At 40.4% G+C, this 487,587-nt stretch overlaps 5 protein-coding genes, 1 long non-coding RNA gene and 1 other non-coding gene across 18 annotated transcripts; 2 read left to right on the top strand and 5 right to left on the bottom strand.

Moving 5' to 3' along the window:
• Positions 1-138: 138 nt before the first annotated feature.
• On the bottom strand, positions 139-10,041 carry LOC131811797 (uncharacterized). The gene is made up of 3 exons (XR_009346119.1): positions 9,846-10,041; positions 8,985-9,131; positions 139-1,380 (listed from the first exon to the last, which is right to left on the bottom strand). It is a non-coding gene; the product is annotated as an uncharacterized LOC131811797 (long non-coding RNA).
• Positions 10,042-50,607: 40,566 nt separating this feature from the next.
• HRH4 (histamine receptor H4) lies at positions 50,608-66,592 on the bottom strand. The gene is made up of 3 exons (XM_059140079.1): positions 66,177-66,592; positions 58,900-59,063; positions 50,608-53,296 (listed from the first exon to the last, which is right to left on the bottom strand). The coding sequence occupies exons 1-3, from the start codon at positions 66,355-66,357 to the stop codon at positions 52,466-52,468; spliced, it is 1,176 nt and encodes a 391-aa protein (XP_058996062.1). The 5' UTR covers positions 66,358-66,592; the 3' UTR covers positions 50,608-52,465.
• A 13,856-nt stretch (positions 66,593-80,448) lies between these two features.
• On the bottom strand, positions 80,449-110,196 carry IMPACT (impact RWD domain protein). Of its 3 annotated transcripts, none has more exons than XM_059139475.1 (11): positions 110,038-110,196; positions 108,830-108,958; positions 107,591-107,643; positions 105,585-105,647; positions 96,809-96,894; positions 93,779-93,901; positions 91,278-91,330; positions 88,893-88,966; positions 85,740-85,830; positions 83,954-84,088; positions 80,449-83,009 (listed from the first exon to the last, which is right to left on the bottom strand). In XM_059139475.1, exons 1-11 carry the CDS (start codon positions 110,071-110,073, stop codon positions 82,941-82,943), a joined length of 912 nt encoding a protein of 303 aa, XP_058995458.1. In that variant the 5' UTR covers positions 110,074-110,196; the 3' UTR covers positions 80,449-82,940. The 3 variants fall into 3 exon arrangements, with proteins under 3 accessions (XP_058995458.1, XP_058995457.1, XP_058995459.1); XM_059139474.1 differs by having other exon boundaries at positions 91,278-91,375; XM_059139476.1 differs by lacking the exon at positions 110,038-110,196 and adding an exon at positions 109,047-109,950 and having other exon boundaries at positions 91,278-91,375.
• A 20,699-nt stretch (positions 110,197-130,895) lies between these two features.
• Positions 130,896-358,209, top strand: OSBPL1A (oxysterol binding protein like 1A). 5 transcript variants are annotated; one of them, XM_059140420.1, is made up of 28 exons: positions 130,896-131,032; positions 149,535-149,657; positions 155,531-155,616; positions 156,493-156,567; positions 177,653-177,764; positions 183,203-183,288; positions 184,428-184,572; positions 199,184-199,245; positions 199,348-199,392; positions 200,813-200,886; positions 200,998-201,061; positions 210,712-210,810; positions 212,288-212,410; positions 218,604-218,685; positions 228,486-228,592; positions 260,370-260,532; positions 283,600-283,756; positions 326,212-326,287; positions 340,925-341,059; positions 342,033-342,130; positions 342,853-343,035; positions 347,590-347,697; positions 348,560-348,649; positions 348,882-349,008; positions 350,833-350,949; positions 351,499-351,622; positions 352,684-352,774; positions 357,023-358,209. In XM_059140420.1, the coding sequence occupies exons 2-28, from the start codon at positions 149,537-149,539 to the stop codon at positions 357,123-357,125; spliced, it is 2,853 nt and encodes a 950-aa protein (XP_058996403.1). In that variant the 5' UTR covers positions 130,896-131,032; positions 149,535-149,536; the 3' UTR covers positions 357,126-358,209. The 5 variants fall into 5 exon arrangements, with proteins under 5 accessions (XP_058996403.1, XP_058996404.1, XP_058996405.1 ...); XM_059140421.1 differs by lacking the exon at positions 210,712-210,810; XM_059140423.1 differs by lacking the exons at positions 130,896-131,032; positions 149,535-149,657; positions 155,531-155,616; ... (10 more) ...; positions 218,604-218,685; positions 228,486-228,592 and adding an exon at positions 235,243-235,391.
• LOC131811934 (U4 spliceosomal RNA) lies at positions 205,111-205,258 on the top strand. Its single transcript, XR_009346174.1, has one exon. It is a non-coding gene; the product is annotated as a U4 spliceosomal RNA (small nuclear RNA).
• Positions 358,210-358,384: 175 nt separating the features above from the next.
• Positions 358,385-377,507, bottom strand: CABYR (calcium binding tyrosine phosphorylation regulated). Of its 5 annotated transcripts, none has more exons than XM_059140427.1 (6): positions 377,360-377,507; positions 374,755-374,927; positions 374,602-374,655; positions 362,856-364,109; positions 359,969-360,572; positions 358,385-358,579 (listed from the first exon to the last, which is right to left on the bottom strand). In XM_059140427.1, exons 2-5 carry the CDS (start codon positions 374,900-374,902, stop codon positions 359,974-359,976), a joined length of 2,055 nt encoding a protein of 684 aa, XP_058996410.1. In that variant the 5' UTR covers positions 374,903-374,927; positions 377,360-377,507; the 3' UTR covers positions 358,385-358,579; positions 359,969-359,973. The 5 variants fall into 5 exon arrangements, with proteins under 5 accessions (XP_058996410.1, XP_058996411.1, XP_058996409.1 ...); XM_059140426.1 differs by lacking the exon at positions 377,360-377,507 and adding an exon at positions 377,055-377,335 and having other exon boundaries at positions 358,392-358,579; positions 362,856-364,112; XM_059140425.1 differs by having other exon boundaries at positions 358,401-358,579; positions 362,856-364,112; positions 377,360-377,501.
• A 4,780-nt stretch (positions 377,508-382,287) lies between these two features.
• Positions 382,288-486,409, bottom strand: TTC39C (tetratricopeptide repeat domain 39C). 2 transcript variants are annotated; one of them, XM_059140430.1, is made up of 14 exons: positions 486,119-486,407; positions 440,971-441,019; positions 438,554-438,682; positions 436,206-436,320; positions 426,856-427,210; positions 424,972-425,140; positions 400,472-400,565; positions 397,234-397,341; positions 392,676-392,785; positions 391,519-391,642; positions 386,551-386,648; positions 385,393-385,497; positions 384,064-384,102; positions 382,288-382,819 (listed from the first exon to the last, which is right to left on the bottom strand). In XM_059140430.1, the coding sequence occupies exons 1-14, from the start codon at positions 486,292-486,294 to the stop codon at positions 382,730-382,732; spliced, it is 1,761 nt and encodes a 586-aa protein (XP_058996413.1). In that variant the 5' UTR covers positions 486,295-486,407; the 3' UTR covers positions 382,288-382,729. The 2 variants fall into 2 exon arrangements, with proteins under 2 accessions (XP_058996413.1, XP_058996414.1); XM_059140431.1 differs by lacking the exons at positions 382,288-382,819; positions 384,064-384,102; positions 385,393-385,497; positions 386,551-386,648 and adding an exon at positions 388,442-390,276 and having other exon boundaries at positions 486,119-486,409.
• Between the last annotated feature and the right edge of the window lie 1,178 nt (positions 486,410-487,587).

Consider the following 487,587-nt stretch of genomic DNA (forward strand, 5'->3'; position numbering starts at 1 on the left):
TATGGGAGTTGATGGATATGCTAATTAATTGATTGTGATGATCATTTCACAATGTATACATATATCAAAATATCACCTTATATATCTTAAATGACAACAATTTTTATTTGTCAAAAATAAATACATAACATGCTATGGTGAATGCTGTGAAGTGTGTAAACTTGGCGATTCACAGACCTGTACCCCTGGGGCTAATAATATATTATATATTAATTTAAAAATTAAAAATTTAAAAAATAAATAAATACATAACAATAAAAAAATAAAAGTCCTGTGAGCTATACAGAACAATATTTCTTCTTCATTGCATATGCTTGATGGAAGTTCTGATATTTTCTTCCCACTGTTATTTTTTTGGATGGGAATCCCCCTCCCCAATACATGAACCTGAGTTTGCCACCAACGCACGGAAGCTGCTGCAGTTGTTCTAAGAAACACACACTTTAGGTCCTTGCCTCTATACAGATGGTGTCGGCATCGTGTTGAGCCAACAGGTTAACTGAAACAATATGATGTTGGCCTTTCCTAAGTGAAAAAAAAAAAGGGACTCCATTGACAATTTCGTGTTTGATGTATTTTGTACATTGCAAGTACTCAATAATGCTGGTTAAATGAATAGTTGCAAAAACATGCTGCCGGTAAATAAAGTCTGAAGTCTTGGCTCCAGTTAACATTTTAGATGGGGAAGATAAAAATGATGGCTCTACATTCAACATTTGTCAGGAAGGATGTAGCCTGAGGGGCAATGTTACCGGTGTGCGATTTAAATAGCACCACCACAGTAATTAGTTGGGTAAAAGGAAATTGATTCTGCATATTTTTTTTAATCTATGCAGTGTGTACACATATAAAGCTTAAACTGGTTTAAACATTGAGGTGATTTATGCAGAAGCCCAGCAAGTATGACAGGAAGTATATTCAGATGGGAAAGCTACTGTCAACTGGAAATATGAATGTGCTTGTGGTGTCTTTCTGGCAATCTTAATTTTATTGCTCTGAACATAAACATTTATATGGTGAAGGAACATAAAAGTCTCATTTTTTTTTCTAAGCAACTTTCAGGTATGTTGCTTACGTCACAGCTCCACATCATGCCACGGCACTGTAGAGGACGCAGGAAGACTCTTGGCCAACAGTTCAAATTCCTGGATTTTGCAGTAGCAGAATCCAGCCAAGGAAAAAAAAATTAATTAGATGCATCTATTCATTAAATTCATGTCCATGGAAATTTGAGTCTCCACACTCAGTATTATCTCACCTCTGGCCATTGATCTTCTACTTGTCCACTGTGTGTATTGTAATTATCGGTTGTCGTGACTCTGCGACTCTCTGAATCAGCTTTTCGAACACGGGGACTGGATCCTCCTCCACGTATCATGCCTGACAAATAAAAGGCTTTCAGGAATGCTTGTGACATGAGCGAATGCCAATGATCTGATTACTTAATCTTTGGGGCCTCTCTGGGATTTAGTCACAATGTCAACCTCAAGTTCTCTCTCTCCATTCTCGAGTCCTCTTACCCAACTTTGTACTAGCGGCTAGCACTGATGTTTGTGTGTCACATCCAGGCACCGGGACACACACCCCGACATGCATTCCCATAACATCCTCAGTGCAAGTCTGGAGGATTGATATTATGACTATCAGTCGTTGTCTTCATTCTCCAAAGAGAAAACTGGAGTTTAACCAAGTTATGTAATGTGCCTGAGGTTACACAGCTAGAAAGAGACCAGCCAAGAGTTAAGTCTATATCCCTTGGATTCCAACGCTTCCATGTGATTTTAGGCATTTCACTTAAATTCTCAACTGGAAATGAGCCAAAGGAAAAGCTGAGTGCCCATTAGTAATAGATAAAAAGCATCTTGTCTCTGAGGACCTGAGGGCTTGTAAAAATTCCGGGAGTTCTTCATCTCTTCCATCTTCTGTGCCCTCGGTGGAGGCCCTGAGCTTGAGTTTCTGTCCGGGAGAAGTGGGAGGGGGGGAGATGCTCCCGCCTGCCCTTAGTGAGCCGCAGGGGTGTTCAATGAAAGAGGGCTGTGGGTGAGGGGGTAGAAACAGGTGATGCTTTCTCCTGCCTTTAAAGGCAAAACCTCCCTGTGGCTGTGGTCCTGCAGTTCTGGACCAGAAGCCAGTACAAAAGCAGGATTCAATTATGGTTTTCACCTTTACATAGCTCTAGGGGAAGAGAAGTATATTAATTAAACGTAACCACTGTTGAGTTCGCCGGGCTCCTCCCATGCTTACCAGGGACGTCTCCCAAAAGAGCATGGTTTCCATGAGCAGCCGGGGGAAGCCCGGAGGCCCATGGCCTCTGTCCCAAGCCTCACTTAGCCTATTCCAGGCGCAGAACCTTCCAGAACCCACAGTCTGTAGGCAGGGCCAAGCCCCTGTTCCAAAGTTGGTCCACAGCAGTCTTTGCTCACACTTTTATAACATCGTTCGGCATAGGTGAAAGCACAGCAAAACTGTGAGTGGGAGAAAGATCTTTCTGTCCCTTCCAGCTCGATTTGAGCATGTGGGTGGTAGACAGAGGGAGCCGCCTAGTGAATCTGTGAGCAAGGTCTCAGGGTGAGGCAGGGGGCGGGGAAAGATTCAAACACTGGTGGGAGGCCATTCCAGAGGGGTTCCTGCATTAGGCAGAATGTTGGAAGAGGTAGCCCCTAAGAGGTGACTCTTCAGTTCCATGGGTATAGTGCCCAGTCTGAGTGTGGCACAGCCTCCCAACAATCCAGGCATTCAGACAAAGGGGAAATGGTGGCTTTCCAACAGGTTATTCTGAAGACGATTTGCAAGTGCCCAATCATCTCTGTCCCCCAAATCGGATCACTAACAACTGGTTACTCCAGGATAGGATGTTTATTTCTTTGTTGAGTTATTTATAATCCAGCCTTGTCTCAAATCAGCTCTGAGGGGACTGCAATGCAAATTGGACAAAGCAAGAGTATTAAAAATGCAGAGACAGACCTACACAACCTCCCAAGTCCGGGAGCCTAGCGGCTGTCCACAGGGTTCACCGTCTATGGAGCAACAGTGACATCCAGTGGTCAGTTAGGTCATACCAGATGAGGTTTGCAATTTGCCCCCAACCTAGAAATAATTAAAGCAGGAAGATTATTTCTTGAGCAACTCAATTTGAGACTCTTCAGAACTTCAAGAAAGGCCTGAATTTTGTGACCGCAAAAACAGGAAAAGACTTCGGTCTGTCTCCCGTCTTACAGCTTTCATGTCCGCAGACAGGCTTTTCTCAAATATAGGGGAAAAAAAAAAAAAAGGCTCTCTACAGCCTCATCTATAAAATGGAGCAGGTAATAAACTACCTGCCAAATTGGAGCCAGCAATGAGTTGCCACGGGAAGCACAGTGTGTGCGGACAGCCATAAATGCACACCGGAGGAAAAAAGGAGAGAAGGTATTCCATAAGTCAAACACAGAACAAAGGCAGGAAAGCTGAAAGAATGAGAGCAGATTAATGGTCTCAGGCAGAGAACTGCACTGAGGGTAAGGCCTTTGGTTTACTTGCTGTCATATCTCCAGCACTTAGCACAATATCTGGCATAGAGCGGGTGCTCTGATAGGCTTTTAGTCTGCGAATAAATGAATGAATGAATGAATGAATGAATGAATTGAGGGTTTTCCAGGCGTTGTGTCCTAAAAGACCTGCCAGTTTGGGGATTAGGTGGGTCTGCTCAGCCCAGTTTTGATCCGCATGTTTTCCTTGTGGTTGTCTCTGAAGACCAGTCGGAAAAATAAAGATGCAGAATGATCTTACTGGTCTGAGATTAAAAGGCCAGAACAGGGAACGGTGTTTGTAAATTCCATGTCTGTGTGGTTTACACTGAAAATCTGCATGTTTAGTTATCTGATTTGCTAACCAAGACATTCAGCGGCTCCCCCATCACTACGTAAAGGCCCGGGAGAATAGAACAGGAACCTGTGGCAGGCAGAAGCCCCCAAGGTCAAGATTCAGACAGCTCCCACTTTATTCTCTTGGGTCCTGATAGCCAGACTTATCTGAAGCCAATCTGAAGAGCCCTTTGGGCAGACATTCTCTAGATGGCTTTGCATAAAACTGCATCTCATTTTCAAAATCTCATTTTCAAATTTATCTCATTTTCAAAATATATTTGTAATAAGAAACTAACATTCAGCATAGATAATTTTCTTTAATAACATTTTAGGGGCCAGTTATGTAGAAAAATGTCTTTATTGTTTAGAAGCATTTACTACTCCATCTGTCAATCACATTGATACAGGGTTAGCAAACAAAGCAAAATATTTTAAAATATAGTCCAAGTAATCTTATACTATTTTCCTCTGGATTCATTTTGGTGGGTGTAGGGGAGAGGTGGTTAAAAAAATCTTAAACTGTATCAGATGGCACTTTTGCATAGCGTATAAAAAATGGCCAAAAGTGATGATTTCCAATTCACGTAATAATTCATCAACCTATAACCTTGCCAAAAAATGTAATAAAACATGATATTCTTGGTAATGGTAGTATGTCTGAGATTCTAATTATAATAAAATACAGAGAAATCCAAAGCAATCTCTTCCTAGAAGTGTAATTAGTACAAAAGAGCATCAAATCCTGGAACAACAAACACATTTGTATTAAGAAGATAATTCTTGGCCATTACTACAAAATTGTTCATTCATGAAAAGGCACGTGTGTATAAATTGTTAGTGCAATTATTATGTGCTTCTCCCCACATGAAATACGGCAATATCCACATTACAACCAATAATAAATTAAAGAGTGTGCATGTGAATTCATTTAACGATTTTACTACGTCTTCCGTGCAGATGGGCTGCGGTCTAGATTAAAGTAAAGATTTGTGAGATTCACGAATTGCTGAAATGAATGATTAGAAATACAACGCAATCTTCCTGCTCAGCAAAGTGTCATTCACCCTCTAACATAGTACATAACTCCACAACTTCCCAAGAGCATATCTCGCTTCCTAGAACCTATTCAGCCCTCAGTGGACACAAGTAAATCCTCTGAAAGTCCCAGAGCCCAAGCATTAGGGAAAAGAAAAAGGCACCATCGGAGACCAAAGAAAGGGGCCTTCTGCATCCTTTGTTATGGATGTCGGCTGGACTCTTCTACTGGATTTCATTTAATTCATTACGTAATAGACAAAAGACACGATACAGAAACAATTTTTGAAATGAAAGCCCATTTAAATTCATTTTCTGCATATTTTTGAGGATTTCAAGACAACTTTTAAAAAAAGAATTAGACACAGTGAGACCTTTCAATAACTAGATGTCATCACTCAGCTAAAAATCTCTGCAGTGGCTTCCCATCGCGCACGTTCTAACTACCTGAAATAGCACGTAAGACCTTGGTGCTCTGACAGCGTTATGCCTCCCTCCTGCTACCCACATCATAAGCCCTCCCTCCCCAAGCCTCCCCCAGAGAATACTCAGCATCTCAAAAATCACAGAAGGAACCCGTTTATCTACAGCTCCATTAAGCAAGCATCTATTTCACACCTTCCACACGGCTGGCTCGCAGGATAAAATGATGAACAAAACACTGCTCCTGTCTAGAAAGCTTAAAATCCGGTAGACTGCTATCAAATGTTGCAGTTCCTCTAGATCTTATGAGGGCATAAGACTCACACCATCTCTCTAATCACCAAGAAGAAGGAGGGTTAGGCCTGAATGGCAGGATAAGTTAAAGCTGGTAGCCAAACTTCCCATTGGGGAAGCAGCTCCAAATTACCAGTTACATCCAAACATGGGCCAGCCTAGACCAGTTACCCAAAAAGACAAGTAACAGGAGAGAGAACTGACCTTCCAAGTACAGAGTGGAGCTCAAGGGAGGTGTCAGCCAGATCGTTCCAGGTCACCAGATTTCTGATCATTCCGAGCAAGAAACAAAGCCACCACCTGACCATGCTGAGAGAGAAGATCAGGCCCCAGGAAGGCCCTGGTAGGAGCAGAGGAGGTGGAGACAAACCCTGGGGACCCAGAAGGCTGAGCAGAAGACAGGGGCCAATTTAAGCTCAGCCAGAGACCGCTCAGGCTACGAAGTGTGAAGAAAGACCAGCACTTCCGAAACCTGGAAAGGCTCAGGATGCCTACCCTTTGGCAGAGAGCAACCAGAAGAATGTGTTGATCAAAGGGGAACAAGAATAAGTTGGCCAGTTTCTGGACGGATCTAAGGAAGGGAAGACCAGACAGTGGAAGAATGGTAGCTTGCTCTCACCGCTGACCAAGATTTCGCATCAATGTGAGGAAGGAATGCAACAGAGGCTAGGTCTCCCATGAATAGCCTCTGTGCCTCTCATTTCCCAAAGCTACGTTAATTGGGCCCTTATTAATCCTCACGGCTGTCTATGCGGTATTACGATCTCCATTCTATAAACCAAGAGACTTGAGGCCCAAAGAAATTAAACTTGTTCAATATCCACACGGTGACTGTGTGTTAGAGCCACGGTTCCAAAACCAGTACTTGTAATCACTACGCTGTGGTACCTCTCTGAGTCATTTATTTACCCAGGTCTCTTGAGAACTGGAGCCCTACTGGACAGCATTAAAGGCAAGTGCAGTTACGTATAAGATATTAAGGAGAGCTGGTCACCTAAGAGATTTCCAGGATGCCATCACACCAACTTGCCTTTACGATTAAAACAAGCCAGTAGGTGCTAGAATCTTAAGGGGGAAAAAAAGAGCTAAAAAGCATCAACACTGTCTAATCAAAAAATAATCCCAAGAGTCAGGTAAATGTATATCTGGCTTATGCCATGGACCAGTGGTCACCAAACATCAATAATTTCTCTTAAAGCCAAAATGCAGGATCAGAATTAATGAAAAAGAAAAAAGTGGGTTATACAAGGGGGTGACATGTGGAAGGGACTGCTTTCCCTCTGTCACTAGAAGGTGACAGATTTGTTGCTGTAGCCAGCAGTTTCCACAGAGGCAAGGCCGGAAGAAGAAAACTGCACGTCTCAGCAGAGGCACGGAACTTAGGAACCTGCCGACCGAAGCTTGGTGCACTGAATAAAAATATTTACAACACCAGTTTAGGAAATGACCCATTTTCCAGGCATCAACTGCTTTATGCAAATTCACATCCCACAAAAATGTTCCCTTTTAAGTCTACAGCTAGAGGAAGCTGAAATATGTTCTTAGGAATATCGATGTGATTGAAACAGCTATTTGTAACTAAACCTGAAAACGCACTTTAAGGGGCATAGCATTAAGGATGTTGTAAATTGAAATTTTGGATGTGCCTCTTTCATGTTGGGAATGGGACCTCTGCACGCTTTTTTATTTCTTTTACGCCATTAGAAAGATACGTACGCTCTGCAATTTCGGGATAATATTTTTGCTTTGCTGCTTAGTGATATAATGGAAAGAACACACAGCTGAAAATTTGTCTCTGCAATCCATCTAGAATGCTAACATCCCAGTTATCGTAGAACTTACATTTATTTAGAAAGATGAGACAAATTCTTCTGTTTTTCTTTGTTATCCATTCATTCAGTTCGGCAAATGATATAGGTAAGGAAAAGAAATATAAATGTTCCACTAGACCAATTTCTCAACCGCAGTACTATTGACATTTGAGAGCAGGTAATTCATGAGATGAGATGCAAGTTCATATTACAGGATGTTTATTTAGCAGGATCCCGGCCTCTACCTTCTAGATGCCAGTAACACAACTCCCCCACATGGGACAACCAAAAATGCCTTCAGACGTTGCCAAATGATTACTCCAGGGCAAGTCGCCCCAGTTGGAGATGATGTTCCAGACTGTTCTTCAAGGTGCATTCTCCAAACCCAGGGGGCAGGCATAATTGAGCTCTGATTTTCCTGACATGCGGTCAAGAGCTATCTTTTTTTTCTTTTTTAACCAGAGGCCATTGTGTCTCTGGATGAGTTCTGACCTAAGCCTCTCAAATGCAGTAAACTAGCGGTTCTGCTCTCACATGGCTGAGAAAAATGACCAGAGCCACCTGTGCACAAGGAGAGTTTCCCCCTCGAAGACTGAGGTCCACTTTTGTTTTTGTTTTGGTTTTGGTTTTGCTTGTTGTTTTTGTTTTTTACCTAACCCCTGCTTCCCTACCTTCAATACATCTAGTAATGTTATCAAGGAGACAGCCACCAACTAGCAGGTAACGGCTAGGCCAAGATGATGTGACCTTGGTTCCTGCCCCTTGTTCCCTGGCGCACACACAATGAACCTTGCAGCCTCCTTAAACCACCACCGGCTGCGTGATTATTGTATCCAAATAAGAAACGCACAGATTCTAATCTCCTGATTCTACCTGGTTTGAAACCAAAGAGACACATTTCATTTGTTTCACCAGATCAAATAAAGAGGGAATCTGGCAATAGTGATAAGCCCCAGAGATCAGCTAAATTATGTCCCAACTTGACATTTATATGAGCACACGCCTCTCGATCTCCGGAGGTGATTAGATTAAGTGTATTTTAGCCTGCATTTCAGGCACGCAAATCCTCAGAGATTCAAGGACAGGGGCGGATTGTGACGAATGCCATCACTGCTTTTATTCAAATGTTTTCTATTGCCAAGATGCCGCCTGGAATGTGGCTTAGGGTGGAGGACTGCATTTCCACCCAGCGCACACAAAGCCTCTTACATTTCAGGACTGAGGTTTTCGCACCCACCCTAGCTCAGATCCTGAGCAAATATTTCTGCCGTGGAGACATGTGATTATGGTTTCTTATCTGGGCATCGTCCCACATGGCATACTTTACCTCCAGAGACTGAAATCATTTTGCTCAGAGATTTTGATTTACTTCATTAACTCCAGAAACCTCAGGAGAGGCCCTGAGACAGGGCTCTGGAATGCAGGCTGATGGGCGGTGAGTCTCCGGGGTCCAGGGGAGAGCGGCGAAAGGCGCTTCCCTACCTCTGCTCTGTGTTAAAAACAGAAACACTAATGCTCCGTAAAATTCAGAATTATGGCTGAAATGCCAAGTCACCAACAGCTAGCCAAAACCCACCTCTTTGTCCCGGTAAGATAGCAACCAGCAGACCCTGAGCTTGCCATTCCTAAAAGAAGAACGAGCAGACCCGAGGGAGTTCAGATTTCCGATCTGATCATCTCAGGATAGATGCAGAATACATCTTCAAATACACTATTTATTGACCTGGGGGAAAAAAGGAAAATATTATAATCTTTATTTATTTTATAAATTATTAAATCCCTTCAATCCAAAAGACAGTTTAGTCTTGGTAAGAAAAATAAAAGATTCTAAGTAGCAGTTCCACGTTATGAATTTTTAAATATTTTGTCTGTGACTGGTCAAAGAAAACAAAGTACTTTCTCTCACTTCCCAGCTTTCTCCTTTACTCTCTATGTATTATTTAATCCATAAATATTATGACCATTCATCCTCTATTTTTGCAAGCACAATTGCAAATATTCTACCCTGTTATCATTGTGTCAGACCCTACCTCGGATTGGGGGAGCCTAATCATAGTGTCCAAAAATTGCTGTAAGTATCTAATAAGCACAAAACACAAAATATGCAGGAAAAAGTAGTCCCTCGTCATGACCAAACTTCCAAGATCCTGTTACACGGAACTGTCCTGTCTGGGGCAACAGAAACTCCATAATACATTTTCTTTCTTTGCCTATATTCACCCTCCCTTCAATCCACAAGGGATTTCAGGCAACTCGCAAAAGCACAGACATTACAAAAGAAGAAAAATGGATGAAGGAATCAGGGCAAAGTTAAATGAGGACAGGAAGTTAGTAAACCCCAGAGGAAGACCAGAATACAGACGAGCACAGTGTGGGACCCTGTCTGGTTGCAGAAGGTGAGCTCAGAGCTTGACTGCAAGCTTCCTAGTGACCATACCAATGACAGAAAGACGATGAGTTGTGATATTGAAAGCAAACTGTTCAAGGGAAGCTCTGCTGGAGTCAAGTTCTGAGGTTATCCTTCCCAGGGACACCTCCCAAGGAGGCTCTATCAGACTGGGGCCTCCATGGCACCTGCACTCATCTTTTTCGTCTTCTTAAGCTCTCTCAAGGCAATGCCGCAGCCGTTTCCAACTCGGACATGATTGGCTCCTGTTGCTAAAAAAACAGTCGTTAGGGAGGAAAACTTGGACACACTGTCCAGTGACTCACAGCTCTGCAAATACTTTTCCTCCTTACTCCTTCTTTCTCACAGGTAGATTACATGCATTCTTGTCTCCTTTCTGCCGCTGCTTGCCTAACCCCCCCCCCCTTCATACCGATGAAGACAGAACCACCCTATAGTCCCACTTTTTCAAAGTTGTATGTGTATGTAATCTTGGCACATCAGCCCCCAGAGTCATTAAGCCTTCGTCTTAATCAGAACCCACCATGCTGTAAAAACACATTCTGCTCTAAAACACACCCTACAAATTTCCATGGAAAATTGTGGAAAATCTGGATTGTGTGAATTTATAACTTTCTGTAATTCCTATGGGCCACCTAAGATAATTTGCCCTCAGGAAAACCTTTTTGGAGGTGGTGGAGTGGGGGAGGGAGGAGGGAATATTATGGGAAAAAGCAGGCAGCAGAGACTGATAATGAATATTACATGTTCTCGTAGAAAATGTCTTCAAAGGAGAGGAGGCTTGCCAGCGTAACTGAGTAATGATCTTTGAACACAGCATTAAAGTCATAGCATGAAGGAAGGGAGATAAAATATTTAATGACATCTTAATATTCCCAATCTCACAAAAAGCCAAGAACTGGTCACAGTTCATCAGTGGTCGTACATTTTAATACCCTTGGACAACAATTTCTTTCCAATCAGAGTATTAGAGCTACCAAAACCATAGGGTGGTAGAAAAGGGAGAGAAATAAAGTGAGCTATAAACTGCTTGGAAATCCTGTCTTTACCAGTTGACTTTGAATATGAATGTGGAAACTGGCCTCGACAATGAGCTGGCTCACTTAGTTAACAGCTTGCCCAGAGCCTCTATCAGTATTAAGGATGTGTCTATGGAATAGCCTTGGACAAATCCCACCAAGGACAAGTCGTCGAAAACCCCACTTGCCTCCTGGGACACAAGCGTAGTCAGAAGTCATTTGAGCATCTAGTATGTCATTGCCCCCAAATCTGCCAGTTCTTCTATGGTTCAGTTCCAGGAGAATAATACATCTAGAACTTTGTACCAGGCAAACAGAAGCCTCATAAACACAAGATGAAGAAAAGGAGAAGACAGGAGAACCTGTTTGGTCACAAAGAGAAATGGAGGCAGACACAAAAACACAAAGATGGGGAAGCGGAGAACAGACTGTGACTGGTAACTTACGGAGTCACCAATGGGCCTGGGCCTGGGTTCCCAGGACATCTTCCTCTCTTCTCTATGCTAACAGCTCTCCAAGTAGCAACGTCCTTACTATTTTCTTTCCACAGAAATATAAGAGACAAAGTAGAAGCTACGTAAAGCCAATGGCTCTTCTGCCTTTCGAAAAAGCCCAAAATAATTTAAAAAAAAAAAAAATATATATATATATATATATATATATATATATATATATATATATTGGTGGGGGTCACGCATGGGTAGCACAGTCAGCATCTGACTCTTCGTTTCCACATAGATTGTGATCTCTGGCTCATAAGACAGAGCACCACATTGGGTTCCCTGCTCAGCACAGAATCTGCTTGAGTTTCTCTCTCCCTCTGTCCCTCCCTCCGCTCTCTGAAATAAATAAATAAATCTTTTTTTAAAAATTATTTTTAAGGGGCAAGGTGCATTAGTCAGCTGAGACTGCTATAAAAATGTACCACAGATGGGTAGCAATAAATAACAAAACTTGAATTTCTCACAGTGTTAGAGGCTTCAAATTTAAAATGTATGCAGGCAGAGCTGGCTTCCTCTGAGGCCCCTCTCCTTGGGTTATAAGATGGCTGCCTTCTCCTCCCTCTGTCTTCACATGGTCTTCCTTCTATGTGTGTCTGTGTGTTATTCTCTTCTTTTTTTTAATTATTTTTTAAAGATTTTATTTTTTTTATTAGACAGAGAGAGAGACAGCAAGAGAGGGAACAGAAGCAGAGGGAGTGGGAGAGGTAGAAGCAGCTTCCCTCCCACCACCCTGAGCAGGGAGCCCAATGTGGGGCTCAAACCCAGGACCCTGAGATCATGACCTGAGCCAAAGGCAGAGGCTTAACAACTGAGCCACCCAGGCACTCCTGTCCTATTCTCTTCTTATAAGGACACCTGTCATAATGGATTGGGCCTACCCTAATGACCTTATTTTAACTTGATTACCTCTTTAAAGGCCTTGCCTCCAAATACAGTCACATTCTTAAGTGCTGCAGGTTGGGACTTCAACATAGGAATTAGGGGTGACACAACTCAGCCCAAACACAGGGAAATATATTTGGGGGACTAGAAAGAGAATTGTATGAGTCTGGTGGGCATTAAGGTGATAAAACATAGAAGGAGTCTCTCTGTGGGATAGCTAGGAAGGACAGACTGAAGCCCAGAGATCCCTCACCCTCCTCCATTATTCCTCTGCTGCAAGCGCTATATGCAGGGAACAGAGCCTCCTAGCTGAAGAGCAAGACACCAAGAGTTTCTATGGAGGACAGACTGGTGGTCAATGACCAGATGGTCTTCCCTGATACCTAGGCTCCAAGTCCCAAATTCCTTGCAAAATTCAGGACTGGGAGCCTGTAGAGAGCCTTGGTAATGACCAATATTGAATTTCCAGACAGTCCTGTGAAACAGGGGCTTAGGGACAGATTTCTATTGATTTAAAGGAAATACGGAGTGTGATATTTCGTGTTGTTTATGGGCTGAGTTCATACCTGCTGAAATTAGGTCAGGATGTATACTATAAAGACTGAGAAAGAATTAAAACAGAAACCAGGTCCATATGTATACAGTAAGCCAACCAAGGTATCCAAAATAGTACCAGAAGCAGTAAAAAGCGCAAAGTAAGAGGTCTTGGGGTACAAAGCAATTTAGTTGGATTTAAGAGGCAAGAGTAAGTCATGTCTCCTGACCTACTCCAACAACACAGTGAACTCCTTGAATGCTAATAATAATAGTTAATAGGTGCTAAGAGCTAACACATGGTCAGCCTTCCTACCCCATCTAAACACTCTGGCTTGACCATTTCAATCTGAAATCCTTCCCGATCTCCTATATAGGGACTTCCTCTGTATCTTAATATTCTAGCATTATTTGTGATTTTATGTATCTTTTGTTTACTCAATCCTCCTATTTCAATGATGAATTTCATGACAGCAAGACACGTTTTCTACCTCCTTTGGACTGCCTCACAATACCTAGGGAAATTTCACTCATTTAATCACAGGTCACAGTCATGACTGAGAAGTCTGTTTTTCTCTCCCTCCAGAAGCATTAAAAAGAATCTATATGTCCCTTTATGCATGAGACAGAATGGGCAATCTGAATGAAATCACCCAATTTTTCCATGAACATAGGTTAAGGGTGTTTTCAGAAGTTTTTTCTTGTAGGTCTGGCATTAAGAAAAACAAAAGAAACCAAAGGAAAGGAAAATTACAGAGAAAAAGTAGGAGAACATGATTAATTGAGTTTAAGGTAATATGAGCACTTAAACTCCCACTCTATCCCATTTTCTCTAGCCAGATATATGCCTTTTCCATAAGAAAGTTCTTGAAGTTCTGAACCATTAGTAAATAAAACAAAAGAACAAAGCAAATAGAAGCTCAAATTGCCCCCTCTGTTCCATAGAACATAAGCATACCTGCACGCAAATGGACTTCCGAATATGGAGCCTCTGAATTCTACGTACCTTCCCTCCTCTGAGTTGACTGGGTGCCCTTCCGCTCCTCTGATAGATGCCAGACCTTTGCCACTAAGCTTGCTGCAGGTCAAGAGTAATCAGGAGCATGAGCTTTGAGAGCAGCTCACCTATCAGGAAGGTATTTCCTCTCCAAAGTGGAGAGATGAGTAGCTATGGTGTTATGCCAATGGTTATGACTGCCCTTAGAAGAAAATATCAGAAGTGAAAAAGTGTTCTTCCTTTAAAGAATATGTTGAGCACAAGGTTCCATAGATCTAAGCAGACCATCCCACTGGCAGATACAGAGAAAGAGATGGTGGAATGTTCAGGAAGAGAGGTCTGGGCTGGGGCGTGCATCTGGATACCCTCTGTGCAGCAGTGGTTGAAATCATGAACAGAGGTGAGAATCATCTTTGATTTCGAGAATCATCTTTGATCTGAAAGATGATGAGAATCATCATCTTGGAAAGAGGAGGTAGAGTGTGAGGAAAGGGAAACTATGAATAGAGTCCTTAGAAATACAAGCAAAGAGTAGAGCAAGGAGAAGCCAGGAAAACAATGGAGAAGGAAGAATCCAAGAATTGTGCTGCAAAAGCCAAGGAAAGAGAGCTGGAGGAAAGAGAGCAGACAATAATACAGTCAGTACCGAGCTGTCACATGATCCAGGATCGGGTATGAGGTTTGGCAGTGAAGTGGCCTTTGGGGCACCTCTGCCCTTCTGCAGAGTAGTTTTGAGGAGATGGGGTGAGAAACCCTACTGAAGTGGGTAGAGAAAAGAAGAACAGTTGAGAAAGACCTGTTCTCTGCCCCCCAGCAGAGGGGAGCCCAACAGTAGCGAGTATCCATAATTAAGAAGGCAATTACAAGAGTCTTCATCTTGGTCCCATGAGTGTGCTCCCAGAAGGTCCCAAAAACTCATAGCCAAACCTTGTGCACTTTGTGTGTCTATGCATTTTTCTAGGGCAAGATTTCTAGCTTTCAGAAAATCCAGTGACCCAGTATTAGGAGCCAAGAAAACATAACTGAGCAGAGATGGGTCAGGATTCTAAGTCCTTGTAAAGGCAAGCGTATGTAGTTCAAGTCCTCCATCTTGGGGTCCAAGTAGGGTAGGAAAAGAACAAAACCCAAAAGGCAACTCTTCTGGAAGTGTCTATATTCGATACCTGGGAGACACTTGAGGGGTCAGTTGAGATCTTGACGAAGAACAGGAGAAACAAAAACAAGCCAGAGAAAGCTGGAAGGCTAGAACTGCCATCCATTCATTTCCCAAATATTTGATAAGTGCCTCTTAGGTCCCAAGGGCCCCGCTAAATCCTGGGGACACAGCCTGAGCAAATTTGTCTTTAGAAAGTGAAAGACTGAAACCTGAGATTTCATGGGTGAAAACAGTTTTTTCACAGCCTCTTGTTAGGTTTGCTCAATTATTTCATTCTCAAGTTGTAATGTTCACATTTGGAAAGACAGGCAGACAGAAAGAAAGACCATGCATGGTGAATTAACCCACCAAGCTGCCAAGATCAGTCTCTAGTCCACTCACTTGAGTCTTGGGGGAAGAAGGGAAAAAGCAAGATGACAATTTTAAAAAGAGTAAATTGATATGTTAAAACTTTGCATTTCAACTTTGAGCTGACATTGTGGTGAGGCTCTTTCCAGCTGCTTTGTCTGGCCATGTCAAGAAGTGACCATGATTTATTGTGCCACCTCCATAATTTCAATGCACTTGATCTCCCCCCGGAAGCAGTGACAAGTAAGGTTAACTGCTGTGTGAAGAGACAGTATGAGTAATGCTTTGTTCACAGAGCTGGCACTGATCTACACCACAAGGCGGGGGGAGCTGGGTTGTTAGCCATTGGTCAAACCCCTTCCAAACAGCAACCTCCCAAATGCCCTAACACCTTTTGGGATGGTCAGTACTTGTATGGGAAAACACCCTGATTTGTGTTAGAGTCTGTTTCCTTGTCCTTATTCCCTCACAAATGTGCAAAATGCCAACCTGCTCACCCTTGCATTCTGTTTTAGCTAACATTAAATGTCCATATACCATGTCAACCCTGTCTGCTTGCTTTATGTTCTTTCTGACCTCAGTTCATCCTCGTCTTGTCAACCCCTATTATCATGCCCATACATGGAGAAGAAGAATGAGGCAGGCTAAACAGAATGAGGTTATTACACAGCTCAAGGTATGGGAAGCAAAGCCAGGATAAGCTCCTCTTCCATGAGCCCAATCTTATTCATTTACTTCAGTCAATTTATCCTCATTCATACTGTCTCCTTAACTAGCTTGTATACATTTCTAAAGGACTGTTCTTCTGTGACTACTGACTAAAGTAGCATGAGCATCACCACAGAAAATATTTTTTAATCTCCCATGGTTATAGCTTATCTTGATGAGTAAGATCTGGATGAGAAGTTTTTGTGTCTGCGAATATTCCATTAAAGCTAATCATTTCTTCCTATGTGTACACCTCATTTCCTCCCCCAAACAAATGAGAAAGAGAAAAGAAAAACCAACATTGATGGAAAGCCTACTTTGTTCTAAACATGGTGGCGAGTGCGTCAAGCCTCACAGTGACCCCATGAGGTAAATACAACTATCCTCATTTTATAAACTGAAAACTGGAAGCTTGAGGAGGTGAGGGACACTTCTCCTGGTCTATGTGAAAGGTATAAGTGGGCTCAAGGACTTCTGTGATTCCACTTCACCAGGACCAGACACCTACTGTGGATGTCTTATGTATGCAGCTCGGTACCTCATATTTCATTATCCATACAGATGATGGGAAATTGAAAGGAAAGAGAAAGGCAGGAAGATAAGAGACTAAGAAGTGGGGTAAGAGTAGCCATCAGAGCTCAGATAGCCCTCAGACCCTGCAGAAATGGCTTCTCTGCAACCCAGGTTTTCCCCAGCTCTATCCAAACTATTGTCAAAGACTTCAGCTTCCAGTTGTCTGGATGGCAACCTTGAGATGTCACACTCAAAGCTTCTCTGGCAGGAAGCCAAACTCCCTCCATTTTCTGCACTGTAGCTGTGTGAAGTATTCTGCTTTCCAAAATGCCTGAGCACAAGGTCAAGGATATGTTGCTGTTGGGACCTTGTCCCACACAGCAACTCAGCTGGTAGAGATGAGATTCCTGGAGGAATCCTGGAGGAGGGGGTAAGGATCTAGCCTCCACTTCTCACAGGAATATCATCTTAATCTTATCTCCTCAACTCTTTCCCCTTCACTGCAGAGTTTGGGAAAGTCAATTGATATCTCAATTCAAACTTTTTTTTGCCTAGAGAAAAGAATGCTGTTGTTTTTGTCTAATGGAAGTACTGTGCTGTGACTGCATTTGTAACAGCAGCATGTCAAAATGCCAAAAAAGTGTGTCAAAAATAACATTTAAAAAAACTCGGGGGAGACACGTTATAGTCCTAAATGAGCATCTTTATTTCTCTGTATTGAAAGACTTCAGTCTCCCCTCAAGGGCCAATCCAACCCTTGATACTCCCATTACTGTCAAAGCATCTTTCACTCGTGTGTGCCTTCTCCTCTTCCAAGTTTTTCCGTGCAATTTCTTCTTCAATGCATGCTTGTTTTCCCAACATTCTTAACCTCCAAAGTATATGCATATTGCCATAAAGCTAATAGACTAAAAACAATTAATTTCAATTTATTTTCTTTGTCACTGTTGAGGAAAACACCACGAAGTGTTTCCTGACATAGTGCAGATAACAGTCAAATTCATGGCGATCCCTTGTTGCCACCGCTTTTTGTATTTCATTTAACGGGTTTTTCGATAGCATTCAAGAGCATCTATAAGCAGGATGCTGGCCTCCCGTGATCTGGGTGAAAGAAGATAAGAATATTAGAATTTCAGAGGCTATTCAGATCATTCGAAGTATCATAGTGTTGTTCTGTATTACTCGAAGAGGAAATACTCATTTCTATCAAGAGCTGGGGTGAAGGTTTTATCTAATACCATGACTCTCCTTGTATGTCCTGCTTCAACTGCTTTATTGGTCATCTATGGTTTTGTGACTGCTCACTTCCCTAGCACAGAGGCAAATGTTAATCAAAACCTAAGCAAAGTATATTGGAAAACATGCGGACCTATGACATAGCATAGCCATAGTTATTCTTCAAGAAATTGTTTTTATACTAGGAAGAAGAGTTTCTACCTTTAGTTCAAGAACAGTAGAGGCTAATGAAAACCTACAACAGCTGGTGGTCATGTTGGTGGTGATGTGGAGAACCTCTTTCTAAGCATAAAGTCAACAAAGGTGGCCAAGGGCCAAGACAAGAAGATCGGTCTCAGTAATAATGGCAGAGCCCTTAGATCCAACTATACCTAAAAACAGACCTACCCTTAGATTTAGATTTCCAAGTTACATGAGCCAATACATTGCTTTTTGTGCTCATGTTAGTTGGATTTTGTTTCTTGCATACCTGAAAAACACGCCTAATTCTTACTATACGTAAAGAAAACTGTTTCTTTCATAAGCCCAAGGCATCATGGTTCAATGTGCATGGGTTTTAACCTTTCTGTTGCTATTGCTCTGTTGCAAAGAGGTGGGCTGCTTATATCCACTTAGTTTCCCTTCATCCCTTTAGTGGTAAATTTTCATTACAAAAGACCCCTGATCACTTTCCCAGCACTTGTTTGTTAGGTGCTCTGATACATCTTTGGGGATTACTAGCCAGTGCAGTCTTTCTACAAGGCAAATTAGTGGGAGGGATCAAGAGTCTTTGATAGCCATACCACTGGGATTATTCCAACACTACCAAGAAATCCGTTAATGGATCAAAAATAAAAACTCACACCATTATCTCCTTTCAAATAAAAGGATATTTGAAAACTTCACTCTCTGCTTTTTTTTTTTGATCTTAACAAAATAAGAAACAGAGATACTTCTCGGCATGGTACAAAATGTCTCTCTCAACATAAAACCTCCATCATACTTAATGGAGAAAACCTATACATAACCTCAGTAAAATGAGAAATGAAACAAAGACCTCCATTGTTTCAACTACTACTTAACATTATTTTGGAGATATCAATCTTACCACAAGATAAGAAAAAATGATGCATAAAAATGAGAAAAGAGGAAGTAAAATTATCATTATTTGAAGTGGTCTAACAGTTTATCAAGAAAAGTCAACAGACTCCATCGCAAAATTAGTACTAAAACCAAGAACAAGGGGCGCCTGGGTGGCTCAGTTGGTTAAGCATCTGGCTTCTGCTCAGTCATGATCCCAGGGTCCTGCAAATTCAGCTCTCTGCTCGGCAGGGAGTCTGCTCCTTCCTCTCCCTCTGCCCCTCCTCCTGCTTGTGCTTTCTGTCTCTCAAATAAATAAATAAAATCTTAAGAAAAAAAAGAATAAGTCATAGTATAACTAGTAACAAAATTATTACATATATATAATCGCCATCATATATTTAGTACACAACTACCAGTTATATTGTGAAATGGAAGAAAACACCCCATTTGCAACAGCAAAATAATAATAATAATAATAATAGATTTTAAAATACCTAGGAATAAATTTGGCAAGAAGTGTGCAAAATCTACATAAATTGAAATTTAATGCTCCTAAAAGGCAAAAGGACAATAAACATATAGAAAAACAACCATTTTCTAAAATACAGAATATTATAAAAACATACTTTCTTCTCAAATGAATTTAAAATAATTCTAATGAAAACACTATAGGATTAAGGGGGAAAGTAGGCAAAGTAATTCTAATGTAATTTATATTTTCTGTGGAAAATATAAATGGACAAGAGTCTCCCCCCCAAAAAAGAAAGAAAGAAATCTGAAAAAAGAATAATAAAGAAGAGACACTAGCTATGCCAGGAGTTGAAATAGAATGTAAATCTAGAAAATTTTTAGAAGTATAGTTCATGAAATAAAGATCAAAGAACAGAATAGGAAAATGAAAAACAGATCCAAATATATATGGGAATTTAATACATAATAATGCTGACAGTTTAAAATAATGGGGAAAATTGTATCATACAACAAATGGTATTAATTAGCTTTTTTAAATTAAGTTGTACCCCTATCTTTACACAAAAATAAATTTTAGATTCAGCAAAAATTTGTGTAAAATACAAACTCATAAAAGTACCAAAGGAAAAGAGACTAGTATATTTACAGTCTCTAAGTATAGAAAGGCTTTCTGTGTGTATGACAATACCCAAGATCTTTAAAATAAAAATCACTGATAGAAACGACCATAAACACAAAACATTTCTGGGGGGAAAAACTTCTGAATGGCAGATTCAGAACAAGCAAATAACAAACACTGGAAAGATAATCTAGACAAAAAAGCTTGCAAAAAATATCACAGCTGAAGAGCTTACATTTCATCCATATAAAAACAATGCTGAAAAATTAATAGGGAAAAAACTAAAAACCCAAAAGAAAACACCTCCCCAAAATTGCCCACCCCCCAAAAAGGAAAGAATAACTGTCTACTAAAGAATGATCAAACTCACCCAAAATAAAAGAAATTAAAATTACAATGAAATAACATTTTAACCTCTTAAACTGGCAAAGATCAAAACATTTCATGATATATGGTATAGATGGGGAGAATAAGAAAACAGACTCTTTTCCTCGCATATAACTGGTAGAAACATAGATTGATATAACCTCAATGGCAATGATTTTGTAATACAGTGGTTCTCCCTTATCCATGATTTTGCCGATTACAGTCTCAGTTACCCTCAGTCTGGAATCAGAGGATGCTCTCTGGTTGTATGGTCAGGCCCATAGCAGCGTAACCCTACGTCACAGTACGTCATTCCCCTCACTTCATCTCCTCACATAGGCATTTTATCAGCCCACATCATTACAAAAGAAGAGGTGTGAATATAGCACAAGAAGATATTATGAGAGAGAGACCACATTCCCCTAACTTTTATTACAGTGTATTTTATAATTGTTCTGTTTACTATTAGTTGTTAATCTCTTACTATGCCTTAAACTTTATCCTAGGGGCACCTGGGTGGCTCAGTGGGTTAAAGCCTCTGTCTTTGGCTCAGGTCATGATCCCAGGGTCCTGGAATTGAGCCCCACATCGGGCTCTCTGCTCAGCAAGGAGCCTGCTTCCCCTCCTTCTCTCTCTGCCTGCCTCTCTGCCTACTTGTGATCTCTGTCAAATAAATAAAAATAAAAATCTTTAAACTTTATCCTAGATTTGTATACCTAGCAAAAAACATTGTATATAGGTTTGGGTACTACGATCAGCATCCACTGGGGGGGGCATCAAATATATCCCCCCAGATAAGGGGAGACTTCTGTACCTAACAAAACATTAGATGTTCGTAACTTTTAACCAACAATTTCCACTCTTAGTACCTTATACAGTGAGAAATAAGGTCCATACAATGTTATGTATAGGAGGAAAAGATTAAGATTCATGTAAATGTTCATCAACAAGAGACCCTCAAATATTACACAGCTATTAAAAAGGAAAATGCACGGGTACCTGGGTGGCTCAGTCAGTTAAGCAACTGCCTTCGGCTCAGGACATAATTCCAGGGTCCTGGGATAAAACCCTGCATAGGGTTTCCTCTCAGCCGGGAGCCAGCTTCTCCTCCCTCTGTCCCTCCCCCAGCTCATGTGTGTGAACACTCTCTCGTACTCTCCCTCGAAGTCTTTTTAAAAATTAATTAAATATTTTTTTAAAGAAAAAATTCATCTCTTAGTATACGACATGGAATGATTCCTAGGACATAGGTGCTCATAATATAAAAGATTTCTCTGAAAGGAAAAGCAAGAAATGGGCTAGATTCTTGGTGGCTGGGAGACAGAGCGGAAGAGAGACTTGAAATCACTGCATGACCTTTTGGGTCTTCTGAATTGTGTTTTATGTATGTTTGTATTACTTATTAAAAATAACTATAGTAATAATTTAATTGTTAATCAAATTATCAAACTATTTTAAATAGTAACAAACCTATCCATACTGTAATAAAGTAAGATCATTTCTAAGACTCTATTTTAAGAAAAGAATGTGAAACAGACCAAAGTATGTGTAAGGTTTTACAGGCGAGATACACACAACACCAGGCAAGATAGGCGCAAAGCAAGATTTATTAAAGGGGCTCTCGGGCGAAGTTCCTCCACTCAGGAGAGGGGAGTCAGGAAAGTCACGCTGGGAGGGGGTCAAGTGGGTCTTTTATCTGGGTTAAGACAGGGCATAGGTTCACAGCCATATAAGGTAAGGTATTCGGGGTGTGGGTTCACAACTATATATGGTAAGGTATTTGGTGGTTGGAGGGCAGGGGGAGTTCTGATGTTCCTGTTTCCTGCATAGGTATCAGTTTACTTATGGTGACGTGTCCTCGGCATACGTCCTTCTGGCAGGAGAGTCATGGGTAAAGGAAGAAGGCGGCCACTTTTATTGTTCCTCCTGCATTCCCGGAGCCGCTGACCCAACAGTAAGTGCACAAAGATATTTGTCACAAGGGTTTGTTTGCTCATTATTTTGTTTTATTTCAATAATTAGGAAATAGTAGCAACCTAAATACATAATGTTAAGGAAACTGTTAGGAACTAATGTTATATCCAAAAAAAGGGAATATTATGCAGCCTTTAAAAATGTTTGTGAAGCCCTTTAACAACATGGGAACACGTTTATATGATCCAGTGAAAAACGCAAGTCAGAATTTTCATACACTGGGATCTCAAGTGAAAACATACAGCAAAATGTTTTAAATATGAAGGGTAATTATATCTGAGAAATGGGATTAGAGAAAATATTTTTCCTCATATTTTTCAGAACATCCAATTCTTCCAAGATGGGAATGCATTTTTACTATAGTAATCAGAAAAAAAAAAGTCAAGTAAAAATTAAAATCTGTGTGCCTTTATTCACAATCACTGGCCTCCTTACTTACTAAGGACGGACTCAGAAACTCAGGACTTCCTCTCACACTGCATGTAACCTTGTTTTCTGCTTTCTAGTAAGATCCTACCAGAAGTGGTTTCATTTTATGCCTGCATTTGGTGCCGAGAGAGAAGTGCCCACCTTTCATCAGCACACCCTCTGCATGAGCCTGGGAGTCCAGCACGATGACACTTTCTGAAGTCAGTCTGCTTGGATACACATCCCAATTCCATCCTTTTCTACTTAATGTCTCTGTGCTTCCATGGGGAGGCAAGCGAGCCACCATGTAATGTCGCCATGGAGATTAAATGAGATAATTCACGTAGGGTGCATAGCTCGAAAGTGCTTGGCACACAGCCAATCCTTTATAAATATTACATATTTTGCAAAAGAGAAATTTGCTTCTTGATTCAAGACTGTGACTTCAAAACATGAAGATAAACGCCCTTAATGACACCCCATTCTTTATCAGTTTAGCTGCTTTCTTGTTCCCCAACAGTCTGAGGTTCTATCTGGTTTGAGGTTTTCTTTCTCAGTCTCTCTGCATTAATTCCACACTGACTCTGCTGCCTTTGAAACCCACACCAGCGGGAAGCTTCAGGGACTTAGAAAGATTTTAGTGCAGATGCCCTAGGAGGGCCATCTGTCCCAGGAAACAGGGAATGAGTTGGGGGAGGGGAAGGTCAGAGGAAGCTCATAAGCAACAGGGTTTCAGACGGTTTATATTTACTCCTGGAAGGCTGGCGGTGGGGTGGTCAGAATCCTTTATGCAGAACAAGTATTCCCCAAGATTTCTCATAGACGATGGACTGATTTCATACCTAAACTCAAAAAAAAAAAAAAAAAAAAAAGATAGAAGAAGAAGTTTGGAACTAAAATCTTGATTTCTGAACACTGTTCTCCACGAAAAGAAGCCAAGGGCTGTTTGAAATAAAGTCTTTTTCCAGGACTGGGGCAGGAAAACGAAAAGAGGCTTCTGGAATATTTTTTTGTGCCAGAAAGTAAGGAAGTGTTCAAAAAATGAAAAGGATCTGTCAAAGGAACACAACTTGAAGGTGCTCTCACTCAGCATCAAAATAAATAAGGATAATCATGGATGATATCACTTGAAATAAAATAAAATTCCAAAAGCCTTACTAGTCGGTGACAGCCCGTGGTGTGGGACTCCTCACAGCAATGATGGGATCTCCATTTCAGGATGGGAAAGGGTTGAGGACTGACCCCACAGATGATCAGCTTCTGTATCTAAACCCATGTCAGAGAAGCAGGACTAAAAATTTTTATCATGATTCACATCCTCAGTGAGGTACTATCATCAATCAATAACCAGCTGGTAAGCTCAGAGGAGATCAAACCTGCACCAGGACACCCATCCTTATCTTATTTTGGTCTTTGCAAGAGGAGGGAAACGCTAAGTGCAGGCTGAGAGCCTGGTGACACAGAAGAGAAAAATATTTTGAACTCTGTTTCTTAGGCAACATAAAATTTTGTGATATGTTGATCAAAGATGAAAAGCAGCCATGCAGAGTGATGAGTTTTGTCCTGAGGGGCTGGCAGATACCTTGAGGCACCAGAAATGACACTGAACTTCAGATAAACTAAAGGTATGTCTAGCAACAGTAGCCATATGTAAAATGAAAATGATGACCCCTCAACTTCTGTCCCTGATATGCATTTTCTAGAACCTTCTCCTTGTGTTCATATATTTTTCATCTCATCTATAACACATATGTAAAAACAAAAGAAAGTGCTTATATACACTTACTATTTGCTAGACATCATTTTAAAGTATATATTAACATATTTTTTAATCCCAACAACTCTATGAGGTTGACACTGTTATTATCATCCCCATTTTATAGATGAGGAAATGAAGGCATAGAGAAGTTTTAATAACCCATCATGGGTCACAGGGCTTAGAGATCAAGGCTCGAATTTGAATATCGGTCATCCAGGTCCAGGACTGAGATCTTAATCATGGCAATCTATTGACAATCTATTGTCTCCAGACTTACAATGTGTATACACACTCTCTCTCTCTGTCTCTCTCTCTCTCTCTTTCTCTCTCTCTCTCTCTCTCTCACACACACACACACACACACACACACACACTCCTATAATCATCCAAAAGTCCCTCTTTCAAGATAATTTCAGCAGGTGGGGAGAGTAAATATATTGAATTTATTGACAGGTCATTTCTCATTCTCTATGGTCTGAACAATACATGCCAAGTCTTTGAGATTCTTGAATATAGACTCAAACAGTTTATGACAGAATATCCAACATCCCTGGGGTGCCTGGGTGGTTCAGTTGGCTGAGGATCTAACTCTTGATATCAGCTCAAGTCATGATCTCAAAGTTGTGAGATCGAGCCATGCCTCGGGCTCTGAGTTTGTGGAGCCTGCTTGAGATTCTCTCCCTCTCTCTCCCTTCTGCCCCCATTCTGTCCTGCTTGCACTCTCTGAAAAGAAAGAAAGAAGAAAAGAAAATCCAATATCCCTTCAAAACTGTCTTGGATCTAAGTCTTTGGTTCAATGAATAGATTTTCTATTGTGGAATGTCAGACAGCCTCAAGTAGTAGGCAAATCCAAAATGTGGAGACAGTCAAGGAAGCTTTGCTTACTCCCTTGAAGTGCTCTGGATGGGTGGCTGTCTTTGCTCTTGAGGCACTTGGCTGGCCCCACCTGAGTTCTGCCCCCATCCAAAACTCTCCATTCCCATTAAATTAGTGGGGTTTTTTTTCTCAGTTCCACATTTGCCTTTTTATGCTTCAATTTCCTCATCTGTACAATGGGCTAATTAAAGCACTTATATCATGGGATCATTGGGACAATTAAGTAAGGTAAGACAATCTAAAGTTCTTAGAATGACTGGTGTAGAGTGCTCAAAGTGTCTATTGGTACTGCCTTTACACCAATTAAAAATCCACTTTCTCCCTCATTTTCCATTTTGTGTGAGGGTTCCAAGTGGCATTTCCTGATGGACTGTGGACTGTTTCACCCATATCATGACACTACCATAGATGACTTCAGTTACTGATTCTTATGGATTAAAATATGTTCCCTCCAAAATATGCTGAAATCCTAGGCCCCGGAACCTGTGAATGCAGCCTTATTTGGAAATGAGGTTTTTGCAGATATAATCAAGCTAAAATGCAGCCATATTGAATCAGGGCAAACCCTAATCCAATACAGTGAGTGTCCTTAGAAGAGAAGACTTGTGTACACACACAAACGCATGTGCACGCGCGCACACACACACACACAGGAGATTGACACATAACAGTACAAGCAGAGATTGAGTGTTAAAGACAACCACAAGTGAGAGACACCCAAGGATAGCCAGCAACCACCAAAGCAAGGAAGTGTCCTCTTCTAGAGCCTTCAGAGAGAGCATGGCCCTCTAGACATCTTGACTTCAGACTTCTCGCTTCCACAACCATGTGAGAATAAATTTTTGTTGTTTTAAGCCACTCAGTTTGTGGTAATTTACTATATTATCCCTAGGAAATAGATACCCTGAGCTTTGCCCTTCCACATCCACTCTATGGGTTTTCCTTCTCTAACTTCCCTCCCTAGTGTCTCTCATTCATGTTTTTGTGCATGAATTTCCTCTCATCTAATGAAACATCAGATGAAATATTTAGTCACAATTGTCTGTGCCAGAAAATGCCCTGTTCTCTAGAGTTGGTGTTTTTTTTTTTATTTTAATTTGTTATACATTAATTCTTTCCCTACTGCAAAAATGTGACAGTGCAACAAAAGGCTCTGACACAGAACACTAAATTTCTTTTATTTAACTCTGTCAGTGTTAGGGAACAATGTGTTATCATTGGAATCAGAAGCCAATCTTATCCTGCTGGGTTATCGTGAATCCTCATTTGGCTCTGGCCATTCATAATTTTGATGTCCTAATATTCTTTCAACTGGGAGATTGACACAGAAACCACTGTCATTTCACCGAGTGATTATTCAATTCTATATTCCTAAATCTCATTTTTTCGAGCTTCTCTGAGTTAAACATTACATTTTATTTCAGCTAAATCACCCCTGTAATAGGCTGAATCTTATTCTGTTAGAGATTTTGATGACTTCTCCATTGATGGAACATAAAACAGTGTCTAGCATATATACATTTTTACAGTTTAATTCTGGGCTCCCAAAAGATAAATTGTGAACCAAATGGGGAAAGAGACATGAATAAATAATGCCAGCAGAGCAGACTAAAATATGTAGGAAAAGTTAAGCCCCTCTCAGTAAATGTCAAGTATGAAATTGCTTTATATAATTTTATTCATTGGACCTAACCTACTCCCACAAGATTTCATTTGATTTTCAGAGATTGATACCATTATATTCTGCATTTCAAGTATGAGATCAAAACATGCCCAGCACCAGACTCCAGTTTCTTGCACTGTGATGCAGAACCTGCTCTTATAATGGTGCGTTCTCTGGAACAGAGTGAAGTCTATGGTTCTGTGAGACCCTACCCAACAGTGCTCGCAATGAACTGCAATGTGTGGGTAATCATTAAGTGAGGGCAGGGTTGAGGAACGAATCTCCATACTATAGCAGATCAGAGCAAGGAAGCTCAGAGCAAGACCAGAGGGGTCCCTTCTAATTTTCAACAGCTGTTGTCCCAGTGGAGATTGGCCACACATGTTGGCAGATTTTGCAGCAACTGGCAGCGACTGTTCACCAAGTTATTTGCCTTTTCTGTCTAGACACATGTAGCTAGATTACACATCCCAGTCTCCCTTGTGGTGAGCTATAGCCTAGTGACTGGGTTCTGGACATTGGAATGGGCATCAGAGTGGTATATTCCATCTTCAAGCATAGGCTACAAAAGTTTCTATACAATCTTCCCTGCTCTCTTCTTTCTTCTGCTAGCCAGACTCAGACAATTCAGGGAAGCCTCCAAGGCCCTAGAGTAGAAGCCAGCAAGCAGTTTCCTATGAAGTCCAGGAGTGTAAATATTTTAGATGTTAGAAGCTATCCAGTGTCTGTTGTGATTACTCAACTCTGTTCTTGTATTAGGAAAGCAACCTTCAATAATATATAAATGAATAAATGTGCCTGGTTCTAATTAAATTTTATTTACAAAAACAATGAATTTGGCCCACAGACTATAGCTTTCTAAACCATGCCCTAGGGGACAACCCAAAGCAAGGACTAAGGGTTCCTGAATAACCATGGGGATTAGACCATCCTTTCCCCAGTCCACAGTCTTGACCTTATAGACTGGGACATGCGTGAGGCGCTGACATGGGGTTCTGCTCCAGGCAGTCACTCAGGAATCCAGGCCAACAGAGGCATCATCTTAGCACACACTTTCACCATCACCCCACTTTTGAAAAGAAGTATCTCAAATAGTACCCTTCTTAGAGCTTCTTTCTAGAAGCAAGGTATCATTCCCATTTACATTTTATTGGCACGTCACGGCATCTGACTACATCCAAAATGGAGAGTGGTCAACCACATGCCCAAGAAGGAAAGAGAGTCCACTCACTTGTGAATGATACAATGATGCTATGCAACGTGATATAAAGCTATGGGTCATTCACATCCTAAGTGCAAGAAAAGTGTAGTCAGACTACTATCATCCTAAGGCTGAAGATTGGCCTGCTAAGGAGAAGCAAAGATGGTATTAGAACTCGGGCCATTGTGGGTAGAGCAGGCTTGGATGACATGTCTGGGTCTGGGTTTTCAGAAAGCATCCTAGGACACAAGGGAAATAGAAACTGTGGGAGCTATGGACAGAGAAAAGGAAGACTAGAAGACCTAAATTAGCATCCTAGATATAACGTTGCTTCCATCCATCCTGTTCTCTTCCATCTATGAGAATGATAGAATTAAACTGGCCCACTTACAAATGATCCCCGCCTAGGCTGAGCCATAGGAGATCACCAATACTCCACTGTGTTTTACCTACAAAACTAGTTCTATAAGGTAAAACCTAACTCCTTACATTTTATTTTTTTAGCTTAAAGTTTCTTTTTTCTTTTCTTTTTTTTTTTATTTAAATGCAGTTAGGGCGCTTGGGTGGCGCAGTTGGTTAAGCAACTGCCTTCAGCTCAGTCATGATCCTATAGTTCCAGGACTGAGTACCTCATTGGGCTCCCTGCTCAGTGGGGAGTCTGCTTCTCCCTTTGACCTCTGCCATCTCATGCTCTCTCTCTCTCTCATTCTCTCTCTCTCAAATAAATAAATAAAATCTTTTAAAAAAATAAATAAATAAATTCAATTAGCCACATATAGTACATCATTAGTTTTCGATGTAGGATTCAGTGATTCCTTAGTTGCATATAACACCCAGGGCTCATCACATCAAGTGCCCTCCTTAATACCCATCACCCAGTTACACCATCCCCCACCACACCTCCCTTTCCACAACCCTCAGTTTGTTTCCCAGACTCAATAGTCTCTCATGGTTTGTCTCCCTCCCTGATTTCTTCCCATTCAGGTTTTCCTTCCTTCCCCTCTGATCCTCTGCACTACTTCTTATATTCTACATAAGAAGTTAAAAATAGAACTACCCAATGGTCTAGCAATTGCACTACTGGGTATTTACCCCAGAGATACAGATGTAATTTCTTATATTTTAAATATCACCTGCCTTTATTTTGAAAATAGAAGAACATAAAAGTTTAGTTCATAGAGTTAGAGGGTTCTACCCAAAAATGTGCTAAGAAACTAAAATATTCCCCAGACTGAGTAAGCATATCTAGTCCTTGAACATACTTATAAAAGCAAGACTGCCCATATTCTTTTCTTGACACTGGCTCTTCTAAAGTTGTAATCACTCCAATTCTAAACCTAAGAAAGAAAAGATGAATGCATGTTGAGCTCCAACTATGCAAAGGACTTAGAGAGAAGGTCACAGTTGAGTTGAAATGAGGAGTAAGTGTCTGGCTGACCCCCAAGCAGCCTTGAGGATCTTTCTGTGCTGAGGAATGGAGCCTATAGCAAGCAGAGGTGCGGAGAAGCTATTATGAACCTGGCCATATAGGGTTGACCGGGAGCCTATCCTTTGGGATTAGGTCTGAGCCCTGCACTAAGAGGTTGGAGGCAGAGGTTGGCTGGGGCTATTTTCTTGAGGGATTTTATGAGATATAAGACTTCAGTGGTAAGTCTTGGGGTCATTGGGATTTTGTGCCTTCTTGATAGCAGGAACGGAGCAAGAGCAGCTGTGGTAGGGTCTCAGTGTACTGGCCAACCGTCGGCAACAAGAAGAGGCCTGTGAGAAGATTCTTCATAAACTTACGACAGGTAATCCCCTCAGAATCTCAGAAATAATGGAGAAAGACTGAGGAAGGAGAGAAGGGATGATGAGCTGGACCTATGCAGGGGAGGCCATTGGTCATAAAGATGTGGACATTTCTTACGAAGTGAATTAGTCAGGGTTCTCCAGAGAAACAGATCCAATAAGGGGTGAGTGTGTGTGTGTGTAAAGAGATTTAGTGTAAGGAATTAGCTCATGCAATTACCAAAGCTAGCAAGTCCCAAGATCTTCAGGGTGAGTCGCCAGGCTTGACATCCAGGAAGGTCAATGGTGTAGCTCCAATCCAAAGACTGGCAGTCTCAAGACCCAGAAGGAGCCAGTGTTTCAGTCCGAGTCCAAAGGCGTTAAAAGAAAAAATAATATCCCAGTGTGAAAGCCATGAGACAGGAAGAATTCTCTCTTACCCTGGGTGAGGTCAGCCTTTTTGTTCTATTCAGGCCTTGGATGGACTGGAGGAGACTCGCCTACATGAGGGGCAACTGAGCCTCCTGACTTAAATGTTAATCTCATCCAGAAATACCCTCTCAGAAATACCCTGAATGTGTTGGACCTAATATCTAGGTACGCTGTGGCTCAATCAAACTGACATGGAATTAACCAACATACAGAGGAACCTCTTTTATTAACACAGACTGTTAATTTTGCATTTCACAGAATCTTCCCAACAACTTCTGAATTAGGTATTATTGAGGTAAGTTAAGAGTTAGGTGGACTGTCTGAGGGCATAGCTAATGGAGGAGTCAGAATTTGCACCCATGACTTCATGCATGCATTGTTTCTAACAGTTTCCATCATAAAGACTCCTTTTTGTATTGTTTATTTTTTTTTTACGATTTATTTATTTATTTATTTGACAAACAGAGATCACAAGTAGGCAGAGAGACAGGCAGAGAGAGAAGGGGAAGCAGGCTCCCCGCCTAGCAGAGAGCCCGATGTAGGTCTCAATCCCAGGACCCTGGAATCATGACCCAAGCCAAAGGCAAAAGCTTTAACCCGCTGAGCCACCCACACACCCCTGTATTGTTTATTTCTTGATTTAAGAAAATAAACTGTAAAGAAAAAAATTTAAACAGCTGGGGAAAACTGAATCTAATCAGTTTGGGGGTTTTTTGTGGTTTTTTTTTTTTTTTTTTTAGATTTTTCTTTGTTTATTTGACAGAGATCACAAGCAGGCAGAGGCAGCGTGGGGTGGGGGGAGGCGATCGACAAGCAGAGAGCCAGATGCGGGGCTTGATTCCAGGACCCTGGGATCATGACCTGAGCTGAAGACAGAGGCTTTAACCCTCTTAGCCACCCAGGCACCCCTCTAATCATTTTTAAATGAAATGATTATTAATACTTTTAGAAGTAATATGATAAGGTTATATAAAAATTATAGACAGACCACGATGTGATAGTATTTCTGTTTGAGTTAATACATCATAAATAAAGTTTTTTTTTAAGTTATGAGCTCCTCCAAAGCAGAGCCCCAGGAGAGTGTACTAACTGGTGTCCATTCTGATTGGTGTCCTTGGCATACCTCTATGAAATACTGAATATTAACCCTGCCTTAAGGCATTAACTTCATTCTAGGCAGGCTCTTTCCACATGATGATGATGAGCCCTAGCCCTCGCATTCTCTCAGCTTTACGATCAGCAGAAAAGAAAATGTTCCACTTCCTTGACAGTCTCCGGAAAGCCCTAGACCTTGCTTCATTGGGCCTAACTAGGTCGCTTGCCTTTATCTAAATCAAACAACCATGCTAGGAGGCTTGACCCTGGAGCTGAAAACTAGTCAATCCCATTCCATACTATGTAGGCTAATAATGAGGAAGAAGTGTTCACCCAAATAAATGTGGGGTGTTCTTCGGATGGCAGAATAGATGATGAATAGCCCAAACCAGCAATTTCCCCTTCCATATTCCCCTAAGTAAGATTGACTCTGGGTTTGCTAGTCTTCATGTAACGAGGAAAAGTTAGTCCTTCAAGGATGAAATATTTCCTAAGGACATGGGGGTCTTATCAGAAATTGAATCAGAACAGTTGTCCAATCTTATAATTCCACTCTCTCTTATTCTAGATAAATTAATTTATTATCTTTTTACAGGGCTGAGACTTTCTTGTCTCGGCCTGTGTTAAGTCCCTCCACCCAAAATGCCCTCCCTCCCACCCTCTCGTATCTTGTAAAGCTCCTGCTTACCAGTGACATTCAACTCAGATGCCTTTTTAAAAAAAATTAACATATAATGTATTATTTTCTTCAGGGGTACCAGTCTGTGAGTCATTAGTCTTACACAATTCACAGTTCACTAATTACCATAGCACATCCCCTCCCCAGTGTCCATCACCCAGCCACCCTGTCCCTCCCCACCCCACCCCTCAGCACCCCTCAGTTTGTTTCCTGAGATTAAGAGTCTCTTACGGTTTGTCTCCCTCCCAATCCCATCCTGTTTCCTTTTTTCCCTCCCTACCCCCATGACCCCCCACACTGCCTCTCAAATTCCTCTCATCAGGGAGATCATATGAGAATTGTCTTTCTCTGACTGACTTATTTCGCCCAACCTAATACCCTCTAGTTCCATCCACAGATGCCACTTCCTTCACAAAGATTTCCCTGAGCTCCTGCCCTCACAGCCCTCCCGATCCCACCCAACCCAACTTCTTTGGAGCTTCCGTAGCGCTGCGTGGCTCTCTTATGGCACCTCTACTCTTCTGTGGATTCATGGGATGGAGAGTTCACTGTGCTCTCGTCTTCTTCTCCCTTCCAGACTGTAAACTGTCTGGGGCAAGCCAGCTTTCATTCATCTCCACGCCCTTCATCACTAACTCAACATGTATTCAGTCCCACTCAACCCAGCACCGAGAGATCTGTCCATTCCCCGCAATGATCTCAACCCCCATTATAACAAATCAAGGTGTTCTAGTTCTTAATCTGGTTATTAATCTGGTCTTATCTAGTTCTTAATCTGGATGGTGGGTTCAAGAGCATCACTTTATTATATTAATATTATTATTATTCTTTCATAGGTGTGATATACAGTTTTTTAAGAAAACAGGAAAAACTGAGGCTGGATTCCCCCACCATCTGCACATCACATTTATATATGACAAGCTGCTTAAACTGTAGAGGGCTCTCGGTAGCCCATGCTCTGGCTTTAATCCCTCCCTGGATCCTTCAGACGTTTCTAAGAGCTCAGTACCCGCTACCTTAAGAAAGCCTGGTTGGAACTCGATGCCTATAATTCTTAATTACAATTGCATTGCTGGCTTTATGTGCATCTCTGCTCATTTAAACTCAATGCTGACTGACAAATTGTGCTCGTCTGCCTATTCGACAGTAATTTAGCCAGGCAACCTGCAGCTTGCACCAGATTGATGAGCAGCCATTTGATCTGTTTGGGGATGGATTGTTTTCTTGGTGTGGGCTGTTTTGTGCTGCTGCCGAACGATGGATGGTTTCGTCTCCTCTGGTGACATTCTGGACACTCTAGATGGCCTCTCCTGTAACTCCAAATGCACATTTTAAAAACATCGATCACTCTTCATCGCAGACGTGTCATCACAGAGAAGAGCAGGATGAAATGGCTCATCAGACCCATGTCAAGATCACATTGCTGTTTTCCAAGCCAGCAAGAGTTCAAGTTGGTACTCAATTTGCTCCCACTGCAGACCAGAGCTGAGGCCGTCGTCGTTAGACACAGTGATTTCTCTTGGAAGAGCTTTGTGCTGGTCAGAGTTACCTTTCAGGAGAATCACCCTACCCACCACGTAAGGATTCTGAGCCACGCGCTCTGCCCTGGCCACGTTCCGTGGCCTTCTGCCTCTTAGGCGAGGCAAGCTTCTGAGTTAACTATCTGAATCTTTTCAGGCTGTGAGAAGATGTCTCTCCCCGATGATGCGTGCTTTATTATTTGTCCAATTCAGGTTTTTCATGGTCCCTGTAGCCTGAATGCAGAGTGAAGGAAAAGTGTGTCCCGAAGGTATAAGCAACAGCTTTATTGAGATGATTCACATACCATACCATTCACCCATTTGAAGTAGAGAATTGAATGGGGTTTGGTCTATTACAGTATGAATTCTTTTAAGTTGTGGTAAAATACCTATCACGTAAAATGTGTCCTTTTAACCATTTTTAAGTGTACAGTTCAGTGCTATTAATTACATGTACAGTGTTACAAGCAACCATCACCAGGATTTCCAAAGCTTTTTATCACTCCGACAGAAAGTCTGCGACCACAAACAAGGACACCCACTCGCCTGCCCCCAGGGCCCAGTAACTTCTATTCCACTTTCTGTCTCTATGAATTTGACTCCGTACTGAAAACACACAATATTGACCTTCGTGTGACTGGTTTATTTCACTTACCATAATGTGTTCGTATCACGATTTCCTTCTCTTCCACAGCCAAGTAACACTCATGATACCCCACTGTGTGTATAGATTGTATCTTACTTAACGGTTCACCTATTGATAGACATTTGAATTGTTTCCAATTTTGGCTGTTGTAAATAATGCTGCAATGAACATACATAACAAGTATCTGTTCAAGTCTCTGTTTTCAATTCCTTTGGGGATATACATTAGAGTGGAGTTTCTGGGTCAGATGGTAATTCTCTGCTGAGCTTTTGGAGGAACTGCCAAACAGTTTTCCTGAGTGGCTGCACCATTTTACATTCCCACCAGTTATGCACTAGTGTTCTAATTTCTCCACATATGCCAACACTGATTGTTTCTCATTTTTGTTTTTATAGTCGTACTAGTAGTTGTGCCCAATACCGTTTTTAACCCTTAGAGTCCGGGGTAGAGATTTTCACAAGTAGTATGGAGAGGAAGGAGATTGCCCAAGAGGGTTTGAAAATACAGTGGCACCTCCACACTTCGAGGAACTTAATCAAGGCCCATTTTATTTGTTTTTTAAGATTTTATTTATTTATTTGACACAGAGAGAGACATTGAGAGAGGGAACCCAAGCAGGGGGAGTGGAAGAGGGAGAGTCAGGCTTCCTGCTAAGCAGGGAACCTAGTGTGGGGCTCGATCCCAGAACCCTGGGATCATGACCTAAGCTGAAGGCAGAGGCTTAACAACTGAGCAACCCAGGTGCACCCCATTTTAATTACAGATGTTTTCTTGTGGCCTGGCTTATCTGAAGCCCTGGCTCATAATTGGGTCTTGCACCAAGTATGTGGTCTCCTAATCTCCTCATCTCTAAAACGGGGATGAAGTTATCTCCCAGGGTCGTGACAGCCCTTAGCCAGCTTCCCAGGAACTAGCAGGCACCCACAAAATGCTGGAATCTGACTTTTAGCCCCTCAGGTGCAGACAGGAAACAATCACTGTGGGGGAGGGGGTGTTGGGGAGAATGCTCTGGTGAAGATGCAGGTGAGGTGCTGTGCCTGGAACAATAGGACAGCTTCACAGTGAGTGTGGCTCGATCACAGACACCCATGTCCACTCTGCCTGAACTTAGCTACTCACTGTTCTACCCATATTGTGGCCTGTGCACACAGCTCTCTTGACTTGCTCATAAATTATTTCTAGTTATTCTTATGTGACCCTCAGAAGACTAGGACTGTTATGCACCCCATGGTTGGTCAAGAAGCACTGAGTCGATAAACACTGGAATCCTCTGTTGAGAGCAACACTGGCTCATTGCTGTGGTCTGGCTCAGACCAACACATGACGGTGTATAGTCTGATAAAACAGGTACTGTGCAGAGGAGATGGGGGGCTATGCTGGGCTATGCTGGGCACTGACATCCCAAAAGGCAAGACTCAGGCTACATAAGGCTACACAGTACATTTTCCCATTTGTTTCCAGATATACTAACTATTCCCCAACCCCAAACATGCTGCTGTGATGTACAGGTTGACCCAGTCTTTGTCTACCTTTTATTTTGGTCCTCAAGCCCTGAGGACTCTGCTTACTTAGAATTAACAGTCCTTCCCAGAACACTGTAATTTGCAGATAGAGAAAAAGTACTTCTTACAGATCAACCAAGAGCATTCCGTCCTTCCTCCATATGACTCCCACCCCAAAGTATACGAACAATTCAGGAACAGACATAATGGCTGGGAAGTCAAACAAAACCAGATGGTTTTCCAGTCCTGGTTATCTAAATACCATGTCATCTGTGTTACATAATTCTTAGAGAAAGCACGCCGCTTTAATTGTGCGGCACAGATCATGACAGATTGCTCAGTTTTTTGACATCATTTTCTTTGGTGTTTTCTCTGCTCTGAGCGCAGGGAAACTAATTATGTCCAGGTGGGGTCCAGGTGCAGGTATGTGTGCGAACTCCGGAGGGCCTGCTTATATATGAAATGGTTTCGTTGGAGTGTTCTAGCTTTGAAAACTTGCTCTCTTGGCCCTTTTTAATACGTGCTCATTTCTCTCTAAATATTCCCCCATCCCCATGCTGACTAATGACTAATTGAGGTTCTACAGGAGGGGAATGGGCTCTGGGAAGGAAGAGAGGCTCCGTTGCAGACTGTGGGCTGCCATGCTTTACCGTGTCTCCGGAAACCTATCTATCTTTACAGCACATGGCCTCGTTCCTGAAATTAGCATCATTATGTACAGTGCTAAGATGACTTAGCCTCACTTCATATTTAGAATAGAAAAATATACTTGTTATGAAGATGTATTTCCTGTTATCAACAGGGACTGGAGTTCTGAAGAGGGATAGATGGTAGTCTACAGAGCAAGGCGAACATACCTAATATCACTGAACTGTACACTTGAAGATAGTTAAAATGCTAAATCCTATGTGGTGTATATCTTGTCACAAGGAAAAATAGTAATTGGTACTGTCCATAACTTCAGGAGATGGGCTCAATAAAAATGAGAGCAATATACCTACTTCCGATAAGTACCATTTAGAGAATCCTTCCATTCTATTGGTTACTTCAGAGACTTATCACCTTACATTGGCATAGAATTGCTCTATGGTGTGCAAAGCACTCCCATATACCCAATCCCACTTGACCTTCTTTGTGTATACAAGATAAGCAGGTTGATCCCCATATTGCAAATGAAGATTATTGCTGTTACCTTTGCTAAATAACAAATAAGTGGCTTAAGAAGAGCACTCATTTATGCTACTCACCAGTCGTCCATTATGGGTAGTGCGTGGTGGAGATGGCTATCCCTGCTCCACGCACCATCACTTTGAGTGGCTCACTGAAGACTAGAGGAACCAGCCCCAAGAATAGTTCTCTCACATGGCAGGCAAGGTGGGGTTAGCTGTCAGCTGGTGGCTCTGCTGGGGATGTCAGCTCAGGGTTATTCTCCACATAGGTTTCTTCACAAGGTTGCTTGGACTTCCTCGAGCATGATCACTAGGTTTCAAAAATGAGCATCCCAAAAGATGGGAAATGGCAGCTCCCATTCTCTTAAGTCTCTTAAGACTTGGGTCCAGAAATGGGAACATCTTCACTTGAGCTATACTCTGTTGGTCAGAGTGGTGACAGAGCTCACCCATATTCAAGGGGAGCAGACATGGACCCAACTCCTTGAACGAAAGAACAAAAAAACCCCATTTGTGGCCATCTTGAATCTGCCACAAAATGTCAAGGCTAAGTCTGAATTGGTCATGGTTACTCAGGTAGTAAGTGAGAGTTGACCACTGGGCTTTCTCCACTAAACTATTCTGAATTGGTATGATGGTTATTACACCAAAATCCATCTAAGTCACTTGAAATTTCTTTCCCAGGAAACCAGTGGATAATCATGCTTAAACCACATTTCCTTCTTCAAGTTAGAGTATAGAAGTGAATTCTTAAAAGTTACTTTTTAGGGGTGCCTGAGGGCTCAATTGGTTGAACATCCAACTCTTGATTTCAGCTCAGGTCATGATCTCAGGGTAGCGAGATCAAGCCCTGAACTGGGCTCCACACTCAGCATGGAGTCTGCTTATCCCTCTCCCTCTGCTCCTCCCCTTCCTCTGCTCCTCCCTGCAGCTCTCTGTCTCTGTCTTCTCTCTCTCTCTCTCTTTCAAGTAAATAAATAAAATCTTCCACAAAAAAAGTTACTTTGAAAATATAAAATGCTTTGAAACATATCTCTTCCAGGTCTGCATTCCAAGTACTCACATGAAATCCTTAATTTGGTTCCTGCCCATGATTTAAACACTACTTCCCATAATATCTATCACCACCCAAATGCATACAAATGCAGTATCATGAGTCCTGCCTCTAAACACTTTTAATATCAAAAACATCATGCTTATCAAATTACTTTGAGTAGCAAGAGAATTTATTTTATGTCATCTAAAAAACTCAAAGATGAAAAATGTTCTACTGTGGTTGAGATGTCCATTTCATGATATGAAGTTCCCATTTCAGGGTGAAGCTCTACAGGTGAAATAACAAGCTCGCTTTGAACAATCTTATCTTGTGGCCAAATTGGCTGGAAATAAACTATTCCACCAAGTGGGAGATATTAACCTATGAGTGCTTCATGTTGACAAATGAGGTCGTTAAGCCATGGAGACTTGGGAAAATGTCCTTTGCAATAGAGAGATCTGGCTGCCACCACCTTATCCACGTGATCAAACTCCACATCCACATCACGAATAGTGGGACAATCTGCCATTAAATGCCTCTCAGCATGACACAGTGGGACCTGCACAGCACCACTTGGAAAATATTCTTGCCAAAAATGTTTAACTCGATGCTCCTCAGCCTCAACACCTGACTTTCAGGACACCTTCCTGCAAACATACTTCAACTGAACCAGAGATCATAGAAAATGAGTTGAGTAATGACTTAATTTTCCCAACAAAACACAAATGGTACCATTCTATCTGCATGGGTAGAAGTTAATTCATGACATAAAATGGGTGCCTTAGGACATTACAGCTCAGTTCTCATGGATCTCATGGATCTGCAGTTGCAAAGGATCAACTTAAAGGAGGAAATGATCAGAGAAATCCAGAATATGAGACAATCTACAGAACAACTCACCTGGTCTCTTCAAAAAGAAAATGCCATGAAATGTGGTGTTTGTCAATTAAAGGAAACTAATCACCTGTCACAAAAGATGATTTTTGTGTATTTTTTACCTCCATATAGGGGGATCATATATACTCTCCTTGTATCAAGCTGTTATTGCTCGAGATAATGTCCAAGATTCACCCAAGCTACTGCATGATTCAGTATTGCTTTGCTTTTTTACTGCTGTGTCATATTCCTCTGCACAAATACACCAGCATTTACTCATCTGTTTTATTGGTGATGGTCATGCGGTATAGTTCCAGTTTGGAGAAATAATGAGCAAACAATGAGCTGCTTTCATAGGTCTCTCTGTGGCATATTCAATCATTTCTCATGAGTATACACAGAGGAATGGCATTACTGGGTCATAGAATCAGTACAACCTGAAATTTATTAGATTCTTGCAAACAATTTTCCTAAAATTGTGACCGAACCAATTTATACTCTCAGCCAAAAGCTCTCAGAACTCCAGATCCTCACCCCTTCTGGGATATGGAGTGGAAGAGATATTGATAAGGAAAAGCTGTGAGAACACTTTCCAGGGTGATAAAAATATCCTATTTATCAACCTGGCTAGTGCTTACATAGGAGATTCATCAAGGCCTAAAACTGCTCTTAAAAATAAAATCAAGGGGTACCTGGGTAGCTCAGTCATTAAGCATCTGCCTTTGGCTCAGGTCATGATTCCAGGGTCCTGGGATGGAGTCCTTGGATCAAGCCCGCCTCAGGCTCCCTGCTCCTCCCTGCTTCTCCCTCTCCCACTCCCCCTGCTTGTGTTCCCTCTCTCACAGTCTCTCTCTGTCAAATAAATAAATTAAATCTTAAAAAATAAATAAATGAAAACAAAATCAGTTGTTTAAAAATTCACCAAGGTACACAGTTAAGATCTGTACACTTTGTGCGGAGTTTCTACTTTGAAGAAGGAAGAGAGGCCAAGAGACTAAAAACACTTAACAACCAAATTCATGAGTGAGTCTTGATTGGTTCCTGGATCAAAACAAAAACCAGTTATAAAAGATCATTCGGAGTCAGCTGGAGAAGTTTTAATACAGACCGAATGTTAAATGTTGTTAGGGAGTCGCTTTCCAGTTTCCTAGGTGTGACCATCACATCATGTAGCTGGATAGGAGGATGTCCTTTTTAGGAAATGCAGCTGGACCACTTAGGGATGAAGCATCACAACGTCAGTAATCTACCTTCAAACGGTTCAACAAATAGGCCTGTGTGGAGAAGGGGATAGAATGTATACACCCAGACACAGAGATAAATTAAAGCTAAAACAAATATGGGAGAACTGTTAACCACACTTGCACTGAGGTAGTGGGTACAAGGGTGTTTTTTCCATTCTTTTCTCAACTTTTCCGTGTAATTTTGAATTTCCATTAAAAAAAAAAAATTGTGTTTGGGGGCAGATCTAGAAACCCGAAGCGACCAGCTGACAAAAACAAAGTATCTAAGAAGACCCTAGAACAAAATCAAGGCACCTTGACTCCTAATTCCAATGCCCTGGTTCTTCCTGGTGCCACAAACCGATTGTTTGGATTTGAATACACTTTTTAAATCAATTACTTTCTGCAACGTACCCCCAACCGTCTAAGCAGATAACACAGAGACGCTCCAGATTTATCTTATAAATCCAACTTGCATTCTGTCTGCAAACACACTTCCCTCTGCAAATGTCTCTCTCCTTCCCTCTCCCCCTCCCTCTCTCTCTTTCCTTCTGTCTCTGCCAGTCTCTCTCTCTCTCTCTCTCTCTCTCTCTTCTGTGCACCTGTCTCAGGTCACACAGCCACTTTCAAAACCTTTCCACAACCCCTTTACCCACGTCCAAATTCCCTTCTTCTAATGCAAAGGCTGAGTTGAAAGCTGAGTGGCCCCGGCAGCACACAAAGCCCCCTCGATCCCAGTCTCCCCCCAGGGCAGGAGGGGGACACCATAAAATGCAGCATTCTGTTTGAGGTTCACGGGCCCAGCTGCAGGGCTCGGTGGAGCTTCTCAGGTGGCTGGGCCGCTTTGAAGGTTTACTTTCAATTAAAAAAAAAAAAAGAAGAAGAAGAAAAGAAGCCAAATCAGCAGCTGTCAGGGAGGCAAGGAAGATTTATTCAGGGTGGTCAAAGGGGAGTGTGGCCAGCAATAAAGGCCTGAAGCTAGATGGGAAGGAAATTCAAGCAGGAGAAAGAAATTCCTCCTGGCAAGGTCAGGCCAGCACAGGGCGGGTCCCTCTAGGTACAAAGGCCAGGAATCCTACAGTGTGGGGAGCTTCTGTCACCAGGGAGAAGAGGGTCCCGTCTGCAGATGCTCCGAGGGTGGGCTTGGTGAGGAGGAGAGCTCCCCCCGAGGAGGAGAGCTCCCCAGGGGAGGAGAACGGATGGGGCCTCGCACGCATAGCTTATTAATCAGATGAAACCAGGCCTGCGGGATCCAAACAGGACTGATTTTAAAATTGCTTCCTGATTCAAAAGCTGGTGTTGCCCACCTCGAAATGTGAGGAGGGGTGAGGAGGCCAGGTCCCCGGGCAGTTTTGCAGGCACAGAGCCTCCATTGAAGTCGGCCTGTGTAGTGTGGACGCCACGCAGCTGTGCCGAGAATGGCGGCGACCGGGGCCTGTGGTTTTTATCACCTTTCATTTCCTGTCTCTGTTCTTCTATGGCTTTAGACGTCCGACACGCTATTGTGAAAACTAATGTGTGCTTTTCAGATGGAAGGAGCCAAGTCCCGAGTTAACCCTGATCAATGTCCAAGAAACTTCTGGAAGTCAACAGTGAAGCTGCAGACAGGAAATTTGAAGACAGTTCTCCTCAGCCCCTCTCCTCATGTTTATCTTCCTTCCCCTTCCCACCCAGCTTGGATGCAGTGACGATAGAGAAGCTAGAGCGGGTTCTGTGCCCTACCCCTTTCCCCCAGAGGTGGTGATTCTCCAATTACACCTGCCCGCATTGCAACGTGGATAGCAAAGGTCACCATTGAAGCTGCTGGTGGTGCGAGTGGATGTTGCCCAAATATCCCAGACCTCATTCGCCTGTGACTAATTTAAACATACCATATATGTGATTATATCATAATTTTATCATAATCTACAGAGAAAAAGAAGCGCTTAATTTTTAGAGAAATTATGACAGATGAAACCTGCACCTGTCTGATTCCCAGACATGGGCCTTTCTGTCCTGTCCTGTCCTTTTTTTTTTTTTATTTTAGTCTAATATAATCTTTTAATTTTTTTTTATTAACATATAATGTATTATTAGCCGCAGGGGTACAGGTCTGTGAATCACCAGGTGATTCACAGCACTCACCATAGCACATACCTTCCCCAGTGTCCATAACCCCTGTCCTGTCCTATTTGACAGGCTGTCAGCTGCAGTCAACATGAGGCAATCACCATTTTTTTTTCCCCATTTCTGGCTCTCCTGTCTCCTTTCCCGCCACATGTGAAGCCTCCTGCCTGAGGAAGGCTCAGTACTGCCAGTGCCCGTCAGGAGAATCTAGTGGTCATACTGAACTCCAAATGATAAGGAGGCCGAATTCTCACAACAGTGATGGGTTCCTGGCAGTGTGGAGGAGAGCAGCCTCCTTCCTTGCTCTGCGTCACATTCTGACATCTGTTCTCCGAGGCAGTTCTGTTAGACCAAGAGAATCACAAATTCTCTCTTGGTATTTTTTATCAACTTCTGGATCACCCCTTGCCTGGAAGGAAGTCCTAAAGTAAAATAATTCTATCAACTTCCGGTCCTCATTCCTCACTCCAGAGGAGTTCAACTATAAACCAGGAAAAAGACGAATAAAAATTATTATCCACTCCTTTCTTTCTTGCCGTTTTTCTTCCCCCCAAATAAATTTCTTTCTCTTTCCCAAACTGCAAAACAAAACTTTACAGGGTTTTAATAAATGACATGGATCTTGACTGATAGAGATGGAATGAAAGTATAATCTGCATCAGTAACATCTGAAACTTTCCTTAGTCAAAATTGCATGTAAATCTAAAAAAAAAACAGTCATTACTGCGGGATTCCCCCAATTAAATGGTATGGAAAACTGGGGCCAAGAAAAATATTTTAAATGTGGCTTAGATTCATGGAACACAGTGTAACATTAAATAGAAATTATTTTGTAATTAAAATAATTTCTCTTTTTACCTCCTATTAATACAAGGTTTAGGGGATTGGACATTAACCAGACCTACACTGCAATACCAAATTTTCCAGTAGGTGGTGCTTTCTCAAAAGGAGAAAACAAAGCTGAAAACTTGTTTTTATGAAGATCTTTGAAGTTAGAGGATCATGAGTTCACGGCTGCCTCCAGCTGTTAAAGTTTTGGATATTTTGGCATACCAGTCTTCCAAGGAGAAATAGATACTTTGGGGGATCACCGAGAAATATAAAGAATAGATGAAAAAGAAATGATAATAAAATAATGGTTTCAGAAACACGGGCTTAGGCTAGTGTATCTGTAAGGTAAGAAGAGAATTAATGTTTTTCAGTGAATTCTGGAGAAGAAAAAATTTTCTAATTTTACTAATAATTAACATATATCACTGTACAGACTTAAGGTGTCAAGCATGATGTTTTGATTTATACATATGGTGAAAAATTGCCATAGTAGACTCAGCTAACATCCATCTTTTCATACAGATAGAAGAGAAAGAAAAGAATGAAAGGGAGAAAATGTTCTTTATTAAGAATTCTTAGGATTTACTCTCTTACTCACTTTCCTCTGTATCATACAGCCATGCGGGCTATAGTCATCATATTGTACAATATATTGTAGTACTTATCTTACAACAGAAGCTTGTACATTTTGACCATCTTCCTCCAATCCCCACCGCCACTCTCCACCTCTGGTAACCACCAATCTGGTCTTTGTGAGTTTGTTGGCTTTTTTGTTTGTTTGTTGGGTGGTTTTTTTTTTTTTTTTTTTTAGATTCCACATAGAAATGAGATAATATAGTATTTGTCTTTCTCTGTCTGACTTATTTCACTTAGCATAATGCCTTCAGCTGAGGTCCATGTCGTCACAAATGGGAGGATTTCCTTGGTTTTTTAATGGCTGAGTAATATTCCATTGTACGTATATACCACATCTTCACCCATCATCCATCAGTGGACACTTGGGTTGTTTCCTTGTCTTAATTATTATAAATACTGCTGCTATGAACATGGGAGTACAGATATCCTGTATGACCTTTAGTATATTCCCAGAAGGGGAATTGCTGAATCGTATTTAGTTCTATTTTTAATTTTTTGATAATCCTTCATCATGTTTTCCACTGTGGCTACACCAACTCTCAGTCTCACCAACAGTGCACAAGGGTCCCCTTTCTCCCACATCCACGGGGGCATTTGTTATCTCTTGTCTTTTTGATAATGGCCTTTCTAACAGGAGTGATGTAATCTTCCCCCTGTGGTTTTAGTTTGCATTTCCCTAAGGGCTGGTGATGTGAAACATCCTTTCAAGTACTTGTGTTTGGTCTTTCCTGTGTCTTTGGAAACAATGTCTATCCAGATCCATTGCCCATTTTTTAATGGGTTATTTGGGGGGTTGCTCTTGAGTTAAGAGAGTTGTTTATGCGTTTTGGGTATTGACCCCTTATGAGATGCATGGTTTGCAAGTTATTTTTCCCATTCTGTGGGTTGTCTTTTCACTTTGTTGATGGTTTCTTTTTGCAGAAGCTCTTTTTGGGAAGAAAGATTTTTTTATAGGAGTTGAAGGTCCTGTCATGCAGTGATTTTTTTAAAAGACAGTAATTTGTAATGTTTTTACAAAAAAAAAGATTAGCAAATGATAGTAATGAAATAGGCACAGAAAAACTTTTATTCTTTTCTCTCAAGAGATTTTTAAAAGATTCCTTTAAAAAAGATTCCTGGGGCACCTGGGTGGCTCAGTGGGTTAAGACCTCTCCCTTCGGCTCAGGTCATGATCCCAGGGTCCTGGGATGGAGCCCCACATCGGGCTCCCTGCTCAGCGGGGAGTCTGCTCCCCACCGCCCCACCCCCACCTGCCTCTCTGCCTACTTGTGATCTCTCTCTGTCAAATAAATAAATAAAATCTTTAAAAAAAAAAAAAAAAAAGATTCCTGTTGGAATGTGTGTGTTGCCATATGTGTCTATGTATCTTTGTGGCGGTGGAGGGGAGTAGATGTGTGTGGGTGTATAGACGTGTGTGTGGGTTGCTGTGGGTGTGTGGATGGGTGGATGCGGGAGGATGTGTGAGATGAGGGGAATGTGTGGGAGTGGGAGGAGGTGTATGTATGTGCACACTGGTGCCCTTATGTGAGTGCATTGGGGCAGTCCTACCTTCTCACAGGAAGAAAAGGGTCATTGTTCTGTTTTTACAAAGTTTATATAGCCTTCCATGATTTTATGAGTTAATTCAATTTAAAATATTGACAAGTGAGATGGCTGTTATCAGATTTCTTTAAATTGTAACACAATTAAATTGTAATATTACCCGTGTATTTATTCAGTGGCTGCCCAAACGGAACTACTCGGGAGCAAAACTATGTGGAATTACTGCCATCTTGTGGAGAAAACAGGCACTGCTGTTGTGAAGGTCGGGAAAGACCATGAGATACGGTTTGTTCATTTGGAATTGTTTTGTTTTTATTTGCTCTGATGGGGGGTTTTGTTGAGTTTTTTAACTTTCACTTCCTTGTCAGAGCTCTGACTCACTAATTTCCCGTGTGGGAGGAAGAAGCAGAGATCTGATAAGTGCTGAGAGGCCACATGGCATGGGGTTCATACAGCTGGGCTCTAGGGACAGACTCCCTGAAGTTTGGCTTCATTACCTCCTGATTGTACCACTGGGGCAAGTCATCTACTCTATCTTCTTCAGTTTCCTTGTCCATGGAATAAGAATAACAATGGCATCCTTTTACACAGGAGTTCTAGGGAAACAGGTAATTAATCCCGCCTGGCACGTAGGTAAGTTTCCACGTTACCATTGTCCACGCAAATCCTATTCTAGCCTTTTCCAGTCGCAAGTTTGTCTATGCTGGTCAGGAAGAGGAACTACGTGGTCTTGCCGTGGAGGGACTGGGTTGCTTGGAGAGATGCAGCCAAGCAGGTGAAGTCAGCTGCAGAAACAGCTGTAGGGGCCCTACTCCCTCCTGCATCCCTACAAACATCCCTGTAAAAGAAACAATTCATCACTGCCCTGTCACTTCACAGCCGCACACATCTGCATGCAGGTCCGTGTTGCTTCCAAGCCAGCTGACATGTAACCCTTACAGGCAAGGATGGACTCCACATAACCTGCCCCCCCCCGGTACCCGTAACGTGATACGAACCCCATGGAGCTAATACCTCAAAGCAGCAGACATTTTTCCTCAGTCCAGACAACAGTGTAGAAGAGTGTGACCTCCACACGTCCAGGCCATCCTCTCCTCGGTTTCATGAATGCCAGAGAGGGAGAAATACTGAGGAGGAGACCCTGGCATCCAACCCCATCCCAGGACGACAGCAGCCCCTTGAGAGCTATTCGTAACTCAGTAGCAGTAATGAATTTTAGCCCAGCCTGAGCCACGTGAAGCCAGAGAAACAAAAGCCCTAAAACTCAAAACAGTTGTATTCCAGAAACAGGAAACTAGCCAAGATAGAACATCCAACCCTTTGCTTAACTGCCGCCTTGACCAGGACCCAGATACTTCCAACTTGGGGCCAAGAGCACGGGAAGGATGGAGGAATCATTTTAAACCATTTGTCTTCCATGTTCTAAGAAGGACCTGATAAAAGCCTCTCTTTTGAGGACCAAGTATATCTTTTATGTCGTTAACGTGACTTTGAAAATTTTAGATTTTTTTGAACATCAGAAAAATGTTTCAACAGTTCCCTGAACTTTTCTTACAACTTCCATGGCTCTGCTGACATTGGCCATCTGTCCTCACATGCTGTCTGTTTCCTCCATTAGAACCCTTAGCGTGTTCATCATCGTTATTTTAAATTCCCGATCTGATCATTCCAGCGTCCCTGCCACGTCTGGTTCTGGAGTTTGCTCCGTCTATTCAAATGGTGTTTTCCGCCTTTTGGTGTGCCTCATCATGTTTTCTGACAGCCAGACAGGAAGTACTCAGTAAAGGGAACGCCTGTAAATAAATCTGCCTTTATGATGCGGTAGTGAGGTGTGGGGGGAGGGGACATGTTCTTCAGTCCTGTGATGAGGTCTGGGTCTTTCAGTGAGCCCTGGACTCTGGATTGTGACCTTCACGAGGGCTTCTGGATTTTTTCCTCCAGTTCAACAGATCAGGATGGCCACAGCCAGTTGGCTACTTCCTTCCCACCCCCTCCCCGGGTCAGTCAGACTCTGTAACCCCTCAGCAGGGAAACTAATCTGCTCTGTCTGGTTAACTTCTTCAGGCTCTGGTTAACGAACAGTTACCTCAACTTTTCCTGCAGGATGTTTCCTTTTATGGTCCTCTCCTTGGGACCTGTGGCAAGAGTAGAAAAAGGAATCACAGAAATCCGAATGAGGGATCAGTTCAGCTTCTGCCACTGATCGTCAACGAGTGACTCAGCACTAACCAGACTGGCTGGTTCCGTTGACAGTCTTCACCCTCCTTCCTCTTCTTTCCTAGTAGAAGTTTATCCCTAGAAAGATATGCCTCCAGGCATAAACAAGGAGAAAAAGCATCCTAAAAAGTCACAGACTATTTAGTACAAACCCCATAACCAGTCTTTAGGTCACAGTATCTGACTTAAGATAGAAACTTGAAGAAATTGAAGGAGGCAATTCAGAGAGAGATGTTCGCAGCTAAGAACAGCTCGTGGGAACTTAGGTTGATGACCAATCTATTCCATTCCCACAGTGAAACTTTACCCTCAGGGGTGCATCTACCCTGCTATTGTTTTGTTGTGTTGTTTAAGATGTTGCAAAATCAGTTATCCTTGCTATAAGGTCATTTTGCAATAACTGGGTTTCCTGGGGAAGTAGGTGTGGCCTTAAAAAAAAAGTCTGTCCAAATAAAAAAAAAACTGTCCTGTTACATAATAATTTTTATGTCTCTGGTTTCAGTTCCCCAAAAAGAATGAGGCATGTAAATATCTACACTCTCTTGAAATCAACACAGGAGGGAAGGCACTTGCCATGTCCGTTAGCTATTGCTGAATACAAAACACTCCCCAGATGCAGTGTCTTGCCATGGCTCAGGAGTCTCCAGATAAGCTGAGTGGCTCTTCTGGTCTGGGCCATGGGAGCCTTCTTTCAGCCAGCCTTGGTTAGCCTGCATTTGCTCATGCATCTCCAATAGGCTGCTGAGTCAGCCGTTGCGGGGGCGGGGGGCCGTGGAGGAGCAGCTGCTCTAAGATGAGTTCATCTTAGAGCACGGCTTGATTCTGCTCCACATGGTCTCTCATCCTTCATTAGTCTAGCCTGGGTGTGTGCACCTGACAGCTGAGCTAAGTTCCAAGAACTAGAAGAGATGTGCACGGGCCACTTGAGACCCAGGCTTGACACTGACATGGCATCACTTCCGCTGCCTGTTAGCAGCAGTTTATTGGCCACTGCAAGTCCCTCTGGATGCAAAGAGCTACAACGTCACATGGCAAAGGGTGAGGCTCCTGGAAGGGATAGAAAATTGTGTCCATTTAGGCAGGCTTGCACAATGTGTAGGGAAGACAACCCGATCTTCACGACATCCCCAATTTTTGAATAGCCCTTGGGGTAAATTTTTATGATTACTACCCTCTTCTTTGGGTGACCATACTTCTCTTCATTTAAGAAAACTCTTTCTCCCTCCCAAGACAACATGGTTTGAATGAGCTGAGCCTACCTCCCTGCCACAGTGATTAGTCTGAAGGCATAACTGACCCAAGAGGACAATACTAGAATCTACTCTCCACTGCAGGGATTCATCCCAAGTTATCAACACAAGATAACCACGGGGCACTCAATATTTTCCAAGATATTTTTTTCTCATTGTTGCTAGGAGAGGCCCTTTCCCTATCTGATCAAAAACATGAGCATTTATTACCCCAGCTTGTGGAGAAGCCACGATATAAAATGAAGTTGACACAGAGTCACTGGACTGCCTCCCACCATTGTCTTTCTGCTCTTTGGCAACAGGAACCAGAATGCTCACTTCAGTCCAGGTGATTCAATTGTGTTCCTGGCACTTGTAACCTAAGGTAATCCTTACAGAAAGAGCCCTCCAGAACATAAGACTTCAAACAGAAAAGGCCATGTTCGTACTTTCTGGGGTACTCACTAAACTAGTTTCATGAATCACTCTTCCTTTTTACATGTAGAACAGGAGTTGCAGTTCCCATGCCTGGGGAGAACCACAGGTAAATGGAGATGATGAAGGAAGGTAAGTAACCTGCCCCACCCCCATGAACTCTGCACCAGCTGGCCCTACCCCTTTGGCCCTCCAAGCTTTAACTGTTGGCCATGAGGCACCAGTCAGAGCTCCAAGCTTTGGTCCTCTGGGATCCCAGATTCTCTTTGATTCTCTCTCATTTCTGTCTGTCTCTCATTTCTGTAGTTGCTCATTTAAGTTATTAGGCCCAGACTCTGTCAACATCTGCTTCCTGCTCATTTGGCTTTCCAATACTTACCCACTTCTGTGTATTAAATTCCTTCTTTCTGAAATAATTAACATGGCTTCTGTTTTCTTGACTCAACCCAGACTGGTAACAAACATTAGAACCAAAAGTTTACTTTGTATGCTAGAGTTTCTTTTTCTGAAATTATAATGTGAAAAATAATTTCTTCAAATGCCAAGATCCTTGCTATAAGAAAGTAGTTATCAAGCAGCCACAGAAAGCTCTTCTGTAAAATAGTTTTGATTGTTCTGTTACTTAGATCAAAGCCCTCATGATTCATAAAAAGACTAGACCTGGGAGATCCTGGATGGCTCAGTTGGTTAAGCATCTGCTTTCATCTCAGGTCATGATCCCGGGGTCCTGGGATGGAGCCCCACATCAGTCTCCTTGCTCAGCAGAAAGCCTGCTTCTCCTTTTCCCTCTGCTGCTCCCCCTGCTTGTGCTCACTTGCTCTCTCTCACTCTCTCTGCCAAATAAATAATATAAATCTTTAAAAGTAAAAGACTATCATAAGTGGCATTTATATCCCTAAATCTGTCCTCATTCTACTTGAATCTATTTCTAAATGGGCCACCTGAAGTCAACCCTTAGGAACTGAAATTTTAAGGAATGTTCTGACAATTATACCAGCGGCTTTGGGTCTGGATTTAAAATGAGCTAGTAAGTATTTTAAATATTTTTAAATATGCATTTAAAAATGCTAAAATAAAAAAATAAAAATAAAAATACTTAAATATTGTGAGAAGTGTAGATATACAAACACTTGTTTCTAAAAAATGGAATTACATTCTTTTTCGCCGTGGAAACATCTACACCAAATAATAATTCTCTCTGTTTCTTGGATATAGAAATTATTTTATTACAGTTTTTTCTTTTTATGATTAGTACATATTACTTTTCTTATAATGAAAAACGTATTTTAAAATTCCTCCAGGCCAAATTTAAAAGACTTGGATTTTAAAGCAAGGATTTATATTCTGGTTTTAAGGAAAATGCCTAATGCATGCCTTTTCCATTACTATCTACTGAGCACCTATGGGGTGCCTAGCATCATGGTAAGAGAACCCCAGAGTAAAATTCCTACCCCAAGGAAATTAAATCAGTAAGGTTCCTAGGCATCTTTACAGTATACTAGTAGCTAACACATGATAGACCCCTAATACACGTTTGTTGAATGAATATATGAATGTTCCATCAAAAGTATTTATTTATTCCAACTCTCATTTCACAGAGGATTAGCTTGTTCTATTCATTCATCATAAACGTATCGTACTTTCTCACTTCCAAGATACATATCACTCACCTTTCAACAACTCTGAAATCAGAATGGGACTTCCTAGCAATGTGATTTTTGAAAGTATCATTTCATAGACAGTTTGCAGCATTTTCTTTTATAGTGATAAATAAAATGACAGTATGTTGTACACTGATGACAACTTTGAATGAAAAACAATTTTATATTAGTTTTCTATATTTTAGAAGATACATATGCATATTTAGGCATGTTTCTGCTAGGGTTCAATCAGAAAAAGTTTCCATGGAGCCACACCATTCAATGGACCTTCAAGCCTCCAGTAATCATACGAAATACACAACTACTAATTTATGGATGTCAAAAACAATAGCTAACAAGTAATTTTATAAAAAGTTGCAAATTTATGAGGATTTATTTCCTGAATTTTTGAGATTACTATTGAATGTTAAACGTGTATCTCCTATTTTCGACTTAATGCAAGGCATGAGTATATATAAAAATTAGGGGCCTATCTAATCATTGATGTACTTGAAGGATTTTCATATTTTAGTGTTTGAATTTAACCAAGATTTCAAGGGTCTAAGAAATATGAAAATGACTAAATTGTATAGGAACTCTGAGAAGTGACAAGAGAAACATGAGTAAAACCTTAGAGGAGAGAGGAAATTAACCAAAATCAAAATGAAATGTTATTTCATTTCAGTCAAAGAACACAAGAAGGAGGAGGAGGAGAAGGAAGAAGAAAAGTTAATAATGACAAAAAGAACAAAATGTCACCAGCCTAAGAAAATGTGACTCGTCAGTAAGTATAACCTATACTCACTGCATATAAAGGAATCGTTCTGAGAACTGCCCACAAGTTAAAGACATCAAATAAAAACAGAAGTATATTTTATTAATAATTATTGACATCCACGAGTCCTGTGAATGTTATACCAGGTACATCAGGTTTAATCACACAGTCCTTTTGTTAATCATTTAGCCTTTCCCTTTCTTCCATATTTTCTCACAGAGGTTTTAGCCAACATGAAATCCGGAAGAAGAGGGCAGGAAGGAAAGAAGGAAAGTCATCCTTTCGACCAGATGGGGGGCTTGTCTGTAACTTACTCCTCAACCTGTGTTTGCTGGGCCTCCCAGATAAGGACACAAAGGACATCTGAGAGCTACAGCTACCTTCTCTTCCCTCCCCACACTTCCTTCTCTTCTGGGATCAGGAGCATAGAGTCTGGAAGTACACATGCCTGCCACTTTTCCATCTGGGCCCACCCTCGCTCCCTGCCTCTCAACTCAAGCCCCAACACACCTGCCCTCTGATCATACCAGAATTGCCCACCTCCAGCAAAAAGAAATTATAGCCCCCTTTTCTATTGCATATCTTAGGTAAAACATCTTCAAAACTTGAGAATTCTTCAACACTATAAAATAAAAAGGGAAATTCACTTAGGCTATAGTAAACCCTGAATGTAGAAAGAAAACAAGAACTCTTAATTTTCACCATCAGTGCCATATCGAGATCTAAAAGACAAAGAGGAGGCAATGAGAAAGAAAGGTACAGTGATTTGTGGCTATGAGTTTACAAAAACATTGTCATCTAAATCTAACTGTACTATTATTCACCAGGATCATTTTCCCTTGACTTCCAGGCTCCAATCTTTTTTTTTTTTTTTTTAAGTTTTCGAGTGTTACAATTTTATGGACTTTCCTAATAGAGTGGAAAGGGCAAAATGAAAGTCACATCAAATTCACGCAGGTGAGAATAAGACTAAAATTTTTATAAAGGATAAAATTACCTTTAAGAGGACATTGACCGAGTCTGTGATGATATGGACTTCTTTTTCATAGGAAATAGTTTCAAGAAAGCCTTCTGGAAATGCTTGTGACACAAGGGATACAGAAAAGGATTGACAAAGGAATTGAGCCATTGAAGCCAAAATGTGATTTCATACCCAACTATGTGAGGACGCTGGTCTAGTGGGTAGATTGAACGAATGATTGTAAACAGTGAATAGGGAGCCCAACAAATGGCAAAAACGCCTAAGAGAATGGACAGTGACTTGGCTAATTTCCTGGCTCTGAGCAGTTCAATATGTTCCCTTTGGTGAGGACAGAGTGAATCAGAATGGGTGAGGGAAGCCATTTTGGAAGCAATTATACTGCTATTCATCTGGGCTCTTAAAGAAAACAAGAGGCTGCTCTTTCTTTCATGTCTTTTCAGAGGAGCAGACGGTGCTGTTTCCTTCTGTTCCGGAAGAGATGTTCTTCGAAACAGTCTACCTGTGAGTGAGGACCCACAGTTACTGGGAGAGACAGGAGAAGTAAGTGTGGGCTGGCTTTGCCACCGACTGAGATTGCTACGTTTCCACAGGCTCCAGTAAATGTACATGTTGAAATAGGCCACGGCAAAGACTGGGACCAGGAATTCAAAGAATGACGAGATGGCAAGGATGTACCATAGGGTAAAGAATCCAGGTTCACAATCCTTCTCCAAGATCCTCAAGCTGGAATTCTTCCAAGACTCTGAAATTAGAATTATTGGCCCATGCACTAAGAAGGCCAGCACCCAGACAGCCACCATCAGAGCCACAATCTTCAAGTTCCCAGTGTGCTGAGCTCTGTAAGATACCTAAAAGAGACCAAATAAATTGTTTCAATATAATGAACATGTATTGGTTGCAGAAGGCCTGTCATAGGCCTTCAGGAGTTTCAGGGCTATGCAAGAGGTAGTCAAGCTCCCTGGCCCTGGGTAACATGATATGGGCCAGGAGAGAGGGTTTAGTTCCAGAGGCAAACTTTCTTAGGGACCTTCCAGAGGAAATCTGTAACCCTCAAGATTAAGCCTCTGAAATTCTAGAAAACGTCTCTGCTCAGCAGGGAGCCTGCTTCCCCCTCTATCTCTGCCTGCTGCTCTTCCTATTTGTGATCTCTCTCTCTCTCTGTCAAATAAATAAAATCTTTTTAAAAATAACAAATAAAAAAATAAAACGTGATGTTTCCAACTCCGTAGACACTAATGTGAACGGGCAAACTACTGAAACTATGTGCCCCCTTTCACAGTGTTTCACAATCTGCCAGCTGGGTCACAAGCAGCATTTTTCTTTTAATGAAAGAGAGTGCTCAGTGTCAGAATGCCTCATGATTGCAAGGGTCTGTATTGTTTGATGATGCTTTGGTTTGGGGAATGTAGACCTACAGAGAGAGAGAGAAGCACGTGTACCGAACCCAGTATCAAATGTGTTTCTCCCAGTGGTCACAGTCAAGACTGAAAGCCACTGGCTTTTTTGAATCTAATTTCAGGAAGAATCTACTCTCTAGTTTATCCTGAGACGTCAAGGTGGTATCAAGAAGAGAGAATTCTTACATCACCCCCAAGAAGATGACCCCACCCCAAAAAAGTCTAAACCTACTATAGAGAAATAGAGTAATATGACTGAGCATTACCAAATCATTTCCTTCTATAAGCATTTGCACTCAGCAAAAATGGTGCCAAAGCTGTGCTGGCCAACCACTTTGAGAGACATGACCAAGGCAAGCACCAATGTCTTTTTTTAAAAGGTAGAGAATGTTCTAGATCTGCTTGGTCACAAAGACTGGCTTCTATAAGGGAAAATGAGATTCTATGAGTAAGGATTGCTCTCAGTTCTCAGGACCCATGATCTTTGATAGATCTTGATATCTTCAAAAACATCTTCTATAAGAAACCTAGAAGTTTGGGGTACCTGGGTGGCTCAGTCGTTAAGCTTCTGCCTTCAGCTCAGGTCATGATCCCAGGGTCCTGGGATCGAGCCCCACATCGGGCTCCTTGCTCAGCAGGAAGCCTGCTTCTCCCTCTCCCTCTGCTGCTCCCCTGCTTGTGTTCCCTCTCTTGCTGTGTCTCTGTCAATTACATAAATAAAATCTTAAAAAAAAAAAAAAGAAATCTAGAAGTGCATCCACCCTACATGAGGGATAAACACACAAACCAAGACTTTTTTTTAAGGGGACCTGGAACAGACAACCTCCCTGAGCTTCTTTTAGATCAGGAAGTATCCTTCCAGCTCCTATGTTCCATATTTCTTTGATTTCCTCACTCAAGGGAAAGGAAATGATTTCCTCATGAAACTGGAACATGCCTCTCTTTCCCCCACTGTTCATGTACTATTTTCTCTGTGAGTTCCTAATCTCGTGCTACAGTGTTTTCTCGTTTTTATGAAAAAGGCATAACAGTGCCCAGCACTGTCTGTCTGTGATGGATTGTGCAGCCTGGGAAGGGCTCACACCCAGCTGGCTGGAGGTAAGAGGAAGCAGTCTTTTAAAAAAAAGTTATTTTTAAAAACTGCAAGGAAGTGTTTTTTTTTTTTTCCAAATTACTGATATTTCTGAGGCTAAGCTAAAATGCATATGGTGCTGACCACAAGTTCCCAAGTACAATACGCTTTTTTGCCTTCTGCTTCTCATGCCACTAATTAATACATCTCTTGCACTAAATCTAATGATTATGAAGATGGTAACAATACCCAGATGGTCATAAAACTGCATTTAGTTTTTTAATTGCTCTTTTCAGCCTTTGTAATGGTGTGATGCAATATGCTGGAAAGCGATCTCTTTTCTATTATGCATAAGGTCAAATGGGATAATGGACATCTAAGGGAATTGAAAAGATGATGCCCACCTCTTCATCTCTGGGTAGCATTTTTGACAAAGAGCTCAAGCATTGCTTGAATCTAGGCCCCAGCCAGTTGGAGTGGCCTTCCTGACATCAATCAGTGGCCCAGTCCTCCACCCATGACAGAAAATGTTCGTTATTCAGGAGATTGCCTCTTATCCTGCTTCCTTTCCTGCCCCAGTAAGATATCCAAACACTCTGTCAATCAGGTTTCTTTTATAAGGCAGAGCAGCCCCCAGGACTTGCTGAAGTTAATGAGTTGGCATTGCACGGCCATCCCAAGTGCCTGTTGCAGGTTGAATTGTGTCCTCCAAAGAGATAGGTTGAAGTCGTAAGACCTGGTACCTGTGGGCATCACTTCATTTGCCAGTAGGTTCTTTGCAGACATGATCACATTAAGATAAGGTCCTATTCAATTAGGGTGAGCCCTAATCCGGTATGACTGGTGTCCTTATAAGAAAGACACAGACACAAAATGAGAACACCATTTGTCAATGGATGCAGAGACTAAAGTGACACATCTACAAGCCAAGGACCATGAAGGAATGCCAAGGATGGCTGGTAATATTAGAAGCTAAGAGAAAGGCATGTAACAGGCAGGCCTAGAGGCCTCAGAGAGAGCACTACCCTGCCTCCACCTTGATTTGGGACCTTGGATCTCCAAACATGAAATGCATTCCAGAGAAGAAGTTTCTGTGGTCTTAAGCCACCTGATGTGCAGTACTTAACTGCAGTAGTCCTAGGAAACTAGCGAGTCCCCAGCAACCATATTTTCCATGGCCTTGATTTTACTCTCAAGCTTCCTTCTTCAACTTCAGGTCAAAAAAAAAAGAAAGAAAGAAAGAAAGAAAGCAAGCACTCTCTCCACTCACTGCCTTAATTCTGCATACATTTGAATTCCTACTCCTTCCAACTACACTGTTCTTCCCCCGCCCACTCTTGTTTCAGCCCCACGGAAATCTGCCCCTCCAGAGAATGGGTCTGAGAATGGTAATCATGCACTGCCATCTGCATAGGGCCTACCTTTTGCATATTACGGTCAGATTTCCATTTCCCAGGCCCAGCCCATGACTCTGCCTTATCATACGGTCTCCTCCACTTCGAACTACAGCAAGAGCTCAGCTTCGCCACAAACCACTTCCTCCGGGCTTCAGCGGTGTTTGAGGGATTCCTGGCTCACACTGCTGCATTTCAACTCTTCACCAGCAGAGGCACAAGAGCTGCCTGAGCGCCCCCTGCAGCCACCATGCACTGGGATGTGGGGCTCTTGCTGGCCACTTAACTCCATGCTGTTAACTAAGGATCTTGGTTCCAGCCAACCCAGCCCTCACCAAATTTATAGGCTGTGTGGCCAGGGGGGAATCCTCAGGTCAAGACTAGGAAACAAACCCACTCGTTTTTCTCTGTGGACATCAGTCCTCATGTCCCTGTGACTTCTACACACTTTTCCTAACTGTACAAACTGTCCCTTACCTTTGCATCCACCTTAGATAGACCCAAGGGCTCGGACATCCAGCAAAGGGATGTCCTATAAGGAACATCCAGTGAGGACTAAAAAGAAATACTAACCCAGAAAATAAAAGGAAATGTTTCAGCACAAATGGGAAAGGCTATGAATTAGAGCACTTTTTCGAACATTTTGACGGACTCAAACTAAGAAATACGTTTTATATTATCACTAAGTTCCCAGACAGAAGTACTCATAAAAAATATATTTATTATGCACAAGATACTCTTTATATTTTATACTCTATTTTTATTCTGTTTAACTATGGTTTTTTTTTCTGTATTTTTCCACTGGAAAAAAAAAAAAAAAAAAGTGGTCACAACCCACCGAACTGACTCCATGCCTCAATAATGGGTCACAAGTTGCAATTTGAAAACCATGTGCTTATAGGCATCTGAACTGTTCATCCAAGCTCATCACCGCTCTCTCTGTAGTTTGTCTAGTACCAACTGCAGTGGACTCTGATGTCAATGATGTACCCAAGGCCAAGGGTCTGGATGTCCCAACACATTCATTCTCCCCTTCTTCCTGACAATATGGCAGCTCAGCTAGAAACCACATTTCCCAGGTTTGTTGCAAGGAGATGGGAGACCATGTGACTAAATGTCACCGATAAACTGTGAGTGGAAATGATTGTACGATTCTACACTACTTGGCTAAAAGAAAATCCCTTGCCCTGGACTTCGGCCTTTTCCCCATCTAGAACCTGGAGTGACAGCAACCTAACCTTGAACATATGGAGGAGAATAATGAACTAGTGTGGGGGTCGGCAAACTACTGTTCATGAAACAAATATGGCCCACCACCTGTTTGGATAAATAAATTTTTATTGGAACACAATGAATAAATCATTTTTTAAACATATTATGTATGGCTGTTTTTGTGTCATAATGGAAGATTTGAGCAGTTGCTATGGAGACCATATGTCCCTTTATAGCAAAAGTTTGCTGAGCCCTGTCCTAGAAGGTTCAGAGTCACCCTGTTAACCTAGGTCCCTGGATGAGTTCCTGGAGCCAAGGCTTTCCTGGAATGTTCTGTGAGAGAAAAATAAATTTCTCTCTTGTTTGAGCCTCATCTTTGTCCCTACAGTTGATCCTTGCCTTGTGCAATATACCCTCCCAACCTTGTCTGCTACAAGCTGCACAGCCCTCCCAAGCCAGAGCTATCACCATCCTCTCAACACCTCCAACACCACACCTAGTCCACTGTACCAAACCCACCTGTTTCTGGATCCTTCTCCACATGAGCCTATTATGCTCCTCAAAAGTAGAGACTAAGGTTTCATTTCTATATCCCAGCATTTAGCAAAATCCCTTGCACACAGTCATATCCCCCAGAGATGTGGGTCCTGGGACTCCAGAGTGAAGGAGGTTTCCCTTCTAGGTCTCAAAGACTTCAGATTACTGCCCCATATTTCTATACCCCTGACACCCTCTGTCTCTACTTGCATCTGCCTTATTTTTCCCCTTGTTCTATTGCTTATAAAGTTAGCTTGCTTAAGAACTGTCACTAACTTGTTGACGAGCCTATTCCAAATGTTGGATCAGTAAGGATTTTCTTGGCATGGCTCCTACACTGGCACTGGGATTTGACTTCCCAGGCTGGTCCCACTATCTAAACTATAGCTTCTCTGTATACTGTTTTTTTTCTTTGGCCATTCAAGATTGATTTTCTCATGACATTCAAAAGTCTGGGCATCTTTCTACTCACCCATCAGGAAAATATTCAGGTCTTAGTTTGTATAAGGAATGGACTTGATAAATCTACTGGGACTCATATGTCTATCCAATCCACTGTGGACTCAGTATACCGCTTCCAACAAGTTTTCATGGGTTTTCTCTGATGGCCTTCCCATGCTAGCAGCACAAAGGGGAGTGAGTGACTTAGCCAAATCACACACAGAAATTGTTCACTAAGGACCAATGAAAACTTAGCGCTAAATAACAGAAGGATTATCAGGCTCCTCTAAGGTTTGCCAACTAAACAAAAAATTACATTTAAAACAATTTCTGCTTGGGGACCCAAAATGTACAAGTATGTCATCTTCTAAAGAAGGTAAATGAATGTTTGAACTTACAGCATTCGAGACTGACTGGTATCGATCATAGCTGATGAGAACAATGTTATACACAGACGCTGTACACAAAAGGTAGTCAACAATGAGCCAAAAGGTACAGAGTCTACTTCCAAACTCCCAATCAAACAGCGTGTGAGGGATGTACAAAGGAATGGAGATCATACCTGCATAGGGAAAAAAAAAAATAAGGCCAAAAAAAAGCGCATATCAATGAATACAGAGAGACATAGGCATACAACGCAATGACATATCTGAATTGACCAAAAGGGGGTTGATTATAATTTAGAAATTCAGGGTGTTTCATTAGCAAAATTCAAGACTGATTTCCTACACATTCTTTAAATACCATTCTTACAATGGCTGTCATTAAGTATCATACGTTTCCTTATTACTTTCCTAATTAGGCTCAGGTCCCTACCTACATTTTCAGCCATATAGAGAACAAGTTATCCTTTTTTTTTTCTTTCTTTTTTTTTTTAATTTAAATTCAATTAGCCTACATATAATGTATCATTATTTTTTCATGTAGGGGTCAATGATTCATTAGTTGCATATGACACCAAGTGCACAACACATCACGTGCCCTCCTTAATACCCATCCCCCGGTTACCCCATCCCCCGACCCTCCTCCCTTCTGCAACCCTCAGTTTGTTTCCCCCAGTCAAGAGTCTCTCATGGTTTGTCTCCCTCTCTGCTTACTTCCCATTCAGTTTTCCCTCCCTTTCTCTATGATCCTCTGCACTGTTCCTTATACTCCACATATGAGTGAAAACATATGATAATTTTCTTTCCCTGATCGAAAAAGTCACCTTTATGTTCATAATCCAGCCCAGACAGGACGGGCCAGCCTTCCCCCAAACACAGCCCACGGTTTCACATATCCTTTGCCAATAGCATTCTTTCTTCCTGGAATGGCCTCCTCTCTTCTACTGAGAAGTCTAATTACTTCCTCCTCATTCTTCTTTCACTGCACAAAAAGGACTTCTCTTTGTCATCTTTCTTGGAACTTCCTTGGCAGAAGTTACCCCTCTGTCATCTGCATGGTACTGACACTTTGCTCTTCCCTCCCTCTCTCATGTACAAACACTTTCTTTTTTTTTTTTTTAATTTCTTTTCCAGCATTCATTGTTTATGCACCATACCCCGTGCTCCATGCAATCGGTGCCCTCCATAATACCCACCACCAGACTCACCCAAAGGCTCCCCTCCAAAACCCTCAGTTTGTTTCTCAGAGTTCACAGTCTCTCATGGTTCGCCTCCCCCTCCGAGTTCCCCCAACTCACTTTTCCTCTCCATCTCCTCATGTCCTCTTTGTTACTCCTTATGCTCCACAAGTAAATGAAACCATATGATAATTGATTCTCTCTGCTTGATTATTTCACTCAGCATAATCTCTTCCAGTCCTGTCCATGTTGATATAAATGCTGGGTATTCATCCTTTCTGATGGAGGCGTAAACTTCATTGTGTATATGGACCACATCTTCTTTATCCATTCATCCATTGAAATGGATCTTGATTCTCCCACAATTTGGTGATTATGGCCATTGCTGCTATGAACATTGGGGTACAGATGGCCCTTCTTTTCACTAAATCTGTATCTTTGGGGTAAATGCCCAGTAGTACAATTGCAGGGCCATAGGGTAGCTCTATTTTTAATTTCTTAAGGAATTTCCACACTGTTTTCCAAAGTGGCTGCATCATCACTAGCCATCAGGGAGATACAAACACATTCTACTTTGTCTTTCTTTCATCTTTCCACTTGTTTCTCCTGAGGGTTAGGACCAGGTTGCAAGTTGATCTTTGTATTTTTCACAACATTGAGAGTTGACCAGTGGCTCCCACATTTAACTTAAATAAATTAGTAATAGCTGATACGTATTATGAAGTTACCACATGCCACACACTGTGCTCTGTCTGCTGCATATATCATCTCATTTAATGTTCATAGACACTGTCTGAGATAGAAACCATGCTGACTTGGGGCACCTGGGTGGCTCAGTGGGTTAAGCCTCTGCCCTCAGCTCAGGTCATGATCTCAGGGTCCTAGGATTGAGCCCCACATCGGGCTCTCTGCTCAGTGGGGAGCCTGCTTCTCCCTCACTCTCTGACTGCCTCTCTGCCTGCGTGTGATCTCTCTCTCTCTCTCTCTCTCTCTCTCTGTCAAATAAATAAATAAAAAATCTTAAAAGAAAAAAAAAAGAAAGAAAGAAAGAAAGAAACCATGCTGACTTAGCCAACGAAGAACCTATATCTCAAGATGGAGATATAATTGCCCAAGGTACACTCAGCTAGTAAGTGGAAGATTGGCTTTTTTTTTTTTTAAGATTTTATTTATTTGATAGAGATCACAAGTAGGCAGAGAGAGAGAAGGAAGCAGGCTCCCTGCTAAGCAGGGATTCCAACTCGGGGCTCGATCCCAGGACTCTGGGATCATGACCTGAGCAGAAGGCAGAGGCTTTAACCCACTGAGCTACCCAGGCTTTGAAATCTCGTTGACTTTGAAACCAGGCAGTGTGATTTCAGGACTCCTGACTTGAACCACTACCTTTTACTGAGTGAACAGGTATGCAAATGGTTAGGCTCTGGGCTCCCTTTCCTCTAGCTTCGCTTGAGTTTTTCATTGTATTAACTTTTCAGACAGGTGACACTGCTCACTGAGTATGTAACCTATTAAGAGGAAGCTCAGTGAGAATTTTCCTATTTTCTCAGGCACTTGGCAAGATTTCCTGTTTTCCTACGAAAATCAAGTTAGCCTCTCTTTAAGAACAGTAGCAAAAGAAAGGAGAAGGAAACCCTGCATTCTCCCAAAAACAGATGATCTGAGGATATAACCAGTGGGGTGTGGTTTCAGCACCAGTGAACGGGAACACAGAATTGAGTGTTCTCTACCTAAGTTCACATACAGGCATCATCGAGATGGAAGAGTTGTGTGGTCAGTTCTCATATGTAGTTCAAATTGCCTGCTGGTTTCACGTTTGGATTATATTTTTAATGATAACCAATTTTCCTTATGGGGACATCCATCTCAAATGGGCGCCTGTGTGCTTGCGCATGCATGAACACACCTGTGATATAAAATAGGTATAAACAGATAAGATAAAGTACCTGAGATAAATCAAAGTTATCTTCAAATCAGAGATGTGTAGCATGGTTTGGCTCAGAGTTGTTGTGGCTTCCATCTGAGATTTCCAACATGGGTGTTACACACACACACACACACACACACACACGCACACACACACGCACACACTCATCCCTGGACACATCTCGCAGCCTCATTTCCTCCACAGAATGACAAAAGGCTCAAGGCCAGTAGTCATCTGCATTACAGACACCACAGTCTATTTAAACATTAAAGATTGGGGGTGAGTCCAACAATCTTGTCCACACATTTTCTGAATTAGATGAAAGAGGAAGGGTGTGTCTGGGTGTGTTCAAATCTTCAGTGGCTGCTTCACAGAGCAGTTTAAAACAGGCTGTAGTCCTATTCCTTCGGTGTTTTTTTTTTTCCTCAGGATTTTATTTATTTATCTGAGGGGTGGGGGGTGGGTCAGAGGGAGAAGCAGATGCCTGGCTGCACAGGGAACCCCATGCGGGCCCACGGATGCTGACCTGAGCAGAAGGCACACATCACAAACCACTTCACCAAGTGAGCCACCCAGGCACCCCCCCCACACCACCACCACCATTCCTTTGGCTTTACTGAAACTCTGCTGTCACCTCATGTTCTATATGATATTTTAGCACAAATATTACGCTCAGCTCTTCTGTCTTGCTGAGTGGAAATGTTTGTGGCTTATTCCAAAGGAATTTCAAAAACTGAATCGGAAATATTCTAGGATATACCCACTCTGCAATGTTTCTATAACTTCCACTCTGGAATCAGGCTTCTGGGTCAAAAGGACTTGAGAAGTGAAACTAAGAGCTAGTTTCTTGAAAAGAGCAATAGGCCTTGGGCATGACAGATTAAGGGGGTTGGGAGTGGAGAATAAAAGAGAACAAACTGTAGTAAGAGAAGGCAGTGAAGAAATAAGAACAAGGAGGTAAAGGAACAGGGGGAGGAGAAAAGACCTGTGGGTCGGGGAGGGGGGATCCCTGTGAGAACCCAGGCCACTTGCTCACCCCAGCCTATACCCCACCCCTACCCCGCCACCATTCCTGTCTCACTTCCCACTACTCTCTCTGCCCGGCCTCAAATACACCACACATACACCCCTCAGATCCTCGCACTTTCCTCAGCATGAAATGCCCTTCCCTCAGAGAGCTTCTTCTAGTCACTCTGATGTGTCCTGACCAATGAACCCTACCCCTGACATTTAAATGGCAACCTCCCTCTCCAGCACCCTTTCTCTCCCTCATCCCTGTGTATCTATGGATACATAGATATCCATATGTATCTTTTTTTTTCCTGGAACAGTGTGCAGATGAGATATATTTATATCAATGTAGCTGGTACTGGAATTTTTCCTCAATATATCTTTGCTTTCCAACACTACATTCAGCCTGAGATGTTACTCATGTGCCACAAATTTTTGATTTTTGATTAGAGGCCAGTTCTAAAACCTGTGAGAAGAGGGCATTCATCCCAAAGTCCACATAATACCTAGCACATGCCATGTTCTGGGCCATTGCCACATGCTTCTGGAGCTCGCAATCTCCTGACCAAAAATATGAAGAAATGCTGCCTTGTAACTACAGAGAAACCCTCATGAGTTCTGCCCTGGCCCAGCACTACTGTCACAAGCCTATAGGCTCAGAGCCAAAAAGCCCACTTCTGAGCATGGCTAAGGAAAGAGAAGAACCTCAACACAAAACTCTGAGCTTGTTTTAGAAAGTTCTCAGAGGCTGCCCTAATTCTAAGAGCATCGTGGCAAATACTGTTAAGTAAGTTTATGTCTGGATGAAGCTGGCAGGGGGCATGGGAAATGCGAAGGATGAAGTGACTCTGGCTTGTGTCCGATTGCTCTCATCAGCAGCAAAGCCATTTATTTTTCCATCCACATGCCAATGGTGGGGGCCCCCCAGAACCACTGGATAACTACATCTGCAGGGACATTTCTCCAACACCCACCACATCTCCATACTGTGGTGCCCAAACCCATGTAGGTAGGGCTGTCCTAGTCCTTCCATTGGGCCACAAAAGGAAATGCTCTGTTCTTATCTAATACCATCTTTGTTCAAAATCTTCCGGCCTCAGGCTCTTCCCGTTGGGTAGAGTTGTACCCCATCCCTTCTACCACCACTCCCTTTGAGTTAGTCAAAACACATAATCAACGGTAAGTGCTAAGTATTATCTAAAAGTTATACAGTTCTGTGAAGAAGGCAAAGAGAGATAAATATATTTAGAGCAGAATATTCTCTCTGTCCGCATAAATAAAGTCCTATAGTTATGTCTGTTTCTGTGATTGTAGAGAATGATGTAGAAGGATCTACCTCAAGTGGTTAATGTGAGTTACCTGGAGGATCAGAATTGAGGAGAAGAATGGGGAGATTGTTGCCTTTTTTCAATACTTCTATTTTGGTTCTCCAACTTCATCTCTAACTCAGTCATATCTATGCCATGACTCCTAAACCCATCTCTCCAGCTAGAAGTTTCCTCCAGAAAGTTTATCAGCACAATATCAGAAGTATCCGCTGCCCTCCCTAATGCCCCCATTCTATTAATTGTGCCATATTTTTCTTATAGCCAGAAATTAATCTTTATGTCATTTTTCTCTTTCTCCTGCCCAACCCCACCCTTGAGCTCCACCTCCCTCCCCAACTTCCTTTCCACCCTCCCCACAGTAGCTCAGAGCCTTAACATATTACTTGGGCCTAGACTGCTGTAGGAATGTTTTTGAAGCCAAGCTGCCACCTGCTCCAGCTTCTCCCACCTGCTACATGTCTGCTAATCCCTCTAAGGTGAAGCTTCGAGCCATCAGATCTCTCACCTGCTTTAAAAATCCAGATCTCCACATTACCTGTTGAGCAACTGCCAGTCCAGACACACTAGTATTCAAGAGTCTTCATTACAAAGATTCCAACTACTCCAACTTCATCCCCTACTGATCTCATACAGCCAGCCTGGGACTCACACTTAGGAAGATGTACCCAATGATTTTCCCACCAGCAGGTCTTTGTTGATTCTTGGAATACTCCTTTTCCATCTCTGCCTTTGGAAGTTCTACCCATCCTTTGAAGTTCATTTCAGATGCTGCTACCCACTAACCAAACAGGCCCTCTCCCTTCTCTGAGTTCCCAATAGCGCTTGGAAGGTCTCGTGGTTCTCACGTCATACTCTGTACTGTTACAGTCACTTGTGAGTTTCTCTTATCCATCCTCCTACATTGAAACCTTACCAAAGCAAGAGACTAACGTAGTCTTCTATATATCTCATTATCTAATCATACTTGGGTGATTAACTGTCCTTACACATGATAGGTAATCTACTACCATATGTGACCTTGGTTTGAGTTGACACTTATCTGCAGAGAAATCAAAAGGGAAGAGGACTAACACTGTTGAGCAACCCTACATTCCAGGCGATAAAGTAAGTATTCTGCGAGTTTTGTTTCATCGTAAAATAAATGAAAGCATTTATGAAGTTATAGACAATGACCAGTTAAATTATACTAGAAACTCCTATAAAGCAATATCATCAACTGACATTTTTACACATATTTATAAAGCTAAACATAAAAGGAAAATAATTCCAGAAACAAGTAACTCTTGAGGGGCTCCAGTGGCGCAATCGGTTAGCGCACGGTACTTATACAAGTAACTCTTGGACTAGAGTAATTTTAGAACTATTCTGGACTTATTTTTATTCTGCAAAAAGCAAACTGTTGTCAAATGAAAATTCTCCTACAAACCTGATTCACACATATATACCCGTCCCCTAAAATGCCATATAGCCTCCCCAGAACTTTAATTTTTAAACTTTTCTTTTTTAAAAAAGATTATTTATTTATTTATTTGACAGAGAGAGATCACAAGTAGGCAGAGAGGCAGGCAGAGAGAGAGAGAGGAGGAAGCAGGCTCCCTGCCGAGCAGAGAGCCCCATGCGGGACCCGATCCCAGGACCCTGAGATCACGACCTGAGCCAAAGGCAGCGGCTTAACCCACTGAGCCACCCAGGCGCCCTAAACTTTACATTTTTAACATCTCCAAATCTATACAGTCCCTTGAAATAACAAAAGCTTATTTAAAAAGAAGAAGAAGAAGAAAGCTAGTTTTAAGGTTTTAGAAGTAAATTATAATTAGAAAAGTTTATCTGAAATAAAGATATTTAACTTACCAACGAAGAAGTCAGCAATGGCCAAGTTAAGGAAGAAGTAATTACTTCGATGTCTAAGCTTTTTGTCCACCACAAAAGCTAGAATAACCACAGCATTTCCTAGCATTATAGCAAAAGCTAGTAAGCCCATTAAAAATGCTAGAGTAACGCGAGTACTTAGTGGTAAAGTAGTTGCGTTCATGCCGTTAGAAGTTGGTGTCACATTAAATAATAAAGAAGCTCAATAGAGCAAATTAATGCAGGAAGACAATTCTGACAAGTCTGTTCTCCAATCCAATACCTAATATATATAGTCTCCTACTCACAACAATATTTTTCAAAATCTAATGCTGATCTCACTGTACTTCCTGATTCTTGATAAGGTAATCTTGTGATAACAGTTTCCCTTCAACTGACACTGAAAGTCTTTTCCAGAAGACAATGAAATATTTTCTTGTACACATCTGAATATGATTTAGCCATCTCCCCTTAATAGAGCAATATTACATACTATATGTGAAATAAAATTGATTCAGTGTCTAGATAAGAAATGGGGCTCCAATGAGATTTCTTTTTCCAGCTGTTAGAGATCTAGTTCAAGATTCCCTTCTGACCACAAAGGAAGACCATGGGATGAATTCACCATCCCATCTGACACAAACAAAAGAAACTGGACAGAATATGTATTAAGAATGGTTTTCAAGGCACTGGACATCAGGCAGTGAAGGACAGTGGTCCCTGAGAAAAGGGGAGAAAACGAGGTCAGCTCTGCAGGTGTCCTTGCTAACAGTCTTCTGTGAGTTTCCAGGCACAGAGCAGAGAGGGGACATCTAGGAGGAGCCCCTACCAGATTGCCGGCAATGGGGAGATGAAGCTGTGAGTCAGGGAGTACCGGACAGGACTCTGCTACAGAACAGCTATGTAATATGTGTATTTTAACTGCACATAAGCCAGAAGTCTTGCATGTAAGAGGGTGCTTGTGATTGTTTTAAAAATGTAGCTGATAAAAATAAAATACACATTACGTCGAGATTTGACTTAAGGTTGATTGGACTATTTTTCATTCATGGCATGCGACTTAATGAAAGTGATCTTTTTTAAAAACTCCAAATGACTTTCCCCATTTGTCCCTCTCCTTCATCTTTATTCTTCTTCACATTCACTCATTATTCATTCACTAACAAAAGGCATTAGGAATTTTTACATTCTTCAGGTACAAAGTCTCTTTCCAAACTAGCCAGTTTTTATGTTTAGTCAACTTTGAAGGCCTTTCTATTAAAAAAGCCCGGCAGCACTGGTTTAATATAATTCCTTAATTCCAGTCTCTAAACTGGAGGCTCTAGAGAGCATTCAGTGTGAAAGGGGAAGGAAAGAAAGGCTGATAGGCTAACTGGGTCTGTGGTAGAAGATAAGGTTCAAAAGTAAACAAGATGACGGTAAGCAGGACAGATAAAATTGTGAAGGGGCACTGAATGAGCTGGCCCAGAAGGCCAATAAGGATTTATCTTATGGACAGAGAATGGCAATCTGGACTATTTTTTTGCAACTTCATGTGGGAAGAGAAAGCAATCCAACAGACTTGGAGAGCTTGCCTTGTGGCCTTGGGTTGTGGGGAACTGCCTTCCAGAAGAAGACTACCAGGTAGGTAACATTTGAGAAAAAGAAGAATGACAAATCATGTTGGGCTACATTTCATTCTCTTTTTTTTCCCATTTATTTATTTATTTATTTGACAGAGAGATCACAGGTAGGCAGAGAGGCAGGCAGAGAGAGGGGGATGCAGGCTCCCCACTAAGTGGAGAGCCTGATGTGGGGCTCGATCCCAGGACCCTGAGATCCTGACCTGAGCCAAAAGGCAGAGGCTTAACCCACTGAGCCACCCAGGCGCCCCTACATTTCATGCTCTTAACTTGTGTGAACACAGAGTGGACTAGGTGTGTAGCTCAGAATTCTACTGTAGGTACTCTATTTGAATTTATTTAAATTTAATGGTGTCAATTTGCTATAATTTATGTGGCAAGACGCTTCCTTTTCTATCACTCCTGATGTATGTCTAACTATTCTTTTTTAAGTATTTTTGATACTTTAAAAATCCAAGTTCTATAAATAAAAATAAATTAAAAAAATACATCATGGGGCACCTGAGTGGCTCATTAAGTGACCAATTCTTGGTTTTGGCTCAGGTTATAATCTCGGGGTCATGAGATCAAGCCCTGTGTCAAACACCACATCGGGTTCCACATTTAGAGCAGAGTCTGCTTGGGACTCTCTCTCCTTCTCATTCTGCCCCTATCCCCCTGCTTCCTTGCATGCTCTAGCTCTCTCTGTCTCTCTCAAATAAATAAATAAATCTTTAAAAAAATAAAAAATAAATAAATCCTGTCAACTATTATCAGTAATCTTCATAGGCATTCAGGTAGAAGTATTCACAAAGATTGTTTTATATCATGGACTTTAATATTCAAAAAGTCATGATTAAGACCTTTTAATCAAGATTGTTAAACATGGGGTGCTTGGGTGGCTCAGTGGTTTAAGCCTCTGTCTTCAGCTCAGGTCATGATCTCAGGGTCCTGGGATCGAGCCCCACATCAGGCTCTCTGCTCAGTGGGGAGCCTGCTTCCCCCTCTCTCTCTGCCTGCCTCTCTGCCTACTTGTGATCTCTCTCTATCAAATAAATAAATATATATATATATATTTTTTTAAAAGATTGTTAAACATCTTTTTAGAGGCTTTTATATATTAATTAATTTATATATTATTAATATATTAATATATTTATATATTAATTAGCAATTTGCTATTAAATAATTAACTTAAATAATTTATTCTATTGGACTGTGACCAGTGATTTGGCATTATTTAGATCTTTTAACTTAATCCATTAATTATGCTTATATAACTAAGAACAGAAATAAATATCACCATGCCTCATCTAGTGACTGTAAAGACATGTACATATAAGGCAATTGAATGATAAATTACAGATTCATCTTGCTAATGTCAAGAGAGACACAGCAAGAATCTTAACCTTACCCAATATTTCCCAAAATGTTGCATCTCCTTTAACAAACAAGCGGCTAAAACCATCACCATGAAGAGTTTTTCTAGCAGGTCTGCATTTAGGGATGAAGAGGAAGTAGAAGGACCTGGCTCTTTTCTTCCCAAAGCTATTCTGCATTTTCAACTGGGTGGTCTGTTGTTGAGTTTTAAGACTTCTTCATATATTCTAGATACTAGACCCTTATCGTATATAATTTGCAAATATTTACTCCCATTCTGTGTGTTGTTTTTACTTTCTAAATAATGTCCTTTGAAGCACAGAAGTTTTTAATTTTGATGAATTCCAATTTATTATTTTTAATTGCTTATGCTTTTGGTGTCACATCTAAGAAATACTATCTAATCCAAAGTCATGAAGATTTACTAGTATGTTTTCTTCTATAAATTTTATAATTTTAGCTCTTACATTTAGGTCTTTGTTACATTCAAGCTAATTTTCTTTCTTTCTATATTTCTTTCTTTCTTAAAAGCAAGACATGTCAAATATACTTCAAAAAAGGTACTCTGAGGAGTGAGAGCTTGATCCAGTATGGAGAGACAGACCTCTGGATGAGTCTGTCGTGATCACTATGGTGTTGCTAGCATAGGTGGCCAATGAGTATTTGTTGAATGACAAAATCCCAAAGAATTTCCATGAATGGAGAGCAAGTTCCACTATTTTTGCCTTGACCCAGAAACTCAGCCCATCAACCAGCTTTGCAGGGTTTTGAGTTTAGTTCAAGTGTATTCTGGAGGCTTTGAGCTAATTTTCATATATGGTGTGAGGTAAGGGTGCAACTTCATTGTTTTGCATGCAGATATCAAGTTGACACTACTTGTCGGAAAGGCTACTTTCTACCCATTGAACTGCCTTGGAATCCTTGTAGAAAATCAACTGACCATAAATGTATGGGGGTTTATTTCTTGATTCTCAACTCTAGTTCATTGATCTTTATGTCTGTTCTTAAGCAAGTACCATAGTCTTCTGTATTTTCTATTCAGTTTAACAATATTTTTCTATCTTAAACATCATATAAAGTCTATTTCAAGCTTGTGAAATAGAAATTTAAGGTTTAATACATAAAATCATTTAAATTTAAGACATGAAATCATTAGGGAAGCCAATATTAAAAAGAAAACTCACCAGCACTTAAGATCAATATGAAATCACATTTTAGCATTCAAATAATGTAGATTCATTTAAGCTCTCATAAAAATTTTATTACAAAAGCACAATGGCATAGTTGACAGATGACAGAGCTGAATACAGTCTTAAGTGTAGGATTTCATTTAAAATCTGGTCATTATGGTTATATTTAAACAAGTTAGATAACATGCAAACATGGTCTTGGATCTTCTGATTCCACATATAAGGAGCTTAGAATTCACTACTCTACTCTACCCTACTAAATAAAAAGCTGAACAGACTGAAAAACCAACTCTTCAGAGGGATGGACACAGGGCAAATGGCTGTCCTCAAGATTGGGAAGACAAACAAGCAAATACACAGAGTTACGAGTTATCAGAGCAGGAAGTCTGAAAACAGAAAACACTAAGGAACTAGTGCCAGAGTAAGAAAACCTCAACTGTAATTGACAAATTGCTAGAGGACCAGCGCAGACAACTCAGAGTTTAAAATTCCAAGGGGTTCCAGTCAGAGGGAGAGCCCCACAATACTGTGAGATTTATTTCCAAGCGTTTGACCAAGTTCCCAGGGTAAATATCAGGAAAATCCCCTCATACTTCCAGCAAGGGGAAGGGAAAGGGAACGATTTTGAAAAATGCCATAGCACTCTGTTCTTAATGTGGCCTGCCCTCAGGAGAAACTAATTAAGCAGAGCTTAACCTGTTGGGATTAGATCAGAGCCTAACAGTTCTAGGGGAACAGAAACACCCAACTCCAGCCCACTCTAGCCATCTTGTCCCACCTAAAGGAAGAGAGTAAGAAGTATTTGTGCAGTTCACAGTCCAGAGACATGGGCTTACTAAAAGACTGAGATGTAATCATAGGACTATAGAATGCTTCCCATCTCCTGACATCTCATTCCACTTCACTAAAGGCATATTCACAGCAGTTCTTTATCCAATACATCATAACTGGGTATCAAGAAAAAAAATTAGAAGGAATACCAAAAGGCAAAAAAACACTTGGAGAGATGGAGCAGGCATCAGAACCAAACATGGCAGGGATGCTGGAATTATCAGATGGGGAATTTAAAACAACTATGATGAATATGCTAAGGGTTCTAATGGATAACATAAGCAGCATGCAAGAACAGATGAACAAACACCAACTTGAAAGAATTTATGCTCCTCTGTGTTCATTGCAGCATTATTTACAATATTGAAGATATGGAAAAAACCTGGGTGTCCGCTGATGGAGGAATGAAAAAGAAAATGTACTGTATATACATACATATATGTATATGTATATACATACATATATGTATATGTACATACATACATACAATGGAACATCATTCAGCCATAAAAAGAATGAAATCTTGCCATTTGTGACACCATGAATGGACCTTGAGGGCATTAAGTTAAGTGAAATAAATCAGACACAAAAAGACAAATAGTATATGGTCTCACACGTATGTGGAATCTAAAAATTAAAACAATAATAACAATAACACAACCAAGCACATAGATACAGAGAACAGATAGGTGGCTGCCAGAGGTGGAGAGTGAGAGGGGAGTATAGCCAAAATGGATTAAAGGGGTCAAAAGTTACAATCTTCTAGTTATGTATGTCATGGGGATGTAATGTACAGCATGGTGACTATATTTAATAATATTTGAAAGTTGCTAAGAGAGTGAATCATGAAAGTTGTCACAAGAAAAAAGGTTATGTAATTACTTATGGTAATATATATTAACTAGACTTACTGTAGTGATCATTTTGCAATATGTACAAATCTCAAAGCATTATGTTGTATACCTGAAACTAACATAATGTTATATGTCATTTATACCCCAGTTAAAAAAAAAAAAAAAAAAAAAAGAAAAAGAGAATGAAAGAAAAGAACAAATGGTCAATATAAAGTGAGAGGTGCAAATCCTAAGAAAGAACAACAACAAGAACAAATGCTAGAGATAAAAAACAAAAATCAAAAAACCACTGTAACAAAAATGAAGAATGCCATTGCTGGGTTTATTAGCAAATTGGAAATAACTGAAAATAAGAATGTCTGAGCTCAAGGGCCTGGAAATAGAATCCTGGAAAACCAAAAAGCAAAAAGAACAAAGACTGAAGGAAAGAAAAGAATATCCAAGGACTGTGGGATGACTCCAAATGGTGTAACATATGCATAATGAAAATACCAGAAGGTGAAGGCGCAGAAAAAGGAACAGAAGAAAATTTGAAACATCAATGACTGACAATTATACTTAATTGTATAACCCTTTCCCCAAATGTCAGACACTAAACCATAGATCTGGGAACCTTAGAGAACACCAAGCTGGATAAATACCCAAAAAACTACACCTAGACATATTATCTCAAACTTACAGAAAATGAAAGATAAAGTCCTGATACAATTTCAGAGGAAAAAAAAAAAAAACCTTACCCATAAAAGAACAAAGTCAAGAATTACATCAATGCCAACACATGCCAGCAAGATGAGAGTAGAGTGAAATATTGTTTAAGTGCTGAGAGAAAAATCCAGCAACCCAGAATCCAGCATCCTGCAAAGTTGTCCTCCAAACGCGAAGGAGAATAGACTTCCTCAGAAAAACAAAAGTTAAGGGAATTTTTGGCTACTAGACCCGCCTTGCAAGAAATGTTAAAAGATTTTTAGAGAGAAAGAAAATACTATTGGTCAGAAACTTGGATCTACATAAGCTAAGGAAGAACATTGAAGAAAGAATAAATGAAGGTAAATTCTTTTATTTTTCTAATTCTTAATTGATCTCACAGATAACTGTTTAAAATAACAATGCCAATAATATATTTGATTATGTATGCTTATGTAGATATCATATATATGCTTATAGATAAATGAAATGAATGACAGCAATGACACAAGGGACAGAAAGGGGGGAATTAGGATTTTTTTTTTGCTATGATAGCATATTCACACTACTTATGGTTACATGAAATAGTACAGTGTTATTTTTTTTTAAGATTTTATTTATTTATTTGTCAGAGAGAGAGAGAGACAAGCGAGAGCGAGCACAGGCAGACAGAGAGGCAGGCAGAAGCAGAGGGAGAAGCAGGCTTCCTGCTGAGGAAGGAACCCGATGTGGGACTCGATCCCAGGACGCTGGGATCATGACCTGAGCCGAAGGCAGCCGCTTAACCAACTGAGCCACCCAGGCGTCCCAGTACAGTGTTATTTTAAAGTGGACTTGCAGTAGCTGTAAATATATATTGTAAACACAGTTTTAAGACTTCACTCAGTAGTTTCAACAATGTGTCACAGATTCCGTCATCAGTAGATAGGTGCCAAACAGTCATATTAGCAAAGCCAAATTTAGTTTTTCCAGTCCATTCTAATAAAAGCCAAAAGGAAATTCAAATTATTAAGAATCAAAATAAACAAAACCCATGCTTTCTCCAGTTTTTTTTAATCCTAATTAGAATATGTGACTAATTTGCAAACTCATAAGCCAAATGAAACAAAATTAAAGTAAAAAATAACTTTCAAAAATTGGCATACACCAATGAAGTTCTGTGATATTTCAGTTTGGAAACGATGACACCCATCTGTCATCCCTGTGTTGAGGGATGGCAAACAAGTGTATTTCAGGCAACTCACAAAAGCCTAGGAATAGGAAGACCAAGGAAACCCTCAGAAAATAAAGAAATTTTAACAGATATACTTATGAGAGTAACAGAATATGCAGCTGTGCCAGTGGCTCATTCTGTACCCAATCCATCACCAGATTCTAAATTTGCTTCCTAAATGTCTTTCAAATTCATCTACATAGCTTCATCTCCATTGCCATTATCCTAATCCAAACTACCACTAACTCTTTTTCACTGCAATGGCTTAAGTTATTCCCATTAACCACTCTTGCTCATTTTCAACCTATTTTCTGCCAAGCAGCTAGAGTTCTCCTAAAAGACAAATCTGATTGTGTCACTCTTCTGCTTAAAACACTTTTGTCTTTTCACATTGCTCTTTTTAAGATCTTATCAGGGTCTACAAGATCTTACCTGACTGACTCATTGTCTACTTTTGTTTCATTTCACAAGATTCTTTCTCTAGCCTACTGGCACTCTGGCATCAAGCAAAAGTTCTCAATAAATTTAAAGTAAAATAATGAACTATAAGCAGTAGGTCTTTCCACCAATGCAATTCTAAGTCACTCATTTCAGCTGGGGATTTTTCTTCTCACACTGACCAGACTCATCCAATGCCTTTAGACAACTGCCATCAGTTACTCCCTCTGGAACTTTCTTCCCTTCCTGCCACATCACCTTACAACAGTTAGAACAAAGCCAAGGCTTACCCTACGTCATATAGGGTCTTGTAAATTTTTTTAATTGTAGCACAAGACACATAACTTAAGATTTACTAACTAAACCATTTTTTAAGTGTGCCATTCAGTAGTGGTGAGTATACTTACATTGTGAGACAACCAGTCTCCAGAACTCTTCATCTTGCAGTACTGAAGCTCTACCACACCCATTACCAACAATTTTCCATTTTCCTCTCTTCTCAGCCCCTGGTAACCACCATTCTACTTTCTGTCTCTATGAATTCAATGACCCCAAGTACCTCATGTAAGAAGAATTATACGGTATTTGTCCTTTTGTGACTGGCTTATTTCACTTGGCATAATATCCTCAAGGATGATCCATTTTGTAGCAGATGTCAGTACTGGCTTCCTTTCTAAGGATAAATAATATCCCACTGAATGTATATAACACATTTTGTGTATCTATTCAACTGCTGATGGACACTTGGGTTGATTTTACCTTTTGGCTTTGTGAATAATTCTGCTATGAACATAGATGTACAAATATATCTTCAAGACCCTGCTTTCAATTCCTTGGGTTATATACCCAGAATTGGAATTGCTGTTATCATATGGTTATTCTCCATTTAATTTTTAGAGGAACCCCCATAGTCATTCCCTAGTGACTATACCACTTTACATTCCTACCAGCAGTGCACAAGGGCTGCAATATCTCCACACTTTGGCCAACAGTTGTTATTTTGGGTTTTTTCATAGTAGCTATCTTAATAGTTATGATGTGATTTCTCATTATGGTTTTGATTTGCATTTCCCTGAAGATTGATGATGTTGGCACTGGTTCATGTGCCATTTGTATATAGTCTATGGATAAATACCTATTCAAGTACTTTGCCCAATTGGGTGTTGGGTGTTTTGTTTTTTTTGAGGGGTAGGGGGTTGAATTTTAGGAGTTCTCTATATTCTGGATATCAACTCCTTTACCAGGTACATGATTTGCAAATATTTTCTCCCATTCCATGGGTTACCTTTTCACTTTGTTGATTGTGTTCTTTGATGCAAAGAAGTAGTCTGATTTATCTTAGTTTTACTTTCCTTGCCTGTGCTTTTGGTGTCAGATTCAGTGATTCCTATTAGTTTTTAAGCATTGTTACTACAGAATCAGACACAGATAAAACAAAAAAATGGAAAATAGTGTGCCTAAAGGAAGAAAAAGTTTCTCCAAAGAGTCAACGTTGATGCCTACTTTAACTGTACTACTGTCTTAGTCCTCTAAACGTTTCATAAACCTACAAGCATTTTTCTTTTATATATTCTACAGTCTTACCTCAACAAATTGTTCAGTCCTATATCTGTTTTTGACCACTTAAACCTATTTTTCCATTTTAAATCTAAATTACCCCTTTGCTTTAGGCTGTGCTGCTGTACTTGACTCTACAGAGGAGTTTCTTGTTGAAAAAAAAAATGCTTTTGAAACTTCTGATCCACACCCTTCTACACTTCCCACTCCCTGAGACCTACAGCTGAACACAAGCCAGCATTCTTCCTTCCTGCATTCTGCTGCTGGTTTCCTGATTCACTCTCCTGTCTGAGCTCCAAAGAGCATCTCCACTTTGATTTGAGATCATCCCATACCCCTGAGCTCTTGGTGAAGACTCCTTGTAATAAAAAACAGATTAACAAAAGAAAAACAAGCAGAAGTTTATTAATGTTTGTGCCTCGTATATATGTGGGAGATATCCAGGAAAAATAAATAAAACTCCCAAGATGGTCCAAGCTACTACCTTAAATAGCATCTCCAGCTGAAGACAAAAGGTATTGTGGGGCGGAGGTAATCCACGGGAAGATGAGAGGAGGAAATGACTGGTAAGCAAAGGCTGCCTGCCCTACCTTGCAGATAAGACTCTCAAGTGAAAAAGTTGTATCTGGCAATCACTCTCTTGCTGGTGCATGCCTCATTTTTAATGTAGATTTCCATTACCAAAAGGTAACTTTTACTCAGTTTTCGGATGTTCTGCTATATCTGCAGTTTCTTGAAATAATCAGCTCAAAATAATCCTGAGGCAGAAGAGGCAGATTTCAGGGTGGCATATTCAGCACCAGTATCATTGATTTCAGACTGATCTGATTTCTCTGCTTTTAGAAGAAACATGCCGACCTTCATCTAGCAAGCTCCTGCTATGTGAGAAACTTTAGACTAACAACATTTCACATAGATCTCATTTCATTCCACCCTCCAAAAGCCCTGTGAGGAAAGGTTATTAGCTTCATTTTACAGAAGAGAAAAATAAGGCTCAAAGTAATTAAGTAATTTGTCCAAAATAGCTTCCATGTCCAAAGCATGGAACCAAAATTTAAATCCAACTCTGATTTGCAAATCTAATTCTCATTAATCACACATAGTTGTGGTTTATCTGCCTGTCAAATGACAATAATACAATTTGGTAATGAGTTTCATGTCCTTTATTCAAGGGAGAAAACAATGCACAGATTAAGGGAGTATAGCGCTCCAAAACAGTAGAGCATTCTTCCCAAGGGATTTTGGGCAAGAATGAGTTTTAGAAAGCATTAGGAGAGGTGAGCAGAAACAGGGCATGGTTGGCCAGGAAGTCAGAGATTCCTGAAAAGGCTAGCAGGTCTTACTTTTTAGGGTAGGGTAAGCTAGCTAAAGCTGAGTTGGAGGACTGTGATTTATTTAAGTTGGGTTTCCTCGAGACGCAATTCCCACATAGCCAGTGTAGGCTGACCTATGTTTAGATTTATAACACACGTCGTGATACTAGGGCAGCCCCCATTTTTGGCGGTCCTGATGTATGAATTAACTTTGTCATGCCCCTAAACAGTACATATAACTCAAAACCAGGACTAATGGAAAACAAAACAACACAAAACACTCTTCCCTAGGTTCAGAAACCAAAATCCATCTGTAAGCTTTGTAATTTTTGACTTGCCTTTCTTTTTTTACCTGGCCTACACGGGGCAGTGGGGAGGGAGTTGCAAATGATGGTTCACAGACCATAGTTCGAGCGAAGAATGGTTTTTACATGTTGTGATACTTTGATTTATAATTTATTATATATTTGGTCTTTATCCCTCTTTATGGCCTAGAAGACCCAGAACTCTAGGAATTTCCTAAGTGATAAGAGCATCTTTAATATATACAGTTATTTGGCTATTTACTGAGAAAGTTCGTCAGGCTTGGTCCTTAGCTAGATTGAGCGTCTTCTATTGCATCTCCCTAACTAAGCAGTCCTTCCATATCAGCCCATGGCTTGATTAGCTCTTAATAAACTTTTCAAAACTGAATGCAGAGAAATTACATAACTTGCTCAAACTAGAGCAAGCTAGCTAGCAAAAAGCAGACACAGGATTCAAACCCGACAGGCTCCAGAGAGCCATCTCAAAGCTGCTATACTCCACTGTCTCCCCAAAGGGATGGCAGAACTTCATCACCTCAAGGTCAACTTAAAATTCTAGGGACTGTCAGAATTCTCAATAATAGACTGTCTTAAGTAAGAGGACAGTTCTCCCCTAAATAGGGAGGAAAAGATAATACTTATCTAATGGCTTTATCAGATGCTTATCACATACTAAGCACCATGGAAGGCATCTCATTGAATCCCCATACTATCCCAGACAGGGAGGAATCATAATCCACATTTTTACAAATTAAAAAGCTACAAGCAAAAAAAAAAGATTCAGTTTCCTGATAAATTCATAGAGAATATACCAGTGGGGGCAGTGACCGAGTATTATAATTTACAGACTAGGGTGCTCCAATATGCAAAATTGTAAACTTAGTCTCTGTATCTGAACCAAGTTGGTAACAAGCCCCAATATTTCCATTACTGGAAGGGGGAAAATGTGTCATTATATGATAACTCAGTCAGCTCAGGTATAAACTGCAGTAACCAAAAGGTGTTCATTAGTCATCAGGGGAATGCAGATTAAGCCCACAAAGTGAAACCCCTACACACCACACAGCATAATTAGATTCAAAGTCAGGTAATACCAAATGTTGATATGCAGCAACTAGAACTTTGTTCACTACACTACGAGTAGGAGTGCAAATTGGTTTAACTGCTTGTAAAGACTAATCTGTCAGTACGAGCGATGTGTGCTGGAGCTCACAAAGCGATTGTTGAGTATTCAGGAAGTTTGCCCACTGGTAAATTTCACACGAGTGGCTCAGAATTGGACAGAATGGGAGTATTTACACCACAGGAACTGACACATGTTACTAACCAGCAACCACTCCAGATTCAGTTGTTAAAAATTCACCAGCACACCCTGGGGCAGCGTATTCTAAAGGTCGACGTATGCATATCCTGACTCCACAAAGCCACTGCTTTAGAGATGCGTACCTATGTGGACTAAAAACCATCTACAAGAATATTTGTAACAGCACTGAATATAACAGCCTCAGACTGGAGACCCAAATATCCATTAACAGAATTGATAAATTGCCGTGTTCATTCAATGGAATATTACGCAGTGGGAAGAATAAAAGAACTGCTACATACAGCAATCCAGATGAATCTCACAAAATGTTGGAACAAAAGGAGTCCGAGCAAGGACTGTGATTCCACTTACGTGAGAGTCAAAACAGACCCAATTAATCTCTGGTGTCAGAAGTCGGGGAGGGAGGTGGTTACTTGGCAAAGGGGGAGAGCAGCTAGTGTAGGATGAGACACAAGGGGGGAGGTCTGTGGTACTGGTACTGAAGTGCTGGTTATATAACTGTTTACTTTGTGAAAATTCATCAGTAAGAAGTTTAATTTAAAAAATCAATCACTTCTATAATCAGATATCCATGTGCACAAAAATGAACTGCAAATTAAAGCTTATATCTAGTTAAAAATTAACTAAAAATGTGTAATAGTTCTAAATGAAAAACAAAACAAAACCAAAAAACCTCTTAAATTTTAAAGAGGAAGGAGAAAATCTTCATGGCCTGGGGGTAGGTAACTTCTTTAGACGTAACACCAGAAACATTATTGACAACAACAAAAAAAAGGTGAATTACATCTCTTCAAAATTAAACACTTTTACTCCGTGAAAAACACTGTCAGGGAATGAATAAAAAGACAGAAAGAGAGAGAGAGAGAGAAATAAAAGACAAGCAAAAAAATGTGAGAGGATTATTTGCAAATCACATACCCAATAAAGAACTTGCAGGCAGAATATATTTCTTGGTTTTGTAAACATACTATAGTAACATCAGATGTTACTAACAGGGAAAGCAGAATATTTTTACAACTTCTAGTGAAATCTATAATTATTTCAAAACAAAACAAAAAGATCAATTTAAAAAAAGATAGTGGTAGTTTTATTTGCCAGAATCCCTATTTTCCCATATCTCCCATATCCTAAGAATCTTCTAACACAATGCTAATGGCGATACCTTTTTTGGAGAGCAGTTTGGCCAAACCGATCAAGCTATTAGAATGTATAAATGGGGAGCCTGGGTGGCTCAGATGGTTAAGCGTCTGCCTCAGGTCCTGATCCTGGGGTCCTGGGGTTGAGTCTTGCTCAGTGGGGAGCCTGCTTCTCCCTCTGCATCTCTCTCTGTCTCTCATGAATAAATAAATAAAACCTTAAAAAAAAAAAAAAAACCGGAATGTGTAAATGTTTGATCAGGAAATTCCATTTCTAGGAATTTTTCCTAAGAAAATAACCAGAGATAAATACCAAAAAAATCTGCACATGAGTTTTTCAGTTAGTTAAGTGAAAAATTTGAAAAAACTTAAAAATTGGAAACATGGGGGGACTAGTTAGTATATCATGATATACCCAGAAGATAGAATACAATGTAGCCATAAGAAACTAAGCCATAGAAGAATATTTATTGACATGGGAAAATGTTAACAATATACTTCTATATGAAATATGCAGGATACAAAACAGTATATACAGTTTAATACCATTTTATGGAAATAAAAATAGCTATATATACAAAATCATGCATAGGAAAAAAATAGAAGGATGTACATAGCAAATGTTAATAATGGTTATCTCTAGAGAGTAGAATTAGAAGTGATTATACAATTTTTCCAGTAAATTTCACCTGCCCTCCAAACAGTATCTGCTTCATGCTAGTCTTTCTTGGGTGTGATTAGCTTGATAAAATTCTTTTCAAATATATCCTGTTTCATGATACATACCTCCAAATCATACTGTTTTTCCCATTAAAAAGTAGATGCTACTTGCTCTTACATACTGGCATATGGAGAATATTTTTAACTAATACTGTATATTATAAAATATGCCAGAGCATATAGATCTGGCTATAGAAAATTATTGTTTGGAGAATCTGAAAATCCTCTAATAGAGAGAAATTTTAAATAGAGAAAAGATGCTATCATTAGTTGGGGGTCCATAATGGTTGAATACAAATATAAGTAACTCAGATTTCAGAATTGGAGACTTTGAGATCTCTCCCTACTAGCTAACTGCCTTTGGGCAAAGGATATTGGGTTTTTTAAACAGGAAAATATGACTAATAATTTTGTAGAAAGAAGCAAAAATAAGACTTTTTTTAAAAATAAGGGCAAATGAGATCACAGATATAAGGTCTTCTATCTAAAGACCTAAATAACTGTGAGATGAAACAGCAAGAAAGAAATTCAAATTTGGTGTTTGGAAAAATTAACTGAATTTTTCAGCAGCACCAAATTCTTCCTGTTTCATATCTTCTTTCACAGGTCAGACATGCCAAAATTGTGAAGTTAACATTAATTAATGGATTTCAACTTGTTAACAGGAGCTACTTAACTTTTCGTGGAATCTGAGGTAAGTGTTCTAAATATATCTAGGACATCCTCTGATAACTACTAATCACTGGCAACATTAGACATATTTACAACAAATACAATTTGGATTTTACTTCTGAATCCATCCTAGTATAAAGCCATTTACTAGATTTTTATTAAAAATACCAAATAAGAGTTTGGGGTCTTTCAAAGGCAAGACAGCAAGGGAACAGAAAAAGAGTATTTGTGATGCTCTCCATGATGCAAGCACCATTCCAAGTTGCCTCCGAACTTCCGTTCCCTGCGTTTGGAAGAGAATCCCAGACAAATCTGCAATCAATTAATAACTTTCAATAACTGTTTGCAATCATATCTAAAGGGGGAACAGCTAATAGCTTACTGCTATATCTCAAAGATAACTGTATTGTCTAGATGCGTAGAGGTATAGGGCATAACTTACAGATGAAAGGAGGAACATAAAACACTGATATAAAGGGAAATCTGGTAATAACGAAAAAAAAGAGGGATTTTCTTTGTTTTTCCAGTCAAAACATTTGTTCCTTTTCTCTGCAAAGTCATGGAGTTGAGAAAGATGGCTGGAATGTAGAAGAAATCATGCGTCACACTTACATAACCACCGGATGACGTGCTACCCACACCAGTGTGGCTTTCCCCACCTCTATCCCCTTCTATAAACGCCCCATTAACTGCGGCAGAGCTTGTAGCATCGTCCTAATTCCTCAATGAAGATCACAAGAAAGGTACTTCCAGGATGTTAAAAAAAAAAAAAAAACAGAAACAGAATATTACACTAACACATTTCAGGGACGGGAGAAAACTACAGACACTCCCTATCTACTGCTTTACATTACAAGAATTAAACAAAAAAAGCAGAGGTTAGAAAAGTCACATTTTGAAATTTCACAATCACCAATATGCAACAGAAACGGAAGCAATAACACTTATGCAAACAAATCTGGCAGATTAATTATCACTTCAGCACATAACTACAGATGGATACTCCTGGATTTTTGCTTAATCATTACTCAATGATGAACACTATAAAATGAAAGGTGACTTACTGTGAACCAAAATCACAAGAAGAAACTCTCCAAGATCAATCTGCCATGAGCTCCTATTCCAATAAGCCATAAATAGCAGTCAAAGGCAATATTCATTTAACATAATGAGAATCCCGACGACAAGATACCAGGTATTTATACTCCTCTCGAGACATTTCTTCCCCACCTAACAAAGGCACTTGACAAGCACTGAAATGGACAGTTAATTCAGGTACTGCCCTGGGCAACTGTTACCTTCCTCAATTAGATGAAGTGGCAATTAAGTTCAAATTAATTCTTCTGAATCAGCCTGAAATACACATGAATATATCACAAGTTCTCTATTTTTGGCAGATGATATAACCAAAGAAGAAAAGACAGCGCTGGTGTCCACAATGGTTTGGCCAACTTGAGCAGTCCAGGATCCTCTCTGCACAATATTCCCTGGTGACTGTGGAATTTGTGAACAGTGATAGGCATATTAACCTGTCATATAATTTTGGGTATTAATGTTCACTCCTCTTCTTGTCTTTTCTTACTTTTTTGTTTTTTCCCAAAGCCTTAGATGATTCCTCCTAAAAAAGACATAAATATCAATGTAGTATCTCCCCATTTATATGAAGAGACTGGCTTAGGAAACTTTAGTCTAATCATATAGAATATGTATAAGAATGAAAGTATTATTACTTCCATTTGTATTATCTTTCTGTTTTATAGGGCACTTTCACTTGTATTCTATTTTAATATTTCCAAAATAAACAAGGGTAGTCAAGGAAAACACTCACTGACCTAACAGATTTACATTTGAATAATTTGGATGTTATTTAATCTATTGTTCCTTTTCCAAAGGAACGCAACAAACTTAAAATAAACTTGCTTATAAAATACAAAACAAAAAAATTCAAAGTATAAAGGCAGGCCTTCCAATGCATGCCAGGGGAGAGGGAAAGTGCTCTGACACTAACAGGGAATATCAGAATTTTACACACTGTTGAAGAACATCTAGTTCATTGTAGCATGAGCTACACAACCTCTCCCGGCCTCAATTTTAGAGCGTGAAAATTGGTCTTTAAGGGTTTTATAAAACTCTGTATGAATCTATGAAATTAAGGCTCCAAGAGATGAAGTGATCTGCCCAAGTTCACACAACAGGCTAGTCACACTGTTCTTAATAGAACCTAAGCCCACAATTTCCAATGCACCACAAACATTCTCTCTTTTCTTTTTTTTTAAAGATTTTATTCATTTATTAGAGAGCAAGAAAGAACATGCATGCGCATGGGAGGGTGTTGGGGCAGAGAGAGAGGGAGAAGCAGACTCCCTGCTGAGCAGGCAGCCTGACATGGGGCTCCATCCCAGGACCCTGGCTGGGATCATGACCTAAGCTGAAGGAAGACACTTACCAACTGAGCCACGCAGGCATCCTTCAAACATTTTGATTCATTCTTAATTTTTTCTTTTTTTTTTTTTTCATAGGCAGTGGTCAGAAACTCTCTATATAATCTCAATAACCACTCACCGGTGAATTTGTGTAGTTCCTCTCCACTAATATGTTTCTGGCACAGTTGTTGATATGTTTAAAGCGATCTGGTCCTAGTAGGATTCCTCCATACCAGCGTGATACTACCACCATGACATTTCTCACATTCAAAATCTGTTATTTTCAAAAGCATAATTAGATATACACATAGACACGTATGAATTCAAGTTTTAAAGGAGAATGAAATGACCTGCATACAAAATTGCACATAACATTTCCCCGTGACTTTAATGGCAGAACCCCATAAGTGAGCAGAGTGAGATTCCTAACATTCAGGTCACAGAATGTTAGAATAAGAAGGAAATTTAGAAAGCAAACACTGCTCCACAGTGTCCTCGAATTCCAAAGTTAGGAGCAACCTGGTAGAGTGAAGGGGAGATCATGCAGGTAGCATTCTAGTTCTTCATGAATTCAACCACAATAGCTCAGTGTAAGCAGCCTCTTGCCCCTAAGCCAAACAACAACCAAAACCTGCTTCTGAACAAACCACTGGAAGGGTTGCATGAATAATTGCTGGTGCCCACCAGCAAGGTCTTCCTCAGTTTGACACCTGTCAAATGCTGCTCTTAACTTGAAGCCCACCAATCTATAGGCCTGACCACACACGGAGTACCATTCCATTCAAGGGAATGGCCCTTTTTTTTTTTTTAAGATTTTATTTATTAGAGAGAGAGAGAGCACAAGTAAGCAGAGCAGCAGGCAAAAGGAGAGGGAGAAGCAGACTCCCCGCTAAGGAGAGCCTGATGTGGGGCTTGATCCCAAGACGCTGAGATCATAAACTGAGCCAAAGGCAGACGCTTAACTGACTGACCACCCAGGTGCCCTGAATGGCCCGTCTAGAAAACAAACCTCCACATACAGTAACACAAGAAACTTAGCAACTACCTTAAGAAAAAACCAAATCTATTCTTAAAAATAGCAGAGAATCAATGACTACCATAGAGATAAAAAAAAAGTCCAGCAGCATGAAAGAGAAATGACAAGATAAACTAAACTGGACCAGGAAAAATTTAAGAGAGAGAACATCTTAAAAAAAAAAAAAGAAACTCTAGCACACTCAGAAAAATTTTAGAAGATACTGTATCCATAAAGTCAAAACACTACACTATAAAAATAGAAAAATAGAGATGAATTCTTATTTTTTTTAATGTTTATTTATTTATTTATAAGTAATCTCTACACTCAACATGGGGCTCGAACCCATGACCCTAAGGTCAAGAGTCACATGCTTTTCTGAGTGAGCCAACCAGGCACTCCAAGAAGAAAGAATTCTTAAAACTTAAATACATGACTGCTAAACATTTTTAAAAATTCAATGGAAATCTTGGAAGACAGGTAAGAAAATGTCTTAAAACATAAGATAGTGAGATGGACAACTTAATAAAAAAGCATTCTGGGTCCATCTGGACGGTCCAATAACACCCAACTAACAGGATCTGCACAGAGACAGAACAGAGGAAACAGGAAGGACACTGTCGAGAAACAAAAAGAAGATACTTCTCTATAGCTGAAGATAATCTTCTATTGTCTGTGACTGACAGGGCTTCAAAGCACAGCACTTGTTACTAATGCTGTGCTTTCTGCCCGTTATCAAGTGGTTAAAAGTTTCTCTCAGTCGGTATTTAAAAATTAACTACAAATTCACCCAAATAAATTTCACGTTACACAGCCTAACTGATTTACTGATTCCCTTTATGGAGTTCTGTTTCATCGAAAAGTTTTATGGTGCAGAGAACAGTACTAACAGGGTTTAAGTTACACTTACCTCCATGAGATGCAGAAGACGCCCACCAGCTGCTGTCTCCCCATCATCTTCACAGTCCTGTAAGAAGGTCTGTTTATCCTCACAATATATTCTAGAAATACATAAGACAGTGTTACACATTGAAATCCCAAAATACTGCACTAAGAGTTACACCGTCATACTTGTTGCAATCAATTTACTTCCAAAAGCAGCATATTTGTCAAAAAAAATTCTTCTTCAGCTATAAATTAGACATATTTTCACTGATTATTCATTATCTGGTATATTTCATTGTTTATATCTGGGAAGGCTAGGAATCAAGGATGCCTCCTTTAAATGAGAAATGCTGATTATGGGAAGGTGAGTTTACACATTGACACTTCATTTAACCTTGAAGCTATAAGGTTACAGAGAGCAGTTACTGAGAAACATTTACTAAGAACTTGTTGTATAGAAGCCTTATACATAGTAGGCACTATGAAATGATACAGAAGAGATAAATAGCTTACTCCTGTCTTCAAAGAGCCTAAGAGCTAGTGAGACAAAAAGGATATAAAAAAGATAGAGGTGACAAAATCAACATAAATGAACATTTTATACCTTTCTCACATCTTATTCTGGCCATCAAACATTTCTCTATCCTCCCTATTCTAAGAATTATAAGATTTATTCTCTCTGTAACTTTTCCCCTGGTTGGTTATCAGTATCAGAGATAAATCATGGTATTTTTACTTATTTAAATTACCTAGAAAGTTCGCGTCTGGAATAATAACGTAGGGTTACACTGCAGCAGAATAAGCATGGTAAGTAAGTGTGAGATATAAAAAGAAAACGGTGCCAGTTAAGATGGATTTCTTAGGCCCCTAAGAAATAATACCATCTAGGACAAGGCAAATGCACCAAAGATATCTTATCAGCTGTGGCTATAAAAAGCCACGTACTACCATATCTATATACCTAGGTCAATTACAGCAAACATATTCATTTATTTCTTATATATTCATATTTATTATAGCAATCATGTTCATTCATTCACTCGTTCATCCTTCAACCTATCTTTCCATTCATTCACTCAATAAATATTTATTGCCCACCTACTATGACCAGGCTCTGTTATTATTTAGAGTTCCAAGAAAACACAGTACTACTAGACATTTTACATGGCAAATTTAAAGCAAAAAGGAGTCAGCAGTTGGTTTATATTAGGACTGTAATTATAATCTAACACTGTAATTTTATGGAACCAGTGAAGAAAATTGAAGTTATAAGTCATAACTTATGAAGTTATAAACTGTTAGGTTTTTAAAAAATGAAATCCCATGGACATTTTTGCTTTTTTCCTCACATGCCAGGAAGATAATGATGCCGTATCCCACAGCTGTGTGTGCCAGTACTAGCGCTAGCAGCTAAAGAGTGCCCCTTAACTCCAAAGCAGGAACACAGCCCCAGAACCCCAGAACCAGGAAGTCACCTTAAAAGGATCCTAAGCATTCAAAATACACAACGCAAAGTCCATGTACCAAATAAAGGTACTTTGTTTTATTTCCAGTGGGGTCCTTTAAGCCTCCACTTTGTGCCTCTTTACTCTTGGGCGACACACAATTCTGACAAGCTCAGCTCTTTCATTCCCAAGTGTCACAAAGGAGCGAGCTGGAGGGGCTGCTGCACGTAGTCATGCTGAAATTTGTGAGAAGTGATAGCTCACCATCTATTAATATGAAAAACTATAAAAATACTCACAGGAACTTAAAAACCCCAAACTGTGGGGCCTGAAATAGAATATGCAGCATATTACCTAACTTTTTGATAATTTAAGATCAACATTATGGCCAGCTATTGTTGAAGGTGCAGCCACACAGCTGCGTAGGCATAAACTAGAGAAATGAAATTAGTTTCTCAAACTTAGGTCTACCCCTTAACAACCATGTGATTTTGAAAAAGTAAAGCTTTCTGCAGGGACAGAGTTGCTGAAATAATCAGAATTAACTTCTGTAAAGCATTTGGTATATAGTAGGCACTCAGTAAACAAATGGCATGAATGAATGAATGGCTATTAATACCTCCACAGCATATTCTAATAACTGAGAGCAATCACATACTAATCACTCATTTCTATACTGATGACCCTAACCCAGAAAGAAAATATCAAAATTCTGTCCACCAATACTCCAGTAAGTAGGGAATTGTATAACAACTAGTCTTTTCTAAGTTTTGGCACGTAAACTAATGTGACTTAGTAATATTAAAAACTCACCTATCCAAAATGAAAGATTTTTTTTTTTTAGTTTCCTGAGTTTCAGAAAGCCTAGATCTTACCAATATTCTTGATCACATTTTAAATTTGCACTGTCTCTATGTTTATATTCTGATTCTTTTCAGTTCTGAATTCTGTTCTTGTAAGTCTGTATTAATCTGCATATTTAGAAATATGCCTTTCCTCTCTTTACTAACATACCGGCAAAGATTTGTATAAAACCTTAGTATTCAAAACTAAAAGGTATATAGTAAAAAGAAGCACACTTGATTCACTGCTAAAGGGAGTATAAATTGGTTCAAAAGAAAAAAATTGGCAGTATGTATCAAGAGTCTCAAAAACACTCATACTTTTTGATAATTCTACTTTTAAGAATCCATTCTTTCTTCTTTTTAAATTATATGCCCATTTCATTTCAAAAAAGAATCTGAAGTAACCTATCCTGAATATCTAAAATGAATAAAAAAGGTGTTCACGGGACTATTTTCCATAACATCAAAAAATATGAAAAACTGAACAAAAAGTAAATGGTTAAATAAATAATGGAAATATTACACAGCCATTATAATAATGTTTATAAAGCAATTGTAACAACATGGAAAAATGGTTTTGTTAAGAAAGAAAAAGGATAGTAGGGTAATGCACTGAAAAAATAAACTTTGCATAGAAGACAGAAAGAAAATGTAACAATATATCATCAAAATATATCAAATTATTATCAGTTACATTTAATGGCAGAAAATGGCTGATTTCCCCTCCAATTCTTTTTTTTCTCTTCTGTAGCTTCCAAATATTCTATATGATCATTAGTTTTATAAAGGAAAAAAAAATCCCCCAAAGCAGTTGTTATTTAAAATCATGCATCAGTTTCCCCCATTTTTTACAAATGGAACATTCCTAATATTGTGATGATCACTCACCGGTACGCATAGATGTTGTGGGTGGCACTAGCTATTTTCTTATTCTCATACAATTTGGCAAGAACCATTTTCACCTTAAAAACAGCAGTAATATAAATAAACTACTGTATACTTTTTATTTGGTTTACAAATATATGCTAGAAAAGTATCTTAAAGTATATTGATATAAATACTCTTGTACTGAAACAGTGATTTAAAGAATCCACTATGCTCTGAAAAAGCCATTTCCAAAGCTTTCTCCTCATTTTAGAGGCAGAAACTGGTACTCTTAATTGGTATAAAAATTATAGACCTGGTATTTTTTTTTCCTTCAAAGCGACAGGCAAAGCTTTACTGGAGCTGATGGAGAGGGGTCAGGCTGGCCTCTAGACCCGGTATGTTTGAGCACCAAATATCAATAAATATTTGAGCACTAACCATGTCATAGGTACTTATATATGAAAATTTTTACCCATGTAAAGAATTTTTTTTTTTTAAGATTTTATTTATTTATTTGACAGAGAGAGAGAGATCACAAGTAGGCAGAGAGGCAGGCAAAGAGAAAGAGAGGAGGAAGCAGGCTCCCTGCTGAGCAGAAAGCCTGATGCGGGGCTCGATCCCAGACCCTGAGATCATGACCTGAGCTGAAGGCAGAGGCTTAAGCCACTGAGCCACCTAGGCGCCCACCCATGTAAAGAATTTTAAAAGTAAATATGACCATTTTTTTAAATGAGCTCTGAAAATTCACCGGGTTTAATGTATCCAATGTGACAGATAAAAAATAATGGTATGTCCCAAATATAAAACCAAAATGCTCTCTGGGAGTCATCTAAGGTTTATAGAGGCGGTAACATAAGCCAGGTCCTGAAAGATGAGCGCAATCTCTTTTGCATCAAAAGAGAAGAAGGGGTGGGGGAGGAAGAAGCCATTCCATTCAGAGGACACAGTGTGTGCAAATCTCTCAGATCTAGCAAATAAAACATAAAGGATGCTCAGTTAGATTGGAATTTCAGGTAAACCACAAATAATTTTATTAGTAGTAGTATGTCCTGTACAGTAATGTTTATCTGAAATTCCAATTTAAAGGTATCCTATATTTTATCTGGTAACCCTACCAGGGACAGAAAAGAGAACGGTTCTGGAAGTGACCAATAGCTTTATGTAGAAACTGTTTAGAGTATGAATGAGACTACAAAAGACATTGTATAATTGATAAAGCTAGGATCCTATACTAAAGGGCCTCGTATAATAAGTTCAGGTTTTTCCTTTTAGACAAGGAAATACTCAAAGACTCGGGGTTGGGGATAGTGACATGTGGCCAGACCTTTCAGAAAGGTAACGGGCAAAGAATACAGAAGAAATCCTGGAGGCAGGGAAAACTGAGCTGCAGCTACAGATATCAATTTGAGTCAGAAACTGTGCAGTCTTCTGTTTATCATTTTTTAATATTTTAGGTTCTCAGATTCCTGATCAATAAAGTAGAGAATGACATCTAAGATTTATTTAAGCTCTCACAAATTATAATCCACTAAGTCTAAGTCATTATAATCAGTGAAAGAAAGAGGATCCAGGATGAACAGATTCAGAACAAAATGTCTAATGAGGACCCTAGCAACAAGATTTTGGGCAACAGCCCAGGACAAAATAGAGTTGCTGAGACAAAGAGCCAGAAGCCTGCACCAAAAGCTGTTATCTTGACCACTAGTTAATGCAGAGAAGAATTTCCTCTTCTAGAGACCAGAAGAGAGTGAAAGTGAGGCCTGGTACAAAGAACTGTATCCCTGGAGGTCGGGGCTTAGAAGAGCTTACAGTAGAGGAGCTACAGAGACCAAAGGGAAGAGACTAATGATTAAAACCTATGTTAATTAATGACACTTTTGTTGTTGTTAATTTAACTTTATAGGTTGTTACAGTTTGTGACTGAAAAGTCTCCCATTTGATATCCTTGGGTGGGAGCCAAGTCACCTAAGGTTAGGAGGCAGAAAGGAAAAGGAAAAGGAATTCATGTTAGAAAGACTCTGATCAGCCGGTCTGTCCACTGTCCCCTTCCCTGGGCATCAATGGAACCCATGCGGTTTTGCAGAACTCCCACACAATAGGACAAATAATTCTTTTTAACAAGACATTAAGCATCATAATTTTCCACCCAATGGGTTTTTCTTGTTTGAAAATCCATGATAGGGTTAAGCCCTAATTAGAATTTGGGTACAATTTTGAAAGTGGTGACAAACAGAAACAAATGACTTCCATGATTGACAGTAACTTGGGCGTAGGAAAACGAGCAAAAAATTTTTACCTTACATGAAAACTAAAAGCAATAGCAAAAATAAGGATATTATTGCAAAACCATTACTTGAATTACTTTGGTAAAACAACATCAAAGTGAGCTGGACACAGTAACTTTACCTGTTTGGGACAAACTACTGGAGCCAAGTGCGCCTGAAAAGTACTTCTTCGGTCTGTAATAGGAATGCCATGATCAATCGGAGGTAATTCTTCTATCTCTATAAATTTAAAGAATTGTATTTTATCTTTAAAATTCTCACATTCAAATACTGAAAAATTAACAATGGTGTGGGCAGAGGGTGGGGAAGGGAGCTGGGGAAGAGACATAAATTATACAGCAAATCAACCCCTATAGCCATTAATAGTTGTCTATTATAATTAAATTATAATTTTAAAAAAATTATAATTTTAAGCAAAAAGTTTCCAAATAATAAATAAGATTAGACTACTTGACTTAAAAATGATTTTCACCTGCCAAGGTCACCCAGAGGTGGGTTAGGACTGAAATCCTGGACTGTTACAGTAGCATAAATTGTTGGAAAACCTAGGACTTTATTTTGTATAGCTGTAATGTAACATCTTTTACTAATAAAGCTGTTCCTACTTCATAGGATTGACTATATCAGGAATATACCAAACTGGTATTGCAGGGAGTATCATGATTTCGAGTTACTCTGCTCCTTAAATAAGTTGAAGAACCACTAACTTAGGGGCACCTGGTTGGCTCAGTGGGTTAAAGCCTCTGCCTTTGGCTCAGGTCATGATCCCAGGGTCCTGGGATCAAGCCCCACATCGGGCTCTCTGCATGGCGGGGAGCCTGCTTCTCCTCCTCTCTCTCTCTGCCTGCCTCTCTACCTACTTATGATCTCTGTCTGTCAAATAAATAAATAAAATCTTAAAAAAAAAAAAAAGAACCACTAATTCACTCTTCACTCTGTTGAGAAACTTACCAACCATCCTGGCTGCTACATCTGCCTCATTTAGGATCTAAAGTTATTCAGGAAAAAGAACTGAAATTATTTTCTATTTCTATTCACTGATCTGTTGAATATTACCTAGTCAGCTTGCCTTATAATTAATGAACTACTTCAACTAACACATGTACAAATATTTCTTCACAGCTTTAAACAGCTTGTCCAACCTCACTACACTGGTTTGTGACAGGACTCGGACAAGAAACCAAGTTTATGCAGGACTTTTGCCTTTCTTCTGAGAGCGTCCTCTTCTTGAACGAACTGTGACCACTGTACTAGAGCAGTACTGAGGAACCAGATACTGCTTATCGTGACTATTATTTTTACTTTTTATTTTAATACTGGATCCTGTTTCCCAAAAGAAATCTTATACCAAATCCACAAATACATAAATGAATAAAATGTGAGACTAAAGCAGGAGTGGGAGTCCTGGGTCTTCTCCCCCACTTTTTCTCTTCCTGTGTATCCCCTTGCTAGTGCTGAAATATCATGCAAGAACTTTAAAATCTCATAGTATTATTTAAAAGCTCCTGTGTAGGGGTGCCTGGGTGGCTCACCAACTGATCTCAGAGTTTTAGGATGGAGTGAGCCCTCTATTGGGCTCCCTGTTCCTCTGCTTGCTCTCTCTCCCTTTGTTCCACGGGAAGTCTATTTCTCCCTTTTGTCCCACCCCCCCGCTCATGCTCTCTTTTTCTCAAATAAATAAATAAAATCTTTTTAAAAATAGAAAATTAATTAATTTAATAAGTAAAACCTACTGTATAATGCATAGGAAACACCTTACCTTCAATGAGAATGAATGTTTCCTCTGATCTATCATGTTTTTGTAAAAGACTTGAGAAAACTGATGCTATTATTCAAAATTTTAAGATACTAAAATGGAAGATACCTTCTGATCACAACATAGAGCTGATTTATCACATCAATCTATTCATAAGCTGACTACTACTAGATTATGGAACAAATTTGCTTAAGCAAAAACTAAAATCTTAAAGGCATTTTACTAGCTTTAATTCAGTGGTTGCACTTTCAATTATTACATTTATATTTGTGAGCACAGACTAAAACTTAACTCTGTGACATCAGGAGACAGCTGAAAATTTCAAAATAGAAATATAAAAACAGGATGTGAATTGAAAACATTAACACAGCTTTTCTTAGTTTCAGTTTCTCCCATCATTAATTCAAAACACTAGAAAGTCACAAAAAGAAAAAGGGTGAAGGGAAGGAGAAATTTCTTTCTTTCTCACCATTCCGACAGACCCAGCAAACACCAAAATGGCTGGTGGGCAGGAAAAAAATAACTCAATTCTCTACAAATTAGAAACTATTTCTTCTTTTTTTTTTTTTTTAAGATTTCATTTATTTATTTGACAGAGAGAGATCACAAGTAGGTAGATAGGCAGGCAGAGAGAGAGGAGAAAGCAGGCTCCCTGCCAAGCAGAGAGCCCGACGTGGGACTCAATCCCAGGACCCTGAGATCATGACCTGAGCCGAAGGCAGAGGCTTTAACCCACTGAGCCACCCAGGCGCCCGAAACTATTTCTTAACATGTGAGAGTTTACTATATTTCTACACCATTTCAAAAACAATACATAATACTGCTATCCCACTCTACTCTAAAGAAACTAGTTAGTAACATTATACCTGTTCGATTTTCACTGATATCAAAATCCAATGCTTTAGCAGGAGTTTCTGGCTGACATGCTAAAATGAGATCATCTTCACATTCTACATCTTCCTCTTCAGTTTTCTTCTTTACATCAGGGCCTATGTAGATATGAGATATTATCAGTGAACTCTGAGAGTAAGGAATTCTACTTAAAAACTTTTTGGTCTTGATCTCTAAACACCATTCTTCAATAGAAGGAATCAGGGACTTTTATGAGAAGTAGCTGACACCAAGGTTGGAGCAAGGAAAAGAAAAGATGAGCCTGGAATATCTTATGATTGCAGAGAGTAAAAAATAAAAGGAGAGATGAGCTTATAAACTTGTAAAAAGAATACAAGAGTTTACCTGAAGGAGATACTAAAGGTGAAACCTAAAATAATTTGAGCAACAACATAATGATAGTATGGAATTTTACCCCATGGAATAAAATAATATACATGCATTCATATTGATATAAATAAGTAATCAAAAAGAGACATCTCTTCCTCACAACATAATTCCAATTCAATGAATAACTAAAGAAGAAAATGTGACTCAGCATTAGGCAAACACCACAGTAATAAATATTGTTGACAAGACATACTAACAGATACTAAAATTAGTGTGTGAAAGTTTAAGGAGGAATAGGATATTATTAGCATAGTCTCAAAGTATCTCCTTTAAGGCCCTTAGAGGAAAGATGGTAACTGTGATGGCTAATTTTATATGTCAACTTGGCTAGGCCACAGTACCCAGTATTTATTTGCTCAAACACTATTCTAGATGCTTCTATAAAGGTATTTCTTGGATGCAATTCACATTCAAAATCTGTTAACTTTGAGTAAAGCAGACTGCCTCATCCAGTTAAGGTCTTAACAGAAACAGAACTAATCTCCCCAGAAGAAGAGGGAATTCTGCCAGCAGACAGCCAGCCTTCAGACTTGAGCTGCAATATGAGTTCTTCCTTAGGTCTCCAGCCTGCCCAACTACCTTGCAGATTGCCCCCACAATCTCATGAGTCAATTCCTTAAAATAAACCAATCTCTCTCTCCTCTCGTCCTAACTTCTCCCTCCCCCTCTTGCATCCCTCCCTCCCTGTCTTTATGAACACACACACACACACACCCCCTATAGGTTCTCTGGAGAGCCCTGATTAATACCATAACTTTACGGAAACACTTGGCAGATACCACCTTAACCAAAGAATCAAGGTAAACATCACCAATAATAAAGCATATTGATACCATGAGTTCCTTGAAAATATGCACTGTGAAGGACACAATGTCATTTTGTGGTATTCTTGCCAAAATGCCCAATCTTGCTCCAGCTAAGAGAAAACAATGGACAGACCCAAATTAAGGGACATTCTACAAAATAATCAATATTCTTCACAAGTGTCACGTCATAAGAAGTCATAAAAGTCAAGGAAATACTGAGAAACTATTTACAGACCAGAAGAGAGTAAGGAGAAAAAACAGCTAAATGCAATGTAGAATCCTGGACAGCATCCTTTAACAGCAGAAAGGACATTAGCAGAAAAATCAGTGAAACTCAAATAAGCTCTTTAGTTTGGTTAATATTATAGCAATTTTTGTATCCTATTCTTGGAAATGATAACTGTGGTTATGTAAGATGTTACTAAGGGAAGCAGCGTGAGGGATAGAAAAGAGAAGAGTCCTTTGTACTATTTCTGCAATTTTTCTCTAAAATAAGTTCAGAATTTTTAAAAATTATAAATAGTTGTATTTAATCTTTTAAAATTTAGTATTTCTATAGTAGAAAGAAACTATGAAATAGTAAATATGTACTGAAGATTAACAGTAAAATCCAAATAAATTACGTGTCAAGTGGGTGTCCTGGAGCGGAAAATTCTCATGAGATACCTTGATCATTAGCTTGCAGCCTTTAGTTCTTCAGAACTAAAAAACCTTCCATTTTAGTATGAAGTCTACAAAAACAATTTTGATAAGCAAAATTCTAAACAAAATTTCTAAGAAGTCTAATTATAAATTACACAACAAAAATCAGTAACTCTAAAATTTGGAGAGTGGTTAACCTATATTGTAGATATAGATGGAAAATAGAAAAATATCCTTTTAAGATCTATAATTTTTAAAATTTCCTGAGAGTTGTGTGATCCCAAACTTCCTGGGAGTCCTAAATTTTTACTGGTATACATTCCATATTTGCAATTATCCTACACTCTAGAATGGTAGATTGGCCAAAATCAATTCTGTTTTGAAACTACTTTTCCTATTAGTGCCCTAAAATGCTACAAAATCAGAACATGAATCACGAAAGTTAAAGAAAATACTTCAAAATAAACTGTCACATGGACAGACCATCTTATCTCTTAGATGTTAATGAAAGCAGTAAAAAATAGTAAAATTTTCTGAAAAAGTATATACTACTATCAACTTTACGTGTATACTGATTTTGCTAAGAGAGTCCTAAATAATTGGTTTGTTTTTTAAAAATCTCTTTCTCAGATTGAAAACAATTCTATCAGTGGTGACAATGAAATATGAAATAGTTTCACATTGTCATATAATGATTCAATAAAAGAATAACAGAGCAAACCAAAATCTCAATTTCAAAATATATTTTCAAAGTAAATTTTTATATTCTAAATGTCAGTTCAGTGAATTTTCCCAAGTTCTTTTTCTATAAACACTTCACTCATTTGAAGTTACTATCTAATTGATATACTCCAATAATTCATGAAGAATGTTACATGGTTCATACTTCCTTAAAAGCTGAAGAAAGCATAAATTTTAGACCCAAGTTCCTTAACCATAAAATCTAAGTCTGTAAGGGTATAAGATGAAACCAAAGAGGCTAAAGCCATATAGAAAGAAAGAACCATAATTACATGAGTAAATGAACTTTACAGAGAAACTTGTATTTTATCACATATAAACCATAAAACAGAATAGATTTTCATTAAAAATTTCATTTAGAATATCTAAATGGAAGTTTAGTTACTATTAAGTTAAAAGAGCATTAACAGCATGTTTCAGTCCTACCTGGTTCTGTCATCTGAGATTTTTGTATTAGAACATCTCTTATTTTCTCCACCCACAGGTAAAGAATGCTTTCACCAATATTCTGTCTAAACAAAATTCAGGGGGAAAATTCATTATTTAAGAAAATTCCTTCTCAAATTCAAGAAAATACAGACATATTTACAATCTAAGAAATTATATGCAATTTTAAAAAGAGCTTGTAAGAACAGGTTTACTAACATTTGTTGGGTGAGTATTTAATAGAGATTATTCCTATCAATAACATTAAAAATTCCAACTGGCTCTAAAATTAACATTGCTTACTTAAAAACAAGCTGGAGAGTTGTAACCAAAGAAAGAAAAGAAAATTTCTGAACTTGAATTGGATGAAGTAGATAGACATAAATGTGACTTAGTTTCTGTCAGCAGATACCTACAGCACTGATGTCACTGCTCACTTTTTTAAACTTTTTAAACAATTTCAAACCACTTATCTGGGAAATTTATCACTTGGTATAATTATTTCCACAAAGAAGAATGAAAAGCATTGGAGGAACTGCCTCAGAGAACAAATTTAAAAGACTTAAAAGACAATTAACAATGTTATATTCACTTTTTGTTTTTGACAAAATATTCTGTTGCCCAAATTGATTCATTTGGGTTCCAAATGTCTATCTTGGATAAATTAAATCCACCTCAAATGGTCATTGAGAAAAAGAACATGTCGTGGCTCATGTCCATAGAGCCATGTTAAATTATGACAACAGCAATAAAGGTCCCAGGTGTCTACTCTTTAAGGAATGACACTAATTTAGGTAAGTGTCTGTTATGTGTGTTTACACAATCACCATACTACTTCATAACAACACCTTACCTTCTTCCTCTGAAAGTTCCCCTTGAAACCACTATCTCTCTTCATCATGCTACTCATCAGTACCCACTAAAGGAAACTTTCAAAACAAGCATACAGAAGAAAACAATATTGTTCTCAAGTAATTCTGTACCCCCAAATCCTCCTCATCTCACCCATAACTCCTCAGCACTAAACAGTCCCACATGTGCTACGGTAACCTAAGATTCTTAGAGAGAGGAAAAGTCAGATGGAAAGGTTGTAAAAAATCTGAAAATTTAGCCAAATTTCTTTTAAACAATTCCCACTTCCATCCTCTCTTCTCAATAAGAGATATAGAGTATACAGACAGAGAAAAGTAAAATGTATTGAGTACATACAAAGCACAAATTTAATTATACGTGTGAACACATTTTATGCTCATGATTATCTAATGAAACAGGTATTATTTCCCCATTGCACAAATGAGAAAACAGAGATCAATTGGAGTGGAGAGATCAATTAACTTATTTAAGACAATCTTAGAAGCAGTTAAGAAGCCCAGAGCCAGATGTGAATGCAGACTTACTCCAATGCTCAGCTTGCCCACTGCATCTTACTCTCCTATCCAGCAGCTGTGACCTTCGGCAAGCCAGCCACTTGAACTCTGAGTCTGTTTCCTCATCTATAAAATAGAGACTTAGAGTATCTCATGTTACTTTACAGAGGCAGTTTCTTTTCAAGGAAATCTTAATTCACTCAACATAATTTCAAGGGCCTCATCTCCACACCAGCCCTGCAGGTATGGTAGTCAATGAGAAACCCTGGTCCCTCACCTCGGTGTTTGTGATTGTTATCCTTACAAATTTATGTTTTCATATGTAGTTCTCTCCATTTCCTAACCTCATTCTATTGAATTATGCCCACCACCATCACCAAAAATAGTATAGTAATACTAGTACCTATTGTTTATCTAGTTCGAGTATCTACTATACAGAAGTGGAACACACTTTGTTATCTCACTTAATCCTCAACCCGTCCTTTAAGGCAGGAAAATCACCCCTCTGTGAATATACATTCAAATTCAGATTTATTGTTGGAGGGGTTGTGAAAACATCTTGGAAGAATTTGTGAAGTAACTTTTCCAAATAATAAAGAATAAATTAAACCTCACCTGCAAATCTCCTCTCCACTGGCCCATGCCTTCCCGCAGAAGACTGTATAATAGCACCTCTGCCCAACGTCAGTTACTGAATGTTTCGTTCTTCCCTAGCCTTTGACAAGACTTACTGAAATCCAGTGGAAGGAAATTGCAGTGGGTATGAAAGTTTCCTGAGGAAAATGAAAATTACTTTTTCCCTTGGAATCCCAAAATCTATCACTAATGGCGTTTTTTTGTTTTGTTTTATTTTACTTGTAGTTACTATTATTGCCATATTTGTGTTTTCTCTTCGTTCTGAGATTTTAACTATTCACTAGGATTTGGTGGTTTTACAAAAGCTGAAAGTCCTCCTTCCTGTGCCTATCTGCCCCTCACCCCATCCCCAACTGGTCCTGGAAGAAGTTTGCTGAAACCTAAGGACACTAGCACAAAATTTTTTAAAAACTCATTACAGAGTGTGATGTTAAGCTTTTATTTATGAAATTAAATTATAGTAAAATAGCTAAATAGAAAGTGTCTGGAACAAAATTTGTGTCAAATTAAATGAAAGATCAACTTGGATTAAAAACTGATTTTCAGGGATGCCTGGGTGGCTCAGTTGGTTAAGCAGCTGCCTTTGGCTCGGGTCATGATCCCAGCGTCCTGGGATCGAGTCCCACATCGGGCTCCTTGTTCTGCAGGGAGCCTGCTTCTCCCTCTGACTCTGCCTGCCTCTCTGTCTGCCTGTGCTTGTGCTCACTCAACCTCTCTCTCTGACAAATAAATAAATAAAAATAAAATTTAAAAAAAAAAAATAAAAAAAAATAAAATAAAAATAAAAACTGATTTTCATAGAGATATTTTGTGAGTAACTATACTTAAAAGACTATCACCCAATCCAGAATAATCAAAACAAAGTCAGGTTACTCATGACTCTGCCTTTACTTATGGCTCTAATTGTTTTATCTTTAATTTTCTAATATTTATACTTGTTGATTGAAGGATAGAGCTACTCACTAAAATACATACTAAATTGTGTGACCTTAGACAAATCATTCAATCTGTCTGAGTTCTCATCATCCCATTTTCAAATGACAAAACTGGAAGAGAGGATTCTTTTAATAACAACAAAAACAGGAGTTGCTGTTGTATGGTGCTAATGTACATTACACGGATTATATCATTTAAACCTCACAACATTATTCTATCATCCTCATTTTATAGATGAGAAAACAGATTCAAAGAGGTCATATTATTTCAGAAACTGATTCTGGAAACCTGACCAAGCCAGCCTTGGCTGGCAAAACTTAGCTTGGCAAAACTAAGCTTGGCCAAACTTAGATTGGTAGACCTTCCTGACTTTAGGCCCTGACTTCCCCTTTCTTAGTACATTTTCTTTAGAAAACTTGTCATCATAAATTCTTTTGTTGCACCTTTGGAATATATGGATGTCTTTTTAGAAGATTCTTGTCAGTTTTACAACCCAAGAATGTCTTTCTCAAGGACCTGGGAACCATCCTTTTGAATTATAATCATCAAGGAAGACAGCATCCCTTCTCCCAGTCTCTGTGGGACTGGAGAAGACTAACTTCTGATGAGCAACAATTAGCAAACACAGATGGCCTCACAGAGAAACACATTTGCAAACTCAAGAAATAACTTACTGTGCTTATACAGCTCATTGATAAACCCTCCCTCAGTATCCTCATACTAGCCCTTACAAATTCTTCTGTTGGGAATACAAACTGGTGCAGCCACTGTGCAAAACAATATGGAGGTTCCTCAAAAAATTACAAATAAAACTACCCTATAATCCACGAAACACACTACTGGGTATTTACCCAAAGAATATGAGAACACTACTTTGAAAGGATATATGCATCCCTATGTTTATTGCAGCATCATTTACAAGAGCCAAACTATGGAAGTGACAGAATTGTCCATCAGTAGATGAATGGATAAAGGAAATGTGGCTTAAATATACAATGGAATATTCAGCTATAAAAAAAGAATGAAATCTTGCCATTTGCAACAACATGAATGGATCTAGGTAGTATAATGCTAAGCAAAAGAAGCCAGTTGGAGAAACATAAATACCGTATGATTTCACTCATACATTGAATTTAAGAAACAAAATAAATAAACAAGGTGAAAAAAAAAGAGAAATCAAAAAAGAGTTTCAACTGTAGAGAACAAACAGATGGTTATTAGAGAGGAGGAGGGTGGAGGGATGAATGAAATAGGTGAGGGGGTTAAGAGTACACTTCATGAACACTGAGTAATATATGGAACTTTGAATCATTATATTGTACGTCTGAAACTAATATAACATTTTATGTTAACCACACTGGAATTAAAATTTTAAAAATTCCCCTGGCAAGGGAAAGAAAAGTAAAAATAAACTACTGGAACTACATCAAAACAAAAAGCTTCTGGAGAGCAGAAGAAACAGTCAACAAAACTAAAAGGCAACCTATGGTATGGGAAAAAATATTTGCAAATGACACATCTGATAAAGGGTTAGTACCCAAAATATATAAAGAACTTATAAAACTCGGGGTGCCTGGGTGGCTCAGTTGGTTAAGTAAGCATCTGTCTTCAGCTCAGATCATGATATCAGGGTCCTGGGATCGAGCCTTGCATTTCCGTCTCCACTCCCCCTGCTGTGCTGTCTCTCTCTGTCTAATAAATAAATAAAATCTTTTAAAAAAAATGAAAAGAAACATAAAACTCAACACTCCCAAATAAATAATCTAACTTAAAAATGGGCAGAAGACATGAACAGACATTTCTCCAAAGACATCCAGATGGCCAACAAACACATGAAAAATGCTCAACATCACTCAGCATCAGGGAAATGCAAATCAAAACTACAATAAGATTATTACCTCACAAGTCAGAATGGCTAAAATCAACAATACAAGAAACAAGTGTTGGTGAGGGTGTGGAGAAAAAGGAAGCCTCCTGCAATGCTGGTGGGAATGCAAACTAATGTAGGCACTGTGGAAAACAGTACAGAGGTTCCTTAAGTAGTTAAAAATAGAACTAACCTATGATCTAGTAATCACACTACTGGGTATTTACCCAAAAAATACAAAACACTAATTCAGAGGAATATATGCACTCCTATGTTTATAGGAGCATTATTTACAACAGCCAAACTATGGAAGCAGCCCACATGACCACTGATAGAAAATGGATAAAGAAAACGTGACAGACAGACAAGTATTCCCCACTTACCCAAAGTCTGTATTACGCCCTTGCACTTTTACAAAAGACCTATGTTAGAAGCTGCTTTCACTAACCAAAAGAAACCTGAAGAGGATTTTCACTTTTATGAGAACAGCCATTACTACACCAAGTGCAGGTCTTTCATAGCAGTGAAGTGCTGTAACTTGAACATTCAGAAAGTGAGGGATACTCTTTCCTTTATGCCATTTTGGCATTTGAAAAGGTTCGAAGGAATACTCCACTTTTAGATAGTGGAGAAAATCTGTACTACAAAAAAAAAAAGTTAACCCATTTCCCTTTCTCTTAAACAACAGCAATTATTATGATGTTCTAGGTATTTTAAAATCTGTCATTTACCTTTTCCTTTATTAACATAATTATTTTCATATATTTAAAATATCCATACAAAATACATCATTAAAATAAGGTATGGTAAGCCAATTAATCTACATGTAATCAATTGACCAAATCCTAGCTTATAGTCTTTGGTTTTTCCTTACCAAACCATTTTTCTCCATCCACCTTCTTGCTGCCTTCATAAAAAGACCTCCACCATCTCCCTTCTGAATTACTGACTGCTCTTCCTGCGGTGGCCCTTCCTACAAAACTCCTCACAGCCCATCTCTCACATGGCCATACAAATCTGATTACATCATGCCCCTGTGTAAAACCCCTAGAGCCTACAAGATAATGCCCAAACTTCTTTCCCAGCTTGTAGATTCTTTCTTCTTGTCCCTACCTAATTTATACAGCTGGCATCTTAAACTATTTGCTAAACTCTGAAGATGCCAGGTTGCTTCACACCCACATGATTTTGCCCATGCAGTTCCTTCTACCAGAAAACCTCTCCTCATTCAATTACCTGGCAAATACCATGTGAAGGTCTCCTTCACAATGGAACCCTCCTTTCCAACCTCATCCACATGCCCAGAGATAGTTCATTACTAAAACCTCTAAAAAATGCTACTACAGCACTTGGTTCAAACCTCTCAATAATTATGTCATTATAGTGTATTGATTCACAATTGTCTTTATTTTTAAATCTCAAACTCCTGACACCGTGTCAGCATATAGGAGATACTCAACAAATTCTTACTGGAAAAACTGTTAGTTTCCTAACTTCTTCCTTTTCCTAAATGGAAACAAGCCATAGTTCATCTGCTTGACTAGGCAAAAATCAAATGTGGCATATAAAATGATGCTAATATGAAAGTCTCGATAGTGCTAAAATATTTAAAATATAATGAAACTATAAACGTTAAGAACTATATTCATACATTAACCTCGTTTAATTTTCAAAGACCAATAATAATTTTCAATGTGCTGCCCCCTACTGGATTTATGGAGAAAATATTAAAGGTGTCACACGAAACTTTTTAAAAAGAGTGTTTATTTAGGGCACCTGGGTGGCTCAGTCTGTTAAGTGAGGTCAAGATCTCAGGGTCCAGGGATCGAGTCCTGAATCAGGCTCCCTGCTCATCAGGGAGTCTAATTCTGCCTCTGCCCTTTACACTGCTCATGTTCTCTCTCTCAAATAAAATCTTTAAAAATAAATACATAAACACATAAATAAATATAAGAAGAGTGTTTATCTGTGTGTGAAAATAATGCCATTGGACAGGGGTTATTCAAGTACTTTTAATAAGCAAGACAGTATAAACCATATTCTTCTGTAGAACAAAGTGTAATTTCTGATCTTTCCTAACTCTCAAATAGTTCAACTGAACCTGTTAGGTAAAATAGTAAGCTCGCTATGTCCTATGGGAAGGTATCTCTTGGTAAAAGGGGGCTTTTCAGATTTAAAAAAAAAAAAAAAAAGGCAGATCAGAAACCATTTCTGAGTATATGACATTGTGTATAAGTAGAAGAAAAATCTAACTGATGAATATGATTAACATGATAGAAACCCAAATAAGGGCAGATTTTCAAGAAAGAGGAACTTCAACACCAGCAAAAGTTTCAGAGGTCAAGTAAGATAAGAACTGAAAAATGACCATAAGATGTATAATTACGACATCACTGGTGAACAAAGTTACAGTATATTTACCCTATTCTACTTTAAGGGGGGAGATAAATTGGTAAATAAGCAAAAATAAAGGATTAGAGGAAGAAGTGTGTTGGGGGTATAAAAGCTGGAGTGACTGACCATTAAGTTAGAGAAAGTTATCAGAAAACATTTAATTGAAGAAATAAATAATATTTATATGTGTAGGAATCTCCAAATGGGGTCATCCTTTATTGATACGTCCAGCTCTTGGTTACCTTTAGAGTCAAGTATGGAACTGGGGACTCAAGGAAGACCACAATTCTTCCAGGAGGGAATAAACAGAATAAATTCCATAAAGACCATATTTTAATTAACTATTTTGGGAGCAAAAGAAACCTGGCTAAGATCCCAGGGATATAAAGGGGGTACTCTCACTGTAACAATGGGGTGGGTACTTTGAACATATAAGATAATCTTTACCAGTTCCTGGTAAACTGTTATTTCAGAACATTATTTATTTTACTAAATTAATTTATCTCACTATAATTAATTCAAATCGCAGTCATCTTCTCTTAACTACTGCATTAACCCCCTAACCAATTCCCCACATATCTAATCAGTTCATCACACAGAAAGGGAATGTTTTCAAAATGAAAATTTTATCACAGTGTCAGGCCACTTAAAAATCTCTGCTTTCTGTGGGTCTTAGGACAAAGACAACCATCCTTAACATAGCCTACAAGACTGCGCATGACTGCCCCTGTTCACCTCACCTGTTCATTTCCTCACCGTGCTCCCTTCTCTCCCCTCTTCTTCCTACTTTATACCGTCAGGCTTTGTGTCTTTAAATGAGCGAAGCTCCTTGATATAGAGCTTTTGCACATGGTGTCACTTTCACCAGAGTTATCTTCACCTCACTAACCCAGCTCTGAAGTCAAACGAGACATCCCTGACTTCCTAGATTAGGTCAGGTGTGTGAAACTCAATTTCAAATTCAATTCAACTCAGTTAAAACTCAATTCAAACTCAGTTTCAAACTCAATTAGTACTGCATACTTACACCCTTTCTTTCATAGAACTAATCAGGGCTGCAATTTTACATTCATTTTACAATGTTATGAGTAATCTCTCTCCCACCACCAAGTTTTAAATGCCATGAAACAGGGACCATTTCTGTTTTTTGCTAACTATGTGTACTTAGGACCCAGTACAGTGCCTGCCATGTAGTATTTGTTGATTGAAAGAGTGAAAAATACAGGGTATCAATAGACTCTCATTCTTACGCAAGGTTCTCCTATGACCAGTTTCATTCAACATAGCCTGTGAAAATATCAAAACATGAGCAGAATCTCTGCATTAACTTTCACAATCTGGTGTTTTTATAGCTATTAGTTATGAATTATTACTATATTTTTGTATCTAAGTAGAAGTCATATCAAATGCCTACATAAAATTATATAAGCAAACTTTCAAGGACTCTCAAACGCATCTTTTTTGGTAACGGAAAAGTGGTTTAACAAAAAGTTTACAGAGGACTTAACATATTATAGTTCCAACAAAAGCCCACAATAAAATCACAAATAGGATGTTTTAATTGCCTGTTACTTACATATATATTTCCTCAAGGCTATTCGATAAATCTGCACGTTCTTGCCCTTTAAGCCAAGGAGCACTAAGATTAAATAAAACACAATGAAGAAGACTATTCAAGGATTATGTTTATATCTCAAACAGAAATTACTGATTAAATTATAAATTATTTAACTTTTAAAAATTATCTATTGTCACTAAAAATAGATAATTAGTTATACTGTACAAATCTATACAGTTCCAGCATGCTTTCATTGGCATGAACTCATTTTGTCCTTCCAGGAAACATGATGAAGAGAACCCCAATATTATTCAATTAAAATATGGTTTAAAAAACAGGTGTGAGTTCATTGGATATTATAAGCTTGTCCAGATTTACAGAAGTTGGAGAACAAGTTCCAGAAACCAAATTTCCAGATTCACGATATTTGCTACACTGTCAGGAGTTCCCAATTTTTTCTTAATAGTGTCTCAAGGGGTGCCTGAGTGGCTGAACCAGTTAACCGTCTGCCTTCGGCTCATGTCATGATCCCAGGGTCCTGGGACTGAGTCCTACATTGGGCTCCCTGCTCAGTAGGAAGTCTGCTTCTCCCTCTGCTTGCCACTCTCCCTTCTTGTGTTCTCTCCCTCTCTCATTCTGACAAATAATTAATTTAATAATCTTAAAAAAATAGCATCTCAAAAACTTCAACAAATACAGTGGCTGCCACATGACTGTAAAAATATATGTATTTTTTAAAAGCAATAAAATTTGCTATTAATAATGGTTCCGTAATTTTTTTTTTTTTAAGATTTTATGTATTTAGAGGCGCCTGGGTGGCTCAGTGGGTTAAGCTGCTGCCTTCGGCTCAGGTCATGATCTCAGGGTCCTGGGATCGAGTCCCATATCTGGCTCTCTGCTCAGCAGGGAGCCTGCTTCCTTCTCTCTCTCTCTGCCTCCCTCTCTGCCTACTTGTGATCTCTGTCTGTCAAATAAATAAATAAAATCTTTAAAAAAAAAAAAAAAGATTTTATGTATTTATCTGACAGAGAGAGACAAGCAGAGAGGGAACACAAGCAGGGGGAGTGGAAAAGGGAGAAGCAGGCTTCCCATGTAGCAGGGAGCCCGATGTGGGGCTCGATCCCAGGACCCTGGGATCATGACCTGAGCCGAAGGCAGATGCTTAATGACTGAGCGACCCAGGGGCCCTTATTGCTGTTTTAAAACACAAGAAATTATCCCACTGGTAGGTAAAGATTTCAATAATTGAGATTTAATGGAATTCTGTTCACATACATTTATACATCTTAATAAAACAAGTGGCCAAAGCCGATCAAAGATTACTTGCAATCAGTAAGTCATGACTCATTAAGATTAAGCCTGGGCTGCTAAGAAGATGGTTCTTCCAAAACAAGGGGCAGGGAGAAGCACCAAGGGTAATTCCCACAAGGCAAGCAGTCTTAGGCAGAGGCATGTCCAGGAACTGTGGCTAGATCAGCAGAACCGGATTAGGAGAGACTCTAGATTACCAGGCTGTCTGAAGATTTCTCTACCTATCTCTAAAGTCAATTCAGTAGCTGTATTATTCCTATGAACCCTGTGATTCTTTCTTATCTTAACTCTGTGATACTAAGTACACGCAGCAATGTGTTTTTATATAGTTTAATTTTTTATTTAAATGGTCTATACCTACCAAGTCCTGAAGGTGTTCTTAATTTCTATACGTATTTTGATAAGAAAGGTATTTTATATAAACACAATGTACAGCATAGAGAAATAATCTTTAAAAAGACAATCTTCTGGGGCGTCTGAGTGGCTCAGTGGGTTAAAGCCTCTGCCTTCGGCTCAGGTCATGATCCCAGAGTCCTGGGATCGAGCCCTGCATCAGGTCTCTGCTCAGCAAGGAGCCTGCCTCCCCCTCTCTCTCTGCCTGCCTCTCTGCCTATTTGTGATCTCTGTCTGTCAAATAAATTTTAAAAATACTAATAATAAAAAATAAAAAGACAATCTTTTAATAGAAATATAAATGTAGAAATATAGCTTACTTCAATTGATAAACAGGTGGAGCTGTTCCTGGGTACTCATTTGGCAGCATCACCTGTAAAGCAGTTTAAAAACAAATCTGTTTATACTTCATCAAGGCTCAAAAATAACACTTATTAAGCTAGTCACTGGACCAATTTCTTACTTGTCAAACTAAAAAAAAAACAACCATTGTTTTGTTCAATCTCAGGAAAGAATGCCCTCCTCATATTTATACCTAGACATTAAATATATTGTTAATGATGTCAACTTTTTAAGAAAGAGCACACTATTTACAGAGAAAGCATAATAGGAATGAAAGTTAGGAAATAAGGATGGGGAGGAAAAAGATGAAAGGAAAAGGAAACAGAAATTGGGACCTTATACCCTAACCCCAAATTAGTAGAATGGCATTAGAGCATGTTCCTGGTATTCTTCTGAAAAAATACTCCCCCAAATCCTATTAAATACTGTTAAACACATTAAATAGCTAACACTTTATAGAGACCTATATATATTTGTTCCCAAATCAGTATTATTATAAAAACAGTGACAGAAACTTTTATGTTGAAAGTATATGCAATCATCACAGAATAAACATTAATACAGAAAGCCACACTCATTTTGTCACTTATTTATCTTAACCACAACTGATTCTCAGTTAATAAAGAAATAAATACCTACTTTACGAAGCCTTTTAAATTACTAACCTATTCTTCTTAAGTGTTAGCCATCTCTCCAGGTTTAGATCCTCTCCTATTAAAAGGACAGGACAATGAAAGGAAATGAAACTCAAGCCTGTCACTGGTACATTAAGAATACTTAATTAGGGGCGCCTGGGTGGCTCAGATAGTTGAGCCACTGCCTTCAGCTTGGGTCGTGGTCCTGGAGTCCTGGAATCGAGTCCCATATGGGACTTCCCCTGCTCTGCAGGGAGCCTGCTTCTCCCTCTCCCTCTCCCTCTGCCTGCCACTCCCCTGACTTGTGCTCTCTGTCAGTCAGGTGAATAAATAAAATCTTTAAAAAAAAAGAATACTTAATTAAAATAACTGGGATAGGAAAGATTGAGACTATCAACTGAAGCGTGTCTTGGGAGTGATCAGAGACTAAATTACCCTTACGTTTCGACAATCAACCGTTAACAAAAGCCAACAACAAAAAAAGACAATTTAGAAACTGCAATAGACATTTAGAGGAATACAGTATTAGTCAACTGTGCAGAGTCAATGGAAAATGGCTATAGAGAAGGGGAAAAAAAATACCTGCAAGCAAAGTGTCCACTTGGGGTCATCTATATCGTCGCTAATTCTAATACAAAATATTTTGGCACAGTCATCAATGACACACCATTCCTCGCCATAGATAGCTGCCATTGCTTCAATTTCCTCATTCTGAAAGAAGTTGATGGGAAGAGAAGTCAATGAATGTACATGCCCTAAAAGCCCGAGTTTTCCTTCCTCCCTTACAAAGTATTCACACCTAACGTTACCAGCCTGGATGAAGGATCCCTGAAAAAAAACACTGCCAAACAGTCTTAGGAGCAGGTCACCATGTTCTACTCTTTCGGTGGTGGCCAGATATTACTGCAACGACTGTTACCAGCCCTGCTACTCCATCACTGTGCTTTGGGCCACCATTGAGCCAATTACATATGGACTGCCATATTCTATAGCAGGACTTACAAGTGGAAAGACATATTCTCTGCTTCACCTCTTCTAGCAGGGAATCCCCACTCCCACTCCCCAGTAGCGTTGCTACATACTAGCCCTAGCTTCCCACTCTGTTATCTTCTTCACTGTTTTTTTGTTTTGGACTGGGGCACAGGACTGGGTAGTGGTTTCGTTGTTTTTTTCCGTAATCAAACCCTAAATACATTCCAGAAGTCATTCTTTTGGTTTGGGGTCAAAAAATAAAATAAAATAATAGCATCTAAAGGTGAAAATGGAAAACAAAGTATGCAACGCTGTGTCATCTCATTTTGTCCTCACAGCGCAGTAGGAAAAGCTTTAAGAGTCCCACGTGAGCCACGCGCTGGGAAAAGCTGAATATCAAGACGAGAAGATCTAGGGGGCCCTTAAGGAATTCCAGGGTCTGAGTTATCATTGCCCATTTTGCAAAAGCAGAAACCGGGGATAAGTCGCTTGTCCAAGGTGACCCGGCGGCGACAGGGCAGAGAGCAGAACCCGGATTTCTGTTTCCGGCCCGGTGCTGCTCAGTCGCGTGCTGATGGTTGACGATGACACCGTCCGAGGGAGGCCGAGCCTGCCGAAGCCTCAGGAGAGGCCGGCCGGAGGGCGACCGGCGAACAAGCGCAGATAAAATGAAACGCGGTGCAGGAAACCGAGCGCCTGGCGGCCCGGACGGTGCCGGCGGGAACCGGGAGGCGGCCCCGGACAGAGGGCCCCTCAGTGGAGGCGGCCCCGGGCGGCAGGGCGAGGCCGAGCCCAGCCTGGCCCCACTGGGCCCTCACCTGCCTCTGGTCGCTCCCTGCGTCCCCCTCAGCCATGTGGCCCCGGGAGCGGCCAAGCGGCCACCGCCTGCCCAGGTCCGGAGCGTGGGGGCGGGGCGCTGCGGCGGCGAGCGGAGCCCAGGCTGCGGCGCGGTGCGACCCGGAACCGCAATCCGGGCCGCGTCGCGCAGCCTGCGTCTGCTTCCGGGTTGCAGGCCAGGTGATGAGGGGCCCCCTAGGCACGCGGGGCTCCCCCGCCCTGGTCTTGCGCAGGTACTCAGCCCGCACCACGTTGGCGCCCGGGGAAGGCGTCCCGCGAGAGAACCGGCAGACTTCAGGGCTGCGTGTGCTGGAAACTCGGGGACTGGGGGCTTCAGCTCGCCCACTGTGGCCGCGGTATCCCGGAGTCCCCGGGAGACGTTGGGGAGCCGGCTTTACCGCCACGTCCCAGGGAGGAGCTCGACCGCAGCCTGCAGCCCAGACTCCAAGGCAGGGGTTTTGTTTTGTTTTGTTTTGTTTTGTTTTGTTTTTTGGGTTTTTAAAAACGTGTTTTAAGGGATTTTGTCAAGTCTGGGCAAGGATGGGTTTGATTTACCAAAAACAAAGCAGGAGAGAACAGGCGGGAAAGCCTGCGGGAAAACTTACTCACTGTTGTGATAGTTTGGGGGGTTGTTTCCGGGTTGGGGGGGGGGGGTCTTTCTCTTTTTTCTTTTATTTTTTTTTCTTTCCTTTTCTTTTTTTAGGGTTCTTGGACATTTTGCCCGAAAGCAACTTTTGTACAAACGAAACGGTGACACGTGTCATTGTTTCATTATCCAGAAAATTTGAATGCGTTTGCAGCAGTTACTCTTCACTCGGCCCCCAACCACAGTCCAATACACTGGTGGTGAATCACATGGATGCCTTAATCAAGCCGCTTAATCTCCTCCTGCCTCACTTTCTTCACACACACAAGCAGGAACTCAAAGTATTACATCTTGCCTCTTTTTTGTCTTCCTTAACCATGGGCATGTTTTAATTCCCCTATAAAACTTACAGTGCCCTGTTGAAATATCTGTGAGAAATTCTGCCCAAATTACTTTGAGGGGATCTTAGTAAGCCTTGTGGATTTATTAATTCAACAGACATGTTAGGTTTGCTGATGCATTTGGAGATGCATTTTCAGACATCGTGCATTGCCTTGGAGGAGCTAAGATGTGGAACAGCTAAAGTAAATTAAGATTATAATGAACTAGAATTGTGTCCTGTTACGTTGGCATAAAGAAAGACTGTCCGTCCAAATTATACTGGGCTCCTTGTTCCAGAAAATGCTTGAACTGAGTTATAGAAGAATAGGTAACAGTTAACTAATTGAAGAAGGGGAGGGTAGTTGTTCCAGATGGTGAGAAAAATATTGGCAGAAAAGTTGTGGCCCATTTAAGGAAGCCCCTGCAGTTCATTGCCTCTGACATGAGAGCAGTTAACCACCTCTTGTCACATGGCTTGCACAACACCTTTCTGATTATCTCCATAAATCTGGGCATAGGCATTTTGGTTCCAAGAGAGGGTTCTCTGTGATGTTAATCACATTTCCTACAGTTACTTGGTTTGGACAGTGTTTTTCTTTATCTTGAGCTAAAACAGTTTCAAGCCCCTCCTTCCAACCAAGTTGGGCCCCAAAGTCCATGATGAAGCCAGTCTATCGTTGTATTTCTCTACTAGGCGAGGAATTTGCCTGTAAGTGCTAAGGGGTTTGGCCACCATGCATCTCCAGGTTGCCTGAAACTCTGTAGTTAGCTCCTAATACTACGTAGATGTCCATCTATTGTTAAACAGCTTCCTTCCTTTGCTCTAAACTCTTCCTTTATTGACCTCTTCATATTTCTTACATTTTCTATTGCGTAAAATAGTGGCTTTCACAGTTTTTTAAAAAAGCCACAGAATCCTTTCTTCAATGAAAGTTTACGTAGAACAAGTTAGGTTGTTATGGCTAAAATAGTGGTGATGAGCCTAAAGTCCCAATTACCCACCAACCCTTCTTCCCTTCCTGTAGCACCTCAAAGACCTTAAGCCCAAATTTGAAATCTACACAAATATAACCAAAAACAAGTGCACAATACAGCTTAACCTTCTCAACAAAGCACACTATATCCAGTTCATTACACATAGTACCTCTTTTCTACCAAATATCACAGAAACCCAATTTATTTTACCTTCTACAGATTACACCCATGATTTTCTACAACAGTTGATCCTTATACAACACAGTTTGAACTTCAGGGATCTACTTACACATGGGCGTTTTTTGATACAGTATAGTGATGCAAATTTTTTTCTCATGATTTTCTTAGTATTTTCTCTAGCTTTATTTGTAAGGATATGATACATAATGCATATACAAAATATATTGATTGACTGTTGATCTTATCAGTAGGGCTTCCCAGTCAATAGTAGGCTACTAGTAGTTGGGTTTTGGGGGAGTTAAAAGTTAAACATAGGGGCACCTGGGTGGCTCAGAGGTTAAAGCCTCTGCCTTCGGCTCAGGTCATGATCCCAGGGTCCTGGGATCGAGCCCCACGTCGGGCTCTCTTCTCAGCAGGGAGCCTGCTTCCTCCTCTCTCTCTACCTGCGTCTCTGCCTACTGGGATCTCTGTCTGTCAAATAAATAAATAAAATCTTAAAAAAAAAAAAAAAAAAAAAAGTTAAACATAGATTTTTGACTGTGCAGGGCCTGTGTCCCTAATCCCCACGTTTAAGGATCAACTGTAATTCCATTTCTTCTTAGCTTGAGCCTTTAATTTTTCTTTTGAGCTCAGATTCTGATCAGAAATTATTCTTTCTGCCAAAAGGAACAAAACAAAAACCTCCCTATTTCTCTGAATGTTTAAGCATGTGTCCAATACAGAGAACCCTAAACTTTGGAAGAGAAGGAAACAAGTAGTTACTGAAGTTAAGTGTAGCAGACAACCCACACTATGTACAACACATTGGAAAAAAGCAGAACTTTATTTTGCTTCATGTGAACTTTGAACAGTTGCCTAAGCAGAGGCTGAAAATGGTCTGCAAACAGTAACACAGGCTTGGATACAAGAGGGGTCTCTAAGCCAGATTCTTCTGATTTCCACATCAGTTTACCCAAGTTGTTGGTTACTGGAAGTCTCCCTCCAGCTCAGTATGTTCAAAACTGGACTCTATCTTTCTCCCTAAACCTCTTCCCCCTCCTGTTTTCCCCAGTTCAGGAATTGGCAACCCCTGCACCCCTGCATTAAAAATTGCCCATTGCATGAGATCTGGCCGACTTGTACTGTCCCTCTCTTTTTCTTCCTTCACACCCAAACATCGAATTCAGATGAACCTGAATCCTATATCCTTTAATGTTCTTTGTATCCTCCTTCCTTGCCTTCCTGACTCCATCTAGACCCTCTTCAAGTTCTCCTCTCATCTGTCAGAGTACTCATTGACAATGTTAGAGTCTGATCGTGTCTTTTTCTTCCTCAAAATCCTTTACTTGCTCCCTAAAGCTTTCATGATAAGGCTTCAGCAACTTAAAACACAAGTTATGTTCCTGGTGACCTCCCTGTATTCTACTTTTCAACTGAGATGAAGCTAATTTAAGTTTTCTTTGATGAAAGAATTCTATGGCTTAAAAAAAAATGTGAGAACTGCTGTTTTATACAATAAACACTGTGTATAGAATTGGAATTAAAGAGGTCAATGACTGGAATGAAGGAAGAGAACAGATGTGTTTAGCAGTAAATGGACAGGTATATGGTATTAGGGTGAAAACTGCAGAAGGCTTCAGGTGACCTAGAGGAGATGCATATGACCAGATCCCACAGGACTCTCAGAAGAGCTAGGGTGACGGGCTGCACCACAGCTTCTATGTAGGATTGACTTTATAGTGAAGCAGTTTGGTAGGAGAAATTTGCTTGAAATTTTTTGCTTAAGATTAAGAAACAAGGGCGCCTGGGTGGCTCAGCGGGTTAAGCCGCTGCCTTCGGCTCAGGTCGTGATCTCAGGGTCCTGGGATCGAGTCCTGCATCCGGCTCTCTGCTCAGCAGGGAGCCTGCTTCCCTTCCTCTCTCTCTGCCTGCCTCTCCGTCTACTTGTGATTTCTCTCTGTCAAATAAATAAAATAAAATCTTAAAAAAAAAATAAAAAAATTTAAAAAAAAAAGATTAAGAAACAAATTGTCTGAATCACATAATTGGAGGGGAGAAGAGATGTCATTGAGGTCACAAAGGGTCAAAGCCCTCCCTTGGTACCAAAAATGAATGCATATATAAATGTTAGATATCATGCAAATGATATAGAGATGATTCTTAGCAGGTTTTGCAAGCAGGGTAACAAGATGATATTGACAGCTGTGATACTAGAGGCAAGAAGAATGAGTTATGTAAATGAGAAAAACAAATTTAAAAAAAAAAAAACCCTAACCTGGGAGTGTATACATCTGACAACATCAGAGATGGCTGCCACAGTGGGTGAGGAATTCAGCCTGTGAAGGCTTTTCCATAAACATACTTAGATGGTTTGTATAGGGCTCTTACAAACATTCTCTAGGAACTTGCTAGTCAAAGTAAGGTCTTTAGAGCAACAGCATCAAATTTCCTGAGAACTTGTTAGAAGTATAGAAACTTGGGTCCCACCCAGACCTATTGACTCGGCATTTTAGTAAGCTTCCTGGGTAATTTGTATGTACATTACATTTTGAGAATCTTATGTGGCAGCCAGGAGAAAGTGCCTCTTAGATCCTGGAAAGCAAGGAGAGTAATTGACTGAGGGCTCCAGGTACTGTGCTCTGTGATCTATTACTCCATGGGCACTGAGGCTCTGCTTCCCGTGGGCTGCTTTCAGCAAACCACAAAGCAGAGTCGCTCAAACTGGCCCATTCTCAGGAGACAAGAGTGGAATCTCCTGTGGAATCTGGGCTCCAGGGTTCCCTCCCAACACCTTGCTGAACTTTCCTAGAATTATTGCCAAATGACTTTCCTCTGTCCTTGCTTCCATGTCGCCATTCACTTAGGGTCAGATGTGTATCCATTTGATGACTCTCTGAGCCTCTTCAGGCTCCCTTTCTATTTTCTCCCACAGGTATTTCTCCCAATAAATTTCCTACACATTCAACCTCATTTTGGGGTCTGCCTTGCCAGGACCCAGACCAGCACAAGGTGCTTTAGGATACACTATAACACAGGTGAATTCTGCCCATGTAGAACTGACCTATAGTAATACCTGTTTCTGAGCATTTTTTCTTAGGAAAATACGTCCTTGAAACATTTAAGAAACAAAACACAAACCACCACGGCAGAGTGTTAATAATGAATCTCTCCTTTATTCTCTGTGCTTATCTTATGCTTCCAACTATTGAAAGCTAGTGTGGTGGACTACAGGCCAATAAATGCTGAGGTTGTTGGTTCTCTATGTGCCATTGATTTGTGTTCTGCCAACAGTTTGACCAAATATGGCCAAGAAAAGCAGCAAAGGTCCAAAGGAAGATTAAAAAAAAAGGCTGGATATTAAAATGTAAGTCTTACATTTTTTTTGTCAGTCAAGTTTTGTCAGTCAAGGAAGCAGAGTCAAGATTGGCAAGCAATTGGGAAAAGGAAGAAATCCTTAAATATAATGTCACCATAAGTAACACTGCAGCCTTGCAAGATTAGCTGGCAGTGGTACAGTCACCAGGAAACGGTGGTGCCAGGCATTTCTTGACTTCAGGAGATTTGAAGGGAATGCAAGTATTATGCATAATGTGCAATGCTGGAGTCCATCCACGGCGGAACCGTGCTGGAAGGATCCTGTCGGCACCAATCCAGGAAGCACTCCCATTTCTGAAATAGGAAGCCCCATCTTCTGACAAGGTGTGCAACCACTTCAATGACCCTAGGGCAGTAGCGGCATGTATGTGTATGCCTCAGAAATTAATCCCTCAGTATCAAGTGGTCAAGGGGAGAAGGTGTTGTGTGGTCAATCCAAGTTTATCATCACTGTGCCAAACACACTTCATCTGATAATTTTATGTTAGATTTTTCAGAGCCCGTTATATTTTTCTTTTTCTTTTTTTTTTTTTTTTAAGATTTTTATGTATGTATTTGACAGAGGGAGACAGGGAGAGAGGGAACACAAGCAGGGTGAATGGGAGAGGGAGAAGCAGCCTTCCCACTGAACAGGGAGCCCGACACGGGGCTCAATTCCAGGACCCTGGGATCTTGACCTGAGCTGAAGGCAGCTGCTTAACCAACTGAGTCACTGAGGCACCCCTAGCCCTTTATATTCTAATGTGTAATATAAATCTTTGGGAGAGGACAGTAGTAGTCAGCTTTCCACAAAGAATTGATCTACGGAATTTCTCCTTACCTCTCCCTCCCAACTCCCTAAAATGTTGGAGCAGTAGCATTACTACACCACTCTTTGCTAAGCACTACTCCCATTTGCATATTCCATCCTGGTGATAGCAGTTCAAAGCCACCATTATACCTACTTCTGTTCTGGTATTAGGAAGGACCTCAGTTCCTACTTGTCAAATACATTAACTCTGACTTTTTGAATATTTCCTTTTCAAGAAGCCTCTTCTAATTCTTCTTTTTTTTTTTTTTTAAGATTTTATTTATTTGACAGAGAGAGAGAGATCACAAGTAGGCAGAGAGGCAGGTGGAGAGAGAGGGGGAAGCAGGCTCCCTGCTGAGCAGAGAGCCTGATGCGGGGCTTGATCCCAGGACCCTGAGATCATGACCTGAGCCAAAGGCAGAGGCTTTAACCCACTGAGCCACCCAGGCACCCCAAGAAGAACTTCTTAATGAACGTATTCCTAGGAAGGATGGCTACCAGTTCTATTGACTTGTATAGTAAAGCCTTAGGAAGGATTGAGTTATAAGCACAGAGGGTCCCAGAATAGGAGTAAGCCCAGTAAGCATTGTGCACGCAGACACTGCCTTAGCACACGCCATCTCCACGTTCTACTTTCTCACCTCTTTATGTGACACCTCAGATTTCCTTTCCTCTAAAAGCTTTTCTTGATTAGAAGTAGAAATTGAGAATAGGATTAGCTCCCCCATCCCAAAATCAGTGTTCAAAGGAGATGATGTACTTGAATATTAAAAACGTTTAAAAATGTAAGCGTTCTGTTTTTTCCTCTGATGGGAATGTTTGTCCCCTAATCTTCAAATGATTATCTATCCCCTTACCTTTTGGTTCTCAATACAGCAACTCCACTTTATCAACTATTCCCCTGACCATCCTAACCAAAGAATTGTCGCCTCTCCTTCTTGGTAATGCCTATTAGTCAAAGACCATGCGGAACACATAGTAATCTGACAAAGCTGTGCTCTTAGATGCTCCTGCCATCAAGGAAGCAAGAGATTGCACATCGTGGCAAACATGGGGCATTCTCAGAAAGTCCACAATGGGGCTTGTTAAGGGCTTGGGCTTGCATTCAAGGGAGTGGGATTTCTTCTGGGCTGGGGGCTGTTAGGAAAGGGGAGTCATTCTATGATCAGGTATCTTCATGAATTTTATCTTGGAGGCAGGAGGAGCAGAGTGGGGCTGAAGTTGCAGCTTCACTGGTGGTGGCTGGGAGAGGGGCTGTTTGTTCATGTTAGTTCATGTTAGTCGTTTGCCTGGTGTGTTTGGTTTTTGTCTATGCTTAGACATGGTTCTAGAGTAGTCTTATTGTTGTTGTTGTTGTTGTCTCATTACAAGGACAGAGTGACTTTATCTTATGTCAGTGTGCCATGAAATTTTTACATTCCATGGGAGAACACCTCTGAGTGCCCGACCAGCTCCCACCAGACAGGTGAGCTTTTTCTTTCCCACTTTATCCCATTATCTTGTGTAATCTTCTTCCCCATATGAGTCAGTGCCCAACAATTATAGAACTTAACATGTTTTTATTGTGCGTGTGACCTATCTTTATATATTTATGTATATATGTAAGCTCTGCGAGGGCATGGCATCCTCTTCTCATTCATCACGTGTCTCCAACATCAAAAATAGCCCCCACCCAGCATATGGTCTATACTCAGTAAATATTAGTTGAACGGATGCATAAATTAGGTGCTTGGGGAAAAGGCTCATATGGAAGTGGGGAGAGCGGATCACAAAGGGAGATGAGATAGTGCCTATGCCTGATGCTTCAGCCATTTCAAGTCCCCTCTGCCACTGGTACCAGCCTAGTACCCCCTCACTGGGAGGCCTGACTTGGGAGGCTGGGGAACTGCTAACTCTAGAATGAACGGCCTTTTGAATACTAACTAAAGAATCCTGTGTGTCTGCAAAATGGTCAAATCTGATTCCATCTGTCCAGATGGGTACAAAAGATAGTCTAGTCCTTGCCAGTTTGGATTGTTATTAACTTCAGGAAATGGAACCTAAAGAGACACGGTCTTTCAATCACCTTCATACAGGGGCCCCCATCAAGTATCTTACCAGAACTTTTGTTTTAAAGTCCAGGCCCAAGCTTGCCATACATATGAAAAGAATGTCAATGAATATAGTCCTTTAAGGATCTTTAAAATACTGTGATATATTTGCAAATCACTCTAAAGCTTTCAAAGAAAGCATTCCAGGTAAATACTGGGTCTCCAGTATTTACTGCGGTTAAAGCTTTAAGACTATTAGTGACCATTTTAAATGGTAGTCTTAAAAATATTCATTGATGGGCGCCTGGGTGGCTCAGTTGTTAAGTGGCTGCCTTCGGCTCAGGTCATGATCCCAAGGTGGTGGGATCAAGGCCCACGTCAGGCTCTCTGCTCAGCGGGAAGCCTACTTCCCCCCCCCTCCCACTCTCTCTACTTGTGTTCTCTCTGTGTCTCTCCCTGCCAAATAAATTTAAAAATATATATATTCATTGACTCATTTCCCCAAAGCTAGCAAACATTTGTATCTAGGAGACAATAATGATGATTTATGTTTATATCGACTATTTACATATTTTACTACCGCTGTTTGCTTGTTTGTTTTTAATGCCTTCTGATACTTTTTCCTACAGAGTTGCTGAAAGCTTACTAGTTTGGTTAAATTCAATAAATATTAAATGTCTATTTTGTGCTGTATACAAAGCACTATGCAATTCGTCTCCAAGAAGGCTAACTAAGAAAGAATGAAGGAAAGGATGTAGCTGTGCCCCTCCACCTATGTGTGGCACACTGAATTATCCTAACTGATTTGTGTTGAAGAGATTCAAAATTATTAGCATTAGCCTGGCCATGTTTAACATATCATGTGAAGGTGATAGATACTTGAGCTGCAGTTGGTACATACTTTCTTCATGTACTTTGAAAAGGCTCCAGAGCCAGAATGCTTAGGTCCAAATACTGACTTTGCCAGTGACTTAGCTGAGTGACTTAACTTCTCTTTGCCTCAGTTTCCTTGTTCATAAATACGCAGATGACAATGATAGTATCTATTTCATAGGAGTATTATGAAAATTAAATGGCCTAATCTATGTAAAGAGCTTAGGGTATTGCCTGGCAAATAGTAAACACTCAAAAACATTGTTTGTATTATAAGTTACATTATAATATGTTGCTATCATATCTTGTTATATCTTATCATAGAGTTTAAAGAGCTGTGTAATAAACATTTTTAGTAAATATCTCTGCAGTGTTTCATACAGAAAACAGTATGAAATTTCTTTTTTTTTTCTTAAGATTTTAATGTTTTTATTTGACAGAGAGAGAGAGACAACAAGAGAAGGAACACAAGCAGGAGGAGTGGGAGAGGGAGAAGCAGGCTTCCTGCCGAGCAGAGAGCCTGACATGGGGCTCAATCCCAGGACTCCGGGATCATGACCTGAGCCCAAGGCAGACTCTTAACAACTGAGCCACCCAGGTGCCCCTGAAGTTTCATTCTCCACCTTAGTGTTTTTTGCTGCTTGCTGTATGAAAGGTTCATTAAGGTTCCTGGAAATATGAGTATCAGTAAGACTCAGTTCTTGCCATTGAGATACTCCCATCTAAAAACTCAGCAAAACTCTGCTGTGTGTTTAGTGCAAAACTCTAGACCTCTCACCTACTTTTTCTAAATGAGTATGGTATACCAGTCTTTCCTCTCTCCCATATCTTGCGACTTAGATTGGTTGTCTAAAGTGATTCTTACCAGCACTGTGTAGCTCCATTAACCATGATCTTTGCACAATGCCAAGCAAATTTCTCTGTTAACTATGCCTTTATATACCCATTCCCTCTCTCCTTCCCACTGCTGCCATGCTCTCAGTACACAGAGCAGAGTAGAGAAGGGCAGAGAAGAGACTGAGAAGGCAAATGGACAGTCCAGAACAGTAATCAGTCTGGGGTTTCGAGCCATGGAGAGAACATAAACAGGTGGGTAGAGTGGTATAAACCACTTCCAGTCCCATCCACAAAACCTCCAGTACCATCCCCTATGCTCTGGAGTTCGTGCATGGACCGTGGTGATATTCACAATGGAAGAAATGTGGGTCTCTGAATGACGGTTCAGAGCAGAGCTCCATGCTGACCACGCCGCACCGAGGCTTCAGTACTGCTTGTTTCAGATGCCAAAGAGTGGCCGAGGGCTCAGGGGCATGAAGCACACAGATGACTCCCTATTGTGCCTCCCTCCAGGTTTCCTCTCTCAAATGAGCTTCTGAGCACTTCCTCTGTCTGTAAGACATTTACTTATACTACTTATAACCTGTATAAGTGAATATTTTAGATGTCATCCTAAACTCGGAATTTCACAGCCAAATTCAAAACTTTCCCCAAACTCTCGTTTTCATATATATACACTAGTCCCCGTGATCCGCAGTTTTGTTTTCCACCAATTCATTTACCCACAGTCAGCTGTACTACAGAAGGCGATGATCCCCCTTCTGACATAGCCTCAGAACGTCAATACTTTAGTAGCCTAATGCTAGGCCAGAGTGCCTACATCAGTCCCCTGACTTCACCACATCACGTAGGCATTTTACCCCTGACTTCACCACATCACGTAGCCATGTTCCATCATCACAAGAAGAAGGGTAAGTACAATGCAGTAAGGCATTTTGAGAGAGAGAGGCCACATGCACATAACTTTTATTACAGTGCATTAGAATTATTATTAGATACTGTCATTCATCTCTTCCTGTGCCAAATTTATAAATTAAACTTTATCATGGGTATGCAGGTACAGGAAAAAACAGAGTCTACATAGGGTTGGGTGCTATCTGTGGTTTCAGGCATCCACTGGGGGTCTTGGAATCTGTGTATCCTTGCACAGATAAGGGGGGACCACTGTACCCTGTCCTTTCAAGTTATTTATTCATGGAGCGGGTCATTTCAAAATATTTGGTGAGCCTGAATCTATGCCATAATCTGGGCCATATAAAGATAGAAAAATAAGTAAGACATGCTTTAAGTCTATAGTCTGATGGAGGTCAACCTGTAAACAGGTAAATGAAAATGTGCCCCGTGTCTGTAGTCAGTTGCTTTCTTGCCTTTACACCACACAGTAGAGGAATCAAGCCCATCATATCCCTCCTCACTTTCTCAGAGGGTTTATTTGAATGATCACCATGGGACAATTTCCTTGCTGCCTCTGTCCTTTCTTTCCTCATTCAAGTCCTGTTTATGCCTATCTACATTCTAGATCTGTTATTATCCCTTAAATGCTACTTTGTTCTGGAATATTTTAAAGTTTTCTCTTTTCCTCCTGAATCAAGTCTTAGTTCTTCAGCCTGGCTTTCAGAGACAGTCAGATCAGTCTCTGATCAAGCAGTTTATATCACTCTACCCACCTTGTTTGTTCTTTCCTTGGCTCCAAAGCCGTGACTGATTGCTCTGGCCTATCCATTCGAGTGCTCAGTCCCTTCCGCGCCCTTCTCTTCTCTGCTCTGTGTAAGGTACTGTAGGGGTGTGCCTCGTAACTGCCAAGCCCTGCCTCTTGTGACGCCCCCTTCCCTTCTACCCCCACTGCTCACCCTAGTTCAGGCCCTCTCATCTCACCCCAGACTACGGCAGACACTTCTGAGATGTCTTCCTGACTCCAGATGCTTCCTCTACCCGTCCGCCTTCCTGCAGACAAAACTCTGCCCTCACAGCATCCCAGGGATCATGTTGGTCCTCTATTCCAAAGCCTTCCCATCTTCTTCCTTGCCTGTCTCAGTAAGGGCACCTCTGTATGCCAGCTTCCTGTGCCAGACACCTGCCACTTGCACTCTTCCTTGTCCTTCCCCATCCCGTGCGGTCAGTTGCCCTGCTCTTCCTGCACTGTCCCCTAAATCTCCCCTCAATCAGTTCACGGCTTCTCTTCTTCATCCTCGAAAGTTCAGACCACTGTGATCTCTTGACTGGACCACAGCCACAGCCTCCTAGCTGGTATTCTTGCCTCCAACGTCACTTTCTTTCAACCTGTCCTCCACCTCATCACCAGACTTGTCTCTTTCTGTGATAGACATCTAATACTGAGACTCTCCTTTTAGGTTTTGACTCCATGGTTTTTGTCTGTTTGTTTTTGTTTTGTTTTTTTAAAGATTTTATCTATTTATTTGACAGACAGAGATCACAAGTAGGCAGAGAGGCAGGCAGAGAGAGAGGAGGAAGCAGGCTCTCCGCGGAGCAGAGAACCCGATGCGGGGCTCAATCCCAGGACCCTGGGATCATGATCTGAGCGGAAGGCAGAGGCTTTATCCCACTGAGCCACCCAAGCGCTCCTTGACTCCATGGTTTTGAGGTTGAATCTCGGACTAGGACACTGCATAAAGGACCTCAATGATGTGGCTTCCCGTTCCCTCTCCTGTCTCGTCTCTTCATCCTGACTCTGTCCAGCGGCATGGTTAGTGTCTTAGACACAGCCTCACCGAACCACTTTCACTTCCCTTAGCGAGCCACAGCATTGCTTACCTGCAGTCCTGACGCTTGTTACTCCTTCTACGTGGAATGCTCCTTCTCCCTCCCTCCTACCTCACAGTTTTGGACTTTGTCTTCTTTTCTTTTTAAGATTTTATTTATTTCTTTGAGGGAGATAGCTCAAATAGAGTGGTAGGCAGAGGGAGAGGGAGAAAGCAGGCTCTCTGCTGAGCAGGGAGCCCGATGCAGGGCTCGATCCCAGGACCCTGAGATCATGGCCAAAGCTGAAGGCAGCGGCTTAACCGACTGAGCCACCCAGACACCCCTGGACTTTGCTTTCTGGATGACAGCAACTATGCTTTTCTTTATCCTTACATTGCCACAACTAGTCCAGTGCCTGGCATCTGGTGGGCTCTCTATTCAGAGAAGTTACATGAATTGTTCATGGTCAGACGCCCGGTTAAGTGGCAGAGGGCTAGGATTCAATCGGTTTTCTAATTCTAAATTTTGTATATATTCTGTGTCATTATACCACCTCCCACCTTGGGTAAAACATCTTTAAAGTCCAGTTTATTCATTGATTCAAGAAATATTTATTAATTTCCTAATATGTGCTATCCGCTGTGTAAGATAAAAGGAATAAAGTGGTAAACAAGACATTTCCTGACTTCAGCATACTTCTAGTCTGATGAAAGACATAGCTAAATAAGGAGGCCTCTTGTAGCACAGTGTGATTAATGTCGACAGAGGTGTAAGTACATGGTAAATGAGAAAACCTATAGGAGGGGCACATCATCCAGTCACAGGGAGTCTAGAAAGGTCCTTAGAGAGAAGTGATTTCTAGGCTCAGACTGCATGAAGAGTAAGGCTCAGCAGTATGAGGTAGCTGGGAGAGTTCAAAGCACACACACACAAAAAAACATGGGCAAAGGTCTGAAAGCCTCCGAGACTGTGTCAACATAGGGAACCGAAAGTTATTCACAATTGCTGAAGTGTAAAATACCACGGTGAGAATGTGACATGAATCAGGACATTGCAGGGTTTTATGACGTTAAGGAGTTCGGACTACACCCCAAAGCCATTACAAGGCAGAGAGGAATTTCCAAGTAAAAGAATTATTTGATCAGATTAAAATCTGGACATGTCCTTTGACTACAAAGTATACCTTAGGGTTGGGTATGGCAGGGGAGAGGAAACGTTAGGAAGAAGAGAATGGAGGGAAAGAGACAAAAGTGTGTGCCACTTGAGAAAGAATGAATATTAGGTGCGGGAGCAGGCTTTAGGGCAGGGGGTGTGGGAAGGAGAAATTGCCCTGTTAGTTGTACTAAGTTTGATGAATTGGTGTGTGAATCAGAAGCTCAGGAGTGGTGCTGGGACACCAGTTACAGGTTTGAGCATGAGCATACAGAAGGTTAGTAAGCCCTGGGAACACACAACCTCACCCAAGCAGGGTCAGAGGAGAGGGACAGTTTAGGGCAGGACTTGCAACCTTTAAGGGAAAGGCCAAGGATACGAAGTTCAGGGAAACTAAGAGAAGAGAGCATTCTTGGGAGGAAGGAAAGGGTCACTGGTATCGAATGCTGCCAAAGATTGAATAAAGTTAGGCGTAGTAAGAGTCCATTGCGTTTTGCAATCAGGAGGCCTTTGGTGTCCTCGGTGGGAACCTGCTCGGTGAAGTAGTGGGAGCTTAAGCTGGAGTGCAGAGTAGCGGAGAGAGCAAGAGGAATGGAGAGCGTCAGTACAGACCTCTGTCAAGGAGTTTCATTTGAACTGTGAAGGAGGAAAGAGAGAAATGGTACTACTCTCTGGCTGGTGGATTTGCGAAAGATGGTGCAGGCTAGAGATGCCCCCTGCAGCAGGTGCACTGCGAGAGCACAGGAAAGTCCAGGAGAAAGGGAATGGATAGAATGAGGTGCTGAGGAGGGGAGAAGGAGGGACCACGAACACAGGTGCAGGCTCTGGCCTTAGACATGTTAGCAGAAAAGGAAATGTAAGAAAGGGGGTGGGTGCAGGTAAGCTTGTTGCCTCAGCAATAAGAAGTCTAGGGGGTTCTTTTTTTTTTTTTTAAGAGACTCTTTTTTTTTTTCTTTTTAAAGATTTTTTATTTATTCATTTGACAGACAGAGACCACAGAGAGGCAGGCAGAGAGAGAGAGGGAGGGAAGCAGGCTTCCCACTGAGCAGAGAGCCCAATGTGGGACTCCATCCCAGGACCCTGAGATCATGACCTGAGCTGAAGGCAGAGGCTTTTAACCTACTGAGCCACCCAGGTGCCCCAGTCTAGGGGGTTCTCATCCAATGGTGTTTGTTTCTTTGGTAGCATAGGAGATGAAGTCATCTGCTGAGAGTGCAGGGGTGCTGGTGGGTAAGGGATGTGAGGAAGGGCAGGACACAAAGCTCAGCCCTGGCCCCTTTTATTCTCACTCTGTTTTTTTTTTTTTTTAAAGATTTTATTTATTTATTTGACAAGTAGGCAGAGAGGCAGGCAGAGAGAGAGGAAGGGAAACAGGCTCCCTGCTGAGCAGAGAGCTCGATGCGATGCGGGGCTCAATCCCAGGACCCCGGGATCACGACCTGAGCTGAAGGCAGAGGCTTTAACCCACTGAGCCACCCAGGCACCCCTATTCTCACTCTGTTCTTGCTCACCAGGCCTTCTCCTGCAAGCCCCCTGGCTTCAAGTGGCCTCTGCACAGATGAGCACAGGTTGGTAGCTTTAGCCCAAGACTCACCTCTGAGCTTTCAGCCATCCTCCTGTTGCCTATACTTGAGCATCTCCAAGCTTCCTTCTCTGCCCTGTCCGTCCAGTTTCAGCTCAGAGCTGCCAGTAGATGACAGGAGGCTGTTAGGCAGAGCCAAGAAGTCCATCCATGTTTAATCTCACGCACTTGCAGCATGACTTCCTATGTGCAAGGCCCTATGCTAGCTTGTATGCCACGCCCAGTTTTTTCAGATGATCTCATCTGCCTAATGGGCCTTTCCCCCATCCATTCCCAGAGTTTTAAATCCTAGCCATTGACTTAACTTCAAAAGCCATCTCTTTGTAAAGCATTCACTGATAGCCCCAGGAGGAAAAAAAAACTTTCCTCCTCCTACTCCTCCTTTATCTAAATTTTTATTACTATTCTTATTCTCCTTCTGATACACCTGCTGGTTCACAAGTCTTACAGTGTTTTATTTCCATGACGAGGTTCTTAAGTTCTTAAAGTCAAGGCTGTTGTCAGAGGCATCTTTTCTTTTTCAGCCTAGAGCACATATCCGTTCACAAACTCATGCTATTTACTAAGGCAACATGTTATTTACTGACTAATGAATGAATGAGTTAATCCATGATGAATGACACATTCTCTGCTCTAGTGAGTCTTTACATGTCATTATCCCAATCTTCTTTCCAAGGGTAATCCTGTGCCACATCATGGATATTTGTGGGTAATTCATAAATCCGCTTCTAGCCCTAAACTCTTGTCTAAAAGAAGCTCCTGATTTTTCAGTTTCTTGCTGCATCTTTCATATCTACTAAGCAGAACGTGCTCATTTCCTACTTCCTGGTGTTTGCTGTCTAAAGCTCAGGCTGAGTGTCAATGCCACTTCCAAATGTCTTCCCTATTCTAGTCCTTACTGATCTACTCTTCCCAAATCCTCGGGAGTGTTACTGTGACTTGTCTTTTTTTTCTTAGTTTTCATTGTATACTTTGCCTCCAAAATTATATTGTAAACTTCAGGAGGTGGAGAATTGGTATATAAATGTATCACGTTTATGCTGTACTCCTCCTCCTCCCCCAGCCTCCTTCTGCAATCTGTCTCTTCGCTCCAATTCTCTATTAGTTGAGAAAACACTATCTACCACTAGAGAGCAGTAGAGAGCAGAGAGAATAAAGGTGGGAGAACAGGCCACCTAATAGAACTTGACTAAGATTTCTCTACTCTTATTTAGCTTCATAGATGTGATTTGCGTCTTTCTAGGCACTAAATTTTAAAAGAAAAGCACAAACTGTGTATCACAATGCCACGACCAGCTGGAACATGAGGACAGGCTGAAGCATCTGGGAATGGAAGCCTGGAAAAGAAAATGAAGGCTGTTCACGCTAGTGTCTAAATTTCTAGAAAAATAGCCTGTGAAAGGATAATTAAACCTAACAGGTGTGAGCAGTGTGGAGACAGCGTTTGCCTCAAGAAGGAATTCTAAGAGTAAGCGTGTTGGGGTGGCCCCCCAGATGCCAGATAGACCTCTAACAGTAATCCTGTTGGTGGGCGCCTGGCAATTGTTTGAGCTGCACTGGGAGACAGGAATCTGCCCAATTAGGAATTTCCCAGCCTGAGGCTGGGAAAATACCTCTTCAGAATGTGGTTGAGGATGATGTGGCTTTGGGTTTGAGATGGCTGGACTAGATGATTTCTGATGGCTCTTCCAAATCTAAGATCCAAAAGTGTGTGATTTTATCTACACTTCCAATTCAGGCCTAGAGATTGGTCTGTCAAATGCCCGTGCTGGGAGCTTTGTGACTTTAGTAAATGAACCAATACTTCATACTACGATAACTCGTCAAGAGTAGGGCCTTTGACCTGTATGTAGCAGGTACTGAAAGGCGACTCAGTGGTCTGGCGAGAGTGGAAAAGAGATGGATTTTTAGAATGCTCAGAAGATTAGGGGGGCAGTAGAGACCCTAAAAAAAAGATGTGGCTATTGAAAAGAAAGGCTGTATTGACAGGGTTGTTTGTTAGAGATTAACAACAAGAGAGAAGAATGCAGGAAAGGGGGGTAGTGGTGACATATGAGGCTCTTTCTGGGTTCAAGAGATAGAGTGGTGCTCAGGTTTCATCGGGTCAAGAGAAGGGTTTGTTGCAGCAAAATAAAAAGTTAAAAGCAGAAACATCTGTGCTGCTCTGAAAGCTTGATGAAGAAAGGAAGGCAGCCACCACTTAGTCCCCTCTCACCAGGGAACTTCACCCTTGGCTCCCTACTCCCAGCTTCCCACACTCTCTCCACTTTTGCTTCTGCTTCTAATCATTTTTCTGGTCTCCTTCTTGCTCTCCCATGGTTGGTTTGTTCTCTGTCTTCACTGGACTCTGTGTCTTTCTGCATCTACCCCGGCTAAAGACTGTACTTTGTATACTTCACAGTCAGATAGACCCAGAGAGAATTCCAGATGGTTTAATGCTACTCAGTAGAGAGCTTTTCTGTTGGGCAGAGAGTATCTACCAGATCTCTGGTAAGCCTGCTAGAAAGGTACCATTCAGGAAGGCCCTGACCCTGCGCCTTCCGCTGAGCCAAGATTAGCAGGTTGTGTAAGGAAGTTCTCAAAACAGGGCTGTGGGTGGGGCAGACTCTCTGAGACTTCTAAGAAGGGGTACTGTAATTGTCGGGCTCACTGGATGAAAAAGCAGGGTGTATTCATGGTGAGTAGAGCTAAGAGCTAAAAGTGGAGCTGGAAATATTTGCCCGAGGAGTCTTATGGGAAAAGCTATGAAGGAGAAGGGCTTGATGGAAAAACAAAGAGACTGAATGGGCATATCTGTGATGGTGGCTGTCTATCAACTATTGCCTCTTTTTCTGGTCCTAGTACTGCACCAGGACTCGTGTGTGTGTGTGTGTGTGTGTGTGTGTGTGTAGGTGGGGAGATACTTCTTCTATGGAAGGTAATCTTGTGGGATTGTCAGCAAAGGTGTCCTGCCCTATAAGCCCAAAGTCAGTCTCTTCCTCTCTTTCTTAATTTTGTCTCTTCTAAGGATAGTATAGGAAAATAAAAATAATCAGAATTTATTCTTACTCCTTGGAAAAGCTATAGACTAGCTTCTCCTGGTCTAATCCCTGGAAATCCAGGCCAGATTTTTCAGGTCTTTCTTTGATACTGCAATCAATTCCCTATTTGCTTCAGTTAGCCAATGTCAGTACTTAGTTGCTTGCAACCAGGAAACTTTTCAAAAAAGAGAACTTTCTGAGCTTTTTGGGTGGGGACCCAACACAATCAATCATTGGTAGACGTTCGGTTGCTTAAGGGGGACAGGCACGAATTAAGTCTAGCTAAAAATAATTTAATATCTGAAAGTATGCCAGCTCACTTGTTTTAGCTGGGTGTAATGGCACAAATGACAAAAAAATTTTTGAGACAGTCAGCTTTCAAGAGAGAAAAACCTCCAATGACCCCATAGCATTTATGGCCTGCAGTTAATAACTACAGAGTGCTTAATATGTAGGTATAGGGTATGGTTCATTTTCCCCAACTCAACAATTTATCTGGATTTTCCTGATGACATCTGACCTCCTTTCCAGCATTCCAGGCAGTAATTACCCAAAGCCCTCCCCAAAGTCTCAGTCTATAAAATCCTCCTCTTAATAAGATTTAACAAGCCTTTAGTGTGCTCCTACAGCACTTCAAAGTCACACTGGCACCAGGGGAGTGTTTTTAAAACATACAATGCATAAAGGGCATTCTGGTGCTTTTTGGGCTTAAGATAAAACTGCAGAGACACAAACATCAGGTACCGTGAGCTGCAGAGAATTGAGATGCAGGGAGGAGAACAGTGGTAGAAAGCTGTGGGGTCCTAAGTTTATTAAATCAAGCAAACAAACGAATACCAGGTGGACCTAGTCTGCACCAGGCAATGGGCAATTCTGAAGTGCTTCATGGTCTGAAGACCTGATTAATTTTCCAGTTGGGTCGGGCAATCATGGGAATGGCAAGGCAAAGGCTTAGTTACTCCCAATGCCCCTCTCCATACATCTAGAGCTCCCACTTCTATTTCTATTTACGTGCATTGTGGATAGGGATGACATAGTTACTTTAACGTGCTCCATCTGCAAAAGTAAAATATCTACCTTCTCATAAGCTCAGAAAAGAGTTTGGAGAAAATATTTATTAACTGCTTCTGGAGGTTTTGAGAGGTTCTCTCTCAAAAGACAGTTTGACATGATTGGGGGACATACAGTAGTTTCTTTGTTGTTCTAGAACAGCACTGATAGGGTAGCTGCTAGCCATATGACTATTAAAATTGAGCACAATGACCAACTGGCCTATAATAGGTTCTCTATACGTGTTTCCAAAATTGAATTGACAGAAAAACTACAGTTCCTTAGAAATGATGCCTATTTATTTTTCATTATAAAAAGTTCATTAAACACATTGGAAAAAAACAAAAAAAGCTTGAAAAATTTTCATATGCTCATAATTTCGTCTTTTTTAGTTATGCATAATATTTTTAAAGTTGCAATGATACTTCATGTTGTACGCTGTGTAATTATGTCCTCTGGTTAGACCTGTTGTGCAGCTAGTCTGAAGAGTTGCTCTTTCTGAAAGATTATTTGATGGGGGAGGAGGTGAAGGAACTTTTCTAAATCTTCTTTAAGCATCCTTCGCTGGTACCCTATCTTATAACAGTTACACCTGAATGGCATTTTAAGACCATCCTTTGACACGTGAAAAGCAGAAGGAGTGTAGCTAATTTGCACTGCCAATTAAGTCCCCACGGGTAAAATCACAACTAAAGCAGAAAAGAAAAAAATACGGGCAGCTGGTGATGTATTTGCAAATTTCCAGAGCATTAAACCAAAGAAGCATGTGCTTCGGCCTGGCGGGCTTCCTCTCCACGCCACAGCGCCTAAGTGTCAGGTACACTTCTTCTGAGCCGTGGTGTGGTGGCAGGAGCACCATGCTTCGGCCCTTTTTTTTTTTTTTTTTTTAATTTTTTTCAATTTATTTTCAGAAAAACAGTATTCATTATTTTTTTCACCACACCCAGTGCTCCATGCAATCCGTGCCCTCTATAATACCCACCACCTGGTACCCCAACCTTCCCCCCCCCCCCCCCCGCCCCCCGCCACTTCAAACCCCTCAGATTGTTTTTCAGGCTTAGGCCCTTCTCACGGATGTTGGCGAAGCTTGGAACCCGCGCCTGCGGTCCAGGCTGGAAGGGAGCGGGCGGGGGCGGGGGCGGGGCGAGCCGGGCGGAGGCGGGGCCCAGGGGCGCCAAGCGTACGCCTGGAGGCCCGCGCGCCGGTCACGTGCCGCACGGGGGGCCCGGCACAAATTAATGGAGCAACCAGCTCGGAGGGGCGGCGCCATCTCGCGGACCCGCGCTACCTCGCGGAGCCCTGCCCGGCCGCCTCGCGCTCCGCCCAGTTCCCGGCGCCGGGACCCCGCAGACCGTCCTTCCGCAGGGCCTCAAGTCTCCGGTAGTGGTAGCCAGAGCCGGTGCCGGCCGTTTCATCGCCGTGGCCCCCCGACCCCGGGAGCTCTGGGAGCCCGGGTGACCGCGTAGGTCAGTTTCCGTGGCCGGTTCCTGTGTGAGTGGGTTGTCCCTCCCCCCCGGCCTGATGCGCGGGGAAGATCTGTCAGCCCCTGGCGGGGGGTGCGCGCGTCGCCGAGGCCGGTCCGAGTCGTACGGTGGCGATGCTGGGCTCCCAGCCCGAGTTCGGTTTCCGCGCGGCTGCTGGCTCTCCAGCGCTGCAGCGAAGTTAGTTGTTTTAAAAGTCGCAAGATGCTGGCGTTTGTGGCGCTTCCACTCCCAGTGCTGCGACTTCGTGCTGGTGCCACATGCATTCCCTACCCAGTCTTCAGCTGCGTGCTAGCTCGGTACTTGGATGGGCGCCTCGTAGCTTTTTTAGTATCCCACTACCGTGAGGGGACGATTGATTCTCCGTGGAAGTCACGAGCTGCCCATGTGACCGTCTCGCAGTGTGCCTCGTGGTTAATTCGACAAGCGTGGAGAACTATCAAAGGGATTCAGAAACAGTATGAAAGATTGCAGCTGCACAGCAGGAACAACGATTCATTTACCCGGGGGCCCTACTGATGGGCAGAAGGCCTTGGGAGAGTTTCTGATTTAGTTAATACACATTTTTCGTTGTCCAAGTGGTTACTTTATGCAGACTAGGTTGTGAAGTTGAGCTGTTGGCATTGTGCAATTAAGTTAAACAAGGCTGCTCCAATGTAGCAAATTTAGCTATTAGGCTCTTGTGGAGTTGATACCATAATTAGCTTTAACTTCAGTGATGCGTTTTTCCCGGACAGCTTCAGCCCCCATTGTCGTTAATGCATTCTGGATCGAGTTCGGAATATCCTCCCCTCTTTGCGAAGTATTTAGAAGAGAGTTTGTTGACTTAGTTTGAGGGCTGGCGATGTTCGCGGACTAATCCTGAGAACAACGAATTTTACGCAGCCAGTATTGGAGGGATAATTTCTGAATTCTCCAGTTGAAATTTTCAAGATCTGTGCGTCGATTTCAGGGTGGTTACAAGATCCACCCTCTTCTCATCTCCTAGTTCTACAGGAGGGGGAGAAAAAAGGAGAAAGCAGTTAGTAACAGTTTTAAAATTTGTCCCCTTTTTGTTTTCTCCCTGGCAGTACTGAACATTTGATATTCAAAATAGGAGTTAACTGCCGCCAAGTCCAGTAGATTTATCTGGAGCAGTTGTTTTAACGCTGTGTAGGCTTCTGCCAAGTTCTTTTTATCAGGTGACACTTACTAAACATCTCAGCAGAAATCTTATCAGCAGAAATTTGGGGTGGGTGGCTAATCCTTGTCCCTGAAGGCCCCTCAGTCTTGGAGGTATTATTCAAGCAGGACTTATACCTGTAAATTAGAGCAGCTAGAAGTTTTTTTTTTTTTGTTTTTGTTTTTTTTTTTTAAACTTCACTCCCTCCACTATTCCCTTAGGACAGAGGGAAGGACTTGTTTCGAATCAACAAGTAGGAGAATACAGCCAGATTTTTGTTGTTGTTGTTGTTGTCTTTTTATGGATAACGTGATGCAGTGCCTGTTAAAATTTTCTACTCGTGGTTTTATTTTACAGGTATATCTGTATATTTAATCTTTTCAAGTTGGAACTCCATAGCTCTTTCGTACCTCTTCACATTACTAAAGCTGAGCTTTTGTGCTTTCTGGGTAATCACTGAGAAAAGTAGTAGAAAGTAGAAATCAGCTTAACAAATAATCTGTGAAGTAGAGAATGAGCTAGGAAGCACACATGAGAAATTTGAAGTGGTAAGGAACCGTGTCCGTTCTTTCAAGCCAAGTCTAGTGGTGATCAGAACTTTAATCATGATTAGTAAATTCTTCCCAGTTCCTGGAAAGAAGGCAGGTGTGAGCCACGTAGGCACCCAATTATACCAGTCTTGCCAGAATTCATTAATGAAGTGTTAGAAAAGATACCATTAGGTACTCTATACAATTTATATTGATGATCATGGTGTCATATAAGTATCTTATAGGATGCTCTTGATCCCTAGAAATGTTGGATTTTCCCTCACTTATCTGAATTAAGCCACTACAAGGTGGCCAAGTATAAATAGTTCCAAAGCTTTTTCACTGAAGTATAGCTGACATACAGTATTATTAGTTTTGGGTGTACATCCCAGTTATTGCACAGCTCTGTACATTAAGCTATACTTACCATGATCAATGTAGTTACTATCGGTCACCATACACAATTTTAACACTTTTAGTAAGAGGAATTCCCAAGTCACTCACTTTGAGTTCTTGTATTAGCCAGCAAATAGGAATTTCTGTGTAGTGAAAACCGTCTTTAACTGTCCATTTTCCTATCATGTGACAATGGAAAGTAACCACATGTTTTCACTTTGTGAAAGCTTTTCTTTAAAGAGAAGCTTCTGATGGTGTGGTAGATAACAGGTCAGTATTATTGTGTATACCTAATTTGATTAAGTTTGGAAGGTAATTTTCAAATGTGAAATAATCAAAATGGAAAACATTTAAATACCTTTTATCTAAAATTTAAGGAATTTTATTGTTAAAAGCTAACAAGCTCCTTGTTAGAGTGTTTTTACTATTTAGAACTGGATTTATCAAATATGTGGACTTCTCTGCCCTTTGTTCCTACAGATCCAAACTGCTTGAAACAGTAGTTAATAGTTTTTAAAATCTGTCAAGTTCCAATCCCAATCAAGGTTGCATCTAAGAGTTCTTGGTTAATGCAGCACTTAAAATGTATAACAACCTAAGGTTACTTCAAACAATTTCCAAAGCAGGGCCAATAAGCTTACATAATTTTCACAAATTTTGATTAATACTTGCAACCAAATAACATTAAAATAAATACACAGCAAGTAGGATTATTCTTTTACCATGTTTGTAGGGCATCCAGGTCCATGTGAGTACATAACAAATATGAGAAAGAGAAAATAGTGTAAGTATGTCAAATATAAAAGTAATAATTTGGAATAAACATTTTTACATTGTCTTTAATGATTCACAAACTTTAGTGTGACATATTACAATTTTAGCTACTTCTCTATCATTTCTCCTCCAAAGGAGGTAATGCTATCAGGGCACAAAGGCTTATTGGAAGGAAGTTGTAAAGTTTCACTGAATAAAAATTTAAGTGACTTTTAATATTTATATTTTTATATAAATTTTTATAAATTTTATAAATATAATATAAAATAAATATATAAAAATATAAATATATTTAAAAATAATATAAATATATAAAAATAAATATATAAAAAATTTATAAATTTATGAAATTTATATTTTATATAAATTTATACAAATTGCCATATTTTGGATGTCTCGTTTTAGTAAATAACTTCTTTCTTTCTTTATTTAGTAAATAGCTTCTTAAAATGAAGGGATTAAGCCATAATTCAGATTTAACTTCCTTAATGCTCACAGGAACCATAACTAGAATCAGTGACCTTTAATTTTCAGAGGCTGAATTGAATTTTATGAAATGTATAACTTTGACAACATTTCATGCCTTGAATAGAAGTTCTTGATTCTGGTTGTGGCTTTATCGTCATACACTTGGCCAGTAACTTTACCTTTGTACTTTTAATTTTTTCATCTCTAAAAATAGGGTTAGGTTAAATATAAATCTGTCTACCAATGTTGAATTTCTAAAACAATGTATTTATGTAACTGTTATTAGAAATTTGTAGGTTTTTTAAGAAAGATTTTATTTATTTGACAGCACAACCAGAGGGAGCAACAGACCTACCCTGCTGAGTAGAGTGCCCGAACTGGGGCTCAATCCTAGGGCCCTGGGATCATGACCTGAGCCAAGGGCAGACACTTAACCGACTGAGCCACCCAGGCACCCACAAATTTATAGTTTTAGTTTTGTTTATATGTGTATGTATGTGAGAACTCCCTGATTATTTGCTAGGGGTTAGTAAGATTGAGGGCAAAATTTATTTTCTTGTTCTTGCCATGTTTTTACACAGTTACTTCAGTTTTTAATATTTTCCTCACATTAAGAGAATGTGATAGTGGGGGGGGAACCCCACACCATTGAGTTGCAACTATTTTGGAATGCAGTGCTAATAACTAAGCACACTACGGATTTTTATGTTAGATTTAGTTTGTAAAATATGTCCATAAATTTAATTTTTCTCATTATTCAAATTCCTACTATACATTGTTTCAAATATTATTGTAATAATACCAAGCATAAAAGCAGTATATCTGAGAATTTTAAAAATCACAACATGTAGTCAGGCTAAGATCTCAGAGTTGTCAGGGATATGGAATTTATCCACTATATTGAATGGGCATTCAGTGGCATGGACAGACTATCAAGTATGCAGATCAGTTTAATTAGGAAATTTGCAGTGTTTATAAAAAATATAAATTTCCTTTCTACAAAATAATTTAGAAGCCTATCTTCCTCAGTGGACCTTGGAGGAGAGGAAACAAGGCAAAATAGTCTGGAGTCTCCCAGTTTTTGAAGCTCCCAATATTTTTTTTTGTCTAGTTATTACCTTGAAAACATTCTCTTGTTCTTTAAAAATCTCAGTGTATTTTAAAAAGAGAGCTTGGAATTGCATGAATATGAAAAGAGCAGTTGAAAATATCCACTTGCTGATAGGCTGTGGCTCAAATCCGTTCTGATCAGTTTGCATTAAGAAATCACCTTTTTTTTTTTTTTTTTTTAAAAAGATTTTATTTATTTATTTGACAGAAATCACAAGCAGAGAGGCAGGCAGAGAGAGGAGGAAGCAGTCTCCCATGGAGCAGAGAGCCTGATGCGGGGCATGATCCCAGGACTCTGGGATCATGACCTGTGCCAAAGGCAGAGGCTTTAACCCACTGAGCCACCCAGGTGCCCAAGAAATCACCTTCTTTTAAACATCAGAGACAAACCCCTTTTCTGAAATAAGCTCATGATTCCAGAAAATGTTTTTTAAAAAATCTATTCAACATCTGAATTTGGATTCTTTTGTTTTGCTTTTTTTCCCAAAAGTTAACTATTAATCCTAGAAATTGGTTTGTGATGCATCAAATTAAACTAATGCTGAGTAATCCTAGAGTGTATTTTTTTTTTAAGTTCTCTTTTTTTGGTATGATTTTAATTTCCTGTGGCATATAAGTGAAAACTTTGAGCACTGAGGTGGCTCAGTTGGTTAAATCTCAGGCTCTTGGTTTTGGCTCAGGTCAAGATCTCAGGTTTGTGAGATTGAGCCCTGCGTTAGGCTCCCTGCTCAGTGCTCAGGCGGGAGTCTGCTGCAGATTTTCTCTCCCTCTCCTAGCACCCCCTCCCCCGCCATGTGCACTTGCCCTTTCTCTCTTTCTCCTCTCTCCAATAAATATTTTTTAAAAAAATTAATTTTGTTATTAGGTAAAGGTGTACCACTTATATCAAAGGCATGGCCTTTAGGCCTTTCTATAGGGAGGCAGAATTGCTTTGTTCTCAGAGAAACAAATCTATGTCCATTCGTCTGTCCATCTATTTAACATTTGATTTCCTGCTATGTTCTAGGCACCTTGCTGGGTACTAGGAATACAGGAATATAGTGGGGAATATAAGGGATGTAGGACCCTTGTCTTACTCAAGTTTACAGTGTAAGGAATTGCAAAGAAATGACATGAATCCTTACAGACTGAAATGTGGCAAATACCGTGAAGGACCTAGTTGAGGTTGGGAATGGAGAGGTCAAGTCAGACCTCATGAGAAATGTGGATAATAACTGATTTGTATATTCCAATACTTCAGAGTTCCCCTAGTTTAAAGCCTGGTTTTATTCATGAATGAGCCATCAGAGTTCAGGGCAATACCTGGAATGTGGTAGGCCGATAGTTAAGTCCCCTTGTGTGACAGTAGTGACGGGGAAAGGCAGTAGTGTCCCTAGGTGGTGGTAGGGAAGCTGCAGATTTGTGTGGATGTTGGACACCTTCCTAGCCCGTGCTGATGACTGGATGCCTGCTGAAGGCACATGGTTTTAGATAGTGGATATTCTAAAATTCCCGTCTACATAGTTAGCCATGGATTCTTCATTATGATTCTTAAATGGATAAGTTGTCATAAAAGGTTCTTTGCCTTGGTTTGGAACAATTTCTTTGCAGCATAGTTGGAAGGAACATAGAGATGATTATATTGGTCTAGTTAGTACTGCTAGCATTTTAGGAAGTTTACTCAGTTTTAAAATTATAGGTATTTTTGGAGTTGTGCAATTTTGACTGTTAGAGCTACCGAGAAATTATCTGCTATAAAATGTATTCTGTTTTCTGCTTTAATACTTATAAAATGATTTGTTCATGGAAGTAAGTTTTAAATTTATATGTGAATTTATAAACTTGTTTCCTCGGGGAGATAGAAAGTGTCAGATTCCACCCCCCCACCTCTCCTTTCTAAAGTAATAGAGGTTTATGAAAAAAAAAAAAAAAAAAAAAAACATAGGGGAAATGCATTAGGAATTTATCTTCAAGGATATTACTTAAGTCCTAAGCTTTACAGTCAGCAAACTTCTGGAATTGATTAGGCCTTCTAATAGACTAATTAGTTTTGATGGATGTGAGGTTAAAATTGCTTTATAAATGACAGCATATCTAAGTTGCTTTAAGAATGTTTTTGAATCAGACAGGCACCTCCATTAAAACCCATGGGAGTTAGGCAGAGAACAGCAAGAGATTTACTTTCTTTTTTTCTTTTTTTAAGGTTTTATTTATTTATTTTGACAGACAGAGATCACAAGTAGGCAGAGAGGCAGGCAGAGAGAGAGGAAGGGACGCAGGCTCTCTGCCGAGCAGAGAGCACAATGCGGGGCTCCATCCCAGGACACTGGGATCATGACCTGAGCTGAAGGCAGAGGCTTTAACCTGCTGAGCCACCCAGGTGCCCCTCTTTCTTTTTCTTTTCTTCCTGTTCTGGTGAAATTTAACTGACTTTGTTCCCTTCTTAATTTTCAAATAAAACAATCTGTATTTTATTTATCTCTTATACCCCCCTCCCCCACCATGCTTTCTTATAGTAAGAGTTCTTTCCAACCCTGTAAAGATACCTAAGACTCTTGTTTCTCTTCTGAGGAAATTGGTAGGTGTTGAATAGAGTTCTTCCTGGGTTACCTAGCCTCCCCCTTGGCCCCCTAGGCACCATCTGCCCTGCCAGTGGCCTCTGTGGCATGCTGCTTTCTCTCGGGCTTTTCTTTTCTTTTTTTAAACGATTTTATTTATCTGACAGAGAGAAACACAGAGAGAGAGAACACAGCAAAGGAAATGGGAGAGGGAGAAGCAGGCTTCCCGCCGACCAGGGAGCCTGATGTGGGGCTGGATCCCAGGACCCTGGGATCATGACCTGAGCCCAAGGCAGACAGTTAAGGACTGAGCCATCCAGGCACTCTTGGGTTTTTCATCCACCAACTTTAGGCCCCTCTAGGAGCTTTTCAATCCCACATCCCTCCTTTCTCCTATATGTCCAGCTTTTCCTGTTTCTGGCTTTTGCCCCACAGCCTATAAACAGGGCCAGGTCTCTAATATCCTAAGACTGGAGCTATCACTAGCTCTTCAGAACAGAGTTGCTTTAAAGGAATCTGGTGCCCTCTCTCCTTAATATCCCCCGTCCACTCTCCAGTGTCCCTACATCCGTTTTTGCCCGTCATTTCCGCTGAAAGTATTCTTGAGTTCACCAGTGACCTCTGATTTGCCAAACCAGCCTGAGTTTTCAGACATTGTCCTGGTGCTTCCTTTAACATTTCACTCCCACCTTCTGACCCCTGCGAAATTCTGTCCTCTCTTGGTTTCCGTCTTCTCACCCTCTTCTCTCCCTTTCTCCAACCTTAGTCCTTCTCTCTGCTAGATCATAGTCACTGGCCTCCTTCCCTTAAATGTTGGTCTTCTCCCTTTGAAGGATCTTCTTTACTCCTCTGACTTCAATCACCACGTTTGTGAGTTCTAGCCAAGAACGGTCTTAGCTGCTTCTGCTCAAGCTGCTGCCTGGCCCTCTCCCTGTTTCCCACAGAAGCCTCAGATTCCTCATGCCAGGCATGGAATCACAGCTTCACCTGGGACTGTTCTTTCCTTACACTTGTCCGTGTTGGCAGCTTGGTTCACCCTGCTGGTCTTGGTGAACTTTCACTCTTCAAGTTCCAGCTCAAAAGTCCCTTTTTCTGTGATTCCTTCTATAACTGATACAAACGAAAAGCTTTCTCCTGTACAACCACAGCCCCTTGCACACATTACTATTCTTGGCACATGCTGGTAGGATTATGGGCATGTTTGCCCTATTTCTGAAGGGCATAGATTGAGCGGGCATCCTTGTGCCTCCAGTGCCTGTAAGCAGCCCGTCTTTGCTAGGCATTAACAACTGCTGTGGTGAATATATTGCAGTGGACTGTTTAAGTGGCTTAGATTTATTTTTATCATTTTTATTTCTTTCATCATGATAGGTGTACTCTATAATCCCCATCCCCTATTTCCCCCATCCCTTTACCCCCTGCCCTCTGGTAATCATCAGGGTGTTTGCTGTAGTTAAAAGACTATTTCTTGGTTTGCCTCTCATTTTTCCCCCCTTTGTTTGCTTTGTTTTTAAAATTCCAAATATGAGTGAGAGCATATGGTGTTTGCCTTTCTTTGACTTACTTACTTTCTTTGACTTCTAATCTCTAGCTCCGTCCATGTTCTTGCGGATAGCAAGATTTCATTTTTCATAACTGAGTATTATTCCTCTTTGTGTGTGTGTGTGTGTGTGTGTGTGTGTATCTCCTTTATCAGTGAACACTTGGACTGCTTCCATAGTTTGGCTCTTGTTAATAATGCTGCAATAAACATAAGGATACATGTATCCCTTTGCCAGTCTTTTTGAATTTCTGGTCTAAGTACCCAGTAGTGAGATTTTACTCAGATGTCTTGTCACCCTTACTTACTGGTTTTTAATAGGAACCAGAAAGCTGATTGGAAATTGAGAAAGTAGAGGAACCCTTGACTGGCCAACTCTACTGTAAGATTCATCTGGCTCAGCCATTTGTTGGGAGCTGCTGGTGTTGTCTTGAAATATGTTACCTTTCAGAGACTGTAACCACCTTAGTCTTCTCTCAGGGGCTGGAGCCTAGCTTGTCAGCATTAGGAATACTTAGGGAAGAGTGTTGAAGGTCATGGTGTTCACTGTGCCTTGGCTACTTTTTGCACTGTGCCTTGGCTACTTTTTGAAACAATCCTTCAATTGTCTTCCATCCTCCAGTCTGCAGAATATTTCTTTTAGCCTTCCTAGAGGATTTAATTAACCACTCCCCTATTGATGGATTTGGACTTGTTAATACCCTTTTAACTGTTGTAAATCATGCAATCCTTGTGAACATGCTTACAAAATAACCTTCTATAAGTATTTTTATAAGATAAATTCCTAGAAGTAGAGTTTCCCTGGGAGAGTAAATGGCATATGTGTATTTTTTTATTTTATAAATTATAAAATATGCATAAGATAATTACCATCTTAGAAATGTCTATGTAGGGCGCCTGGGTGGCTCAGTGGGTTAAGCCGCTGCCTTCGGCTCAGGTCATGATCTCAGGGTCCTGGGATCGAGTCCCACATTGGGCTCTCTGCTGAGCGGAGAGCCTGCTTTCCTCTCTCTCTCTCTCTGCCTGTCTGTCTACTTGTGCTCTCGCTCTGTCAAATAAATAAATAAAATCTTAAAAAAAAAAAAAAAAGAAATGTCTACGTATACCTCAGTGGTATTAAATACATTAATAGTGTGTCCTACCGTCACCACCATCCAGCTTTAAAATTTTTCTTATAAAATTGAAATTCTATACCCAATAAATAACTCCCCATTCTCCTCTCCCGGAAGTCCCTGGCAACCACCATTCCACTTTCTTTCTCTGATTTTGACTACAGTGCTCTAAGTACCCCATAGAAATGGAATCATACAGTATTTGTCTTTCTGTGACTAGCTTATTTCACTTAGCATAATGTCCTCATAGTTAATCTATGTCTTAGCATATTGCAGAAATTTCTCCCTTTTTAAACACTGAAAAGTATATACCATATTTTGCTTTACCATTCATCTGCCAGTGGACACTTGTGTTGCTTTCATGTTTTAGCTTTTGTGAATAATGCAGCCATGAACATAGCTATACAAATACTTCAAGACCTCACTTTTAGTTCTTTCAGGTATATATCCAGAAGTGGAATTGCCAGATCATACGGTAATTCTATTTTTAATTTTTTGAGAAATCCCTAATATTTTTTACACAGTGGCAGTACCATTTTACATTCCTACCAACCGTGCATAGGATTCTAATTTTTTCACATCCTTGACAATACTTGCTTTCTGCTTTTTTTTCCATAGTAGCCTTCTTAATGGGTGTGAGGTGATACCCATTGTAGTTTTAATTTGCATTTTCCTAATGATCAGTGATGTGGACCATCTTTTTGTGTCTTTATTGGTCATTTGCATATTTTCTTTTTTTTAAAGATTTTATTAGAGAGAGGCAGACTTCTGCTGAGTGGTGAGTCCAATCAGGACTTGAGCTGAAGGCAGGTGCTTAACCCCAAGCTGAACCGTTTGGGGGCCCCAGCCATTTGCATATTTTCTTTGGAGAAATATCTAAACTTCGTGTTTTTGTCGTTGCTATTGTTGTTGTTGTTTTTTAAAGATTTTATTTATTTGACAGAGGGAGATCACAGGTAGGCAGAGAGACACAGAGAGAGAGGGGGAAGTAGGCTCCCTGCTGAGCAGAGAGCCGGATGCGGGGCTTGATTCCAGGACCCTGAGATCATGACCCAAGCCTAAGGCAGAGGCCCAACCCCCTGAGCCACCCAGGCGCCCCTGTTGTTGTTTTAACTGGGATTTGTTTTTAAAGATTTTAATTTGAGAGAGAGAGAGAGAGAGAGAGCGCGCGCGAGCGCGCGCGCGCGAGCGAGTGCGCACGCGCACTCGCATGGAAGCATGAGTGAGGGGAGGGGCAGAGGGAGAAGCAGATGCTCTGCTGAGCAGGGAGCCCGTCGTGGGGCTGTATTTTAGGACCCCCAGAACCCCAGGATCATGACCTGAGCAGAAAGCAAATGCTTAACCAACTGAGCCAGCCAGGTGCCCCTTGAATTGGGTTTTGAGTTCTAGACGTTCTCTGTATATTTTGGATTTAATCCCTTATCAGTTACATGATTTGCAAGTATTTTCTCCCATCCAAGTACTAACCAGGCCGGACCCTGCTTAGCTTCCGAGATCAGATGAGATCAGGCGCATTCAGGGTGGTATGGCCATAGACTGCAAATATTCTCTAATTTTGTACTTGTCTTCTAACTCTGATAGTGTCTTTTGATGCACAGAATTTTAAAATTTTCATGATGTCCACTTTGTCTATTTTTTCTTTTGTTACCCATGCCCTTGTTCTATCCAAGAAATCATTGCCAAATCCAGTGTCCTGAGGTTTTTGCCCTGTGTTTTCCAGAGTTTTGTATTAAGTCTTACATTTAGATCTTTGATCTAGTTTGAGTTAGTTTTTGAATACTATGTTGGGTAAAGGTTCAGCTTTATTCTTTTCCATGTGGATTTTCAGTTTCCCCAGCACCATTTGTTGATGACTGTCCTTTACTCATTGAATTATCTTGACACTCTTATAAAAATTCATTTGAGGGGCGCCTGGGTGGCTCAGTGCTTTAAAGCCTCTGCTTTCAGCTCAGGTCATGATCCCAGAGTCCTGGGATCTAGCCCCACATCTCGCTTTCTGCTCAGCAGGGAGCCTACTTCCTCCTCTCTCTCCGCCTACTCTGTCAAATAAATAAAAATCCTTTAAAAAAATTAAATTCATTTGAGCATATATACAAGGATTTATTTCTGACTTCCCTGTTCTATTCCATTGTTTTGTATGTCTTCATGCCTGTACCACAATGTTTGATTATGGTAGCTTTGTACTAAGTTTGAAATTGGCAAGTATGAATCCTCCAACATTGTTCTCCTTTTTCAAGATTGTTTTGGCTATTTAGAGTCCCCTGAAATTTTACAGTTTTAGGATGGGTTTTTCTGTTTCTACAAAAAACATTATTGGGATTTCGATAGGCATTGAAAGAATGTCTAGATTTCTTTCCATAGGACTGACATTTTAATAATGTTGAGTCTTCTAATCTGTGAATATGGGATGGGTTTCCATTTATTTGTGTCTTTCATTTCTCAATATTTTGTAATTTTTATTGTATAAGTATTTCATCTTTTTGGTTAATTCTTTTTGATAGTATTATAAATTGAATTATTTTTGTAATTCCCTTTTCAGATGATTTATTACTAGTGTATAGGAATGCAACTGATTTTTATGTTGATCTTGTATCCTAACACTTTCCTAAACTGGTTATTTCTAAGAGCTTTTTTGGGTTGAATCTTAATGGTTTTTTGTAAATATCCTCAACAAACCAATAATTTTACTGCTTTTTTCCCAGTTTGGATGCTTTTTATTTCTTATCTAAATTATCTGCTAGAATGCCCAATATTATGTTGACTAAAACTGGTGAAAGTGGTCATCCTCTCCTTGTTCCTAATCTTCGAGGAAAAGCTTTCCCTCTTTCATCTTTGAGTATGATGTTTTCTGTGGGTTTTTTACAGATGGCTTTTATTACATTAAAATAGTTTCCTTTTATTTGTAGCTCTTTGGATTTTTTTTTAATCATGCAAGGTGTTGAATTTTGTTAAATATGTTATTTGCATCACTTGAGAGGATTATGTATTTTTTTTTAATTCTGTTAATGTAGTGTATTGCATTGATCAATTTTCATATGTTGAACTATTCTTGCATTTCAGGAATAAATCCCACTGGGTCATGGTATATATTCCTTTAATACACTGCTGAATTCAGTTTTGCTAGTATTTCATTGAGAATTTTTCCATCAGTGTTCATAAGGGATATCAGTCTGTTTTTCTTTTATCTTTGTCTGTCTTTGGTATTAGTGTGATGGTGCCTCATGGATGAGTTACAAAGTATTCTTTCCTCTTTGAATTTTTTAGAAAAAATTGAGAAGGATTAGTATCATTCTCCAGTAAAGCAGTCAAGTTCAGGAAGATTTTCTGTGGAAGATTTTGATTTTTTTTTTTTTTTTAAGATTTTAATTTTATTTATTTGAGAGAGTGAGTGCAAGTGAGAGCACAAGCAGGGGGAGTGGCAGAGGGAGGGAGAGAGAGAGAGAGAGGCACCTCCTGGGGCAGGGGGACACAACATGGGGCTAGATCCCAGGACCCTGAGATCATGACCTGAGCTGAAGGCTGACCGTTAACCAACTGAGCCACCCAGGCACTGCTTGATCTCTTTACTAGTTGTGTATCTAGTTTACTAGTTGTGTATCAGAGTTCCCATTTCTTCATGATTTAGTCTTGGTAGGTTTTGTGTTTGTAGGAATATGTCCGTTTCATCTAGGTTATCTGATTTGTTGGTGCACAATTGTTCACCATACTCTTAAAATGCTTTCTGTTTTTTAGGGTTGGTAATAATGTCCTTATTATTTCTGATTCTGGTAATCTGATTCTTCTCTTTTTTCCTTAGTCCAGCTAAATGTTTGTCAGTTTTATTGATCATTTGGAAGAACCAATGTCTGGTTTCATTGAATTTTTTTCTGTTTTTCTATTCTCTATTTTGTTGCTTTCTGCTCTTATCTTTAGTATTTTTTTCTAGCTTTAGGTTTTGGTTTTTTTTCTAATGTCTTAATTTGCGAAGTTAGTTGGTTGTTTTGAAGCCTTTCTTGTTTTTCAATGTAAGCATTCTTAGCTGTACATTTCCCCTCTTAACATTGCTTTTGCTGTGTCTGATAAGTGTTTTGAGTTTTCATTTTTATTTATAGCTAATGTCTTCCAGTTTCCTTTGTGATTTGTTTTTTGATCTGTTGGTTATTTAAAAGTATGTTTCATTTCCACCATGTTGCAAATTTTCCCCTTTTCCTTCAGTAATTCCTATCATCCCTACTGAGACTTAATCTGTGGCCTAACATGTGGTCAGTCCTGGAAAGATACTTGAGAGAAATGTATATGCTCTTGTCAGGTAGTGTTCTGTAAATGTTTGCTAGATTTGGTTTATTGTGTTAACTCCTCTGTTTCCTTCTGTCTAGTGTGGTCCTATCCATTATTATGAGTGGGGTATTGAAGTTTCCAACTATTACTATTAGCGTTTCTTAAATTGTTTTTGTTTCTTAAATTTTGCTCTGTCATTGGGTTGTAAGGGCCTATTTAGCCAGAGTGGCCACACCTCGGTGAACAGCCATTTTGTTTATGCAGTAAAACTTAAATTGACCCTGCCCACCCACCCCCCCCAACCCCCTGGAACTTATTTAAAAGCAAGTCCGGGAAACCAGTCCCAGGTAACAAAGCCCAAATACAAGAGTGGGTCAGGTCAGGTAGAGATAACAGGACAAATGCAGGAATGAGTCGGGTCAGGTGGAGACATCCAATCAGTAAAGCATTTATACTGTCTCCCTAACTACCAAGGAGTGTGGGCCCTGCCTTTTGGGCACCAATTCTCACCAAGGTGATAGGCTAGTTCAAAAGTCTACTATTAGGTAATTTGTAATTCAGTTGGTCACTTATGTGTCACCTAGCATGACTGTGCAGCTTTCTCTGTGTGTTACAATCTCATTCGCCACCTGTGTTTGGCCAGGCCCAACCATATGGCCTTTGCTCTATAAAAGTTAGTCTGTGCGTCAGGGAGGGGTCACCCTCTCTGTAAGGGGTGGCCCCGATCAGTCTGTTTGACGATCAGTTTGATTCTTGATGCTTGGTGAGAAATAAAGCTTTGCTTCATCTTAGCTTTATATCAGTCTCGCTCCTCTGACCAGTGGACCCATTATTGGGGGACCTAACAGGGTGTTTGTAATTACTTCCTTCTTGCTGTATTAAATCTTTTATTAATATATAATGTCTGTCTTTGTCTCTTGGAACTTCCTGTGATTTTGAGTTTATTGTGTCTGACATTAATCACTTCTGTTTTGATTAGTGTTCGCAAGAAGTAGCTCTATCCTTTAACATTCAGTCCGTTTCTCTCTTTGAATCTAAAGTACATCTCCTATAGATAGCATGTAGTTGGATCATGTGTTTTTATCCATTCTGCCAATCTCTGTCTTTTGGCTGGAGAGTTTAATACATTTACATTTAAAATAATTACTGATAAGGAGGGACTTCTGTCATTTTGCTATTTTCTATATGCCTTATAGCTTTTTTTTTTTTTTTGGTCCCTCATTTACTGCATTATTGTTCTCTTTTATGTTTAGCGGTTTTTTTGTTTGTTTTTTTGTACTGAAATGTTTATTTCCTTTTTTGTGTATTTATAGCTATTTGGGGAGAATTACCCAGGGATTACACTTAACACCCTGAAGTTTTAGCACTAATTTGAATTTATATTAGCGTCACTTAAATAATACACACAAAATTCTTGCTCCTTTATGCTCTGTTCTAACCCTTTTTGGTTACTGAGGTCACAAAACTATATCTTTATATGCTGTATACCCGAAATATAAACTAATAATTCTTTTAAATTGCTAGTCTCTTAAATGACATAGAAAACAAGATTTGGAGTTATAAACTAAAGTTATAATAATACTAGCTTTTAAACCAGTATTTTTTTTCTTTAAATGTATTGCTCTTAAATCAGGTAGAAAACAAAAATTACAGCTATAAACCATTATTATAATAATAGTAGGTGTAATTGCACATGTATTTGCCTTTATCAAGTTGTTTATCTATATAGCCTTGAGTTATTGTCTAGTGTGCCTTTATTTTACCTTGCAGGAGTCTCTTGAGCATTTCTTAAAAGGCAGGTCTAGTGGTAATAAACTCTCTAAGCTTTTTTTTTTTTTTTTCTGGGAATGTCTTAATTTCTCTCTCACTTTTGAAAGGCAGTTTGCCAGATGTAGCGTTCTTGGCTGAACATTTTCTTTTCATGGTTTAAATGTATTTGCCCACTGCAGTCTGTCCTCCAAAATTTCCAATGAGAAATCTGCTGATAATCCTACCCTGCATCTGATGACTCAGCTTCTCTCTTCTGTCAAGATTTTCTCTCTTGAAAATTAGATTATATAGTGTGTCTCTTTGAGTTCACCTTACTTGGAGTTCATTGACCTTCTCGGATGTCTTTTATCAAAGTTAGCAAGTATTCAGCTATTAGTTCTCCAAATACTTTATCCCTTGTTCTACCTCTTCTAGGACTTCCATGATGCATGTTGATTGTGTTTTGGTGTCCTACAATTCACTTACGCTTTGTTTAGATTTTGGTCTCTTTCTGTTCTCAGACTCAATAATTTCCATTGCCCTATCTTTCAGGTTCACTGAGTCTTCTGCTTGTTCAAATCTGCCTTTGAATCCCTCAAGTGAATTTTTCGTTTGTTGTACTTTTCAGCTCAAGAATTTCTTTGTTTCCTTTTGGGTTTCTAATTTTTTATTCATATTTTCATCTTGTTTATAAATTTTTATTTTCTCCATATTTTTATTTAGATCTTTGAATTCTTTTTGATATCCTTGTCTAGTATATTTGCCATCAGATCTTCAGAGACAGTTTCTTTTTTTTTTTTTTTTTTAAAGATTTTATTTATTTATTTGACAGAGAGAAATTACAAGTACACTGAGAGGCAGGCAGAGAGAGAGAGAGAGAAGGAAGCAGGCTCCCCGCTGAGCAGAGAGCCCGATGCGGGACTCGATCCCAGGACTCTGAGATCATGACCTGAGCCGAAGGCAGCGGCTTAACCCACTGAGCCACCCAGGCGCCCCAGAGACAGTTTCTATTGATTTGTTTTCCCCTTTGAATGGGCTCTGCTCTCCTGTTTCTTGGTATACCGTGTAACTTTTTTCATTGTTGAAAACTGGACATCTGAATTTAATAATGTAGTAACTCTAGATAGCAAATTCCCCTTCTCCAAGGTTTTCTAATTTGTTGTTGTGTTTTGGATTATTGTGGGGTGTCTCTGTGCTGAGGGTTAGCCTGAGTTTTAAACTTAAGGTCTTCTCAGATCTTTGCTGAGCCTTTGGTGGTCATGAGCAGTTATGTTCTAGTTTTCCCCATATGTGCAGTTGTTTTTGAATGTCCTAGTCAATATTTTTTTAAAGATTTTATTTATAGAGAGAGAGCGAGAGTAAACACATGAGAAGGGGGAAGGGGCTGGGTGGAGGGAGGGAGGAAGAAGCAGATGCCCTGCTGAGCAAGGAACCTGAAGTGGGGCTTGATCCCAGGATGCTGGGAGCATGACCTGAGCAGGAGGCAGATCTGCAACTGACTGAGCCACCTAGGCATCCCTGAATGTCCTTGTCCTCAGCGTCTGGCTTTTAAAGGGAAGAAATAGAAAAATGAAGGGAGAAAACAAAGAGTGCTGGCCCTTTAAATCTTCTGGAAGTTCCACCCACTGGAGGGGCAAGCAGTGAGAGATGCTGCATCAGCAATGGCTACTTGCCTCTTTGTATCTCTGTGATCAGAAGCAGCAATAATCAGAGCCCAGCTCTCCAGTGTTTGGTGTATAGGGGTCTTTTTGTTCACTCTGACTCCTGCAACCTGCTCCAAGAACACATGTACCACAGGAGATGGGTAGCTGCTGCCTTGATAAGGGCTGAAAATGACATAAATTAACCACAATTTATCTTCCAAGCTTTCCTTGATGGTTGTAAGCCTTTAGTAGATCCCAGGGTTCCAGAATAGTTGCATTGGGCAGATTCTGCCAGTGCAATTATTGTCTGGGTGGGGAAACGGAGTCCTGGTGTTTCGTACTCTGCCATCTTAGCAGAATCGTCCACAGGTGTATGTGTATTTTGAAATTTACTTGATATTGACCAATTAGAACCCCCCTGTGACATATATGCATTTATATTCATATTAGCACTTAGCTAGAATGCACATTTTCTATCCATGACAGCATTGGGCATGTTTAATCTTCTTTTTTTAATTGAGGTATTATTGACTTGCAGTGTTACATTACTTTCAAGTATATAAGCTTTTATTTTTGCTAATCTTGTAGGCAAAAAAAAAAAATTGATTTATTTGCATTTATTTTTAGAAAGCAATTACATTCAGTGAATTGCTGTTCATAATGTCTTGACAAATGCTTTAATTTGGGTTGTAGTCTTCTACATTTGGTTTGAGGCTTGGTAAAATATGAGAGAGAAAACAAAGGAATGGTAAGTATGGTCATTCCTAGATATTTATAAATTAATTTTTTCTATCCAGGATATTTTGCACAGGTTTTGAATGTGTTAATTTATACTTCAGCCTTAGGATGTTTTTATAGTAATGGCCACATTTTAATTTTATGTCTAGTTTTTTGTTGTAATAACTATTTGCAAAATATATGTCTATAATACAATGTTTTAGCAGCTCATGAGGTCATTTGGAGTTGAGGAAACTGAGGATTTGAGAGATTAAGAAACTTAACTGAATGTCTAGTGCATTTTTTTCAATAGTAGAAAGGGCAAAGGAATCTCAGGGCCAACTTCTGGCCCTGCAACTGATTCCTTTAGTCAGTTCTTGTGTTTGACTTATTAGCTACAAAATAAACATGATTTTTTTCCCTTTTTCTATTACCAGATAGTATCCAAATGCACATTATGCTATTAGATAATAGCAATATTTTTCAATCTAGAAATGAACAGTGAAGCAGAACAACATCTTCTCCATCATGCCAGAAATGGCAATGTTGAAGAAGTCAGACAGTTATTAGAAACCATGGAGAGAAATGAAGTAATTGCTGACATTAATTGCAAAGGTAAGCTTTGAGTGAACTTTTTAGCTTTTTCTTGTGAGTATTCATGACTCTTGTCATTTCTTTTAAGCACTGTTTTAATCTTGCTAGAAATAAATTCTCATCCCATATTCTAGAAAGAACCTTCATAAGAGTGTGTAAAAGTTCTCTCATAGTCGTCCCTAAGTCAGAGAAATCGAGATCTAGTCTTAAGGTTTAGGATTCATGACAATTTTATTAATTATAAGTTGCATGCTACAATAGGGTATTATAGTTAAAGCAGCAGGTCTGAGTGTTTACTATACGCCCAGAGTCCTGTGCAGTACGTTGTAGGTGGTGTTAGTAGAATCCTTGCCCTCACTAAGACTAGTGTAGTATATTAACCGATCAGACCAGTCTGTCCTACACAGTATGTATCAGAATATGGAACCCCAGGGTGTCATGAGATCCCATTGGAGAGGTATGAAACTGGAACTAGAAGGATTAACTTCTTAGAGGAAATGTTTCAAAGGCAATCTTTAAAAAGTATATAAAAAGTATAATTTATAAGGACTGGGGGCGGCTCGTTGGTCTACTGGGATGATTCTCGCTTTGTCCTCCTATAAGGACTAACAGGTGAAAATAGAAGAAGTGTTCAAGGGAGAAGATCTAGCATATGCCAAGGTCCTGAGGTGAGAGGCAGTCTAGGTGGCAAGGGCCTGCGGGGTAAGGGATAAAGTTAGATAAGCAACACCCAAATCTTAATGCATCTTGTGTAGCAAGGTTGTAAATATTGCACTCAGGTGTGCAGAGAAATAGAATTTATTTTCTAAAATGACTGGTATTTCACAAGCACCTTCTCATTCTTGGAATATGGAAGAGTTAATATTAGTCTTTGAGTACCTCAAGCTCAATTGCTTTTTGATAAATGGTCTTCCAGAGCCTCTCAACTCTTCTTGCCCCATCTCCCCTAAGGTGACGTTTAAATATAAAGATGAGAGTGCCTGGGTGGCTCAGTGGGTTAAGCCTCTGCCGTCGGCTTGGGTCATGATCTCGGAGTCCTGGGATCAAGTCTCACATCAGGCTCTCTGCTCAGCAGAAAGCCTGCTTCCCCCACCCCCTTCTCTCTCTGCCTGCCTCTCTGCCTACTTGTGATTTTCTCTGTCAAATAAATAAATACAGTCTTAAAAAAAAAAATGTAAAGATGAGCCTTGTTTTGTGTCTATAGCCTTTGGTTCCTCAGTGACCCTTTTGTTCCTAATGCTCCTTAAGCTTTGTAGTTGAACTTGGGGACAAAGTCAAACTCATGTCTCTGTTTGTCATATAAGTGGTGGTCCCTGGCTTTCACTTTGTGGCTGCCTTGTAGGTGGGTGCTAGGATAGGTGGCTGTTAGGGGATCTTTTCCTGCCATCCCAGATGCTACTTGCTTGTTCTTAGTGTTCTCTCAATTTATCTCCCTCTCCGGGCTCATGAGCAGGAATGCCATGTCTCTGCATTTGTGTCTTTCGCCCAGTCTTCTGTCCCAGATGCATATTTTATTCTGCTGTATCACATTCTTCTCCTGTCCTAGGGGCACAAACTTTCTGGCTTCACCCATAGTGGGGAACAATTACTATCTTTGCAACAGGGAGGAAACTATGTTCTGAGTTTTCCAGAACATATGAGTTGGTTTTTGGTATGCTAAAGGAATTCTAAAAATCCTTCTGGTCCTTCAACAAAGACCAGTTCTTAATCTTTATCTGGGATGCTATTTTGAAAGCTAAAAACACTCTTGGCATTTGAAAGTCCTAATAACACTTTATTACCTACCTTTCGCACCCTCACCTATGGTTATTTCAGGCTAAGTGATGGAAAGTTGTCTATTTGGAAATGTAAAACTATGAAGCAGATGTGAATGCTTATTCAAAATTTCATTGTTACACCTGTCAGACTTTGTCTTAAGGGCAGTTTAAAGGATTTATGTAGAGGAATGGCACACCAGTTCCTTGAAGGGAGTGAGTAGGGAGGGGTGGGATGGGGCGTGAGTAGTGTTTCCCCATGGGGATCACCTGTGCTAGGCATTTCTAGGATTTCTTTTCTATCTGATTTGTTTTTCCAAACCCTGAGAAATTGAGAAAATGATGTACTATAGTTCTTCAAGAATTAAAGCTTAACATTCAACAGAGATGTTATCGGTTGGGAGGAATTACCGATGCCAAGTTGAAAGTGAGAGAAGGTAGTCCTGACCTGCAGTTGAAGGTTAAGGCCAGTATTTCTAGGATAGGGGTACAAAACTTTTTAGATATCCATGGTAAGTAGTAAAGAGTATAGAAGATGAAGTATTTTAATGTAGGATTTTGGAAATTCTGATTTCTTGGTCCAGAATCTTCCCTATAAACACTCTATGTGAGGAGACCAGTTCAGAAGCTGTTACTTAACTGTAACTTAAGGAGGACCGTTATGGGTTAACTGGGAGTGGAAGCAATGGGAATGGCAACAAGTAGATATAATTAACATTTTTGAGGTAGAATCAATAGGACTAACTGAATGTGGGGGGTGAAAAAAGAGAAAAGGGGCCAGAGTGTTGTTTATGTCTGATTTCAGAAACAAGGTAAATGAGGACAATCCATTGTGAAAATAGATGTGGGGGGGAGGGGTAGTTTTAGTGTGTACAGCTGACCCTTGAACAACACAGGGTAAAGGGGCATCAACCCCCTGCACAGTAAAAAATGCACACAGAACTTTGACTCCCCAAAAACTTAATTGCCAATAGCCTACTTTTGCCCAGAAGCCTCACTGATAATAGTCAATTAACATATGTTTTACGTACTGTATTCTTATAAAAAAGTAAGCTAGAGGAGAGAAAATCATAAGGAAAGTACATTTAAAGTGTTTGTCGACTAAAATCTGTATGTCAGTGGACCCACACAGTTCAGGGGTTAACAGTATATATATAAAATGACAGGTGAGCTCAGCTTTGCACTTTTTGAGCAACCAAATGGAGGTGTTTAGTAATGAGTTGGAAAGGGAAATAGGGATTTTGAAGTCAGTAGTACATTAACAGTAAAATCAGTGGAAAAGGGCCAGGAGATCTCATTATTGGAGATACCAGTAATGAAGGAGTTGTTGGACAGTGGAGCTTGCAAAGGATCCTGAGAGAAGTGGCGAAGGAGAGAAGCAGAGAGAAATCCTATTAGGTTTCTATATCCTATAGCAAGGCTTTGGCAGCCTGGAAGGTATGTGGGTCCATGCTGTCCAGCGCTGTCCAGTGACACAGTGCTATGGCAGCTGAAAAGTGCCCTTGGGAATCAGTGACAGCGTTTGTGGATTAAAACTCGAGGCCCATTTGAATGACATGGTGGAAGATGAACCTAGGGGACTGCCATGGGGACTGGAGGGTTGACAGGAATGAAGGGGGTGGAGAGAGGAAGTGCAGGCAGAGCGGGAGGAAAGAGCGAGGAGGGCAGAGAATGGGATCAGAGAGGCTTTGGTTGCTCTTGCTTGTAAGACGGAAGAGACCGGAGTGTTTACTTCCTCCTTACTCGTAAGTGAAGAGGGAGAGGTGGATGATAAAAGAGAAGAAAGCCTGAGAAGAAGGGGGTGGAATCCAGGACACAGGAGCTGGCTTAGGCTTAGGCATCAGAAGGGAAGGGTGGAAGAATGCCTGCAGATAGTGGTGTGGTGGTAGATCTGGCACCAGGAAGCCCTGGGGATTGCACGAAAGCCTTTCTTCTCATTGTGTAGCTGAGAGACTGAGGCCCTTTGTTCAGGGGAGGTGTTTGGGTAAGAGGCTTGAGGAGAACAGGGGCAACTTGAAGTGCGTGTTGTAGAATGTAGGAGAGACACCTGAATAGGGTAGTGTAAGAAGGATTGCCAAGCAGGGTCTAGAGCCGAGCTGAAGTGGAGATCCTGAGTTAAGCTGCCATGAGTCCACAGGGTTCTGTTATTTTTCTTCCACCACTGTTCAGCAGCCTGGCTATGTTACAGAAAAATCAAGCTAGTGTGCTTATCAGGCTTTGGGGTTTTTGTAGGCTACTGCAACAGAGTTATGGAGGGGATTGGCAAAGAAGTGTGAGAAATCAAAATGCTCGACTTCTTGAAGAAAGTAAAGACGGAGGTGTTTACATACATGAGACATGGTTAAAGAATGAAGGGCTGATTCAGTTGAACAGGGCTGGAGGAGATCTGTGTGAACAAGCTGGAAAGTGGGTAGTTTGTGAGCTCAGAAGTGATGATGACATCCAGGCTCTAGCCCTGGGACTGGGCATGGAACATCGAACAGAGGCAAAGTTTGTGGGAAAGGAGGGAAGCTGAGAAACCAAGAGGCCAGGTGACCAAATAAGTAGTAGGCACCCCAAGGACAGTGGCACAGCTTGCATGGGGAAAAAGACTGTTTCCTGGAATTACTTGGTGAGGGCGAGGCGGTGGGAGGTTGGTAGATGGTAGCAAGGTGCTTGAGGTTTAATGCAGAAATTTCAAAAGAGGTGTTGTAGTGTGAGTGGAGTCCTTGACTAGAGACCGCATTTGGTTTTTTGGGGGAAGTTCATATGGCTTCTGTTGGGTGAGGACCAGTGGGGGTGTGGGAATTATCTGGGAGGCTCCACCTGAGGGATAAAGGAGAGTCCTTCTCATCAGGAGGAGTAGGTTTCAGTTAAGGACAGAAGGTAAAAGAACATTCCATGAAAAAGACTGTGGTTCTCGAATTTATTGATTCTGAAATTACTTACAAGTTCCAGAGGGCATACATTTTAGAAGAAATAGTTGTGGGTTTTTGGGTAAGTGGCAAACAATCACAGGACACTGTTGGTGGCAGCAGCCCTTCAGGGAGCGTCAGAGGCTTGTTGCACTGAGCCTGGTGCCTGGGGTTTCTGTTGGCTCAAAATCTGAAATCCAGGAGGTGAGGGCAGCCATTAAACGTCTAGCTCCTCTGGAGGAGTGGCCCCTCGTGGGCAGCCTGCTCCTGGGCTTTGGTAGACCCTCTGGGGTGCTGGGCTTTGGAATTTGAGAGGCTGCATGCTCTTCAGCCTGCTTCGGGATTTTGATAACCTTTTGGAGCCATCTCAGCTCCAGGCTATAGTGCTCTGTTTGTTTTTCTTCTGAATTGAACTGCATAGTACTTTTTTAAAAAAAGTATTTTATTTATTTGACAGAGATCACAAATAGGCAGAGGCAGGCAGAGAGAGAGAGGAGGAAGCAGGATTCCTGCTGAGCAGAGAGCCAGATGTGGGGCTCGATCCCAGGACTCTGGGATCATGACCTGAGCCGAAGGCAGAGGCTTTAACCCACTGAGCCACCCAGGCGCCCCTGTATAGTACGTTTTTGTAGCACTCAGTTATTCTGTACCTCTCCCAGCAAGGGTCCAACATTTTGTTGCTCTCAACTTTGGTTCTTGTTATCTAGTTGGACTCTACCACTCTGGTAACCCAGATCCTCGTTACTTGATATTTTATCTGGAATCAGAACTCCATCTTCTGTCCCTGTTTGCAGAGCTAACCGCTTTCCAAATGCGGCAGAAAAGATTCCTTAATTCCCTCTTTCCGTCCACCCTCCTATCATGGCACAGGTGCTTTTCATGAAATACTGTGCTGAGAGAACCAGACCTTTGCTACATGATGGTGAGATGGTTAGAGGCTCAGAACCCTGGAGCCAGCTAGAGATCATCTACTTTGAATGGAACCATGATCTCTCCCTCCACCCTTCTAAGGATAAGGACATCGAGTTAGAAAGGTGGCATCAGAATTGGGTCTTGTGGATTCTAATTATAATATAGTAATGTTATACTTATTACATCGTTACTGTGTCCTGTCTCTTGCCTCTCATTCATCAGCAGTGCGATGCGAAGGGGAGATTGACCAGTGTATGGGAGTACCTTGGTAAAGAGAAATTTTATTATAAAATTACCTAAATAACAAAAATGCCTTATATTTTTCCATTTTTAGGAAGAAGTAAGTCTAATTTAGGTTGGACTCCTCTTCATCTGGCATGCTATTTTGGACATAGACAAGTGGTCCAGGATCTGCTAAAGGTATATTTAGAGCTTTAATTTTTAAATTAATAAAATAAATATTGCTGTTATGGAAATTATGAAAGTCTTAGAAAAGCTGACTAACCATAATGGCTTATTTAACACTAACACACTTAATTTTTCTTTGCTAAGTACATGAATTAGGTTAATCTGGTCAATTAAAATTCTATTTTTTTAATCATTTGATTTTCCTATTGACTCTTGAAAATTACAAAAGTGCATGTATGAATTAATGCGAAGATACTAGTTTTTAATGTAATAGTTGAAAAAATAACCAAACGTCCTAAATAATGATGCTAGAATCTCTTAATGAGCACCACATGATTTAAGATCTTACATTTTTCAATTCCATGATAATTTTTCACATTGATATTTCAAAAATTGTGTTTTGTGTCTTAAAATTGGGCTGTATGTTTAAATAGTGGGATCTTTTTCTTTATTGAAAGCTTATTAAATTGGAGAAAATTCAGTATTTCATTCATTTTTTTCACTGAGGGTTTTTAAAGTAGAGTGAAGGTCTATAGATTTTTGAAGGAAAATATCTTTTTACTCTTCTAATGTATCAGGTAGACTTTTACCTTTCAGAAAGCCTTACTGTTTATCTAGGAATTGAATTGAATTTTAGTAGTGACAACCAATGAATACTAACATTATTTTAATTTTGAAATATTTAATATGTTTTGGGGTGCCTGACTACTTCATTCAGTAGAGCATGCAACTCTTGATCTTGGGGTTGTAAGTTCGAGGTCCACGGGGTATTGAGATTACTTAAAAATAAATTTAAAAAAAATATTTAGTATCTTTTAAAGGAATTTTTTTTCACTTTTGTATATTTCTTGACATGTGAAAGATGTCTAAAGTTTTCACGTTTGTCAGGCTGGTGCAGAAGTGAATGTATTGAACGACATGGGAGACACTCCACTTCATCGAGCTGCTTTCACGGGACGAAAGGTGAATATATTCCATGTTCAGTGTTTGCAACTGGAATATTTGTAAGAGTAGTCTCATGTTTTTTATGAGCCTATGAATAGCAACTGGGGGACACAAGAAATACATAAACCAGCACTCTGGGTCAAAAGGCCACAAGCTCTTAGAATGAACAATGAGGTCAGGTACTTCCAGCATCCTGATAGGAGCTCCTTCAGTCCCTGCTCCTGTCCTCTAAGGATGGGGAAACTCCTGATTGTTTCTTTAAAAAAACAAAAACAAAAAAACCCACTTCATTGAGGTACAATTTTATGTTGCATAAAACGCACCTATGGTAAGTGCACATTTCAGTGATTCTTGGTACATTTACAGAGTTACATAGCTCTGACAATCCAGTTTTAGAATATTTCCATCAGCTTAGAAAGCTTCCTCATGCCTGTTTGTTCATTCTCTGCTGTTCTCCCATGCCTCAGGATACCACTGATGGGCTTTCTTTCTCTAGGATGTTTGTCTTTTCTAGAAATTTCTTGCAAATGAAATAATACAAACTTCTGTGTCTGGCTTCTTTAATTTAGTGTGATACTGTTGAAGTCCATGCTATAGCATCCATGTATCAGTAATTTTTTCCTTTTTATGGTTGGATAACATTCCAGTTTATGGCTGTGTCCCATTTTTAATCTTTTCACTGTTTACTGGAAGGACTCTTTTCCCACTGCTTTGTCTTAGCACCCTTGTTGAAATGAATTAACCATAAATTTCTAAACTTTCTGTTGTGTTCCTTTGATCTGTATTGTTTCATCAGTACTATACTGCCTTTATCACAGTAACGTCATAATTAAGTTTTGATATTGGGTGGTCTGAGTTTCCCAACTGTGATTTAAATTATCCTGGCTATTTGCAGTCAAAAGTTTGTATTTCCAGGGGCGCCTGGTAGCTCAGCTGGTTGTGTCTGACTGTTGGTTTTGGCTCAGATGGTGATCTCAGGGCCATGAGAGCCGGCCCGGCACTGAGCTCTATACTCAGGGTGCAGTCTGCTTGAGATTCTCTCTGCAAACTGCACCCCCCAATAAATATTTTTTTGAAAAGTTTGTATTTTCTATATAAATTTTAGGGTCATGTTAAATTCTACAGAAACGCCTATTAGCATTTTGACTGACATTGTGTTGTCTAGAATCTGTAGATCCTTTTTGGAAGAATGTCCACTTTTACAATATTGAGTCTTCCAATCCATGAATATGAAATCCTGTGCCTTTATTTATTTAAATCTTTAATTACTCCTGGCAATGTTTTGATGTTTTCAACATACAGATCTTCTACTCTTGTTAAATGTATTTCTAGGCATTGAATTTTTATTATATTTTGAATGAAAATTTTTTTAAATTTCCTTTTCTGATTTCTTGCTGCAACTATATAGAAAGACAAGTTGATCTTTTGCTGTTGATCTGTATCCTGTGATCTGTATCCTGTGCTGAACTTGTTCATTATTCTAGTAGGTTTTGTAAATTTCTTAGGATTTTCTATAACACTGGATTATATCATCTGAAGACAAATTTACTTCTTCCTTTCCAATCTGGATTCTTTCCCCCCTGTTCTTTATTTTACTAGAACCTAGTATACTGTTGAGTAAACATGGTGAGAGCAGAAATTCTTGTTTTTTGATCCTAGGGGAATAGTATTTAGTATTTTACCAATAAGTATGGTGTTTGTGGGTTTCTCTTCAATGTTCTTTATTAGGTTGAGGAAGTGTTATTCTATTTCTAGTTGGTTGAAAGTTTCTATGAATGGATGTCAGATGCTAGTCCCCTGTCTTTTGAGATAATCATCCTTAATCTATTAATATGGTATATTGCATTAATTGATTTGGGGATATTAAGCATTCCTGTGTAAATTCCACTTGATATTGGATAATTGTTTTTAGGTGTTTCTGGATTCTGTTTGTTAATGTTTTGTTAACGATTTTTTGGGTCTGTATTCATGAGCGATACTGCTTTATAGTTTTGTTTCCTTGAGTACAAACTCAAGTACAAAAGTTTATTTGACTTTAATAACAGAGTGGTACTGGCCTTACAGAATGAGTTGGAAACTATTCTCCTGTTTTCTGAAGTAGTTTGTGAAGGATTGGTATTATTACTTCTTTAAATCTTTGATAGAATTCACCAGGTAAACCATCTATGCTTGGGCTTTCTGTGGGGGAAGATTTTAAATTATTTAAACAATTTATTTTATGTAGGTCTGTTCTGATTTTCTCTTTCTTCCTGAGTCTACTTTGGTTGTTTTGTCTTTCTGGATATTTTTCCATTTCACCTAAGTTGTCTAATTTCTTGGCATAAAGTTATTAATAACATTCTCCTGTGATCTTCATATCTGTAGGGTTGGTAATGATAGCCCCTATTTCATTTGTTCTGGCCAATTTATGTAATCTTTTTGTCTTGGTTAGTTTGGCTAAAGATTTATCAATTTTGTTGCTCTTTAAGAGCTGATATATGATTTTATTGGTATTCTTTTTCTGTTTATTTCATTAATTGCTGTTCTGATCTTATTTCTCTTCTCTGCTTTTTAATTTTCTGGTTTTTTTTTTTTTTTTTCCCTTAAAATGAAGGCTTAGCCTATTGATTTGAGTCCTTTGTTCTTTTCTAGTATGGGCATTTAAAGCTAGAAACTTTCGTTTAGTTGTATACACAGTAATACATTTTGACATTTGTGTTTTTTCATTTTAAGATATTTTCTGACATTTTAGGATTTCTTCTTTGACCCGTAGGGAAGTAAGGGTTATTTAGAAGTGTGTCTGCCACATATTTGGCCAACAATTTTAAGAAATTTTTCCAAATTTCTTTCCATTGATTTCTTATTTCTCTTATGATCAGATAACATACTTTGAATTATTTATTGAAGAATATGAAATTCTTTTAACACTTATGGGGAGGTGCATTGGTGGTTCAGTCAGTTAAGTGTCTGACTTACGATTTCAGCTCAGGTCTCGATCTCAGGGTGGTGGGTTCCAGCCCTGTGTTGGGCTCCGTGCTGGACATGGAGCCTACCCTCTCCCTCTCCACTACCTAAAATAATAAACTTATTAGGAATTAACTTGTGGTATAGCATTTGATATATCAAGGAGAATGTTCTTTTGAGTGCTTGAAAAAGCTGTATATTCTGTTCTATAAATGTCCATTGAGTGAGTTGATAAGGTTGTTCAAATCATTTATACTTAACTGACTTTCTGTTTGTTTTATTAGATATCAAGCATGTGATATTGAAGTCTAGTTATAATTCTGGAATTGTTTAGTTTCAATTTTGTAAGTTTTTGCTTTATGAATCTTGGGACCCTGTTAGGCCCATATCCATTTGTATTGGGGTTATATGGAATATATTACATAGCATATATCTTCCTCATTTATAAACTTTTTTTGTCATTACAAAATGTTTTTACTTTTAGTAATATTACTTGTTATAAAGTTCATTCTGTTTTATGATAATATAGCTAGTCTAGCTGTTTTATGGCTATTGGTTGCATTATATATCTTTTATACTTTATTTTAAACAAAATTTTAAAAAAGAATATTTAAGAGAGAAGATGAGAGAGTGAGCATGAGAAGGGGGAGAGTCAGAGGGAGAAACAGATGCCCTTCTGAGGAAGAAGCATGATGTGGGACTTGATCCGGGGACTCTAAGATCATGACCTGAGCTGAAGACCGTTACTTAACCAGCTGAGCCACCCAGGCGCCCCTATACATTTATTTTCAACTTCTAGCTTTGAATATAAAGTCTATCTCTTGTGGACAGCATATATTTCAATTGTGTGAAGGTTTATTTGTTTTGTTTTAAGTAAAGTTGACACAATGTTACATGAGTTTCAGGTGGACAACTCAGTGATTTGACAAGTTTATACCTTACACTATGTTCACTGCAAGTGAGGCTACCATCTGTCCCATTACATCCCTATTAGAATATCATTGACTGTATTCCTTTATGCTCTTTATATTCCAGTGACTTACTCATTCCATAACTGGAGGCATGTATCTCCCTCTCCACTTCACCCATTTTACCCTTCCCAGTCCCTTCTCTGCTGGTAATCATTAGTTCTCTGTATTTATAGTTTTGATTCTGCTTTTTCATTCATTTTTTTTTAATTTTTAATTTTTTATAAACATATATTTTTATCCCCAGGGGTACAGGTCTGTGAATCGCCAGGTTTACACACTTCACAGCACTCACCAAAGCACATACCCTCCCCAATGTCCATAATCCCACCCCCTTCTCCCAAACCCCCTCCCCCCAGCAACCCTCAGTTTGTTTTGTGAGATTAAGAGTCACTTATGGTTTGTCTCCCTCCCAATCCCATCTTGTTTCATTTATTCTTCTCCTACCCACTTAAGACCCCATGTTGCATCACCACTTCCTCCTATCAGGGAGTTCATTCATTTTTTATAGACTCCACTTACAAGTGAAGTCATAGCGTATTTGTCTTTCTCAGTCTGACTTATTTCACTTAACATAATACCCTCTATTTCACTTAACATAATACCCTCTAGGTCCACCCATGTTGTCGCAAATGGCATGATTGCGTCCTTTTTTATAGCTATGTAATTCTCCATGCGTGCGCACGCGTGTTGGTGTGTGCATGAGAGACCTCTGCCTTATCCATTCATCTGTTGATGAATGCTTACATTGCTTTCATGTCTTGACTCCTGTGAAGAATGCTGCAGTAAACATAAGGCTACCTCTTTTCAAATTAGTGTTTTTATTTTCCCTGGATAAATGCCCAATAGTGGAATTATTGGATCACTTGGTATTCCTATTTTTAATTTTTTGAGCTACCTCCTTAATGTTTTCCACAGTGGCTGTACCAATTTACATAACTACCAACAGTGAGTGCATGGGGCTTCCCTTTTCTCTACATCCTCGCCAACACTTATTTCTTGTCCTGTTTATTTTAGCTGTTCTAACGGATGTGAGAATATACCTTATTGTGACTTCTATTTGCATTTCCCTGATGATGAGTGATATTGAGCATCTTTTCATGTATCTGTTGGCCACATCTTCAATTGTGTGTTTTTATCTAGTCTGACAATTCTGCCTTTTGGTTTAATGTTTAGTCTGTTCACACCTAATTAGTAATTTGTGATTTACATCCTTGATTTTGTATTTGTTTTCTATAGGTCTCAGGTTTTCTGTCCTTTTGTTCCTCCTTTACTGCCTTCTTTTGTGTTACACAAATATTCTTTAGTGTAAAATTTTAATTTTCTCTGGATATTAAAGTTTTAAAGCATATTTATAATAGCAGCTTTGTACTCTTTATCTGCTAAATTTAACATACAGGCCCACTGACAGTCCATTTCTATTATCTGCAGTTTTATCATTATGGATGTTTTGTTTCTTTGCATGTCTGACAAGTTTTTATTTACAACTGGACATTTTTTATAATGCATTTAGCAACTCAGTTTTGACTCGTCTGCTTTCTTTTTTCTTTTTTTTTTTTATTAATTGGTCCGGTTTTCATCTATGAAATCTGGACTATGCCAGCCCTGCTGATAGCTCTCCTCTTTTTTAAAAAATTGTTTTAATGTTCTAGCATGGTTTCTGTTAGACTGACTGTGTCCCCCTAAAATTCATGTGTTGAAATCCTGTCCTCTCAATGTGATGGTATTAGGAGTTGGGGGTGGGTGAGGGATGGGAATAACCTGCTGTTTCAAGGCTAACGATAGCTGCTGAGCTGCCCTGATATCCTAGTTCTGTTGGATATGCCTTTCAATTTGTTGTTTGTCTTTATTGAACACCCAGCAGGTTATTTCCATTTAATTCCAGCACCGTGGAATGATTAGTTTTGTTCAGTTTTACACTCCTTTTTCAGAATGACAGTTCTCTGATCTCTTCACAGCACCCTAGACAAAAATTGCTTTACCCCTTTTCCTGATTTTTTTTTCCACTTATTTGAATGATTTGAACTATGTGAACGATGTATGATATAGGGTTTAATAACCTCTACACTCTGAGGTTTTCTGTTTGTTTTTAAAGTAGACTCCATGGCCAGTGAGGAGCCCAGTGTAGGGCTTGAGCTCATGACCCTGAGATTAAGGCCTGAGCTGAGATCAGGATTCAGATATTTTAACTAACTGAGCCACCCAGGCATCCCTGCATTTTGAGGTTTTAAAAGATGACACTGATTTCTGCCATTCCAACCCATATGGGATATTAGTTTTGATTTTTTTCTTGGCCAGGGATGGGGGAGGGCAGTTTTGGCCCTTCCATTTGGCCCTTACCCTGTAGACCAAGGAAGCCACATGAAATTTTGCCAACAGCTAAGTGTGTCTATTCCAATTATGTATTCATGGACTGGGGGTGGGTGGTGGGTGACTACTGGATGTGATTGTGGACCCAGTGCATGCACTGTGAGCCAGACCTGGGCCAGGGTTTCATTATCTGGCTCTCATATATGCCCCCTTTCTAAGTGAGGAGCCAGATGACACTTTAGGTCTCTTGGCATCAGTGTCAACTTGAACCTTATACTTAACAATTCCTGAAATGTTTGGATACTCACCTTTTCCCAGTGTAGTTACTTGAGTAAATTGTCATTTGTCCTTTTGGAAATAGTCTAGGGAATTCATGGCTATGTACATTTGGTTTGGTGTTGCAAAATCTTTCCTTCCAGAATCTGGTCTCTCCTTTAATAGTTTTCAGTCTAAAATTGATTCAGGTGCAAAAACTGGACCAGGTGTCATGACTTCTTCAACAACTGTCTTCAGCTTTGGACCATTCATCACTGACTTTTTTGATGGTATGAATTGAGTTTTCACTTAGATGGTTCCTAGCAGGATAGACAAAACAGTGGCCCCCTATAAATGTCAAAATGCCAGAAATGCCATTGCAGAGAGTAGAAGGTTTTAAATGAACAGCTTGCTAGATTGGACATAGTAGATAAGATCATACTGGATGATTTTGTGCCTGGCAGGGCCTAGAGGATACATCATTTACCAAAGTGGAAAGAAGTGACTGGTAGAAAAGGCACCCAGCATCACCGAGAACCCCCTTTTTTTAAAATTAACATATAATGTGTTATTTGCTTCAGGGACCGAGAACCTTACTGAGTATTATCCTCAAGTCTACAGCTGCTATTAGGAAATGACATTGCAGACCTGGTTCACTAATGGCAGTGGGATATGCTGGGAACATATGTCGTAGGAGCAGGAAACATTAGAGGCCTGGAGGTGGCACCTAAACATCAGAAGCCAGGTGGATGCAATTAGAGTGCTGAGCAGTGAGTTTAGAGGGACACGGTCAGAAGGACTGGCCTGTAGAGAGTTCTGGAAATGGCTAACAACATGGCATTCCTGAGGGCAAATTACATGGGCATATGGTAGTAGATCCTACTTTTGTCATTTTAATATATATGTGTGTGTGTGTGTGTGTGTAGTTTTTTTTTCTCGTTTTTGCTGGATTGAAAAGCTACTGCATCATACAAATTCTTTAGTAGCTTCATACACATTTGTTAGGCTGACATCATTCCACAGCTACTGGGTGCTCAGTTCTGTTTCTTCTTTTTTCTGTCCCATTGCTCTCCCTCTCTTCACTTTTTCCTCTTAGGTCAATAGAGATTAGCCAAATACTGTCTTCAAGTTTATTGATCTTTCCTGACCAGTGCCCTGATGTCTACTGATACAATTGAAGGCATTCCTTATTTCTGTTACTGTGATTTTTATTTCTAGTATTTTCCTTTGTGTATGTAGTCCACCTTTTCCACTAGACCTTTTGATGTAATAATCATAGTTATTTTAAGTTTCTTATTTGATCATTTCAACGTCTTGGTCATTTCTGTGTCATTCTGTTGATCACTTTGTCTCCTGATAGCGGATCATTCTGTTTGTGTGTGTGTGTATGTGTGTGTCTGATTTTTTTTATGGAATGTTAGAGTGTGTATAAGCTAATAGAGACAGAGGTAAATAGTATTGGGTCTAGAAATGGGCCCACCTATTAGTGTGGGAGGTTGATTCAGTCTAGTCTAGAGTAGATCTAAGCTTGGGTTTTGTTGTTGCCATGGTTACCTTCAATGCACCACTGGCTTCAAATTTCTATTTTGAAATTCAGTATTGCCTTTGCGTAAGTTGCAGGCTGATTTTTCTGAAGGTTTTTTGTTTATTTTTGTTTTTGATGTTCCTTTTGATGTTCACCCTAAGCTTTCGGCCTTCCTAGTATGCCCTGTGCCTCAGAGAGTGTTTCTCTACATGCTGTTGCTTCTTCCCCATTAATGGACTACTCTTGCTTGTTCTCAGCACTTGCTAGTCTTGGGGTAGGAGGAGGGGACAGAGTGAGTTGCATTGTCCTGGTCCAGCCTGCTTAAGGGACGGGGGTTTCTTAGATAGTGTTTCATCAGTGATCCTGCTTCTCCTGTAACAGTAGACCTTCATTGGCATGGATCCTTGATTCTTTCCTGTCCCTCTCCTTGGTTGAAAGGATCTTCACTGTGCCCTCTGGATGAAAGATTTGCTGCCCTTCTCACAGCAGTGTTATTCTTATTAACATAAGGCAGAAAGGCTTGCTTGGGGTTTTATGCCTTTTCTGCAGCAGTGGCAGGTGCCTTACTCTGGACCTGTACCACTGAGGTTAAGGCTTTCTCCGGTCACCTGTGTGAACCTCCATCTTACTTTCCACGTTTTTGTTTGTTTGTTTTTTGTTTTTAAAGCACTAGGAGGAGTCTACAGGAGGGTGTGAGTTTCCCTTACATGTGTGCTTCGCAGAGGTTCTATGTTCTCACGCCAGTGTTTCCACCTGTAGCAATTTATTAAAAATTTCAGCTGAATTCTGTTATCTGCTTGTTTGGCAGTCCCTGTCTTCTTGCTATACCTACCATAGGTGAGCCAGTGCTTATTTTGGGGCAGTTTCCTTAGATTTTACTGGAGGCATATCTCAAAGATACTGGGGGCTTGTTTCCAGGCAACTTCAATAAAGCAAGTATCACAAAAAAGTTAAGTCACATGAATTTTTTGGTATCCTAGTGCATATAAAATTTACATTTACACTGTAGTCAATTAAGTGTGCAATAGCATTATATCTAACAAAACAATGTATATACTTTAATTAAAAATACTTTATTGCTAAAAAATGCTAACCGTCACCTGGTCTTTTAGTGAGTCATAATCTTTTTGCTGGTGGTGGTTCTTATGTCCATGCTGATGGTGGTTGCTGAAGGTTGGGATGGCTGTGGCAGTTTCTTAAAATACAACAGAATGAATTTTCCCACACAGATGAAGTCTTCCTTTCACGAACCATTTCTCTGTAGGATGTGATGCTGTTTGGTTATGTTTTACCCACAGTAGAATTTCTTTCAAAATTAGAGCCAGTCTTCTCAAAGGCTGCCATCATCAACTATCATCAACTAAGTTTATGGGCTATTCTAAACCTTTTGTTCTTATTTCAACAATCTTTACAGCATCTTCCCCAGGAGTAGGTTCCATCTCAAGAAATCACTCTTTGCTCTTCCATAAGAGGCAACTCTTCATCTCTGAATATTCGACCATGAACTTGCAGTCTTGCACCCACATCTTCAGGCTCCACTTCTAATGCTGCTTCTCTTGCTGTTTCCAGCACATCCATAGTGACTTCCTCCACGTAAGTCTGGAGCCCCTCAGAGTCACCCATGAGGGTTGGAATGAACTTCTTCCAAACTTAAATTACAGTTGTTAGTATTGTGGCTTCTTCTTCTGAATCACAGATGTTCTTAGTGGCATCAGAATGGTGAATCCTTTCCAGGTTTTCAACTTAACTCTGCTCACATCCACCAAAGGAATCACTGTAGCAGCTATGGCCTTTTGAGATGTATTTTTTAAGTCCCAAGACTTGAAAGTTGAAATTCTTCCTTGATCCCTGGGCTGAATGGATGTTGTATTAGCAGGCATGAAAGCAACCTCAATTTCATTGTACATCGTCATCAAACCTCTTGGGCAACCAGGTGCCTTGTCAATGAGCAGTAATATTTTGAAAGGAATCTTTTTTTTTTTCCCTGAGCAGTGGATCTCAACCGTGGGTTTAAAATATTTAGTCAACCGTTTGTAAACAAACCTGGTGTCATCTAGGCTTTGGTGTTCCATTTGTAGAGCACAGGTAGAGCAGATTTAGCACAATTCTTCAGGGCCCTATGATTGTTAGAATGGTCAATGAACATTGGCTTCACTTAAAGTCCCCAGCTGCAGTAGTCCCTAACACGAGAGGCAGCCTGTCCTTTGAAGCTTTGAAGCCGGGCATTAACTTCTCTTTCTAGCTGTGAAAGTCTAGATAGCATCTTCCAAAATAAGACCATTTCGTCTAGATTAGAAATCCGTTGTTCAGTGTAACCACCCTCATTAATCTTAGCTGGAGCTTTTGGGTCACTTGCAGCTTCTCTATCAGCACGTGCTGCTTCACCTTGCACTGTGATGCCGTGGAGGTGGCTTCTTGTCTTAAACCTCACCATTCACCATCCACCAGCTTCAGACTTCTCTCCTGCAGCCTCCTCACCTGTATCAGCCTTCCCAGAACTGAAGGGAGTTTGGATTAGGCTTTGGTTTAAGGGAATCAAGGCGTTGGTTTGGTCTTCCATCCAGATCAGTCAAACTTTCTCCATCTCAGCAATAAGGCTTTTACTTTCTTATCATTGTGTGTTCATTGGAGTAACACTTTTAATTTCTTTCAGGAACTTCCCTTGTTCTCACAACTTTGAGAGAGTTTGGCCCAAGAGCATAGCCTGTCTCAGCTGTGGACCTGCCTTCCTCACTAAATTTAATCATTTCTAACTTTTGATTTAAAGTGAGAGAAGTGTGACTCTTCCTCTCGATTGAATGAACATTTGGAGGTCGTTGTAGAGTTACTAATTGGCATAAATACAGTATTGTGTCTCTGGGATTAGGGAGGCCCCTGGAGAGAAAGATGGGGAATGGCTGGTCACTGGAGCAGTCAGAGCACACACAACATTTATTGAGAAGTTTGCTGTCTTCTGTGGGCATGGTTCATGCTGCCCCCAAACTGATCACAGATCATTATAGCAAATAAAAAAATAATGAAAATGTGGGCGCCTGGGTGGCTCAGTGGGTTAAGCCGCTGCCTTCGGCTCAGGTCATGATCTCAGGGTCCTGGGATCGAGTCCCGCATCGGGCTCTCTGCTCGGCAGGGAGCCTGCTTTCTCCTCTCTCTCTCTCTGCCTGCCTCTCTGCCTACTTGTAATCTCTCTCTGTCAAAAAAATAAATAAAATCTTTAAAAAAAAATAATGAAAATGTTTGAAATAAGGTGAGAATAAGTAAAATGTAACATAAATATAAGCTAATGCTATTTGGAAAAATGGTTCTGATGGACTTGTTGGATGCAGGATTGCCATGAACCTTCAATTTGTATTAAAAAAAAAAAAAAAAAAAAAAAAAAAAAGATCTGCAAAGCCCAGTAAAATGTGGTATGCCTGTAGTTGGTTGCTATGCCATCTCAGTTTTGTGGGTTCAGGCAAAGTAATCATTTTATAGATTATCTGTTTTTAACTTTTTTTTTTTAATTATAAGGGTGTGATAGCCTTTCCAGCTTTCTAAATCCACATGGAATGTGCAAGTCCCAGTTAATTTATGAAACAGGCTTTTCTTGTGGCAACTTCAGAGACTGGGGTACGTAAGTGTTCAGTTACGTTGATTAACTGCTACTCATATGTAGCAGTTAATGTTTAGCACATCTTAACAATCTTTAAGGGGCACCTGGGTGGCTCAGGTAGTTGAGCATCTGACTCTTGGTTTTGGCTCAGGTCATGATCTCCTGGTGGTGGGATTGAGCCCTACTCAGTGCAGCTCAGCCATGGAGTCTGCTTGAGATTCTCTCCCTCTCTGCACCCCCACTTGTGCTCATGTGCTCATGCTCTCTCTCTCTCAAATCTTTTTTAAAAGGCCAAAAAAAAAAAAAAATCTTTAAGATTTTACTTTGTGAATTGCTTCTTAAAAAAAAAAAAATCTGCATGAGGCTCTGCATTTCTTTTTTTTTTTTTTTTATTTTTTATTTTTTATAAACATATATTTTTTATATACATATATTTTTATCCCCAGGTCTGTGAATCACCAGGTTTACACACTTCACAGCACTCACCAAATCACATACCCTCCCCAATGTCCATAATCCCACCCCCTTCTCCCCAACCCCCTCCCCCCGGCAACCCTCAGTTTGTTTTGTGAGATTAAGAGTCACTTATGGTTTGTCTCCCTCCCAATCCCATCTTGTTTCATTTATTCTTCTACCCACTTAAGCCTCCATGTTGCATCACCACTTCCTCATATCTATCTATTCAGTTTTACTTTTTGGAATTCCAGGTGACCAGTTAAAAGACCTTCGTGATTGATTCTCTAATTCTTTTATCTTTTTTTCACCTATGTTCCCTCTTAGGTATTTGAACTTGACCTCCCCATTTTTGGAAAGATCTCTTCAAATCCTCCTTCTAGTGTTTCTATTGAATATTTAATTTGCTGTTAATTTTTAAGAGTCCTTTATTTTTCTATGAATGTTCCTTTTTGAAGCCGTCATTTCTTGCTTAACAAGGCAATATATTTTTCCGAGGATCTTATAGTTCTTTTTAAGGTTTTCTTTGTTTTTGTCTCAAGTTTTTTTCCTTCTGTCTTGATCTTTGTCCTCTGTGCCGATCAGATCTCAAATCTCGGATTGTAATTGGCTATCAATTCATGTCTAAGAATGACATTTCTCAAAACTTGTAGAGGTTCAGCAAGCATGAGTAGGACTTGCTAACTTGTGGACTTCATTGTAGGGTGAATTTTGTTGAATTTGTGGTGTGTTTTTGTACCTTTTTCATGATGTTTTTTATATAAGTGTATGTATATAGCACTTATTTACCTCTGTGCCTCAGATTTTCTGTCTTTAAAAAGAGGTGTTATAATAGTACCTACCATATAGGATCTTTGTGAAAATTTAAATGAGTTAATAAAAGTAAAACTTTTGGAACTGTGGTACATAGTAAATGTTAATTAAATATTGGGTATTATGTCTTTAATTTGTTTAGAAATAATTGTTTTTAAAACATCAAATCTAGGGGCACCTGCGTGGCTCAGTGGGTTAAGCCTCTGCCTTCCGCTCAGGTCATGATCTCAGGGTCCTGGGATCAAGCCCCGCATCGGGCTCTCTGCACAGCGGGGAGCCTGCTTCCCGCCCCCCTGCCTGTTTCTCTGCCTACTTGTGATCTCTGTCTGTTGAATAAATAAAGAAAAATCTTTAAAAAGAATTAAAAATTAAAAAAATCAAATCTAGCCTTAAATTTGCTTTAAGTTTATTATGATTTTAGGAAATCATGCATCATTTTTCAGATGTACTTCTATTGATATTTTTCAGTAAAAATTTGGATTTTGGATGCACCTGGGTGGCTCAGTCGGGTAAAATGGCTGTTTTTGGCTTAGGGTTATGATCTTGGGGCCCTGGGATGGAGCCCCACGTCAGGTTCCCTGCTCAGAACCTGCTTCTCCCACTCCCTTTATCTGCTGCTCTGCCTACTTGTGCTATCTGTCAAATAAATGAATAAAATCTTCTTTAAAAATTTGGATTTGGGGGACTATTTTTTTATTTGCCTAAGTTTGGGAAATTGTGTTTCCACATGTATGAATATTTGATGATTAAAACTTAACCTTTTTTTTTTTTAAAGATTTTATTTATTTATTTGACAGAGAGAGATCACAAGTAGAATTGGGGCACCTAGCTGATTTAGTTGATGGAGCATTGTGACTCTTAATCTTGGGGTTGTGAATTTGAGTCCTATGTCGGCTAAAACAGGTATAATTTGTAATATTTAAAACAGGTATAATTTGTAATATTAGTTTCAGGTGTACAGCATAAGTACTCAATATCCATATATATTGCAAAATGATCACAGTAAGTATAGTTAACATGTTATCATACAGTTAAATTTTTTTCTTTAAGAACTTTTAAGATCTTTTAGCAACTTTCACATATTCAGTATGGTATTAACTACCGTCACTATGCGGTACATTATATCCCCATGACTTACTTACTTCATAGCTGGAAGTTTGTACCTTCTCATCACCTCCACTCATTTCTCCCATCCCTTACCCCCTGCATTGGGCAACCATCAGTCTTTCTATCTTTGAGTTTGGTTGTTCTTTTTTAGATTCTTATAAGTAAAACCATATAGTATTTGTCTTTCACTGTGACTTACTTAGCATAATGCTCTTGTGGTCCATCCATGTTGCTGCAAATAGCAATATCCCCCCCACCTTTATATGGCTGAATAATATTCTATTGTATATATATACCTCAGTTTCTTTATCCATTCATCCACTGATGGACATTTAGGTTGTTTCCATATCTTGGCTTTTATAAATAATGCTTCAGTGAATGTAGGTGTGCTGATACCTTTTTGGGTTAGTATTTTGTTTTCTACAGATAAGTACTCAGAAGTGCAATTGCCTGATCATATGGTAGTTCTATTTTTAATTATTTGAAGAACGTCCATGCTGTTTTCTATAGCTTTACCCATTCACATTCCCACCAGCAGTATACACAAATTTCCTTTTTTCCCACATCCTCACCAACGCTTGTTATTTTGGTAATTGTCATTCTCAGAGGTGTGAGGTGATACCTCATTGTGGTTCTGATTTACATTCACTGATGATTAGTGATGTTAAACATCTTTTTGTTTATGTTGGTCATCTGAATGTCTTCTTTAGGAAAATGTCTATTTAGAGTCTCTGCTCATCTTTTTTTTTTTTTTTAATTTTTTTAAAAAGATCTCTATTTTAGAGTGCCAGCTCAAGTCAGGGGAGGGGCAGAGGGAGAGAATCTTATGCAAACTTATGCTGAGCTTCGAACCTGAAGCAGGGCTCAGTCCCACAACCCTGAAATCATAACCTGAGCTGAAACCAAGAGTTGGATGCCCAACTGACTGAGCCACCCAGGCACCCCTTCCTGCTTATCTTTTAATTGGATTGTTTTTCTCCTATTGAGTTCTTGGTAGGCGTTCTTTGTGTATTTTGGATTTTTTTAAAAAGAATTTTATTTATTTGAAAGAGTGCATGCGTGCATGTAAGCAGGAGTGGGGGGGGCAGAGGGAGAGAGAGAATCAGACTCCCTGCTGAACAGGGAGCCCAAGGTAGAACTCGATCCCAGGACTCTGGGATCATGACCCGAGCCAAAGGCAGATGGTTAGCTGACTGAGCCACCCAGGGTCCCCAATATTTTGGATATTAACTCCTTATTGGCTACACAATTTGCAGATTTTTTTTTTTCCTTTAAGTAGGTTGCCTTTTTGTTTTGTTGATAGTTCCTTTTGCTGGGTTGAAGCATTTCAGTTTTGTTTTTTACTTTTTGTTTTTAATTTTTTGCTTTTGGGGTCAAATCTAAAAAATCATCACCATGACACATGTTAGGGAGATGACTGGCTTCTAGGAGTTTTAAGGCTTCTGGGTCTTAGGTTCAAAACTTTAATCCATTTAGAGTTAATTTTTGTGCATGGTGTCATATGGTGGTCCAATCTCATTCTTTTTCATGTGACTGTCAGCTGTCCAGTTTTCCCAGAACCATTTGAAGAGACTGTCCTTTAGCCATTGTATGTTCATGGCTCCTTTGTTGTAAATTTACCGTACATGCAATGCATATTTTTGATAGCTGTATTGGAAGTTTTTTTAACACTACTCCCTGCTTTCTCTAATACAGTGTATCAACATAGTGGAGGCCCCCTCCCCACTCCCAACCCCCCCAAAAATATTCTGGTATTTTCCTTAGAGCTGTATTAAAATTACAACTCATTGAATTAGTTTTCTTGAACTTCTCCTAAATCCTTAGAGTTCAATGAGCATAATTTATAGAAAGTATTTCTTTTTTCTGACTTTGAAATCTGAAGCCTGCATTAAGAGATTGCTTTACAAGAAATAAAATTTTCATGTAGAATTTGTTAAAAGTAGATTAATTGTTTTTTAGAGCGGGAGGGAATGGGAGGGGCAGAGGATATGAAGAGGGGGAGAGAGAGAGAGAGAAAATCCCAAGCAGGCTCCATGCCCAGTACAGAGCCTGATGCAAGACTTGACCTCACAACCCTGAGATCATGACCTGAGCTGAAATCAGGAGTTGGACGCTTAACCAACTGAGCTACCCAGGCTCTTCTGAAGTAGATTAATTTTATAGAGAAAGAACGCTTTAAAAATCAATGTGCGAATGGTCATAGCATCATTATTCATAATAGTCCAAAGGTGGATGCAACCCAAACGTTCATTCACTCATGAGTGGATAAAATGTGGTACAGTGGGAGTGTCATTCCACGGTACGAAGGAACGAGTACTGATACATGCTGAAACGCAAAGGAACCTTGGAAATGTGCTGAGTGAAAGGAGCCAGACACAAAAGTCTGCCACATAATGGATAATTCTACTCATAGAAATATTCGGAATCGGCAAATCCATAGAGACAGAAGATAGATTAGCAGGTTGCCAGAGGTGTAGGGAAAAGAGGATTGGGGAGAGATTAATGGGTAAGATTTCTTTTTGAGGTGACAAAATATTCTGAAGTTAGTTGTTGATGATTGTACACATCACTGTGACTATACCCCAGCCACAGAGCTGTGCACTTTAAAAGGGTGAAATTTATGATATGTGAATTATGTCCTAAAGCTATTACTAAAAAATAATCTGAGTATGGACATTTTCCAAGTGTTTCGACTGTTAGATGAGGTATTAAATAGGTTGAGAAATAACATTCCTTAACTTAAATGTGCTATGAGGTACCAGACTTGAATAATCATAATCATTTTTAAGCAACTTTGAGATTTATTTTATACACTATAGAATTTACCCATCTAAAGTATTCAGTGATTCAGGTATGTTGACAGACTTCTGCAACCATCAACATAATCAATTTCGGAACACTGTCCTCATCCCAAGAAGAAACCACATACTCAGGTAGCTCTCTGTTACCCCTTCTCCTTACCTCCAGGCAATTACTGATCTGTCTTTATGGATTTGCCTATTCTGAACATCTCATACAATACATGGTCTTCTGTGACTGGCTTCTTTGACTTAGTGTAATATTTTCAAGGTCCTTCCATGACACGGCATATATTATTCCTTCATTCCTTTTCCTTGACCAATGTACCATTGTGTGGACATTTGGTCCACTCATCAGTTGATGGACATTTGGGTTGTTTCCAATTTTCAAATATTAGGAATAATGCGGCTCTGAACATTTATGTGTAAGATTTTGTCCAGGTCTCATTTCTCTTGGGTGTATTCCTAGCAGTGGAATTGCTGCATCATACAGCATCTCAGCTTGGTATATTGCAGAGCAGTCAAGTGTTTGCATCATTTTACATTCCCAGTGGCAGCGTATGAAAGTTCCAGTTTCTCTACTTCTTCGACAACACTTGTGATTGTCACCCTTCTTAATTTTAGGCATTATAATAGTTATCAAATATTATCTCATTTGGTTTTGATGTACATTTCTATAATGCAAATGTTGAGCATCTGTTTTTGTGCTTCTTGGCCTTTCTTTGGAAAAATGTGTTTTGAAGTCCTTTACCTGTTTAAAATACATACATTTTTTATTTTGAAGACTTATAGAGTAGCTTCAGGTTCACAGAAAAATTGAGAAGACAAGAGGTTTCTTACATGTGCTCTGTCCATGCACATGCACAGCCTCCCCCATTATCAGCATCTCCCACCAGAATGGTCCATTTGTCACAGCTGAGGAACCTCTATTGACACAACCACGCACACACAGTCCATAGTTCATCTTAGGTTCAATCTTCTATGTTCTTTGGGTTGTGACAAATGTCTAACAGAATGCATCTATCATTAGCGCATCTTGGAGTATTTTCTGCTCTGCCTGTTCATTGCTCTCCCTAACCCAGTCCCGGCAACTACTGATCTTTTTTTTACTGTCTATAGTTTTGCCTTTTCCAGAATGTCATATAGATGGAATCGTATAGTACGTAGCCTTTTCAGATTCTTTGCCCATTTTTTACTCAGATAGTTTGGGGGGGGTTGTTGAGTTTTAGGGGTTATTTATATATTCGGGATATACATTTATCAGATATATAACTTGTAAATATTTTCTCCTGTTCTCTGGATTGCCTTTCACTCTCTTGATACACCTTTTTGTGTACAAAGTTTTAAATTTTGATGTAGTATTTTTCGATGTATCTCTTTTTTTTGACTGCGCTTTTGGTATCCTTGCTGAAAAATCTTTGCAGAATCCAATGTCTTGAAGATTTCCTGCTGTTTTCTTCTGTGATCTTTATTGTTTTAGATCTTACATTTGGGGTTTGGTTCATTTTGCTTTTTTGTATGTGGTATAGGGTACAGATCTGATTTTTTTTTTTTTAAACATATAGATATCCAGTTTTCCCAGCACCATTTGTTGAAATTTTCCCTTTAGAATGGTCTTGGCACCCTTGCTGAAAATCATTTGACCATGTATGTGAGAGTTTATTTCTGGAGACTCTGTTATATACTGTTGGCCTATATGGCTGTCTTTATGCCATTACCACAGTTTTTATTACTGTAGCTTTGAGGTAAGTTTTGAAATCAGGTAGTGTGAGATCTCCCAACTTATTTTTTTTCTCCTAATACTGTTTGGCTCTTCAGGGTCCCTTGAGAGTCCATATGAATTGTAAGATGAGATTTTCTATTTCTGGAAAAAGCATCATGGGGATTTGATAGGTATTGCAATGAACCTATAGGTTGTTTTGGGCAGTGCTCACATCTTAAGTCTTACGGTCTGTGAGCAATGGATGTCTTCCCACTGAGGCCATTTTTAATTTCCTTCAGCCATGTTTTATTGTTTCAGTGTACAAGTCTTTTGCCTCCATGGTTGAGTTTATTGCTAAACATTTTATTTCTCTTGTTGCCATTGTAAATGGAATTGTTTTTCTTAGTTTTATTTTCGGATTGTTCATTTTATCTTTGCTTTTAAAAAAATTTTTTTAAGATTTTATTTATTCATTTGACAGAGATCATAAGTAGGCAGAGAGAGAGAGGAAGGGAAGCAGGCTCCCCGCTGAGCAGAGAGCCCGACGTGGGGCCCAATCACAGGACCCTGGGATCATGACCCGAGCTGAAGGCAGAGGCTTTAACCCACTGAGCCACCCAGGCGCCCCTATCTTTGCCTTTTTAAAAAATTGAGCTTTTTATTGAGTTATAAAAGTTCTTTATTCTGGATACAAGTCCCTTATCTGATACATGATTTATAAATATTTTCTATCATTCTGTGTGTTGTTTTACTTCACTTGGATGAAAACACTTCTCCCAAAAATGCTACCCTAAAGATGAGAGCAAATGCTAAGGTTTTATTAGAATTCGCTTTATTAAAATATTAGACTTAACCATTTTTCTGTTTTTAAATGTGGTAATATATTTTATAGAATAACATTCAGCTGTGAATTTTATTATATAGACTATTATATAGATACTATATAACACCCTGGAAAATACGTGATGTTATTAAGTGGAAGGAGGTTTAACATAACCGACTGTCATGTGAATAAAATTATGTTTAAAGAAAGCCTCAGGGGTGCCTGGGTGGCTCATTCTTAATTAAGCATTGGACTCTTGGTTTTGGCTCAGATAATGATCTCCTGGGTTGTTAGAGTGAGCTCTGATGTGGGCTCCACACTGATCAGGGAGTCTGTCTGAAGGTTCTCTCCCTCTGCCCTGCACCCCACTTGTACTTTCTCTTTCCCTCTCTAAAATGAATACATTAAGTCTTAAAAAGTCTCACACTTATGCATAGGAAAGTAATTAGAAAGAAATACATGAAAATGTTTATAGTGGTCATATAATGACTAGGACAATGAGCATTTTGTTTTCTACTTTATTTTTTAGATTGTATTCAGGCATTCCTTAGTACAAAAAAATTTTTGGAAAACATAGGAAATTTTTTACCTAATGTAAGTATGGAACTCATGGGAAACGTAAGATGTAATGACACAGGATATCCCTTTCTGTTTATCTGTGTGCATCATCAACCTGACAGAATAGCACTGTGTTTCTTCTTGCCCTTGTGTAGAATGAAAGCAGATGTGTCACCCCCATCCCATCCCTGGGTGCTATACATTCCGTAACATTAAACATCAGATCTCCAATAATCTCCTGCAAATCTGTGTTCTGCATTTCTACCGCCCTGTTAAGTTGTATAAATGACCTGCATGCCAGTGATACTGGACTTGCATACGTTACCAATTAGCTTGAGATTTCTAAAAGCATTTAACTGCTTAGAGTAAATAGGAATGATACAGTTTCTTTGTTGAATATCTACTTGATGAGATCGTTTGCTTCATTACAAACTAATCTTTAACCATTCTTTAGGTGGTATATCCTGTCAGTCTATATCACATCAGAAGATGATGTTCTAGATCTCAAATCAGATTTAAGAAAAAATCTAGGTCTGTTGGGGAAATTCTTTTTCCAACAGTCATCATAGGAATAACATTAAACGAATATATTATCTCCTGTTAATTTTAATCATTATAATAACTTATACCTTTATTTTAACCACATGAATCGATTTGGTAAAATAGATGATTTACTTAAAAAATCAGTTATAGAAGTTGTTTGTGTTAACTGTAGGTTGGCAATTATTTAGGCAATCATCAGTTATTATAGTTAGTTGAATTATAGTACAGTCAACCCTGAACAATACAGGTGAGGGTCACTGAGCCCCACACAGTTGAAAATTTACATGGAACTTTGGCTCCCCCAAAACTTAACTACTACTAGCCTACTGTTTACTGATAACATAAATAATTAACATGCGTTTTGTATATTACATGTATTATACACTCTGTCTTTACAACAAAGGAAGCTAGAGAGAAGACAGTGTTACTAAGAAAATCATAGGAGAAAATACATTTACAGTAATGTTTTTATTTAGAAAATGAGCATATAAGTGGACCTGCACTGCTCAAACCTGTGTTGTGCGAGGGTGGGCTATACTGAGCTTACTGTAGTTGGTTACTGTAGTCACCTACTGTATATATAACTGATGTACTTTAGATCACACATTCCTATGGTACTTGTTTCTATTATAGAAGCTTGATAGTAATTAGTAATTTGGAAAAGAGTTATAAAGTCCTAGTTTAATAATAGCTAAAAACAGTTTCTCTTTTTTTAGGAGTTGGTAATGCTGCTTTTAGAATATAATGCAGATGCTACTGTTGTTAATGGGAGTGGACAGACAGCAAAAGAAGTCACTTATGACAAAGAAATCAGAAACATGCTTGAAGGTAAATATTACTGATCTTAACATAAACAACACTTACTTTAATGATAGGCAAGGTCCAGAAATAGCTTCTGGGATGCCAAAACAGACTACCTCGGCTTATACCCTAAAGATAATGTGGAGTCCTTGATTAGACACAAAAGTATTTTGAGTTTCCTCACAGCCTTAAAACTTAAACAGATTTTTAAAACTTGCCATAATGTTGTATGATCAAAGCTTCAACAAAATTAAAAGTAGAAAATGTGAGAAATGAGCAGTTTGGCTGGTGGGCTGCAGAAGCATCATAATGGAGTACAGGACAGAGAAGATGTGAGAGATACAACTGTTGGGAGCTGTTTGATGTTGGGGAAGACCGTTCTGGCCGGCTCCGTTATCTTGACGCCTGCACTGACGTACAGCAGCCCGTAGTAATTTCTTGATGGATCAGTGTCATTTTTAGAAACATCAAATATTAAATTGTGTTAAAAAAAAATATAAGTCTGCAGTAACTCAGAGCAGTTTCTCTAAGGTAGAATTAAACAAGCTTATTTTGATGCTTACACTGGGAAACTCTCATAGGTTAGGCTATCCTCTGAATGGCCACAGCTTTGCTGTAATTAATTTTGGTAGTATTTCTGTGCTAGAGAAGAGAAGATCTCTTACTTTCTACTTTATAATAGAAAAGACATAGCCTGTGTTTCTTTGCTTTGCAATTCAGAGAAAGGTAAGATAATTTTGTATCTAAAGGGCATTTATTTCTTAATTATTAATATTTTTAAGTATGTAAAAACCAGTATCTTTTTACTTCTTTCCAGTTGTACTTGAAAACTAAAATATTCTCTTGTTTTCCTGTTAAAATGATGTCTGCTTGTCAGACATCCTCAGGTCACTTTCTTAACTCACTCTTGGCTTTAAAATAAAACCCTTTTGGGGTGCCTGGGTGGCTCATTGGGTTAAAGCTTCTGCCTTCAGCTCAGGTCATGATCCCAGGGTCCTGGGATTGAGCCCCGCATCGGGCTCTCTGCTCAGTGGGGAGCCTGCTTCCCTTCCTCTCTCTCTGCCTGCCTCTGCCTACTTGTGATCTCTGTCTGTCAAATAAATAAGTAAAATCTTAAAAAAAAAAAAAACCCTTTTATTTAAAATGAATAAGCATATCAACATAAAACATCTTCTGTAAGGCTCTGTATTCTATGATTTTTGGGAGATTGCACATATTAGATGTGATCTCTGTCCTTTACTATATTGTGATCTAAGTGGGGGGATGAGATCCTGTTCCTGACCAATTCTGTCATTTTATTGTTTTTTAAAGTAATATCTGTGCTCAACATGGGGCTCAAACTCACCATCCTGAGAAGAATTGCATGCTCTGCTGACTGAGCCAGCCTGGTGCCCTTGTCCTGTTGTTTTAATTGTGACAGGATGACAACCTGAAACTGAGGTTCTCCTGACAGAGTGGAATGTTAATTTAGCTTGACAAGTTGACATATAGTGAGGCTGATCATAAAGACATGTTCTACTGACTCCCTAAAACCCAAATCCACAAAGGACAAGGGTTTAGTTGACTTACAGATGATTTGTCAGCTAATAAGGTGCTAGCCTGGGAAATGGAAGTAAAAACTTGATTGATTCCACTCTGATGAAATCACCTTAGCTAGATATAATTTGTGCATAGCACCTTAAGTGGGTCAGAGTTCAGGGAGTGCATCTAACAGCCCTTTAAGACTATAGGTAGAATAGAAACCACAAGGTGGGGTAATGCATTAGAAACAGGAAATGTCCTAACAAAATCACACTCCAGTATCTGAAGAACTGTTACATTGTAATCTTATCTGTGGCAGAACAGAGCAAGGTTGGCCCATTTGATGGAGTGCCAGGAGTTGATCTTTAGGTCCTATGTATTGTAATAATGGCTTGGGTTGCATTTCAAGGTGTAGTGAGTTCGTGTGATTGGAGTTGCTGGAACAAGGGTAGATGACTACTTGTCAGGCACTAGAGAGGAATACCTTTTCTATATACCATTTGTCTTTCATTTTATTTTGAGAAATTTCTAACCTGCAGGAGAGTTTCAAACATAGTACCATGAACACTTACAAGTCCTTCACTTAAACTCACCAGTCATTAACATTTTGCCACATTTGGCTTATCCTTTTATATATTATTTAATGTTATTTATTTACTTTTAATTTTTTGCAGAACTGTTTGGGAATAATTTATAGACAGTAATACCTTAGCTCTAAGTATTTCAGTAGGTATCTCTTAAGAACAAAGATATCTTACATAATCACAATATAGTGATCAATTTCAGAAAATTTAACATTTTTAAAAAATTTAACATTTTTATAATAGTATAGTTTATATGCAGGTTTTTGTCAACTGGCCAAATAATGTCCTTTGTAGAAGTTTTCCCCCGATCCAGAATCTAATCCAGAATCTCTCATTGTGTTGTCACATTACTTTAGTCTCCTTTATCTGGAATAATTCCTTAGCCTTGCCCTTATAATCTTGACTTTTTTTTAAAAAAAAAATTTTATTTATATATTTGACAGAGATCACAAGTAGGCAGGGAGTCAGGCAGACAGAGAGGGGGAAGCAGGCTCCCCGCCGAGCAGAGAACCCAATGCGGGGCTCGATCCCAGGACTCTGGGATCATGACCTGAGCTGAAGGCAGAGGCTTTAATGCAATGAGCCACCCAGGCGCCCAAGTCTTGACCTTTTTGAAGAGGAAGACAATTGTAGAATTATTTTAGAATGTCTTTTTTTTTTTCTTTTCATGTAATTAGATTCAGGATATGCATTTTTGCCAGGAATGTTGAGGTAGTATCCTTTACCAGTGCATCACATTAGGAGGATATGTGATATCATTTTGTTCTGTTAATGGTAGTGTTATCTCTGATCACTCAGATAACATTGTCCATGTACTTCTTCCCTTTTGTAAGAAAAACGTAAATTTCCTGTTTCCCAATAATCTTTTTTTTTTTACTAAATCTTTTTTTTTTTAAGATTTTATTTTTTTATTTGGCAGACAGAGATCACAGTTAGGTAGAGAGAGGAAAGGAAGCAGGCTCCCTGCTGAGCAGAGAGCCCGATGTGGGGCTCAATCCCAGGACCCCGGGATCATGACCTGAGCCGAAGGTAGAGGCTTAACCCCCTGAGCCACCCAGGCGCTCCACCAAATAATCTCTTAATCAGTGATTTTTAGCATTAATAATTCTTGCCTTGAACCATTTATTACTATGGAGATTGCAAAATGGTGATTTTCTTTTGTCAGTGAAGTACATTTACCAGGTTCTTTCTGTATTTCAAATGTATTACTCTATCACTTACCCTGTATGTAAATGCATCTGTATATAAGTGTGTTGTTAGGATGGAGTTACACTTCATGATCTCAGCATCCTTATTAACTATGGATGCAGATTCCAAAGAAAAACAGTTTATTGTCATATTAAAATTAAAATTTATAGGACAAATAACACTTTGAGTGGAATATTTCCTTTAAAAACACATAGGTATAAAATAAATGAATACAAGTATATATTATTAATGTACAGCTCATTGTTTTCACACACAGAACACATCAATGTAAATAGCACATGAAGAAATAGAATGTTACCTGCACTCTAGAAGCCTCATTTCCCCAACTGGAATTTTTCCTTTTCATTGACTGGGTCAATAATCTTCCAGTTTCCTTAATGAGCACAGAACAAGGACATATGCAAGGTTTTCAACTCCAAATCCCCATTTTCCTTCAGTTATGGACCTATGCACTGTAGAAAGAAATTTTAGGGTTCCTTTCACCTCCTTTCCCTAAAGTCTAGAACCAACATGATTAAGCACTTATTTGATTATTCAGCAAATATTTATTGGCCAAATATGCATTGAGCCAGACACGGGCGTAAATGCCTAGGATACACAGAAGAGTAAGAACAGTACCTGACTGCAGGAGTCACTGAAGGGATAAATTATAGCTCTTGAGTAGGGCATGAAATAGTAGAGGCAAGTACAGCAGGGATGAGGATGTGGCTTTTCTCAGAGCTCACAGTCTAATAGAGCACCAGTAAGAGGAAACATTCAAGAGTGTAAATTCCAGCAAAAGCAGAAGCCATGGACAGACTATGCAGAGGCTTGCGTGTCTTCCTCTGAGATGGGGAGAGAGTCTGGGTGTGGAAGTAAATAAGTGAGAATAGAAGATAATGGTACGATAAGAATATTAGTCATTTCTTTAAACTAGTTCCAGCTATTGCTGTATTCAAGATAGTATTCATAGTATTTCCCCAGTCTCTTGGCTCCCCAGCCTCCTTTTTTGTCTATGACCTGACTTAGGCCAGGAAGACCTGAGAAACCTTTTGCACAGGATTTTGTGCACATGTTTGAAATGAGATTCCTGAGCCTTTCTGTGAAATTGCCTCTTTTTTTATAAGCCAGAACAGAATTAAAATCTAGCATAAAGAGGCCTTATTGCATATTCCAGTCTCTGAAATCAGATTGCCTATTGCTCTTTTTCCCTGCAAGTGTGATTTAAGAAGCAGGTTTAAGAGTAGTAATAAGCACATGGTCTCTGGAACCAGCCTGCACAAGTTCAAACCCCAGCTCCTCTATTTCCAGCAGTGTGACCTTGGCTGAATTCCTTAACTACTTAGTGCCTCAGTTTCTTCATCTAGACAATCAGGATAATAGTAACACCTACTTCATAGCATAGCTATGAGGATTTAATGAATTAATGTATTTTTCCAAATTAATTTTGAAGTATAGTTGACCTACAATGTTATATTAATTTCAGGTGTATAACATAGTGATTTGACAATTTTATACGTTACATAGTGCTCACCATGATAAGTATAGTTATCTGTCACCATGTAAAGTTATTACAATAATGACTTCATTCTGTATGCTATATTTTTTCATCTCTGTGACTTATTTTATAACTGGAAATTATTTTTAAAGTGCTTTAAATAGCAGTTGGCAGAGAGTAAATTCTATAAAATTTATTAGAAATCTTGTATTAAAAAAATCTTATTTGGAAGTATATAAGTATATATAAATCTACCTATTTATATGGTTTGTACGTCTTCCTACCAGTGCTATTTCTTATTGTTACTTTTCACAGATTCTAAGGTTCTGGAAGGTATGAATGCTACTCCCAATTTATCTACCTTTCCAAGGCAGATATGTAATAGTATTTCAGCATGCAAAAGTAAGTCATAATTATTTGTGATGGGTATTGCAGTAAGATACTTAACGACCTCTGAATTGAAAACACAAGTTCATCTGAACCTGAAGGAAGTTGAACTCTGTTATCTGAAATGTAAGGCAATGAGAATAACAATAAAGTCTTTAACTACATTTGAATCATAATTAAAAACATTGTGACTTTTTCCCCATGAGATCCCTTTACTCTTGCATCTTTGTAATGATTTGCTATGGGAATCTAACTAGAAGTCGAGTAACATATACTTTCCTTTGCAGCTGTAGAAAGGACTCAACAAAGAAAGCTTGAAGAAGAACTTCTGGCAGCAGCGAGAGAAGGCAGAACAGCAGAACTCATAGCTCTGGTAAAACAGCAATAATAACGTGTATTCTTTACCCTTCAGGAAAATTTTAACTTAGTCAAATTATGGGACCAAACTACTGGAGATTATAATAATAGCACAAAAATACATAATCTAAAAACTCTTGGCATAATTATCGTTTAAGCAGGATATATTGTAATGATTATATTTTTCTCTGAATTTACTTACATCCCCACCCCCTACTGAAAACCTGATGGATTAAGAAACTGACTCTTCAGGGCAAATACGGATAATTGTTTTTCCAGAGTAAGCCAATTTAAAATTGAAAGAATATCATAAGATCCAAAAAAGGAACAAGTTTCTCTAATTTTGATAAGCAATAATTTCTGGAAGGTATGCTACACTTTTAGAAAGTAACATACAAAGAAGGGACAATATTTGTGAATATTTATATCATGTTAGAACAGACTGAAAACTTTACCCTTTTTTTTTTTTTTTCCTTTTGGAGACCTACTTTCCAGTTTCCATTTCCCACATAGTCTCATTAAATGTGAAACCAAATTTGTTCTAAATTCAAGACTGAAGCATTTCCATTTACTTTAAAGTTATTTCAGCTCATTTGAAAAGGCCTCTTTGGTTTCCAAGTGAAGTGCCTCAAACATTTTTTTTTTTTTTAAAGCTTTCTGAAATGAAGACTATATAAAGAGTTTTTAAAGCAGTCAGTTGGGAACAACAAATTCCGTAGAACTTTTAACATTTACACATTTAACATTTATGATTTTAACTCTTCTGAATGACTGCCTATGGGAGACTGGTTTGTATTTTTGCTGTCCCCAGTGTGAATCAAGACTTGTGAAACAAGACTGGTAGAAGGGAGCAAATCTTAGTGAAATCTTAATGTCCAGGCATAGGTGGGGTGGTATTGGTGTAGTGCTTGGTGTCTGTGGTCATGGGAATGTGGTGACTGAGATTTCCTGGCAAACATGGGGAGTGACATGGATTTGCTGGTTCAGTGAGCAAGCAGCCCCTGATTTTCTAGCTTCCTAGAGCTCTGGTGTTCATCAGCTTCTATAGTTTGAGGGTTCCCCTGAACGCGCAGTTACACCTTAATGTGTTTTTATGGGGGAAAGTCCATCTTTGATAATGTAATTCTGCATTGCATTTTTTTTTTCATTCCTTAGCTCAACAGGCCCAATCCTCCTGATGTTAATTGTTCGGATCAGTTAGGAAATACACCCTTGCATTGTGCAGCTTACCGGGCTCATAAGCAGTGTGCCTTAAAGCTTCTGAAAAGTGGAGCAGACCCAAATCTGAAGAACAAAAATGGTAAGCATGTCAGTAAAAGCCATTGTTGGTCATTTGGAAGCTATAAAAATAAGTCAGTGCCATATAAAATTGCTTTGTTTTAATATCCAGCCTTTGTTAAACTATATGGCCCCTACTTAATTTTGAACTCAAGGCATTCACACAAACGAAAGAAATGAACTTAACTAATTTCCTTCCTTTAAGAGTTAACTGTTTAATAATACCTATTCCATAGGAGGCAGTAATGATTAAAATAGATTTCCCCCCCTCTCGAGGGAAAGAGAATATAGTTGATTCTCATTATTTAAGATTGTTATGTTCTGCCAAGTTGTTGTGAACAGAGAATTAATACTGAGCCATTGCTCATGGTGCGGGGGTACAGAGTTAGGTTCTTGAAAGCCTCTGGTCGCAACATTTTTATACTGATTAATACATAACTTTATTTTGTGTGTATTTCTGTTTTTAAAACAGCTTATTTAATATATGTTGTTAATTCAGGAACATAGAGCTTATGACAACAGCACTATCACTCATGCCTGAGCAGAGCTCATCTAATACCATGTCTAATACATATTCTTGTCTAATACATAATACATATAACTCGTCTAATACACATTCTCCATGCAGCACATCATAGCTCTCTTGCTTTTAGGAACATTAGCTAACAATTCAGTGCCGTGTTTGGTGGCCAGTTTCAACAGTGAAACCACCAACAAAAAGCACAAATATTGAAAATGTGGCGATACTAGGTAGACTGTGATAGGGACGTTTGTTTACTGCATGAGAGCTGAAACAAGAAAGCAGAATGCCACCTTCTTCTACCTCAACTAGGGACATGAGGACACTCAAATTTTTCACCACTTGGGACTTGCCTGTGAATGACAAGGAAATTGCGTGAATATTGATTTTGGGATACAAATTTTAGCAATAGATGCATCTACAAGTATGGAATGTATAGGTAGTGAGTTTCAATTCTACATGCATGACAGTATCAGAGATGAGCTCATATAATCATAAGAGAAGCTACAAAAGGTGTCTTGTATATTCAAAGAGGGAACATTGCATTAGGGGCATTCACTTTTAAGGATGCTTCCCTCTGCCTCCCATCAAACCTGGATTAGGATTTGACTTGGCAGTGGTCCACCAGGGCCCTCTATTCACCTCCATCATTGCCAAAATTCTACTCCATGGTAATTGTTGACTTACGTAGCCACATCCCATGAGACTGGATTCCTAAAGGCAGAGCTAATACCTTATTGTCTGGTTTACCTGGGATCGAGAGTAATGTATAGCACATGACACCTTCTAAATGTTGCATGTTTGTTGAAGGCTTAAGTAATTAGAAATGACTTCATGAAGGAGTAGGTATTTAATATAGACTGAAGTCCTTGTAGGATTTTTTTTTTTTTAACCCACTGAGCCACCTAGGCGCCTAGGATTTTTTTTTTTTTTTTTTAAAGCCTTCTCTATATACCTGTATCTCTAACAGAAGATCCCACTCATATTTTTTTCTTTTTAAACATAAACAGAATATCATTAAATTTTGGCAAGGGTATTCTAAACAGAGAGAAGATTATGACAAAGGCATGAAGGTAAAAATTCATTTTTAGGTGGCATCTCATTTTGGTACATCAACACATTTTATCCCTTAATTTGGAAGTTCAGGCAGGGGACCAGGATAAAGAAATAGGTGAGCAGTGGAGAGATGAGTTACTTTGAAAAGATTAATGTGGTTATCTACTAATGTGTAGTATTGAGGATTGGTTGTGGCAGAATCAGGACTATAGGTTAGGGATCAGTAGGACCTTTGAAGTGGTCTTAGGTGAGAGGTAATTAGGGCCTGAACTTTTATTGTCCTCAATGGGAGTAGAAAGGAATAAGAAAATTAATGATAAAATTTTCTGCTTTCCTCTCTTCCTTTGTCCTTTTTGCTATAGACTGGCACTAACCAACAGATACATAATGAGAGCCACTTATATAATTTTAAGTTTTCTAGCAGGCGCATTTAAAAAGTAAAAAGCCAATGAAATTAATTTTAATGACCTATTTTATTTAAAACAGCATATCCAAAACCCATTTCAATATGTAATCAGTTAAAAAGAGTGAGATTTTACATCTCCTTTTTGATACTAAGTTTTTGAAATCTGGTGTATATTTTGCACCTAACAGCACATCTCAGTTTGAATTAGCCACATTTCATTAGCTCCATGTGATTAATGTCCACTCTATTGAACATAAACAGCTCTAGACATACCCGACAGAGTCTTGGGTTGACCGTGCTGTCCCTACCCTGCGCATGCACTTCTCCCTGCCTGAAATGCCCCTTTCATGCTCATCTGTGTTAAACCCTAGTCTTACTTTAAGAATTAGCTCAATTCGTCTTCCCCAGAAAGGCTTTCCCTGGATCTCTAGGATAGATACTGGTTTTCCCTGGAATCAAAGAAGAGAAACCAGGGGATAGAGAAGAGGAAACAATCAGGAGATGTGAGGAAAATATTCGTTCCATGGAAGCCAAAGGAAGCGCTAAAATGTGGAGAAAAGGGGTCGGGTGTACTTGCTGTCATCCACAACTTAGACTGAAGAAGAGAAACATTTAGACAAGGCTGTGGAATTCAGTGACTAGGTGCCCAGAGGTCCTTTCTGAAAGAGTAGTATCACTGGGTAGTTGAGCAACAGCTAGGTTAAGGGTTAAAGATTGACTAGGCAATGAGGAAGCTAAGGTAGCCCTGCTCATCCACTTCTTTGCAATAATTGAGAACAGAAGGAATGGTTGCATGGCCAAGAGGAAGATTTTTAAGCATGTTTTTAAAGTTAAGGAAGATTAACACAATAGAAAAAGAGCTTGATGATTTAATTGTGACAGTTAGAAAATGTAACTTTAAAAAATGCAATGCTTTGGTAACAGCATAAAGAGAAACATGTTCCAATTGAAGGACATAAAAGACCTAAAAATGGAGAAGCCTGAGATGTTTTTGGAGGGGAAGAAACTCAACATCAAAAAGCTAACAGTTCTCTCCAAATTAATTCAAAGCAATCCCAGCCAGAATCCTCAAAGGGCTTTCATAAGACTTGACTACCTGACTCTCATTTCTATAGAAAAGTCCAGGGCAGTGAATTTTAAAATGGAAGAGAAGCGGGGGTGGGGGTAGGGGGGGTCGTCCTTCTGGATAAAAACACTAATTCTGAACCTATTGGAAGTAAAACATTCATTTATTCCACAAATACTTATTGAGGGTTTATGTGCTAGATACTATTCCAGGGACTAGGGAGCTAGAGCAGTGAAAAAACAAAACAATATAAAAACCCCTGTTTTCAGGGAACTTACATTCTAATAGGAGAGAGCCATTAAAAAGCGAACATTATGTCAGATGAGATCGGTGCCTAGGAGAAGGGAAAAAGGCAGGGCAGGGGGAATTGGGAGTGTGTTGGTTGTATAGAGGGTTGCTGCTTTGTGGAAGGTGGCAGGAAAAGCTCTGTGAGAATGATAATTAAGACTTGAAGCAGTGTCAGTATGTGGGCAGTGAGGGTGGTCCTAGGCAGCAGACGTGGGGAGTGTATGTGATGTGTGTCACGAAAAGCAAGGAGACCAGTTTGTCCAGAGGAGAGTGGTTGAAGGAGGTGGTTAGAGAGGCAGTGGGGACTGGATGCTGAAAGGCTTGTGGGTTATTTTGAGAATCATGGCTCTTACTCTTTGTGAGCTGGGACTGTGTGAGCCCTCCCACATTTTAGAATGCAGCAGTGATGTGACCAGACTTAGGTTCTAAAAAATGGTCACTGATTATTATGAGAATAAATCCTAGGAAGACAAGGAGGAAAAAGGGAGGCTTTTAGGCTACTAGAATAATCAGGTGAGAGGATATTGGCTTGGATCAGGATAGTGGTCATATAAATGTTGTAAGCGGGTGTGTGTGTGTGTGTGTGTGTGTGTGTAAAAATAACGAAGGCAGAGTGGTCAAGATTTTCTGATGGCTTGGATATGTGAGGTATGAGAAAAAGACATGAATTAGGGTGACTTTACAGTCTTTCAGTCAAGGACCTGGAAAAAGGGAATTTCTAGTTACGGAGTAGGGTAAGACTGCAGGGAAGTGGAGGCTAGCAGTGGCTGAGAATTAGGAGTTTGGTTTTTAAGGTGTTTAAAATTTGAAATACTGTTTTACAATCCAAGTGAGATGTCAGAAATAGAAGTTTGTGCTTAGGTGAGATCTCTGGATGGAGATATAAATTTGGGAATTGTCCACATATGGAGTTAGTAATGGGATGGATAAGATCATTTAGTGAGATCTTGGTATTAGTTCAGGGTAGATGAAGATGAACAGACAAGATAGTTTGGGAATGAAAACCTGTGCATATAGGAACTTGGTAGATGACAAAGATGGCATGAAACGTGGCTGAGGGAAGAACTGAGTAAATTAATGCTGGGACAGTTAGCTATCCATGTAGATACACATGTGAGATATGTAGATATGTAGGGTGTGTGTGTGTATGTATATATATACACACATATGTGTGTGTGTATGTATGTGTGTGTATGTATATGTATATGTATATGAATGATTATGGAGGCTGAGAACGTCCACAGTATGCTGTCTGCAAGCTAGAGAACCAAGAAAGCTGATGGTGTAATTCAGTCTGAAGACCAGAGACCAGGAAGGCCAGCAGTGCAAGTCCTCGAGTCCAAAGGCTGGAGAATCAGGAACTCCTATGTCAGAGGGCAGAAAGAGAAGGGTGTCTCAGCTCATGAAATGACAGAATTCATTCTTCCTCTTCTTCTAGGCCCTCAACAGATTGGATGATGCCCACTCACAGTGGTGAAGGCAGACCTTTTTTCACTCCGTTCACTGGCTCAAAAGTTAATCTCATCCAGAAACCCCCTCACAGAAACACCCAAAAATAATGTTTTATCAGCTTTCGGGGCATCATTGTAGCCTGTTTAAATTGACACACACCATCACATAACCTAATTTCAAGACTCTGTAATATGGTATAAAGATAGATATATAGACTTATAGAGCAGGAGCGAGTCTAGACAACAACATGCATATAGGGAGAATTGATTTTTGATGAAGGTGTCAAGGCAATCAGTGGGGAAAGGATTATTCATTTTTTTGAATGTTGAGTTTTGTAAGTGCTTTATACATTTTGGATGCTGACCCTTTATCAGATATGGCGTTTGCGAATACCTTCCTTTCTGTAGGTTTAGTTTTGTTGATTGTTTCCTTCACTGTGCACCTTTTTATTTTGGTGTAGTCCCACTAGTTTATTTTGCTTTTGTTTCCATTGCCTCAGGACACATAATTAGAAGGAAGTTGCTATGGCTGATGTCAAAGAAGTTACTGCCTGTGCTGTCTTCTAGAATTTTTATGGTTTCAGGTCTCACTTTTTTTTTTTTTTTTAAGATTTTGTTTATTTATTTGGTAGAGAGAGATCACAAGTAGGCAGAGAGGCAGGCAGAGAGAGGTGAGGGGAGCAGGCTCCCTGCTGAGCAGAGAGCCTGATGCAGGGCTCGATCCCAGGACCCTGAGATCATGACCTGAGCTGAAGGCAGAGGCTTAACCCACTGAGCCATCCAAGTGCCCCTCAGGTCTCACATTTAAGTCCTTAATCCATTTTGAATTTATTTTTGCGTATGGCATAGGAAAGTGGTCCCTTTTCATTCTTTTGCATGTTGCTGTCCAGTTTTCCCAGTACCATTTGTTGAAGAGACATTCTTTTTCTCATTGTATATCCTTTCCTGCTTTGTGGAAGATTAATTGGCCATATAATTATGCGTTCATTTCTGGGTTTTCTATTCTGTTCTATTGGTACGTGTCTGGTTTTGTGCCAGTACCATTACTGTTTTGATTAATACGTCTTTGTAACTTGAAGTCCAGAACTGTGCCTTCAGCTTTTTATTTTTCCATATTGCTTTGGCTATTCAGGGTTTTTTGTGGGTCCATACAAATTTTAAGACTGTTTGTTCCAGTTCTGTGAAAAATGTTGTTCGTATTTTGACAGAGAATGCATTAAATGTGTAGATTTCTTTGGGTAATATAGACATTTTTAGCAACATTCTTCCAATCCATGAGCATGGAATGTCTGTTTCTTAGTGTTATCTTCAGTTTCTTTCATCAGTGTTACGTAACTTTCAGAGTACAGGTCTTTCACCTCTTTCACTAGGTTTATTCCTAGATACCTTACTGCTTTTGGTGCAATTGTAAATGGAAGTGATTCCTTGATTTCTCTTTCTACTGCTTCATTATTGGTGTATAGAAATGTGACAGATACCTGTATGTTGATTTTATACCCTACAAATTTACTGCATTTGTTTATCAGTTTTAGCAGTTTTTTTAGTAGAGTCTTTAAGGTTTTCTACATGTAGTATCATGTCCTCAGCAAATAGTGAAACGTTTGACTTCCTTCACAATTTGGATGCCATTCATTTGTTTTTGTTGTCTGGTTGCTGTGGCTGGGGATTCCAGGACTATCTAAGTAAGTGCTGAGAGTGGAAATCCCTGTCTTGTTTCTTACCATCAAGAAAAGCTCTCAGCATTTCCCCATTTAGGATATTAGCTGTGTGTTTTTCATATATAGCCTTTCTTATGTTGAGGTATGTTCGCTCTAAACGTACTTTGTTGAGGATTTTTATCACGAATGGATGTTGTATTTTGTTAAATCCATGAATGGATTTGTATTATAAATGTGATATATCATGTTGCTTTTGCAAATATTGAACTACCCTTGCAATCCAGGAGTAAATTAATTTGATCATGGTGAATGATTTTTTTTAATGTATGATTTTTTTTTGCTATTATTTTAATGAGCATTTTATTTAAAGATTTTATTTATTTATTTGACAGACAGAAATCACAAGTAGGCAGAGAGGCAGGCAGAGAGAGAGGGAGGAAGCAGGCTCCCCACTGAGCAGAGAGCCTGATGCGGGGCTCGATCCCAGGATCCTGGGATCATGACCCGAGCCCAAGGCCTCTGCCTTTAACCCACTGAATCACCCAGGCGCCCCTTTAATGAGCATTTGTATATCTGTGTTCATCAGGGATATTGGCCCTAGGTTCTCTTTTTTAGTGATGTTTTTTGGGGTTGTGGTATCAGGGTAACACTGGTCTCATAGAATGAATTTGGAAAACTCCCTTCCTTTTCTGTGTTTTAGAATAACTTGAAAAGAATAGATAGTAACTTTTCTTTAAAGGTTTGGTAGAATTATCCTGTAAAGCCATCTGGTCCTGAACTTTTTTGTTTTGGGGGAGATTTTTGATAACTGATTCAATTTCTTTGCTGGTTACCAGTCTGATCAAGTTTTCTATTTCTTACTGTTTCAGTTTTGGTAGTTTGATATGTTTTTAAGAATTTATCCATTTCTTCTCACTTGTCTAATTTGTTGGCATATAGTTTTTCATAATCTTATAATTGTATTTCTGTGTTGATGTTTATTGTTTCTCTTCTCTCATTTGTAATTTTATTCATTTTTATTCTTTTTTTGATAAGTCTGGCTAGAGGTTTATCTATTTTATTTTTTTTGAAGAGCCAGCTTTTTTTTGTTTTGATATATATATATATATATATATATATATATACACACACACACACACACACATATATTTTAGTTTCTATATTATTTATTTTTGCTCTAGTCTTTATTATTTCCTTCTTTCTGCTGGTTTTAGGCTTTGTTGTTCTTTTTCTAGCTCCTTTAGGTGTAAGGCTAGTTGTGTGATTTAGTACTTCTTGAGGTAGACCTGTATTGCTATATACCTCCCTTTTAGTACCACTTTTGCCATATCCCAAAGGTTTTGGACTATTGTATTTTCATTTTTATATGTTTCCATGTATTTTTTATTTCTTCTTTGATTTCCTGGTTGACCCATTCCTTATTTAGTAGCATGTTGTTTAACCTTTATGTATTTGTGGTCTTTCCAGAGACTTTTTTTGAAGGGTAAACTTGTAAATGTAAAAGAAGGTGGGTACAGGTACCTGGAAAGGACTTTCCTAGCAGGCTGTATGAACTACAGAGCAATGGGAACACTATGTTACATAATTTAAATTCTATCTACTAATTACTAGTTAAGAACTAAAGTTATTTTCCTAACTGGGAATTAAGCAAAGGAATCTTGAAAGTGCTATAAAAGAGTCAGAAACCTAAAATTTATGTTAACAGTATGATTCCTAGTGTCTTTACCAACTTCCCAAAGATTTGAATAGTTTTTCTAGGTGGTGATTTATAATGGTTCTTCCTTCAAAATTTGGATTCCAAAAGCATTCCAATGTAACAAGAATTAATTGTCCCACGTGAATATCAGTCTAAACTAAAGAAATGTCCCTATAAACTTCAAAAATTTGATTGTTGGTGTTTAAATATACTTTTGCTCTATAGTTTATATTAGTAATTAAAGTTGAACATACTTGTTAAAGTGTTCTTTATAAAAGTCAAGATGGCACATTCTGAGGAAATACTTTTTTAAGTCATAATGTCTGCATTATAGAAAAAAACAAATTATTAAAATATAATCTCTGTTTCTTTGGCATATTGTATAACTTTCTCATTTTCACACCTATTTTAGAACATTTTTTTTTTAATTGCAAAACTAATCTTTATGTTCAAAATGGGAAAATGAAGGCACCCACAAAGCGGAATCAGCTATGAGCCAAATATCCATAAAGACTTAGCTTTTAGTTGTTAGTTATTATTCTCTGGTAGACCAAACTTTTTTTTTAAAGTTTAAAATAATGGGGGTGCCTGGATGGCTCAGCCAGTGGGCATCCGACTCTTGATCTCAGCTTAGGTCTGATCTGAGGATCATGAGTTCAAGCCCTGCAGTGGGCTCCACACTGGGTATGAAGCCTACTTAAAATCTAGTTTAAAAAAAAAAAGTTGTTTTCTGTTGTTGTTGTTTTTGTTTTGGGTTTTTTTGTTTTTTGTTTTTTGTTTTTTTAGTTTAAACTCAAGAGTATGGGCAAAAGGAAGGTCATACATTATTAATGTCAGAATACATAGGTTTCTTATGGTATTACAAAGCAGGCATCAGAAAGGATGGAATCAGGAACCAGGAGGTGTTAGGAATCAAGAAGGCTGCCACTCATTCATTGTATGTGTATCCTTCTCTCACTGCTTGGTCTCTCATTTCTGTCTCAGCAGATCAGTTTTCCAGTATACGTGCTAGTAGATGACTGCCTGAACTTCATTCAGTAGACCAGGATCTCCTAACCTCAGTTTTTAATTTCAGTGGGAGATAATCCAGTGGCACTCACTGTGTTCAGGGCCTGCCTCTAATACAGTCAGAGGGAGCTCTGGGGCAGGACCTTATGATGCAAACATGGCTGCTATGTCTCCCCCAGGGGGTGTGGAAAGAGCAGTGCTCAGACAATGGTGAAAGAGTAAGATTGGCAAATGCCTCAGAAAGTGTCTACTCCTTCTGTTTTATGGCTTGTAAATAGAGTTGACATATTAAACTCCTCATTTTTATCAAGTATCAACAATTTTTCCATATTGTCTCCAGAAGCCTGGTCTTCCTGGCTCACCATCTGGATAGTATTTCACATGGATATAATTTACCACCAAAAACTCCAATGATATGGACAATGGTTATCTGTTTTTCTAAGACTAAATTTTCCCAGTCTTTTCTTTCTTTTATTAAAAGTGTTTTAGATTTTTATTCAAATTTGTTGATCCTCTTCTTTGACTTCTAGACTTAAATTGAGATTTGGTAAATATTTATTTTCTCCTAGATTGTCTATAATCATATTCATTCATTAAGCAAATGCTGAGCCTCTACTGTGTGCCAAGAACCACTGTAGGTTCTGGGGATCCAACAGTGAACAAAACCAGACAGCCCCCACACTCTGAGAGCTTATGTCCTAGTGGGAGGAGATAGACCAAATGTAAATACACAAAAATGTCAGGCAGCGAGGTGCAGAAAAATAAAACAGGTTGAAAAGGGATAGAGGGTGATGACATGGGGGGTGGGGCTGTTAGTTTGGAAAGCCTGTAAGGGAAGGCCTCTATGAGCAGCACAGAGCTGAGTTAAGGAGTGAGGCCTGAGGATATCTGGCAGAAGAGCATTGAAAACGACAGGCAAGCAGGTGTAAAAGCTCTGGGATGGGGGAGCACTTGGCATATTTAAGAAAGAAAGCTGTCAGGTTGCCCAGGGGAGGGAAAGTTGGGGGAGAGAGGTAAAGTCAGGAAAATAGCCAGAGGCCCAGCCCTGTTTACAGGGTTTTGAGTAAGCAATGCTATGTGGAAGAGTGTGTTAGGATGTGAGACTCTCAAATTGCTAATCACTAATCTTTATACCCTTCATTGAGCAATCTTTCCTTTTCCGTTGTTCATGCCTTTCTCCTACCTTTTAAGATTTTATGCTCTTTTGTTTTCTCTTCTCTTTCATTGCTTCATCTGTCTCTTCTTTTGCAAGTATCTCATTTTTAATGATTGTTTTTGTAATGTGTAAAGATCTGATAAGGTTTCTCTTACCCTTCTTTTTTTGAAGATTGTCTTTGACATTCTTACCTGTTTATTCTCCCAGATGACATTTAAAAATAATTTCTTTTAGGTTCTTAGTAAACATACCACTGATATGTTATTGAAATTACATTCTGTATAAATTCCTTTGAGGAATGTTGACATTTTTATTTAGTGTTCTCATTAAAGGACAAATTTATATCATGTAAAAATTTAAATATTGGATCATTCCTGGTTTTTATTTTGTTGTGTTTGATAAAAGATGTACAATTTTGAATTGATTGGTTATGGTGCTCATTTGGGTAAGGAGTCTTTTTCATTCAGCTCAAAAAGCATTTTATTTAATTCTTACTTGTACCAGGCACTTTAGGCATTGAATCTAGAAATGAAGGCTCAGTACTGGAATTTCAGCTAGTTGGCAGGGGTTCAGAATTTATTTTTGGTGTTAGGGCAGAATTCTGTGAAAGAAATCACATTGTCCTCCTCTTCTTTGCCTAAAGGGATAATTTCTCAAAAGTGCCCTGTAGATAGAATAAAAATAACACTTGGCAGACCTCTTTATTAGACCTCTTCCTATATGCTAGATAGAAAACCTAAAATGGCTATTATAAATTTTTTCCCCACTAAAGAAGTAATATATAATTAGTCCAAGTTTTGCCCATCAGCAGTCCTATTAAATCTACCTTGAAAATCTGAAATCCTTAAACTTCTCTCTGTATTTTCTGCAGTCTCCAGTTTTTTCTATGACTACCTTTGTAGTCCATACCGCTATTATCTTTTTCCTAGACTTTTGATATTGCTTTGTAACTATTTCTCTGCTTTTCTCTTGCCCACATTTACAAGGTATTTTCCACCCCGTAGCCATGGTGATCTTTTAAAAAATGTTTTTATTATAGAATTTATCAAAGCTTAAAAAATAGAATAGGATAATTAATTGATGGACTCCTCTCTCTCCAGGTATTCTCAAAACTGACCACTCTGTTACTATGTTGTGTATAAATGTTTTAGTATAGGGGCGTCTGGCTGGCTCAGTCCGTTGAGCATGTGACTCTTGATCCTCAGGGTTGTGAGTTCAAGCTCTCATTGGGTGCAAAGATGACTTAAAAATAAAATCTTTAAAAAATGTATTTCAGTATATTAATAAAAGGGCTCCTTTAGAAAATATAACCATGTGATGGTTGCATAGCTCTGAATATACCGAAAACCACTGAATTAACTGTACACTTTAAGTGGGTGAATTAGGGCGCCTGGGTGGCTCAGTGGGTTAAGCCGCTGCCTTCGGCTCGGGTCATGATCTCAGGGTCCTGGGATCGAGTCCCGCATCGGGCTCTCTGCTCAGCAGGGAGCCTGCTTCCTCCTCTCTCTCTGCCTTCCTCTCTGCCTACTTGTGATCTCTCTCTGTCGAATAAATAAATAAAATCTTTAAAAAAAAAAAAAAAAAAAAAAAATAAGTGGGTGAATTATATGGTATGTGAATTATCTCAACCGAGCTGTTAAAAAGCATTGATACAATAACTTTATCCTGTTAGTAAGAGTTTTACAAAATCATCAAGTAGCCAGAGTTCACATTTCCCCTGTTATCCTTCTTCTTCTTCTTTTTTAAAATTTTATTTATTATTTATTTGACAGAGGGAGAGAGATCACAAGAAGGCAGAGAGGCAGGCAGAGAGAGAGGGGAAAGCAAGCTCCCCGCTGAGCAGAGAGCCCGATACAGAGCTCAGTCTCAGGACCCTGAGACCATGACCTGAGCTGAAGGCAGAGGCTTTACCCACTGGCCCCTGAGGGCCACCGAGGCGCCCCTCCTATTACCCTTCTTAATATACTACTTTTTAACACATTGACAGTTTTAAACAGAAGTCAGAGCCTGTTACTCTTTTTCCTAAAGCTCTTCAGTGCCTCTTCATCATACTTAAAATAACCTAAACCCCTCTGCTGACTCACAACGGTGTGACCTACGAAGCCTTGACACGATGCGGCTTCTGAGGTCTATCTCTCTTGTCCAGTAAATTGTTTTCAGTGTTCTGTCTGTTGGAATGCCCTTCCCCTATATTTTCTCAAGACCAAATCCTTCCTTTCAGTTTAAACACCTTTTCCTCAGAAAGGCCTGCCCTGATCAGTTGCCCAGTCTCCAGTCTAAAGTGGTGTCCTAGTCATTCTCTATCATATCATTCACTTAGGATTGGCATAGCATAATATATTATCTAACATGTAATTTTTTAAAAAGATTTATTTTAAAGAGCTGGATGGGAGGTGGGGAGGGAGAGAGAAAATCTCAGACTCCCCACCGAGCACAGAGTCTGATGTAGGGCTTGATCCCAGGACACTGAGATCATGACTTGGGCCGAAATTAAGAGCGAGATGCTTAAATGATTGAGCCACCCAGGTGCCCTTTTGCCATGTAATTTTTATTAATGTACTCTTTTTCTCTTTTTCTATGCCTACCCTGCCCCTCTCCATTTTTTTCTGTCCTGTTCACTGCTGAATCCCCAATGCCTAAAATATTAATTGGTGCATAGTAGATCCTTGTTAGGAGAAATTCCTACAAAAGACTGCCTAACACCACAGCCAGTGTTTGGTATTTATAAAAAGATTATTTGATTAGCCATCAAAAAGAATGAAATCTTTGCCATTTGCAACATCATGAATGGAACTAGAGTGTATTATACTGAGTGAAATAAGTCAGACAAATATGATATCCTCAGGTGGTATTTAAGAAACAACACAGATGAATATAGGGGAAAGGAAAGGAAGGAAAAATAAAAGATAAAAACAGAGAGGGAGACAAACTATAAGAGACTCTTAACTATAGAGAACGAACAGGGTTGCCAGAGGGGACATAGGTGGAGGAGTGGGCTACCTGGGTGATGGGCATTAAGGAGGGCACTTGTGATGAGCCCTGGGTGTTTGTATGTAAGTGATGTATCACTAACTTCTACTCCTAAGACCAATACTACATTATATGTTAACTAACTTGAATTTAATTTATTTAAAAAAAAAAAAAAGCTTGTTTGATAGAATATGTTACCTTTCTTAAACCAGTTAGCTACATTAATTTGAAAGTACCATTTTCATTTCCGGTTCGGAGATGACTATATTTATTTATTTATTTATTTAAACTAGCTTGCTTCATACAGTGGCCTGCTCACTTCAAAACTCAAAATAGTAACTTTAACAAATTCTGTTTTTTTGTTGTTTGGCAAAACATAGAAGGTTGGCATGTATGATATTGCAGAACGTTTCATAATGCCTTACTGGTTTCATTCTCCATTATCACTTTTTGCTTTTGTCCTCAGTTGTGGACCATCATGCTCTTAGCTTGTGAGCTTTCTCTGCTACTTGTTTTCTGGTGAAGCAGCTTAAGAGTGGCTGTGGTAGACCAAATAATGGCCCCCTTAAAGATTAGTTAAGTGATTAGTTAAGATCTTGAGATAGATCTGAACTATCCAGGAGGGCCCAGTGTACTCACAATTGTCCTTATGAAGTGGAGGGATCTCAGAACATTGAGAAAACCTAAGGATGTCAGCAGCGGTTGGAGTGATGTACTTTGAAGATGGGGGGACCACATATTAACGAATGTGGAATTTATTAAAGCTTAAAAAATCTAATAATATAATTAATTGATGGACTCCTCTCTCTCCAGGTATTCTCAAAACTGGCCACTCTCCTATTACTATGTTATGTATAAATGTTTCAGTAAGGGACGCCTGGCTGGAATGGCCAAATGGCCTCCAGAAACTAGATAGGGGCAAGGAAATAGATTGTCCCCTAGCCTCCAGAAAGGGTGAATCCTGTCTACACCTTGATTTTTGGCCCCAGTAAAACGGATTTTGGACCTCTGAGCTCCAAACTGTGAAATAATTCATTCTTACTGTTTGAAGTCACTGAGTTTGTGGTACTTTGGTGTAGCAGCCATGGGAAACTAATACAATGATTTTAAAGTAAGAAGGCTTGAAGGATCATAGAACCTGTACAGAGTGCTCTGAGGTTACTTTTGCTTGCTGGCTTAATGGTTAGCTACCAAAATGAGGGCCAGAAAGAGTTGAAATGGCAGCTTCAGGTGGGTAACTTGGCAGAAGAAGAAAAAGGTGTGGCCATTGGAATAATTAAAGAATTTTATATGCTATAATAGCATGTTTTGTATGCAATTAATTTCTTGGTTTCTTTCTTTTCTTGTATTTTATACAGATCAGAAACCCCTTGACCTTGCTCAGGGTGCTGAAATGAAACACATTCTTATCAGTAATAAGGTATGTAGTAATGAACTACTTGCATATGATCCTTTTTAGAAAAGATTTTGAATTCTTGAAATATGTGGATGACATTTTTTAATGAAAACGTATTCTTAATAGGTTGTCTACAAAGTGTTGAAACGATATGAAGGCCCTCTCTGGAAGGTAGGCTGGGATTATTTTTTTATTTATAAAACCAGAAAGAATTCTCAGGGGTCCATTTTTGTAAAATAATAATAATAATAATAATAATAAATTTAAAGGGTGCCTGGGTGGCTCAGCTAGTTGGGCATATGCCTTCAACTTGGATCATGGTCTCAGGTTCCTGAGATCAAGTCCTGCATCAGGCTCCGTGCTCACTCCATTTCCCTCTGCCTGCTGCTTCCCAGGCTTGTGCTCTTGTGCTCTCAAATAAAATTTTTTAAAAAATTTAAAAATTATTTCTGATACAATCTGTCTTGGATCTGACAACATTGACCATTTTCTGTAGCACTGGGCTTCGTTAGGCTTCCACTTATTGTAGCAATTGCTGTCCTTTGTGTTGATGGTCTGACACTTCTAGGTGATAAGCTTATACAGAACAGAGTGGGTGAACAAATTCTTTTCCTTAATCATGGAATTACAATGTTTTTGTTATAAATATTGAACTAGGGAAGACTTAATAGGAATTTAATACTTGAATTGTCACAGAGCACACATATAAAATCTGGTTCTAAGAATATCTTTGCATTTTGGAATTCAGTTATGTTCTAGAATTAACTATTTTAGAGCATGCATTTTTTTTGCACTTGCAAGTGCTGCCTCTATATATTTATGCTCAAGTATGTCTATATGATATAAAATCAGAATACTCTTTATTCAGCATTTCATCCCAGACTTTGTCTTTGAAGTCCACAACTGAAAATCTTCCTATAAATATTCCTGAACAATATTGTTAGAACCATAAAGAGTGTTCATTGTTGATCTTATTAGTATGGCATTTCTTCTACTCCTGTCCCTCTGTTGTGTTACATTTTCATTAATGCACTGACTACCTTAGTTCATATTTGATACTTTTTAAAATTAAAAAAATTTTTTTTAAAGATTTTGTTTATTTGTAAGAGCACAAGCAGGGGGAAGTAACAGGCAGAGGGAGGAGCGGCAGGCTCCCCGCTGAGCCAGGAGCCCAGGGCAGGGCTTGATCCCAGGACCCTGAGATCATGATATGAGCCAAAGGCAGGCGCTTAACCAACTGAGCCACCCAGGCACCCCGATCGGTTTTTTTCTTTAATTTTTTTTGAGAGAGAGAGTGTGTGTGTGAGTGTGGGGAGGAGCAGAGGGAGGAGGACAAGCAGGCTCCCCACTGAGCACAGAGCCCGATGTGGGACTCCATCCCAGGACCCTGACATCATGACCTGAGCCAAATGCAGACTCTTAACCAACTGAGCCACCCAGATGCCCCCATGTTTGATCATTTTTTAAATGTTCATTTTAGTACTGTCTAGATGATAGGCTACGATAGAACTGTCATAACTTAATTTTTATCAGTTAGGTATTTGAATCTGGATGAGTCACTTCAGAAAATCATTGCCAATTTTTCCCTTAGAGTTCAAGATTTTTTGGCTGGAGATTATTCTGGGTAGTGTTAGAACATGGAGTCCTTTCGTGGTATAGGAAACAGTAAGTATTATCTTGATACTTATTAAATTTCATTATCTAAATTTTGAGAGATTAAAAGTTTTCACTTAACTCTTTTCCTTTTGTCTTGTTAATTTAAAATTTATTTTGAAGGCCTGATGCAGTCCGTAATATTTATCGCCAGGGATGCAAGCATCTAACTCAAGCAGTATGCACGGTAGGATGACACATGCATCTATTGCTCAAACCATGAAGTCAGTTTTGCAAGTAAATGCCCAAAATTATTTTTATAAGCTGCCTTGTAAAATCTTGGGGGTAGCAGGCACTTGTATTTTTATTTGAGAACAAGAAAAATTGTGGAAGTTCTTGTTTTAAAAATATAATCAATTTTTATTTCCACATATTGTGGGATGGGAGATGAGTTACCTGAAAACACAAAGTGGTCTACGGCCATACCACCCTGAACGCGCCCGATCTCGTCTGAAAACACAAAGTGCCTTTAACATTTTGTTTTTGTATGTGTATGTATGTATATTCACACATACATGTGTATATAACTATGTGTGTATATCCTACATGTATGTGTGTATTTATATCTGGGTAAATTGGAATAATGGAAGTTTTTCTGGTGTTAAAAATTAAAGCCTGCTTCAAAATTGGGATTCTTGGGTTCTCTGTGTTCACTGTTTATATTTTTATCAACCAGGAGAAAAAAGGTGTTTCTCCTCTGTAGAGATTAGTCTAAGACTGGAGCCTAGACATACTTTCTTATTTCCTACTTCAGATCCTTTAGGGTGGTCAACACATCGTGGGAATCCATCTGCTCTTTAGAGCACAGCACCTGCCTTTCCCAGGGCGAACACCCCCCAGAAGACCAGGTGTTCCCCTTGGGGAGTCACAGACAGGGCCCATTCCCCAGGAGTGCAGCCGATTTACACAGCCGGCCCCTTCAGAGTCCTCCCACCCTGTGTTCCTTTCACATTGGGCCGGAGAGCCAGGGTCCTCCTCTCATCTTACCTGTGTCCTCTTGTTGTTTTCTCTTTCAGGGCAATCCTGGCCATTCTTTTCTGTCCCTGCTGTAGACCCATCTACTTAATACCAAGCTTTTTCCGCAGCTTGGCCCTTTATCTGGTTCTTGGCTGCCTTAGATCAAAAAACAAAGGAGGTGCTCTGCCCACGCTTTTAAAATTTCTTGCTCTTTCACTTCTGTGGGATTGGTCAGCCCTTGCTGTATTATGCCTCACCTTGAGTTATAACTTTTGTTTCTCCTGTACATGTGTGCGTAAAGCCGACTTTTATGAGTCATGTATAAACACAAGCTGCTGAGCGTCCCCTGTGTGGCTGCTTTAAAGCACTCTGTCTACTTTGTAGTTTCTTGAAGTAGAAGCTGAGGATATTGATTTGCGGTCTTTTTTTTCTGATAGTGTTTCAACTCTGTTTCTTAATTTTTTTCATTGTGCAGTTCAGTGACCTTAAGTACATTTGTATTTTTTTGCAGCGTCAGCACCATTCATCTCCAGAACTCTGTTTTCCCAAACTAAAACTCAGTACTCTTCAGTCACTTGTTCCGTTTCTTTCTATTCCCAGGCCCCGGCAGCCACCATTCTACTTCCTGTGTCTATGAATTCGACCTTGTTAGGTACTCATATAAGTAAATACAGGCAATATGTGTCCTTCTGTGACTGGCTTATTTTCACTTATAACCTCAAGATTCATCCGTGTTACAGCATGTGTCAGAATTTCTTTCCTTTTTGAAAAAATTTAGTTGTGGTAAAACACATAACATAAAATTCACTATTTTAACCATTTTTAAGGGTACAGTTCAGTAACTACTGTAGTTCAAGCTACTGAACTGAACTGTGTTTACTTTGTTGTGCAACACATCTCTGGAACTTTTTCTTACAAAACTGGAACTCTGTCCATTGAGCAACTAACTGCCTATTTCCCCTATCCCCAGTGCCTTGCAATCATTGTTCTAACTTTTGGTTTCTTTGAGTTTGACTACTTCGATCCTCCTGCTAAGTGGAATCATACAGTTTTATGTCTTTCTATGACTGCCTTACTTCACTTAGTCTGATATCCTCAAGAATCATTTATGCTGTAATATGTGACAAGATTGATTTCTTTTTTTTCCCCCAAAGGCTAAATAATATTCCATTCTTTGTATAGGCCACATTTATTTATGCATTCATCTGTCAGTGGGCATTTGAATTGCTTCCACCTCTTGGTGATTGTGAATAATGCTGCAGTGAACGTGGATGTGCAAATAATCTCTTCAAGATCCTGCTTTTGGATCTAGACCTAGAAGTGGAGTTGCTGAATGATATGGTAGTTCTATTTTTAACTTTCTGAGGAATTTCCCTGCTGTTCTCCATAGCAGCTGGCCCATTTTATGTTCACACCGACAGTGTGCAAGGGTTCCAATTTCACTTTCTCCACATCCTCATCAGCACTTCGTTCCCTTTTTTTTTTTTTTTTAATTGAGCATCCTAATGAGTTTGAGGTGGTATCTAATTGTAGTTTGACTTGGGTTTCTGTAATGAATGGATGTTGAGGATCTTCTCATGTGCTTCTTAGGCATCGTATATTGTCTTTGGAGAAATATCTGTTTAAGTCCTTTGCCCATTTTTTTTTTCCCCAAAGATTTTATTTATTTGACAGAGAGAGATCACAAGTAGGCAGAGAGGCAGGCAGAGAAAGAGGAAGGGAAGCAGGCCCCCCGCCGAGCAGAGAGCCCGACGCAGGACTCGATCCCAGGACCCTGAGATCATGACCCTAGCCGAAGGCAGCGGCTTAACCCACTGAGCCACCCAGGCGGGTTTGGTTTTTTTGTTGGTGTTGAGTTGTAGGAGTTCTTTGTATATTCTGGATATAAACCAGTATATGGTTTGCAAATATTTTCTCCCATTCTGTGGGTTGTCTTTACGCTCTGTTGACAGTGCTCTTTGATACATAGAAGTTTTTAATTTTGATAGTCGAATTTATCTTTTTTCTTTTGTCACTTGTGTTTTTGTGTCATGTCCAAGAAACCCTTTCCAAGTCCACTGCTTTGAAGCTTTATCCCTATGTTTCCTTTATGAATTTTATAATTTCAGCTCTGACGTGGAGGGATAGATTTCTCCTGAGGCCTCTTTCCTTGGGTTGCAGATAGCTGCCTTCTTGGCAGCTCTCCCATGGCTTTACTTTGTGTGCAGGCAGGCATCCCTGGTTTCTCTTCCTCTTATGAAGGATACCAGTCTTGCTGAATTAGGGCCCCACTCTTGTGACCTCATTTAATCTTAATTTCCTCTTTAAAGGCCCTATTTACAAATAGTCTCATTGAGGGTTGGGGTTTCCACATATGAATTTGTGGAGGACACAGTTCCGTCCATAATAATCACTATAGTCACTCCAGCTCTCATACAGGTACTGTTTGCATTGTATATCTTTTTCCATCCTTTTGCTTTCAGCCTATTTATGTGTCTCAATCTAAAATAAGTCTCTCTCGCCTTTTTAAAAAAAATATATTTATTTGAGAGAGAGAGAGAATGAGAGAGAAAGCATGAGAGGGGGAAGGTCTGAGGGAGAAACAGACCCCCTGCTGAGCAGGGAACCCGATATGGGACTCTATCCCAGGACTCCAGGATCATGGCCTACGCTGAAGGCAGTCACTCAACCAACTGAGCCATGCAGGCATCCTAAAATAAGTCTCTTACTGAGAGCATACACTCGTATCTGGTATTTTTATCCAGTTTGACAATCTCTGCCTTGTGATAGGAATGTTTAATGAGGGATGCCTGGCTGGCTCAGTCAGTAGAGCATGTGACTTTTGATCGAGGGGTTGTGAGTTTGAGCTCCATGCTGTGTATAGGGATTACTTTAAAAGTAAAATCTTAGAGTGTTTAATGAATTTGTACTTAATGTTGTTATTAATATAGTTGGGTTTCTCTCTGCCATTTTGCTGTTTCTGTATTTGTTTTGTTTGTTTTTCATCTTCTACATAAGATACGTATGTCTCATGCAATTTTCTTTTGTTTGTATTTTACTATATTTTAAAATTATTTCTTAATAGGTGCTGTGGGTATTATAATATGCATCTTAATCCATCAAAAACTACTACTTCATTCCATACTTACTGTGCTTTAATATAGTTCCACTTCCTACCCCTTCCTTTGTCTTTATTATTGTTATATATATCATGACTCTACATGTTTGAAAACTCAGTGATACAGTGTTATATCTTTTGCTTTATACAATTTGTATGTTTCTTTTAAAATATTTTTATTGAGCTTTGCCAAGTGGCAGTATCATAGCCAATGAGGTTTATCTGGGGCATGGTTGTTGCTAATTAAAATGTTTTTATTGAACTATAATTCACTTCATATACAGTTCACCCACTTGAAATGATTCAATAATTTTTTTGTATGGTCAGACACTTTATTTTTTTTGGTGCATGTATGGGGCCATTTCCTTGCTCTGAGATAGCTCAGTTCTTTCCTTTATCCTCTGTCCTATTATTGTCATATATATTACACCTCAGTATGTTACAAGCTCATCCATACAATTTTACAGTTGTGTGAATTGCTTTAAATTATTTGAGAAAAGAGAAAGTCTATACTCTATTAGAATTATCTATGCAATTAGCTTCTGTTCCCCCCCCCCCATGTTGATGTCACTTTATTTTAGTCTAAAGAACTTTTTTTTACTCTTTTTTTTAAGGTATACGTAATGAATTGTCTGAGTCTTTTTTTAATTTGGGAGTGTATTTAACCTCCATTTTAGAATAATAGTTTTATAAAAGAGAGAAATTTTCTTTCAGCACTTTGAATATGTCATCCCCTTACCTCTGTCCTTCGTTATTTTTAATGCAAAGTCAGCTGTTAATTTTACTATGCTTCCCCTGTGTTTGAGGAGTCCTTTTTCTCATTACTTTCAATATTTTCTGGGTTTTGGCTGTCAGTAGTTTGACTAAGATGTATCTAGGTATAGATCTCTCTGAATTTATCCTACTTGAGTTTATTGAACTTCTTGAATGTCAAATATTTTCATTGAACTTGGGAAAATTTCAACCATTATTTCTTTAAATATTTTTTCAGCTTTTTTTCTCTCTTTCTGTGACTTTGTCCAATGGTACATGTGATAATGTCTTGCATTTTTCCCCCTTCCATCTCAGATTATCTTTTTTTCTTTTTTGAAGACTTTATTTATTTGACAGAGAGAGAAGCAGCAAGAGAGGAAATACAAGCAGTGGGAGAGGAAGAGGGAGCAGCAGGCTTCCTGACCAGCTGAGAGCCCAATATGGGGCTTGATCCCAGGACTCTGGTATTATCACCTAAACGGAAGGCAGAAGCTTAACAGACTGAGCCACCCAGGTGTTCCCCCTCCCCGCTCCCAATCTCAGATTATCTTGAGTGAATTTTTCATTTCAGTTCTTGGAATTTTCAAATTTCCATTTGGTTCTTTTTCATAACTTGCATCTTTTTGTTGATATTTTCTATTTTATGAGTTATTGTCATTATGCTTTCTTTTAATTCTTTATGATTTACTTTAGTTTTTGAACATTTTCGTGAGAGCTTTTTAAATGTCTGGCTCATTTGCCAGTTTGTTGCCTGGCCGAATATTTTTAGACCTCATGTTCTATGATTTTGGCCTCTCCTGATTCTTTGCTACCAAGATTGCTATTGTTTTGAGAAAGCCGTAGAATTGGATTTTTCAGAGCCCTACTCTAAAGTTAGCCCCAGTGTGTAAAGCCTGCCTCATAATGATACAGTTTGCCACAGAGAAAGGAGGAGGGGGAAATGGAGCGGACTGGGGCTTAAACAGCATCCACTGTTCTTACTGAGAGATTCAATAGATTTTTCTTGAATAAATGGCTTTTCAATATGTTGTATGTCTTCCATCAATTTTCAGTGTTGGGGAATGGTTGTTTTGATTGGAATTGCATTAATTATATAGATTTACTTGTGGAGGGTTATAACTTTAACGCCATCAAGACCTCTAAGCTATGAACATTATGTCTCTCCTTTATTGAAATCTTCTTTAATTTCCTTTTATAATGTCATATAATTTTTAATTAAATTTGTCCTTATGTGTTTATTTTTTGAAGCTAGCATGATGGGCTTGAAATTCTCATTTTCTGTTTTTTGTTGCTATTATATATAAATTTGTTTTGAGTCCTGTGGCCTTACTAAATTCATTTAATAGTTTTGGTAGCTTTTTTGCAGATTCCTCAGCATCTCCTACATGCGCAATCATGTTGTCTGCAAAAAAAAGACAACATAGATATTTTTTTCATAGATGCCCATAATCTGCTTTAGGAAATTATTTTCATTACTTAATTTCCTGAGAGCCCTTATCATGAGAATCTGTTGAATTTTATTAAATACTTTTTGCATATTGAAATGATCATAGGGTTTTACTCATTCTATTAATATGATTAATTACACTGATAGGTCATAGGTTGTTAATAAACTAGTCATAATGCTGGGATAAATTTCAGTTGGTCATAATATATTATTTTATTTTATTTATTTATTTTTTAAAGATTTATTTAGTTAGTTATTTGTCAGAGAGAGAGCGCGCGCACAAACAGGCAAAGTGCCAGGCAGAGGCAGAGAGAAGCAGGCTCCCCACTGAGCAAAGAGCCTGATGTGAGACTCCATCCCAGTACCCTGGGATCATGACCTGAGCCGAAGGCAACAGCTTACCCGACTGAGCCACCCAGGTGCCCATGATATATTATTATTTTAGTAAATTGTTAATATTTTGTTAAGAGTTTTTGCTTCTATGTTCCTGATGGATATTGGTTTGTATTTCATGATATATGATATATTTTGTGTGGTTTTTGGAATCTGAGAAATACTGGTTTCCTGTAATGAATTAGAAAATATTTCTTTTCAGGTTTTTTTGGAAGTTTTTATAAGATTAGGTTTATTTCTTTCCTAAATGCTGATATAATTCATGGGCCAAAAAGTTGGGGGTTTTTGTTGTTGTTTTTTAAGGAAAGGATTGTAATTACAAATTTCTTAAGTTGCTAAAGGGCTAGTTCAAATTTTCTATTTCTTCCTGGGTTGGTGTTTGTAATTTTTGCCTTTCAAAAAATTTGTCCTTTTTCTTAGGTTATCAAACCTTTTGGTACTAATATTCCCTTATTATGTTTTTAATGTTTGTATGATAGGTAATGCTGTGTTCTCTTTCATTTTTTTATATTAATAATTTGTGTCTTTTTTTTCTTCCCTAGATTAACCTGGCTAGCAGTTTATCAATTTTATTGATTTCTCCAAAGAACTAGTTCTTGATTTTTTTGGGAAACTTTTTGTTTTCTGTTTTCTTTGATTTTTTTTTTTTGTTCTTTTTAAGAAATTTCTCTATGCTTCAGGTTTAATTTGTTTTAATTAATAGTTTCTCAGTGTCCAAGGTTGGATTATTAAGGTCTATTTTCTTTACTAATATAGCCATTTAAAGCTATACTTTTATCTTTGTAACCGTTTTAGTTTCATGCAGCTAATTTTGGTATGTTTTCATTAGTAGTTCAAAATATTGTCTAATTTCTATTAAGGGGCACCTAGGTGGCTCAGTAGGTTGGGACCTCTGCCTTTGGCTCAGGTCATAATCCCAGGGTCCTGGGATTGAGCCCCAGAGTCGGGCTCTCTGCTTAGCAGAGAGCCTGCTTCCTCTTCTCTCTCTGCCTGCCTCTCTGCCTAGTTGTGATCTCTGTCAAATAAATAAATAAAATCTTCAAAAAAAAATTTCTATTCATAGAAATCTTGTCTTTGAACCAATGAATATTTAATTTTCAAGTAATTGCAAGTGTTCTTCTAAGTGATTGGGATGTTTATGATCTGTTTCTGACTTATAATTTAATTTCGTTTTGGTCATTGAATGTGTCCTATATGATTTGTCTTTTCAGATGTATTGAGACTTGCTTAATGGCTCTATGAATGGATTATCCCAGTAAATGCATTTAAAAATAATGTGTATTTTGCTTCTGCTAGGTTTAGAGTCCTATAAATATCCAGTCATGGTGGTTGATAGTACTGTTCAGATCTGTGTTTTGCTGATTTTTGGCTAATTGTATCAGTTGCTGAGAGGGATATCAAAATAACCAACTATGCTTGTGGAATTATTCATTTCTCAGTTATTGAGCACATACATACCAATGATCTTGTCTTCTGAATAATTGACCCTTTTATTATTATATGGTGGCCCTCTTTATCTCCTGTAGTATATTTACTTTTGAAATCCATTTTGCCCAATATTACAAAAGTGCTCAGGCCTTATGCTCACTGTTTGCATAGTATCTCTTTTTCTCTCCCATTTCCTTTTAGCCAATACATCTTTATTTTCTGTCTGTGTAGATAGTATATATTTGGGTCCCTATTAACCATTCTGAAAATTTTGCCTTTAATTAGACTTTTTTTGAGAATATGTTCTACTTTCTTCTTCATGTATCAGGTAATTTTGGATTGTATCCTTAATATTATGAAATGCTAAGTTCTGGGGATTCTGGGTTCTGTTATTTTTCTCTGTTAAATGTTATTTCCACTGTTTTAGCAGGTCATTTTCTTGACTGGGTTTAGGTTGTAAATTCTGTTTTTTCTTTAGTATTTCTGCTTCCCTGGCTTTTCCTTATTAATTCTCAAAGACAGACTGTAGATTTTCCCACGTGTGCCCATGCTGCTTGTGTCCCTCTGTGGACTGTATGTCCCAGCTGAAAAACCTTGGGGTGGGAACTTATTTGCATAGTTATTTCCTTTCCCCCAAGAGCATTCCCTATCTGAGTCTGTCAACTTTGGTTCACTCTCCAGTTCCGTCAGGCAGTTGCTTTTTTTTTTTTTTTTTTTTAAATATTTTATTATCCATTTTGAGAGAGTTCCAGCGTGCATAAGCAGGGGAGGGGCAGAGGGACAGAAAGAATCTCAAGTAGACGCCATGCCCAGCACAAAGCTCACTCTTATAACCCCAAGATCACAACCCAAGCTGAAATTGAGAGTCAGACACCCAACTGATGCAGCACCCCCAGCACCCACCCCCATCCTGGGCAGTTGCTTTTTATAATTGTTTTCTGCAAGGAGGAGGGTGGTACTCTTGTAGGGTCTGGAAGTAGAAGTCTTTTTCCGTTCCTTTTTTTTTTTTAAAGACTTTATTAGAGAGAGAGTGTGTGAGCGAGAGAGCACACGCAGGGGGAACACCAGAGGACCAGAGGGAGATGGAGAAGCAGACTCCCCACAGAGAAGGGGCTTAATCTCAGGACCCTAAGATTATGATCTGAGCCAAAGGCAGCCACTTAACCTACTGAGCCACCTAGGCACCCGTATCTTTTTCCATTCTTAAATCCCCTCACTTTCCAAACATATGTTTCAATGAAACATAATTTTTTATCTTCTTTTCCTTTCCCCCTTCCATACCAATTTCATGTGTACTTACTCTTTTACACTCAGTTCAAATATTTTATACATTCAGCTCAAACAAAAAGTTCAGAAGAATGGTATGAATAAGAAGTTGGGGCTCTTGTATTTAAAGAATTTTATAGCCCAAGTGCATGCTGAGTTATTAAATATAAAGGATAAAACCTCATACCTAATTGGCTATTCAATTAGGACTGTATTTTGACTATTCAAATAGAAATGAGTAACTATGAATATGAAAGCCAGATGTTATTAAAGATAAGCTGCAATGCATGTGATATCCCCAGTGCCTCAATTTTTCCTCCAGTTTTACCATTTGGTATTTTAAATATTGTTCAATTGGGTATAATTAAGTTATGTTAATACTGTTATGTATTATATATACTAATATATATATATATACACACACACATACACACATACATATATCCTATTTAATGTGCATGAATGATACTGTCTTACTGACTTCTTTATATCCAAGGTAAAATCCACTGATAGCTGCCTCTTCTTTATTAAATGCTTTGATGACACTATTCATGGCTTCAGGGTTCCTAAGAATAGTCTTCAACAGTCAAGAGAGGTAATTTTATGGATTCATTTATCTTTCATAGAACTTACCATTTAAAAACAAAGAATATAAAATCAATTCAATAATATCTAAAATTTTGTTGACTGTACCGTTTTAATTGGGGCGATTATATGAAGCTTGAAATTTGGCTTATGTATTAACTTCTTTATCAACATGTACCTGCAGATATTTTCTGTTCATAATTCTTTTTAAATTTGATTTTGTGAATCATTTTCAGAAAAAAGTCCTGAATGATTATATAGTCTGTCTCTTAATTTATAGGTGTAGAAACTGAAGCCAGTGAGATTGAAGTGCTCTCTCAAGGTCACGCAGCTTACAAGTGACAAAACCCGGCTTCAGCTTAGGTGTTCTGATTTATTACAATATAGCCTCAGCCTTCCTTTGTGGTAAATTGAACAACAGCAACAAGCAAGCAAATTGGGATTGATGTGACAGAAATTCATAGTGCAGTTTTTTTTTTAAATATTTTATTTATTTATTTGTCCGAGAGAGAGAGAGAGAGCACTGGCAGACGGAGGCAGAGGGAGAAGCAGGCTCCCTGCCGAGCAAGGAGCCGGATGTGGGACTCGATCCCCGATCCCCGGACGCAGGGATCATGACCCGAGCTGAAGGCAGCTGCTTAACCAACTGAGCCACCCAGGCATCCCAATAGTGCAGTTTTTTTAATGGACACTCCATATTCCTTTAGATCAAAGCAATATTTATAGAAACTGTCTTGTTTTTTGTAAATTTTGTAAGGGGTTAAAAGAATCTATTTCCAAAGTGGTTAACTTTGGCCCTGAAAAGAACCCTAAATGATCTAAATCCTGATCTCTGACCATATCAGAAAGTGGTAAAATTTGACCTTGAGTAATGCTTTAAGAAAAGAGAGGTAACACAGATATTTTTAGGGAAAATATTCTTTTTGTGAAATCACTGATATTTTAAAAACGTTAGTAAAAGCTAAAGCATCAAGGCAATTGTTGGCTTTCTTATAACTTGATTACAAGTTAGTTATTTCTGGACTAATACGTCCAGAAATATGGACTGGACTAATATGTCCATATTTTTTTTTTAAGATTTTATTTATTTACCAGAGAGAGAGGGGGGGAGAGAGCAAGCACAGGCAGACAGAGTGGCAGGCAGAGGCAGAGGGAGAAGCAGGCTCCCTGCCGAGCAAGGAGCCCGATGTGGGACTCGATCCCAGGACGCCGGGATCATGACCTGAGCCGAAGGCAGCTCCTTAACCAACTGAGCCACCCAGGTGTCCCTAATATGTCCATATTAGTCCAGTATATCCAACAGTGTGGAAAGTCTATAATTTTAAGTGAAAAAATTTCCACCTATTACTCAGCTTTTATAATGTGTATCTTTTTGAATCTGTAATATTTCCTCCACATAAATTTTAACTTTCTAAATCATTGGCATATTATCTCTCTTTTGAGTATAAATGCATTTCACTTTTATTCCAATTCTTGGATTATTTCAGGACTGGCTGGAAGCAATAGAAGATCATTCTGCTTATAGCACTCACTACTGTTCCCAGGACCAGCTGAGTGATGACGAAGAGGAAGATGCAATTTCTGCTGTAGATTTGAAGGAATCCTTAGAGGTAATGGAAAAACCTAACCTGACTTTTTAAATTTTTTTTTCCTACAGATTCTATTTATTTATTTGACAGACAGAGATCACAAGTAGGCAGAGAGGCAGGCAGAGAGAGAGAGAGGAGGAAGCAGGCTCCCCGCAGAGCAGAGAGCCCGATGCGGGGCTCGATCCCAGGACCCTACGATCATGACCTGGGCCGAAGGCAGAGACTTTAACCCACTGAGCCACCCAGGTGCCCCCCCAAACCTGACTTTTATAGCTAACTCTGTCACCAAGAATTTTTTTTTCAAATGTGAGACTTTGAAATTAAGAAATCTGACAATGCTCTTTGTCCAGTAATATTTTATGCTATTTATAGTGTCTTTTATGATGATACTGTCAAATGTCTCTGTAGATAATGCTCTAAAGATAGGATCCTATGCCCAAATATATCTTTTTCGGTGAAAACGTTTTCATTACTGTAATCAGATTGTCATTCTGTTTGAAAACTGCTGCCAGTAGGGGGAGTATGCAGAGCTTGACTTGCTGCCCTTTATGACTTCACTGCGTATTTCAGAGTTTAAATAATGCAACCATAGTGATACCTATCCTGGCTGGTAGTTTCATTTAAAACCACTTGTAATCTGTAACTTCATTGATTAGAGGTAAGATAAAGCATCAGTAATAAAAGGACAGGCCTTTATCTGAAGTGATGTCAAAGTCTTAGCCATAGAGAAATACCAGTATGTGTTATTGAAATGAAATAGGTTTTTTTGTTTCTTTGTTTTTTGTTTTTAAATCTGGGCATCAGTTTTCTGACTGTGTCTTTTAAATGGGAACGGGGTTTGGAAGAATTAGAACTACAAAAGGTTGATGGATAATGGAGTTTCAATCTAAATAATTATGTCAGAACATATCAATTTGCCTACTAAATTCAATCTCTTTTTTTTTTCCTAACTAAATGAAGTGGTTGCAGGATTTGAATGTTTCCCTATCAACAGCTTTAATGGGGTTAAGTTTGCTAATACCTAGGGAGTTTTATTGACTTAAGGACCTGTAAACGTAGAGATTTTGGATCTTTCAATCCCAAATCCTATTTTATGATGGAACATTAAAAAACTTGAGCTCTTCCATGTTTGGTTGAAGACATTGCCAGAATTTATTGACATTTGCTTTACCAGTGCTACTTCTGTATTTTTGGGGGTTTTTTTAAGCCTAATGTATAGAGTGACAACCATATACATAATTTTCAGATCTGTGAACTTTGCAAAAATAACATCCACCAGAGCATCTAAATAATATTAAATCTGTTCAGGTAAATAAAGTTTACATATCTACGGCTAGAATCATCTTAAACAAATGTATAGAGTGACAACCATATACATAATTTTCTTCAGATCTGTGAACTTTGCAAAAATAACATCCACCAGAGCATCTAAATAACATTAAAACTGTTCAGGTAAATAAAGTGTACATATCTATGGCCAGAATCATGTTAAACAAGTGAGAAAAAAAAAAAACCCAAAACTGCTAAATATTTCAACTTTTAGTCAGTAATCCCTCCATGAAAAGAAGTCCTTTCCTATTTATCCTCAAAATAAGGTAAATGATAAAACGTAGAAGGACTTAGAAAGCATACCAATCTTTCCTAGGATGATTATGGTAATTTTAAGACATTTTTAATGGAAGCTATGGGTAAAATAAAAGCATACTAACTCATATATCATTAAAAAAGGTTTTTTTGAAAAAAATGTTTCTTTGGTATAGTTTTCAGTTTTTCATGTTATCAACTTCAACTGTTTATTTTATTCACTTGAATATCATGCTCTTATGTTAACTTTAAAACCATTAAGTTTTTGCAACTTCTAGATTTTTATAGCACCTGAAGTCGGGGAGAGTTACAGCAGTGTTTAGCACTTTCATGTTTTGTAGGTTATAAACATGTTTCTGTCCAACAGATTTGAATGCTAATTCTGTGAATCTTGATTCTGTCTCAACTCCTGAAGTTTGGTCCAAAAATAGGTTAAAATCTGAAATGAGCTGTGAAGTATGTTAAACTGTAGCTTGTGGTAGACTGGCTCCAGAATGCCTTTGATCATTGGATTCTTAAATTGTGAGGATATTCTGGGACCTATTTGTGAAATGAAACCTATTCTAGATGTTTATAGACTTTCTAAAGGGAATTAAGAACTCTAGGGTTAGAATACTCTAAAACCATCTGAATTGGTGTAAAACTAACCTTATTTCCTCAGCATGGTTTTGGACAAGACATTATCGGGAGGAAAATATCCACACTGAAAAAAGTGGCCAGGTTATATGATGTTTTTGGTCTCATCTTATCTCCATCCAAAACGAGGACCTCCAAAAATTGAAAATGGCTTTTCGCTTATCTCTCTGTCACTGCCCTGAGGTTAGGTCTCCAGAGAGAAAAGTATAAGACAAACCATAGAAATATTGGCCTTATAGTTGTTTCCTTAATGACAACTTGAAAACATTTCAAATATAAAAATAGGAAGACAAATTCAAGCACGGTGTTGGTGTAGAAATGCTGTCCAGTACGATAGCTAGTAGACACATTTGGCTATTCAGACATAGAATTAAAAATTCAGCTCCTTTTAACTGAACACAGTTCAGATGCTCAGTAGTCACATGTGGCTACCACTTTGGACACTACAGTGTAGAATGCTTCCATCGTTGTAGAGCATACTATGGGACAAAACTGGGATAGGCTCTTAGATTCCGGGTGGCACAAGGAAAGTGAGGGTTTCATTTGTTGATGTTATCTTGATTCTGTAGGATCTGAAGTCAGTGTTATAAGGATTTAATGAGCGGAAGATGCTAAATTTTAGTCAAATGAGAAAGTGATATCATACTTTCCTGATTTAAAGGTAAATGATGCCTATTATTAAAATGAATGTGCAGGAAGATGAATGTACATCAACATAGGGCTGATAAATATAAGATTGGTACATTCAACACAAGAATGAGACAGATTTATATATATTGATATATCTAAGATTTATGGTTACATGAAAAAGGCAAAGTAGAAAATGATGTATCTACTATGCTACTATTTGGGAGAAGAAGCAGGATCTTACACACACATTTGTGTAGGCTTAGGTCATCCCTGGCAAGATGAGAAGTTATTAACAGTGGTTGCTTTGAGGGTAGTAAAGGGGGAAAACAGAGATTCTAGGACTGATATGTTGAGAGAGAACTGCCTTTCTCTCTATATATCCTTTCATTTAATTTTTTTAATTTTGTGTAAATATCTACTGCAAAATAGCACATTAGGAAGATTACAGAGCAGGGCCATAATGATCCCCAGGTCCCAAGAAGTGTAAATGTGCTACGTATTGACTTAAATTGAGGGGAGATGGATTTGGCCGGAGGTAGGGAGCCTTGGAGGTGAGCCTTGGTGCACCAGTACTCACAGTCCTGGCTGTTTTCTGCAAAGAGGAATGTCATCAGAGTTCTATAATATATTCTCTAAAAAGTTTCTGTACAATAAAATGAATGCATTTTATGTCTTCAGTTTGACATGTTCTGACAAATGTGTATACCCTTTGTAACCACCACTTCTCTCAAGATAGAGACATTTTCGTCATCTCAGAAAGTTCCCTAAGGTCCTCTTCCCTGGCAATGCACTTAAGCTCCATCTCAGGCAACCACTGATCTGCTTTCTATCCTTATAGGTATCACTTTTGCCTGTTCTAGAATTGTGTGGAATTGGAATCATACTGTATGTGCTCATTGGAACCTGTTTTCCTTCATTCACTATGTTGTCCCTTTGAATTGCTTGAGTAGAGGCAGCTTGGTTCTGTTCTTAATTAACCAAATGTGGGTTGTAGCAAATAGCCTGGAATTTATGACCTCTCCCCTACCCCATTCAGTCCTGCTGAGCCCTTGATAATACATATTTGAGCTGTTTTTCTAGGCCAGGGATAATAAAGTGGTTTAACATCAACTTAAACGCAAGAGCCAGTATCTGGGTGGGCAGTAGTAGGAGCAGGAGGCCTGCGTTGGGAACGTGCTCGGCTGCTCACCTGAGTGCCTCCTGCCCTCTGGGCCCTGAGTCTGTGGATGCCACTCTGTTCTTGAAAGTTACCTGTGCCTAGATAACTTTGGTTTAAAATACTGTCATGCTTGGGCATTAGGTCATTGCTTAAGAGTTGTTTATGTAGAATAAAAAAAAAAAAACCTAAAAACAATGCCTGACATAAGGTGAATGTCTTAGAAGTTAAGAATGGGACACCATGCTGGGCTTTGCAAAGAACTCCTGAACAGTAACCTTTCTAAATAGAATTCTAGGTTTACCTATTATAACCAGTAGCTGCTAAGGGGGAAATTATAGCAAACTGGAGGATGTGAACATATTACTTGTATTAATAACCTCTTTCCATTTGTTTTACCTTCAAAACCACACCAACCTAATTATAAAGCAGAATGTGTAGAGATCAGATCTTCTCCAGCTGACCTAATACATACCTTTTATCAAAACAAGTAAATCCTCCATCAGGGAAGCTCTTTTTTGTAACTGTCTGTCAGGTAGATATGTTAAGGGAAGAGGAATGGGACTCAGGTATTTGAGGGTGATGTTATGGAGAATGTGCTTGTCTTTATTACCCCAGGAGCACTAGCCTGTTCATTACAGATTCTCAGATTGGAAATGAAGCAAGTGCTTGCTTTTATGCATCCAGCTCACTTTCACCATAGAAAGGAAAAGGAAAGATGGTTGCATTGGCTTCCATGTGGGCAGGAGGATTAACTATGTATACAGTAGAAATGACAATTTTCTTTTAATAAATCATAAGTGATACATTTGGTTGCAATGCCTGTTTCAGGTCCTTCAGATCAACCTCTTCTCTGCTTTCAACCTGTATTTATGGGCTGTGTCCGCAAAAGTGACACCTTTCTGTGATGCTTTAAATTGTGTAGTGTTAGGTATCTTTCCTCTTAAAACAAAAAAATTATTATCATATTTTTTATGTTGTTAGAGCTCTCAACACAGAGTAATGTAGATTTTAAAGAGAACATTTCCTGTCACTAATGTAGTACCATGAATAATCCTGCTGTGGTTGAGCTGAGCATTATAAGCACTGAAAATTTTATAAGGCAAAAAAGGAGAAAAGCCTGGTTACCTGTGCCCTTTGTCATGTCGGACTGATTTAGGAGGAGCAAAAATGTTTAGTGATGAGCCAGTTAGGATTAGGAATACAAAGTGGGGAATTCATAAGGATAAACAGTGGTCTGCCTACAACAATGTGATTCTAATATTAGACTCAAGGTTATCAAAATAGACATTTTTCATTGCCCTAACCAACTGACTTCACAATGACAATTTTCTTGCTTATTCTTCCTACTTCTTGAAAGTAAAACTAACATCAAAATTACATTGTTAGGGACGCCTGGGTGTCTCAGTTGGTTAAGCAGCTGCCTTTGGCTCAGGTCAGGATCCCAGGATCCTGGGATCGAGTCCTACATCGGGCTCCTTGCTCGGCAGGGAGCCTGCTTCTCCCTCTGCCTCTGCCTGCCTCTCTGTCTGCCTGTGCTCACTCTCTCTCCCTCTGTCTCTGACAAATAAATAAATAAAATCTTTTTAAAAAAATTACATTGTTAATATAATCAATGTGATTACCTGACTTTTCATTTTCGACTTCTAAATCTTTACTGAGATGGGATGGAACTTGTGTCATTAAACACTGGGGATCTAAAATTAAGCTTTGATTTACTAAGAAAATGTCCTTACTGGTCTGCTTATGTGGACTTAGATGGCTGAACGAAAATCTGCTGTGGTTTCTAAATACTACTACCATCTAGTTTTTTAAAAAAAATATATTCTTAAGGAATGCATTTTATAATTCCCTGATTAATTTAATCAAGTCTACAAAAAGGATTAATTGGGAGAAATCTAACTCCTATGTATATGGAATAATGAGTTCTCAGAAACAGTGAGTTCAGTTTTATATTGTGTACATGACAAATGTTGAATATATTTATAATTTAGAAAGATTTATTTTTTTAAATCTGTATTTGATTAAATGCAATATTCAATTTCTAAGGAAATTTTTTCATGCTTTTCTCTCTGTTAAGATGGATCTTAATTACTGTGGTATATTGACATATGAACTAAAAGTTTTGAAAGAAACAGTAAAGCATATGTACTTTAAAAATCCTTTATTAATAAGTTTTAATTTCACTTTTTGTTTTTGTTTTCCCAGAAAGCACAGACATGCCAACAGAAACTAGATAGGGAAATTTCTACCTTTCTGAAAATGATTAAGGAGTGTGACATGGCTAAAGGTAAAAAAAAAAAAAAAAAGGTTGGGGGGTCTAACTACCAAATAACACCTGCTATTTAACACAACCCATTATCCTAGATGTTGCTCCTTTGTAGTTTTGTTAGCTATACATGTAGATAATTTTCAGATTTGAATTCAAAATTATGTTTGATAAGACTATTTAACAGTTTTAAAAAAGCTACTTAAAATTTCTACTCATGGGGGAGACTTGGTTTGTAGATTAATATTTTATTCTTTAGCTTTTTCTTTAAAGTTAACATTTTGGGCTTATAAATTCATTTTGCCTACCTAATGAGATTCCTACTTATGAATTCAGAAGACTTGAATTTTAAACTATCTTGGGTTTGAATTCTTGTTCTGCCACTTACCAGCTGTTACTTTGAACAGTACATGTAACTTCTCTGAGCCTGTTTCTCCATATGTAAATGAAGGGGTTGGTTGTTCTCAGGTCTTAGTCTTTTATGATTCTATGAATGTCTACATGACCTTAAGTGTCTAATGGTTAATCTACCTTTCAGTAGTAACTTTTTATTTCTTCAGTCTCCACTGATTATGAATCATCAAGAGTCGGCTATAAATATTCCAAAAATCAAAATAACATATAATACAAAATCAAAAATCCAATAAAAAATTATATATCTAGAAAAAAGTATTACTTTGTAAATTAAAAACTGTGTTTCTTATACTTTAGACTCCTCACCATTGCTTTAGATTTCAGCTATGATGGGTTTGTAAATAACTTCACTGAAATTTAATTGATTCAGTTGTCTATGAGTTTAACCATCAGTTTTAATCACAAACTAGTTTCCCTTTATAGACTTCTCAGTTTAGTTTATATATGCCCAGGGAATGCAAAGAAAAGCTAATATTAGAATAAACTGAACACAGATATTTTATCTCTGTCCAGATGGAAACTTGGGCATCCCTTTGTCAGTTCCATAAACATTTATTTGTATTAATGATAATAGCTTTGAGAAGGATAGCATTAAGTCATTTTTATTATTGTGGGCTGGAATATTATATTACTGAGCACTCTTCATCCTCAGTGAACTTTATAAATAAGAGCAGCTTCATTAGATATAATTCACAATCTAAAATGTATCCACGTGAAGTATACCCTTCAGTGGTTTTTAATATACTTAGAGTTACGCACCTGTGACCATCAAAGAGCTTTTAAAACACCATCTTCAAGAAACATCAAAAGTAAGAAGAGATACTGGGGTGCCTGGGTGGCTCAGTGGGTTAAGGCTCTGCCTTTGGCTCGGGTCACGATCTCAGGGTCCTGGGATTGAGTCCTGCATCGGGCTCTCTGTTCAGCTGAGAGCCCTCTTCCCCCTCTCTCTCTGCCTGTCTCTCTGACTACTTGTGATCTCTGTCTGTCAAATAAATAAAATCTTAAAAAAAAAAGTAAAAAGATACTAATGACATTTAAAAGATGTAGGAAATGTCCAGAGTTAGATGAAATATAAGGATTAATTCCTTTAACATGGAACTTACATCAGAACTACAACCAAATTAAGTTTTGGGTTTTTTTTAAACTTTGAGATCTCTTCGTTCAGATTATCCGTATGACCTGTCACTTATAACGATGGTATGCATCATTTGCGTTTTTAGAGATACGCATAAAATTCAATATTACAAAAGAGCTATTTCAGACAGTGCCCTCTAGAAAACTTTGAGAGGTCTGATGATGATCTGACAGTGCTATTTCATATATCTACAATGAAATTCAATAGATTTATACACAAACAACTGTAAGCATTATTTTCTGCAGGTGTAGATAAATTTGCATATTATATAAATAGTAAATGGGGTTAAGATGATTTCATGAGTGGAATTAGAGTTGAAGATAACTGTGTTACCTTAATGCCGAGGGATTGTGCAGAGTAATCTTGCAACATGTGTTTTGTTGTTCATATATAGTAGTTGATAAATACACATCCTGCTCCATACCATCTAAACAGTTTGCCAATAATGTCTCAAAATGAAGAACCACAGTGTTCCTGGATAAAATCTAGACCTTGTGGTTATGTTAGTTGTCTTACATTGTAATGCAAAATTATGTGAACTTGAAGACTCCTCTCTTAACGTCTTATTCCAACTTATGCCATACCAGGTTGGCTCGGTGTCCCGTCAAATCCAGGTCACTGCAACAGCCTCCCCTGTGGTCTTCCTGCCTTCTGGGACCCTATGCGTTCCATCCCTAAAGGGAATCCAAGCTTTTTAGGAACTCCTACATCTCAGATTCTGTAAAAATACTGTATTATTCCTTCTAGATTAATTTTAGAATAGTACTTTTCTTATCATAAAATTTTTTCCTATAGGGAAAAGAAAAAGTTTCATGGGTGTTTGAAATTTTAGAATAAAATTTTGTCATTTCAGAACTGTCAGAGCCCAATCACAAACACATTTTTCAGTTTATTTATACTTATAGATCTTCCTCAACTTAATAATGGGGTTATGTCCTGATAAGCCCATTGTAAATTGAAAATCTCCTAAGTCAAAAATGTATTTAATATATCTGACCTACAGAACATCATAACTTAGCCTAGCCTACCTTAAACATGCTCTGTACACATCCATTAGCCAACAGTTGGGAAAAATCAATTTTTTTTAAAAAAGAATGAATGTATGTATGATGTATGTATGTATGTTTGTATTTATTTTGGAGAGCACACAAGCATATGCTCTCCTGTGAGCACAAGTGTGCGGGGTGGGGAGAGGAACAGAGTGGGAGAGTGAGGGAAAGGGAGAGAATCCCAAGCCGACTCCATGGTGAGCACAGAGCCGGATGTGGGGCTGATCTCATGACCCTGAGATAAAGACCTGAGGCAGAACCAAGAGTCTGATGCTTAACCAGCTGAGCCACCCAGGTGCCCCCAAAGCCAGTTTTATATTAAAGTGTTAAATGTCATGTAATTTATCAACTCCCATACTGAAAGTGAAAACAATGTTTGAGTACAGAACAGTGGTTTACTCTGGTGATGGTGTGGCTGACTGGAAGCTGTGGTTCCTGCCCCACATCACGAGATGTCATCATACTGCATACTGCTGACCTAGACAAAGATCAAAATTCAGAATTTGAAATATGGTCTCTACCAAACTTATTTTGTGTTCATAGCATCATTCAGTAAAAAAATTCTAAGTCAAACCACTCTAAGTCCGGGATCATCTATATTCATTCTATTTTGGTCCAAAATATCCTCTATTTAAATAGTACTTTATTTCCTTAAACCTAATTTCTGTTTGGATGAATGCCCAAATTAATGCATCTGGCAATGGCAACAAACATATCCTTCAAGGTTCAGTGAATGCAGTGCTAAAACCTCTATCATTTTATCTTTATCAAGGGCAGGATTACAAACACAAAGAAAATTAACCAAACTAATACAACTTTTTGAAGATTTCCTAAAGGCCAGTATTCTGTTCTTCCATAAAACCCTAAATTTACCTGTATGTAGTAACCAGTTTTTAGCTGTTATGAATAATGTATTGTACACTTAAATTTGATCACATCACTTTATTACCATAAGATTCTTAGAAGTGGAATTAACGGATGAAAGCATATTAACATATGTGTACCTATTGCTACATTGCTAAATTACTTTCTAAAAAGGATATACCTTATATGCCAACTTTAATGGATAACACTTTATTGCATGTTACTACATGCAAATGGAGAATCCCTGGCTAAAGAAATTGGAATGATTTCAGTTATTTAAACGAAAAAAAAAATCTAAAAGGAAAAGCACATTGTTTAACCTACTTAAAACTCTGCTCAAAAATCTCAGCTTTGAGTAACACACGTCCCGCCTCCTTCACTGTTGTCACCGAGGCCCAGACCATCATTGTCTTTCACACAGGGTTGAAACAGCCTCCTAACTGGCCCCTCACATTCTGCCCTTGCCCCTCCAGTCGCTGCCCCAAGGACCCTTCTAAAACACCAGCGTATAATGTTCTTTGCTCAAAACATCTGGTAGATTCCAGGTTCTCTCCCTAAAAATGAAAAACAAAGTCCTTCTAATGACCCACAAACTCTTCCATTTCTATTTGGCTTCCCTCTTCTCATCTCCTAATTACCCCTGGTTGCTCGTCTTCCAGCCTCATTGGCCTTCTGGCAGCCTCTTGGAGAGGCTGGACTTCTTCCTGCCTCAGCCTGGGCTGAGCTGGCTCGCTGCCTGCAAGTCTTTTCTCCAGGATACTCACATCCTCACCTGCCCAGATCTTAACTCAAAGAGAACCTTCTGGCTACGGACTACAAACTCCATTACTGGGGCTTACTTGTGCTCAGATTTCTGATTGGACTCAGCAAAAGGAAGACCCTGTCGGGGGACTGGCGGAGAGGGTGAGAGCAGGCAGGCCGTCTCCTTCCTCCCTCCCTCCACCTGGGCTGTGTGGAGTCTAACAGCCCATGGCTAAAGCCCCCCACCTGTGACTCCAGCTTCTGCTGGCCTTAGCAACACTGTCCTTTCCTTTGCCTCTCTGTTCCAGGGTGGCAACTGTCCTGCATTGCCAGTCTGTTAGTTCACTTATCTCTCCCCTCCACCCCACCTTGTGTGTCATCTTTTTTACAAGAAGTTTTCAGGTGCCACTTCAGTTTGCCAGCCAGTTCCTGTCAGGACCGGACCCTAACGCCATCCTGTCCAAACTTGCAACTCCCCTCGACACTTGCTATTTCCCTACCTTGCTTTGTTTTTTCTCTGTCATTTACCAAATTTCATTTATATATTTATATGTATATATATAATATACTTATTGATATATATATTGATTGAAATTTGATAAATTTTAAATTTATTATATATATATCAACTACTGTGTATATATATATAATACATATATAATATGTATCACAATCAACTACTATGTGTACATATATATGTACACATAGTTGATAGTCTGCTATCAGTCTGCTAGTAGTTGACACACACACACACACACACATATATATATATATATATATATATATATACACACACACACACACATACACACATACATACACATAGTAGTTGATAGTCTGCTTCTCCTTTTAGTGTATAAACTCCATCAAGGCAAGAATTTCTGTTTTATTTGTCAGTTGTCTTCAGCACCTTAACAGTGCACGGCACCCATGGGAACTTGACATATACAGTTGATCCTTGAACAACAAGGGTTTGAACTGTATGGGTCCACTTATATGTGGCTTTTTTTTTTTAAATAAATATAGCACAGTACGGTGAATGTAATTCCTGTTTCTTATGATTTTCTTAACATTTTTTTTCTAGAATATTTGTTATTGTAAGGCTTCCAATCAACAGTAGGCGCTTGCTTAGTAGTTAAGTTTCAGAGGAATCAAGGACTATGTATGGATTTTGAATTGCAAAGGAGTCAGTGCCCCACCTTCCATGTTGTTCAGGGGTCAACTATGTAAGTTTTGAGTGAATACAATGAATGACCTACTTATCTAGCTTCTAAATTTATAACTCCCTTCATTTGAACTTGGAAATAAGTACTAAATTTGTTTTGTCAAGTTAGTGTATACATTCTACAAGTCAGCACCGAACCCACTATGGGTTGGCCACGCAGCCAGTGGTGGATACAGACAGAGCCTCTTGCCTTTCTGGAGTTCCCCTTGATGACAGTTCTGCTACAGTCTTCTCAGGACTGATGGTTTCTATACTATCGGAAAATAATAGTTGTAGATATTTTAGGTTGTTTGCTTTATTGCACATTATATTTAGCAATAAAAATATTGTTCAGGGGGCGCCTGGGTGGCTCAGTGGGTTAAACCGCTGCCTTCGGCTCAGGTCATGATCCCAGGGTCCTGGGATCCCAGGCTCAGCAGGGAGCCTGCTTCCTCCTCTCTCTCTGCCTGCCTCTCTGCCGGCTTGTGATCTCTCTCTGTCAAATAAATAAATAAAATCTTTAAAAAAAAAATATTGTTCAGGATCCAACTCAAATTTTAGCTCTTTTCAGACTCCACTCCATTACTCCATCCCATAATGATTATTCCTTTCTCTGAATTATTTAACGTTTTTAAATGCATGATATGTTTGCTGTCTACATCTTAAAACATCCTTGATACCTTTTTTCATTTAACTCCTACTATAGCTCATTTAACACATGCCGTTTTGAACTTTATATTCTCCATTGCAGCTAGTGCAGATTATATAGATATAGACAGAATGGTTTAGTAGTAGTAGTTCAGTGGGTCATTGTTCATGCTACTTATTTTAATTTGAACAGCAAAAATTTCTATTCTATAGGGACCTCTTTTTTTTTTTTTCTTCAAATTACAGTTTTATGTAAAAGTTTTTAGAAGATTGGTTGATTTTTACATGCAGATATCTTTTTCTCCTGTTTGGAGAAGAGATTACTCATTTTCTTGAGGCATTTATATAATTATGATTAGGTGTAAAAGTCTGTTTTTAAAATGCATCTTTGGGGATGCCTGGGTGGCTCAGTGGGTTAAGCCTCTGCCTTTGGCTCAGGTTGTGATCCCAGGGTTCTGGGATTGAGTCCCACATGGGGCTCTCTGCTCAGTGGGAAGCCTGCTTCTCCCTCTGCCTGCCTCTCTGCCTACTTGTGATCTCTCTCTCTCTCTCTGACAAATAAATAAATAAATAAATAAAATCTTTAAAAAAAAGTCTTTGCATGCAGGTTAGATCATGTCTCTTAGGTACATGGAGGCATTGCTGTTTTTTCAACAACAAAAAAACCCCAAACCGAAGAGAATGGCATTTGAATTTGGCCTTGAATAAAAGAGGTTTTATGTGGAGAAACTTCTGAATATGAATAATTATTATTTCCAATATTCAGGGAAGAGGAAGCATCTTAAAAAAAGGTTGGGAGGCAGTAAAGTAAAAGAGTATTTCTAGGAAAACAAGTATTTCCAGGAAAACAAGTATTTCCAGGAAAACAATCTGGCTGAAACTGATTCAGTTTATAGACTGTCTTAAATGAGTGTGGACTGTTTCCATATTAGAGGAACAATGGAGGTCATCTGTACTAGGTTTAGTTTGCCAAGATAACAGGAAATAAATATTTCCCCATTAGTTTTTTTTTTTTTAAGATTTTATTTATTTAGTTGACACAGAGATCACAAGTAGGCAGAGAGGCAGGCAGAGAGAGAGGAAGGGAAGCAGGCTCCCTGCTGAGCAGAGCCTGAGGCTAGGCTCGATCCCAGGACCCTGAGATCATGACCTGAGCTGAAGGCAGAGGCTTAACCCACTGAGCCACCCAGGCGCCCCTCCCCAATAGTTTTAAAACATACCCAATTAAAAATTGTACATGTTATCATGAAAATGACAGATTGTGAGCTTTTTATATATGTCTCTAAGCTTTTTGCATAAGATCTTCTAGCATCTTTCCTGAGTTCAAAAATATTTATAGTACAAAAAATGACATTTTTCTTCAAAATTGTGTCCAATTCTTATAATAGGTCAAATAGGGTTACATACTAGCGTTTTTACATTTGTTCATTACAACTCAGCCTCTAAATACTAAATGGCTAAGATATATTTGCAGTGATTCTCAGTTGGTAACTTTTCTAGGAGCCTTGTGGTTTTATTTTTTTAATAACAATATGCAAACATTCTCATACGTGAAGCATGCCCCCTTGTGCTGCCTGGCTCCCGATGCACAGCCCTAGCACTAGAGGGTTAGTTCTCATGCAGACCTCCTGCACAACTTGGTGTGAATTTCAGAATCATTCTTGCAGACCAAATTGTCAGAGAAATTAGGTAACTTTTGACTCTGTTTTGGACAAAAGAATTTGACACACTGTCAATAATGGGTTCTTAAAAGTCAATATATGTTTCTTGGAGTATCTTTTAAAAGGTTCTAGAATCAGTTTTACTTAAAATCTTGATGTTCATACAAATTTATTTTGACATGTAATGTTTTATGCTAATCAACAGTATATAAAGTATTAAATATCTAAACACAAAATTGTAGGTGGTTGAGCATGTGATGGTATTTAATAAAAGAAATACATCCATGAATGACTGTTTTCCCATATTCTTACCATTTGTGCCATGAAAATTGGAAAATTACTAGATTACCCAGAGCATTTATGGAAGGGAGAGGCTGTGCCTGATTTTTTTTGGTACATCCCCTCACTGTACTCAGTCCACAGCTCTGTGTGAGACATCTGTTGAGGTACTATTTAAGTCCTGTGGCATCTGGCATACGGTATTCTTTTCTGCTATTTAGCAACCAAGTAAAGAATAAATCTTCACAATGTGTATCAAAGATTCAAAATGAAAAAGTATGTAAAGTCAAATTTATTTTAGGATATAGTAGTTTTCAATTGTTTGGGTGTTAAAAATAGCTAACATTGGAAAACTGTATTCCATAAAAAGAAAAATATGATAAAATGACATTTGGTATTTATATCCAGATAATAATGAAAGGTTGTTCATACCTTCATTCGCTCTGACCTTTTCCTTTTGTTACCCCCCTTAGCCTAATGAGTTTTGAGAAGTAATTTTTCAAAGAAAAGGACTTTTCTTCGCTAGAATCACATTCTTATAGAAACTGTGGAAAATTAGAGAAAAGAATGAAGACTAATAATTACAATGTTATCACCTAGGAATAATGACTAAATAATTTGTTACATGTTCTTCATAGATTTTATTTTCCTTTCCACTTCCCATTTGAAAATGTTTTGTTTCTTGAAGAGACCCACTGTTTTATGGCCTGGTAATTGCAAATTGCTGGCATTTGGATTTGATTGCTTTTGCTTATTGACCTTGTTTGCCACGTTCTAAGAACCCTGTTCTAAGTGAATCAGGATTATTTAAAAGACAGAGGGTGATATATATTTGTTTCTCTTCTTTTAAGTTATTTTTAGATGAAAGGCTTTCTTAATATTATTTTTTTTTTATTATTGAAGAGACACATTTAAGGGGTCTTACTATATAATTAACACGAAGTCCGAAACTATATGAACTAAGAGTATTTCTCCAGCCTTAATGTAGACAGATTATGACATTTTACTTTCTTTTTCAATGTGTGTGCATTTTGCAGTTTTCTCTTGTTAGCATTCTAGCTTTTGTTTTGGGTGTTGTAGGTTTTTGGGTTTTTTTTTTGTGGGTTTTTTTTTTTTTTTTGTCATGGTTAAATGGATTAAGATTTCCTTAGGGAACTGGGGAAGGTGGTGATACTACTATTTCTTTGTTCCCAGTTTATATTCTGAAAGATACCGGACCCCAGAGGGACACATTCGTAAGACTGAAAAGACCTATTCCATGCTAGACATTTATCCAGTGAGCACTAGAGAAAGTTGTGTTAATGCCACCTTAAGATAGGTTAGCCATCATGTCAACGACAGTATTATTTTTAGCTCTTTTTAGCACTTGGCTTTTGAATAAAATTACTTATCTAGTATAGACTATCATGAAAGGAAATGTTAATGAGCTGCTTTCCTTAAACGTTACATTATTCCTATAATTTTTGTTTGTTTTTAGTTGTGACTCTTCTCCTTGCAGGATATAGGCCTTTCTAGGACAAGGCTTCATCTTTACTGTACCAGTTTATGCACCCTGCATACAGTAGGTGCTAATAATACTGCTCAAGGAATATACTATATGCTTTGTTTAAGGCAGCCAGCTGGAAGGAAACATGAGGTCAGTAGACATAAAAATGTCTGTGGTGCCTGACTGGGTCAGTTGGTAGAGCATGCAACTCTTAATCTTAATCTTAATCAAGATTAAGTTCAAGCTCCATGGTGGGTATTTTCTTAAAAAAAAAAAAAAAGTAATTTAAAAATGCTTGTGGTCTTAAAATCCCACTAATTTTATTTATTTTTATTTATAGACATGCTTCCATCATTTCTTCAGAAAGCTGAAGTTGTCTCTGAAGCTTCTAGAGAAACTTGTGTAGCTTTGAGTGATTGCCTTAATCTCTTCACTAAACAAGAAGGGGTAAGTAGTTTGTAATTTAATTTTTCAATAATTTAGTGTCACATACTGGATCATTCAATAAATCACTGCTTTCAAATTGACCAAAGGTAGGAGAAAATAGTCTTAATAAAGAAAATGAAGAGTTGATTTTCACTAAAATTTAGAACTCCTTCATTCTTGATTAAGCCAGATGATTCTGATATAACTTGTATTCAAATCTAATTTACTTATACAGCTGTATTTATCGACCACGGTTTAAAGTTCTTCTCAGAGTTCTTGTGGCATTTCAACAAGAGTGTTGTGAAAATATTGTGGAAACCAAAGGTTTTATATGAAAAACACATATTTTTCTTTAGAAAATAGAGAGCTGTTACATTTACCCATATGAGTTGAGCTCAGTGGATTAAATATCTTATGTTCTTTTCCCCTTACTCTCTCCCATTCACTTTTCTAAATATTAATAAGAGTGATAAGTTTATCCATTAATAATTCTTTTTCTGAGGACTGAAAAGTTGTAAAGATGTGTTTTGGTTGTCTGCACTAGGGTTTTTCTTGTTTTAATTTTTTTCATGATGTTAAATGCAAGCTAAGCAGCCACAGGCTTTCTCCTCCATTTTGTTAAATTCTCCATATATGTTCAGTCTTCAGCTTTTTAGAATAAGACACCAGATTTCTCATTCTGTTTACAATTTATTTGTAACTTTTAATTAGATATTAGGTTTTGGTAAAACAAGATAGATGAACATGATTTTGTATGTTTCTCTCACATATAAAGATCTAAAATTTTATTTTCTTGTGATTACAGTGGAAGCCCTGTGAATTCAGATAAAAAAATTTTTAAGCACCAGCTTTGTTATGTACACCACAAATTCCATATTTTATTTGAAGAAAAAAATGCGAGTGATCCAAAATTCATTTAAAACAAATTTACAGAAAGTCTTTCAGTAACTATCACAGGAAAACATAATTTTTCATTAAACATTTTAAATGGTTAATTCTTCCAGTACTGTTTGAAAGCATCCCCTCTCAGCATTTCTATTTTTGGTGATTTCATATTCTAGGTTATTTAAATGAGGCATGATTTAGTGATCTAAATTAAATAGCATTGTTCAACATTTCTGAAATGAACAAACTGTGGTGTCTAGTAATTCAGGTAATATTTAATACATTATAAAACTAAATTTCATTAATGTCTCTTAATGTGGTACCTGATGGATGTATCAATAATGTCTATGTTTTAGTTATGCATTGTTTCAAGGTAAATTCTAGATTAGAAGCAATTTAATTTCTGGAGAAATTAAATTAAATTATACTAATTTTTAAACTGTTTGCTTAAAAATATAGTCTAGGTGGGGCGCCTGGGTGGCTCAGTGGGTTAAAGCCTCTGCCTTCAGCTCAGGTCATGATCTCAGGATCCTGGGATAGAGTCAGGATCCTGGGATCAAGACCCACATTGGGCTCTCTACTCAGCAGGGAGCCTGCTTCTCCCTCTCTCTCTGCCTGCTTCTCTGCCTACTTGTGATCGCTGTCAAATAAATAAATAAAATCTTAAAAACAAAAACAAAATATAGTCTAGGTTATTACCTCTCTGAAAATCCAGATGTGCAAGAGTATATTAGCCTCAAGTTTAAACTACTCAGATTTTTAAATCTGTCGTGAGGATTAAATAACATAATATAAGCAAAATACTTAGCATAGATCCTGATACATAGTAAGCCCTTTTGAGTAAAAATGAACAGTTACTATAGGATGCTATCTAATTAACACTTGTGACCCCTTTTCTCTGATGGCATTTTTGAGCTTTTGTGTCTTTAGCTATTTAACTCATTTTGGAAGGAGGTGGTATTATCTAAAGAAAATTTGAGTGTTTGTGGAATAATTGTGTTCTTTTCATCCTTATTATGTATTATTCAAGTGTCAAAGGGCTACTGAAGTTCTCTGAACTTTGGTATTTCCATCTTTCAAATAAAGGAGACCATACTGTAAGTCATTAACAGGCACTGGTCTGAAAGTCTAATGGACCTTTTTAAAATCTCAAGTCTTTTTCCTAACCAACCATGGGCAAGTTTCTGTAAAATGAAAATGTATAAACAGCTCAGTGTCAGATGTGGGGGTCAAATGTATATAGATGAATAAGAACTGTGTGGCACACGGTACTTATTTAGGAAATGGCATTTAATTGCTTCAAATTTGCAAAGTAGCTTTAAGATTCTTTTCCAGTAATGCTATAAAATAGCAATTCTGTGAGGTTCTTTGGATTTCTTTCTGGGAAATAGGATTGTAGACAATGGAAAGGGCCTCCAAGTATTTAAAAGACAAATGGCATCATGGAAGGTAGTTTTTCATAAGGCTAAGACCTACAGCATAGGAATTTAATAGTGTACTTGAGGGGCGCCTGGGTGGCTCAGTGGGTTAAGCCTCTGCCTTCGGCTCAGGTCATGATCCCAGGGTCCTGGGATCGAGTCCCACATCAGGCTCTCTGCTCGGCAGGGAGCCTGCTTCTTCCTCTCTCTCTTTCAGCCTGCCTTTCTGCCTACTTGTGATCTCAGTCTGTCAAATAAATAAATAAAATCTTGAAAAAAAAATAATAGTGTACTTGAGGTCATCACAGCATAACTAGGTATTGTAATGCTTTATTATCTGGAATCATAAATAGTATTTCTCCTATCTAGAAATTTGTCAAAAGAACAGTCATAAGCTTTGAACTCACAGAGACCTGGGTCTAATTCCATGTTCTGCTCCTTAATCTCTCTTTGCCACAGTTTTCATATACAATTACCTTTTCAAAATCGCAATCAACCAAAAAAGAGTGTTTTGAAAAGTATGTATGATCATCTTGGCAAAAAACCTTGTATGCTACCTTGCATGTAACGAGGATCCAGTAGATCTAAGTAATCCCAGCCCCCGTTGCCACAAAACTATTTTTATTCTAATATTTGTGATGACAGTTCTCTCTCTCTCTCTTTTTAAAAATATTTTATTTATTTATTTGACAGGGAGAAAGATCACAAGTAGGCAGAGAGGCAGGCAGAGAGAGAGGGGGAAGCAGGCTTCCCGCCAAGCAGAGAGCCCAATACGGGGCTCCACCCCAGGACCCAAAGATCACTACCTGAGCCGAAGGCAGAGGCTTAACCCACTGAGCCACCCAGGCACCCCTGTGATGACAGTTCTTTTAACTGTTATGCATTTACATCTTATACTAAATTTTTAACAATTTTATCTTTTCTGGGGGCCTCAGCATTGTCCTTTTGTCCATGTTGTGTGTTCATAATTACTCTGATTCTTAGCACAGAGATGCCGTCAGAGGATAATATTTATAGAACTCTGTAATTTGACTCAATTGCCCAGTCCTGCTAATGCTCTTGAATTCACTTTTGCTTTTGATGGGTTTTAAAATTTTTTTCTCTTGATTTTTTAGCTTGGCTGTGTGCCTGTCTAGAGCAGTGGAATACTGATCCCTTCTGGTTTACTCCTTTCTCATGTTGTTTATGAAAGAAGAAAACCAGATAACCAGACTTGGTCAAATTCTGTCCACAGTAAGAGCAAGCTGGCTCTGGATGAGAAACATAGGGGTTTACAATGAGGACAGGCCTTAGTGCCTGGATTTGGGGCTTTCTATTTCTGCGGTATGTGAGTATTCTTTGTTTATTTGGGGATGATCTGATGTGACCCAGATATTCAAGGTTTCCATAGACCTTAATAAATGAGGTGCATTATGTAGGCATATTTTACTTGTAAATAACACCATGTTGTTGAAAAAAACCTGCAAAATATAAAGCAAGCTGTAAAGCTTGTGATTGATTTACTAAAAGGAAACTTATTAGGTGTTTTTATAATATAGGGGAGACATTAGAGAATGTGAATGCCATAATATGTATTTAACCTTGTTTGAGAGTTCTATTCAAAAGGCTAATGGGGTGCCTGGCTGGCTCAGTTGGTAGAGCACAGGGCTCTTAATCTCAGGGCCATGAGTTCAAGCCTCATGGTGGGTGTGGAGCCTATTTAAAAAAAATAATAAATTCTAAAGGCTAGAAACTGGCTTCATGAATTATTTTTGTTTCTGCAGTTTACCTCACTGTGTCATAAGTGGCTAAAATGTCACACATTAACATCAGTGGTCCCCTTCTTGTTTTGTGTATCATCGAGCTCCCTTTGATATTAATCAAACCAGTTTTTCTGAAGTAGGGACTTGCTTACTTAAAATTAGTGTAAGCTTACTCATAAAATATTTTATGCTTCTATGTTAAATTTCCTTACTGCTCAAGAGCTATAACCCAAAAGTATGATTGGGATGATAGTGATGCTAAGTTTGTGGTGTAATGGAGAGATCTGGACCTTAAATTGGACCAACCAAAAGGTATTGCTACTTTGGACCAGCTGCTGGTATCTTTGGAGAGAAACCATGCCCTCCTTTGAGCTTCCAGCTCTATAACGTCGAGGTCTCTAATATTCATTGGTTTCCTTGGCTGTTCAAAGGCCTTTAGTCATTTTGTCCTTCATTTCATTTCTTTGTCTTTCATTTCTTCCTGGTTATACCTTTTGGGCGCTTATCTCTCTGTCATCCCTTCAGTCTCCTCCTCTCCCTCTGCTCTCAGCAAAATTCTTTGTTAAACATACATGGAGGCAGTGACTATATTTGCTGCCAGTTCCATGCCACTTCCAACCCCCAGTCTCTATCTTTTTTCTTTCCTTTCAATGGCATCTGCCTCCTTCTATCCTGCTCGAAAACAGCTTCTCTTTTCTTTTGAATCTTCTACTCCCTTAGAGCTTCTGTCTCCCTATATTCCTTTCCAATTCTATTTTGGAAAATGTGATAATTTCTGTTTCTACTTTATTCCTCAACTAGCCCATTGAAACCATTCTTGCCAATAATCTCCTTACTGCTAAATCAGAGGATACCCTTAAATTACCTTGCTCGTCCTGTGATGGATCTGGCATTTGACCACTACTTGCTTTTTGGAGTTCTTCTCAGTGATTTCCATGGTGCCTACCTCTTCTCGCCTCTCTTTCCCTTAGCGCAGCTCCTCCTCAGTTTTCTTCTGAAGCATCTTTTCTTCTGCCTGTGCCTTGAATGTTGGTGTCCCTGGTTTCTGTGGATGGCCTTTTCACTCAGCATTCTCCTTGGATGATCTTAGCCATTCCTTCAAACAGAAATCCATGATGACTGTGAAATTGCCACCTTAGATCTCTCCTGAGCTATGAACCAGTATATCCAGCTGCCTTTTAAACATGAGCATATGATTATAGCACAGGCATTTCAAGACCAGTGTGTCAAAAGCTGCATTATCCATTCAACTCAGAGACAGAATTACCACGTATCCGGAACCCAAGCCAAGATCATGGAAGCTGTCCTTAGTTCATCTTTCTTCCTTATTCCCCCACGCTTAATCAAATTCTGTCATTTTTCCTTCCTGTCTCTCAGCTGTCTGTCTCCCTGTCCTCCCTCTCCTCCTACCTAACACTCAGATCCCCCACTGCCACTCTGTGAGGATAAAGCTCTCAGGATTGCTCTGTTGGATGACTGCCACTATTTCCTCATCCCAGGTTCCATCCTTAAGAACTGGCTTAGATACCCCTCCTAGTCTAGGGGTCTTTGCTATTGTAGCACTCACCACATTGTATCATTACATATTCACTTGTCTGATTATATATTTACTTAAAGAACCCCTTAAGTAAGCAAGTATATCATAGTTATTTTTGTAGCATCTGTGTCTGGTATAGTACTTGACCTGGAATAGACCTTTAATGTCTGAATGAGTTTGAGGACAGGTTTAATGTTGGAACAAAAAGTACTCTACCCCCACCAGAGCTTGATAGTTAGCTAGAAATTTCATTAGCCTGAACGTCCCACTTAAGTGTAGTATTTAGGAGGTGGGTTTTAATGTCCTTTGAGTTTTCATCTACCCTTCAAGCCTGGCTGGAGTAAGAAACCATCTCTTCCATATAAGTAGCTTTTACAGTAGTAGGATTAATACCGTTGTTTTCCTCATTGCTCAAATGGTAGCCTAGAAAATGCATAAAAAATAAATACATGAAAAAAAAAAATAAAGTCCAGTTCAGTCTTTGTTGTGGAATTGGAAACCTCCACTCCTGACTCAGGTCAGCCTGAGTAAGGGTCAGTTCTCTTCGAGGCGCAAGGGTCCAAAGTGGATTCCTCTGCTTTTCCCTGGGGGCGGGCTGGCCATTTAAGAAGTTGTCAGGGCCCCGCGTCGCCAGGAGAGGGCTTGAGCACACAGCCCGCTCTAGGACCTCGCAGGAGCCTCCGCGGGATGCACGCAGAGCACGAGTAGCAGTTTCCTTACTTCCTTCCCGAGAATTGCGGGCCAGCAGTCCGCTCGCTCCTTTGGAGGGGCCGTGTGCTGGCTCTGGAGATCCCGGGCAGGTCTCCACCTGCGCGTCGGAGGAGCGGCCCCGCGGGAGGGGGGCCAGGAGAGGAGGGACTGGACGACGACCGCGGCCCCGCGGAGCCGCCTGCTGCAGGCCATTCAGCGCGCGGCTCGCACTCTCCCGGGCGAGCCCTGGAGGAGGGCGGCTCTGGCTCTGCGACCAAGGGGCGCTCCACCGACCTCTGGTGGCCCGAGGGCCGGCGCGGAGTCTTGAGCCGTAGACGGCCAGGCTGCGCCTCTCCTTGACCTCAGTGGAGCCGGGGCGGGCGGAGGAAAGGTGACTTAGGGAGACCTTGCGGTGCCGCCTTGGGTCGCGCCTCCGGGCTGGGCTGGAGGGGAGGCGCAGGAACAGGCCGAGCGCATTTGTGCTGGAGCTGGCAGAGGAGAGCAGGGCGGAGTGCGCCCGCGGGGAACCCCAGATCCGGCCCAGGTGGGTGAGTGTGTGTGCCCGCTGGGGGCTTTGCGAGGTCAGCTTCGGGACTGCAGAGGACACGGGCCGGGGCGGGGGCGGGGGGGGGGGGCGGAGGAAGGGGGAGGGTGGCCAGATGAGATCTAGGGATGTGAGTAGATCCAAGAATAGTTGGACTCCTTAGTGTGGAGTGGAGTGCGGCCGCGGGCGAGTGGGGAGGGGTGCGTGAAGCGGGGGGGGGGGGGGGGGGACCCTTCTCTTCCAGCCTGGCCAGGGTCTTTCTGCCGGCACGGTGCTTGCGTCGGGTTCCCACCAGAAGAGCCACTGAGGGGAAGAGACTGGACAGGTTTTTTTGTTTTGTTTTTGTTTTTTTTCGGCTAAATATTGGTAGTAGGTCAAGTGGGGCCGGAGTGGGAGGAGTAAGGCAGTGAAAGACGTTATTGTCCTAAATAACCTTCCAAGTTAGTGATTTTTTGCATGTCTCTGCTCTGGCTGACATTGAGATGAACTTACCATCCGCTGTTCCGAGGCCGCTAAAATTCCAAGGAAATGCACGAGTGAATTAAAGAGAGAAAGGGATATTATACTGGGGCTGGGGAGTGGGGAGGGAGGTAGCTTTGAACTTTGTTTTGATTAAGGATTTTTGATTACTCATAGGCATTCTTTGTAGCCTAAACCAGTGAGAATCACGTTCCCCAGCACTCAGAGCATGTGGCTAGTTGTTTTGTGTTTTTTTGATGTGCTGGTTTTTTCTGGATTTGGAGGGAGGGTAGTAGGAAAGCAAAGATGCCAGGGAAGAGCTCAGTACAGCGTTTGAGAGTTGTTAAAGCTATTAAAAGTTTCTCAATTTTAATTAGGTTCAAAGACAGAATGAAAGCATTTTGATTTAAAGACATAGGGTATTTTAGCAGGAATCTTTTTCACAAGAGAAAAAAATGCTTGAAATGCGTGTTGGTGGAGGAATGTGTAGGCTAGAATATGGGTATCTAAGTGTAAATTTTCTTCTCAGTTTGAGGGCACACCGAAGTTAATCTCTGGTCCAGATAATATTTTATTTCAACCATGAAGCTGATGACTTTGGTAGGTTAGCTCGGTTTTGATTGAGTAGATATTTAATCTGAACATGATGACCGGGGAGCTTTATCAGCCTTTGTTCTAGTACTACTTTTACTAGACTGGGATCTTAAGGGAATTTTGTTTCACTGTGAATATGATTTCAGGACTCTAGTCTCCCCTCTTTAGAACCGCTGTAAAGGTTAATTTCAGGGATTTTCTTTGAGGGTCAGTGTGACCCACATAATTTCTGTACTCCCAGTTGTACACCTTGCAGAATGAGGGAAAATTTAAAAGTTCATTAGATTTTCCATAATAAAAGCACATGGGTGTGCTACAGGGTAGTATATAAATAAAGCCAAACACGTTTAGAATACTGTACATAAAATAATCGTATAAAATAATTATGTAATAGCATGCTCTAAGCTATGTGAACAGTTTATAACATTTGCCATCTATGTTCTTTAAAAAGCTTTTATAAATTTATTTGTATCTTGGTGTTCAAATATATAATTGTGTTTATAAGCTCTGTGAGAATTATAAGAATTTTTAATTCCTTTAAAAAATTGAAATTTAGGGACATCTGGGTGGCTCAGTCGGTTAAGCCGATGCCTTCTGCTCAGGTCACGATCCCAATGTCCTAGCGTCGAGTCCCCCATTGGGCTCGTTGCTCGGCAGGGAACCTGCTTCTCCCTCTGCCTCTGCCTGCCTGTGCTCTCTCTCTGACAAATAAATAAAATCTTTTTAAAAAAAATTGAAATTTAGATTTTTTTTACTTGGTCCACATTATTCTACATTATTCCTAAACTTTTAGTTTGTAGTAAAGTCAGGAAATATATTGCAAATTAATCTTGGAAGCAGGAAGGACACAAGTTAAATGTTTTTAATGTTTTTAATGTATTTAATAGGAAGTTTATGTAGCATGAAGCTACATAAGGTTTTCATTTTGATAATTTGTGAGGCGAACGTGATAACCACTACACTACGGAAACCGACCCATTTTGATAATTTGTGAAGTATTTGAACAAAAATACATAGGGTTGTAATTATTTCAGCAATATGAAAGGGAGAGGGAGTGTGTGTGTGTGTGTCTTTGTGTCTTATTAGCCTTGTCATGCTTGGTATGGACCCAGGATCTTTTCCTAAGTTTTTGCATTACAGTAGTACCAAGCCTGTAACCTGCCCGCAATTATATTTGTCTTATATTTCTATTAGAGAGTGCAATGCCTGCTTTATATTCTGTCTGATGAATTTCAAATGAGGTATAGCAGATACAATTTTCTTCTCATTTTAATGTAAGAGTGGTAAGGATATAACTCTTATACATTTTTATAATGGTCCACCATTGATTTGATATCTGTTATTTTATGTCACATGTTTTCCTTAATGCAGTATTTACAGAGTGTTTACCTTGTCAGATACCTTGCTAAACTGGTCAAGGCTAGATGAATAGAAGAAGGGTTTTCTTAAAAGGTTTTATCAAATATCCCCAAAGAATTTGAATATTATCTTGGGCTGTTAGAATCACTGAAAGATTTTAATCGGGAGACATTTAATCAGATTTGCTCCTTATGAGAAGGATTAGAGGAAAGCCTCAAAACATGGTGACCAGGTGCAGGAATTCAAGAGAAAGATAATCAGAGTCTGAACCAAGTTGTTGGCTTCCAAAAGGAAAGGAAGATACAGAGCAGACAGACTTCAAAGATAACTTGTTAGGAGCTGATAATAGTTGAATTTAGGAATGAAGAAGATGGAGTTGTAGATGACCCCCACACTTATGGCATATACATCACTGGATGGAAGGTGACTGAAGAAGGGAGTGGGGGGAAGAATGAGTTCACCTTTGGACATGATGACATCCAAGTAAGGGTGTCCTTATTCATCCAATAAAAATTTATGAATTATTAGTATTGGAAGTCACCTGAATAAGCAGGTGACTTGAATAAAGAATATCACATATGAGACCTATAGCTTGAAAAAGTTTGAAATCAAAGGATTGAATACTGATATTAAAAGGCAAGTGGGGGGCGCCTGGGTGGCTCAGTGGGTTAAGCCGCTGCCTTCGGCTCAGGTCATGATCTCAGAGTCCTGAGATCGAGTCCCGCATCGGGCTCTCTGCTCGGCAGAGAGCCTGCTTCCCTCTCTCTCTCTGCCTGCCTCTCCATCTACTTGTGATTTCTCTCTGTCAAATAAATAAATAAAATCTTTAAAAAAAAAAAATAAAAATAAAAGGCAAGTGGGAGCAAAGGAAGCCAGTGGACAGCACTGAGAAGCAGCAGCCAGAGAGGCAGGAAAAGTCCAGAATATTGGAGGCCATCGGGGACAGTCAGGTCAAGAAGTTGAGGTAACAACTGAAATGTGTTCATTATGGTCTTGGATAAAGGAAGCATGACCTAGGAAGAAGCTAGATGGTAATGAGCAGCAGAGTACATTGGAAGAGAGAAAGTAGAAATAATGAAGATAGACTGATTTGGTTTCTATAGATAGTTATAATCTATGAACAATTAGAGTTTTACTCCTTTCTTTCAATTCTTACATCTCATTTATTTTTCATGTTCCTAATGTACTGGCCAGGGCCCTCAGAACAATGCTGAATAGAAGCTGAGATGGGGGAACTCCATCCGTGGTTTTGAAAAAAAGACACACTTCTAACGACACATTATTAAGTGTGATATTTAGTAAATACCATTTATCAGATAAATGTTCTTTTTCATTCTTATATTGTTGAGGGTTTTTTTTTCAATCATGAAAGGGTGCTGCATTTTCTCAAATTCTTTCTGCATTTTGTAAGAATCATAGGCTTTTCTTTATGAAGGTAGCAAATTATGTATTTTTTAAATTATATTTTTAGACTTTTTCTAATGATAAGCTATCTTTCTGTACCTGGGATAAACCTAATTTGGTCATTATATATTATCTTTAACATTCTCCTCGATTTGGTTTCTTTTGGATTTTAGTATCGTTTATGAATGAGATTGGCTGATAATTTTTTTCTTTTTTCTTTCTTTTTTTTTTTTTTTTGTTCTGTCCTCATCAGGGTTTACTATCCAGGTTATGCTGGCTTCATAAAATGAGTTTGGAAGTATTCTCTCTTTTGCTGTTCCCTGGAAGAGCAAATTAAAATGGTCTCTTCCTCCTTATAAAAATCATCCTCCTGAGATTTTTAAAAAACTATTAAGTAGACATAGTTATGGTCATAGGACTATTTTAGTTTTCTCTTTCTTTTGGGGTCAATTATGACAAGTTATGACAGGTTCCAGAAATTTATTCTTTTCATTTAAAGTTAACAGAATTTATTGTTATAAGGTTGTCTTTTATTATCTTCTTTATTTATTTTGGATCTGTAATTAAATATTTTTTTCCTAATGTTTTCCACTTTTTCCCCTAATATTTATCTGGATAGTTCTAATAAATTTCTCCTTAAAAATCAGTCTCAGTAAGTCTTTGATTGTTTTTCAGAGAACTCTCTTTAGCTGTTATTTGTTGCATCTTTTTCTTTTAAATTAATTTTTATGGTTACGTCTATCACTTTTCTTTGAGTTTATTTTTTTCCCTAGTATCTATATATTTATTATCCTCTGTCTCGTGGAAGTGGTTATTTAAAAAAATAATGGTCTTTTCCAGATTTCAAGTTGTATGTTTCATAATTCTAGTATTTTATAATTTAGGGACTATATTCCTGCCAGTTTATCTGTTACTTGATTTTATAGACTCTAACAATGTATTTCTTAGACTTCAGCTTTCCAGACTGAAGACTTGCTAACATATGTAGAGTACTTCCCTTCTAATACTTAAAACATGTGAAACTTTTGCCCAGGTTTTAACTACTTTCCATTTTTTTTTCTCTTACATGACTCCTTATTTTCATTGGTTGGCAATTCTATTTCTCTTCCCAACTTGCTTCTCACCTTCTTTGTTTTTTCCTTCACCCTCACAACTTCTTTTTTGCCTCTCGACAGTCTGCGCAGTGGAAGAATGATCATCATTCCCTAGGCTTCTCTCTTTTTTCAACTGTCTTTCCAGTTTTCTACCCCCATACTTGGAGGATTTTTTGATGTTCTGTTCAGCGTATTCCATCTTGCTCTTTCCTTCTCCTCACAGCCTTGGCTCCAGCACCAAAGAAGATAAAGCAAATAATCTGTATCTGATTTTCTTTTGATGCTCCGGGGTTCACGCTTATTACCACATGATCTTTGTTATTCCTCACACACGCAGTCTATCCAGCTGCTGCTGATGAAGTCCGGGCACTTTGGGCAAAAGCCTAGCAAGACAACACAGATGGTGGAATAGGGATCTGCTCTTATTTAGAAACCTGAGGCTCAAATGCCAGTATTAGTGACTCTCTTCTTGCTGTATGACTCTGGGTAGCTTATTCTAAGTCCTCGTGTTCCTCCCCTGTAACACAGAATTATTAACACAGCCCCCTTCCCTCTACTTCAGGAGTTGCTGTGAGACTTAAATAAGGATAATCCATGAGCTTTATAAGAGACAGTCTTCCCACGCTTTATTTTCAGAAAAATATCTTGAATATTTGATTTTGTGCTTAATTCGGGGCAGAGAAGTGGAGAAGTGGAGCAAAAGTGGCTTGTGGCATGGGGTGCTAGATCAAAAAAACCCTGCTGGGAGACAGTAGGTGTTCAAGGAATGAGAGGAAGCATAGAAGGTGTGCTCAGTGGTTGAGATTTGGGGAGGTGTCTGTCCTCTGGTCAACGGGAACTGGAGATATAGACATGTCGTTAAACCTGGTGGCTGGATACTGTCCTTTAGAGACATCATTACCTATTTCTTGTTTGCTATATTCAGGATATGGCCTTTTTGAGCTAATGTGAGAAATCACCCTTCACCTACAATAATGTTTCTACAAAGGAGATTTTGTTGTTGTTAATTAAAAATTAAGTTTGTCAACTCTCCTTAGTAAAATGTGGTACTTGGGGTAGAAATGATTTAGTTTTTAATATTTTCCTCATTTACTTTTGTTGTTGAAGTTTGTGTTATGGATTAGTTGTTTAAAATCCTAGAGTCATGGACTCAATCTTAGATTTTAAAGCATCTAATCTGCTGATCCTCAAAGATGTCACTGGGGTCTGGGGCAGGTACATATGATGTATGCTCTACAGAAGACAGACACAAGTAAAAGCACCTCCTTATTCACTAAGGTACCTTCGTAAAACATAGTTTGAAATGGTGACATAATTGGTCTGTTCACCTTTGTATTACAGATGAGGAGAGTAAGGCCTGGAGAGAGAGACAGCTACTTCCCCAAGTCTACATAGCTAAGTGGGTGGGAGCTGCACTTAGAGCTAAATTCAGTATTCTGCGTCCAATCTAGTTAGAAAGAACAGCCTCACTGTATCACATACAGCCTGAATTAGGAAAATTCATGCATTAGAGAAGAGAGTCTACCTTGTTTCAAAGCTGATGTGGCCATCTACTAGCTAATATCTCAATTTGACAAAAGGATACTAGCTTTAGAAATAAGCAGATGGCCAAGAATATTGCAATGTCTTCAGATTTTGCACAGAATACCTGTATTCCAGGCTCTCAGCAGGAAATGCTGTCTTTTTGTGAAAACTGTACTTGAAAGGTTACATTTTTAGAAAATACTGAATTCATCCATTCCTCTGGATAATCTGTATTTTATCCTAAAATTAGACTATCAGAATGCTATCGCCTGGGATATACTTTCTTGATTTTTCTGAAAAATAGCCCTTGCTGAGTTGTAAATTGGAATTACAACCTCAATTTCTACTGAGGAGCATCCCCCCCCCCAAAAAAAAATAGCTTTAATGAAATTATTGATTATTTTGTCCTTGAATACTCTTAATCCCCTATACATAACCCTGCAAAAAAAAAAAAAAAAATTAGAGCTAAGAGCAAAGAGGGAGTTTGTTTTCCCTAAAGAACTGATAATTTTTTTTTCCTTGTGGACAATTAAAAGGGCATAATTATATTTCTCTTTCTGTTTTGGCCTTGAGAGAATTCAGAGCCAGATTGGTGGCTTGTCCATGGTATCTGTGTAGGCTCCATCGCTTGGAGGTCCTACACTACTTGCCCGGTCAGTAACTGTATTTTCATAGCCTTCCAAGTTGAAAATCACTGGATTACAGCATTCTCTTGTGAATTACTTAAATGTGATTGTGCCCCAGAGTCCATTCATGTATGATGATTCTATTTTAGGATTTTTCTGCAAGTAGTAAACACTAAATAAATGGTTGTTACAGTGTTAAAAACAGATTTGTACTTTATACTGTGGTTTTACTTTATGTTGAGATATATGCATTTTGATATTAATTGACTTTATAATAGATAACTTCAGGATCTAAGTTAAAGTATATGGCAAATGTTATAATTGGACCCCCCCCCCTTTTTTCCCATACTAAGGCAAATCAAACTCTATGTATATTTGGCCAGTTGAAAAAAAAAGTTTTCCTTCTTATTTTTATTTGTGGTAAAATACAGAGAGCATAAAATTTATCATTGCTGTATAAACGCATAGTTCAGAGGCATTAGGTACCTTCTCAGTGTTGTGCAGCCATTGTCACCATCATCTCCAGAACTTTCTTCATCTTGTAGTTTCTGCTCTTAGTTTCATATAAACTAAAATTCTATACCCATTAAACAATAATTCCTCATTCCCATCTTCCCCCCAGCCCTTGGCAGCCACGATTCAACTTGCTGTCTCCATGAGTTTGACTACTTTAGGAACCTCCCGCAGATGGAATTACTCAATATCTGTCATTTTGTGCCTGGTGTTCTTCTCACTTACCATAAAGCCTTCAGGGTTCATCCATATTGTATAGCAGGTGTCAGATTTGCTTTCTTTTTAACGCTGAGTGATATTCCATTTTGTGTATATTTTCCTCCGCATTTTCCTTCACCACCCATCATCGATGTTGCACTTGTGCTGATTCTGCCTTTTATCTGCTGTGAATAGTGTAGCTATCAACAGGAGTGTACAGGTACGTTTTGGTGCCTCTACTTTCAGTTCCTGTGATTAGGGACTCAAAAGTGGAATTTCTGGATCAATGATAGTTGTCTTATTCATTTTTTGAGGACTTGCCGTACTACTGTTCCTAACACCATTTTCAGATTTCTACCAACAGCGCATAAGGATATTACTTGTTCTATAGCCTACCCAATACTTGTTTTCTCTTGCCATTGTTTCCATATAGTAGTCATCCCAGTAGGTGTGAAATGTGGAAAAAATTTTTTCAGTAAGTAGAGTTAATCACTTTTTTTTTTTTTTAAGATTTTATTTTATTTATCTGACAGAGAGAGATCACAAGTAGGCAGAGAGGCAGAGAGAGAGGAGGAAGCAGGCTCCCCGCTGAGCAGAGAGCCCGATGCGGGACTCGATCCCAGGACCCTGAGATCATGACCTGAGCTGAAGGTAGCGGCTTAACCCACTGAGCCACCCAGGCGCCCCGAGTTAATCACTTTTGATCCAAAGGTCAACCCCAGGTTTGACAGACTGTCTTTTCCCACATTGTCCCATAATTGCCCTGCAGAGCCATGATTTTCCTTTATTTTTCAAACCATTCAAAAGTTGCCCTTGTTGAAGTGTGGTGGAAGGCACACACCCCTGTCTCCCATGTGTCCCCTTCTTTTTTCCCTCCAGTTAGTGAAAAAGCAGCTGCACAAAACAAGGATGATTCTTGGTTTCCGTGGACTTAAGACTTGGCTTAGGTCTAAATGTCCATATTCCACTTTTATTTTATCTTTCTGTACTTTAGATAGCAAATGTTTCCTTTCCATTATACTTTGAAAGATCATTGCTTAATGGATCTTTTTATCTTGTCTACAGAGTCAGCATAGGAAAATGAAAGTTAAGATATATTTGAATCACCACAGATATAAAATATGAAACAAGGAAATTGATATACTTAAGAAAAGTCAAGCCTACCTTCGCTTGTCCATAGGAACTAATAAAGTAAAATATCAAAACCAGAAAATGATTAACCTGAGCATTTGAATTGAACAGGGAATTTAGCATATTCTATAGGGAAATTATTTGATAGTTAGCTATATTTAGGAGGACAAAATTTCTATAAACCTTGAAATCAAGGGAAAATTTTAAAATAAGATAGAAAATTGGGGGAAAATGTAACCACAAAAGGATCTTAGAGGGTCATCAAATTTTCCTCCATTTGTAAGAATCCTCTCTTCAGCTTCCTGCCCAGCTAGACAGTCATTTTATGTGCTCATGAACTTTGTCATCAGTGGATAGACAGGCAGTGTACTCTAGTCCTTACGAGCTTGATGCCTGAATCACACAGACCTGGGTTTGAATACCAGCTCTGTCACTTAATAGTTATGTGATCCTAGGCCAATCATGTAATCTCAATAAGCTTGTGTTTCATCATTGTTAATAATACCTACCTCACAGGATTGTGGGAGGATTATTTGAGATAGTATGCCAAGTATTTATCATGATTTTGACATATAGTAAACACACCTAGATGTTAGCTCCTGCTCTTCCAGCTGATGATGTGATTATTATACATGAGTTTTCTCTTAGGATCACCCATTCCACTGTAGGAAAGCTAAGGATACTAGAAGGTTAAACCTTCCATTAAGGTGTAGCTTTTTCTATTTCTCTTTTACTTCTTGTCTGTACTTTGCAACACCACAAAAACATATGTTCTGTCTCCTGTGACAATACCTCCGTTATTTGGAGCAAGCAGTAAATTCTTTTCTCCTAGGTCAGACATCTCCAAGTTCCTTCAACTGTCAGGCTCTCCAGATTCTTCCTTTTCTTACTCTTCAGCATTTTCTCTGTGTTTCTAAAACTGTGTCACCCAGAAACAAAGCTGATATTCCATGTGTAGTTTGGGCACGGAGCATGGTGTGTGTTTCTCTGTTGGCTTTCTATCCTCCTGGAGGGAAAGAGTCTCTTCCCATGGGAAGGGCCCTGCTGCCCTACCTCTCAGCCTCTCTTGTGCTTAATACCCTCCCCGCACCCACCTGCTTTGTTCTGTGGACTGTGCGCTGGGGTTGGGGTGGGGAAGCCTCCTGTCCCACAGACTTGGGAGCCTCTTTCTGCTCAGAATGCCAGAATGTTCCCTCTTCGTCTTCTTGGAACACATTTCTCCCAGGTTCTTGCCTGGTTCTCTCCCTTACTTTTATCAGCCTTTAACTCAGTTGGCACCTGATCATTGAGTTCTCTGGTCCGCCTGTCTCCAGGACTTTCTTTCCCCTTCCCAGCTTCATTTTTGCTTTCAGGGTTTTCTAACACACTAAACACCGCCTCCCCCCACCCGCCCCAGTAGACTGTAAGTTCTCTGAGTGCAGGTATTTTTGTCTGTTCTGTTCATTGCCAGTCCTCTGCAGCCTGTAATGCCTGGCATGGTGTAGGTGGTTGGCGAGTATTTGTGGCTTGAAAAGCATGACTCTTCTTTGCTTAGAAGTTGTACCATACTGGGCTTGGAAAGGACACTTGGGCAGCAGTTCATAGTCATGGGTCAATTTTTTTAGATTTTGAAAAGAAGGAATTTTTTTTTTTTTTTTTTTTTTTTTTTTTACGATGTTATTGTTAGAGCGAAAGCACCAGCCAGGGAAGGAGCAGAGGGAGAGGAAGAAGCAGACTCCTTACTTAGCACGGAGTCGGATGAGATGAAACCCTGAGATCATGACCTGAGCTAAAGGCAGACACTTAACCGACAGAGTCACCCAGGCACCCCCAGAACAGAAAAAAATTTTAAGTGCTTCACTTGATGGAAAAATAAGCCACATTCATTGTTTTAGGACTTTAGGATTTTCAAATCGTTTTGTTTGCTTTATTAACGTTTTACATATTGATGTGATTTCATCTTATGTGCTCATAAGATTTTTATGTTCTGTAAAAACCAGTGTAGGTTTTTAAAATAATATCTGTTCTTTAAATCTTAACAGAGCTTCCCGGGTATAGAGCTTAAGATAAATTATCTTTCCAACTTAGAATCGCCAGACTCCCAAACCAGGTGCTTGGTTTCTTCCATGCGCCCTACAAAGATTGTTTTCTCTTTGCGCCAGGACTTGGAAACTTGGAAAGCACTGCTTGAAGATATTTAAAATGTTGTCTTCAGATGGAGTTGCAACCCACTGAATTGTGATTCTGTTTTATGTTTTTGTCCTGGGTTGAGAACTATGAAAAGACTTTGTAAAACAATAAAACATCAAAATTCTGTAAAAACAAAGTTATGATCTTTCTGGACTTAACAATGTTCCACATGTACAGAAAGGTATTTCCAGAGACCGAGCTGAAGGCATTAGAAAAAAGAGTTGGACGTCAAGGTTTAGCTGTAGAGTGGAATGGTCAGCAGCAGCAGAGAGAGAGCTGCTTGTACTCACAACGATGTGAGGGATTCTGAAAAACATTGTGCTTAGTGAAAGAAGCCAGACACAAAAGATTGTATTGTACCTGATTCCACTTATTTGAAATCAAGAATAGACCAACCTAAAGCATGGTTCTAGGAATCAGAGCAGTGGTTGCTGATGCTGGGGGTGAGGAGAACAGGAGAGTGACTGTAATGGAGCACAGGAGAATTGGGGGTGGGGAGACTAGAAATATTCTATATCTTTGTAATGGTGCTAGTTACATGGGGGTGCTAGTCACAATTTTAATTGTGAAAATTCACAAACTATACGTTTAAAATGGATTTTACTGTATATAAATTTTAAAAATTCACTTAAAATAGACTTGGAAGTTGTTACATTTTTATATAACTTTTTGTAGTTATTTTCATCAACAGAACTCTCAACTACAGAGGACTTGAATAACTTTTGAAAATAAGCTTTGTTTAGATTATGATTAAACTTCTGTGCTTTTAAAAATGATTGTTTATACCTCTTGTGGCCTGTCTCGAAAAAAGAAATTTATTTCGAGGGTACATAAAATATATAAATCTGTGGTGAGTGATTATATAAGAGTAAGCTATTTTTAGGTAGAAGCTTTGCAACCATAATGAGACAGGAGTGTGCTTAACAGAATCTCAGTTGGGATTTTCATACTAGATGCCTCAGAAGGCTATGCATTCTGCACTGTTGGAAAGTACCTTTCAAACCTTTTCTGTTTGAGGGAATGCCAGTTTTTGCAAATTTGATGCAAACATCAATTCTTGAGTAGACCTATTTAAAGATATTTTTCTAATTATAAAGTTATGAGAGATATATGGAAGATACACAGGAGTATACAGAAGGCTATTTTCTGTTAAATACGGAGAGACCTATAAAAACCAGAGCCCAGCAAACCACTGGTGGGATTTTGGTATATCTTAGTTTATGCATATTTGCAAACCACAAATACAGGATATGTTACTGTTTTCTATCCTGCATTATTTTCAATGCTTTCAGAGTGAATATTTTTCTTTTTCAGACACACTCTTTGAAAACATGTCTGCATAAGAAGTGAATTATTTTAACTCCCATTATCAGTATAGGAGTGGTCTTTTTACTATGCCCTTACTCCTACCCAATATTATTGTTTTTACAATTTTATTGAGGTATAGCTGATGTACAGTAAACAACATATTTAAAGTGTAACTTAGTTGTGATGTATGTTTCAGTAGTGAAACCATCAACCCAATCAAGATAAAGACACTTCTGTTACTTCCAGAAGTTTGTTCTTGCCGTTTGTAATAGCTCCCACTTTCCCGCCTCCCCCAATACACAGGCACTGTTGATCAACTTTCTATCACTGGGGTTCAATAAGCATTTTTTGAAATTTTACGTAAATGGAATCATTGGAGGTGTAGGAAGTTTGGCTTCTTTAATTCAGCATAATTATTCTGAGATTCATCCATGTTGTTGCATGTACCAATAGTTTGTTCCTTTTCATTGCTGAGTAGTTGTCCATTTCGTGGTGTCCCACAACTTTTCCCCCTGTTGATAGACATATGGTGGTGTTTCCAGATTTTGACTCTTGCAGATAAAGCTATTAGTATTTGTGTACAAGTCTCTTACAGACGTAATATTTCATTTTATTTAGGTAAATACGTAGGAATAAGTAGTATGGCCAGGTCAGGTCATACGGGGAATGAATGTTTGTGGGGCTTTTTATTTATTTGTTTGTTTTGATTTTTTTAAAAAACTTGAAGTAGGATTCATAAAACATAAAAATAACTATTTTGAGGGTTTAATACAGTGGCATCTAGTAAGTCACAGTGTTGTGCAACCGTTACCTCTGTCTCCTTGCAAAATAGTTTTCATCACTTCAGAAGGGAACCTTGTACCCAAGAAGCCATCACTCCCCATTCCCTAAAATGACTAATCTCTATTTTGTCCCTATGGAGTTCCTGTTTGGAACATTTCATATAAATGAATCCTATGATATGTGAACTTTTGATGTCTGGCTTTTCACTTACATATTGTTTTCAGTCTTCATGCACATAGTAGCATGTATCAGTACTTTGTTCCTTTTTATAACTGAAGAGTTTTCCATTGTACATATATAACACTTTTATTTGTTTATGGACATTTGGGTTGTTTCTAGCTTTTGGTGGTTGGGAATAGTGCTGCTTTCAACATTTTTTACAGGTATTTGTTTGAACACCTGTCAGTTCTTTTGGGAATATGCATAGGAACAAATTTCCTGGGTTAGGTGGTGGGTCTAAGTTTAGCTTTCTGAGGAAGCACCAAACTGTTTCCCACAGCATGTGCACCGTTTTGGGTCCCCACCAGCAGTGTACAAGGCTTCATTTTCTCTATAACCTTGTCAACACTTGTTATTTTCCTTTTTAAAAATTTTAAAAGATTTATTTATTTTAAAGAGAGAGCATGAACATGAAGGGGAGAGGAAAACTCAAACAGAATCCATGTTGAGTGCATGGTGGGGGCTAGATCTCATAAAAATAAGATCACGACCTGAGCTGAAACTAAGAGTCAGATGCTCAACTGACTGTGCCACCTAGATGCCCTTGCTATTTTCCTTTAAAAAAAGTCGTTCTAGTGGGTGTAAAGTGATATCGGAATATTGTGATTATTTGCATTCTCTAATGACTGAAGGTGTTGAACATCTTTTCATATACTTGTTGGCCATTTGTATGTTTAGAGAAATGTCTGTTCAAGTTGTTTGCGCATTTTTAAATCATGTTGTCATTCTGTTGCTGAGTTATAGGAGTTCCTTATACAGTCTCGATACATATCCTTTATTGGATACGTGGTTTACAAATACTTTCTCCCAGACTCCCAGTCTCTTGCTTGCCTTTCTCTTAACATTATCTTTTGAAAAGCAAAAGTTTTGATATTGATGATGTCCAAGTTCCATATATATGTGTGTGTGTGTGTGTGTGTGTGTAGCTTTTTGCTACCTATTTCAGAAATCTTTGCCACGCTTATGGTTGCTAAGACTTTCTCCTGTGTTTTATTCCAGAAGTGTTCTAATTTTAGCTTTACATTTGGGTCTGTAATCCATTAAGAGATTTTATTTTTGTTTTTGTTCTCTTTTTGATATATTGAGAGAAACTAGAGTCCAAAATAAACACATATCCTTATTTGTATCAGAAGACTCAATATTGTTAAGAAGTCTGGTCTCCCCAAATTGATTTATACAGTCAAAGAAGTCCCAGAAAGAATTCCAGCAGGGTTTTTGTTTTATTTATTTATTTTGGGGGATAGAAATTGACAAACTGACTCTAAAATTTATATGGAAATGCAAAGGACCTGTAGTAGCCAAACCAATTTTGAAACAGAACAGAGTTACAGGATTTAGACTACCTGATTTCAACACTTTCTATAGAAAGTTATGGAATTGAGAAATTGAGAAAATACGGTATTAATACGGTGTAAAAACATGAATCGGTGCAACAGATTAGGGAGTCAAGAAATGACCCCACACATATTTGGTTAACTGATTTTTTTTTTTTTTTTTGAGAGCGAGAGAGGGAGCGAGCAGGGAAGGGCAGAGAGAGAGAGAGAGAGAGAGAGAGAGAGAATCTCAAGTAGACTCCTCGCTGAGCGTGGTGTGACATAGGACTCATAGCACCCTGAGATCTCAACCTGAGCCGAAGTCAGGAGTCAGATGCTTCACTGAGTCACCCCGGCGCCCTGCATCTTTAGTTTTATCCTTAATCTGAAGTTCCTTTGCAGTGGCAAAGGATATGATATGATAGTGGGTATATTTTCGAGGTTAATATAGTCCATAAATCTTCATAACCAAGCTCTCATAATCTGCAGTATTAACACAATATCCTGAAGGTACTGTACCTGATTCACTTTACCCTTGGCAGTGTGGAACGTGGACCATGTGAAGACACAGTCATCAGTCTCTATATATACTGTGTAGGTATATCATATCTGTATATATAAATTTTTTTTGACAAATATAGAAGACTTTCTAATATTTCATGGGTACACACACTCCATTTGGAGACTAACCAAAGGCAATAAAGAGCCACTGAAAAGCTTTGAGAAGTATTGCTAGATTTGCATTTTTAACATATGAGCAGGATAGGAATGTGAAGTGTCTTTTTCACACTATAATCTCAGACTGTAATTTCTCTATGGTTTAACCAATCTCTTACTGTACTTTGTATCCCTAGCACTTACTTTGAAAGAATAGTAGGTGTTCAGTGAAAAGAAATTTTTTTTAGGATTTTACTTATTTGACAGAGCACAAGCAGGGCGAGGGCAGGCAGAAGAAGAGGGAGAAGTAGGCTTCCCGCAGACCAGGGAGTCCCACGTGGGGCTCCATCCCAGAACCCTGGGATCATGACCCAAGCTGAAGACTGTCACTTAACCAACTGAGCCACGCAGGTGCCCCCCAATTTTTTTTTTAACTACATGGAAATTCTCCTAAGTCAGTTAATTCTTATCCAAGGTTCACATCAGAATGGTCTGTAGTGCTATGGAAAAAAAAAAACATTATTTGTATTACTGTTAGGGTTAGTGTTAAAGAAATAGGAAACTCCAAATCACCTAATAATTAGCTTAAGTAAGTTAGAGACTCTTTTTCCACCTTAAAGTAGATAGGACGTGGGAAGTCTGGGCCTGTCTGGGCCTGACATAGCAGTTTTAGATGTTAGGGCCTATTCCATATATCAAATTATGGTCAATAGGAAGGAATAGAGAGAAAAATTAGAGTGTGCCCTTCCCTTTAAGGAAATATGGTGAGTTCCTCACAATGCTTCCATTCTTCGTGGGCGGAATTTAGTCATGTGGCCTGAGCTGCCAGAGAAACTGAGAAATAATCTTTGAGCTGGAGGGCAATAATGTAGCCACGTAACAAATTAGGATTCTCCCAGATGGTAGGAGAAATTAGCAACTTCTGTAATAGTACACAAGCCTCGTTTATTCTTGAGAGGCTTGATTCAGTAGGTTTAGGCTAAAACTGGGCCTTCTAATTAAAAAAAAAAAAAAAAAAAAGGAAACAGAGCCTATAGGTGATTTAGATATACTCTTCATGATGAAGAACCTTGGCTCTAAGCCAGGTTTTGAACAGGCCAGATCTACTCATTCTTGTAATGAGAAATCTTTCTGCTGGAGGGTATGGATTCAACCAGGTTTCTAATCTGCTTTTTATGACTTTGCCGTTTGACAGTGGTGTAATCACTGACAGGGGTCCAAGTGGTGGTTTTTTTTTGTTTGTTTTGTTTTGTTTTTTTAAGATTTTATTTATTCATTTGTCAGAGAGAGAGCAAGCGAGAGTGAGCACAGGCAGACAGAGTGGCAGGCAGAGTCAGAGGGAGAAGCAGGCTCCCTGCAGGGCAAGGAGCCCGATGCGGGACTCGATCCCATGATGCTGGGATCATGACCTGAGCTAAAGGCAGCCGTTCAACCAACTGAACCACCCAGGTGTCCCCCAAGTGGTGGTTTTAACAAATATTTTGCTATAATCCAGGTCAGTCTGCTTTGCATACCCCGCCCCCATTTTCCTGGTCCACCAAACCTGTAACCATTACCTTCCTGGATAACAGCCGCCCTCTGCCCCTTGACTCCTGGCCCCATCTCGCCAAAGTGAAACCTTCTGCTTCTAGACTTATAGTTTCCATCAACAGTGTTCTTGCCACAGCATGGATTGGAAAACTTATGGAATTTGAAGTTAAAAGATCTTGGTTTCAGTTCTTATTTCTCTGCTAACCTATGACAAGGAGCTTAAACTTGATGATCTTCAGTTTATATATACACATACCTCCCCGCCCCATATATTCCTCATAGGATTGTTAGGATTTAATGAACTAATGGTATGTAAAAGTGCCTTTTAAACTGTAAAATGCTATGCATATACTTTATCAGTAGTAGATATAAAATTAGCCCTGTGTACACAGAATCATAGTTTATACAAATGCTTATGAAATTGTCCTTTTTTTTTTCCTAAATAAATTCATACTGAAGTTAAAATAATGAGATTTTTAGGATATTTCTGCTTAGGGTCTTGCACTTAAATTATTTCTTGGTAAACCTTAAAATATAAACACTAGTTGAAAAGATCATATCCAAAATATTATTTTTTAAAATAAATCTTTTTAGCCACATATTTATCATTTCTGGTGTTCTTCATTCCTTTGTATAGATGAATATTTCCATCTGGTATCGTTTTTCTTCTGCTTGAAAGGCTTAAATTTTTTTTCTCACAGTGTAGGCCTGCAGGTGATGGCTTCTTTCAGATTTTGAATGTCTGCACACATCTTCATCTTCAGCCAAAAAAATTATTTTGCATTGTTTCAGGGCCCCTTTACCTCTCTTGTTACTATGTAACTTAATGTTTATTTAAAAATAATTTCAGTGCTTATTTTTAAGCATGTTCCAGGAACATGCTTAAAATGGTTCCAGGTACCATTCTGAATAGTAGGGAATTCAATTATCAACGGATACTTGATGGAGTTAAAAAGACATGATTAAAAAAATACTTTAAAAATTTTCAGAATCTTTATTATAGGCTGATTTAGAATTTTATCATTTTTATACAGCCAGCACCAATTTATTACATTACATTAAAAGTTGTTTAAAGTGTGTTTAATATATACCATTACATGGGTCAGTTTAGCATTCTTTTTGTGTATGTGATACATGAAAACTTTTTGAAACTTTTAATACATTATACTATGAAGTAGAATAATATATATAGGAAATTATGCATTGAAATCTGCATAGTGCTTTTAGGAATATAATCCTGTAACTGCTACTTCTGGAATATAAAATAAACATACTTGTGCAAACTTTAACTTAGTGTAAATGTACCTTATAGAAGTGTTATAATCCTGGTCAAATGATTCAGTTTTGGAACTGGAAAATTTTTATGACTCTTACTTATATCAAATTATTTTAAATGCCAGAACCATTGAGCAAGGCAGAGGAATAAATATGTATTGAATCTACTGTTGGTCATACACTGTGGATGTAAATAGTTCTACATTGTTCTATTGTTTGTATATATTACTAGTCTTACTGATTTTATTTCTTTGGGATATTATTTTTAAATCAGTCTGACAAAAAGTATTAAATATTCTGAGTTTATATTCTTCCAAGTATCATTATCATCTTGCTCTTATAAACCTCCTCGTATTTGCCAGATATTTCTTCAGTGCCTATTTATTGGGCTCTGTCCTACACATAGGAGTAACCAGTTGTCCCCCAAATTCCTTCTTGAATTAAATGTCTGAAGATATACTTGGAAATAATTGACTTTAACAGATTATTAGCAGAAACCATAGCAGTTTAACAAGCTCTATTGAGGTCGTTTTACCTAGAGTATGTTACTACGTCAGAAACCAAGTACACGCCTTCTTCATCTTTCTCAGAACCTAAGGGCAGAGAGGCACAGAGGTAATTCCCAACGGGATTTCTTTTTCTCTTGGCTTGAGCTGGGTTGAGGAAGATGGCAATGCCAGTAAGAAAGGGACATGTTTTTAGTGGTGCCAAGAGCCAGTGACCGTTGACTGTAAACAACAGGAAAATGAACAGCTGTCATGTTTTGGGGTAACCAGGTTAGTGAGAATGAGGCTTCGGGAGGCTTGGAAATGATCTCATTTTTAATCTCAGGGCAGACTCTTATACTGTGTATAATGTTAAGAGTATAGAGGCTTCTTACTGCGTCCACATGCTGGGATCTGTAAGTTGATGACCTCTTTGTTTCTTATTCTCTGTATTTTGCATATGCATGTTGAGGCAAAAGCAATTAGGAGGAAACTTTATTACCCGTACCTACCCATCTAAATCTGTGCACATCTACGCTGCCTTTTCTCTTGAAACTAAGGGTGAACTTTCTGTGCCCTGACAAGGGCCAACTGGACACTTGTGAATTAGATCCCATTTTTTGCAAACTCAAGAACATCATTCTAGCAATTCTCTCCTCTCTCTACCGCATCATTAATTTAAGCCCCCTCTCTATTGCATCTTTGATCAGTACAGAAACATTCTGGTTGTCTTCTGTACAAAAGCCTTGTTGACTCTCCTGTGCCCTTCCAGCAGGTGCTCCAGTTGTCTTCTTTCCTTTTAGCAAAACTTCTTGGGAATGGGCCATACTCTCTTGAGTTTCCTTCTCTGATTTTTCTTGACCCACTCCACTCAGGTCTTTGCCTTCAGCATCCTCTCAACACTCCACTGAAACTACTTGTGTTAAGTTCACCTTTGATCTCATCACCAAATCCAGAGGTCCTTTTTTCCTAGTTCCCATATTATTTTTATCATTGGTGTTTGACATGGTTGATCACTTACTCCTCTTTGAAATACTTGTCAGAGGCTTACAGGACACCACACTCTCCTGGTATTCCTTCTGTCTCTCTTCCTCTCTTTTTTGGTCTCCTTGTGCTGGTTCTTTCACTTCTCCAGTCAGAAGAAAATATAAGTCTTTGGTTTTCTTCCTGTTTACAACTCGCTTTCTCCTCAGTGATTCTTTCTACTGTTACAGCTTGTAATATATTTTGCAGATGACTTCCCAGGTTCTATCTCCAACCTGGACCTCTTCCTTGGACACCTCATTTGATGTCTACTTGACACCTACACTTGGATGTCTGGTAGCATCTCACACTTAACATATATGAAATGAAGTTCCGGATTGTCCCTGTTCCTTCTGCAGTCTTTCCCATTTTAGGTAACGATGGCTCTATCTTTAGTTGCTTAGGCCAGAACTGTGAAATCATCCTTAATTTTTTTTTTTTTTTTTTGTATCTCATACATAGGCAGTCTGTCAGCAAATCATTTAGGCCTTCCTACAAAGAGTGTTCAGAATCTTACTACATAGGGGCGCCTTCCTTGTTCTTTCTCATCTCCTACCTAGGCTGTTGCGACAGCCTCTCAAAGGATCTTGTTGATTCTGTTCTTCACCTCCCCCTGGTTCTCCACAAGGTCAGCCAGAGAGATCGTATTCAAATATAAATCAAATGAGGTTAATCCTCTGTACAGACCCCTCCATCAGTTTCCCTTCACTCAGAATCAAAGCCAACGATTTTAAGGCCATCTTCAAGCTTTATACAGTCCTTCTTCCCCCACCACAACTGCCTTGCTTATCCTGCCTTCATCTCCATAGTCTCTTATCAGACAGATCTGCTTTGGTCACTGAGGCATAGTTGTTTTTGAATAAGTATCTTTTTCAAAAAGACTGAAGTAAGACCTTCAGGAACATAGGGAAGTCCTTTTTCTTTCTTTCTTTTTTTAATAATTTTTTTAAAAATTTTTAATAAGCATATAATGTATTATTAGCCCCAGGGGTACAGATCTGTGAATCACCAGGTTTACACACTTCACAGCACTCACCATAGCACATACTCTCCCCAATGTCCATAACCCCACATCCCTCTCCCAACCCTCCTCCCCCGGGCCACCCTCAGTTTGTTTTGTGACATTAAGAGTCTCTTATGGTTTGTCTCCCTCCCAAACCCAGCTTGTTTCATTTATTCTTTTCCTATCCCCCAAATCCCCCACGTTGCATCTCCACTTCCTCATATCAGGGAGATCATTTGATAGTTTTCTTTCTCTGATTGACTTACTTCGCTAAGCATAATACCCTCTAGTAAGGAAGTCCTTTTTCAAAAGGACTGAAGAAAAGGCCTTCAGGAACATAAGGAAATGCATTACACGGAGAGCATAGAAGGCCATGATAGTATAGGAGGGCATTAGAATCTGAAAACTTGGAGGTGTAATGTGTGTAAAGATGCTTTGTAAGTCTTTAAAACAAAGTAAATATACCCTGTGGTCATGAGGATATATATTATTACACTTGATCGTGCCTCAGACAGGGATCAGACCTTAATTTTCCTGGGCCTGGAGATGAGGGTGTGATTCAGCCTGGCTGTGGATTTAGAAGTAACTCTGTCATTCACACAAGGGCTCCATCCTCATACACCAAAACAGTTAGGTAGCCTTCCAGGAGCAGAAGAGCCCTTATCGGCTCTAAAGGACCAGACCCACTGTAACAACTGTGGCCATAGCAGGGAATCATCTAAAGCACACATCTCTTAAGAAGTTTTGAAGTCAATATAGTGTTGATCCTATAACCACAAAAATAATTGTCAGTGTAATTCCTTACCTGAGAGATGAAACTAGATGTTTTAAATTCAAGGTCTAGAGTATTTCAGTGTTAAGCGAAAACATTCTGTGTTATTGTAGCCATGCACCCAGTAATGAGTAAGGCTAATGCTATTTAGCTGATGGGAGTGTGGCCAGTTGAAAGAGTTTTATGAGACTGATCAAGACCAGAATCTCACCTAACCTGTAATTGGGTAATTGGACACAATATTCTGTGAATACTCATCACCTACTCCCCACTTAGTAGTGTGTTTTTGCCAGATGTAATTATTGTCTCCGCCCACCTTAACCTCTGTGGAACATGGGGAAATAGCAGGGTACTTTATAGAAGGAGAGTAGATAAAATATGTGTGCACTGGCTAGCACGTAACTGTTTTTAAAACTCTTGATTCTTCAGCCGGCATCTGCTCACTGTGTGAAGAACACTTTGGAAGTGTTCATTGTGAATTTCCACCTGCCAGCAAGAAATGGAGTAAAATGTAAGATGATCGTGTTGCTGTGGTTTGAGACGATGAGTGGAAAGGCTTTATTTGCATTAGTCTAAAGTGGTACAGACGTGGAGCATGTATGTGTTTATTATTAAGAGAGTGTGATGGTTTGGTCCTTAAATTATTCCTAATAAGTTTGACATTTATGTTCACTTTGTTGTATGTTAATTTTAGTTATGGGAAAGTTAGAGGGCTGAGGGTGTAAAGTTTTTATTTGAATTTTATATTTAATTTGAAAAATGTCACTCATATTCTAGAAATGTTCTAATGTAATTATAAACATATATGTTGGGCGTCTGCAAAATTTTTAAATGCCGGGTTGTCCCCTGGTGTTGCTGAAATACTGAGATTGCAGAGGATTTGGAATTCCATTGTTCCAGGGTTACTGAGTTAGTATGTTCTTAGATGCTTCCCTAAAGCAATAAAGACCTCTTTACTGTAGTTTCTGTGATGTATATACCTACTCTCAGGTACATCATTGTACCTGATGAAAGAAATTGCTGTTTTGTGTGTAATTTTCGAGGAAGGGATCTTCAGTGCAGAAGATCCTGTTATGCTCGAAACAAGGACAAGTGCAGTCAGGACAATGAGATAAAAACAAGGTAAGAGCTAGAATAGTGGTGAGAGCTTCTTCTCCTGCTTCTGCTTCCCACCCTTTTCACTCCTCTTAAGAACAAGTGAGAACATATGTCCAAAGTAGCAGAAATGAAGTGGTGCTTATTTTAGATGGATAAAGGGGTAAATTGGATTTTGAATAAGATTTTGTTGAGGGAACTTGGTATTTGGGGGCCTCAGTGATTTATTTTGCCACTATTCTGAAGTCTAGATGAATGTAGGTATAAAACTGAGGTATTTGTGAAGTAGAAGGGTTAATTTAGTTGATTGATATATTGAAAGGTTTAGTTTCAACAGTGCATTTGCATTTTGATATTTGAAAAGCTATAAGGATAAAGCTAAAGGGAGCCAGGTGGGCAGGATTGAAGGAGCTTGGATCCTCCTACAGTGGTATTTCTGGAATCTAGATATTTAACAGTGCTGTAGAGATCTTTTCCATATGAAGAAAGGATAATTTTGGAGATTGTGCTCAATTTTGTAGTCCTTGTTTACAGATAAATGAGTTGTCTTACCCATGAAATGGAGGGAGAACAGTTTGGGGTTGTTGTTGTTGTTGTTATTGTTGTTTTAAGTTGACTCTAGCCATAATAAGAGTACTTCCTCCTCTGGAGATAAATTGTAGATTGTAGGAATATTTACAAGTATTTTGCAATTTCTTAAAAACTGTAATTATAGAAATATTTCTTTTTTCCAGTTTGACATGCCCATGTTGATTTACCATTTATTGCTATTCTTATTTCATGATCACAGCTCTAATAATAATCTCATCGCTGTAATGATAAACACTAAGGTGCCTGAGGACTAGAACTATTCCCAAGATAATAAAGGTTTTACTCTGTTTCTTCTGCGAACGTAGCATTTCATTAAAGCTGTATTTCTAAGTTCTGTCTAGGGCTCTCCGTGTTGAACCTGATGTGTGGCTCTCAGCAACTCAGGGCCACAAAGGTCTCTTGAGTCAGAACCACAGGGAGGAGAAGGGGCCAGGGAGCGTCAGGAGGTCTGAAAGGGTGAGATTCAACAGAGAGACTAACTCAGAGAGCAGGCTGAGTTCTGTGGCTCCCAGGACCCATCAGAGGTTCCGCCTGGGGGAGGTTGTGGAGTCACCCTGCCTAGTGCTTTTCAAACTGTTGGAATAGTCCCCACTTTGGATGAAGGGGAGGGAAAGCTATAATGCTCCTGGTTGTCCCAGTGTCAGCCAGCACAGCTTTCTGAAACATCTGCTTCCTGTGTTGGGGTTATTTTTGAGAAAGGTTCTGCTTTGCTGAAGTAAAAAAAAAATTAAAAAATACGGTTGAAGACTACTGATAGAGAATTCCACTATTATCTAATAATCTAATTTTTAGATGAGGCAGCTAGGGAACATGAGACTTCTGAGATTGCACCGTGGGTAACGGTAGATCTCTTTTCTGGAAGTTGAGGGAGATTACAGAATAGTTTTGATTCCTAGAGTCCTGATATCAAGACAGGTGAAACTCTCCGCAGCAAATCTAGCACGTGCTGTTTTGTAGGAGGGTCAGCTTGCTTAAATTTCGGGAGGTGTTCGTTAACTGCGAAGTTTGAAATGCTCTTGAATTAGGTAGGAGGAATTGATCATTTCATTAAAAGATGAAAAATGAAACCAGTCTTTGCCTTTGTTATAATCTCTTTTTGTTGTTGTTATTAGTGTGTTAAATTCATGGTAAAATATGGAACCGTAACCAAAATATGGAATTGAAAAATTAAGTCAAATTGTCAATTGCTTGGCCACTTGTTTCCTTTCATATATCAGCTATTTTGAAAGTAAGCTGGAGGATTATATCTTATGCTTTATTAATTATTATTATTACTATATTTAGAGAGAGTGCAAGTGAGGTGGGTAGGCAGAGGGGGAGAGAGAATCTCGAGCAGACTCCCCACTGAGTGCAAGCTCAGCTCAGGGCATGATTCCGCCACCCTGAGATTGTGACCTAAGTCAAAATCAAGAGTCCAATGCTTAACCCAACTGAGCCACCCAGGTGGCCCGATCATAACGTACATGTTTTAATACTCAGAATTGTTTTAATTATTTTGTTCGAAACCTGGCTTTAATTTTATGATTAATGATGAGAGAGGGAGTCTCTAGTTTTAAAAAGTTTTATCTGATTTCTGAATCGGCCTCTGTTCTTACACTAGAATCTTGGTCCTTTGAGCCAAATTTGCCTAATCTGTTTTCATTAGCTAGAGCTGTTGTAAGAAAAGGCCCCACGGGAAGAATAGAATTGGCTTAGTAAGTGTGCTTATTCACCTGTGCGTGTATATAACACGGCTGTTTTCATTTCTGATGTTGCAGTTGAACTGGATGAAAAGCAAATAAATTTTACATCTTTCATGCGTAAGACTGTGGCTCCTGCTATTCTGAAGTCTTTTCATGTTTCTCTCTTCTCTTCTAGGTGAGGAATTTTAAATTGGAACAGGAGCAAGAAAAAAACAAAATTTTGTCAGAAGCACTGGAGACTTTGGCCACGGAGCATCATGAATTAGAGCGGTCTCTGGTTGAAGGCTCCCCACCTCGCAGCATCCTCAGTGAGGACGAGTTCTATGATGCGCTGTCAGGTAACTCTAGCATCTCGCCACCTGTGGTGCTGGTGAACTGAAGCCCACCACCTAAATGTCTGCTGAGGGTCGATGACACCTGCAGCGTCCTGGACCTGGCAGCCGAGACGCAGCACTACCGCTCCCCAAACGGTCTGCCTTTCGTGTGGTGTTACTGAGGCAGGAGCCGGAAGGTCGAAAATGAGTCTGCCCACACTGGTGGCGTATGCTAAGCTGGAGAGGGGGCGCTGCTAAAATTCAACGAATTTGATTTCTTTTTCCTTTATTCAGGGACCATTAAATACCTCCTAGTTCCGGGTACAGTTAGTGTCTCAGGCTGGAGCAGAGGACAGTTCCTGTCATCAGAGAGTACTCTATCCTCAGAGGGTTCAGATGAGGGATGTGGTTAGTGTACAGTATGCTGAGTGCCAGAGTAGCGATGACCCCTCGGTGGGCTGGAGCAGAGAGAAGTGCTTAATTCTGCCTCAGAAATACATGCCAAAAGCCTGACAAACTGATGTGCATGAACTCCATTGTCTAAATTGGAATCCTGCCTCTGACATTAGCCGACCGTGTGACCTTGGACAAGTTCTGTGACCTCTCAGGTTCTGTGTTGACACGTATTTAAAATGGGGATAAGTATATCCATTTACACAGGCTGAGTCAGGTTTAAATGAGTTCTTGTGTTTAAACTGTGTTTAGGACGGGGCCTGATGCGTACTAGGTACTCCAAAAATAGATGCATGTGGGGAGCTAAATGACTTGGGAGGGGATGGCCCACTAAGCAATTTTGACCTTTGAAGAATTTACTTCAGAGTTTCTGAGGTGAGTGTATGTCAGAGAGTGGCTGGAGATGAGTGAGGCTGAGAACAGCTCTCTTATGTGAGGAAATCAAGTTCTTAAAAGAATAGATGGATGTACGCAATTACTCTTCTTGTTGAACTTGACCAGGAAAGCAGGAGATCCCAGTGGATAGGGAGTGAAAGGACCACATTTGAAGTAGGAGATTAAAGGAAGCACCGTGAGAGGTAATAGAAATGAGAACTAAAGAAGACGGGGTTGAGGAAATTAAAATGGTGATCATCTAAGACAGGGAAAATGATTGTTTGGTGGGATTTTGGCAAAGAGATTTGTTATGTGAGATAAACAGAGCAAATAGGACTTTTATTGTGGGAAGTATGATATAATGAAAAGAATGAGAAGTAATTTTAATAGCCAGATTTTGGAATCATTAGAGAAAAGATTATACTGATGATGATGTTGTCTTAGATAAGGCATTAGTGAAAGGAGTGACTCACTGGGGAGGGAAAGTGAAGCTAGGATTTGAAAGCAGTGGGATGAGTGGCAGGGCAAAGGAAGTATTTAACACGAGTGAGAGAAGTGGGAAGGGAGGAGGAATGACATTAGAGGCTACAAACATTTTTTTCACACCTTCCCTGTGCCAAGTCCGATAGTGTTATCTTCTGTATTCCTTCCGTTTAGGGCATCCAAAAGGGAAAGTCCCTAGAGGGATCATATACAAGAGCCCAGACACTTCAGCTCATCTTTTATGGTTTTTTTTGTTTGTTTGTTTGTTTTTAAAAAGAGAAAAAATTTAATGTTCATTAAGAAAAATTGTTATAAATGACTCAGTATGAAAGTGCGTGCAGGGGCGCCTGGGTGGCTCAGCGGGTTAAGCCGCTGCCTTCGGCTCAGGTCATGATCTCAGAGTCCTGGGAGGGATCTCCACATCAGGCTCCCTGCTCAGTGGGGAGCCTACTCCCCTCTCTCTCTCTGCCTGCCTCTCAGCCTACTTGTGATCTCTCATTCTCTCTGTCAAATAAATAAATAAAATCTTAAAAAAAAAAAAAAGAAAGAAAGAAAGAGAAAAGAACGTTGCATTACCCAGTGAAGTTCTCTGTTCATCCCTTATCCTAGTTATGTACTCTTCCTTATAAGTTCTTTCTGACAGCCTGATCCATTCTCTTCCAGGCTTTTTTATTTTTTTATTTTTTATTTTTTTTTTTTTAAAAGATTTTATTTATTTATTTGACAGAGAGAGATTACAAGTAGACAGAGAGGCAGGCAGAGAGAGAGGAGGAAGCAGGCTCCCTGCTGAGCAGAGAGCCCGATGCGGGACTCTGAGATCATGACCTGAGCCGAAGGCAGTGGCTTAACCCACTGAGCCACCCAGGCGCCCCTCTTCCAGGCCTTTTTAAAGCAGTCCCCTGCGTATGTGTACACGTTCATACCGCTTCGTTTGTTGCGAATCAGGAGTGGAAGTAGCGGATGATCTTTCTGGCTCTGCAGTTTCGTGTAACAACGTAACTTGGAAATCTTTCCCTTCGGTAGTACAACTCTAGCTCATTCTTTTTAAAGGTTGTGTAAAAGTCCGGGATATGATTCACCACTGTTTTCTTGATCATTCTCTTCTTGATAGACATTTAGCAGCTACTGTCATCTTTCTGCTTCTCATATTTTAGCACCCAAAACACTCTCCCAGATCATCTCCTCTGGGAGGAAGAGATAAAAAGGACTGTAGTCCCCAGGTGAGGCCTGGCAAATAACAGCACAGAATTCAGACTGGTCTGCAGTACTTGTTGCTTTATGGTTTGCTGTGTTGAGGAGTATCATGAGCCTTCGTGCAAGTGTCTAGGTCAATTAGCATATTCTACTGTGGTTGTAGAAATGAAGGAGAGGGACAGGTGCCATGCCTTTGCTCCTTCCTGCCCTGAATGGCTCACCTGAGTTGTGTTGCATTTGCCTGAACAGAGTACTTTCCGTGGCCACTCCTACTATTTCCTACTAGAAATCTTGAAAATCATTTGATGCGTGTATAACTGCATTAAGGTTGAGTCCAGTGCCCTGGGTTCAAGCTGTGGGCTACTGATGACCTAGCCATATCTTCACTGAGATCATAAAAGCCATCATTTGGGAACGACTTCCTCTCTGTTAAAAGAGAAGAAGTGTCCCTCCTCAGTGAAAGCCATCCCCTCTTCATTTGTTCATGTCCCCATCTCCTTGTACTTTCTCCAGAACTGCTGTTTGGTTATTGTTTTTTTTACCTTCCCTTTCAATACCACATCATTTAAAATACTAACTTAAAATTCCTGTAGTAGTTTCCTGTTGCTACTATAGCAGATTACCACGAATGTGCTTGAACAGCACAGATTTATTTTCTTACAGTGCTGGAGGTCAGAAGTCCCAAAATGAAGGTCTTAGTTAGAGCTGTGTTTCTTCTGGAGGCTCTGGGGGAGCATCTATTTTCCTTGCCTTTTTTAATTTCTAGAGACCACCTGCATCTGTTGACTTGAGGCTCCATCCTCCACCCCCAAAACTAGCAGTGTGACATCTTCCAGACGCTCTCTCTGACTCTGACTTTTCTCTCTCACTTTTTTAAAGGACCTTAGGGATATCAAGGGGCCCGCCCAGGGTAAGCTCTCCATCTCAAGGTCCCAGCCACATCTGCAGAGTCCTCTTACCATGTAAGGTAATATAGCCACAGGTTCTGGAGGTTAGGATATGGGCATGTTTGGGGGACCATTAGTCTGACCACCACAGTCTCCAAATTTATATCTCTAACCCTGGAAAACCCAGGTGGAAAAACAAATGAGTTTTTTATCTTTCTCTTAGATCTTCCGCCTCCTCCGCCTCCTAGAGTTTACCTCATTTTAGTAAATGGCATCTCTTTCCTCTTCTAAAGCCAGACACCGACACCTTAGAGTGGTTTGTGACATTGATGTGCCCATCCATGAAACCCAGCCCAAAGCTTGTTCATTCTGTCTTAAAATCTTACCTCAAAGCCATGTATGTTCTATTACTATAGGGTTAAAGGTAGGTGCTGGGGCTGGAGGCTGTTGATAAATTATGACTCTGCTAATTCCTATATCCTTTGGAAGTTACTTCGCTTTTCTGTACCTCATTTCTTCATCTGCAAGTGGGTCATGAGCTCACTGTGATAAACATGTACACTTAAAATGGCATTCAGCACACTGAGCTGCCACCTGTGCCATACCCACTCCCACTCCTGTCCAGCTTCTTAACTACCATGCTTCCAACCTTGCCCTCCTGAAGTTCACTCTCTATACCCCACCCACAATGACACTTTGTAGACGGCCACCTCATTGCATTCCCCTGCCTAAAATCCTGTGGTGGCTTCTCATGGCACTGAGATAAAAATCAGACTCCATAACATGCCTTCAAGGCTCCTGACATCATCCCCATCCTGCCTGTGTCCTCAAATCAGTCTTGTCCCCTTACTCCCTTCACTTAACTGCATTAGCCACCCTAGCATTCCTCCAGCCCTGCAGCGTGATAGTGACAGCAGACTACTAGGTGTGGAGTTAAATAAGACCAAGAAAAAGTATGCAAAACTATACTTCATTTAAAGCATTTTTTTAAAGCTTATTTTTAATTGTTGATTCATAATAAAAGATTAAATCAAGCTAATATTTAAAAGATGTAAAAAGATTTTTAAAGATTCTTTTCTTGAAATATTTGTAAATTATTTTGACTCAATGTTTAATCTTCTTTTAAAAAGTTTCTTTTACAGCTTCTTTTACTTCCTTTAAAATAAGAGGATAATTTTATTTGTTTAGACTTAAAGGCCATGTGACTTCCTGTTTTCTCTTGGCTACTTTTCTCTTATGTCGCTTTAGGTTTTGCAAATAAGCAGGATCAATGAGAATCTAATATAGCGGGTGAGACAAGACATTGATGCAAGCATACAGTATAGACTAATTTTTCCAGTGCTGTGGGATTGCTTGGTCATTTTTACATTATTTTTCAAGTATACTTGATGACTAAAGATTTCATGAAAAATTCGTGAAGCAAGTAGATTTCTTATTCGCAATTTGGTTGAATTTTGTTGTGTAACATGATTTAAAAGGAGCAACATCTAATTGTGTGTGTGTGTGTGTGTGTGTGTGTGTGTGTATGTATGTATGTTTAAGAAAAGAAGTAAAATGGTTATGTTGAGTGAAATTGCTGATCTTTCTATAAAGTGACCCCTTCCTGGTACAGGGGCTAAGCCAGTCATGCACACTGAAGCAACAAGATATAAAGAGAAACGAAAGGAAAACTGGTTCTCTGGAGAAAACTGTTCTGCAAGCAAATGAAATGTAGAAATAATAGAAAGAAGCACTTTAGGGAAGAAGAATGTGGGTCCTTGTTTGTATTCCTACCCTTTCCGTTGCAGTTTTTCTGTATTCTACCCTCTGCTCCTACCAGAGCTCTCAAATATCACTAACTTACCTCCTCCCCAGAGTAGTCTTTGCTGACTCCCCCTGGCAGAATTAATCATTTCTTGTTTTGCGTTCCCTCACTGGCACCTCTTCATGGGACTGTACTGGTGGTCTCTGTATGATCACGATTACCCGATCTTCCTAAATCCCTGAGTTCCTCTCTAAATGTTAAATGCAGGCTTTGGACAAATGCCACTGGTATTTCTGTCCTCCCTAAAAATATATTGGTATTCAATACAAGCACAAGAGAATCAGGAGTGCTTGCTGATTTCATACAGTCTGCATGCTGCACTGTGGATTCCGTGTAGGAGAGGACGGATGGCAGACAAGGAGTGAGCCGGGGTGAGGTGGTTCTAAGAGATAAAATTTGTTCTTGAGGAATTTACAATCCACTTGGGGCTGTGAGACCTGCTCACAGAGAACACGGTGTGGGGGCATGGAAATAGTAGCAAGGGTGGGGACCGTTCAGGGTGCTTGACTTTGTGAATCTCTGATCATCTTCGAAGGAATTATTTTTGAAACGTTTGTTACCAGTTAAATAATTTTGTGGCTATTACTGTTTAGAACTGGTATAATGGACCTAGCAGTTTCACCAAAATTCCTGCCTTTTGGATATTATAACTTTAAAATGTATTGGTTTTCTTACTGTCTGTTCATTTTCCTTTTTAGAAACATGTTGAGATCAGTTGCTCAAGAAAGGCTTTCTTGCTAGGTTTTCCTCTTAATGCTATTTTGGTCGAAGTGTGCATGAATAATGCATACAATCCAATAGTGTAGACTGGCAAAACCGATAGATGGTTATGTCATGAAATTGAAGCCAGTTTTAGCATTTCTCAGCAGTTCCAAGGGTGGTACTCGTGTCTTTTTAAGTCAAATCTTTCAAAACGGAAAGTGGTAATATAACGATTTTGGTTTCTTTCAAAACGGAAAGTGGTAATATAACGATTTTGGTTTCTTCTGGAGGAGAGTAACACAGGACCAGTCATGACCTATGTCAGAGTTTAATTCAGTAAGTACTCGAGGCCCTAGTGGAGAACACGTGATACCATCCCCACTGACATCTTCCATCTAGAAGACACGGGATCTGATCACCATGGTCACTGTTGTCTCCTTCTACAGTTTATTTTTGAAGTAGCTGTGCGTTTCTTATCTGGCCTTGTTCCTTTTGTCTTTAATGTCGTCTGCCCCTGCCTAGTGCCTGGCGTTACCACCTCCCTCTGTATTCCTAGCACTCTCTTCTCTCTTGTTCCCCCCTCCCCTTTATCTGGGAATTAGCCATTCTGCCTTATTCTTGCCCTTTTTCTCATTATGTAACTTTCTGTGCATTCCATCCTTATCTCTCTATCCTTATCACTGCTATTCCTTATCACTATGTTTCCCTTAAGGGTAGAAATCTTGTCATATTAACTTTTGTATTTTCTCTACTGCCCAGTACAAAACATATTAATTAATTGATGTGATAGACAGCAAATTGAGTACCACAGAATATGGCTGTCATTAAACACCTTCCATTTGTAACATGAAGAAACATTCTGGAGAAAATCCGATGAGTGGCAGGGGCTCTTCATCTAGTTTTAGTTTTGTAATATTAAACAACTATCCAGCAGCTTACTTATATTTCTCTACATGTTGTCAGTAAACTTGCTGAGTGTAATTTATCTTTTAGGATTTGGCTTGACCTTCTGGGTCCATCTTCGTTTTCTGAAATATTGTTATTGACTAAATTGATGTCTCCATTAAATATTTACTGTAAGCTACATGCATTTTGTACTGTCCTTAGCACGGAGAGGATTTCACTAAGCAGACACAACTGTTGAGTGCCTACTGTGTGCCATGTGCTTTGTTAGGCACAGCTATACCAAGATAGCTAAGACCCGGTCCTTTGATCTGGGGGGTTCGCAGTCAGTGCAAGACGGTAGATGAATGCATGGAGAGTCAGTGCAGTGTACAGGGGATCCGCCCCTCCAGCCCACCCTACCTCCTTGCTCTGACACGTGGCCTTCGAGTTTGCCTTTCTCAGGAACTATGTCAATACCGTCCTCTCTGTTTGGTCTGGGCCACGGTTTGACACTTGTCTCCTGTCTTTGGACCCACTCTCTCAGGAAACCTTGATCCCAACATTGTTTTGACTGCACCATATCACCTCCGTTTTTTATTTTTTTTTATTTTTTATTTTATTTTTTTTTTTTTTAAAGATTTTATTTATTTATTTGACAGAGAGAAATCACAAGTAGACGGAGAGGCAGGCAGAGAGAGAGGAAGGGAAGCAGACTCCCTGCTGAGCAGAGAGCCCGATGCGGGACTCGATCCCAGGACCCTGAGATCATGACCTGAGCCGAAGGCAGCGGCTTAACCCACTGAGCCACCCAGGCGCCCTCACCTCCGTTTTTTAAAAAATGTTTTATTTTTTTTTTTTACTTCTGTGAGAGAGAGTGAGAGCGAGAGAGCTCATGAGTGGAGAGGGAAGGAGAGGGAGAAGCAGACTCTCCTGCTGAGCAGGGAGCCTGATATGAAGCTGCGTCTTAGGACCCGGGGATCATGACCTGAGCCAAAGACAGATGCTTCATCAACTGAGTCACCCAGGTACCCCACATCATCTCCCATCTTTACACCACCCCTCACTCCATGTGCGCCCTCATGTTCCTCCTTTGAGGCCTAGCTTGCTTGGGGCAACACGGGATCAGTTGCCTGCCTTTTTCTCCTTGCATTGTACTCAGCTGGCAGAATGCTGCACCATCCCTCCTCCCCCCTTCCAGCCCCAGTCCTCAAGGGACTAGGTGAGGCTGGAGACGTATCTAGGGCCACACCAGTGTGTCTAGCTGTATCTTCATGACCGCTGAAGTCCATGTTGTGCTCTTTGGCAGCCCAGCAGTTTTACTTCTTGTCTGTAGTCCATTGCTTTCACATTCTGCTTTCATGCTTATGTCAGCTACAACTTCTCATGCCTTATTCTCCATCCTCTGCCATCTGAAGCCATTGTTTATGTCACCAAGAGACTCATGATTCCACTATTGAAGCCGTCACACACCTGGCTGTGTCCATACGTGTGCGTGTTCTGCCTTCTCTGCATTGATGAACTGAAACCACCCCCTCCATTTGTGCCTGGGATTCTCCCCCCCCCCCCCCCCCGGCTCCTCACTGGACCTACAGAAGGACATCTGTGCATCTCCTCCTCTTTCCCAGGTAATTCTTGTTCCCATCAACTGTCTCATCCTTACAGTGCTAAATCGTATAAAAATACCTTTGGGGCTCCTGGGTGGGTCAGTTGGTGAAGCATCTGCCTTCAGCTCAGGTCATGATTCCAGAGTTCTGGGGTCGAGCCCCATGTCGGACTCTCTACTCAGTGGGGAGTCGGCTTTTCCCTCTCCTGCTCTCTGTATCTCTGTCACTATCTCTGCCTCTCTCAAATAAGTGAAATTAAAAAAAAAAAAAAAAAAAACCTTTGATCCCACATTGCTTTCCATTCTGACAATCTTGAACACCCTGTTTGCCCATAGTGCTCTGGAGCAGGTCACCACTGCACTGCGCTCAGCTAACTGCGCGGTTCTTTCTTGGTTCTTTTCTTTCTTGACCTCTCACCAGCACTTAGAGTTATTGGTTACACCCTCCTTCTGAGAACATTGTCTTTCCTTAACTTCCAAAATAGCACACTTCATTTTCTTTCTCAGTTTCCTTTGCCAGTCGTTTTGCATCCTTCCAACTTCTGGTATTAGAGTGTCACAGGGGCGGGCAGGTGACCTTTTTTCTGTCCACACTTACCTCTAGGTCTTTTAGACTCCCAGGTGTGGTCTGAGGGTAGGCATCAGCATCACCTGGGAGCTTGTTGGACATGTAGAACCTGAGGCCTCAGTTCAGACCTAGTGAATAAAAATAATGCATTTTTTCCCCAAATCTGTAGGTGATTCATACGGACATAAAAGCCTGAGCAACATGGCCTTATGTGGGCTCATGGTAGTCCTGTGCCTTTAAGTATAGTCTGTATTCTGATAAATCCATAAGTTTGTATTTCCAGCCTTTGTCTTCCCCCTGAATTTCAGATTCATGTCTATCTGTCTACTTGGCAAATTCACTTTAATGTCTAAGAGAGCTCCTACATGTCTTAAAGTGTCCTGCAGAGAACTCTTGCTTTCTACTCAAAGCCTGCCCCTTTTGCAGTCGTCTGCATTTTGGTAGATGGAAGATGTCTTTCCAGATGCTTTGGCCAACCTTTGACTTTTGACCTTTGACTCTGGCAGCCTTTGACTTCTCCATCATAGACCGTTTTATTTTTGTGCGTCACATCCACCTTCAGTCAATCAATGAATTCTATTAGATGGACCTTCAGAATACATCAGGGGCACCTGGGTGGCTTAGTCGGTTAAGCATCTGACTCTTGGTTTTGGCTCAGGGCTGTGGGATTGAGTCTATATCAGGCTCTGCACTGAGCGTAGAACCTGCTTGTGATTCACTCTCTCCCTCTCCTTCTGCCCTTCCTCCCCTCCCAGTTTGTGCTCTCCCCTTAAAAATGAAATGAAATGAAATAATGAAATGAAATCTGGTCACTTGCCCTGTGAGAATCTTATCACCCAGACCTGCACCCCCACCATCTCTGGCCCGGGTGGTCACAGTGGTTTTCTGACTGCTCTCTCTGCCTGCAGCCTTATCGCCAGAAGTGTTCTTAACCCAGCATTCACAGCGGTCATTCTGAAACATGAATCCGTTCATGTCAGTTCTCTGCACTGAGTCCTCCAATGGCTTTGCTTCTTGGCTGGAATAAAAGCCAAAGCCCAACATGATCTGGCCCTCTACCACCATTCTGAAGTCTGCCTCTGTCCTCCTCACTTCTGTCCCTCTGACCTCAGTTCTGGTTCTACAGCTTGCCAAGCATGCTCTCCTTTAGGGCTCTTTTTTCTTAGGTTCAAATTAGTTAACATCTAGTGTAGTACTGGTTTCAGGAGTCGAATTTAGTGATTTTCACGTATATACAACACCTGGGACTCATCACAACGAGTGCTTTTTTTTTTTTTTTTTTAAAGATTCCATTTATTTATTTGACAGACAGAGATTACAAGTAGGCAGAGAGGCAGGCAGAGAGAAAGGAGGAAGCAGGCTCCCTGCTGAGCAGAGAGCCCGATGCGGGGATCGATTCCTGGACCCTGGGATCATAACCTGAGCTGAAGGCAGAGGCTTTAACCCACTGAGCCACCCAGGCGCCCCACAAGTGTCTTTCTTAATGCCCATCACCCATCTAACCCATCCCCTCTACTCCCCTCCAGCAGCCCTCATTTTGTTCTCTATCTTTTAAGAGTCTTTAATGGTTTGCCTCCCTCTCTGCTTTTATCTTATTTTATTTTTCCTTCTCTTACCCCTGTGTTCATCTGTTTTGTTTCTCAAATTCCACATGAGTGAAATCATATGGTACTTGTCTTTCTCCAACTGACTTATTTCACTTAGTGTAATACTTTCTAGTTCCATCTACATTATTGCATATGGCAAGATTTCATTCTTCTTATGGCTGAGTAATTTTCCATTGTGTGTATATGTATGTATATATGTGTGTGTGTATATATCACATCTTCTTTTTCTATTCATCTGTCAGTGGGCATCCGGGCTCTTTCCATAGTTGGCTGTTGTGGACATTGCTACTATAAACATTGGGTTGCATGTGCCCCTTCGAATCACTCTCTATATCCTTTGGGTAAATATCTAGTAGTATAGTCACTGGGTTGTAGGCTAGCTCCATTTTCAGCTCTTTGAGGAGCCTCTGTACAATTTTCCAGAGTGGCTGCGCCAGTGTGCATTCCCACCAACAGTGTAAGAGGCTTCCTTTTCTCCACATCCTTGCCAACATCTGTCATTTCCCGACTTGTTAATTTTAGCCGTTCTGACCAGCATGAGGTGATACCTTATTGTGGTTTCAATTTGTATTTCCCTGAAGCTGAGTTATGTTGAACATTTTTTCATGTGTCTGTTAGCCATTTGTATGTCTTTGGAAAAGTGTCTCCTACTAGATCTCTCAATGAATTTCTCAATTTCATGAAAAGTGTATTCATGTCTTCCCATTTCTTAACTGGATTGTTTATTTTTTGGGTGTTGAGTATGGTAAGTTCTTTATAGATTCTGGACACTAGCTCTTTATCTGATATGTCATTTGCAAATATTTTCTCCCATTCTGTTGGTTGCCTTTTAGTTTTGTTGTTTCCTTCACTGTGCAGAAGCTTTTTATTTTGATGAGGTCCCAATAGTTCATTTTTGCTTTTGTTTCCCTTGCCTCCAGAGACATGTCTTGTAAGAAGTTGCTGTGGCCTAGGTCAGAGAGGTTGCTGCCTGTTTTCTCCTCTAGGATTTTGTTAGCTTGCTGTCTCATATTTAGGTCTTTCATCCATTTCAAATTTATTTTTTGTATGGTGTAAGAAAATGGTCCAGTTTCATTTTTCTGCATATGGCTGTCTAGTTTTCCTAATGTTTGTTGAAGAGACCATCTTTTTTCCATTGGGTATTCTTTCCTGCATTGTTGAAGAGGAGTTGACCATATAGTTCGCATTTCTGGGGTCTCTGTTCTGTTCCATTGATCTGTTGTCTGTTCTTAAGCCAGTACCATACTGTCTGGATGATTACGGCTTTGTAGTAGAGCTTGAAGTCCAAAATAGTGATTCCTTCAGCTTTAGTTTTCTTTCTCAACATTAGTTTGACTATTCAGGGATTTTCTGGTTCCTTACAAATTTAGGATTGTTTGTTTCTGCTCTGTGAAAAATGCTGATGGTATTTTGATTGGGATTGCAATGAATATGTAGACTGCTTTGGGTAGCATAGACTTTTTTTTTCTTTTCTTTTCTTTTTTTTAAATTTATTTTCAGCATAACAGTATTCATTGTTTTTGTACCACACCCAGTGCTCCATGCAATCCGTGCCCTCTATAATACCCACCACCTGGTACCTCGACCTCCCATCCCCTGTAGCATAGACATTTTAACAATATTTGTTTTTCCAGTCCACGGGCATGGAATATTTTTCCATTTCTTTGTGTCTTCTTCAATTTCTTTCATAAGTGCTCTATAGTTTTCAGCATTCAGATCTTTTACCTTCTTGGTTAGCTTTATTCCTACGTGTCTTATTGTTTTAGGTGCAGTTGTAAATGGGATTGATTCCTTGATTTTGCTTTCTGCTGCTTCATTACTGATATATAGAAATGCAACAGATTTCTGTACATTGATTTTATATCCTGCAACTTTGCTGTATTCATGAATCAGTTCTACCAATTTTTTGGTGGTCTTTTGGGTTTTCTACACAGAGCATCATGTCATCTATGAATAGTGAAAGTTTGACTTCTTCATTGCCAGTTTAGATGCCTTTTATGTCTTTGTGTTGTCTGATTGCTGTGGCTAGGACTCTCGGTGCTATGTTGAACAGCAATGGTGAGAGTGGACACCTATGTCATGTTCCTGACCATAGCTATCAATTTTTCCCCCATTGACGATGATATTAGCTGTAGGTCTTTTGATTATGGCCTCTATGATATTGAGGTATGCTCCTTCTATCCCTACTTTCTTGAGGGTTTTTATCAAGAAAGGATGCTGTATTTTGTCACATGCTTTTTCTGCATCTATGGGGAGGATCCTCTCACATGGTTCTTAGCCTTTCTTTTATTAATTTGGTATATCATACCAGTTGTTTTGTGGATATGGAACCACTTGGAAGCCCAGGAAGAAATCCCACTTGACACTTGATCATGGTGAATAGTCATCCTTTTTCCTTTTTTTTTTTTTTTTTAAAGATTTTTATTTTATTTATTTCTTTGTCAGAGAGTGAGAGAGAGAGAGAGCATAAGCAGAGTGGCAGGCAGAGGCAGAGAGACCAGCAGGCTCTCCACTGAGCAATACTGGACTTGATCCCAGGACCCTGGGGTCAAGACCTGAGCCAAAGCCAGCAGCTTAACTGATTGAGCCACACAGATGTCCCAATGAATAATCCTTTTTAATGTACTGTTGGATTTGATTAGTATCTTGTTGAGAATTCTTGCATCCATGTTTATCGGGGATATTGGTCTATAATTCTCCTTTTTAGTGGGGTCTTTGTCTGGTTTTGGAGTCAAGGTTAAGGCTGGCCTCATAGAGTGGGTTGGAAGTTATCCTTTTATTTCAATTTTTTTTTTTGGACAGTTTCAGAAGAATAGGTATTAATTCTTCTTTAAATGTTTGGTAGAATTCCCCTGGGAAGCTATCAGGCCCTGGACTCTTCTGGAGAGAATTTTGTTAGTTTTTGATAAAATTTCTTTGCTGGCTTTGGGTCAGTCCAAATCTTCTATTTCTTCCTGTTTCAGTTTTGGTAGTTTATATGTTTTTAGGAATTGATTCATTTCTTCCAGATCGCCCAGTTTGGTGGCCTGTCGTTGTTCCTAATGTTCTTCCACAATCGTTTGTATCTCTGCAGTGTTAGTTATGGTCTCTCCCCTTTCAGCTTGTGGTTTTATTTATTTGGGTCCTTTCTCTTTTTTTTTTTTTTTGCTAAGTCTGGCTAGGATTTACCAATTTTGTTAATTATTTCAAAGAACCAGCTCCTAGTTTCATTGATCTGTTCTACTGTTGTTTTTTTAAAATTTCTCTATCACTTATTTCTGCTCTGATCTTAATTATTTCCCTTCTTCTGGTTTTTAGGCTTTATTTGCTGTTCTTTTTGCATCTCCTTTAGGTATAAGGTTAGGTTATGTATTTGAGAATTTTCCTGCTTCTTGAGGAAGGCCTGTATTGCTATGTACTTCCCTCCTATGACTTGCCTTTGCTGTGTCCCAAAGGTTTGAGACTGTCATGTTATCATTTTCATTTGCTTCCATGTATTTTTTTAATTTCTCTCTTAATTTCCTGGTTAATCCATTCCGTTATTTAATGGTATGTTCTTTAACCTCCCTGTATTTGCAGACTTTCCAAATTTTTTCTTGTGATTGTCTTCAAGTTTCATAGCATTGTGGTCTGAAAATATGCATGGTATGGTATCAGTTTTTTTGTACTGGTTAGACCTTTGCTTTTCATTATTTCCTCTGCCTGGATACCTTATCCCAGATACCTATAGTACTCGTTCCCTCACTTCATTCAGAAGGACCTTCAGTGTATCAGTTTTTACCCCCTTCCCTCTTTTGCCCTTAAAAAAAACACACACACACAAAAAAAACCTGCATTTCATGTAATATTCATTTGTTTCTTGATCTACAATTAGAATGTAGGCTCCTCAGTAAAAGTGGAATTTTGTCTTGTTCACTGATATATTTCCAGCCTCTAGGATAGCACTAAACAAAGAAAGGGGTGCTCGATAAATATTTGTTGAGCAAATTAATGAATACTACCAAATGGTATGTCAGGAGGGTTACAGAAATTCAGAGAGGCTGCTTGAGAAAGTTGGACAAAGCATTACATTTGAGGAGTATTTTTGAAGAGTCAGTAAGGAGTTCTCCAGACAGATATGACAGGGTAGAATATTCTTTATGTAAGAGGACAGCACTTGCAAAGATAAATAGTTTTCAGAAACCTCATGAGATGGTGTGGCCAAAGCAGGGGTGAGTGTTTAGGGTGCTGAGAAGTAGTGACAAGGTGAAGCCAAGAAGGTAATTTAGGACCAGCTGGTAATGAGTCTTATGATAATTTTTTGCTGAAGAATTTGAATTTTAGCATATAGATAGTGGAAAGCCAACAGATATAATTATTCAAGGGTCATTGGATTAGTGTCTTATCAAGATTCATATTTTTTAAAGTGAACATTGTAGAATTCTTATGATAGCATTATACTAAGAATTGGGAATTCAAAGAGAAAAAGACGTGGTCCCTACTCAGAAGTGCACATTCTGGTAGAGTATTTGTGTTGAGGAGTAAAGACTGATGATTCAGGGCTCTGGTATCCTAGATGAGAGATGACAAGTTTTAATACAAGCAATTTAAGTGAGAATGGAAAGATTAAGCTCTCTACCTTTATTGCTTTAGTGAACACATATCTTTTGACCTTTGCTCAGGGGTCAAGGGCTTCCTTAGGGAAGCATGGTAGACTTTATTGACTTGATCACATCCCCACTTGCAGGCTCCCTGCACCATTTTCCCGTAGTTGAAATTCTGTAGAAGTATTTGGTTTTTGTCAACTCTGTCCATCCACCAGAAAGTACATTCCACGAGGAACTCTGCATCCTTGGCAGCTACCATCGAGTCTGGCATGTATTAGGAGTTCAGATATTTGAGTGAATGAAATTTTGGGATATATTTTTAAAGCCAAAATGACTGCACTTGAAGACTAGTTGGTTGCAAAGAATAAGGATATATTTAGGATTCTCCTCTTTTTTGGAACCTTGTTCTGCCCCCTTCTATATTCCTCATCTTTTTGAACAGCATCATCATCTTCCCACTGTGAAAACTACAAATATGGAAGTCCTCTTTTTCCCTTTGCCTTGCCCCTCCCCCAGTCCTCCCGGACAGTGCCTTAGTTCACCTCCCCCTCCCTTGGGCCCCAGAGAACAGGATGGTACTCATCTAACAGGTTTGGCTGCTCTAGCCTTTGTCCCCACCAGCCGTCACTCAGGTGGCATGTTGTCAGGTGTGGGAGGCTGAAAAGTGCCTTGCCCCCCCCCCCCCCGCCTGTGGAAAGTTTCGCCTTCTAATCCTGGTAACTTTTTTTTTTGGAAAAAGATCTTGGCCAATGTGATTAAGGATTTTGAGATGAGGAGATGATCATAGATGATCTATCTGGGTGGGACCCGAATGTTAGCAGGATATTTTTGCCATAGAGTGGTGTGGCCGTAGGTGCAGAAGTACACACAAACCCCAGAGCTGGAAGACAACAGGAATGTGTTCTCCCCTACTTCCCCCAGAAGGACAGTGGTTCTGCCAACACTGTGCCTTTGGTCCAGTGAAGGTGAGTTTGGATTTCTGGTTTCCAAAATTACGAAGGACTTAAATTTTTGTTGTTTTAAGCGACCAAGGTAATGGCAATTGTTAGAATGGCCAGGGGACACTAATAGATCAGAGCTATCTGTAAAGTCTAAAACCGAGCTCATCACTCCCTAGAAAAACATGCTGATGACTACAGGTTAAGTCCGACCTCTGTGATCTGATTCAATTTAAATCTTCAGCTCTGATGACCCCATCTTTTCCCTCTGGCCACCCTTATCTCTTGCTCTGCTGAGTATTCTTGGAGACACACTTGTTCTTTCAGGTTTGAGGGCTGTTTGTTATTTCCTTTGTACCTGTTACTCTCTTTTTCTGCCTTAAACTGGTTTTCATCATTGCAGCTCAGATGTCATCTCTGCTTGGAAATATACCCCGATTCCCTTACAAGAGACTTCTTCCACTGTTCCCACAAATGCTTTGTATAAACATATGTTTACTGATGTATCTTACTTATTGGACTGCAAATACTTGGAGGGAACCAGTCTTGTCTCCTTAATCTTCCTGCACTAATTTATCAGCTAGCTCTTTATGTGGTGTGTGGTAGATACTTGGTAAACATTGATTTCTTAAGTTGAAGTAACAAGAACATATTTTGTTTTATAAGTATGGATTATTCTATAATAAGCCTTAAGTTCTAGAATTATTTTCTTTGTAGAGTGAATGCATATGTGACCTTCTCAAAAATAATTTTAAGGGTGTCTGCAGGACAAACTGGGACGCTCTGTATTTAATCATCCAGAGTGCATACACATAAGATTCCCAGTAGTTTACACACTGTGGTTTGTGGAATTCTTCATCTTCAGTTACGTGTGCGGATTTTGCAAGTTGTGGAAAATAGTAGATTTAGTTGCTTGGGGACAAGCCCATACTTTTAAGAAACTCTGTCATCAGCAACACTATACCATTTGCCTGATTTTGACCTTGGACATCTCTCAGGGATGATATGTCTAGAATGTCTCTCACTCTTAAAGCTTGCTGTCAAGGTTCTGTTTCAAGCTTATGTCACTTCCTTAGAAAATTATTATAGTAGCCTCTTGGCAGCCCTTTCTGGATCCATTCTTACTTTCAGTTTATAATTTATTTTAAATGTGGTTGGTTTTTATTTATTTTCTTTGTGTTCTTTATATTCACCATGTTGTTTTTGAGTTTACACGATTGTACCTTAAAGCGAAATTAAAATTTGGCATGAGTATTTTAAGCTTGGGTTACTTTGGGTTACTTTGAACATTTTTAGAATATTCCCAGTATGTGGGAAGCCAACAATAAAAGTATTAAATTGAATGTGTGTATCTCCTGACCATTTCCTGTTACCTTAAGTAACAGGGGAAAGGTTATTTGGACCTCATCCATGGTTCTTCCACATCTTGGTCCTTTGTACTGTTTGTTCTCAAGCTTGTTTTCAAAGGTCATACAAAAAAAAAAAAAAAAGTTGATCAGGATAGCATAAGAATTGTTGGCATATTTGCATTGTAAACTTCATGACCTCTCTTTCTTTTAATAGTAGGAAAAACTCAAAAAAGAAAGATAGAGTTAATGATCCTCTTAAATCTGAAGTTGTTTTTTTTTCCAAACTGCTTTATTGAGATATGATTGATACACAAAAATCTGTACATTTTAATGTATAACATGTGATGAGAAATGTTTTAAAGTCATGTTAATAACCCCGGCACAGCTGTTGGTTTCCATACTATTTGAATGCGAAAGAAGAGATTGTCAAGTGAAAGGAGATTGTGTTCAAAATAATTCTGAGTCCTCATGCGGACAGAACTTGCAAGATCTAGGCCTTCGGAAATTTGCCACCTTAGAAGAGACTTTCTATTAACATTGCTGTTTTCCTTGAGAAAATAATCAGGCAGAGTTTCTATTTAAATGCTTGCCTGTAGGCCAAGGCATTTATCTTCTGAAATATAGTCTTTGTTCTTCAAAGTTTTATTCTGTCAGTTTTTCTATAAAATGCAATTATCAATTAAGCCACCATCCTTTTATGATGAGGTGGAGAGTAAACAAAGATCCACAAACAAGGCCATTCGAGGTTTTCCCTTTCTCATCATTACTTGGCACTGCACCAGTTTCCCTAGTCGCCCATCAGAAGTTCAGTAAATAACATAGGGCTGTTTCATAAATTCTCTTACACGGTTTCTCAGAGGGTGATGAAGTAACCTGAAAATTTGGGGCGGCTTTACTTATTACAGAAGCACATATGGTTGTAAGGGAAAATGCCATGGGAAATAGAATGGTGAAGGGCTGGCTCTGCCTGAAATCGCTCTGTGTGTATCTCTCGGGTACATACTCATTTGCTGCCTTTGGAAATATATCTGCAGGAAAATCAACCTGTCTTGCTTCTGTGCGGTGTTGTTTTTCAGTGGCATTGAGGTGAGAGATAACAGGACCAGAATAGAGTTCTTCGTGCATCTGGCAGGCTAGATCTGTGGCTTGACAGGCTTTTGTGTGTTTATTTGTTTGGGTTTTGTTTCATTTTTGTTTTCATTGTGGCAGTGTATACATCAAACTTGCCATGTTTCAGTTCAGTGGCGTGGAGTACATTCACATTGTTGTGCCACCGTGACCACCCCCCATCTCCAGAGTTCTCTCATCATCCCAGACTGAAACTGAAACTCCCAGCTCCGTACACAGTGAAGACGGACTCCCTGTCTGCTGCCTTGTTTCTCTTTAAAGCACAAGTATGGTGGCCTTAACGCTATCATAAGAGAGCCCTGTAAGCACCACAGGGCAGGCATCAAGCACTTCCTACAAGTCCGTTAAGCTATCCACCAAGACATGACTATATTGCCCATTAACACTGGATAGGTTTGGTTTATTTGGTATTTATATGTCTGGGCAACACTGAAAAACCTGAAGTTTTAAGATTGAGATTTAAGATCTCAGATGTGCTTAGATCCCTTCCTGATATATTAATACAAGGAGATTTGAAGATTACTTCTATGGGCAGGCTTTACCTTGCTCAATAAACCTCCACAGTGGCTGTGACATTTTCGGTATTTAGCTAAACATGTTTGAAGGTAAATATATCTAGAACTATGGGTCTCCTTATGCTGTGATGCTCTCCTGAAGACAGGTTAGTGTGACTAATGCTGTGAAAGCAGAGTCTATTAAGAATGACCTCCTTTTGCTGTTAAATCCAAACTTTGTCACACTGTAAATATTAGACATCTCTCTGTTGATAGTATTAGAAGTAGTGAGCTTTTGTTGTTAAGCAGCTGGTTAGTTTTTATCTCAAGAGCACCAAAAGTCATGTTGATCATGTTTCCTGTTCTACCTGTGAAGTTGGAATGCTGAGGCAAGTCTGTGATTGACACGTAGCACGGATACAGAACCTCCTGGCATGCACTGGGGTGCTACCTCCTTCCTTGCTTTATTATTCTCGTCGTCCACTGCTGCCTGCCTTGCTTTTTATTTATCTTAGATAGTCAGCTTCACAAGCGATTCACGGATTCATTTCCATGTAGTCACTCCTACTACCACTCCTCTGTTGTGTCTTCTGCTCCCATCTTCCCAAGGACATCATTCCTGTCTGTGTTGGGTCATGCTGTTGTTTGCTTGGAACAGGTCCTCTGTTGTCACTCTCTGCCCACCCCCACTCTTATTTTGTCACCTAATGGCTTAATCATCAGTCACAGTCCTTTCTAGATACTTTGTCCTTCGCCCTGTAAAACTGCTGATCCCTGTATGTGGCCTACTGTCCCCATTCAAACTTCTGTTATTGTACCTAGAAAAATGCACTGAACTCAGGTGTTCACAAAACAGACCACCCCTGCAGGGGGGTGGCAGGGACCAGATCTTAGGTGCCTGCACTTGATAAGGGGAGGGGAGGAATGAATGAAGCAGTGTCAGATACTGTGGATGAGTCAATAATTCTTTAAGAATTGCAAAATGACCCTTGGACTGTGCGGTATGCAGGTAATTGGTGACCTTTGGTAGAGCCCTCCAGGGAAAGGGTGGGGATAGCCTCTTTGTAGTAAAGAGGGAAGGTGGTTGGGAGGAATGATTGGGGGAGGGGGGAGGTAGAACAACTGGGAGAAAGAGAATGGAAGACAGGCCTGCTAGGAGGGGGCAGAGAGGGAGTCAGGTTGTACCACCAGCCACGGAGGACCCACAGCTGTACTGCCATCTCACCGTGTGTCTCTGGGGGAGAGCTTGGCGGGCAGTAGTGTGGGTGAAGGTGGTAGGTCTTGAGCTCACGTTCACTAAGTTCAAGTCTTGTTTTAGAAAAAGTCTCTTTGCTTTATAGAAGCTCTTAACTGCTGTATCTCTTGTTTGGTGTTTACCAAATACCTGCTTTTTGTTAATTTCCTTTGTAGGTGAACACAGGTCTTCTCATTGGTAGCTGTTGGATAGCAAACATGTTGTCCTGTGCTTAGTGCCATTTAGTAAATGCCTGAAGTTTGCTCCAGTGCTTTTTGGTTTTCATGATATCTGAATTATGAAGTCCTCATGCGTCTTAAATAATACTAATCAATACAGACAAAAGTGTTTTGTTTGACTCTGCAAATTCTTAATTTTTTTCATATGAAACAAATTTGAAAATGTAGGTGTGAAAAATCCACCTGCAGCTCCAGACCAGTTGTCATCCTTGGTACAAGATTTGCTCAGGCAGCTTCCACTGAAGGATGCTCTTCCCTCGACCTGAGCACCTGCTTCTTTCTGTGAAGATTTTCCTGAGGCACTACCTCTCCCACATAGTCTTTCCTCATACCCATCTTTGTAGCCCAGAAAATTGACCGATCCCCTTACTTCAGTGTGCCCGAGACAGACTTTTGTGATTTTACTGCTCTCGTCTATATGTACTTCTGAACCAGCCTGGTCTTTCTTTAAAAAAGAGTGAAGTTATTTTTTTTGCTCTGTATTTTATGAGACTGACGCGCTGCCTACTGCGCTAAGGAGGCAGGTTGCTCTGTATTTTAGAGTTGCAAAATGGTATCCTGATTATTTTTGTCTTAACATTTTGTTAAAAGCATTTTTTTGTTTTACTAAGTTGTTTTTATAAATGCAATTTTAACAACTAATTTCATCTATTGGGCAGCTGTTCTTTGTTATTGGCTATTCAGGTCGTCTTTAATTTTTTTCAATAAAAGATTGTCACTGTTTAAATTGACAATGAAAAATAAGTCTTTTTAAATTTATCATTAAAGTATCTGTTTCTTTGTTATAAAGTATAGGACTGAACAAAGATATATTTTTGGAAATTCCAGTAAAATTATATTTACAGAAAAAAAAATAACTTAACCGGCATTGAAAGACTTTCTCCAAGTAACTAAACACCATTGAGTGGGTCCAGAGTTCAGAGTTCAAGATGTGTTGTCCAACCTGCAATTGTGTTTGTCCAACAGTTGTTCCTGTGGTGTTCCCTTCCTTGCAGTGATTCATCTTACAATTTTCCTTCTCACTTTATGGTGATGTGAGAGCGATACAAATTCAGTTAAAAACCATACATCCAACTTTGAATTTGGATCTCTCCCAGAGCTAGTACCAGGCCAGGGTGGTATGAGAGCCACATAGTCACGAGGGTAAACAACTGATAGGCTGGCAAGCATTCTCTACCCAGACAACTGTTTTGTTTTTCAGTACAGCATTCAGTAAATTACATGAGATTTTCAACACTTTATTATAAAATAGGCTTTGTGTCAGGTGATTTTGCCTAGTTGTCGGCTAATGTAAGTGAGCACATTTAAGTAGGCTAGGCTAAGCTGAGATGTTGGGTAGGTTGGGTGTATTAAATGCATTTTTGACTTAATATTTTAAACTGATGATGAGTTAATTGGGATATAACCCCATTGTAAGTCAAGGGAGATCTGTAATTAGCCTGATGTGATAAAAATAAGGTTCCTTGATGTTGGCTGAGTTACAGAATGCTGCGAAGGGAAAAGAAAGCACTAACAAATTTGATTTCCTGAATAGGTTAGCAGTAATATAAGCAGATGGCCAATAAATTCGCTTAAGGAAGTTTGCTTGAATGTGTGTAAGAGTGCTTGCCTAGAGCTGAGGACAGTTGAGTATGTATGGTCCTCTGCTTAAGTAGGGGAGTTAGAAGTTCCCTTGAGTTACATTTTAATAGAAATGTGGGTACAATATAGAGTTTTGGGGAGGTTGCTGTATTGAGCTGAAATCTATAGAGCATTAAACGAGTCAGAACCTGAGTTCAGATCCTGCCTGGTTCATCTGACTCACAAACCATGAGACCATCAGCACACTGGTTAAGCAGTAGTCCTGCCTTGCTGTCACCAAGGCACCCTGGAAGTGCGAAAAGGAGATGACAAATGGGATCATGCCTGGAAACTATAATGTGTTGTATAAAAATAAGTTGTCTTTAGTATTCCCAAACAGGCAGATGGCTCTACCCGGAATACATAGCCAATTAGGAACATGGTATTTCTAGCCTCAAAATGCCTGCCTGATAATTGGATTTTATATGGACACTTTGAGCTTTAGCTCTTGAGGATTTAAATAATGTCATAGCAGAAGAAGTATTTTTTGAAGGCTTTTAAAATTACCTTTGCTTTTGTGTCTACAGTATCAGCTGTAATTTAAACTTCCCACAAGTACAACCACTATAGCTTTTTCTTATACGTAAATTTTAAAATAAATGCTTTGTTGGTAAGTTATGCTTAAGATGCTTTGAGAAGGAACGTAAAAATAGAAATTTGGCGGGGGGGAACTACTGAGTATGATTTCTGAAAGAATTGGGTAATCTCTGGAAATCTCTTGTAATGTATAAAATCTATTTAACTGTAAGTTTATATAAGCCTATACCTGTTTCATAAACCCACTTCAGCCTTATTGGGTGCAGGTTCTCAGAAATTCCCGAGGAGGTGATTAACGGATGGATTGTTAAAGGACAAAGTAGGCTGCTTAAGTTTCAAAGCCTAATGTGTTAGGGGAGATATCCATTGTTACTGCAACCTCGCACCCAAGTTCAGTTCACTGACTATGAACCTGCTCTGCCACAGAGTCCGAGTCCGAGCGGTCCCTGAGTCGACTGGAAGCCATAACGGCGTGCTCCTTGGAAGAGGAAGGAGAGCCCCTGAGCAGCAGAAAACACAGAATGTCAGAAGGAAAAGACTGCGGTGGTGGAGATGCTCTCTCCAATGGCATCAAAAAACACAGGTAGGATGGCCTTTAATGGTTACCATTGCTAACTCTTATAAGATACTTCTGGTTCATGAAGAAAAGCACGCCTTCTCTTTGTTTTTCCCGCCCTGTGTTTATATTGCTATTAGGACTTGATGCATTTAAGAGAAGAGCATCATCTGTACTTGTAGGAACAAAGCATACAACGTGATGTTAGCAACCATGGTTTCGGGGACACAAATCCTCTAGCTGACAATTTAGCTAGGCTCTTCAGAACTGCCTTTTGCCATTGATGCTGGGCTCCTCTTTTCATCATACATGTTTTATGACTCTGCCTCCCCGTGCTATTTTAGTTTCTGGTCATTCGATCCGCTTGGTGGTTTTATTAAGAGTGGACTGTAATATTGCCTGCCTGTTGATACAATTTAGTTACATTTAAACAAAGACTTTTATTAAGCTCCAGGCTTTGTCGAACAGATCCGTTTTACACTGTCTAATAACATTAGTATCTTTTTATTCCCTTGATGATTTCATCCTAGAGATGGTCCCAAATTCCTGAGATGCAGCAGACACCGGAGCTCCCTTGTCTCTGCATGAGCGTGCACACGCAGTGGCTCGAGTGCCTGCTGCTATTTGTAAAATATTGATCAAATTACAGGTTAAGGGTAGATCCTGGTGTAAAAAGCACTTTGGGGGTAAGAACTTATTAACAGTTAATTTCTACGAGATAGTTTTTGTTTGTTTAGTACTTGTAGGTTGTGTAACTCTCACTCCATTTCTGTGCCATGATTCTGGTCCCAGTTGGTCTCAATTGTTCTCCCAGGGAAAAATGTCCATATCATTTCTGATTTATGTGTATCTGCCCCTTGCTAACAAAACAGTCTTAGTGTGTGCTTATTTTGAAAACATCAATGAGTTAGAGGTAACGAACTAACAAAAGGCCAGAAGGTATCCTCCAAACACACTCACGGATGGAGTATACCGTTGCACATTATGTGGTGAGCAGTGAGTGAATGTCTTTCCCGATTGCCTTCTGCAGCTTCTGCCCACTCCTTTGGGAGTCCAGGGCTAATAAGTTCTGCATAGGACATGAAATCCCTAACAAGACTCCTGGCAGGCCTACCAATCAGACGTCCTGATGGTCTGATGAGAACACAGGTGAAATCTGATGTGAGAAACCTACAAATAGCTTAAATTGTTAAAATAGCAGAAAGAGCCACTGTACTCAGACGCTCTCCTAGCCAGGGGCGGAAGACACATTTCTCTAGTGCTCTTCTGGGCTCAGGGGCCCTGGTGTGTGTGCTTTCATCCTATCAGTAGTTACTGTGCACTTGACAAATACATTCTACTATATTCATATATTCTGTGTTGCATCTTAATTAGTCAAACCCAGAATGGTAAGATGAGGAAGTTAAGGTGAAATTGTTAAAAAATGAAATCAGGGCAGGTCACTAAGAAAAATTACAAAGGAATGCAGCTCTAGGTAGTGACCTCACCAGAAAAGTTAAAGTGATAAATGAACTGCAATTTATTAGGCTTATAAATGTGATAAAATATTCTTTAGTTATTTAAAAGTAGGCAGGTTAGGAAATTGTCAGCAATCAGATGTATGAGGAAAACATAACAGCTTCCTATTTTAAAAAGTAATTGTTTTGTTTTGTTTTGTTTTTTTGCATGAAGTTCTTTCTGATCAAATAAACAGAGCATATGCCATAAATAATTTAAAAGTTTCATTTCATGGGCGCCTGGGTGGCTCAGTGGGTCAGGCCTCTGCCTTCCGCTCAGGTCATGATCTCAGGGTCCTGGGATCGAGTCCCATATCGGGCTCTCTGCTCGGCAGGAAGCCTGCTTCCCTCTCTCTCTCTCTCTCTGCTTGCCTTTCTGCCTACTTGTGATTTCACTCTGTCAAATAAATAAATAAAATTAAAAAAAAGTTTCATTTCAGAATAGAAAAGTGGAGTATTCAATATTATCAAATCCATCTTGCCTGTGCCCTCAATTGTGTTATAAATAATCTGCATTTATAATGGACAATTATTTTGATGATATGAAGAATAATTTGAATCAGTAGTAATAATTTTGGTGTTGGTTTTAGAAAAGCAGCTAGAGAGATGCCAGGGTGGCTCAGTCAGTTTAGCATCTGACCCTTGACTTGGGCTCCGGTCATGATCTCAGGGTGGTGAGATTGAGCCCTGAGTTGAGCTCCGTCTTCAGCGCAGAGTCTGCTTGTCCCGCTCACTTTTCCACTCCCCTGCTTATGCTCATTTGTCTCTCATCTGTGGGAGGAAAAGAGGGAGGGAGGGAGGGAGGGAGACAGTGAACAACGGAGCAAGTGAGTGGGGGCAGGGGGTGGTTTGAGTTGCTTTGTGGAAAATTAGCCTACACTATGCTATAGTCAGGTTTTTATTTACAGGGCTTCTTGTCATCTTGGCTGTGTTCCACAGGATCAGTTCTCTCCACTTAGACTAATTTATAACATGTATTCAGAGCTCTAATCTTTTAACTTGTCAGCAGTTTGACCCAAGTTGTTATATTTGATCAAAATGTGGATATTTATTTCATCGTGTCTCTGGATATGGTATAAAAGATACAAATGTAGAGTAGATTAGAGTGTGAAACAATGGATCCATGTTATGATTCCATAAATATTATTTACTGACTAATAGCATTAATAAATAAAAGGAGAAAAGCATACCATCATCTTAATAGATGAAAAGCAGGGCACCTGGGTGTCTCACCTGGTTGAGGGTTGGACTCCTGATTTTGGCTCAGGTCACAATTTCGTAGGTCATGAGATTGAGCCCCGTGTTGGGCTCTATGGTCACCATGGAGTCTGCTTCAGATTCTCCTCCCTCTGCCCCTCCCCCTGCTCACTCTCGCTAATAAGAAATAAATTTAAAAAATAAAAGTCATTCATGATTAATAAATATCTTAACAAACCAAAAATAGAAGAGAACCTCTCTGATCTAGTTAAAAGTTACAAGGAACAATTACTTAATGAGATATTAAGCACAGTAATTATAGTATCAGGAATAAGACGAGGTTGTCTGCTATCATCTTTGCTATTCAGCATTATTCAGAGGCCATAGTCATACATCTTATATACCCAGAGATCTAGAAATAAACAGAACCATAAGTATCTACAGACAAATTGGTAGAAGTGGGAGAGAAGTTTGGCAAAGTTGCTCTTATACAAAATCAGCTTTTTCTACTTCTATGTGCCATCAACAGACAAACTGCAGCTAAAACTGGGAGGGTGCATATTAAGAGTGTCTGTTAAAAAGTCTCTTACCTAGGAATAAATCTTAGCAAAAAATGTAATATTAAAACTGACCGAAAGACCTAAAACTTACTGAAAAGGCAAGTACACTCTCATAAAGATAATTTTGCCAAGTTGATCTGCAGATTCAATGTAGTATTAATTAAAATCTCAATGTCGTTTTCCTTGGAAGTTGAAACATGGATTCCGAAATATGTATTTAAGTACATAGGGCTTTGAGGAGCCAAGATAGTGCTTGAGAACCAGGTTGGGGGAAAGGAAGGCCTTTGTTCTACTACATGTCAAAACCGATGCTAAATCTTTAGTGCAGAATTGTCCTGCAGGCAGACTGACCTGTAGAATTGAAGTAAAACGTCCCAAGACCCACCTGTCTAGGCAACCTGGTGTATGGAGTGGAGCTAGCATAGCAGGTCAGCGGGGGGAGAATGGATTGTTCAGTACATGGTACTGAGACCGTCATTTAATGGGCACCCTCCAAAAAACCCAAGAAAGGAAACAGATCCTTATTTCATATACACAAATATAAATAAATTCTAGATGAACTAAATGCTTTAATTTGAAAGAACAAAATTTTAAAACTCTCGAAAGGAAATATAAAGTATCTGCAGTTTTGAAATAGGGAAGGATTTCTTACAACAGAAATGTGATAGGGACTAAGTTTGTATCTGATTCTAGTTAATGTACTTGTTATATTGATATATTTACTTGAATAAAGTCTTCTATAGTAAACGTAGCTACGAATCACAAAGGTTTATTTTGCTGAAATGGCAGATTAGGACTGCAGATAATCGCTTTGCTTACCCTTTATTTATCCTTCGTAACTGCTTTAGAATTGAATTATTAGGTCGCCAGATAACAGCTGTCTTCTGTTTAGAAAAAGTCATACAAAGAATATGCTTTAAAGTTGGAGTCAAACCTTAATTTAAAGAGATTGAGAACACAAGCAAAGGCAGTAACTTCTGAGACTGAGAAAATGTTTTTAGTGGTAAGAAATGATTCAACTTTGAATACATCTAATCACTAGAATAAAGCCATCTTGGTTTTGAAATCTCCCTGCAGATACAGGACAGATTATCTGCTTTCAGACTTGATTAGGTCAGGGCACAGAGTTAGTAACAAGTCACCCCGCCTCCTTCCCTGCCCCAGATGTCCTTTGGTGCCCTGCACTGAAGAAAATACTCCTGTCTGTCAGGAATGTTTGGGGTAACTCCCTATGGTCATGTAGTGATCGGGGTCATATTAGCCGGAGTCCAGGTGCATCTCTGATTTTCAAAAGACCGAGGAATTGTGGAAAAAAGAGCAAGAGCCTACCCAGAATTACTCAGATTTGTGGTAGGGCCTGTGAGGCTGCAGGGACCAGCAGGTTCCAAGGACACAGTGAATCTACACGCTCAGCCTTCACTTTGTCCCAGAGTACTTATTTACTCTGGGAAGCAGAGAGCAGAATTTGGGCCAGGGTACCGCTGAGTGTGTGGGAGGCAGACCTGGCAGTCCTAGAGCTGCAACTGGCTAGTGAGGGGGAGGGGAGGAGACAGTGGAGAGGGGGCCCTTGGGACGCATCGGCAGGTTGGATGCCCGCAGGCCACTCCGACTACATGGGGCCCCCACCTCTCCAACAAAAACGCGTTTGGGGATTCCTGGACTAATAAGAACTTGACAAATGGGAGCTAGGCACCCAACAAAAAAGGTTCAAATGCAAAAAGCTTGTCTGGGGGGTGCCTGGGTGGCTCAGTATGTTAAGCAGCTGTTTTCAGTTCAGGTCATGATCTCAGGGTCCTGGGATCCAGCCTCACATCAGGCTCCCTGCTTAGTGGGAACCCTGCTTCTCCCTCTCCCTTAGCCTGCCGTTCTGCCTACTTGTGCGCTCTCTCTCTCAATCTCTCTATCAAATAAATAAAATCTTTAAAAAAGAAAAAAAAAGCTTATCTAGAACTACCAAGTTGTTAGGCCAGGGAGTCACTTGGGGTATATTAGAAAGGAAAAAGCAAAGACCATTAGGGTCTAGATTCACGATAATCACCTTCCTAAAACTTATTCTCCGAAATTACTTTAGGAAAGCTGAGACATCTTTTCACAGACCACCTTTTCAGCCTTAGTAAGTTGTTTTAAAAGCAGGTGCTGAGGCCCATAGGACCACCCCCTTGTCTTGCCCTGACCCCTAAAACACCTCTTTTGTGCTTGGGGCTCTTTAAAACACTGTTGGCAAAACAAAATCTTTCTAGTTGTAGCATTCTGTAAGCAAATGATAGTGAGATATACTTTTATCTGACTCTAAGGGCTCATTTCAGATCTGTTCTAGACCAGTGATTTTTTTGTGGGCAGATGAGAGTAGTTTTCTAGGGCAGCCATAATCTGCAGAGCGAGGCCTGAGTGAGCAAAATAACAAATAGCTAATGTTGTCTTGTTTGCCTTGATATGAAGAAGAGTAAAGATTGTGTTTTGCAGCACATAATTGCATTTTAGAAACTATCTTACAGGAGTTTTCAAACCCATATGCAAGTAGAATCATACATAATGAACCCCTCATTCCCATCCATCATTCATCTTCGGTATCTATCATGTGCCCCACTTTGTTTTATCTTCATACCCCCCCAGCCTGTACTTTCAGAAATTATCTTAAAAATCATATCAAATCCGAAATACAGTTTCATCTTTAATTTAGTATGAATCTTTAAAACACTGGGACTCTTATTTTCTAAAACCACAGTACCATTATGATACCTAAAAACCAGTGTCTCAGATCATCATCAAATAGTATTCATTTTTTCCTAATTGTCTCATAAATGCCACTTTGTAATTAGATCTAAAATGTCATTTACTAATTCAAATCCAGAAGGTCCACATACTGCATTTGGTTTATACGTATCTTCAATCTCTTTTAATCTCTAGACTTCTCCTCTTCCTCATTGTTTTCTTGCCAGTTGTTTGCAGAAGAAACGTGGTTGTTTGTCCTGTAGAGTAACCCTCAATTCGGATATTGCTGGTTGCATTCCCATGGTGTCACTTAACGTATTCTTTTACTCCTGAATTGCCTTTAAACAGATGGTTATATAGAGAGGCTCAGCCAGATTTAGGTTTGAACTGTTTGGCACAAAATACTTCATAGGTGTACCTGCTGTTACGTCCACTGGGGAGCACATGCTGTCTGGTTTTCCTTTTTATAACATTGAGATTGATGTCCTGGGGTATCAGGCATTGTCAGTCTGGCACATCCATGATAACGTTGTCCAACAGCCTTGAACCTAATGATTTTTAGCAGCCACTACTGGTCAGTGTCAACATCCTTGTTTTATTAGGATCTGTAAAATGGCTGTATTACATTTGTCATTCCTTCTACTTAGGTAGGACCATTTTGTAAAGAAAAAACTATTTTCAGAATATGTTGGTTCCCTAACATCCTCCAGAGGTGATATATGAACGTATGCATTGGGCTGCATAAATCTCTTATGGCTATTTTTCCCATCTTTGGTCAAAGAGAGACCCTCTGTGTCCTTCTGACAGGACCCCAGGTAGTTATTTTTTTAGGTATAATTTTATATTTATTTGTTTTTTTAAAGTATTTATTTATTTATTTGACAGGTCACAAGTAGGCAGAGGCAGATCGAGGGAGAGGGGGAAGCAGGGTCCCTACTGAGCAGAGAACCCGATGCGGGGCTTGATCCCAAGAGCCTGAGATCATGACCTAAGCTGAAGGCAGAGGCTTAACCCACTGAGCCACTCGGCGCCCCTACATATTTTAATACAGTAATTCAGTTGTCTCTGATAGCTGCTTTGCTTTCTGATACAAAGAGATGTTTCAGGCTTATCTGGTATGCTTCCTGCCCCAGATCTAGAGTCGGCTTTTTCTCTAAGGAGCCACATTTCATTTTAGCGGGAAATAATACTTAGCTATAACAATTCCTGTAGTAAGAATGTTCTGTACTACTGTTTTGGCCACAGTTCTCAGTCCTTTTCAAGGAGAGGTGAGCCCCTGCTCCTTGTAAGGAAAAGTGCTTCATGAGTTCATCCCAAGATATTTCTAGTTAAAATTTTGGATCCTAGGGTTTTCCTTCTAATTCCTTTGATTTTATTTGCAATATATGGTTCCTAATGACATTTAATAATTACCTATTTTCTTTAATACATTTAGTTTCTCTGTCTCTCTCTCTCTCACACACACACACACACACAGCCGTAGAAATATTGTTACCAACAGTGTGGTTGCTGAAAAGAATTTCAGCTTTCTTTGTAGTTCCTTTTAATATATTCCTTCTGGGATGTAAAGTAGTGTTGTGTTTGAAGGCCACATTCTGTGTAGTTAAACTACTAACTTGTTACATAGATAGATTTCATTTGTTTCACATGCTTTCAGGTTTTAGAGATTCCCTTTGACTCAGGGTTTTTTTTTTCAGGTTAAGTGAAATAGTTACATGATTTCAAAGTCAAAAATACAAAACAAGGTATGTTTAGAAAAATCTAGTTTCCATTCTTTTCCCCTCACTGTTGTTTCCCTCCTCCCCCTAAATGTAATCATTATTACAGTCTCCTAATTTTTAATATAAGCAGTGTTAAGATATGTTCATATTCATTTTTTAATTATAAAAGATAAACTGTATAACTTGGCTCTTTTTTTCCACTTAATATATGCTGATTCCAATTCTTTTGGTTTCACATTCCTTGATACTGATCATTTGGGTTACTTGTCTACAGCCCTTAAAAATTGCACGTATGTGGGGCACCTGGGTGGCTCAGTGGTTAAGCCTCTGCCTTCAGCTCAGGTCATGATCCCAGGGTCCTGGGATATAGAGTCCCGCATCTGGCTCTCTGCTCAGCGGGGAGCCTGCTTCCTCCTCTCTCTCTCTCTCTCTGCCTGCCTCTCTGCCTACTTGTGGTCTCTGTCTGTCAAATAAATAAATAAATTCTTTTTTAAAAAATGCATGTATGTGTGCCTATATGTCATATTTAGAGAAGAGATTATTCTCAAAATTTTTAACTGGTGATACATGCATGTGCTTCAAAGTTCAGAAGTGTAATAGGGCATATTTCACAAATTTTAACTCTCACTTTTTAAACTAGCCATGCTCCCTCCTTTCCCCAAATGCAGTCATTATTACTACAAATCCTATTGTCTCTTCATCCAAATGATAGAAAATGCATACATACAGTTCTTGACCCTGCTTTTCTGTGTGTGTGTGTGTGTGTGTGTGTGTGTGTGTGTATATATATATATATATATATATATATATATAGTTATTCAACAAATCTGTTTTGTTGAATAATTTTCCCTATTCAAGAAACTGAAGTTACTTTTCAAACAAAGTCCTTATTTCTGTGGAGTGTCCATTTCTGCACTGAAGGTTGTTCAGCATCTTTTTGTGTATTTGAGGTCTTTTTGTATTTCTTTTTCCATGAATTGCTCATATCCTTTTCCCATTTTTCTGTAGGAATGTTAAACTCACCAATTTTCAGTGCTCTATAATATCTTTAGAGAAACTAGATTTTAAATGTTACGTGGACTGAAAATATTTTTTTCCAGATTTGCCAACCAGAAAGATAATTCTCAGAATTTTTAATTCTTAACACATAGTGGAAAATACATTTACTCAAAAGCTTTAATAAGTGATACTTTAATCCTATTTTTGTTTCTGAATTTTTCACATGAATATATGTTCTTTGGAAAAAAAATATTTAAGTGAATTAGAACAATGTAGTCATTAAGAACTACCTGGGTTTGAATCCCATATCTACCACTTTTCTGACCTAAGCAAGTTATAATTTTTTTGAAACTCAACTTCTTCATCTGTAAAATGGATGTGATAATAAGGCCTACCTTATTGGCTATGATAATTAAAACGACAACTTGTGTAAAGTGGCTTTGTCTAATTAAATGTCAGGTATGTTCAGGGAGAACACTGATAAACCCTTGGCAAAAACAGGTAAGTAGAATTGTTTTCTTCCTTTCTTTTAACTTAAAAGGTCATTGGATGAGTTTTGGAAGTTTAAATTGTCCTTCAAACTGAAATTTGGAGAGCGCCTGGGTGGCTCAGTGGGTTAAAGTCTCTGCCTTTGTTGCCTCAGCTCATGATCCCAGGTTCCTGGAATCAAGCCCCCTCTGCTCAGCGGGGAGCCTGCTTCCTCCTCTCTCTTTGCCTGCCTCTTTGCCTGCCTCTCTGCCTGCCTCTCCCTACTTGTGATCTCTGTCTGTCAAATAAATAAAATCTTTAAAAAAACAAACAAACTGAAATTTGGGAAAGAGGTAGCTGAAATGAAACTGTTGTTCTTGGAATCACACTGTTACCTTTAATAAATGTGAAATAAGGAAAATTGCCCCCACATTTAATGTCTTCTGTGGTTGATTTCCATTATATTTTTAAAAGATACAGTTAAATTGAAACATGGCTTTTCTTTCTGTTGTGAGTGGAAAGGTGTGCCTGGCCTCAGCAAAGCTGGTTGTAAACTTAATATTGTCAGAAGTGTAAACAAGAGGTGACTGGAGGCTTAAAGCTCTGTTATTCATTCCCTGGTCCTTGGAGATTACTTTCCCCATACAGAGGTCTCATTACTTCTCCTTTTGATCCCTAGGCTTTTTGAATCTCCTAGGTAAATATCTAATTTCTATTTCAAGTTTGCTTTATATATACTTAAAACCTCAGAATATCAAAGGGAAGAAGTTAAATATTAATAAAACGGACATTCTTGCTTGGCATCTTGCTCTATTTGAACATATACCCTCCCGATGAAAACAGGGTTTTGAGTGCCTAGAAAATCTGTCAGGATAACTTGGTCTTTTAATGCCCTGCCTTTTTCTACTTACTCTGTCCATTTCTTAATTCCAGTGATTCATATGTTGGGCATCCTGACTTCTGATGGCATGTGGGATTTGGTCTTTACAAATACATTGAGGTATCTCCTTCCTGTTGGAGCCGATGCTAATCTAAATTTTGCCTAAAGGAGAAAACTGCCTCTGGGGACAGACAGCTTTTCAGTATTGTTTGCTTGTTAGCTTAGGAGGAATATACCTCTTTCAGAAAACACCATATATAATAATAATAATAATAATAATAATAATAATGATTTCCAAGGTCAATAAAATCAAGAAATGACTTTTTTTTAAGATTTTATTTACTTATTTGACAAAGGAATCACAAGTAAGCAGAGAGGCAGGCAGAGAGAGAGAGGGGGAAGCAGGCTCCCTGCTGAGCAGAGAGCCCAACACGGAGCTTGATCCCAGGACCCTGAAATCATGACCTAAGCTGAAGGCAGAGGCTTAACCCAGTGAGTCATCTAGGTGCTCCAAGAAGTGACTGTTTTAAAAGCATAGAGTTCCTTTAACAGTTTGCTGCTTTGTGCCTTTAAATCTTCATAAAAATTTGGTTTTTATACAACTTTTTCTGGGACGTCTGGGTGGCTCAGTCCGTTAAGCATCTGCCTTCAGGTCAGGTCATGATCCCAGGGTCCTGAGATTGAGTCCCTCATCAGGCTCCCTGCTCAGTGGGAAGCCTGCTTCTCCTTCTGCCTACTGCTCCCCGCCCCCCCCCACCCCCCCCCGGCTTGCGTGCAGTCTCTCTCTCTGATAAATAAAATCTTAAAAAAAAAAAAAAAAAAAAAAAAACCTCTTTTGAAGCCTATTGACTGCATAAAATGTAATATACCCTAATTGTGCAATATAACCTGCTGTTGAATCGTGTTGTTATAACACCATGTTGAAGCAGGGTTTGAAACCTTAGGATGAAATTTCATGTTGTCATTGTAAGTATTCTCAAAGCCAATTCCTTGTTAATGCAGCCGTGACTCCCATTAATGACACATCCTGGTTAACCGGGAAGCATTGTGCCACTGCATCTGACAAATGTGGAAAATGTAAATAATTCAGCAGGAACACGTACCGTTATGATGGAATAAGATGTGATGTTTGGTACAGCAGGGTACAGCCAGCTTTTAGGAAGAGGTGGGAGAGAGGGAGAGCGAGCGCATGACTGCATACCAGTGCTGAAGTAAAATAGAGTCCTTGCTGGACTCTAAGAGCACATTTGAGGCCATTAACTGGTCTCAGCAAAACAGGTGTCTATAGGTGAGCAGTAGTAGGTAGATAGTAATCGTACAGTCTTCACAGTGTTGTTTCGCTTCTGTGCTTTGGCATTTTCAGTCTCTTCATATTCCTATTGCCATGAATTCTAGTATGTGAAAGTGTAACATGATAAGAAGGTGACTGAGAACCATCAGCTTAATTAATGAGCTTTCTCTTCCCTTCTGGGTTTCGTTCTGGCTCAGTGACTTAATATAACTATTTGGTTTTAGTAAGCATGTAATCTGTCCACACCTTAGCTGCTTTCTCTCTAAAAATGGCCAGTGCCCTACAGAAGTACAGTCCGGTAGCAAGATGGCTAGAACCTAGGTCTGTTGGTTTCTGAAGCTGCTGTCTTCCAAACGTATTCGAACCCAGGGCTATTTACAATATCGTGCATAATATTAATTGCTGCAGTTTACATTTGAATTACAAACTGATGTTTGTAATGTACTTTTACAAACTCCATAGCTTCTTTTTTTTTTTTTTTTTTTTTTTTAAGATTTTATTTATTTATTTGACAGGCAGAGATCACAAGTAGGCAGAGAGGCAGGCAGAGAGAGAGGGGGAAGCAGGATCCCTGCTGAGCAGAGAGCCCCGATGCGGGGCTCGATCCCAGGACCCTGGGATCATGACCTGAGCAGACCGCAGAGGCTTTAATCCACTGAGCCACCCAGGTGCCCCAACTCCATAGCTTCTGATTCTCAAATATCTTTCAGTTAGATGGAGGGCAGGTATTATCATATCCTCAATTCTACAAATGAGGAAGTTGAACCACAGAAGGTTTAACTAACTTGCCCCCAATCATTTAGCCAATAAATGATAAGACCTGCATTCAAACCAGGTTTTCTGATTTCAGGGACTTTGTGCTTTTCTTAAAATTTGGGGCCTTTTTAGATATTTAGAAAAACAAAGATTTATATACCTAGACAAAGGCTTCATATTCTGAAATTTAAGATAATTTGTCCCAGTCTTTAATTCAGTTCTGTTCGTTTCTTTTACATGATAATTTACTGTGAATTAACAACATAGTTCCAGAGCCTTTATTAAGCATGCATCTGCTGTTGGCTCAGTGCTGGGCAGTATTACAGATTAAAGTGGACATGCAACTAGTTTCTGGGCCTTTATAAGCTTCCACTTGTGTAAACATGAGCCTACCCAAGGAATACATGAAGATGTTGAAAGTTCTACCAATTTTAAACAGATCTGGTATCTCTTCTTAAACAATCCTAAAGGGGGGAAATCATTTTACTTTCCTATAATCTCCACTATCCACCGAGTTCCTCCCAAAGTAGATCACTCCAAAGGATGCAGGAATAATTACAGGTATAATGTTTTTATAGAAATTACTTGTTTTTCTTCAGTAATTATGCATTCTCATGTTATTGAAAACCAAGCTTTTGGGCTTCAGTATATGACTGACATAATCTGTCAGAAAGAACAAGAAAATCTCAGAAGGCCGGGTACACTACTTGGATCTGATTGTATGTTTTAGGACACTGTGTAGTCTGTCTTAGCAGAAGAAACCTTCTTAGAAAAGAGGAAGAATGCTTTCCTTTGCAGTACAGGTATTTCGCTGTGTTCAAAGCAATCAGAAAGGAAACCGAAGAGAAGCTAACATACATGTTGGATATCACCGTGGAGATATGATGTGTCATGGAGTAGAAAGGAACTAGAAATTCAACTCTGCCTAGAAATTCTATCTGTCTTGATGGTAAGCAGTCAGAAGCACCTCAGATCATTTAAAAAGGAAGTTAAATCAGGCTGTTGAACTGGCTAAAGCAGATCACAAATTGTTAACATTCATTCTGAAAGAGTAGGTATGGTTTATAGGGAAATAAGCCTAAAAGGTCCAGAGCCAAGGAAAGCGGTGGAGTGGTATTGGCACTGCTATCATTCAGTCCATCTCTGCTTCTCTTTGTGTCTTCTCTTGTTACCTGTTTTTTGCATAGCCCCCAAACTCTTGTTTCAGGGATCCCGAGCCCTGGTCCTCAATGTTCAGGTAACATGTAGCTGGTTAAATACAATCTTGGTCCACAGTTGCATTCAGGGATCAACACTCAGATCTGCTCAGGGTCTCACCATACCTTGCACTGCCTATCGAGCTGGAGCATATTCAGGTTCCAAGACAGGACATTTCTTAGCATAGAGTCTAAGAAAATTCTTTTTTTTTTTTTTTTTTTTTTTTTTAAGAAAATTCTGATAGAGTCAGGAAACTTTTCTTTTCCCTCCCCTGCCAACAAAATTGCTAGCAATAAAACGGCCTCAGATCCTTTCTGGAATGTGGTGGGGGGTGGGGTAGGAATAGAAGATTCTGCTCATCATCTTGATGCCTTTCTGCTCCTTAGCTGCCCACACTGTGAGGCTTAGGTAAGTAAACTCTTGTGTGAGACAGGGAGGAAGATCACTGGCTCTGTTCTGTGCCATACACACCATGCATTTCATCAGTTTCCATGTCATTAAAACCACTTCCTTTAGGTCAAAACGGCCTTACCACGATCTACTCACTCGGCTTCGTTTCAGTTACTTCACGTCTATTCTAGCTCCCATAGCATGAAATCTGGTTACTCGTAGAGATAAGGGTGAGCTCCCTGTCCCTAGGTGAAGGTCTGTTTCTCTGTCCCACATTCTTCTCAACTAATGCTGAGCACTGTGAAGTAGGCCTAAAGTGAGGGGTCCAGCTGCCCAAAAGGAGATGATCTTTCTAAACCAAAAGACTAGTTCATAGGTACAGTAGTGCCCCTTTTCTGCAGGGGGTACCTTCTAAGACCCCCTGTGGATGCCTGAAACCACAGATAGTACCAAACCCTATGTACATTGTTCTTTCCTATACATACACACCTATGGTCAAGTTTAATTTATAAATTAGGCACAGTAGAAGATGAGCAGTAATAAAGTAGAAAATTCTAACAGTATACCGTGATGAAAGCTATGTGAATGTGTTCTTTGTGTCAGGATATCTTACAAAACTGTATTCACCCTTCTCATGATGATGTGAGATGATGAAATGCCTACCTGAGAAGTGAGATGAATGACTCGGTCATTGCGACATTAGCATTAGGTTACTGTTGACTTTGTAACAGTCAATCAGAAGGGGGATCTCTGCTTCCAGACCGTGAAGCTGCAGAAAGCAAAACCACAAATAAGGGAAGACTGTTATATGTTCTTATCAGTCTGTTTTGGCTTGGAAATCGTTTTCTAGGCTCTCCTGTTGGTCCAGTAGTGGTGGTAAACTAACAGGAGCAGGAAGTACACTTGCTATGTTATTGAACTGGTCAATGAATCCTAAGTTTTAGAAAGCCAGTATGAAAATAGTTCGAAATTCTGAATATGCAGTTTTGACTTAATAAAATCAAAGCATGTAAAACAAATATAACCACCTGACCTCTTTGCTGTGCAGAGCCAGATTTACCAAGATTTATTTTTTTTTTTTTTTTTTTTTTTTTTTTTTTTTTTTTAAAGATTTTATTTATTTATTTGTAAGAGAGAGAGAGAGTGAGAGCAAGCACAGGCAGACAGAGTGGAAGGCAGAGTCAGAGGGAGAAGCAGGCTCCCTGCGGAGCAAGGAGCCCGATGCGGGACTCGATCCCAGGACGCTGGGATCATGACCCGAGCCGAAGGCAGCTGCTTAACCAACTGAGCCACCCAGGCGTCCCCAAGATTTATTATTCATAGATAATTTCTAAATTAAAAGATCAAAAATGAAAAATCTCATTAGAAAAATATACAGCAAAACCAGATAGTAATATTCAATAATTACATGAAATTATCCCACTAAGCTTAAAATAAACCAAGTTAGATTTTTTTGAAAGATGGGCAATAACTAGAAAGACATATGACTAGTCTTAAAGCTCTCCTCTTAGACTTGTACCAACTTGCTTCCAAGACTCTAAGCTAATTTTAGTTGAAGATGTCTCAGAGCAGGTTAAATAGACAGCTGTCATCTAACCCGATCACCTTCACGTATGACTCAGCCCTAAGTCATGGCACTGGCTGATAATCGGCTTGAGAATGGCATCTGAGTTATGCAGAGAGAACTTGCAGTTCCTGTGTTGTCTGGATTCAAACCTGGAAGTTGGGAGAAGGTACATTACAGTATCAGTCATGCGAGAAAAGAATTGTAAGTGATAGAGTCCTTTTTTTAAGACCTGTCGAAGCTCACTTTTATAAAAATGAAGATAGGTAGATTTGGGGATTTAACTGCCCTGTGTAGGTAAATTTTAGGTATTTTAATTATGTTGATTTCAATATATTCGCTTATAGAGTATTTCCTTTACAAGATGCTTTCGAAGACCTTTTTCTCCCCCAAAGATCTTAAATCTCCTTCTGTATTACAACTACAGTTTCAACTAATTGTTACATGACTAAGGAATAACAGTATTTTTAAGACTGTGGAAATAATTCTTAACAATTTTGGAGGGAAAACCTTATTTTTCCCAATTGTATGACAGTATAATTTTCCTAATGATAAGATCATATTGAAGCAATTTAAGCTGAAATTCTTGAGTTGAATGACCAAAGAAACTAGTTTTACTCCTACAGTTAAATGTTAAGATAATATGAAACTGTTTCCATTTTTTTAGACAGGTAAACTATTGTAGATGAATTGTGTTTGGAAATTTTTAGTTTTACCTTATTACGATAAGATTTAGTATTGCTTTCAAATATCTTAATGATTTCCAGTCTCTAAAACTGTTTAGATGAAGAAGTGCCAACTTTTAAAGCAGAATCCAGAAAAATGATACTGTTCTTGTGTGTGTGTGTGTGTGTGTGTGTGTGTGTGCGTGCGCGTGCACGTGCACATGTTTTAAGAGGGAGAGGGAGAGAGGATGGAGGAAAGAGCAGAAGGAGAGGGATAGACAGAATCTTAAGGAGGATCCATGCCCAGCTCAGAGCCCAGCTTGGGGCTTGATCTCACGACCTTGATCATGGCCTGAGCCGAAATGGAGAGTCCTATGCTTAACCAACTGAGCCACGCAGTTGCCCCTAGAAAAATGACATTTTGGAACAGAAGTCTCTCAGCTATATATATTCTTGAATATTTTATTGATCCTGCCTCCTATTATCCTCAGAACCAGTCATAGTAGCTGGAATTCAATGAATATTTGTGAAATGAATGTTTGTAGAGTTTTTTTGATTTTTACTTGATAACTTTTAAAAAATTATTATTGAAGCATAGTTAACATACAATATTATATCAGTCTTAGGTGGACAACAGGGATTCAGCATTTCTGTGCATTACACAGTGCTTACAACGGTATGTGTAGTTACCATCACCATACAACATGATTACAGTATATTGGCTCTATTCCTTATGCAGATGATTTATTTTTTAACTCGAAGTGTATACCTCTTAATCATCTTCTCCTATTTTGCCCACCCTCCACCTCCCTCTTCTCTGGCAACAAACCAGTTGGTTCTCTACATCAATGACTCTGTTTCTGTTTTGTTTGTTCATTTGTTGCAAGTGAAATTAGTATTTCTGACTCCTTTCACTTAGCATAATATGCTTTAGGCCCATCCACATGGCCACAAACAGATCTCATTCTTTTTTATGACTGAGTAATATTCCGTTTTATATATATGTGTGTGTGTGTGTGTGTGTGTATGTATGTATATATATATACATACATACACACACACACACACATACCATATCTTCTTCTTCCTTTTTTTTTTTTTAAAGATCTTATTTATTTGATAGAGATCACAAGTAGGCAGAGAAGCAGGCAGAGAGAGGAGGAAGCAGGCTGCCTGCTGAGCAGAGAGCCCCGATGCGGGGCTCAATCCCAGAATCCTGGGATCATGACCCGAGATGAAGGCAGAGGCTTAGCCCACTGAGCCACTCAGGTGACCCCTGATTTGCATTTTTTTATAAGTGGTGTTGATTTAGTATCTTTTCATGTGTCTGTTAACCATCTGTATGTCTTCTTTGGAAAAGCATTCAGGTCTTCTGCCCACTTCTGTTTGGACCTTTTTCTTAGTGTAGTGTTATATAAGTTCTTTGTATATTTTGGATATTAACCCCTTACCAGTTATATCATTTGCAAATATCTTCTTATGCAGTAGGTTGCCTTTTCATTTTGTTGATGGTTTCCTTTGTTCTGCAAAAGCTTTTTATTTTAATGTAGTCCCAATAGTTTATTTTTGCTTTTGTTACCCTAGCCTGAGGGGACCTATCAAAAAAAATATTGCTAAGACTGATGTCTAAGAGTTTATTACCGGTGTTTTCTTCTATGGTTTCCCATCTCACATTTAGGCCTTTAATCCAGTTTGTCTTTGTCTGTGGTATAAGGAAGTGGTTGTGGATGTAGCTGTTCGGTTTTCCCAGCACCATTTATTCAGGAGACTTTCTTTTCCCCATTGTATGTTCTGCCTCCTCCATGGTAGATTAATTGACTAAGTAGGCATGGTTTATTTTTTGGCTCTCTTTTTCTGTTCCATTGATTTTGGTCTTTTTATGCCAGTATGATAGTATTTTGATTACTGTAGCGTTTCTGGTATATTTTGAAATCAGGGAGCATGATACCTACCTCTAGCTTTAGACTTCTTTTTCAATGTTGCTTTGGCTGTTTGGGGTCTTTTGTGGTTACAAGCAAATTTCCGGATTATTTATTCTAGTTTTGTGAAGCATGTCATTGGTATTTTAATAGAGATTGCTTTGGGTATTATAGACATTTTGACAACTTTAAATTTTTTCAGTCTATGAACATGGAGTATATTTCCATTTATTTGTGTCATTGTCCGTTTCCTTCATCTGTATCTTACATTTTTCAGAGTACAAGTCTTTTACCAAATTGAGTAAATTTATTCCTAGGTATTTTTGTTCTTTTTGATGCAATTATAAATGAAATTGTTTTCTTAATTTCTCTTTCTGCTACTTCATTATTAGTATAGAAATAAGACAGATTTCTGTATATTTTGTACCCTGCAACTTGATTAAATTTATCAGTTCTAATAGTAATTTTTTGATAGAGTTTTTAGGGTTTTTTCTATATAGTATTAGGTCATCTGCAGATAGTGAGAATTTTACTACTTCTTTAACCAACTGGATGACTTTTTTTTTGGTCTGATTGCTGTGGCTAGGACTTGCAGTACAATGAAAGTGGCGAGAGTGGGCATTTATTTTGTTTCTGATCTTAAAGCTTCCAGCTTTTCACCATGGAATATGGTGTTAGCTGTGGGTTTGTCATATATGGCTTTTATCATGTTGAGGTGTGATTCCTGTATACCACTTTGTTGAGGGTTTTTATCATAAGTGGACGTTGAATTTTTCAGATGTTCTTCCTGCATCTATTGAGATAAGCATATGATTTTTAACCTTCTTTTTGTTTATGTAGTATATCACGTTGATTGATTCGTGGATATTGAAACGTCCTGCATCCCTGCAATAAATCCCACTTGACCATAGTGTATGACCCTTTTAATGTATTGTTGAATTTGGCTTGCTAATACTTTGTTGAGGATTTTTACATCTTCATTTATCAGGACTATAATTTTGGACTCTAATTTTCTCTTTTTTTGTAGTGTCTTTGTCTGGTTTTGGTATCAGGGTAATTCTGGCCTTGTAGAACAAACTTGGAAATGTTCCTTCCTCATCCATTTTTTAGAACTGTTTGAGAATATAGGTATTAATTCTTCTTTAAATGTTTTGTAGAATTCACTGTGAATTCATCTGGTCCTGGAATTTTGTTGGGAGTTTGGTTACTAATTCAGTTTTTCTACTAGTAATCTGTTTGTTCAGATTTTCTATTTCTGATTCAGTCTTGGAGGTTTCTTCTAGAGTTTTCAGTTTTTTGGCTGATAATTGTTCATTATAGTTTCTTCTTACAACCTTTTATATTGGTGTAATTTTTCCTCTTTCATTTCTAATTTTATTTGGGGGGACATTCTTTTTTTCTTGATGAGTCTGGCTAAAGATTTACTAATTTTGTTTGTCTTTTCAAAGAACCATCTCTCACTTTCATTGATCTTTTCTCTTGTCCTGGTTTCTATTTCATTTGTTACCACTCTGATGTTCATTATTTTTTTGCTTATGCTAACTTTGGGCTTCGTTCTTCCTATAGTTCCTTTAGGTGTAAGGTTAGATTATCTGATATATTTCTTTCTGAGGTAGACCTTCATCACTATAAACTTCCCTCTTAGAACTGCTTATGCTCTATTCCTAGATTTTGGAATGTTGTGTTTCCATTTTTATTTGTCTCAACGTAATTTTTTATTTCCTATTTGATTTCTTTGTTGACCTTTGGTTGTTTAGTAGCGTGTTATTTACCCTTCATGCATTTTGTATTTTTTCCAGTTTTTCCTTCTTGTCAGTAATCTCTAGTTTCATACTGTTACAGTCATGAGACACCTGAGTGGCACAGTCGGTTAAGCAGTCGACTCTTGGTTTCAGCTCAGATTGTGATCTCAGGGTCATGAGATCGAGCCTGCATCAGGCTCAGTGCTGAGCACAGAGTCTGCTTAAGACTCTCTCTCCCTCTCCCTCTGCCCCCCACCCATGCTTTCTCTATCTCAAATAGGTAAATCCTAATTTAAAAAATCTTCATACTGTTATAGTCACAAAAGATGTTTGTTATGGTTTGTCTTAAATCTGTTTTGTGGCCTAGCATGTGACCTATCTGGAGGGTGTTCCATGTGCACCCAAAAAGAATGTATATTCTGCTATTTGGGGGTGGAATGTTCTGTACGTATCTGTTAAGTCCTTATGTCTAATACATCATTAGGCCACTGTGTTCTCTTTGATAAATATATCTATATCTATCTATATATATGTGTGTGTGTGGTTTGTTTTTTTTTTTTTTTTTGGTCTGGATAATCTATCATGATGCCACTGTTACTCATTTTTATTTTGGAAAATGTAATTATTTTTTCATAAAAATGTCAATATATTGGATATACTGTTATTAAATGAATTAATAAGTAAAAAGTTAGTGCTTTGGGTTTTTTTTTTTTCCTAACATAGTAAATAGTGGTAGTTATAACCCACAATAAAAGAGAACTAAATCTTTGGATCCTCAATTTTTAAAAGTTAAATCAATCTTCAGAACAAAAAGTTTGAGTAATGCTGATATATACCAATAAATACATTATAGGTTCTTTCTGTTTCTTTGTTGAAGTAAAATGTATATATAGTGAAATTCCCAGATCTTAAGTATATAATTTAAAGAGTTTTGGCAAATGCATCTATCCATGTTACTAACACCCTACTCAGGATGTAGAACCTTTCCATCACTGCAGAAATTTCCCTCTAACTGCCTTCTGGTCAGTGCTCACCCTTCATAGATCGTCACTGTTCTGATTCCTGTTATTGTAGATCAGTCTTGTCTATTCTGGAAGTACATTATAAATGGAGTCATTACAGTACATATTTCCTTTCAGTCTGGCTTTAATCACTCAATATATTGTCATTGAGATTCATCCCTGTTGTCTATATCAGTGTTCATTGCTTTTTTGTGCTGTGTGTCACCACTGTTGACAGACATCTGGGGTGTTTCCAGTTTGCAGTTGTTATGAATAAAGCTGCTCTAAATGTTCTTACGTGTGTCTTTTTATGGACATATTTTCATTGTCTTTGTTATGTAGGAGCCAAGTTTTGGGAGCCCCAGGCAGGTGTTATGTTTAAGTTTATGAAATGTAACTGGACTGTTTTCCAGAGTCCTTGCACCATTTCTCAACACTACATGACACTTAGGTGCTCCATACTCTTGCTAACATTAGTAGTTTTATGGGCATGACATGGTATTTCACTGCGGCTTTAGTTTACATTTCCTAATTGATTTTGTGTGCTTGTTCATGTTTATTAGCCATTTTTATATCTTTTGTGAAGTATCAGATTTGCCTAAATTGGATTGTGTGTCTTTGTATTACTGATTTGTAGTAATTCTATTTATATTCTGAATATAATCCTTTATCAAATATATATAGCATGAATATTTTCTCGTTGTTTGAAACTTGCCTTTCCATTTGTTTAAAATGAACAGATGTTTTTAATATCTTACTTGCACTGAAGTTTTTAATTTTAATGAGATCCACTTTGTCATTTTCTCTTTCACCTTAAGGTTTTTTTGTGTCTTTTCTAGGAATCTTATCTATCCCACGCTTTGTGCCACTACCTTTGGCACACTCTAGTGTCACTGAAGATGTGTGTTGTTCAGGTCAACTTCCTCAGTCTCTCAAAGTACACAAATAACTTTTTTTAAAATTGTTGTAATTATGGAAGAATTATTTTATATTAAAAATGCACTGTGGACAGTTTACTCAACACAGATTCCTAATTAATAGAAAACCAACTGGCATAAAGTTTCTCTCAGCAACGTTGACTGAGTATCTTCTGTCTTCTAACTGCAGGTTCAGCAGAGCTTAGAATTTAAAGGTAATAAGAATTTAAGTAGGGGTGCCTGGGTGGCTCAGTCAGTTAAGCATCTGCTTTCATCTTAAGTCATGATTTCAGCGTCCTGGGATCAAGACCTGCATCAGGCTCCCTGCTCCGTGGGAAGCCGGCTTCTTCTCCCTCTGCTTGTGCTCGCTCCCTCTCTCTGTGTCAAGTAAATAAAAATCTTAAAAAAAAAAAAAAAAAAAAAAAGGAAAAGGAAAAAAGGCTACAGCAACACCCTTCCGTGTTCTCAAGAAGTAAGTGGAGAGGTGAATAAGAGTGTGTGTAGAAATTTATCCTTTCAGATAGAATGAGTTTTACCTCCTATGATTCTTTGTCCTAACCAGGAGCTGAAGAGCTAAAGGGTAGAGGGGAGTAATCCGTTTCCAGAAATGAAACTTGATACCTTTCACATGACTTGTAAGTAAGAATATGTTCACCCAATGAGGAGAATATATTTACCCATGTGATGAGGTTTCTTAGGACATCACTTGCTTTCACCCTTTTTAAAAGAGATTGGTGAACTGTATTCCACATGGACTATGTAAAGATTGTTTCAAGTAAGATTACCCATAGTTTGTGAAAATGAAGTGACTTTTTATTACAGCCATAATTGGCTCCTGTAACATTGTTTTAAAATCTAATTTTTAATCTTATGAGTGTAATTTTATAGTTTATTTGCAGTGGTTTCCTACTTCAGAAAACTTTTTCAATTTGCATGATTAATAAGCATCAATAATATAATAGAAATTAAAGACTGTTAGATTCAAATCCAGGTTTTGTTCATTAGAATTGTGCATTTGACCCTTGAACAACATGAGTTTAAACTGTGTGGGTCCATTTATTTGTGAATTTTTTCAATTAGTACAGTACAGTACTGTAAATGTATTTTCTCTTCCTTATTTTACTCTTATTGACATTTTTTTGTCTAGCTGACTTTATTGTAAGAATATAGTATAAAATATACATAACATACACAATATATGTTAATCAGACAATTTATGTTACCCATAAGGTTTCTGGTCCAGTAATGGACTATTAGCAGTTAAGTTTTGGGAAGTCAAAAGTTACATACAGACCTTCAAGTACCTGGCGGTGGTGGGGGGTCAGCATCCCTAACCCCTGTGTTGTTCAGAGGTCATGGTATTTAAATTGGGACTTGGGGAAGAAAGGATTTAGGTTGGGGGAGAAGAATTCTGGTAGTTGAGAAGAGACATAGTTAGTATATTCTGCAAATAGATGAACAAACAAAAGTTCAAAATAATAATATATGTATACATACAGTTTCAGTATTACAATTTAAGATGTATTAAAGTCACTCTGTAATGATTTTCTTAGGTACTTAGTTCATGATTTGATCTTGAATCAAAGCTAAGAATTGGGGTTTTTTCTTTCTTTTTCTTTTTTTTTTTTTTTTTTTTGCTTTTCTAAATGTCCAAATGAATATTCTACTTAAATTTATTATTCCTTCAGAATATTTAACATGAACAAGTATTTAATTGTTAAATAGAAATGAAAATATGTGTTAAGAAATTTGGTTTTGAAAACGTTTTCTTAAACAGTGACTTAGAGACAAAATTTGTGTTCTTAATACCTCACTTATCCTAAATCTCTCATTTTTTCACTGATTTTCTTTGACCTATTTTTAACTTGAGATGTTAGGGAAAACCATTTATTTTAAAACACTGAGCATGTGGTACATGCAAAATACTCTGTACTGTGAGGGATACTGTAAGATATAATCCCTAATCTCGGGAAGATTACACATCAATGAGTAGAAGATATGTACACAGATAATGGGATAAATGAAGATAGGGGGAGTAAAAAATTATGATATTTAAGCAGAGTGTGGAACACTAGACTACCACAGTGTTTTAAATTTAAATGTTAGAGCTGCTTTTAAAAATCCCATTGCTGACAGCATGTTTGAGTTCTAGATGGTTTCCCAAGTAGGTACAGAGGAGAAACCTGAATGGAGGAGCCATGCTTAATTAAAGTCTTACCCCAGTGATGTATTTGGTGAAAGGAAGTACTTTCTAGCCTGAGGATAGGAATCCATTTATTTATTTTTTTTTAAATGTGCCTCAGCCTGCTAGTATCCTCTCACAAGGGAGACCACTGGCTCAACCAGTCATTATCCTGCGTGTGTAAAAGCCTTACAATGCGGAGGTAACATGTCTGTCAAAACCAACTCACAGGCTGCTTTTCTCTGAGGTGACAACATACTTAGCTATTTCGCTGTGCAAAACTTTATATAGTTATGAATATTGTTCAATAAACATATTTTTTAGATCTTTTAAAATTGTAATTAGTAAATTATTCATCCAGAAAGTATTCGTAGTTTTACTTTTTTATTTTTATTTTTTAAGATTTTATTTATTTATTTGACAGAAAGAGACACAGCAAGAAAGGGAACACAAGCAGGGGGAATGGGAGAGGGAGAAGCAGGCTTCCCGCTGAGCAGGGAGCCGGATGGAGGGCTCTGTTCCAGGACCCTGGGAGCATGACCTGAGCCAAAAACAGGTGCTTAAAAACTGAGCCACGCAGGTGCCCCAGCAGTTTTAAATCTGTAACAACTCAGACGGAAAAATGAGATGGTTTTTCCCTGAAGTAATTAATAATATCAGTATCCAGTCTGTGTTGAATTTCTATTTGCTGGACACTGGGATAAATGTTCTACATCACTAGCAAAGTCTCATAGTAAAAAACAATATATATTTTTAAAATTTCTGACCCCATCATATAGGTATATAAATGTGTATGTATTATTAGAACAGCTAGTTATATGAAACATTACATTGAGTTTACAAACCACCAATGAATTAACTAAAAGTTTTTTTTAAAAACTCTACTGTATACACATTGTCTATTGGAACCTCACCATGATATGAAATTTTATGTCTGTGGATTTACGTATATATATTTCTAAACAGAAACACTGAGGCTTGGAATAGGTAGTTATTTGGAGTTTGCCCAAATCAGGTGGTGACCAGGGCTCTAGGATTCTTGAAGAATCCTGGTTCTTCCTTCTTTAGATGTGTGAGCACAGACAAGTTATTTACAGAGTGCTTAGTTTATCACATTACCTTGATGATTAAGTGAGGCGATACATGTTAAGTGGTTACCACAGGATCTAAGATGGAGTAAATAGTCACTAAATGTTAGCTATTAGTTCTCAAGCACTTTGTCTTGATAGAACCAGTTAGAGTTAGCTCAGTGATAATGTGATGTCAGAGCATTTGTGAAATGTTGCTTGTAAAAAAACAAAACAAAACAAAACTGACCTTTTCCTGTTCTCCCTGAAGCATATGGATCAATGATCAGAGGTGTTTTTAAACAATAAAAGGTAGAAGGAAGCTAAATAAAAATGCAAACTATAAAGATTCCTGGAAGTGTGAGTGAGGGAAATGTTGGAGAGAACTCATGTGTGCTTGCGAGGGGAGCCTGGGTGACTTTACAGGTCCCGTTGCAGAAGGCATAGAGGGCACCCAGATCTTTCGTCAGGAGTGGTCAACAGTGAACAAGCAGGGACTCACCCTAAATGTCCTGAGCTATTTTTGTGTAAAGATAGGGGCTTGAGATGCACATGTAATTTTTGGTCATTTAAAGAGTTAAAACATCAGTAAAAACTCTAGAGTGAAGGAAGCCTTCTTAGACAAAGATACAAAAGCTAAAAGCTATTTTCAAAAAACCCATAAAAGACGTATTTGTGCAGGTTTTTTTTTTCTTTAACCTGCAAGCAATTTTCTTTGCAGTCTACAGGATAAAAGATTAGTATCTGTTACATACAACAAATTCTTAAAAATTGACAAAAAATTCAGTGGTATAAATGATGTAAATAGGCAATTTACATATGTATAAGCTTAAAGGACTATTAAACATGAAAAGATATTCTGACTCACTACTAGTTAAAGAAGAAAGCAATAATTACGATTTTCTAATAGACCGACAAAGCTTGGGTGAGAATACTTTACTGACACTGATCACTGCTGGTGGATTGAGTAGGGAAAAGTCCTCCCATCGATTGGTGGTAAAATAGAAATTGTTAAACCCTTGCAGAAAGCAGTCTGGTAACATTTGGGGAGATGTAAAATAGGTGTTCTTTCTGACCCAGCGAGCTTATCTCTAGTTCTCTGTCCCAGAGAAATGAAAACATCAGTAAAAAGAAAGATAATGTATTAAGGTGTTTTTGCTTCATCATTGGGGTAAAAGAATGAGAACAGAGAACACCTGTCATGCCTGTTAGGAAAATGGCAAAATGTATTTTCCTGTACAGTATTCTTGTTGTGGATTGTGATTCACTCATTTAAGTTGAATAAATTTCCACAAAATATGGAATGGGAAAAGCACACCATAGACAAACGTGTGTAACTAGTATTCTGGTTTGGAATCTTTCAGTCAGAAATCTCCTTTGTGTGCACACATCCTCTATTTGTGACTATTTGGCAAAAGGTGGAAAAGTATAGAAAATTACCTATCAGGTAAGAACAAAATGAGAAAGGACTGCATTAAAAATAAAACCAGCGGGGCATCTGGGTGTCTTAGTTGGTTGAGGTCTGACTCTTGATTTTGGCTCAGGTCATGATCTTAGGGTTGGTGAGATCAAGTCCTGTCAGCACCATTCTCAGTGAGGAGTCTGCTTTGGATTTTCTCTCTCCCTCTGCCCCACCCCAATAGATAATCTTAAAAAAAAAAAAATAAAACCAGCATGCACAATATGGTACTGATACAAAGTTACACATGTGCATGTGTGCCTGTGCACAAAGATATTAGAAAGGTACACTTACATCTATCAACTTGGAGGGGTGCCCCTGATATATTTAGTGAAAAAAACATTGTGATCTGTAGGCTAATAGTTCAGGAAAAGAATATATACTTGTATATGCACGTTTTTGCAAACAGAAGAGTATGGAAGGGAGCCCTCCAGGCGGTTATATTGGTATTGGAGGTGGGACAAGATGACTGGTTTGTTCATGCATGGATTGTTTCAGTATATAGCATATTACTTTATAAATTGAAAAATGTACCGTATATTTTTTTCTCATTATGTTTACTTCTACTTGGTAGGTAAATGCTGGAGATAATCTTTGTTGTTGTAGGTTATGCTGGTTTTGATATAGAACTTGAATGTCTGAAAATTTAAGAAGGTTATAAAGCTTTATGAATTAAAGAATTTACCCTTTTTTCCTGCAGTGATTAATAATAGAATGGTGAAGTGTTTTTATCTTGTCCATAGAGAAAATATTGAATGGTAGCTATTTAAGTTTCAAATATAGATTATGATCTAACACATATAGCCTCCCCAGACTTGGCTTGGCAAATTATACTATAAATGGAATCAGAAGACCAGTGATAGACTTGAAAAAAGTTTTCTGCAATGTAGGTGGTGAGTGAAATATTTATAATACACAGAAAGCTTCTACAAATTGAGAAGATAATTTAGTGGGGAGATGATATCACCAGTGACTATGAATGTTTTTATCTAAATATGTGTGTACTTGATAAAAATAAGAAAGAATCTTTAAAATTCTTGAAGACTGATGAACAGGTAAGAGACTTGAGACTTGGCTGCCGCGAGGCTCCAGTTGCCCCGCATCACGCTATTCTCAGGACAGATCTAGCTGCCGAGTGAGGTGAAAGTACAGCCGTGCAGGCAGGGCTTGGGGGTCTGTCCCGGGTTGTGCAAGTGGGCTGTGGAAAGTGTGTGCGCTGTGGCCCTGGTTTGTAACCCATGATTCTTTTATATTCTCTGTGAAAAAGAGCCCATACCCAAGGATAACGCTGTTTCAGTAGAGTAGACATGTGCCCATGCACAGGCCCTGTGTGGCTTGTAGGGCCTCATGAAAGCAGCAGACTGAAAATCAGGAAACACCTGACATCTCCTTCCAGCCGCAGCTTCATTTTTCCTGCCTTCATTTTATAATCTTTTTCTACCTTTTTCAAAGAGTCTCATAGAGTTGGGACGCCTGGGTGGCTCAGTTGTTCAGCGTCTGCCTTTGGCTCAGGTCATGATCCCGGGGTCCTAGGATCGAGGCCTGCATTGAGCTCCCTGCTCGGCGAGGAGTCAGTTCTCCCACAGCCTGCAGCTCCCCTTGCTCATGGGCATGCTCTCTCTCTCCCCCACCCCCCACCCCCCGCTGCCTCTCTGTCTCTGTCTCTGACAAGGAAGTAAACAAAATCTTAAATTAAAAAAAAAAAAAGTCTCCGTGAGCAAAGTGTGCCCTGCGTTGACTAGAGTTGTGCAAGGGCGGGATGCAGTGGGCCTGGTGTCCTGCAGGTAGATCCGCAGACTGTGTGCGGCTCCCGGGATTTGAGAGGCTCTATCAGGCTGAGCCTCCCATGCAGTTTCTGCCATCCGAAACTACCTTAAAGGTTTTGGGGGATAGTGATATCCTGAACTTGAACAGCTTGCTTGCTTGCTTGCTTGCTTTTTTCTCCTGAATAAGGGGAATTCTAGCACAGCATCTATTAGTCACACTTGATGAACTAATTTGGTTCTGTCTGGGATCTGACCACAGCCCTGGGTAGGGGGAATAATGCCCGGGTGACACACTGAGCCGTTGGCATCACACAGATAAAACAACTGTGGTGGGACTTTTCACTCAAAACCACTTATTGTGTTGTTGTGCAGATCGTCGTAATGTCATCTGTATGGTTGAAAATAGAACCAGGACATATCGCTCTCAGTCCCTGGTACAGGGTGTTTTCTCTCTGTGTGAAGAAAAAAAGGAAGCATAGAATTCAGGATATAATGACTCTCAGACAAACTCCAAGGGAAGAGAAGAATCGATCTATGGTTTCAGCCTGAAAATTCTGATTGCTACTCTCCTCTCTTCTTACTTCTGCCTGGAGTAATACCTCCTTCATCCAACATCAGTAGGATTTTTTTTTTTTTTTTTGTCCTGGTGGGGGCAGTGGAATTTTTAAATATAGAAACATCCTTTTCAGTATAAATCATTTAAAAAGTTTTAAACCCACTGCCTAATTATTAAAAAAATGTATTCCCTCTGCTTTAAATAATACTGCAGAATATTTAGCATTTTTTCATTAGATTATGGACAGTCTCTCGTTGATTTAGACTCCTATATTTGAGTGATTTTAGTTCTTCCCACAGACTTAGAGCAGCACTATCCTTGTGTTTTCAGAAGTAGCCACTAGTCACCTGTGGTTTTTGAGCACTTGAAACAGGGCTAGTGTGACGGAGACACAGAATTTTTAGTCTTAATAAACATAATTTTAAATTATAAAAAATGAAGCCATTTTTTCATTATCTGCCATTTTACTGTTTTGGTAAGGTTAGGCTTCACCTTAACTGTTGAAAATTGAGCTAAATTGAGATGTGCTCCAAGTGTAAAATACACATTGGATTTTAAAGACTTAAAATGGGAATAAATGTAAAGTGTCTCAATTTTTTTATGTTCATTACATGTTGACATGCAAATATTTTGGATATATTGTGCTAAATACAATATATTTTTATCTCTCCCTCTGATTTCCTCCAACTCACTCCTCTCCCTCCCAATGTCCTCCGTGTTATTCCTTATGCTCCACAAGTAAGTGAATCCATATGATAATTGACTCTCTCTGCTTGACTTATTTCACTCAGCATAATCTCTTCCAGTCCTGTCCATGTTGATATAAAACTTGGGTATTCATCCTTTCTGATGGAGGCATAATACTCCATTATATATATGGACTGTATCTTCTTTATCCATTCATCCGTTGAAGGGCATCTTGGTTCTTTCCAGAGTTTGGCAACTGTGGCCATTGCTGCTATAAACATTGGGGTACAGATGGCCCTCCTTTCACTACACCTGTATCTTTGGGATAAATACCCAGTAGTGCAATTGCGGGGTCATAGGGTAGCTCTATTTTTAATTTCTTAAGGAATCTCCACACTGTTTTCCAAAGTGGCTGTACCAACTTGCCTTCCCACCAACAGTGTAAGAGGGTTCCCCTTTCTCCACATCCTCTCCAACACTTGATTTTGGCCATTCTGACTGGTGTAAGGTGGTATCTCAATGTGGTTTTTATTTGAATCTTCCTGATGGCTAATGATGCTGAACATTTTTTCATGTGTCTGTTAGCCATTTGTTCATCTTCTTTGGAGAAGTGTCTGTTCATGTCTTCTGCCCATTTTTTGATGTGATTATCTGTTTTTTATGTGTTTTGTTTGAGGAGTTCTTTATAGATCTTGGGTATCAGCCCTTTGTCTGTATCTGCTCCCATTCCGGGGGTTGCCTCTTTGTTTTGTTGGCTGTTTCCTTTGCTGTGCAGAAGCTTTTGATCTTGATGAAGTCCCAAAAGTTCATTTTCGCCTTTGTTTCCTATGCCTTTGGAGACATATCTTGAAATAAGTTCCTGTGGCCAATGTCGAAGAATTTACTGCCTATGTTTTCCTCTAGGATTTTGATAGATTCCTGCTTCACTTTGAGGTCTTTTATCCATTTTGTGTATGGTGTGAGAGAATGGTCGAGTTTCATTCTTCTACATGTAGCTGGCAATTTTCCCAGCACCATTTATTGAAGAGCCTGTCTTTTTCCCACTGTATATTTTTTCCTGCTTTGTCGAAGATTATTTGACCATAGAGTTGTGAGTCCATATCTGGGCCCTCTACTCTGTTCCACTGGTCTATGTGTCTGTTTTTGTGCCAGTACCATGTTGTTTTGGTAATTACAGCTTTGTAGTAAAGCTTGAAATCAGGCAATGTGATATTCCCAGTTTTTTTCTTTTTCAACATTTCCTTAGCAATTCAGGGTCTCTTCTGGTTCCATACAAATTTTAGGATTGGGGGCGCCTGGGTGGCTCAGTGGGTTAAGCCGCTGCCTTCAGCTCGGGTCATGATCTCAGGGTCCTGGGATCGAGTCCCGCATCGGGCTCTCTGCTCAGCAGGGAGCCTGCTTCCTTCTCTCTCTCTCTCTCTGCCTGCCTCTCTGTCTACTTGTGATTTCTCTCTGTCAAATAAATAAATAAAATCTTAAAAAAAAAAAAAAAGAAATTTTAGGATTGGTTGTTCCAGCTCTTTGAAAAATGCTGGTGGAATTTTGATCAGGATGGCCATAAGAGACTATGGATTCCAAGAAACAAACTGAGGGTTTTGGAGGGGAGGGGGGTGGGGTGATAGATGAGCCTGGTGGTGGGTATTAAGGAGGGCACGTATTGCATGGAGCACTGAGTGTAGTGCATAAACAATGAATCTTGGAACACTGAAAAAAAATTCTAATTTAAATAAATAAAAATACAATATATTTTTAATAATACAATATTGCTGGGGTGCTTGGGGGGCTCAGTTGTTTAAGCTACTGCCTTTGGCTCAGGTCATGATCCTAGAGTCCCGGTATCGAATCCCACATTGGGCTCCCTGCTCAGCATGGAGTCTGCTTCTCCCTCTGACCCTCCCCGTTCTCATGCTCTCTCTCTCTCTCATTCTTGCTCTCTCTCAAATAAATAAAATAAATTTAGAAAATAATAATACAATATTGCCTATATTTATTCTTCTGTCCATTAGATCTCCATGGCTTATTTACTACTCATTGCAGTTTCGTACCTTAAGTACCATCACTTTTATCCCCCCAGTCCCTAGTAACCACCACTTTACTTTCTTTGTTATAGGTTTAGTGGTTTTAGATTCTGTATATAAGTCGTACCATCCAGTACTTGTCTTTCTCTGACTTATCTCACTTAGTATCAACTATTCAAAGTCTATCTGTGTTGCAAATTAGAAAAATATCTTTTCTTGTGACTATTCCTCCATTGTGTATATGAACCACATCTTTTTTTTTATCCATTCGTCCATGATGGACATTTGGGTTGTTTCTACATGTTGGCTCTTATAAATAAAACTGTAGTAAACATGGGAGTTCATGTATCTTATCAAAATGTTTTCATTTCCTTTGGGTATATACCCAGAAGTGGAATTGCTAGATCGTATCGTAGATCTATTTTTTCTTTTTTGAGGAGCTTCCATGTTTTCCATAGTGGTTGGACCAATGTTTGTTCCCGCCAACAATGTATAAGGGTTCTTTTTTCACCACGTTCTACCAGCTCCTGTTGTCTTTTGTTTTCTTGATGATAGCCATTCTAACAAGTGTGAGATGATAGCTCATTGTGGCTTTGATTTGCATTTCCCTGATGATTAGTGATGTTGAGCATCTTTTCATTTGTCTCCTCATTTTGATTTGGAGGAACATCTATTTAGTTCTTCCTATTTTTTAATTGGATTATTTTTTGTTACTTTTTAAAAAATTTTTATTTATTTGACAGAGATCACAAGTAGGCAGAGAGGCAGGCAGAGAGAGATAGAGGAGGAAGCAGGCTCCCTGCTGAGCAGACAGCCCAATGCGGGACTCGATCCCAGGACCTTGAGATCATGACCTACATCAAAGGCAGAGGCTTAATCTACTGAGCCACCCAGGCAACCTATTTTTTGTTACTAAGTTGACTGAGTTCTTTATATTTGTGGACATTATCTCCTTATCTAATATGTAATTTGCAGAATTTTTCCTTTGTAGGTTGTTTATTCATTTTGTTGTTTGTTTTTTTTTTCTCTCCAAAGCTTTTGAGTTTGATATTGGTCCCATTTGTTGTTTTTTTCTTTTATTGTTTGTGCTTTTGACATCCCGCCTCCAAAATCATTGCCAAGACCAATACTGATGAGCTTTTTCCCCACATTTTCTTCTAGGAGTTATGGTACCATCTCTTAGGTTGAAGCATTTGATCCATTTCTAGTTAATTTTTGTGAGTGATGTGAGGTTGGTGTCCAGTTGCACTGTTCTGCATGTGTGTGTCCAGTTTTTCTTAGCACCATTTATTGAAGAGACTCCTTTCTCCATTGAGTGTTCTTGGCTTTCCTGTTGAATAGTAGTTGACCAGATATGCTAGGGTTTAACTTTCTATTCTTTCTATTCTGTTCCATTGGTCGATGTATCTATTTTTAGATATGTGTTAGCTGTGGTAGCTGTGTTAATATCAGCTTGAGTTTGTCACATATGGCTTTCTGTTTTGTTTATGATTTTATTTAATTATTTATTTATTTGACAGAGAGCAAAAGCAGGGGGAGTGGCAGTCAGAGAGAGAGGGAGAAGCAGGCCTCCCTGCCAAGCAGTGAGCCTAATGTGGGGCTCAATCTCAGAACTCTGGGATCATGACTTGAGCTGAAGGCAGACACTTAACTGACCGAACCACCCAGGTGCCCCAGGCTTTCTGTTCTATTACATTGATCCACGTGTCTATTTTTGTGCCACTACCATACTGTTTTTTATTACTATGGCTTTATAATATAGTTTGAAATCCAGAAGTATGATACCTCCAGCTTTGTTCTTTTTTCTTAGTATTACCTTGACTATCCATCCAGGATCTTTTATGGTTCCACACAAATTTTAGGATTGTTTCTTCTATTTCTGTGAAGAATGTCTTCGATATTTTGATTTGGATTACATTGAATCTGTAGATTGCTTTGGGTAGTATGGACATATTAACAGTAGTCTCCTCATCTATGAACATGGATGTCTTGCCATTTGTGACTTTGATTTCTTTCAGCAAAGTTTTGTAGTTTTCATTGTATGGATTTTTCACATCCTTGGTTAAGGTTCTTAAGTGTTTTATTATTTTTGATGTTATTGTGAATAGGATGGTTTTATCTTTTTCAGTTGCTTCATCATTAGTGTAAAGTAGTGTAATTGATTTCTGTCTGTTGATTTTGCCACTTTACTGAAATTATTGATTAGTTCCAACAGTTGTGTGTGTGTGTGTGTGTGTGTGTGTGTGTGTGTGTTTATTGATTCTTTGGTGTTTTCTATACTGATCTTTCTCAGTTTGCAATGGGGTTACATCCCGATAAATCCATCATTAAGTTGAAAATGTCGTAAGTCAAAAATGCATTTAATACACCTAACCTACCCAACATCACAGCTTAGCCTAGTCCATCTTTATATTTGCGTACAGTTAGGCAAAACCATCTAATACTAAGCCTGTTTTATAAAAAGTGTTGAATATCTCCTGTAATTTATTGAACCAAATATTTGAATGGGTGCAGAGTGGTTCTGAGTGTATTGATTGTTTACCCTTGTAGTTGTGAGGCTGACTGGGGGCTGCAGCTGCCACTGTGTGGCGTCATGAGAGAGTATCATCATGTGCTTAGCCCGGGAGGAGATCTAAAACCAAAATTTGAAATGTGGTCTCTACTGAATGCATATCACTTTCACACCATCGTAATGGATGCCTTTTATTTCTTTGCTTCGCTAAATTTCTCCAGCTAGGACTTCCAGTATTGTATTAGATCTGAGTGGTGAGAGTAGGCATCCTTGCCTTGTTCTTGATCTTAAAGGAAACGTTTTCAGTTTCCTTTCCATGAAGTATAATGTTAGTTTTGAGTTTGTCAAATATGCCTTTATTATGTCGAGGTATGTTCCTTCCATATCCAATCTGTTAAGGAGATCATGAAAAGATTAATTTTGTCAAATGCTTTTCCTGCATCTACTGAGATGGTCCTGTGATTTTTATTTTTCATTTTATTGATGTTATCTTTTACATTTATTAATCTGTGTATGTTGAGCTATACTCACATCCCAGGGATAAATCTAACTTGGACATGGTGTGTAGTCTTTTAAGAATTTTCACATCTGTATACATAGGGATATTGATTGATAGTTTTCCTATGGTGTCCTTATCTGGTTTTAGTATCATAGTAATGCTAGCTTCACAGAACGAGTTTAGAAGTGTTCCTTCTTCCTCGATACCTTCCTGAGGTTGAGGAAGGTTGGTGCTAATTCTTTAAATGTTGGTAGATTATTCAGTGAAGCTGTCTGGTCTGGGAGTTTTCTGTGTTGGAAGTTTTTCTAATTACTTGTTCAATTTCTTTCCTCCTTATTGGTCTGTTCAGATTTTGTATTCTTGATTCACAGTGTTGATAGGTTATGTGTTCTAGAAATGTATCTATGTCTTCTATGTTATATAATTTGTTGGCATATAATTGTTCATAGTAGTCTGTTATGATTCAATGTATTTTTATAGTATCCGTTGTAATGTCTTTTTTTTCATTTCTAATTTGGAGGGTTTTTCTTAGTCTAGCTAAAGGTTTGCCGATTTTGTTTATATTTTCGAAGAACCAGATCCTTGTTTCATTTTTCCTTTGTATTGTTTTTCTGCTATTTTATTTATTTATATTTTGATCCTCATTATTTCCTTCCTTCTGCTAACTTCGGGCTTAATTTTTTCTTTTTCTGGTTCCTTGAGGTGTAAAGTTAGGTTGTTTATTTGAGATCTAATTTCTTAACATAACGCCTTTATTGCCATTCCTCTCAGAACTGCTATGTTGCCTCCCACAATACTTGATCTGTTGTGTTTTCATCTTATTAGTTTCAAGATAATTTATTTCCTTTTAGTTTCTTTTTTAACCCATTGGTTGTTTAGAAGAATGTTTAGTTTCCACATATTTTTATATCTACTCACTTCCTCTCACTGATTACTATTTCATGCATTGTGATCAGATAAGATACCTGGTGTGACTTCCATCTTCTTGAATTTGCTAAGATTTGTGACCTGTCATATATCTATCCTGGAGAATGTTCCAGGTGCACTTGTAAAGAATGTGTATTCTGCTGCGTTTGGATAGCAGGTTCTGTATGTCTGTTAATTCCATCTATCCTAAGGTGCAATGTGATTTTATCTTTCTTTGGACAATCTATCCATTGCTCATACTGGGCACTGACTTCCTCTACAATTGCTATATCATTTCAGTTTCTTCCTTAAGATCTATTTTTTTTTTAATTATTTATTTTTGCAAGAGAGAGCAAGCTCGCACAAGCAGGGAGAGGGGCAGAGGGAAGGGGAGAAGCAGACTCCCTGCCCAGCAAGGAAGCCGGACATAGGACTCAGTCCCCGAACCCTGAAATCATGACCTGAGCTAAAGGCAGACGCTTAACCAACTGAGCCACCCAGGTGTCACCCCCGAAAGATCTATTAGGAGTTGTTTAATATATGTTCAGTGCTCTGTTGTCAAGACTGTATATATTTATGATGGTAATATCTTCTTGATATATTGACACACCCCTTATCATTTATATAATGACCTTCTTTGTACCCTTTCTGGCTTGAAATCTGTGTTGCCTAATATGAGTATGGTTACACCAAACTTTTTTTTTCTTTTTTGGCTTGCAGTATTGTCATCCATTCTTTCATGTTGAGCCTATGAATGTCTTTAGAGCTCCTATTAAGCAGCACATAGTTGGCTCTTGTGTGTGTGTGTGTTGTGTGTTTTAAGATTTGTTTTTTTATAAGTAAAGATATATAATAGAAAAAATATATATATTTATAAATAAAGATGTATATAATAGAAAATATATGATAACATATATTTTATTTATAGATATATAATATAAAATAGAGCATGTACACGAGCTGGGACTTGAGGGGTTGCAGGGAGGGGCAGAGAGAATCTCAGATCCACCCCAACCCACCCAACCCAGTTTAGAGTGCAGAGCTGTTGTGGGGCTTGATCTCAGGACTGGAGATCATTACCTGAGCCAGACCAAGAGCTGGACACTTAACCAAGTGAGCCACCCAATGCCTGGCTCTTGTTTTTTTTAATCCACCCTGTTACTTTGCCTTTTGATTGGTGAGTTCAGTCCATTTACATTCAAGGTGATTATTGTTATGTGAGGACTAACTACTGCCATTTTATCGTGGCCTTTTGGTTATTTTATCTCTCCATTGTTTCTTTTTTCTTGTTTCTACCTTTGTAAATTGGTGGTTTTCCATAGTGATTTGCTCAGTCTCCCCCTTTTTTATGTTTTGTGCCTCAGCTCTAGATTTTTGCTTCATGATAACCATGAGGTTTACTTAAAACATCTCACAAAGTAGTCCTTTTTCTGCTGATAGCACTCTGTCTTCATTCACCACAAAGGTTTTATCCTTTGCTGTTACAAATTATCTAATTTTGGGGGGGCGGTACCAAATATATTGAAGGAATGGTACAAATGAAAGAAGTAGATGTTTTGGTACAACTTACAGAAAAGGTAAAGGTAAATTATCTCTTTTTATGCTATGATTTTGTTACCAAGTTATAGTACCTATAGTTACTTTCAATGCTCTTTTCCTTTATGCTCTAATGCGAGTTTAATATAGTATTCTAAAAAAAAAAAAGTTATAGTAAAGGAGTTATACCATTATTACTTGCCTGGTTAATTAGATGGAATTTTGCGTACTTTCGTCTTTTCGTTTCTTAGCTTGAAGAGGTCCCTCCAATACTTCTGTTAAGGCAGGTCTAGTAGTGGTGAACTCCTTTAGCTTTTGTTAGAGAAAGCCTTTGTTTCTCCTTCATATCTGAAAGATAGCTTTGCCAGCTAGAGTATTCTTAGCTGGCAGTTGTTATCTTTCAGTATTTTCAATATGTCATTCATCTCTCTCCTGGCCTATAGAGTTTCTGCTGAGAAATCTGCTAATAGCCTACTACTGGTGGACCTTTGTAGGTTACTGTATATTTTTTTCCTCGGGTGGCTTTAAAATTCCCTCTTTATTATTGACTTTTTTTTTCTGAAGATAGGTAGATTGATTTGACAGAGAGTGAGTGCAGACTCGCACAAGCAGGGAGACTTTCTGGCAGGCAGATGGGGAGGGAGAAGCAGGCTCTCTGTGGAGCAGGGAGCCAGATGCAGGGCTCAATCCCAGGACTTTGGGATCATGACCTGAGCCAAAGTCAGACACCCAACTGATTGAACCATCCAGGTACCCCTATTACTGACTTTTGACAATGTTAATATAATGTATCTTGGAGAAGGTCCTTTTGAGGACAAAAAGGTGTTTTGTTAGCTCCATGGACTTATGTATCCAGTTGCTTCCTCAGGTTTGGGAAGTTCTCACCTGTTATTTAAATGCACTCTCTGCTTCCTTCTCTCTCTTCCCTTCTAAGATACCCATTATTCTCTTATTGGCATTTCTGATGGAGTCAGATAGTTCTCATAGGTTATTTTCACTTTTTTTAATTCTTCTGTCTCTTCCACCTGAATCATTTCTATATTTCTGTTCTCAACCTTGCTAATCCTCTCTTCCATATGATCAGCTGCATTTCCAGCATATTCTAATGCATTTTTCATCCCATTTATTGAGTTCTTCAGCTCCAGAATTTGTTTATTTCTATTTTAGAATTTCAGTCTCTCTGATAAAGCACTTAGATTTGTTAATTTTATTCCTGTGATCACCATATTGCCATTTGGAGTTTTCTTAAAGTTCTTTGAATTTCATCATAGCTGCTATATTAAATTACCAGTTAGATTGTAATATTCCCTATCTTTGGGTTCCATTGCTGGAATTATGGTTTATGATACCATATTCTAGTGATTTTTCACGGTGTTTGATGAGACATGCCCCCACCTCCACATTTGAAGTCGTGAACACTTCTTATTTAGCCAAGGCTTTGTTTACTTTGATTCTAACAGTTCAACAGGTTGGTAGATGGGGGGTTTTCCTTTTGTTTTCCAGAAGATGGGGCTATAGCACAACTTTTTGATTTTTGTTCCCAGCACTGACTTCCTGCTAAGGGTTGGGAGCATGAAAAAAGCATAGGAGTGGCAAAATGGGGGGAGGTGTGTACTTAGCACTTGGGGCTTTGGGTGTACCAATGGCCAGGTGGGGGGATCTTCAAGTGGGAAGGGTTCCAGAGGTTTGTGGGTCAGCCTTTTGCCTCTTGCCTCTTGGGGCATAGAGGAGGAGATGCTTTCCTTCAGTTCTCTTTGTCTGCCTACTTCCCAGTCCTTCCCTCCCTCCAGCCACTGGGGTCTTTTCGTAGGGAACCTGGTCCCTCCAGCTGCAGCGCCTGTTGTCAGGCAGACCACCCCCCACTCGCTGCCTTCCCCCTCTGCCTCCTCTGCCAGAAAGGTTGTGCTGGCTCACTGCAGGCCCAGCCGCTGCCTTCGCTGCCATCCCTGGCCACCGCTGCCCGCTCCCCCGCCTCTTCCACGGTCTGGTCCACCCACTTTAGGGAACACAGATGGAGGCATTTCTTTGGCATCCTGGTACCAACGCAGTGCAGAGGCGCTGTGTCATTTTGTTGTTGTTGTTGCTTTTCCCCCTTCCGGAGTATGTACGTCCAGTTAGTTGTAAAACAGAGGGAACAGAAGAGGAATGACTCACAGCACCATGATACTGACATCACTCCCAAATAAAATTTATTATGAAAATGAATTTATCTTTTTTAATGTAGCCCTGCAGAATTGAAACTTGTATATGAAGCTTTCATATTTCTGTGGGAGGTTTTTCAACTTTGGCCCCACTAATATTTAAAGCTGATAACTCTTTGTGTGGGCGTTCATCTTGTTCCCTAGAGGATGTTTAGTGACATCCCTGGCCTAGCTCTTCTAAATCAGCTTCCCACCCAGTGCGTGGCCCTTTTTGAGCCATGACAGAAGGGGATCATTCAGCCTCTGTTTGAAACCTTTACCTAATAAGAATCTCTTCTTTATCATTTTTGTATTCTGTATTATAACTGTCAGACAGACTTTTATATCAGCATCCTTTAACTTCCACCAGTGGTTCTAGTCCTCGTTTGTGTAGTATAGATTAAACCAAGTACTTCTTCTTTTTTTTTTTTTAAGATTTTATTTATTTATTTATTTATTTTAAATTTATTTGACAGACAGATCACAAGTAGGCAGAGAGGCAGAAAGAGGGAGATGGGGATGCAGGCTCCCCGCTGAGCAGAGAGCCCGATACGGGACTCGATCCCAGGACCCTGAGATCATGACCTGAGCCGAAGGCAGTGGCTTAACCCACTGAGCCACCCAGGTGCCCCTTAAAGATTTTTTTTTTTTAATTTATTAAGATTTTATTTATTCGACAAATTTTTTTATTTGACAGAGATCACACGTGGTGGGGGGGCATGGTGGGGGGGCACGGGAGGGCGGGAAGATGCAGGCTCCCTGCTGAGCCGAAAGCCTGAGGCGGGGCTTGATCCTAGTACCCGGGGAGATAACTACCCTAGCGGAAAGCAGAGGCCTTAACCCACTGAGCCACCCAGGCGCCCAAAACCAAGTTCTTTATGAAAAAGCTAATGCATGCTAACAGGCCTTACACATTCTAGAGTTCATTCAACAATTACTTAAACTCCTTTTTGTTAGGCAACAGGGATAAGCAGTGGATGAAACATGAGTTCTCTGGGAGTGTGCATAACATTTTGGGGGATGCAGTTAATACTCAGGAGCCTACAGTGATAGGGCACGTTTTGATCAGTGCTGTGAAGAATACTGAAGCGGTCAAAGGTGTATATTGAAGGCTCTTGTTGGGAGGGTGGGGTGTGGGGCCTCTCTTTCTCTTGGCCCTTTCCTCTAAAACCGCAAGACCTCGGTCATGTTTCCGAGGGTTTCCCATGTTTTCATGGGAAAAGATACTGTTTCCCAGACCTCCGGTATCTTTTGTTTCTCTGGAATGCACTTTGCCTTCATCCATTGCTTGTAAGAAATGTTTTCCGGACACCTTTGCCTAGCCGCTGATAATTCTTCCTGAGTGGAAGTGTTAAGGTTCCTTTAAAAAGTGGCACATGGAGCTGAATCCTGGCTCTGGTCAGATCATTGCAGAGTTGTCCTTAGGAATGTTCTAGCTACTGTTCTTTTGGCAGTCTGAGATTGCACCTGCCTTTTTGGCAGCCTCATTGTGCTCTTGACTCAGATTACAGTCAACAACCCTGAGGTCTTTTACTGTGCTACAACTTCCACATTGTGTACTTGTCCTGAAGGCCAGTGTTTCTCTTGCTGCCTTTGATCAGCTTATTGCACAGGATGTGATCTGAAGGAGTTTGCTTCTATGTGTTTTACACTAGAAAAATACCTGGGCTTTGTGATGGCCTGTTCCTGCAATCCCTTTTACCTCTGCTTTCTGGTTGTGCTCTAGAATAGATAACATTGCAGATAACCTGACCTCCAGGTGAATGAGGAACTACTGCAGTTTCCTAAAACATCATAGCGAGATACGTGGGTAAAATGAATGCGGAATATTCCCAGGTGGGATTCTTGGCTGGAGGTCCTGTAATGATTTCAAAATTGAAAATTTAAAAAAAAAAAAAAAAAAAAAAAAAGCCTTGGATGTCTTTTATCTTCTTGCTTCCAGAATATTTCTTATTCTTCTTGCCTTTAATCAAAGAGTAATACATACCTGTACACTCAACGTAACCATTGGTTGGAGGAATTATAGGCCCTCATTCCATCTTCACCAAGATTTTAGCATCTCTTCCATTTCTGGCTGACTTTTTCATAGCCAAAGGCTAGAAAATATGGTTGACCCCTGAGCACAATACCTCCCAGGGAGTCAAAAACCCATGTGTAATTTTTGACCTCTCAAAAACTTAACTCCTAACAACCTACTATTGCCGGGAAACCTTACCGATAACATAAAACCATCAATTAACACATATTTTGTGTGTCATACATATTATGTATAATATCTTACAATACAGTGAGCTAAAACAAAATGTTATTTAGAAAATCATAAGGAAGAGAAAATACATTTACAGTACTGTGCTGTGTATAAAAACCCACATACAAATGGACTGGTGCAGTTCAAACCCCGTGTTATTCAGGGGCCAAATACACATCTGTAAAACAGCATTGTACATGTGAATGGTACATAATGGCAGGGAATCTGTCCCTTGGTTCCTGTGTTCATGTCACAGGGATTCACAGTCCTGGATTGTGGAGAATGTGATTTAAATACCATCTGTGGCTACTTATCCAGCAGACTGGTTCGATGACAGATCTGCCAAATGAGCAGTGTGTGTTTCTAAAAAAGAAAAAGATTAGCAGAAGAATTTTACCCTGGAGGATTTAAAAATATTATTTATTTTAAAATTATATTAACTTCTACAATTCAAATTAATTTAGTTTACAGAATAATTATTCTTTAGAAGGTAACTATTTTACTTACTATTTTCTTTAGTATTCTTAGTTACAGAGGTATGTTTTAAATGGCAACTGCTAAGCCAGCATCCCTTGCCATAAGGTAAGATAACCAGAAAGAATGTACTATCTTAACAGCGTTTCAGAAAGTTGGTCTGGGCACCTCTCCCTGCTCCCCTTGGTAGTGCTGTCATTGTGATTTGTGAAAGTGGGGCGGTTCTGGCCAGCCAGGCCCAACTTCAGGATGCCTGCGACCCTGACAGGTTCCTAACCAGGCCACAGACTCTTTGCCTTGGACATCCACCATCCTTCTCTTTGCCTCCAAACCCATGCAGGGGCTTTGAAAATGCTCCTTCTGTATATGCTAAATTTTGTTCGATGTCAACATCTTTGGGGAAGTACTAATGTATAATGCCAGGCCTAAATTTGGCTTTGGCTTTGTAGTTCATTTGCTTTTTTCCACTTAATTTCTTAAAAACCTTAAACTAAGCCCTGTGATGGCATATTGTTTACATTGTTTAGCAGCTAGAGTAAAATAATATATGAAGTATCAAGATAGGGTAGGTGTGTCGTGAACCCAACGACAGTTATCTTCAGTGTGCCAGCGCACGGAAGGAACACGGACCTCTGAGGGGGTGCACACAGCTGGACACCCAGTGGGAGGAGCTGGGATCACCAGGATCAGAATAACACTGAGGACAGGGCCAGTGGATCTGCTGTGACACTTCACAAGGACCAGCATAACAGTGATCAGGGCTACAACCCCAGATGGACCCCATCTGTCCATAACCAACCACATTTTTACAGCATCTATACCCATGTGCCTGTGATGTTCATATTAATGACAATAGCTTTTCCTTCCTAGTGCCAATGGCACTAAAATTAACCGTTTATTTTTCTTTTCCTTTTCAGAACAAGCTTGCCTTCTCCTATGTTTTCCAGAAATGACTTCAGCATCTGGAGCATCCTGAGAAAATGTATTGGAATGGTAAATGAACTCTCAATTTTATAATATAACATCAAGTAGATACAGGTTTCCCTGCATATCCTTTGGAAGGGAATCTTCATGTTGGCATAAATGTGATGTACAACAAAGTTTATGGAAATGTGAGAATCAGAAATTGGAAAAAGTCTTAGGTCTGCCTGACAGAATTTGAACCACTCTTTATGCCATTGCAGTAGGATTTTAACAATTTTTTTTTTTTTTTTAGATTTTATTTATTTATTTGACAGAGAAATCACAAGTAGATGGAGAGGCAGGCAGAGAGAGAGAGAGGGAAGCAGGCTCCCTGCTGAGCAGAGAGCCCGATGTGGGACTCGATCCCAGGACCCTGAGATCATGACCTGAGCCGAAGGCAGCGGCTTAACCCACTGAGCCACCCAGGCGCCCCCATTGCAGTAGGATTTTAATGGGAGTTTTCACTCTAAAAAAAAAAATAAAGAAAATGCTCTTTTCCTGTTGTAATACAACATTTCTATTTCCCTATAAAATTACCCAGAAATTCTCTCAGAGAGCACAGATTCGCCAACATGTAGAAGGTAGTAATTTCATGCACACTTCTTTGCATGAGCTCATTGATTTGTACTTTGAATTTTAAGTGTGATGTATTAGATACTTGGAGTGTCTCTCCTTAGCTGTGCAGGTTGATTTGATTTGCGGGGAGAGCGGCAGATGGCAAAATTTACTATTCCATAAATCCTTAGATTCTCTTTAAAACAGTGGTTCACAGAACCATCCTGACCTCAGTTAGGCTGGAATTCTGAGTAAAGTTATCTTAATTCTTCCAGCACGACCTTTGACCAACTAGAATGATAAAAACTTTAAAACACACAAGTCCTAAGCTGCTAGGGAATCTACCTGGACATTCCTTTTTGTAATTTTGCAAATTTAATGTGCATTCTGGGAGTCCTCCAAGAATTTTCCCTGCACCAAGAAGTATATTCACTTTGTTTTCATTCTGGTGCTTGAAATCCTTGCAGCTTTTGATGTGCCTGCTTGGGCATTTTTCTAAGGTCCCTGTTCTCTGCATGGGGTCCTCTGATCTGAGGCTTTCCAAATGTGACTTCCAAGGAGCTAATCCCAGAAACATTCATTTTAAACAAGTATTTTCTGATTTTGCTACGTAGAGAGTAATTCAGCTAAGCTCTACAGCCGGATAATGGGATTTATCCCAGCCTTGCTGCTTCCTGTCTGAGATCCGGGGAAGCCACCTTACCACTCCTGATGGGGTTGCCTCCTGTGTAAAGTCAGGAGACTAATTTGTACCTACTAGGTGTGTTGAGAGATAAATAACATAACTTATGTAAATTATCTAGGAAGTCCCTGGTTTAGCATAATGCTCAGTATTATTAGCAGCAGTTAATCCCATTTGAGAATCAGAGCACCTTCCTCTAATCCTATTTTGATTATATTAAGATTCATCAGGACAAACCAAATGTATATATTCTCAAGTAAGATGTTACACATACTACTGTCTTTGGATCTGAAATTTTCCAGACAAAAAATTAATATTTGTATTCTATAGAGTCATTATTTCTCAAACCCTTAATAAACATATTTACCATTATGATTTAGTATACAAATAGGCATATAGGTGTGTGTTTAAAAACCAGGTTCACAAAAGGAATGTTCATCATAAAAATAGTCATCATATTTCCCATTACATTAAATTAATGCTGATTCCAGCTCACTGTATTGATTACACAGTCTCTAATGGATGAAACCCTCCCTGTAGAATGGGTGCCACATCTGTCAAAGACTTATTTGGTCAACGGAATTTGTATGCAAACCTTGGGTATGGTTGAGTCTTTTTGGACATCTTGGAAAATACAGTTTACATTTTTTTTAAGTTTTGGACTATTTTCTTTTGGAAGATAGAAGGAGGCTGATGTTGGAGGAGTCAATATGAAAAATTACTTTTAAAAATTCAGTCTAGGAGGGACTGGGTGGCTCAGTCTGACTGAGTCATGACTGCCTTCCGATCAGGTCATGATCCCAGGGTCCTGGGATCGAACCCCACATTGGGCTCTCTGCTCGGTGGGGAGGCTGCTTCCTCCTCTCTCTCTGCCTGCCTCTCTGCCTACCTGTGATCTCTGTCTGTCAAATAAATAAATAAAACCTTTAAAAAAAATTTAGTCTAGCAATGATATTTGCACTTCTCTTTCAAGATACACAGTACTTTAAATCTATTGTTGGCCAACACTTAACACCTTTTGATTGTTTCTATTGCCTGTGAGAGGGGGATCCTATGACAGTGCCCAAAGAACAGCACTTCCAAATGCTAATTTCCTTTCAATCCACATTAATAAATGTTCCTCTAAGAACGATTATTTTATAAACTCAATAGAGACTTTATTGCACTGAAGTCAAAATGAAGACTTTTTTTTTTTAATCCTGCAATTGCATTTCTGTGATTGTTACACTTAATCCATTCACTTTAGTTCCTTACTCTGTGGGTAAATCTCAGTTACAAAGACCATGCATATTTCTTTCAGCCAGCTCTTCCCCAAAGCTTCACAGTCCCAGTTTCTCAGTTTTATAACAATAAGTCTTAAAAGTAGCAGAGGATATTTGGTGTCAAACCAGAGTGTTTCATGATATCTATGTAAATTGAGGAGCATACCAGATGAGAGTAGAGAGTGTGAACATCCACAGTTCTACGCTGAACTAGGGTCCAGTCCCAACTTTTTAAAAAAGAATGCCCCTTATGGTAGTATAGTGTCGTTATTCACAGGACATGGTTTCAGGGCACCAGGCTGGCTCAGTTGGTGGAGCATGCAACTTTGATCTCGGATTGTGAGTTCAGGCCCCACTTTGGGTGTAGAGATTATATAAAAATTAAAAACTTTAAAACAAAAAAACAAAAATACCTGGCTTTTATGAACTCGTGAGAGATGCTTATCTGTTAGGTATTGTCTAGGTATAATTTGTCTTCATCAGGAAGAAGGTCAGAGTATCTTCTCCAGACCTTTACCATCCTGGACCGCCATGCCCTGTAGCCCCTTCCCCAGCCCAGGTCGCTTTGACCTCGTCCTCCACTTCCAGAGACGCACACAGTCTGTTTTGCTTCTTTCTGAAAAGAACATAGAGACTTAGATTTCCAAACTAATTGACCTCCTTCCTTATTCTTCCAGTCTGTTTTGGACAGGATTATGTTACCAGCTGCTGGATTAGACTACATGAAATGAATACTTTACATAACTGATACTTGGTTCCCAGCTCAGAATCAGTTCTGATACTGGTTAGTTTGAAGTCTTACTTCCTTATTCCCATTGTCCTTTTGTTGGAGGGTTCTAATCTCATAATCCTATTGCCTTGTGCTTTCCTTGTTTTCTTCCTCCTCTTCTTTCCCCTCCCTTTAGGGTTCCTCAGTGGGACTCACCCAGAAGTTAGGTCACGGTGTTCACACTTAGTGACTTTTGGAACCAGGGCTGGCACCAGGGTGAGGCAAGTGGGGTATATAGGTGCAAAAGTGGAGTAGGGATCTGTGCTCATGGCTTTGCGGGTGCCAACCATGTGTTTGTTAAATGTCCTGGAGTCCTAGAATTTTAATATTTGGATTATTATCAGAGATGAAAAAGTCCTGATGTATTTATAAAAACTGACCTTTAAAAATGATACATCACTCTTTTAAATATTGTCTAGTAGAATCAAATACCATAGAGGCTTGAATGCAAGAGCAAGCTATTCCTTAAGAGTTGAAAAGTTTATATTATAGTTCCATTTGCTCCTTTAATTCATATTTCCATTCCATATTTCTTATGGAATATTATTCTTAATTTTTTTATCTTTGAAGGTATTTTATTCATTACTCTATCATACTTTGCTATCATAAAAGTACATACAAAATAAAAATTTGATAGCATATATCCCATATTAATAATGAAAGTTTCTCTGCATCAAGTTATTCTTCCAAGTATTAATAAATGAGTGATCTAAATAACAGGCATTGCCAAATTTATGAAAATATTAATATAGAAGATAAAATGTTACTCATAAAATGAAATTTTTTTAGTTGGGTTTAGATATCAGAGAATGTCTCCTATTGTTAGATTTTTTTGTAAGAGGATTTTCAGTAATGATTATTATTTTTTAATAGATTTAAGGATTAAGAAACCTTGCTCATATTAATAGACAGATGGGAGTAGGAGTTTGGTGTTTTTTTTTTTTTTTTTTTTTTTTTTTTTTGAGCATCTAGCAATATCCTTCAGTTCTTTGACCCTTTCCCAACTGTGTACCAAAATTCAGATAGCAATGTATTATCAAAAATATTTTTTTTATGATCTGTAAGTTGACAACTCAATTAGGATGTCTTCAGTGGCACTACAAACAAAAATTTGGAAAACTTTAACTTATGAAACATCTTGTTATTTCCACTGACATCCTTAGGTGTCTTGGTCTTTGGGAAAAGTAGCCAGAGCAGCTTTCTCAGGGCCGGTAATTTTGTTTCACATAGCTCTTTCCTCTCACTCACATACACTTTGCAGCAGTGTGAAGGGGCTGAAAACATGGAAATATTTTTCACTGAAACCTCTGTGTCAATATAATAACTTCCATCTTAGCATGAGCTGTAAAGAAGAAGCTTTCCCTCAAAGCCATAGATTCAGCTCGTTTGCTCGATGTAAGGGCCTGCCACATGGCCACGGAGCCAGATTCCGCTCGGACACAGCCCAGGTCAGCTGTCAGGAATGTGATGTTATTTTGGGGGTCAGATAAATAAATATGTTAGTATATGTCACTGCGACAGCTGTCCTACTCTTGAATTCTAAATCTAAGATCAATACAGACCTGGATACAATCTGGAGCATTGCCGCAACTAGTGCATTGTTAACACTGCCTTGAGAGACCTGGATCAGAAACAGCAAAGCAGTTAAACAAAACCTGGCATCTTTACCACCTCATTTTGCAATGATCTGAAGTCAGAATACCCCAATATGGGAGAAATGGCTAGAAGGCCCCATTTCTGATGTCAGGTCTTTGCCTTAACTGAAACAGAAAAAAGTCATGGAGCCCAAATTCAGACTAATGGGGCCTCCGTTAAAAGTGGCTTCCCTGACCCCAGTACTGTACTTCTAACCCTCACCTTCCTTTGGCGCCCTGCAGGGCAAGAATCCTATACTGTGATTCAGGGTGGTGGGAGGGGTCCTCCCCCACCCCTCATCGCAGAAGGGTAGTTTGAAAAGGGGAAGTGGAAAAAGAGAAACAGCATGACATCCAGTGCAGGCATCTGCTTGAGCCTGCCACTGGTAAGGTAAGGGTGCCTATGGAGGCTGAGCACCTGGAAATGGGCTTCCTTTAAGCATGTGGCCCATGTGGCTAAGGGAGAGTCTCTGTGACTTCACCTCTAGGGAATACACAGCGTGAAGACAGAGATCAGTTCCAGCTTCAGCCAGTGCGTCTGTCATCCTTCCACGTTCCTGCATAGTGGCTGTCCATCCAAGTCTGCAAGGACTGCTACTAGACAGGAAGAATGGGAAAGGAATATCTTTCTGTTTGTCTTTCTCCTCATAGCTTTCCTGGTCTTTTTCTTTGTTTTTACCATTGGTTTGCACCAAGGTCCACAGAGTGTGGTTCAGTTCATACACAAAGACACATCCGTTTCCTGCCCCATAGTTCCTTCATTTCTGGCTGTGTTATCTTCCACTTGTTCCCCTGTTGCGTTCCCCTTGGCCTGGTCTGTGAGGGTTGAGGAACAGTGCTGTAAGCAGCAGTGGAAGGTATGAGGGCAGCAGGCTTTTTCCAGACCACTCATCCAGATAGTCCCAAGGGAACTCTCTTGTGGGTTCTTCGTGTGACTGCTTTGGGCTAATCGGTGGTATTCAGACAGCAAGAACCTCTCATGCAAGATAACTAGTAGATGGTATAAATCTTATAGAGGGAGGGGACTGAGCAGCAGCAGATGTGAAAGAGACCTTTGACCCTCCAAAGTGAATTTTTATACCCTTTGTAGCTATGGGAGGTCGGGAGGGGGGGGTTGTGAAGGAAAGATCCAGTGCCAGCTTCGTCTTGCAGAAGGCACATCCAAGGAACAGAGCCAGGACTGCAACTAGCTCTTGACCATCACTGAAGAGTCTAGAAACTCACTTAATGCTCGGGTCACACTCCTGGGTGAGGACTCTGCCTGCAAGCTGGCCACCTGGACAAATGAGCAGACAGATTTAGCCTAAGACCTAAATTAAGTTTCTCTGGGTAACCCAGGTCTTAAATATTTGCACATTTGGTTGTTACAGTGTTAGACTTTATGTACATATAATGTTTTCCATTTTAGTTGGAATCAAACTTGGCCTTGCCTTCAGGCTGTTTAAGTAGTGCTTAAGTGATGAAGTCTCCTTCTCTCTCCCTCTTTTTTTTTTTTTTTAAATTCTCAGTTTGTCAGCTGATGAGAAATTGCAATTAAGAGTTTCTTCAGTTTCATCATTGGTTGCTATTAATTTGCATGGATAAATTTAAACTTTGTTTTTAGCTGGGTCACAGGGTGGAACTGCCTGGCATAAATACTTAATTTTTCCAGCTCACTGATACTCCCAGTGATAAAAGTAGTCCAGCTAATGTTTCTTCCTGAAACTTGACCCTCATATTGTGTGTTGTTTCTTTTCCTATTGTTAGAATCTACACAGTACTAATTAGTTGTATACAGTATTGAGAGGGTCCAATACCAGACTATTATATGGGAAGTAAAAATTTCCAAGACAGAACAAAATACAGTTTGTGTCACTTGAATTTTTTATTACATATCTAGGGAACTGTAGATTTTAACAATTAAAATTAATGTAAGGTTACCTTAAAATAATTTGACTAGTAGAACCAATAAAGTTATACATCCATTGCTATATTTTAAAATAGCTTTTTATACTCTTCTGAGGGGGTGAGGGTATTATCTTGGACTGGATTTATGTGTATATGTTCTCCAGGGTCTTTTTCTTTCCTTCGTACTCCTCCTCTGTTAGTTGGGCCCAGATGTTGGGTCCTTAAATGCATACATTCTGAGTTATTAAAAGAAGTAGGAAGAAGGTGCTGAAGTCATTCTGGATTGCAACACTGGATTTAAAGAAGCTTATTTAAGAATTTTAGGAGCTTCTCAAATGATTGAAAATAATCCACCCATTGAATTGATGATAAACCATGTCCCTTGTGCCTCGGTCTCCGGTCTGTAGCTCGCCTTCTCTCACTTGCTCGCTAATTCCTGTGAAGCCCGGCCAGCTGTGTTGAGCCGCCAGCGGCCAGCAGGCCCTTGCCCATCGCATCCTTGCCTGGGTATTTTCCCTGGGAGGATATATGTGAAGAGATGCAGCGCACCTAGTGTTGCTTTCGAGATGAAAGATTAAGCCCCTAGGCCAGGATTCTCATCTGATCTTCTGTAACGCGGCACAGGCAAACAGGCTGTCGCCTCGAACACATCTGCCTCAGGGAGTATTTTGTCCTTCTAGCGCTGTTAGGGGTTTAAAAAAACATAGAGAATCCAGCTTAGCAATAAACTTCTTCCTTCCTGTAATGAAGTCTCACCCTGCTGTTGTACATGATAGAGTGAAACGTAGAGAGCACGAACAGCACGGTGTGGGGCACACACTGTCGAAGGAGAGGGCTCGAGTCGTCCCCCTGGTGAACCCTGTCTTCTTGGTGACTGGATGGAGCAGCAGCCAGCAGAGCCTTCCCACAGGACTGCAGCCGTCCGTCCTGGCTGGAGCTCCGGGAGGTGTCCTCTCCTTCACTCCCTCCCCCTCGAAAACCAGGACTCAGAAGACGGGATACACCTGGGTGGCTCAGTCGGCTAAGCCTCTGACTCTTGATTTCGGCTCAGATCATGATCTTAGGGTTGTGAGATCAAGCCCTGTGTGGGACTCTGCTCTGGTCATGGAGTCAGCTTAAGAGTCTCTCCCTTTCCTTCTGTCCTTCCCCCTGCTCACTTGCACTATTTCTAAAATAAATAAAATCTTTAAAAAACAAAACAAAACTTGGAAGCCATACTGCCTTCTGAGTAGCTTTTCTACAGCTCAGTGTCTCAGGTGACAGGGCGAAGTATCCTACTCTTTGTGGCCCCCTTGCCCCTGTGCATCTTGGAGGAGGACCTGGTGTCCTCACATGTGTTCTTAATGATAATAGCTAATGTTTATTGCTATTACACCTGCTGCTCTTCTAAGTGTCATATAGGAATTAACCTTTACAAGCCCTGTGAGGCACACAATGAAGTGCCTATCTGGGGAGAGGTGAGGGACTTAATCGGGGTGACACAAGCATGAGGTAGCAAGGGGCCTTTGATCTCAGAGCCCATTCATAAAATGTACCATCTTAACCATTTCTGAGCATTCTGAGTGGAGTTCGTGCCTTCACTCTTTTGTGCAGCTGTCCCCACCAACCAGCCAGCCTTTCCAGAAGGGACACTTCATACCAGTGTCACCTGTAGCTCCCCAACCCCCCTGCAGGCACCATGCTGCTTTCTGTTCAGGACTCACTCTTCAAACCACTTTAGTGTCGCCACTTAGGACTGGACTAACCTGAGCAGATTTTGTTGCTCTTTTTCCCTTCTGCTGCTTAGATCTCGTTTCTCTCTTGTGCATTTTGTGACTGGCAGGTCAGTGTGTGTGTTGTAAGGCGGTCCCAGTTGCCACGGCGCAAGCTTGTTCGCTTCCTTTTGCCAGGCTGAAAGTATTAGACTTTGAAATAAATTTCCTGCTTGACTGCTGATTAAAAGAGCAACGCGTGTCCATTGTAGGAAACTTAGAGAACACAGAAAAGCATAAAGAAGTAATTCAGATCCCCTGTACTGCCCACTCCTCGAGGTAACAGCTGTTAACTAGTTGGTGCTGTGACCCTCTGGCATTTATTTCTAGGTCTATAAAACCTACTGGTGAACATGTTGCTTTGTAACCTCCCTTTTCTTACGTTTTGCCATGTGAACTGTTGTGCATCCTTAAAAAGAGGGTTTGACTTCAAGGAGCTTGTATCCCAGTGAAGGAGTCAGGAAAGCCTAGCACATTGTGATAAACGCCTGACTAGGCATGAGGTCGGTGGGCACGGGGACTGCAGAGCAGCATGTGGGGTAGGGGCTCCGGCAGGGTGCGGCGTCTGAGGCGCTCTCCTCCCCCCAGGAACTGTATTACTGCAGAGTTAGCAAGACGAGCAGACACAGCAGCAGGACGTCTCCCACGCAATCAAGAGCTAAATGGTGAGATCGAGGGTCTGGTCCTCCGGGAGCTGGAGGAAGCGAGAAATCAATGAGCCCTAGAATGGTTGAAGGGGAGAGACTTGGGCTGGGCCTTGAAATACGGGTAGGATGTACGAGAGTTGAGGGATGAGAGCAGGGCATTTCAGGGCGGGGTTGGCCCTGCCAGGTCTTTGAACCCAGTGCCTAAAACAGTGTCTGGCACCTGGTAGACGCTAAATAAGATTCAAAGATCTGCTGAAAAAAATTAATTTCTAATGCATATTCTGTACTGTAAGTTTGCTGGAGAAGAGATTTTCTTTGAGAGGTAGCTGACAAAATTGCAAGATATTGAAAGTATACATCAAGGTGATTGGATATGGTATATACATTGTGAAAGGATCCCCTTGAGTTAATTAACACGCGAGTCACCTCAGTACTTTTTTTCCTGTGAGAACATTTAAATTCTCTACTCTTACCAAATTTTGTTTATGCAAAACAGGGTTAATCAACTATAGTTGCTATGTTATATATTAGACCTTCAGATCTTATTCATCTTATAACTGTACGATTGTACTGTTTTACCAATCTTTCCCGAGACTTCCTACCCACAGCCCCTGGCAACCACCTCCCTACTGTGTTTCTGCGTTTTAGCCTTTTTCATATTTTTATTTTGTTTTTGTTGTTTTGTTTTCCACATATCAGTGATACTACGGAGTTGTCTTTCTTTCTGACTTATTTCACTTAGCATACCTCCAGGTTCATCTATGTTATCACAAATGGCAAGATTGTCTTCTTTTGTAAGGCCAAATAATATTCCTCTGTGTGTGTGCGTGTGCGTGTGTGTGGTTTTCTTGACCACAATAATCACATTTTCTCGATCCATTTATCTTTTGCTGGACACTTCAGTTGTTTCCATATTTGCTATTATAAATACTGCTCATGGGGGTGCAGATGTCTTTTCAAGTTAGTGTTTTCATTTCTTTGGGTAAATACCCAGAAGTGGAATTGCTGGGTCATATGGCAGTTCTATTTTTAAGTTCTTGAATCTCCACTATGCTTTCCATAGTGTCTGTACCACTTTACACTCTCATCAGTAGTGCATAAGAGATCCCTTTTCTCTGCATCATTGCCAGCCATTCATCTCTTTTATAGACGTAAAACAGATGTCATGTGGTGTGTCACTGTAGTTTTGATTTGCATTTCCCTGATGAGTAGTCATATTGGGCACCTTTCTTCTATCTATGGGCCATTTGAACGTCATCTTTTTTCTATTGAGTTGGAAGATTATATATATATATATATATATATATATATATATATCTATCTTGGATACTACCCTCTTATCAGGTACATGATTTATAAATATTTTCTCCCATTCTGTAGGTTGCCATTTCATGTTGGTGATAATTTTCTTTGCTGTGCAGAAGTTTCTCCATTTGATACAGTCCCAGTTTTTTGTTTTTGCTTTTGTTCCTTTTGCTTTTGATGTCAGATTAAAAAAAAAAATCGTGAGACTCATGACAAGTTTACCCCTTATATTTTCATCTAGTTTTATGGTGTCAGTTCTTATATTAAAGTCTTCAATCCATTTTGAGCTGACTCTTTTGAAGGGTGTAGGATAGTCATCTAGTGTCATTCTTTTGCCTGTGGCTGTCCAGTTTTCCTAGCATCTTGTATTGAGGAAATTATTCTCCATTGTATATTCTTGACTCCTTTGTCAAAAATGAATCCATATATGTGTGGATTTATTTCTGGGCTCTTTGTTGTATTCTGTTTACCTAGGAAGCAAGATGTTAGCTATGGGCTTGTCGTAAATGGCTTTTATTATGTTGGGGTATAGTCCCTCTCTACCCACTTGGTTGAGAGTTTTTATCATGAAAGGATATGGAATTTTGTCACATGCAGTGTTTGCATCTATTGAGATGATCATATGATCTTAATCATTGATTTTGTTAATATGGTGTATCACATTAATTTTTGGTGTTGAACCATCCTGCATCCCAAGAATAAATCACACATGATCAAGCTATATGATCCTTTAATGTACTTTTGCATTTGGTTTGCTAATATTTTGTTGAAGTCTTTTGCATCTCATAAGAGATACTGCTCTACGATTTTCTTTTGATTGTGGTGTCTTTCTCAGGTTTTGGTATTGGGATAATGCTGCCTTCATGAAATGTGTTTGGAAGTGTTTCCTCAGTTTTTTTAAAAGAGTTTGGGAAGTACAGTCTGGCAGGATTTACCAGTGAAGTCATGGGGTCCTGGATTTTTGTTTGTTGGCAGGCTTTTGGTTATGCTTCAATGTCCTTACAGATAATTTGTTCAGATTTTCTCTTAATTTGTGATTCAGTCTTCATAGATTACATATTTCTAGGAATTTATCAATTTCTTTTAGGTTTTCTCATTTGTGTTGGCATGTAATTGTTCATAATAGTTTTTTATTTTTCCGCGTGTGTGGGGGTGGGGGTTCACAGATTGACTGATTGATTTTAGGAAAGAGCACAAGTAGAGGTGAGTTGCAGAGGAAGAGGGAGAGAGAGAATCTCAAGCAGACTCCAGACTAAGTGTGGAGCCCAGAGCGGGGCCCAGTCTCAGGACCCTGAAATCATAACCTGAGCCGAAATCAAGAGTTAGATGCTTAACTGACTGAGCCACCTAGGCATCCTTCCATGTATTTTTTTTTTTAATTGAACTGTAGTTGATACACAGTGTTGCATTGGTTTTAGGTGTACAACATAATGATCCAGCAAGTCTATATTATGCTATGCTCACTGCAAATGTAGCTACGATCTCTCATGGTGCTATTACATTGATATATTGCCTTTGTTGTACCTTTTACCCTCGTGACTTACCCATTCCATAACTGGAAGCCTCTGTCTCCCACTCTCCTTCACCCGTTTTGCCTATATGATCCTCTGTATTTTTATGGTATCAGTTGTAATGTCTCTCCATTTATAATTTTTGAGTCTTTTCCTTTTTTTCTTGATGAATCTAGTTAAAGGTTTGTCTACTTATCTTTTCAAAAGAACCAGCTCTTAGTTTCATTGATCCTTTCTGTTATCTTTTTAGTCTCTATTTCATTCATTTCCCTTCTGATCTTTGTTATGTCCTTTCTTCCAGTAACTTTGGGCGTTTGTCTTTTTCTAGTTCCTTGAAGTATAAGCTTAGGCTTTTTATGTGAGATCTTTCTTGTTTCTTAATGTAGGCATTTATTGCTATGAAATTCCCTCTCAGAATTGCTTCTGCTGCATCCCACAAGTTTTGGCATATTGTATTTCCATTTTCATTTGTCTCACTCAAGATATTTATTGATTTTTTTCCCTTTTAATTCTTCTTTGACCCATTTGTTCTGTAATGTGTTTTATATCTCACGTATTTGTATATTTTTCCATTGTATTTGTATTCCATTCCATTTGTATATTTTCCATATATTTTTCCATTTTCTTGTTTATTTCTTTTATTTCTTTTTTTTTTTTTTAAGATTTTACTTACTTATTTGTCAGAGCACAAACAGGGGAAGAAGCAGGCAGAGGGAGAAGCAGGTTCCCTGCTGAGCAAGTACCTGATGCTGGGTTCAATCCCACGACCCCAGGATCATGACCTGAGCTGAAGGCAGACGCTTAACCAACTGAGTCAGATGTCTCTCTTGTAGTTCATCTCTAATATCATACTCTTTTGATGAGAAAAGTTGCTTGATGTTGTCTGAATCTTCTTAAATTTACTGAGACTTATTTTGTACCTAGTATATAATCTGCCCTGGAGAATGTTCCATGAGCCTTTGAAAAGAATGTATATTTTGCTACTATCCAGTAAAGTGAATGTTCTGTATAAGTCTCTGGGATCTATCTGGTTTAACATAGTATTTAAGTCCATTGTTTTTCTTTTGATTGTCTATCTGGATGGTCTGTCCATTGTTAAATGCAGATATTGATGTTCCCTACTTTTATTGTATTGCTATGTTAAGTACATAGCAGTGCATCCCATACTGTTGATCTGCTTTGTCTCTGGGGGAAGGAGCATTTTCATGTTTTTATTTCCTTCTTGTTAAATTTTATACCTAGAGTTACCTGTTCCTCTATTAGTGTTTTGTTTTGTCTTGTTTTATTAAAGAAAATAACCAGGGAAGGTATTTTTTTCAGAGAAGGAAGAGAGCCTGAGCCATTGCAATAAGATAAACTCTGGTAGTCCCAGTTTTCTGACCTGGGTACAACAGTGCAGTTCTGGAGTTAAGATCTCAAAGTACACATATTGCAGCCTTCTTTTCTTATCTCTTTCTAGATTCTTATTCTCCCTGGTCTCCCCAGAAATAGAAACCTACTATTTAATCAGATTGAGCTGCTACATGTCTGTCTATTCTGCAGTATTTTATGGTAATGAATGAGCTTCTGCACTCTAGTTGTATTTTTGTGAAGGTTACATTATTTTTAATGGTGCAGGTCAGTAAGAATGTGGGTGTTGAGGGGTTAAAGTCAGAGGTAAGACAGGTGGCATTCAAGCCTTGGGAATGGTCACATGACCCACATAAGTTTAGTCACCAGAGTTTTTATGAAAGACCTGATTTCCAAACAAAAGGTAAATAATGGTAGGTGGAAGGTTGGGATGATCAGCAGAATATTCTAGAGAATACCAAGATAAATTTGTTACCTAGCGACTTTTTTAAAGATTTTATTTATTTATTTGTCAGTGCAGAGCGGCAGGCACAGGCAGAGAAGCAGACTCCCCTGTGAGCAAGGAGCTTGATGTGGGACACAGTCCCAGGACCCCAGGGTCATGACCTGAGCCAAAGATAGCAGCTTAACCCACTGAGCCACTCAGGCATCTCTCTAGAATTTTTTAAAGACCTAATGTTGGAGTTGTTTGCTGGCGGGATGGGGTAAACAGAGTTGAACATTCAAGTCAGAGACATGCTCCCACCCCAGTCATTACATTATGTTTGGAAGTCTGTTGTGATTGTTTCATTTTAGCAGATAGAATTTAAAACCTGTTCTATAAAATGCATTTTAGCCTTCTAGAACCGAGTCCACAAAGTATAGTAGATCTGAGTGCTCAGGAAACCTCACTGTTGTTCAAAAACAGTCTGAAATTTCTTTTGGAAAATTAACACAAAAATGGCCTATCACCAATCATTAGCTCACTGTGAAGATCTTTGTTTTTTGTGTCCACATCACCTTTCTATCTCATTTCCTAATTCTGTCTAAGGCAGATTTATTACTACTCATCATCTTATGCTCACCAGATTGTGGGCTCCTCGAAGTCAAGGAGAATGTTTGGGTAGTCTATGTGTTTCCTTCCATGCCTGGAACAATATACTCCATATTGTTGGGTGCTCTGGAAAGGTTTGTGAAATTGAATGGATAGTAATTAAATGCCATGGGCTACTGTTTTCTGTTACTTCCTTCCCAGGAACATGTTAGGTAAATATGGCAGCAGGTAAGTTTGCCAAGTCTATGGGACATCACTGTTTCCATTTTCTTGTGAAATAGGAACTGTCCAAGATCACCATGCCGGTTATATTTAATGAGCCTCTGAGCTTCCTGCAGCGACTCACCGAATATATGGAGCATACATACCTCATCCACAAGGCCAGTTCGTTCTCCGATTCTGTGGAAAGGATGCAGGTATGTGTCAAACATGCACTGAAAGGGCGTGAGATAAGAGACTTCTCTGCTACCTCCACCCCCAAAAACACAAAAAGAATTTGTGTTCAATCCAGTGGGAGTTTGGGAAATGTGCTTCCCAGAGAGTGTTTGAAGTGTCCTCTGCCTTCCCTCCCCTGCCATCCTCCAGCCAGAGTGCCACCACAGTGGAAAGACCAGTGACAATTGCAAGAGAAGCAGAAGGTGGTCCATTACCAAATCTGGATGTTAGTGAGCTGAGTCTCCATTTTAGAAAATAGTATGGTGTTGGGGGAAATAGCTTAATTTTTCTTTTTTCAGATGTTCTTAGACTGTTTTCCAAAAAGGAACACACACACACACACACACACATACAAATACAGATATGTGCTTATGTATGTAAGAAATATACACACTGTCACAGGTTAAATCAAAAGACAACAAGGAATTGCACTTCTTAATTTTGTTTTTGGTACAAGATGCTTCCGTGGTGTGTTTGGATGGGTCAGGTACATGCAGAACAGAATAGACACACTCTTCCTCTTCGGGCAATGCCATGACATTCTAAAGGGAATCTTCCTGTTCTTTCGTTTCTATCAGTCAGCTTTTCTCAGCCTTATGAGACTTGATACCAGTGTTCAGTTATGTCTCATTTTCCCTATCCTAAAAATGTTGTACTTTTTAGAAATTTTAAGAGAATTAAAAGTGATTTGGGGTTTGAGGGTTTTTTAAAAGTTCTTGGGAAAATTTGTGGCACCCTTAGGGTGTTATAAAAACCATATGGCCCAGAATGACTAGTAATTCTTGTTTTGAATGCCCACACTGGCATATTAAGTTGCTAGAGCTGTATTAAAAATCCAAACAGCTAAGCTCCTCAAAATAATTTTGTAAATTACACTCTTCAGCAAAATTTCAGGTCCTAAAAGAATGGGGAGCAAGCTAGGCTATTTATAACTCCTGATGCTCTGTTCCACAGTGTGTAGCAGCATTTGCCGTGTCCGCTGTTGCTTCTCAGTGGGAGCGCACGGGAAAGCCTTTCAACCCACTGCTGGGAGAGACCTATGAATTAGTTCGGTAAAGATCTTTCACTTTTTGAGATGGCTTTTGTATGATTTATATAGCTTTTGAAATGAACAGGGGAAAAAATGTATATATTTTTAACATTACCAACATTTTGCATTACTAGAGCAAGTTAATAGTTTTGATGTTGGTTCTGTTTTATAGACTGTGTAAAATGGACACATATATGAAATGCACCATTACGACAAGGATTTCGGGATTTCTGATCATGTGGGATTAGTGATTCTTTTCTCCTTCTGTAGATCATAAAATATGATTGGAGTTTTTTTTAATACCCATTTAATATATATTAACAAATTTAGACTGTTGGCATAAAGGCAATGAATGCATCTACAGGTATAATTCTCTGTGCCTGCTGTATGCCTACTGTAGCCTGCTTCTTTACCCACAATTAGGGAATCCATTTGGCTTTAGTTTTGCTGAATCCTCTGCATAAGTCTTGATCTCATTTGTATTGTAGCTGTTTGAAAGGGCAGGGACACATTAGATTCCCCTTTCTTAATATCAATGGAATAAGTTTTAAATTTGCATGGCTAGTATTGTCAATTCTTGCAGGTTGCCGAAATTCATGTGCCTATTCTTTGATATGTTCAAGTAGCTAGAACCTATTTAAAACTGTAATATCACCTTTTGACTGAATTGACAGTAATGTACACATTGCATGGCAAGAGTTAATTATAATGCTGCTGCTTCTTTTTATTTTTTTTTATCTTAAGAGATGACCTTGGTTTCAGACTCATCTCCGAGCAGGTCAGCCATCACCCACCCATTAGTGCTTTTCACGCTGAAGGATTAAACAATGATTTCATCTTTCATGGCTCAATCTACCCCAAACTGAAGTTCTGGGGCAAGAGTGTGGAAGCAGAACCCAAAGGAACCATCACTTTGGAGCTCCTTGAGTGAGTTGAAATCTAGCCATTAAACTCTTTTCATGTCATGCCTACTCGTAAATATATATTACCTGCACACAGACTTAACAGTGTTGTTCTAAAGCTGGAGAAAAACAGCTTTTATACAGCATAAACTATCCACCTTTCTGTAAAAGAATTAGGAAGCACTGCAGTAGCCATTGTTTATCAATTTAGGAATGTATGAAAAATTGAGCTTGATGTTTGACTATGGTATTTGTGTCTATTTTAAGTGAGAATGGAGTCAGTTACTCCATGATAGATCTTAAGAGGCACTTTCTTTAGATCAAGGCAATGTTTTCTTTAACGTCTTTCAAAATGAATTCACTTTCAGAACTATTGAAATAATAATTGGCCCATCTTAGACATTAGGTAAATTTGAAAGTCCTCCTCTTTTGCTGTAGAACAAAAAAGATTAGCATGGAATATCTTTCCATTCATTAACGTCTTCTTCAATTTCTTTCACTAATGTCTTATAGTTTTCAGTGTACAGGTCTTTCACTTCCTCAGCTACATTTATTCCTAGGTATTTTATTCTTTTTGATGCAATTATAAATGGGATTGTTTTCTCAATTCCATGCTCATGGATTACAAGAGTTAATACTATTGGTATATCCATACTATCCAATCTACAGTTTCAGTGTAATTCCTATCAAAATTTTAATGATGGGGGCGCCTGGGTAGCTCAGTGGGTTAAGCCTCTGCCTTCTGCTCAGGTCATGATCTCAGGGTCCTGGGATTGAGCCCCGCATGGGTCTCTCTGCTCAGCAGGGAGCCTGCTTCCCCCTCTCTCTCTGCCTGCCTCTCTGCCTGCTTGTGATCTCTGTCAAATAAATTAAAAAAAAATTTTTTTAAATGCCAGTGATGTTTTTCACAGAAACAGAGCAAACAGTTTTAAAATTTGTATGGAACCACAAAAGATACTGAAAAGCCAAAGCAATCTTGAGAATGAACACAGCTGGAGGCATTACACTTCTTGATTTCAAACTATACCACAAAGCTATGGTAACGAAAACAGTATAGCATTGGCATAAAAAACAAACACATGAGATGGATGGAGCAGAACAGAAATCCCAGAAACAAACCCATGCCTATATGGCCAGTTTATGAAAAAGGAGGGGAAAAAAAGTCTCTTCCAATGGTGCTGGACAGCTAGCCACATGCAAAAGAATGAAATTGGACCACTCTCTTACACCACATACAAGTTAGCTCAAAATGGATTGAAGATTTGAATATACGACTATAAATTTCCTAGAAGAAAATATAGGTGATGAGGTCCTTGACATAGGTGTTGGTGAGGATTTTTTAAGTCTAACACCAAAAGACAAAGCAAAACAGCGTGGGGGAAAGAAAAGGAAAAAAATATGAGAGTACGTCAAACCAGAAAGCTTCTGCACAGCAAAGGAAACCCATCGACAAAATGAAAACAACCTACAGAGTGGGAGAAAAATTTTGCAAATCTGTATCTGATAAGGGGCTAACATCCAAAATATATAAAGTACTCCTCCAACTCAATGGCAGAAAAGCTAACAGTCCAATTTAAAATGGGCAGAAGATATGAATAGACATTGTTCCAAAGAAGACATACAGTTTTCCATCAGGTACATGAAAAAGTGCTCAGCATCACTAATCCTCAGGGAAATACAAATCAAAACCACAACGAGATACCACCTTACCCTATCAGAATGACTATTATCAAAAAGCCTAGAAATAACAAGTATTGGTGAGGAGAAAGGGAAACTTTCATGGCACTGTTGGTGGAATGCAAACTGGTGCAGCCTCTATGGAAAACAGTGTGTGGAGGTTCCTCAAGGAATTCAAAATAGAACTGCCACACTTATCCAGCAATTCTGTTTCTGGACGCTTACCCAAAGAAAATGGAAACGCTAACTTGAATAGACATATACCACCCCTCCGTGTTCCCTGCAGCATTATTTACGATAGCTAGCATTTGGAAACGGCCTAAGTGTCCATCCATGGATGAATAAAGAACATGTGGTGTATATATACAATGGAATATTATTCAGCCATAAAAACGAATGTCTTGCCATTTGCCACATATGGATGGACTTTGAGGGACATTATGCTAAGTGAAATAAGAGAAAGATAAATACCATATGAGCTGTCTTACATGTGGAAATAAGTAAATAATAAAAAGTAAAAATTAAAAAACAAAACAACCTCACAGATAAAGAAAACAAGTCGGTGGCTACCAAGGGTAGGAAGGAGATGGAAGAAATGAGTGAATTGTTGTTTTTTATTTAAGTAAATTGAATTAAATTTTTAAAGAAAAAAATTAGTTTTAAATTCAAAGGCAGTTCCTATTCTAGTTAAAATGGAGTGAGCACTGTGTAGTCCTGTGGATTGCAGCCATCCAGAAGACAGAGAGCACCTATCTGAGGACTCTGAAGACTAAAGAATGACAGATTGATTGGGGAGAGATACTGGCATTTGCATCAAAGACTTTAAAGCAGCTCTTATAACTGTGCTTCCGGAGTTGCTCCATGAAGATGAAAACTCTTAAAATGAATAGAAAGACATTCCAGCAAAGAAATTGAAGTATTTTTGGAAACCTTAATACTGAAAAGTACAGTAGCATACAAAAACTGGGATAGGCTCAGTAGCAGAGTGAAGATTGATAAATTACTTATAGGCTCTGTTTACTGAACACTACACAAAACTGATGAAAACAAAGAACAGTTGAGTAATGGGGGGCAGGCTGTGTTTTAGTATATTTGAAGCCTTAATATAGTTAAGATGTCAGTTCTCCCCTAACTGATCTAAAGTGACCTATATTAACACAATCCAGAGAAAAAGTTCCAGGATGATTTGTAATATAGAGAAGTTGATTCTAACATTTACACAGAAAGGCAAATGAAACAGAACAGTAAGAACAGTTTTGAAAAGGAAGAACAGGGCTGATGGACTCCCACTTCCCATTTCTAAGACTTAACTCTAAAAACCAAGAGATCAAGAAAGTGTGGTAATGGCAAAAGGATAGACACATGCATCACTGGAACAGAGGAAGAGAGTCCAGAAATTACTCTGTAGAATACAGTCACTTGATTTGTAACAGAGGTGCAAACACAATTCAGTGAAGGAGAGTCCTTCCTACAAATGGTATGGGAACAATTGGACAGGGACATCTCAAAAATGAACCTTAATTTCTGTCTCACACCTTATGCAAAAATGAACTCAAAATCGTAGACTAAAATCAAATGTACAGCTGTGTAAAGCTTTCGGAAGAAAACATAGAAAATCTTTCTGGCTTTGGATTAGACAGTGACATCTTACAGATAAATACCAAAACACAATCCAGAAAAGACAAATTTGATAAATTAGATTTTATCAAAATGAAAAGCTTTTGCTCTGTGAAAGACACTCTTCAGAGAATGAAGAAGGAAGCTGTATGTGGGTAAACATTATTTGCAAATCATATATCCAACAAGGACTTCTAGCCAGAATATATAAAAATTCTCAAAATTTAGCAATTAAAAAATGGAACAATTCAATAAGAAATTGGGCAAATGATGCAGATACTTCACCAAAAGATATAGAGATGGCAAATAAACACATGAGATGATCTCAATAGCATTAGTCATTAGAGAAATGCAAAATTATAATCACAGCGAGATACCAAACACACCCAGTAGAATGGCTAAAATCAAAATAATTTGTAAAACTGATAATACCAACTGCTGACAAGGATGCACCATAACTAGAAATGTTGTTGGTGGGAATATAAAATAGTAGAGTCACTCTGGAGAGCAGTATGGCAGTTTCTTACAAAGTTAACTGTAGGTTTACCATACAAACTCAGCAGGCCCACCTAGGTGTTTATCTAGAGGAATGAAAGCTTACATTTTCACAAACACTTGTCCACAGAATGTTTATAGCAGTAGTAGTTAAAATCACCAAAAAGTGGAGGTTCCTCAAAAAATTAAAAATAGAACTACTATGTGGTCCAGAAATTGCACTACTGGGTATTTACCCAAAGAAAACAAAAGTACTAATTCAAAACACTGTCTGAACTTTCACTGAGTCCCAATCACTGATCACATGCCACCGTGGCATATATAGTAATAATAAAAACTTTGATGTACTGCAAGGATTACCACAATGAGATACAGAGACACGAAGTAAGCAAGTGCTGTGGGAAGAATGGTGCCAGTAGACTTGCTGGATGCAGGGCTACCACAGACCTTCAATTTGTATATTAAAAAAAAAAAAAAAAGGCAGTATCTGCAAAATACAATGAAACCAGATAGACTGGTATATACATAGTTCATTTGTAATTAGTGAAAGTGTAGGCTTTTCTCTTAAGCTTCTGATCCTTTTAAGAAGTAACAAGAAAAGTCAGACAATAGCCTATTTTATTGTGAGTTAGCATCAATAGAGGTTTTGAAGTCTTAGAGCTTAGGAATGTCCAGCCTTTTGATTTGTTATCCTGAGTAATGTCATTTGAGACAAATGCACTTTTAAAACAAAATAACGTTTCTCTCTCTATTTTTTTTTTCCCCTGGGTTTTTGGTTTTTGTTTTCCAGACACGGGGAAGCATACACATGGACAAATCCTACCTGCTGTGTGCATAACATCATTGTGGGTAAACTCTGGATTGAGCAGTATGGCAATGTGGAAATCACAAACCACAAGTAAGATGTGTTAGGGTTCTTATCTATCCCTTCCAACTGTCACCAACCCATGCCAGTGGACTTCATTTTTTTTTTTTTTTTTTTTTTGAAAGCCCTAGTAAAGTTCTATGATAATTTAAGAACCAGGCATTGGGGCTTTTGGGCAAATAGAAGCTCATTGGTGTAATGAATGGAGTTCACTAAAGTTTCTGATTAGGGAAGACTGGGTGAACTCTTGAGTTTTCACAGATGAAACTATAATTTCATCCTCAGCTCATTGTGTTTATAATACTTGGTTTGTATTATTCACAGAGAGGCATGAGGTGGGAAGAACAGGAAAGTTAAAAAGAGCTGGGTTCAAACCCTACTTTGTGCCCTTAGTCAGGCATCTTACTCGTCTTGGGCTGCACTAACAGATCACGACTGACTGGGTGGCTTAAACAGTAGAAATTTCTTTCTCCCAGTTCTGGAGGCTAAGAAGTCCAGGGTCAGGGTGCTGCTGGCAGCCTTGATGTCAGGTGGAGGCTGTCTCCCTTGTTTGCAGCAGCCGTCTCTTCATCTCCTCACATGGCGCAGTAGTCTCACTTAACGAGGACTCCATCCTCGTGACTGAATTACCTCCAGGTACCATCGCGTTGAGAGTGAGGGCTTCAGCACACAGATCTGTTCCACGGCAGCATTGCTTCCCTTGTCTCTTGCTCTTCACGAGCCCTGCTCACCTTTTCTTGATGGTGAGTCCAGCACTAACTGAGGATCAGTCACGATAACCTCTGTGTGGGGCCTGGCATGTAGAGTAGCTGCTCTAGAAAGGTCACCTTCCGCATGCTTCTCTGCCGCTGCTTCCGTGGTGAATGGTCAGCTGAGCTTAGTGTCTTCTTCACAGGACTGGAGACAAGTGTGTGTTGAATTTTAAGCCATGCGGCCTTTTTGGTAAGGAATTACACAAAGTCGAAGGCTACATTCAAGATAAAAGGTAAAGTTTCCATTTTAAACGTTGAATAGTTAGTATAGGTGTCCTCTGCTAAATAAAATGTCAGTATTAAAATCTGCCATAACCTAAGAAGCAGTTCAGTGAGTTGAAAATTTTTTCTTCTAAGGAAATGTGTTTCTTTAAAGAATCTGATTCATAAGCATCTTCATAGTAAGATTCGATTACAGCAAAACACTGGTTTAATTGTTGGCTGAATGTCAATTTCTCTTGACAGCAAAAAGAAGCTCTGTGCCCTCTATGGGAAATGGACTGAATGTTTATACAGTGTTGACCCGGCCACTTTTGATGCCTACAAAAAAAATGATAAGAAAAATACCGAAGAGAAGAAAAACAGCAAACAGGTGAACACCCTGTTAAAGCACTGTGGAAGGAATCACTGGGCTCTTGAATTTGTACTAATGCTTTTAGAGGTGGCCTGTTATGGGTCATAGTTTAAACTTTTTTTTTTTAAACTTGTTGCTAATGCACATAATTTTTCTGCCTGCATCATCTTTATTTAATTGAGATATAGTTGCATTGCAGCCTTGAATCTTTGTAACAAACAGCCCTGGTAGGACTGTTTGCCTTGACCTTCCACAGACCTGGGCGCCTGCCACTTCCGTAGCTGTGTGCAGGGGCTTGGTGATTGGAGTCACTTCATGTTGGGAAATGGGGGTTCTCCTTGGACAAATGATCTCTTCCTTTGTGTTTACCTGCCTTAGAAGCTGAGATCAGTTGAGTGTTTAAAACTGCCTCCCAAATTGTTTCCTACATTTTCACACCTGTTAGCTGTTTTGTTGCGTGCTTGCGCTCTCTCGTGTCTACACCACCGAACTGAAGACCAGCACAGTGCGGGGGTCATTGCTGGTGCAACCTCCGTGAGACCGTTGGCTCTGCACATGCAAGGCTCATGGCCACCTGCCGCAGGCCCTGGGGAGCCTCGTACTGAGCGCACCGCTGTCCCTCTGCCCTGTGCAGGGGAGTGGGGGGGCAGGGCAGGGGCTCCTGTTGGGACAGGAGGTATCTGTGGGCTGGTTACTCCCCAGGAGCTGGCACCGTGGTTAAGTACACAAACCATTGGAAGGAATCCTCTCCACCATTGATGGGGGAGAGTCTCAGGTTTCCCTCCTTCACTCTGGCACCTTCAGTGCCTTCATTTGTAAAATGGGGATCATAATAGGACATAGTATGTGAAGCGAGTTGACTGTTATAAGGAGCACGGGGTACTCTGCTCAGAGTGAAGCTCCTCCGGCCCAGCCGCCTGGCCTCCCGGCTCCTCTGAGAAGCCGGCTTGTCTTTAAAAATAGGCATATTTATGAGGGGCTTCCTTTGTAAATCAAGTGAACCAGGGTCCTGAAGCAAAGGTAAGTTTTATTAAAACTTTTATTAAACTCCTGCAAACACGCTACTCTGCCCGGGTCTGGCTCCTTCCCCGCATCGCCCCGCACGCAGGGCTGCTCTCCCCGCACACCCCTCGCCTGCCTGCTTTCCCTTCTGGGGGCAGGTGCACCGACCCTGTCCTGCGGCGGGGACAGAACGGACGGGCCCCAAGAAGGACACGTGCCAGGGTGCTGGGAGCCTGACACAAGCTCCTGACAGCCTAACTGGCCAGTGTAAGGCCACCCTGGCAATGACAACCTCACCCACACACGTGGTGTCCGCCCCCTTACAGAGTTGGCGAAGTCCCAGGAAATGTCCCTCTTGTCCTGTCATCCTGGTCAGTCTTTGTAGACAAGTGGCCTTCCCCCTGAGAGAGAAAGAGAGAGCCTCCCCCTCATTCACTCCTTGTCCAGGCCCCTTGTCTGTGTGCACAGAGCTGCTGTTGGCTCCCGAGGTCCCTGTGTGCATTCGGATGCTGCGGCAGGCTTGTCGCTGTGGCGCTGTCGCCTCCCTGCCGTGGTTCTGTAAACCGTATGTTCACTGAAGCAGCTCACCCAGTAGTTCCACATTTGCTGACTCTACTGGTTTTGTGTCATTGCTACATGTAGTTCACTGCCCAGTTAACATTCCACTGAGTTATTTTGTCTTTAAGAAAAAAAAAAAAAAAGGCTTTAAAAACACAAAGACCCTGTAGTAAAGAGCGGTGATGACCATCATCAGCAGCGCGGACGCAGGGGCTGCTACTCAGCTTGCGGGCGGGTCCTTCCTCAGCTGCTATAATCGGGTCGGTCTGTCGGCTCTTGTAGGTGAGCACTTCTGAGGAGTCGGACGAGATGCCGATGCCAGATTCTGAAAGCGTGTTTGTGATCCCTGGCAGTGTTCTCCTGTGGCGAATAGCCCCTCGGCCTCCCAATTCTGCCCAGGTGAGACCGCGCTCCGCGAAGGGAAGCCCCCTGCACTCTGTCCCCGACTCTCTGTCCCCGAGGCTGTGCCTCCACGGGTTCCTGCGCGCCCAGTCCCTTGTTCCCAAGAGTCCGTGCCCCGCGCTGGCCGTCCCTGCTGGCGTCTGTCGGGGTGCAACTCTGGGAGTCTTCTTCGGGAATATCTGAGGAGTGAGACTGGCTGTCAGCGCACACGGGGTGATGCAGACACTTGAGGCTTGAGCCCCCCAGATCCAGCAAGTACGGATTTTAATGACGTACAAAAAGAATGTTGCTTTTGCTTATAGTTCTACTTCAGGTTGACGGGGACAGAGGATACTTATCTGTGTGGCCTGCTCTGAGATCTCTCTCAGACGAACACTCATGGGTGGTTCAGACCTCACTGAGAACATTAGCCGGGCGGTCCGAGAAGGCTGGTGGTTGTCCCCACAAGACGGAGGGAGGTCATTGTCAAGTCCTGCTGTCTTCAGGGGTTCTCAGGGTGCGTTATGCCTTGCTACATGTTAATTCAGACATTTTGCTGCCTTTCAGATGTATAATTTTACTAGCTTTGCAATGGTTTTGAATGAAGTAGATAAGGACATGGAGGGTGTGATTCCGAAGACAGACTGCAGGTTGCGGCCTGACATCAGAGCCATGGAGAATGGAGAGATAGGTAACGCGAGCCGTCATGGTGAAGCCTCCCTTGGGGGGAAGGAGTTTCATGAGTGTTTGCATCTTGTGGTACAAGTATTTGTCGTCTCTCTCTGGGAGATCGTTTTAATTAAAATTCCATCTAAATTCGTAGCTTACATTTAGATTCATTATTTCAGTGATCCTCCCTGACAATTTAATATACTCCATATGGCCAGAGACAGATCTTAAGTGTCAGAGGGGAATTTGAGAAAAGAATAGCATCATTATCAACTTGAAACTATATACTAATTAGTTCACTGTATTATTTCAGAACTTAAGTACTACCTTGTGAACCTCAAAAAAGAGCATGGCCTTGGTTGATTACGGCATTTTTAGCTGGTGTTACATTTCTTCTAATTCAGTGGTTCTCAAAAGGGAAGCCATTCTTACCCCCAGGGGACATGTGGCCGTGTCTGGAGAGTTTCATGGCTGGGGAACTGCTGCCGCATCTGGTGGTCGGAGCTGGGATGCTGCCAGACGTCCTCCAGTGCCTGGGTCGGCCTCACAGAGAATCCGGTGGGGTCTCACCAAGGATTAAGAAAAATTTCACATTTATTCAGTTTTTCCACCCAATTTTTCACTGAAGCTTAACATAATTTTTTTGGCATTAAGAATAAGCAGGGTTGGGGCACCTGGGTGGCTCAGTGGATTAAGCCTCTGCCTTCGGCTCAGGTCTTGATCTCAGGGTCCTGGGATCGAGCCCCGCATCGGGCTCTCTGCTCATCAGGGAGCCTGCTTCCCTCTCTCTCTGCCTGCCCCTCTGCCTACTTATGATCTGTCAAATAAATAAATCTTCAAAAAAGATTTGGTAAATACAGAGGTTGTTCAGGGTGAGACTGTAGAAGGAGACGACTAGGTCTTGAGTGCCAGCTCTGCCTCTTCCTACCTTGGGTCCGTGTTAAAATTTTAACGTAATGTTGGTTTTCTAATAAAACAGAGAACTCATGTGAATGCGTGTGGTTGACGCTTATCTGTAGCATTACTGAGCCTGGCAGTCTCGACCTATAGGATGACTGGTTTCCACCCATGTTTGTACCTTAGATCAAGCTAGTGAAGAAAAAAAACGACTGGAGGAAAAGCAAAGAGCAGCCCGCAAGAACAGGTCCAAGTCGGAGGAGGACTGGAAAACGAGGTGCGTGCGGCTGTGCGGGGCGGGGCCGGCGTGGGGCTGCAGCACATTCCCAGGCCTGGAGTGAACAGCTGGTTCCCCGGGTACTCGAGCTGCAAGACTTGCATGTGTGACAAAGGAAAAGGGCTATTCGGAAATTAAGGTTTAAATATTCCTACATGATTATTGTAGGTGAGTGGTTTAAGCAAACCGTCTGCCTTCCATGTCTGGTTGAAGTCCTGTCTTTTTCTTGTTGTAAGAGGGAAAGGAAAGTAAAATCCAGAATGACACATTGGGGCATGAAAATAGGTTCAAAGCCATTTGCTACTATGTGTATCCGTTGCCATTACTCTTCCAAACACAGGGGATTTGACATGCACCTGAAATAGGAGTTGTATAAAGTAACATCTTGGATTCCATTCAGAAATAGAAAGTGGGCCACAAAATTTCTTAGTTTTGGAAATTTTGTTTTTTTAAGAGTCAGGAGTTGCATAGTGACTTTATTGAATAATAGAATCACTTGTAAACAGGAATAGGATAAAAACATTTTCTAAATTTATATCACATAGTAGAAACCATTGTAATTCAAAGTCATTAAATAAATTGTAGAGGCTATAGGGACATACCTTTGCAAGCATTCAGACATTATTTGATAGCCCTTTTGCATCTTAGGAAAACTTAATTGCAATTGGAAATGACCTTAGATTTTCATCTAATCTTGTGGTTTTGGGGCTTGGTTAGCGTTAAAAATCTCTTTTGCCAGTGAGCGCATAAAGAATCTGCAAATACAGAACTCATGGGGGCAGAGCTGCTGCGGTGGGGCTGGGGGGTGGTCTGGACACCGCCGGCCCTCCCCTTCTCCCATTCTGTATGGACCCCGGCTTCCTAGACCTCTGTGGAATACTGTTTGAAAGTGGTCCGGAAATCCCTTCGTTGTTCAGAGGAAAACAAATGCTGATGTATTTCGTTTTGGGGATTCGCTTGAGGACACACAGCTAGTGAGCCCAAGCCCTGTGACTGGAGCCTCCACCGCCATCAGTCCTTCAGGCAAAGCTACAAGCTCCCCTCCGATCCCCTTGAAAAGATTGGATTCATATTATCATTATTTCTCATCTCTTTTGCAGAAGCCCATTTTTGTATCATATTTCTAATTATTAGCTCCTGTATTTTTCTGGTCACATTTTCAGGTGTACAAAGTAAGTGCAAAGTCTACTAAGAATTTTTACTATCAGTCTTAGCGTTCGGAGAGCAGTGGGCTCCAGACAGCGGTGTGGCAGCCTGAAAGCCAGACCAGGTGCCGCCCTGAGTCACCACCTCAGGCCTCTCCTCCACCGGCGCTCCTTTGTGCCTGTGTGAATATACGTGGTTTTGAAATGATCCTACTGGCTCTTTGTCAAAAGCATCTGCTTTGAGCTCTTTTGTAAGGGGAGTTCACGTTCTCTGACTGGGTTCTTCTCAGGATTGATGACGTGTTTGAGTGGCATGGTTCAGCTGGAAGCGAGGCAGGGCAGTTTGTGTAGGAACGTTTTCTGCTCGTTAGAGCTAACTGGCCTTCAGAGAAATCAGACCCAGAGACCTGTTAGAATCTGTCCTAAATTCCTCCACACTCAGAGCTGGTATTCCACTAACAGAGGAGGCACCCGAAGAGAGTATAGGCTCCAGACTTTTTCAGGCTGTAATGACAGTCCCTGCATCTGAAAATGGCTGCTTATAATCCTGACCTGTTTTCCTAGAGGGCTCCTCACCGGGTCAGGTATGCGGAGGGAGTGGAGGGACAGGTGAGGGACAGGATTTGAAGTGGCGGCGGGCAGGGGTGGGGAGAGGCGGGTGACGTGTTGAGGCAGGAATGTTGGCGGTGTGTCTCCCCGATAGTCTGAGCAACGCGCAGAATTCACACTTGATAGTCTGCTGTTTCACTGACGCGGGCCCACAGACTCTGGAGACCCAAGATCCTGAATAAAAGGTGGTGGCAGGGAAATCTTACGCTCCTCTTCCTGTTACTGGTGATTGTCTCAAATGTGAGTTTAGAAAGACAAATCCCCTGGACTTTGTGTATTTGGGAGGTATAGGATGTTAACAGCAGAGGTTTCCAGACACCAGTGCTCAAAATTAGGAGAACTAGCAGGAAGGAAACTGAAGGAAACTCTGGTCCTGTGCATCAGACCATCGGCTCTGCGGTGCTCCCCTCTAGTGCAGTGTTTGGACTCCCTCCGAGGGCACACGCCCTCCACAGAGAGGCTGCGGTTGCAGACATGGTCTTTAGAGAACTTTGTCTACGCCGTGGCACATGACCTGAGGCTTGGTTCATTTTCTTAATTATTTTTTATTACCTTGAGTTTGATGTGTCTTCTTTTCTGAAACGCTTGACTTTGATAAGCCTAACTACAAAAGTGCTATTACTGCTCGGACTTTGGGGACTGAAAGGAGTATAACTATATACTTTATATTATTAGACAGAATTTTGACTTTGACAAATAATTTTTTAAATTTTTTCATTTTATTATTTTTTAAAGATTTTATTTGACAGAGAAATCACAAGTAGGCAGATGGAAGGCAGGCAGAGGGGGGTGGGGGGAGCAGGCTCCCCACTGAGCAGAGCCCCCCCCCCCCATGCAGGGCTCAATCCCAGGACCCTGAGATCAAGACCTGAGCCGAAGGCAGAGGCTTAACCCATTGAGCCACCCAGGCGCCCCCCCCCCAAGTAATGGTTTTTAAATATATTTTCAGTCTGGTTAACCAGATCTGATATATCCTGATCATTTAAAGTAGACTTAAATTTTCTAATTGAGAAAAGGTCCCAAAATCTAAATAGAGAATTTAGATATTAATATTCTAGGAAATGTGGTCTAATGGGCATTTATCATGTGATCCTTCAAGGAATCTGCCTGATCTGAAGCTTTTTTTCCCTCTAAGAGCGTTTTGTGCTGCTGTAGGGATAATAGGAGCATTGGGGAATTACCAAACATATCTAAACTCATTTTAATAGTTAAATTGCTTCTTACATTTTTTTTTTTTTTTAGAAAGACCTGTGAAACTTTTTCAGTGTTACTCTAAAACCAAAATCATACTTACAAAAAATATGACACGGGCGCCTGGGTGGCTCAGTGGGTTAAGCCGCTGCCTTCGGCTCAGGTCATGATCTCAGGGTCCTGGGATCGAGTCCCGCATCGGGCTCTCTGCTCAGCGGGGGGCCTGCTTCCCTTCCTCTCTCTCTGCCTGCCTCTCTGCCTACTTGTGATCTCTCTCTGTCAAATAAATAAATAAATAAAAAAAAAAAAAAAAATGACACATGGGGCGCCTGGGTGGCTCAGTGGGTTAAGCCGCTGCCTTCGGCTCAGGTCATGATCTCAGGGTCCTGGGATCGAGTCCCGCATCGGGCTCTCTGCTCAGCAGGGAGCCTGCTTCCTCCTCTCTCTCTCTGCCTGCCTCTCTGCCTACTTGTGATCTCTCTCTGTCAAATAAATAAATAAAGTCTTAAAAAAAAAAAAAAAGAAAAGAAAAAATATGACACAAATTTAATTGTGAACCTTTTTGGGGCAAGTAATTTTACATTTCCCTAGCCTGAAGGGAGCTGTGACTGTGGGAAATAGGTGGTATTTTAAAGGGCAAGGAAATGATTAAAGCAGCTCTATGCAGGATTAAAGACCAATCGGGATTTTAACCGAGAGGTGAGACCTAAGAAGCTGTATTAGCATGAGGAAAATGGAGACCCAGGAAGATTAGGAGTAATTTCAGTGGATTCGGTGTAGCACAATATATTTAAAAATCATGGAGTTTAAAATCAAATTTAAGTTTGATACCAGTTATTAGCTTGCACAAGTTATTTAGCTTCTCTGACATTCCACTCCCTCTTTGAGTTTAAGGGCATTAACTCTGAATCCCGTACTATAGGTATATTGTAGAGGTTCATTTCCTTTTCCTAATTCCTTCCCCCAAAAATGCCTTCTAGTGGAAGATAAGGGATGGGGCTAGAGGACCATCAGACCAATAGATTTGTTCTTACACCCCTACTATACAGAAGGTTCTACTTCTGCTGAGTACTCTGCCAAATGCTTTGGAAAAATCGTAGACCTTTTGTGTGATGTCGCTACATCTTTTGGAATATTACTCTACCTAGGTGCTCTCTAAAAATGGCAGGACTTCTTTAAAAGTCTCTTTGGAAATCCCTAACTCAAGAGTGAGGGGAAACGCTGCAGGCGCTAGTGTAGGTGCTAGTGCAGGAGCCCTTTAAATGATTCCCACTCGTCAATCTTGTCCTTTCTCTTTAAACAGGTGGTTCCATCAAGGTCCTAACCCCTACAATGGAGCACAGGACTGGCTTTACTCGGGCAGCTACTGGGACAGAAACTACTTCAATTTGCCTGACATTTATTAAAGTGCAGACAAGTCAGGGCATTTGGCTAATCTACAAATAAGTCTTAAACCTTTTTTTTTAAATTCCTTGGTTTCTACTCATCTTTTAAGAAAACAAAAAACCCGCTCATAACTTGCGTTTCACCCAACAAATATAGGGCATAAGGTGATATTGGTGATGAAAGACAGGAAAAATGGGTAATTTTGCTATCCAAATAGACTTACTGATTTGAAATACTGTTTTATAGAGGTAAGAGAAACAGTGTGGAGAATAATGCTTTTTATGGTTGTTGTTGCCATATTTATGGAAGGTTTATACCCAACTGTAACTTCAGCTTTATGGAATTATAGTAATCCCAAATCAAGTTATTTTGAATATTTTTATGCCGTCATGCTTGAATGTTTTAGATGTAACTTTGAAATGTTTAGAACTCTTCTATACAATGTTTATGTGCTCAAATGCAGAGAAGGTTATGTCATTTTGTAAAGATTATGTTTAAAAGATGGCTTTTCTTCATACTAATCCTCTCCAGTTTCCCCCTTCCCACATCGGAAAAGAAAAAGTACCTGAATATTCAGAACAGGTGTTCCTGATTTGAACTGGAAAAGGTAATTTCACTTATTTCTCTAAATTTACTTTTATAATTTTCTGTAATCTGGGTCCTTAGAATTAAAAGGTGTTTGAATTGAAAATTTGTATAAAATCTAGCAATACACAAAAATGCCCTAGAAATAGATTCTAATCATCTCATTACATAATGACAAACCTTTTTAAATGCTTCGACTTTGTGGCAAATGCCACCAGAGACATTAAGTTGCACTCATGTATTATAAGTACCAAACTATGTAAAAGGAGGTCTTGTGCATTTCAAGTTTGCAAGGCACCCATGTACTTAAAATATGTATGGAGACCTACTGTACAGTAGTTTTGCCCCTTTAATTGGGGTACATTAATCTTAGGTATTTATCCACCCAACCCCAGACTGAGATCTTGCTCCAAGGGGCTTTAGGTAGCTGCCAGTAAATTATTTTAATTGCTGTCTTGAAGTTAACAAGTGTTATAATGAAATAATCTACCTGATGCTAAATAAAGGCTTTAGAATGTTCCCATAAAGCGTGGTTTCTTACTCTGATCCGCAGTCCCAGAGTGTCCTTACCAAGCCGGCCCTGTGCCGCCCTCTGCGGGGCCTGGAGCCTACCCAGCAGCTTGCACACTCTGTAGTACTGGTCGTCCGGGGCGGGAAGGTGCGGGGAGGGTGGGGAGACCGGCCTAGAAAGCCCTGTAGCTCTGCTAATAGAGTGGAGTTGTTTTCAAGGCTCCACAAGTCTGAAAAGATTTAAGGTCTTTTGTAATCGATTGTCCTAAATTACAAATAAGAGCGCAGGGTTTTATGCTTGCAGGAAGTTTATTGACAAAGTACGCTTGGTGGCAGACTCCACCTTGAACGTTGGCTCAAACGGCATCGTATCCAGCATCTGTTAGGAATGTAAACAGTGAGTTGTTTAATCACGAAAGGGAACATGTAAAATGAGTGGCATGACAGAAATGTGAGGTCTACCCTCCCCTTCCTAAAGTCTTATCTAATCATGTAGCGGTCTGTAATTTGCACTGCTATAGCCCAGCATTTCATGCTAAAAACAGCCATTCTGACTATTCCACTGAAAGTCTACAAAGGGGGTGAATGAGAAGGGCACATAGACCTAAGATTTGATAACAGAGTAATCTCCTGAAATACTGTCACTGTGGTACTTGGACCTGCCTGTGAAGGAAATCTAGCTTTTGCCTGTGGGGTATTCAGCATGAAATTCCCAGTGAAGTATCAACTCTTTGGTGTATGGCTTTGACCTTGCATTGTATTATCTTGTCTCCCTGCTTCCTCTAGTGACCTCCTCCTGCCTTCTAGGTTTGTCATTCTTCTGACTTCCTGTTGAGCTGTCAACCCCAGTGTCTGTCCTTCGGATCCGGGGCCCTGAATCATGAGGTCCTCTTAGGTGCCATCCCTAGCTCCTCCCCACCAGTTTTATTTTGGCCTCCTTGGTATGTCTGAGTCTGCTCTTTCCTGCCTTAGCCCTGGTCTTTAGGCTCTCTGCAAGGCTGGTTCCTTCTTGGGCCTCAGGGGTCAGATGACATCCGGGCCTGTACACCCTAATAAAGGAGGGTCATTGTTGCCCTTACTGTGCTTCACATGGTATCATGAGTTCTCTGTCTGTTCCCACATTGAGGGGGTAGGTCTAGGCCAGGCTCTGCCCACACACAGGGAAGGTGGGACAAGCATGGGACAGAAGGTACTAGTGGAATGAAGAACTTAAACATGATTTGTGAGTAAATGGTCTGATCCAGTTCTTGTCAGTTGTTTAGGTCCTTCAGCTATTTTCTAGCCTGCCCAGTCTGTAAATCTTCACTCTCCAAGGAACAAGCCTCCTACAGTGACAAGGTGCTCCACCGCATCTCTGACCTGTCACCCCTCTCTCCAGTTGGCCCTAGTGCTTGCATCTGGCCCCTGCCCCGACCCACCCCTTCACCTGCAGTTATACAAAATTCCTACCTAATATCTTTTTTCTTGTAAAGCCATCCCTTTTTAGCATCTTCCATGGGGCTAACTGAAGAACCAGGTATTCAAAGGTGATTGAGTGGATTGGTTCAGGTCTTGGGCCCTGAGTCCTCTATGTGAGTCATCATGGTGCAGCGCACCTACTCTGCATTTCTTAGTAATCCAGGGGAGATAATAACCACATCACATTTGAGTATGCCCCAACTCTTTGCATATCTCAATTCAATTTCTGTAAATACCTCTATCTCCAGGTCAACAAATGAAAGTACTAGTATGTTAAGGCCCACATATTTTGGTAGGAAGAGTCACCTACCAGTTTTAGGTTTCTGCTCTGCGAACATGGGCAGTAGTCACGGTTATTTCTCCAGCAATACCGTAACTTCCAAAGGGAGTACGTTTGTCACCAGATCCTGAACCTTTTTTGGCTACATCTTCTACTGGGAATGCAACAGAAAGAAAAACTGGGCTTTGTGGCCTGGGGACATCTTGTCCACTTGGAGGAGGACTACCATTCTGGGGATTTGGGGTATGTTTCTGGAATTTCTGATCTGCAGGAACAGCAATGGGTACTTGGACTGCAGCGTATCTCTTCAAGGCATCTGACTGAGAAACAACAGCATGTCCAGGAAGAGGTTTCCAGTCCTGAGCTTCCTGAACATTCGAGCCTACTAAAATAAAAGGTGGGGCACTGGTCTTCTTACTGTCGTCCATCATCACGTAAGTTGGAGAAGTAACTTTCGGTGGCTGCTGCAGAAACTGTGGATCCTTAGGATTGGATAAATAGAGGGTTGCTTGGGGGAAAGGCCCAGGTGCAGGTGGCGGTGATGGGCGACTTTGCTGATTCATATCAGTTAGACAATAAAGGGTCCACATGTTAGAGTATGGTGGTGGTTGTCCTGCTTCGCTTGCTGCTATGGCTAAAAAAAAAAAAAAAAATTTGCAGGCATTAAAGGTCGGTCTCTGTATCCGGCACTATGCACAGAAATGTCTTTGTAAATTTTCTTTACATATAAACAAACAGCTCTCATAGTAACATGTGCCATAAAGCATGCTATAGAGAGGGCTAAATCATGTTTGGTAATGTGAAAGACGTGAGGCTCTCTACCACTGGAAAGTGAGAACAGGGTCGTGCTAGCAGGTGGCAGGGGCACTCGAGTTGTGGCTGAAGCTGCGAGCTCATCCGAAACCGCCAGTCTCAGAGCCACCAGCTTGAGACATGGCCACCACAGCGCCTGCACGCAGGGTGTGGAGCGTCCACACTTGGGGCTTTACCAAAAGAATCGATTGAAGTGTATGTGAAGCCAGTGACAAAGCGTTAATGCACCTGCATAGTGAGTTTTTCTTTACTAAAGAAGTCCACACGGGGCCTCCACTTTTGGTCACATTATCACTTATCTCTGGCCCTTGACAGGCCCCATAATCTCACATTAATTGGTCACCACACTCAGGACATCAGAGAATCTAGGACTCAGAACCCCAGAGAGCACCCCCTTTAGGCCAGGCTTGAAATCATAGGTGCGGGACGCCTGGGTGGCTCAGTTGGTTAAGCGGCTGCCTTCAGCTCAGGTCATGATCCCAGCGTCCTGGGATCGAGTCCCACATCGGGCTCCTTGCTCGGCAGGGAGCCTGCTTCTCCCTCTGCCTCTGCCTGCCATTCTGTCTGCCTGTGCTTGCTCTCTCCCCTTCTCTCTCTGATAAATAAAATCTTAAAAAAAAAAAGAAAGAAATCATAGGTGCTAGGTGGCAGGAAAAGGTGTGTTGGTCCCAGAAGGGCTCTTTAAGGGGAAATAAAGACGTCTGGGAGTGCCATCCATCTGCTTAATACCACAGCATCTATGAGGGCAAGTTTAACTGGCCTAATGAAGACTGTACGGTCTTGGAGAACTAAGTCCTAGAAGATGGGATGGAGGTGAAACTTCTTCCGGAGGGAGAGGTGGCATCGGACCCAAATTGTATTGCGTTCCCTGTTTGAACACGGGGCCTCATATCCCTGGTACAGCTTTTCTTCCCCAGAAAAGAACAGAACACTATGCACATGATTAAGCTGGTGAGTTTTCAGTGGCTTCAGATGCGGTCAATGGATCCTTCTGCAAGCCAGTTAGAAAACACGTACAAGCTAGCCTTCCATTTGCAGGCTCCACGTGGTGCTTTAGAAAAAGGGCAAGGCACTGGGGAGCCGGACTTGGGGTGTCACTGCTGCTCCCGCCGCAAGGGTTGTGCCTGTCCTGCATGCTAGCTCCCAATGCTGCCCTCAACCTTTTCAGTGGTGCAGATCCCCGTCATACTGCCAGACAGAATTTGATCCCAAAACACCTGCTTTGGTAACACTTGACCTTTCCGGCTCTGGGAAGAGTCAGTGTGGAAGAGGACTTCTGCAAAAGGGAGCGGGGAAGTCAGCTCCATCTAGCCCTCAAGGGGTGGAGGCGGGAGAGGGCAGACCCAAGTCCATAGTTAGACGGAGGGAGAGATCAAGCCATGTCTGTGTCACAGGCAAGCCCAGGTGATGGCCAGCAGCGCAGCTCGCGGTGGGGATTTTCACACATGGTGGGGGAGCTGAAGGGAGTAGACCAGTCCTCTGAGCGGCTCAAGCGGATGGCCAGCCTTTCTGCTGCCGCCGCCTCTGCACTCACCCGTGGGACAGAAGTGTGGCTGAACCGTCCTGTCCGTCCAGCTCTGGAGCTGCCCCTGTGGCTGCAGGAGCCCCCTGGCAGAGAGGCAGGGTCCCGCAGGCTCCCCGCACCCTCTTGCAGAGGCCCCCAACTGCAGGGCGAAAGCAGGGGCGACACACCACCATGTCTCTCACGGGCCACGGGCCACACCTTGGACGGCGTTGTGTGGTTGGAGTTTACACTCACAAGTGAGCAATTTCAGACCAACAGCCCCTGGCCGACATCTGCAACAGCAGATCCAGATCCCAGATTTTGTGCCTGACTCGGGTTTTTCATTCCGTGGGCCATGTCCAAAAGTGCTCGGTGACCCAACTCGGAGGCCTGGCTGGGGGATGTCACTTTAAAATCACTCATCTCATAAGAGTAAAATCTCAAGTACAACAAAGCCCTAACGGAGTTTTGCCATCTTAAAACCTATTGAAAATCGAGCCTTTTGACCAACCTGGAGGGAGCCCACGTCCGTGGTTACCTGCAATACAGAGGTCACCTGAAAATATAATCGGTAATGTTGTAAGTACCTGATTTTCTTACCTGGCTCCGTCAAACCTTGTTCAAGTGCTGCTTCCCGCTGTGGTTCAGGGTCTGGCTCAGTAAGACCTTCTGGAGGAGGAGGGGGGGCACCACCCGCTGCCCTTCCCTGCGCAGCCGAGAGCACTGCTGTGGCAGCTTCCCCGGAGAGCACGAGTTGGACCTCCATCTCCTGGGCTGCAGAGTTTCCCCAGGACTCCTGCCCAGGGTTGCCAGGGACTAGGGCAGTGAACTCCATTGCAACGCGCAGAGGTTTTTCAGAGCCTACTGCTTGGGTGGAGCCCTCTGCCTCCAGGAGCTGTGCAGGCTGACCTTCCAAAGAGGTGTCAGGGAGCAGAACTGTTGCTTCTGCCTCCATATGGACTGAGGAATTATCCTCCTCCAGCTGTTTTACAGAACGCACAGCTTTCTCAGACATGCCCGTGGCAAGGGCTACAGGTATGGGACTAAGTGGTGGCTCATGTTCTTTAAGAGAAGCAATGCGATCAGTAAAAGGGATAACTATGTTTTCTGGTATTTGCTCCACGTAAGCGACTCCTTCAATCACAGGCTCATTGTTATAGATAGATGATATGTGAACGAAGGAGGTGACCTCAATATCGGCCTGCAAAGGGACCTCGGGAGCTTGGTCGTAAGCAGGAGGTTCTTGTTCATCCTGCAAGGGGAAGGAGGAAGCCGCTGCTGGTTCAGCTTCATCGTCTTTAGGTTTAGAACCCAAATCTACACGGACAGCTGTTTGGCTCAGAACCTGAAGGACTGACCCCTCTGCAGAACACGCAGCAGGAGTGGCCGCCCCAGTATCTTCGACAGCCTCTGAGCTCAGCGCCTCGTCGGAAAACACAGGCATACTCGTGGCCACGTCCACCATTAACACGTCAGACTGATCAGAATGAACAGATGCAACTTTACCTAACATCTGAGCAGCAAACTGAGCTGGGTCTGCTGGGATGTAAGCAAACTCTGGTGACACAGCTGCTGGAGGTGGTGATGACGGTGGGGTCGTCATCTTAGGGGTAGACAGTTTCGAAGTGGAACCACGAGCTGCTTCAGGTGTCTCCTCGGGCTCCTGGGGCACCTCCGAGTGAACTGATGGGAACTGAGTGGTTTTGTTCATAAACAGTGGTCCAGTGATATTGTCCTCTTCTGTGTCCGTGGATTTCTCCATCCGTGTAGGTTCTTGGGAAACTATAGATGTTTCTTCCTTTTCTTTCATACATTCTGCTTTCTTCTCTTGTGTCGTTCCTTCTGACCACTTCTCTACTAAAAAAGCCACATGGGTTAATAAGCAGATGTCCCTCCCCACCCCGATTTTAAAGCAGTAACAGGTTGAACACTCGGTTGTCAATACACACACAAGCACGGAGGAGTTTTACTCAGTTTCCCAGCATCTGTCATTTAGAATGGGTGCGTAAACTTCCCTGTCCTTACCCGCTCAGAAGACACCTCAGTTCGTCTCCAAAATCAATAACTCTGTGTAGCACAGTGACAAAACGAGGAAGCAAGTACCACCTTCAGCTGGTCATCGCAACTGCCTAGAACTAAGGAAGCTAGAAACCTCCATGGGTAAAGCTCATGATCCAAACTCCTACACAAAACCCAAGTGTTCTGGGGGGTGTAGGGGGTGAGGGTAGGGGGTCCCACCTGACCAGTAAGTGATCTAATCTTCAGCTGACATAATGGGTTCTAAATGAAACAAATACTGTCATGTCAATAAAGGCAGTCCTCAATGTAAGAAAACTGGTATTATATAGAATTTAATAGTGAATGGGACAATGGGGCCTATAAAATATTTTGACATTAGGAAACATCATCTAGTCTAACCTAAAAATGGTAGCACTTGCTGGTAAGGTGTGATAACGCAGCAGCTAAAGTCGAACTGACCCAGAGAGGCAGAAAGAGAACTCTGGATCCATCAGTGGCTGCAGCGACTCCTCAGGCATGAGGGCATTCCCCTGGCTTGGGAGGTCGAGACAGCTAATGACCTAGAAGAGCTCCTAGGTTAGGGGAACCCTTTCCTCTGCTCAGCACCTTCCTGTCCCCCACACCCCTTCCTTATCGCACGCTTTCACAGCTGCTTGTTCTACTAAGGGTTTTCACTTGGGGAAGCATTTCCCTCATAATGAAATCGGCAGGAATGGCAGAAAGTGGGTGTGTTTCAGCTTTGTTCTTACTCCTTGCACAGTCTGTGTCTGTATTCCTCGGCTGTGACCTTCTTGGGCTCTCATTGCATATCAGGGCCTCATAAGCCTCTTCATATCGGCTGGGCCCAAGCCCACCGCCCCCGGCAGCACCCCACTTCTGATATCCCCTCAGCATCTATTCTCCTGCCAGCTTTTCCCTGCTAAGCCTCAAGCCATCCTCCACACACAGGCAGCTCAAGAGTTGGCCAGCAACCCAAAGGAAGTGGATTTGCAGACTTGGGGGATCCTTCCCTGCAAACACCCCGTCTCTGATACTTTGTTGCCCAAATCCCAGCCATATTAGTAGCCCCAAACTCTGCTGCTCCATTTTCTCTTCCCAGACGCACTTCCACTCTGTGCTTGGCTTCGCTTTCCTGGTATAAGAAATTGGAAAATGCTGCTAGGGTGATGAGGGGGCTCACTTTCTGTGAATCTCATCTCCCAGGGATCCAGGCACTGGACTTTGTTTTATAGAATTGCTCCAGCTTTTATGATGGTTGAGGATAGGAGGCTAAGTGTGCCAGCAGCCCCTCCGTCATGGCTGAAGCTGAAATCTCTCTCCCTCCACTGACTTTCACCTAGCTCAGTGTCTGGCAATGGGCAGGAATTTACAGATTTGTTAAATAAAATAATGAACTGGACTTTACAGATAGGTGGGATTTGAAAGGTACACGGCAGCTCCTGGAGAAGGAAGTAGCATAAACCAAAAATCGGGCAGTAACAGGCTGTCTAGTGCATGGAGAGGGAGATGATGGCAAAGGTAGGAGGGTTCAGATCGCAGAGCGCTTTCTTTGCACGACCTGGTCTTGGAAAGGGATCAAAATTTACACACTATGACAGACATGTCAGAAAGCATTACTTTACTTTCTCTATTTGCATTAAAATGCTTGTTTCCAAATGGTAAAATGTACCTGATCTAGGTTAAAAATACTAAAACATTAAAAATACTTAGTCTCTTTTGGCTAATTAAGTCAGCCTTTTAGGGGTACTTAGTACTTAGCAAAGGTTCTGCCACTTCTAAAGAAGGAAACAAAATGCTGGAGTAAGCGCTGGTTCTGATCCATGTTGCTCTTTGCTGACTCTTGGTGGCCTTGAGGAGAGCCACCACTCCTACTGCTTGGGCCCCACGTGTTAGTCCCGGACTTGGCTGTATTCGCTGAAGGATTTCCACTTTGTGGGAAATGTGGCTTGTTATTTCCTGGGAGATCCCTTTCCTAATTTAATTTGTTCCTCTTTAGCATCGGAGGCCCAGCTGCCAGTTTTTATTTAGCCCCAGCGTGAACATTACGTGCTGCAGCTCTCTGCTGGCGTGGCGAGTAACTTCACTATGTCCCAGCCCGATTCCCTGCTAGTCAGCACTCGGGGACCACTGGGACACAGCTGGACAACTACCAGCCACATGCGGGCCCTGGGACACCAGACATCTTACCTCTGGCCCAGCTGAGACAGACCCTCCATGATTTCTAATCTACAGCTTCAAATTTATTCTTTCAGTAATTACAGACTGAACATCTGAGCATGACGATTACAGTGTGGCTGCTGAACAGAGCACGGGTTATGTTAGACACAGTGTCACACTCACCATGCAGCTGCTCTGAGAGGCACCCGGGAAAGCAAAGCACAAGCCTTACGTTCGGATTTTAGAGAAGTCCAGTCAGAGATTCTCCCCCATCTTCCTTACAACAACTTCCAGTCTCAGCTAGCACTTCATGTCCACTGCCCACGCCCTGAACCACAGTCCCACGCCAGGAAGGACTTCCTGTTTCCCGACCCTTCGCAGCTGGAAAGGAGCTTATATCCTATGGCATATATAAAATAAAGACTTGATTCTGGTATCTTGGGCTCTTAAAAGTCAGCTCTGCAAATTCCAAGAAAATCTTCCCTCAACGAAAACAGGCTCCTGAAAAACTCCAAAGTGTTTTTTACTATGAACTTTGGAAACTCACTACTGAGTAAAATGGCTTCCAAACTGTATTTGCATTTTCCCCTAAAGCAAATGAACACATCAATGGGTAGAGATGAACGGAGCGAAGAATAATGGGAGGCTATCTGAAATCAATGTACACTAGCTTAATGTTTTTCAGAATTATCCCTGTGACACTGAAGGGTTTGGATTTTGTGAACAACAGGGCACTGTCAATGTTCCTGGACAGCAGAGAGCTACAGTTAGCTGCTCAGGTCCAAGATGTTCTTCCTGCCCGTACTGACTCTTGTGTCCTAGTGTCCCTGACCCCCTTGTCCTCATTTTCCTGGTCTGCTATATCTGCTTCCTCTCTTACTCCTAATCCTGTATTTCTGTCCTAGGCTGCCAATCTGACCCCAACTCTTGACAATACCATCGACTGGGTCCATGATTTATTGTTCTTCTTTAGTATGGACTATTCCCCAATTGATTAATCTTACCACAATGGAAAAGCATAAAACACCCCAGTCCCCCTCCCAGTATCACAACCAGATAATTATTTGAACGTTTTTTAAACTTAATGAAATTCTTACCTGTGTACAAATCACCACCCTGTCTAGGCAAATATGAGACTTCAAGAAATACAAAGGACCATTCTGGCACAGTACATCCCCGCTTAGGGAATCGGTATAGCCTTACATAAAAAAAAATGCCCAGGAAAGTGCAGAGTAGCACCAGAGCTTCACAAAATTTAGTATAGATTGTTCTGAAATTGATACATTTCTCATTTATTTAATAAGAGAGAATGGCCACAATTATGTGTAACCAACTGTGAAAATAATGTATGAAAATAGAATTTGGCATAAGAATTAAACTAAAAACATTATGAATATTTAATATGAATAAATAAGACATTTAATGGTATGCATAGCTGCTATGGTGCTGCATAGAAATTGAAATTGGGCCCAATGATCAGCAGCAGTGCGTGATTATAATTACTATTTTATGGCCAAACCAAGAATGTCCAGGATCAGTAAGAAAAGTTAATGGGTTGGGGCGCCTGGGTGGCTCAGTGGGTTAAGTGTCTGCCTTCAGCCTGGGTCATGTTCCCAGGGCCCTGAGATAGAGCCCCACATCAGGCTCCCTCTCCCCCCTTGTGCTTTCTCTCACTATCTCTGTCACTATCTGTGTCTCTCAAAGAAACAAAATCTTAAAAAAAAAAAAATTAACAGGTTAACTCAGTTGCGCTAGGCTTTCTTGATTCTTCCAAAGAGTTAGCTATTTCCTGCCTTTGTTGGGAGCAGGAGAGGGCTGGTACTAAAAACTAGACTCAGTAAAGCTGAAGGGGATGGAAGGTGATGGTGTTGAGATTTCATCTGCCTCTCCACATGGGGAAACCACTGCCCTCTTCTCACAGAGTGGTGAAAAAGTGAGAACTAGCACAATCTGGCCTCAGGCTCTACACAAGAAAGTGACCACAGAGGAAGTGGAAGAGGAGATACTATGGGGAAAGGGAGCTGAAGTCCCTCTCCACTTTCAGTTCAAGAATTTAAAGTTTTTCCAGAGGGATCAGAGAATATTATTTACTATGGAAAGAGTATGAGTTATGCTGCTAGGAAGATCTAGGTTTCGATCCTAACCTAGCAATTAATTTTTAGAAGCTTACAAGTTTTTTTAATCATGCCCAAGCATCAGATTTCTACGTAAAATTGTAATGATGTTACCTTATAAAGTTGCCTTGATTGACAAAATATATTTAAGGACCTAGGACAAAATATCTCACTTCATTTTACTTCACAAATACACCTTTTTCCCCTGCTACGGATTGAAACTTTGTGGCAGCCCTATGTCAATCTAGGATGACTGGCTGTTCCTCCATCTTTCTCCCTCCCCTGGAACCTCCCTAATTCCCAGAAACAACAATATTGAAATTAGGCCAAAGAATAACCCTATAATGGCCTCTAAGTGTTCAAGTGAAAGTAAGAGAGAGCCACATGTCTCGCATATTAAATCAAAAGCTAGAAATGATTAAGCTTAGTGAGGAAGGCATTTGAAAATTGAGACAGGCCAAAAGCAAGGCCTCTTATGCCAACCAGTTAGAGAAGTTGTGAATGCAAAGGAAAAGTTCTTAAAGGAAAACTGAAAGTGAACACACAAATGATAAGCAAAACAGCCTTACTACTGAGATGGAGAAGGTCTGAGTAGTCTGGATAGGCCAAACCAGCCACAACGTTCCCTTAAGCCAAAGCCTAGTCCAGAGCCAGGTCTGGACTCTCTTCAGTTCTGGGAAGGCTGAGAGAGGTGAGGAAGCAGGAGAGAAGTCTGAAGCTGGTGGATGGTGGATGGTGAGGTTTAAGGCAAGAAACCACCTCTGTGACATAACAATGCAAGGTGAAGCAGCAAGTGCGGATGGAGAAGCTGCAGCAAGTGACCCAGAAGCTCTAAGATCATCAACAAAGGTGACTACACTAAACAATAGATTTTCAATGTAGATGAAACATTCTGACAGTAAAAGATGATATCTAGGACTTTGGTGGCTAGACAGGAAAAGGCAATGCCTGGCTTCAAAGCTTCAAAGCACAGGCTGACTGTCTTGTTAGGTTACTGCAGTTGGGGACTTCAAGTTGAAGCCAAAGCTAGGGCCCAATCCTAGGGCCCTGAAGAATTATGCTAAATCTGCTCTGCCTGTGCTCTAGAAATGAACAATAAAGCCTAGATGACATCATGTCTGTTTATACCATGGTTTACTGAAGAGTTTAAGCCCACTGTTGAGACTTGTTTTTCAGAATAAAAGATTCCTTTCAAAATAGTACAGCTCACTGACAACGCACCTGGTGACCCGAGAGCTCTGATGGAGATGTACAACGAATGTGTTTTTCATGCCTGCTAATACATCAGCTCTGCAGTCCATGAACCAAGAAGTCATTTCAACTTTCAAGTCTCATTATTTAAGAAATGCCTTTCATAAGGCTATCATTGTAAAAGATAAGGATTCCTTGGATGGATCTGGGTGAAGTCAGATTAAAACCTTCTGTAAAGGATTCACCATTCTAGATGCCATTAAAAACATCTATGATTCATAGGATGAGGTCAAAATATCACATTATGAGGAGTCTGGAAGAAGTTGACTTCAACCCCCCTGGGTGACTTGGAGGGGTTCCAGACTTCCGTAGAGGAAGTCACTGAAGATATCGCTGCATGGCTGCAAGTTCAAGATCAAACTTAAATGGATGAGGAGTTGCTTCTAATGGATAAGCAAGGAAAGTCCTTTCCTGAGATGGAATCTACAATCCCAGTGAAGATGCTGTGACGATTGTTGAAATGACAACAACAGATATACAGTATTCTATAAACTTAGTTGATCAAGCAGCAGCAGGGTTGAGATTGACTCTAATTTTGAGAAAAGTTTTAGGCATAAATGCTATCAAACAGTATCACATGCCACAGAGAAATCATTCATGAAAGGAAGCATCATTCAGTGCAGCAAACTTCACTCAAGACTTATTTTAAGAAACTGCCACAGACACCCCAACCTTCAGAAACCACCACCCTGATCAGTCAGCAGCCGCCAACATCAAGGCATCTCTCTGGAAGCTCAGATGGTAGTTAGCATTTTTTAGCAATAAAGTATTTTTTTAATTAAGATATGTACACTGGTTTCTTTTTTAGACATGTTATTGCACACTTGATTATAGTATAAACATAACTTCTATAGGCACTGGAAAACCAAAAGAGTTCATTTAACTGGCGTTAGTGCAATATTCGCTTTATGGTGATTCGCTTTCTGGTGATCTGGACCTGAACCCACAGTATCTCCAAGGTATGCCTGTACTTGCTAATTCCATTCCTCTTTCCGTTCTTTTCCTACCTGTGATGTAGTAAGTGGTAGAACTTAAAATTCTTTTGCCTTAAAAGATCACCTGAGTTTCTAAAATTCCCTCCATTAGGGGCACCTGGGTGGCTCAGGTCATGATCCCAGGGTCCTGGGATTGAGCCCCACATTGGGCTTTCTGCCCAGCAGGGAATCTGCTTCCTCCTCTCTCTGCCTACTTGTGATCTTTGTCTGTCAAATAAATAAATAAAATATTTTTTAAAAAAATCCCCTCAGTTAATGATTCAGTACTATTTAATGAAGAAACTCTCCTGAGAAGGCTGAAAAAACAGGGGCACTTTCACTGATTCACATGGTAGTGAGATCTGTTTCATCCAACTGCAGAAAAACAAGAGGATCCACAGAAGTGTTCTGCAGCATGAACTGCTTTGGAAATAGGCATATGCCACAAGGGATCCCGGACAGAGCCAGGGACCATCCTAAAGGTCCTAGGCTCTGGAAAATGGTGGAAGCGATGAAAGAAAAGAGAAGTAAGAAAAGTTTGCTCTCATGTCTGGTTCTTTTCCTCCTCCCTCTTCCATTACCTGAGTTTACATGAGTTTTTAAAGGCGCAGGGGAGACGGGTAAACACTACTGGTCCTATAAAGAAGCCTGCCAAATATGGGCTTCCTTCCGAGAAAAATCCAGGATGAAGTGTTCAAATAAAACAAATGATATGTGCAGGGATGTACTGTGGATATAAAACAAATGTCTTTCATGCTCATGTCTAATACCTGGGAGTTAAATGGGGACAAATGCACCAGGGATGAATGTGAGACTCTGCCCCACCTTACCAAATGCTAATACCTGATGCTCTCATGCTGAAGAGACTGAAAGACCAGAATGAGGGTCAACTGACATAGTCCTCAAAGAATGGTCCCTGTTCTCATATTACAAATCATGGAAAGCCTAGGAGAGCCACAATCCCTAGGACCAGCAGAGCATGTAGGATCTTACAGGCACCACCATCCATACCTGGCACCGGGATCCACATAAGGGAAGTGTATTTAAAGGAAAAGATGTGGGGCGCGTGGGTGGCTCAGTGGATTAAAGCCTCTGCCTTCGGCTCAGGTCATGATCTCAGGGTCCTGGGATTGAGCCCTGCTCTGGGCTCTCTGCTCAGCAGGGAGCCTGCTTCCTTCCTCTCTCTCTGCCTGCCTCTCTGCCTGCTTGTGATCTCTTGTCTGCCAAATGAATAAATAAAATCTTAAACAAAAAAAAAAAAAAAAAAAAGGAAAAGATGCCACTTGTTCTATTCACATTTTCCTTGTAGAGAACTAAACCACCATGCAGCAAATTTGCTTGGCACTCCCACAGGAATAGCAGTTGAGGAATTAAACCATTTGGAAGATAGGAGGATGTCACTCGGGAGGAAATGCCCTACCAAATGGAAACCTTAAGATGTATATCCATAGATAGTCCCTCTTTAGCCCCGAGTGATGCTTTCCTGGATGCAGATGGAATCGTGCAGGATCTATGTTACAACCTAAGTTAATGGATGCTTTGCCAATATGAAATCAGTTGATAGGACAATAAAAGTCAGATAAATGAGCCAAACTGGTTTTAGATAGTAACAAAGAGCTATATGTTTTCTAGTCATACCTTCATGTTACCTTCTCATCTCCCTGGTAAACTAGAACACACAATGTTCATTTTATTCTACTACCCAAGAGCAATCTGTCTCTACAGCCAAACAGTGAACTCACTTTTAGGATTATTTGCATGTTATGTAAATTGCCTTGGTGTCTGTAGTTACTGGAGGAGAAAAGCATTTACTTCCCTCTTCTTACCTCTACGGGAAGTATAGCTATCCCATCAGCCCAGTCTGTTAATTACACTAATCCACATTAGTTTAGTCCACTTGCTAAACTGAATGGTGCGTAAGTTTCTCAGTAAACAAATCTGTCTCAAAAGCTACCAGTTAATTACCTCCCCTCATAAAGATTCACCAACTTTACCATCCTTCTCAAACATAGGAAGCCTGCTTACTCCTAAGGCTCTCAAACATAGCTCCTGGTGTAGAGGGCATGAGTACAAGCCTGCCATTACCTTGACTTCTCGAGAAACCAGCCTGATAGGGAAGGGGAGAATGGTCCGTGTTCTAGCACTTGTCTGAATCCTGCTGGTGGCAAGTAAAGCCCAGACCTGCATCCCATGGTAAACTGAGATGCCATCAGGACCCTGCAGGGAAGCGGTCAGACTCGAGAGTAAATATTCCAGAACCACAGCGCTTCACTCTCCTGCCCCTTCACAAATGCTGATTCTTTGCTGGTTTTAGTCTTGTTCTGTTGGGAGTATATCTTTCACTGCAGATCCAAATCCTCGTTTTTTACATTTTCCTAGGTTCTACTCCTGACTTCTCCCTAGCTTGACTAGGTTATGTATTGGCATCACCAAACTGGCAGAGTATAAAAGTAGCTCAGCCTCACCTGATCCTACCTTTTCTTTACAGTCATTCCAAAATATTGGCTAGCAAATGCAGCAAAAACTATTTCCTTATTTCCCTCACTGACCACAAGTCTGTTTTCCCCACAAAATTCTGCCAAAAGCGCTTCTTACCATTCTTTTAGATGTGTGTGCCTGTCCTTGGGATGACCGATGTATCCCCTTTGCTTTGATTCTCCCACCATGTCAACTTTGCCTTTTTTAAATTTCCTTTTCTTTTCTTTCTTTTCTTTTCTTTTTTTTTTTTTTTAAGATTTTATTTATTTACATGACAGACGGAGATCACAAGTAGGCAGAGAGAGAGGAGGAAGCAGGCTCCTTGCTGAGCCCAATGTGGGGCTCGAGGGGCTCGATCCCAGGACCTGAGCCGAAGGCAGAGGCTTTAACCCACTGAGCCACCCAGGCACCCCGCCTTTTTTTTTTTCGTTGCTCTTCTGTCAATGCAATTTCATGCTGTCATGTTTACATAGGCATTTACACATACACACTTAAAACACAACTTCTCTTCTAAGCAGAGGGATCGCCCTAAGCCACAGAGATGGCTGGAGAAGACACTTTCTAGGAAAAACTTCTCTTCACTATCTAGAGACTCTTAGAACAGAAAAGGTGGTCATTAACACCTAATTAATCCCCTGCCCTCCAACTGGACTGCAGGTAACCTATCACAAGGAGGAAAAGAAAAAAGGATGTTTCTTTGTTTAATAAAATCTTCCAAGAAGAATGTTTATACAACTTTCCTATATAGTATATCTCATTATCATTTAGTCTTTATTATTACAACATCCAATTTTCTTCAAAGTTCAGTGTACTTCCTTTAGGATGGGGGCATTGAAAAGGGTTTCGGGGCGCCCTGGTGGCTCAGTGGGTTAAAGCCTCTGCCTTCAGCTCAGGTCATGATCTCAGGGTCCTGGGATTGAGCCCCTGCATCAGGCTCTCTGCTCAGCAGGGAGGCTGCTTCCTCCTCTCTCTCTGCCTGCCTCTCTGCCTGCTTGTGATCTCTGTCAAATAAATTTAAAAAAAAAAAAAAAATCTTAAAAAAAAAAAAAAAAAAGAAAAAGAAAAGGGTTTCACTCATAGCTTATCCACACTGTTTGAGGTCTCATTGTACCAAATGGTTTGAAGGTTGAGTCTTTCCTATTTTTGTCTTTTAAAGATTTAAAATCCTCCAGACTTATCTCCAGATTTTTAAAAAATGGATCAAATAATTAAATAATCACATGGATGGTTTATTTTTCAAAACAAAGTGATTAAACAAAAAATATTTATAGGCACCATTCTTAAACATATGGTGGTAATGATGCAATAATTTATAACTAGGATTAGTCAACTGTTAACACTTGTGTTACTTACCTTTAATCTGATGAAATTGTTTAACAAGATCTTTTATATCCAGAGAAGTATTCCCTGAAGGAATAAATACAGGAAATTAGATACATAAAATGCCCAATTTAAAATGCCTTCCTTTTCAAAGCAACACGTATATAATCTAAAGGAATAACAAACCTTCTCTAAACACAATAAGTTCTTTAAAATAAACTGCTGCGAACTGGGTGATGTTTGGTGGATTGGTTTTGAGAACGGCTCTGCTAACTCCTTCAAGCAGAGTCTTGAGGCCATAAGGTACGACAAGTCTGGGCTTTGAAGAAATCATTTTGGCAGGATGTCTGTAATCTCAACTATAATGAAGAAAAACAAAGTCTTATAGTATATATTTTTTTACTGAAATATTCATGAGATAACTGTAGTTTCTATGAATAAACCTATCTCCTATTGAAATTGTTAGCTTGAGTTTAACCTCTAAGCATTTATTCTAACAAAAATGAGCTAATTACACACACACACACACACACACACACACACACACCCAGTAGATTATGTGCAGATGAGTGATATGGTACTATTAAGGAAACACATGAGAAAAGCCCTGCCAAGAACTCTAGGATCATACTAAAAACAAAGAAGGAAAAATCAAGCAACCAAACAAAACTTGTTCTTGTAAAATTCAGTAAATATTTTGTACAGAATTTCCAGAAAGATAAATTAAGGTCATATGTCTGTGTATACACAAGATCCTTCAAAACTACATAGGGGCACTGGCTTTTTTGTGCCTTCATCAAATACAACTGTAGAATAGGGTTTTTCTACAAGAAAATCTCTTTTGCCTCCTTTTTCTAAATCTACCCCTGGACACATCAATTAGCTTTCAATATACAGTTTTTAGCTTTAAATTTAATTTTGCCTTAACACTAATCAGAATAGGAATAAGTTACTTGTGGTATCATGCCACCCACCGCCATATGCCTCTCTTTCTCATATCCTCCCTTAACCTCTGCCCTTGTTTTCCCCTCATTCCCCCTCCTCCACCCTTTCTGGATTTTAAGTGGTACCAAGGGTATTGCATAGTCTAACCTACAATGCTCAGGAGTTGCAGAGGTTGCCATTCTAATCTGTGTGTCAGTGTGTGCGTGTGTGTATTGTTTCATTGTAGAAAATGATTTAAGGTTTATAAAAGAACAAAATTATTTAAGGAAATGAGTTCAGTGGTAAGGGCAAATTATGGTAGAAAAGATATGATGAAGCTACAGGTAAGGTTATATCCCAAGACAAGCCATAGGCCCTACACTTTCATAGAGATGGGAGTGTCAGATCGGCCCTTGAACTACCCAACAGACATTACAAAATAGGAAACAGTTGGTTAAATGATCGGTCTTTCCTGAGATAAAAAAACCAAATCAGCTGCCTGGGTGAATCACAGGTACTGTGAACACTGAGACCCAGGAGAAATTTCTCCTATGGGTCCTTATAAAGGGGAGAATACTGTGAGATAATGAATCATGTCAACAACATCCCTACAATAAAGAGTAATTTGTTTCATGGGGCTAAGCTGCACAGTTACAGCAATTATACAAGGAGCCAACCTCTAATAAAAAGTAATGTGTCATAGCAAAATGCTGAATATTTAAAAGCGCATTTTGTCTTCCCAAAGGTCAGGGGAGAAAATGAATCTCTATTGGCCAAAGCAAACCCTTTGAGGATATCATTAAGTGTACTGAATCCTTTAATGAAAACCTACTCTTAGAGTAAGTCAACGGGACCTTTACGAAATTAAACCATCTTTTAAAAAAACTACTGGCGCAGCTTTGGCAAGCCCACATGCTAAACGTCAAGGGACATAGGCAGTAATTTTATGTATGATCCATGTATATACTTATATTCTATTTGTGTGTACGTGTATGATTTTTTCAAGTACACTCTTGGCACTCCAGTGAGGGTAGGTAAGTCGTGTTTGGAAACGTGGCTTACTAACAGCCGTGGTTGAGCTACCAAAACACCCTTCCTGCAGGCAGTGAGCAGCTGATGTCACCAACCATGGAGAATGGCCGTACAGTGATCCTACTGGTTCTCAGCGCAGGTGCTAGCCGCGCCCCCACCCACACCAGACTCTGGAACCTGGGATGCCGCCGAGCATCCTACAACACAGTCCCATGCAAAAAACCTTCCTGAGCAAGTTGAGAAATACTGACTGGGAAAGGAAGCAAGCTTACATCAACGGGTACTCACACACACCTACACTGAAGAACGCTGAACAGTGACCGCCTAACTGTTCCCACAACTCTCCTTTAAAAAAATGTTTGTCAAATACCAGTTTTAGGACCCCGACCCCCATGCTGAACCATGAGCTCCCAGTTTACCCATCCCCCCAGCGCTAACGCCTGAGCAGGAGGCAGAGGACGAGGGAGTGGGGGCTTCGGGGCCACTGGAAACGTTCAACAGGACACATCACTCATTCGCTCAGGACCTACGCCAGGGTCTGGGCTCGGTTTGCCGTTGGATTTGTTTGGTGACAAGGGCACCGAAATGGAGAGCGGGTCCGGTTCCGCGTCCTCTAGCTTTGGAGGTGCAGGTGGCAGACTCTCCGCCCAGATCCGGCACCTCCGCCACACTCGCCGGTTGGGCTGCCCTTCCCCACCCGGCTCCCCTTCCGGAGGCCCTCCGCCTTCCCCCACACTGGAAGAACTGTCCACCGAGCCCACTGCGCAGGCGCCCCGAGAGCCTAACTGCCTCCTGGCCACACGGTGGGGGGGCCTTTTCTCCAGATTCGCCCCACCTTCTCCTTTCCGGCTGTGCTCTAAAGAGCTTCCTCGTTGCCCCCTTGCCGGCGGCTCCTGTAGGACCCCGAGCTCCCTGCGGAGCTTTTATATCCCTGCTGACGTCAGGCCGTGCATCACAAAGCCCCTCCCTCCCTCCCAGGGCTCCAGCTCCCAGGGAAGGAGGCGGAGCCTGAGTGCTCCCAGCCAATGGGGACGCCGAAGGGAACAAAGGTTGGAACTCTGAGAGCCTAGCCGGAGAGTCGCCTCGCGTTTTCTGACAGAATAGGAACGGGCGTAGGGAAACGGGCGTTTTCAAACGGCTAGGGCGACGGCCTCTTCGCTTTTGGTCGCACAATATAAAAAAAGAGCTGTTGTATTAGGAAAGAGAAATAGATTTATGGCAGTTCTCGCCGTCACCACCGCGCCTCTTCACATCACTCCCCCACCTCACCCGTTAACTCTCAGTCACCTTTCCGAAGACTAATTTTAGTCACGTTATACAGAACAAACACTACTATAAAGAGAACGAACAATTTCCCGCAGCACAGTACTTTCCCTCTTGAGACCATCCCCTGTGGAGAGACCTTGGTATTAACCCTTAAGATTCCAGTTTCCCTTAATTACAGTTTTGCAATACCGGGGGCACAACGCATCCTCCCACAACCACCAGCGGGACAGGGAAGGCTGCGTCCTTCCAAAAACCTGTTCTCTCACCATTCTGGCTCACAGGTTTGTACCGAGCCTTAACCTCCATCATAACCATGAAGACCAAGGCTTCATTGTAATCCATTTTCATATATTTAAAAAACAAGAACCGCTGGAAATCTACCATGAAATAATATCTTCAGGGCATCCATCTGATAAAACCTTTTTTTTTTTTTTTTAACTCAAACAGTTAAGGCTTCCAGAGCTCTTTAAAATAAAAAAGGTCATGCTGAGGCTCTGGTCTATACCTATGCTGCACGGAGCACTTCCTACGGATATTAATTCATCCATATAATTATTACTGAATGCCCCTTATGTGGCAGGCTCCCTCTTCTCATGAAGATTATATTTTAAAAGGAGAAAAGTTAATTTTAGATTTTGAGTGTGAGGACAGGTCTGCAGATGGTACATTCTTTTGGTCCATCACTACCCTCCAGCCCCACTTTGGTAGAAAAAAGTGAAATGAAGCTTCCATGATTTCTGATGGTTCACAATATATTTAACCAACAAAGACAGAAAATGACCTACTAAAACCCCCTCAGTACAAACCCCATTTGTGGTGTCTTCAGGAATTAAGAGACATTTATGCTTATGTAGCCGGACCTTGACAGGCCATCCTGGACACACAGGTGTTAGGTACTGTGCAGAATATCTGAGACTCACGTCAAGCCCTTACTCTTTCCACAGTTCTTCAATAACTGCTTTGTCCAAGTCCCTCTGAAATGCAAAATTTTACAGTGAAAACATTTAACCAAAAACTTTCAAACCACCATTTGCTGCTTTGATTTCTAGAACTAATGATTTCATCTGGTTTTCCAATCTTCTTGTCTTCCCATCCTGTCACTAAGGATCTAAAGGCAAAATGCAAATCTACTTTGTTTTCCATTGCTCCCTGCTCCCCACCCTTACTTTACAGAAGAGCTCAAGGTTCTTGGTGGGGCCTCTGCATGATTCCAATCTCATTTAGTCCATTATTACCTGACTACATCCTTCTTTAAATCTCAGCTGGCAGGGAGCCTGGGTGGCTCATGGCTCAGATGGTTAAGCATCTGCCTTCAACTCGGGTCATCATTTCCAGTTCCTGGGATCCAGCCCCACCTTGAGTTCCCAGCTCAGCAGGGTGTCTGCTTCTTCCTTTCCCCGTTTGTGCTCTCTCAAATGAATAAATAATATCTTGTGGGGGGGGAACTCAGTTCAGGAATATCCTACTTTAGAAAGCCAGTTAGAAGCATTTCCTCAGTGGCCCCAGGATAATACACTCTATGAACACAGCCTTGTTATAGAATTCTGTTTGTGTTGGTCTCCTCTCTCAGCTTTACAAAACACTTAACAAAAGGTAACATAGGGCAGTGTTTCTCTAATTTACGCCACCTGAATTAGAATCATTTTTAGGAGCTTGCTAAAAATGCCTTCCTAAGCCTTACCTAGCACCCACAGAATCAGATTCTCAAAAGACGGTTAATGTATAAAACTAGAATTTGTAAACCACTGGCCTGTGTTTGGAGAAAGTGAGCTCACCCAGGTTATAATATTCCCCAGCAATAGGAGCTACAACTCAAACCCCTTACTAGTTTTCACAAGAAAGCCAAGTACAATGCGCACTGGGTGATTTACACTTCACTGAAGAAGGGGCACATCTTCTGTGGACCGACTTCCCATTCTCCTGCACCCATCCCACCCCCTGCTGTCCTTTTCCTGGCTTCTAAGTCTCCTTCCTCTACTAGGTGTCTTAGGATGATCTGAGCTTAACCATTTCTTTTTCTACAAAATATACCACCAACAGGATTCTTAAGAACGTAAGAAATACCAAACAATACATCATGACTGTGAATGTGTATCTTCATAGGTGCAAAGCCGTATTTGTATACTTGCCACCACCGTTTGCTTAAGGAGGCAATCGACTAAGTTATACAGCAAAGAAATACACACGTGTGTGTATTTCAGAAATCAGGTAGGCACTGTGCTTTTAGTTGGCAGAAGTTTAAAAGTGCAAATTCCATAAATAGTTGACTTGTACTATATGCAACAATAAATTCCTACTTTTCTGTGACATCTGAAATACTTCTTCACTCGGGCATATACTTAGCTATCGTGTGCTAAAATCAAAAGACACCTAACCTAATTTTAAAAAATCTTAAATATTTTAACCACAAAGGTACATATATTACATTATTAGACCATGCCTCCAAAGTGTGTCAGATCATAAATGTGTTCAGAGTACATAAATATACATTAGAGATGTCTTCCACCATCGGCAAAATCTAATACAAAAATACATCTGACACTCACAAATTAGAACATCTGTGGAAGAGAATGGGGAAGGAGTGCGTGATGCCGACAAACCACACACAGATGCAAACCGTTCAGGTTATATGATTATTTTCTTCATCCACGAGGGGTAAAGAGCAGTTTACACCAAGCTAAGTTTCCAGGCAGATCACAGTTCACAGGTTGGATAACTCATGGCACGCAGGCCAGAAAAAAGTCATGAATTACTCAGCTCAAAAGTGTACTCAGATTTCCGTCAATCTAATGGTACCGTATGCCTGCACTGTGGTTTGGTTATTTTGGAGACTTCAGAATCACCCTCTACCCCATCTCCATACTCTACCACCCTGCTAACACGCATAAACCACAGGGGATGTCCTGTACCAAAAGCAGGATCAGTTTATAATCAAACCTACTCTCTATTAAAGGGACATGGTAAAGTTGTCTATTCAGTGACCTGGTTATTTGAAACCCTGCAATCTTTCTGGAGAGATACAAACAAATTTTTACAGCAATTAGGATAGGAATCACTTTTTATTTTAAAGTACAGAGCTTTATGTAATCTTTGAGTAGTAAATAATGGTTCAAACAGTATTTGAACTGAAAATTCAACTAAGTACAAACTGAACCAAGAACTTCCTGATTCAGAATGCCCTACAATCATAACTGGGAAGTTTGCCTCATATGCTATAGCCTAAGAGAACAGAATGGCCAAGAGCCATATTTTACCAATTCATAACCTTCTTCCCTTAAGCCTTGATGAGATTAGGTATCCAATACTTGTAATACCAATTTTTCTCTTCAGAAAGCATCTACGTGGCTTCTGGATCAACTCATTCACTGAATGTAAGGTAGCAATCTTTTCTCTCTGGCTAGTGTCAAAAATCCATGCAGGATTCACACCAGAAAGAAAGTCAATGTGAATAAACATTTTGGAAGTAAGGAATCATGAATATAGTTTAGTCAAAGTCAGTGAGGATTAATTCTTTCAAGGAAATTATCATTCCCTCAAAACCAGATTAAGTAGATTAAAGCTGTCAACATTCTAGCTGCTCCTCCTATGTTTTATTTGGAAAAGAAATATTAAAGTATTAAGATCACAGGAGAACATGCTTCAGCTAAAAGGATATGTAAATGACACCCCAAGATGATACTCTGTAACTCAATATAAACTTTTAAAAGTCTAACCTTAAGCCTGAACCATGTTAGTCACACAACTATGGCAGAAATTCTTAAGTGGCTGAGGTATTTAGACTCTTCCAAACCACAGGTGTGCAGTACTGGACAAAGAGGTAAATTAAATAACAATAAAAAATTAGCGATGAAGGCTTAAAAATTAACTCTGGACTCCTTATACAGAATAACCTGAGCTGAGGAGAAAATGATTAAACCCTGGCAACAGACAGCCCAGCAAATCCTTCACCAGCAAACATTCTGAGGCAAAAAAAAAACCCCTACGTTCACTCAAGAATAACCTTTTCGAGAAATTTGTTAAAAGACTTCCAAAAGCTGGTAATTAGACAATTTATCACAAAGAAAAGGAAACTCCTAAGATGTAGGTATTATTTATCTAGCCTATAGACTAGGCTTTCTAATACACTAGCAAAATAGTTCTACTTTTGGTTGTAAAACTATCTATTAGGCCTACCTGGCTGGCTTTCAAAGGAAAAAAAAGTGTTCATTACTCTGAAACATTTTGTAGACAATCTAAAGAAAAGCATTTTTTGATGACACGTCAGCTGAAGACCATTTGTGTTTTAATAAGGAAACAATTCTGGGTTATTAACAGTTTTGAACAAAAATATTCTATCTGCGATCAGGAGATCCGCGTTCTAGTCATCGCTCCACTGCTAACAGGAATCATCGAATGGGACAAGTCAATTCGCCTTTTTGTGCCTGAGTTTCATTGTCTAGACAATGGGGATAAGAAAATCTGTGTTGTGCTGTGCTACTCACAGGTTAGAGGATAAAGTAAAACACTAGAAAGCACTTTTATTTTCTTTTTTCAAAACACAATATAAACGCTATGTCATAATACTGTTGATAATTTTACAGGTACCTCCTAGCGTACCCAGTCAGATGTGTGCTTAAGGTAGGCGTTCCTAGAAGATCACAGGTTGAATATTTAGTCTGATTTTATTTTAAAAATAAATCACAAAACTAAAATGTATGAACAAGGTCACTTAGCCCTCTCCCCATGTGGTTAGTCATAATTACTAGGATCATCATTATCATTACTTCTTAGCTATATGTTTAAAAGAGGCGATCTTGAATATGTCAGCCTAACTAGAAGTGTGTCCCTGGCACAGGTGGTTTTCAGAAGAAAAGCCAGTCTTCGGAAGAGCTGTGTCCTCTTGCTTTTATTTTAAAGTGCAGAACCTGGTGGGGAGGGACAGAACAGGAACCCCATGTCGTCACTGAGGCACCAATTCCCTCAGAGAGGCCAGAGCAGCATGGATGCGGACATGCAATCTGTTTTCAAAGTCGTAGCCAGAGAAATCCTCCTGTAGGACCAAAGAAAGAGATTTATGGACTCTCTTAGCTAAGCTTTCTGAAATATTGTAGACCACATGGCTTGGTGCATCCCAACATAAAACCCCTAAAACGCCTACCAACGGCTTCCCATCCAGTCAACTTTGTTATTCCCTAAAGCCTCAAACTTTGGGATCATGTTTAATGTCCAGGGGAATGTCATTAATGCCGTCTCTGGAAATTTTTCTTCATATTATCCCTGAAATGGTAGTCTTAAATCGTGCTCAATCAAGTTGCTGTTAGAAATTCTTCACTCAAGCCTGTAGTTATGAAAATGAAAGCCATTTTCCCACTCAAACAAAAAGTGTGTTTATAAAGCAGGAGGGGCAATCTCATGAGTTTTTTTAGGAGACTGGTAAATTTCACTTAAATATCAAGTGATCGGGACGCCTGGGTGGCTCAGTTGGTTAAGCAGCTGCCTTCGGCTCAGGTCATGATCCCAGCGTCCTGGGATCGAGTCCCACATCGGGCTCCTTGCTCAGCAGGGAGCCTGCTTCTCCCTCTGCCTCTGCCTGCCGTTCTGTCTGCCTGTGCTCGCTCTCTTCTCTCTCTCTGATAAATAAATAAAATCTTTAAAAAAAAAAATAATCCTCTTTATTAAAAAAAAAAAAAATATATCAAGTGATCATGGGGCACCTGGGTGGCTCAGTTGGTTGGGTATCTGACTATTGGTTTTGGCTCAGGTCATGAGATCAGGATTGTGAGATCAGGTTCTGCTCTGAGCTTCACATTCAACAAGAAATCTGCTCTAAATTCTCTCTCCCTCCTCTCCTTCTGCCCCTTCCCTCCCACCCTCCCTCCCAGCTCTTGCACTCTCTCTCCAAAATGAATTTTTTTTTTAAAGATTTTATTTATTTATTTCACAGACAGAGATCACAAGTAGTCAGAGAGGCAGGCAGAGAGAAAGAGGAGGAAGTGGGCTCCCAGCGGAGCAGAGAGCCCGATGTGGGGCTCGATCTCAGGACCCTGGGATGACCCGAGCTGAAGGCAGAGGCTTTAACCCACTGAGCCACCCAGGCGCCCCTAGAATAAATAAATCTTAAGCGAAAAAAAAAAAAAAATCAAGTGATCATTGAATCAATTAGTTATTACTTTTACTTTCCAGAAATATCCATCAAAACAATCATCTAACAAAGCTTCTTGAATTCAGACTCAAGACGACATAATAGAGAGCAAGAAGTGCCCTAGAAAGAGGTAGTAGGTATAGTATTTTTACCTTTGCTTGAAGAAGTAGAGTTCTGCCTCTTGCTACGGTCTATGAATGTAAGAAAAACATTATCTCTTAATATCTACACTGATACGTACTCAAGCAGAAAATGCTGTAAGAGGACAGGTTAATTAAAACAATTCTCAGTAGACACAGAGGTGAGTCAGCTGCTCATTCAAGTTTAATGACTCCATTTTTCTTTAATGATTCTTATAAATTCTCATCAAGGCACTGTTAAGTAATTATGCATAATCCTCACCATTCTGTAAGAGAGAACAACTTAGGAAAATTATTATAGCTTAAGATCTTACTGAATAACCTACAATTGATGACAATTAAAAAGTTTACTTGGCCTCAGTAAGTTAGATCTCCTTTTGAAGGCATCAATTTAGTTTTCAAGAAACAGACCAGCCTTGTCATATTTTAAGTATGTATCTTAAGGCTACCTTAAGAGTACAAATTTTCTTAAAGAATATAGTGTTAGGTTTTTCTACCAAAAGTCACCACACACATTTTTCTATTTTAGTAAAATGAGAATTTCAAATAAAAAGACTTCCAATCAAAAGTCTATCTTTGGTGAGCTAGGGTACCTGTTTAAGGGTTAAGCTAGAATCATGTTTCTATTGATGTAGCTCAACTTTTATGAAGTCCCTATATTTGAAAGTGGAATTGAACTTAATCAAAATTAGAATTTTATAAAGCTAGTATTATGTAACTGAACTTCTAAAAGAAAGTATCAAGCAAATCCAGTAGCTTTTTTTCTTTTTTAACAAAACTGCCCCAATGTACTTAAATACGCAAAGTAAATGTCAACATAAATTTATAGGATATTCTAAAAATTTTTGAAGCAATCATCACATCATTCTCATCAATCTCACCATAATCTCTGTTAACTTGGCATGGCAGGTATTTTTTATCCTGTTTTAATTATTAGGAGGAAGGTATGAGGTTAACCAGGATCCCACACCAAGTTAAACAGAGAACTGGAACCAAAATGCAATTCGAAGTTCTTCTGCATAAACCACACCACATCATGTCATACCATCCTAAAAAAGGCAATGACTTTCCCCTCAAATGAGTCTGGCTCTAAAAAGTTACATTTATACATCTAATTCCCAAAAAAAAAAAAAAAAAGTTACTTTGCTCAACACAGTAAGACAGGATTAGTAGCTTCTTGGATTCATCCTACATGAAATCAAGGAAAACCAAACCCAAAACAACCCCGCTATGGTCAATCAATAGACTTGAAATGAAGGGCGGATGCTTTGTGCCTACCCAGTTGCACATTTTTGGGGGGGAGCTGAGGAACATCACTTAAGCAACTATGTAAGATCTTACCTCTGGTTTGTCTAACAGAAGACAGCCAAGTTCATAGCAGGCATATGGCTGAACGTATAAGTTATTCTGACGACACAATTCATCTTTAACAGCTCGCTGGAAGAACTGAAAGTAATACAAGTAGTATCAGAATTAACTCCTTTCCCTAAAGTTTCATCACATCTTCAGGAGGCAGAAAGGGGGATTTCTCTTATTTCTGTACTCTAGACCAGATTTTCTTTTTTCTTTGCAACCTTATTTCTTCCCATCCTTCCTCATCCGTCTCTCAGAAGTCCCCTCCATGCTTACACTTCCAAAGCTCTGCCACCCAGCAGTCAGCCCAATTTGCGTGGCTTGTTTTTCCAGCTGATACACTAGCCTCTGCTGATGGTGCTGCAAAAACATTTTTATCTGCATCTCCAAGTCTGAACCTATCATTTTAGTACTGAAAACAAAAAGCCCATAAGCCAAGAACCATCCCTTAGGATGTGTCTTGCTGATACCTTAAGCATGTGATCCAAAACAGGCCATTTAGAGCCGTGTAATAACTATGATGACCCCACAGTGTAAAATTTAAAAATTTAAGACAAGGGCATCAACTCCCTAGGATTTAAAAGTCAAAGGCCTCTACTACTGCACATAAACTCTTTCAAAAGGTAATCAAAAGAACACTGGGGTAAACTTCAAAACAGCCAACCACACAAAAACCTCAGAAAAATCCTTCCGACTATATTTGAAAATAATGAATCGTTCTTTTCCATATACCGTGTACCCCGAAGAACAAGCACGCTTCTAGACCTCACCTCCAGGGCCGCATCCGTCATCTGCCGTTGCAGAGACAAGAAAGGTGAACACGGGGGCACACCTGATCATTGTTGTCTATCTCTAACTGTGAAGCTTCATTCTGTCCCTTTAAAACTGTCTGCATCCTCATTTCCTTCTCCTCTGAGGCTGTCATCTTAATACGAAGCTAGTGGCAGAAAAGAAGCCTGTCTGTAAAGAAGTATTCTAAGAATCTGGAGTCACATTAAGAACGAGGTTGCACTGTCAACCTATGGCATCTGCAATGACCTGAATCAGTGTGGTGGATAAAACTCTGGCTGCAGTGGGAGATCTGGCTCTGCTGAATACATTTCTCATTTTGCTTTTCCCTAAGCGACAGCAGCATTAATGGTTTACCTGAACAGCATCTTCTGAGTTTCCTAGACATTTGTGTATGGCACCAAGAAGCAAATACTTTAATCCGATGACAGATGAATCATCCACCGCGTGGCAAGCTTAAAGAGAAGTGAAAACAGCAAGAAGCAGCATATACGGTCTCTTAATCTCTTAAATACCACCAAGAGTTAAGTGTTTCATTGTTCAGTGACTACGGCACAGTTCATAATCCCGCCCAGATGAGGCTCCTGTTCCTCATCTGGCTGTGAATATCCTTATTCAAGGAAAAGCAAAGATATCAAACGTCACAGCAACAGGAAGATTCGACATTGCCTCCTACTGTTACTAAGAAGAAGAAACCAATCTGGGAAGCTTACGTACTATGTGATTCCAACTATATAACATTCTGGAAAAGGCAAAATTACGGAGGCAATACAAAAGATCAGAGGTCTGGGTCGGGGTGGGGAGGAACACATGGAGGACAGAAGGTTTTTAGAGCAGTGAAACTATTTGGTATGATACTACCTATAAGAGTGGATACATGTCATTACACATGTGTCAAATCACATGGAATGTACCAAACAAAGAATGGCCCCAATAGAAAACTACACCTAATGACGTGTTAGTGTTGGCTCAACCGCTGTAACGGATCCAGCGACTGGGTGGGGGATGCTGGGAGACGGGGAGACTGAGTCCAGGGGGCAGGGAGGGGTGTGACAGATGGAAACTGCATTTTTCTCCTCAGTTTTGTTCTGAACCTAAAACTACTCTAAAAAATACTTCAAAACACCTCCATATTAATGTCCTAAGCCATACAGTGGGCACCTCTGAATGTCTGTACTGATGCCCTGCACTGGCCATAGAGGGGGGCTCAGACATGATCCCCCACTTCAAGAAGCTTGCAACTCCTGGGCAGGACATGCACACATGGGGGAAGAGGTTCAGAGAGTTTTCTAAGGACGTGAGAAGCACAGTGGAGCCAACAGAGCAGGAAAGGAAGTAGTTGTTTCTATGGACCACCAGAGACCCTGAGATTTGGTAAGGTTTTATAGACACATACACATACATATGTACATATATGTATCTGCACAATCATATGTATGTGTGTGTATAGATGCATGTATATTTATATACACACAAAATGTTCAAAGTTCCAGAACAAGTAATTGAAAGAGTTTGGCAGAGTAGCAACAAGGTAACTGTGAATAACAGACTCTGAACCTACAGAAGCAGGAGTTGTTTCAAAAAGCTAGGCTGGGAATACCTCCACATTAAAAAAAGACCTTGGGGGCGCCTGGACGGTGCAGTTAGTTAAGTGTCTGACTCTTGGGTCTCAGCTCAGGTCACAATATCAGGCTCAAAGGATGGAGACCCATGTCTGGCTCTGTGCTCAGCACAGAACCCACTTAAGATTCTCTCTCCCTCTGCCCCAACCCCCTCTAAACAAAACTTTTTAAAAAAGATTTTAAGGCAACAGTGTCAAGGAAACGGGAACACAGGTGATGTGCTCATTCAATATTTACTGAAAATCTACTATGTGCTAGGCAGTTCTAGGTGCTTGGAATACAGCAGTGACAAACTAGAAGCAATACCTGCCCTTAAAAAACTAACATTTCGTGGAAAAGCTAGATGATACAAAGGATAAACAAACAAATAAACAAAACATATGTTGAAGAAGTGTCAGTGCTAAGGTAAAAAATTAAGTCAGGAAGGGGTATGGAGGTATGCATGTGTGTCAGAAAGGTACCAATTTAAGCCTCAATGTAAAGGTGATATTTGAGTAAAGACCTGAAGGAAATGAGTGAAGGAGACTTGTGGATATTTAGAAGAACATTTGCAGGTAGAAAGAAGAGAAAGTGCAAAGGCACCGGGGTCGGCATGTGCCTGGTGTGTTCAAGAACACTAAGAAGTATGACTAGAGCCTGGTAAGCAAGGGGGGAGGGCAGTGAGAGGCGATAGGGTGGGGGAAGAGGGTGGCTGGTGGACAGATCACACAACACTGGAGACCTTGGACATTTACTGAATGGACTTGGACATTTACCTTAAAGAAGATGAAACCACAGAGGATTCTGAGCTCCAAAATGACATGGGACTTTGTTTAATAGGATCACTCTGGGTGCTGTGCTGAGGACATACAGAGACTTCTTTACAATGCAAAGGAAGAATGCAGTGCATAAGGGAGGGTGGGTGGGGAAAGGTCTATGTGTGAAACCGCAATACAAGGATGTAAAAGTCCAACCACATGTGCTGTGGGGAGGGAGCTACAAACGGGGACTTGGGAGCAGCTGAATGCATAAAGCTGGGGAGGAGCATTTAATTAATCATGGACTACCAGTTTTTTCTGGAACTCACTATTTCTCTATAAAGATCTGCTCTGTACTCTACACAGCGGAAGAGATTTGGATCATTACTGCTTAACACTGGGGAATGACAGAAGCTAATTAATCGATCTCAAAACTGCACTAATCTTTAACACAGATGCTAAAGAATTAAATGGCATTTACTCAAGAGCCTCCCTTTCCCCAGGACCACATCTTTGCTATTTATTTTGATACCTGGAAAGGGGTCCCAAGAACAATTCGTCACATTAAGTGATAATCGTTCTTGTGCCTGCTGATTACAGCCTATTTTATGGTTGCATTTGTGTCTGAATTCTCTCTACAGGATCTTGTATTTATGCATTTCAAAGAACACTTAAAATTCTGTATTGTTCCTTTGAATTAGACATTTGTAGATATTCTAGACTTGCGTCACAACTAGGGATGGGTTTAAAATTATGCATATCCTTTTGCAATGGACATAGCAGAGCTTATGCGCACCCAAGAAAATTTTCTTTCAACCAATCCCCCTTGGGAGGGCTACACACTCTAATTACAGGGCCTCTGCACACAACTTATTTTGGAGTTGTATTGCTTTGATCTCTGGAATATCAAAACTGACAAAAGCTTTTTTTACTTTTGAAGGGGGACTTTATTTTTTTTTTTTGGAAATAAGCAAAAGGTGCCTGCAAGGAAGTCTGATGATAAAAGTATGTGATACAATGGATAATTCTATATTTGATCCAAAAGTGTGATTATACAGAAATCTGACAAATTTCCTTTAATGACTAACAAACTAGTTTTGAGTAAGTCCAAATATCAGTATTAAGCCTCTTTTGGAAAAGGGCAGCATGTGTGTGAATAAGGATACATTTCTATAAAACCATCCTTCTGGATGTATGCGTTATTTTGACATAACGGTCTCATGGTGCAATTGTGCTAGCTACGGGACGTAAATCTCACCATGCTCCCAGGAGATGAAGCTGTAGGAAAGCTACTCGCTGAGCTGTCCTCAGATCAGGGGCAGGGAGGGACACCTGTCCAGATGGGAGCTGGCCATGTCACCGAGCTCTATCTGAGCACTAGTCTCTTCATGCATAAAATGGCTCTGACGATACTGTCTTTCTTACTTACGTAGAAAGCAGGATAGAGCAAACTAAACAATTTGCCAGGTTAGACAGCATCCAATGTCTGCCATTAAGTACTTAAAAAATGCTATGATATTTCTTTAATCACCAATAAAGCTTTATTTTATTTAAAGATGTCGTTTAGGGGTGCCTGGGTGGCTCAGTGGATTAAGCCACTGCCTTCGGCTCAGGTCATGATCTCGGGGTCCTGGGATCGAGTCCCGCATCGGGCTCTCTGCTCAGCGGGGAGCCTGCTTCCCTCTATCTCTCTCTCTGCCTGCTTCTCCGTCTGCTTGTGATCTCTCTCTGTCAAATAAATAAATAAAATCTTTAAAAAACAAATAAATAAATAAATAAAGATGTCGTTTATTCTTCCTGTGAACTTTTCCTAGCTGCTATAATAAAAATGACTTTATGAAGACACTGCCATAACACATATGGTCCTATGGTTTTCTTTTCTTTTCTTTTTTTTCTTTTTCAGATTTTATTTATTTGGGAGAGAGACAGAGAGAGAGAGAGCGAGAGAGTGAGCATGGGTGGGGGGAGGGGCACAGGGAGAAGGAGACTCCCAGCTGAAGGCAGAGCCTAACTCAGGGCTCGATACCAGGACCCAGACAGCGATCAGGACCTGAGCCCAAGTCAAACACTTAACCAACTGAGACACCCAAGTGCCTTGGTCCTTTTTTTTTTTTTAAATACATGAATGAAAAAATCTAGGCTTCTAGTTACATTCCTAGGTATTTATTACAGAGAAATGAGTACGGGATATCTGCAGAAAAGACAAGTACACTTATGTTGTCTACTTAGTGTAGCAGCTTTGATCAGGATAGCTCAAAACCCAGAAACAAATCAAATGTTCATTACTCGGAGAAAGAATAAACACACAGAGGTACAGATGGAGCCAGAGGACAGAGGGCCACTCAGAGAGTCAAAGGCATGGACCATGGACACCGGCGGCAACACACATCACTCCCACGGAGCCTATGCTGGACAACGGAAGCCAAGCAATAAAAAATACACACAGTCTGAACTTACATGAAGTTCAAGGATGGGCAAAACTAATCTGTGGAGGGACAAGTCAGAACTGTGGCTGCCTTCGAGGGAGAGGGGCACCCAAGAAAGTGCCCAGGGGAAATTACAAGGCTGGTGGAAACTTTCTGGATCTTCACCGTGGTGCTGGTGGAGGACAGCATGTACATATCTGCCAAAACTCAATGAACCTTACATTCAGTATCTATGCATGTTAATACACGTGAATCAAACCTATATGAAACAAAGGGCTATTGTTGGAGAAAAAAACTGTATGCTTTCAGCAACCCCCAGGGCCACAGAATCAGCGACGCCTGGAGTCTGCGTGCCTCCCTGCACGCACGCTGCTAACAATGCAAACGTGTCCGCACACTACTGCACTGCCCACACCTATCACCTAAGCCACCAACCGTCCATCACTACACCACCCCTCCAAGAAAGACAGATCTGTACTCTCTGAATCAGGTAATATTAATGAGACACTGAAGGAACCAGGTCCATCACTTTGTTTTTACCTTGACTCATTCTCTGCAGGTTGGGGAGGGAGCAGTTGGGAAGGGCTTTCCACAGGTACAACACTTCGATGGAGGCCAGCACGCACAGCGCTTTGGTCGGAGCCTGCTTCCGAAATCTCTCTGCCTGCAAGCGGTTAGAAGGATCAGGCTAAGTTTGTGCCAACAAATTCAAATAAAAACATATACTTCGGAGATAGCCAAAAATGCATGGTTTGTGTTTGACATGAACAACCTCCTCCAACAAAGCTAAAAAGGAGAACGTCTTTTTCTCTCTCTCAAAAATTTGTTTGCTTTCTAATTTTTAATGGATTGGTAGATCTGCCTTTCAGTCATTCTTCAACTCAATCCACTATCAGGATCCGGGATACACTCAGAAAACATTGGGAGCGAACTAGATTCAGTTCAGCTTAAATCAAAGGAATTTGTAAAAGCTGAGTGACAATAATGGACGGGTTTACATGGAAAATGTAACACTAGATGCCTTTTAGTTTTGGTTTTACTGACTTTTTAATTTTCTCCTTAGTCCCAGTAGTCTCGGGGGCATTCCACATTACAATCTAGTTTGTGTTCAAACTAAGTCATTAATATTCATTCATTAGAAACAAACTAAAATCATGCAAAATTCAGGATATGACAAGTTGTCATGTAACCTACAGTAATTTGGCTAACTTTGATTCTTTAAAGGTGTAGACAGAATAAATTAGGAACTTTATCCCTACAATGCTGGCCCTTTCTGCTGGTAAATCTGAAGCATATTTCTGTTGTTTTTTAGGTCAAAATGTGATGTGCTCACTAGATTGACAACCAATAGTCTAGATCTCTTGCCTAGATTCTGCCCATTTCTATTCTTCTAAAATCACTTAACTCTTTAGATGATGCTTTCCCTCTCCAGATAGGCCCATTAGCTCTGCATGGTCTATAACGCATCTACCCACTCAAACAAATAACTCCTTTAATTACATGCAGCAAAGCAAGCACTTTCCACTCAGAGGAGAAGAGGGACCACGGGAGTATATTTTCTCCCCGGTGGTGAAGCCCATTCTACATGGCCAGTCAGTCACCAGCTGGGATTAGGATTTCCTCAAATTCGCCTGAGGTGGTGTCAGTTACGGATGCTCATTGTAAATACCACACTGGACCCAGAGACTCCAACATACCTTTTTCACTGAGAACTGTTCAATCTGGTTGTTTTTCCTTTTGAAGAGTTTCTGAACTTCTCTGAAGACTATCTGTGCCCCATCCACGTCACCAGTGGCTCCCTGACAAACTGTAAGACACCAATGTTGCACTCCTTAAGTATCGGGAGTGGGGGGAGTAGATATCATGGAAAGACACCGAGGTTGATGGTACTTGGAAAATGTTACCAAAGCAAAAATGGGAGCATATATTTTTAAAGATTGTTACACAAAGGCCTACGCCATCCCGTTGACTGTCACACCATTGATTCAACAACTATTTCCCACCTAACTGGGTTCCCAGAGCTTTGTGGGGACATAAAGGAAGACCAGTCTTAATCCTCTTGTTGGGTGCTAGTCTCTGATGAGATATAATTCCCAGCTATTGTCACGGTATACAGTCTAGCTGGAGCCCACATGCTCAGAAAGTGTAATAAAAGAGAATTTAAGGAAGAAAGAACAGTAAGAGGATCATGAAGCTTCATGATGGAAGGAGGCTACCCCTATGCCTGGAAAGAAAGTCATAAAATTAGTCTTACACGTGTTCATTGGCCACCTACCATTTACAAGCCACCATCAAGAACATAAAGAAGAAACACATGCTTAACCCAGAAAGAAATGTAAATTTCAGCTGGAGAAATAAGACCCACACATAGTCCCAGAGTTACAATGTATATGGTGAGAAGAGCCTCAAGAGAAGAAAAACCAAAGTGCTTTGGGCAAAGTTCAGGAAGAGAAGGGATCATTTCTCTGTGGAATGATCAGGAAAACTTTTGAGGAGCCAGGAGTCAGGCTGAGCCTTGGAGGAGGATAAGACTTTGATAGTCTGTATACAATTTTCACCCATCCCAATCCCCAGGCAAAGACTTAATCACATTTCCTTCGCTTCATCTTTGAAGATGAAACTTTACCAGCTTCTCAATTCCAATGGCACTGAATCCATTTTCAATTTTCTCTTAGATGTTGTCTTTGGCACATGTTTTTCAATCCCCAGCTAGAGGACCTGGTTTCTCCTCCTCTATTTGAGTGCTCCTAAAAGTAGGTGGTCCTCTACTCACAGTTTGGGGCTTGGCCAAGCAGAGCACAGGGCCATTGCATGTCAGAGAATGGACAGCTTTTGGCCAGGCCAAAGCAGCAAAAGCACTGAGACTCATAGAAGGCTGTGGGCGTCAAGGTGATGGGAGAGGCAGAAGATTTTCTACTGGGAATAGAAGGGATTAGGCTGAATGTTTGGTTCCCCTCCACCCACTTTAAATCTGGAGGTGTCTCTGGGTCTAAAAAGAGTCTCTTGAAGACAGCATTTGATGGGTTTTGTTTTGTTTTCTTTTTCCATTCTAATATACTGTGTCTTTTGATTGGGGGCCGTTAGCCCATTTATGTTCAGGGTAACTCTTGAAAGATATGAATTTAGTGCCACTGCATTGCTTGTAAGGTAACTATTACTGTATATTGTCTCTGCTCCTTTCTGGTCTATGTTACTTTTAGGCTCTCTCTTTGCTTAGAGGACCCCTTTCAATATTTCCTATAGGGATCATCTGTGTTCGTAAATTCTTTTATTTTTTGTTTGTCCTAGAAGCTTTTTATCTCTCCTTCTATTTTCAGTGACAGCCTAGCTGGATATAGTATTCTTGGCTGCATATTTTTCTTGTTTAGTGCTCTGAATATATCATGCCAGTCCTTTCTGGCCTGCTAGGTCTATGTGGGTAAGTCTGCTGCCAATCTAATATGTCTACTGTTATAGGTTATAGACCTCTTGTCCTGAACTGCTTTAAGGATTTTCTCTTTGTCTCTGAGACTTTAAGTTCTACTATTAGATGATGGGGTGTGGATCTATTTTTATTGATTTCAAGGGGGGTTCCCTGTGTCTCCTGGATTTTGATGCCTGTTCCCTTCCCCAGATTAGGGAGGTTCTCTGCTATAATTTGTTCCAATATACCTTCTACGCTTCTTTATCTCTTCCTTCTTCTTGGATCCCAATGATTCTAATACTGTTTTGTCTTATAATATCACTTATCTCTTATCTCTTGAATTCTCCACTCATGATCCAGTAGTTGCTTATGTCTCTTTTTTTTTTTTCCAGCTTCTTTATTCTCCATCATTTGGTCTTCTAGATCACTAATTCTCTCTTCTGCCTCATTTGTCCTAGAAGTTAGAGGCTCCATTTTTTATTGTACCTCATTAACAGCCTTTTTGATTTTCACTTGGTTATATTTTAGTTATTTCTCCAGAAACAATTTTCTAGTATCTTCTATGCTTCTTTCAAGCCCAGCTAGTATTTTTACAATCATCATTCTGAACTCTAATTCTGACATCTTACTAATGTCTGTATTGATTAGGTCCCTGGCAGTAGGTACTGCCTTTTAATTTTTTTTTTTTTTTTGAGATGAGTTTTTCTGTTTGTCATTTTGTCCAAAGAAGAGATGAATGAGGGAACAAAATGCTAAAAGGGTAACAATGACCCCCCCAAAAAATATACACTAAACAAATCAGAAGAGACCTTCCAGAAAGTGGTTCTTTTCTGTTCATAGAATTGCTGCTATTCTTTTCTTCAATCTCCTGTTGAGTCTGTAGGTGTTCAGAATGATTTGATAGTATCTAGCTGAATTCCTGAGACCAGATTAAATTTAGGTCTCCTACTCCTCCACCATCTTTCTCCTCTCTCGCAGCATTTCAAAACCAGAAGGAAATGCAATGATTGCTTTGCCAAACCTATCAGGCTATAGATCAGAGAATGTAAAATTCCAAGATAGTTAAAAGACTTGCCTAAGCCTAACCCACAATAAGCCACTGAAAAAGAGTAATGCCTGTTTTAGCTATGCCTGAGGTGCTCCTCAGATCATTCTTGTGATTCATAACATTTCTACAGTGTCACAGAATTCAAACAAGAGACAGACAGCAGTCATGGCTGCGCAAAAAGGTTGCTGTACGTGATGCCACTGAACTGAATGCTTCAACATGGGTAAAATGGTAGATTTTATGTCATGTATGTTTTACAACTGAATTATACCAGAAACAAAGTCCCTGGTGGCAATATTTCTGATACAAGTGTCCCTCCTCTCTAGCTCAGCCTGTCGATAAGTATCTGTCCTTCAGGGCCAACTCCAATGGCAGCTTGCAGGACAGAAGTGATCTGCCCCTTTCCTGGGAACTCCTGACAGAACTTACCATCTGCATAAAACGCCTTTGCAAAAACAGAGATGAGGCTTTCATGCTTTACCAGCTCCTACAAGTGGTTATAATCCTGGCATTTCCAGTATCTGGAGAGTAAATGCTCCCATACACAGCCACACTGTACATTTATTTCTTTGTGTTCTATGCTCAATGAAGATTAAAAAAGAAACAGCTCCCCACAACTGACTCTGTGAGTCCATAACACATTAACAACTGATGGCTGGGTTGTTGTGAAGACCTCCGCTTTTCAGTTTACCCACTCCTCAACGTGCCGGGCGCACCTCGGAGGCCACTCTGTAGATGGCTGCCACTGTCCTCTGAGAGGCCTGTGAGTCCCATACAACAACTCTTACGGTGTGAGACACAGTATCCTAACTAGTATACTGAAAATAATCCCATTCAAACATCAGCGACAGAGCTATACAAAAAGGTCTGCACGACAGGGGCTGCAGTAAAGAGTGTGGGTGTAAAGGGATTTCATACTTGGTCCTAGTGAGCTCCACTTTCTAAACCTCCAGGACGTGCATACTGGCCACTGTTAATTCTCTTACTTTAAATAGATCAGTTAAGGGACTGGAATGACTCCAAATCCAAACAGAGAAATAGAGATACCTAAAAATTTAAAATTATGTTTGGATTAATCTTGCACTTCAAGTAAAAGAATCACTTAAATGGCTGGTTCAGGCGAGGTCAGCATTAGAGACAGAAAACGCACTGGGTTTCTTGGGGTCCCACCTTCGCCACAGTGCTTTATATGTCCCGCAGGGCACAGACAACCCTGTGTCCACTAGGTGGCAGCATATCTTTATCTCCTGATGGGAGGACAAAAAAAGTCCATGCCAGTTCATTCAGCTCAGCAATGACAGGTGTTCCTGCTTAACAACAGGCAGTGTTCAAAAACCTCTTGCTCTGCAGAATCAAACTGTAAACAAGCTTAATAGGTAAAACAGGTTTGGGGCAGACGACTCAAAATCTGTACAACTTTGTAACCAGGGCACAGACACTCCAAGCAGAAATACTAGCCCAATTTAAAAGACATGTTCAATTCTCTCAAAACTGTTTAAATTTTTAAAGACTAAAAACCATATTGTAGAAAGCAAAGAAGAGTAAGGGTCAGCTGAGGCTGCTGAGGGCAGAATGCACAGAAACCATCATCATAATGAGCATTTGCAGGATAGAGCCAGCGGCCAACACAGCCCAGAGGGGGAGCTGGTGCGCAGGCCTGCAGGGTCCCACTGAGTCAGTGAACACCGTAGCAGGCGGTAGTACCACACATGAACATTCCAGGGAAAAGTGAGGAAGAGAACACCATGTCCTGCCACCCGCCAGTGCGTGTGGGAGTCAGAACTCACCAAAGTGGGCTACTCACCCGCAGTTAAGTAGGCATAATAGCACTGGGACCACCTGGATTCGTTTTTCAGCCTCTCAAAGGAATCAAATGCATCCTTGAAGTTCAGCTCGATCATGCTGCACCAACCTAGGAAAGAAATATTTTTAGTGGGGGACCCTCAAGTCATGACTTACACCCCATCCTTAAGCCAGAAATCTGACCCTGCTGATTACCACTGTCTGGGTGTTGCATGTGCACCACGACTGAAAACCTAAAGATGATCTTTTGTCCCTTAAATATTTTCAGTGTGACCTTCTTTTCCCTTTTTTTAATATAAATTTTTTATAAACATATAATGTATTATTAGCCCTATACAGGTCTGTGAATCGCCAGGTTTACGCACTTCACAACACTCACCATAACACATACCCTCCCCAATGTCCATAACCCCACCCCCTTCTCCCAACCCCCCTCCTCCCAGCAACCTCAGTGTGATGTTTTGAGTAAGACAAGGCACTTGTGATTTCACAGCCCATGAAGCTGTTTAGAAGCAGTAGAGTGAGGGGGCACCTCAGGGGGCAGTCGGTTGATATCCGACTCTTGGTTTCGGCTCAGGTGGTGATCTCAGGGTTGGGACAGGGAGCCCCGCCTTGGCCTCTTCTTAAGAATCTCTCTCCCTCTGCCCCCTGGCCAACAGATAAATAAATCTTTTTTTTTTTTTTTTTTAAGATTTTTACCTATTTGAGAGAGAGGGAGAGAGATAATGAGAGAGCACAAGCAGGGAGGAAAGGGAGAAGCAGGGTCCTGGCTCGGCAAGAGCCCCATCTGCGCTCGATCCCAGGTCCCTGGTTTCATGACCTGAGCCAAAGGCAGCTGCTTAACCAACTGAGCCACCCAGGTGCCCCCCCCCCTTTTTAAAGCAATACAGAGGGACATAAAGATTTCTATGAAAATACTCTGATTTGTATCCTGCACTCCAGTTTGGTTGTGAGATGAATCTGAAGCCCAGCAGTACTTCCCCAAGAGCAGCCCCAGACACAGAAAAAGCAGCAGTAAAGTGACTACCTCAAAGAGGCTTCAAGCACTCATGGCTCCTTAATGATTACTATTAATTCTCAAGCCCTTGTGGGAAGTGGAGCTAAGCCAGTCAGAAATTAAGTCCTTGTCCACCTTCCTTCTGCAGGTTGGCAGCAGGGCTGAGAAAGATCCCTGTCCTTCCCGGATCACAACACGAGACAGGCATTCTGGTCAGAAGCGGCGGCCACGGAAGCACGAGGAATACTATCCTCGTTTTTAGAAATGCACCTCCCGCTGCCTGAGCCCAGCACCTGGTATAATTCTAATTCTACTAGGGGCTTCCTAAGCTGGCAGATGGCATCCTCATTTTACCAAGGAGAAAACCTAAGGCATGGAAAGGCTGGGGACTTGGTCAAGGCCACAGAGCTAGTGAGAGGAAAGGCTAAGGAGTGAAGGCCATTGCTCTCTCCTGTCCGCAGCATCCCCTCCGTAATCAATTCTGGTATCCGTGTCATATAGGATCGGCCTTTGAAGTACAAGGATGACAGGGATCCACACTTCTAGAAAATCCAGTGTCAGATTCTATGGGATAGGATAGCAAGTCGACATAGTTTCCAGTAAAAACTGGGGCAAATCATGTCCATCCTAGATGATGGGAGTTAAATGCAAAGTAGGCTTGGAAGGAGCACTGAGTATGAATAAGAAGCCTGCGTTACAATTGTGCTGCTTCTTCTTGGGTTAACCTTCCTAAGCCCTTGGGGTTACGCTTTAATGATCTCCAAGCCTCCTTCAGGTCTAACCCTCCATTCTGCCACAGACCTTGAAACGGTGCACTAAGATGAGCCATCCTAATCACTTTGTAATACATGGACTTATCAAATCATGATATCATACAACTTAGACTAATACATTATGTCAATTATATCTCAATAAAAGTGGAAGGAAAAAAAAAAAGGCAGCAGTATCTTAAGACCACAAATGGCCACAAAATCTAGTTGTTAATTCAAGGTCTTTGAAATACATGCCACCCTACCTTACGGCTACTAGCCAGAGCTCCAGTAGGGTAGACGACATAAAAATATTTTTTGCGTTGGATTATACTTCAGCTCCTTTCTCTAAACCATAAGAGATACTTAAAACACAGTATTATTTTATTGGGAAGTTCCCAATCTTTTAGTGTGTATTTTTCTTTAAAAAGATTTAAAATTATCCAAGACAACAACTACGTCCACAGCAGATAAACAAGTGGCAAGCATCATATGGTCTGGACCTGGTGCTAAATGCCCCCTGCGTATTCCCCTTGTCTTCGCCCCCTCTCCGCAGAGGACCCTGGAGCTCCTATTTTCCCTGTTGATCCCATCATGACCTCATCACTTCTCCGCTCCCTGGCTTCTTGATGTGACCTTGTCATACTGGGCCGAAGCCCGAACCACATGAGCCCTTTATTACATTGTGTCATTGTTGTTTCAACTGTTGTGCTAATTCTCCTGAGCCCCACAGAGCAACTGCTACAAAATGATTATGAAATTGCTAAACAGCAGGATAGGAAAATTTTAGTGCATCAGCAAAAAACTCATAGTAACAACTTTGGCACAGGAGGGAGAAAGCAGGAAGCAAAGAAATATTTCCATGTCTGCTTAGAAATTTGTCTGCAGGGGGAGAGAAGCAGAAGGCAGGCACTCACACATGCAGGGAAGGCTGATGCCCGCCTAAATCTAACCCTCGTGACCACTGAGGGCAACACTCAAGGCAACCATGAGGCTTCCACAACTCTTCCCAGGTCTCCGAGCTAGTCAGAAGGGCTAGGATTGGGGCTCCCATGCCCAACTCTCTCCCAGACCCTATTTTTCATTCCCAGGTTAAAAAAAAAAAAAAAAAAAAAAAATCCCTTGGGTGCGAGGGAAGGAAACATAGTTTAGATTCTAATTGTGCAGTCAGATAAGTAGTTACAAAAGAGTTTCAGTCCATTCTTTTAACATGACCTAATATCCTAAAATCAGAATGTTAGAAAGAATAAATTCTAGAGCAGCAAGGACAGTCCCTGAGATAAGTATCATCGCTTGTGCTACAGTAACAAGGTCTGATTCTCACGAAAGGCAGCAAGCATTTTACAAAGACCCAAACCGAAGAGCATGAAAAAGGCAGACCTGCACAAGAGGCATTAAGATCCACCACCAGAAGCTAGCCATCCAGCCGGACACAAGAGGAATGCATTCATGCCATGGCATGACAAGAAGCTGGACAGACAGCTCATATTTACCTATTTCATACAGACAGACGTGTTGGATTTCTCTCTGATCTATCGCGAGCTCCAAAGCAGTATGGAAAGAAGTCAAGGCACTGTTGATTTGACACTGAAGAGAAAAATGAAAAGAGTTACTGGCTAAAATCTGTCATTAACATTACAATCATCTTCATTCCAAAGCATCTTCTTCCTTAATAGTTATTTTAAACAGATTAAACAGCACAGAAGAGAATGACCTCAAAATTTCTGGAACATTCCAATTTGCTTGTGAGCTGTGAGATGAACCTCGGCACAGAGTCCTTCTTTTGCTCTGGTGGGAAACTCCCCCTCCTGTGTATACAACAGGCAGACCTTGGAGATAACCACAGGTTCGGTTCCACACCACAACAAGCGAATATGCAATAAAGAGAGTTGGAGGAATGTTCTGGTTTCCCAGTGCATGCTAAAGTTACTCTTATACTATCCTGCAGTCCATTAAGGTGCAACAGCATTGTGTCTAAAGAACAATGCACACGACTTAATTTAAAAAATACTTTGTTGCTTAAAAACTGCTAACCATCTTCTGAGCTTCCGACAAGTTGTAATCACAGATCACCATTCACAAATATAACAATAACCACAAGAGTTTGAAATACTGTGAAAATAACCAAACTGTGATACAGAGGCATGAAGTAAGTAAATGCTGTTGGAAAAATGGGTTGCCACAAACCTTCAATTCATTTCAAAACAAAACAAAACAAAACCAAAACCCTGATATCTGCAAAGTGCAATAAAGTGTAGCGTAATGAGACGGGGTGTGTCTGGACCCAGCCCAGGCCGGACAGACCCCGTCATTCCTGAGTGACTGCCTGAAGGCTCCTTTAGGCCTGCCCTTAGCACACTGTCCCCGCTGGGACCCACTGACCCTGTCATACAAGTCCCTAGTGTGGTTCCATGTCCGACTGCTGCTGGTCCTCTCATCTCCTCCACTGACACTCTGTTCTGACTTTTGCATTTATTTAACGCAATGGACTCTCCAATGACTGTTCTCACTCCTGAGTAAATACATTTAGTGTTTCTTTCCACTAAAGACCCTCTCAAAGCCTGCCAACCTCATGCAGAATGCCTGATATGAGCACCTAAAAAGCATCAAACTCAATCCTAAATACAGCATTTAATCCTACATACAGTGATGACTGGTGTTAATAAATATAAATCCTAAATGCGCTAAAAATTTGGTACAGCCTGAGCTCAGTGATACATGCCCTGGGCCATCCCCTGCCCCACAGGTGCCACTCAGCTCCCTCTGCTGCGCATCCAGCACCTCCCTGGGCTTCCTTATGTTCCCCCGTCTGCTGCTCCTTGGCTCCCCCCTTTCCAGTGCCCCTTCCGCCTCTCCTCCTCCAGATAGCCAAACAGGGGCAGAAAGGATCACAGAAGAAAGGCTACCCCATTCCTTGGCTCCTTCAGTGATGCATGGTCACTGTGTGACGCTTCTTGGACACCACGGGCCACACAGATGAGTCAGGGAGGTCCTTAGGACATCCTGTGATTCAGCAGCACCATAAGCCAAATGACTCATCAGCCAAGGCCTTGGCTCCATCAATAACTTCATGCCCCATAGTAATGCTTCACTTTGCCAGGATGGTTCCAGCTGCAGCGTTCAATCCCTCGTCCCCATCCACAAAGCCTAAGAGAGGACACACATCCCCACACCAGCGATTCCTGGTCTCAAGGAGGTTAACATCCAGTTGGAGGGACCCTCTCAGGAGACACTCACACTGAGCTATGAGCACACAGCCCACAGCCACCAAGGTCCCATAGAGATGTTAAAAAAAACTTTTTTTATTTAAAAATCAACTTTGTATGCAGTGTGTGTGCGTGTGCACAGGTGTGTTACAGAGTAAGCTAGTGGGACACTCATCAAGCCCACTAACTTTTTTCTTTCTGGACCAACCATTCTCTCCCTGCTTCATACGCGCACTCGGTTTAGCACACTGGCAAGAAACCACAGTGCTGCGGGTTCTGCTTTGCATGTGTCTCCCCAGTTTGCTAAGCTCCTGACACTTAACCGTCGCACACAGGGTATTTCCAGAGAATCACTGCCACCAAACCGTGTCCCGCTGCGGCGCCCTGCTTGACAACGCAATGCCACACCACCCTGCAGAAGACCAACGACTCGTGAACATTAATTAAGGGGCAACTACTAAGTGCCTGGGATCGTATTGGCTGAAGCCACAAAGACAAATCACAACAGAGCTTTAAAAGCAAGTTTAGAGAAAAAAACAAACTGAGCAATATTTCAAGCAACACTGTTTCTCCTAGCCCTTTCAAAAAAAAAAAAAAAAAAAGTCTGAGATTGGCATGTAGGAGTTCGATTTTCAGATGGAGAAACCAGAGTTCAAAGAGGTGAAGTGACATGGTTAAGGTCAACAAAACAGCAATAGGGTAGTACTCCCTCGGCTGATTGCCTGCAGAGTGTGCATTCTTTAGGCAGAGGCATACAGGCATGATTAAATTAAGGGCTTTGTGATGGGGAGATTATCCTGGATTAATGGGGTGGACCCTCAATGCAATACCAAGTGTCCTGATAACAGGCAGGCAGAGAGAGCAGGCAAGTGCGGGGAGGGAGGTTGCTAATAGGGGTGCTTTCACTACTATAAATAATAATAACCACAACATAACAGAGAAAGAATTATCATCCTCAATCTGATACCGGGTTTACAGAGTCATTTTTTGAGGAAATCTATGTATGCTGAACTGAAGAGAACACAGAAACCAGGCTAGAATAAAACAGCAATGAAGCCAAGAATCTGAGACCAGGTACCATCTAGGCGTGTGTCCCATGAATTCGGCATGGATGCTCCATATCACAGAAACTACCTCACGTCTCCACTTCCTCACTGGTAAAATGAGGAGATATTGCTGGCCAGCACTACCTGCTTCCAGAGAAAGCAGTCCAGAACAAAGGCACAAGTCTTTGCCAAATTAAATGGAGCCTATCTGTTGCCAAATTAAAACCAGCACCTCGTACAACTATTGCTTCATCTCCCCAGAGATATGGCATGTTTTTCCAGTTATTGAGGATGCCTTTCTTGATACCTGTATTCCTTTCTTTTTTCCTTTTTAAAAATTCTTTTTAAAAAAATTTTATTTATTTATTTATTTGACAGACAGGGATCACAAGTAGGCAGAGGCAGGCTGAGAGAGAGAGGGAAGCAGACTCCCCGCTGAGCAGAGAGCCAGATGCGGGGCTCGATCCCAGGACTCTGAGATCGTGACCTGAGCTTAACCCACTGCGCCACCCAGGTGTCCTCCTGTATTCCTTTCTTGATAGCATTTTATACTTGTGTGGCAACTGTCCATGGGCTTTTTTCCTCCATTTGACTCTGCATGAATGCTGCCGGTGTATAGGGAAACTTGGCATTTTTTTGAGTCAATTTTGCATATGTCACCTTATACTCATGAACTCTCATGACTTCTTTCTAAAGCTTTTTCTCTTGGATTTTCTTGGAGAGATATTCAAATCATATGCAAATAATGCTGGTGTCGTCTCTTCCTATAGAAGGGACCCCTCTGAATGGTGAGAACCACTGCTACAGATACTATCAGCAAGCAAGCTTGCCTCCTTGCTTTATTCCCGTCTTCATTGAGGCTGTTGCGCCATTAAATATAGTTTGTGGGACATTTTCAGCAGATGCCATCGTTACCAAACAAATTCCCTTTCTATTTCTAATTTGCTAATAGTTTGTTTGGTTTTCGAAGTGGATTTCATTAAATGCCATCTGGGCACCTAGTGATAGGACTGTGTGGTTTTAACAATTACTTCCTTCATGCAGGTTATAAGGGGAAGACATTTTCTGAGGCTGAACCATGCTTGCTTTTGAAATAAGTCCTACTAAGGTCATAATGGGGCATTTAAAAAATACCTTGCTGGATGTGACTTGATAATATTTATTTAGAGTTTCTGTATTCAGAATGAAGTTGACCTATAGTTTTCTGATCAGTATTCTCCTCTAGTTTAGGTATCAGGATAATGTCAGAACTTGCAGACTTGTAGGAAACATCTTCGTATTTTCTACATTCTGGGACTACATAAACAACTAGTTCACTATAAAATCATACCTTTCAACTGAATAATTCATTCATTTAAAATGTTTAAAATATGGGGGCATCTGGGTGGCTCAGCTGGTTAAGTGTCCAACTCTTGGTTTCAGCTCAGGTCATGATCTCAGAGAGAGGAGACTGAGCCCCACATCGAGCTCTGAGCTCAGCTGGGAGTCTGCTTGTCCCTCTTGCCTTTCCTGCCCCCATGTCCCATTCATGCTCTCTCAAATAAATAAATTGTTAAAATGTTTAAAATACCATAATTTGAATTTTTTCTTTTAGTGGACATACAACATGACAAAGAATATTAAACATTAGTCAATAGTACCAGATTTCCTTGCCAAGTTCATAACCAACACAGTTTTGGAACTTGGGAAATTATTTGTTTCATTTACAAATCTCAGGAGATGTTGAGATAAATAATTTAGTGCACACAAAATGCTCTTAGGGAAGGTATATTGTCCATAAAATTAGACATATGCTACCTGTTAATAGTGCCAGGAGATAAATCACAATATTGTCTTCCAACATTTCGAAAGATTTGCAAAATGTAGCAATTAAGTTTCTATTTTATTTATGAGACTGACGTGCTACCTACTGCGCTAACGAGGCACCTAAGTTTCTATTTTATTTAGACCACTGAAAGAAATTCTAGATTCTTTCTTGCAAACATAATTAAGAGCTGTTTGGGTTAAGATTCTACCACAAATATCTAAGTGTGTATTCTTGCCTAACCCAAACACGAACAGACCTGAAGAGACGGGACATCTAAGGGACCACAAATCATATTTTCCAATTTTAAAAATGTAAAGTATTTCTACAGCAGTATATTTTTAAAGCCCTTTAGAAAGTGAGTATAAAGACACAAGAAGTCTGAATAATTTTCAGCACAGTAAGCCTGGAGTTACTAATGTGACATCCTGTTCTACAGAAGACCTCCACTAGCTATACCAAGTTATACCAGCTACCGAGCAAAAGATTCCCTCTCTAGAACTGAAAAAATGGAAAATGGAAATGGAAACAAAGCCAGCCAAGTCCTTTTGGGGGCCTGACACAGACTCTAGTGCCAAAAGGACATCAAGTTCCAGACTTCCCTGAATCTCTAAAGCAAGATTCCATTTCCAGGCAGTTTCCTCTGGTGCCCCCTCCGAATCGCATTTAGCATCAAAGGGCAGCTCTAGCTCACACATAAGGGTCTCAGCTCAGAGCCAGTCTACTGGCATTCAAACAATGTCGCCATCACCCTGTTCTGCTACGTTCCACACCAGGGAGTAGATCACTGCTACAGTAGCAAATCAAAGAACATGACAGTCCCCGTGGGCGTAAGCTGCGAAGAGAGGGTAATGCCCACACAAAACACTCTAATATTCACTGGAGAATTTCCAGCTCGGTGAGTACAGATGTTTGTAAGACATTGGCACATTGTTTCGAGAGGTTTAAGTAACCAAGTAAGCAGAGTTTTAGATTTGGGCAGAATTCCTGAGGTGAGTCAAGAATGTAGGTGCTCTGCAACAAGACAGGCTGTGTTTGTGTGTGTTAGGGCACTAAAGGGCCTCGAGGTCTCTAATATTCATGAGGCACCTGGGTACTAAACACACAGGAAACTAAATATGCAAAAAGCACAGTTTTCAGAATACTAAATATGCATGAAAAGTTAATACCTTAATTTGGCCTTAATTTGACCATCCACTGGTAGCACCCATTCTGGCACCATGTGTCCTCTACCCAAGAAACACTAATAAAACCCTTGGGGTCCACTGTTTTAGCTGTGGTCAGTGAAGCACAATGTAACACACTGTGTACCCCAAGACCTGGGTAGCACGGCTTTTCTCCCTGCCACTGCACACTATCCTAAGAGCATTAACCTTTTCCCCTTGCTTCTTGCTGTGTTTTACAATGATTTAGTAAATCGTGAGATTCAAGCCTATTTTAAGTTAGCATGGGAATCTTCCCATTTTGAGACCTCTGGGGGAACTTGCTGGGCTCTGTACTCAGAGACTGCCAGGGTATCAGGGGCGTCTATGTGAAAAGAAAGGAAAACCTGAAGTGCCTGTAAGGAGACACTAGTTGACACTGACAGCTGTTTGGGGCTGACTTGTGCTCCCACCCCCAAATTCATATGTTGAGGTCCTAATCCCTAGTATCTCAGAATGTAACTGTATTTAGAGGTAAGTTCTCTAAGGTGGTAATTACATTAAAATGAGGTCTTTAAGGCCGGCCCTAATCCACTATAACTGGCAGGCTTAGAGAAGAAGGGGACATGGGCATGTGTACACACACACACATACACACACACACACACGAAGACCACATGAACGCAGAGGCAGCAGGCGGCTATATAGAAGCAGAGGAGAGATGGCTCAGGAGAAAAAAAAAATCAACTGGCTGTCACCTTGGTCGGATTTTTAACCTCAGAACTATAAGAAAACTAATTTCTGTACCTGCTCTGTGGTTCCTTGTTAGGGCAGCCCAAGGAGACTAACACATCACATGTCAGACATATCCTTTTCTTGGGGAGCCATTGTCCTATGTGATGGGAAGGGGATGGGTCCTGCCTCTTTGGAAAAGCTTTCTGGTCCTAGCAGGGGCAGGAGTACCTGACCTAAACAGATCACAGTACCTCCTCCTCCCTCCCACTCAGAATCTGCTCCTGGAGTTTTTTCAGAGGAGGTGAATGTGGGCAGGTTTGGTCTCCATCTGCATGCATGCGTGCGTGCGTGTGTTGTGTGTGTGTCTTCCAATGCGTGTGCATGCATTTATGGGCCATCTAAGTTATTCCCTATACGAACTGTATAGTTTGTGTAAATACGAGACCAGTCGTCCCAAAGCTTTTATCAATATACATATGTACCAACAGTTTAGAAGAGGGCTATTTCCCTAAACCTTTTCCCAACAGGGAATATTTTCAGTATTTGCCAATTATTTTCCCCCTTGCTTTAATCTGCATCTCACAGATTCTATTATGAAGGCCACATGGTAATGACCATTTGTGTATCTTTTGGCTTGTCTATTTTTAGATGTTGTGGCTATTTCTTCTTTTTGTATGTTTATCCTTTTGCTATGTTCCAAGTTTGTAAGAGTTCTTACTATGTTAAGGATGCTAATTATAGCTTTATTCTTCATTTTTAAAAAACTTTATGAGCTAATTTTAGCTTTATTCTTCATTTTTTCAACTTTGTTTATAATATTTTATAATATAGAAGTTCATTTTTATGTCCCTTCTCCTAATATTTTGATCCATGTATGATCAATTCTATCAGTCTTTTCCTTACTGTTTTGGTTTCAGAGTTCTGTTTACACAGTCCTTGGTGGGGGAGAATGGAGCTTTTAATATCACTGCACACATGGAATCTATGAATTATGCAGAATAAGAGGAACTTTTCAAAATGCCATAGATGAGGCTGCTTTCATTCTGACAAAAATCCAGGGGTTATAGAAATAGAACTATCATCCCAGCACAACCAAGAGAAGCACAGGGCAAGAGGCCAGAGTATGCACTCAAGATTCACATGCGCGCGCGCACACACACACACACACACACACACACACACACAGTCCTACCGTCTGGGATCCCAGCACTGGTCAAGGCATTTGAAATACGCAGTGACCCAGACAAAGTCTCTACCTCATGGAGCCTGCATCTCATTCTGATGGGGAGAGACAGACAATGAGCCAACAAGAAACTCACTCTGCTCTCTGTGTGCCCAGTGAACAGGAGTGTTTGGGCAGAAATGAGGAGGGGTGGTGAAGGAGACCGGGAGACCAGCGGCAGTCATGACGCCAACGTGTCCAATACTACAGTCTCCCCCAGGAGGGGGTGAGCAAAGTCATAGGAGGTGAAGAAGTGGCTCTCTCCGCCTCTGACCATCCTTCCCAGTCCTCTCCACCCACAGTGACCACCGGCTCATCTGGCACTGTTTTTAATCACCTTTCATGCGTTCAGTGTTGCTATTCATAGTTAGATTATAAATTCTTTTGGGGCAGGGGCTCTTGCTAGCCCTCTTGGCATCCCCCAGAAGGCCCTTTTACAACAGAGGCAACAAATCTCCAATTATGCCCAAGAAATGGAATATGACAGGTCTATTTTCAGCACCTCCACATGGACAGCAATCCCCTTGAGAAAGGAGTTTAACCTACGTAACCAAATCCAGTGCTAATGAATGGTAGAACTGAATTAACGCACCAGTGACGACATTTCCTCGGTGTCTCAACAATTATACACAAGATGTCAACAAAATCTGCGACGGAAAGTGCTTTATACTGGGTCTACAGCCCAGACGCGATTCGAAAAGCCCTGACCAAGCACCGTGTGCTTAGTGCTATGCCACAGTCACATGACGTTATTGAAGGCTGGCATGGGAGGCACTGTCCTCTTTCTACACGCAAGGACACAGCCTCAGAGTGCTCGGACAGTCCAGAAGTGGAAGAGCCCATTCTGAGCTGAGCCCGATGCTTGTTCAGCCATGCCATGCTGCCTTTTAAAAGAACAGGGAATTTGTGTGGGAAAACAGCAGTAAATGTAAAAGAAATGTGTTTAATGATGCTATCAAAGAACCAAAATTAACAGTGCAGAAGACAATGTAAAGAATTAGCTCAGGAAAGCAAAGACCGTGGAAATACAGATATCCTAATCTACAAAAAGGCACACTACTCGCAAGGCAGCAATTCAAGATAAACAGACACACCTGAGTACAGGTGGAGAAGATCCACTATGCAAAGACACTGGCATGAGAGACAGAGGAGCTGCAACCAGGAAAGCAACTTTGAGAAGTTTTCCTACACTGAACGGCACTCTCTGTTAAGGATGGCAAATGGGCAAGCTCCTATGTTTTTCCCCCAAAGAGGAACTGAAGACAAGCTGTAGAAAGTGGAGGCAGGGGCGCCTGGGTGGCTCAGTGGGTTAAAGCCTCTGCCTTCGGCTCAGGTCATGATCCCAGGGTGCTGGGATCGAGCCCCGCATGGGGCTCTCTGCTCTGTGGGGAGCCTGCTAACTCCTCTCTCTCTCTCTGCCTGCCTCTCTGCCTACTTGTGATCTCTGTCTGTCAAATAAATAAATAAAATCTTTAAAAAAAAAAGAAAGAAAGAAAGAAAGTGGAGGCAAACCTAGGTAGTTCTTTCTGAAGATTAAAGAACCATAAATTTTTTTTTATGACAGCTTTGTTGAGAGGTACTTCACATCCCAAAAGACTCATCCTTTTAAAAATACAATTAAGTGGCTTTTAGATTTGAAAGCTGGGGGAAAAAAACCAAAACCTTAAAAATGATGTAGTCTCGTGTTTCTCAAAGTGTATTCTACAGAACCGTTCAAGTCTCACAGGCTACCATGTAAAAATGAATTTTCCTGGTCAAACGAGTTGGGCAAACACAGACAGCATAGCTGCATACGCCAGCTCTCTCTCAGCGACAAAGCAGAGTCTCCAAGCAGGCCGGGCATATCGGATTTGCCCGACATGAACCTCTTCTCATGGAGCACATCCAAAATAGCCCATCAAATCTGGGTTCCAGGGCAGATGCTCTGGAAAAACCCTAGTTTTCCAGGAGAAGAAACAGAGCCAGAGAAGTCTAACGGAGGTCTTATAGCACTTTCAAGCAGTCCCGTCTGTGAGCAACCATTGGGAAGGAGACCATGTCTTTACTGTTCATGACAGAGCCAAGCCCTCTGCAGACTTAGTCCAGTGCTTTCTACACGGCAAACCCTGAAGCCCCCAAGCAATAGGAGAGTAGACTCCCAGAGCTGACAAGACACCGTGAAGAAACGAAGACCATTACCACCCAACAAATCAGGGCACGGATTCAAGAACTCCATGTACCCACGTGTTTCAGAGCCCGGAGTTATAAAGAAAAACAGGAAAGCTCAAGACAATGTTATGAGAAAATACAAGATTTCCCACAAGAGCTCTGCACATAGGGTAGGTAAAAGGGAGAAATGCTGTTTCCTAAAACCAGACTCGGTCACCCCTCAAGGAGTTCACGGTCTTCTCCTCAGCAGCGAGAGTGAGGGACAAAGGACTGGGACACTGTATGGATACGTGGGCCCACGGTCAATATAGGCGATAAACAAGTGAAACATCAAACTCCTCTGCTTCAATCTGGCATTAAAGAAAAACCTATTAAAAAACCTATTAAAAATTAAAGAAAAATAAAAACAAGAACGATCCGCACCACCCGGAAAGGCAGAGGCAAACAATAAATGTGAACGAGGAACTCCTCTGAGAGAAAGGAGATCTGGGTTGAGAAACAAAATCAAATGACCCCTTGTTTCCCTAGTCACGCCTGTTCTACCCACCTCTCTCCACCAAATGGTCCAGGCCCACTGAGCCTGGATCTCCCCGTATGCTGCCTCTTCTTGGCTCTGGCCTTGAAGTTAGGCTAGTCCCGCAAGCTCTTATCTCCACCTTCAAACTCCCACAGAGGCTTCCGTAGCCTGGCAAACACTCCCACTTCTGTGTTGTCTTTCCCAGCTGTGAGGGCGGCACCTTGGGTAAGCCGCACCTGGCCTGACCTTCCAGGTGGCCTGTGTGCATGTTGCTCAGAGCCTGGCTATGTCTTCATCAGCCTGTGGCCTGGCTGCCATGCAGCACGGCTCTCCACAGCGCAAGAGCCCTGCCCCTGTCCCCACAGCCCTGCGGGCCTTCACAGCACTCCCTCTCACCCCCACAGCCAACGAAGACTAGCACTCACTCAGAGCTCCGTGAGTAGCAGCACAGGCCTACCAGATGACCATCGCCCTGGATTTTTTTTTTTTAAAGATTGTATCAATTTATTTGTCAGAGAGACAAAGAGAGGGCACAAGCAGGGGAGCAGCAGGTGGAGGAAGAGGGAGAAGCAGGCTCTCCGCTGAGCAGGGTGCCTGAGGCGGGGCTCTATCCCAGGATCCCGGGACTGTGACCTCAGCCAAAGTCTGATGCTTCTTAGGACTGAGCCCCCCCCCCCCAGGTGCCTCACCACCTCACTGAATCTTAACAGCAAAACTATGCCCTAGGTTCCCTTGGGATGGGGGGCACTGTAGGGCAGACAATGAGGGTCACACAGAGACTCAAACAAAAGTACCAGACAGCAGGCCTCAACACACAATTTACATAATAAATGAGATTAATCGTAACAACAAAAGACACGGGGCAATGACCATTTTAGAGAACTAACCCTTCAGGCAGGACCCAGGGAAACACTTCACCTGTTAGGACTGGTTCATTATAAAGGATACACATTAACAGCCAGAGGAAGAGGTAGGTGGTACAGAGGACGAGGTCCCAAAGCGTCCAGGAAGGACACAGAAACTTCTGTCCCTTGGGAGTTTGCGATGTGCCAACCTCCCAGCAGATGGATGCATTAACCCATCTGGAAGCTCTCTGAACCCTGTCATTTAGGATTTTAATGAAGGATCCACTCCTTAGGCTTGGCTGATAAATCACTGCTCTGGGTGACTAATTCAGTCTCCAGCTTCCCCGCATCCCAGGAGGCTGGTGGTAAGAAGTGCTACGGAAAGTTCCAGCCCTCTGGTCACACCACACAGCCCCTGTCCTGCAGCCACCTAGGAGCTACCAGTCAACTCATTAACAGAAACTAGGGGTAAAGTTGAGAAGAGCTTGTTAGGAATAACACACTCTTCTATCACGGCTCACTTAAAAAGTTCCAGGATTTTAGGGCTCTGTGCCAGGAACTAGGGACAAAGACCAAATACAATTCTTATGATAGCACCGTATTACAGCCCTCAAGCCCTCTCAAGTAAAACAATATGCAAGTATAATCCCTACCTACATAAGAACATTAATATTTCACTCTTAAGAGATGTATAAGGTTTTTTTTTTTTTTTAAATTTTATGTATTTGAGAGAGAGAGAGAATGAGAGAGAGTGAGCGAGCATGGGGTGGTAGGGGGGAGGAGGGTGGGTCTGGAGGAGAGGCAGACTCCCTGCTGAAAGAAAGCCCCCCCCCCCCCCACCATGCGGGACTCTGATCCCTGGACTCCAGAATCATGACAGGAGTCAAAGACCATCACTTAACCAACTGAGCTACCCAGGTGCCCAGAGAGGTATAAAGTTTTTAAAAATGAATTCTATAACAAGCCAAATTGAGGAAAGTTAGAAATAAAATGGAAGTAAAAAATAAAGTGATCAAAAAAAAAAATCACATCCAAAAGCCAGTGTAATCTCAAAGCCCAATCACAAAATAAACACAAATTTATACAATACCACAAAATAACACAAAAAATACCACAAATAAAAGGTAACACAACATTTTTACATATCTATTAGTAGTACTGGCATTTTTTTTAAATAGGCTCCACACCCAGCATGGAGCCCAACCCAGGCCTTGAACTCACAACCCTGAGATCAAGACTTGAGCTGAGATCAAGAATTGGACACTGAAGTGACTAAGCCCCCTGGGGACCCCAGTATTGGCATACTTTTTAAAACATATATATATATTTTTTTTAAGATTTCCTTTATTTTTATTTGAGAAAGTGTGAGAGAAAGCATGAGAGGGGAGAAGATAGAGGGAGATAGAGGGAGAAGGAGACTCCCCATGGAGCTGGGAGTCTGTCGTGGGACTTGATCCCAGGATGCCGAGATCATGACCTGAGCTGAAGGCAGTTGCTTAACCAACTGAGCCACCCAGGTGCCCCATTATTGGCATACTTTTAAAAGTAGTAAGTGGAAATTAAACAAGTACAATAGAAAACTAAAATGCATGTAATGTTTTATGTTAAAATATTATTGAAAATATATATGAGAAAAGTAGATAAAAACACTAAATTATTATTTTTTTAAAGATTTATTTATTTTTTGCGGGGAGAGGAAGAGAGAGCAAGAGAAACCACAATCAGACTCCCCACTGAGCGCAGAGAGTGATGCAGAGCTTGGTCTCATGACTCTGAGATCATAAGCTGAGCCAAAACAAGAGTCTAATGCTTAACAAACTGAGCTACCCAAGTGCCCCACTAAGTATTTTTAAGGTAATAGTAATAATGTTGTTCAAAACATGATAAAATCATAATTACCAAAGTTAAGAAACATTCATTTAAAAACATCTATAAAAGGTAGAATATAAAGGCATCTCAAAAACAGACTCCAACTGTATCTTTTCTGACCACAACAACATGAAACTAGAAATCAACCAGAAGAATAAATCTGGAAAGAGTACAAATACATGGAGGTTAAATAACATATTCCTAAGCAACGAATGGGTTCGCCAAGAAATCAAGATTTACATGGAAACAAATGAAAATGAAATCACAACAGTCCAAAATCTCTGGGACGCAGCAAAAATGTTCTGAGAGAAGTTATTAAGCAATGTAGGCCCACCTCAAGAAGCAAGAAAGATCTCAAACAACTTAACCTGACACCTCAAGGAGCTAGAAAAAGAACTTAAACTCAGCAGAAGGAAGGAAATAATAAAGATTAAATACAAAGAAATGACACAGAAACTAAAAAAACAGTAGAACAGATGGATGAAACCAGGAGCTGGTTCTTTGGGAAGATGAACAAAAGTGATAATCCTTTAGCCACACTCATAAAAAACAAACAAACAAAGGCAAAATCACTAATGAAAGAGAAAAATAATAACCACCACCACAGAAATACAAACAATTCTAACAGAGTATCATGAAAATCTATATGCCAACAAATCGGACAACAGAAAAGAAATGGATAAATTATTAGAAACATACAACCTACTGGGCGCCTGGGTGGCTCAGTGGGTTAAGCCGCTGCCTTTGGCTCAGGTCATGATCTCAAGGTCCTGGGATCGAGTCCCGCATCGGGCTCTCTGCTCAGCAGGGAGCCTGCTTCCTTCTCTCTCTCTCTGCCTGCCTCTCAGTGTACTTGTAATTTCTCTCTGTCAAATAAATAATAAATAAAATCTTTAAAAAAAAAAAAAAAAAAAAAAAAAAAAAAAAAAAAAAGAAACATACAACCTACTAAATTAAAGCAGAAAGAAAACAGAAAATTTGAACAGACCAATCACTAGCAATGAAATGAACTGGTAATGAAAAAAACTCTCAAAACACAAAAGTCCAAGATCAGATGCTTACAAGGGAATTCTACCAAACATTTAAGAAGCGGTAATAGCTATTCTTCTCAAATTATTCAAAAAAATACAAGAGGAAAGAAAACCTCCAAATTCACTCTATGAGACTAGTATTATCTAGACACCAAATCTAGATGAAGACCCCCCAAAAAAGAGAATTACAGACCAATACCTCTCATGACTGCAAACGTCAAGATCCTCAACAAAATACTGGCAAACAGAATCCAACAATATGTTAAAAAAAGATCATACACCACAAAGAAGTGGGATATATTCCCAAGATGCAAGGGTGGTCCAATATTTGCAAAACTATCAACATGATATATCGCATCAGTAAGACAAAGAATGAAAACCATATGATCATTTCAACAGAAGGAAAAAAAAGCAGTGACAAAGTATAACATCCATTCATGATAAAATCCTCTACAAAGTAGGTCTAGAGGGAGCATGTCTCAAGATAATAAAAGCCTTACATGAAAAGCCCACAACCAAAATTGTACTCATGAAAAACAGAGCTTAAGGTAAGGACCAAGACAAAGATGTCCATTCTCCCCACTTTTATTCAACACAGTCTTCGAGGTCCTAGCCACGGCAATCATTAACAAAGAGAAATAAAAGGCATCCAAATTGACAAGAAAAAAGTAAAACTCTACCTGCAGATGACATGATACTATATATAGAAAACCCTAAAGATTCCACCAAAAAACTACTAGAATTGATAAATGCATTTGGTAAAGTTGCAGGGTACAAAAATCAAGGTACAGAAATCCGTTGCGTTACCATCCACCAATAAAGAAGCCATAGAGAATGAAATTAAGAAAACAACTGCACTTACAATTGCATCATATACAGTAAAATACCTAGGAATAACCTTAACCAAATAAACTTAACCAAAGACCAGTGTCTTAACTTGGAAAGAAATTCAAGAAATGGAAAGACATTCCATGCTCATGGGCTGGAAGAGTAAATCTTATTAAAATGTCTATACTATCCAAAGCAATCTACATATTTAATGCAACGCCTATCAAAATATCAACAGTATTTTTCACAAAACTAGAACAAATAATCCTAAAATTTGTATGGAACCACAAAAGACCTCAAATAGCAAAAGTAATCTTGGAAAAAAACCCAAAACTGAAGATATCATAATTCCGGATTTCAAGTTACATTATAAAGCAGTAGTAATAAAAACAGCATGGTATTGGCATAAAAACAAACACACAGAGTGATGGGATAGAACAGAAAACCCAGAAAGAGACTCATAGTTACATGCCCAATTATTCTTTGGCCAAGCAGGAAAGAATATGCAATGGGAAAAAGACCATCTCCTCTTCAACAAATGGTGTTGGAAAAACAGGATAGCCACATCTGAAAGAACGAAACTGGACCCCTGTCTTTCACCCTACACACGAACAAACTCAAAATGGATTAGCGACCTAAATGTGAGACCTGAAACCATAAAAATCCTTGAAGGGAGCACAGACAGTAATTTCTCTGACAGTGAGTGCCATTGCAGCACTTTTCTAGGCAGGTCTCCTGAGACAAGGGAAATAAAGAAATAAACTCCCGAAACATCAAAATACTGTGCCTGGGTGGCTCAGTAGGTTAAGCACCTGCCCTTGGCTCAGGTCATGATCCCAGGGGCCTGGGACTGAGCATCACATCAGGACCCCCACTCAGCAGGGAGTAGGTTTCCCTCTGCTCCTCACCCTGCTCAGATTCCCTCGACAAACAAAATCTTTAAAAAAAAAAAAAAAAACCCACCAAAATAAAAAGTAAGCAACAGTCTACTATCTGCCTCTACCGATTTGCCTGTTCTGGAGACTTCCTATCAATGGAATCATAAAATACATGCTCTTTTATGGTTGGCTTTTTTTACTTAACATGCTTTCTAGGTTTCACCTACGTGGTGGCATGTATCAGGACTTCGTTTCTTTATGTTGCTGAATGTAATTATCCATTGTATGGATGCACATTTTGTTTATCCATTCATCGACTGGTAGATATTTGTGTTGTTTCCAGTCTTTGCTCTATGAGTAGTAATATGGACATATGTTTTCATTTCTCTTGGGTGTATTCCTAGGAATGGGATTTCTGGGTCATACGGTAAGTCCATGTTTACCATCTGGAGGAACTGCCAAACTTTTCCATAGTGGCTGTACCATTTTACATTCCTACCAGCAATGAATGAGGTTTCCAATAACACCACATGCTCGTCCGCACTTGCTACAGGCAGATACGAAATGGCATCTCACTCGGTTTTGATTTGCATTTCTTCATAATGATTTTTGATGCGCAGCATTTTTTCATGTGCTTAATGATCATCTGCATATTTTCTCCAGACAGAGATCTCTTCAAAGCCTTTGCCTATTTTTTTAATTGGGGTATTTGTCTCTTAATTGAGTTGTCAAAGAGTTCTTTACATATTCTAGATAAAGTCCCTTGTCCTATCTATAACTCGCAAATATTTCTTCCCATTCTATGGCCACTCACTTTCTTGATACTCTTTGTAGCAACAAAGCGTTTAATTTTGACATAGTTCAATTTACTGGTTTTTCTTTTGTTGTTGTGCCTTTGACATCATGTCTAAGAAGCCACTGCCTAAACCCAGAGTTGAATGGATTTAGCTCTTATATTTAGGTCTCGGATCCATCTGCATCCATTCTTCCATACAGGGTGACGTAAGGGTTCAACTGCATTTATGTGGGTATTTAGCTGTCCCAGAAACCTGTGTTGAAAACTCTTCTTTGCCTATCGATTTACCCTTGTCAAAAGTTAGCTGATTTGTGAATGTAGTTTATTTTCTTGACTCTAACTAACTATAGGTCTACTCTTACGCCATACCACATGGTCTTGATTACATTATACTAAGTTTTGAGATTAGGAAATAGGAATCTTCAACATTGTTCTTCCTTTTCAAGATTGTTTTGGCTGTTCCTGGTTCCTTAGGTTTAGAATTAGTTGATCAACTTTGCAAAAAAAAAAAAAAAAAAGGCAAGCTGTGATTTTGAGAGGGATAGTATTCAATCTGGTAACTCAATTAAGGGAGTCCTGCCATCTTAACAATACTGAATCTTCTGATAAAAGAACATGAGATGTCTTATCAGTAATATTTTAAGAACGGAGTTTAAACTTTCGTTTGCCTCCTTATGGAAATAAAAAGAAAACCATGCAGCAGTACAGGCTGCTGAGACCATGCACAAAATAATGAACGATTACACTCCGGCCCAATATTTCTTGAGTATAATCTCTTACCAGGTAGCAGGAGCTATGGAACAGTTTCTACTCTTTGATTCTAATAATGACACCACTGGAGCTATACCCAAGAAATAACTTAAAAAAAAAAAAAAAAAAGCTAGCTATCGAAGTACTTACGATCATAGTGAAATACTGGGAAATAATACAGAAGCAATAATCAAATATCCCAACAATTTCCCAACAAGGAAATATCAAATTATTAACACAACAGAAATCTAAATGGTCTGCATACTGGTTACTTTAAAAAAAAAAAAAACTAGTTTAAAACAGATCTGTAAATGAAACTGCATAAAGTCTCATGTGTGTATTAAAGATCACAAAAGAATTTGAAAACAGCTTACTTATATCACTGGATTATTTTTACGAAGTTGCTTAACATCTTAACTATTATGCACGTATTTTAAAAGGAGAGGCCTTGCTTGTCACCTGTAGCATGCAGGAGGGAAGACGCTGTGACAACCCACTTATTACTTCTTGTGACTCAGCATTCATGCTGCTGACCCGCAGAATCCGTTTAGCAATACGGTTATCAAGGACACCTAACAATAGATTGTGCTTTTAGCCCCTACTCTTAGGACTAGGGCTAATGTAGGCAAAGGAAAGCTCATCCTCTTATGCATATTTAGTGAGCTCAGGGATAAAATTCATTAACTTTCTACTTGCTTTTCAGCCCAACAGCCTGTAATGATAGAGTTGAAAGAACAGCATATGTATTTAACCTATTAGCAATGTGGTTTACTATCCTTTTCTCATTTCAGTGAACAGAGTTATTGAACCACATGATACAGATTCATCTTTTATTTATTTATTTATTTGCCAGACGGAGATCACAAGTAGGCAGAGAGGCAGGCAGAGAGAAGTGGAAGCAGGTTCCCTGCTGAGCAGAGAGCCCCATGCCGGGCTCGATCCCAGGACCCTGAGATCACCACTTGAGCCAAAGGCAGAGGCTTTAACCCACTGAGCCCACCCAGGTGCTCCGATACAGATTTATCTTGCTGGAAAATGGAGACAAATATATAGCCTCCCCCCTTCTCTCCTACACCAGCTTGAACCAATCCCTTGGTCTGTGTTCTTCTAAGAATAAATGGCAACTCTATTTTTCGGCTCCTGAGGTAACACAGAGAACCCACGTAGGATGGAGGAAGAGAAGACTACAATTAACAGAACTTGAGGGAATTATTTCTCTTCCTGCATTGCCTTTTTCCTGATCCTATAAATAACAGCATGACATCATGCTGGCCAGGCCCGCTGTTCAAATACAAGAGGCAGACTTGCTCGGCGACAGATGCAAAGAAACGAAAGAAATGCTGCTAAGGAACAGCTCCGATCCTGTCACATGCCCCAGAGACGAGCGCTCGGACCCAGGCCCTCCGCGGTGGGTGGCACCTCTGGGCCGGCCCCTGCGGGCCTCCTGTCTCTTTCCTCTAGCTGATAAATTAATCACCAAAGGGATCAAGCTCCGCTTTTCTGTCCCTGTCACAATCATGAATGGATGGGCTAAAAAGCAACACAGACCTCCCACTGACTCTGGGGAGCGCCAGTGAAAAATGTCACTTCATCTTAATAAAAGTACGGGAAGAAAGCAGTACAGTCCATTTTTTTAAAAGGGGACTCAGCTGAAGTCACCTGAAATAACGGGCAGGAGGAAGGTCCACAGACAGGACGCACGCTGGCGCGGATGTGTGCGAGCCTTTCCCATAGAACTTCGTAGCCTGCTGACGCAGAGGAACCCCGACCCTCTTAGGACAGGGGACGGCAGGTTGATGTGGATACGGTAGAGGGAAGGTCAACCATCAAAGAGCCCTGAAGGGCTCTGTTCTGGGAAAGAAGCCACATCCTATCACGGGCCTTCTCAGAAGGAAGGGAAGGAGGACAAGTACAAAACAGGGGAGCAGACTGTAGTGACAAGGCTGCATTTCTCAGAACAAACAAAGCAGCTTCAAATAAGATAGGGGAGATGATCAGGACAGACACACACACACACAAACACGAAAGGTAGAGCTCATCATAACTTCTTCAGCATGGCCTCTATGAGGCCTTGCACAAACTTCCTTCTGTCCTCACAAAGCAGTACTGTGACTGTAAAGGTCTGAGAGACAGTCACAGTCAAGGGCCTCGCAGCTGAATGGTTGAGGGAGAGGAGGAGGGTGGGTACTGGGGCTCACATCCGCTCATTTGGGCGCTCATCGCCATAAAGAGAGACTTCATCTCAATCCAATCACTTTTTACCTCATTTATTCAATTCACTTCTTCAGAGTCAGATCTGTCCAGCCAACACGTCAGCATTTAACTATCTGGTTCTGTACCTTCCTTAGGAAGACAATTTGTTAATTCAATTGTGAAGACAGTTTTGCATCTCCTTCAGGACTGGTCCAGGAACAGGCGTAGGTGCTTGATAACCAACTTTTTCTTCACAAAGATATGACATCAGTCCCACTGATCAGTGGATTTCTCACAGATAGACAGACTCATCTATTCAACCAAGAAATATACACTGGGAGCCAGTCTTGTGCAAAACCCTGACTGCTGTTCCCCAAATCCAAGCCCAACGTTTTAAAATGCTAGCATTCAGGGTCAAATAGTAGGAGTTCCAGCTTAGAAGACAGTTTCAAAATGAGAATTCTCAAAATGCTCAAATAACAACCTCCGTTGTTAGAATGTTTATCACTTTCATTCATTCAGATATTAAAAATTAGCTTCATTACTAGTCATGATATAGTGTATATATGAAAATGTATACCTGTAAAATCAAATACATAAATATATATATATTTTACATACTAAATAGATGGTTAAAACTGAAGCAGAGGGAAGTTGTGCAAATCTATTGTTTAAGGGAAAAAGGGGGACTAAAAAAAAATAAAATTTATTAAAAATAAACTAAAATGTAGACTTGTCTCAATACTTTTTAAATAACCAAGAAAGGGGCGCCTGGGTGGCTCAGTGAGTTAAAGCCTGCCTTCGGCGCAGGTCATGATCCCAGGGTCCTGGGATGGAGCCCCACATCAGGCTCTCTACACAGCAGGGAGCCTGCTTCCTCCTCTCTCTCTCTCTGCCTGCCTCTCTGCCTACTTGTGATCTCTGTCAAATAAACAAATAAAATCTTGTACAAATAAATAAATAACCAAGAAAAACACTCATTCATTACTTGTAGCATAGTGGACTTATCATTACCATAGGTTTACTGAAAAGTACAAAAATTTGAAACTAGAGCTATAAATTCACATTTTAAAATTGAGATTACTATACGACATCCAGGACCAACTTCAGGGAAAAGCAAATACAGGTGCCATTTGGTACCTGTAGCCCTTCTCCATACATGCCCTGACTTTGCCAACTATGGGCCCAGTTTTACTGATGGCTTTCCACAGCAAAACAATTTTTGTTCCTCTTAAAAAGGAGAAAAGAAAAAAATTCAGCAAACCTACTTCCTAGGCTTAGGCACTCAGTAAGAGTAATACCCATCACACACTAGGCTCTGCTTGGCCCAAGCTAAGTACCACAGGAACCCATCTGTGCCTCCCAGCAGCAATGACAAGTCACACAGAGAAGTCAGCAGAGACTGGACAGTAGTGAGAACACAGGAGCAGGGAGAAGGCTGGAGGGGGGAGCACACAGCCATGCCGTGGGGAGGAGCAAAGGCGGCAGAGAGAAGATTCCTTCTCCGGTCTGGCTGAGCTTCCCGCTTCTGCAGCCCCAAAGAGCACCCCATTCTGACACACCCCACGAACCACCAAAGGTGTCGACCTCCACGGCTAGGTCAAGTTAGGCCATAACAGCAGGAAATCATGAAACCACGACAGCAAGGAGTTATCAAGGGTCAGGATGGGGTGGCTGTGTCGAAGACCACCCCCCCCTGCCCCACAGAGGCACTCCAAATTGTCCTGGGTACACGTAAACAGTGGTTCATGAAATTAAAAAGAGCAGGCAAATGCACAGGATTTGAAAATAATGTGTGCAGAAAATGGAAACTAACCAGCACGGACTGAGCTCGTCACCCTGTGTGACAGCAAGCTTATACAAAAGCAGCTGTTCAAATTATTTTGTGGATTGACTCACTGAACAAACTGTGTGTCCCATGAAGCATCTGCCAAAGTTAAGGCCTGCAGACATGTTCTGTCAGTGTTTGTTGATAAAAAGATCTCGGGGGACCTATCTCTAGCCTAAATGCTTACCGAAAATTAAAAAAGAAAATAAAATTAAAAAAGAAAAAAAAAAATTCTCTGCAAGCAGATGTGTCAGGAGAGCCCATGTTTTTCAGCATCCAGGTCTGGGGCTTTACAGGCCTTCCGGAAGCGATAAAACCCCTCTGGGCTGTCCCTCCCCTACAAAGGCTTCCCCACCCCACCCCCACCTCTGACAGCTTCCTCTGGGTCACCAGGGAAGATAAATGAAATGCTGATTTCTGGGCACTGTGAGGGTGATACCAGTAATATTCCAAGCTATCCCCAAATCCTTTCCTCTTCTGGGCCTTTGGGAAGGACCAAACAGAAACAACCGGCACTTTCCTTTGGCCCTGAGGCTACAGATCACTCATCAGCAACAGAAACAGATCTTTTAGTTCTTTTTTTTTTTTTTGGAAAATCAAGCATCGGTTCAGCAAGCAAGCTGCTTCACGGTGAAGTAGTCCTAACATCCACCACCCACACTCAGATCACACTCTTCCCCCACTGGAAGAGCCCCGAATGCCTGCCAAGAACTGTGTCATGTCAGCTACACACCTCTCCAAACTGCCTCTAGAAGGGTCTGATGGCTGTGGCTTCCTCTTCTCTAGGAGCATCCCAGCAGCCGTGAATAACTACTCATAGGAATGAACCGTGGCACAGACTAAGACCAACCTTAATTAAGTGTTTGAGATTGGGGGGGGGGGGTCATCAGGTTAGCTAAAAGTGAAGCTCTTTTGTTTTAAAATAAAAACTGTACTAAAATGGCTGGCTTACTTTTACATTTCTATCAAACAGCTTTGAAATGCAAGTTAGGGCATTCATTGATCTGGGGGAGTAACCAGAGAATTCTAAATAATGCCCAGTGCTAAGGTGCCTTATTGCTAAGCTGCACACAATTATAAATTCTGGCTCTCACCCCGGGTGGCAAATCTGTTCAACACTGAACCTAGTCTCTTCATGTTCAGAGTTATTCAAAATATATAATGCCTGCCCTTTAAGAAATGGACATTTAATGGGGCATTTAATGGTGACTGAATTGGTTAAGTGGCCAACTCTTGGTTTCCACTCAGGTCATGATCTCAGGGTCATGAGTTCGAGCCCCACATCAGGCTCCATGCTCAGCGGGAAATCTGCTTAAGATTCTCTCTTTTCCTCTGCCCCTCCCCCACTCATTCTCATTCTCTCTCTCTCAAAATAAATAAATCTTTAAAAAGAAAAGGACATTTAAGAAAACACTGACCCTATAATTCAACTTCCATGAAAAAATGGTCACTGAAGTGAGAAGGCTTAGTCAGCTTAAAATGCTTTTAGACAGTGCAATTCTGTCCTGCACAAACCCAAGGGAGCAGAGAAACTTTAGTAAACTAAACTTCCTTCCCTTTGTGGAAGACCATAACCCTGAGAGACCGGGCTGCACAGGAAGCTGATCGGAACTATGTTTCTAAGACTAAGGGGGAAAATGGGAGACACAGAATGGAAGGCTCACAAGCCTGACTCCAAAGAAAAACCATTTCAAGATAATGAGGAAAAAACCAGTTCAGACATAAGTGTAAATAATTCAGATCCTGGTGAGCTTTTTGTACTATGTTTCAATTATAAATCACCAGTAGAGTCTCTAAAATACAATTTCCACATGTAAAGGTGAGAAATCCTCGGTTTTAAGGAGGCACTTCATGAGAGAAAGGAATTATTCGCGAAATAATATACATTCTGTTGCCCACAACAACAACAATAATAAATTAGTGAACAAATCATCCCTGTGCTTGCAAAAGCTTTCCTGGGCAAAAATCTTCAGATGCACCCATGGCGGTTCCTGGGGCCTGATTTCTAGAATCAACTGTGCTACAGGGCACCCAGTTAACTGGGCGACTGAGGTCATGGAAACCTTGCTATGATTCCCTCCAAGCTGCTGGTGCACCTGGCATAATGACCACCTGCTTCCATGGTATGATTTTTTTTTCGTATAAATACTTTTGTCTTCAAATCCTCATGCCCCAGCAAACACACACACACACACACACACACACACACACACACAGAGAGAGAAAAAAAGAAAAAAGAGATATAAAGGAGAAGCAGAGACCTTCCAAAGACCAGGGATGTTCTGCTTCTAGAAGGAGACAGCCTGGCCTCATTCACTGCATGAGCCTGGGAAGTTCCTTGAAACCCTCCTCAATCTCTTTTTCTTTTCTTTTCTTTCTTTCTTTTTTTAAAGATTTTATTTATTTGACAGAGATCACAAGTAGGCAGAGAGGCAGGAGGGGGTTGGGGGGGTGGGGAGAAGTAGGGTCCCTACTGAGCAGAGAGCTCAATGTGGGGCTCAATCACAGGATCCCAAAACCATGACCTGAGCTGAAAGCAGAGGCTTTAACCCATTGAGCCACCCAGGCGACCCTGGATCACTTTTTCTATGAAATGCAGATAACATTTTGTATCTGTGTCCTAGGTTTGCTCTGGGGATTAAATGGGAGATCACGAATAAAGTGCCTGGCAGAGGACCGGCCCAAAGGAAGCCTATGAAAAGGCAACAAAAGCTACTACTGTTTCGAAGCTGATGGTGTCCTTGACATTTCACCCAATAACTTGTGCATAAATCAGTCGTTAACCAAGACGAAAATTTAGAAACAGATTATCAGTAACCCCAGCAAAAAAAAAAAAAAAGGATCATATCTTGTGTTTTTCACGGAAGACATGTGCTATGCTCCTGTGTCTTCGGCTGAGAGCACACCAATCTCGTCTCATTACCCTCGAGAGCGTTCACCCGTGCCCCGCCCACGTCTCCCCAACAGAAGGTTACTGACTAACATCCCGGGTTCCTGGAAGAGGCTTTTGTAGCAACAATGCAGCGAAAAGCACAAGAACGAAACGTTCCTCGGTCCAGTGACATTTAGGCTCGTTCTGATAGGAGCCCCCGGGAGAGCGTTACAGAGCCGCTCCACAGAAGGCTTTATGGAAAAACAAGAGGAAGGCACCGTACCTCTAATCGTTGTATGCGTCCCTTGAAAAACATGAAGAGGGAGGAATTTGGATAAGCAGCTTCTTTTTTGAGAAGAATTTCCTTGGCTTCATCCAGGCCTGCTTTGTTATCACTGCCATCCAAGGCAAAAAACGGGCGGACTACGGTATGATACCAGAGCAGAGCCAATCTAAAGAAGAGGGAGAGAAACACTGAGCAAGACTTTTCGTATAGCGGTTCCACTTTTTAAAAACTTCAGAACACTGTCCTTCCCAAAGGCTTACTGCGCAGTCTTTGAAGAAGTAAATTCAGAGCATCTTTCCCCGTATTAATTTTATCAATATTTGGAAAACTGAAACTTTGGCACAGCGTATATATAGATCAGCACACTCCCATCAGGTGAGAGGAAAACAATAGGATAAAAGCATTTAGCTTGTCCGAGGCTTCCAGATGGCTCTTGAAGGTATGGACTGACGTAAATCTCCGAATTCTCCAATTCACTCATCAATGCACCAGTCAGAAACAGTAACTGGTTATCATGAATTTACTGTCCCCTCATAATAAAAGCATTACTTTTTGCAAAAGAAAATGCCGTTTTCTCCTGTGTTCACAAAGTTAGAGTGTAAGCCTCAGAATCCAAATTTAAATATGGGAAACACAAACACAAATTCTATTCGAATGGCTTAAAATAATTGAGAGAACCAGAAAAAAGGCTCTTTCTCTGGCCTTTGAGGATGCTCAATTCAAAAAACAATTATTTAAAAGTCCCTTACTTCAAACTCATCCTTTCAAGAAAAATACCATGTTAAATAAACACGGTAAATAAAATAGATTAGAATCTGCTTTAATGAACAGACAAAAATCTTGTACCAACACATGAAATATTTTTCTGTAAATGTACACTTCTAGCGTTGTTTATAAAATTGCTTCTTATCTCGAGATCAGACTTATTCACATCACTAATTCATTTCTTTCCAGTACTAAGACATAAAAAAGCATATTATCACATGTTATGAAAATGTTAAACCAAATTAATGAAATACCACTGTTTATGCAATTTAATGACTTTGGGGAGGCACATTTTCGAAATAAAAATTTAATAATATTTTTATAGCTACCAACTGATTAAGAGTGAATATCCAAATTCCTCAACACTGAAAGGAGTTGAAACAGAGCTCACTAAAGTTCTCTGTGGCATCAACATTTTTTGAAAAAACTGATTAGTTGTATAATGTCAATGGACATTTAGTGTCTGGTAAAATTACTCAAATAGCACATGGTAGATATTTATCAGACTGGAAAAAAAAATCACCCTTTTTAACTGATGGAGGAATGGGTGAATCCTTGTTCTGGATAGTTATACCAGCTTCTCCACATTCCTGTGTAAATAAATCTCATTTTGGTTTACTCAACAGGACTCAATTTAGTTGACCAGCACAAAATATCCAAGCCACATAGGAGAGACTAATGAACCAACCAGGATCAAAGAAAATTACCCAGTATCAAGGTTCTCCATAAGGATAAAAATTTCAGACTCACTGAAATTCTTACTCCTTAAAAATTCAAAAATCAGGATCATTAATCTCAGTGACTGTGATCAAGGTCACAAAAACGCCTTATCAAATCATTGGAGGTTGAAAATAGGCAATCATTTTACCTGTTTAAAATAACACAAGACTCGGGAGAGTCAAGAACAATGTCCTGCTCTCTAACATCCGCTCCAAAGTCAGCTTACAAATAACCACCAGAAATGCAGTTCTTGGCGTTGCATTAAAAGACATAAGGCATGGCATCATGTCAACCAACCAAGCTATTTACCTGCAGTTTCCTTTAAAGGCTTTGATTGTCGTTTACTTACTTTCAACACTATATTATCTACCAAAGCATTGCAATACAGCTACTCACGTAGCTAAAGGGGCCTTCATGTCCTTACTTTCGCTTGCATACATCAGTGAAGAAAGCCCTTGCAGGCGGTCTCCAGGAAAACCCAGCAGGTTGATGATTTTGAGCAGGTTGGGGGGCACCATGGATATGCAAAGGTGAAAAAGGCCATATCCAAAGCTAACAGCACCTTTCAGTCTGTTTAGAGACTCCTCAGACACCCCTTCAGCCATAATGTGATTATCATTTGCAGCGTCAGAAGTCAAAGGCTCTTCAGTTAGCTTCTTCTGATACAGTTCCTGAAGGGCATTGATGTCCAGATAGCATTTATTATAAATCTTCCAGGCTTTCCTAAGGATCCACCCACCTTTTATATAGGCTACAGAGAAGGGAAGAAAGCAGAAGAAAAACAAGCATTCAAAATAATTTTACTGTAATGATAAGGGACATTGAAGAATGACCTGAAATTCGAGCAAAAATTTAAAAAACAAAAACAAGAAAAATGACTATCATTTCCCATTGCACCTCGTTTTCTGTGGACTACACTGGATGACCACTCGGCAAGAACCACGTATCTTTTTTGCTCACCGTTCTACCAAGTTACTCGCATGTGAGCTGGGACGGAGTAGCTGACACTCGCTGCAAGGTTCAGTGCGTGACTGCCAGCACGCAAGCATCACGTGAACCTGACTTTTGTTCCACACACTCTGTAAAACACGGATCTCCACCGCGTTTCTGAACTACCACGGCAACTTTGCCAATAAACCTCTTTCAGAACTCCTCAGGTTTGTCTATCCTGTGTCTCATTCCTCCGGAAGTTTTAAGTCTAATTCACTGCTGAAAGTACACCTGAGCATCAAGCATGGCAACTTGCCAAAAAAATAAAACGAACCAACATAAAGGATGAATCTATACTTACTGGGTGAACAAATGGGCAGTTCATTAAGGCATAAGTAGTTGCTGTTCAATGCAGCAATGCAAACCATCCCCCATTCATCTGTGTCTAATGCCTACGGCGTGGCTTCAGCTCGCCTTACTAGGATGCCAATATTTGGTCTATGAGGATGACGCCCAGCCCCTGCCCCAGCCTACATGCAGGCAGATCCAGGGAAGGCAGGTGGCAGAAAGAAGCTATGTCACACCAGAGGTGAGAAGATGTTATTTATGAAGCTGCTTCCATTATTTCCTGTCAGACCCATTTTTGAACATGGTCCTCATCTCTGAAAGATTTCACAGACACATGGGATTTGCCCAGTTCCAGGGCTCACTAGCCCCTCGTACACAAGCCCACAGCTCCTGCCTCACCCTCTTCTCCTGTGAACACTTACACATCTTCTGATGGGAGAGGGAAGGGGGAGCTGACTTCTCTGTGCTTATCTGAGTGTATCACCACCATACTTCTCAGTGAAGGTCTTCTATAAGGGATTTTCTGCAGAAAAGAGCTGATACACTCAGCTCGGTTACCAATATGGCACCAGTCATCTGACCCCAATGCACCAATGGAAAACAACATGAGCTGTCCTGGGCTTCTGGGCCCTTTAGAACAGTGGAAAAAGAAGTTCGTAAGAAGTTATTTTTAAACTACAGAAAATATGTAACATAAAATCTGATTTTAAAAAGTCTAATCCGAAAGTGATCTAAGAACACATGGTCTATACAGAAAAGAGCCATCAGAGAAGGCCTACTGCTAGCCTTTGAAAGGCCCACTTACAAGACTGGCCCATGGCTGGGGATGTGAACTTGGACTTGGGAGGGTTTCCAGCACTCTCAGAAAGGATAAGAGTGGCTCACTGTGCCGGCCACCCTGCTTACAGAAGTAGCATGTTTTAGTTTGAACACCTGCTTTCCCCCTGAGGGCCTGGAATTTGGGTACGTGCAAGACAGGGTGTATCTATGCATGGTCAGCCCCCAACAAAAGTCTGGGTGCTGGGTCCCTAACAAGCTTCCCAACTGATAACAAACGTCACTGGCCAGAGAATTAAGCATATCCTATGCGACTCCACTGGGAGAAAATTTGGGGTCACTTGTGCCTGGGTCTTCCTGGACTTCATCCCATGTACTGTTTCCCTTTGGTCATTTTGCTTTGTATCTTTTGCTGTAACAACTCACAGCCATGAGCTTGATTATATACTGAGCCCTCATCAGAAATCACTCCATCTGAGGGTCTTAAGGACCCCCGCTCCATGGAATCAAACTAATATTTTACTTCACTGTATCCATTTCTTGACAAATGATAACCACATCTCCTATGGGATGACCACTCAAAACACAACCAACCCATAAGTTCCAAGTTCTAGATTGTTAACATCCTGTAGACTAAGTCCACTTAAAAGAATAGTTACTGTAAGAGAGGATGAACAAACAAAACGAAAGCTTTATTTTTAAGGAAACTATTTTTATAACTTTATAGTTATAAAAGTAATACACATTTGAAGCAGCTCATTTAGTTCAATTTAGAAAAAAAAATTTTTTTAACCAACTGAGCCACCCAAGCACTCCAATGTAATAAAAATACTTACTGAACAAATATTACATTTCAGGCACAGTTCTAGGAGAATCAAAGGGAAGTAAGATACAGATCCCGCCTATCAGAGGCACAATGACTCTTCCCCTTCTAAATGGAAGTACTACGAGAAAATGAAAGCTCGGAGAAAACCCTGAAACCTACAGACTAACAAAGCACTCTGGTTGATCTTGTACACCCACAAACAGGATACTCAGGGCCCAAAAAGCCCAAGGTTGAATGGAAAAACAAAAAAAGAAAAAAGCAACACAAAACCAACTGGGATCTAATAAAAAGGAAAACACGGACTACAGATTTAAAAAATGAAAAAACAAAAATGTGCAAAACCCTAAAACTGTTCATTAGCTATTGTGTTCCTATTATGCGCCTAGCACCTTGCCTGGCAACCAAGGGATACAAGAGAACCAGAAGACATAATCTCAGCCCTTCGAATGCCTACAATAAAACTGAAAAATAGAACAAATGAAAAAAAAGTGCATAACATAAGGCTATATATAGCTCTATGTGCTAGTTTATGTGCCCCACTGGGGTCATATGGAGAAAAATAAAAACAAATCATGTTGACATGATGGGTGAGTTGTTCCTTATTTCCTTTTGTCACTAAATTTTTCTATGTAATAAATATATAAATGAATTACTGCAGAATAAGTATTGCAGGATTTCAGTAGAAAACTTCACTCCTTCCTCCCCCGAAGCCTAACTGGAAATCTTAAGAAAAATGGTTAATTCTATTTTCTCCTGCATTTCTGGGCTGCTGTGGCTTCATGCAGGAAGAAGAGCTTCCATCCAGGGAAAGGTAGCGTTCCAGGAGCGAGGAACACGAGTGTGGGAGTCTGAAGGAGCAGGTGGGCAAGCCGTTCAGAGCCAGAGTCAAACAGGAGACACAGAGACCAAAGGGGACAGGGATGGTATGCTTAGGTTATGGGGGCCCCCTGATGCCCCACTAAGGGCCTGCACAGAAGCAGCAGGCTACTTCTAGGACTGGGGGTGAGGAGACCACCCGTGTTAGGAAAACACACTGTAGTAATCCATATCTCAGGTGAAGAGTCATAGCAGAGGATGGTAGGAATGGAAAAAAATGTGAAAACCCATCAGTGCCAACTGTACAGACTCGGTCAACAGCAACAACAAAAAAAATGACAATGGGAAAAACCCTGTTTTTACAAAATAAAACATAATCCAACAGGTCTTTCATTTCCTACCTAAGACAGGAGTTTAGGCATCCATGTTTAAAAGCATATATTAAAATATGTGGTAACGAGTTTTAACACCTTTAAAACCCAAAGTTTTGACCAAGTCAAAGACTAGAATCTGTGCAAGACAAAGTTAATGAGAAAGATGTAAAGGCAAATCTGGTCTTTGCTACTCTCTGAGCTTCTGGCAGAGAAACAGCTTCCCTAGGACCCTCACCCTATTTCCCTACTTCCAAATGCAGGAACCAAAACATGTGGGCACAGCCAGGCCAAGTCTAGAGAACAAAGGCCCAGTGAGGAGCCGGCAGAGCCGGCCACACGCTCCACGGAGACCGCAATGCAGTTCCCGCTGGAGGGAGCCCCAGCCACCCTGAAGCTATAGCACACATTTTCCCAAAAGACAGAGAAACCGTATTGAAGAGCCCCACATCCTGCACAGCCCTCCCTATGGCTCCTCCAAAAGGTCAAATATAAATCATTCAAGCACTGCTCTCGGTGCCTCTGAAGGGAAGACACACACAGCAGAAAACCACAGACCATTTGCCTTCCCCTATTCGGACCAGCCTTGGTCAGCTGGGTGTAGGGGGAGAGGAAAGTTGGTCCCCATTAAGGGCAGGGTGGCGTGGGGGCAGCGGGAGGCAGGCAGTGGGAGTCCTTCCCAGGAAGGGGCAAGAATTGTCTAGAAAGTGAAAATACCAAGTCCTACTAATGGATGTTGGGTTTCATCTTAGAGATTTTTCAGCATGGGATCGTATCTGGTAGGACCCCTACCAGAGCATTCTGTCGGTTCACTTCTACATGAGGCTGTTTAACCCTCCAATGAAAGATTAGTTCAGGCTTACCTTTTTTGTAACCCACGGAACAGACTTTGGGAGAAAAATGGTTTTGTTTTCACTTCCAAAATACTTCTAAAAGACTCACTTTTCCAAGCTCAACTCTTCTTGGGGTTCAGCGGTGCCCCGCTTCTTCCTGAATGGCATCACCCTTCTTTCGTCCCTTCAGTTCACACATGACACCCCCACCGTGTGTATGAGGGAACAGCACAGCGGGTGCCAAGGACATAGAGAGGGAAAAGGGACTTCCGTTCTTATCACCAGGCTCAGGATCTTGCTCGATGTGCCCTAGGCTGTTTCCCAGCTGCTCACGCCCTGTGCACCTGATCTGTGACTAACTTACACATCTGGTGGGTAGAGTATCCCCTGAATTAGAACGGACACGCTCCTCTCTCCCCTACCAAGCCAGATGTCCCCTCAGGGCAAGAGCTGCATCTCACTCCTCTCTAGAGCCCTGGCACCCATCACCCCACAGTGCGGGGGGCAAAGCAGGGGCTCTGTAAGCGTGGGGAAAAAAGCAGGCAGACATCGCTGCCGCCCTCAAGATTTCAGTCAAATACTGTGGACAGACACGTGCCCCAAATTTTGTACTGCTTAGTCACGAACTCTCTGAATGGGCACAGAAGTCACATAGGAGAGCAAAGGGCAGATGACGAAGTGAGGAAAGAAGGCTGGAAGGAAGCTGGCCTGGGACGTCCCTGGAGAGGCAAGAGAACCATAAAGGGTCTGAGGGCCTTCCACACTGAGAGGGCAACACGCACAAAGGCAGGGGGCAGCACAGGGCATTCAGGGAAGCACCGGGAGCTCGGCTTAGCCAGCTGCTGAGAAGGCAAGCAGGCGGGCGGGGAGAGCAGGCAAGTTCGTACAGGCCACCTGAGGAAGGAATTCAAACTTTCCCTGCAGGAGATGTAGAAGAGCCAAGTGTTTAAAGCACAGGTCTTACGAGTTTTAGGAAGATGGCTCCCACGGCAACACAGAGAATGGGGTCTGGAGAAGCAGGGGACTCAACAATAGGCTGCCCCCCATGCCAGGGGCTAGGGCCATAGGATACGAGTGAGCACGGCTGGGTTTCTGGGCCTCTGGGAGGGCGGAGGCCCATGGAATCAGGCTAAGGTGACGGGAAAATGGTGAGGACACTAGGAATTCAGGTATGAAACAGGACACCCAGGGCTCAGGCCCGGGCTCTGTCCTCACTAACAAGGTCTATCAACTAAGCTTCATGGAAGTCACGCAGCCTCAACTGCCTCACCTGTGAAAGAAAGCAAACTTAGCTGAGGAAAATTTATCAAGCCTCTGTTATGCCAAGAATACAGAGGTGAGTACAACATAGGGCCTATCCTCAAGTCTAAAAGGAAGGAAAGGGGGTGCCTGGGTGGCTCGGTGGGTTAAGCCACTGCCCTTGGCTCAGGTCATGATGTAAAGGTCCTGGGATGGAGGCTCTTGGCAGGCTCTCTGCTCAGCAGGGAGCCTGCTTCCTCCTCTCTCTCTGCCTGCCCCTCTGCCTACTTATGATCGCTCTCTGTCAAATAAATAAATAAAATCTTTAAAATAAATAAATAAAAGGAAGGAAAGGAAACAAAATAAGGTGGCAAGTGCCATAAAACAGGTTTTAAAAATAGCTTCTTTGTGTTTTGAAAGTAATGAATATCTGCTCATTGGGGGGAAAAAAACAGACAAGCAGCCCTGGATAACAGAGTCCATTAAAAAGGTATTTATAAAGTAGGGGCGCCTGGGTGGCTCAGGGAGTTAAAGCCTCTGCCTTCAGCTCAGGTCATGATCCCAGGGTCCTGATCCCAGGTCCTGGGATTGAGCCCTGCATTGGGGCTCTCTGCTCAGCAGGGAGCCTGCTTCCCTCTCTCTCTCTCTCTCTGCCTGCCTCTCCATCTACTTGTGATTTCTCTCTGTCAAATAAATAAAATCTTTAAAAAAAAGAAAGGTATTTATAAAGTAGTATATAAAATGAAGAGAGATAATGGGATAATCCATTACAAAGAAGTTCAAACGGGAGAAAACACAAGAGTTCTTTTAAAGTATGAAGCATTTAAAAATTCACAGATTCATCCCTACTTGGAGCTCAGATGAGTGTGCACACACCCCGCCCCCACTCCAGCACCACCCACTCGAGGTGGGGGAGGGGCACTATAACAAACATCTCCAAGAAGGCAGTTTTTCTGCAAGAAAATTATCCATCAAAAAAGTTTTCTAAGAGGAGTGCCTGGGTGGCTCAGTGAGTTAAAGCCTCTGCCTTCAGCTCAGATCATGATCTCAGAGTCCTGGGATCAAGCCAGGCCTCAGGCTCTCTGCTCAGTGGGGAGCCTGCTTCTCCCTTCTCCCTCTCCTTTTGCTACTTGGCTCAGGCTCTCTCTCAAACGAATAAATAAAAGCTTTAAAAAAAAAAAATGGATTCCAACAAAGTAAGTTTTTTATAGTTTAATAACCCTGTGGGCTTCTAAAAGGCTATTGAAGAACATTTTTGGTTGTTTGTTTGAAACAAATAAGGAGATATTCATAAAACAAATGACCACTGTGTCCATTTATGTCTGTCAGAATTTCATTTCAATATCAATATCTGTTCAATGAATTATATGGCTTTAGGAAAAACAAAGAGGACTGTTCAAAATCGGTGATAAATGGGATTAAATAATTGATTAATATCAACCTACAAGGAGAATGGGAAAAGACAAAGGCAATTTATGAAAGAAATACAGTTTATTAATAAAATATAAAAATACATTGACCTAATAACCAGAAAAGAAAAAAAAAAGGCAAAGCAAAGAACACCTCAATGCCCAAAAGTAATTGGTTAAATAAATCATGGTACATTCATATGAAAAACTACTGTTACTATTTAATAGTTTGAAACTGAGTAACAGGGAAATATGTAAACATGTAAAATACAATCTAAGGGAAATATGTAAAATACAATCTAAGAGGGAAAAGTTGGGTACAAAGCACTATAGATTCCATTTTATAAAAGAAGTATGGAGAAACACAGAACATTAAAGAGTGATTTCTCCAAGTGGTAAGACATGACTTGCTTTCTTTTTCACCCTTCTCTATTTTCCAAGTTTTCTGTAACAATGCTCAGTAATTTTTAACCAGGATAATGACTTTAGAAATAAACAGCATGAATCGATATCTCGGTTTCATGAGGGCACACGTAGCACAGGGTTTATCAGCATATTATATGTATTCATTAATTATTTGTCAAACAGACCCATGAATGAGCCAATAAGGGATATATTAACTTTTGGAAATTTTATACACTTCCAGACTAACAAAAGAGTTGTAAGATTAACACAAAGAATTCCCAGATGCCCTTTACCCCAAACATTATACTACACTGGATTTATCCTTCTCTCTAGATAGGTATTTTCTCCTAATGGCTAAAATTAGCTCCTCTAAAAAGTCCTTCTTGAGTGTCAGAAAAAGGAAGTACAAGATCACAGAAAATGCCAGAGCTCCTATCTTGACCTGAGAAGTTGAACAGCTCTGCTGCTTTTAATATAGATATGAATGGAGGGCTTCAAGTGGGGGATTTTGTACTGATGTATCCCAGAAATTTCACATGAGCTATGAGCCTTCAACCATGTAAGTATCAGGCAAGTCCCAAGAGGAGGATTAGAGAGAAAAACATAGAACAGCAGAACCAAAGCAAAAGGCCAACATATTTTAAAAGAAGGATAAATTCTAGCTAGTCCAAATCTTGGAGGTCAAAATAAAAGTTAAGTTCCATTTCTGACTTGAGCCAAACAGAAAAAAAGCATCCTCAAGAATGAGCCGGAGGAAAGAGACAGGAGAAGGGAGAGGAAAAATCGGTGACTGGCAGTCGAAAGAGAATAGTGTACTTTACAACTCAGCTGCAACAGACCCTGCTTCATTTAAGGTTTGGAAGGAAATGCTTTTGTGGTTGTGAGTTTTAGCTTATTTCCTTTCGGAATTTTCATTTTTTTCCAAGTAAATCCTATCTGCCAAAGCAGCAAATTTCTCCTGGCAGGATCAGACCGATACTCACATAAGCTGAAGACTTGGTGTCTGTGTTAAGAGTCTTCCAGAAGCTGTCAAAGACTCAATTTGAGTCTACAGCTCTCAAGATATCAAAGCTACAGAATCCTGGAAAACAATGGTCTTGGGACAAACTAAGACATTCGTTATAGCCCTTACTCGAGGTTGTTCAAATGTAGGTCATTCAAGTATTTTAGGAAATACCTGGTACCCACTCAGGCCCTCAATTAACAACTTCCTGAAAATTTTAACTTAAACCAGTTATATTTCACTTTAAAGATTATTCACAACTTGATTCTCATGAAGGAAAAGCAAGATCTATCTATCTATCTGGCACCAGCAATTTCTCTAACTATGACAGAATTATCTTGAGACAAGAGGATGAAACACGGATTCAAGTCTAAAACCACTCCCCTAAACACACATTAGGAACTTGTGATTTCAAATTTGCTAAGTAAAACTCAGTATCATGCCCCAAAGATGTGCCACATATTTTCAAAGGCTAAAATACAAGGCACTGTAATAATGGGGCGGGGGAGGACGGGGTAGGATTACTTCTTGTGTCCACTGAATTTTGAAAGTGATTCAAAATAATGCTTTGGGGATGCCTGGGTGGCTCAGTCATAACGCATCTGCCTTCATCTCAGGTCACAATCCCAGGTGCTGGGCTACAGCTCCGCATTGGGCTCCCTGTTCAGCGGGAGACCTGTTTCTCCCTCTCCCACTCACCCTGCTGGTGTTCCCTCTCTCGTGGTCTCTGTCAAACAAATAAAATCTTAAAAAAAATAGTTAAAAAAAATTAATAATGCTTTGACATACCTGACAATTCTTGTTTCACAAACGAGAGCACAGCCAGATAGACCTGACAGTCGGCAATGATTATTTGCCTCTGAAGCCGATCAACCATAGTGGGGGCAGATTTTCGGACGTCAACCTGTTGGGTGGAAAGAAAGTACATGCTGACAAATCACACACAAGAACAGGACTCCATCCAAATCCCAGTTACTTTACTATGCAAAATAATTTCACATAGGAACTGTGAAGCAGGGCATGGAAAGCCAAGACCAGATTTATACCATATTCCCATGAGATCTGGCTCTGTTTCCTTAACCATACGATGAAGAACATTGTAACAAAAACAAAAAATACTGGAACTCAAAGACAAATATTCTAAGCAAGAACAATTAAGTTGGTGGACGCCAGGAAAGTCAACACAAAAGTTCAGATGTTTGCCTTCTTTGAAACGAGTTCTTACTTATCCAAAATAAAAACCACTAAAGGTAGAAAACATATTCCCCAAAACAGATACCTCAAAAAGCCACTCTGCAGCCATCTACCTTCATTCATGTAGGACGAACAGGGCAGGTCTTAACTTCAGTGCACACAACTGAGATATGAGGGTCGAAATCTGATTACATTTTAGTTAAGGAGAAAATAGGTTTGAATGAACCACAAACTGAACTCAGAATTTAGGCTATACCTCTAAGATGACTACCTCTATGAAAGAAGCAAAACATAAAACAAAAAAAAAAAACCCAGACTTTTTATAAAATGTTGGTCCTTTGTTGGTAAGTGAAAAATGTTGGTAAGTGAAAAAAACTTATCCCCAAATAGAATACTGCATTCTCAATGCAAAGTGAACCTGAACAAGATACACCAAATACTTTTCATCGGCTTTCACAGTAGTAGAAGAAATGCTAGGATCTTTACAAATACGACAATAGCATATATAGTAGACACAAAAGAATGAACTGTTTTCCTTCTTTCTACATTAGCATAATCTATTCTGGTCACTATTGTTGCAAGTATAGTCCTAGAACTCATTACTTTGCTTAGGCAAATGTCAGTCTATTGATGCTCCCTGTTCTTTGTAGTAACATCTACTGTGTGGGGTTGGTGGAAGGGCTAATGAGGTATTGCATGTGAAAATGCTTTTTTCAACTGCAAAGACCCATTATCAATGTTAATCCCTAACATACGTGGTTAGACATGGAATTAGAATCAGAAGACACACATATAAATAACTTAGAGTCTAATGAGGGGACGCTGACCTCGTTACCATGTAATGTAGTAAGTGCTCGGAAGGGTCGAGTACTGAGTACTACAGGGACAAGCAGGAAACCTGCTCAACATGGCTCCGGGGATCGGGCAAGAGTCCTTAGAGAAAATGATCTAGGAAGAACTCAAGGAGGAGGAACCAGGTCCAGAGGGAGGAGAATAGTCTAGGAAGAGGGAAAGGAAGTGCCACGTCAGTCACAGTAAGGAGTTTGGCAAGGAGCAATGGAATGGGGTAAGGACACCGAAAACAAAGCCAGCAACTATTTACATTTTAGAGACTGTATTACGGGGAATGAATTTGAGGCCAGTGAGGTTTGTTGCCGGCAAATGGGGATGGTGGCTGACCTAAGGACATGGCAGGGGTGGAGAGAGACGTGGATGAACTCCAGAGGCACTTTAGAAAGAGAGCGACAGGACTCGGTCACTGATCAGATGCGGGGTTTGCACAAGGAGCCAGCAAGGAAAGCTCTGGTCCTTCTGCGGCGTCAGGAGATGGTACTCTCGCCTGTCAGAGGCTTCCTCGTGGTGGACCCCATCCCTAAGAGCAGAGGTGAAGCAACCTGGACATGAACGAAGATGGGCAGCTTTGGAGGACTATAACCCAAAGACGGGTTTGTCAGTTCAACAGGTAACACAGGGGAGACCCCTGGGCCCTCCAGAAACACCAGAGGGTAAAGAGGATGCCTCCCCAAAGACTAGACTGCTGCACTGAAAGGTGAAAGCGAAATCAGAAAAAGTGAATTACAGTGTTGTTGCTGTTATTAGGGGAAAAATTAGGTAAATAGCTGAATTTTTCAATAATGCCAAAATGCAACATACTTGAATTATACATTCGCACGAAAGCCTTACTACAAACGCTCTTAGCATGTGGCCCATTATGGAAGAAGATAATCTTAAAATAGCAAAAGAATTAATGCACTGAATGGCTTTAAAGACTGACACGGCAGGTGGAGGTGGGTCCTATTGTTCAAAAAACATATATTTTACATAATCAAAAGCTGTAAGAAGCACGTAGTGCTTTCAGTCATATCCGAAATTTCAGAAACCAAGTAAAGGAGCAATGCCGGACGTCAGCGGCACCCCGTTCACAGCCTAAGGACAGAACTTACATTTTTCTTAATTTTATTCTTGATGGTTTCAATTACTCCAGCCTCCTCGCTTTCACAGAGCTTCTCTGTTGTCTTTAAGTCATCACACGCCAACTGCATTTTTTCCTCCTCAAATGTCATCATGGCGTTCTTCCAAGAAAGAAATAAGGAAAGAATGAATGAATGAGTCATTCTCTGGAAATTGAGGCGATTTAATACAACAAAATCCCAAACGAGGACCACCCCCCAAAATTCAAATTATATTTGTTGCAAATAAAAGAATTAGGATGTTACAGCCTACCCCAATCATTTCCAAGAACTATAATCTCAATATGAAATAATATACCTCTATCACACCTACATGAAAAAATATATGGTAGTAAACATTCTCACAGTTACCGTTCTAGGATCTTTTTCGTTGTTACTGAACACAGTAACCAAAGCCCTGTGTAATTTCTGATCAGTCCACTTCGTTCAGTTTTTATTGATGTCTCACTGAAAAGTTCATTCTCCCCACACATAGACCCCACACATTACCCTGTCAAGACATGCTAATGAAATATCAGCGACTAGGTTTGCCTTAAAAAGTGTCAGTCTTTTCAGGGACAGCAATCCAAATGGGTTCCTTTACTTCCTTTACTTGGAACTCATATTATACTGTCCATAGTGAAAAATCCCACTGGTGGGTTTTTCCAGGCCACATCTGACTGGGTAGAGACAATCCCTTCTCTGCTGAAAACCTGCTCCTTTCACCAGTGACACAGAGGTTTCTGAGGTTATGAATGAGCTGTAGGGGCAGAGACCAGACACTTGGTTCTTGGAAGGACCTAATGAGCTCATGGTAGCTAGCACTCTACTGTGCCCTACCCATTCAGCGAGCCCTCTCCCCCCCTTGGCGTTCTAGGCCTCCTTGGTAGGACTCCAGTATACTATCCCCTTATAGCGAAACCAGACCACAGCCACCTTTGCCCAAGCCCCCTGCCACACTTTCTTTCCAATCAGACCGCAGACCTGCTACAACCTCTCTTCCCCACCTTCCTCCTCCCAGCCAAGCCTTTGGCTGCATCTCCCTCCCTGCCTTTGTAGTGAGGTGGGTCCTCATGTGATTCCCAGGGTACCACTGTCCTTAAAGTCGGATGCTATGTTTTATTGTAAATGCGCCTTAAAAATGTGTGTTGTATTCCCTGGCAAGAGGAGGAAATAAACAGCCTGAATGAAAACCCATGTCACCAGAAACTGGCCTGATGCCTGCAGTAGGGCACCGAGAACAGGCACAGGACACACCAGTCTGCAGAGATCTTCCTAGATCTGAAATTATTTTAATGCTTTCTCTATTTTACTTTACTCGGTTTCTACACATACTGATTATAAATATGTTACACACATACACATTTGCTATTATACCATTCTATGATAGTTTCTTTTTTTGTTGTTTAAGATTTTATTTATTTATTTATTTATTTGACACAGAGAGAGAGAGAGAGAGAGAGAGATCACAAGCAGGCAGAGAGTCAGGCAGAGAGAGAGAAGGGAGAAGCAGGTGCCCTGTTGAGCAGAGAGCCTGATGCGGGGCTCGATTCCAGGACCCTGAGATCATGACCTGAGCCAAAGGCAGCGGCTTACTCCACTGAGCCACCCAGGCACCCCCAATAGTTTCTTTTTAAATTATGTATTTGAAAGTGGTTTGTGTTATAGTATACATATTTCTGGGAAAAAAGCACCCAACTTTCTACATTGCCAAATTTTCTTCAAACACCTAACTGCAACCTATTCCTTCAATTCCTAAATACTAATATTTAAAAATGTAATAGTAACTAATAAGGTTCAACTCTGCTAATTTAACTTGCTTCCCAGTCCACATTTATTCAATGTAATTTTAAAGCAAGCCTTTAGTATCCAAAGTCTGACCTTTTTTGTTTTTTAATCCCTAATGCAATTTTTTGGAAGGATCTTTGCAATTTGATTTTTATTTGAAAAAAAAAATTTTATTGGGAAAAACAGAATACTCTGGAAGGTATAAGCATTTAATTTTTTAAATAAAGGGAAAGAGAATATCTCATAGATGCTGGCTAATAGGCAAAACTTTATCAGACTTTTAAATGCTAAAAAGATCTGTATCTATAGGGGCACCTAGATGGCTCAGTCACAGTTAAGCATCTGACTCTGGATTTCGACACAGGTCATGATCTCAGGGTCATGAAATTGAGCCCCTTATCAGGCTCTGCATTCAGTGGGGTCTGCCTGAGATTCTCTCTCCCCCTCTCCCTCTGCCCTGCACCCCCTACCCTGTGCATATGCCTGCTCTCTAAAATAAATTAAATAAATCTTTAAAAAATTTAAAAAAATAAAAGATCTGTTATCTATACAGCTAGTAACTTTAAGACATACTTTATATACTTGTTTCCTTCATGCCAATAGCTCTTCCCATACCAACTTACCAAAAAACTGACGAAGCTGGCTCCAAAACTCATTAACGGGCTATGATTTCTGTTAAGAAAACAAAATAAAATTATTTTTAATGTATACTAAAATAAATATTTGATATATTAGGATTACTATATATTCCTAATAATTGGACGGATAAGCAAAGTCTTAAAGCTGATTCAATTATCCTAAGAAAGGGGCTCCTGGGTGGCTCAGTCAGTTAAGTGCCTGACTACTGATTTCAGTTCAGGTCACGATCTCAGGGTTGTGAGATCAAATCCCATGCCAGGCTCCACGCTGGGAGTGGAACCTGCTTGAGGCTCTCTCCCTCCCCCTCTGCCCCTACCCTCTTCTCACCCGACTTGCCTCAATTTAAAAAAAAAAAAAAAAAAAATTATCCTAAGAAAAAGTTGGAGGCAAGGAGGTTCACGGATCTGTCTGCTAAAATAGAACTGCCTGATTCTTCAAAGCAAGGCAAACAAGAAAATCAAATTATAACAGAGACTGCTTTAGTAAACCAACCTGACATCTGCAAACATGTGGCCAACGAAGATGATCGATATTCATTTTAAAAAATGCAAAACATGGGGCACCTGGGTGGCTCACTGGGTTAAAGCCTCTGCCTTCAGCTGAGGTCATGATCCCAGGGTTCTGGGATCAAGCCCCGCATAGGGCTCCCTGCTCAGCAGGGAGCCTGCTTCCTCCTCTCTCTCCGCCTGCCTCTCTGCCTACTTGTGATCTGTCAAATAAATGAATAAAATCTTTTTAAAAAATGCAAAACATGTTTGAAACTTTACACACATAAAATATCATTTTTAAAGTAGATCAAAGGTTTTTTGTTGTTGTTGTTGTTGTTGTTTAAACCATGGAGCCAACCTTGAAAGTTCACTCATTCCATCAGAACTTTAAGAATGCCTCCCTAGGGTAACACTCTTGGGTCCTCTCCCTCCTCAGGAGCTTTGTATTATCACTCTGTTACCACTCAATAAACCTTGCTTTGCTGCCCACCAAAAAAAGAAAAAGAAAAGAAAAAAAGAAGAACGCCTCCTTTGAGTCAGACACTCCACCACTGTAATAGTCATACAATTACATATGTAAGCCAAAGAGAAACTAAATCAAACTAATACTAATTCAACGAATAAAGGAGTATAAACTTTCCACTTCAAATCACAACCAGTGCAAAATCCAAATGTCTGTACATTTCACCAGAAGAGAAAACAAGTGGTAACTGCCTTCTTGAAGTAAAATAACTTTGCTGATTTTTTTAATTATGTAAGATAACATATGGTCATTCTAAAAAAAGGAGAGAACAATGCATTTAGTTAATCCCCTACAGGAAATTTAGTTTGTGTCCAAAGAGAATGTGTGTTTGGGGGTGGGGGGTGGGGAGCATGAGCATCGGTGTGTGTGTGTGTGTGTGTGTGTGTGTGCGTGTGTATACGTACACGCGTATAGCCAATGCGTGTATCAGATGAACGTCTTGTACCTATGTATTTTCAGGCAAGTCCAATATATTCTTGGGATAGATTGCTAGAGATAGCTTTACTGAGTCAAACAGTATGTATACCTATTTTCCTCTTCTGCGGGGAGTGAGTGGAGGAAGCAAGGAGAGGGAGGAAGGTAGGAGAAAGAGGAAGGGCAGCAAGGAACCCGATTTATTTGGAATATCTAGGTTCTGCTACATTTCCCCCCATCTATTTAGTACTCACTCAAATTCTACAATGAACAACAATTTGTTTACCCCCACCTAAGAGGATCCTAAACCAACAAGAAAAATTGTAGGAAGGTCAACTCATTCGTGAAGAATCCCCCACCAGCCTTCACATCCCTAAACCTAGCTCGAGCAGCACATCTGGAGTCCGGAGCCACACCTGCCACTGCTCTACCACGAGGCAGAGCAGATGGCAATTCTCCCAGCCCGTGGCTCTGCGTGGACATACCATTACAGGCTCCCAACCTATTTTGGTTTGCTTATGAGCGTCCCCTCTAAAACATTATTTTCTGCCTCTTAACCCTTATCAAGCCTTACACACAACAGGCTTCCAACAAGTACGAACCAGTGAAGGAATGGAAGGCAGAGACCCCTGCCTTTCAGGAACAAACACGTCTAATCATAGGCTCCAGTGCCTCCCCTTTCCTTGCCAACACGTTAGCCACCTTGACGCCCGAAAGATGAAAGTTCCTTGCTCTGGACTAAAATTAGGTTTCTGAGAGCCAAGGCTATTAATTATTCATGGTACACTAGCCTGGTCCTCCGTACTTCACATACCATTGCAGGGGGAAAGCCAGCCCCATGGGAATGCTCTTTCCTCCCTGATGCAAAGTTTCCACAAACCTCGCAGCATCTAGGACATCAGACCTTGTACCCAGCGCAATAAGCAGACCACTAAACACGCACAACCCCCCCCCCACCCCCCAGGCTGCACAAGACCTGTCGTTTTAGGACTTTAACAAGGTTCACTTGACTTTTCTCAAGCTCCATCAATTTACCTCATCTTGGTCACTTTGGCCCAGAGATGTGTTTCTACATAAAACTCACTCACTTGGGGGATTTGGAAATGTTCCCTAAGAGTACAAGTCTCATTACTTTAAAACTAGAGCTAAGGAAGCAGAAGGAAGAGGCTCCTCGCTCATCACAATATGCTCACACTGGGAACCAATTACCAACGACCCAAACTGGAAGGGAGTGAGGATATTATGTAAAGACTGAGTATAAAGGTAAGCATTAGAACCAGAACACAAACCTTCCTAAATACCAGGAAATCTACAAGAACAGAGGTGAGGACAAGTGAAATAGACCACCTGGTAAAAAACCCCCTTATTTAAAAGAAGGGAGGATATAAGTATAAAAACATATACATATTTGCTAATATTGAAAAACAATGGTGGAATAACCTATAATTTTAAAAAAATGGATACCCACAAGGTGAGAAAAGGAATAGGAAAGAAGAAACAAGGACAGAAACAAGGCTTCTCTATAGATTAAACACTGAAACCATGTAAATATTGCATATCATTTTAATAACACAACCCCTAAAAAGTAAAATTAATGCAAATTCAGTTGGTAAAATAACCACACAGAATTATTCCAAGTGATGTTAGAACACAATAGACTAACAGTGCATTTTTATTATGAAATACCCTTAAAAACAGACCTCAGAAGATGGCAAAAAAAAAAAAAATTGTTTTCAATAATCATATCCTCACCAGTCAACTTGGTATTGTCCTTCTAAGGCTGCTGGGGCTGTAGTTTGTGATAAAGTAACATGGAGGTATGTCAGTGTTTGTTGGGACTCAGGGCTTTGTGCACAGGAAAAAGAATGAAGTTAATTAAAAATCTTATAGCCTAGGCTAGGAACTCATCTTTAAAAAATACTTATTTCCTGTCTACTGAAGAAGCCTAGAAATAACACCACCAGTAGCACTGAGAATGCTTAGTACCTTCTCTAAATACATTCAGAAAAAGAGCCCGTGGCTCCTTGAAGAAATGACTGATTCCAGGGCAGGGATAAGAAATGTTCAGGAAGAGCCTGGAATAGCTTATTATAGCAGAAAGCAAGGAAACTTAAAAGCTATATAAGCATCTTGAAGAGGTTCCCACTATGCAAACATGGGACAATTTAATTCCTAATGAAGGTAAAAACAGCAATGGATTGAAACATCAAATATGAATAAACGGTAAGTCCATAATGGTACTTTTAATGAAAAACAAAACAACAAAACCCCTCTGGTTGTTTATGGAAGATCCTAAGGAACGAACTCATTGTTTTGGAAAGGGATTTAAAAGAAGAGAACAGGGGCTCCTGGGTGGCTCCGTGGGTTAAGCCTCTGCCTTCGGCTCAGGTCATGATCTCTGGATCCTGGGATCAAGCCCCATGTCGGCCTGTCTGCTCAGCCAGGAGCCTGCTTCTCCCTCCCTCTCTGCCTGCTGTTCTGCCTACTTGTGATCTCTCTCTGTCAAATTAAATAAATAAAATCTTTTTTAAAAAAATAAGAGAACAAACAAGCATGTACCCTGTTTTTTCTCTAGGGACTCAGACTAATGAATTAGCTGGGTGGGAGGGCAGTCTTTTTACAAAAATATCCTGGGTAATAAATGAAAAGCAAAAGATAGAATCAGTGTTTCATTTTGCAGCTCCTAATGAAGTAATGGACCTGGGCAATGACTGTAGAGACAAGGGAACATATTAAACAGCACCACGCTGATAGGATCAGCAATAGCCAAGCTGTGGAAAACTCTACAGGACAAAAATCCTAGTTTCCTCAATGACAATAAAAAAGTACATAAGGAGAGGGAAGAAATGGAAAGGGACTCTCCAAAATAAAAGGTATAGAATACCACAATTAAAGACAGAGACACATCAAATAAACACACACACACACACACACCCCAATTCGAATAGGAAACAAAAATCAAAATAGCATCAAGTCACTAAGAATCTAAGGATAAAACTAACAGAGATGTATAGTACTGCCACAATGAAAACTCAAAACATTACTAAAAAAAAATAAATAATAAATAATAATAATAAAGACCTAAACCAGTGTTGTTGTTGTTTTTTTTTTTTTTTGGGGGGGGGGGTTCTTTTTTTTTTGGTAAATCTTTTTTTAAGATTTGATTTATTTATTTGACAGAGAGAGGTCACAGGTAGGCAGAGAGGCGGGGGGGGGGGGGGAGCGCAAGGGAGCAGGCTCCCTGCTGAGCAGAGAACCCGATGCGATGCGGGGCTCAATCCCAGGACCCTGGGATCACAACCTTCGCCAAAGACAGAGACTTAACCCACTGAGCCACCCAGGCGCCCTAATTAGGGTTTTTTAACATTTTGGGTCAGGTAATTTTTTCTTGTGGGGGCTGTCCTAGGAGTTGTAGGATGTTGGGCGGGATCCCTATTCTTGGTCTACAAGATGCCAGTAACACACAGCCACTCTTCCACCATAAATGTGACAACAAGAATGTCTCCAGACTTTGCCAAACGTCCTCTGGGAGCAAATCGACCCTGCCTGAGAACCACTAATCTCAATACAGAGATATACAGTTCATATGGGTTGGAATTCAACATTGCTACAATGTTAATTTCTCTTAAACTGAACTATAACTTCAATGCAAGCTAAAGCAAAATCCCTGGTGTGTGTTTATGCTGTGTACATGTGTCTTGTACCTGCTGTGTGTATTAAAAAGTTGAATCTAAAAATCTGCAATGGCCAAACCAAATTTGAAGAATAATGATAAAGCTGAAGACCTAATATCAAAACTTAATTAAAATTAAGAATTGCATTCACTCAGAGATTAAAAAAGACAAGTCACAGAGTAGGAGAAGACAGTTAAATATATTTATCCAACAAAAAGCTCATCCTCAGAATATATAAAGAATTCCCACGAATCAGTAAAAAACCACACCACCACTAAAAACAGCAAAAGTCTTTACTAGGCCCTTCACAAAAGAGGATATCTTAAAGTCAATAAGCATATTAGAAAGTGCCGAAGAGCACTGGTTATCAGGGAAATACAAATTAAAATCACAATGAGATTCTACCATGCTCTCATCAGACTGGCCATACTTGCAAGGACTAACACTACCAAGTGTTAATGAGAATGTGGAGCAACTGGAACTCTCATACACTGTTTAGCAGTATCTACTAAAGCTAAAACACATGCCGACCTGTGATCTAGTAACTTCGCTGCTCGATATATGTATCATATACATATGTATATATACACATACACACATGTATATATGTGTACATGTAAATACATATATGTACACATGTATGTACGTGTGTACACACACACACACCCCCCAGAATTGAATTATTACTATGCCCGCAAAAGATATGTATGGCATGGTACCCGAATGTTTATAGCAGCAATGTCCACAATAGCCAAACTATGGAAAGAACCTAGATGTCCATCAACAGATGAATGGATTAAGAAGATGTGGTATATATACACAATGGAATACTATGCAGCCATCAAAAGAAATGAAATCTTGCCTTTTGCGACAACGTAGATGGAACTAGAGCGTATCATGCTTAGTGAAATAAGTCAAGCGAAGAAAGACAACTATCATATGATCTCCCTGATATGAGGAAGTGGTGATGCAACATGGGGGCTTAATGGGGTAAGAGAAGAATAAATGAAACAAGATGGGATTGGGAGGGAGACAAACCAAAAGTGACTCTTAATTTCACAGAACAAACTGAGGGTTGCTGGGGGGAGAGGGGGTTGGGAAAAGGGGGGTGGGGTTATGGACATTGGGGAGGCTATGTGCTTTGGTGAGTGCTGTTAAGTGTGTAAACCGGGGGATTCACAGACCTGTACCACTGGGGATAAAAATATATGTTTATAATAAATAAATAAATAAATAAATATAAATAAATAAAAGTGATTTTTAAAAAAAACAATAGAAATTTTTTAAAAAGGGGGGGGGCGCCTGGGTGGCTCAGTGGGTTAAGCCGCTGCCTTCAGCTCAGGTCATGATCCCAGGGTCCTGGGATCGAGTCCCGCATCAGGCTCTCTGCTCAGCAGGGAGCCTGCTTCCTCCTCTCTCTCTCTCTGACTGCCTCTCTGCCTACTTGTGATCTCTGTCAGATGAATAAATAAAATCTTTAAAAAAAAAAAAAAAAAAGGTATGTATGGCATGGTAATAGTACTATTCACAGTAGCCTCAAAGTGGAACAAATAATTGTAGTATATTCATTCAATGAAACAGAATAGTTCCCAGCTAACAAACTCCTGCTAAATATAATAACATGAATCAATTTCATAGATAATCTTGAGTGAAAAAAGCCAGACACAAGATTATAGGATTCCATTGATATGAAGTTCAAAACTACTGTTCCGCCCTCTGTCATCAGAGGGCGGAATTACTCACTGAGGAGGAGCTCAAGGGAAGATGCTGGAATGCTGGAAATATCCTATAACTTTATCTGGGCTTAAGTAGTTATATGCGGTGTTTACCCACATATACATTCTTCACTATATGTAAGTTTTTCCTTGTGAAAAAGAAAAAAATTAAAGCGAAAAAAATTCAGATAAATAATCACTGAAGGCATTTGATTAGATCAATGAATTATTAATTTATTAAGTATGGCTACATTTTCAAAACTATTTTTTAGAGAGGTTTACAAAAATATTTACAGATGAAATGATGACTGGGACTTGCCTCGAATACAAATTAAGGTAAGAGTATTAAAAGTGAACAGAAGTACAGATAAAACACGATTGGCCATAACTTAATGCCTAAGGCTGGCTGACCAAAGGCATGGCTGACCATGGCAATTAATGATTTTTATGTACTTAAGAAGATATAGGATATTTTCAAAACAAAAAGTTAAAAAGCAAGCACAAATCAAAAATCCTCTGCAAAAGAGGTCTTTTGGAAAGAGAAAGAGAAAGAGAGAGGAGGAGCAGGGAGCAGAGAGAGAGGGAGAAGCAGGCTCCCCACGGAGTAGGGAGCCCCAATATGGGACTTGATCCTAGCACCCTGGGATCATGACCTGAGCCTAAGGCAGATACTTAACCTACTGAGCCACCCCGGGGCCCCTGGAATCCTTTTTGATGAGAAGTCTTATTATGGTCATTGCCATTGTTTGCTTTTTGAAAATGAACCACCAGTAGAAATAAAACGGCTCTAGATTTTTCTCTCTGTATATGGAGTCTCTCAAAGGCAGAAACCCTGTTGCAAATACCGAGGAGCAACTGATGATCTTTTCCTCACGAACACTGCCAAAGTTTAAAGCACATTTTTCTAGGATATTAAAACCAGGGATAATGAAAACTCCTGAAATACAGAAGATAATATATGCACTTGATTTTCAAAGGAGCATTTTTTCCTTTAATAAATGGGCATAATTATTATCAGTCAGGCCCTAAGAGAATATGCTTTTTCAAATGGGATTTTAACCTAACACAATGGCAAGTTGTGATATTTGTGAAATATGTGAAACTTCTGATATTTGTGAAAATGTTCTGTATTTATATGATGTTGAGTTCTTAGAAGGATTCCCCAAAAGGACTTTTCTCCCCTTCATATGTGCAGGGAGATTGGACTTTGTGCATTAACAAGTTGATCCAGGGCCACCTGAAGCTAATCAACCATGGCAATCAACCTCACCTTTTGCAGCAGCCCCGAGATCCCAGATTGAGGATCAAAGAAATAATCATAAATTCACTCCATGCTGCTCTTTAAGGGGCTATGCCTTTTCTGTGACCCAGGCTGCTCATGTGACCCATGATGTTTTTAAAAAGCACGGGTCCTTAGGGTGCCTGGCTGGCACATTGGTTAAGTCTGACTCTTGATTTTAGCTCAGGTCAGGAGATCAGGCCCCTTGCCGGGCTCCACGATGGGTGTGGAGCCTGCTTAAGATTCTCTCTCCCTCTGCTTCTGCCCTTCCTCCCTCTTCTTCCCCACCCCTTAAAAAAAAAAAAAAAAAAATCACAGTTCCAGAGCATTATAGGAGCAATTAAGGTACTGAATGCTTGCATAGATATCACTGTCCTTGCCTTCAGAAACAAAACTTTTGCTAACAAGACAAGTGATATCCTGTGCTCTGTCTCGTGTCTCTATGTGCTCTAAATGGGACAAAACTGTCAGTACTGTCAGTACTTCATTTTTCTCTGAAAGTAAACAGTGCCAACAGAAGAAAAAAGCTAAGTGCAGGAAGCCACTCACTGTAGCATTATCTGGGACAGAGAAAACCTAAAAAACTGTCCACATAGGGGGAAAGCTTCATGACACTGGATCTGGAAATGATTTCTTGGATAGGACACCAAAGGCACAGGCAGCAAAAGTAAAAATAAATAGATAAATAAAAATAAAAAGTAAAAACTGGACTGTATCAAAATAAAACCTGTCCATGAAAGACATGATTTACAGTAAAAAGGCAATTGCAACCCACAGAATGGGAGAAAATATTTGCAAATTATCTGGTAAGGGGTTAATATCCAGACTATATAAGTAACTCCTATGACTCAATAACAATCAAAGATAACCTAATTAAAAGACATTTCTCCAAAGAAGATATACAAACGGTCCAAAAGCACATGAAAAGATGCTCAATATCACTGATCCCTGGAGAAATGCAAATCAGAACCATAATGAAATGCCACCTTACGTCCATTTGGATGGCTGTGATGAGAGGAAGGAAAGAAAATGAAAGTGTTAATGAGGATGTGGACAAATGGGAACACTTGGGCACTGCAGGAGGGGATGTAAAATCGTGCAGCCTTGTGGAAAACAGCAGAGCAGTTCCTTAAAACATCAGACATGAAATTTTCCTGTGGCCCAGCAATTCCACCCCTGTGTATATGCCCCAAAGCACTGAAATCAGGAACTCCAACAGATGACTATATACCCATGTTCCAGCACCGTTACTGAGAAGAGCCACTAAGGAAGATGAATGGATAAATAAAATGCACACAAAATGAGGTATACATGTATAATGGAATATTATTCAGCCTTAAAAAGGAAGGAAACTGACTCATGCTGCAACGGAGATGAGTCATGAGGACGTTAGGCTACGTAAAACAGGACAGTCTCAAGAAAGTACCGCACGAGTCCAAGTACACGAGGAACCCTTAGGAGTCCAATTCAGAGAGACAGGAAGTAGGATGGTGGTTGCCAGTGGCTGGGGGTAGGGAGGAATGAGAAGCTGTTTAGTGGGCACAGAGTTTCAGTTTTGCAAGAGGAGGTCTGGCAATGGTTCGAACCACAATGTCAATGTATTTAACTAAATGGCATCCTTAAAAGTGGTTCAAATGGAAAATACCATGTTATGTATATTTTATCGCAATCAAAAAATTTCCGAAAATGGACAGAAAGCCTGCAAGAGAGTAACCTAGAATAACCTAGAAAAATGCCTGTGACAGAATATAATGTAAAAACAAAAGTTCTGTGTTCACTATGTTCCAATACGTACAGACAATTAAAAGAAAATGAAAATACTTGTTGTGGGGGAGGGCAGTAAGATTAATGGTGATTTGAGTCAATGTTAAGTGTATGAATGTGGGATGATAAACAGTCACGACAAAAGCTGCACTAATCATCTGTTTCAATAACGTCATCGTAGACACACTCCCTACATTTAGACACCTTTTAGAGAGGGAAAAAAAATGCATCACTTAAGTCAATTTACTTGTTCTAAATACTCCGTGATTCAGTTGTTGCTTTGATACAATTTCTCAACAGAACAGAGCATCCAGCCAACCAAACAGAATAATGGGGCGATTCAAGAGCAAAACAGACAAAGCTTGCGTGGGAGTGAGCTATTCACTCAACGGCAAGCCTGGGCCCAGCTGTGGCCCAGCGTACTGTGAGCGTGGGGCATGGGGACAAAGGGTCGCCAATGGAGAGAGATCCTTACAGGAGGTGATGCCCCGAAACGGTCTGATGGTTTTCCAAAAAGGAATGCAAATGATTTGGAGATTGCTTTTCATAGTGTCTATGTAAGTAATGTAAATAAGATTTTTAAATGCATCCCTTCCAAAATATTTAAAAAAAAAAAAAAAAAGGAAGCCAGCCAATAAGCCAACTCGAGTCACAGAGTTCTTGCTTTTTGAACTAATTATCTTATTGGAAAATTTTCTCCATTTTTAACAGGGAAATCTTCCCTCTATCATGCGGACTTCTCCCACCCTGCCAAGAAAAAAAAAATAAGAAACTCCTGATTACAAAGCCTTCTAGCAAAAGGAGAGTTAAAAACTGAAGTATGCCAAAGTCAGTACAAAATAGGTAAAGGCTGGGGCTGTCTAAATCTCATAGGACACTGGCCACCTGCATGTAGACCTGGTAACTTGTCCTCGAGGATCCTGGCCTATTCCCTCAATTTCACTGTCCTGTGTTTCGAGTCCTCTCTTGAGTACATGGTGTTAACGAACAATAGAGACTTAACGGACTCTTCCGCAATGCACTACGTCTTCCAAATAGACTGAACTTACTTTTCGACCCCTCTCTGCAATGGGAAGCCACTACTGTGGGCTGGTTGAAGAGCTCGATCTTGATCTGAAGACGGCAGCAAGGAGAGAGAAAGGAACACCCGCCCTACCAGAGCCAAAGAGCGGGACTGTTTTTTTATCACTCGCCAGCTAAAGAGACGAGAAGATTCATCTAGGCTTCTACTATGCCAGGGACCAAGAACAGCAACATCTCCAGCCCTTGTTCTTGTGGCATTTTCTCAACAAATGGGCTTGCATGACAGCGCCTGCCCCCTGTGCAGGAAGACCAAAGGTGCCTCCACAGTGATGAGGGAAAGGCTCCAGCCCATGGGTCTAGCAAGAAAAGTGCCCTCTTCCCTCAGACGGCAGCCGTGGAAAATAAAGGTGACAAAGTTCATTTGAAAGGTTTTTCTTGACGTGATTTATCATAGTTGTTAAGAACATTCCTCAAAACCGGAAAACTCTAATTGATTCTGAAAGTATCTTAGTTACGAAGTCCTACAAAGACTTCCTTCATGTAGGACACATAGCATCCCTAGAGGTCCCCCGTACGAATGGAGAGCATTGGTACAAAGTTCCCTTTTGAAGCCTGTTACAAATCAGATTATAATATAAATTAATTAACTCTCAGGTACCAGCCTGTTAAGCATCCAACTCTGGATTTTGGCTCAGGTCATGATCTCGGGGTTGTGAGACGGAGCCCCGTGTCGGGCACCATGCTGGGTATGCAGCCTGCCTGGGATTCCCTCTCTCCTTCTGCCCTTCCCCTTCATTCCTGCCCCTGCCCCCCAGGTTCATGCTTGCTCTCTTAAAAAAATAAAAAAGGAATAGCAGTGGATCTATTCCATTCACGGTTCATTCTCCAGGTCCATGCACCCCGCTGCTCCACATGTCCTAAGTCTCCAGGATAAATTTCCAATTTTAAAGCACCTTCCTGGAGTGTGTGGCCAACTCTGAGCCTGTTCAGTGAAGGGTTGAACTGTCAATCCTATCCAAGTCAAACAAGTATGAGAGTGATGAACAAATCAGGCCCAACCACAAACTATACAATTTACTATCAAAGTCAAATAATAGATGGCTTTCCACATCACTCCTTTCAATTCTTCAACAATTTAGATTGAGAACCATAAATTTTATTTTCAAAAAACGAAAGTATGTTTTTAAAAAGCAGGATATTTACAGACACCTGGGTGGCTCAGTCTTAAGCATCTGTCTTCAGCTCAGGTCATGATCCCAGGGTCCTGGGATCAAGTCCTGTATCGGGCTCCCTGCTCAGCAGGGAGACTGCTTCTCCCTCTCCCTTTGCCCCTCCCCCTGCTTGTGTTCTCTCTCTGACAAATAAAATCTTTTTAAAAAGCAGGATATTTGGGGCACCTGGGTGGCTCAGTGGGTTAAAGCCTCTGCCTTTGGCTGAGGTCATGATCCCAGGGTCCTGGGATGGAGTCCCCCATCAGGCTCTCTGTTCAGCGGGGAGCCTGGTTCCTCCTCGCTCTCTGCCTACTTGTGATCTCCGTCTGTCAAATAAATAAATAAAATCTTTAAAAAAAAACCAGAATATTTAATTATAAAATCACACAGCCATTATCTTAACCAGATAATGCTCTGCAGTTTAAAACAAGGTAAATGAGAAGTGACGTCTTCTCTACATTAGGCTGAAAGAAGAACTCTTAACAAATCTACTTTTGTTTTGTTCATCCACTCAGAATATACTCACTGTATACCAAGTAAACAGTAGGCACTGTGCTATGCAGCGAAGAAACAAAGATAAATGAGACCATGCAAGCTCTTTACGGAAGCTAATAAGTCCAGTCCGGCTGCTGGAAACATTCCAGTAATAATAAAAGGTGCTGCAAAGTGGGCAGATGGTTGCTACTTTCACACAAAGTCATTCTGCATCACCCCATTTTTTGTGGATGAACAAGGCTCCCTCTAACACCGTATCTGAGGAAATCCATAAGCAGCTACTTGCCAGCTCTGATTCCCTCTTTTCTCGTGCTTTTTAAGAGGATATATTAATAAACCTCCAATCACCCTTTTCCATACCTCTATATTTTAAAATCTCTGCAGAGAAATATTTGGTATTTGCCCCACTACTTGTTTTCATAAATAGAAGTCCCGAGAGCAGACATACCATCTCTGCCCTGTGCCCCTGTCCTGACCGCACAGGACAAAACCTGGCGTCTGAACAGGCCCCCGACATAGATCTGTTAGCGAACCAACCATCTCCCGCAGAATCCACGCTTCACGGCATTTCCTCTAACGGACTTGCCTCCATAGGTGCCACAACATTACAGGATATAAGGCTGTCTTCAACCTGAGCCCAGAAAAACTGCTTTCGCTCACAAAAAATAAAGGTGCTTGCTTCCTTTATCAGAAAGGAGCAGTAGGGGAATTTCATGAAAAGACTCTATTCTTACTTTTCAAGCACAGTTCAAAGCATGATCCTTGGGGAACTTTCTATCTGAAGGACAGCAGGTGTCTAGAAACCCTGATCATCAGTCACTTCGTTTATGACACAGTGTCTGGAACAGGTCTAGTCTTCTGTTCAGACCTCTGCTATGGGGGAACCACTCTTCTTGGGGCGACGGGAGCCAGAAGCACACCACCAGCTGGCCACTCCACTTATGATGAGGGACACCTCCAGGCCCCGGGATTGCTGGTCCCCAGGGAGCGGCCGCTCCTGTGTTTGTGGCGATGTACACACTCATGGCCCCTGGAGCGTCTTTCCGTTTGCTGTTGTTAGAGGAAGCAGCCTTGCCTCTTATCAGAGAAAGACTTTGTAAGTGGCCAGCGGGTACCACGGATTCACGAAAGACTACTGTAAGTGGTGAAGCCATCAGCTGCGGCAAGCACAGGGGCTCCTGGGGGGCAGGGGGAGAGCGCCTGGGGGAGTGGCGGTGGGGGGAGGCGACGCTGCAGCAGGGAGACCCAAGCAGGGGTCTTGGGCATTCCCTACAGCTTGACCTAGTTAATTATCTACGAGCATAAAATTAATTAGACACTCTACCCGGCACTGGAAAAAAGTAGCCAGGGCCCGGATCCTCCCATCCTATGGACCACTGCTCTGATGGATGCCTTTCTGGACATATGTTCATGAAGGATACATCTCCTGCTTAGGTCAAGATGCCCTTCAAAGCCACTGTGGTGTTTTAAAAGATAAAGAGCTTCTGTAAGTGCACAGCAAAATCAGAATTGCACTTTCCAGGCTTGTCTCTGGCATCCCTGCAAAGGAAAAGCTAGCAGCAGAACTCTGAACTTGGGGAGGAGGGTGGTTTGGGGAACCACCACAAAGGAAAAATGGTGAGCAGGGCAGAGGACACAGAGGTTTCAGCTGGGCTGGAGGCTGCTGACAGTCACCTCCCTCAGAGCCCCAAATGGTGGCCCAGCACCCAGCTGGCAAGGCCCATGAGATGAGAGGAGGAAAGCCTGCAAAAGGGGGGAAAAAAAAAAAAAAAAAAACAAAGCTAAATAAGAGCCAGAGACACCAGTCTGGCCCTGAGTCCCCATCTTTTAATTTCCAAATGCTTTCCTGAGTTAGAATTCATATGACAGACTATTTAGGAAGCTGAGATTTAGAAAATAAAAAGAAAGTTTGTCTTGCTACATGCAAAACAACAAAACTGGGCTGCTCTGTTATACCGTACACAAAAATAAACTCAAAATGGACTAAAGACCTAAATGTAAGACCTGAAACCATTAAACTCCTAGAAGAAAATATAGGTAGTAATCTCTAGACCTTTGCAATATTTTTCTGGCTCAGTCGCCTCAGGCAATGAAAACAAAAGCAAAAATAAACAACTGGAACTACACCAAAATAAGAAAAGAAAACCATGGCAAACAAAAAGGCAACCTACTGAAGGGGAGAATATACTTGAAAAGGTTACATCCAATAAGAAGTGAATAGCAAAAATATACCAAGAACCCCTACAACTCAACACCAAAAAAAATAAATAATAATCCAAATAAAAAATGGACAGAGCCTCTGGATATTTTTCAAAGAGCACAAAGGGCCAAGAGAGACACATGAAAAAATGCTCAACGTAACTAATCATCTGGGAAATGCAAATCAAAACCGCAGTGAGATCTCACCACACACCAGTCAGAATGGCGAATATCAAAAAGAAAACACAAGTGTCAGCCGTGGAGAAATGGGAACCCCTGTGCACTGCTGGTGGGAACGTAAATTGGCGCAGCCACAGTGGAAACCAGTATGGCGGTTCCCCCAAAAAATTAAAAAGAGAAATACCATGCAACCCAGTAACTCCACTTCTTGGTATTTATCCAGATAAAACCAAAGCACCAATTCAAGCACCAAACATGCTCTCCTATGTTTACTGCAGCACTACTGGCAACAGCCCAGATATGGAAGCAACTAATCTGAGTGCCCACTGATAGGTGAGTGAATAAGAATGTGGCCCGTGCGTGCGCGCGCACACACACACACATACACACATGGAATATGACTCAGCTATAAAAAAGAATGAGATCTTGCCATGTGCAAGATGAATCCAGAAAGCATTACACGGAGATAAATCAGAAAAAAAAAAAATACCATATGATTTCACTCATATGTGGAATCTGAAAAACAAAAGAAATGGACAAAGAACAAATTCTCAAATACAGAGAACAAACTGGTGGTCGCCAGCGGGGAGGGGAGTGGAGGCGTAAGTGAAGGGGAGGAAGAGGAACATATTAACAATTCTAACATAAGCCACAGGAATAAAAAGTACAGCACAGGAAATACAGCCAACAATATTGTCTGGTGACAGGTGATTTATCATTTATCATGGTGAGCACTTCAAAACTATATATATATAGTTGTTAAATCACTACATTCTCCACCTGAAATATTATACTGAACATCAAATATACTTCAACAAAAGCATTTTGTCTTGAGACAAGACAGGGGAAATACAAAAGGTTCCCATTTTATTTCCTTTTCCATTATTACTTTATCCTGTAAAATTTCCAAGTCAAAATGCAAACAGTGAGAAGGGAAGATCACGTTCTCTTGCTGTGGGCTTTGGCACACGGGGTTCCCCTGCATGAGTCACTGACCTTCTACCTCTGTCTTCACTGAGCAACTGCTCATCCTCCAGGCTTTGGTCCAAAAAGTACTGGTTTGCAGACCTCCCTTCCTGGTCCCTCACATCAGGCTGGAGCCTTCCAGCTCTGGGCTCGAGCTGCTGCTTAGCCTTCGCTTACTGCGGCTTTTCCCACCTGAATGGTACCCAGCACAGAGGAGAGCATCCAGAATGCCCTCGAGGCATACTTGAATGAATGAAAGAGAGAGAATGAATGGGTGGCAGGACAAAGGAGCAACTAAAAGGTGGCAGAGAGAGTGGCTGTGTGATAGGTGAGATTACTTCTTTTTATGTTGTAAAGCTGTTCTACTGAATGAAGAAATTAGTGCCTACCATAGAGCAGGTAAAAGATGAATATTTACTGAACGAAGTTAACAAATCATGAATTAGTCTAGATAAAGAAAAAACCTTTTCCATGCCTAAGAAGTTACTTCTAAAAACAGCATTAACTGTTGCATAGTTTCAGGAGTCTACAAAATGCTTTAAGTAATTTGCTTATTGTTAACTCTCCTTAAAAAAAATCATTCTACAAGTGTATTTCTTGAAATGTTCACCTGTAGGATTCTGTGAATTGTTTATGGTGGCATTATAAAGGCATGGTTTTTATTGAACTTCAGAATTTTCATTTTTATTGTTATTATTTATTTATTAACATATAATGTATTATTTGCTTCAGGGGTACAGGTCTGTGAATCACCAGTCGTACACAATTCGCAGCACCCACCATAACACATACCCTCCCCAGTGTCCATCACCCAGCCACACTTTCCCTCCCCCTGGCAACCCTCAGTTTGTTTCCTGACATTAAGAGTCTCTTATGGTTTGTTTGTCTCTTTCTCTGGTTTCATCTTGTTGCATTGTTCCCTCCCTTCCTTTATGATCTTGTGTCTTGTTTCTCAAATTCCTCATATCAGCGAGATCATAGGAGACAATGTGATAATTGTCATTCTCCGATTGACTTTGCTTAGCAAAATACCCTCTAGTTCCATCCACATTGTTGCAAATGGCAAGATTTCGGCAGGCTGTTTTTTTTTTTTTTAAATATGACTACATAATAGTCCATTGTGTGTATATGTATGTGTGTGCGTACATATATATATATACACATATACATATATACATATATATATGTATGTACATATATATATATGTACGCACACACATACACATACACACATATATACCACATCTTTATTAAAGGCAGGTTCTTAAACTAGGACTCCTTTTATTACATAATCATAAAATTTTCTCTTGAGTTGGCAAACATCTTGAGAACTACATAATTATGGATTGACATGTTCATTTTACAACTATTTTAAATTTTTAATAATTTAAAATTTAATTATTTGTAGAATATATTCTTCATGAAAAAGCACAATAGAAAATAACAAATCTGGGACGCCTGGGTGGCTCAGTTGGTTAAGCAGCTGCCTTCGGCTCAGGTCATGATCCCGGCGTCCTGGGATCGAGTCCCACATCGGGCTCCTTGCTCCGCGGGGAGCCTGCTTCTCCCTCTGACTCTGCCTTCCATTCTGTCTGCCTGTGCTCGCTCTCACTCTCTCTCTCTCTTACAAATAAATAAATAAAATCTTAAAAAAAAAAAAAAAGAAAAGAAAATAACAAATCTATTTTCCCCTGACATACTTACAGTCAATCCCAGACTAAAAAGAATTTCCTGCATTTGAAAGTCCACTTAAGAAAAAAATTAACTCAAAATGGCAATCACGGATATTTCCCATGTAAATGGTCTCTTAGGAGATACTGTTCTGATTTTTTTAATGAACACAATTACAACGCACCAAAAGAAAGCAGTAGCTACTCAAAGTTTCACTAAAACTAACTTCTTTTCTGGAAAAACAGAGGTAGGAAAAAAGTTACCTGTTTCAACAAAAACTTTACATTTAATTCAAATACTATCACATCATTCTTTTTAAAATAAGTAATTCAAATCAGAATGGTCAAGACCTTCAGTTTCCCACTCCTATCAGTATGACTGCCTACAGACTATATGCCCCTTGCATAAATGAAGAAGGGCAGCAAATAGAAACACATCTATTTCATGAAGTCAGAAACAGGTAACTCAACTGAATTTAACAAAAGCTAGTCACAAAAGTTCTTCAATGCTTAGGCAACTATCAAGTGTCTGAGAGTTTATCAAGTATTTCAAAATCGCAACATGATAGAACATATTTGGGAAAGCAGACATAGCAAGCTCACGGACTTCTTTGTCTCACACAAGTTATCAAACTATAAAGCTGCATTCATTTCTATTCCAGTAGAGACATTATCAGATCACAAAACCACAGATATATGTCACAGACCAAACCTATGTACAAGAGATTATGTTCAATGGAATGAAATTTTTTTTCTGCCAGATTAAAGTTGCTGTGAGGATACCTGGGAAAGCTACAGTGCAGATAAAAACAAGCAGGCAAAGTATCCAATAAACATGGCTCAATGAAGAAGCTCCTGTTCTATCATTTCTTTACCTTTCTTTAGTGGTCCTGTCTGCAATACAGAGTTATTATATTTTACAACGATCTGTTATGATTCCAAATATTAACACCAGGAGATATTTCCTTCTTCAGCTGTTTTCTTAAGTACCAAATATTTCCTTTAAGTCCAGTATTGGAACTATTATGGAAATAGCTAGTGACCCCCCCCCGCTCCAGATTTTCTGAAGAAATGCAGTGTATAAAATATTGATCAATTGCTTTTCTAAGAATATGGGTCTTATTACCAAAAAAAGGTATAAAATCAAGCTGCATATAAGCGAGAGTTCATTTGGTTTTGCTGCTGTTGTGGTAACACAGGCTTTCCTCTGCACCATCTGTCTTCCTGCTACAAAAAGAAATAACGAAGGGAGGGGAATTACTGTAAGTCTAAGAAGGATACAGATGCCATGATTTCTGAGAAGAAAAAAGGGTATTACATACATACTAAAGTTGAATGTTAAAAACTCAAAAACTCATAAAAACTCACAATCTAAGAAAGGAATTCTGAGCTCAACACATTTTAAACTGTGAAATTTATTAAGCTAAAGCTATGAATGTTATGCTAAAATTCTGTCATTTAGAAGCTGACATTGAAACAGCTAAATGTTTCAGTAACAAATAGCCACTAAATTTTGAGACACAAAATTCAAACTATTTAAAATTAAAACACATTCAAATGGATTTTTCCTGAAGTAGTATGGTGCACATATTACTTTGCTCACAGGCATTCAAACACACAACATTACAGTGGCTGATGGGAACAAAAACTGGTGCAAACCTTTCAGAAAGTTCTCCATCTTTCAAGAAAATTAAAAATAGCTGAGAGTCTACTCTATGAAAAATGAAATGCAGAAAAGTAATTTTACATAAAGATGTCTGCTGTAGTAATTTATATAGTATTGTCATTAGCAAGACCCACTGACTCCTGAACTCAGGAATGACCTCCTGAACTCAAGACTGCTCTCCTGAACTCAGGAAACTCCTAGAAGCTTCTGCATAATTGTCCATTTCACCTTTTAGAAACTAAGGAATTGCTGGACAGGAAAAGAAACATTTGAGGACAGAAAGCTCCTAAGGGTTACTTCAGCTTCACTATAATGTTAAAATCCACTCTGACTATTCATCCTGAGCACCCCCAACCCTGAACCCTGCTTACCCCTGGGTTAGACCATGTGGTCTCCTTATTTGTGCAAATAGAGATGACTCTGTGAGGGAACACGACCTGGTGTTTGTACCTCTAGTCTTTGTAGCTCACCAAGGGGAGTACCCACCTTGGTCTGCTAACAGAATCAAGAAAAAAGAATACTAGAATGTTGACCAATAAAAAATGTTAGACAAAGTTACAATATATCCACCTAACAAAATATCATTTTATGCACCCCCCCCCAAAAGTCATAACCAAAATGCTCACTCCAGTATGCACGAGAAAAGCATGGACTTCAGAAAATGGCCCATTAAAAATGTGAATTTGATCAAGGACTGGCAGTGTGACATCAAGTAGGATATATGAACTTTTAACCTATGCTTCATTATTTAAAATTCTGATACGCCTTACATGGGCATAATAAGTAAGTATTTAAAATGCCTCGTTTGAAACTTGGCACACAGTAACAGCAAAAAACCAGAGACTCTAATGACAGGTGAAAAAACAGAATTCCAAGGAGTGTGCACTAATGAACTGTGTAAAAACATTCACAAAAACCCTACAATGTTATCTGTGAGTAATGGGAACCAAAGTGATTTTTCTTGTTCCTACTTTTCTTTGTCTAAATTATCAGTAAATAAGCATGTATATCCTCTGCAATCTGAAAATTTTAATCAACATATGGCATGGTTTTAAAATGTGCACATAAAAGTAATCTAGAATTCCATTATTTAGTTAATATCCATCCATGTAACATTTTCAAAACATTACAAGTATCTTCTGACCACATGTATGTGCCAAGCACATGCGGCTGATGGTCCAGAGTGGAAAGACTGAGCACAGATACGGATTTATCACTAAATCATTGGTTCTAAAACCGATCCTAAAAGTACTTTTAAAATGGTATTCTTGGCATTTATTACACACTTGGAGAAAAACAAAACTTATCATAAAAATTTAAGTCACTTTTTCCCCCCCCACAATTATACTGTATTGGAGCAGTGTTTTTTCCCATGCATTCGAATGCCCCCTTTAAAATGCAGACTCTCATTCGGGTGTTCTGGGGTGAGGCCTGAGATGCTGCTACCTTGTAATGGTGGCAGCTAAATGATACAAATGCTGTTGGGTCCATAACCACATTTTTAGTAGAAAAGTCATAGGGACATGGTGAGGACTTCTGTTTCAAGAAAGTGCTAAGTTGTTAATGCTGGCAAAGAGTTTTGCTAATTAGTATACCCTATATTCTAATGTAAGCCTTTTGGAAAGGAAAATTTGAAGACATTGCCAATATTTTTCTACCTGAAATAATAAAAATCCTTGTATTTATTAAGGCCAGCTTTGTGGAGCCAAATTTAGGAACCCATGCCCCATGCCCTGTCTTGCTAGTATAATCACTAGCACTGCATCCTCTCAGAGGTGTCTGGAAGCAGAGGGTCCCATCTTTTCCTTTTCTTCCCTGTTTCCATCACATCAGCCTCCACCTCGGGCCTCATCTCTCATGTCTGACCTCCCCCAGACTCCAGTCCGCACCAAAATGCCAGGAAAGCAGCGCTGCCTGGGAGACTCTTCCACGAGCCGTCTGTCCTTGACCAGTGCCTCTTCCCACTGCACAGGACAAACCATTGCCACGACCGGCTGTTCATACACCACCACCCGTCGGGCCCTCCCTGGCTTTAGTTCCCATTTATTCTTCCAAGGGGCCCTGCTCCGGCTCTACCGGTCTGCAAGGCCTTAACCCCTCCACACCGCCTATCTCCTCCTCTCAGACTCTGCATGATCTCCTCACCCCTCTTCACACCCCCAATTCAAATCCTGAAAAAAATATGACTTCCTCCAGGAAGCCTCTCTGGGAGGTGTACCCACGCTGTGACCAAGGCCAAAACCAGGTTCTTGACTTCGCACCACGAAACTGACAAGATGGGTTATTAGACTCATACACAGACACATTGAACTACCCTTCCGTCAAGCTCTTATACAGGACAGGAGTCTCACCCCATAGGTCAAAGGGGATAGGTAAAAACACCCACAGGTAAAAAAAAATCCCACAGCCGGAGATCAAAGACTTTTGGCCAGAAGTGACACCGTCCTGACCTAGGAGATGCTGAAATGTAGAGGCTGGGACAACACAAGCCTGGGGAGGGGGTTCTGGAAGGTGCTGTGCAGGGACTCAGAGGCTTCTTCAACCCCGAGCCTGCGGTGATCTCCCTAAAGCCCGACATTTCACATGCTCCCCACCCGCCAAGAGGCAACCCGCAACTCTCCTTGCACCTTGCTCAGGGATTTCTATGGGTCTGAGAGTGATGGTGCTGGACCACAACTCCGTCAGCTCTGAGTAGGAGACGGAGAGCAGGAAACGTGGAAGTGCTGAGTGTGGCACTGCATGGGATGCCCCTACATGCGTGGCTTCGTGCTGAGCAGCCAACGGTCCGAAGTGGTAGACCAGTAGCTGTCGGAGACGCATCCAGAGTCCCTGGCCTCCCCACTACAAACCCCACCTTGGTCCCTGTGTCTCCTGCTCAGTCCACGCTCAGAAGGCTCTGGGGTTTCTCCACCCTCGGGTTTTCCAGTGTTTTGACGAAGTGCTCTAATAATAACTGGTTTCTCTAAATATCCAGGGCTACGGTGGACAGGAGTGGGGTAGGAAGAAAAAACTAGTGTCACCCAGTAGTTTCTGATTTCATCTCTTTTCCAACATAGATGGCTCCCATTCCATTTTCAAGCTAGTTCTGTAAGTTGTATTTCCCACTCCTCTCGGTTTGCTTCATCAACATCTATCTTTCCTACATGCAAGTTGTAGAACCCCAGCTAGACTCTTAAATTTCTTGAGGACAGACACCATGCCTCATTTCATCCACAGAATCTATTATCTCACTGACATACTGGCCCGCAGGTGCTGCACATAGGAACCTTCGAGAGGCTTGGTACCTGCTTGCCAGGTTGCTCACAGGAGCTCCCCCAATGCCCTGGTGCACGGGGGAATGCTCGATACATGACTGGCTAAATGAGAAATCCCTGAGACCCTACATGTCATTAGGCATGCTCCTCATTTACACCACATCCGTATAAAAAGTATTTTTGCTTTTTCCATCTTTTTTAGGTCTTAAAATCAAAATGATATTCTATATGGGAAAGGAGAGGCAGTTAAAGAGAAATCTGTAAGCCCCTATAAAGCTCCCAGGAGAGAGATCTGGCAATACACAGTAACACTGCTCCCTTCCACCAAACAATTCCACCTCTAGACATACTATGTTTTTGCATGGGTAGGGCGTGTGCAAAGATGTTCACTAAGCACTGTTAAGGACCCTAAGGAAATGGAACTCACCCAAGTAGTTACTGGGAATCAATCAGTACATCATCTGTATCTACGATGAAAGGCTAGGTGGAACAGTTGAAATGATTACACTGAATTTACATAGCTATATTAACATGGGTAGACTCCCAAAATTTAAAAATTGGGTGAAAAATGCAAAAAATACTCATGATGGACATTTAAAAACACAAACCTGTACATTGTTCATGGAGAGAAAAGTGTAATAAGTGTGTAAATGTGGATAGCAGAGACCCATGACAACCTGAGGACAGAGTCGAATTGTCTCTGGGGAGGGAAAGAGGGAAACCGGAATTGGGCTGGAACACAGAGAGGATCCTAACTGCATCGGTCATGTTTCCTCTCTCTAAAACAAATCTGACGTGAATACAGCAAATATTAATATTGGTTAACTCTGAGTATGAAGGACATCGACATTTTTACAGTACGCTGTACTTTTTCCTATGTTTAAAACACTCAGTGATTTAAAGAGAAAAAGTGGTATCACATTTTCACTAAAATTATTAAAAGGTTTAATTTCCCTCCCTGCTGTAGTAACTAAAGCAAAGCAGGGAAACAGAAGAGGGGAAAAGTCACTAACACATTTCACAATTACTAGCTTATTCCTAACCTAGTAACAACAAAGGCTGAGACTCTCGTTGGACTGTGCATCAGAGAGCTCGTCGCACCGACATTTGCTTGGTCTCTTTTGAGCTGGCAAAAGCACTCCTGCGTCTTCTTCCTTGCTGTTCTACTCCGCTAAGCCGCTAGCTGGATTCTATACTCTCAGCCATTACTAGAGCCCCATCACACACAGGCTCTCAGCAAAGTGGAGCCGAGCGCTCTCCAAAGCCAACATCGTTCTCTTCCCCGCTAGCTAATCAATGCTAATCCCATCATCCAGGGAAATAACCGAGTTCTTGCTATAATGGACTACAGTGCAGGCTGTTTTAGAAGCTACAATTAGCCGGGCTTTTAGCCCTGCCAGAAAGTAGGTGGGCTAATTTTGCAGCAATGATCATTTTAACGGATGGTCTTAAGAATCAAAGAAGTCATCAATTATGAAATGACAGCTATAAATCCAAATTTCCTTTTCCAAAAGAATTACTTCTGCTCTTCCCTCTCTGGATAATTTGACAGTCCCTCAGCCTCTCCCCATTTTTTCTTGAACTCCATTCACTGCATTTCACTACTATATTTAATGAGAATTCCACTAACATCAGTTTTGCATAGCGCTTCCTACAACCTACATTTCCTTTGTAACAGCTCTAAACAATCAGAAATTTAGAATGTGGCCCAGAAAAATATGGTACTACTATTTCAAATTGCTGTCTAGAATTGTTTTATATACATGCATGCCCACAAAATACACAACACAGTAGAAACTCCACCAATCTCCAGATTAACCAACATCAGAGGCGCAAACACAGATGTCCCCCTACTTACTGAACACTCAAGCTAGGGGGCTCTCGTCCATGCCTACTGAGATTCACTGGGGGACTGTTTCTAAACACGTTTGTACCTACTGATTTTATTACTGCAGTGATAGAATTCATTGCTGATCATGTAAATAGAGGAAATAAGGGCACGAAAGAAGTGTGACATGGATGAAAAATAATTCAATGTTTTGAAAAGACTGATGAAGGCAGAGGACTATAAAGGTTCCTCTTGGTCTAATGAGCGTGAGGTAACAACCACTCGTAAAAACTAAGGAGTGTCCACCCAGATCCCTGGGGCTTCAATATCTGGCTCTACTTCTAAAGCCCCTGATACTGAAAATCACAGGAATGCATTTGAGGTGTGGTTTCGGCAAGAAAGCCAATTTGAAAACCCATAGCCAATGCACAAAGGAAAGGCCCTGACCTTACACTGAAAGTCAGAACAAATGGTTTACTCCATTTTTATGGAGTTTTTCCATTTTTTATAATCCCACATTACAGAATCAGTAGTAGCCCAATCACAGTGGGTAAGAGGCCGCCCCTATAGTCAAGTAGCTACCTCAAGTCCTTTTCCAATATTCAATACCACACACACTGCTTTCCTAAGAGAGTTAAAACATTTGGCGTAACATTTCCCAATTTATAACAGTTTCTTTACCAATCTGGCATATTACTTAATCCTTCCCATGTGTTCCTCTTTCTCTATTCCTACTCTCTCAATGGCAGCACCATGTAGCTAATGACCCCAAACATTCTCAATGGTCTCAACAACCAAAAATTAAACCAAAGCCAGATGGTCCCATTGACTATACCTCCTAAAACCTCTCACCTATATTATCACAGTCTGGACAGCCCCCACATGGTCTACAACGACTGCTACCTCACTTGTTTTCTGACCTCCAGATTTAGTGTATGCCCCAGAATTAGTTTTCTAAAACAAAATCCTGTCACTCTTCTGCTCAAAAACTATCAATGGCTCCCTATTGCCCAAGAGGCAGGGCTAAAATTCAATGGTTCCACCTACTTTACTAGCATCAGCTTCCAACACTGCTTTTAATACACGTCTCTCTGTGTGGCTAGGGAGCCCCCCCCTCCCCGGGGTATGAAGCATGCTGAGTCAGAGGCTACTCCTCATCTGAGGGCCCCAGGCTACTTCCCTCCTTATCCTCAAGGCACCTCCCCTGACACTTCCCTAATTCCAGGGCCTTGGCTTCAAATTCTACCCTGCCAAGTGAGTGGACTTAAACGATCCGCCTCTGAGTGGCTCAGTGGGTTAAAGCCTCTGCCTTCAGCTCAGGTCATGATCCCAGGGTCCTGGAATCAAGTGCCCCCCCACCCCCGCCCCACATCAGGCTCCTAGCTCAGCAGGGAGCCTGCTTCTCCCTCTGCCTGCTCTGCCAGCCTCTCCCACATCCTTGTGCTGACAAATAAATAAGTAAAATCTTCAAAAAAAAAAAAGACTGAACAACACATTCAACATAATACCAGAAGGCAACCAAAATATGGATAAGTGAAATTATCCTTAGTCACATATAACACGATCATATGTGTGGAAAATCCCCAAAATACCACAAAAATGTTAGAATAAAATTCTGCAAAGTATCAGGATACTGAATCAACACATAAAAGTCAGTTGCATATCTATATATTAACAACGAACAATCTGAAAAGGAAATTACAAAAATAATTCCACTTACCATGGCATCAGAAAGAATAAAATATTTAGGAATAAACTTAACCAAGGAGGTTAGGACTTCCATACTAAAACCTACAAAACATCCTAAAAGAAACTGAAGGCAACCAGGTAATGGAAAGGCATCCTTCATCATGAATTATATTGCTGAGATGTCAATACCACCCAAAGCTATCTACAGATTCCATGCAATCTCCATTAAAATCCCAATGATGTTTTTCAAACAGAAAATTTCACCTTAAAATTCACAAGGGGGGCACCTGGGTGGCTCTGTGGGTTAAAGCCTCTGCCTTCAGCTCAGGTCATGATCTCAGGGTCCTGGGATCCAGCCCCACATCCGGCTCTCTGCTCAGCAATGAGCCTGCTTCCCACCTCCCCGCCCCCCCCCCTCTCTGCCTACTTGTGATCTCTGTCTGTTAAATAAATAAAATATATATATTTTTTAATTTCACAAAAAAAAAGTCAGTGGATCCTGAATAGCCAAAATGATCTGGAAAAAGAATAAAGCTGGAGATCTCATACTGCTGATTCCAAAACTTACTACAAAGCTACAATAATCAAAACAACATGGTACTGGCACAATGATAGACCTATAGACTGCTGGAATAAAACACACCAGAAATAAACCCTCCTGTATATGATCGAGTGATTTGCAACAAGCGTGACAAAACCATTCAATCAGAAATGAGTCTTTTCAAGAATCAATACTGGGAAAAACTAGATAGTTACATGCAAAAAAAAAAAAAAAAAAAAAAAAAGGAAAAAAAAGTAGTTGAATGGCTTACCTTACACCATACATAAAAATTAACTCAAATTGGATATAAGTTTAAGAGCTAAAACTATAAACCTCTTAGGGAAGAAAAACACTGGGAGAAAGCTACATATCATTAGATTTGGCAAGGATTTCTAGGATGTAAACAGCAAAAACACAGATGATTAAACAAAAAATAAACCAACTATGACAAAATTAAATATTCCTCCATCAAAGGCCACTATCAACGGAGTGAAAAGGCAACTGGAACCCACTCATTAGGAGAAAATGTTTGCAAATCATAGCTGGTAAGGATTAATATCCAGAATATACAAAGAATTCCTATAATTCAACAAAAAAGCCAAACAGCTGGATTAAAAAATGGGCAAAGGACTTGAATAGATATTTCACCAAAGGAGATGTACAAGTGACCAACAAACACTTGAAAAGAAGCTCAAACATCAGAATCATTAGGGAAATGCAAATTAAAGCTACAAAATGAGATACCACCTTACACCCATTAAGATGGCTATTACCAAAAAAAGAAAGAACAAGTGTTGGCAAAGATGCAGAGAACTTAGAGTCCTTGTGCACTGTTGGTGGGGATGTGAAATGGTGCAGCCACTACGAAAAACAGCACGGCCATTTCTAGAAATAGAATTATCGTATGATTCAGAAATTCTACTTCTGAGTGTATACCCAAAAGAACAAATCAGGACCTCAAACCCATGTTCGCATGTCCATATTTTAGCAGCATTATTCACGATAAAGGTAGAGGCAGCCCAAGTGTCCATCAATAGATGGATACACAAAATGTGGTACATACCTAGGCCATACATATATATAAAATGTAGTACACACACACAGTAGATTTTTTTTTTTAAAGATTTTATTTATTTACCTAACAGAGCACACAAGGAGGGGGAGCAGCAGGCAGAGGGAGAAGCAGGCCCCCTGCTGAGCAAGGAGCACCATGCAGGACTCAATCCCAGGACCCTAGGATCATGACCTGAGCCGGAGGCAGACGCTTAACCGCTGAGCCACCCATGCAAACCCATACAATGGAATATTATTCAACCTTAAAGAGTAAAGAAATCCGGATGCATGCTACAACATGGAGAATCCTTGAGGATATTATGCTAAGTGAAATAAGCCAGTCACAAAACAATAAATACTGTATGATTCCATTTACACAAGGTACCTAAAGTAGTCAAATTCAGGGAGAATAGAAGTAGAATGGTGGCTACTGGGGGTGAGGGGAGAAGGAACAGGGAGTTAGTGTTTAATGGATACAGAGTTTCAGTTTAGAAGATGAAAAAAGTTCTAAAGATGGACTGTGGTTACAGTTGTACAAGATAATTATACTTAATACCACTAAGTTATACACTTTAAAGATGGTTAAAATGGTAATTTTTTTCCTAAGTTTCATAATTATAGAATAATTTTAAGGGGCACCTGGGTGGCTCAGTGGCTTAAAGCCTCTGCCTTGAGCTCGGGTCATGATCCTGGGATTCTGGGATCAAGCCCCACATTGGGCTCTCTGCCCGGTGGGGAGCCTGCTTCCTCCTCTCTCTCTGCCTGCCTCTCTGCCTACTTGTGATTTCTGTCTGTCAAATAAATAAATAAAATCTTAAAAAAAAAAAAAAAAAGAAGAATTTTAAAACATTTAAAATGTTACAAATATATACAGAAATGAAAAAAAAACAGCAAAACCAATTTAACAGGCTATAAATTACTTCTTTGTAAAAACCTATAAAGAATATCTCAACAGCACTTGCCTTCTTGTCATGTAACTTCTGATGCACATTGAGTTTTTTTTTTTTTAAAGATTTTATTTATTTAACTTGACAGCGAGAGAGATCACAAGTAGGCAGAGAGGCAGGCAGAGACAGAGGGGGAAGCAGGCTCCCCGCTGAGCAGAGGGCCCCATGCAGGGCTCCATCCCAGGACACTGAGATCACGACCCGAGCCGAAGGCAGCGGCTCAATCCACTGAGCCACCCAGGCGCCCCCACATTGAGCTTTTTTGCTGTGCCTTGGTGAGTTGTCATACTCCTAAGTGTGAATGAACATCCAACATTTTAGTCTTTGGTGTGTAATACCTGAGCCTTTAATGTGAAACTTTTTGCCTGCATCACCAACTCTGGGACATCTTCATCTTTCTCTTCCTTTGTGTTGGTAAGAATGCCTTCACTAGGGGCGCCTGGGTGGCTCAGTTGGTTAAGCAGCAGCCTTAGGCTCAGGTCATGACCCCTGGGGTCCTGGGATAGGCCCTGCATCGGGTTCCCTGCTCAGCTTCTCCCTCTTCCTCTGTCCCTCCCCACTGCTCCTGCTCTATCTCAAATAAACAAAATCTTAATTTAAAAAAAAAACAAACCAGAAAGAATGCCTTCACCGGGTGCCCATGGCTGCACGTGTCCTCTCTTGAAAGGGGTCAGGGACATTCTCACATTAGCTTTTCCTTCTAGAGCTCCATTTATGTTTGATCCACATTTCAACTCCAACTTCATCACTTTTTGCTACTCTTTCATCGTTGTTGGGCAATTCCCTCTTCGAGTTATCCATTTTAGTAAAATATCATGTGGGTTTATCAGTAGGAGATGAAAAGTCCACGTGAGGACCTATTCTTCGGTAATTGTGGGAACCGAGGATCACAGGCTGACTCTGAAAGAAGTGACGTGGTCGCTGATCGTGAGGTGTGTTGATCGTGAGGTGTGTCTGTCACACCTGTGACGACCGGCCGGCTGTGGAGATAAGCAGCTTATAATACCGTCACTCAGTTCTAACACAGACCCAACTGAAATCTGAACCCTGTTCCTTGGTCTTCTTTAACTCAACTCTGGTAACGGAAACCCACGCATATCAGAGCCAAACAAAGCAAGTGCTATTTCTGTATAATTACAAACCGAGAGAAGAAGACCAGAGGAAAGGAAGAGGATTCTTAGAGAACCTTGGAGAATCTGAAAGACGACTACGGTGGTTAAAGATCAAAGAGGAAGGAAAGAGCACCACACTCAAGAGAAGGCTCTAGAAGGATACCACTGGCCAAAGCACCAATACGCTAAACAAAGGCTAATATGGATTCTAAAGCTTAAGACCAAAACCACTGTCAATTTAAAGCTACTTTACTCTTCCATGTTTAGATAAAGTGTCCTATGAAAAAAAGAGCTAGGAGTCGACTTTGCAGCATGAGCTTACTTCGCTTTGTACAGCTATAGCCTATAAGGAACACAACAAAATATTTTAAAATATAAGAAAATAAAAACGTCAGTCTGTAGATGGTTAAGGCACAAACCACGCAGAGCCAAGCCACACTAGAGCTCCTGTCAGAGGTTCTGGTCCTAACCCTGAGCAGGGGTAGGCTGTAGTAGTTTCCTGGGGCTGCTGTAACAAGTCACCACAAACCCGGTGGCTTAAAATGATAGAAATTTCTCTCTCCCAGTTCTGGAGGCCAGAAGCCTGAACTCGGGTTCACTGGGTTGAAGTAAGCTACAGGCAAGGCTGCACCCTACAGCCCCCCAAGGCTTTAGGGGAGAATCCATTCCCTGACTACTCCAGCTTCCGATGACTGCTGCCTCCCTGGGCGTAGGGTGGCCACCAACTCCAATCTTAAAACCAGCATCTCCAAATTTTTCTCCCCGCTCCCGTTTTCATACTGCCTTCTGCGTGAAAAATCTCCCCTTGCCTCCCTCTTGCAAGGATATGCATGAGTGTATCAATGTCATCTGGTGAACCGGAGATCCACCTGGACGGTCTTCCCATCTTAAGCTTTAACTTCTCACACCTGCAAAGACTTCCTCTTGGAGGCTGCTAGATTAGGTAACACTCTGAGGTCCCAGGGACTCAGACTTGGGTAGTCTTTTTTCTTTTTCTTTAATTTAAATTCAATTAATTAACATATAATGTATTACTGGTTTCAGAGGTAGAGGGCAGCGACTCCTCGGTCTTACATAATACCCAGGGCTCATTACATCACGTGCCCTCCTTAATCAGACCTACGTATTCTTTGGGGGAATATTTTTCAGCCGACCACAGAGGCAACATAGTTAAACTCACACATTGAAAAGATCACCATGGTGGGGGTGGAGGAGGAACAGGGGATATAATGAAGATAGCTGGGCTACTGCAGTGATCCGAGCCAGAGATGGCTTGGACTAACTAGGTGGTTGGTGGTAGAGGTGGGGATGAAGAGAAGTGAATGGAAAGAGATACTCAGACATGAAGGTGAGTAAGAGGGAGGCGTCACAAGGGCCTCCTAGACTTCTGGCGTGCATGAGCTTGTTCCAAGTGGTGCCGTGCACTGAGCCTGGGAGCACCAGTAGGCCGAACATGTAAGGGAACAGCAAGCTTAAGAAGGGACGTGCAAGGCGCTGGGTAATGCTACAGACAGTAACAAGAAAGTTTCTTTTTGAGGAAGCGAGGGAAATAGCATACTCTGGGGAGGGGGCCAGATCTTCCACTCAATCTTTTTAACTTGGGCTCTGTGAGCCTTTATGTGGTCACAGACAAAGGGATAACCCTACCAGTTATCCCAGGGCCTTGGAGAGAATTGGGATTAAGAAAGAAATGTGCATGACACAGTGCACATTAACAGGAAGCACTGATCACACACTTGATTACCACTGGCTGATTACCACCTGATTATCATTCTCTGTTGCTCTCTGCCTGCACGGCAGTAATGCAAAGACCAAGACTTGTATGATTACAAGACTGTAATACATCTAACTTTATTCTGATTCCTCTCTAGCTTTGCTAATTCATAGTCACTTATTGCTCAAGGTCTGATGCTCATTTAGGGTTACTGATACATTCTGAAAATAATTCTTCAGGCTAAATAAAGTCAACTTTTTTTAGTTTTCCTAATTTTGTCATTAATGTGTGTCGAATATCTTCCTAACTCATTAGTATTGGTTCCTGCTCTATCTTATCAAATAATTCAACCATGTCCATGCTATACCAATAGAGATCACCCAGACACATTTGCCAATTACCAAAAAAGCCTTCCCAACCAATCCTGCATCAGGGGTTATTCTTAAAGTAACAAAATTGTTTTATTTTCTCATCTTTAAATTATAATACGGTCCCTTTATTATATGTGGCAATAATCCACAAACTGCATGAATACTTCAATTGAAGATTAAACACACTCAGCTGTTTTTACGAGCAATTCAAACACTATTTTACGTAATCAAATTTTAAAATCTTTTTATTTTATTTTATTTATTTATTTGACAGACAGAGATCACAAGTAGGCAGAGAAGCAGGCAGAGAGAGAGGAGGAAGCAGGCTCCCCGCTGAGCAGAGAACCTGACTCGGGGCTCGTTCCGAGGACCCTGGGACCATGACCTGAGCCGAAGGCAGAGGCTTTAACCCACTGAGCCACCCAGGTGCCCCGTAATCAGAAATTTTAGATTTCTCTATTAAGAGACATTTCAAAGTCAAACTAGAGACTTACTCTTCATAATAAAGTTCTAGTAAACTAGTTCTTATTAAACAACTCTGAACTTATATAAAAATGTGGGCCGCTCACCAAGGCAACTATATCTTCCTTCAGTTTTTAGTAGAGCCATTGTTCAAGAAAACTTCATTTGTCTTTTCTTCATCATTCCTAAGCATTCTTAACTATAAATTTAGGCTTGCACAGAAAGCTCTCTGATGAGATCTGGTTTTATTTTACTCAGATAAAACTCAACATTCTTCTATGAAGAGAGAAAAGCTCACAGTTTTCAAGTTAGACTCAACTACTCTCTCTTATCAGCCAAGTCCAGATCTGAGATGCCAACACAAGGGCTACAGAGAAACACACAAACCATTCTCTCATTTCTTGCCCTTTTTATAATAGCAATGTCACTAGAACAAGAATCTCTAAGCATTCCAACACGACAGGTCTTGACAGTTGGCTAAATGACTTTAGACAGCCATTTCCCCTCTCCCATGGCCCTTTCTTTTTTTCTGTGCTACTTCAAGAGGAATAATTTCTAGCTCAATGTGTAATTTTGATAATTCAAAGTAATGAGTGTCTTGTCAATCATCAGTCCGAAAGCCATTTAGATCTAGGTGGTTGACAGCTGAAGCGAATGGCGTTCCAAATAGAAACAAAACTTTCCTGGGCAATTAAACTGACAGACCTTGCTATAATGTGGAGGGGAAAGGCAGAAACCCAATTACTCCAACGGCTGCAAAAAAAGCAGCCCCATTCTTGCCTTGAACAGTTCAAGAGTCACAAGTATGCAGGCGACTTCAACCTGTTTCTTATAGACATAAAGAGGGCGAGCATAATTTACAAGATGCAAAGGGAAAGTCCTTTCTTGCAACAGAGATCAAAGGCAATACATAACTTGAGATTTTGCAATTCAGTGTTTAGCATGGGGGGTGGGGAGCACTTGAAGGCTTGACAGTGACTCATTATACCAGGAACAATCCTAAAGAGGTCATGAAGCATGATCTTCGTTTAATCCAATTGTTTCTCAAAACCCGAATCTCTGTCATTTAGCAAATTCAGCTTGGATTCGGATACAAAACCTCATTTTCCCTCATTTCCTGTCCTGTTAGGATAGCACCACAATTTTTACTTGTGATAAAGGGAAAATGATACAGACATTTACAAAATCTATTAATCTGGTGACGGTTACTTTAAGGGATGAAAATCCCTACGGAGTCAAAACTTGGGGGGCTGCTGCAGAGGAAGCAAGAAAGCACAATGTCAAGGCAAAAGGCCTCTATCGACATGGTGAGATGGCCAGAGCAGGAAAGGCAGATAGTGCCGCAAACTGTCAGAACACAGAGACGCGCATCACGGTCAGACTCCAGGTCTCCCCGAGCCGCACCCAGTGAGGAACAGGATGGGACGATCGAGCACGTAGGGACAGGCTCAACTGACATGTATTATGGGATGCAGCTGACATCGCAGTGGAGGATGGGACCCGGGAGAACACTCCATCGGTATATCGAGGCACCTTATCTACGTGGCACACCACTAAATGGTACATGTGTTTCCTACTCACTGCTTCTAAGTACAATGGAACAGAAAACCATCATGAAGCACTCTGCCCTACTTCCTCCCCCTTGAGAGGGGAGGTCTCCCTGGCCATGAAACTTCGGGGTAACTGCACCCTGACTTGTGGGGATTTGGCGCTTCTCTGTGTGTGTGTGTGTGTGTGTGTGACCAACTTAGCAAAAAGCTTGTTCACTTCCTAGGAAGGATGTGAACCACAGACCAGTTTAGACCTGGAGATTAAACGTTAGGAAGACCTGGTGGGGACGGAGCAGACAGAGTAGGGCTCTGAAATAGAGTCACCTAAGGCTGGAAAGGCACAGGTCCTGCAAGCTGGCCCCACTGTAAAGGGGTTTCTGGGGTTCTGCAAGCCCACATGGAGAGAGGCAGAAAAACCAGCACTAGGATCCCTTCCTAGATCGCTCTGGGCCCTAGAAACAGGTGTGTGTGTGTACACACAAGTGGAAAAGCGGGTGGGTAAGCGCAGTCACCCCAGGGGCCCAGCACTGGAGGAACCCCACCCCTGGGCTCTGCCCTGGCACCTGTGGTCACAGAAGCAATGGAGGCCCTGCCTTCTCCACCACGCTCCTCCAGCGGCAGCCATACTGGCCGGGGCAGCCCCTCTTCAGCTGTCAGCGGAGAGACCTCACCCCTGCACTGCTCCCTGCAGCCCCAGGATGCCAGTAGCAAAGCCCAAACCTCATCTCAAGCTCAGCCACTGCAGCTCAGCGCCTCTCCACGGAGGGGTTTTGGGAATCCATGGGGCAATCTGGGTCTGCGGCAATGACAGCAGCGCAAGGGGCGGTGGACGTGAGGCCGCCGGAAATGTGGGAGAGGCCCGCACAGGGTGCCATGTCCCGCACAACCCCTGAACCTACTTCCATGGGCACAAGAAGTACAAAGTCACGCGGCACGGTTTAAATAGGAGATTCGGTCACAATTTTAGAGAATTATGTCCTCAGCAGAAGCACCACGTGTGGCCCTGGGGCTGCCAGCCGGCGAGAGCTACCCCAGCCTGAGTGTGTGGCTACCATGGGTCAAAACAGAGCAGGGATGCTGAGCACTCCTGTAAGCGTCCTGAAAGCCAAGCAGTTCTGAAGAGCGAGGAAATCCTGGATTCCAAATATTTTTGTCAATATATTTCATTTTTCCCAACCTGTATGAAGAATCTGTCATACAGGTGCCTGGGTGGCTCAGTGGGTTAAAGCCTCTGCCTTCAGCTCAGGTCATGATCTCAGGGTCCTGGGATCGAGTCCCACATCGGGCTCTCTGCTCAGCAAGGAGCCTGCTTCCCCTGCTCTCTCTCTGCCTGCCTCTCTGCCTACTTGTGATCTCTGTCCAATAAATAAAATCTTTAAAAAAAAAAAAATCTGTCACACGCTGAGATTTATCGCAAAGACTATATAAATGATTTGGGGTTTTATCCTTATTTTTCCATCCTACTCCAACACAGTCCTCAGGGGAAGCCCATCACCCCCACCCCAACTTCCCTGTAAGCTTTTTAATTCATCCTCTAATCCTGGACTTCTGTTAAAGGTCTTGTCTTCAAAGTGCGTGACTTGGCGAGGGATTTAAAGACAGGAGACCTATTTTCTAAGACACATTGTCAGCACACATCCCATGTCCTAATGCAGGAAACTAATTATTCAGATGCTACCCTGACACAGGCAGCCCGGCTCATTGCAAAACTGTCACCCTTCCTCATTTGCTCGACTTCAGCAGTGTTTGGCCTTGGCGTATTAGCCCAGCTTCAATTATGGTATTTTCCCTTCTTTCTCTTAACATATACAGAGAAGTCTGGTCTAATACTTCTTTGATTTCAAACTTTACCCGCTCTCTCGTTTTTCTTTTTTTGTTTTTTAAGATTTGAATTTATTTATTATTTGACAGAGAAAGAGTGAGAGAGGGAACATAAGCAGGGGGAATGGGAGAGAGAGAAGCGGGCTTCCCACAGAGCAGGGAGCCCAATGCGGGGCTCGATCCCAGGACCAGGGATCATGACCTGAGCCAAAGGCAGACGCTTAATGACCGAGCCACCCAGGCGCCCCTCTCATTTTTCTACTATGGAATGGCTTCTGAACTTTTCTTAAATCCAAATGTATTCATCACAAACAGGTGCCAGCACTCCATCATCTGATGAAGGCATAGTGAGCATTTTGAAACATATGTAGTTTATGCTTTTTTTTACTTCTCCTTTATAATATGGACCTTTAGACATTGGGTGAACAGGTCACCTGTCAATTTTACTTTAGGATCATAGGAGGGGAATTATAACACAGTTCTTATAAAAAGGAGGCATTAGATCTGATACAGTGGAGAGCCCCTGCTCTAGAACGTTTCCCTTCCCAGCCACCAGGTTCTTCCAAAGACAGTTCTTCCTGAAATTCAGGACAGGGATTTTGGGGTAGGGAAGCTGGAGTTCTGCCTTCTCATGCCATAGAGGCAAGTAACACCAAAACACAGCATGCCACCACCACCACCCAGGGGCAGCCCAGAGCCTTGCAGGCAACTGATAAAACACCACAAAGACTGGCTAGTTAGGCTAGGCCACCTCTCAAGTACACAAGACACTGAGCAGGGGACAGAGCACGCCAAGGACTACGATCCCCAGAGCTGCCACTGCTTGGCCGAGCACAGCTGACACCTGAGGTCACTTCAGAATCAGGAGACTTCATCAGAGCCCTCTGCATTCCCTTTGATTGCCCCTGCCAGGACGAGTGTGTGCTCAGCGGCAGCTCTGCTCCCCACTGAGCCCACACTCAGCACTGGGGAGCCCGGATGCACCGAAGGCAAGAGGCTGGAAGGCCAGACGGGTGTTCTGTGACCTGGTTCTGAGATGCAGAGCGTCAACTCAGGGGGCATGCTGGAGCACCTCCACGGGGTCAAGGCACATCAGGGCGGGAGCGAGGATGAATAATCAAGTTTTCCAAGCTCCTAAAGGGCACTGCCCCGGGCTATACTTGCTGACTGGCAAATAAAGGGGTGCTGATATGCCCCTAAGACCCCTTGGACCTCACGTTACTCCAGCGACCTCTGAAAGGCCAGGAACCTCAGATCGAGATGTGCACCGATCTCTACAATCTCAGCTCACGCATAAGGACAGGTGACCGTGGAAACACTGTGCAGACTTCACCAGTGCTGGAGAAAGGGACAGAAAGAGCAGGGCCACTGAGGTCTCCTACCACCTTGGATCAGTCAGAACAAGTCAGCTTTTACAAAATACCCCAGCATGATGGTGGGGAGGGGACAAAGGAGGAGTCGGGGAAGCAGACACGTCAGACATCCTATGCCAAGCCGGGACCCTTATCCTATAGAAGACTCAGAGCCACAAAGTGCCAAAAGCTCTGGGAGTCTCATTCTCTGGAGACAGACTCCCCGGTGGGCTTGAGGGTGTGGTCTGCATATTGCTGTCCTCCCGGCCTCAAAATGGCTTTAGCAGCACACAGGCCAACCGCTCATACTGTAGAAGTTACAGAACAACGGTATCGTGTAGTGGGGAAACACACACAGACTCTGGAGTCTGATGGTCTTGGGTCGCATCTCGCAATTCCATTTCCCCGTGTGACCTTGGACAGGTCGTTCAACATAACTGTGCCTCCCCCCAACGCGTGAGGGGGAGATAACAAGAGCACCCGGTCACAGAGCTGCAGCAGGATAAAATAAAGATTCACGTCCCAGGAGCGCTGGCACGCGGCCCAGCATCCAGTAAGCACCAACTACTATTTACCCCAAAGGGCTTATTTGGAGGTGTATTAGGAAAAGTCAGCTACCCAAGCCAATGATTTCAACAGCTATTACAGCTGTGGACAAGACTAAGTGAAAAAGTGACTGTTTCTGAGGTAGACTGAAAGATAGTTAAATAAGCAATAGCACCTTGAAGGACCTGCTTCTACCTTAGGTGTCCCACACATGGCAGACACTGTGTAGGGGTTTTCTCCGTAATAACGGATCACCTTCCTGTAAGACAGGAGTAACTACCTGTTATATATATATATATATATATATATATATATATTTCTTGTGTTCTGAAATCCTCGAGCAAGGAGATAGAAAAAGCAACCCCAGCTGAGGAAAAGGACTAAGACAGCAAACCATCAACCACCTTTACACACAAAACAAACAAAAATACCCTATTTCAATCTCCAAATCAGATGCCAGGAAGTCAGGACTTTCTCTTCTGTGGCAGCAAATTTATGGGTAGTTCTATACAAAAATATGTTTTTGTAACTATGTATGGTGAGGGATGTCAACTAGACTCAGTGTGGTGATTATTTCACAATAGATACAAATCATTTGTTGCACACCTGAAACTAACATCTATGTCAATTACATAAAAAAAAAAAGTGGAGGGGGGGCCTGGGTGGCTCAGTGTGTTAAGCCTCTGCCTTTGGCTCAGGTCATGGTCTCAGGGTCCTGGGATTGAGCCACACATCGGGCTCTCTGCTCAGCGGGGAGCCTGCTTCCCCCGCTCTCTCTCTGCCTGTCTCTATGCCTACTTGTGATCTCTGTCAATAAATAAAATCTTAAAAACAAACAAACAAAAAAACACCATGCAGGCAAAGTCACTCAAAAACCAGAATGCATCTCTCCCATAATAAAAAGGCTTTCAGTGGTGACTATGTACCCAGGTTTGCCCACAAAGGCAATTCAATCCCAAATTGGACCTATGTTCTGGCTGCAGAGCACACTAAGAATTCGGGAAACAGAGTCAGTGGTGGAAAAGGTATAAGGCAGATTTGGGTCCCCCCCGCCCCCACCCAACCACAGCCCTGGCACGAGGCAATTTTGAAATAACAGGAAAATTCTTTGCTACACAGCCGTCTACTTTCTGTATGTCCTTTATACTTCCCAAGCCCTTCTCAGCGTTAGCCTTTTGGAAGTCCCACTGTTTTTGCTGGGGAAGGACAGTGACCATGGCAAGGAGCCCAGGGTACAAAAAATGGGCCTACAAGAACCTGAGCAAAAAGGCCTACGCCTCTGAAATATGATGATGTGTTTGGGGATCTCCAAGTGGTTTCGTGTAACTAGAACAGGAAGTGTTCTATGCTTCAGTACTCATGCACTCTTCCTTTATGCCTTCTTACCTTCACCCAAACTTCATTTCACTCAGTACAAGTCCTCTAACTAGGGTAGGGACGAATCTCCCAGAACTACCTGTTAATGGAGCACGCAGGACCCAGAGCACACAGATTCTTCTAAGTGTTCATATCTAACTTTTTGGGCTTGGGGGTAGGGGCGCGCGCGCGCGCATGCGCGCGCACACACACACACACACACACCCCTGCAGTATACATACTCATTTTTCCTGTTAATTTCCTACACATAAACTCTCTAATTAGTCTACAGGCAGTTGCATTTTTAAAAGGATACCAATTAAACAAAATGAATCTTTAATGAATATTTAATCAGGACTTTTCCAGAAGCGCAATGATTGGGGGGGGGGGGGGATAGGAGCTTTTTTTTTTTTTAAACACACACAGCCCTAAGTTGAGAAGGATGCAAAAAGGCAACAGAGGCGCTTCCTGTCTTTCCTGCCAGTTCCCTTACATCATTTCTGCTTTTCATTGCTTCTCCTTTTCTTCCATTTCTGCACCAGTGGACTCTCCAGAAACTCCAGCAGGAGTGCTGCTATGTAGGAAAAGCCAGACATGCAGAAAAGACAGGCGGCCTACAATCTCTTCCCATCCTCTCAAGCACCTGCCACAGCTTTGGGCAAAGAAGCTCAGGGTACCTATCGGTCCAGGTCTCTTACACAGGCCTTTTGAGTTTTTCCAGCCAGAACTCTGGTTTGTATCAGGGGTCAATGATTTTTTTTTCTGCAAAGGACCAGAGAGTAAATATTTTAGGCTCTGTAGGCTACATGGTCTGTCACAGCTATTCATTACTGTTGCTGTATTGCATAACAGCCACAGAAAAGACAAAATCAAGTGACTGTGTCCCAATAAAACTTTATTTACAAGAACAGCCGGCCAGATCTGGCCCGGAGGCCACCGCCAGCAATCCCTGGATTATACAGAGCCAGCTCTATGACAAGACCGGCTCTGTAATCGACATGCTCACAAATGAGACGCAGGTCATAAGGCTTTGTCATATAAGCATTAATTGTGTTAAAGGATTTAGGATCCATACTTTCATTTTACACATAAACATATTACCAACCATGAATTTTTCTTGCCTTTTGTTTTTAATAAATTTTGGCCATCTTTATCATTTAAAATGTTAAAGAAAAACAAAACCCATATAATACCAACTATTTGCCAATTCTATAGCAAATCTATATTTATTTATGGATATTTATCTCAATGAACATGCTTTAGAGCCACTACAGGCTTCCTGTTTAAGCGGACAGTGATTTTTTAATATGACTTTTTAATAACACCTACAGCCAGAAATTGGTGGCAGTGTTGGCAGGGGAAGAACGGCCTGTGTTTTAAGGTCAGAAAGAACACCAGGAGTTAAAGCAGGAGGAGATGATGGAGGCACCAGGCAGAGGAGGGAGATAAACGTCCAGCCTGGGAAAGAAGGACAACATAGTTCAGTTTGGCCAGGAGCTCCCGAGGTCTCCGGTCTTCCAGCTCAATGTGCTTCCCCTCTCCCGCTAGTTCTCCAATTAAAACTATTGCAAGTCAAAAAGAGAAAAAGGCACCGAGAGTGAATTATGGACATGAGGGCCACAGTGAGGAACATCACGGTGAGGAACGCGGTGGTCACACAACATGAGCTGACTGGATGACCAGCAGCAAAATAACCCCAGAACCCAGAGCTCTCAGGAAACACGGACCAACCAGCGATCCGAAACAATGCCAAGTGCGGAACCAGCCATCCAACAGGACAATGTAATCACACCGAATGGTTTGCAGCGTTCACCCATTTCACAGCTCCATGTGGGTTTTCCACGGTTTCCTGGACTTCACTTCCACCTGCCACAAACTCCTCCCAACTCCTCCCCTATCGTGATGCCCAGGCAGCATTTCCTCCACAAAAGTTTCCTTCCTGTTGAGTTAGTCCTCCTGTTCTCCACTCCCACAGGTCACAGCGGGACCCAGGAAACATCTCCTGTTCCTCACACCCCTGCCAATTGTACCTACACCACAGCACCTGAAATCCAGGGCATGTTCCTTGTGCATGTAATGATCCCCTATTTTATCGTGTGTCCAAGTACCTAAAGCTCTGAGTCTCTGTCACACTCATGGAACATCATTTGGGGGCCGGGGGCAGAGGGGGAGTGAGCGCTGCTGCTTTAGATCACTAAGCCCAAAGACCAACAACAGGAATTTGATTTCAGGTAGTCAGTATCATGAAGGTACCAAGTTGTGACCTTCAGCTCAAAGCAGAAAGGCTCCACGGTAGCATGCATCTATCTCAATCTCTGGGAACACATCCCCAAGTGCATGATGGGGTCTCAGTACCAATAATAGGGCACCTTGTTACATTATTACTGCAGTACACAATAGAAGTGACAGTTACATTCTGAAATCCCAACTAAGGAGCCTCTTACAGCTCAAAAGAAAGACTCTGCTGTGCATATATTTCTAATTCCTATATGTCGGGTATCTAAAAGACACAATCCAGGCTTTTCATTAATCCAGAATGTCCTTCATAATAGGTTTCTATAAAGTAACCATTTCTCCTCATTCCACAGCTGTTGATGAAACTTTTATCACGCTAGTGAGGCGGCATGAGAAAATGACCTTCTTGCTTTAATACAAATGTTATTGTTACACGAGATGCAAAATAGGTTTCTACTGTTAAACCAGGAGGATAAGCTTCTGGAAGGTTTACTCCTAGGGAAAGGATGGTCTTCTGTGACAAAAGAATCCTAAGAAAGGAGAAAACCAAACAGCTTTCTCTTCTGTAAACAGAGCAGAGAAGTGTTCCTAGAATACTTATAATAAAGTCACTAACTTTTCCAGCAAGCCATTCAAGTCTGGAACACAAGACACTTTTCCCAGTACAGAACAGGATCTAAATCTTTCATACGCTCTATGTGAGGTTTTCCCAGTACAGAACAGGATCTAAATCTTTCATACGCTCTATGTGAGGTTAACCTTAAATATAAAAGCTACCTGCACACAGGATGTTTCTCCCTTCTGCTCAAACTATGCCATAAAGAAGCAAGCACAATAGTGGGGAAGGCATCAGGTATGCAGCTAGCTAGCATTTACTGAGGTTTTACGTCGTGCCAGCTACCACGGAGTCTTTCTTTTAATCCTAATAATCACATTAAGATCTACACTACTCCCATCTTATAAGCGAGGAAGCAAATTTTGAGTAACCAAAGTCAGCAGCCACAAAAAGTAGCAGAACTACGACTGTAAGCCTGGTTACAGGATCCTGGTCCACAGCCGCACCTCTACACAACCATACCTACCAAAATATGGATCAGCAGCACACCTGGGAGGTGGCAAGAATGCCAGGCCATCCCACATCACAAACAAATTAGATGGATCAAGGGAGAGCTCATGGCATAATGCTACCACTTCTCCCCCTTAAGAAAGTCTGACTTACTGGTAAATAAGGTCAGAAGGCAAATCCTAAAATACAGTGATCCTTGAACAGTGTGGGGGTCAGAGGCACCAACCATATGCAACTTTTGACTCCCCAAAAACTTAACTGCTAGTGGTCAACTGTTGACCAGAAGCCTTACTGAAAATATTTTATTGTGTCACATACTATATTCCTATAATAAAGTAAACTAGAGGAAAATTTGTTAAGAAATCACAAGGAAGAGAACCCTGGGTGGCTCAATCAGTTAAGCATCTGCCTTCGGCTCAGTTCACGATCCCAGGGTCCTGGGATCAAGCCCCACATCGGGCTCTTTGCTCAGTGGGGAACCTGCTTCTTTGCTTGCTGTTTACCCTGTTTGTGCTCTCCCTGTGTGACAAATAAATTCTTCAAAAAAAAAAAAAAAATCACAAGGAAGCAAAAATACATTTACAGTACTATTAAAAAAAATCCACATGAAAGTAAATCCATGCTGTTCAAACCCATGTTGGTCAAGGGTCAACTGTATAATAATTTTAGTGAGACTAGCAGAATGAGATAATGAAAACAGCCCTGACTTAGATCCGCTAGGCTTGTGTCCTGGTCCATGCTGAACACGGAGACTCAAGCCCCTCCTGATAAAATTGTATAATACAGCTCACCCTTTTGTTGTCACCAGAATAGTGAGAATAAAAGTGATAATATGCCAGCACTGTGCCAGGCAGAACACAGATACTACAATAGTTTATTTCATTTTTTATTTTCAAAACACAAGTAGGGGCAGTGGAACTTGGGTGCCCTGGCTCAGTGAGGAGTCTGCTTCTCTCCTTCTCCCTCTGCCCTTCCCCCTGCCTGTCCGTTCTCTCTAAAATAAAATGAATCTTTAAAACACATACACACGTAGATAGCTCCTGTCTATACTATAAATCCTCCCTGGACACCTCCCCCTCCTCTACCCTCAACATACTCACCCACAGAGAAACTCCTTTTAGGTACATCTGTTTCTGTGAGAACATCATTCTATCGCTCATAATCTGTCCGCTTTTAACAGCACTTACGATTGCCTATTTAACAGTATTTTTGCCTTATTTCAGGCTTTCAATATACAGAAATCACAAGGTACTATTTAAGTACATGAAAGCAGTTTAGAAAAAAATGTTAAAACAAGTAATATAGCAATTCAAAAGAAGTATTGAAATAGACAAGCAATGTATTTTGATCAGCAACTCAAGAGTATATTTGACTCAGGCTTTCTCCAGTCTTCTCTCATACAACATAAACTGGTAATCTAAAAAAATAATAATGGGGCGCCTGGGTGGCTCCGTGGGTTAAAGCCTCTGCCTTTGGCTCAGGTCATGATCCCAGGGTCCTGGAGTCGAGCCCCGCATCTGGCTCTCTGCACAGCAGGAAGCCTGCTTCCTCCTCTCTCTCTCTCTCTGCCTGCCTCTCTGCCTACTTGTGATCTGTCAAATAAATAAATAATAAATAAAATCTTTCATAAATAAATAATAATAATTAGCACTGTACCAAACACTCATGTCTGCTTTTCTTCAGGAGGTACATTCTCAGACTGAAATCAGCTTGGTAGCTTTTAAAAACAAAGTAGACTGAGTAAAGCTAAGAGGTTTTCACTTTCAGTTTTTGTGATTTTTTTTAACAAAAAAACTTATTTAAGGGTAAACTGTCTATAGTGAAGAGTTCATAGTTCGGAGATATTGTTTTGCCACTAAAAAGCGAAAGCTCCAACCATAGAACCAGCAATCTTTGAAGTCGGAGTAAGTCAGGCGTCTCTACCTCCCCCCATCCCTCTCATTTCCTTACAGACTGTGGCTCTTGATCACAGATGCACAACGGTCCCTTCATTCCTACCAAACCACCCAGGTCTGAAAAAGTGTGAAGCATGTGTCCCTTAGCCACCTACAGGGAAGTTGCTAATCAACACCCTGGAGACGCCTCACCACTGGAAGGACAAATCACAAACTCCGTTTCCTAAACCAGAAAGCAGATGCTTCTGGTCCCCAGTGAAACTGAAGGCTCCTCCCACTCACAGAAGAACGTTAACCAGGTTTCAGTTCTTTCGATTCATTTTTTTAAAAAGACGCATTTTTTAAAAAGCAATTAACTGAGCACTCGTGTCCTTCCTTCCCCCCTTACATATATTTACAGTCCCTCCATTTTCTTCAAGTTAGAGAGGTCCATGTATGTCCACTCGCTCGAAAGGCATTAGGAACTCATTTGGAGGACTGAGTTCTAGAAGACAGGCCGAGAGAGAGGTGAGCAAGCCGAGTTCGGCTGAGTTTTCATTGCCGCACTACCAGGCAATTACGCATGTGTTTCCAAACAAGAAAAGCGTTTGGAATGCACAACGATGCAAAGTAATGCGAGGCACAAGAAATGGGCACAATGCAGCTGGTGTGCTCCGTGTCACAAAGGCTGCTTGGGCACAGCACTGCGAGTCTGAGGCTTCCAGCTGCCTCCCATCGCATCCGGTCCCAGGTCCCCAAACCCAACGGGCTCCGGACCGGTGAGAGGAAAGCGGACAAGCACTGGGCGCCCCTCTCGGGGGGCGAAAAAGTGAGGGGAAACGGCGGGGAGGACGGGTAGCGGGTCCCGCGAAGCCAAAGGACAACAGCACGGGGCTGGAAGGGGGCGATGTGACAAAGGCGCAGAAACGCCGGCTGCAGCGCAGGCCGAGGGAGGCGACCTGGGCACGGGGGCCAGGGATCAGGGACCGACAGGAGGGGGAGGTGGCTGCTGGGGCCCGCGGCAGACCGCGGCGCGTGAGCCGGCCCGGAGGGGCGCGTGGCCGGGGCGGGGGGTAGCAGGGCGCGTCGGTCACCTGTATTGTTTGAAAAGCTGGTCCGACTCCCTGAAGCCGTTGTTGAGCAGCATGTTGATGCCAGCCAGAGCCAGCTCCGCGTCCTGCAGGGGCGCCGCCGCGGCCGCCGCGGCCGCCGCCGCCGCCGCTTCTCCGTCGTCCTGCCGCCGCGGCCGCTGCTGCTCCGAGCCCGCCATGGGCGCGCGAGGCTGTGCGCAGGGCCGAGGCGAGGTCGGGCGGCAGCTGCTGCGGCCCCCGCGCGCCCGGAGCCCGGCTCTACCTGCCCTGAGCGGCGCGCTACCGAGCGGGGCGGGGGAGGGGCTGGGCGGGCCGGGGCGGGCCGGGAGGGGGGTGGAGCCGGGCGGGCTGCAGCGCGGCGGGGGACGTGAGCGCCCAGGCCGCCACCTCCCGCCGCGGCGGGGATTACTCAGCAGCCGCCCGCCCGCCTCCTCCTCCCGCTCCCTCCGAGACGCCCCCCTCGCGCGGGCACCCAAGTGGAATCCGTTTCCGGGTGTCTCTCACCCCGCCGAGCCGGGGCCCGAGCCCCCGCGCGCCGCACCAGTCCCTCCCGGCCCGGGTCCCCACCCCGCCGCCCTGGGCCGGCGCGCCGAGCCTGCTCGGACAGGACACTCGCGAGGAACCGAGGCCCAGACTCTGGACTCTTTCCTCCGAAAGAGCCGAACCCGGGGGGCAGCGGAAAAACAAGCGGGCTTGAAAGGGGGACAGAGAACGCCGCCCGGAGCGCAGCGAGAGCGCGCGGCTGGAGACCACCTGGCCGCACGGTACCCTGGCAGGCAACGCCTGAAACCCAGAGCCACCTGCGCCCGCGACCCCGAACTTTATCCCGACCTTGGGGCCGACCCCCACGAGCCCAAGATAGCCAATCCCCGAGGAGGTGGGACGAGGGGGCGGGGCCCGAGGGCACCTGCGGGACAGCTGCGGGAGCCCAGCGCGGAGGAGGAATTGGATCGGAGAGAATCCGGGATCCTGGTATGCACCCTTTCCGGCCGCCACCAACATTTGTGCCCCATGGGGCAAGAGGACAAATGGAGGCCAAAGTGACATACACTTAAATATTTAAAGTTTATAAATTAAGCTCTTCAAGTGTTTTCTTTTATTACCCTGACAATTACACTTTCATGCCAATGAAACAGAAAATAAGTATAAAGCTATGGTTTATTATATGACCGAGTATAAGGAAAATGTCAAAGATGACCAAACTCAGTCATTGTTGCATATGTCTGACTGTTCTAATGATGGGCTGGTAATGTCTGCGTGGGTAACACTATGGAGACAATTCACAAGTGATTTTTATGTTTTTCCATAAATTTATATTTTTCACCTTTATTTTAGCAAAATCACTAAATCCGTTGTGACAATCAAGACTAATGTCAGATCAGACCACCTTTCTTAAGTCACTGTCGTTCTTAGACTGTGTGTGTTTTTTTTAAATTTTTAATAAACATATATTTTTATCCCCAGGGGTACAG

Source organism: Mustela lutreola, chromosome 11, assembly GCF_030435805.1.
Source record: "Mustela lutreola isolate mMusLut2 chromosome 11, mMusLut2.pri, whole genome shotgun sequence".
Lineage (NCBI taxonomy): Eukaryota > Metazoa > Chordata > Mammalia > Carnivora > Mustelidae > Mustela > Mustela lutreola.

Coding starts and splice junctions, on each gene's coding strand:
- CABYR (XM_059140426.1), bottom strand. CDS start 374,902: ATGATTTCTTCAAAGCCCAGACTTGTCGTACCTTATGGCCTCAAGACT. Junction 374,656..374,754: donor ACTTATTGTGTTTAGAGAAG/GTTTGTTATTCC, acceptor TTATTCCTTCAG/GGAATACTTCTCTGGATATA. Junction 364,113..374,601: donor ACAATTTCATCAGATTAAAG/GTAAGTAACACA, acceptor TGGCTTTTTTAG/TAGAGAAGTGGTCAGAAGGA.
- OSBPL1A (XM_059140420.1), top strand. CDS start 149,537: ATGAACAGTGAAGCAGAACAACATCTTCTCCATCATGCCAGAAATGGC. Junction 348,650..348,881: donor GGCTACATTCAAGATAAAAG/GTAAAGTTTCCA, acceptor TTCTCTTGACAG/CAAAAAGAAGCTCTGTGCCC. Junction 350,950..351,498: donor GGCCTCCCAATTCTGCCCAG/GTGAGACCGCGC, acceptor GCTGCCTTTCAG/ATGTATAATTTTACTAGCTT.
- HRH4 (XM_059140079.1), bottom strand. CDS start 66,357: ATGAACGCAACTACTTTACCACTAAGTACTCGCGTTACTCTAGCATTT. Junction 59,064..66,176: donor CATTGCTGACTTCTTCGTTG/GTAAGTTAAATA, acceptor TTCCCTATGCAG/GTATGATCTCCATTCCTTTG. Junction 53,297..58,899: donor ACCAGTCAGTCTCGAATGCT/GTAAGTTCAAAC, acceptor GGTCTCTTTTAG/GTATCTTACAGAGCTCAGCA.
- TTC39C (XM_059140430.1), bottom strand. CDS start 486,294: ATGGCGGGCTCGGAGCAGCAGCGGCCGCGGCGGCAGGACGACGGAGAA. Junction 392,786..397,233: donor TTATGCCTACTTAACTGCGG/GTGAGTAGCCCA, acceptor GGTGTCTTACAG/TTTGTCAGGGAGCCACTGGT. Junction 382,820..384,063: donor CTCTACTTCTTCAAGCAAAG/GTAAAAATACTA, acceptor TTGGTCCTACAG/GAGGATTTCTCTGGCTACGA.
- IMPACT (XM_059139474.1), bottom strand. CDS start 110,073: ATGGCTGAGGGGGACGCAGGGAGCGACCAGAGGCAG. Junction 88,967..91,277: donor CAGTAGTTTGTCCCAAACAG/GTAAAGTTACTG, acceptor GCTGTTTTTAAG/GTGAAAATGGTTCTTGCCAA. Junction 83,010..83,953: donor GGAACTACACAAATTCACCG/GTGAGTGGTTAT, acceptor TGTCTTTTTTAG/GAGGAATCATCTAAGGCTTT.